Source organism: Sus scrofa, chromosome 5 (assembly GCF_000003025.6).
Source record: "Sus scrofa isolate TJ Tabasco breed Duroc chromosome 5, Sscrofa11.1, whole genome shotgun sequence".
Classification (NCBI taxonomy): Eukaryota; Metazoa; Chordata; class Mammalia; order Artiodactyla; family Suidae; genus Sus; species Sus scrofa.
This window is the reverse complement of record NC_010447.5, coordinates 23,820,040-24,396,755: the sequence shown is the minus strand read 5'-3', so window position 1 is coordinate 24,396,755 and position 576,716 is coordinate 23,820,040. Positions and strand designations below refer to the sequence as shown.

Genomic DNA, 576,716 nt, shown 5'->3' with positions numbered 1-576,716 from the left:
ATCTAGTACGATTTGGTTTCACACATCCATCATCCTAATGAAATGATTTTTCTAAAGATACCAATCATTTCCATATTGCCAAAACCAATAAATATACATTTGTTTTACCTTAATTAATCTCTCAGACCCTTAAACTATTGATACTCCCTCTTAAAAGTTCTCTTCTTTCTTGATATCAGGTATAACATTATTTTCTGGTTCTCGGTGAAAACCTGTGAACTTTTTCACTCATATATTTAACAAATTCTTTTGACAGCTATTGAAGATCATGTTCTCTCTCCTGGCCCCTCTGATATAACTACTCCTTACATGTTGAAGCCCTCCATAAATTTGCTTTTCTCGGTAAACACATTTACCTACATGGTTTCATCCAAACCCATGGCTAATAATTGAAAAACTTATTTCTCCAGCAAGACCTCACTCATATTATTCTTAACCATGCACAAAACATCTTAATGATGATATTCAAAAAACATCATATACTGATTTGGCATCAGTTTGAAAAGAAAAATAGTTAAAATACTCATTCTAGGTTATGTCAACCTGAAAAGTATGAGATGATGTCTCACTGAAATTTTCGTTTGCATTTTCTTGAAGGTTAATAATGTAGCTTGTCATATACTTGGCCATTTGTGTTTTTTCTTCGCAAAAATGTCTATCCAGGTCTTTTGTCCATTTTTAAAAATTGGGTTATTTGGGTTTTTTTGCAACTGAGTTGTATGAGTTCCTTATATATTTTGGATATTAATCCCTTATAAGGTATAGGTTTAAAAAAATTTTTTTCTTATTCTATAAATTGCCTTTTCCTTCTGTTGATTGTATCCTTTGCTGTGCAGAAACTTTTTATTTTGATGTAGCACAATTTGTTTATTTTTGCTTTGGTTTCCATAATTTGGGTGTCACATCCAAAATATCATTCTCAAAACCAATGTCAAGAAACTTTTTCCCTGCTTTCTTCTGGGAGAGTTATGGTCACAAGTCTTACATTTAATCTGAGTTATTTTTAATCTGAGTATTTAATCTGAGTTATTTTTAATCTGAGTATTTAATCTGAGTTATTTTTTCTTTATGTGATAATAAAAAGGTTCAATTTCATTCTTTTAAATGAGGATATTGTTTCCCCAATACCATTTGTTAAAGAGAATTTCCCTTTCCCATTGTGTATTTTTGACATCCTTGTTAAAGATTAGTTGACCACTTATGTATGGAATAGTTTCTGTGCTCTCTATTCTGTTCCATTGGTTTCTGTGTCTTGTTGTTGTTGTTGTTAGTTTTTGTTTTCATTTTTACTTTTTAGGGCCACACCCATGGCATATGGAGGTTCCCAGGCTAGAGGCTGAATCACAGCTATAGTGCTGGCCTAAATCACAGCCACAGCAATGTGGGAGCCAAGCCATGTCTGTGAACTATACCGCAGCTCATGGCAACACTGGACCCTTAACCCACTGCAAAAGGCCAGGGATCGAACCCGCATCCTCATGGATACTAGTTGGGTTCATTAACCACTGAGCCACAACAGGAACCCATCTGTGTCTGTTTTAATGCTAGTGTCATACCGTTTTGATTACTATAGCTTTATAATATAGTTTAAAATAAGATGGCATTTTAAAAGTGAATTTTCTGGATCAAATATATATTATTACAACAACTATATATATATAAACAACATATATATCAAGCAACATATACATTATTAAAACAATATATATATTAAAACATTTTAATAGATAGTTGTTAATACCAAGAGTTGTATTAATTTATATTCCCAATAAAATCACCTGGGCACTTCTGTTTCTCATCTGTCTTACAAACATTTTTTTTGAACTCTTACTAATCTGATAGGCGAAAAAAATGGTGCCTCATTTTGCTTTGCATTTCTTTAATATTAAAGAAGGTTGAGTAACATCCCTTTTTAAAATGTCAGTTAATATTTCTTACTCTGGAAACTATTCATAACACCTATTAATTTCCATTATGTTGAGATATATAGTTGTAAATTAAAATAAAATCATGCACTATTTAGATAAAAGGAACAGATATTGGACTCCAATCCTAAAATAATCTTAAAAGTCAGATTTTTAAACTTGCACAGAATAATTTTAGTATTATTGAAAGGAATCGCTCTTCTATTTAAAAAATGAAGTTAGGAAATTTATTAATACACTATTCAGTTGGGTAGAAAATACAAAAAAAAATGCTTTCCAATTTTAAGATATTCTATGGCATATAAAGAGTACTCTATGAAATTCAGGGCAAAGGTAACACTTAAGGTTGAAATTTGAAAAGGTTGTAATACATTCATTCCCATGGCATAGTCTCAGCAATAGATTTTGGTAAGAGTGCTGAATTGAATGGGCTCTGTGAAAGACTTAGCAAGAAATGGAGGAAATTGGCCCACTGTGGCCCACAAAAACAGAAGAATTATGAGTAAAGAGTCAGAAACAGAAAACAGAAGCTAGCTAGTGCATAGACATTAAACATAATATTTTATAAGTAATTAACACTTTTAAAATGTATTACTATATCTGGCTCATTAAAAATAAGCATCCATTTATTATTTTATATTAGCAATCTCAGTATAGCAGCAAAACATTAAACTTTAACATTTTCTTGATGTTTTTTCAATAATTTCTTATATGAAATTTTTCATTTTACATAATGATAAACTGAAACAAAGATAAACTGAAACAAAATGCAGACTTTGAATTCCTTTCAATTTATTGTGTATTGAGCTCATGCTCTATATAGTACTTTCTAGATATTATCCTATACATATTAGGAAAGCTCCAAGAGGAAATCAGATTATAATAGATTTTTTTGGAAATTGCCACCTTGATATTGTTTCTCGGACAATTAGATCTGTGCCTTTAAAGAAGCTGTAGAAGAAACAGAATTTAGATTTAGATTAAATATTAAATGTCAGAGATCTGAAATGCCCCTATGAGGAACCAGGCCACAAAACAGTATTTCCCATTATTTTTTTCTCCACTCTGATTCTTTCTAACAATTACTAAAGGCTTTATCATTATATGTAGCTGCTTAGGTCTTTTTCGTGATGATCAACTGGCCTTTTTATTTCTCTGCAACATAAGAAAAGTGATGATGAATTATGTCTTAAAACTACACAAATGAGGGAGTTCTTGTTGTGCACAGCGGAAACAAATCTGATTAATATCTATGAGCATGTGGTTTGATCCCTGGCCTCACTCAATAGGTTAAGGATCCATCATTGCTGTGAGCTGTGGTGTAGGTGGCAGATGTGGTTGGGATCCCGTGTTGCTGTGGCTGTGGTGTAGGCCTGCAGTTGTAGCTCCAATTCGACCCCTAGCTTGGGAACTTCCATATGCTGTGGGAATGGTCCTAAAAAGCAGGGGTGGGGGGAGACTACACAAATGAACATAGCTCAGTGCTGAAAAAAATTTGTGGTTCTCAAACATAGTTAAGTCTTAATGCTTTGGGGTAATTCATGTTTTCCTATTGCCCTTGAAACATAGGATGTGTAAAATATATATAAAACCTGCAAAGGTATTTATTTTGTTCACTCCCTTCATTATTAGAGAGAATTCCCTTTAGGTGTGACCTTCACAGGGATGTACTTCTGTGCATATTGCTGAGGTTAATAAATTACAGGACATTCATAATGATTTGGAAAATGTAGAGGAACTGTGTGTTCAGGCAATCAGGTTAAAGATAGCAAAATACTTTGCCAAAGATACTCCCATCCACCATGCTGGAAAGCACACACTGTTAAATATCAATACCTCTCACACTGTTCAGTATAATGATAAGTGAAAATAGGAAGAAATTTGTTTAATTTTCTTCATTCAGTATTATAGTTCTCCTTTAGGATAGAAGGACCACAAAATTTCATCAGTACATCATCAAACAGTGAGACATATGGGTAAAATATGAGCACTTCCGCCAGTCATCTGGAAGTTTCCAAATATCCAGATGTTTGGTATCACGTTAACGAAATATTTGAATTACTAACTGAATTTTTTTATTTGGTGGTTTTGGTATCATATAGATTTTTTTAAAAACATGTTTGTGTTGCACCTGGATGTTGGTGCGGTAGAAAAATAAAGTAGTCCATTATGAAGAAATTATTATTGTGATTGGCTTGAAGGAATATGTTAATAAGATTCATCAGATACCAAAGGTGGGTTAATAAAGTGAAAGTAGTTATGTCAACTGTGTACAATTAGCAAGCACAACTCTATTCATCAATCACTTCTTAATGACTTTGTTCAAATCACAATAAAATCAAAACTTTATTCAGTAGGGTTTTTTTTTTTTTTTTTTTTTGGTCTTTGCAGGATAATGCAAATTGGAAAAGAAAAATATTACTTGTTAGCTATCACAAACCAATGCCAGCTACCCTGGGGGCACACTGGGGATCTTGCTGTTGTTTCTTTTTTTTAATCAAGCTTTTAGTTCCCTCCTCTGCTGTGACAGTGTGCACAGGCATTCCAAGACTAGTTAGAGAACACAAGTCTTTGCTTATTAACAAAATCAGGCATAGCGCCTCATTATCAACTGACAAGTTCCATTTAAGCATGAAAACTAGCATTTACTGAGAATCTGCAGTGAACACTTAGAGAATAGAAATGAAAATAAACATGATGTATGGTTTTAAGGTCTAGCATTTTATGACCTAAAACTAATAGACAACTAAGGCAACTAGTTAAACTAAGAGATTTCCTTTAAGTTCTCATTATTTTCCTTTGGTTATTCTTTTTCGCTGAGGGGTCCTTAAGAAAGGCAAAGTAGAGTCAAAAAGAATGAGTCACGTGACACCAGATATAGACACATACATTTCATAAGATAGAAAATACTTGAAAACCCAAATATGAGGTGCTTTAGGCCATGGAGGCCTTAGGTAAGGCATAGTTGGTAAGAAACAAATAAAAGGAAAAAGAGTGATGTGTGTATGTGTCAGAGGGAGGGGGAGAGAGAGAGGGAGAGGGAGAACCATGAAAATTAAAATTATAATTAAAGTTTATTTAGGTCTAAATTGGACAGAAATTTGACATGTTGGAGAATTCCACATGACAAAGAACTAATGACTGCCTCTGGATATTAGCCAATAAGAAACAGAGTCCCTCAATCTGATAGCTGTCAGGGACCTGAATGCTGCTAACACCAGGTGAATTTGGAAGCAGATCCTTCCTCAGATGGGTCTTCAGATGAGACCTCTACCCTGGCTAACGCCTTGACTGCATCCTGTTAAAAACTAAACAGAGGATCCAGTTAAGTTCTGTCCAGACTTCTGACCCACAGAAACTAAGACTGTAAGTATGCGTTGTTTCAAGCCCCTAAGTGTGTATAAATTATTACACAGCACTGGATTGCTAATACAGATTCCAAACTCCTTAAATGCAGAAGCTATAAATATAAGGTGTTTTTCCAGTTTCTAATTATATTCAATGACTAGTTTAACTAATACCAACTTCGCACAAATACAAGTAAAGTTTTAAGTCCTTGCCAGGCACACAAATGGAATTTTATAGTGTCTTCCCCTCCTCCCCAGTCTTTAGAATCAGAACTTTAATTTGATTTAATTTTCACCACAGTGACAGTGAACCAAGTTATTTCTATAAGCCTCAGTTGACAATGTTGAGTAATAGCACTCTCCCTGAATTTGAGATAGTCATTAAAAATAATAAATACACTTTGATATAGCTTAGCTGATATTGATACTAAACCCTCTAAGTCAACCACTAGTATATTCTAGACTATCTTTAAATGCCTAGTTTCTAAAAGTATATTCCTGTGATATGATGTCCAATCATACTTGCTGCTTTCAAAATTAAAATAAGAATTTGGTAGATCTGATGAATAATAAATGCTGAGATGGAAATGTTTCTTCATTTTGAGACATGTTACGGAAGTTTTGTTACTTTTGGGTTTGCTTGGTTTTTTGTTGTTGTTGTTGTTGTTTTACTATTTTTTTACATATAACCACACACCAGTTGTGTATTCCTACTGACTGAGATGCATTTAAAAGATGATTTTAAAGACAATACTCAGTGAACAAGAAAATATTTCCCTCTGTAGCTCCTGGAACCAAAAACATCTTTCCTACTCTATCTCTTTTTTTTTAAAAAGATGTATATATTTCTTGTAATAGTAAGGTCTGGTTTTAAAGAAAAGAGCATTTATCTTGGCAGATGAAAGAAAGGGAAAAATCTCCAAGCAATTGCAGCTAAGCAAAGAGAAGTGTTTGGCGGTCCCAACATTTCAGCAGAGCAAAAATGAGCAGGAGGAAAAAAAAAGAGTGGATTAACCATCTACTCTTACATGGTGTTCGCATTTCAGAAAACATCATATGACTGCAGAGACATTCGGTCCTTAGGAGGCAGTTGCATATTACGGACACATATACCAAATACCTTAGTGGGTCAAATTCTGTGGACTGGCCTAACACAAAAATATCAACGTAGGATTGACTTGGAACTTGTGCTTAAGATCAGCAAGCATTCAAGCCCATGTTTTACATTTGAAGAACCTACCTCGTTTGTTTCAAAAAAAAAAAAAAAATTAATCCAAGAGCCGTGTAATGATTCTTGCTCTATATTTGTAAACACGGAGAGGACACTTGGGTGTTATTCTAATGCTAATACTGCAAGAGAATTGCAGCCAATGGAAAAGAAACATCCCCAGATCTGTGAAAGGACACCCAGTTACTGTCCTTTTTAAGGGAGTGAGGATGCCTGGCATAGTTATAATAATTAGTGCAATAGTTAACTCATTTCCCCTAAACTCAAATGTCATACTATCCAAAAGAAATAATTGTATAATTAGTGTCAAGGATTTTAAGGAAATTTTAAAGATTTTTTAACCATCAGTGTTGACTTTCAAATATATGAAAAAATATTGCAGAGGCTAAAACTCTAGTCTAATTATAAATAAATAGCAAATTTTGTCTGATAATGCAATGACATAATGTCACACCAACTTTTATTTTTAATTCATTTTCTTTCATCTTGAAATATTAAAAAAAAGGTTTGTACATTGTGCTTAATTTTGTTGACATCTAAAGAGATACTCTTATTTGGCAAAGAGCAATTTTTCAATTGTCAATCAAGAGTTTATAAATTGGGCTCCAAATATTTCTCTCTCTGGAATTTCACTGGTTATAAGGAAGAGAAACAAGATTACATATTCATATTGCAGTTTAAATACAAAAGTTTCAAAAATACTCTAAGGCATTCTCCCCTTCATTCAACTCTTTAAAAAGGAAAGAATTTAAGCAGTGGAACCATCATCAGTTTAATTAACATAGGAAATGTCTAAGGCAAAGTAAGCAATCTGGGACCTAATAAAAATGCCACAACCAAGTGAAATGAAAAACAACTCTCAACTTGCTTTGGCATAATCAGGTGTAGATTTTTTCTAAGTACATATTGTGTACAATGAAGCCTTGATTAGAACTGTCTATAATACTGAGCAGAACTCTTCAATATTGTCACAGTAGAAAAAGCAAACAAAAGAGCTTCAGGGAAAGTTTGGAATTAAATGAAACTCGAAAAGAATAAGCTAATCCATCTTCCATTTTAGAGAAGAGATGGTTCATTTGGGAAGAGTGCTCAGCTAAAAAAATGCAAAAAGATTAATCTTGGAGTTCCTGTCGTGGCTCAGGGTTAACAACCCATCTTATATCCATGAGGATGCAGGTTTGATCCCTTGCCTCTCTCAGTGGGTTAAGGATATGGTGTTGGCGTGAGCTGCGGTGTAGGTAGTAGATGCGGTTTGGATCCCCTGTTGCTGTGGCATTGGCCACAATAGGCTCCAATTCTACCCCTAGCCTGGGAACTTTATTTTCTCTAAAATCAACTTTATGTACTTAGCAGAAACACACACTAACTGATGATTCCTTTCAGACTGGCTCATCAAAACTTTCCTAAAATTAGTCTTGGATAAGCTATGAAAAAGTATTCATTAGATAATGAGCACTGTCCTACATTTTAGGAGGATACTATTATGTCTAGTTCTCAAATGAAAATAGAGGCACATATGAGTTGGGTAACCAGAACAAGGCCACACAGCTGTAAAATGGGAAAAGTGGGTCTCAAATCCAGGCAGGCTGGCTCTGAAGTCCATGCTCTTAACATTAAACTATGCTCTATGCACAGCTCCAGTCAATGGCTATGACTGTATCTCTCTCTTGTTTATTGCACTTCCTATGCTTACTTTAGGCAGAGCACTTATGTATTTATGGTGTAAATCAATATCAAATAAAACTTTAGGAATTTTTTTTCAAACAATGTTTTGAGTAACCCTGACTCAATTTGGGCTATTTTAAACAATGATAGGTCCACTCATGTGGACCAAACACAATTTGAGATATTAGGATAACAAGTCTGAGCAAGCCAAATGTATTTCCCTCCTCTAGGGATTTGCCTGGATGGCAAGACGTAAAGATAAATATCTAAATACAATATGATGCAGTGTTATAATAAAATTAAATTTCATTATCAGATGAATCAAAGAAATATATGCTGGAAACATGTCTATCTGCTTTCCTATATTTGAACACTCCAGATCAGATCATATGAAATAACTTGGGAAAGCTCTTGAATAAAAGGAAAATCCTAAAAGCTGAAACATTAACTAATCCAGAAATTAAATTTGAGTTCTCCTAGCATCTGATTCTTTTTGTTACACTTTCAAATTAATCATATTCCCATAGGCAGAAAAGCTACTATACATAAAATCAGCCAACAGGGATTTGCCCCAATTGAATATATTACTTTCCTGAGGTGGAGTTTGAGTGGAAGCACTTCAAATCACATCAGCATCAAAATTAGTCTTCTTGATTAATGCCATGTTTTATAATAAGCATTTGTAAAGCAGTCAGCTTTTGCCACTATAAAATGGTGCATCTGTTAATGTGTGTTTATATCTGCTCATCGATTAAGCTTAATTATCTTTCCCTGTGGTTTTCAGTCAAAGAAGATCTTCATGTAAATTCGAGGCTTCTTTTGAGATTAGTAGAAATTTTGCATAAAGAAGAAAAGAGAAGGGAGCAAAGGAAGTTAGCATTTCTTAAGCAACTATTATGTACCAGGTACTTTTTAATATATTATCCCTCTTAAATCTCAAAACAACTGCATAAATTTCTGGTATAATCCCATGTTTACAAATAAAACCCCCAAAATTTGGTGAGATTAAGAATTGTTTAAGATCAAGCAGTTCACATCTAGCCCTTTTATACCATCTATAGGCACCTAAAAAGTGTCTATATAAACACATTTTGGAATAAAAATCAATTTCCAGTTTGCTACTTCCAAAAGGTTTCTTTTTTTTTTTTTTAATTTCTCACTTTAGTATGACTCACAAAGCATTGTGTGATATATTTTTCTCGCTGGTACCTCCAGTCCAGAAAAGCAATGTTCCCACAATTTTCGCTTTTGATATTAGCATCGCCTTAACCATGTCTCTTTCGTTTGATGACATTCTGATAACCTCTCAGCTCTACCTCTACAATCCTCTATTCTTTAGGATTCCAGTTGCAACTGTCTGATAAAAATGGGAAAAATGAACAAATAGTTCAAGTCTGGAGAGATTTTGTTCTGGGATTCAGCTGAGAGCCAAAACTTACCTTATGCCTACCCCCCAAAATTATAAATAAATTGAAGCCATGATTCAAATTGTCCAGTAATCATTAGGGATATGTTTTCACAATCAAAACGTAATTTGAAAATAAGCAAAAGTGCACTTGGATTTCTCAAGTAATAGGAAAATGATGCTTAGATCACAACAATGCTTAATATGAACCCCTTTCCATCCATTTCCTATAGTAACACAAGGGCCTTTAGTCAAATTATCTGAAAAAAATCCCATTGCAACTTTAAAATACGCATGCCTTATTTTTATAGCATTCCCTTTCCTTTTTAAAATATGCATGAGGGATAAAAGGGGAAGAATTTTTCTCACAGGTTACCCTCAGAGGAGGAGGTGAAGGGAAAAAAAAAACTGCAAGCAAGGCAAGAACTCATTTACCAGGTAGGAGAAAGGAAAGGTTAGAAATATTCCAATGTCAGTAATTTGTAGGTTTCTGGACTCCATGTAGACAGACTTCCCCAAAAATCTGAACAATGAAAATATTCAAATAATGAAAAAAGTCTTCACAAAAAACTTTAACAGCTTGATTAATGAATAGCTCACATACTATACAGTTCACTCATTAGAGTGTACAACTGAATGTTTTTTAGTATATTCACAGATGTTCAAACATCAGCACAACCTAATTTTCAACATTTTTCTCATCCCATAAGAAAAGCAAATAGGCAGAGCACAGGGGATTTTCAGGGCAATGAAACTATTCTGCCTGGTACTATAATGGTGGGTACAAGTCATTATCCATTTGTCAAACCCACATATAGAACAGTAAGAGAGAACCCTAGTGTAAACCATGGACTTTGGGAGATGATGTGTCAATATTGGTTCATCTACTGTAACAAATCTACCAGACTAGTGGGGGATCTTGACAGTGGGGCAGGCTGTGCATGTGTATAGTAAATATTTATAATTTCCATTCAATTTTTCTGTGAAGCTGATACTGCTTTAAAAAAATAAATTCTACTAGAAAAGAAAAGGATACTCTATATTTATCAGCAGAAAATCCTCATGCCCTAGCCCCCCAGCCCTCCTTGGCTCTTAGCAACCACAAATCTACTTTCTGTCTCTATAGATTTTGTCTTTTTTGGCAATTTCATGTATGGTTATTTTAAGTAGATAATGATCACATCAAAGTAAGCAACAGAAAATTATTTGCTCAATCAATAGGATGTATTTTGAAGTTGCCCTTGGATAATGTCAGCTTCTTAGACTAAAATCTCTCAATCCTTCCTCCAAAAAGCAAACTAATCAACAAGGAGAGCAAATGAAACCACACGAAACTGCCTTCTTTGGCTTTACATGGACACTGAGAGTGCTACAGCCCTCATACTAAATAGAAAGAAAGAAATGAAGGCCACATTCTAGCAGACATAAAACTCTGATCTCACCACATAAGCCTGTGTGGAAATGAGGTAGTGCTCGAAGAGACCAGGTACAAGGAGGATAAGGGAGCTCAGACAAAGCAAGATTCAGAACATCAAGGCCAATCAAATACAGAAATTCTGAAACAGGACTGAGACCTGCTAGACCTGAGCACTGGCTACAGAAAGGTGTGCAGGATCTAAAGAGAAAAATCTAAAACATGATCTCTGCTGGAAAAGAATAACACAAATAGGACTGGTAGGTTATCTTTTGCAGATTTGGGATAAAGTAAAGAAGAAAGCTCGAGGCGATTTTGAGAATCTCGCAGAAATGAGAGAGCACATCAAAATCCAAAGATATGCCAATCCATTTTCCCCCAAAAATGTATTTCTGTATGTTTCCCAAACCCTTCACCCCCTTTATATATAAATTGTTATTTCAGACTCAGGTATAAATAGGAAATCCAGTTGGCTTACACAAAAATCTTCCCTAAAAAGGAAACAAAACTACTATCAAAGCATCCAGTTGGTGAAAAATCTTTTCCACCCACCTCCCCAAAAAAAACAACCATGAAGCAGAAGAAAATTACAGAACAGCATGCCAGCCTGGATTAAATATACTTGTACAAACATTTGCAGATATTTAATGAAGCATCTAAATCATAAATTTAAGAACTTAGAACAGAAATAGGCAAAAACACAGAAAGAAAAATTTAAAAAAAAACTATTTTTAACAAAACCCAGAAATTGAAGACGAAATAATTTTATAAAAACTAAACTACAAGTGCCCAATTGTATGACACACTAGATTCAACTACAATTTTTGTAATATAATAAGAAAAATTGAAGGAAGGCTTAAAAACAACCCAGTAAACAAAAATAAGATAAAGAACAAAGTAAAAATTATCAGGGAAAAAAGTCATGGAAATGAAAGACAAAGATGATCCAAATACTGCTTGAGTACCTAGATTAAAAACCAAATAAATAAATAAGTAAAAATATATATGTGTGTGTGTATATATATATATATATAGGCTGTGCCTGCAGAAGTTCCTGGGTCAGGCACTGAGCTCCTGCAGTAACAACACCAGACCTTAACCCCACAGTAGTGACCTGAGTCCCAGCAGTGGCCTGAGCCCCAGGAATAACAACACCAGCCCTTAACCCACTAGGCCAACAGGGAACTCCAACAAATATATTTAAAATAATAACATAAGACAAACTTTTCAGATTGTCTTAAAAGTAAAATTATATTTCTTTTTTATAAGTTTCTATGCTTTATTTTTCTTTGTTACCATACAGCTTTGTAAAGTATATCTAGAACAATGCTGAATAAAAGAGGTTGATGAAAACTATTACATTTAGACTGGATAAGCAACAAGATCTTACTATAGAGCACAGGGAGTTGTATCTAATCTCTTGGGATCGAACATGATGGAAGACAATACAAGAAAAAGAATGTCCACATATGTATAACTGAGTCACCTTGCTATACAGCAGAAATTGGCACAAAATTGTAAATCAACTATACCTTAATAAAACAAAACAAAACAAAACAAGTGATGAGACCAGACACCTTGCCTCATTCCCAATCTTAGTGAGAAAGCATTCAATATGATATTAGCTATTGGGTTTTTGTTGATGTCCGTAATTGGTTTGATAATTTATTTTATTCCTGGTTTATTGAGATTTTAATGATGAATACACTTGAATATAACTAAATATACTTTTTTCATCATCTATTAATATAATCATATACATTCCTCCTTTATTCTATTAATATGGTGAATATACTGATTGATTTTCCAATGTTAAACCAAACTTGCAACCCTGTAATAAGTGACATTTAGTCATAATGGATTATTTGGTAATTGGAAAAATATGCAAATATACAAATATATTTTTATATATTTAAGTATATATATTAAGTGTGTATCTATACACACAGACTATATATTTAATTTCCTAATATTTAGATAAAAATTTTGTACTGATGTTTTGAGAGTTTTTTGGTATCTATTTTTGTAGCTTTCTTATAATGTTGTACAATTAAAATTGTACCAGTATAATGCTAGCCTCATAAAATGTTTTGGCAAATAGTCTTTCCCTACTACTTTCTTGGGGATTTTGAGTAAAACTGGGACAATTTTGTTCTTAAGTATTTGGTATAATTTACCAGGAAATTCACCTTGACGTAGATCATCTCTGTGGAGAAGTTTTTTTTTTGTTTGTTTTTTGTTTTTTGTTTTTTATTTTCCCACTGTACAGCAAGGGGGTCAGGTTATCCTTACATGTATACATTGCAATTACAGTTTTTTCCCCTACCCTTTCAATTAAGAATTTAGTATCTTCAACAAGAATAGGCTTATTTAGCTTTTCACTTCCTTTTCTGCAAAATTTGATATTTTGTATTTTTTATTAACTTTAAGCTGTCAAATGTATGAGCATATATCCCTTGGGATCGTGTCCAATAAAATATTCCTGTGTTCGCCAATCTATAGTAACATGGCACTTGTTCACAGATACAGTAACATAGGTAGAAAAAGAGAAGGCTACATCTCTGTCACTTTTCCCTTTGGCCCACAAGTGAATGTAAAGGAGTAATGGTTAAATGTGTGTGTGTGTGTGTGTAATTTGATTCAGAATATAATTTTGTACTGAGAGCCTGCCAGTTGTCAATTCAGGTTCCCTTCAAATACTGATACTGATACTGATACAGATATTAGCATAAAGAATAGGGATTGGGCAAGGGAACAAGTTGACCTGTGATTCAGGCCCAATCAAATTCTCAGTTGAGTCCCTCAGGAATTTTGGAGCTGGAATGGCCATTAAAAGCTATCCTGCCTTGGGGGTTGAGGACCTAATCTTTACATCCCATGTTGAACATCCATCAAATGTGGGCTGCCTCCTGAAGGAGATGAGACCTCAGGTGAAGCAACTTTCTTCTCTAAGAGCAATCCCTTTAAAGAGCTGGCTGCAAAGGGCTGAATTCCAGCCTCTCTCTCAGCAGCTATGGAATTAACCCTTCATTCCTAAAAGGGAGTCTGGACAATGCATCCTGGTATCCGTAACACAGCCGCCTTCTTTAATTACTACCTTGACAGATAAATGCGATTCATTCTAAAATGTTTACATCTTACGTTCCACACCCATTTAAATATGTCTGCTTATCGACATGCTCACGTGTGAAAAAAAAAATTCACTGACAAACTCAGCTGAAATTGTAAAGATGCACAGCCAAAAGTTACTAATACCATGCAAACCAGGCAGTCTGTTCCCTAGATAAAAGTATAATTGTAGGAAATTGGCCTGCCATTAATTTTTAATATGCTGTCTAATTTAGGCAGTATATCAAGGATCCTTGTTGAGTCACAAAGTAATATCTCTCCCTGAAACTTGTTAGAGGTTGCTAAATATTATGCTGTTGAGGCTAGTAAAGTGATTTGGTATAAATCCCTAAAGAGCAGTTCTAATAAATGATGTATTATTTATTCCATTAGCATTATTTGCTCTACAACTCCCCAATGCTAATAATTCCAACATGTTCCTTTTCTTTTACAAACAACAGATCTCAAACAGCCAAGAAGACAATTTCTGCGACCCAAATCAGAATCAACAGGCATTATCAAAGAAAGATTGCTTGTCTCATTCTGATGAATTTCTCATCATTTCTTCTTCCATGAAGAAATAGAGAATAAAAGTTGAAAATGGTTTATTCCCAGCTCTAACTATAATTATTATGCTCCACCAAGTGTCATCAAGCATTTAAATAAATAATGTCACTTCAGCATAGAGAATAAAGTTCCACTCATTTGCTCCCATTCTCAAATGCATTAGGAATGTGTCTCTTCATAGGAAAGGAAATGGAGAGTTATTTTGTATTGCACCTTACATGTATGGCAGTGTCTTTCACAAGCATGGCCTCTCAGTGACTTTGTTTCCTATCCTAATTCCAGAGGCTGTGGAAAGAGAAAACAGATAATGTCGCCAGTCCCTGTGGGCTATATGAACACTTTGGCATTCTGGGGCTCCAATAAAGGACCTTACCAAAAGACTAGTTTAATTTTGGTTAATTTCATCACCACTTTCACTGCCTCACCTGAGTCTAGCATGTTTTGCTAGACTTGTAGGTAATTTTAGATACATTTAGTCCATGATACAGTAGCAGAGATAACAATCTGTTTAAAGAGAACTGCCTTTTCTGTGTGTGTCCATACACACACACACACATGCATGCACATATATATGTAGTATGCATCTGAATAATAGCACAAAGAAAACATTTACCAGCAGGAAAACAGGTGCTCTCTAATCAAAAGGTTGGGAGTTGCACGCACACTTTTGGATCTGTTAAGGGGCAGTAGAAAACAGGGTAGAATTATTCCCAGAAACATTTCCTTCTCTGGGCATAGTCCTCATTAGCACTATACTTTCCACCCCCTTCTTCACTCCTCCCTGGGGAGCCAGAAAGACTTACACGAGATTGCTAAATTTATAAAGAATAAATTGAGCATTTTCAGCTGAGCTCTGCCCTTCTTCCCCTTGGGAGCTGGGAACAACGGTCTACAGTTACTCTGACAGCCTGTGGCAGGAGGCCCACCAGTCCAGTTCTACCTGTCCATGTGGCTAGTTCTAACTCTGAGATGTAATTTTAGGAGGCTTATCTGCTCATATGTAGAAGTCAACTTGGACTTTACCCAAAATAAGCTCCATCGTATGTCTTTTTATTTCTAAATTTGTTCAGAACCTAGTTATGGAATAGGAGTGTATTGGTCCCTCTCCCTCAGAGATCCCCAACATTTCCTTTATGGGCCAGGACCTCTGAGAAATGAAACAGAAGAGTGAAATGGGAAGCCTAATGTGCATGCAGAGAGGCAAGGCATAGGATGTTAAGCTTGGGCTTTATTGTTTTGGCTAGGTGTTTTGAACTTGAATTTTTCTTTTCTTTTTTTGAATATTTTTAGAGATATATTCGGAACTAGATTTTTTTTTTAATTTTTTTTTCTTTTTTTTTTTTTTTTTTTTTGTCTTTTTGCCATTTCTTGGGCCGCTCCTGCCCAAGAGGTTCCCAGGCTAGGGGTCCAATTGGACTGTAGCCACCAGCCTAAGCCAGAGCCACAGCAGCGCAGGATCCGAGCCGCGTCTGCAACCTACACCACAGCTCACGGCAACACTGGATCGTTAACCCACTGAGCAAGGGCAGGGATCGAACCCGCAATCTCATGGTTCCTAGTCGGATTCGTCAAACACTGCGCCACGACGGGAACTCTGGAACTAGATTTGAATTTCTGGGACATGAGGAAAAGATGTCCAGCCTTGGGAAACACTGTATTTTGACCTTGGTGGATAAAAAAATGTTATGGCAGTTTTGTCTATGGGCAAGTAATTGGGTTTTTTTTAGAGACTGGAACTTAAGCAAAGAGTGCTTGGTGACCTTGGTCAAGGCCCGGCCTCAGTCAAATCACTGGCAGGCTGGAGGCCTAGCCACAAAGACCCACCAGAGGTCTTCAGAAGATTGGAGCAGACCCCAGTTCACTATAAAAAGCAGGCACAGCTTTTCCAAAGCCGTCATGGCTTAGGCAACGTTCTGCTGTTACAGGTCTTAGTGGCCTTGCTGGCCAGAGTGATACCTGCTTCTTTAGAGCGATATTGAGCTGAGTTCTAGCATTACAGAGAGCACTAATGAGTTTCTGGCTTTAAATTTTCCATGCCAGGTCTAGAAAGTCTTCCCAAATTAATCTTTTAAAGACATTTTTAATGATCTTCAGGGTCCAGAAAGGGAAACATGCTGAGGTTAGCCTTGGTTTATGAGGCTTGTCCACAAACTCATTTGGGTTCTAGACTGGTTGATGAGAACTACAATAATAAACAACCTCAAGGAAACAACTTTGGGAAGCCCAACCATGACGTCACATCAAAGGGCACGGCAGCAAAAACAGTGGCTCAGGAACTACTGCCTGCTCACAAAAGAAAGATGTTAGGGCACTAGAGAGAGTGCATACTGAGTTCTGGATGCAGTAGTAATCAAGAGGTTTTGAATATACTAAGTGGACAGAAAGGTACCTTAGCTAAGTCCTAATGTTTAGAATTGTCAACAATGCAAATTTCTTTGTGTCAACAATGCAAATTTCTTTGTGTACAGACAGCAAGGGCTTTTTGCCCCTCTCTGAGAGAGAGGAAACAATATGCAGAAGGGGTTCCTCCCTTCCCCAAGATTTCCAAACTGGTGGTGCCTCCATTAGCCTTTTTCTGGAAGATTAATTCCAGAGGAGTTTCGATTTCTAGGTAGTGAAGAGAAGACAGCTAGAATGGACAAACCAGCTCCCTACTACCCTTATCTCAGAGACCATGGAGTCTCTGCAATGGTCTTGGGTAACACTGGCTTCTGGTAACATAATTTTATGTAGGGTTTAACTCTAGGGACCAGAGATTAGCTTGTTTCTAAATGTGGAACCAATGCTGTAATAATCCTGTTTCTCACAAATCCTCTGGCTTCTTTAAAGTGAGGTGTATCAGAGATAGACTTGACATTACAAATTCTGAAGCCCTACATGAAGGAACTACACCTATTCCTCTGAGATGTTTCTCAGAAGGCAGATGCTGAAAGAAGACCAACCCTACTTAGGCATCCAGAATCCTTCTGTCAAGACTGAGCTGAATAATAAATTTGGGAGGATATTTTGGGTCTTCATTGTACCTTAGAAATTTTAAACTTCAAACACTTAATTCCACAGGGAAAAAAATTTTGATATCAGACTTTAATTCATTTGGACTTTAATATATTTTGACTTTAACTTGAAAGGAGATTTAATCTTTGAACTTGAGTTTTGCCCTGGGACGTTGAAAGTAGTGGGGGTCCTTATATTCAGATTTGGGGTATCTCTGTGATGTTGGCATCTCCTTACTAGGAGAAATTTAATGCTTTCTATCTTTTGGTTGACATTAAATCTCATTGAAGCACCTCTGACATACTGTGGGAAAGTGTGGCTGGACATAATTTGGAAATGGAAATAGAATACAGAATGAACTTTCAGCTTTGGATTGTGACCGGCTTTAAAGTTAATTTACTTAATGAAATGTACATATCCACTTCAGGGCATTTTAGAGGCAAATTTTACAGTAGTCCAAGGGTCCCAGGGGAATACCAAAGGGCAAGCAGTAAGAATTTGTAGAATAACTTCATGAAGGTAAGAGTAAAATTGTCCTGATAGCCAAGTGGGAAGCAGCGGGGAGTGGAATGGATGTGGAGTTTGGGATTAGTAGATGCAAACTATTAAATTTAGAATAGATGTGCAAGGGGGTCCTGTATAGCATAGGGAACTGCGTCTAGTCTCTTGGGGTAGAATATGATGGGAGATGATATGATAAAAAGAATGCATATGTGTGACTAGGTCACTTGGCTGTACAGCAGAAATTGGCACAACACTGTAAATCAAATATATCTAAAGAAATACCTTGTGCATTTCTTCTTCTGAGAGCTATGAATGATGTTATTATTTGAATGCAATGGGTTAAGAGAAAATTTAATCTGAGGAGTTTGCAGGTGAATGCTTGTTCCCACTCCTGATGTTTCTTTACCTGTGGATACAGAACTATGAGATTAATCCTAGAGTCTCTCTCTGACCTTTCACTTATCCACCCCTAGGGAAACTGAGAAATTGATCTGATTAGCAAACTAAAGAAGAGTAAACTTTCTGTGTTCACCCCTTCTCTGAGATTCTAACTCGGAGAGTGAGCTGCTTGCAGGGATGGCGTTTTCTCCTTGCTTGCTGGGGGGTGGAGAGAAAGGAGGAAGAGGAGCCAGGTGGAGTAGGGGCAGGGAGCCTGAGCTAGTCTTCTGCAGACAAATCTGCCGAGTCATGGGATTTGGTATCAGCAAGCACTTGAGCTCCAAATTAACCCCATCTTCTACTTCTCAATTTATTTCTAAATTTTCCAGAAGTGGGACCAGGAAAAGTGATGATACAATCAATGGATGCTCTTGGAGACTCCCAACAGAATTGAGAATGACATCTATAATTTGCTCGTAATGTGATATGGCCATGTCTCTGAAACCTAGACCGCTCATCAATAAAACTTAAAAATACAAAATGGGAGAGAGGACAAGATGGCGGAGGAGTAGGAAGACACGCTCGCCCTCTCCCACAAACACAACAAAAAAAGCACATCTACAGAATAAATGACTCGCACAGAACAGCAACCAATCGCTGGCAGAGGAACCTAAACTCCAATAACGGCAAGAAATTCGTGACATTATTGGGCAGAACAGGAGAAAAGAGGAGAGTGAGAGAAGGTGAATCCGAGCGGGACGGGCGCTCCTGAAAGGGAACCGCGGAGGAGAAAGGGATCCCGCACCCTGGAAAGTCACCTACCGGGCAAAAGATCAAACGAACCGGAGGAATCTCCAGATGCAGAGAAGAGTGTAGCAGTAAGTTGGAGTACGGAAAAGCCGATCAAGAACCCAACGGACCATCTGAACTACGGGCACAGTCACCAAAAATTGAGACGCCTGGGTGGGGGCTGGGCACAAGTCCTCGCCTCCGAAGGTTAGTCCCCGGGAAAGGGCCAGGGGACGCCTGGGTGGGGGCTGGGCACCGAGACCTCGCCGCCGAAGGTTAGTCCCCGAGAGGGGGCCGGGGGACGCCGGGTGGGGGCTGGGCACCGAGACCTCGCCGAAGGTTAATCCCTGAGAAAGGACCGGGGGACGCCTGGGGGGGGGGGGGGCTGGGCACCGAGACCTCGCCGAAGGTTAATCCCTGAGAAAGGGCCGGGGGACGCCGGGGTGGGGGCTGGGCACCGAGACCTCGCCGCCGAAGGTTAGTCCCCGAGAGGGGGCCGGGGGACGCCGGGGTGGGGGCTGAACACCGAGACCTCGCCTCCGAAGGTTAATTCCTCAGAAAGGGCCGGGGGACGCCTGGGAGGGGGGCTGGGCACCGAGACCTCGCCGCGGAAGGTTAGTCCCCGAGAAAGGGCCGGGGGGCGCCGCCTGGGTGGGGGCTGGGCACCGAGACCTCGGCTCCAGAGATTAGTCCCCGGGCTAGGGGGGCGGGGCAGAGCGGAAACTGTTTGGGAGGTCTAGAAACCAGTTGATGGGGCAGAGACTGCCTGGGAGACTAGAAAACAAAGCTGTCGCAGAGGAAGGGAGCAATACTCCAGGGGTGGGGAAGGGGAAAGCCACATCAGAGGGAACCTGGGAGAAGAGCCTGGTCTGCGCCCGTGCTGGGGAGGGGAGAGAAGAAGGGGTGGGTCCCCATAGAATACCCCCCACGCCACAGCAAGCTTACAGGCCCGCTAGCTAGCTGAAAACTCTGCTTCCCAGTGCATCCCCTCCCCCCACCCCCACCACGCCCTACGCTCTCACGGACCTGGGGCTGCCTGCCATCCAGGAGGGCTGGCCTCAACAATTGCCTGAAGCCTACCAGGGGCTGTCCCTGCACAGGCCTGCTTGCCCTTTGGAGGGGCTACACTTCCGCAGAGCAGCACCAAACAGCACCAGCCCCCGAGAAAAGGCCTGCAGCCTAGAAAAGCTAGAACAAGCTTAGCCAGGCTGTGAATAGATCGGCCTAATTCTCGGACGGTTTTTCTGAGTCGGGTTGCCCTGGGGAGGAGCCTCTTGGGTTTCCAACGGCCCTGCTACCCGCCCAAGCCCCCAGGGGATGCTCTAGTGGACCAGCTGCATAGGACTGCCAGCTCCAGGCAGGACCCCCTGCAGCCCAGAAAAGCTGCAACAAGCTCGGCCAGACTGTGAAAAGATCTGCCTACATTCTCAGGCTGTCCTTCTGAGTTGGGCTGCCCTAGGGAAGAGCCTCTCAGGTTCTCAGTGCCCCAGATAGCTGCTCCAGCCCCCAGGGGGTGATGCACCCCTAAAGAGCAGCTGCCCAACACCGCCAACCCCCTGCAAGAACCCCACAGCCTAAAAACACCAGAGCAAGCTCTGCATGACCAAGTGAAATCTGCTACCATCGCGGTGTGGACCTCCCAGTCCTGTCTGCCCTCAGGAAGCCCTCCTTTGCTTCAAAGAAACACTGTTAGCCCCATAAACACTCCAGAAAAGCCACACTGCCTCAAAAAAGATTGACCAACAACGTCAGCCCTCAGGAAATATTCCACGGCAGTGACAAGGCAAACACTGCCCGATCACGGCGAGTACAACTCCCTCAGGAGAAAGAAAACAACAAGCAAGATGAAGAAGCTGAGAAACCACCCCCAGTCAAACCAACAGGAGAACTCACCTAAAACAGTCAACAATGAAACAGATCTCGGCAGTCTGACAGACCTGGAGTTCAAAAGAGAAATAGTGAAAATACTGAAGGAATTAAGAGAAGATATGAACAGTAATGCAGATACCCTCAGAAAAGAACTAGAAAATATAAGGAGGAGCCAAGAAAAATTAGAACATTCATTTGCAGAGATGCAAACTGAACTAGGGGCAGTAAAAACCAGAATGAATAATGCAGAAGAACGAATCAGTGATATGGAAGATAGAATAATGGAAATCACTCAATCTGGTCAATAGACAGAAAACCGAATCAAAAAACTGGAAAGCAATAGAAGAGACCTATGGGATAATATAAAGCGGGCCAATCTACGCATAATAGGAATTCCAGAAGGAGTAGAAAAAGATAAGGGAATGGAAAATATATTTGAAGAGATTATCGCTGGAAACTTCCCAAATCTAAAGGATACTGGATTCAAGATACAAGAAGCACAGAGGGCCCCAAACAAACTGAACCCAAACAGACCCACACCAAGACACATCATAATAAAAATGGCAAAAGTTAGTGATAAAGAGAGGATCCTAAAGGCAGCAAGAGAAAAACAGAATGTTACCTACAAGGGAACCCCCATAAGAATATCAGCTGATTTCTCTACAGAAACACTACAGGCCAGGAGGGAATGGCAAGAGATATTTAAAGTGCTAAAAGGAAAAAATATGCAACCTAGAATACTTTATCCAGCAAGAATATCATTTAAAATAGAAGGGGAAATAAAAATTTTTCCCAACAAACAAAAACTTAAAGAATACAGCAACACAAAACCCAGGTTAAAGGAAATATTGAAAGGGCTTCTCTAAACCAAAAAGAAAGGAAGGAAAGGGAAGAAAAAAAGAAAAGAAAAAAAAAAAAAGAAGAAGAAGAAGAGGAAGAACTAGGACTGAGGAAACTGCAATCAGAGAGAAGTCACTCAAACAAGCCAGCATACAGATTTAATCATGAACATGCTTCAAACAAAATAAAATTAAAAAGAAAAAAATAAAAAAGAGTCATCAAAACCATAAAATGTGGGCAAGGGATGTCAGGAGGTAAATAACCCTTTTTGTTTATATGTATGTCTCTCTTACATATAAACAAATAGTAATATAGTAATGAAGTGTTTGAACTTACAGGACCATCAGGCTAAAACACACATTTATGGGAAGGGGTTAGCATACTTAAAAAACAGGGCAACCACAAGCCAAAACCAAATATTGCATTTGCAAAAAATGAAAAAAAAAAAACACTCAAGCAGACAATAACAGGAGACCATCCAATCAAAAAAAAAAAAAAAAAAATGGAGAACCATAGAATCAACTGGAACACGAGGTTCAAATGGCAATAAATAATCATCTATCAATTATCACCTTAAATGTCAATGGACTGAATGCCCCAATCAAAAGACACAGAGTGGCTGAGTGGATAAAAAGGCAAAAGCCTTCAATATGCTGCCTACAAGAAACTCACCTTAGGACAAAAGATACATATAGATTGAAAGTGAAACGGTGGGGAAAAATATTTCACGCCAATAGACATGACAGAAAAGCAGGAGTCACAACGCTCATATCAGACAAAATAGACTTTAAAATAAAAGGCATAAAGAAAGACAAAGAAGGACACTATTTAATGATTAAGGGATCCATCCAAGGAGAGGATGTTACTATCGTCAACATATATGCCCCAAATACAAGAGCACCCAGATACATACAACAAATATTAACAGACATAAAGGGAGATATTGATGAGAATACAATCATAGTAGGAGACCTAAATACCCCCCTCACATCAATGGACAGATCCTCTAGACAGAAAACCAATAAAGCAACAGAGATCCTAAAGGAAACAATAGAAAAGTTAGACTTAATTGATATCTTCAGGACACTACATCCAAAAAAAGCAGAATACACATTCTTCTCAAATGCTCATGGAACATTCTCAAGAATCGACCACATATTGGGACACAAAGCGAATCTCAATAAATTTAGGAGCATAGAAATTATCTCAAGTATCTTCTCTGACCACAATGCCATGAAATTGGAAATCAACCATGGGAAAAGCAAAGAGAAAAAACCTACTCCATGGAGACTAAACAACATGCTACTAAAAAACCAATGGGTCAATGAGGAAATCAAGAAGGAAATTAAAAACTACCTTGAAACAAATGATAATGAAGACACAACCTCTCAAAATCTATGGGATGCTGCGAAAGCAGTGCTCAGAGGGAAATTTATAGCAATCCAGGCCTTTCTCAAAAAAGAAGAAAGATCCCAAATGGACAACTTAACCCTCCACCTAAACGAATTAGAAAAAGAAGAACAAAAAAGTCCTAAAGTCAGCAGAAGGAAGGAAATTATAAAGATCAAAGAAGAAATCAATAAAATAGAGACTCAAAAAACAATAGAGAAAATTAATAAAACCAAGAGCTGGTTCTTTGAAAAGGTGAAGAAAATTGACAAACCCCTGGCCAGACTCACTAAAAAGAGGAGAGAAAGAACCCAAATAACCAAAATTATAAATGAAAAAGGAGAAATCACAACGGATACAGCAGAAATACAAAAAACCCTAAGAGAATACTATGAACAACTGTATGGCAACAAGTTTGACAATCTGGAAGAAATGGACAATTTTCTAGAATCTTACAGCCTGCCAAAACTGAATCAAGCAGAAACAGACCAACTGAACAGACCGATCACTAGAAATGAAATTGAAGAGGTCATAAAATCACTCCCTACAAATAAAAGTCCAGGACCAGATGGCTTCACAGGTGAATTTTACCAAACATATAAAGAGGAATTGGTGCCCATCCTCCTTAAACTCTTTCAAAAGGTTGAAGAAGAAGGAATACTCCCAAGACATTCTATGAGGCCACCATCACCCTCATTCCAAAACCAGGCAGAGATACCACCAAAAAAGAAAACTATCGCCCAATATCATTGATGAATATAGATGCAAAAATTCTCAACAAAATCTTAGCCAACCGAATCCAACAACATATCAAAAAAATTATACACCATGACCAGGTTGGGTTCATCCCAGGTTCACAAGGATGGTTCAACATACGCAAATCAATCAGCATCATACACCACATTAACAAAAAAAAGGTCAAAAATCATATGATCATCTCAATAGACGCAGAAAAAGCATTTGACAAAGTCCAACATCCATTCATGATCAAGACCCTCGCCAAAGTGGGTATAGAGGGAACATTCCTGAAGATAATCCAAGCCATTTATGATAAACCCACAGCAAATATAATACTCAATGGGGAAAAACTGAAAGCCTTCTCACTCAAATCTGGAACAAGACAGGGATGCCCACTCTCACCACTGCTCTTCAACATCGTTTTGGAAGTCTTAGCCACAGCAATTAGACAAACAAAAGAAATCAAAGGCATCCATATAGGAAGAGAAGAGATCAAACTGTCACTGTATGCAGATGACATGATTCTATACCTAGAAAACCCTAAGGACTCAACCCCAAAACTCCTTGAACTGATTAATAAATTCAGCAAAGTGGCAGGATATAAGATGAACATTCAGAAGTCAGTTGCATTTCTGTATACCAGCAATGAAACATTAGAAAAGGAATACAAAAAAATGATACCTTTTAAAATTGTACCTCACAAAATCAAATACCTCGGAATACACCTGACCAAAGAGGTAAAGGACCTATATGCCGAGAACTATAAAACCTTAATCAAAGAGATCAAAGAAGATGTAAAGAAATGGAAAGATATTCCATGTTCCTGGATTGGAAAAATCAATATTGTAAAAATGGCCATCCTACCCAAAGCAATCTACAGATTCAATGCAATCCCTATCAAATTACCCATGACATTGTTCACAGAACTAGAACAAACAATCCAAACATTTATATGGAACCACAAAAGACCCAGAATCGCCAAAGCAATCCTGAGAAACAAAAACCAAGCAGGAGGCATAACTCTCCCAGACTTCAAGAAATACTACAAAGCCACAGTCATCAAAACAGTGTGGTACTGGTATCAAAACAGACAGACAGACCAATGGAACAGAATCGAGAATCCGGAAATAAACCCTGACACCTATGGTCAATTAATCTTTGACAAGGGAGGCAAGAACATCAAATGGGAAAAGGAAAGTCTATTCAGCAAGCATTGCTGGGAAACCTGGACAGCTGCATGCAAAGCTATGAAACTAGAACACACCCTCACACCATGCACAAAAATAAACTCCAAATGGCTGAAAGCCTTAAATAGACGACAGGACACCATCAAACTCCTAGAAGAAAACATAGGCAAAACACTCTCTGACATCAACATCATGAATATTTTCTCAGGTCAGTCTCCCAAAGCAATAGAAATTAGAGCAAAAATAAACCCGTGGGACCTCATCAAACTGAAAAGCTTTTGCACAGCAAAGGAAACCAAAAAGAAAACAAAAAGACAACTTACAGAATGGGAGAAAATAGTTTCAAATGATGCAACCGACAAGGGCTTAATCTCTAGAATTTATAAGCAACTTATACAACTCAACAGCAAAAAAACCAATCAATCAATGGAAAAATGGGCAAAAGACCTGAATAGACATTTCTCCAAGGAAGATATACAGATGGCCAGCAAACACATGAAAAAATGCTCCACATCGCTGATTATAAGAGAAATGCAAATCAAAACTACCATGAGATACCACCTCACACCAGTCAGAATGGCCATCATTAATAAATCCACAAATAACAAGTGCTGGAGGGGCTGTGGAGAAAAGGGAACCCTCCTGCACTGCTGGTGGGAATGTAAACTGGTACAGCCACTATGGAGAACAGTTTGGAGATACCTTAGAAATCTATACATAGACCTTCCATATGACCCCGCAATCCCACTCTTGGGCATCTATCCGGACAAAGCTCTACTTAAAAGAGACACATGCACCCGCATGTTCATTGCAGCACTATTCACAATAGCCAGGACATGGAAACAATCCAAATGTCCATCGACAGAGGATTGGATTCGGAAGAGGTGGTATATATACACAATGGAATACTACTCAGCCATAAAAAAGGATGACATAATGCCATTTGCAGCAACATGGATGGAACTAGAGAATCTCATGCTGAGTGAAATGAGCCAGAAAGACAAAGACAAATACCATATGATATCACTTATAACTGGAATCTAATATCCAGCACAAATGAACATCTCCTCAGAAAAGAAAATCATGGACTTGGAGAAGAGACTTGTGGCTGCCTGATGGGAGGGGGAGGGAGTGGGAGGGATCGGGAGCTTGGGCTTATCAGACACAACCTAGAATAGATTTATAAGGAGATCCAGCTGAATAGCATTGAGAACTATGTCTAGATACTCATGTCGCAACAGAAGAAAGGGTGGGGGAAAAAACTGTAACTGCAATGTATACATCTAAGGATGACCTGACCCCCTTGCTGTACAGTGGGAAAATAATAATAATAAAAAAAAAATACAAAATGTATTTCACTGCATGGGTAGTAAGTCATAAATGAAATTTAAAGGATGACTAAATGTGACATAATTTTTGACATGGACAAATAGGATTACAAACCCATCACTGCAAAAAGAGAAAGATTCATCTCTTCTCAGCCAGAGTTGCAGGCCTCTACAGAAGATGAAAGTGGCTCCAAGCTGACTCTATGCACAGGCTGATGGACCAGAGTGAGGAGAAAGGGGCCAGCCAAGCATGTCCATCTCCTTCTTGCCAACTCAGCAGCCAAGGAAGAGACATGTTCCTCTCAGGAGGAGTGAGTGAGAGAGGGGCAGGGGGCACCAGGGGCTTGAAGTGCTACTGTAAAGGGAAACTCACACAAAACAGGAGTGGAGTGTAAATATCACCTTCAATGACATAGAGACACTGCATGTACATACTAAATAAATGGGTTTTTTAAGACTATTTTCATATGGAAGTTCTTGTTGTGGCACAGCAGAAATGAATCTGACTAGGAACCATGAAGTTGCGGGTTTGATCCCTGGTCTCACTCAGTGGGTCAAGGATCCGGTGTTGCCATGAGCTGTGGCATAGGTTGCAGACGCAGCTTGGATCTGGCGTTGCCGTGGCTGTGGTGTAGGCCAGCAGCAGTAGCTCCAATTAAACCCCTAGCCTGGGAACCCCATATGCCGAGGGTGTGGCCCTAAAATATACAAAAAGACAAAAAAAAAAAAACTATTTCCATATGAATGTTTGAAACACTAGTACTAGAAGATTCAGACTTATAATCACCATGTGAAAATCTCCTAGTTGTTGTAGCAATAGATTAGAACTTTTCAATAAACAGGAATAAAAGGAAATAAAATGTCAGCGTGAATTTCCTTTGAATTCTTGTATTTTTTCCTAGAAGGGACTGAGAGATTGATGCATTACCTCATGCCTAATCTAATTACTGGAGAGAATATTTAAAAATAATGAATGAGCTCTTAGCCTAATTGTTGACATAGTAAATGAGGTGTTTTTGTTTTTGTTTTTAGAATGAGAATCTTCTCTCCACCCCTGCCAGCAAATGCCATTTCTAGGCAACATAGGTGGTTCATCTGTTTATTGCAATTTGTATTTTTAAACAAATAGTTTATGGAAGGAGATAGACTACAGCAGAACTGAAGTAATAAACTGAAGTGGTGTTGAATTGGATTAGACTGGATTCCAGGGAGACTGTGCCATATGATGGCCCACATAACCAGATAAAGCAAAGGAGGCCACATGATTATCTATCAGCCTAAGGTCACTCTTTAGTGTTAGGCTGGAAGGCAAACACATTTGTTAGTGGAAGGCTGGGGAAAGAAATCCAGGTTTACTGACCTCAGCAAATCATCCATTCCTCCTATGTGGCCTCTGATAATTTGCTCAGTTTTTTTTGTTTTGTTTTTTGTTTGTTTTTTGTTTTTCCTTTTTATAGTCACACCTGTGGCATATGGACGTTCACAGGCTAGGGGTCAACTAAGAGCTTCAGCTGTTGGCCTATGCCACAGCCATGGCAAAGCCAGATCTGAGCTGCCTCTGTGACCTCTGCCACAGTTTGCAGCGATTCTGCATCCTTAACAGATGGAATAAGGCCAAGGATCAAACCCATACCCCACATCCTGGTGGATATTAGTTCGGTTCTTTTTTTTTTCTTTTCTTTCTTTCTTTTGTCTTTTTAGGGCTGCACCATGGCATATGGAGGTTCCCAGGCCAGGGGTCGAATCAGAGCTGTAGCTGCCAGCCTACAGCAATGCAGGATCCAAATTGCATCTGTGACCCATACCACAGCTCATGGCAACACCGGATCCTTAGGCCACTGAGCAAGGCCAGGGACTGAACCTGCAACCTCATGAATACTAGTCAGATTTGTTAACCACTGAGCCATGATGGGCACTCCACTAGTTGGGTTCTTAACCCACTGAGCCACAACAGGGACTCCTGCTCAGTTCTGATACAATGTTTGTTGCTAGTTTTATTTGTTTTTATGCCTCGACTTTTCACCTTAACTTAGTTTTATGGTAGAAACCAGTGGAGGAAGGAGAAATGAAAGATTTGAGCTTTCTTTTTTCCTTAAAAAAAATGTGGAGTTCCCGTCGTGGCACAGTGGTTAACGAATCCGACTAGGAACCATGAGATTGCGGGTTCGATCCCTGCCCTTGCTCAGTGGGTTAAAGATCCGGCGTTGCCGTGAGCTGTGGTGTAGGTTGCAGACGCAGCTCTGACCCCACATTGCTGTGTCTCTGGCATAGGCCAGCGGCTACAGCTCTGATTGGACCCCTAGCCTGGGAATCTCCATATGCCGTGGCAGCGGCCCAAGAAATGGCAAAAAGACACACACACACACACACACACACACACACACATTTCATTTTTCTCACCCCATGTAGGCAATTCATTTACAAATATGTACAGCCAGGTTCAACTGCTCTGATTCACCAATAAGGAGCACCAGAGTACGGAGAAAGTAGGCATTTTTGTCCAAGAGCTAAGAGCCCTCAAGGATTAACATTCAGTAGTTTTAACACTTTTTTTTTAATATACTTTACAATGGCAAAGTTCAAATATGTACAAAAGGAGAATAATACAAAGAACTCGCATATGCCCATTACTCAGTTGCTACCATCACTAATACAGGGCCAACTTTATTTATGCCTTGCCCTAGGTTAGCTATCATTTTAACATGTTATCTCTAAAAGATAAGGATTTTTCTTAAATTTTAAACACAATCACAATATCACAATATGTTAGAATGTTAGCAATAATTGCCTTAAACCATCAAATTATCTGATTGTCTCATACATTTTTAAATGATTATTTTAATTAAGATCAATAAGATCTATTGCATCTGCTTATCTCTATTCTAAACAACTGGTTTTCTTCCCTTTCTCTTTCCTTGAAATTCATTTATTTAAAACATCAGCTCATTCGTCCTGTAGCATTTCTTATAGTCTGAAATTTGCTGACTGTATCTCATGATTAACGCATGATTAATAAACTATTCTGTTCCCTGCATTCCTGTAAAGTTCTAGTTAGGTTTATATATGATCAAATTTAGATTGGTTTTTGTTTGTTTGTTTTTAGCAAGAATGCTTTCTAAGTGGCAGTGACGCATAAAATTGCACTATTTTTATGAAGTTAAGAGTCACTTTGAGGAGGAGCCAAGAAAAACTAGAACATTCATTTGCAGAGATGCAAACTGAACTAGGGGCAGTAAAAACCAGAATGAATAATGCAGAAGAACGAATCAGTGATATGGAAGATAGAATAATGGAAATCACTCAATCTGGTCAACAGACAGAAAACCAAATCAAAAAACTGGAAAGCAATATAAGAGACCTATGGGATAATATAAAGCGGGCCAATCTACGCATAATAGGAATTCCAGAAGGAGTAGAAAAAGATAAGGGGATGGAAAATATATTTGAAGAAATTATCGCTGGAAACTTCCCAAATCTAAAGGATACTGGATTCAAGATACAAGAAGCACAGAGGGCCCCAAACAAACTGAACCCAAACAGACCCACACCAAGACACATCATAATAAAAATGGCAAAAGTTAGTGATAAAGAGAGGATCCTAAAGGCAGCAAGAGAAAAACAGAATGTTACCTACAAGGGAACCCCCATAAGAATATCAGCTGATTTCTCTACAGAAACACTACAGGCCAGGAGGGAATGGCAAGAGATATTTAAAGTGCTAAAAGGAAAAAATATGCAACCTAGAATACTTTATCCAGCAAGAATATCATTTAAAATAGAAGGGGAAATAAAAATTTTTCCCAACAAACAAGAACTTAAAGAATACAGCAACACAAAACCCAGGTTAAAGGAAATATTGAAAGGGCTTCTCTAAACCAAAAAGAAAGGAAGGAAAGGGAAGAAAAAAGAAAAGAAAAAAAAAAAAAGAAGAAGAGGAAGAACTAGGACTGAGGAAACTGCAATCAGAGAGAAGTCACTCAAACAAGCCAGCATACAGATTTAATCATGAACATGCTTCAAACAAAATAAAATTAAAAAGAAAAAAATAAAAAAGAGTCATCAAAACCATAAAATGTGGGCAAGGGATGTCAGGAGGTAAATAACCCTTTTTGTTTATATGTATGTCTCTCTTACATATAAACAAATAGTAATATAGTAATGAAGTGTTTGAACTTACAGGACCATCAGGCTAAAACACACAATTATGGGAAGGGGTTAGCATACTTAAAAAACAGGGCAACCACAAGCCAAAACCAAATATTGCATTTGCAAAAAATGAAAAAAAAAAAACACTCAAGCAGATAATAACAGGAGACCATCCAACCAAAAAAAAAAAAAAAGAAATGGAGAACCATAGAATCAACTGGAACACGAGGTTCAAATGGCAATAAATAATCATCTATCAATTATCACCTTAAATGTCAATGGACTGAATGCCCCAATCAAAAGACACAGAGTGGCTGAGTGGATAAAAAGGCAAAAGCCTTCAATATGCTGCCTACAAGAAACTCACCTTAGGACAAAAGATACATATAGATTGAAAGTGAAACGGTGGGGAAAAATATTTCACGCCAATAGACATGACAGAAAAGCAGGAGTCACAACGCTCATATCAGACAAAATAGACTTTAAAACAAAGGACATAAAGAAAGACAAAGAAGGACACTACTTAATGATTAAGGGATCCATCCAAGGAGAGGATGTTACTATCGTCAACATATATGCCCCAAATATAGGAGCACCCAGATACATACAACAAATATTAACAGACATAAAGGGAGATATTGATGAGAATACAATCATAGTAGGAGACCTAAATACCCCCCTCACATCAATGGACAGATCCTCTAGACAGAAAACCAATAAAGCAACAGAGATCCTAAAGGAAACAATAGAAAAGTTAGACTTAATTGATATCTTCAGGACACTACATCCAAAAAAAGCAGAATACACATTCTTCTCAAATGCTCATGGAACATTCTCAAGAATCGACTACATATTGGGACACAAAGCGAATCTCAATAAATTTAGGAGCATAGAAATTATCTCAAGTATCTTCTCTGACCACAATGCCATGAAATTGGAAATCAACCACGGGAAAAGCAAAGAGAAAAAAACCTACTCCATGGAGACTAAACAACATGCTACTAAAAAACCAATGGGTCAATGAGGAAATCAAGAAGGAAATTAAAAACTACCTTGAAACAAATGATAATGAAGACACAACCTCTCAAAATCTATGGGATGCTGCGAAAGCAGTGCTCAGAGGGAAATTTATAGCAATCCAGGCCTTTCTCAAAAAAGAAGAAAGATCCCAAATGGACAACTTAACCCTCCACCTAAACGAATTAGAAAAAGAAGAACAAAAAAGTCCTAAAGTCAGCAGAAGGAAGGAAATTATAAAGATCAAAGAAGAAATCAATAAAATAGAGACTCAAAAAACAATAGAGAAAATTAATAAAACCAAGAGCTGGTTCTTTGAAAAGGTGAAGAAAATTGACAAACCCCTGGCCAGACTCACTAAAAAGAGGAGAGAAAGAACCCAAATAACCAAAATTATAAATGAAAAAGGAGAAATCACAACGGATACAGCAGAAATACAAAAAACCCTAAGAGAATACTATGAACAACTGTATGGCAACAAGTTTGACAATCTGGAAGAAATGGACAATTTTCTAGAATCTTACAGCCTGCCAAAACTGAATCAAGCAGAAACAGACCAACTGAACAGACCGATCACTAGAAATGAAATTGAAGAGGTCATAAAATCACTCCCTACAAATAAAAGTCCAGGACCAGATGGCTTCACAGGTGAATTTTACCAAACATATAAAGAGGAATTGGTGCCCATCCTCCTTAAACTCTTTCAAAAGGTTGAAGAAGAAGGAATACTCCCAAGACATTCTATGAGGCCACCATCACCCTCATTCCAAAACCAGGCAGAGATACCACCAAAAAAGAAAACTATCGCCCAATATCATTGATGAATATAGATGCAAAAATTCTCAACAAAATCTTAGCCAACCGAATCCAACAACATATCAAAAAAATTATACACCATGACCAGGTTGGGTTCATCCCAGGTTCACAAGGATGGTTCAACATACACAAATCAATCAGCATCATACACCACATTAACAAAAAAAAAAGTCAAAAATCATATGATCATCTCAATAGACGCAGAAAAAGCATTTGACAAAGTTCAACATCCATTCATGATCAAGACCCTCGCCAAAGTGGGTATAGAGGGAACATTCCTGAAGATAATCCAAGCCATTTATGATAAACCCACAGCAAATATAATACTCAATGGGGAAAAACTGAAAGCCTTCTCACTCAAATCTGGAACAAGACAGGGATGCCCACTCTCACCACTGCTCTTCAACATCGTTTTGGAAGTCTTAGCCACAGCAATTAGACAAACAAAAGAAATCAAAGGCATCCATATAGGAAGAGAAGAGATCAAACTGTCACTGTATGCAGATGACATGATTCTATACCTAGAAAACCCTAAGGACTCAACCCCAAAACTACTTGAACTGATTAATAAATTCAGCAAAGTAGCAGGATCTAAGATGAACATTCAGAAGTCAGTTGCATTTCTGTATACCAGCAATGAAACATTAGAAAAGGAATACAAAAATACGATACCTTTTAAAATTGTACCTCACAAAATCAAATACCTCGGAATACACCTGACCAAGGAGGTAAAGGACTTATATGCCGAGAACTATAAAACTTTAATCAAAGAAATCAAAGAAGATGTAAAGAAATGGAAAGATATTCCATGTTCCTGGATTGGAAAAATCAATATTGTAAAAATGGCCATCCTACCCAAAGCAATCTACAGATTCAATGCAATCCCTATCAAATTACCCATGACATTGTTCACAGAACTAGAACAAACAATCCAAACATTTATATGGAACCACAAAAGACCCAGAATCGCCAAAGCAATCCTGAGAAACAAAAACCAAGCAGGAGGCATAACTCTCCCAGACTTCAAGAAATACTACAAAGCCACAGTCATCAAAACAGTGTGGTACTGGTATCAAAACAGACAGACAGACCAATGGAACAGAATCGAGAATCCGGAAATAAACCCTGACACCTATGGTCAATTAATCTTTGACAAGGGAGGCAAGAACATCAAATGGGAAAAGGAAAGTCTATTCAGCAAGCATTGCTGGGAAACCTGGACAGCTGCATGCAAAGCTATGAAACTAGAACACACCCTCACACCATGCACAAAAATAAACTCCAAATGGCTGAAAGACTTAAATAGACGACAGGACACCATCAAACTCCTAGAAGAAAACATAGGCAAAACACTCTCTGACATCAACATCATGAATATTTTCTCAGGTCAGTCTCCCAAAGCAATAGAAATTAGAGCAAAAATAAACCCATGGGAACCTCATCAAACTGAAAAGCTTTTGCACAGCAAAGGAAACCAAAAAGAAAACAAAAAGACAACTTACAGAATGGGAGAAAATAGTTTCAAATGATGCAACCGACAAGGGCTTAATCTCTAGAATTTATAAGCAACTTATACAACTCAACAGCAAAAAAACCAATCAATCAATGGAAAAATGGGCAAAAGACCTGAATAGACATTTCTCCAAGGAAGATATACAGATGGCCAACAAACACATGAAAAAATGCTCAACATTGCTGATTATAAGAGAAATGCAAATCAAAACTACCATGAGATACCACCTCACACCAGTCCCAATGGCCATCATTAATAAATCCACAAATAACAAGTGCTGGAGGGGCTGTGGAGAAAAGGGAACCCTCCTGCACTGCTGGTGGGAATGTAAACTGGTACAGCCACTATGGAGAACAGTTTGGAGATACCTTAGAAATCTATACATAGACCTTCCATATGACCCCGCAATCCCACTCTTGGGCATCTATCCGGACAAAGCTCTACTTAAAAGAGACACATGCACCCGCATGTTCATTGCAGCACTATTCACAATAGCCAGGACATGGAAACAATCCAAATGTCCACCGATAGATGATTGGATTCAGAAGAGGTGGTATATATACACAATGGAATACTACTCAGCCATAAAAAAGGATGACATAATGCCATTTGCAGCAACATGGATGGAACTAGAGAATCTCATGCTGAGTGAAATGAGCCAGAAAGACAAAGACAAATACCATATGATATCACTTATAACTGGAATCTAATATCCAGCACAAATGAACATCTCCTCAGAAAAAAAATCATGGACTTGGAGAAGAGACTTGTGGCTGCCTGATGGGAGGGGGAGGGAGTGGGAGGGATCGGGAGCTTGGGCTTATCAGACACAACCTAGAATAGATTTACAAGGAGATCCTGCTGAATAGCATTGAGAACTATGTCTAGATACTCATGTCGCAACAGAAGAAAGGGTGGGGGAAAAAACTGTAACTGCAATGTATACATCTAAGGATAACCTGACCCCCTTGCTGTACAGTGGGAAAAGAAAAAAAAAAAAAAAAAAAGAGTCACTTTGATGGTCATTGCCTAGATCTATTTTTGATGATATTCTAATTCTATAATTTTTCTTCATTTATTCAGCTGAAATATTTATTAATAAAAACTTCTCAAGATTTATTTGTTTGCCCTGAGATGCAGGTTATACAGGGAAGGCAGAACAAATGCTAGAATCTTTCCTGTTATGTTATAGTTATCCACAGCTGCATAACAAAACCCTCCAAACTTACACCTTAAAACAATGACAAACATTTTATTACTATATTTCATAGTTCTGGGAGTTGGTTGCACTCAGCTAGTTGGTTCACATTTGAAATTTCTCCTGTGATTTCACACAGTAATGGGGGCTGGAGTCATCTTGAATGCCTAGCCTCACTCACATGTATGGTGGTTAATGATGGCTGAACACTGGGCCCTCACATGGGTCTGTCAGCTGGAACACCTACACATGTCCACCCCACATGGCCTGGGCTTTCTCTAGCATGGTAGTTGATTTCTAAGAGTGAGAGCTGTGTCATGTTTTATGACCTTGGCTTGGAAATCACAGGCAATAGTCTAAGGCCCACCAGATGGAGGAGGAGGAACATGGACTCCGCATCTCAAGAGAAGAGATGTCCATATTATGTTGGAAAACGATCCTATGGGATGAGAGATGTTGCTGTCATCTTGGAAAATAAATTTTTGTTATGTTATTACTTATCATTTTTTGCTGTAATTGTTATAGCATCTGCCAAAGTTGATCCAAGCAGTTTATTATTATTTTATTGTAATTATGAACCCACGAAAGTAAATATATGCAATGTATTCTAATTCATTGCAATTTTGTTTGTATTCACATAGAAATGCATTTATTTGGCAAGTGAGTCACTTTAAATGGATACCTTAATTCTTTTTATTAAATTTTTTTTTCTTTTTACAGCCATACCTGAGGCATATGGAAGTTTCCAGGTTAGGGATCAAATCAGAGCTGCAGCTGCCAGCCACAGCCACAGCCACAGCCACACGAGAACCAAACCACATCTGCGACCTATGCCCTAGCTTGTGGCAATGCTGGATCTTTAACCCACCAAGCAAGTCCAGGGATTGAACCCATATCCTCACAGATATTATGTTGGGTCCTTAACCTGCTGAGCCACAATGGGAACTCTTCCTTCACTCTTTTGCTATCACTCCACTAGGTTTTAAAAGTCTTTATTTTACGGTATATAATGACACTCCAGGCTTGTCTTGAACATTTCTCATCCCAGAACTGGAATCAGCCATTTCTTTCTTTGTTTAGGTAAAATACAATATGAGTTCCTTCTGGTATTTTGAATTCAAATTCAAAACTACAGAGTTTACCAACCTCTTTGATCTTATACCTCTATCTTCTTTCTCCCATGCCCCAAATTCTAATTCTCAATAATTCCAACATTATTTATGTTTTATTCCACAACTGCACCAATCTCAGAAAAAAATGTCAACAATATCATTACTGAAAATCATTTTTATACCTGAATTTCTTGTACTCAAAGTTTTATTTTGGGGGTATGTCTCATAATGGATATACAATCAAACGCTTGCATTTTAAAGTCACTTGAAATAACTCTTCTCTGTGTAATTATGTGACCACCTCAATATTGAGTTAGATTCATAGGCTTTCTCTTTTTAGGAACTGCAATTTTAAGTTTAATTTAATTAGGCGTGCAAAATATTTACACAGTGCCGAAATCAAATCTGCAAAAGATGGTGCATTCAGGGAATATAGTAATTTTTATTCCTGTCCCTTCTACTGCCTCTTCCTTCTCCTTTCACTGATACTTTGTTTTTTCGGTTTTCAATATTGGTTTCTGTTTTTCACATAAGGAAATATATATGTATTTTTAATCTCACCCTCCTCTTCCTTAAATAGATATACGTAATACATACATTTTTCCTCTTTTTCACATAATAACAAAGTCAGAGATCATTGTATAGCAACATATAAAAATATTTCTCCTTTTCTTTTACAACTGCCTACCTCTTTGCACGGTTTACTCAACTGGAATCCCACTGAGGATATGGGACTATTTCCAGTTTTTTGCTGTCACCAAATAGCCTGATGATTATTGTTTTGTTTTGTTTTGCGGGTGTTTTTAAGGATAGAGCTCAAGAAATGGAAGCTTACATTCCTATGTAATTTGGGAGCTAATATTCATATGTAATTTTTCTGGATGGTGCCAAATTCCTTTCCATAGATGGTGTAATATTTTCCTTTCCCACCAGTAATATGTGGGACTGCTCATTTCGTAAATGAACTTTACCAAATGTATTATGTTGTCAAACTTTTGCATTTTTGCCAACCTGATAGTTTTTTTTCTTTTTTTTTTTTTTTTAGTTGTGCAAAGAGACACATCATTTAAATATCAACTATGAAATTAAGTTACCACTTTAACTGAACGGAATTCATTATCTTGTTTAAAAAAAAATGACAAAATTTACTTCTTCATATGACTTTTTGGCATCAACTATTTTGTTGTATCTCTTTACACATTATATAGTTAAATACATGCCCAAGTTCTTCTGCAGTTCACAGAAAAGAAAAAGAACCTATTTCGAGACACGTTTGACTGGGATTTATCTTACTACACACACCTTGTCAGACAACTCCTGCTTTGAGATATTACTTAGTAAGACTAGGCTGACCCTGGGCGGGTGGCTAAATCAGCTGATTGTCACTCAGCCTCAGGGGGTGTGACCTCCTCCCAGCCTGGCTCACCTCTGAGTCAATGTGCTGCAGCCACAAGAAGGGCCCTAACAAACTCTGCCAGCCAGCTGCATAGCCTTATCCTGACAAGTTAATTTTCTCCCATTTTACTACTTAACCTTCCCATAACCCCCATCTGTGCTAGGTTTGATGATCGGGACTTGGGTGACCCCATGGTGATACGGTTTTTCTACCTAGTTTGTCTTCCATTTGTAATGAATGAAGAAGAGGGAAGAATAAGGAGAGGTTAAAAAAAAAAAAAAAAAAAAAACAAGTATTTTTTTCACTGTGTGTATTTTTAGTTATTTAGCCAGTTGGGCACCTTTTGCACAGTGATATTAGCGTGTCCTGGTTGGAACTATAGTTTTCCCTCTGTAATTAACCCTAAAATTGAAAAAGAAAATGCTTTTCATTCCTGTTGTCTACCCTCACTTTCTGTTCAGCATCGGTTATTCCCCCTTTCTCTGCTCCCAATTAAACTCAGGCAAGACTTTCCTTTCTATTTTGTATTTTATTCTATTTTTTTTTAAGCTATTGAATAGTGTATTAGCTGAATCAGAGAAAATGAGTCATGTCTTTGTCTGCTAAAAACGATAAAGAGCATTTGTTTAGTTATGAGCTATATTTAAGATTACTCTTTTAAAATAGAGGCTTCCTCTAAATAAACTTTCAGGAGCCATGGGTGTAATTATAATGAGAAATTGGAACTGAGGTCAGAAAACACATATGCGACATTTGAAAAATCTTATTGGATTATAGTCTCAGAATTGACTGCTAATTGGTCTGGGGTTGCAATCTGTTATATTACGTGGCATCAAACTTTTTATTTCAATTATACCATTTCTAAATGAGTCCAAATAGAGAATTAGAATGCACCCCAAATCTTGTTTTACTTAACTTTGTTGGTATAGAAAAGAGTTGGCTAAAGTCTTGCAAACTTGTCTTATGAAAATTTATAAATGACCAAAAACATCTAGCCTGTTCTAAAATTCCCCAGTCAATCAAACAAATTAAAAAAGTAACCTCCCATATGGCTCACTGCCAAGCATTGCTCAACTGGTCACATGCAAGACATGATATCTACCACGGCATTTTATTTAAAAAAATAAAAATAAAAACTTGACACTTTAACCCAGGTGCCTTTGAGAATGACATAAAAGAGAATTGGGTTTTACTGCTATTTTTTCCCAGATTCAAAAGTATATTTACTGCCTGGCTGAGGAGAATACGCTTTATTTAGCCAGATAGACGTGATGAAGAACAGTCCAGTCAGCTTTGATTGTATGCCCTACAGTTTCTTGCTCCACTAGAGTCAGGAAGAGTATTTTATCTGTTCAAATCCCTCTCTTCACGTGTTCAGCTGAGAGCCCTAATGTGGATTAAGTTGGTCATTTAGTTTGTAAGTTATCTATCTTCCCACATACCTGAAAATACTCATGAATGATAACTCATTTCAAAATAAACTATATATTTCTACTTCTTTTCCACCATCTCCTCCACCCAGGAAAACATACATGTATACACAGACAGACAAAATGTCATTGAAGCTAGAGGCAATGTCCTCGAAATAAATTGCAAGCTGAGAGTTTTATGGTGTAAAGAAGGTGAGGGAAGAAAAGGAAGAAAAGTCACTTTGGTGTCTGAGAAAATAGACAATGTTCACAAAGATAAAAATAGAAAACAACATCATTATAGAACTACAGATGTGATAAATTCATTTGAGTAATACAAAAATAAATAAAAAACAACAAAGAATGAAAACACTCAAGCTCTTGAACTGGGGTTATATCAGCTCATCATATTAAGAATTTGTCTAATGCACACATAAGCAAATGTTAAAATCTGTCCATCTACTCTATCAGTTATGACAAGTTACAGGACTAGAGTGACTTCATTTGCAAAATGACCTTCCCCAAACACTGACAATCTCAACTTGACATCATCACCATATGAGCAGCAAAACATGTGGAAAATGTTTCTCTCAAAATCTGTATTTCAAAAACCTTTACTTTTTTCCTATCTACTTTTCTGCACTGAAAGGTAACATTTAAAATGAATTTACTCTTTACTTTAAATTTCAAAATTAATTTTAAAGGGAAAAGCAAAATTGTATTCCAATACTCAAATAGAAATTAACTAAACACCTGTAGAAAAAAAAATACATTGGATGAAATTCATTCTGTGTGTGTTTTATCTAGTCAGTTTGCATTTAGAGGCAATCAAAAGACTATGGTATGTGCATATATACTTGGTTTGGTAATGAAGTGGTTGCCTCTCTTTTATGTGTTATGGGAATTGCAATATACCCCCCATACAATCCTCTCCAAACCCATTTTCATCTGCCAAGCCACACATACTTACAAAAATCAAGTACTTCTCTACTGGCTTACATTTAATTTTGTTATTGAGGTTCTTGAGGTAGTTTAGGAATAGATTTTCTTCTCTGTCACACACAAATGCTCTGATGTTATGAGTATACATTTATTAAAATAAGTAGAAGCCATTCTGATTTCCATACTCATAGATTTTCTGTGTTTTTTGTTTGGTTTTGGCTTTTTTTAAGCTCATAGTACAAAAGGGGAAAAAAAAAAAACATTATAGCAATAGTCTTCTTGTCAATAGATGCAGAAAATAATGCAGAAGGTGTAACCACTCAGGAGGAAGAAATGAGGTATTTGGAGCAGGACTCTGAAGTGCTCTCAGTTGATGGCATAAAAATAAAAGTGAATTGCTGAAAGCACTTTAATTCGAATTTGTGTATTCAAATATACAGATTCCTTGAATAAATATTCATAAGATTTAATTTAATATTATTTCAATTCTTTTTAAATAGTCTCTTAGAACACAAGTTAATGATGCTCCTAAGTAGAAATTCATTTCCTCTAATCATGAGTAAGAAGAAGTCATATTTTTGAGGATTCCAATGTCTTCTGCAAAGTGCTCATTTCCTCACAAGCCTCATCTCAATCAATTTTATTTGCATGCCTTTTTTCTTTCTCTTTCTCCCTCTTCTTCCTAAGATATATATTTGCTCTCCAGGAGAAAGATTACTCTCTGTACATGTCAGAGTAAATTTGGCAGATTTGCAGCTCAGAAAAGATTAAATCACTTAAACGCAAAGATTATTTAAAGCCCGGTAAGGTTCAGGGTATTGAAATGGAAAAAAAGCAGGGGATGGATAAAAGAAAAGCAACACCTAGCATAAGTATCTTAACCCCAAAGTCACTATTGTAACTTTTATTTGGACCAGATAATCTTGATATTTTGTATTCCAAATCCTTGATTTGTAGCCTAATCCTTGATTTTTGGCCTAGCCTATTTTTGTGGTGTTTTTCTTTTGCTTTATATAACATTGTAATATCATCCTGGCCCATTGTGCTAATTTGTTATATTAGGTTGTGTAAGGATTTCCTCACATACAAACTTGTGTTAAGTGATATCTATGCTTTTGATATGGGTAACTTTCCATTTAATTCTCTGCAAGCATTTTATCAACATGCTTATGATTTTTTAATGAAAAATTTCTTCACTTGGTCTTCTAGATTATCTAGCAGATGGTAACAGGCAGTTCTCTCACCACGGAATATAAATAATTTAATAGTTTATATGAACACTCTTTTTTATTTAAAAATTACTAATAAAACTGATCTTGAGCTATATACTAAAACTGACTCACTGTTACCTTTTCTATACCTATGTATGGAGTTAGAGAAGTTTTTACCATGGAAACGTCTGCTATTAAAATTGTTTGGACTATCTAAGTCTTCATAATCTCCTATTAATATGTGTGAAAGAGCAAAGTACTTTTTCACCTCACAATCTGTTATAAAATCCTGAGCACAGAATTCAATGGAGCATCTGCCATAGATGAGTATTTCTGTAAAGTAATGATCCTTTGGATCCTCTTCTGTTATAAAAAAGATCCTGTTGATTTGCAGAAGGAATTATTTTATATTCACTATGTCATAAAGCATGTTTGAAAAATAAGAGACTATTAATGTTCCTAAATTCTTCCAAAATTCAATGGAATAACCAACTTGTTCAGCATATTTTCTATTAGGCATGACACAAGCAGTTAAATAGAGAACTCTGCTCTACAATGGCAGTCCACAGCCTGAGAACGTTCTGGGCCAAGGTAGGCAAAACATTGTTTATAATGCTCAAGAAAGAATTTATTGTGTTTAAGTTGGACTCTCATTTGTACAATTTAATCAAATATTTTAAAGTAGGATTAATTTTTCTCAAGTCAGCAGTTGTATCACTATGCTGCCCCCTGAATGCTTGGTTTGCTGACTTTCCAATAGTGATCAAGCTAGACAGCCTTTATTCTTCTTTGTCCTTCAGTTTAATGTATCTCTAGCTCTTTCAAGAGTCTCTGTGTTAAAAGCAAATATTTGCAAACAGTAAATTTTCACTTTTAATGTATTTGTTAATAGGATCTATTTCTTTCTTTACTGTCCCAATCTCTAGGTATACTCCTTCCCCTGGTCAGAATTAACATTGTTTTTATTTATTCTATCTTCTCAGATAAATAATTAAACAAACAAACAAAAAAACTATTTAAAAATTCCAACAACCATAACAAACAAAAACACTCTCCTTCTAAATATATTTTCTATTCAGGAAAGTAGTGGCAAGCTTATTTTGGTGTAATTCCAAATTAAATTCTTAACCTATTTAAGTATACCCTAATGTAATGGTCTACTTATCAATCCATCACTTGGTACATCTGCTTTGAAATGGGCAGGTGGTCCCCTTCAGAAGTATCATTAGATAATGATGATGATTGCAATTAGATGATAATGATCTTGGTCATTTACAACATGCAGAGTTGTTTGTATAAATGATTTTTTGTAAGTATGGCATGGAGTTGGTAAGGAATTAAAAGATTTCTTTCTTAGGCTCCAATTCCTCTAAGTAGATGTGTTTAGTTAGTCCTATGGGTTTGAAAAAGTTACTTGCATAAAAGTTTCTTTCATTTTCCTATTTAATAAGACAAATTAGGTAATTATTTTTGGGGGAGGGTGTTATACCAAATCCAGTAAACATGTCTACCTCTTAACCATGGCTCTACCATGTGCCTTGTTTCCTGGTTGGCTGAGGAGCTCCAGTGATTGCTCAAGCTGTTCTGGTGTCATTAGCTTTGGAACTACCATCCCTTCATCTCCTAATAACACTACAGCCTCAGCCTCCTCTGGAATGAGATCTGATCATCTACACTAAATAGTCTCTGATTTCCCCAACAGCTGCCTTGAGATACACCTAAAATAATCTAGATGTGTGGAGGAATAAACATCTTTTGGGTCGGATTTTGACCGATGAGAGACAAAGGACAGAAAGGAAGAGGAGCCAGCAAGTAGATGTGATTCTATCCTTTCTTGAGACCTCACATGTGACCCAAGAATTGATTGTTTCCTTGAGACTCTGTGGCCAAGCTGGCATGTTCCACTGTGACTGTTTTCTCTTCTTTCTCTTTCCATTTCCCATTCCCCCTACTCTGCTTCCATGGGATTGCATCCCCAATAAAATTTTAGCATATTATAAGCTCTGTTTCTAAGGAACTTAGGCTGGGACAGAACTCTTTAAGTAACTGTCCACATGTGTTTCTATTTGCTTATCCTAGAAATTGTGATATTTACTATTTTCCTAAAATGACCAATCCCAACCTCTAGCACTTCCCATGAGAGAGAAAACCAATTAACTGACAGTTTAGTAATTGGCTGCTGCTTTCCAAAACAAACTCCTAGGAAAACAGTGCCAGACTAGAGGGTTGGTTTTAATTTCTCATATATTATGATTTATAGCATGGCTAGATTATCCAGGCCACCCTTGATTTTTAAAAATACAACATCAATTTTAAAATGAACTATAATGTTCTCATGTGAAATCTGAAAGATTCAGGGCATTCTGACTTAATAAGCATGCTTCTTTGCCTTGTGTAAAACAATTCATTACATGTACTTTACAAATGTACTGGTGTTTCTTTATTAAATATAATAAAATAGGTTTCCCATTTTCCAAAGGATATTCACATATAAGATCCACACGATTAACCTGACTTGGACAGGATACATATTAATGTTATTACTCTTATAATTTATCTAAGAACAAACTGAAGCTCAGGGTGGCTAATGTGCTTTCCAGAGTTGGCAAGTAGCAAGAATGGGATATAAAAGTTACCGTTTCTTGGCCCCTTTGCTCTTTATAGCCGATCATGCTGCTTTAGCTCACTAAATAGAGAAATAGAGTGGTTCTTTAAGAGTAATTTAGACACAGCAAGATTTCTGAATAAAAATAAAATATATACCTGCAAAGAAATGAGATTTTCTCACAAATCACATGGCAATAGATAACATTATTTTAGACTCTAGACTCACTCAAATGTATGCAAATTTAATGTATATGCATCCTAAATATATGAGAAAATTGAACTATTTAAACAAACTCTAATTTATTTAAAAAGAATTTAACTAAGAACTTTTCAATAATGTCTTCTTGGTTAAAATCAACCAGCAGACAATACTGCCTAAAGGTAAAAGATTTGCCTTAGAGAGAAGCCCTTGAGGTTTCCTTGTATTTCAGCTGAAGCCAGTCATTGGGCAGATTCAGAAACAAATGACTTCTAAGGTCCTAAGATCAATTGATTCTATTTGGATAAAAATGTATCTTCTTGGGTAAACATTTGTTGACATCTGAAAAATGACAAGAAATTGAAACAAATAGGTACTTCTCTGAACAGAGAAAAGTTAATGTTGGTAATTCTCAATGACAAAAAAATTATTTAACTGTTTAAATGATCAAAAAAGGAATTACACAGAGAAATCTATGTGTTTTCAGATTCACATAAAGCTCTTCAAGTGGTAAAATGTGAATCAATAGGGGAAAATTCAGGAAGCCATGGGAGCATGTGAGTGTCACTTTGGGTAAAACTAAGGTAATGCTTTTTTGGCAAACTGACCCAAAGGAGTAGAGGGACTGGTTTTGTACCATCAGTTATGTTTCATAGTGATAATTCATTATAAAGTATTCCCTAAAGATATGAGACAAATGTACTTCTGCAATAAAGCATAAAGACTAAACATTAGGTTTTATCAAGAAGGAAAACAAGAAACAAAGATGCAGGAAATGCTAAATCCTTAGAGGGAAAACTCCACAGACACCTGTCTTGACTACTTGAAATTCTGCTCCCCATTCTCAGCAAAGAGCATGATCTAGTTTATGTTCAGAAAAATCAACTTTAAGTTATTAGAGGAATATATGAACTTTCAATGCAAAGAATGAACACTGATATGTTGATATCTATTAAATCCTAAAGTGTATTACTTTGCAGAAGACTGTGATCGAGTCCCAGATCTCCCAGATCTCAGAAGTTAAAAATACCCATTAGAGAAGCAGGTTTATTATCAATGTATGGTGATACTACTTTAAATGATTGTAATCATCAAGAATGATGTAAGATAGGGGAATTCCCATTGTGGCTCAGTGGTAACAAACCTGAGTAGTACCTATGAGGATGCGGGTTCTATCCCTGATCTCGCTCAGTGGGTTAAAGATCCAGCTGCAGTGAACTGTGGTATAGGTCGCAGACACGGCTCAGATCCTATATTGCTGTGGCTGTGGTGTAGGCTGGCAGCTGCAGCTCTGATTCGACCCTTAGCCCAGGAACTTCCATGTGGCAGTCCTAAAAAAAAGGTACACACAAACAAGGATGATGTAAGCCAGTACTTTAAAAAGGTATGCTCTATGAAGCCTATCATCAGACTATAGGGATTGTCAGAACTTTTACCAGTAACTTCAGAGATCATCTAGTCTTCCTAATGGCAACAATATGTTAGGCACAAACAGTTTCCTCCAACAAATGGCCACATGGCTTTCTGATCTAGCAAAGCAGAGATATGCAGAATTATGTAGCAGGTTTGTACTCAACCACAGAGTACTGATGCCTCAGAGGCTGAGTTATTTTTGAAAATGTCCTAAATTCCTATAGTGAATAAATATATAATCGTAAAAATAAATGAAATATAAAACCTTGCATATTAACTATTCCCAGGAAGAATAACACATTGGGGAATAAATTTTAGGTTTCCTGATTTCACAACTCCTCAAATGCACCATAAACTTTAATAAGCACAAATGCCAATTTCTACATTGCTTCAAAAAGTAGATGGAAAAAATGATCAAACAATGGTCTAAGCTAAAAGATGGAAGCTACAAAATTTGACAAACACTGACAGAATAAGATCTTAAGGTTTTCATTTGAACACTCACAAAGAGCCTCATGCTGGATATGCTTAAGAAGCAATTATAAACTTTAAGTCACAGAATGCTACTGCCTAATGCCAAGGCTGGGAATAGGCTTCCTTCACCCACACAGCATCAGGCCACTCTGAAGAGCTGTTACCTGACTGAAATGCTATACTTTAAGAAGGACATTTATTAACTACAATATATCCCAAGAAGTATAATACCAATTGTGAGGAACCTCTGAGGGAGTGATACTATTTTAGAAAGCAGCACAACCATCTAGTAAATAATGTTTCCTCAACAGTGAGAGACCTGGGGCTGGATCCTTGCTCCACCTCTATCACCATGGAAACCTGAGGAGGGTAACTTACTTTCTCTGTAGCCATTTCTTCCGCCATAAGATTAGGAGGTCAACAGTACGTGTTAAACCTGAAGGATTATTGAAGGGTTACATGAAGTAAACCACCTCTATGATACAGAGCACTGTCTAGTATACAGGGAGCTCTTAGAAAAAGTTATTCCTACCATGCAAAGAAGAGACAAGTTTTTTTGAAGAGAAATTAGACAAAATAGTTACCTAATTTTTGTCAGACCAAAATGTAGGACAGTTAGTTAATATTATGGGTGACTAAGGAAAGAACTAAGATTACATGTTGGCTTTCTGAGACATAGATTCACTACAATGAAAGGAATAACAACATTCTAAAAACTAGATTTAGCCAGAGATGGAAAGATAGGACAGGGTTAATAGATGCAAACTATTTCATTTGGAGTGGATAAGCAATGCGATCCTGCTATATAGCACAGGGAACTACTATATCTAGTCACTTATGATGGATAATATTAGAAAAATAATGTATATATATGTGTGATTGGGTCACTTTGCTGTACAGTAGAAATTGACAGAATACTGTAAGCCGACTATAATGGGGAAAAAACATTTAAAAGTATTATGCAACTAAACAAAAAGAAAGATAGGATATGTTTGTTGAACCAAGGTTGTAATCAGGAGATGTCCAAGCTTAGGTGGGATGACCCTTGGTCAAAGAGTAAGTTATACAAGCTACTCTTGTTTAAGGAGCTGAGCTACCATATGACTAATGCATATTTGTCTCTCCAAATAAAATTACACATTATTTCCAAAAAAAGAAACACATCTCATTATTTTTATATATTCCAATACAAAGAAATGTTTAAGAAAATAAATACTTATTAAAGATATATTGAAGACTGAATGTGAAGGACACGTGTACAATACGATTTTAAGGTAAACAACAGTCTGATAAAAGAGGTCATCACTGTATTTCATGTAGTTCACTTTCCTTTTCACAGCCGCACCTGCAGCATGTGGGAAGTTCCCAGGCTGGGAGTCAAATCAGAGAAGCAGCTAAGGCTTACACCACAGCCATGGCAACATCAGATCCAAGCCGCATCTATGAACTGTGTGGCAGATTGCAGCAACATTGGATACTTAACCCACTGAGTGGGGCCAGGGATTGAACCTGTGTCCTCCCAGACACTGTCCAGTTCTTAACCCACTGAGCCACAATGAGAACTTCCTCATGTGTTCTAATACAAGTATTTTTGAGAGTTAACCTTTCTGAAACGGAGATGCTTCTCAATGGTATCATAGTTTAGAGTCTTTAACTGCAGTACATAAAATAATGGTGTATTTTACAATGTTGGTAGCCTAGACTGTGAAATGGTAATTTGTACATCTATTATATACCAGGTGCTAAGTGCTTTACATGCCTGTCTCATTCAATTATCACAGTAACCTTTAAGTGGGTATTGTTATCATCATTTTACAAGTCTGGTTTAAAGAGTTAACAGAAAGTGTTTATGATCATGTAGCCAGAGTTCAACTGAGATTCATCTGATTGCAAGGTTTTTGCTATTAGCCAGTTCACCAACATGATCTTCTAAGAAAGGTCTGGATAAAGATTTTTCTATATGGAAAAAAAATTTTTTTTAAGTACCAAAGATGCTTCTGTTTATTTTCTAATGCTTGGCTTCTCACGTTCCTATGCATCCCTCTGCTGGGTCAGATCCTGCAGTTTCAGAGCAGACCTGCACTGGGAGCAGCTGTGTCATTTAGTGTTGATTCCCAGAGCTAATCCAACATTAAAATACAATTTAATGTGGAGGTGAATCTAAGAAGCCAGAGCACTGTTGAGGAAGACTGTCTTCTTTTTAAAAATGAGATATGATATCTGCACAATCCCTTGTTGGCAATGTTTTAGCATAGTCTAAATTCCTGATGGTATTCTCTATGGAAAAAAATTACTCCCCAATTTATATTCTTTTGTATTTTAACAAAATAATTTTGTCACAGTCTTAAAACTGCCAAGTTCAAGAGAGGACTTTTACAATAGAATGTTTAAATTAACTAGAAATGTCTTTTAAAAATGTTTATATTCACATGACAATGTTTTCAGCTATGATTAAACCTCAATATTTTGAGAAATATTTGAAATAATAACAGAGGCAACAGGATTGATTATAAAGTTCCTCTCTAAACTGCCTTAATATTTGCACTTGTAAGGACTATGATATAATCTTATTTTTACAGCTATTTCGATATCAAACTGAAGCAACAACGAATAAACTAAACTAGATTTAGGACCCAAATGAAGAGCTCAAGGAAAAATATCACAATAAGAGGTTACTAATAAAAATCTATTTGATGAAGCTATAAAATATCTATTGCTGTTTTAGCATGCACAATCATTATATTCCTGCTTGTTCCCAAATTACTAGTTCAAGATATATTGGCGGGCTGAAAATTACTGTACTTTAATGGCAATTCAATAAGAAGTGAACAAAAATACAACATAGTCAATTTTAGTGGTCTCTTAGCCTCACTTTAGTTAATCAAGATGAAATGTGTACTATCAAAATGCTGAACAATCTTGCAATAAGGACTTGACCTGTATTTCTCTATTCCGTGAATTCTTCCAAACCTAATTTTTAAGTTTTAAATTTAGCTCCATATCAAGTCTTAATTTAGGAGCTTTTTCTTTCATGCATTCCCCACTACCCTCTGGTTTTGTCTGTTCTTAATTAAAGATGATTATTAAAACTAAAAAAATTTGTACTTCTAAAAGAAATTTCCCATCTTTTAGAACTACAAGTTAAATGTATATACACATATTTTAAATATATATTATATTAATAAAACATATTACGTTATAAAAATGCACACATATACATATGTACATAGGCTCTTTGAAAATATTAAAGTACTAGAAGAAAGCTTAAAACCATTTTTTAAAAGCCACACCCAAACTGAGAACACTCTTCAGGTCTCACCAAATAACACTTGTGTGTACATTTCTCCAGTACTTTTTTCCATTTCTGCATTAGATATATAGTATCACTTTCTAAATATGAGCATATATGCATTATATTATACACTGAACACATCAGTCTGAAACTTGATTCTTCACCAAAAAGTATGCCTTACATATTTTTTCCATAGCAGTCGAAAGTTTCACCTCTTTTTTTTAAACAGCTCCAAATTATCCATGGTTATGAACATGCCATAATTTATTTAATGGTTTTGATCGGTTGTTTAGGTTGTTTCAATTTTTCTCTTCATTTTGCATTTCAGATAATCCTGTGAACATTCCTGTTCATACCATTTTGTACATGTGTAGGAATTTGTCCAGAATATATAGTAAGAAATACAATTATTGGGAGTTCCCACCTGGCTCATCTGACTAGCATCCATGAGGACGCAGGTTTAATTCCTGGCCTTGCTCAGTGGGTTAAGGATCTGGCATTGCCTTGAGCTGTGGTGTAGGTCACAGATATGGCTCAGAACTGGCGTTGCTGTGGCTGTAGTGTAGACCGGCAGTTGCAGCTCCAATTCAACCCCTACCTGGGAATCTCCATATGCCGAGGGTGTGGTCCTAAAAGACAAAAAAAAAAAAAAAAAAGAAAGAAAGAAAGAAATACAATTATTAGAAATGAAGAGTTTTTTTCATCGATAGTCAATTGCCATCAAAATTAATATACCTTTATACAATCACTAGCAATATAGAAAGTACTTGTTCCCAGTAATTGTTTACAGTAAGCATTTAAATTGTTGCCAGTCAGGTGAGTGAAAATGTCATTTTTTTAATTTTTATTTTCCTAATTGCAAGTAAGTAGAATTGATATTTTCATCTGGCTATCATCTTATTCTTCTCATCTGGTTTTTGATTGTTTATATGCTTTATTTTTTATGTTAAATACTTGCTAAACTTATATGTTGCATGCTGTAATGTTTTCTACCAGCTTGCCTCTTATTCTGACTTTACAGTGTCTTTTTTCTTTAGAAATGTTGTTTTGCTATGACCAAATTTATCAAATTTTTGTGTTTTCTTGTAATTTTTAAAAAAAATTATCTTGCTCTAAGTTCACAGAGACATTTTCTTATATTCACATGCTTTTCATTTTTGTTGTTTTTGCTTTTATAGGTTGGCCTTTGGTCTGTCTGGGACACATTTTTGTGAATCTTTAGAGACAGAAATCAAAGAATTATTTTTTGGTGATAGAAAATTATACTAACTCCATTTTATTAAATAGTTTATATTTTATTAACTGATCTGAAAAGATATTTTTGGTATATTAAATTTCTATACATCCAGGGAGTTTCCTGGTGGTGTAGTGATTAGGATTTGGCATTTTCTTTGCTGTGGCCCCAGGTTCATTCTCTGGTTTGGGAAATGAGATCCCACAGCAAGCCACTGCATACTGCAGCCAGAATAAAATTCTATATGTCCATTTCTAGATACCGCTTTTGGTCCTATTATATATTTCAACTTATTATTTACTACGTTTTTCAATTACATCTTGATTATCTGATAGGACATCTGTTATCGTTCTTCAAGACTGTTTTCACTATTCTCTATTTTCTTTTCCCATGAATTTTAGAATTGGCCTTCATGTTCATTAAAAATCCTGTTAGAAATTTCATTACTATTATATTCAGACTTTAAGGATTATTTTGAAATTAAAATTTTACAAGATTGAGATTTTACATCCATAAACATGATGTATTTATTCATTCAGATGTTCTTTTAGGTCTAGCTTTAAAGTTTTATATTTCAGCATACAGCCTGTGCAAACATTATACTAGGTTAATGCTTATGACTTTAAAATTTATATTCTACTTTTGAATGGAAATATTTTCTTTCATGTTTTAATCAATTGCTATTTGTAAAAATGATTTTTGTACTTGTGATTTTTGTAAGATTGTTTTATTACTCTATTTTAGTACTTCTTATAATTTGTCAGTAACATTGCATTTTTCTATGTAGAGAACAATATCGTCCACATAGAAAGATGCTTTATATTTTTCATTTTTTGTTGTTCGTATTGTACAGTCTAAGGCCTTGAGTCAAATATGCTGGAGGGGGTGAGGAGAAAAGGAACCTTCCTGCACTGTTGGTGGGAATGTAAGCTGGTACAACCACTGTGGAGAACAGTATGGAGATACCTTAGAAATCTTTACATAGAACTACCATATGACCCAGCAATCCCATTCTTGCGAATATATCTGGACAAAACTTTCCTTAAAAAGACACATGCACCTGCATATTCATTGCAGCACTATTCACAATGGCCAAGCCATGGAAAGAACTCAAATGTCCATCAACAGATAAATGGATTAGGAAGATGTGGTATAGGTGCATAATGGAATACTACTAAGCCATAAAAAGAACAAAATAATGCCATTTGCAGCAACATGGATGGAACTAGAGACTCTCATACTGAGTGAAGTTTAAGTCAGAAAGAGAAAGACAAATACCATATGATATCACTTATATCGGATATCTAATATACAGCACAAATGAACTTTCTGCAGAAAAGAAAATCATGGACTTGGAGATTAGACTTGTGGTTTCCCAGGGGGAGGGCAAGGGAGTGGGATGGATTGAGATCTTGGTGTTAACGGATGAAAACTATTGCTCTTGGAATGGATAAGCAATGAGATCCTGCTGTATAGCACTGGGAACTATGTCTAGTCACTTATGATGGAACATGATAATGGGAGAAAAAAGAATGTATTCATGTATGTGTAACTGGGTCCCCATGCTGTACAGTGGGAAAAAAAATGTGTTAGGGAAATAACAATAAAAAAATTATATGGTACAGTGTTTTCCCTGTTTCCGACTTTATGAAATCCTTCTAGTTTCAAGATGTAGTGCTTGAGTGCATCAATGCAAATGCTAACTGCTAAGTTTAAATTCCAACTTCATCAATACTAACTGTGTGACCTTGGGAAGGTTTTAATCTCCCTGAGCCTGAGGAAAAATAATAACAACAACTTCATAGGACTGTTGTGAGGATTAAGTGAGTGAACATATGGACAGTGCTTAGGACAGCATTGCCTGGCACACCAGAAGTGCTATGTAAATGGTAGCTATTATTATTCCTATTTTGCTATTGATGTTTAATATATCAGTTTATGCCCTTATGTCTAGATATAAATCTTTGGGATTTGGAACATCTATTACCAAATATTAACATAAAGAAGTACACAGCTTTGGCATTAGACTTCAAATAGTATCTTGAATAGAGTGCACTGAAGTTATTTGAGGTGGGATCTTAAAAAAGAGGGGGGGAGTAATTCAATTTGTTTATTGACTATCAAATATTTTCTAGAAACTACACTAGACCAATGCAAGTACTCTTCCTAACAACTCTATGATAAAGAGCTGCAATCTTACTTTCAAAGTGAAGGCAACCAAGGTTACACATGAAGCTGACACAATATTCAAATTTTGGTTGCAGTTCTAGAGATTGAGTAAACCTAGGATTTACAGGTTCTACTAATCTCACAGATGGCCCAAGAGGTCTTTAGCTATTTTTTTCTCCTTTCCTGTGCAGAAAGAACAGGGCTGAAAAGACAAAGGTGTCCATCCTGTAAAAACAAGCTCCCTGTGAGCAGAATCTGAGTCAATCTTAAAAATGCAGTGCCCAGAACCATGCCAACATAAAGGCATAAAAAATACGTTTATATTGGTAGATAGGGAAACATACAGATTTATGTCACTCAAATTGAAAATTCTCACATACTGAGCTAATAGCTGCATAGTTTCCTTCATGCGAGTACATCACTGTGTACGTTTCATGTTGATAACAGTTTTATATATTAAATTCTTCAGCTCTGAGTGGACAGGAAAAGCTGTCAAAAACACAAGCACCAGACAAGGAATTTTTCCAAGCTTAGAACTCGAGACTTACAGTTATGTACAGATCTGTCTTAAATTGTAGGCAAATAAATTAAATTTTAAAATTTTAAAAAGTCCACTTTTTTGGGCAGAAAAACTGTAGTTTCCTTCTTTTTGGAAACAAATGGTTTATTAAAGGTTTTTTGTAAAAAAGAAAAGATTAAAAATAAAATATTTAGATGATGTTACATTAAATTCTGGTCATGAAGGTGTTATTTATTTAATAATAAAATTTCAATACATTTGTTGGGCACAACAAACCATTGAGATTAGCATTTTTAGTTATTCCAACTTGACACACTAAGGAATTGAAGCACGAAATTGTTAGAGAATTTCCCCAACATCACTGAAAGGGTAAATGGCAGATACAATTCAAACCCTGAGGAGCTAACTCCAGAATCCTCATTCTTAACCACTATGTTGTGCTACTTCATGTGAGAGCTGAAAACGTCTTAACTATGGTTCCTTCCTAAATATATATTTAATACACAGAGGGATGTATCTCAAATCACTCCTAGTAATGCTACATTTGCTTCTATATTAATGGCTAAAATTTCGGAGAGAAAAAAATATACCACACATTTCCTGTATATCTACAGCAGGCTTAGGAGAAGATAAGATTAGTACATTAAATTGTACCTTGAAGGGCTTCCAACTGACCTCAATTCTCATCTCCAACAATGCTTATTTGTTTTTTTAAAAAGGTAGTTGTTTATATGTCTATATTTTTAGTATTTTCAAAGTATAGTCCAGCTCCTGTGTTATTTGCCCCACATAACGGAGTTCCTTCAAGATGTGCATGTGCCACTTTTTTCTTTTGCATGGTGGAAATTGAGTTCCCCACTTAAAGTGAACAATCACTTGGCAACATAAGTTATTTTAATGGACATCTCTTTACACTGATCCTTTGCCATCTGTTTCACCTTCTAATTACAAATGCAGGAAGAACACAATTCACAATTGTGTCTATAAAGAAAAATATAAGGGACTTAAATGCAGGTTTATATCACGGCATCTGTTCGGTGATTTTAAATCCAGGAGGAACAAAAGGGCAGGGAGCTTTTCTTTCCCTTCTCATTCCAATTAGCATAGACAAGTAAGAACTCATAGCACAAAGTTACCAAGATTGGTTCATTCCACAAAAATTGAGAAACTATCATATTAATCTTCATCTGTTTTATTTTACATTCCTTTTCTTTCTGATTCCAATAATGGTATAGAAATTACCGTTTTTTAAGATGATAGGCAGAAAATTCACATGATTTTAACTAGCAGAACAGCTCAATGACAACTGTGACTCATAAGCAGAAACTTTGTCATTAAGATGTAATTAATTTAGTCAAGAGAAAAGGCAAAAGTGTTTCCTTACCTATTCATACCGTCCTGCTTGATAAAGCTCACAAACCAATCTATGAGTGGATGGGAATCTTAAACCTAGGCCATTTGGCAATTGAGTACTAATGCTTCCTCAGCCTGGTGCCTAAGGCTAGATTCATGCCCAACCAATGAAGAGAAACTAAGTAAAACAAGATTGCATATGCATAATGGCCATTCACTTCATTTTGTAGGTTCAATTTATCACAGCAGTATCTTGTGCCTATGGTGGCTTAAATGTCTTTTCTTCTTAATTATGACAGTTGCAGCCTCTTGATACATCAATGAGTCCCTGAAATGCAAAATCTGGTCATACCCCAAACCAGCCAAGCTATTATCAATGTGAAATAATTTTGAAATATACTGACCTGTGTAGAAACAAATTACCCAAGCAAATGGACACTAATCACTAAGGCATTAGGATACATTAACTCTTTGCGACCACTAGAGCAATATTAGAGAACATATAACTTCGTGGCAATTCCACCAAGAAATAGCTTAAATGCACATTGTAAATCATAGAGCACAGCAATTGCACTGTTTTTCTTGCTATTACACTGAAATTAAAACCCATAAAACTACCAAAGATTAGCAAAATAAGCAAAATTGAATAAGAACTTGTGCCCATAAACGCAAATTTTAATTTGCCATCCAATTCACATCATGTCTAAAAATAAAGAGAAAATTAAAATTTAGGTTTTTTAAATCTAAATTTTCATATTTTTCCTCTTTTTCTCATGCAAAGAAATGCACTTTACTTCCAAATCCCTCATATTTAAAAGGGTCACTCTACAAGTATAAGCCAATAATGTAAGGATTATTACCCCACGTTCCCTATTATCTAGAGTACTAATGCTGTGAAATGGAGATGGGAACAGTACATCCACTCACCCTGTTAAAGTTAATAACCCAGTGATTTACAAGACATGACACATTTGAAGTCCACTGAATTCATTGTCTCATTAAACAATGCAGACACAGTTGAAAATATTATCCTCTGGTGCTTTGAACTTGTATCTTTCTGCCCCACTAGATTTGCATTGATGGCGCTTCAAAAAAGTCATAGGCAGGTAGCTAATCAATGTCCTTAAAAGAAGATATCAACCTTTAGTTTTGATAATATTAGTGAGATGGGATGAGAAATCAGTTGAGCACATTTCATTTATTGAAGGAAATTTTACACGTGATAATTTTTCTTTTCTTTTTCACTTTAGCTAAATTGGCATGCCTAACTTATTCCCTATTAAGTGCAACCTACTCATCCACTCTTAATTCACCATCCCAGTCCCCCAGTCTATCCTCTCCAGACACCAAGATCCCTGCCCAAACAAAGTCCACCAAGTGGCCTGGAAAAAATAGTTATGACTAAAGACTACAAGGCAGAACTTCCTTCCCTCATATTGTGGAAAAGAGCAATGTAATAAATGATGATGAAGCAGCAGAAATGTTTTCAAAACTCAGTTGAAGAGTCAGCTTTTATAAAGTTAGTCCTTCTGTCTCTCAACTTATTCATTATTTTTTGTAAGTATATATGAGGTCATGCTGCTACTCTGTTTAAAATTCAATAGCTTCTTACTGAAACCAACAGAACACACAAACTCTTGGACCAGCTTCTCTAATGTCATCGCCCCTCTACTCTTGATCCCTTTCACTCATCTCCAGTCACACTGGTCTTTGTGCCTGTACCTTAAACTTGTCAAGTTTCTTCTATCTAGAGATCCTATGCTTATTGTTCTATCTGTTTCATACACTCTTCAAGAGCTTTGCATTTTATCACAATGTTAACATTCATCTGCAAATTCAAAGAGCCTTCACTTATCAATCTACCTATGTAGCAGCCCTCTAGTCACTAGAATATTATCTTATCTTTGTCATTACAGAGCAATACCTAAAGTGTTCTTTTTTGTTCTTTAATTTTTATTTATTTATTTATTTATTGCTATGACACATGTGTATTCTCTCTTTTCTCTGACTACAGCATAACTCCTTAGGATAGGGGCTATGTTCTCACGTAATGCCAAGGACTACAACAGTGTCTGATACACAGTAGGTGTCCAGCACAGTACCGATTAGTACATGTGGCCATAGAGCACCTGAATTGTAGCTAATGTAACTGAGGAACTGAATTATGAAATTTATATAATGTAACAAATTTATTAGCCACATTCGGCTAATAGCCACTGCCTTCAATAGTATAGTTCTAGATAATTAGTTCTAATGCTCCAAAACAAAATAGCTCCTACCTTAGATAGTGCTGGCAATGCACAAAGATTTCTTCCCCTTTAAATATCTTTTTCTTTCCCCAGGACTACATACCAACCCCTGCCCTTTTGTAGGAAATCATCATAAATGTTACAATCTAATAAGGATACACTCTAAAATTTTTAATTATTGATAGACATTTTAAAACACAGACTTACAGCAATATGGAGGAATAAATAGACATTGACTGACATTACTAACTATAAGACACAAAATTAAAAAAAAATAAAATTTCAACACTTTATGAGCTCAAAATAAAATACCACAGGTGCTATGAATTCAAAATAAAGTAAATGTCACATGAACAAAGAAAAAAAAAGGAATAATGATAAATGAGCAACCCTTAAGAGTTCAGAGCTTGATATAAGGTCTTAAGAGCAAGGGCTAGGATTTTAAATCCAGTATTTGGCAGAGAAGCTTCATAAATTCCAGAGTCTGAAAAGCCTTTATAGTCTGTATAACAGGGATAGGAAATATTTATGCTTGAAGAAAGTTTGCCATTGGTCTGGAGTCTTGAGTCCAAGTTTTAAAAAAACGTAAAAGTAACAACAACAAGTCCCACCAGAAATCAAATTTCGGGCTCTCAGCTCAGATTGGTGAAGACTGCAAGTTTATTCAACCAGGGGTTATGGGTACCACAAGCCCATAAATTAACATATGAAATCAGATTTAAGATCATTCAATATCTAAGTTCCTGTAGAAAGATCTTTAATGGAGACTTAGAAAGCATACTCTACTGAGATGGTCCTTGTTCTAAATAACAGAGTCTCCTTTAGCTGGGTTAATGAGAAAAGGAATTATTTCAAAGTATTAAGATACATTAAAGAATTTCTAAAAGGGCCAGGAAACCAAGCTTGGTTGCTACAAAGCCAAGGAAAAGGAATCTTCCTTGGAGAAATGTACACCCACATCACAGGAATGTCTCAAGGGAAAGCTTACTACAACCAATGTTCACTGCTCAGTTCCTTGTTGCTAGAGATCATACACTAGACCCAGTATCACAACAGCCACAGCTATGATTTCTCCACTTTTCTTTCTAGTATCACTTGGCTTCTCCAAGGAAACCTCACATCTAAGAAATATGAAAAAAATGCAGATTTTACCTTTGCAGACTATATACTAAAAAAAAGAAGTATAAAAGGAGCTATCAATGGATACTGAATGAGCCAATTTGAAAAATATACCACAAGTCTGATCTTCGTAAATGTAACTTCCAGATTATGGATATATAGCATATTATTATACTATATGTTGTGGTAATAACTGAACAATGTGCTGAAAATTCTCCACTAAACTATGAATTCCATTATAGCAGATCATTTTGTGTGTTGATAATTGGTTCTTAACACCTGGCATAAAATACACACAGTATTTGTTAAATGAGTAAACCCTAAATAAAAGATTATGAAACTCTAGAACTCAAGAACTTACAAGCTCTTATTTTAACACAAATAGTAAAAACGGGGATTTATGATAACATAAATTTCATGGTAGATTAAGGCATGAATCTGACTTCTGGGGAAAGCGTGCTATACTTATAAAACCTAGAGTTTATATTCGATGAGAAGGTGGTATTCCAAGGTGTCTGGGTATAAAGACCCAAGAGGCATAAATATTAGAGCATCTGAAAGCAAAGAGGACTAATGGGTATTTTTATAAAGATAATTAGTTTTCTATGGAGTAAATAATAGAGACTTAAAAAGAATACAATACAACAAGTTAAACCTAAAATGATGACCTCATACTGATGAAAATCATTGACCAGGAGAGCTGCTTTCTCTTCCTCAACATTGATCACATTTAGTTACTAGGATCCAGGTTTTAGGGGTTTTCAGTCTTTATATAATCTGAGTTTTCCATGTAATAGGATTACATTGTCAAGAAAATTAATCTTTTTTACATAGAAAACACAAGAAGATATATATTATTTGGTAAAAGGCAATAAGTTTTAAAATGTACAAACCAGACTCCCAGTTCACCGTTCCACATGTAAGGCTCTTGTAAGCTGCCACTCTACCTTAACAGCAAGTAAAAAGCTGAATATACTGAAAAATCAACAACTCTTCTAGGATCCTTAAAAGAGGTGAGGCTACAGGGAAAATTGCTGCCCCCAAGTTTAGAAATTCCCCCAATAAATACAGAAAATAACTCACCAGAGCAGATATTCATGAGCTAAATCAAACACAGGAAACACAGGGTAGGAAAATCAGAACAGTGATGGATGAATTGATGAAGGCTCAATATGGACAACACTGAAAGCTAGAAATTCTAGGGCAACTCACTCACAGGGGAGAACTTACGATTTGGGAAGATTTACCTCCAGGAGTTCAACCAGATTTCCACGTATGTATACTGGAGAAAACCTCCTCATGCTTCTGGCAAGGGAAAGGGTAAAGGAACCATTTTGAAACATGCCAGAGCACTCTGCCCTTTATAAGGAGGCCTGACTTCAGGGAAAACTAATTAACCAGAGCCTAATCTGCTAGGGTTTTATCAGAGCCTAACTCACCTGTGGAAAAGGAAATACCCAACACCAGCCACTCTCTTCCACCTAAAAAGGGATAAGAAAAATTAAAAACACTTGTAAAGTTCATAGTCCTAAGGCATAAACTCACTAAGAGACTCTGACCTGATCACAAGACTATAGAACTCTTCCCTCCCCCACCCCACCTCAGAGTCAAATTACTAAAAGCCTATTTATAGCATTTATTTTACCTGGTACGTCATGACTGGCTATATTAAAAAACTGCAAGATATACCAAAGAGCAAAACACACCATTTGAAGAGACAGAGAAAGCATCAAAATCAGATATGGTACATATATTAGAATTATCGGATTGGGAATTTAAAATAATTATGATTAATATGCTAAGGGCTCTAATGGATAAAAGAGACAACATGCAAGAACAGATGAGCAACACAAGCTGAAAGATGGAGATCCTAAGAAAGAACCAAAAAGAAATGCTAGAGATTAAAAAACAGAAACAAACCAAAAAAACCCCTCTGTAACAGAAATGAAGAATGCATTAGTTAGGCTTACTAGGAGATTAGATGCAGCTGAGGAAAGAATCTCTGAACTTGAAGATACCTCAAAAGAAACCTCCAAAACTGTAGAGCAAAGAGAACAAAGACTAAAAAGCACAGAAATGAGTAATCACAGAACTGACTGTGGGACAATGCATGTATATCTGACATACAATTAATGAATATATCAGAAGAAGAAAGAAAGAAAAAGAAAAAATATTTGAAACAATAAAGCCTGGTAATTTCCCCAAAATTAATGTCAGAAACCAAGCCACAGATCCAGAAAGCTCTGAAAACAACAAATAATAAATGCAAAAAAAAAAAAGAAAAGAAAAAAGAAATCCCACAAACAAATAAAAAAACTCTTACACCTAGGTGTTTCATTTTCAAATTACATAAAATCAAAGATAAAGAAAATTCTTGAAAGAAGTCATAGGGGGAGAAATATCTTAACCTGTACAGGAACAAAGATAAAAGTTACAATCCAAATTCTCTTCAGAAACCATGCCAGAAAGGAGAGAATGGAATCAAACATTTAAAGTGCTAAGAAAAAGAAATCTATCTAAAAGTTCTGTATGCTGTGACATTCTTCTTCAAAGGTGAAGGAGAAATAAATATTTTCTCAGAAAATTAAGAGAATGTGCTTCCAGTAGACCTGCCTTACAAAAAATTCAAAGCTCTTTAGAGGGAAGGAAAATAAATAGGTCACAAACAATCTACGCAAATAAAGCAAGAGCATCAGAGAAGGCAAAATAAAAACACTTATTTTCCTTCATTGATCTGACAGATAACAGGTTTTTTCCAAAATAGTTAATAGTAACAATAGATTTGATAATGTATGCTTATGTATATATCATATAAACATATCTATGCTTATGTGTGCTTATATATTAGTGAAACAAATAACAGCAATGATACAAAGGATGGGAAGGAGGAATTAGGAATATTTTGTTATTATAGGGTACTTACACTATTCATGAAGTGGTATTGTGTTAGTTAAAAGTAGACTTGTATTAGTTGTACATGTGTATTGTAAATTCTAGAATAACCACTGAAATATCAAAGAATAAAGTATAACTGTTAAGCTAAAAAAAGAGAAAATGAAATCATTTTAAATGCTTAATTAAAACCACAAAAGGCAGAAAAAGAGTGGAAGACAAAAATAGGAAAAAACAAGGACCACAAATGGAAAACAGTAACAAGTGTAGTAGATGTCAATCCAAATATAACAATAATCTCTTTAAATGTCAATTGTCTACATCTGCCAATTAAAAGACAGGGATTGCCAGAGTGGATCAAAAGACATGTTCCAACTGTATGTTGTCCACGAGAAACTCACTTAAATATAAAGACACATAAAGATTAAAAGTAAATGGCTGGGAGTTCCCGTCGTGGCGCAGTGGTTAACAAATCCGACTAGGAACCATGAGGTTGCGGGTTCGGTCCCTGCCCTTGCTCAGTGGGTTAAGGATCCGGTGTTGCTGTCAGCTGTGGTGTAGGTTGCAGACACGGCTCGGATTCCGCGTTGCTGTGGCTCTGGCGTAGGCCGGTGGCTACAGCTCCGATTCGACCCCTAGCCTGGGAACCTCCATATGCCGCGGGAGTGGCCTTAGAAATGGCAAAAAGACAAAAAAAAAAAAAAAAAAAGTAAATGGCTGGACAAAATATACCACGCTAACACAAATCAGAATAAAGCAGGAGTAGCTACTTAATCTCAGACAGAGCAAGCTTCAAAGCAAGGAAAGTTGTCAGGGGTATACAGGAGCATCCCCCAAGCTTACCTCGGTTTTCTCCTATAACCCTGTATTCTGTTCCACTGATCTGTGTTGTCTATTATTTTGGTAATAACAATGTATCTCAATTACTGTAGCTTTATACAAAGTCTTAAAGTTCATTATTGTCAATTCTCCAACTTTGTCCTGCTCCTTCAATATTGGGTTGGATATTCTTGGTCTTTTACCTCATCATAGAAAAAAAACTTTAGAATCAATTTGTCAATTTAGCCAAAATAACCTCCTGGGATTTTGTTTGGAATTGCATTCAACCTGTAGATCAAGTTTGGAAGAACTGACCTCTTGAAAATATTGAGTCTTCCTATGCATGAACATGGAATCTCTCCATTCATTTAATTCTACTCTAATTCTGTCTATCAGAGATTTGTAGTTTTCCTCATATAGATCTTGTATATATTTTGTTAAATTTATACCTAAATATAAACACTTCCACTTTGGAAGACAGTTTGGCAGTTCTTATAAAAAATGAAACATACTCTTACCATATAATCCAGCAATCAGGCTCCTTGATATTTACTCCCACGAGTTGAAAATTATATCTACACAAAAAAATGCACACAGATGTTCATGGCATTTGTTCATAATTGCCAAAAATTGGAAGCAACCAAGATATCTTTCAGGTAAATGAATAAACTTGCACATCCAGACAATGGGATTTTGTACAGTGCTAAAATGAAAGGAGCTATGGAGTGATGAAAAGACATGAAACAAACTTAAATATTACTAAGTGTGAAAGAAGCTAATCTGAAAAGGCTACATGCTCTATCTTCCCAATTACATTTTGGAAAAAGGCAAAATATGGAGACAATAAAAAGATTAGTGGTTGCCACAAGGGAGGGAGAATGGCATGAAGAGGCAGAGCACAGAGTAATTTAAGGGCAGTAAAAAACACTCTGTGTATTATAATTATGGATACATGGGATGATACATTTGTCCAAAACCATGGAATGGAGTGAACCATAATGTAAACTGTGGACTTCAGTTTATTGTAATTGGTAAATGTTGGTTCATCACTTGTAACAAATGCACCACTCCAGCGAATGATGCTGATAATGGGGGAGGCTATGCATGTGTAGAGGCAGATTATATGAGAAATCTCTCTGCCCTCCTCTTAATTTTGCAATGAACCTTAAAACTGCTCTAAGAAAAAAAAAATTCTTTTAGAAAATAAAATATAAGACAACAGAGAGACTCTTTATTTCTTAATATTTAGATGGAAATTCTAAAATAATTTCTATTCAGTGTCGACAGAATAAAATCAGTTAAGCAAATGTATGTAATTATTGCTAGTGTAATAAGACGGTCTTTGGGATTTTTTTCTTACACAATTGTTTCAAAGTAATATGTTACTTCAAAGATAGTACATTTTTATGTCAATATGCTCTTCCTACACCCACATCCAGTAGGTGGCATTCTTTCTTTTTCACTAAGGACAAAACAGACAATGTAAGGATGGATGCATGAATGAGAGCAAACTCCACCACTCTAAAGTGCACTGTACCTTTTCAGCTAGATGGTAAAAGGCATACCTGAGTCTGCACACCCAGCAGATACTTTAAACTTAAAGCTGAAGCAACTCTGTTGTTGACAATAATATATGTCACTGGGACACCTGGGAAAATGGAATAATTGGGTTGTCTGATCTGACAAAAAATTATTGCAAGGCTCTGCTGTGTTTCAATGCCTTAGGCCATAGGACAAATTTGTAGCTGGTCTGGGAGTAAGTTCAAGAGCCAAGATGTTGCCAAAATATAAAATTTTCATCAAATCCCTATTGAAGCTGTAAAGAAAATATGATGATTTAAACTTTTCATCTCTTTATTTTTCATTTTTAATGTCATGGAGATTTGATAATAATAAGCAAAATGATTTAAAAAAGATAAATAACGAAGTAAAAAATAGCAAAGAGTAAGTGTCACATATTTTCTTCTTGAAGTGCTTAAAGCACATTTATGGATATCATCTCATACTGAGAGATGCTATTTAATTTTTCAAAGCCTTAGCAAGTAACTTTAACAACATTTGAAATATATGCATTTCATTCCATTCTTTCAATTTGAAAGCAGTCAACATTCTACTCATCATCTTTTCCTTTCTCAGTGTTTTCTTCTTTTATCCCTATTTCAAACTTGGTGGGGTTGTAGTTTATCCTTTGGAAAGAGAGATGCATATTTATCGCCATCTTTGTAAGAGTAATTTTTCTTTTTTCTCTTCCTTAACACCTCAGATTTCATATTTGTTTCATTGTGTCGATCTCATTCCTAAAACATTCTTTCTGGAATAAGATAAGGTAAAAATCGATAAATCAACCATTGTGGATAGATGGCCTACCAGACTTTAATTCCCAACACATTGATCACACAAATCCTTCTCTCCGTGTACTTAGATTTTTATTATCGTTCACTAGACCATGACCGTGAGTGCCCCCAGGCAAGAGACATGTTTTATTCATCTTTGTTCTTTCTTCAAGGCCCAGCACAAGACTTACACATGGTAGGAATTCATGCAACATTTATTTAATGGCTGAGCAAAATAATGAATTAATTAAATCAAATTTCACTTTCCTTTAAGTTTATGCCACATAGACCTTCTAACACTTATTTCCACAACATATAGAAATTTATTTCCTTATTTCAGTACTGACATTACTAGTATTTCTAGTTTTATTAACTCCCAAATTTCCTTGGCAACAATAAAAGCTATGTTCTTAAGTTTTTATAGTCCACCCCTACAACTCTTTTTAAAAATCCAACAATTAAACGTATGCTTCCTATTTTTTGTTTGTTTGTTTTTTAGGGCCACACCTGTGGCATATGGAAATTCCCAGGCTAGGGGTTGAAACAGAGCTGCAGCTGCTGGCCTACACCACAGCCACAGCAACACCAGATCTAAGATGCATCTGCAACCTACACTGCAGCTTCTAGCAACTCTGGATCCTTAACCCACTGAGCGAAGTCAGGGATCAAATTCGCATTCTAATACTAGTTGGGATACTAGTTGGGTTCGTTACTGCTAAGCCACAATGGGAACTCCCTTCATTTTCTAGTATTCACAATTTTCTTCAAAAATGTTCTGGTATTAGGAGGTCCCTTTGTGGTTCAGTGGGTTTAGAACCTGATATAGTATCTGTGAGGATGTGGGTTTAATCCCTGGCCTCACTCAGTGGGTTAAGGATCTGATGTTGCTGTAAGCTGCAGCAAAGGTGGCAAATGTGGCTTAAAAAGAAAAAGAATTATTCTGGTATTGTTGTAAAGTGTAGCCTATTGAAAATCTCACTTACAGTATGAAAATCTGTACTTACAGTATGAAAATCTGTACTTACAGTATGGTTTGTATTTTATGATTTTAATTATAATTGTTGGCAAGAGCCTTCAATCTTTTTGTAGTCAGTGTGACCCAGGCTGCAACAAGACAGCAGAAACAATCCCAACTATCATGACATAACTACATAACTACATACTATGATTTTATTTTATTTTATTTTTTTCTTTTTTATGGCTACACCCATCCATGGTAGTTCCCGAGCTAGGGGTCGAATCAGAGTTGCAACCCACATTGCAGCCCATGCCACAGCCCTCACCACAGCCATGGCAACACTAGAAGTGAGCTGCATCTGTGACCTACGACCACAGCTTACAGTAACACTGGATCCTTAACCCACCCATGTTAAGGATCCAGTGCGAATGCCCATAAATTCAATTTTAAAACTCAACTTTGAATTATTTCAAGCACAAAGGGATATTCATAGAAAACCATAATAAAAAAATGTGACTTTTAGGTAGTTAAGGCAAGTCTCAATACTGTCATAGACAATTCTTTTTGGGATTTTCCTCCATAATCAATCAATCATAACCTTCACAGCTAGTTTACAGTAGCTGTTAGTAATAGCCTCTTTGGTCACTTTTCCAGGCATAATGACATCCCTCAACAATCTCATGAATATCATAACAACAGCTATATTTCTCAGCAATCATATTTATTATTTAGAGCATAATTAAAGGAACAGTTGGGAGATTTTATTACTTACATTTTATTTTAAATAAATATTTGGAGTTCCTGCTGAACAATCATTTAAATAATAGAAAAGATCTGAAAATCTGCCAGTCAAACTTATGAATTATTCCTGTTGTTTCTTCTAACCCATTGCTTTTAATTGTATAGAATTCCCATTCCCAGCATAAGGATGTAGAAGACATTAAGAAATATTAATTCAAAAACTTTTGCCTGATTTTATAGGAAACATTGGTTAGAAATGTGTAGTTTTTACCCACGTGTGCCTAAATGATCTGGTAAGAAAATGTTTTCATGTTTAGGAAAACAAAGTTAATAAGAGTGTTGGTTAAGAGACAAAGTTTAAATAATTTAAATCTATCTCTATTCTTTCTATAACCCCAAAAATGTAAAAGTAAACATTTTTTAAGGGAGTCTAAATCTGGAAGGACAAGGAAAATAAGATAATACATACCAGTAGAAGATAGACATCTGCAATCTTTTGTCAACAAGAAAGCAGATGGCTTAGTGGAGTGGAAACAGCTTAGGAAACTTAAACCATGACAGGCAGACCTCATTTTATTGGGCTTCCCTTTAGTGTCACTTTGTAGATATTGTTGTTGGTTTTTTTGCAGATTGAATGTTTGGAGCAACCCTGCACTGAGAATGTCTATCAACACCATTTTTCCAAATAGCACTTGCTCACTTTGTGCCTTTGCTCAACCTTTTTCATTATTATATTGTGATCTGTGATCAGTGCTATTCGACATCATCATTTGCAATTGCTTGGGGGCTCCATGAATGGTACCCATATAAGACAGCAAACCTAATTAATAAATGTTATGTCTATGCCAGCTGTTCTACCAATTGGCCATCCCCCATTTCTCTCTCTCTCTTCTTGAGCCTCCTTGTTCCCTAATACACAACAGTATTGAAAGTAGACCACTTAATAACACTGAAACGGCCTCTAAATATTCAAGTGAAAAGAAGAGTCACATGTCTCTTACTTTAAATTAAAAACTGGAAATGATAAAGCTTGGTGATGTCCAAAGGCAAGATAGGCTGGAAGCCAGGCCTCTTGTACCCACACTTAGCTAAAATGTCAGTGCAAAGGAAAAGTTCTTGGAGGAAATTTCAAGCACTACTCCAAGTGAACACATTAATGATAAGAAAGTGAAAGTCTTACTGCCAGTATGGAGCAGTTGTAGTTGTTTGGGTAGAAGTTCTAACCAGCCACGAAATTCCCTTAAGCCAAAGCCTTATCCAGAGCAAGGCCCTAACTCTCCAATTCTACAAAGGCTGAGGCGGGGGGGGTGGGGGGGGGAACATTACTGAAGAAAAGTTTGAAACTAGGAGAGGCGGGTTCATAAGATTTAAGGCAAGAATCCTTTAACTCTCTGGAAGCATTTGAGATAGAGGTCAAGCGTGTCATGCAGGTGGTGTCAGGAATCAGAACGGTATGCTTCAGAGCATAAACACTGAAGATTAGGAGGCCATGGTATAATGCCTTTCAAAATCTGAAGGAGAATTATTTCAAACCTCAGAGTGTTATACATCACACAATTCAATCACTAATGACAGTAAAAAAAAAAAAAAAAAAAAAAATTCAAACGTGCAACAAAACAAGGGATCAAACCAGGAAAGAAGAAAGCATGACAAGAGAGTGGAACATTCAATACAGGAGAAACACCAAAGGAATATATTAAAAACAAAGGGTATGATGCTGAAGAACAGTGTCAAGATGCCCTGTGGTGGAGCAGGCTGCAGAGCTATTGGTCAAGACTGACCTAAGACGAAAGCAACCTGGCATTGTGCACAGTGCATAGTGATGATCAGCCAGGATGCAGATGATCATTCAGGGCTGCCAGCAAGAAGCAATTCCTGTGATGCAGACAGCTCAGATGGGATCAAATGGATTCTCACAGTGAATTATAGTGATCCCTTTGTTAAAACACTCAGTATAATGCTCTCAGTCGTTTAGATGTTTGAGGGTGGCATATATTTCAAATCATTGAAGATTGTTATGCAATCCACATTACAAATCTTGTGACAAGATAAGGGTATAGAAATAGAAAAAATGAACTTAACATTAAACTGAAAATATTAATCTAAATTAGGTTAATTCCGGTACATTCCAGGTATATAATTGCTCAGAATGTACTGAATTTAAGTTGAACTTTCAGCGTAAAAAGTCCATAAGCCACATGTAAGACCTATTGAATCTTAACAAAAATACAGATAATCATATCACTTTCTAATATCCTAAAGGTTGGTTATATTTAAAATACAATAAAGAAAAATATTCTTCTGGGTTTTTTACAAGTTTAAACAACTTTATTACATACTATGTTATTGATTCTGTTTTCTGGTTTTAATATGTGAAAACAATCTAGAGTAAAATAGAATAATTTCTAAAACGCATTATAATTGAAATAATTGAATAAGAATAGTAATATAATTTTTAGGAAACTATTCACTGTCAATTTAGCTAATCTTGGGTTTTTCCTGCCTTTTCTACCATCCTTTAAATACTTTTTGGTCATGAATATCTATTTAAAACTAGTGTAATAAAAACAATCTCTTTTATACCACTTAATTTTAACTTTATCTTCACTTTTTAATTTTATTTTAAATAATTCATTGCTAGCAGTTTGGGGGGAAATATCAGGTGTGAGAGATTCATATAACCTATTAGTCAAAATGAAGCTTTTGATTATCTTTGAATCCAGCAGTCCTTTCTTTCTCTGTATTCTTTTCCTTTTTTTTTTCCCCCACACTCATAACCCTCAAATTGGGAATTCATTATAATAGGTATTGATGTTTACATAGCACCTTCCATCCTTATAAGAGTAGGAGGATATTTTTTCTCTTTATAGAGATGGACTGAATTCATCTTTTTGAATTATCAAGCAAAGCCTATTTCAAAACCACAGGGTCTTTGCAGACTTCTTACAACAACCCTTATTATTCATGGAATCACAAGCCTTAAAAAAAATAGGAGAACTCACACTGACCCTGTTATTACCTCTAGATAGAAACAGTGGCATTGCCCAATGAGGTATCCCTGCAAAAAAAGAGAAGTCATCATGAAACAGAAACACACACCACAGTTTGCCTAACAGATTAGCATAGACTAAAATGGGTTTTGATACCCTTGTTTAGACTGATTTTGCAGAAGGGAGAAAGAGTCTAATTCACTGTGGGTGGGACTATAAATTGGATTTAGGAGAATTTGGCACATATATACACTGCACATATATATGTACAAGGTTTATATATTACTGCTATTTATAAAAGCAAAAAAATGGAAAAGAAATGTCTATTTAGACAGTTTTAAGAAAATTGCAGTACATTCAAACAATTAAATACTATGTTATAATTAAAATTGAAAGGTAGGTCTACGTTCACTCTTGTGAAAGGACATTTACAATACACTGATAAATAAAGAGATCAGAAAATAAAGCATTTTATTCTGAAAGTACATACACCAAAATCTTAGCATGATATACTGGGTAGTGATATTTCATGTAATTTTAATCTAATTTTTAAAAATTTGCCTAAAATTATCATTTTTCAGCTAAATAAACTAAGAAAAAATGTATGCTACAAAAATGAAAAAAAAAGCTTTGAAATTCCTCATGAAGTCCTAATAATTGTGTGACTTTTCATGAATCCATGATAATTTTATGCAAAATAATATGCTTTCTAAAAATTGCTCAAGATTTTACAAAGGTTCTTATAAATGATGCTGATGTATTTGTCACTGATGGTAAAAATCCCACTGATCTGATCCCATCCTTTGTTACTGAAAAGCTTACAAGTGTCGTGATTAAACACAAGAGCATGGAGAGAATTCCCTGTATTCTTTTGTTCATCCCAGTTCTTCTTAAAGACAATAACCCTCTAGATTCCATCATTTAGAATGTACCGAATTTACTGCTTTCTTTTACCAACTGACTTCTTTTTATTTATGGGTATGGACATGAACATGTTTACAATAACTTTAAATTGAGCTCTTTAAAATCTGAATCCTATTTAAATAGCAACAGCATCAGGCTATTTAAATGATTTCGAAGCTTTCGTTCTATAAATACCAAAAATAAAAATGGATTCTAGTTATTCTTGGATATTTGAAGAACTGCCAGGAATTAAAGGAAGCCAGCTTTCTCTGTACTGTTTTGAAACCAGTGAGTTTTAGTCTTTTGTTTGTTTGTTTATAGATTTAAATTGAAAATATAATGAGACCTCTCGACCCTGTTCCCAGAAAAGTGTTCTTATGCACATATACAAATTATTTTTATAGACAATTTCAAATGTTCACAGAGTCCCCTGAAGCACATGCTTTTAATGGATAAATTAGAATTGGTGGGTGAAACTCGGAGAAGTTTAATTCATTTCTATATTAGAAAGGGTTTCTCACAAAAGTAGAATTTTCCAACAATGTGCACTGCTTCATTAAGTACGCAGTGAGGATGATTAAGTATATTTTAGAAGCAGATTGAGTGAAATGGTATAGAAGGAATTCCAACCTCCAAATTGAAGTTTGGTAAGATGACCTCAGAGAGCAGTTTAACTCTAATATTTTATGATGGGATTTGAATAAAGATAGTATATTGAATTCAATAGACAGGGTTTAAGACCATGATGGGACTTAAAATCGGTATTGCTGAACTTCTCTCTGCCACCCTCTATTTTCTTATCACAAAGGCAGTACCAGTGTGTGGTATTCTCTCTTAGTCCTTCTTCGGACTTCTGTTCCGAAACAGTGGGCTGACCTCAGGCATGTATCTTCCATCTCTACAACCTCTTAAATTGATAGTGTAGAAAATAAAGATAGAAACTCCACAACAATGAAGAAAATGCAAACAACAGGCGGAAAACTCATACATCTTAGAAGACAACAAATGGGAAAAGGATAGGAAGTGGTAGGAAACTATAAACTGGGATGAGTGGGAGGAACTCTGCAGGAGACCAAGTCAAGATGGGATCTGACCTGCTCCAGGAGACACTTGAATGACTCCGACTTGGGGACTGTTAGGTTAGCAGGGAATAGAAGTCTCCCACCACCACAAAGAACACCCGGCTACCAGGCCCTTAGCAATGGTTGAAAATGACAAGGTTCTTTTCTCTAAAAAAGCTGCATCATTTATCTCTGGGTCGCCAGCATAAGTCTAAATGAAAACCTATAGAGCAAAACTCTCTTTATTCTGACATGTAGAGGCTTTACAGTTTAATGGCTACTGGTGTCCACTCCTGTAATATGAAGTCAGCTGAACTTCACACACACACACACAGAGCTTCCTATTTCTTCCTTTTAAATGTGAGTGTAAAACCAATCATCAACACAGATTGGAGGATAACTGCTACATGATAGAGGAAAACTAATAGAAACAAAATGTGTACATCATGATGATGAGACTTTGTTTAAAATCAATTATTTTTTTTTTCAGAGATGCTAAATAAGTTACAATATCCTTAGAGTCAGAATGGTATGTTATGGAAAAAACTTCCATGTATAAGAAATAGCTTTTAGAAGTTAAAAAAAAATTGTTGGAAGAATAATTAATTGAAAGATGGAAGTATATTTTTAAAAATCTAGACTATATAGAAAGAACATATGAAATGAGAAAAATGCAAAAGGTCTAGTTGGAATCTACATCTGACAATATAAAATTTTATAAAAATTCCCTAAAAAAATGAAAAGGCAAAATTTTTTAAGTGCAAGGCAAGTTTAACAATTATTTTTAAATTAGAAAAACCGTGTGCATAGCTAAAGTTCCCCAGTGTTCAGGAATATGCTGGGCAATAATAAGCACCTTAACAGGGGTTTTATGAAGTACACAATTAAGTTGTGATCAACGCTATGCTCAAGTTTTTAGAAGGCACCAAATGAAATATATGAAGAATACTAAGTCTAAGACGGCTGTGAATTCAGTACTAGAGGAAGTAAAGGGGAGTAGAAAGAGGAAGTAGTACATGCAAGGTTCTGGCACGGACAAATGAAAATTTTGTTACCCTGTGGTGATCATTAAAACATGTAATAAGCACTAGTTCATCAGAACAGATGCAGCAATCAAGTAGGATAGGTACCAGCTCGACACAACCAGTATGACCATACCTGGCTGAATGTCATACCCGCTGGCACAGACAGCAAGGGGCAAGTTCCTTGGCTTAATTGGAAATTTCAGGTATTTGAAGTCCAAGCCACAGTTTTTAAAATGAGTGAATACAACTTAAAAATGAAAATAATGAATACTAGAAAAACAAAAACACAGATGAAGTAGCTTTACTTTTTAAGGCATATAGTCTTTTAAAGTAAGATCAATTCTTTTTTTTTCTTTAAGAAAGTACATAAATATTTATATGATGATATCTTTCACTGGGTAAAAGTGAAAGGGTAGCCACCCTTTCTTTTCTAGAATCTATCCTTTATCTCTGTGTGTATATACATATATGTGTGTGTGCACATATATAAAGCTTTTATATGCATCTATTACATATGTATGTATGTATATGTACCATACATACATATATTATATATATTATATATGTAGTGTGTGTATATATAGTCTTCAATTTTAATATCAAGAAAAGGCTATGTATGCTTTTATTACTGGGCAAAGAAATTACTGACTTTATTTTTTTAATTTTTTTGGGGGGGTTGTTTATGGGTCTTTTTAATTCTATTCTTTTTCTTTAAGTTTTATTGAAGTACAGTTGACTTATAATATTGCATTAGTTTCAGGTATACAGCAAAGTGAATCAGTCATACATATAAATAATATCCATTCTTTTTTCCCATATAGTTATTGCAAACTATTGAGTAGATTTTCCCGTGCTATACAGTAGGTTCTTGTTCATCATATGTTTTATACAGTATTGTGTATTTGTTATTCCCAGCTTCTGTTTCTTCCCTCCCCTCAACAGTCTCACCTATGGTAACCATAAGATTGGTTTTGAAATCTGTGTTTGTTTCTATTTTATCAATAAGTTCCTTTGCATCATTGTTATTAGATTCCACATATAAGTGATCCCATATGATATTTTTCTTTCTCTGCTTTACTTCACTCAGTATGATAATCTCTAGGTTGATCCATGTTGCTGCAAACAGCATTATTTCATTCTTTTTTAAATGGCTGAATAATATTCCATCATATATATAACTATATATATATCACATCTTCTGTATCTATTCCTCTGTCAATGGACATTTAGGTTGCTTCCATGTCTGGCTATTGTAAACAGTGTGGCAGTGAATACTGGGGTACATGTATCAAATTATATTTTTCTCTGGCTATCTGCCCAGGAGTGGGACTGCTGGCTCACATAGCAGTTCTGTATTTAGTTTTCTGGGGAACCTCCATACTGTTCTCCATAGTGGCTGCACCAATTTACACTCCCACAAACAGAGTAGGAGGGTTCTCTTTTCTCCACACTCTCTCCAGCATGTATTATTTGTAGATTTTTGATGATGATCATTCTGACTAGTGTAATGTTTTTGCGTAGATGCCTAGTCAATAGAGGTTTTGATGGCAGGGTCTCAGTGTTTCTTGAACACTAGAGGGAGCAAGAGAAGAGGTAAGGGTTAGAAGAGGTGCTAGAAACACAGATTTATTAAAGGTCCACCATGGTTCAGGTGCTGTACTCTACCCTGGAGATTCAGAGGTGAATTACTGGGCTGATAAACAAGGGGGGAAAAAATCACCTCATAAGATCCATGAGAGTGGTAAATTGAGGGTGATAGAACAAATTAAAAAAAATTAATCTATTCTTAAAAATGACTCAATCCTGCCAGAATCTTCAAATCTGATTACTGTAGGCCACAAAAGAAAAAGAATCTTATTTGTTTCTTATTCACTTGAGAGCTAGAAAAAAATGGGTTATGCTCAATTAACTTCAAATGAATTAATTAAATAAGCAATTATGAGTTTTATGCTTAACTAAATTGAAAATGTAGTAAATTCATAATAGGCATCTTAGTTTTCATATTTTAAGTCACAAATTTTTTGTCTTCAAAAATGAGGGTTTTTTTTTTTTTTTAAATTAAAAACCTCTGCTGATTATCTCTGCTTCAGTTGGCAGAATCTCAGCCATAGTGAACAAAATTCATTGTAGCTCAGGAAATTTCATTTTCAAAAAATGACCTAGTAGAAGTTTCCAATTAAAGAAGTGATAAGTTGAGTTATACAGCAAAAGTAATCTTAAATTTCACACTCCTTACAAAACACATTCATTTAATTTAACTCGATCCTATTGATTTATCCATAAAGGAAATCTGAGGCACAATCAGGGTGAGCCTCTTACATCTTCAATTATAGTTATTATTAAATCAGATTTTTGATTGACTTTTGTTCCTTAAAAGTGAAATAATTATCTGATCCTTCTTAGCAATGTTTTCCAGTGTCCTCATTACTATCTTCTGCACAAACCACTAGAGGGCAAGGCAGTCTAACATATTAGAGCAGATCTAATTTTATCCAACAGAGGGCAGTCATACATATACCAGCCAAAGAAATCCGTATATTACATTATGTTTTCGCTATTATCATCAGCCATTTCCTTTGAGGCTGACAAGAGGAAGGAGAAGAGAGAAAGAAGGGAAGTAAGAAAGAACACAGTCCTCTCCATAAAACAATTCCTTGGCTAACCTCTCTGAAATTGTTAAACAAGTGAGTTTAATAAACAATTTGCTTTTTTTCTGGATTTAAATAGTTTAACTTCGAAGCAAAAAAAACACCAGTTAGGAGATAAATTTTAACAAAGGGCAAGGAGAACACATGTGAAAACCATTTTCAATCAAAGGCACCAAGTGTTAACAGCGTTATTTTTAGGTACCACCCCGGGATCAAGTTATCTTTAAAGGCTAAGTAGTGAATCGGCAGCATAAATAATTCTTCACTAAACAAAAATCAGAGAAAGGCTGTAAGTGAAGTGACAGAATTAGCCCTTTCTCATAAAACATCTTGAAGAGGAAGTCTGGATTAGTGGGAAAAGTCAAGAACCAGGAAGCCTGGGTTTTATCCCTGACTCCTATCCATCAGCTGTATGACAACTAGTAGGTTAGCCAATCTACATAGACTTCAGCTGCCTCATATGCAAAGTAATGAGGTTATAATATAAATGATTTCCAAATCTGGCTGGTCCTCAGAACCTTTGCTTTTCCAGTCTATAGACCTACTAAACTAGGAACCAAATGTCCAGAAATGAAGCTCAACAACATACATACATGTACATGTATGTGTATATATACATACATATTATATATACATGTACATATTTGCGTATATACACATATATTATATACACATAATATAATATACATTTTATATATATGCACACACACATAAACGTATCCAATGTGTGTGCAATTCTAGGTAAGTCTGATTATCTGTCATCGTTGTAAACACTGGGCTAAGTGATAGCTAAGTTTCCCTTTTCACTTTAAAATTCTACGACTTGGAATTCCTGTCGTGGCTCAGTGGTTAACGAACCTAACTACAAACCAAGAGGTTGCAGATTTGATCCCTAGCCTCGCTCAGTGGGTTAAGGATCGGGTGTTGCTGTGGCTCTGGCGTAGGCCAGTAGCTACAGCTCTGATTAAACCTCTAGCCTGGGAACCTCCATATGCTGCAGGTGCAGCCCTAGAAAAGACAAAAAAAAAAAATTCTATGACTTCATGCCTTTTGGTACATCACTAAGTTGGTATTTTAAGATATATTTTTCTGGCCCAACACTCAAAAAAAGAACAATAGAAACTTCATCACAATGAAAAAAATTGAACTCAGAAAAATTAATTTGGAAACAAAGTTTGCAAAAGTCCCACCAATACCTTGGTATTTTTTCAATTTTCCTCAGAACTTTCACTTTTTCACTGAATATTTGTCCTTAACTCTTTCGGTATACGTGGCTGCACTTGATTATGTACATACTGATGTTGACTTTGTTGTTGTTATTGTTACATCTTGAATCCGTAAAGCCTAATTGCCACCAGAATGTCCTAAGTGTATATGTTCTGATCTGGGGAATGAGGAGGAATTTCTGTCTTTTATGATGTCATCAGCACAAGTAAAATTCTACGTTAGGATAAGGTCAGAGGAACCAGACTGAACCAAGAGCAATATGGGAAGAAAGAGAAACTGATTCTAGAAATGACTGACAAGTGACTATGTGCATAAAACTTATCTTTTACAATCTCATTTCAGGTAGGAGGATTCACAAGTTTAACTTTACCTGAGATACACCAGAAAAAACGACCTTGTAAGTCACCTAACTACCTAATTAAGTCTAGTGACAGAAGATATAAAAATGACTTCCCGTTTGGTAAATATATTGTTTTTCTGGTACACAACTTGATTACAAGGTCATGTCAATCTTTGTGTTATGTTAGTGCTCTGGGAAGCAGTATAGACTCTTGTGAGATTGTAACAAAGTAATTGACACAGGAGATGAGATGCCTTAGTACATCATTTGTACTAAGTTATTAGTCACTCATTGTGACTAATAACCACAGAATCAGAGGTGATAATGAAGGACAAAGGCAATGGTATTCTCTGCTAACTCCTACTTTGGTCACCACATTATTCTTTTTTTTTTTTTTTTTTTTTTTTTTGCTTTATAGGGCCACACCCATGGCATATGGAAGTTCCCAGCCTAGGGAACTTAACCCACCGAGCGAGGCCAGGGATCAAATCTGCAACCTCATGGTTCCTAGTCAGATTCGTTTCTGCTGCACCATGACGGAAACTCCACCACATTATTCTTTAATCAGATTCAACACAATTTTCCCTCAAGGATATATGAGGATATATTATTTTAGTGATATCATGTGGCAAAGCACTTCCTGTTTCTATGGAAGAACACAGCAGAGTAATTCAGAAAGCAGGTGCTATATAAATGGTTTCCCTTGCTCATCACATTTATCTAATGGTCAGTCTCTATCCCTCTCTCTCTTTCTGACAGTGTTCAAAAATGCTCTTCTTTTTATTTTGGACTAGCACTTAAAATACATAACAGCTGTATCAAGATAACACTTCAAAAGTGATTCTCATATAATGGCAGCAAACACATAATTCTGCAATTCCAAAAGAGCAAAACTGAAACCAATTGCGATTCAGTTATTCTCATCTTTTATTTTAAAATGACGAAAAGAGTCATTTTATTTTATTTATTTTTGGCCATGTCCATGACGTGTGAAAGTTCCCTGGCCAGGGACTGAAACCATGCCACTGCAGTGACAACGTCGGTTCCTTAACCCACCGTGGCAACAAGAGACCTCCAAAAGTAGTCATTTTATAGGAAAACCTCTAAGCAGATCTTTGGTCAGGTGTTCAGGTTTATTTTAAATATATGCACATTTTTTAGAGGAGCAGGCTACAATGTTTCATTCCATGCACTCTCCTGAAAGCATTCTTAAAAAGCCAACCAACCCTACAAAATGAAGCACTCAGTCAGCCCAGAAGATAAGCAAAAAAAAGGGGGGGGGGCATGAGTAGCACTCCCACATAACATTTGATTTATGCCATATTCTACCATAGCTGGAAATACAACTAATTTTTTTAGAATTAATTTTATAATGAGAGTTTAAGAACGTGGACATCTTGCCACAATCAAGTAAACTTGTAAGCCATGCTCATTTTACACTAACTTGACTCCCTTGCATTATCTAGCTAGTAAACTAGTCACCAGTAATTATTTATTTATTTATTTATTTATTTATTTTGGTTTTTGCTTTTAGGGTCACTCCCCCTGCAAAAGAGGTTCCCAGGCTAGTGATCCCGAATCGGAGCTATAGCTTCTGCCTATGCCATAGCCACAGCAACACAGGATCCAAGCCGTGTCTTTGACCTACACCACAGCAATGCCAGAACCTTAACCCGCTGAGCGAGGCCAGGGATAGAACCTGTATCCCCATGGATACTAGTCAGGTTCATAACTGCTGATCCATAATGGGAACTCCAAGTCATATTAATTTTGCCATTAGGAAAATCAAGCCTCTAAAAAAGAACATCAGTGTTCAGAAGATCATGTCATTGTCTGAAACATATACTGCATATCAGAACTGCTCACATAATTTCTTTTCAATACAATATATATCCTCAATATAAGGCATCTGATTAAATCCAGCACCACCCTGAGCCAATGACAGTATTCTGTCTTCTTTGATTTCAGGCTTATAATCTGTTCCTGACAGATACCCTTAGGCTGCCACACTCATCTTTAACAGGTGTATATGGATTTCTTTTTCTTTCTTTCTTTCCATCTTTCTTTCTCTTTCTTCCTTTTTCTTTCTTTCTTTCTTTCTTTCTTTCTTTCTTTCTTTCTTTCTTTCTTTCTTTCTTTCTTTCCCTTCTTTTTTGCATTTTGCCTTTTTAGGGCCACACCTGTGGCACATGGAAGTTCCCAGGCTAGGGGTTAAATCAGAGCTGCAGCTGCTGTCCTACACCACAGCCATAGCAATTCGGTATCCAAGCTGCATCTGCGACCTACACCACACCTCATGGCCCCACCAGATCCTTAACCCACTGAGCAGGGCCAGGGATCGAACATGCGTCCTCATGGATACTAGTGAGGTTCAAAACGGGAACTCTGATGTATGGATTTCTTGATGTCTCCTCTGCTCTTCAATTTCTGTTTAATCCAGGAATATAATTGCTATGGAATCTGGCTTTCCAAGTGGGACAAACTGCTGCCTCTTTAGTTTTTCAGATAGAGTTATATACCTAATCTTCATCACATGAATAAAGCAAAACAACTTAACTGCTTCAAGAATCTCCATCACACATCTGGATTCCTCACTCTCTTACCAGCTTCTCTAACTGGCCCTGAATATTTTATGTGAGTATGACACTAAGAAAAGGAAACTAATCAAATATTAAAATTTTAGACAATATACATTCTAAAGATAATCTTGGAGTTCCTGTCATGGCTCAGCGGTTAGCAAACCTGACTAGCATCCATGAGGACGCAGGTTCGATCCTTGGCCCCACTCATTGGGTTAAGGATCCGGTGTTGCCGTGAGCTATGCTGTAGGTCGCAGACACAGCTCGGATCCTGAGTTGCCATGGCTGTGGTGTAGGCAGGCAGCTGTTAGCTCCAACTGACCCGTAGCCTGGGAACCTCCATATGCTGTGGGTGCGGACCTAAAAGGCAAAAAGGCAAAAAAATAAAATAAAATAAAGTCTTAAAAACAGATACTCTGAAAGTCCATTCTCAGTGTCATAGTGGACATTTATATTTTGGGTTTTCTTGTTTGATTTAATGAATAAGAACCAGAAGCATCTGCTGCACAAAACTGCTGATTTTCCATAGAAATTCTTTTCATCATTAATTTTTAGGATTGTGGGATATACCACACCATCCATAATGTTCCTCTGGGGATTCAGTCATTTGTGACTCAGCCAGATGGCCACACTTTGGGTTAGCACTTCATGGAATCCAATTCTGAGCCATGAATCAAAAAAAAAAAAAAAGACATGCTTACTCTCAGGCTCCTGGAATTTATATTCTCTCTTACTTTTCTTCTTTCTTCCCACCTTTTCTGTTCTCTTTGTGAAATGCTTTTGACAGGAAAAATCCAGAAGTCCTTCTAGGTTAGAGAAATACAAACAATTTTGAATCTGTTGGATAGACTTTCCTAGTTCTTAGCAAAATCCAGGAGGTGAACCAAAGAGATAAGAACAAGGCATTACTAGATTTGGGGGAATGCACTTCTCTGACAGTGTAGACAGAAGGGATGGAAAGGCATCTAACACACCTGTGTACACTTGCTTTGATGTCTCGAAAAATCATCAACTTGCCAGTGTGTCATGCATACATACAAAACTGTTACCTCATCTTATTTTTTTAAAAACAGATATAAAGTGGTGAATTGAATAAAAGCACAGTGTAGGTATCCCAATACCATATCTTTTCTACTTCCTCTTCGGGTTTATATAGTAGAATAACCTTATATTTTTCAAAGATTGGAAAGGGTCTCCAGATTGTTAGAATCATCTATCTCATTAATTATTATGATTATTTTTTTTTGTCTTTTTGCCATTTTCTTGGGCCGCTCTCATGTCATATGGAGGTTCCCAGGCTAGGGGTCTAATCGGAGCTGTAGCCACCATCCTAGGCCAGAGCCACAACAACACAGGATCCGAGCCATGTCTGCAACCTACACCACAGCTCACGGGAATGCCGGATCCTTAACTCACTGAGCAAGGCCAGGGATCGAACTCACAACCCCATGGTTCCTAGTCAGATTCATTAACCACTGCGCCACGACGGGAGCTCCTATCTCATTAATTCTTAAACTATTACTGAGTAGACTAAACTTGTGACTTCTTGGATATTAGAACATAGTGGTGAGCCCTGGAATCAGACTACCAAGACTAAATCTAGCTCTTCTATGTGCTAACTATGCAACTTTGGGCAAGTTACTTCTTTACTCCAAGATGCGCTTTGCTTATCTGTAAAATAGAAACTAAGTAGCTGCATCATAAGATTTTTATGAACTAAACCACTCAAATACAAATGTCATGCCTTGTATCACTTTTTGTTCCTCTAATCCTTGCAATCAAAAGCAAAAGCAAATCCCTTAGCATCTTAGTCAACCAAAATCAAATTGGATAATCAGGTGTGAGCCGACTTTAAGTCATAAAATGTTACGGCTATGGAGCCAAAACATCATCAAATAGAGGTAGGGTATTGGTGGAAAAAAAGCAGAAGAATTGGTGCCAAGGGAGTATTTTTAGCTCTAGTTTCTCCAATTACCAGTTATGTGACCTTGAGTAAGTCACTTAATCTGAGGCTCAACTTTCTCCTAAGTAGAAAGGAATAACACACACACACTGTGGCACTTGTCATGGGAATTAAAAAGAGATCATTTGTAAAATTAAAGCTCTGAATGTTGAGTGAGGAAAATTTTCTTTAGGACACAGTAAGAAACAGGAACAAAAAAACCCAAAACACTACATGCTCTGCTGGAACCCCCTTCTTCTGTGTTGACTTCCCTGCTTCTACAGTTTTCTCCCCCTTGCCTCTTTTGTTATCTTTAGACATACCTTCCTCATCCTCATCTGTCTCATAATTAATTGTTTATGGATCGATGGCCTAGAGCAATGAAACATGCCATTTGTTTCCATATGCCCAGCACCTACCACAGAGATGAACACAGTGAATGGGGCTCAGCAAATAAGTTTTTAATAACTGATTGAATGCTTAAGTGAAAGAATGTATTCTCCTGATGTTAAAGATAGGATATAGCTGTATATCATTTCTTAGCATGGGTGGCCAAGAAAAAAATATCCATATCACTATTTACCTAATAATATTGTCATCCACATATATATTTCAAGTTGCATGAACCTCGTCATTGTCATAATTAGAAATGCCATGCTAACATTCCAGAGTCAAGCAGACGACTCTTTTTGTTGGGCCGATAAAGACTCCAGCCTGTCGGTGGGGCTGAAGCTGCACAGCCATCTGGAAAGAGTACTTGGAATTCTGCACTAGGGCCAGAGAAGGGGCGCTAGCTTAATGAATGCAACGCTCATACAACCGTGTTGGAACAAAGCTGGCTGTGAATCAAACCCTGTGCTTGTCTGCCTGTCCTCCTGGAAGAGTTTATGTGTTTCATTGGCTACAGGAGACAGGCAAGAGTTTTAAGAGACAAGCAGAAAAGAAGATAGAATGTCATTTAAAACACATTTCCAGACTCCATCTCAAGTGAAAACCCAGAAACTTTGAGTGGACCCATGCCAATAATGTTTCAGCATTTCTATACACAATCAGACCACTCTCATCTCATCTTGGCTTGATTCACGTGTGAACCATAGAAGCCCGTACTGTCTAGGAGACTGTAAGCAGAGAACCAGTCCCCACACTCAAGCAGAACAGATCTGGGTAGAGAGTCCTGGTTAACTCAATTTATAAACTGAAGCATTTAGCAATTCTTGATTAAAGGTTTAAATCCTTAGAGCTCTTGGCCAAAGAAATATAGGGTTTCACTGTTTTCAGTAACCAGGCTTTGGAAATCTTGGGAAAGATTCCTACTTCACAGCTAGGCAAAATTCAATATTTAATCAGCTCACACACACACCCCCGCAAAAGGCTTATGAGGAAAAAACTAAGTATCGATATGTGTACAAAATGCATTTATATAAATCTCTTCAAAATACTATCCCTGTGAACTAAGAAGAGAGAGGTTTTGTAGAGAAAGTGGCTAGGAAATCCAAGCCAATTTTTACAACATAAGAATTTAAACCAGTCAGATTGAATGTCAGAAAATGCGTTGTTTTTTCTTTAATACATGGTTAAACTATGGCTCTCCAAATTTGACAATACTGCATCGATGAAAGTAACTGATTCTTCAAGATTGCTTTTATTACCCAAGAATATTTAGTGATCTATCTCACTCATCCCTTCCATTCCAAATTTAATGTAACCAATGTAATTCCATTGTATGGATTGTCAGAGTCACAGAGTGATGGTTAAATCAAAGACCTATGAAAATTCTGTAAAAAATCTGGAAATAGGCCAAAAATAAACATGCCAATATACTCAACTGGAAAATTTTACTCACCTCAAGGCTTTGCAAGATCAGGACTGGGTCCTAAGCATCTTTTAATTCCCAGAACTTGTACATATACACTCGGTAAAACCTCAAAAGATTTTGGTCAAGAGCATGAAGAAACTGATTAAAAATTTTACTAAAATAAAAAATTTCACAGCTCAATATTTCTTTATTATAAAGGTAAAATCAATACTGGATTGATAAGTTGATTACTCTATTTTTTTAATTTTGACTATTAATCTCCCCCATACACAAGGTAGAAATGCATATTTGCAGTAAGCCTATCTTAAGTGAACACAAAAGAGATTAAAGGATAGAAAAAATGAGCAAAAGCTACTTGGGGTGAAGGTGAGTAGATGAAGTGAAAGTAGAACAGAACAGGGAAAGAGTTTCAAGCACTGCAAGGGAGGAAAAAAACAAGAAGCAGAACTTAGTTTTATCACAAAGTCAACCTTATTCATTTATAAAGAATTTCCTAAGGGATTTTTTAAAAAAAAATAGCAATCAATGAAAAGATCTTTAAAGAAGAAAAAAGAAATGAATCACTTTAATTCAATCCAATAAAAGCTTTTCTTTATTTTCTGAGTAATAGATTCTCTCTTCAGGCCCTCCAAGGCCGGGTCTCTGCAGTCAGCATAAAATGAAGTTGAGCAATTATTTGTTGAATTTTAATTTAAACAGTTGTAGATCAGAATAATTTAGGTCAATTATGATCAAGGATTCATGTCAGTGTGATAGCCTCCAGCATTTGAGTTAATGATCCCCTTTCTCACTGTGGTAGTGAAAAGAACATTCATAAGAGGTCAGAAGAGCTGGATGCTTTTTTCAAATTCATCATTGAACCGGCAACTGTTAACCTCTCTTGGCCATAGTGTTATCATCAGATCACTATAGGTAACATTTGCACAATCAAGTTATCTCAATGAGCAATGACATACTATATGTAAATAACTCTGTAAGTATAAAGCACTTTGTAAATATAATTAATTCATTGTGAAAACTTCTTCCCTTGTCATCCCATCATGCTTTGTATAGATTGAATGGACTTTTCTTTAGTAGATATTATAAGAAATATGATGAAAAGCAAAGTAGTTTGATTTTAAAATATAAAAGCAAATGTACTGCAGAAAAAAAAATGCTCCAACGTACATGAGCTAATACATAACAAAGTGCTCTATTCTATTCTATTTTATTTTATGGCTGCACCTGCAGCATATGGAAGTTCCGGAGCCAGGGACTGAATTGCAGCCACAGCTGCGACCTATACTGCAGCTGCAGCAACACCAGGGGCCAAACCTGCACCTCTGCAGCCACCCAAGCTACTGCAGTCGGATTCTTAACCCCCTGTGCCACAGCAGATACTCCCATAGTGCTTTGTAGAAAAATCACTTCTTTGGTAGTATTCACATTCTCTTTAAGTGTATGACACATGTATGATTTAACATTTTATAATAACATACAATTTCCCATTGATCCATAATAAGCAGCCTTATATTTTCAATGGAACTAAAATTAAGTTTGTTTCCATTTTACTAAATGCTAAAATCTTATAAAACCAAACTTTCAGCTCAGTATATTTAAAAGCAGCTCTTTCAAAAGTTGAAAATGTCATTAGGCATTTTGTTTGCAATGAGTACTTAGAAATGCATAATGCTCACTTTTGTTATCATTAGGGATAATACTAGTTTTCACTCTAAGCCATGCAAATATTGGCAGTAACATCAGGTCTTGTTTAGAAATTTGGATTCATCTGAAACCTAACCTAAATAGAGTGGGTGAATCCACATGAACCAAACCTCCAAACTGTGAATTTTTCCCCCAAATTTACATTACTTTGAATCCTTCCCACATGCATGTGACTTAAACAACAAAGACATTATCAGAGATGCCAAGAAACTACAGCAAAATTTTTCTCTAGTTCCTTTAGGGAAAGACAGCTATTTTATTGTTATCCTAATTGCTGCTGCTGCTTTTTGTGTTTGTTTTTAGTGAGAGATCTATTTAAATTTTCTTTAGATTTAACCACTAAACGTAGTAACAAAATAGGAATCCATGAAAAATAAACCTGACCTTATCTAGAGATAGTGAAATTTTCTTTTTATAACTGAGATATGGGAATATTTTTGGACAATAAAAGTCATTTCATAATTAAGATGAAAAATTATTTTAGACTCAGATGAAAAAGTTATGAAACATTATTTCTACTTGGATTATTATTATTATTATTATTATTATTATTTTGCTTTTTAGGGCTGTACTTGTGGCATATGGAAGTTCTCAAGTTAGGGGTTGAATTGAAGCTGCAGCTCCCGGCCTACACGACAGCCTCAGCAACGCCAGTTCTGAGCAGTGTCTGTGACTTACACCACAGCTCGCAGCAACCCTGGATCCCTGACCCACTGAGCAAGGCCAGCGATCCAACTTGCATCCTTATGGATACCAGTCGGGTTTGTTTCTGCTGAGCCACAAAGGGAACTCCTCTACTTGGCTTTTTAAATGTTACAAATCTTTTGTTTTTCTTTTCCTATATTGGTATAGCCACACAAATTGATAACTTGTGTCGCTGCTTTAATAAAACCTATCTTCAGAGCTGGGCTGGGTCTTAAAAATACATTCCAATATTAAAGATTGACAATTTCTTATTAGAGATTCAATATAGGCGCCTTGTTTATTAAAAAAAAAAACCTCACACACATATATTAAAAATATACATATTATTCTATCTTTAACAACCCAGGATTATAGAATACTATTTTGGAAAAACAGGAAAGAAAAATAAAGGTAATCTTTTGGATAGAATGGGACTTTCTCTTTCACTGAGAAACTGAAGAAAGAGTCAGAGATCCTATAGATCAGCAATTTAATTTTACTCATGAGGAATTTTTCTAGTCATCAGCACTGAGAACCCATGACTGCTGGATCATAAGTTTAGTGCTCTTTAGATTCTATTATGGTTGCTCTTGAGTGCACAGAAACTTAAACTGAATATAAAGACTGTCCAAAAAATGCCTCAGGTGTACTTAGGAAATGACTTTTAAAATAATTTTTAACAGTTTTATAATAAAAGAAAATTTGTATGTATATCATCCTAAGGAAAAGACATACAACTATTAAATATTTAATTATTTCTGTTCTCTGAATGGACAATGCATATCCTGGTATCTGTGAATATCTCTGGTATACCCATCCTCACTTCTGTACCTCTTTATAACAAAATAATTGGTTAAAAAACAAATCTTTCTTGTTTTCCATATTTTTTGAAATCATATTTCTGAGTCTCCGGAAAAAAAAAATATATATATATAGAAGAAAGGTTTATGCAGACCTATAATTCTAAGTAATGCCTAGAATCATGGACTAACAACAACCCTGAGTGGCAGCAACTAGAGACAAAGAAAAGTAGAGACTAGAGGTCAAAGTAGGAGCAGGGAGAGGAAAGAATGAAAAGGCAAGAGACCCCACAGACCCACCCAAAAGAGGGGTAGGTTTCTCAATTGCCCATCTCTTAACCCTCACCTTCCTGGTCCTTCCTTTCCCACATCACAGTGGCATAGACATTCTAACAGGCAAAAACCTGAGTGACTCACAGCATCCTCTGCACGGTAGTCTATCCAATACATACACTGTAATATTCTCACACCCCTTCCTATTGTTTGCCATTTGTTTTCCACAAGTCTCTGAGTAGTTCTATAGGATTAATTGAGGTAAACTGGCTAAATTAGCGAATATAAAAATTTCAAGAATATGGGAGTTCCTGCTGTGGTGCAGTGGCTCCGGTTGCTGTGGAGGCACAGGTTCCATCCCGGCCAGGCACAGTGGGTTAAGGATCCTTTGTTGCTGCAGCTGTGCCTCAGGTCATCGCTGTGGCTTAGATTCAGTCCCTGGCCCAGGAACTTCCATATGGCGCCAAGTGCAGCCATAAAAAAATTTTCAAGAACAGTAATCCAAATGGCTTTACAGGAAAATTGTGCTAATACTACTAGTAGTAGCACATAAGCAACACCTTGCTTTGAACTCTTGCCAGCACAGACTCTCAAAATAAAACACAAGTATACTTTCTAATTTAAGAAACAACACTTTTCTTTTCCAAAACTAAAATAGCATTACTCTTTGCTCTGACTATAAAAATTGATACATACTTCTAGTAACAAAAATTAAATAATCACAATATTATTAAGAGAGTCAAAAGCCCCCAACCCTCTCAACCCAGAGACATTTATTATTGACATTTTGGAGAATCTCCTTCAAAACTTTACTTGTCTATCTATGTCAATATATGTACACAAAAATTCTATAAATGTGATCATGCTTTAATGCTATTTTGTAACAAAAATGTTCACTCTATAATGAATCATGTATATCTTTCCATGACAATAAAGAAATATTATATATATAGAGAGATAAAATCTATTTTTTGTATCCTTACACTTATTAGCAGGGTCTCTATTAAGGAAACTCTAAGTTAGGTTATTACCAATCTTTCTCCATTATAAACAAGGCTGTGATGAATACCTTTGTGCTTATATTTTTACATACTTGTGCAATGATCCCTTTAAGAAAATACATTTTAGAGGGCTCCCTGGAGTCTAATGGCTTTTTAAAGTTATTCTCCAAACCATAACAAATGAGTGCTTCCTTCAGACCCTCCAGTTTGCAAAAATGGCTGAGGAGATTGGGAGTAATAGGAACAAATTTTTTTTTTAAATATTGAATATCAAATGTGTCAACATTTAGAAAATCTGCATATATCCATATACCAATGTTCTCCAAATGACCAATGCACAATGTTATATAATCAAAATAGATGATCCATTTAAAGTGCTAGATAGAACAATTAATTTAAAAGGAACAGTTTGAAAAGTTCCTTAGTATGGTTTCAGATTCCACATTGCAAAACTAACCTTTAAGTAACTACTACTTGGAGTTCTCTTCGTGACACCACGGAAAACGAACCTAACTAACTAGGATCCATGAGGATGCGGGTTTGATCCCTGGACTTGTTCAGTGGGTTAAGAATCCAGCATTGCCGTGAGCTGTGGTGTGGGTCTCAGACAAGGCTCAGATCTCACACACTGTGGCTGTGATGTAGGCCAGCAGTTGTAACTCCGATTTGACCCCTGGCTTGGGAACTTCAATATGCCTCGGGTGCAGCCCTAAAAAGCCAAAAACAAACAAACAAAAAGAAACTACCACTTGTCAACTGTTGGTGTGATATCAGAGAATAGCCACAATTACATGAATGGACTATTAAAAGACTCCTCCTTTTCCTAACTACATATCTCTGCGGGGCTCTATTTTTTATATATTTTTATATATAATATATGTTATGCCACACTGTAGCCAACTGAAAGCGGAAGCAGGTGTGAGAATACAGCTGTCTTCCATTGAGCCAGACATTAAAGAAATTTGCGGCAAAAATTGTAAAACAACACTGCTCTTCCCCTAAACATTTTATTTTGGAAAATACAATTATTTGTCCTAAGAATAAACTGGTTCTATAACAGGCAATGGATTTGCTATTGTTATTTAAAGTAAACAATTATATATTTTAATTTCTTAGTTTTAACCTACAATACAGTAAATATCAATAGATAAAACTCATATAAACAAACATTTGGTGGTCAATTTTTAGGATTATAATGGGATTCTGACACTATAATTTTTCTTCAAACACCTGACCTAATCAATAGAAAGTCACTCAGGTGTACATCCCCTGAGAAGCGAAGAATCAAATCCTTAAAGATGCGTAGACAACACTCAGTATTCCACGCGAAGGATATCCAGTAACTCCTCCCATTTCCGAATCTTGGACACTTTTTCCTGACAATATTTTGTCGTATAAAAGATCACATTTTATTATTAAAATTCAGTATTTATGGGAAAGATTTAAAATATATGTTAGAGCTCACCCCTTAAAAAAAAAAAACAAACAGGATCCTATCTGCTTTAAATTATGAATTTATTTTATAGGACTACATAGCATGATGAGTATCTTGACATAATTTTTTTTAACACACTAATCTATAGAGCCACGAAGGAACAGCAACATTTTTTCCCCCTGAAGTCCCAAGTACAAAAGCAGTCAGTTATCAATTGTGATATTCTTAGAGCAGGGCATGAGGAAGAATTTCAAGGACGGCCAACGAAAGCATAAAAGGTAGCCATGATAGACTTTTTCAAGGAAGTAATCAGGAAAGAGAAAAAAAAAACCTCAATCCCCCATCCTCCTTGACAAATGCAGGACATCTGGTCACTTTAATGAAGCATATGGATACTGAACATTAGCTGAGTGTTCCTTCTGTTGTTCTTACAGAAACTCTAGAACTCAAGAGACCACAACTTCTTATTTTAAAATGAACAGCTGAAAAAGGAATCTATTTGTACTATAAATTCCTTAGTACACTAAAGGTACAAATCTGACTTTGAGGGCAAAACTGCCGTATTTACATGCCTGGAGTTTATATTTCATGACAAGCTTGTAGCCCAAATAATTAGAGTATGGATCCCCAGAGGCATAAATATTAGGGCATCTGAAAACAAAGGGAACTAATGCATAGTTTTTCTAACCAGTCAGTCTATGGAGTAAATAATAAGAGACAAAGAATGCAGTAGAGCTAGTTAAGGAGCCAGCCATTTAAATCTTAAACCTGAGGTTGAGCAATCAATCTTTGGTAGAATTTATAGTCAAATGAAGGCTGCGTACAATGAAAGGGAAAGAAATTACTTACTTGACACATCGTTTGGGTAAAACTTTGGGGGTTACTGAATAATTAATGTGTTCCCCCTTTCTATGAGTAACAAACCACTTGAAAAGCCACGTCTGGAGAATCAATATCGACCCGGGGGAATGTTTAGGATTCCTTCAGTTCCTCTTCACTGGTGAGCCTAAATGTGCCTCTGGGGAAATAGTTCAAGACAGAGGAAAATAACTAAAAATGTCATTTTATTCAAGAAAGCCATCTCTGTCTTGTCTGCTTTACTAAATGCCTCTTCCTTCAGAGCCATCTCCTCTGTTGGTTTTTTTTACACTTTATCTTGAATTATAAATGGTGGCCTAATTTCACATTGTCTCAGTGGAAGTGGCCAGCTAGCACAGATGAATAAAGCTGTCTGAGGACAATCCAAACAAAGGCCAAGTGCAGGTTTGCCAGAGGGATGAAAAAAAAAAAAAAATTCATTTCAGTGGGTGTTTTCTCAGGTGCTACAAGTTAAATAGAAAGTTCTCATTTCCTCTTTCTCTCTGTTTCTGTCTCTGTCTCTTCTCTCTGTCACTGTCTCTCTGTCTGTCTCTCTCTTTCACGCTCCTCTTTCATCTTGCTCAGTCTTCCTCCTAGCTTAGGTTGAATGATAAAGAAGATGAGAAGGAGCCTAGTGTTTTCCCAGGGCCATTTCTTTTCTGCTGCTCTAATACCACCAGCACCAAGAGAGAATTAGAAGCCAAGGAGCCCAGAGTCCCTGCCTGACTTGTGTGAGCTGTTTTAAAATGTGAGAGTAGGGAGAAAAATCCCATTCCTACTAAGCAGCTCAGTCTTAGAATGGACACACACACACACTTGGGGGGCACAAAATTTTAATCTACTCAAATTTAAATGCTAAATTAGGAATTTTATCCTTATGAGTAAAAATTATAGTTCCAGAGAAAGACATTCTTTTTTAATATGTATTCTGCATAGACTGATATTTTCAGTGTGGCCTCCACAGACAGACATTCCTTTGATCATTGACAACTGTTCTGTGTATAATATCAATTGTTCTTTCTCTCCCCAAACTTATTCCTATCTTCTACTCTTTATTAAGAAATGATTTAGATTGTCTAATTAATAACAAATCGATCTTTAAAACACGGGCATGGCAGGACTTTCTAAAATAATATGAAATATCATTTTGGTTTATGGTAAAATATCATTGCTAACAATCAAAATTAAAAGTGTACTGCTTTTTCTGTGCCTGTTTTTTAAACTTTCTTAATTTCAGTAAATCTAAATTCACGTTATATCTTCCATATCAAATTATGTTAAGCTAAGCCAGCTACCCTCTGTGCCTACCCATTTCTTGACTAAATGCAAGACATATAAGTGATGCCATTTAAAAAAATAACAGAAAAAATACATAAATATTTAAAAGAAAATATATATATGTACTTCTCTTCCATATTCCTGAAACCCTAGAAATGTAGAAAATACTCCAATGGGGGCAAAAACAACAAAGAAAATAATTTGAAATAATGGCATATGTGAAAAACAAGACAAAGACCCAAAATAGAGTCACTTATGATGAGCCTCATGTCACCAAACTGGGACTTAATTGCAGCCCCAGCTCTCTCAGACAAGGAGTCAGGAGCTTCTTGACATATAGTCAAGAAGTTCCTGATCAGTTACTAGCTAAGTAATCCCCCTGACAGACTCTAGCTATCCTGCCAAAAGAACAATAACCTTGCAATAGCCGACCTGGTTTGTTTTTTGCCTGGAATAACTTCCTTGTTTCTGCTTCCTTCTGCTTATTAAATGTCTTGACTTGCATAGCTCAGTTGAATTATTAAATTACTCGGTTGAATTATTTAATTTAGTAAATTAAATATACTCAGTTGAATTTTGTTTTTGAACATATTTTAACTTCTTAGGTCTAATTGTGTCTAATGTGCCCCTTACCCAGATTAACATCATACTCTGTCCATTTTGATATCATTTTGTATTGTAGGATTTTTTTAATTATGTAAATAATTTTTACATGACATAAAACATGTACATAAAACCTTTATTCTCTAGATGTTAGTAAAAACTATTCCTAGTTTTATTAAAGTAGGGGAAATCTTAAATTTCTATATCTCAGAAATCCAGCTAGAAGAGCAAGTGATAATTAAAATTAGACACAGAAATTTTTCTTTGGACTTCACAAGAGACCCAAGTTAAACTAATTCTTAAAGGGATTGTTCTTAAAGGGATTGTGTGGACCACCTTGTGTTGTTAGCAAAAGGCTTTTAGTAGCAGAGTTTACCACTGAATAGCCCCACCTCTATAAGCATGGATCCAAGATTCACACAGGTACTACTGTAGCAGCTACAATTTCAAGCTTCACGGTTAATCCCAGGCCAAGTCTTAGTCTCAAATCACCTCCTTAGACTTGACTCGCCATAGTTTGAAAAGAGGCTTGTTCCTTCATTTAACCTACCGTGAAGGGAGATTGTGAGAAGTAAATTTGTCAATTCTAAGGCCTTTAAAGATAAGTAGCATAGGGGTAGAGATTATAGTAATAATTGCTTCCAGGTGCTTGCTCCTTGCATATTAACAATATATGTCAAAGTTTTTCTTCAAAACAAAATAAGAAGCACTTGGAAAACTAAAATCTGATGGTTTGGAAGTCAGTAGACCTGAAACTTTGCTACTAAATAAATATATTATGTGCTTTACCAGGCATTTTTAAGCTTTATTTTTTTAACTATAAAAATTAATTATGGAGTTCCCATTGTGGTGCAGTGGAAACGAATCTGACCAGGAACCATGAGGTTGCGAGTTCAATCCCTAGCCTTGCTCAGTGGGTTGAGGATCTGGCGTTGCCATGAGCTGTGGTGTACATCACAGATGTAGCTTGGATCTGGCGTTGCTGTGGCTCTGGCGTAGTCTGGCAGCTACAGCTCTGATTAGACCCCTAGCCTGGGAAACTCCAAATGCCACAGGTGCGGCCCTAAAAAAAAAAAAGACAAAAAAATTAATTATAATATTTCTCATCCTACATTTATGGATAATTTCTTAGGATTAAGTTATGTAAGTTATATAAAAACTGTAAGCAAACAAAGCAAATACCATTATATAAAATATGAGAACTATCTGAACTGACAATTCAGATCAAGCTCTTATGCATGATTTTTGTAAAGTCGGTGAAATTTTTGCACCATTAAATCCATGCACCAGTCCCTGGTTCCATCTATAAAACTATCTCTATTTTATCAAGACAGAGTGTTATTAATGATCTGATCACTTAAAGATTCTTGAGTTTTGAGATGGACTATAATAGTGCCTCTTTAAGGAAAACATATATTCTTTCATAAAATGTTTTCATCTAGGAAAATAAAGAGTGAAATGCATACCTCTTTTATAGTTAGTGTTGTAAAAATTAGTACTTAGGCTGGCTTATTCTAGTACAAAAGCATATTAACACCCTTAGTGTTGACAAGAAGAAATGGGAAAGGGCTCTTTGTTGAGAGAAAATCTTTAAAATATTCTAGTGCTAGAAAACCATCCTTAAGTGCATGAGGTAATTTAAACTTTCTACTCAGCCAAATGTGAGGAGGGAGTTTTATAAAGACTGAGAGTATTGTGGAATTGGTTGAGTGCAGATTAGGTGACCTGGCAGTTATCTGTAAGGCTGGAGCAAGAACGCCTCTTGGTGAGTTTGTGAAAACTCCTCTGACAAATTTTTCTTTGAATAACTACATCCTTGAGTCTGGACCCTAAGAATTGACACTCAAAATCAGAGCTACTCATGTGGAATAAATACCTCTTAAATAAATACTATTAAATAAATGATTAATTTTCAATTAACTTGTCAATGCTCCTTGTTAATTGTTAAAACAAAAAAGGTAAGTGTTTTAGCCAGCCAACTTGTGTTTATTCAGGAATAGCAGAGTCCCAATTCAGGACATGCAAACTATTGAGAATCATAGGCAAGTCCAGAGGACAAAGGAGAGGAATGTTCTTTTATAGAGGAAAGAAGGAAGTTGGGAGGGGCTATTTTGAACAAAAGTTCATTGGAGGAGATGGAGTATTTGGGGTTCTGATGGCTTCTCATTGGCTGAGTTGTTGCTGGGCAAGGAGGAAATCCTTCCTTCAGCTTATAAAGTAAGCTGTGATTAGTGGTCTGCGCATGAGAAGTTCCCCTTCAGGGATTCCTGATTATTCTGAGTGAGATTTTTCTTTATTTTCACATACTCTATCTATTTTACTGCTTTATATTTTCAAATGATAGTCCTTACCAGATTTCACACATGGATAGTCTAAAAACTTTAAGATACAATCATCTTCAGGATACAGTGCAGCCAGAATTTAAGTTGTCAGTGCAGCCAGAATTTAAGTTGTCAATAATCCCCTGATTAAAAAAAAAAGGCACAGAATCTCCCTTAGGGAACCCAAGGCAGAGTATGTATTAAAGGAGCTTGGATAAAAAGTCACTCATTGTGTTGGAAGTCTCTTCTTCCCCTTTAAATGTCTCATAACCCTAGATAATTCAGTCCCACCAGGTCCATAACTAGGTTCCAGAGTTAATCACCTGGAACATGGGGTTAGGCTGGACTGACTATTTTCTCTTTGCTCAACACTGACTATGCATCTTAATGTTGGGAGTGAATATATGGAGGCTAACGCTAAGATAATGAATAATATCAACTCTTCTAGATTAATTTTACGTGCCACCATTTCATACTTTCAGCTTCTAGGCAGTAATACTTGGGATGAAAATTTTTTAATGCGGATTAATATATCTGTCTTCAGAATGATGGAAATGGGGACCAACCACCTTATGCCTCAGAAGTTCAAGGTAGGATCTGATATGGCTCAAAATTACCAATCGCCAATACTGACTTTTCAGTTCCCAAGGAAAATTAAATTTTACTGTGAGAAAAGACTAACTGAAGCAGGTAGTATGTGTTTTAACAGAGAATACAAAAATATTTAAACAAAAAGTGGCTGAGGTTATAATTGAAGGACAATGAACTCCACATAATCAGAGTTTAATTGGATAAGCTTTGGCACATGAATTCATCCATGAAACTATTGCCACATTGATATAACAATCTCTCCATCCACCTTCAAGTTTTCTTTTGCCCTTTTTAGACCCTTCCTCCTGCCCAAACCTGCTACCCCTCACCAGGAAACTGCTAATTTCTGTAACCAGAGCTTAATTTGTAATTTATATAACTTTATATAAATGTAATGAGTATACTCTGCTTTATTTCCTGCATCTTTCTCTCAGAATACTTACTTTGAGATTCACCCACATTATTAATATATTCATAATTTATTCATTTTTATGGCTGAACAATGTTGCATTGTATGAATACGCTGCAATTTGCTTATTCATCACCAGGTTAGACATTTGGCTTGTTTCCAGTTTGTGGCCATTAAAATAAAGCTACCATGAACATTCATGTGCCAAGTCTTCTTGTTCACATATGTTTCACTTTGTTTTGGCAAATACCTAAGAGTGAAATGGCTGAGTTGCATTGCAGATGGATGTTTAACATTATTTTAAAAAGTGTCAATTTTTTCCAAAGTGATTTATCATTTTGCATTTTCAAGAGAAGGGTATATAGGTTGCAATTCCCCCAAAACACTTGGTATGGCCAACTATTTTTAAAAATTTTAGCCAAACTAATTTAGCAATAGCTAAAGTCTCTCTTCAATACTTTCAGTCATGTAGCTATTGCTTCCATGAGCTCCTTGCAGTCTCCATAGTGCCTTTGCAGTTGGGCAGCAGTTTATAGGAAGATTTGGGGATTCCCCATCTGCTGATTCATCCTTTTCAGAATTTCCTCTTCAATCCTCATTCACTCTAGAAGCCTCAAACCCTCTCCTCTGATACCACAAGATAATAAGACTGTGGTTTTCTGCTTGAGTTCTACCCATCCCATATAACAGACTGACCCTTAAGCAAATCTCAACATGGCTCACCTGTATTTGAAGGGAGTTCCTGCCAGATTCTGCCTGCTTTTTACTGCTCTCTAGTACCTCGCAATAAATAAACAAGCATAAAAGAAAACAATTTAATTGGATCATGATGCTCTTTTACCCCTTTAGTTAGCATCATTCTTTTCTCTTCCAAATTTGTTAAAATAAGTTTCAACTACAGTGGTCTTACTTTTCTAGCCATCCATCACATTCTTTATCTACTAGAGAATGGCTTAAATTTGCACCACTTTATTAAAAATGTTCATATAAAAGTCACTAATAAATAATTCCTCACCAGGCTGAAAGGCCTGTACCATCCAAGTTACACGTGAAATTGTTGGCCTTGCTTGTCTTTTACTACATGGTCAACTTCAAATTCCTAATCTCAATCTTTATTTTAAACCTTTTATTTTTACTATTACTAAAACTAAATGTTTGTGATTTTATTTTTTTCTAAAAGATCGTTCTTTTATTGATTTAAAGTTTTGTATTGAGCTACTAGTACTTAAAACTATGTCAAGTAAGCAATAGGCATTAATCTGCATTTTAAAAGATTTTTGTAAAATTTTTATAAGTGCTGAAAAAAAATCAGAGGTTGTAAAGGAGTGAAGGTAACATTTTCTGTGTACTTCTCCAAATTTTAGCTCAACTACCCCTCGAAAATATTTTTTTCTGCTCAATTTTCTGATATTATTTAAAGAGATGCTATTAGAGGAAAAACAAGAAAAGTACTAGCTAAGAGAACATAACTGAGGAACTGCCCTGCATCTGGCTTCATTTCTGGAAAAGAAATCCTTGTGCCAATTAGATCCTGGAACTTACAGTGTTTTATAAGGCAAAGTGGTCAAGCTGGCTCAAATGAAAGCTGTAGCCGAATGTATAGGAAAATGTGTCACATAGGCTTTTCAAGTACGTATCAGAGGACATAACATGAAGTCGAGCTACAGGTGAGTAAGGAATTTTTTCAGGAGACAGATATTTCTCAGGAAATAGATATGTTGCTTTGGGGGGCAACTGTTGAAGAAATAGTGCAGGAATCTATAATATGAACAATTGTCCATTGTCTCTCAATACCTAGAAGCAGCCAGATGTGTCTCCATATCTTAAAGTGATCATGTATTTTCCTGCTTTTTGAGTTATCAGTACACTAAAACTGATAAAGAATACCACCTCAGTTATAATCTCTTAGACTAAGAAACACTGAAATCACATTTTCTTGCTCTTGCAATTTTCAGGGACTTCTCCATTTACCAAAAAGAAGCTGAAGACTGAGGACACTTAGGAAGTTCAGCTCCAAATAAAAATCACTGAAAGGTTAGCAACTCAACATAGTATTCAGTGACAACCCATTATGAGCAAGGCACTGTGCCTGAGGCAGAAAGAGACAGGCATACAAAAAAATTAAGTCTAACACAATGGAATAAGTGCTACAAATAGAGGCAAATATCGATTATGATTAATAAAGAGAATAAAAGGATTAACTCTTCCTGAATGTACTGCCGAGAAAGGGGCATTTGAGAAGGGTCGGAAGAGTGAGTAGGAATTTGCTCATACAAAGGGGTAAGGGAAGGCTCCCCCTATATGCACTGAACATTGCAGTAACTAGGAGATGAGAAGATGCAGGAAAGTAGTCTGAGATGACACTGTGGAAAGGTCAAAGCCACATCCATCAAATAGAATTATCTATGGCAGACTAAGAAAGGACATAGTCACACCAGATTTTTTTTTTTTTTTTTTTTTTTTTGTCTTTCTAGGGCCGCACATGAAGCATATGGAAGTTCCCAGCCTGGAGTCAAATCAGAGCTGTAGCTGCTGGCCTACACCACAGCTGAAGCAACAACAGATCCAAGCCACATCTGTGACCTACACCACAGCTCACAGCAATGCCAAGTCCTTAACCCACTGAGCGAGGCCAGGGATCAAACCTGCATCCTCATGGATACTGAGTTCATTACCCCTGAGCCATGACAGGAACTCCTGACATTGGAATTTTAAATTCAATAGTCAGGCCATCTTTTGAGAATGACTTTCAAGGGACAATGCTAGAGGTAGGGAGACTTGTTAGGGATTACTGCATCCTGGGTAAAATGTCAGAGTTCACACAGGGACACAAAGAAGGTCCTCAGAAAAAGCTCATGGAAGGAAGAAGGGAGGGAAGGAGAAAGAGCGGTTGGGACGAAGGGAGGGAGAGAGAAAGTCAAGTCTTAGGCTCTCATTCCTCAGATGAGGAAACTAAAGTCCTGAGAGATAAAAGTGCCCCATTCACCCTACATAAATGAAAGACAGAGCTTCCATACCAAAGCGTCTTAGATAGGGGATGAGAGGCTGACTTAGAGCATTAATAAGAAACAAAAAATCAAAGCATCTGCAGAAATTTTACTGTCTTTGCTGACTTATTTAAAATAGTAATTTTAACCTCGGGAAAAGGCATGTGTTACTGATTGGAATGTAATGTTACTGGCAATGTCTTTGTACAAATTTTCCAAGACTTCATGGAGTTGGCTTAGATTTTTCTTTCCCTAGACTAAAAGCTCATGTTCACTGAAATTCTGTTGCAGTACAATATGAAGTTCCTCTTTTCATATGCCTACGTTTCCATGTATGCCTTGATTATCATCAAACTTTTCAGGATTACAGTTGAATCTTTCAGGGCTATAGTTAAATTTTTATCTCTACACCACCTCCAAAACTTCTCCAAAGTTAGGATTATACAGATAGCCTGTAAGATAACATACGTTTTAGCAAAGCTGTATTTATTCACATTTTCCAGTACACTCTTATGTCTAAAAAGAATCAAATGGGGATACATTTCCTTATTCGTTACTCATTTAAATTTCTTTACACATTAAAATAAAAATCATTATAAAAAAGAATTAATAAAAAAATACCAGCCTTATTTGAGTTAAATAGCTTGAGTTCAATGAGGCTAACTTTAAAAACAAATGTGTCATAATATTTTATAACCATGTCAGAAATAATTTAGAACTGAATCAAAAAAAAGGTTAGTTTACTCATCACAACCCATGTCAATTAATGAAACTGATGCAATGTTAGTATCATCATAATTGCCAGGTTTCTATTTCTGTCAGTGCCAATATCATTATTCCAGTCTTTTGGACTAAAAGCTTTGACAGCATCTTTTATTCTTCCCTGTTTTTCCCCATGATAAGTAATTTACCAGCAAATCTATTTGCAACCTCTTATATAAAATTGCCTAGGAGTTCCCATCATGGCTCAGTGGTTAATGAATCTAACTAGGAACCATGAGGTTTCGGGTTCGATCCCTGGCCTCGCTCAGTGGATTAAGGATCCGGTGTTGCCCTGAGCTGTGGTGTAGGTCACAGACGTGGCTGGGATCCTGCATTGCTGTGGCTCTTGGTGTAGGCTGGCAGCTACAGCTCTGATTTGACCCCTAGCCCAGAAACTTCCATATGCCGCAAGTGCAGCCCCAGAAAAGACAAAAATAAATAAATAAATAAATAAATAAGTAAAAATAAAATTGCCTTGATCCTCTAAATAGTAATTACTCTCTCTCATTTATATGCTCTTAATTATTTTACCTCTGGTATAGCACTTAAAGTATAACTTGTATTACTGCCGTAAAAATGTCTTCTCTATTGAAAGAAAGGACAGTATTTTATTCAGTTTTTTTTTTTTTTTTTTTTTTGTCTTTTGTCTTTTTTGTTGTTGTTTTGTTGTTGTTGTTGTTGCTATTTCTTGGGCCGCTCCCGCGGCATATGGAGGTTCCCAGGCTAGGGGTTGAATCGGAGCTGTAGCCACCGGCCTACGCCAGAGCCACAGCAACTCAGGATCCGAGCCGCGTCTGCAACCTACACCACAGTTCACGGCAACGCCAGATCGTTAACCCACTGAGCAAGGGCAGGGACCGAACCCGCAACCTCATTGTTCCTAGTCGGATTCGTTAACCACTGCGCCACGACGGGAACTCCTTATTCAGTTTTTTAACCTTCTCAAAGTCTAATTCTCCACTTAAGTAAACATAACTGTCAAGCCCAGTGTTTGGCACATAACAGGCATATAGCAGGCAGTAAAAAACATGCTTTTCAAATTCTGAAGATTTTTTAACTATCATCATAAGACAAATCTTCATAAATCAATATTTTTGGTGTGATTTTGTACAAGCTCTCTATGCCTATTCTATTAAACATAAACTTCTCTGTCATTCTTTTAATTCACAATTTTTCTCCACTGCAAATTCATAACATATTTATTACCAACTCCTAAACAAATCCTCTACTCCGGGTATCCCAGAATCCCAGCTGACGTCCATCGTCACTGTTCCACAATCCTTATTCTAGTAGTTTTGCTCAAATAAGGATGCCCTGTTCCGCTCCTTTCCAAATTCCTCCCACAACTTTAGATCCAGCTTTGGTCTCAACTCCTCTATGGCTCCGTAAGTGATCACTCTGACCTCCAATGATTACCTCCTTCTCTAGACTTAATTCCTTTATTGATAAGCTACAGTCATGTTATATTTTATTAAATGAGACTCTAGGAAGTTCCCTTAGTGGCTCAGTGGCTAACAAACCCGACTAGAATCCATGAGGATGCAGGTTCAATCCCTGGCCTTGCTCAGTGGGTTAAGGATCCAGCATTGCCCTGAGCTGTGTTGGTTGCAGATGTGGCTCAGATCCTGTGTTGCTGTTGCTGTTGCTGTGCCGTGGCAGCGGGTAGACTGGCAGCTGGGAACTTCCACATGCCATAGGTCGGCCCCAAAAAGCAAAAATAATAATGAATGAGACTCTAGATACATAACATCTGGTAACAGGAGGTACTCAATTAATGAGGTGCCTGAAAATACAAGAATTACTAACTGTGAAGTTAAGTTCTTTATGAGACTGAATTGCTAAAAAGACAGTATTATCAATGAATTACTCTCTAATAATGGTTATCAACCATTCTGCCTTTTTTTACAAGACAAATTGCTACTGCCCAAAGAAGGAATAGAAAACACTTATTGAGACAACACCAACCTAGCTACCATTGGAGAACTTCCACACATTCTTTATCTTGCGATAATACTTTGCTGTTTATCAGACAGCTCTAATTTGTTAGAAGTCTTTAATCCAACTAAGGAGCCAAAGGTGTGAGCTGTGTAACAAACCACTTTAAAACTCAGTGACATGCAACAGCGTTTACCCTCACAAGTCTTCAGGTCAACTGAGGCTTTTCGGCTGGGCTGCTCTGTTCCAGATTGAAGATGTGGCTCATGAATTTCATTCTGGAGTCTAGGTTAAAATGACTTGTTCTTATGGTTCAGCCCAGAGGCTAGACAAATCTGGCAGACACATTGAAGGCATCTGATTGTGTCCACTATCATGTCCTCTAATATTCTAACAGCCAAAATATGTCAGCCAGCCAAACCCAGCATCAACGGGGAATAAATATTTTCTGAACAGTAAATCAAACAATCACAGAAAGCTAAAATGTCAGTGGATTCCTAGGCAATGGAGGTGGGTAGTTACAGTGCTTATTCATTAAAAGCAGAATTACAAGGTAACAGGGAATGAAGAAAGATAATTTCCAAGAGAATGAGGGAGATAAAAACTAGAGAAAACATATCTGACTTCAAGGACAGTAGGCAATAGAGACACTGCGGAGAGTTTAGTTTCTTAAAATGGAAAGATCCAGCTTTGAATCATGATTCTGCCGTGTATTCTACCACACTTGGGCATGCAAATCACCTCTTTTTTTCTTTTTATAGCTGCACCTGCATCACATGGAAGTTTCTGGGCTAGGGGTTGAACTGGAACTGCAGCTACCAGCCTATGCCACAGCAACACCAGATACAAGTCATATCTGTGACCTACACCATAGCTCATGTCAATGCTGGATCCTTAATCCACTGAGGGAGACCAGGGATCAAACAAGGGATCACAGATACTATGTCGGGTTCCTTTTTTTTTTTTTTGTCTTTTTAGGGCCACACCTGAGGCACATGGAAGTTCTCATGCTATGGGATTGAATGAAGATGTAGAGCTGCTGGCCTACACCACAACCGCAGCAAGGGATCCGAGCCATGTCTGTGACCTACACCACAGCTCATGGCACCGCTGGATCCTAACCCACTGAGCAAGGCCAGGGATGGAACCTACATCCTCATAGATACTAGTCAGGTTCTTTAACCACTGAGCCACAATGGGAACTCCCAAATTACCTCTTATACTTCAGTTTCTTTATATGTTAAGTAAAAATTAGTAACACCTCCTTTATTGGATCACTGTGATATGGAATGTATCATTTGTATATAGATCACTAAACCCATCTTCTGCATATATATCTAATCAATATATGTAGCTATTTTTATTTTATTCAACATATTTTCCTATTGCTATGTAACATCACTCCCTTCTGGCAACAACACTCTCCTAACTTATTTCAAATAGAAGGCCTAATAATTATTTTATCCAGACTCCTAGCCATATTAATGGGTCCAAAGGACACTAACCCAATAGAACCAGCTGCAGCAGTATGGATTCTAGTTTATTTCATGGTTAATCTTCTTACACCTCCCAGGAGATTGTGACTGCCCTCTTGAAATGAGGAAGGAGTGAGGACATCTTGTTATGAAAAAAAGTGTGAGCCCCACCTTGTAGGCTGGGTATCAGGTACAAGAGGAGGGAAGGAGTAGATCTGAATGGATCAAGGTGTGAATTGTATTGAAAATGTCTTACATCACATCTCCCTGCAAACTTATGCTTCCTGGATCTTCAGCTACTTGTTCTACTTCAGCTTCTGCTGTGGTTGAACAACAGTTTTGACCAAAGGCTTGAAAAGTGCTTGATGTTTGGGCTTGTTCTCTTGTATCCCCACTATTGCCATGGTAAAAATACAAGCTGACGCAAGCGGACGGGTCCCAGGAGGAGAGTGAGGGATGCTCAGAGGAGAGCCAGACAACCCTAACTGAGACTAACCTTGTTCTGATGGTTCTAGATAACCTGAGATGTATAAGTCCCCGAGCTGCTCAGCTGAACAGGGCCCAGATCAGCACTTGACCAACGCAGGCCTGTAACCATAAGGGATTGTTGTCCTAAGCCTCTGAGCTTTAAGCTGTTTGTTATGCAGCACTTGTGTGTAATGGTAATTAACAGATACATTCACTCATCAATTTCCATCCCTCCTTCTGATATTATAGAGCCAATGAAGATATGGAGGACTGAGAATCTCATTAGCTGTCCCAGTGTTTGAATTTAAGAAAAAAACATCACACAGAGTCCCTACCTGTTCATTACAGGGGTGATCTAGAACAGAGGGCAGCAAACCATGGCCCTTGAAGCTAATCCAGTCTATGACCTGTTCTCATCTGGTCCACAAGCTAAGAATGGCTTCACATTTTAAGGGGTTGCAAAAAAAAAAAAAAAAAAAAAACAAACAAACAACAACAACAAAAAAAACAAAGCCAAATATGTGACAGCGGTCTGCAAATCCTAAAGTATTTGTCTTTTACACCTTCACAGAAAAAGTTTGTCAACCCTGATATAGAACACAAATCTCTGAAAGAACAGAATATAGCAAACTTCATAGGAACTAAGCTACCTGTTAAGTCCCTAGGCCTTCCAGGCCGTGATCAAGTTCATACAGTTCATAGGTCATGACCCTACAAAAACTAGTCTCTCATCTTCCTATTGGAGGATTTAGGAATGGGATAGGTCAGAGTAACTTAATCAGGGAACATTTTATTCTTATAATAATAATATTTAAATTTTAATAATGCTTTTTTTTTTTGTCTTTTGTCTTTTTAGGGTCGCACTCACAGCATAACAGAATGTATCTGTTAATTACCATTACACACAAGTGCTGCATAACAAACAGCTTAAAGCTCAGAGGCTTAGGACAACAATCCCTTATGGTTACAGGCCTGCATTGGTCAACAGCATATGGAGGTTCCCAGGCTAGGGGTCTAATTGCAACTGCAGCCGCCGCCTACGCCATTGCCACAGCAACGCCAGATCGAAGCCACGTCTGCGGCCTACACCACAGCCCACGGCAACGCCAGATCCTTAACCCACTGAGCGAGGCCAGGGATCGAACCTGCAACTTCATGGTTCCTAGTTAGATTCATTTCCACTGCGCCACAACAGGCACTCCGATGCTTTTTTTGAGATTCTGAGAAAATACCAGTTCATTTTATAAAAATGTGAAAACTCACAGAGGTGTAAAGAAATAAAAGATCATGTTTAATTCTAGTAAATAGAGGCAACCACAGTTAACTACTTAGTGTCTGCTCAAATTTTGCTTTGTGCATAATGTTGCTTAACTGAGATAATTATAATATTAAATTATGAGACTTGGATGTCACATTAAATGTTAAAACTTAAACAGCATCCAATTATTTTCACAAACATTTATAAACATAACTTTAATAGATTCATTAAAATATTAAATTCATACAATGTTAAATTCAATATAAATATAAAGAATTTTATAAAATTGTTTGAATACTAAGGCTCTTAAAATATCTTTACATGTTTAAACATTAGCTTGTTTCCAGGGTTTAAAAAAAAGTTTAAAAAATTTTTTAATAATAAATAATAATAAAGTTTGAATATTTGGGGGAAAAAAGTCTTTCCTGTATTTCAAATGACAGTCAGAACAGATTCTAAGAACTGCTACAGGATTCAAAATATGTGTATTTTAACTATTACAAAAACAGTCTAGCTTTGCTGCCAAAATGGTTTCATGATTTTATACTATACCCAGTATACAGTTCCTGTCAAATGCTGTGATTCTTGCTAATTTAATAGTCAACATTTTCCTATGAGTTCATTAATCACATGTATTTTCCCTTTCATAAATAATTTTGATCATTTGTCATTTGGAAGTTTTGATGTTTTTCTTATGAATCTATATGTACTCATTACTTATTAAAGATAAAAATTATAGTTATATTTATATGCAGGTTTTTTCCCAAAGTATTGTTTTTGTTCATGTATTTTGTTTAAACAAAAACATGTTTATTCTAAAGCTATTGAAACAATAGATCTATTCCTTTATCACTTTATTATCTTTATTGTTTTATTATTATTAATATAATATAAGCATATCGTAAGAAGCAGAACACAGCAATAGAGAGAAGAAAATAAAAAACTACAGTGCTTGTAGAATAGCACTAAATAAAAACAAAAGACGATATCTCAATCATTGTATCATAAGCATGTTTTGTCTACAAACTGCATTCTAAACCCATTTTTAACCATTTCATAAAATTAAATAATATCTTTAATGTACTTAAGCATTTCTTATTTGGGTCATTAAGATTTTTATTAGTATGAACAACATTTTAGTAAATATTTTGTACATAAATCTTACACCATATTTTCATTGGGTCCTTGGGATAAATTTCTGAAAGCAAAACTAGTGAGTCAAAGGTTATAAACACTTTAGGTCTTGCAACTTGCTTTCCTGGATGTTAATTTACATACCCTCCTATAGTGTATAAGAATGCATGCTTGCAGAGCCTGCATACTGTTTTAAACTAAAAATCTGTGTTAATTGGATATGTAAAAACATTTGTGTAAATGTACACTTCTTTGGTTACAACGATGCTGGGCATTAAATACTGTTTTTCAGCTCCAAATCCACTCTTTGATACCTGGCTTGGAGACGCTGATTGGGGTTAGGACTCTGAAAAAACGATTTCCCTTTGGCCAGCTCCTTCCTTGTTAGGTCCTGTGATGGGGGTAGGGGGCATTAGAATGAAACTGCCAAGCAGGAGACAATGACAAAGACTCTCATTCTTGGTGGTCCGTTCCTGTCTTCTCAGCATCAGCTCTTCTCCCTGGCAGCAGCAGTGGATTCGCAGCAGTTGATTCAATCTTCTTTGCATTCACTCCCAGAATGATGCATTCCACTCAGTGGTAACCAGCATCAACCCAGCAGTGTCTTCTTCTCAGAGGTCTGGATCTTGGTTCTTTAGGATCCTCCTGGAACCTTCCTAATTCTGAAAACCCTACCTCTTCTGTTTGTTTCTCCTGCTCTGGGGGTAGTTAATACTCCCTAAAGTTATTACCTCCATCATCTCAGAAAGGTCTGTTGGACAGCACTACCTTAGTCCTTGAATTTGAAAGTCAACCTAATGCAATGTTTTCCCACACTTGGAAACTCCCAATGTCAAACTTCCAACTCAGGCCACCCCTGGACCAATTAAATCACAGTCTCTAGGGGTGGATACAAGTATCCTCTTCCTTCTCCTCCTCCTCGTTTTTTTCTCCTTCTTCTTCTTATTTTTATTTGAAGCTTCTCCAGGTGATTACAATGCGCAAACAAGTTTGAGAACTGGGGTCAGTTTAAACAAAACAATAGGATAATTAACATATATATATATATTGTTTTTAAACAAAACAATAAGATGATCAACATTGTGTGTATATATATATATATATAATAAGATTGCTATTAGGGAATAATCACCTCACTCCCCTTAAGTTCCTGCTGATGATAACAATACAAACTATTTTTATCTTTTTAATGCTGGGCTATCTACATTTCTGTCTTTGTGTCAAGGCCTCGAAAGAAAATGCATTCTTTGAATTCATTTGGTACATTAAGGAAAACTCTTCATCCTTCATGGAAAAAAAAAAGTGCTAACAGGTATTTTGGTTTCCTGGTGGGCAGGTTGGTTTGTTTAGAATGGCTTATAAGTGGCATTTAAAGGCGCTGAAACAGCTGCAGTGCTCAAAAAAGTGTGAAATTCTTTTCTGCTTTTGTAAACAGTAGAGAAAATATCACCGGCATCTGAAGCTTTCCACTGACTGCCTAGCAATCAGCTAAAGAGGAGGCAGAGTGAACCCCTGCAAAGTGGTCTGTGAACAGCCAGGGAGATGCAATAAACATGGCAAAATGCTCACTTCAAGAGGGTAAAATCAAATGTAAATTTTCTTTGAATTACCTGGCAAAGGCTAATTTCTGCCAACAAAAAGGGCTGAATGTTTGGGAAACAAGAAATCAGAATATAAAGTACCTTGATTTGATTTTTGTGCTTCACATTACTTCAAATGAAAGAAGAATAGAGGCAGAAGGAAGGAAGGGAGATAAAAAGCAAAAGGGCAAACTGTAGCCTTCTTCCATGTAAATGAGTTATTCTTCTTAATGAGTACTGTTCCTGCAAGTAATTAGCTGAATATGGAATCTGAATGAATAATGCTAAATAAAATAAGAACTGACCTCAGTCCACAGCTGTTTATTGAAGTGAACCCAGTATGAACCTCTCTATGGCTACAGCCTCACAAGCAAATTCAAACGAATCACTGGTTCAGCTCAGCTAATTCAAACCAAAAATGCAATGCTTGTCTCAATTATCAGAATGTTTCAGGAAAGAATTATTTTTCTTGTGTTTTCCACTTCATTTGCACGTATAGCTTAAGATAATGTATTCACAGACACATCTCCTTTCTTCATATATTCCCCATAATTTTCATACAGAGTAAATATTGGGGTGAAAAAATTACCCCTCTCTATCTACACTTTATTATTCGTCATATCTTTGCATTGAAAGGAAAATGCTGCCTATGGTGTGTTTTGGGGTTTTCTTATAACATACATACAACTCCCTTCATTCATTCAAAAATCATTTGGCAAATTCTTCCTATGTGCTAGGCATCTGGATTGCTTTTAAGTGTAACAAATGAATAAGGTATGGATGTGGTGAGGCAATTTATCGATATAATTAACTTACGATTGTTCTCCCTATTCTTTTTTCCTTTCCCACTTTGTAGGGAGTAGCCAGATCCATAGTATTTCCTTGCCTTGGGGTTTTTATTGGTCGCGGGTAAAGCAGTAGCTGCTTCTTTCCCAAATTGAAGCAGGACCAATTCCACGGGTTGTAATCCCTAGAGGGGTACAGATATGCACTGCGTGTATCGGAGAGGCTCAATTAGGAGATGGAAACCGCATAGTAATTTGAACAAGGACATTTAATATAAAGAATTATTAACTGTAACAATGGAATAACTATCAAAGAGAACAGAGAACTCTACGGCAGGAGTCGGCAAACTTTTCCTGTTAAGCAGCCAGAGAGCAAATAGTTTAGGCTTTGCAAACCATTACAATCTCTGTTCCAACCAGGATTCAGTTCTGCCATTGCAGCCTCAAAGCAGCCAGAGACAAAACAGAAAACAGTGAGTGTGACTGTGTTTTGATAAATCTTTATTTACAAAAACCAGCAGCAAGTCGATGTTGTGGATCCCTATTCTAAAGAACCACCCTAGGGCTGGGGAAGAGAACCCAAGAAAGAAACAGCCCTGAAAGGGGCCTGGTTTCTTAAGGCTGGAATTCAGACTTCTTGCAGAAGGCAAACTTGGGGTCCATGAGATGGTGAAGTTTATTGCCTTGCTCTAGCCAGAGCCAATTTGTAGTCTCTGGGGAAGCAGAAGCAGCCTCTTGGGTGGGGGGGACCGGATCCCACTTAATGGCAGGACAGTGGGAGGCCTGGAGCACACAGGGTCTGTGTCAGGAGGATCACATCAGTGAGAGGTGGTCACTAGGCTGAGGTTATGAGTTTGTGGGGAGACTGTACTTGTGGGGGCACAGATGGGACGGCAGCAATGCACAAAAAAGCAAGAAGGAAAAACACTAACACAGGGGAACCAGAAAGACCAATTCCTTCCTCCTGTAATGTCCCTCCAGCGCCCTCTGCTGACAAGTTTAGCATCATGCTTGATACAAAGCAGGTAATGAAAGGGTAGACTGAGCTGAGATAATAAATTGGTAACTGTCACAGTGCATAAAAATTTTTAATAGTACCAGAAAAATCCTACCATGGAACAGGGATGCATCTTAGGCTATAATTTCAGGTAGGCTTCCTACAATTGAACAGATTTTGGTCAATTCCCTCCTCCCCTACCCCTACTGGGCTGGCAAAACACTTGAACCTCATTGTTATCTAACCTCAAGAATATATCCAGTCTCTCTGAATTTGTGTCAAGCATCCAGAGGCCAAAATATTGGGGAAGGAGAAATAATCTGACCCTACAGTTGTCTGTTGTATAGGTTTCCAGGGAAAACGTCCAGGGTAGTATCTATCTGCTGAGACATTCAGTTCTAGGGGTACCTGCTTGACACTATCTTTGCCAAACCTTTTCCACTGAAGCCAGAATTGGTTCCACATTTTGTTATAAATTTGAAGTTGTGGGTCTATGCTTTAAATAAATGTAAACATAGTTTATAGAATGGGATTCTGTTGCATAAACATATCTATTTTCATTTGTAAAAATAAACACATGTTTCAGTAGACTTTGGACTCAGGGAAAACGGCAAAGCTAAATTTCATTCTGAAATCATTAGGGTGCTGGATCACGTGCTTCCAGTCCTGAAGTCTGACCCCTGCATGCCTTGCCTTTCCTTCTTCCACAGCCACTCCCCGCCCCCAATACATACAACTAAGAGGAGTACTGCCCTAACAGCTGCAGCAACATGCATGGCTTTTTGCCATATATTCACAGTGCCAGATCAGGTAGACTGAGCTCCCTCTAGGAATAAACCCATCTTGAGCATCAGACCAGAATCCCTAGAGGCATCTTTGCACATGGGACAGCAGTAGAAAGCAAGTCACTTGTACATGGGACAGCAGTAGCAAGCACTGCAGGAGGACATGCTTTTAATGTGCTAGGCACTGTCCTAAGGGCTTTACATATACTGACTGATTTAATCATCATAGCATCCCTTTGAGGAAGATGCCATTATTACCCCTATTTAACAGATGGACTGAGGCACAGAGCGGTTAGGTGACTTGCCCAAGATAAATGGCAGAGATGCAAGAACTGAAGCATCTAAGCTTTAACAATCTCCATAGATGATACTGTTTTTCAGCTTTATCAGGGTGTAACTGGCAAATTGTATATATTTAAAGTGTACAAGGCTTCACAGAGGATTCTGAAATGTAAATAGGATTGGAAGCCAATTATAAAGAAATATCTTTGGGCTGTATATTGAATTTTATTACATAAACTTATATACAGCTCTAAAACTATTATAGACATAATGGATTTTTTTTTTTTTTTTAGTTTTACAAAATCATACAGATGGAAAAAAATGCCCAGTTGAGATTTCACAAAAATCTTACTTTTAGTAACCATTTTTGCTTCTAGGCTAAAAATAGCAATGTCTATGATGGGTTTCTTCTCACATTTGGTATCCCCTTAAGTCCCCATGCTATTCCATGAGTTGCCTGAAGCAGAATATCTGGGAGGGGTTAGGACTGAAGTTGCTGTGGGCATTCTTGCAGCCAGTGCCAATCAACAGAAGTATTCTAGGCACCATAACAGGTGTCCTAGGTTACTGGACCAAATATACATGTATATATGCAAAAGATTATAAATTATCCCCTGAGAGAAAAATTCCTAATTTCTTCAATTTCCTACTGTCTAACTTCAAAAATGAACAATAATTTTGTCATTGTTAATCAGTAGTTAATCTCTTAAAATATTAATTCAGCACCATGTTTCTTCAGTTGCTATTAAATAATAATAGTTTTCTTTCTACTTCTAAACCAAATCACTGAAATAATATATAACTAGCAGAGCTTCAAATATTTCATAATGGCTAGTTAAAGATGTTATGAGTTAAAGGAATACTATACATGCCTCAGAAAGAAAATTTGCGATAATTTGGATTTTTCTCTAACAGAGGTATCCAGAGAAAAATAATTACAGACTGATTTTTAAATGTGCATATTTTATCCCCAATTACTCATCAAACAGCATTTGCACCCAATCTCAAATCAAGTCACAAGCAACTCTAACCCGGTCACATCTTTGTGTCTACTACTTAAGATACACAGCCTAGAAGGGGACAAATATAAAATGGCAAGAGAAACTGTAATCAAACAGCATAATTAACAAAAGTCAATATACACAAATCAATAAACTATCCATAAAAAGGTAAATGATCAAAAAATCCTACTTTTATGAGATCTGTAATAAATGAAATAATTGTGAATTATTTATTATTATTTATGGCCACACCTGTGACAGATGGAAGTTCCTAGGCTAGGAATTGAATCCGAGCCATAGCTTTGACCTGCTGCACAACACTGGATCCTTTAACCCACTGAGCTGGGCATGGAACCCACCACTGCACAATCCGAGCTATTGAAGTTGGATTCTTAACCCATTGTGCCACAGGGAGAACTCCAAATGTGAACTGTTAACAAAAAGATGTGTGAGAGGAGTGATGCCAGAAACAAGTTGGAAGAGGAGGCCCCACGCTCACATTTCTACTCAGCAACAGTAATTTGCCAGCTATCCACAGACAAAAGCCCTTTTGTGGAATTATGGAATCCAGGTAGGAGGCTGTGAAAATCTGGTGGAGCCCAAGGCCAAGGAGGGCCATTTTGAGAAGGTAGGTCTGTGCCCAGGTGGTAAGCTCACCAACTGAGGTCCTGGCTGCAAACCCCCTCTGAACTCAGCAACAGCTGTATTCACCTGAACCATCCACCAAGGCACGCGGAGTTCTCACACCCACCTGTGCCTACTGACCTCAGTCCCAGCTGTTGGATTCTGACGTGGTCTATGATCCGGTTCCAGCCTCTATTAGCTGCCATCCTAACTGTCCAGGAACCCAGAGGGAGACACGCCCATCCGTGCCCCTGAGGCATGTTCACAGACTGCTGTGACTTTGGATCTTGGAGTAACTCCATAACCTGACTGCCCCCACAAAGCCACGGTCCAGAAGCAGTCCTTCCAGACAGGGACCCACAGGGAGGTAGGCCCATCAGAGCCCCTGAAGCAGCCCACCAGCACGGTGGATCCTGAAGTGGCCTGGAAACCCAGGAGCAATCCAATCTGTCAAGGAACCTGGTGAGAAACCCACAGGTCTGTGCCTCTGAAGGCAGCCCTGCTGACCTCCATCGGCTGGGGATTCTGAAGCAGCCCCATGACTCAATGCTAGCCCTTCTCAGCTGCAGTCTGGGGCCAATCTTGCCCAATCAAGGACCTGCCCAGTGAACTGCCAGGAACCCTTCCAGGGACACACAGGGAGGCACACTCCTCTGTGCAGCACCCTGGATGTACACAGATACCTCAAACATAATTCTTCCAAAACTTGAGCTTCCTATAAAACTTAATCATGCTAACACTTTAATCTTCCACCCAGTTTCGCACTGCGAAGCCCAAACAGGTTAAAATGATAAAGTCTAGTGAAACAGAGTGGATAGGCTTTAGTTAGCTAATCTTCATGTCCTTTAGTCAAGCTGGTTGCCATAAACCTGCAAACTTGTTAGGGATGGATAGATGAATGAAAGCTGCCTGCAATCCATGACGTGGAGGACTGATTCACTTAAAAGTATTAATATGTCTCCCTAAAGCACATAATTTAATCACAAAGAAGGTATGGAATTGTGAAGTTTAGATATTTATATTAATCACTAAGTGGAAATTCTTAGATTAAATGCCTTATTTCTTTCTTAGGCCCTATTTGCATTCACTATTTTCTTCCTAAGTATTAAGGCATAGGAGGGAAGTCCCACAAAATCATTCCTAGGGTGATTTCCAAAGTGAAAACTATAATAAGTTATTTGGGGAAATTCATTGTCAAATATATTTGGCATTTATGTAACATCTGAATTATTTGTCAAGAGATTTTATTTCTCACCAGTGCTAAGTGGAATGGCTTTGATTTTCCCCTCCAAAGAAAAATGCTTGTTACTTTGCAGTGTCTGTCACAGTAACAAAATATCTCAGAAATTACCTCCTCAAACCAGATTTACGTGTGAATCCTCAAAGGGTTCAACATAGGATTTTCTTTTGTTTACGAAACACTTGCAATATTATAATGTTACATTACCACAAAAATAGTCCAAGTTGTGATTCTGAAATGGAACCACATATGTAAGAAATCAGACACCAGGAGGTTGTACCCATGAATCCGTGGTTGACTGCATGACTCCCATGGTGGATATAAATGATGCTTAAAAGAAAGAACCACGTTTTACCTCCTTTGCTCTGTTGGAGCTCACACTGAATGATGTTTGGAAAAGTGAATATTGGTTAAATTTTCCACTTGGAAATACACTTAAATTTTCTGATTTCAGCCACCATAAATTAAGAAATTTTAAAGCTGAGTTGATTATGACAATATGAGGTAGGATGAATTAAGGGAAAATTACCAGGTTAAAAGGGAAGAGCCTTCAACCTGATTCCAGTTTCTCTACTAATTAACTGTGATCCTGTGTAAAGTTTTCAGCTTAATTTTTTAAATGATGGAGAAAAAGGAACTGGATTACATAGTTTTTAAAGATTTCTTCATAAGTTTTATGCCTAAGAAGATATCTGTGTTGCTTCTGAGCAGTTTTTCCCTGGAGCTTTTATATTCTTCTTTGTCTTTGGTTAATATTTACTCTAATATTTTTAAATGTAAAAATAAAATATTTTTAAATTTTTAAATGTAAAAATAAAATATTTTTAAGTTTTTAAATGTAAAAATAAAATATTTTTAAGTTTTTAAATGTAAAAATAAAATATTTTTAAGTTTTTAAATGTAAAAATAAAATATAAAATAGTGTACAAAGGCAATACCCAGTAAAATTATTCAACTGAAAATGAAAATTGTTAAGTTCACAATGTTTGTATAATCACAATTCACACTTTGTGAAAATGGCATTAATACTAAGTCATAAAAATATTTGACATGTTTCATTCATTCATTCATCATATATTTACTAAGTAATTGATTATTATGAACTATTATAAGTGACACATATGGTGATAACATAGACATGGTTCTTGCCACTGTAGAGTTTATAATGACAATTAATGGAAACTATTTCAGTACTGAAGTATGAAGTGTGACAAAAGCTGCAAAGAGTAAGAGAGCTTGGAGAGAGATTTACAGGGCCAGGCTGGGGTGTTAGTTCGGATCACCTGGAGTTCAGACATAATAAATTACCTCATGGAACCACCTTGCAATTGAGACCACCCTGTAAGAGGCAGGTTTTTGCTGGTGGTCCAGGTAGACGTCAGGGCTATGGCCATAAACAGGTTACAGACTGCAAAGGAGAGGGAGGCGGCTGAATGTTGCCTCGTCAATATTCCCCATCTACACCTTCCTCTAATCACACTAATGGTTTCTCTGCTCCAGACACCCTCCCACCACCGCTTGCCAAATCATAACTCTTGGTCATCCTGAGGCCTCAATTACTCAGCCGTTCTGCTTCTCCTCAGGAGCACTGCCGATCCCCGACCCACAGTACTGTATTCTAGACAAGGGACACTTAGCTCTTTCTGCTGGGATTCCCCGATCATATCAAAAGGCAAATATCTCTGACTGTTCAATTTCTGAAGAGAATAGAAGATGGTCTCAGAAGATTGATGATTAAGAGCTAGTTCTCTCAGTTTCAACAAGTCTTTCCATTTCTTTCAATAGTCAAGATGGTGATGATATCTGAGAGGTTATTAAGAAAGAAGATAGACGAAACACATTTTGAAATGGTATAGTGCTGTATAACTATCCTGTTTTTATTCCTTCTCAAGTAGTCTCCATAACTTCCTTCCTTTTTTTCCTTCTTTCTTTTCCTCTTCTCTCCCATCTCCCTTCCTTCCCTTCTTCTGTTCCATCCTCTCTCCCTTTCTCTCCTTTTCCTCTCCATCTCTCTATATCCCTTCCTTCTTTCATTATTTCCTCCTTCATGACTTTTTTCTTGAGTTTCTAGTATGCATTAGGTACTTTGCTGGTAAGTGCAGTACAAAGACAAATAAAAATGGTGAAAAGCATGGACTCTAGAACCTGAGTCCAAAACATACTGATCCATGCTAAGTGTTTAACATAATTCCCGGCACACTGTCAGTGCTTCAAAACATTCAGAATTTATCAGAGTGGGATAAAAGTAGAAGTAGTTAGCTTTACTCAGGAATATTATGGATGTTTTGCAGAAAAGAAAGCTTTGGGATGGGTTTGGGGAGGTTAAAGAGGAGGAACAACAACCTGAAAGTAGTGAGATTTTGTTCTTAGATTAATAAACTGAATAAGTGGGAAGAAGTCTTCATTCTTTATTTATAGATTTACTGAGAACAACTATGTGGGGGCCAGGCTGAGCACTGAAGATATAAAAATGAATATGATTAAATGAGGGAAGGATCAATATGTTTTACAAATGGTAATGATATAGTATAATGCTGGTAGGGGTGTGGGGGGTGTGAGTGTGTGTGTAGTATATTTATACGCTTATCTTTTAGGTCTCCATACTATCTAGATGCGTGGGATGTGCTCCAATATAACCCAGACTTTGAGGTTACTGCGTGGGTATAAATGTGTACAGAAGAAACATGACTGCACAGGAGTTGAGAAGCTGGATAATTGGTACATGGGAGTCCTCCAAACTAATTTTCTATGATTTTACATGTTTTACGCTTTCTTCAAAGAATAACCTTTTTTCCTCCTTGGGAGATTTTTTTTATCTATTTTTTTCTTCCCATTCTATTAAGATGTAATTGACATACTGCATTGTGTAAATTGAAAGCGTACAACATAATGATTTGACTGATACACATAACCAAGTGACAATTACACTAAATTTAGTGAACATCTATCATCTCATATAGTTAAAAAATTAAAGAAATAGAAAACAATTTTTTTCTGGTGATGAGAACTCAGGATTTATCCTCTTAACAACTTTCATATATAACAGAAGTATTAATTATATTTGTCATTTTGTACATTATATCCCTAGTACTTATTTATCTTATAACTAGAAGTTGGTACTTCTGATTGTCTTCAATAATAACTTTTATAAAATGAACATGGGACAGTCAGTCTTCCCTTTACCATCAAGTATGTGACATAGACACTGCACACCTGCTTATCTTGCAATGTGATGTTTGCCTAAGTCCATTTCTAAATAAATAGGGGATAAGAACTCCAAATTAATAAAGGATATTGAGGTTCTGGATGATTCTATATATGAATGCTTTTCTTATTCATCACATTAGTAGTTCCCTTGATAGAGACCTTGGTATATTTCCTTTTTTAGTGTGAAAGAAATGGAAGAAGCAGGTGGAGATCTTGTAATAAAATACTAGGCAGTTTCCTCATTCTGGTAATTATACAGCACTTCCATTGAAGCTTCTGGAATTCTAAAGTTCTTTCAAGAGATACATAATCTATCACTTTTCTGTAGAGAGATTCAAAATTGGAGACACAAAAGTGAATTAGTCATTATGTTGCCACTACATAATGAACTAGCTGATGTGCTGTAACCTCGGCATTGCTTTCTCACAGGCTTTATGATTTTACCTGCCTCCTGAATGTCTGCATTTAATACCTCTCTCCAGATGTCTTAATCTGCATTTAATTCCTGCTTAAATCTGCTTTTCTCCTTTGCTCAGATGCCTAAGTTCTTTAGGCTCATTCATGTAGTTTCTCTATTCCTATCGTTGCTTGCCAAGTCACATTTAATATCATTAAAAATTTCACTGCTTTGTTACTATCTTTCTTTTCCAGATCATTAAAGAGAGGCAAATGTGTGGGAGGGAACTATAAATAGTATTCCATTAATTAACCAACCAAAAAAAAATGAAACTTTTTGATGTTAAAAGGCATAAATATCTCTCTAGTTGATGATATAAACATTTATCTGCGTTTATTCATGTATTTACTTTTTATATCCCATCTCTTTCCAAAAGAGATATGCGTTAGGATATATTTATCATATAGTTTATTAAAATACATAAAAAGGCAGAATCGAGGCAATTAAAAGAAGCAGCAAATATTTAACAGGGGCCGATTCAATTGCTTTGATGGTTAAGCGTAAAATTTGACTATCCTAGAATTGCACATTAATGTTCAACAACCTTCTTTTCTTGTCACTAGTTAACAAGAGCATTAGTTTTTATATATAAAAAGATTGACATTTTTTTACCTCTATAGTTTATGACAATGGCATCCTAACTTGAATTAGACACTGATGCCAATTTAATTGTTGGATACTGTAATATTAACCTAAAAATATCTATTTTCATTTTGTAAATTTAAATTCAATTGAGGAAGAATATATATTGAGTAGCTTCTAGGTTCTAGACTGAGAAATGATAAAGAGGGAAATTGTATGATGATATTTGATTGACATATCATTCTGCATATAAAATGCAATCAATATGATGAGTTTATAATAAAAGATTAAAGGAGATATTCATTCTTCCCAGTGCATGTAAGTATGAAGAAGGCAAGTAAGGAGCCATTTTGGATGTTTCTGCCCCAGCAGATAAAGCCCCAGACAGAGGGACCAGTGGAGTCATCCAACCATCTCTCACTGAGTCTAGTCATCAAGGAGCAGAAACCATCCATCCCCTATCCTCTGTGCAAATTCTTCACTCACCAAAACTATAATAGAATGGTTGCTGTTTTATCCACTCAGTTGTTTTATCTGGAGGAAGGGAGGGAGAATGCTTACATAACAATAGATAACCCAGACACTGATCAAGTTCAGGTCACCGTTCTTTCTGCCTGGAGTTTTCTAAGATCTTCCTAACCACTCTCCCTTCCTTTTGTCTTTGTCAGTTTGCAGCCTCCTGCCTTTAGGACAGAGGGATCTTTCCAAACATCTTTCTGGTTATGTAACCTTCTTGGTTAACACCCTTCAGGGGGTCCCCACCACTTTCAGAATGAACTCAAAATCTCTTTACATGACTCTGAATCTTTTCACAGGTTGTTCACAGCATTACCTTGCTCACTTCCGTATCTTCATGTGTTTCTTCCCTCGACTGTCAGTCAATTCTGCCTAATATGCCGCAGACTCTCAACCTGTGAATATTCTCTTGTTTCTGCCTGGAATATTCCTCTCCACGCACCTCAAATTCCCCACCTTCCCTTTAATCTGGCTAACTTCTACCTATTCTTCAGATTTCAACTTAAATATATTTTCCTCCAGATATTGCTTCCCTAGAAGTAATACCTGTAAAACCTACATTGTGAATGTCCCCCAAATCCTCATGTACCTTGAATGCTCCTGAAATACCATCACCAATGAATTTAATCTTTGACTTGTGTCTCTATTCAATGGGTGAGACTAAATTCTGTTAGTGGCTAACACTCATAAAAGCAAGCATGCTTCAAACATTATGTCAACCTCTACCATACTCTTGGTAAAAATCTTCAAGCAAGTCTATGGAACCTGGTTTCCAAAGATGTTGTGGTTTATATACATGATGGAATATTACTCAGCCATAAAAAAGAATGAAATAATGCTATATGGAAATAATGCAACATGGATGAATCTAGAGACTACCATACTAAAGTAAGTAAGGCAGACAAAGACAAATATATGATGTCACTTATATGTGGAATCTAAAAAAGTGATAAAATGAACTTGTTTGTAAAAACAGAAATAGACTCACAGACATAGAAAACAAACTTATGGTTACCAAAGGGGAAAGAGGGGGATAAATTAGGAGTTTGAGATTAATATATAAATACCTCTATATTTAAAATAGATAACCAACAAGGACCTACTATATGGCACAGGGAACTATACTCAATATATTGTAATAGCCTACAATGGATGAAAATGTAAAAAAATGTGTGTGTGTGTGTGTGTGTGTGTGTGTGTGTGTAATGAAATCACTTTTCTGTGCACCTAAAACTAACAACATTGTAAATGAAATTATATTTCAATCAATTTTTTTAAGATTTTAAAAAGTTTACCTCCTATTTTTGGAGGCTACTATGCAAGAATATTTAAATTTGTGTGTCAATCCTATATGGTGTTTTATGCATGAAAAACTAGGGATAAGACAGCTGATTCAGAAGCGTCATGGAGTAAAGATACCCAGAATCTGTGCTGAATAAGCAACTTTGGATCCCTGAGATAGCCTTTCCATTCAAAGCTATCACTGTGCCTCTTCATGTGAAGATGGTAGCTCATAATTTCTCCTCAAACCTACAACTGCACATCACTGAGGGAGAAGAAATGGAGGTAGTGAGAACCCATGATGGGAGAGGGTGATGCAGCCAAAAGTGTGGCAAGTCACATGACTTGTAGCAGTTCTATGTAATAGACTTGGATGAAGGCACCGTGCCAAGTCTGGCCTAAGGTAGAGCAACTTAGGAAAAGACACTAGGCAGAATCAGGGAGAATCTCTGAAAATCAGCATCAGGTCACGGTTTGTTGGGCTTGGATTTGACAGTCTCCATCTGCAACCCGCTCCACTAAAACACCCAACTACTTTGATCTTGAGAAGCTAATTCTATACTTTTCTGATTTTTAGACTAAGACCTCAGTGAGGAAAGCTACAAAGTTTTCAAAGTTAGTCTTTATTTTTCTGAATCTTATGGCTCAGCTTATTTACATTTAGGTCTTTCTCTGGGTCTCTCTAAGTTTCCTTTTTGCTCATAAATAATTTATGGTCTTGTTCTCTTCTCCTCACCACTGACGTTCCCTCCTGGACTGTGTCCCCAGTTTTCTTTAACCTTTTTTCCCCAGATAGCATTTTCAGCTTGACAACTTTACACAAAGTCCTGGGGCTCCCTAGGGAGTCTTAGGCTCCATGCAGGAAGGGACTATTTCAGGGATCTGGACTCATGGCTCCTTGTCATTGTGCATTTCAAAACAAGATTACTTGCTGTGACACAGCATGAGGTAAAAGCAGAAAACACATCATAAATAAAGAATACAATGATTGGGAAACTTGCTATGCCAATATAAATGAGGAGTAGCCAATAAGAACAAATGTCTCCAGATTGCATTCAACCGTTTTGGAATTTCTGAAAAATGAATTTATTTTTCTTGTTACTGTATTTTTTTTTTTTTTTGCAGTTGATGGATCCTCAGCAGGCAGAGAAACTGTACACATAAATATCTCTCTGCAATCATGTAGAAATCTGAATCATAAAATAACGCCATGCATTTTTTCCCACTGTGTCACAGCAATCAACAGTAGCTACATTTTCTTTGAACTTGCAAAGATATCAACTGATGTCCTGATAAGTAGGACCAGGAGAGTTTTACGTGATAGTAGAAATAAAAATAAACTTTCCAGTTTCTTTCACAATGATAATAATTATATTTAATATATTTTCATGGACTCCTAGTTTTATATGACATGCACATTCAGTAACAATAAATAATGTTCATTCGCCATAAGGAAATATTGTATCAAAATACTTTAAAGATTCCAGAGACATATTAAACACAATTTCTACTTCAATAGCCTTAGTTTTTGAAAAACCAAACTGTAAAAGAAATTCTCGGGAAAGAAAAAAAGAAAACTATAAGATTAACACTAAAGGATAATCAAAGACTCCGTATCTGATGGGCACGTCTGAAATTACATGCAGAAGAAAATCATTTGAGATTCATACCTCTAAAATTAAACAAAGTACATAACTATCATTTCTGCCATTCTACAAATATTTGTTGACTGTTTACCATGTACATGGTATAGAGTAAATATTAAGCAAGAGTTAGACAAGAGCTGAGTTAGAGATTAACAGGTGGGGCAGAGTGGGGAGTCTTTTTGGGTGGAGCCATGGGGAAAGTCTGCCGCTGAAGGCATTTACACCCAGCCCTAACAGACAAAGAGGCCCAATGCGGGAGGTGGGTGAGAGGAAGAGAAAGACCAGGGCAGTCTGGAGAGGTGCATCGCAGAGACTACTACAGTTTCCTCAGCCCCAAGCTGCGTTTGGTCCCTACGGTGCACCTCAATGCCTGAAATAAACTGTCCCTTCCTTTTGCATACCTTGTGTTCATCCTTTTATTCCATGTTCAGGGTCCCTTCCCCCAGGAAGACCTCTCCACATCTCTCAGTGTGCATTTCAGCGCCACTCCTTTCTCCCTGAGAGCCTCTGTAATTTCTCAGGGCCTTCAAGGTGGTCTCCTCTACACTGGGGATGGATTCGGAGTGGATTAGCACCCAGGGCCCAGCGGAGCTCAATGACTGTGGCAGGCATCCTAGTCGCTCCCCCATATCCTGCTTTAATTCATTCACCAGCTCTGTGCTACATCACCTCTCCTTTTTTCTTACAAATTGAATCCTGTTTTGTTCTGAACAGCAATTCCTGCCTTACACTTTTTACTTTACTTTTTTCCTTTTTACGGCCACACCTGCAGCATATGGAAGTTCCCAGGCTAGGGGTGAATTCAGAGCTGCCACTGCCGGGGCTACACCACAGCCACAGCAACGCCAGATCCTACACTGCAGCTTGTGGCAAGGCCAGATCCTTAATCCATTAAGCGAGGCCAGGGATCGTACCCGCATCCTCTTAGATGGTATGTTGGGTTCTTGACCCACTGAGCCACAATGAGAACTCCTACACTTTTTATTTTAAAATTAAAAAAAAAATTGAATTATTTTTCCAGTCCCTCCTGTAGCAAGATGACAGCATTCTGACAATAACATATTAATACAAGCTTGCTAGGAATTGAGAGAAATTTTGCTTTCCTGATACTGGTGACATCCTTTCTTCTTCACTACTTCCTTCTTTTATCCTAGAATAATCCATGAGGCTGGATTATATGAGGGAAAGCCATACACTCAAGATGAAGGAGGAGAAATCCAGGCGTCTGAGCCCTTGATTATTTCCTGGATCAGCCACACAAGCCTGATCTTTTTTACATAAGAAAAGTAAACCCCAACATTTATACTTGGGCTTCTGTTATATGCAGCTGAATGCAACCCTTCCTGATAAACTGTCTAAAGGCACAGAGACATGGGCAGGCTGCTAGAGTCACAGCCTGGCTCTGCAATTTAGCCAAATGACCTATGACAAGGTATTTGCTCCTCCAAGCCTCAGTTTCTTCATCTTGTAAAACAAGAGCAATAACAACAACTACTTCAAAATGTTGGTATAAGAACTCAATGAGGTGATGTAAGCCAAGTTTTGAGCACACTGTCTGCAAATAATAAAGTTAACTAGTATTATTATATATGCTTGTTAAAAGAGTAAACAAATAAGAAAATTCCCCCTCTGCTCAGATTGTCTAACAAAGTTATCACATTTGGGGAAAAAAGCTGAAGAAACCTATAATTACACAGGCTCCCAAATCAACAGATGTTTAAATGAGTACTAGTACTTTTCGTGTTCTAATCAACTTTTTTCATGATTTTTTCCCCATTTAATTGACTTTTTATTTTAGGATAGTTTTCAGTTTTTAACAGGAAAAAATATGCAAAAGTAGTAGAGAGATATCCCATCTCTTGCACCTCCAGCTTTCCCTCCTATTAATTCCTTACATTAGTGTGTATTTTTGTCCCAATGAATGAACCACTATTAATATGTTATTATTAACTAAAGTCCATACATTATTCAGATTTCCTTAGTTTTTAACTAATGTCCTTTTTCTGTCCCAGGATCCCATCTAGGATAAGAAATTATTTTCATCATTATGTCTCCTTAGGCTTCTCTTGGTTGTGGAAGTTTCAGGCTTTCCTTATTTTTGATGACTAATGGTTTTGAGGATTAATAGGCATTTTGTAAAATGTCCCTCTATTGGGATTTTTCTGATGTGTTTCTCATGATTAGACTGGGGTAATGTGTTTTTTCAGAAGAAATACACAGAGGTGACATGCCATTTTCCTCGCATCACATCAGGGGCACATACCAGCAACGTGACTTATCACTGTGGCTGCTGACCTTGGTCACTTGTCCGAGGTTGGTCTCTGTCAGCTTCCTCCACTGTAAAGCTACTCTTTCCCCTCCCTTTCTACCCTGTGCTCTTTGGAAGGAATATACTAAATGCAGCCATGCTTGAGGAATGGGGTTACATTGGATTGCTCCCCAAAGGGTGCAACTTGGGGAGCAATTGAATTTATTATGTTCATGAAAAATGTTGCATGATGCTTATAATCCTAAAGTTCCATTCCCTTCTTTCAATACCATGAGAGAAAAGTGAATACCCACGAAAGGAAAAAGTGGGTCATCAATAAGTGTTATTGACTAACTGAATGACTGAGGATCCACAATGCAGTAACTGGAAGTTACTGGTTGGTTCAACAAAGAATTCAGAACAAATAATGATCAGAGATTCTTTTTTTTTTTTTTAACTTCTCCCCAAAATGACGTCATAAAAGTTGGAAACAGTCACTGTATTTGAATCTTGGCATCATATCACCAAATGATTTCTAGGGCAGCAAAGCCTGAAAGTTAGGACTGTGGTTCACCCGTGGAAAGACACATTCAAATCCAAGATCCCTCTCTTTGATTCAGTTTCTCACCTCTAATAAAACAACAGCACCTACCTCCTGGAAGAGGTGTGAGACTCAATATCCAAACCCTTGGAAAGCTTTTAGAATGCTTCCCAGCACCCAGTAATTACTATAACGCATTCAGTTTTCACTGTTTTTGCACATCTTACAATTTTTTGGACACTTGATGTCAAAAGTTAAAATTCATAATGTCTAGGAGGAAGGGATAATATTTTAACCTTGGGCATATTTTGAAAAGCAGTTAATTATAAGTGAAAATACATTTTGAAGAATGACAAATATCTTAAAAGCAAGTATGCTATTGTTTTTCCTCTGGGAGCAGCTTTTTTTCCCCCATGTCATACAGAAGTCCCCAGGCTAGGGGTCGCCACAGCCACAGCAACACAGGATGTGAGCTACGTCTTTGACCTCCACCACAGCTCACAGCAATGCTGGATCCTTAACCCACTGAGCAAGGCCAGGGGTCAAACCTGCATCCTCATGGATCATAGTTGGGTTCATTACCGAAGAACCCCGATGGGAACTCCCTGGGGGCAGCTTATTTTGACTCTGAATATAGCTGGCTTAATTTGCATCTGAACCCTTTCTTTTCTGATTCGCTTTCTTCTTGAGCTATTTCATGCCTTCCTTTGTGCAGAACTTTCCTAACGGATCACCAGTGATTAAGAAACTCTAAATATGACAGAAAAGCAATAGACTCACTGTTACACCCTATTCATTTCAAAATGTCACTTTTTCCCACTTTGTTCAACTGCGGGAGAGCTACCCCCAGATCGTAGGTACAGTTTGAGTAGAGACCACCTAACTTTGGCCGTTAGGAACACTATGAAACTAGGACAAGCTAAAGGTTTCCTACTTCTAAAGATGATATTCTCAGGGAGTTAGATAGGGGTTTAAATATTTATCAAGCTCTCCCACTTAGAATTTCAAATTTGGGTTCAGCCTCATCATGAGTCATGAAAAGTTGTAACTTTCTGGGCTAAAATTCAGTTACTGAGACATCTGAAGAGATTCTACCACTAGATGCTTAAAAAAAAAAATAGGTCATTGTTTCTGATTGAGCACTAGTTGGAAGACCCGGAGGGAAAATCTGACAGGAATGAATGTCTTCTCCAAGGATCCTGTAGCCAGCTTGAGATACAGCTGACTCATCAGTGGTATGAGAACACAGGCATCCCAGCATTAAAGGCCTCTGCCTGCAGGCCTGCTCGCCCAAAGCCTTTTATGGGTACGGACTGGGCCAAAGGAGAGCATTCACTGCTTCAAGTCTAGGTTATAATCATTTCAGTGCATTCAATAAAGAGGGAAACGAAAGAAAATATGGTATCAATAGGTCATCGCTCAACATTTGCAGTCTTTGCCATTTGACTCTGCTACCTGCCAAGTGACACTAAGATTTACGAATATTATAGAGGCCCCAAAATGTCTGAGAAGGAAACTACAAAGCATGCCTGACCTCCTGTGCTCTGACTTCCACACAAGGCTCGCTTCTCCATACCCAGAGGAGACCTTTAAGACATAGCCTCGCTGAATGAAGCTATGATTTTTGGAGATTCTAAGCCTAACTTCATTTGAAATCCATCTATAAAAGATTCTATTAGCTCCTTTTTTAGCTTAAAAGTGGCTCAACCTTGTAATTATTGTCATCAACACAACTAAAGGCATATAAAAAGGTAAAATGTAAGGAGAAATTACTATTGGTACATACAAAGTTTCAGCATTTATTATTCTTAGAACAGGGAGGAATTTTTTTAGGTTATGCCTCACAGAAAAAGCTTTTCTCTTCCCAGCACAGCACCTGCATTTGTAAACTCTGTCTGCCACTGAAACACAATTTACACTCACACACAAGCACACCACAGTCAAACACATACTCATGTACACAAACACACACACACAGACACACACACCTGAAGTTCACAAGACATATTCCATTTGTGCAATAAGAACTTGAGCAAGTTTTCAGAATATATTAGAAACACATTAACCTGTTTTAAACATATAATTCATGAAGACTACCTAGAAAATTGGAACTTTGAACAAATGCAGTGAGAGGTCCTGAGAATCTTCTACAGTATTTATTCAAATCTTTTGCCCAGGTGAACAACCACTGCACGCAGACCCTGTGGAAACATGAATGATAGGGAATAGAGAAAAGCAGACTAAGAAACACCAGCCATATTAATGGCCAAAAAAGAGAAAACAGACCAAAGCAGGGCTATTTCTTCCTTTGATCAGTCCTAGCTAAGAGTCTCACCAATTCCTTTTTGAGAAGTTATTAGGAATTCATACACGATGTACCCTGAATATATTTTATAAATTATTTCATGGACTGACCTTCCCTCCTTCCTTCCCTCCTTTTTTTCTTTCTGCTTTTTCGGACTATATCTGCAGCATATGGAAGTTCCCAGGCCAGGGGTTGCATCAGAGCTGTAGCTGCTGGCCACAGCCACAGCCTCAGCCATAGCAACATGGGATCTGAGCTGCGTCTGTGACCCACACACCACAGCTCACACCAATGCCGAATCCTTAACCCACTTAACGAGGCCAGAGATCAAACCCGCATCCTCATGGATACTAGTCGGGTTCTTAACTTGCTGAGCCACAATGGGAACTCTGGCTTTCTAAGATAAAGAATAAATAGAGTCCTATTGAATATAGATACAGAGGTCAGGTAACTCCAATCGATCATTTCCATCAAGACACTAGTGGTTGAAAAAGATCTGTTGCTATTGGGGAGTATAATATGTTAAAATTACTTACGTAACAGAGTAAATAAGATGTCACTAACCCATCTTACTGGTCACAAAGATAACTGGGCCTAACTGAGAAATGCAACGAAAATGGCAGCAACCTTTTTTCGTGCTATGTTTTTATTTCTTCTAGATGAAAGCAGGCCAAGTGAGGAAATGGAATAGGTTCTGCATGATCAGTGTTGCTGGGAGAGCTGGCTTTACAGCCCTTCCTGTGTGTAGGAGAATGGTGATAAAGAAAAGACAGACACAGTCTTCCATAGTGGACTCCCATAAACCCAGTTGAGTTGCCCCACCCCGGGCAGAGCAGGATTGCAGCCCTGTAGAATATACCATGACTTTTTAAAAAAATTTTTTTTATTGAGGTGCATGGAGCTATCACCAACTGCAAATTTGAGAGGATCTGTGGTTTTAACTCCAGCCGTAACAAAAATGTGAAACGCTATATGCTACAGAATGAATTCAGTGAAAGCAGAAGAGAGCTAGAGTCAAGACACCTTTTCTTAAAAGGACTTAAGATCCCTATCAACAGACTTTTGGTGGCTTAAATTTGATTTGGAGGTCTACACACTGCACCCTCTCTGCCTATCTGGTCCCGGGGCTTCCTCCTCCTCTGAAAGGTGAAGGTAAAGTTTCTGCCTCAGGCAATCTGAAACCCTACTGATTTCATTTGACTCTTTTTGGATATTATTCATTGCGGTGAGAACTGCAGGCAAGGAGAACAAGAGTAAAATGTCCTGAGACGGGCGGATTCAATGATGTGGTTCCCACAATGAACATTCCAGAGATCTCACGGCAAGTCCTATTATTGAGATACTTCTTGCCCAATACAAAGTTTGGAAAATCAATGTATACACCAAAACTCTTGGCTGGGAAACTCAACCCAAGTTTCCTCACTCTCTCTGACCCTCAGTTGAGCAGTATAATCAAATGGATCAGAACAGACAGCTGTGAGTCCCTTTTCATTCTGAAAATAATGAGCCCAGGAGTCTGAGTTTCTTCAACAGACGAGACATCGCCTCCGGTGACGGACATCCCCTTCCAGCTGCTTTCAACAATTTGAAATTGATTAGACCTGCCACTTTTGAGGAATAATAGAGCTCCTCTTAACACTATGCAAGGTGCGCAACTTGCAAACGCACTGTATTTCATTTCAGTGTTTCACACTGCTCTTCATCTAGCCGTCCAGGAAGTGTAAACGCGACACTGCTTCACACTCCTGAGAGCTCATAATGTTCACTTGTTTGCACGATACTCACCAAGCAGTCTAATTAATTATCTGCGGGCGGCAGATTACATGCGGTCACATTAGTCGGTTCAGTATGCCGTGCCTGTATTGACATACACTCTGAAAATGTGATGCTGTGGAGGTGGAGGTTAAGGTAGCTGTCTTGCTCTCTAATGTTGGAATGTTTCATATTTACATTTTATTTCACTGCTAAAATTTCGAAATTTCTATAAGCAAAAGTAAACATAGAACATGATACCCGAAGAACAGTTTAAATCAGAATCATGTCCTAATTATCACACATTTCTAGAAGGCAAATAGTGTTATTAGGTTAGAATTTTTCAAAGGCAGTATCAGGATCCATGTTTGTCAGTCAGGCTTCCAAAATCATCAGTGGTTCTTCCATGGCTACCTGCCAAGGGATAGTCTTTGTTCATTATGAATTCTTTAGACAAGGTTTCCTAAGGGCTGCCTATGATCTGAGAATATTTATTATGAGGTTTCAGTTCTCGAAGTGTCATTGTAATGCCCAGTTTCTCTTACTACCTTATATTTATTTCTAATTCCATCTCAAAGACTAACTGCTTAAATCTTTCTACACTCACCCCAAATAGATTCTTTAGTATTCGATTTCATGGAAAGGGAACCCATTAAACCCTTAGGGGCACAAATACACAAAGAAACAAGCAAAAGGCCATCAACCCTCCCCCATCCACAGATCCCTGCTAATAATTTTAGAATATGGGCATACATGCTTCAGACAACAAGAGCCCCTTGGAAGAAAAGGCTTCGTAGAATGCCTCCCTGATTCTGATAATCAGACGAAAAGAGAGAGACCACAGCTACATTAGCATAAAGGACTCTGGTCAGAATTACGAAAAACCTTTACAAAAAAAAAAAAAAATCTTCCAATTGCACATGCATTTCTGACTTTTCAGAAAGGTTAGAGCTATATGAGATCTGGAATCAAAACCTGATGTGACCTACATAAAAGAAACGCTGATTCCCTAATTAAACCAAGCTGTGGCTGCAGGCTCTGCAAAGAGCTGCCAAAAAATCATCCGATCAATCTTTCGACTATCCTCCAGGAATGTGGCGAGGAGGGTGGAGAGGAGAAAGATGGCTGTGAGGATGCGGAGGCTGGGGTGTTCTTATACCCGCTCCACGCTGAGGGTTCTGCGTTCCCAGCACACAAGCCAGAGGATGGAAAAGAGCACGTGGAGGTGGGGGTTGGGAAGCAAGGGGACCAGGCAGGGGTTGAGGAGAAAAACAGAGTAAATGTTTTAACAGCTGCCCTTTTTTTTTTCTTCACCTATTTTGCCCAAGGATCTGATTTCCTTCCGAAGGGGGCGGGCTTTCTAGGGGCCCAGGGCTCTGCTCAGCAGGGGCTGTTTACTCTGAGAAACAGAGGTTCTTTCCCTCTTTATATATAAGTGCTTGCTTTTGAGGAGAGGGAAGGGGTGGTGAGAAGAAAATGGAATATTCTACCGAGTTCCTATGGAAGCAAAACCATTCAGAGAAAATGCAGTTCATCTGAATTTTAAGTAGACGCTGGCAACAAATGAAGAAGGAGAAGAAGAAGAAGAAACAATCCCACATTCTTCCTGTTGAATTTTTGACAGGAAAATTGTTCTTCAGGAAAGATGGAATGTCATTCCCATGTAACTTCCCCTTTCATTTCAGTTCCTCAGTGATGCAGGAGGCATGTTAATCGAGAAGGATTAGAAAAATAATTCAGCAGCTAAAATTGGAGGCAAATAACTTGCAGAGAAGCAATAAAACAAATGGCAAGGGTGCTTCCTGTGAGCCAAACGTTCGGGGTTGCCAATATCAGATAAAGGGCAAATTCTATGTGAAAAGAGCAGCTATTTATTTTCTTTGCGGAAACTTCTTTAATCTAGCATTTTGGTCTCAGATAGAGTATTTCACCACACATGATAGATGTCGTCTCTCTCTGACTTACAGCACAGCGAGCGTTCCATTTAAACACAGATGAGCCTCCATAGCACATATGTTGGTTTATTCCGTGAGACACATAAATTCTCCTTTTGAGGAAGTGGAGCCACCAAATGTAAATCTCAACTGCAGCCAAGTCTCAATTATTCCAGCAAATGTTGAAAGGCCAGATGAAAGTTACGCCAAACTGCACAGACTTGGCAGACTTTATTTCAGCCTATATGCACGACTTGCATCTCTGCACCATTTCAGCTGAACCCTGCCAGTCCCAGGCCAGGCTGCTGCATCTCTTACCATTTCAAGTTCACACTTTTCTCCATTTACCATTCACCCCCTGCCCCTTGAATGTCTACACTTCTGTCCTATCTCAGCATTTCCATTCTAGGCTCACTTTGGGGAAGAAGGTGTCTCTTCATCATTACTCCCCCACCACCAGCTCTAAAACATCACCACCCTTAAGTTCTGCACCACACACACGCTTGACTTTTTTTTCTCTCTCCAGAATTGTCCTGCATTTGGTTTCCTGCATCCTATCTCCTCCAATAGATTGTGGAAAAGAACAATATCTTACATTTTGTTCTGAAAAGTTGAAAAATCCTTCAGCATGGTGCTAAATTTTCCAGTTGCCCAAAGACTGCCCCTGTTTCAACATGGAATGTTCCATGTCCTAGGAAACCTCTGAGTCCCCTGGCCAGCTGGGCTGGCTGGGCATCCTATCAGATGATAAAGAAAATTTCTCCTTAAGGATGTAGGTTTGACCCCTGGCCATGCTCAGTGGGTTAAGGACCCTGTGTTGTCACAAGCTTCTGCACAGTTTGCAGATGCAGCTCAGATCTGGTGACATAGGCTCTCAGCTGCAGCTCCAATTCAACCCCTAGCCTGGGAACTTCCATGTGTCACAGGTATGGCCATAAAAAGAAAAAAATTTTTTCTTCCTCAGTATCGTAAAGATATTCTCCTTTACATTCTGTAAAGTTTTAAAATTTGGCCTCTCAGTCTCTATTTGGAATTGTTTTTCAAAGATGCTCTGAGATAGGAATCCATACTTATGTTAATACAATTGTTACTGCATCATGAATTAAATATGTTCTCATTTCTCACTAAAAAAAGAAAACACAGTAAAGACAGAAAAAAAAATGTGACTAATTGTAGAAACATTGAATAATTATGGTTTTGTTAGATGAAAAAACCAAAGGTGGTCATCAAATGAATTAAAATATGAGAGAGAAACCTACCAAATAAATATACCATATGTACAGATCTATTACACACGAAACATATAAAAAAGAGGAAGAAAAAGACATAATTAATACAAGCTATAGAGGCAGATGGAATATCCATTTGTGTGAAGCTCATAATTCAGTCCTCTCCTGTGTTTATTCTATTTCTCTACCAGCCAACAGGAACAGTGGAAGGAAGAGAATATTGTCCTGCAGGCTTCCGTAGGCCAGAATAAACATGACTGAAGTTTCAGCAACTAGCCTAAAATCAGCCATACTCTTGAGTCCTGAGCACTTAAGCCTGAATCTCATGGCTTTGCCTTTTGTCTTTTCTTCTCCTGCCTTAATCTCTGTTTCTAAGTGTTGTGTTGCTGGGAGCTTGCTGGGTATACTTTAGTCCCCAGGGCCTGTTCAAGACTTATAACAGCTCCTAAGACTGAGAATTTTTATTCATGGTATTACCCCAAGGAAGTTACTTAAGCTTGGCAAACTTGATTAATTTTTTTTTTTTTTGTCTTTTTTTTGTTGTTGTTGTTGCTATTTCTTGGGCTGCTCCCGCGGCATATGGAGGTTCCCAGGCTAGGGGTTGAATCGGAGCTGTAGCCACCAGCCTACGCCAGAGCCACAGCAACGCGGGATCCGAGCCGCGTCTGCAACCTACACCACAGCTCACGGCAACGCCGGATCGTTAACCCACTGAGCAAGGGCAGGGACCGAACCCGCAACCTCATGGTTCCTAGTCGGATTCGTTAACCACTGCGCCACGACGGGAACTCCTTGATTAATTTTTTTCTAGTTACGTGCTCAATAATAATAGTATAATCATCTTATATACGTCAGTGTTTTATAGTTTCAGCAATAAGATGAACTTTTAAAATAATTAATATATTCATTAGATGTTTTGAGCTTTTCCTTTTCAAGAAATCTCGCGAGGCTCTCGGAGAAGAGTCGGGGAGATGGGCAGGTGCAGACAGAGATGAGACCCTGCCCCTGTCCTTGAGGGGCACATAATCAGCTGGAGGAGGTGGATGCAAACACCAACTTGGGTTGGAACCCAAGACAATATGGAAACGTCATTGAGAAGGTATGACAAGGTCCGTGAATAGGAGGCTAGAGGATGATCTGACTAGCAATCTTGGGGAAAAATAAGAACAGAGCCGGTTAGACACTAAGAAAAAGGGATTTATGGCAAAGAGAAGCACATGAATATACAGATGAGTAAAGCCACAGAAGCAAGAGAATGGAAGACATATGCATACAGTGACAATTAAGAAGGAAAAGAAACCAGCAGAGTAAAAGACCAGAGGAGCGGTGCTGTGAGAGATGGAACTGGCAAGGTGGCTCAGGTCTAGAATCAAAGCATCAGAGAAGGTATCTAATTTTAGTGGAGCTTTTCCTGGAAGCCGGACATGGTACTAGGTAATGTGCAAAGGGTATTTCATGTAATGCTTCTTAAACCCAAAGGTAGTTATTTTTAGCCTCACTTTACAGATGATAAAAGAGGCTTAGAGAAGAAAAACATTATGCCCACATTTATACAGCTAAAAGCCAAAAAGCCACAAGGCCGGGACCCAAACCCCAGATCTGTCTGCCTCCAAATGCAAGCAAACTGAGCTCTTTCCATTTGTCCCATGTGATTTGGGCTTTATTAGAGAGGCAGAGAGTTATTAAAGGTTTGTGATGGGAAATGAAGGGACCAAGAGGGTCATCAGGATTCACTGTATGGGATACACTGGCAGGCACGGAGACTAAAGGTAAAAGTAACATTAGAGTCAGGCGACTTCCCAGTATGACTCAGCAGGTTAAGAACCTGACTGTAAACATGAGGATGGGGGTCCTACCCCTGGCCTCATTCACTGGGTTAAGGATCCAGCATTGCTGCAAGCTACGGTATGGGCCACAGATGTGGCTCCGATCTGGCATTGCTGTGGCTGAGGTGAAGGCCAGCAGCTGCAGCTCTGATTCGACCCCTACCCTGGGAACTTCATATACTGCATGTGTGGCCTTAAAAAAAAAAAAAAAAAAAAGAAGTAGCAGCAAGCTAGAACTGAAGAAAGCAGAACATCTGAGTGCTAGCTCAGAAGCAGATCCTACACAGCTAAGTGATTGAATTTATTGGACACAAATCAGAAATGATTCCAAAAAATAGAGCTTATGAAGACACTGGTATCATCTGTCAGAGATGTAGTGCATCTGACTTACTAGAATATGGAAGCTGGGTATCAACCCTTCTTCTTGACACATCTGTAGATATTTTAAGTACACGAATCATTGTTAGGAAAATCATTTTGCTTCTGTTCAACAGTAGAGCATTGCTTTTCAATTTAACAGCCACATGAACATTTTAAGTCAAGTCTCATCCACACTGAACTTTGTGTCATTGTATTTATACCAGTTTTGATGATGAGTTTAATCCAGTCTGCAATTTATAGCTAATGAAATTCCTGGTTTTCATAAAGGAGGGTAGAATCTGTGGCAATGGATTTAAGAGGCAGTTATTATGCAAAGACCAAAAACATGGTATGGCTTATTATCTATTTTGAAGGGAGTACTGAGAAAATTTGATTTTTGATCTTGCCAAAGCGAGACGAAGAGCAATTCACAGTAGAATAATACAAATGCTTTAAAATTTTCAGCATATTGGAAGGATACAATTAAAAGAATCGTAGAACCAATCTTAAAATGAGTAAATCTAATGCTGGAGTAAGTGTCTTAATATTGAGAACCCTTTATCCTTTAGTATAAATCTGTCAGGATAGTTTTAACTATGGCAGCAGTGTGTGGGGTTCAAAATTGGATACAATAGTGGAATAATCATAATACAATATTCCATGTGACAAAGAGCAGATGGCTGCAGTGATCCCAAGTGGTTGCCTGCTCTTCTCTATGACTAAGCAATGTTTACATATAGACATGATGGTCTTTTCCAAGCCTAATAATGACGATAATAGTGATAATAACCCTAATTTATCAAACACCAATTATAACGTAGGCACTGTACTCGCTACAACACATACATTTTCTCACTTTATCTTTAAAACGATCCTCTGATGAAGGCGCACTGTCTCCATTTTGCAAGATAAGTACATGAATTTAGAAAGCCTCAGAAACCTCCCTTATGTCACACAGCATGAAAAGTGGCATACCTGGAATTCCAGCTCAGACGTGGCCAACTAAAGCTGACCATCCTTGTTCTCCTCCAGACATTCTCATTCCTAGCTGCACGTTAGAATCATCTGGGGAGCATTTACAAAAGTTTCCATGCCCAAGCCTCCCTCTTAGGGATTCTGATTATTCTGGTTTAGGATGGGACCATGTATAAGTTTTTTTTTTTTTTTTTTAATTTCCTGGGTAATTCGAATGGGCAGTCCATGTAACAGTAACAGCATTGTACTGTATACTCCCACCCAAAGCATCATGAATCTCAGGAATAAAATTTGAAGAAAAAAATATAACCTTATATTCACTCCTTTCATCTTCCCTTTCCCTACCCCCAACACACATTCACACACTTCATTTTTAGACCACTGTTCTCAACATTAAAGTTTTAACTCTAAGGTTTAGATTGAATAGACTGAAAGTTCACAGTTAACATTCAAGCTAAGTCTTGGTCTCCAAAGAGCAGACCAGGGTATGAAGCATAATGCTTTACTGATGAGACTTCTTCGGTACAGAATCCTAGGCAAACTTTCTTCTGTATAGGAAAACTGATTAGCAGCTACATATAAAAAATCTTACTCCATAAAATGTGCCTTATATATGTCTGAACTACCTCTCAGGTTGGCCTATAAGATAGGCAGACTCATGACCCAAAGGCTGAGGTTTGGAGGAAAATGACCTAAGAGGACACGGTAATAGGGTGGGGTGTTAGATGGCTGTGGCAAGCAGCTGGAACAAGAGCAGCACCCTAGGTTCTAGGAAGACCTGGCCATACCTTTTATTGCCAGTGTTGTGGTGAACTTTCCTCTTGTTCTAACTGGAGAACAACCATTATGGATAAGTCAGTTTTGGTGTTTGTTTGATAATTTATTCTCCCCTAATGCTGGAGGCACTCATCATCTTTACCTGTTTTTTCTTCAGCCCTCTACTCTTTTCTTAGTCCCCATTAAACCGAAACCACAAACACACCCTGTTCGAACCTGTGCATCTCTGGCATACAAGACACACCCAAGCAGTTGAAATTGAGAGACAGAGCTATGAAAGATTTCTCAATGTTTCACAATGAGTCTGGTTCTTTCTTCTACATAGTTGCCTCCCTGTCCATCAGATGTAGGAAGTGGAAACTCCAAAGTGGTGACTTCTCTCACAGACTTCTGACAGGCAGACAGGTGGCCAAGAGTGAGGCATCCCAGGAACTCCATGAAAGTATAAAAGCATGACTCTGTCTCATGACAAATACAGCTGGAATTTTAGGGACCATGACCTACTCCACCCCTTCCCACTGGGACTTCCTTTACTCAGAGGAATGTTGGATATTTTATTCAGGTGGGCTCAGACTTTATGCAGAAATGTTCAGGGGAAAAGCATGGACCGGAGATTAGGGACATGAAGTTTAGAGACCTAGGCCTATACTTGAACCTAGGTTTTGTCGTTTATCTGCCATATGGCTTTAAGAAATTTATCTAAATTCTCAAAGCCTCATTTTCCTCATCAGTAAAATGGAAATGGAAGCATAACATGCTTTAATAGTTTAATGCCTTGATGGGTTGATATGAAGATTCAAAAAGATATGCCTTATAAAACCTTTCGCATAGTCCCTGTTCATTTGTGTGAAATACATTTACTGAAAACCTAACTCAGCCAGGCATGACTGTAGATGCTTTGGACTCAGCAGTGGGTAAAAGAGACAAAACTCCCTTCCCCTGTGATACACTCTAATAAAGAGACACAGCAATAAACCAAACAAAGAGATAAAAGGTATAGAATATTAAGCAAAAAATAAAAATATCCTATGTCTGATACATAGAAAGCTTTCAGTAAATGTTATTGATAGAAAATGTATAATAGCTCATTATACCAACACGCGTTAGGTAAAGACGTGAAGTATCTTTCATGGAACCACACACACTATAGAAGCTTGAGTAACAGATACATTAGTCTAGGCATAAAGAAATGTTGCAATAAGCAATGAGGTCCTACTGGGCAAACAGAGAACTATATCTAATCTCTTGGGATAGAACATGATGGAAGATAGTATGAGAAGAAGAATGTATATATATGTATGACTGGGTCACAGTACCACACAGCAGAAATTGACACAACACTGTAAGTCAACTACACTTTAACAAAAAAAGAAAAAAGAAAAAAAAAGAAAAGTTGCATCTTCTGAACTTTTAAAGAAATGATGGAGCCCCAAATCCAAGGATCGTAATGTTGAATCAGCTTTCCAATTGACGTCACAAAAAGGAACCACATGTGCAATCATACTGAAGCTATTCCCCAAAACTTCTATAACTCTTTGGAGTGAGGCCATCGGGAAGCAATCCCAAGCTTTAAGAGACGCCATCAGTATTTCTGCTACAGACAGATGTGAGCAGCCAACACCGTGTGTGTGTGTGTGTGTGTGTGTGTGTGTGTGTGTGTGTGTGTGTGGTAAATGGAGTTCCTTATCCACTCTTATAAAGACCTCCCACATTTCTAAGGACTTTAAAGCTTTATCTCGTCATCGAATGTTACCTTGTTCCATCACCTCCACAAATGGATGAACACTGTATCAAATGCAGACCTAATCTTTTGCATGACTCTGAAAAGTCCTTTCTGTAAGCTAATAATAAACAATCATATTTTCCACTTAAAAATCAAATGTCATTGTTTCCATAAGCACCACTGTGTGAATGCAGCTGATTCCCTATAGAGTCAGAACAATGTTTATGAAATGAAATGACCCCGAAAAAGTCATGGTTCAAGGCATCATGGAAACATAAGCTAGTCATATACAAACAAGCTGGGAACATTTCTTTCTCAGAAAGCCTCTACAGGAAACACTAAATCTGCTGCTAGATTTCAGCAGCTACATCTGGCAGGCTGTAGCATGCACTGCTTTGCTGTCGCTGGCAGAATCACACACTTTCTGACTGGCAGAGCCCTAAGGAGGATGCTAGTGGCCAAGCAGGTTTGAGCTATTAAACTATGAGTTCATGTTAAACACAGAATTTACATGAAATGATCTGAATCTCAATAAATGGAAAGGATTTATTGTTTAGGAAGGAACTGTATGTCTTAATGGTATTTTTTCCAATATTAGCTCCCAAAATGTGTATAACTTGATTCTTTTCCCATATACTATATACCTACTCCCTCTCTCTTATTTCTGCAACATTACACTATCTCAGGTCAATTCTTTACTTCCTCTTTTGTTAGGCAGGAAATATCTCTGCAATTTTTATCATTAAAACTAATTCAATCTGGGAGGCATAGCATAGCATGGTGATTAGAGATGAACATGTAAAGCCAGAAAGACTTACACACTACTTACTTGGTGTGAGACTTTGGTCAATTACTTAAATTCTCTAAATCTCAATTTCCTCATTTATAAAATGGGGGTGAGGATTTATTTATTTATTTATTTATTTATTTGTCTCATATCTCTGTTGAGAAGATTCTGAGACAATGCACAAAGTATTTAGCATACTTCCTGGCACATGGGACTGATTTAAAGAGAGCTTGTTTTCTTTCTGGAGGATTCAACTGTTGATGAGTACAGAGGGGGTTTCTCCATATGGTTTTAAGTATATGAATACATTTGGGCATAAGAAGTAGTAGGTACATAATCACACATATTTGTCAAACTGAAAGCGGTTGTTTAATATCTTTGTGTGTTGCTCACACACTATATTTGAGTATCTCTTAATCTTTGTGGATATGAGATTATGTTCTGGATGTGGGTGAATGACTAGAATTGGATCTAAGATGGAATGGATATAATCCCAAATGAGAGAGGCATTCTATTCTTTCCTTCCAAGAGCCCTTTTGAATTTTCTGTCCTTATGTCATTGTACAGAGATAATAGTTGGTAATTCCTTTTACATCCTACTTATCCTTCAACAATTTCATCCTTTGTTTTGCTTGTTAATTTCATGAATGGATTCATCTTTGTGCCCAGCAAACCACTCTTTCATTTGTGTCCATCCACTAGGTAAAGCTGGCTTTCCAAACAAGATCCAGGAGAAGTCAGCTGGTTCAGGAACAATCTCTAAGCCAATAGAAGACTGGTTTTAATTATTTTATTTATTTTTTTATTTTTATTTTTTGTCTTTTTGCCATTTTGCCATTTCTTGGGCTGCTCCCATGACATATGGAGTTTCCCAGGCTAGGGGTCAAATCAGAGCTGTAGCCACTGGCCTACACAGAATCACAGAAATGTGGGATCCGAGCCACGTCTGCGATCTACACCACAGCTCACAGCAATGCCAGATCCTTAACCCACTGAGCAAGGCCAGGGATCAAACCCACAACCTCACGGTTCCTGGTCGAATTCGTTAACCACTGCACCATGATGGGAATTCCTGGTTTTAATTATTTTAGATCATTATCCAAATAGTCTATTACCAGAAGCCTATAAAAGTCATTTGAAATATATGCTCTGGATCCCAGGTATACTTATTTTTATCCTGTATTGCATGCTGAACAATTAAATTTATTTAAAAAAATATTTATTCAGTATCCACTTTGTTCAAAAACATATTCCTTTAGGACTACAAGGATGTAATGAAATTTATGGTTCCAGAATGCTAAGGCTAGAAGGGCTATCATCCCTTTAAATCCTGAATAAGAATCATTTTCTAGTGGGTGACAGAAAACCAAATCAAACTAATGTAAGGGGGAAAAAGTATTTTGTTGAATGTTGAATCACAAGCTGAAAAGTAAAGAGGCAGGCTGACTTCAGATAACAGCTGAATCCAGCTACCAAAACAATCTCTGCGATGCTCATTCTTGCCATTTATACTCTCTTTCTTTCTCCAAACCCCAGTTTCATGGCTCTTCCTTCTTTGTGTTACATAAAATCTTAAGCAGATTCTCTCTACCTGGTGGGAGAGATGGTCCCTGGTAGCTTTATGTTTTCACGATTATTTCAGCTTATATATTTTGGAAATTAAAAAGGGCTCACCTCCCGCTGGTTCTATGCAGTTTACAAACACACACACACACACACACACGCAGACACACACACACACAACTGTTCTAACCCTGCTTAGACTATGTGTTCAACCTCTGGGGCAATCGTCCTGTCTGGGGATATGGAAAACTCTAGAGGCCATGCAGTGGGAAAGCTGGTGGCCATGTGACTGACAGTCTTTTGGGAATAAGTTGGGGAAGGGGCATTTCCCAAAAGAAAAGGATGAAAGGAAGGCAAATAGGGTGTCTGCTGCCCAGTTCTTTTGTCTTAGAGAAAAGAATCCTGAATTACGGCCAAAGAGAGTATGTGAGTAAACAGCTAAGAGTTAACAGCTGCTGACAATCTCGGATGAAAATTCAGGTTTTATGACTGTCTGTCAGATTGGGCTCTTCCTAACAATCCACTAGGGCTGCACAACAAAGTGGTTAATGCAGAAGCCAGACACCCTGGTGTAATCTCACCTCTGTATCCTTGAAAAGGTACCTAACCCTTCTGTGTCTCACTTTCCTCATCTGTAAAACAGGGGGAATATGCCTGTTCCACTGTGTTGTTGTTGATTCATGTAAAGGGAAAAAAATGGCTAAGAAATGTGGAGAATTTAAAGCAGTGCTGGACAGTAAGTATTATACAAGTCTTGGACCTTCTTTTTATTATTAAACATTTACTAAAAGCAAAGTACTTTGCATATATGTTATATAATCTTCAGAAAAACTTAATGCAATAGACACGATCATCCTCACTTAAAGGAAAAACGCTGGGTTGTTGAGAAATGAAACAACTTGCTCAAGATTATATACCTAGGCAGGAGCTGGAGTTTGAACTTCTGTCTGTCTGACAACAAAGCCTGTGTTTTTACAGGATACTAAGTGATAAATGTCATAAGGTGGGTTCCAAGAGAGTGTGATGTGAGTCTAAAAGAGAGAGCAATCACATCCAACTGATGTGGTTAAGAAATGATGCAAAGAAAAAAGCAACTGACCCAGATCCTGGTCAATTGTATCTCAATAACTGGATTCAACAAATAGTTATTTGAGAACCACCCTACCCAAATCCAGAACTGACCATAATAGATAACAGCTTGTTAATGTCAAATTTGAACTGAAAAATAGTAATCAGGCAATTTAAACGAAAGACTGGATGGACCAATAAGAGCAAAGGAAAGAGATATGGTGTAAGAGAAGTCATCTGGGATCAAGGTCTACTTTGACTTATAGGATGTTGTATGTACAGGAGTAGAGTGAGAAGGAAGTTGGGAAATGAACAGGTCCCGCAATACTGGGGAGGCATCTCAGATGAGAGGCTGAAGAGAGACTCCAATGCAGTAAACCCAGAGGATGGTGACCAATTACTGAGAAGGATGGAAGAAGGAGGACAATAATGGCAACACACACACACACACACACACACACACACACACACACCCTGGGAAAATCTCCCCACACCTTGCAAACTGAAATGACATGAGTTGATTAGCATATTAAATGATAAGCCTTGTTTAATAAGAAGAAAACATGTTACTATTTTGGTAATTTTGCAAGTTTTTCCCAAAACAATTCATTTTTTTTTCTCCTCTTGTCTTTTTGCCTTTTCTGGGGCTGCTCCCACAGCATATGGAGATTCTCAGACTAGGCGTCTAGTTGGAGCTGTAGCCACCGGCCTACGCCAGAGCCACAGCAATGTGGGATCCAAGCCGTGTCTGCAACCAACACTACAGCTCACGGCAATGCCGGCTCCCCAACCCACTGGGCAAGGCCAGGGATCGAACCTGCAATGTCATGGTTCCTAGTCGGATTCGTTAACCACTGTGCCACGCTGGGAACTCCCCAAAACAATTCATTTTTAATGTCATTTCTATTTCTAGGAAAATATCTTTCCTTATTTTTTTCATATTTTGCATTTGTATTTGCTCTTCTTGTGGAAAAGGGACTGGATTATCACTACAATATCTACTTATAATGACCAAAGTTTTACCATATGCAGAAGTACAGAAGAAGCTGACAACTTTCAATAGATTCTCCCACAGAGTAAGGTTGCTAGATCTCGTGACATTGTACACAAGAGAAAATGGATGTTGTCTTGGTTCTTCATAAGCATGACATGGAAATAAATGAGATTTTTTAGCTAAAGGATATTTCTTAACCCACAGGTTGAATTTCAGAACATTATTATAAGCAAATGAAGACACACTATAGCCATACAAGGAGAATGGAAAAAAACCCTGAAACTCACAGAGATTACAGGATTCATTTCACATCACAAAACAAGTGCCAGAGTCTAAACAAAGATCCAGATTCTCTGACCCCCACCCCCATCCTCAGGCTGCCATCCATTTTTATCTGCATTCACTTGTTACATCAAGTACTTACAGGTTCCCACATATGTAACATTTTGAAAGAAAGACAGAAATAACTGCGATTCAAAGTTGCCTGTCTTTGAACTGTTTCTTATCAGCACATTGGGAATAATCAAGAAAGTCTTGTTATGTTTAAAGAAATCAGATGAATAAACAGTGGGTTTAGCAACTTGTTTGACTGACATTCTGGCTCCTACTCCTTATCTTATCCTGAGTTAGTAACAGTTCTAGGACCCACTGAGTCCTTGGACTCCATGTTGAATGATGCTGATGGAAATGCTTATGGATTTGACCTGGAATTCTGAGTACAATAAAGATTTTGCAGTATTCAGATCACAAGGAGAAAAATTCAAATAATCACCATACACTGTGATTCCAGAAGGCTCAGTGGCAAGGGTTGACAATCACCTAATCAATGAGCTGATTTTTCCTGTTGCGTTAAGGAAACACGTATTCTAGGAATGAGCTTAATCTTCCTTTACCTGGCAATTTGCTTTTCCTCACACACATGGAGACTCTGCTCTCCACCAGCTGCCTCTCCTCCTTTGCCCCTGCCACACACTTTTCACATGGGTTTTGTGTGGATAGCCAGGGGCACGCCATCAGGAGAAAGAGGGAATGGATTCTGCCTCAGCCAGGTGTCACTTCCAATTTTAAGGGTAGCTTCAAAAAGGAAGTAGAAGAGAAGGTTTTATGCCGACTGATCAAGATTTTGCTTGGGGATTGCCTTCTCTCTAGTCTTGGGGGAAAATTCCTGAATAATAAATAAAGTACCAAGGTCATTCACCTTTATACAATGTCATTTGTGTGGCATAGATAAAGCATAGGAAATAAAGATATATCAGAAAAGGAATGAGCTAAATGAGCTGATTATAAACTGAATTTATCCTTTGTCTGTCTATGCCAGAACATTCTATCAATTCATTTCAAAAACAAAAAAATAATTATTTCTACACTTTAGACATCTGGTTGAATTTTTCCCCTGGAGGGAGTCTATGAAAACACAATTTCAAGTATTTTCTTAAATCATACATACCCCTGCTAAAAACCTTCAGGAATTCTATGAAATTTTGTTTGGATCCATTTAATCTATGGCATATTTTTAAGGGAATGTTTCAGGAATTCCTACAAAGCACATTTGATACAATGTAAAATCAAATATGTCTTGCTTCAAATGACACAGAAATGTATATTCAACTATTGCTTCGTGCTATTCCGTACATTTTTAAGACAAATTCTGTAGATTAAATTTTACCTCATTTGGAACATGCAACTTTACCAGATAATAAAAATGGTCACAAAACTTGGGGCCTTCCATCACAGAAGAAACAAGAGCCTTATACTTCCTTAAGTATAAGGAAAAGAGGAAGAGAAAAGGCTACCTCTATTTGTAATGAATTAATGTAGATGGCTGAATTTGAATTACTATCAAAACTGCTAATATATCAGTAACCAAAAATTACTCTTAAAGAAAAATCTCATTATTTAAATATTTGTTTCACATATCAATTTTTTTTAAAAACTATGAATCATTAGATTGGAAATGAGTGGAAAATATACAAAACTTATCTTTGTTCTGATAACAGAATTAATTTGTAAGGTCTACTTATAACTTCTTTCAATCAAGAATGACGATTTAGGGTTGGTAACAAAATAATGTTATTTCTTTTGCCAAGACTTCACATTTCAAAACAAATAAGTTCCAGTATTATTCATAACAGAGGAAGAAAACTGGAGGAATAGTTGAGAAAGTTAGAGTAATACACTTGATGGCATTTTATACAGATATAAGATCATATTTATGCATAGTAAGAAAAAATGTGGAAAAACTTCATAAATAATGTTAGTTGGAAAAAAATTTGAATATTTATTACATTAAAACATCACAAGTGCTAAATGCTTATGTAAGGGTGACGAAATTTTGATTATTCCCTATTTTCCTTTTTGACATGTGCTTTATAAATTATAATGCATGACATAAATCAAAAGATGATATATTTTATCTTAAATGGATTAATAAAATTGGCTTGAACATATTTTAACTCGATTTATATTTTCTCAGTAAAATGGAGTAGCAATTTTAGAATAAATGTGTTTGGCTTAAAGATATCTTCTAATGAAGATGCCTGACATTCAAATTTAGTGGCCATTTTATTGCCTACACAAGCATATGAAATTTGTTTGCTTTTTTTGTCTTTTTAGGCTGCACCCATGGCATATGGAGGTTCCCAGGCTAGGGGTCAAATCAGAGCTATAGCTGCTGGCCTACACCACAGCCACAGCCATGCAGGATCCAAGCCACGTCTGCAACCTACACCACATCTCACAGCTCTCAGCAATGCTGGATCCTTAACCCACTGAGCGAGGCCAGGGAGCAAACCTGTGTCCTCATGGATACTTTTTTCAGATTTGTTTCTGTTGAGCTATTTGTTTTTGATGAGAACTCCAGAAGTTTTTCTTTATTAGAAAAGATGATCTCATTGCAGAATAATTTTTAAAAAATCCCACTGGAAGTAGAGTATTCTCTATTCAGCTTTCACTCTACTCAGACAAACAAGATGAGTAACAACAACCCCATGCAAACTGCCCCATACTTAATAGACATAGTTTAAATTTACTTACGGAGGACCACAAAAGTCATTGATTTTTCTATCACTCTAAGTAAACCTAAATATACTTTCCTAAGCATCCTTGTTAAACTGCAAAAGAGCAAGCAGAGCTACCAAATATTCATTTCAGAAAACAAAGCCCATGAAAAGTGTAATTATTTTGTTCTTTCTTTAAATCTCCTTGCCAAGAATCCGAACTGGATTAAGTATTCAACACCAAGAGATTAAAGATGTATATCCCTGTAGCTACCACTGCACACATCTCTACATAATCACTGGGATTAACTTTCCAAGGAAGTAGATCAAAGCTTTATTTCCTTGTGGGTATCCGATAATAAAAGCCAAAGCTCAATCAAACTCTCATCACTTTTGCATCTATCCTTAAGCTACTGGTTCAAGAATAATCAGAATATGTAAAAGATAAGGTCAGTGAGAAGGAAAAGAAAGAAAAAAAAAACACTCTGTTTCACATTGAACAGTGATGACACTAGACAAATGACAAAAACAAAATCATTTGAAAGTTTTCAGAGCCTCCTCCTCATTATCATATGGTATCTTTCAATGGTCATTTACCTTTTTTAAAAAAAAAGTGTTAGAGTTGATTTATACTGCTGTGTCAATTTCTGCTATACAACAAAGTGACCCAGTCATATATACATATATACATACATTCTTTTTCTCATATTGTCTTCCATCATGGTCTATCCCAAGAGATTGGATATAGTTCCCTGTGCTGTACAGTAGGGTCTCATTGCTTATCCATTCTCAGTGTAAGAGGGGAGTCTGGGGTCATTTACCTTTTATTATTCACTCATTACTTAGCATTATAAACTACAAATAAATCAGCCCAGCTATTGTATATCAATTCTTGGCAATGAATGATGATGAATCTTTGCAATTAGCCTCTTCACTTTTGCCAAAATTTTGTTGCAAGCTAGATTATGTGTTTTTAGTTCCAGCCTAAGTTAGGAAAATTGGCTCCTGAGCTGAACTTCAATGAAGCATCTATGATTCAATAGACTCACTGTACGTATTATTAAAAAACTTGGATCTTTAATATATGTTAAATTTAACTAATTTAACTATTATATTAGACATGAAATATATATACCAAGCTCCTTTGGAATGGAGGTTTGCTTTGACTAAGTCTGTATTTGTACTCCTGGATTCCACGTCTGCACTGGCGCTTGAGAAAGATCCACAGGGAATTCAAAGGGGAAGAATCTGGCCTTTTGTCATTAATATTCCTATATGTCCACCGGAAAAATTGGAGCTCTCTGCTGTTAAGCACATCATAAACATTAATCCATGTCTGATGAATCTGCCTTCTGTTACATATTAAAAAATAGCTTTATTTTTCCCGTTATTTCAATTCCTCCTTTACTTGAAACACCTTCATCAGCAACATTTGTGAGCAATAACAAAAATATACCAATATTGAAGAGACAGACATATTCCAGGAGGGAACTTCTAAAAGGCAATTGTTTCCTCTGGGCATGTTACAGACTGAATTTTCAAAAGATTTATCTTTTGCATAGACTAAACATTCTAACTTGTAAAAAAAAAAAAAAAAAAAAAAGAAAGAAAGAAAAAAGAGGTTTGTACTTTGCAAAATCCCCTTCAAAGCTTGGAAACCTTAGGACCAATATTTATGAAATTATGAGATCTTGTGAAAGAACACAAAAATCCTCCATACCTTGGCTATACGTTCACTTAATCTAATTAAAAGATGGTGAAAAACTATCACCATAAGCCCACTTTGGATGAAAAAATAGTATTTTTATAGTAAATGCTATTTTAATGGTCCTGCATAAGCATGTAATTACATTTTCAATAACGCCTGTGATGTCCATAAAAGTTATTCGCTCAATCATATCCTTTCTGTAATACAGTGGTTTTATAATATACGTTTATTTTATATTTCCAATATACTTACTTGCTTACTTACTTGCTAGTGTTTAACTTTTTCTCATATTAATCAGCCCTTTGTTTTAATCAATTTAAAATGCATAAGAATTAATGTTACTAGAAAAAAGTAATATGTTTATCTTTCTCTGGAGTTTTATTAACTCTTTCATGCTCATGAGGAACATACAAAAACCTGTTTCTCTCATAAATATGTAAGATAAGAATGTGACCTAATCATACATCTCATAAATATGTAAGATAAGAATGTGACCTAATCATACATCTCAGAAAATAATCTTACGCTGATATAAACTATAACTGCCAGTTGGGACAATGCTAAGAAAAAATTTAATTATTTGCAAGATCATTAAACTCTTACACTAAGAAGAACCAAATAATCGGTTTGTGGCTCATGATTTCTCAAATTATAATAACTGAATTACTTTATCAGATTTCTACATGGTGATTCACACTCTACAAAGTCATGGAGAATAATGTGGCCTCTGGGCAGCATCTTGTTCACTCAGAAGCTTAACCGCATCATCATGAAATCATGAAGCTGATCTCTGAGGAAAGCAAATCATTCAATTTCTAGAAAAGAATGGAAGCATTTGACTGCTCTCTAGGATTTGATCTGTGTCATTTCTTTGCCTATTGGCTTGTTGTAGCAAGTTGCTAGAAAACAGGAACTTGAAAAAAACACAATTATATAGTACTATGTCAATGGACTAATGGAACAGGAAACAGAAATGACAGTGAAAATTTTCACTTCCGGGGCAGGGGGTACATCCTGTGCAATAAAAAGATGCAAAAGTCTCCAGACACATCATTCCTTTAGGCTGCAATTCACACCCTGCCCTTCCTGCCTTCTCCTGCCATTAATCCACTACCTCCTTCAAATCTAGATTATACGGAGAAAAGAGTAAAGCCAGAAAACATCTCTCCAGAAAGAAAAGAGTCATTCCATCTCTATGATAGTGTCTTTGTAACAGTGAAGAGTTGAACCATTTTAATTATATGAAGGACAGATTTCATCTTCTGGACAAACCCTGCTAGCAATGACACCAAAAGCATCAACACTGACAATTACCCATCACTGTGTTCACTCTGCCCCAGGCACTGAGCTGTGCTCATCCCCTCCATGATCTCATTTCATCTCTCAGCTATTAACAGCGCAAATCCTAGCATTTGTCTTCACCACCAAATACCCAGAGACTGTGCAGTGTCAGATAACTTTCCAACATTGTAGCTGGTGCCTCATGGAGGCCATGGAACCCAGTGCTGTCAAACACTTTTGTCACTGTAGTCACTAAGTTTTCTGGCTGCCCTCATGGTATGTGGCAGTTCCCGGGCCAGGGATTGAACCCACATCATAGACGCAGCAGTGACAATGCCAGATCTTTAACCCACTGAGCCACCAGGGTACTCCTATAGTCACTCTTAAATCCCTTAAACACATGGGACACAAAAATAATCACTTGGAGATTTTGCCATGAGCATCTGCTAATTATTACTTCAGATTTTAAAAACTACACACATACACACAAAAACATGCACTCAGCATTGTGTACTAATTTTTTTTCTGATTACTCTCCATTGTACCTTTTGGATAGGTTCTCTCAGAACTATAGTAATTAATACCCTGCGGTGTTTAAAAGTACATTTTATTTGTACCATGTTTATGTTATTCAAAGAAACGCTTCCAAGTCACTCTTTTCACATTGCCTTTTCCCATTTTCCAAATCAGCTCACCTTTGTGTACACTCTTATAACCGTGTCATTAGCTATAATAATGATTGATCTATCCTTCTTGCAGCCTTTAGCCATCTGTGCAAGCAAAACTTTCAACCCAGACATTTTAAGCATTAAACTTAGACAGGAGCTCTGTTCAATAGATCTTTCATAAATCCCCAGCCCCCAGCCCCAGAGAGTAAGAAAAGTCAGGTCAAGAGCAGGAAGTAATGGAGACAAGGCAGTTTCTGAGCTGAAACTCAGACTCCAAGCTGGTTTATTGTTGTCATGACTACAAGTTCCACATGCCTAAAGTCACTGGTTTCTGAAAAGAATGATGCAGTGTCTAGCCTTACAGCTGGACATATAAACCAAATTAGTCTGCCATGCCTCTACCTGCTTTGTGGTTATTAGTGAAAAGAGCAATAGATCACACAATCAGTCATGCAGCAGTTAAGCTCCACACACACTGTTTTCTCAGATCTGCAACTCAAATTTTTTATCAGCTCTTCAGAATAACAGTTTGAAATCTGGGTGGGGGGAATGGGGGGAAATCAAAGTAATTGTGATAGATATTTAAAATTCTTCAATGAAAGAGAAGAAAGCAATTTATAGAGCTTCTCTGTGCTAACACTACCTCAAGTTAATCATGTAAGGAGTAAGGGGGTATCGTAAATTCTTTGTAAAAGAGCTCAAAACTTCATTGATTTGCAAAAGTTTTTTTTTGTTTGTTTGTTTGTTTTAATGAAAAGGGTGTTTGTGGAAAGAGAAGTCAGGTTTGCCTGCTCCAGCTGTGAAATGAGAGCCTTGAGAGCTCAATTCTCTTCCTTGCTCTCCAAGTGATTAATTGGATGACCTAGGGGAAGTAATTTAACCCAGCCATGTAAAAAGAAAATATGCACTTAGCCACCAGAACTGAGTGTCTTATTTGACTCCACACCTGCACCGTGGACATCACTGCTTCCTTAAAAAACCATTAAGACCCCCCACCTTTTGCCACATTCCCTTCCCCTCAGTCCAGCCTCACCTGTCTCTCCCATCTGCTTTAAACTCTCCAAGGCTTATCACACCCATAAATATTTGAGATTCCCCTATCTCTTTCCTCCACCTGGTTCTGTTCTCTCTTGGGTCTACTGAAGGAAAGTTGAAAACTAGGAGACGGGTCCGGCCTGTCTGTCTTTGGCTTCCACGCTCCTTGTCCCATCCATGGGAGGCTCTTGTTTCAGCTATTGGCATTGCCATGCTGCCCACACAGCTGTTTGGGGTTTCATTCTATAGTATCCACTTTGGGCTTGCCTTCCCTAAGCTGGTCTAAAATTTCCCTTTTGCTCTCTCCTTCCTTCTGTCAACAGTCAGTTTTGATCCTTTCGCTTTGGCTTTGTAGGGCCAGGTCTCCCAAAAGGAACTGGGTGAAGGGTGTTCCTTCGCCTTTGTTTGCACATCTCCTGCACTTTGGGTGGAAACTATCATTCCAATGAGGCAGCAAGACAAGAAGCAGAGTAGTTTCTTAGGAAGGGCCATGTGAAATGGGGAAGGGGGTGAGCAGGGGCTGCCCACAGCACAATATAATTCCATATTGATAATAAATTTAATATGTTCATTAGTTACCCTATCCAGATAGTATGCTCACATTTTAAAAGAAGGCAGTTTATCCTAAAGGAATGAGTTTAATAATGGAAATTGCAGGCAGCCAGTAAAAGAGACATTTTTGAGCCTGGGAGGTCTCTTAGGGAGTTGGATTGGGTCAGGTCTGGAAGTATTTGAATCCAGGTGTGGCAGAGTTATTTGCAACTGAGAAGCATTCGGGATAAAAGACAATTAAAAGCACTGTACTATGGCATGGATCCAACTAAAATATGAGTCAAACCATATCTCACGGCATAATCCGTAAGTCTTTAATACGTTAGGTACATGTTCTTTGGCTGGTAAGCACAGCAAAGAACTCAAGATCCTTTGAAGATCCCTGTATATTGTTTAGCACATCAATATTCAAGATATTTTGCTAGAATTATTTTCATATTTTAAAAGCTCTTCATTAAAACGCCACAAAGACCCATCTGATGTAGATTTGTGTTTTCTTCCCCAAGTACTAAAAAAAAGTTTAATTTAAACAATCTGATGATGCCTCCAGGCGACAGCAGCACGCATTTGGTTTTTAATGGTTATGCAGGGTTTTAATGGGTTATAGAGCCTGTGAGAATATATTTGTTTCAGCAGCACAGCTTCTACACACAAAGACAAAGATTTTGAAAAGTAAGCACAAAGGTATTGCCATCCAGATTTAGAGTAATAGCTGTACGATCGTACATATAAATATGAATATGAATATGTGAAAATATATCTAAATATGGAAAAATGCAGTTTCATTTTATTATTTTATTTAAAAGTAATTGTTCACTAACTGGTCCCTTTTTAAAGCTCATGGTGTGTTCAGAGTACAGTGGTACATAAAGGAGAGTTATAATAAATAATGTTTCTTAGCATAATATTTACTCTTATTTATAATAAATAATGTTTCTTAGCATAATATTTATAGTATTAATTATAATTTTATATTATATTATAATATATAATATTTATTTATTCTTAGCATTAATATTCCTTAATTCCTCCCTCATAGACTTAAACATGCTTTTGGAAGACAGATGGGTCAAAGACAGAAGTGGGAAACTGATAACAGTAAGGAAGAAAACTTGTGACCTTACAGGTGGAAAGGTTTTGTCTCTACTTGCATTTGGAAAAAACACACAAAAACTCAATAATTTGGAAATGCCCTGAACAAATACAATTAGTAAGCCTCTATCTACTTCCTCTAGGGCTAGACCATTGTGCTATTATCACTAAGCAGTTCATTCTGTTTACTAGTTTCCCCTTTCTATGTTCCAGTCTTTATAACATTCATTCCTTGGTCTAGTCTTACCTACAAGTATAGACCATCCATCTGAAGAGGCCTCACACAGGAAGGAATGGATGTGGCTCAAGAAACAAAAAGTGCAGTTGGAAAGGTCAGCAAAGAGTAAGACTGTCTGTGAATGGAAGGGTGGATCTAGACGGCCCAAAAATTAAACTACCTTCTCTTCCCAAGCCAGTCAAGTTCACAATATGCTAAGAGAGATAGGACAATGGATAGGATTCTTCTTCCCATATATTTCTAAAATGATTTTTTTGGTCATATTAAATTTCTGCTGATAAGTGAGACTAAAAATCATTTCATCACCCTTATCCACATCAACACACCATCCACCTCAGCGTCCTCAGAGGTAGTATAACAGGCTTCCCGTATGCCATGGCTGTGCCAATACGGAGAAGCTGCAATTCTGTGGGTTTCTTCCACCAGCTAGGTCATTAGGATCATGGTTCTTCAAGACCTCTCCCTATGCATCAAAGTGAGAGTAAATGGAGGATGGTAGCCGCTACCATCGTCCACATACTTCCATTCCCTCTTTTCCCCCATGATCTCACTTCCCAGTTGCTATGGTTTCGGCTATGATGTGTAGCATCTGACATCTGACAATACATTCTTAGTACCCAATAAGTACTATGCAGAATGTAGACAAGTCACTATCAGCATTTGAATAATCCACATACCTCAGCAAAATGTTTTTCTCTTCTCCATTCCGGCCTATCAACTCTTCTTTCCAACATGTTCTATACGTAAGAGAGCAGAAAGAAACAAATGTATTATGCCAGAGTTAGCTTCTACCCAACTGTCCTCTTCATGGAGAAATTGTGACCTAGTGACCATTGCTGCTGCTGTAGTTGGTTTTTCTCTGCTCCCTCCCTGTAGGTATCAGTATCAAAGAGGACAGAGCCAAAAACTATCTCAGGGCATCCAATTGTCCTTCACCTCCATGCCCCATATTCTTCCAATCAAGCTACTGCACTCCAAATCTGTCTATGGTTAAAAACTGAAAGTCATTTCTCAACAGCAGAGGAATCTTACTCTCCCAGTGCCAAGCTAGACAAAGCCAGTCATTTGTTTCTCCTGTCAAACTCTATCAACCCTGAGACTTGTGATATAAAACTAAACTGCAGGGTACACAGTTTAGACCTTAATTTGGGAGCCTAAGGTGGCAGGAAGGATTAATTGTAGCTAGGTAGAGTGGAAAGAACACCAGAATCAGAGAACCCCAGTTTCCTTTCCAAGTCTGTCCATAACCCTACATTCAAGCCAGTTCACCTCACGATCTCTGTGTCTTCATCCAAAATTGAAACGTGTCTCTAAAAACCTCCCAAATATTTTAAATCAGATACATTGCTTCAAAAATGAAGATAAATAAAATTCCCTACTTATCTCAGTAGACTTATGGGAGGATCTGATAAATTAGCTGTGTGATAACTAATAAAGTTGTGGAGTTTCTCATGACCTCAGATCACATATTTGGGAAAAAGAGAAGCATGAAATTGCACTAGATGTTGGCTAAGTTTGCTTCTGAGCCTACAGTTACATGATTTGATTAAAGTGATAAACATGTAAGCTCTTTGAAATGTATGCCAGTATTACTACAAATATGCATGGCATGTTTTTATTCTGAATTAACTGTATCTCTGAGAAATCATATATATGAATATAAAAAAGTTTTCAGCTTTTAAAGTTAAAATTTTATTGCAATATAGTTGATTTACGATGCCGTGTTAGTTTCACGTATACAGCAAAGTGATTCAGTTATCCATTCTTTTTCAGATTCTTTTCCCGTATAGATTATCGCAGAATACTGGGGAGAGTTCCCTGTGCTCTACAGCACACAAGTAACAGACTCCTCCACCTCATTGTGTTGCCTGTTTTATGGATCTCTAAGAAACACAATGGTCTCTTTTTCTTCTTCTCGCGGCCATGCAAAGTTGGGGTCCATAAGATCTACTTTCTAGAAACAAGTCTGACTGAAATACATCCCACTCTCTCATCTCTGCCAGCCCAGGACTATCTGAGGTCAGTCTCCAATTCTCAGTGAAGCTGGCTAGATTTGTAGACTGAGTTGATTCTGCAGATGCACAGGTGGTTGGGTATAAGACTTAAAGCTGTAGAAGGAGAGAGCGTATTCCATAATCAATCTATTGATTGGGGGTGGCTGACTTTATGCACTGATGTTAGTTGTCCTAACAGATGTTGCTATTTGTTCCCTTTCCATTCAAACCCAGGAATACCAGAGGTATGAATAACTGGCTCAGGAAACTTCTAGCCCCAGAAAATTTAGAACTGGAAGAGAAGGAACTACTTTCTACTCAGATTATAGAGCTGAAGGAATGTAAGTCCTTATCACCTATGGAGAAAAGTTTCTTATCACTTATGGAGAAAACCTATCTGCTTCAGTAAAAAAAATCCGGAGAGGCAGAGAGTCTCAAAAGCAATGGGCTCCATGGTTTCCATTGTTCCTAAGGCCAGCTCCACGCCTATACTTAATGCATTTGGGTTATAAGAACCAACAGACGTCTCATTTCCTCACACTAACTTGAATTCGGCTTTTTGACACCAGCACCTGGAAAAAAAATCCTGCTTGATACAATCATCGACTGCTTAAGACTACTGACCACTTCCTCTGTGCTTTTTCAGCAGCCCTATCCCATGGCCCAGTGCACTGGAGATCTAATAAGAATATCATTTAGAGCCAAACTATGTTGCGAAGGATATGCACTCACCTTTGCCAAACACTAGCTTACTGACATTTCCTTACTGGTAATAAAAATAGAATAAGTAGATGTACAAACTTTGAAAAAGGAAATGGAAACACACAAGGAGACCTACACATCTAGCCCACAGCTCTGGCCCACATCACGAGCACACAACAATTTTTGGCGCCATTATTCCCCCTATCACATTTGCTTCCTGGAAAAAAACCACCAAACTTTGTATTCATGTAAAGCCAAACACCATCTTTGTATTAAAGCATCTATTTTACTGAGTGTTCACTCACAAGAAATCTTAATATGAAGAAGGAAACAACACTATGGATTTTAGTTACCATAGAGAATTATTTTATAATCCATTCAGAATAGTCTTACCTTCTTTATGCTATAGGCCCCTGTGTAAAAATCACAAAACGATTATATTTGGTGAGAGAAATGAGAAATTTTATGGGTTGTTAGCACACTGAATTTTTACCACAAGGAAAACCTGCATAAAGTTACACAACACAGGCCTTTCTGTAATTATGATGCATTGAGACAATATGTAGTATGTGGTGTTCCCACCTGATACTAGGGAGACAGAAAGTTATACATGGGGAGAAGGAGAAAGGTATACTCCAGGGAAATAGGGATATTATTTTTAAATGGATATTTAGATGTGGGAGAGGTAGTGAAGAAAGTGAATATCTGTAGCTCTATTTCTGTATTTTTCTATTAGCCGAAGAGTGTGCTATATATGAAGTATATAAAGAAGGTCACAGCCCCAAGGGTTTGATGCTTTGATGAAAACTGCCTAGAACGTGGAAGCATCCTGGAAAAAACACTGCTGTGGATTGCAGGTCTTTTCTCTACCTCAGGATGAGGAAGGAAAAAAAAAGTATGCATCTATAACACAGAATGACATTCCGATGGATATATTTCCCTCCAGGATCTTTTAAGCACCTGTTGCCCTGCATTATATGTTTTTCTGTTTTGGGTGCATGAAATGATTAAATCACTTAAGAGAAATGAGCTGGAAATTTGCAATATTTTATAACATAATCTATGCTATATAAATGCTAACATATTATTCAAGGAACAAAGATATTATTTTATAAAAGGGCAAGAGCACCTAGGCTGTTGGAGACAGCACTGACAAGTTCTAAGCCTGTCATTTAAACCCTGCTTTCTGATCTCTGCTTTGTCTCTGTGCCATGATTGCATGTGTGTATTTTCAGAAGCAGCAGAAGTCAGGAATGACCTGTCCATGGTGGGATTTCATGTTCACCATCTACAAATGGGTCCTATTCCATGGCACAGCCCTCAAATTGTGTCATGAAAAAGTTTGCTTATATTTCAGTCACTTGATCTTAAAATCAATAAAGATAAAATAATCTGGATTTTATTTTTCACATTCTTAGAAATTCCTACTTCTGGTCACATATGATCTTAGTAATATAAAGAAGATCGAGCTAAGAGTTATTTAAAGCCCTTTAAAAGACATAATTCTCAGAAACATTCTAAGACCAACAGGGCTTACTAAAGTAAAAAGAAAAAAACAAAAAACTAAAAATATTAATATATCCTAATTTGACTTCCAAATAAAAACAACAGAGTATTAAACATCTCGTAACATTTCACCAGATATTTATTAGAATTACGACCTCAGAAAAATAAAAAATTGATATAATATGTTGAGGGTTGAGGGTGTATCAGTGGCCACAATATAAGCTTTTTTCTTTTTTAAAAAAATTTTCTCATCACCCGCGGAAGAGAGAAAATTGCACTGAATTTGTATGCTAATCCAACCTAATTCCCTTTCTTTACTGGTAAACTGTATTAATTGGTTTCCTGAACCCTAAATATTAGGACTACTAAGTGGAAAATAATTTGCTGTAAGCCTTCTAAACACTATGACTGTCTCCTGTGCTTTTCCCTGCAAGACCGAGCAGTAGAGACTGCCTATACTCCCAACGCAGCCCCTTGAACTTGTTCTGTCCTCGCCAAAATGGCAGGGGCAAGTGGTGGTGATGGCTAATGAAAACTGAAAAGCACAGATTAGAATCTACCATATTAACTGGTCTTACTGCAAATAATCCACTTTGCCACTCTTGAGAAAGCACAATATTTAAGCTCGCCCCTGTGGATGAACTCACATTGACTGCTTTAAAAAGGAAGAGTGGGAGTTTCATGGCCAGCAGTAGTGCCCACTGGAGCCTCTCCTTTGGTCATATTTCCCATAGACGTAACATCTTAGGCATTCAGGAGAGAGAATAAAGTATGAGTGACAGGGAGTAGCTCTGACAGATTTTCCTGCGTCCTCCAAATATTGTAAATGTAACAAAATTGTCTGAAAGCTGAAGCAGCAATCACTAGCACCAACCAAAAACATTCCGTGCTTTTCAAAATATATCTGTTAATGATGGATAATGCTCACTTTAAAATTTTAATGAAGGTAATATGTATTATACAAATATGTATTACATATTTACTACATGAGCATAAATAAATTTATGCAAAATAGGATAAAGAACAATTGATTCCATCTGATCAGTGCCTATCCTACATTAGGCACTGCACTAGCCACTTTATAGAAGCTACCTTATTAATCTTTATGAATTCCAGGAGCAACCCTTTTTTTTTTTTTTTGTCTTTTGATTTTTTAGGGCCGCACCTGTGGCATATGGAGGGTCCCAGGCTAGGGGTCTAATCAGGACTATTGCTATCAGCCTATGCCACAGCCACAGCAAGGCCAGATCCGAGCTGTGTCTGTGACCCACACCACAGCTCACAGCAACGCTGGATCCCTAACCCACTGAGTGAGGGCAGGGATCAAACCTGCAACCTCATGGTTCCTAGTCAGATTTGTTTCAGCTGCATGACGGGAACTTGCATTATTTTGCCCGTTTTTATAAATGATGAAATTGAGACCCCAAGATGTTAAATGTTTCCCAACAGCAAGCATACAGTATGCTTTGGAACATATTCAAGCTTAGGGTTCTTGGATTTCAAACCCTGTGACCTTAAAGTTCGATATTACTTATATTTAATAGGTTAAGAAAATAATAATAATAATATACTATTTTAATGTCAGATATTTTAAAGGACCTATGGAAGATACTGATGGTTCCACCCTTCTCTCCCTGTCTTGTGGTTCCCATATCTGTACTTATCTAACTCCTCAAAGTATGTTTACTGCCCTGAAGATGCAAAGAACTGCTCAAAAACTTTAATCATGCCAGTTATGTTCACCAGCCATCACAAAGATTTCTTCAAAGAGCACTTCCTCTCCCACATCCAAAGAAGAAATGTAGTTAAAGCACAGGCTGCATGTGACAGGGCAGTTTTTAAAAGTTTTACACGGTGCAAGATTTGCCAACTATTTATGAGTGTATTTTCTTTTTCCTCATAATTTTTTCCCTGTAAACACTGCAGCCTAAGAACAGTTTAAAGAAGGAAACTTTTGAGAACCACGCCTACCTCTTTCATTTATCCTCACAATATAGTGAGAGCATGGAAATAACTGCTAACCCACTTGACCACGTTCAATGGCAGAGTCAAGAATATGCTGGATCTCTGGATTATATCATCCTAGTCTGGAGATAAGCGAATGTTTATAGAGTGGCTCCAGAACATAATAGTTCCTGGTCTACATAGAATAGTCTGTTCCCAGAATACATAGTAATGACTAAATACAGTGCATCTGGGTTTTTTCCCCCTGGTATTGGAATAAACCACTGTCTCTTTTGGTTGGGCTCAGCTGTATTAATCTGTTTTTTATTTAAGAACCATGCTTTATTAGATAGAAATTATAGATAGATAGATAGATGCTAATTCTATAAGAAGCACGGAGAAACCAGACTGATAGTCACAGATTCATATTTCAAGTCCAAAGTTCACACTGACTAGGATACATGCTCGGGGACTGGTAAACAGATCACCTGCCAACACTGTTGAAATGATCATTTTCCTCTTTGTTTTTGAAAGGTTGAATCTTATTAAGTCAAATGAATCTACAATGGGATTCCATTCTGCTGATAAAATCACTACTGGAGGCCATGGAGAGAAAACATGTGTCGGGTTATTCTTACTGCTTACGGAAGACAGAAGTCAGAGTCCAGAGACTACCCATCATTACCAGAACCACCCTACATTTGCTGCCTGGGACTCCTGTGGCACAGTCCCACAACTAGGTTGTATTCTCCCAGAATACAGAAATGTATTCTCTCACAGTCCCGGAGGCCAGAAGTCTAAAGTCAAGGTGCCAGCAGGACCAGGTTCCTCTTGAAGGCTCTAGCAAAGTATCCCTTCTTGCCTTTTCCAGTTTTGGTAGCCCCAGATACTCCTTGGCTTTTGGCAACATAATTCCAATCTCTGTCTCTATTTGCATGTGGCCTTCTCCCCAATGTATATATGTTCTGGCCTCTGCTCTTCTTAAAAGGGTACCATTACTAGATTTAGGGTCTATCATCTCAAAATCCTTAACTAGTTACTTTTGCACATACCTTATTTCCAAATAATATCCCATCCTGACACTGGGGTGGACCTGAATATTGGGGGAGGGGGTGTCATTAGTAAACCACAACATACACACTCTCACACAGGGGCAAAAAATGCGGGTCCCTACCCCGGTTCTCACTTTTCAGAGGAGCTCACATATAAATTTATTTATTTTTATTTATTTATTTTTTTAATTTTTATTTATTTTTTTTGCTTTTTAGGGCCACACTCGTGGTATATGGAGGTTCCCAGGCTAAGGGTCGCATCAGAGCTGCAGCTGTATACCTATACCACAGCTCATGGCAATGCCAGATTCTTAACCCACTGAGCTGAGTGAGGCCAGGGATCAAACTGGCATTCTCATGGATACTAGTCAAGTTCACTACCACTGAGCCACAACTGGAACTCCACCATATTTTAAAATATGGCCGCATGTATCCCAGACACAGCAAAAATACATTTATTTGAAAATACACGAGCATCTCTGTACCTTGAGGTCTGATAGTCTGCAGCACCACAGCCCGACCTGTAAGCCTAAACATCTCCTCTGTGACTAGCAGAGACCAGGCCCCAAGGACATGCTCTCACTTATCCCATATGTCCTTAGAACAAAAAGCATCTATATGTGAATGCCATGAATACCTGGATTGATAGCAGAGCTTCTGGGGACAGGAGGAGGGCAAGTGGTGGAAAGCCTTAAGAAAGAGAGAAGACTAATTCATTTGCCAAGTACTTTCCCTCAAATTGCATGAATGAAACAGATTGTTGCAAAAGTATTATTTCCCAGTAATGCTGAGTGTCCATGTACTTGTTTCGCTTCCTGCTCCAATTGGTGGATCCAGTTTGAGATCCAAAAAGGTATGTGAATCAGTACAGTATTCACCACAGTTTTACTTAGCATAAACATTCTATAGTATTAAACTATTACTATTACTCAAATTTGTATACTTATTTATAACTATTATTGATCTACCTATCTATGTGAAAATCTGACATGTATTAAAGTATAATACTGGAGTTCCCGTCATGGCGCAGTGGTTAACGAATCCGACTAGGAACCATGAGGTTGCGGGTTCGGTCCTGCCTTGTCAGTGGTTAATGATCGGCGTTGCGTGAGCTGTGGTGTAGGTGCAGACGCGGCTCGGATCCTGCGTTGCTGTGGCTTGGCGTAGGCTGGGCACAGCTCGATTAGATAGCTGGAACTATATGGCAGGAGCGCCAAGAAATAGCAAAAAAAAAAAAAAAGTATAATACTCTTTACTTTGTCAATGAAGTGAATATTAAACATGAGAACTGTGAATAGTTTTTTTACAATTTAACTAATTAAAAACTTAAATATTAGCTTTACTTAAATAACTTAGATTCAGATTTCTTTTGAAATTTTACTTGAAGCCTAAACTTTAATTGTATTAGACACTATTGCATATTTTAGAAAATACATGAAAATGATTATAATATTTTACATCTTATTTAATTTATATTTCTGAAGATAATTTATTCAAATAGTACACACTGAAAATAATTATACTTTGTTTAATTTATATTCTGATGAAGATATATTCAAATTATGTGTACTATAAAATTAATTATAATAGCACATAAATCAGAAAAAAATCTTGATTATACTTAAGTAATGAGTGGTTGTGTTGAAATGAAGAAAAGAATAAATTTGATACAATAATTATACAATAGTTTACAAATTATGTATGTCCCTATTTTATTATCCCAAAGTTTGCCAGCTCATCAACAGAACATCCATATCTACACAATAATAATTAAATTTATTTGTCTGATATTTAGGCTACTTTATTAAAACCATAGCTAAAACACATTTTTAAATTATTATCATTATAAAACTATGTCAATGCAAAAGGATAAAACAGTTGTATTTAGTAGTTTGTTAGCTTGATTCATAATTGCTAAATATTTAAATTACTAGGGAACAATATTTTATTATGCAACCATCTATTCCATTCATGCTATATGAGAGAATGATTCGGTCAATTAATTAGTGTTTTCTTAAGCCCACTACGTGGGCCTCAGTTTGTTCTCTGTTCTCTGGCCCTGCAAACATCAGCAGTGGGCAGGACCTGAGCTTACTTTCAAAAGACAGGGAATAAGTGATTGGCAGATGGAGATCTAATTTTCAGTTATTGTTATGGTTTTCATTTGCTAGGTCTGGAAAAAAAATAGCACAGATTGGGGGGCTTAAATGACAGAAATTTATTGTCTCATGGTTCTGGAGGCTGGAAGTCCAAGATCAAGATGTTAGCAAGGTTTGGGGCTGGTTTCTTCAGAGAGCTTTGAGGAAAGGACCTGCCCTGGGCCTCTTTCCTCAGCTTGTAGATGGCCATCTTTCCCTGAATCTGTACATCACCTTCCCCAGATGTGTCTGTGTCCAAATCCCTTGTTCTGATTGGATCAGGGCCAGTTATATCATTCAGGACCCACTCTGATGGCTTCGCCTTAATGAATTATCTCCGTAAAGACCTCATCTCCAAATACAGTCACATTCTGAGGACCTGGGGGTTAGACTTCAACATATGAATTTGGGGGGGAGATACAATTCTGCCTATAACCCCTATACATAGACAGGAAGACATGAAGACACGAAGATGCTGGCCCCTTTGTTTTCTTCCTATTGGACTGAACTGTTGTCCATAAATACTTCTATCTTTTCTGCAGAACAATTAACATATGTCAAGAGGTTTTTAGCCCCAAAGGGTAAAAAGGGTTCTGTAATTATAGACGTTTTTCTGGAATTAATTTTGACTCTCATTTCCTTAAAGCTATCCGCAAAATTTTATATGATAATAGCTCAGCTAATAGATATAATGCGGCATTCTCCCCTGAATCTATTTTTTGCTGTGCTTGACAGGAGTTCTCAACTTTATTAAGTTTTAGTAATGTTTCACTTTTTTGAGTCCTATGTAATTACTCTTCAAGGTAATAAACATGAGTCATTCTTTTACGATCGCTAATCTATTTTTACGTATCTGCATAATATGTAGTTGATGAACTTTAATGAAATCTGAAGTGAGGTCCCCTTGAGGCCATTTTCAGGCTGATCTTACTGCAAACCAGTGAGTGGAAATTCAGTTCGCTCAGCATCCTGTATGTTTTTCTTTAAAATAGATGGGCTAATGAGAAGCATGTCTGTGCTGGCCTGGTATAATGGTCTGGCCTCCAACACTGGTTGTTAAAACAAACTACACACCATCCAAGACCTAACTGCCAATGATTCGATGGTGTAAACGTAACTTAATTGAATAGACCTCAGCTTGGAAAAGGTAAATAGGAAACAAGGCAGCAAGAACAGGCATGTCTGCAAATATGCCATCTACCTCTGTTTCTGGAAGAAATCCAGGAGATTACAGACTGAATTACATCAGATAATTCTGCCTGTTTTCTCTTCTGAAGAGATGTTCTATCCCAAGTAATCAGTAAATGATGGAACTACTTAAAGTTCTACCTAGGACTTAAATACTGGCAGAGCTGGAAGCACAGAAATTTGGTCTGCAGAATGAAATCCCAAACACTTCCTTTTGTAAGAGCATCCTCTAGGGTTTTTCTCTTTTATATGTCTACCAAATAGTATGTTGCTCTTCAAATCATAATTTTTCCATATTGTATTGAATTTTATCATGTACATCTCTAACTCTTCTAGCTACTGAAAATGACTATAGGCCAGCACACTTTCTCTAATCTTTTATTTTAAAACTAACAATCCTAACGTGTTCACAATTTAAAAATGGAATAGGAACGGCGTAAAAATGAATTTTATTTTATTTCATTTTATTATTATTTTTTTTTGGTCTTTTTAGGGATACACCCACAGCATATTAGACCCAGGCTAGGGGTCTAATCAGAGCTATAGCTGCTGGCCTATGCCACAGCCACAGCAATGTCAAATCCAAGCCGAGTCTGCAACCTACGCCACAGCTCATGGCAATGCGGGAACCTTAACCCATTGAGCGAGGCCAGGAATCAAACCTGCAACCTCATGGTTCCTAGTCGGATTCATTTCCGCCGTGCCACGACGGGAACTCCTAAAAATGAATTTTAAAATCTAAATTTAGACAATGAAAAGACTCTTCAAGGAGTCAACTTGCAGAACGCCCCATTTTCAGGTAACTGGGTGTCTCTATCCATGACATAAACCCTTCACAAATCCAGAAACCTACCAGAGAAGGGTTTTAAGTCTTAAATTTTTTTCTAATGCATAAGCCAGTTGCTAATGCTACCCCGTCTCTCAATGGTGGCATTCATTTCAGCCACAAGTGTGTCAATGCATATTTTTCTTACAGGTGGAAAACAGAGTTGGTAGTTGGGTATCAATTTGCTGTCATTTGATCTCACCACACACAGAAACCTCAACACCCACCCAGTCCAAGTCCTCTGAATCATAGTCAGTTTTCAGAAATGTAATACTGATGGATACTTGAATCCCCAATGTGCTTTGAAATTAAGATATTAAGAGTGCTCCTCTTACTTTATTACTTTCATTACAATTACTGAATATTACCATTGATCTCAGGCTAATTAACACATATATTCAGATATTCAGAATCAGGTTAAAATGTGTGGTATGTATGTGTGAGAATTTTCTATATGCTTGTGATTCTGTTAAATACTTCCATGCCTCCTTAAGAGCAAAGACTATTATTTCCAAAGTCCCCAAGAAAGGTCAGGCACATAATGGCTGGTGACATATCTATCTGAGTGTGACAATCCTTTAAAAAAAATGATGTTCTTAATGACACCTCATCAAGGGTATTTATTTTCTTACTATGAAGGCTTTACATTCCAGTTTCCTAGTTTTATAAGAGAACCTTCTTTATTTACAGCCACCTGAAATTTCTCTTGCCTTAACATAAAACACTCTTTTCTCACTTACATATTCCTGAACAAAGAAAACAAGTTCAACCTCACTAGTGATGAGGGGACACTGTTGATATCATGTGTTCCCTTTAATATGAGAGAAGAACACTTCAAGTCTGTGCTGTTCGTCACAAAAACCCACAACCCCAATCTGACCATGAAAAAATAAATGTGAGGGATGCTTTTCAAAATGCCTGACCAGTATCCTTCAAAACTGTCAAGGTCATGAAAACAAGGAAAGGTGGAGAAACTGTCACAGTCCAGAGGAGACTGAGAAGGGACAGTGACAACTAAATGCAATGTCCTGTCCTGGATTAGATCCAGGAATGCAAAAGGAATGTTAACGGAAAAGCTGGTGAAATCCTAGTAAAGTCTATAGGTTAGTTAACAGTAATAAACTAATGCTAATTTCTTAGTTTTGGCAAGTGTGCCACAGTTCTATATGGTGGTAGCTTTAGGAGAATCTGAGCAAAGGGTATGGAAATTCAGTATTGTCTCTGCAACTTTTCTGTACGTCTGAAATTATTCCAAAATAAATGCTTTATTTAAAAAACAAAGCATTCACACGTGGCATCATTCTCCTTATTAACAAACTTCAAACGTAAATAAAATGCACACAAGAAATTAAAATCTCACTTCTTCTTCCAGTTCATTTGTAATATCATAATACAGTGTTTAGCAAAGTTGTGAGGTTTAATCATCTCAAAAAGGAACAATATAAAGCTCTTTGAATTCCTGAGATGAAAGAAAATTATATAAGTATGTAAATGAAGTCTTTGGCCATTCAGAAATGTTCCTGGATATGTGAGGCCTGATTAAGAGATGAAGATTTGTAAGCTTTTCTTTTTCTATTCACATCTATCCTGCCTATAACTGTGACAATACAGTGCTAAAATGACTGACTGAAAATGGAAAACTCCTACCAATTTGATTATGTGACATCATGTATCATGCAGTACCAGCCAAAAATAAAGCAATGTTTCTTGCTGATTTTACTCATGATTTTGCTTTTTGTTCTTTAAAATCGTGAGATTTAGACTGCATGCAGACACAGAAAGGTATTTCCCTGTCCACGTGAACATGGACAGGTAGCACTCTTAACACACTGAGATGAGAACCATCATATGGTTGGTGATCTATCAGCCACACCCCTCTGCAGAAACAATGCACTTCAGCTGGTGGGCTAAGTTGTCTTCATGAAGGGCCCATGTTTTCTGACCAGTTCTGCCGCCCCCAATACTTAGAGGCATTGGTGAGTGGTATTTAACAGGGGCTCTGCTTACTCTCTACGGAAGTTAGACACGCACTCAGACACATGCCTACCAGCTTTGGTCCCAGCGTGTGACCTTTCACATCGTCAAGTTGGCGTTTTTGGTTTTCAATGATGACCAAGCTTAGAGCAGATGGGCATATCCGGTTAAACACAACCTGTAACTGTACCCATGCTCAAACCACTACATTTGATTTTGTCAGTGCAAACTGAGAGTCAATCTGGTGAACAAAAGTTTTAGTTCTGTTATTGACTAATCTGTCCAGCTTTTATTGTTGGTTTCATCAGAAGGCTGAGTACAAACAATACAAAACTGAATTTAATTAAGAATTCTTCTATTGGTCTCAAACTATTTCTTTACAACTTAGTTCATATAACAGGAAATGGGCTTTAGATTTATACAGATCTTCCTGATAACTTTATTAACTAGCTGTGTTAATTTGGCAAGCTACTTAACCTCTCTGATTGCAGTTTCTTTTTCTATAAAATGATCATTTAAAAACCAACCTTACATAGCTATTGTGATGATGGAATAGATTCAAATACGCAAGAGTACTTAGTATGATGCCTGAGTCAATAAATTCCCTTTCAACCTCAAAATGATGTTAGAAAGAGTTGATTACATTCCAAGTTGCTCACAAAAAAAAAAAATGGATAGCCACTCTATATAACTGAAATGTGTCTGTCTCAGTGGAAAAAATAAGCTAGAAGAAAATACACTGTTGCCACATTCCTAATTCATGCAACATACGACATTTTTAATGAGAAATTAAATCTGTGCAATAGAAATATTTTGATTGCACTTGAAAAAAAAAGTTTGGTAACGAAAGTGATTTTTGTTTGTTAATCTAACAAATGTCTTTTTTCCAGGCATTTTGCTGGGCATTGGAAAAAGAGAAAAGAAAAACCCCAAACAATGACAACAACAACAAAAATAGGAACAAATGAAGATGAAGAAACTTCTTGTTGCTTTAAAGTTTGAGGCTGAGGTAATACCCCCAAAGAGGTGATGAGTGAAAGTGATAGAGACAAAGATTTCCCCAGATTATGGAGAAGGAGGAAGGTCAGAGTAGGAAATCAGGAACTAACCTACACAGGCAATGTGTTTATATATGAGAATGACCTACAGGATGAAATATTGACTGAACTGTGATTGGTGAAAACAAGAGTGAAAGGATTTGTTCATCTTCCTGTGGTGGAATGAGACAGGAAGGGAAAGAATGAGTGAGGTGGAGATACCATTTCCCCTGTAAAGTGGCTGAACATGTGTGGGGGCTGAGTGCAACCAGCTGTTTTCATGTTGAAACATGTATCTATGAAACTGACATCAGCCACTGAGAAATGAATTCAAAGGCAGTTGATCCCAGAGCCATACAGACAACCTGGTTTGGAAAATTTATAAGTCAATGTCACTTGCCTGGGCAATAAGAATGTTAGCCGTTGGGCTGCACCAAAAACCAAGAGCTTTAAGAAGGATAGTTTAGACACAACCTGAAAAAAAAGGGATTTCTTCTTTAACAGGACAAATGCTTAAACCTGTGTGAGTAATCCTGGAATTTTCAATAAGCCCTTTTGATATAAGGAATGACTCACTCTAGCCTAATAAGTGAAAGAATGAAGTTATAGAAATGCAATCACCATTCTCCAACTCGAATGGTTTATTCACAACTTAAAGTTTAACATTAAACAAATACACCTCAAGTCACAATGCAATGATGATTGATGTTTTTCATCAACATCCAATTATCATTCCATCAAGCCCTGTTGCCGGGCCAAGGAAAACACAGAGTACGCATCTAGAAAGGGTTATTCTCTGTGCCTTTTCAAAATAACTCACAGGATATAACTACACTTACTGCATTTCTGACTTGTTAGATCATGTCACGGGGAAACCTCGACAAGTCAGTTTAGGTGTTATCACCTGTGCTTTCCAAAGAATATTAATTGCTTTTGCTATTTGAAGTTAAAGGGAAAACACCTTTCATTTCTTTGAGTTATTCCATTAGAACAATCTGCATCTGTGCACTCTTTGTCTTTTGTTAGCTGTGAAGGCAGCCACTTAGGTATTGAACGTGGTGATGCTAGGCTGTGGTGTGAGGTCTTGTAGGAAGTATTGGCAAACTGAAGAGATTTCAGAAAAACAAAAACAAAATAAAAACATCCCTTTGACAGGGCTTCAAAGGAGGCCATCACATTCAGGAATAGCTCTTCAAAAAAAAAGGAAAAAAGAAGAGCACAATCACTTTCCATTTTGTTCTGGGCTCAGTCAGTGGTTCAAAAGAAGAGTGATGGATGCTGTCGTAAAAATGCCCCGTGTTCACAGGGAGGCCTTTTGTCCCAACTCCCTTTGCAAGTAGCTCCCTCAAAGAAGCTGGAAGCTTTCTCACCACTTCTCAAAGGACTATCCTCTGGGGAAGCAGCAACAGCTGCAAGCCCCCTCAGAGTTCCTTGCTGATGAGAACAAAGAACACACCTTCCCAGCCTGAAAGCACAGGGAGGGATAAGTATTGAAATGTAATTAATTGCTCAGATTGGAATTTGGCCAGAACCCCAGGGCGAACAAGCTACACTTACAGAGGAGGGGGAAAAAAGGCTTTAATGAACTTAGAAAGAAGAGATCTAAAAGTCATATCAAAACAGACAGCACAACATACCCTGCGTGACTTATTTCATCAAGGGATGACTTGGATGGGAGGCTGGAGGAAGGAAGGACCCTGGGTCTCTCGGAATCTGACTCTCCACAGTGTGAATAAAATTACTCAGATGACTGTGTCCCACTTCTAAGAACTTGTCTCAAAACTGGAATGATAATTAGGGAGCGGATCTGGCTTGACTTTATTATTAATTTAATCTTAACCTCACTAAAGATGGATAAACTCCTATTAAGGACACGTGTTCCTATGTAAGGGGCCTATTCCAAAGTATATTCCCACTCAGGAGTCTGAACTGAGCCCTGGCCAGGTTCTTCTCATCTTCCTCAGAGTCTCTCTGCACACACAGTACAGGAAAGGTGAGGGGATTCAAGTTTAATTCAATTCAGCCAACACTGTGTGGGGGAGGGGCAACAGGGCCCTAAGAGCTGCAGAGCATCACAGCAGGCATCACAGATAAAAGATGTTAATGGACAGCTCTGGGCTTTGGGAAGTGGAGGGAAAAGACACAGCCTTTGACTTGAAACCCAGATTGTGAGAGGGGAGAGGGGAACCAACACTGAGGGCAATGACTACTCAAGAAATGGACTCAGAAAGCACAGGTGTTGCACCAGACCGAGCACACACAAGTCCAAGAATGGTTTACGTGAGGGAAGACATAGCATCTGTCGAGTGAAAGAGTGATCTCCCAGTGGGTGGGCATCACCTGTGGTGAGGATCTGGGGCAGGAGATAGTTGGGCTGCAAAAACTCTGAAGGTCATCATTCAGTCTTTCAACAAACACACTGTTAAAGATGCTGCACTTGATGCTGGGGGTACAAGTGATCAACATGAGAGACAGAGCCGTCTGGGAACTTAGTTCACAGACAGTAAGTCAGAAAGAGATCTGGACTCATGGGCCAGAATCTTGTTCTCCTTGGCAGGAGAACCAGAAGCCAACTTTGAGATCAGAGGTCCCCATTCCAGACAGTGACAGGTTACAAATAAGTAACTAGGAAACATTAAAATCAGAGGCTATAGATAAATATTTTTCAAAGTAGGTTTCACAGCTATCAAATACCCTTGCACAAGTGAAGAGCAAAGAGGTGAAGGGAGGTCTTTCTTCTGACTAATGAGCCTATACACTTTCATCAGGCCTCCCTGTAAACAAACCTATTTTGTCCTAGTTGAAGAATAAACTGTCTCATGTATGGGTTAGAATACAGAAATAATATGCTCTAGGCTTACCACTCACAAACACTTTATTTTTATAAATATTTACTAAGCACCTGCTTATGTACTAGGTACTGAGTTAGGTCTTTAGATGCTAAGCTGAAGATAATATAAGTCCTGCCTTCAAGGATCTTGTAGCTAATTGGAGAAGACAGACAAGTAGACCAGCTATCATGAGACAATATAATAGATGCCCTAACTGCCTTTTTCCCCTCCACCTGCGTCCTACCAAGATTCTGGTCCAGAGGACCCAAGATAGAATTTGGGAGCTAGAGGCCAGAGCTCAGCCCAGGCCAGGAAATTATAATAGAGATGAAATGAAGCAGAAAGGTCCACTTCAGAGTCAAAATGCCTCGAGTTATCCAAAGGCAAAATGCGACACTAAGATGAGGCAGTAACCCTGAAATACTGGGTGAATCTGGAATGAAGAGGGGGCTAAAGGAGAGAATTCTGTGGGATATGACGCAAAGAAAGCTGTTCCAAAAGTGAAAATGTGGCTTACTGATCTGGTTTGAGAGGAAGAGGGAGGCCAAGAAAGGTTCAAAAAGTCAAAGCAAGGTGATATAAAAGACAAATGCATAAAGCTCTGAAAGCAGAGAGGGGGAAGATGGAGCCTCACCTGTGGTGCAGCAGAGATGGGGAGAGTGGGTTTGTGGAGGTATTAACAGAAGGAAGGATGGTGATTTGCTTCTCTAAGAATGAGCAGAAGCCTAACCAGATGGGGGAAGAAAAGCACATTCCAGGAAGAGCCCCCCCCCCCAACAAAACATGGCTGCTTCCAAGGCCTTGCCACAGTTGGCTTGATGGCTGGACTTCGAGGGAGCAGCTGCAGGAGATGAGGTTATCCTGGAAGGCAGACCTCAGATTAATGTTATTTTCATCTTAACTCCTTAATGGAGTAGATATAGGGAGACAATGTTCCTGTTTGCATTCTTTGGACAGCTGACCTATAAACCACAAACTTATAGATTAAGGGATATTATAGAAACCACCCAATAAAGATTATTTTTATTGGCTCTTTTGAAAATTTGTTTCTATTTAGCCCACATAAGTCAACTAGACTTATCTGTGGCTTGCTCACAGTTCAATTTCTTCTTCCTTTCTGAGGAACATACTCAATCTGCTTTGTTCAGTTAAAAACGAACATGTCTCCTGATGAAATTAAAGCCCTTATAGGATCCCAGTACTTAATCACTGTGAAATATACATTTAACTGCTGAGGGCTTAAGTTGCATAGCTTTTATTTTTCAGGACTTCAACCTCTCACATATATTTATTTTCTCAGATTTCCTGATTTTAAAATACATGAGATAGATTCTGTCATTAGCCACAAATTAGAGATTTGCCACAAGATACTTCAGACCTTTGTTGGCTAATATTCTGTTGTTGGCCATTTATGGGATTAGTCTTAAAACTCAACAATCCAACATAAGTGGCCCTTGGTTGCTTGTGCCATTTTTACACAATTATTACCACTTGTGGTAGTGGTGATATGTAAAATACTGTTCTTAATTATAAAATTCCTATCCTTGGATCAACCTGTCCCCAGATAACATTAGTTTTGTCTTTATGCATGTTCCTTCAAACACTACCAAATGCGCAATCACATAAAATTACGGATTAAACTTTTGGAACAAGTAGCTGGGATCATTTGGTGTTAATAGCAGCCAAGGCAGAGATTTGTGTTCTGCAGACCAGGAAACTGTGAGCACTTTCATCAGAACTATTTATTGTTCAGCTTAGTCTGTAGTCTTTATTCTGGGCGAATTAATAATAATCCTTTAGAATCACAGAGGACCTTTCTTATGAGAATACAAAGCATTCTCTCATACCTTCTCTAATTCATTTTGCAACATCCCCGTAAAGCAGGAAGGGTCAGGTATTCAGACAGGAAACCAAAGCAGACGCTAAATGACTTTCCCCGGGACATATGGTTAGCCACAGACAGAGCCGTAACAAGAATGTGAGTCCCTTGACATCAAGGTCAGTGTGGATGCCATCAGAGTGGTGGTTCTCAAAGGATGATCTGTGAAGGCTCTCAGCTTACGCACTGGCTGGGGGCTATGAAGTCAAAACTGGCTGCCATGTCTAAAACATTTCCACACACTGTTACTATTAATTCCGTGCAATGAACTTCCAGGATGTGACAATAGCTGTAATGTGGTTGCTGGTGTGAGGGTTTCTGCCTTTCAAAAAGCAAAATAATCTGTTCCCTGAATCCTTCTTCTTGAGCTACTATTCTACGATTCAATTTCACTCCTTTCCTCATTCCTCCTCCCTTCCTTCCTTCCATTTTTCCGCATTAAGAATAGGACTGAGACATACAGGCTGCAAATCCTGGCACATCTTCAAACTAATAATTTAAATATTTGTTTAACACATATTTAGTGTGGCATGGGAGACATTGATTTCCTCCTAGTAAAAATATTCTAGAAAAACAAATACACTTAATAATTCACACCGAATGACTGACATGGGTTTCGTTCTTGTTCTCTGGTTATATTTTTGCAATAATTTTCCAAATCAAATGACTTCTTAGGATGCATATTAAAGGATTTGAAATGTAAGCAACAAAATAAATCACCTGCTCCCAGTATATAGCACCACACCCATGCATTATTAGGTTTCAGAATTTAGCTGACTGTAACTGCTGAATTCAAAGACCAATCAACTTTCATACACATGCTATAAAAATGCTAAACACACCCACACATGTATACACATAAACCACAGACTGGTCAGTGTATATGAGGGAAAGTTCTAATTTTTCACTGGAGGGCAGAGTCCACTTAGGTGAGAAGATAAAGGGACCAGCTTTCACTGTGCTCATTCTATAAAGAGCCCTGAGTAGATCCTTGAAATCCCTGGCACCTTTCTTCTGATTGTTTCCCCAGATGTGTGCAGCTGCAGCTCTAATCTCTCTCAGAGGTCCAGACTCACTTTCTAATTGCCTGATTGCAAAAATCCTCATGGAGACCACTTTACGTTATAGGTCCAAATCAACTCCATGTTTTTCCTCCAAAACCCTGCAATTTATGTCTTGAGATTCAAAAATTATTTCTTTTGTGGAAACTTCCTTCTGCATTTCAATAGTCACGAACTTTCATTTGTCAACTCATTCATTCAATAGCTCATTGAAGAGTCCCTAAGCACCATTCTAGGCACTAGGGAACCTGAGTCTCTTAGGAAATTGCCTAATGAGCAATGATAGTTATAATCTCAAAGTCATCACCATTGCAGCACTACACCCTAGCTCTATTATCTCTTCCCTGAACAACTGCAATAATCCTTTAAAGGTCCCTTTTCTTCTCCCTCCATCTATCTATCCTACACCGCCCCCTTCATCTATTCTGTCGTCCTATAGCCAGATTACTTTTCTTAAAATCCTTTTCTCAAAAACAGTCTGAATTTCCACAGCTGATGAAACCCCTTGGCAATCTGAGCAGGATGTTATAGAGAGCAGAGCCCACACCTGTGCCTATGGACCAGGGTTCAAGACGGAGCCCCACTGCCCACTGCGGATGCAAGAGTGACAGCGCTGTTTACTACCACTGTGCCTCAGTTGCCTTGCTTGCAGAGGAGAAGATCAGATTAAAAATATATTCATGTCTAAGACCCTTTCCACTTCTGAAACATATGCTTCAGTCGATGAAAATATGCTCCTCTTAACATACAACTCGATTTTCCCATGCAGGTCCTGCTCCTCTGCTCCAGTGTCCTGACTCTAAATTACCCGTGCTCACTCTTCTTTTTCTCTCCCATTAAAGACCATGCACATTTTGTTCGAATGTCACCTTTCAATCCGTTGCCTAGAAGTGACTCTTCACTGGACTCTCCTATGACGCCTTACATACCACTTTCTTACATTAAGCACCCTGTACTTACAGTGACTTTAAAATGCACACACTACAAGGCAGATGGAAAGAAATATAATTTAATCAAAAGCCTCCATGTCTCTGAATTGCAGTGAAAAAAATACCTAATCTGGGTCACAGAGTCAATTTTTGTTTAAAGTTTATTCTCTTGCAGTTTAACTAGGTCTGTGTGGGGGCACATGCTGTCTCTGTTATTTGACACCTTGACATATTTTCTTTTCTCAATGGATAGCTTGTGAGCAATCAGAGATTCTTAGAAAATATCATGGCAGCAGGGGTGGCAGGTTCCTGCCACCTGTACAGTCCTTGGCTCCTCCCAGGTCTCACTGAGCCATGTTACCTCATTTGACCACTGGATGAAGTCCTCTTACCTCCTGCATTTTCAGGTCTCCCCCAGCTTGGATGCACCTGCTTCTGATGCCTGCAGTTCCCAACAGGGCTCCAGACCCAACACTGCCCATGCGACCTTGTCCTGCCCGAAAAGTAGACCTCCTTGGTTCCCCTTCCTGGGCCTGGGCATTTCTGCATCTCCCCATGATGCAGGAGACCAGAGGTGGGAGGGGATCCATCTCAAGCCCTCTATATACAGAACACACACACACACACACACACACACACACACACCATCACTTCTGCTCTGCCAGAGTTGCTCTATGTTACTGTGGATTAAGAACTGCAGAGTGGCAAAAGCTCATAGACATTAAAATTATGCTGATTACTCCACACATTCTGCTTTATGTTTAACTTATTTGAGACTATACTTTATTGTCCCTATTAGAAGAAACTTGTGTTCAAATTGTGGTTTACTCTTCTCTTTACCCGACTGTACAAACTAGTCTTAGAAATTTACAAACTGTCTGCCTTATTTTCTTTCAATTAATTAGGGGTTGACTTTCTCTCTCTCTCTCTTTTTTTCTTACAGAAGAGAGAAGGAAAGTAGGTATCCAGAATAAGCAGGATTTAGAAAATGAAGTTAAATTCTTTCTATGCTTTATAGCTAGGAAGTATGAATATTTATCACATGAGACAAATTTGAAAATTAGGAGAAATCTCACTATATTGAATGAATTACAGTGTTTATAGATATGGATGATTTAAAAGCCAATCTGATCTTACATCATACTTAAAAAGTATCATATCCAGACCTGAGAAAATTTATCAATTATTATGTGAATATTAGTTACAGAAAAATGTGCTACATGGCTGTACACAAAAAGGCTCTTCCTGTCTCCTATAAGAAGCACTATGGTGATGACAGTCCATGGAGGGTACGCCACCTCAGGCGTAGAAACTAGGAACCAGGTCCCTTTTATTCTCCAGAGTTAGCCTCCATGTTATCTCCTTACGGCTGCATGAGACATGCTACACTTTCAGGCATCTCGTCCTCAGCCTAGGCAAAAATAAAGAGTTTTCCCCCTAGAGGATATTTGTCTTTCTAATTAGGAAAAAAATGTTCTTCCTAGAGATTGTAACCAAGCGGAAATCTATGGGGCCTTCCTGGGAGACCCCTTCCCCATATGCTCACCTGCCTTTTGTCTGTATAAAAAAATGTAGCCTCCTAGGCCTTCACTGAGTTACAAAGAAGGAAATTAATCAGAGAAGTGAGAAAATGAAGAAACAAAGGAAAACAGTCAAGCAAGACAAAATAATAATAACTTAGCCATTAAACAAGGTCAAGGAATTTTAGTTCCTCCTCCAGGGCTATAGATAATATTCTGAAACACATTCTTGAGCTGTTTTGTGGATATTGAGACCCCTAATCCCTGCCAGGTGGATACTGAGACCCCCAATCCCCACCAGGTGGATACTGAGACCCCCAATCCCCACCATGTTGACCACGAGCAAGTAGACCCCAGACCAGAGGGTACCAGAAGGTTGATGAGGTTGGCCATTACCTCACCACCAGCCAATCAGAAAAATATCCAGGAGCTAATCACACATCCAACAAACCCCCTCCCTCTTGTCCTTAAAAACCTTTCTCTGAAAGCCAACAAGGAGTTCAAGCCTTTTGAGCACTAACTGCCTGGACTCCTTGCTTGTTGCCCTGTGATAAACTCTGCACTTTCCTTCATCACAACCTGATGTCAGTAGATTGGCTTTACTGCACGAGGATGAGCAGAGCCAAGTTTGGTGTGGCAACACGACTACTACCTACAGATCCTTAGCTAAGCATATTCTACAGTCCTTTCCTTCTCCCCACAACTGGAATAGAGTCGGGGACAGTGGGTGCTTTCATTTCCTTGCCTCTATAGTCAAGACACCCAAGGAAAAGAGAAGACTGGAAAGCCAGAGGCTGACTGGTTTTTGCAGTGGTCAGAACATATCTGAAATTAGGCACTCAATTCTGAGTAGCATCTTTACCAAGAAACAGATGACAGAACAGCTCTTGCTAAAGAGAAATATTTAGCCTGAAGAAGAGGAAATTATATAAAATAACAAGGCCTGTTTTGAAATATTTGAAGGGCTATTATGAGTGGAAGAAGACTTGTTTGGTGTTGTTCAAAATGGCAGATCCAGAATCAATGGGTAGGTCTTACTGGGGAACACTTCCTACTTTACCTTAGTCAGAGCACATTTGTTTTCACGAAAATTAACCTAATCAAAGTGGATTAAGATAAAAGTACAGTTGACCCTTGAACAACACAGATTTGAACTATGTAGGTCCACTAAAATGCGTTTTTTAATTGTTGACCTATAGCTGAGTTACTACATTAGTTTCAGGTGTACAGCAAAGTGATTCAGTATTTTTACAGATTTGCAGGGTTGTCTGTTTTTTGTTTTTTGTTTTTTTTTTTTTTTCAATAGGAAATAGTGCTATGAGATCTGAGGTTGGTTGAATCCAAAGATGCAGAACCATAGATATGGAGAAACAGTATATACGAAAGGCGATTATAAATTACAAGCAGATTTTCATCTGCTCGGAGGGTTTTGATGCCCTTGATTCCTACAGTATTCTGAGATGATGATAACACAGAGGGGTATCATAGAGCATGGGGTACAGCAGGTCTCAGAGGACCTCAAAGCCTTCAGGCAGCATCTCTTTCTCCCCTTCCCTCTTCTCTCCTCAGCCTTCCTCTCTGTTGGCCTGTGTCTTGGTCTGTTTCTCTCTGCCTCTGGTTCACACGTGCATACACCCTTTCACATCTGCTCCACTTTGCCCAGTTACAGTACTGAGCTCTCTCTGCACTGCACACCAGTTCACTGCTAAACTCAATTTTTGCACATGGCCCACTCAGGTTTTCCAAAAGAATGAATACCTGTAGCTTAAAAGTTGGCTTCCGGTCTCAACTTCAAATTTCTAAGAGGAAAAGATCTCACTGAACCAGCCAAAGTCATATGTCTATCCCTGGTTCCATCAGATGTAATCAAGGAAAAGAAGGCTGCATGGGACACAGGGCTAGCTATCCTTACTTAAACTGTGACAAGGCAAATTCTCTGAGAAGACTTGTAGATAGAAAAGAAATCACAGATGTATCGAGTAAACATTCTGTGTCTGCCCTCTGCCATTCATCTTACGCTCTACTGTCGAATCCATCTTTCTGAAAGACAGTTTCGTTTATATCACCTATCCCCCTATTCACAAACTTTCAGTGACTAGACTGTCTGTAAAATATTGCCTGACACTCAGGGTCCTTCACTGTGCGGTCTCAATGCACTGTTTGAATCTGATTTTTTTTTTTTTTTACTACTCTACTCACTTGCTCTGATCAAATACATAGTGCCCTTCCACACTTTCCCCTATACTTTGAGTGACCACACATCTGGCTTGTCCAGGACAGTCCCGGTGGGGGTCTGTTGTTTAGGTACAATTGTTAAAAGTGCCCCTTTTAACTCTCCAATACCTCCTGATTTAGATGACAAAGGAATGGTTCCTCTCCCTAGAGGCCCACCCCCTCATCAACTTTAAGTTGTCAGAGCTTCAGTATGACTCAACACCCAGGAAAAATGCCAGCTTATTTTCACATAAAGCCTTCTCCAACCTAATAAGGTCAAAATAATACCTCCTTCCTCTAAACTCCTACTGTGTTTTATTTGCTTTGCCTCTTTATTATCCTTGACACTTCCTATATTTTACCATAATTGAAACTTCTGATTGTCCTTGCATTCACTTGGAGGACCCAGATGAATAATTATATGATTATCTTGCTTTGGTTACAATGTAAAACCAAGAAGCCTGTTCAGCTGACCTAGGTGGTTTATCATAATGCAGAGATGCACCTGGAAAGCACTAAGAAAATAAAACTGTATGCATGAGTGAAATCAACTAAGAGACAAATTTTAACATTAACTCATTGGCTGCTTTAGGAAATTGAACCAAAATCCTCCCCTCACCTTTTTTTTTCTTTTTTTTTTTTTTTCTTTTTATGGCCACAGCTGCAGCATATGGAAGTTCCTGGGGTAGGGATCGAATTGGAGCTGCAGCTTCAGGCCTGTACCACAGCTATAGCAATGTGGGATCCAAGGCACATCTGTGACCTATGCCCACAGCTTGCAGCAATGCCAGATCCTTAACCCACTGAGAAGGGCCATGGATTGAGCCTGCATCCTTATGGACACTGTATTGGGTTCTTAACCTGATAAGCCACAACGGGAACTCCCCAAATCCCTTTTTTTTTTTTTTTTTTTTTTTTGGTGCATATTACCTTCACTGCCAAGTTCCAATTAGCTAGAGAGAATGGCTGACTATCAGCTAACAAGAGAGGTGGCTGGGCTGGGAACAGTGGCAATTCCAGGTATAGTTCTTGCACTCAACAACCTCAGACTTTCCTACCTTTATTTGCAACCCTGTTCCTGGTGCCTGATAGTAAAGTCATAGAGTTGGGCTCTCAGGGCAAACAGGCCTGAGTCAAACCTCAGCTTTGTCACCTCTATTCTAACTCTATGTTCGGTCACTCATTCTCTGGGATCCTTGGTTTCGCCACCCATAAAATACAGTTTGACATTGCAGACCCCACAGAGTGGTTTTGATGACTAAAAGAGGTAATCTGTGTAATCATACCTTGCACGGTATGATTCTATAATTATATTTTTATCACTATATGTTTCAAAATCTATAAAACATGTGTCCTTGGACACCCATGGAATTATTGCCAGGGTATCAAAAAGTTACCAAGCACTGGTGACAGTTGGAGTAAATAATAGGTCTCACATGCATAAGCGCCATTATTTTCTGAAATACTGGAATTAATAAAAGAGGAAGTAATCTAAAACTATTTTGAATGCAGTTTATTCTTATTATATGTTCTTTATCAGACTAATAGTGTTAACTGGCTCAGATGACTGGTCATGAAATTTTGAGGTGCTAAAGTGACTCCATATTTGAAAAGGGTAGTAGTTCCTGCATTAACCAGAAAGGCTTTCCAGTTCCTGATGGACCTTTTCGAAGGAGAACTTTCCATTTTGCCAGGTCTCTATGACTAGCTATTCTCTACTGATATACTTGCCTGGCTCCAGTGGCTTCTGCAGGGTAGAGGCACTGAGGTTGGGCCAGCACCCGTATGTGGCCAAGCATTCTGGAATCTGACAGTGGATGTGAAGTTGGGAATTACTTGTCCATGAATTATGAGACAGAAACTGAAAATGCAGTTACAAAGAGCCTCTAGGAAGTACCAATCAAATTCCCACATGTTTATATAAATACGTTATCAATTAAAAGTTGTTGGGCAGGAAGAGAAAGTTCAGGTACAAACTTGGTCAATGTAGCTTAGGGAACCCAGGAGAGACAACATTCAAAGCAGAGGCCCTGATGAGCAGGCATCTGCCTCAACTCTTTTTTTTTTTTTTTTTTTTTTTTTTTTTTTTTTGCCATTTCTTGGGCCACTCCTGCAGCATATGGAGGTTATCAGGCTAGGGGTCAAATCGGAGCTGTAGCCACTGGCCTACGCCAGAGCCACAGCAACACAGGATCTGAGCCGCATCTGCAACCCACACCACAGCTCACGGCAACGCCAGATCCTTAACCCACTGAGCAAGGCCAGGGATCGAACCCACAACCTCATGGTTCCTAGTTGGATTCATTAACCACTGAGCCACGATGGGAACACCTGCCTCAACTCTTTAGGGGAGGTCAGAGCATCTAAATCCTAAATGGGCAAGTGAATACAGATCTGCTAGGATGGTGTCTTTTTTTCATGTAAATGTGTTATGTCCTCAACTTTAGTGTCAGTACTTTATGTACAATAGTAAAGTCTGACTCAAGTTTATATACAGTATAATATCTGGAAGAGTATCTCGCACATATTAGGTGCTCAAGACACATCTCCTAATTATTAGCGTGGTTCAGCTTAGAAACAGCCTGCCTACTCTGATGGTAAACATTACATCCCTGGGGGTATTTAAGCAATGTCTTATTAACAATTGTGTGCTGCAAATTAGAAAGGTTTAGTAAAACATCTGTGAGTGAAGCCATAGAAGAACTAGACTTGAAAACATCCAAAAATGCTTCTAAATCCAAGTATCAATGATTCCACATCTGTTTATAGAGGTTACTATTTTATTTTATTTCTATGGAAATAAAAATTTTGACTCCATGATTTAATGAACAGCAATTTTGAAAATAAAATTCAAGTAATATTTTGCTCGATGGAAAGTTTTTTTTTTTGTTTTTTGTTTTTGTCTTTTCTAGGGCCACACCCACAGCATATGGAGGTTCCCAAGCTAAGGGTCTAATCAGAGCTGTAGCTGCCAGCCTAAGCCACAGCCACAGCAATGTCAGATCCGTGCCACAACTGTGACCTACACCACAGCTCACAGGCAACACCGGATCCTTAGCCCACTGAGCGAGGCCAGGGATCGAACCTGCCACCTCATGATTCATAGTCGGATTCGTTAACCACTGAGCCCCGATGGGAACTCCTTATGGAAAGCATTTTTTAACATTCTCTTATGGAGTCAAGAAAGTGCATAATTGCAAATATTCATTAGGATGTAATTAAATAGTCCTCTTTCCCTACTCACTAGTATGTGCCAGGGTGCCATCATTATACAAGTAATTATGAAAGGAAAATGTATTCCTTCAAAACCATTGATTTTATTCCTCTTAGTACAACTGCATTGGCAAATATATGAAAATTATTATAGATGGAGAGAAGCTCTACTTTTGGGGAAAGACATTAATATAGGGCATGGAGAAATGAAAGAAAATCACATAATAGTTGGAAATATTACATAATAATACTCCATACACGAAAAATGCCTGTTCTCAATTCTATAGAAAAAATAGAAGACAATAAAATCTGTTCACCATCCATGGAGGTCTAAGTGTTTGAAGATGTTTTATGTACTCTGTCTTTTTATTGTACCTCTGATTTTGGTTAGTTTATGGCTCTGCTTCAAGTTTCTTTTATGGAGATTAATGCAATTTATACAGTATATTTTATTTTATGATATACTTAACAATAAGTGGATAGCAATTAAGGCTGTGTGAGATCGAGGAAAAATGCCCAGGAACTAAATACCTTTTAAAAAATGTGTTCTTTGAGTTTAATAGCATCTGAACTATTTAAATAGCTTAAATTAAATTAAAGTTAATAGAGTTTAATTAAAGTTACAGTCAAAAGAGAAATACTCTCTCATAAAAAAGAAAGTTGTTCTGGGGTCATGGATTTTTTTTCTTGATTCTCAGTGAAGAAACAGCTTTTGGTAATTAGAAGTCTTCATGATTAGTGTACAAAGGTTCATGGATTAACTACATTGTTTGGGAACCAGAGTATTCAATTTCTACAGGTAAAATTTCCTACAGAAAACTCCAATGTGGGTGTGCAGAAATTGTTAACACATCAGGCCAACCAAAATTCTGCTGCATTCCACATTCAAACATGGCAGCAAAAATGATTGGCATAAAATGTAAAAGGAGAATATGCACTCCAGCCAATCGTGTGTAGAGGGAACTTCAGAGATGCTTTTTCCTAAATCAGACAGGTGAGGACTTGTTTAGGGTTTTTTGTTGGTTTCTCATTCAAATTGTGCAATGATGGACTTAGTTTTTGCATTGGACGGTGGCCTGCTTCCCAAAGGCAGGATCAGGAGAAGAGTTGATGAGATGGTAGGAGGCTAGTAGAGCTTCCTGAACCAGTTGAGCCTGGCTGATGTCGCCATCCTGGCCTCTGACAGGGCCAATCTTAATACCATCACATACACTGTCAGGCTCTTTGCACTTACTCATATAGGTTTGTTTTTTCCAGATATATGGATTGGTATATGGCATATGGGTCAAACATCCATTTCCATTCCTATGAGAAATCGAATTCTAATGCTCTTAAAATAATAAATTCTAAATATCTAAAGCAACAACATGGATTCAAATTTTTTATGCAATTTAGTTTATATTCATGCTTACAGATTTTTTTAAATGAAAATAAACCCCAAAGTAGTCAGTCAGTCTCACAGACACACACACACACACACAATAATTTGGGGAGGAAGAAGAGAAATCCTGCAAAATAGGAGAATGAGGACTATTCAACTACACACTGAACTCCTTTTTTTTTCCCCCTCTTGGCTTGGATGAAATGAAGCTGGGGTGATATTAATTTACATTGTCATTTCTATGGAAAGAGTAAAGGAATGACATAAAATCTAATCTGCTCTGCATGAAGGCCAAACTATTTAACTCTACTTTTGATTTTGGTTTATTTATAAATGTATCTCAAATTTTCTTTTGCAATCATCAGTACAGCAAATGTTGCAGAGCGCTGGACACAGTGCAGTTACTGAATAATGAATGAAATAATTAATTAGTAAAAGAAGGTAAGTTTCAGATGTCTTCACTCACTTGCTTAACTAAGAACACAGCCCAAGCCAAAAGACTCTTTGGGATTGTCTTGTGAGTATTCTCTCATTTCTCAAAAGAAAAGGTACTGACTTCTTTTTAAGCAACGGAAACACCTATCATCCTTCAATTTTAAAAACAGATCTTACAAGAATCCCTTCAATTACTTTTAAAAGAAAAAACGCGTTTCAAATGTGATTTTCTGGTAACTTGGGTTCTTGATGTTATTATTCTTTGGTTTGCTCACCTTTTCTAAAAAATGAATGGTGAGTAAAGTTATCTTATTATCCAAGTCACTCTGAGTGGTGTGTTGGAGTGCACAAAACATGAAGACATACAATTCTGGTTATATTTCTGACTAGCTGTGTGAATTGTGACGAGTCATTTAGCCTCTTTGGACCTTTGTTTCCTCATCTATGAAAGTTTCACTCAAGAACTGCTGTAAGGACACATAAGACCTGAGTGCATCATAAAACATAATGAAAATGTAAGACATTTCTGCAATATGTATGTAAATCACATTTTTCAAGTTAGACCAGTTAGAGATAAAAGCATATCTAGAAGGGTAGAGAAAGGAAAGAGTGCTGGACTTGGTATCAGGTCTCAAGAAAGAGTTTTATCTTTGTAGACCAGAGCCCTTAACCATTCTGAACCTCAGTTTCCTCATCTACAAAATAGAGAAAACAATACCTCGCAGGGTTGTTGAGATCTAATAGACAGAGAAAACTGAGAGACAGGAACCAGTCTTTTCTGTGAGGATACTAAATAGTTAAGCCTCCTTCATTCGATGATGATGAAGGGAAGAGCTTCAGGACCAAAGAAGCTTCCATCTCCCACCGTGAAGAATTCAGAGACTCCACTGAAGGCAAAGTTCAGGCACATAACAGCTGCCTCGTTCTGCTTTTAAACTCTGGGGGTTTTCCCACTCACTTTGAAAGCCTCCATCTTGTTTTTCCAACACCACTTCCAATCTCTTCATGAAAGACCCATGACCAAGAGATCAGATCCCTTGGCCAGAAGGGATCTTAGAGATTTTTTGATAGTGATTAAATATTTGCTTTTTGGTGCCAGCCTTCCTGGTTTCCAGTTCCAGTTCTGCAACTTACTGGGTGTGAATTCTTGAGCAAGTTACTTGGCTCCCCTGAACCTCGATTTTCACAGTATAAAAGAGGAATTATAGTATCTGCACCAGTGGATTTTGTGAGGATTAAGCCAGAGGATCAAATGCCTATAACATGGTAAATTTTAAATAAACATTGGCTATTATTTGGGTTAATTTCTTCACTTGATGGATACAGAGAAAATAATAACAATAAATATAAGTAATGCCTGGTAGAGCTCCTTGCCTTTTGAATGTATTTTTCCATGTGTTTCCTTATCTAATCCTTTTGGTGCCCCATGGAATGGGTTATTATTAGTACCATTTTGTACAGCAGGAAACTGAAGTACAGGCAGATGACGTAACCCATTCAAGATCTGTTCCAGAACTCTGAAGTTAAGTCTCTTGACTCCCAGACAATACATTTTCAGCTGGATCAGATTAACCCTAGGCAGAAGTATAAATAATAGCTAACATTCACTCTGGGTTTGGCGTTGGCTGGGTATTTACATGTGTTATCTTATTTAAGCCTCACAACAACTTTAAAGATAATGTTAGAGTCCCCATTTCAAAAAAGTTAAAGTAACATGCACAGGGTAATTGGGTTATTAAGTAGTGGAGCCAAGTTTAAATCCAGCCAGTTTCCTGTTTTATTATCCAACTAAACTAGCTACAGATAGAAAGGTACGCTGGAGCTAGGTGTTTAGAAAAGAATGTATCTTTATCCAGCATTGTGAGAAGTGAGGGAGGACAGGGATTAACAGTAATATGCTAAAACCTTCATATAGGAGCTATTATGCAAGACACTTTACATATGTTATCTTCATAGCTCACTTGAAAGGGATGTGTCATTACCCCTGTGGAGACTGAGGCTCAGAAAAATTACTCTCCACTTAAAAATTACAAGGCTAATGGCAGAGCTAAGATTTAAATCCAGATATGAGAGTGAAGCTCTTGACCTTTCTCAGACAATGCACTGTAGGCTTTGAAAACACAGAACCTATACATCACCTCCACTGGTTCTCACCCTTGCCTACGAGCAAACTGAGGCAGTAGGAGCTCATGTTTTTCCTCATGGTTAGAATTTGAGTTAGAAGTCAAGTTTTCCACTTTCCCACCCAGTGTTCTTTCTATCTCACCATGTGGTATCAACGTGACCTCTGTCCTCAGGAGTTCATACTCTAGGTGGAGAAAGACAATCAAAAGGCAACACAAGTTAACATGCAGGAGGCTGCATCCGGTGCAGAAGGGGGCATGTTTTTCTAGGAGTCACAGAGACACCGAATCAGTGAGGACAGAAGAGGAAAAGGTGAAGAAACTCTGCACTTTAAGACACACGAGAATCACCTGGAAGAACCCCCTTTAAAACGCAGACTCCCAGGCTGGTAACAGAAAGTCTGAAAACAAGTTTACACTGCCTAAAAAATCACTCTGATTCTGAATCCTATGTACGCTATCATTCCCTGCTCTGAGAAATAGGAAACTTGTGCGTATGTCGGAAAGAGCAGTAAAAAGATAAGACTAGGTGTAGAAGATAAGAAGAGGTTGAAGAGCATTTTGGAAACCAGCAAAACAATTCACATTTGATAGACTAAAGAGAGAAGCTTTGGAGAAAGGGTATCAAGATGAGAGAGGGCTCTGTGAACAATGGCTTGAACCAGTGAGAACTTGGGGTGAGGTATAAAAGGCAGAGAGATGAATGAGATGAGGGGGTATTTTTAGAAGCCTTTCAAACAGGAAATCCATAGAATGGGCAATTGGTCAGCTGGAAGGCATAAGGGAAATGGACTGCACAAGCACCTGGGCAGTGGAGAAGTAGCTGGGTCTGGCTATAGATGTGCACACCTATGCTCGGCTAAAAGCTCCTAAATACCACTTTCGTTCTTCACTGCAACGCGCTTAAAAATTCTTCATGAAACATATAGTCATAAAAGACATAAAGTGCTCCTTTCAGCAACTCCTATGTGAAAAAGGAGGCCAGCCCTCACATTCCTCAGAGCGTCCTGAAAAGAACCTTTTCAAAAGGACACAAATTAGAAAATGTTTTGCTGATACTTGATCTCACCCCAATCGGGAGGCCCTGGGTTTGGCTCAGAAAAGGTTGATTATTTAACTCTTCTTCAGTAGTTTTCCTCATACCTCTTCATTTTTGCCCACAGACAGAACAGTGAGAAACTAATACTGGATATTCAGAAAACTAGCTTCAGAAAATCTTAAAATGCTTGACCAGCACCTTTTAAAAAGGTCTTTCGCTGTTAGAGGAAAGATGAGGCACTGAAATTGGAGAGCAAAGAGTTCTAGTCTGGAATGGGTAATCTTGCCCCAAAAAGAGAAAAAAAAAATCAATAAGATAAGAGCACAACTCAAATAATTTCAGATAAACCAGATAAATCACAAATAACTATGAGAACTTTTCCAATGCTTTTTTTTTTTCCTATCACTAAGGGATCCAGGTCTTTAAGGTTTTTTTTTTTTCCATTAACACTTGAAAGCAGTAGTGGGACACCACAGTCTCTGTCATGTTTAAGATGCAATCTGAAATGAACCCTTGAGAGTCAAAGACCAACCAAGTGATAGTATGTGTATGTTTTCTTAACAAAATCACACATTATCACTGAGTGCTGCAGAGGCACTGAAGGGGTTGGGTTAAAAAAAAAGGAGGGAACATTATAAGTATACTACACAGTCTTCTTCACTAGCTAAACATTAGCAAAAGTCAATGGGTCAGCCTTGTTACTCTAAGAACTTTGGAATTTTAAAATTTTGCTTTAGATGTAATTGTTGATATAGTCTAAGTTTTTCATTTTGAAGACTTCAGGTCTTCAAATTTGAAAAAGAAAAGAAAAAGCATCTGCTCTTATTTAGACAGTTTATTTCAGTAAAACAACAAGGTCTTTTTGATTGTTTTTTGTTTTCCACCCCCACAAAACATACTGAGAGTCCACCTACTCATCAAAGCCTTGTGTTATTAGATGTTATTAGATGAACGGTCAATTTGGGCTCACATTAATAGAATTTGGAACATTTCTATGATAAAACTAATTTGATCATTCAAAATTATTGAATATTTTATTTAAATTGTGGTTATTCTCATTAACTCTTTCTTTTTTCTTTTTTTTTTCTTTTTTTTCTTTTTCAGCCACCCCACGGCATATGGAGTTCCCGGGCCAGGGATCAGATTCAAGCAGCAGTTGTGACCTATGCTGCAGCTGTAGCAATGCTGGATCTTTTAACCCACTGTGCTGGGCTGAGGATCAAACCTGTTATTCTGGCACTGCAGAGGCACAGCTGCATCACAGTGGGAACTCCTACTCATTTATTTTTTATAAAACTTACCACCGATTATAAAACAGGTACTGCTAAGTGTCAGGAAAAGGATAGTTGAAATATGTGGGAAGATGGGCTTATAAAAAGGAAAAGCTCACACTCTAGTGAGTTAATTATGCAAATATCTAGAATTGATGTGAGAAACACAGTAACGTATAAATACCACTGCTGTTGGTACAAAGAAATATGAAGCGGAAGGTTTCATTTGAACCCAGTCTAAAAGAAAAAATAGCCACCAGTCAGGTAAAAGGGTGTGGTGTTCAGGCCAAGGCATTCTTGGCAGGTAGCAAGCTATGGAAATGCTAAGAGATATGGAAAGAGATGATGAATTGGGAGAAGCATGAGTATGTCTATGTGACAAAACAATGTGAAATTTAGGATGTCAGGGTCTTAGGCAAGATCTCAGGAAGATGATGACAGAAAAATACAATCTGGGAGTTCCCGTCGTGGCACAGTGGTTAACGAATCCGACTAGGAACCATGAGGTTGCGGGTTCGATCCCTGTCCTTGCTCAGTGGGTTAACGATCCGGCATTGCAGTGAGCTGTGGTGTAGGTTGCAGACTCGGCTCGGATCCTGAGTTGCTGTGGCTCTGGCATAGGCTGGCAGCTACAGCTCCGATTGGACCCCTAGCCTGGGAACCTCCATATGCCGCAGGAGCGGCCCAAGAAATAGCAAAAAGACAAAAAAAAAAAAGAAAGAAAAAAAGAAAAATACAATCTGGCTAGATTGTAAAGGAGGTTATATGACATATTCCTATAATAAAGTGGGAGCTATTGGTAGTTTTTACGAAAGGGATGCTCCATATAACATTTGGACCTTAGAAGGAGAATTTCCATCTTAGTCAGAAGAATGCACTGGGATGTGGAGATAACTCAGTTTAGACAGAAAACTGGCACAGATGTGGATGAGGGTATGGGATGCATGGTATACTGAACACCACTGAGAAGGGGGAGAGAAAGCTAAAATGAGGACAAAGATATGGCTTCCCACATGGGTTGCTGGTGGACAGATTTTATGCACCAGTTTAGCTACAGGATAAAGCCTGCCCTATTATATTATCTCAAGTAACACCTGCAGTGTCAAGTAAGACTTAAGTTTCTAGAGAATATATTCCACTCCTAACGTCCCTCCTACTTATCCAGGACCCCAGGAGGTGAATGTCATATCCATTTACTGTCTGCATCCTAGAAGAATACATGTGTGCCATAGCCAGTGATGCTGTTTAGCAGATGACAAGGTAGGTAACAAAATACAGCTGGAGATTCACAGACTCCTAGGCTGCATATACTACATTCCACCTTGGTCCAGGTGAGTGATTATTCCTAAGAGGAATTCAGGTCAGCTCTACCGTTAAGAAAGGCCACGGAAGTCAGGATTTGGGGAGGCAGAGAACTCACGGCCAGGGAAGATGTGATAGAACACTGGAAGTCAAGTGCTGCAAGATGTTTAATTCCTGAGAAGTTACAGGGTTACCCAAGGGATCCTCTTCTATGCCAACCACTTCCTATTGGTCATTACACAGAAGATGCCACACTTGGTGAGCATATAAAACTGAGCACATAAATGACTACTATCACAGAGTTAGAAAAAGAGTTGAAGAGAGGATCAGTGTATCCTAGTGCTCAGAGGAGGATAAAGAACACCCAATTAATGAATCAGAAGCTAATTTATAGAAGAGCATGAAGCTGCGAACGATAGCTTAAAACTCAATGAACAGAGAGAGTGGGGGGAGGGGAGCATCCCAGTCAGAGAGAATCACATATCCAAAGGCCCAGAGAAGAAAAATGTTTGGTGTTTTAAGGAAGAGCAAGTATCAAGGAGGATTGGAAAAGAGACATAGGAGAAGAGAAAATCTTCGCAAGGCCAGAGCTGAGAAATGTACATGATCAGAACAAACTAGAACTGGTAACCTCTGTTCCTGAGTTCCCTGTGCCCAAGCTTCTCAATCTATATGACAGAAGAATACCCTCCTCTCTCCCTTTCACCATAAGCAATTACGGATTTTCACTCGAATAGAACTCTAAGTGTGTTACTATGAACCCGAATAATAACAGCTAATGTTTACTGTGCTAGACATTGTGATAACAGATTACCTAACTTCAATCATACAACAACTCTATGAGGCAAGCAGTATTATTCTTATTCTTATTTTATAGATGAGCAAACTAAGGCTTAGTGAAGTCAGTTTCCCAAGGTCACAAAGACAATAAGCAGGGAAGCCGGAATTCAAACACTAAATGCAAAACTCACGAAAAGGATTTGTTCATATACTCTAGATAGATGATCTCTATAAGGGCTTCCACATAACTTATTCAAATAACCAATTTTACCATTAAAAAAAAAACCTGAAAGAACTGAAAATAAACATCTTATTCTACCAGCAGCTCAGAGGAACGTTTCCCATATATTCAATCAATCACAGCTTTCTGACAGTCTTCACAATCAGAATCAGTCTAGCATAATACTGAAAAATTCCTGACAAAGCCCAAGGTCCCATATGCCCTTGGAAGATCAGATAATCCCTTTACTAAATGCCATCATCAAAAAACATTACTTTTTTCCCTCAAAAACAAAATACTAACATTGGGAGAAAATCTACCTTAAATGAAAGCAAGACATTGATCATAAGAGGAATTTTCTTGAAAATGTCACAACTTTGCAACGGTTTTACATTTCTTCCATACCTATAAGAAGAAAAAAAAATATGCAGGTATACATGTGTGCTCTCTGACCTTGTCTCTCCAAGAAAAAGTGATACTTCAAAACAGAAGGAGAATTTCTAATGGTAATTATGATCCTTTCTTTAGTTTTATGAAAACATCCCACCTTAATGAATTCCTACATCCCAGAAAGAAAATGAGTTAGCTAAACAAAAAGAATAAAAGGTGGGAGGTGGGGCACTAAATAACATACCTTTTCCAACTTCTGTAGAATTCACCCTCATGGAGTATTTGAATTGAGCATTGCATGCATGAGCTTATAAGGGAAATTCTCATTATTAGAGAAGCAGAAGACAGAGATAAGACGCGGTATCAATTGCCTCCCTCTTACTCTACATTCTTCATCTTTAATCCCAAGGAAGAATGCAAGAAACCTCTTATTCTTTTCTGAAACGATAGAATCTCTACAGTGCCCCTGAAAGCAGTGATCCTGATAAATAAAATGCCATTAAGCCTGAAAGCAGTAGTTTTATGGACAACATTTAAATTGTTTCCATGTGCCTTCTGCTCGCGCAGGATCAATCATCGTGATTGGTGTATTATAATTTCCCCAACTAAATTGGTCTCTCTCTTTTGCTTTCTCCCCAAGGAACTCAATTTGCCAGCAAGGAGCTTTCTCTGCCTCCCTCTATTTTTTTCTTTTCATATTAACTATAATACAAAGGACTAAAGTAAAACCCAAACTCAGAGAGATTCTCATTTTTAACCATTGGCAGACATTGTTCCACTGAAAATCTCCGTTAGGGTGTTTTATCCTACATCTCTGTTTTTGTGCTAATTTCTAAGTCAAGTTTTGGGACAAAAAAAGCTCTTGGCATTAACAAGGAAATGATTTAGAGTGAAATAAAATTTAAATTTACAACTTATTGTTCTATTTTGATACGTTTTTACATTTCATATATATTAGATTTTAAACATAATTAAAAGAGAAATGAACTTTAGAACCAGGTGCATTTTTTGATATTCTCGATATAGGAAATGGAAATGGGGGAAGATGTTATTTAAATGCTAGTTGTTAAGCACATCTTTTTCAGAGGAAAATGGAGAATTATACCAACTAGCTCTTGATCCTAGATACTCTTACACCATTAGATTTTTGCTTTTGCTTTATAATTTCCTTTAATATTTATACATGTCTTGAAGGCAATGGCCACATCTCTTTGTATTAAAAAAAAATGATTATGCTGTCAATGCCTCAGAATCTCTATAAATGAAGATAACTCTGAAGGAGCAATTTGAAAACAGTATGATCCTCTTTCAAAAGTATCTCTATTTCCACGGTTTCATAGAATATCATATTGGCCATATTATTCAAATCAAGGTGAAACATAAATGTACATAAGAGAGGTCATGTGCTGGCATTTCTCAAATTTTTCTGCAGAGGCATCGCTGATGAGGAGACCACAGAGTGAACACATACATACATATGTACCCTGGGGTGGGAGGGCAGTAACCAAAGCAACCTATTTACAACTTGAAAGGTCTTTGAAATCTTGTGGTGTAGCTTTAAAATGCGTACAAATTGTGTCTGCTGCTGCCCAATGTATCTGTTTGATTTCATGTGAAAATTATATCTAGATTTAAACCGACAAATGCAATCAATGTGGCTTGGCACCTTTGGTTCTCCTTGAACAGCTCATAAGGCTTGCTTACCTTTACCAGGAATGGCCATTAGCCTGATGCTGTGAAGGCAGGATCAGCAGTGAGGGTTGAAGTGCCTCAACTCTGGAGATGCATTGCCGCTCCCCCACAATTGTGCGTCTGGAAGGAAAATGGTGCCACAAGAAAGAGATGAGTAGCTAGAAGGAACGCTTAAAGGGAAACTAAGTGAAACTTACTTCCCAGTTTGCCTAGGGCCAACAAATGATGCTTAATAGCAAATGTAATGGCTTAAATTGATTTAGAGAAAAGAAATGCTGGAGTTCTCATCGTGGCTCAGTGGTTACAAACCTGACTAATATCCATGAGGACATGAGTTTGATCCCTGGCCTTGCTCAGTGGGTTAAGGATCCGACGTTGCCATGAGCTGTGGTGTAGGTTGTAGACACGGCTCGGATCTTGCATTGCTATAGCTGTGGTGTAGGCCAGCAGCTACAGCTCTGATTTGTGCCCTACCCTGGAAACCTCCATATGCCGCGAGTGCAGACCTAAAAAGACCAAAAATAAATAAATAAATAAATGAGAGGATTAGAAAAAAATGCTATCTAAAGTAAATGGAAAAAGGCAAGCAACTAAAATTGTTCTTCTGGCAATGAAGGAGAGATGATTTCTCAGGCATTACACAATTCAAAAGCATAAAACCTAGAGAATTTTAGTTTCTTGCTATACAGTTAATTAAAGTTACATAGAAAACCTCATTTTAATAAGATATTTTCAATTATATCACATTTAGCAGAATATAGACAATAATTGTTTTGATGACATAGTTTAAATTATTAACAAAAGAAAAATTATGACATGCTCGTAACATAAAGGAAGTGATACGCCATCATTCTTTAGGATCTAAATATTATTTGAGTGAAGTACTATTTTTAAGTAAAATTCAACAAAAACATTAGATTTTTTATTAAATCCATATTATAATGCTATCTTCAGGAGAATAAAAATTTGAAGTTAAATATGATCCTAAAGCCTCTCTTTTGGTTGAGAATATACACTATCATATATCTCTGAGATTCATACATTTATATCATTAAGTTACAGCTTATCAAAAACACTGAATGATAATCAGTGCTTTCTGAGAATCTATATTCTGGAGGCTGTATGATTATGCTAATAATTTGAAATACAGATTTTTAACCACACAAAGAACAGTTAAAAATCTGAACACATATTCAGTCAGAGCAATCAAACTTTTCTGCTTTCTCAGCCTCAACCTAATGGACATGAGCAGCTGATAGCTTTTTTTAATTTTTTTTTTTTTTGTATATGTTTTCTCATTTCTGCAGAAGACGAATTCCCAAGTACTCTCAACTGTCACAATTTTTCACCAATCTTGTTTCTTCCATTCAACAGATTGTTTTGTGTGTTTTTTTGCTTTTTTTTTTTTTTTTTTTTTGCTTTTAGGGCTTGTTGGGGTTTTTTGCTGGAATATTTTATGGCAATCCCAGACATTGTGTTATTTTTATCCAAAAATATTTCAATGTGTATATCTAATAGATTTTCCGTAATTTCCATTGCCATTATAATATATCCTTTAATGTCATACTTGATTATGTTTACTAGTACATTCATCAATTGTATTTTACTGAATAGAGTGTATATAATTTATCATTCCAATACTATTATCCAAGTATAAATATTTAGTCTAGCTATACATGTATAAGCCAAGTCCTAAATTTTAATTGAATTTGGCTGGTAAATTTAGTTATAAACTGCACTAAAGGGCATTTTTGTTTTGCTTTTTTTTTCAGTATTAAACAGTCAAATCAGTAAAACCATCTGTGGTTTTATCATCTTAAAAATAAGCATCTGAGTCTGTATACACTAGACCAAATCAACCACATCATAGTCAAGCTATGTAGATGCCAGCTTATGTAATTCTTAGAATAGTTGATTATTATTCAAGCAATTAGATTATGACAAGTTCACTCCAGAGCCATAAAACAGAGAGGCAGTAAGGGTGTGGAAAGAGAACTCTGGAATCTGCATAAGCCTAGGTTCCAGTCTCCACTCTGATATTTATTTAATGCCTATGTTAACTTCAGCTTGGTTAATACTCTTATATCTCAATAACCTCATCTGTATTATGGGGATAAAAATGCCATTATAACCATCACAAAACTTATATGAATTCAATCTACATAAAGCATCTGCCATATGATAAAGTTCCTCCCTTAATAGCTTTCTTTTTTTTATTTTATACTGATTTTTATTTTTTCCATTATAGCTGGCTTACGGTGTTCTGTCAACTTTCCACTGTACAGCAAGGGATCCAGTCACACATACATTCTTTCTTCTCACATTATCATGCTCTGTTATAAGTGACTAGATATAGTTCCCAGTGCTATACATCAGGATCTTATTGCTTATCCATTCCAAAGGCAGTAATCTGCATCTATTAACCCCAAATTCCCAGTCCATCCCACTCCCTCCCCCTCCCTCTTGGCAACCACAAGTCTGTTCTCCATGTCCATGATTTTCTTTTCTGTGGAAAGGTTCATTTGTGCCATATATTAGATTCCAGACATAAGTGATACCATATGGTATTTGCCTTTCTGACTTACTTCACTCAATATGACAGACTCTAGTTCCATCCATGTTGCTGCAAATGGCATTATTTTGTTCTTTTTATGGCTGAGTAGTATTCCATTGTGTATATATACCACATCTTCCTAATCCAATTATCTGTCAATGGACATTTGGGTTGTTTCCATGTCTTGGCTATTGTGAATAGAGCTGTAGTGAACATGCGGGTGCATATGCCTTTTTCAAGCAAAGTTTTGTCTGGATATATGCCCAAGAGGGGGATTGCTGGGTCATATGGTAGTTCTATGGAGAGTTTTCTAAGGTACTTCCATACTGTTTTCCACAGTGGTTGTACCAATTTACATTCCTACCAACAGTGCAGGAGGGCTCCCTTTCTCCACACCCTCTCCAGCATTTGTTATTTGTGTACTTATTAATGATGGCCATTGTGACTGGTGTGATGTGTCCTTCCTTAATAGCTTTCAACCAATAACCAAAAATGAGATGGAAACAATCTAAAAATTACCCTCAGTTCATATGTCTTCTAAACATCTTGTATAATATTTCCAACACTAACTGTCCCCTCTAACCAGCAATTAATTGGTATTTCCATGAGATGTGTACTTTGGGGATGAAGAACCTTATGAAGTGGTTATCTTTTTTTCTTTCTTTCTTTCTTTCTTTCTTTTGCTTTTTTTAGGGCCACACTCGCATATGGAGGGTCCCAGGCCAGGGGTTGAATCAGAGCTTCAGTTGTCAGTCTACACCACAGCCTTAGCAACTTGGGATCTGCGCTGCATCTGTGACCTACATCACAGCTCATGGCAATGCCAGATCCCCAACCCACTGAGCGAGGTCAGGGATCTAACTCGCATCCTCATAGATATCAGTTGGATTCATTTCTGCTGAGCCACGACAGGAACTCCTGAAGAGGCTATTATTAATTTTTAAATTCACAGATGAAGAAATCAAGACTCAAGGACACACTAAGGGTCAGATAGAAACTTAGACTGTTGCTCAAAACTAAAGGCATTCCAGTAACTCATTTTTCTTCTACTTATTTGAGAATAATTTGAAAAGCATTTTATACCCCCTTAAAAGTAAGAGAAGATATTAACATGTATTTGGATATGGTACCATCTTACTATACAGAATTGGAATATTAGAACTAAATCCCAAGGCAGCTATGCTATGATGACCTTGTGAAAATAGCATACACACACAAGCAAAAGCCCACCTGTTCTAATAATTCCACTGTGTTTTGCAGCTCCCTGAAACTCTCTTTGTTGATGAAGATGGTTTTTAATGTAGCAAGGTTGAGGGCTATTGATCTATAAAAGTCTCTATGATTCAGCTGCTGTGAAACTGTCTACAGTGTCTGGGTCCCCAGAGTGTGATTTTCCAGTGACACCAAGTGTATTCTTGGAAATTTATATGTTGTTATCTGTTTGACAATAAACTGCTGTGCAAAGCCTTTATGTGATACACACACAGGACTCTTTATAATAATAAGCTGTATATCTTAATGGTCAATTTGTCTTTTTTCCTTTTCTTTTTTTTCGGGGGGGTTGCTTTTGCAAACTGGTCTTAATCTGCTACAGAGGTCACTTATAAATCCAGTGCTTAGGTTCTGTGTAAAGCAAGGAAGTTGTTTTAGCTTTAGATTTCACCCTAAAGGACTCATTGCATTGGGCTGTTTAACCCGAGACACTGACAAGATTCAGTAATTAATGATTTCTTTCTAAATGAGAAAACGTATTCAAGGGCACAGGTGTCAAAGCCAGACCACTTGGTTTCAATCCTAGCTCTGCCATTTACTGACTCTGTTGTCTTGGGCAAGACGCATAAATCTCTGTACTTTTAGTTCCTCAGATGTGAAATAAGAAAATATGTAAAACTGTCCCTACTCCAGAGGATTGTTGTGAGGATAAAATGAGTCAAGAACATTGAAAGTGCTCAAAGAGCACCTGATACATGATTGTAAGCATGAACATGTATAAAAGATCTGTCACTTCGTAACAGCTAAACCCCTACCGCATGCCAAGCATAGTACTAAGTGCTTTCAAATATTTTAATCAATTTTCATAGTAATATTAAAGCACACGTTATCCCCCTGTTATGCTAATAACTAAACTAAGAATCAAAGAGGTTACTAAACTCACAGAGCCAGCAAGGGACTGAGCTGAGAAATGACTTGACCAGCAAGGAGAATGGCAGCTACACCATGGCAGCCCAATGGCCAGCCCTCCAGGAGTCTAGTGACAGGTACACAATGTACTCCCATTACTCCAAAGGTTTGAGATCTTTTTAAAAAGGCATTTTCTATACCAGTTAATATCAATATTATAGTTTATTTTCAAATGCAGCTATGATAACTGCTATTTATTTGACAATGAAAATATTTTAACATGTGTGTGGTTTTGCTAGCAGAGGCCAGCGGAAGTAAGTAGGTGGTTGGGCCACAGAGCTTTCCAGGAAGGAAAAAAAAAAAAAAAGCCATGAATCAATGAGTTTAAAGCCAATCTTTTTCCTGATAATCTTAGAAAATGCTGTTCCTTCTACCCACGTGTGCCACTCCCTTCCACATCCTTGCACATGGCCCTCTCTTTTTCATTTTTAAGCTCTAAGCTTAAATTCTCTCAGAAGAATCTCACCTGACTAACCCATATATTCTCCCTATTACTCCTTATATCACCACCCTGTTCATGTTGCTTCAAGCCCTTTTAATTATTTCCACTTTAATAATATGTTTACTTGCTTGTTGAATACTTCCCTGTTTATAAGGTCATGAGGGAATGGAGTAAATATTCAATAAATAAATGCTAAATGACAACCACTGACCCACAATATTTCTTTTTCATCTCACGAATCAGTTTTCTGGCCTTAAAAAAATGACTTCTCACGTCCAAATGTAATCCTTCATTCATGGCACTCTGTTTTCTAGATATACCACTACAGCTTTAAAAAAATAATAATAATAACACTGTTAAATACATAGCATTATAACTCACTTAAAAAATAAACCCATCAAATAACCCCCTGTTTTATATCCTATTATAAACAAGGAGATTAACTCTTTTCCTCCATTAATGTAAAATATGTATCACAAAGGAAACATTACAATGTATACATTGCAAAATAAGGATAATAATAGAACTGAATACATCCTAGTTTGGGGTGATTAGATTATGTGTGTTAAGCACTTAGAATGAGTGCCAGCACATGGAAAGCACTTATGTATTTATTGTTTTTTTTAATAATGATGAACCAGATAGATTTTTATGACTTTAGCATTGCTATTGTTTGTCTTTTTTTTTTTTTTTTTTTTTTTTTTTTTTTGTCTTTTTAGGGCTGCACCCACAGCACATGGAGGCTCCCAGGCTGGGGTCGAATCAGAGCTGTGGCTGCCAGCCTACACCACAGCCATAGAAATGCTGGATCCAAGTCATGTCTGCGATCCACACCACAGCCCATAGCAACGCTAGATCCTCAACCCTCTAAGTGAGGCCAGGGATCCAACCTGTGTCCTCATGGATACCAGTCGAGTTCGTTAACTGCTGAGCCACAATGGGAACTCCAGCATCTTTCAATGACAAAAAATCACCAATGTGGAGTTTCTGTTGTGGCTCAGCAGGTTAAGAATCTGACTAGTATCCAGGAGGATGGGGGTTCAATCCCTGGCCTCACTCAGCGGGTTAAAAGGTCTGGCATTGCCGTGAGCTGCAGTGTAGTTTACAGCCATGGCTTGGATCTGGAGTTGCTGTGTCTGTGGCATAGGCCAGCAGCTGCAGCTTGGATTAGACCCCTAGCCTTGAAATATGCCTGGGAATTGCCTGGGAATATGCCATGGATGAGGCCCTAAAAAGCCAAAAAAAAAAAAAAAATCACCAATGCTACTCAACACTGCGTTTGTTGTAAGGTAAGAAGCTCATAAATATCCATTGTTTTCCACAAGAGAGAAGCCTCAACTTAAGAAAATGTATAATACCAAACGTTAAAAATATAATTATTTTAATCAGAGAAAGATTATTCATCCTATTAACATTATACATAATTTTCATTTTGTTTTGATTTTTTTTTTTTAATCAGATCTTTCCCAACTGGGTATAACTCCTTTGGCAGAATGACGACAGCTAGACAGAAAGGTCAGCAATGAGTACTGGGGGAGGTGGGGAGATAGTGTTGAGAAAGAGCAGGCACACAACAGTTTATAAAGCGTTATAAGTCCTTTCAAGTGGATAAAGAGCATCACACAAATTGTAAATGAACAGAAAATGTATTTCAATGTACCAAACTCTGATTTACATCAGCTTTTCAAGGACCTATCAATTGGATCAAGCAGAGACAGAACCAATATGTTGTGGAGGATGAAGGGCTGTTGTGCTTATTTGAGCCACAGGAAATCAAAAAAAAATAAATAAAAAACTATCGGTTTTTCTTAGATCTCCCAATCTACGCTCAGACAACACAAAGAGAGTCTTTAAAAAACAGTGGTTTGGGTAGGCAGTAGTAAATAGTCATTCTCTTACTGCATCATCTGCACATTAATTGCAGAGTCTATGTACTCTTCAGGTATGGTGCAGAACAGGGGCTGGAAAACATTTTTAGAAAGAGCCAGATGGAAAATATTTTAGGTTTTGAAGGTCATAAGGCCTCTGCCACAACTATTCAATCTTGCCACGGCAACGCAAAAGCAGCCATAGGGAATACATAAATGAAGGAGTGTCAGATGTGATACAACAAACCTTGGGCTATTTACACAAGTAGTGGGCCTGAATTCACCTGCAGGCCTGACTTCTGGGCTAGAGCACTGTCAAAACTAATGCCTCTTGAGTAACTGCCATATGTCCACTCCACTAAAATCTCTTTCACTTCCAATCCTTTTTGTTACTTTACACTCTGAGGTCATTTTCCCTACCTGTTATTGTAAAGATTAAATGAGATAATCCCTGGAGTTACCATTGTGGCTCAGCAGGTTAAGAACCTGACACAGTGTGAGGACGTGGGCTTGATCCCTGGCCTTGCTCAGTGGGTTAAGGACCCTGTATTGCTACAAAGTGCAGTGTAGGTCACAAATGAGACTGGGATCTGGTGTTGCTGGGGACGTGGCACAGGCCTGCAGCTGCAGCTCCAATTCAACCCTGAGCCCAGGAACTTCCATATGCCACAGGTGTGGCTGTACAAAGAATATATAAATGAATAAACACATAAATAAATAAGTCAATAAATAAATAGGAAAACCCCTGTTAAGTGCTTGACCCCAAGTATCCAAAACAATTTAGCTCAATACATAAACAGAGACCTAAAAGCTCAATTGAATTCTAGTTCTCCTACTTATTATGTGTGCACCCTTGGAGAAGGTATTTCCTGCATCTCAATCTCTCACCCTACAAAATGAGTTAATAATTACTTATTTCATAGATTACTGAGAGAAAATGAAAGGAGTAGCTGGATATTAATTGTTCAGGACAGTGTCCAGCACATACTGTGTTATATGAATATGAACTATCATTATTATTATTACAGTTTCACAACTCTAGTCATGCTAAATACTGTCATCTCTATTGAAGTGAAAATCAGGAAGAGCAGTGTTAGAATATGATATAAACAATTAATGCTAGGAGAGCCAGGAAAGGTAGACACCAGGATGGTTAGAGTTAGGCTGCTGGAGGTAAAGATGGACACTCAATCAGGGTTAAACTGTACAGAATGTTAATTAAAACCAATATTTGGGACTAACTGCAAAGAAGGAAGAGGACTTGCCTAGAGAAATTGCTCCTCTGGATCTGAATCTGATGAATGATGAATAATCAGTCAGTAAAGCAGATAGGACTTTTTAAAACCACATACAAAAGATGTCAGAAAATAAAAATTAAAAAAGAGAGGGCCCCAGGGTCTCATGAGTACAGCACTGATGGTTTTGCGTGGATTTATGTACCTGAAACCTGAGGGGCTTTCCCCAGACCTTCTATTACCCTCTAGTTTACCTGGAATGGGGGGCGGGGGGCAGGAAGAAGGGTTCAAAGCCAAAAACTAAAACAAGCTTTTCCCAGAATGTAAGGATTGAGACAAGAAACGAAAGCCAAAAATGAAATAATTTTCTCACACGAGATTGAGGGAAAAGAAGAAAGTCTAGTATAAAAACTAAAGCCACTACAGTAAGTAAACAAGGGAGTGGACAAGACGGAATAGAGTTATTTACATAAAGAGACAAACATTAAAGTGAAGTTACAAGGGATATCCATTGGTAATGGGCCATATGAACAGAGGTCCATATTTTACTCCAACAGCACAAGATAAAGGACATATCTTTAAACACAACTTCAAATTACAGACAGGTGCCAAGGATCAGCAGAAGGCCAAAATGCACTAGAGTTCTCGATGACCAATAAATATCACTGGAGTAGTTGGCCCTGAGATCCAGGGACATTTGGGAATTCAGTATAGCTCTTGTTTATCCAGAGCAGTGCCATTCAAAAGAGATACACTGCAATTCACATGTATAATTTAAGATTTTCTAGTACTCATACTTTTAAAAGTTAAAAAAAAGAAATCTTGAGACTGTATTTTATTTAAGCCACCATATCCAACATATTAATTCATCATGTAATCAATGTAAAAAATTAATATGCTATTTTATATTCTTTTCTTCATACCATGTCTTCACAATCTATGGAATATTTTATACTTACAGCACATCTTGATCCAGATGCTAAATTTTCGCTGGTAATATCTGATCTGTATTTAGGTTTTAAAAGTGTACAATGGAAAAGTAAACTTACAAACTCAAGTTGTTCCAAGTGTATATAAAAGTTTTCCAATGACTGAACTGAACATTAATTTTTAAATCTAAATTGATATTAATTAGGATTAAATGACATTAAATTCCTATTAATCAGTCACACTAGTGACATCTCAAGTGCTTCACAGCTACATGTGGTGGCTAATGGCTACCATATTGGACAGCCCAGAAAAGTAGAACCAGGAAGGGTTGGTCCTGGACAGGCTACCTAAAGAAAGAATATCAATTGTCTTGAGTGAAAGAAAGTGCTTGAGAGACTGAATATTCTTAGGGTTTAGAGCATTGCTCTTAAACCACTGAGACATATTATATCTTATCTGTGTTTATATCACAGTATTTAGTATTTTTTGTTAATAATGTGCTTTAAGTCATAATTATCACAACTGAAGACAAAGAACTCTCTTTTATAATTAATTTATAACATTTACAATGTCTACACAAACAGCATAATCAAAAAAAATTAATTCATTGATTTAACTAGTTATACTGCAGTTTTCTTTTTCTTTTTAGGGCCATGGCATATGCAAGTTCTGAGGCTCGGGGTCAAATCAAAGCTGCATCTGTGACCTACACCCCAGCTCATTGGTAACGCTGGATATTTAACCCACTGAGCAAGCCAGAGATCAAACACATATCCTCATTCTCATGAATACTAAGTCAGGTTTGTTACTGATGAGCAACAACAGGAACTCTCTATATTGCAATTCTTCATAAACAAATTAAATACTGAAGAGCCGCAGGTTATTCTGATCTTTGAACCAGAGAACAGTCTTATAGGAAAGAAGGAAACATTGGCTGAAATGAAGAGGGAAGAGTTTCTAGATATGAGAACAGGACACAGAGGATCACAACAAACTAATTCCAGGGGTAGTAGGTAAGGGGAGTGTGAAGTAGATGCTTTGGGGGAAGAATGGAGGGGAAAAGACAGGACATGACTCAAACATAGTCTACAGTATTGAGAACCAGTCTTGAATCACAAAATTAAAGTGGGACTTCATATGAAGAAGGAGCCATCGCATGCACACAAAAAATGAAAGAAACGGAATAATCAAGAAGACAATTAATTCTTGCTGTAATATATCAAATCCTGGAGAGTCTTGGCACTGTCGTTCGTATGTGTGGAAATGGATAAAAAGGGAGTAAAACAGAAGATGCCGCAGTTACTGCTATTAAAATTTGCCTTGAAGTGAGAGTTCTCATTACAAACTGTTCATGAAATTTCCAAATGGCTAAATTCTAGCCAGTGTTACTTTAAACACTGTGTAAAATCTGGCTCCAAAGTTGTAAGTGAGGTACCCTATCCAACTGATCATATGGCTGAAAATGCCTGGAGTTATTTCTGAAAAATCAGACCACTTACTTAAATACCTATTTTTCATGTATCAACAGATTTTTCCAGTGGAGGAAATGGGGGCAGTGCAGTTCTGGGACCTTCCGACCCCTCCAAAAACAAGCACTGTTTGACAGCCTGCAAATGATTTAATAGTGAGACAGACAGAGTTTGTAAGGCCAATAATTTCCGTCTCTGCAACTTTTTGAAATATAAACACATGTGATGAATTGCGTGTGGATAGATTAACTGTCTGAGCAACTCTACTGAGCAAGGATTCAAGAAATGACAAGGCAAAGATGTGCCTTGGATTGAATTATTGACTTTTTTTTAAATTGAAACTTATTTATTTTGCTGAGGGTAGGCAGTGCTCTGTCCTGCAAAACTGCAATGAACCCAATGATGTCTGGCACAAGGAGATTGGTTTTCTACCTTTGTAAGAGAGGTGAGCTGCACTTAAGTTTGAACAGAGTATTCACTGGAGCAGTCTTTATTACTGAGGTTATTATGACTGAGGCAGGCAAGAACTAAAGCTGTGTAATAACTAAGTTAAGTTAAGCTTCAGGATATTCCTATCAATATTTGGATTCCATTCCACACCAGCTCCTACTCACAAAGTTTTCAGTGTCCCAGGTCACACTTACTCATAAATGTCCCCTCTTATAAGCTACACACTAAACCCTATTGACATCACAATTTACCATGTCTGTCCACCAATCTCTGTACTCTCAGATAAGCTAATCCTTGCTAATAGGCTTGCTGGTTTGTTACTTTTTACTAATCGTAGACAAGATAATGTCTTAACCAGGTTAACATGTACCAAGACCCTTAAGAGATCACTAGCTGGGAATTACAGATGTCAGCCTCAAGCCAGTTGTAAAGACAAACTGAGGAGACTGAGTTCATTGATACCCAACAAATAATACCTACTGGGCAGACACCTTCTCCAGTTACACCTTGGAGTCACTCTGCCCAAATTCTGATGCATATTTTCTATACAGTTCATTTACACAATAAATACATACTGACCGCCTAGCGTATAGTGGACACTATGCCCTAGCATACCAAGGTCAGTAAGACATGGCTGGTATTCTCAAGTCATAGTCAAGCACGGTAAACAAGCATGTTAAATAATTAAACATAATCCAATGAGCAAAGTCCAGTGAGGACCCAGAGAAGGGAAGAAGCAACACTTTCTGGAAGATCAGTGAAAGATTTTACGTGGGAGGTGAAAATGGGGTTGAGTCTTAAAGAACGAGTGAATGAATAAGAGTTACAAAGCAAAATGAAGAAAGAGAGCTTATATAGGCAGCCAAGGGAGGAGGAAAAGAAGATGCAGGAGATAGAACAGGAAGGGAAAAGGAGAGAGAAAGAGAGAACCTGACTGAGATTCCTAGGAGATTTTCTCTGACCAAATAAAACTGGGGCAAGGAAATGGAGAAGATGGCGATTAAAGTTCTACCTGCCCCCTGAGGGAATATTCTTTTCACAGTAAGAAGGATAACTAAGGGAGGAAATAGAATTTTCTGAAAGAATTTGAAATGAATTTACGTCTGACCCCAATGGGTCTAGTTATAAAGTAACCTTACTTCCTTCTTGGTCTCAAAATATTCAATTACTAGAATTGCCTTAAGAAAAATTTGCATGTCTTTTTTTTTTTAATACATAGATGGAAAATAGTTTGTAACTTTAACAATGACTGTTGATAAGTCAAAATTTCCTTTGGCCAAATATTGTTAGATATACTTCAAAGAAAACATTAAAGCCATTTTTATATACTCCCTTACAATAAAATAGAACTAACACTATGGATCAGATATTATCTAAGCATTACATGTATATTAAGGTATTAATTTATTTAACCTTCACAAGCACACATGAATTAGGTATTACTAAAATTTCCATTTTACAGATGAGAATTCTAAGGCACACTTAAGTAAAGTGACTTGTTCGAGATCACACAATGGGTAAGTGGCATCGCTAGGATTCAAACCCATGTGGTCTGTTTCTAGAGTCCACGTTCTTAATTACCACACCCTACTATTTCTTATAACAATAGAAATGGAACTACCAAATGCATAAACTGACAAAACAGAGAATCTGAACAAAAACTTTTAAAGAGTTATAATGCCCAGTAGTCATGTCAATAGCCAGATGCCTATTTTATGCTCATCTGACAGTTTAGTGAGATAGCTTCCTTTATAAAGACTGTGATGAGAATGAACAACGAAGCTATACTTAAGTGAATGTGATTAAACTCTGAAAATGAATCATCTCTAACTCAGAAAGCATTTATTTGTGTTACCATTTTGTCATAGTAGATAAATAAAAACTTAAACCAATCCAGCCACTAAATAATGATCCTCCCTAGGGTGACACAGGCATAGCCTCTCCCCATTTCAGTAAATGCTGACAGCAGAACCTGCACTAATAGGAGCCAGATGGTTTAGAAGAATGAGACTTCTCTGCTCTGAAACAGAAAACACTTCCATGAAACTTGAGGCATGTGCTTCCACCCCAACTTTATCTTTTCCAAATTCCTGTGTATGCACGTGTGCATGTAATATGCTATACATGCATGCCTGCAATGCAATAACTCTTAAAAGAATAAAAACTGATCAGAACCTCTCTTCTATCTATTACATGCAAATTGCTCTGCCTTTAATCACACGAGATGTCCTGACTGCCCACTTTCAAGGACAAGAGTGAAAAAGCCAATTGTTAACATGTGCATAACTGAAGAATATTTTTACTTCTGAAAGAAATAGGTCAACATGAGCCAAACTTCATTTTTTGTTGTTGTTGTAGGGAAGCTAACTTCTTTGTTAGCTAATTTCTTTGTTAGCAAGTTGCTCACAGAATATAGAGAAGAACTATTTAAAGCCAGTAGAATAATCTATTCCCTCAATGGAAAGACCCCAATTATTTTCCAAAGCTAATATTCTGCTGGAATGCAATGAAAGCTAAGGTAGAAATCAAAAGAACTGAAGGTTAATCTCAGCTCTGTCTGCCCTCAAATCACTCTACCTTTTTTGTTACCTTAGTCTTCTCTTTTGATCATTGAAGATAATCATGCCTCATAGGATTATAATGGAAATAACAATAAATAAGTACATATTGAATATTTGTAGTTTGGCTATTGATAGCCAAGAGAAAACACTTTAAAATAGTAAGAATGCTGTAGAAATTATATTCTTTCTTCAGGCTCATAGATTCAGCAGAAAAGGCTTGTTATATTTTTTATTTAAGAGTTAAGCTACTGTTGTAGCAAAATGGATTTTACAAAAGGGTTCAGGGAAAAAAAAGTTGTCTTACTAAAACACATTACTCAAAATGTGTTAAATGTAGATAATATAGAGCAAGAATAGATAAAATTGTGTTTGATGGTAAATAACTAAAAATCTGCAGAGGGGAGAGAGTTCGGATGGTGGAATAAGCAAAAGGCATATTATCCCACCAAAACACATTTGGTTTACACATTGGAAAGCCATAGACAAAAAGCAAGCAGCTGTAGGAACTCATCATGTTGATTTAATTAGCTTTGAAGATGTGTTCTATGATCTCCATGTTGTACAATTGTGGAAGTTTACTCAGATGAATGGCTGAAAACATAGTTACACAGACTGCTTTAATTCAACAAAATTGAAACTTGTAGAAAAAAATGAAAAAGAGCAAAACACCCTTTCTGTGAATATCAGCCATCTTTTTTCTTTCTTTGTAATAGGTTTAAAGGAAAGGATCTTATAGATAGCAACAACAATAACTGGTGAGTGAGACTGATTTTCACTGATATGGCTGGCTCAGGAAGGCATGGTTGTCACAAGGATTATTTAGCTGAATCTATCCCATTAAATATGGTCTTATCACATATTCAATTTAGATCATCCATTTTTCCAATGTATCAAAAAGAGCTGTCGGTATTTTGTTCCTTAACTATAAACTCAGGAAATCCTTGCTATTAAAAACATGATCCGCACAGCCAGATTTTAAAAATTTTTGGCCAGCACTGGCTTAACTATTCCCAAACTTGTCCTTTTATTTTTAGTTTGAGACTGGCTTTGGAATTAAAATACTGTAACTTAACACCCTTTTGCTTTGGCTGTTGCATCTGCAAGTCCAATAGAAAACAGTGTATGATTATGTGTATATTTAGAAAACTAGCCTCTCTGTATTAATGGTCTAAATTTTTTCCAAATTCAACCCAACATTACACACTGTTTTAAAGAACATTTGCATAGTATTTAATGTAACTGCTAATGCTTACACATCTTCCTTCAAGCTTACTCCTTTTCCAGATGTTTTTGGTCCCATCTATTAATCAAAAATAAATTGCAAATACATAGAGTCAGGGAATGCCAAGAGCAAATGTATTGACAGATTCAAAATTGGAAAAATGTCACAACTGGACACCAACCACAGGGCTTCTGAAGAGGATATACACCTCAGTGAGTTCCTCCTTATGAGCTCAAATTTCAGGAAGAATCATGTGAGCAAAGATTGCACTAGAAAACACAGATGCCAGTGCAGAATGCATGCCGAGACATCCTCTTTGAGGTTTCAGGTACCCGATATCTCATACTGGGATATGCTGTGGGAGTCATGAACGGATTCACCCTGATATATATTTGAAGTTACTCTTCATTTAAAGATAAAAATATTATAAAAAATGGTTTAAAATATTTTAGGAACTGTGCAGAGGCTGATGTCAAAATGAAGTTACACTTGGCAAACATTCCTCAAAGTGCTTTCCATTGTCAGAACATGCTCCCTACATAGACAAGGCCCTATAGCTTCTGGAGGATTTACACATTCATCCCACAGCACATTTTCAACTTAAGTGTGCTCATAAATGAAAAACTATGGAAGGTGTATTTTACACACTGAGTTTCCTTCATCAAAATAGGGATCAGAAAAAAGGATAGACTCTGGACCAAGATGGCAACATAGTGGGCTCTGAATTTTCCTCCTCCTCCCACAGACACACCAAATAGACAACTACACACAGAGTAGTTTCCTTTGAGGAAAGTCCAAAACCCAGTTGAGTGCCTCTACACATCCAACAACTGAGAATATATCTGCCTCAAAGTGAGAAGGATGACTAAGACATAGTAGGGTCATAAGCCCTGCCCACAGCACAGCACTATCCAATCAGGAGGGAACCCTTCACTCCTAGTATGGTCATAAGCCCCACCCCCAGCACAGCACCATCCAATCAGGAGGGAACCTTCACTCCCTGCTTCTCCCTGTGGAGTAAAGGTTTGGACCACACATCCAGCACCTCAACTTTGTCATTATAAGGTGGATAAGTTATCTAATGTATAACATGATGACTAAAATTGATTATCCTGTGTTGTAAAATTGAAACTGGCTAATAGAGACCTTAAGTGTTCTCACTACCAACAAAAAAAGGTAAATATAAGAGGTGACAGATGTGTTAACTCAATGGTGGGAGTCCTTTAAAGATGTATGCATATGTACAAATCATCACATTGTACACTTTATACTATAATGTTATTTGCCAATTATACAGAAATAAAAAGGATAAAATATATTAATTCATCACAGCTCTCTGAATTCATATTTATACAATTTTCTATATACACTTTACCATATATTTTATGCTATATATCCAACTTAAGCCAGAGGTATAAACATTCTTACTATCCAATGTTCCTACTCCATTCTTTTTTTTTTTTTTGAAGTATAATTGATTTTCAATATTATATTAGTTTTAGGTGTATAGCATAGTGATTCAATATTTTTATAGACTATACTCCACTTAAAGTTATTCTAAAACAGGGCTATATTTCCCTGTCATACAATATATCCTTGTTGCTTATTTATTTTATATATCCAACCACCTCATTCTTTAAGGAAGCTGTGAAAAAAATTATTCATTCAGCATGTACTCAGGGTTCTTAAGCTAAGCTCTTCACTAAAGATTTGGGAGAACAAAACCAGGTAAACTGGACCCTCCCCCATGGGGCCCTATCCTTTGAGTTCAGGAGAACAAAAGAATTGCTGTTGTTAAGAATATATTAAAGCACAGTTTTAACTATTTCCTTTCAAGGAGGTATTTCCTGATTGCCCCTACAGTATTCTCTTAGGAAGAAGAAACTAAAAGGAGCTTTCCACATTTAATATATCATTACTCATGTCATTTGAAACTTTCTCACATGTTTTTATAATAAAAAATAAAAGTTTAAACTTGACATGAGAAAGTGTGTTAGAAAAATTGTAAGGTAAGCAAATGACTGTGAAACTCTAGTGTCTCCCTGTGTTTTCAAGACTCGATATGCAAACAAAAGAAAGAGAAACCCATCTCACCTAGCTAAGGAAGCCTGTAAGCAAAGGGCATCACCTCTTTCTTTCAGGAGAGTAGAATTTCAAAGCTATATAATTTGGTTGGGAGGCATGGGAAGGGGAGTCAACTGATACCATTAAAGTTAATTGGAGATTTGGGAAGGTGACGATGAGAAAACTCCATTCCCACTACTTTTCCCTATATTTCTTCTTTTCTTTCTTTTCTATCAAGTTTCATTTTTGTGTTCTAAGATATTATAAGCAACTTGTGTAATAAGTAAGATGATGTGAGCTAATGAGCTTACTTTTATGTTGGTTTTATACATACACATATACACACCTGTGTGTATACATATGTTTAAATCATTGCTGATATTTCAATGTAATACTTGGAATTACAATGAGCGGTTATGTTATTTACACTCGAAATGAGATTATTCTTATGAAAATTTCCTGTTTTGACAAATGTGTGTCTGAAACTTTGTAACATCATTTGAATTCATCCTAGAAAGCAATGAGTTTAGTTTTCTTAAGAGTAAAATAGAACATTATCAATAAGAGATGTGTTTGGAGTTGTAAATGGTATCAGTGACACTAATAAGTTTAGGGAGGGAGTCTTGCTCCCAGTGATGAGGGCAGCAGCAGCTGCACTGTGTTTGAAACCAGAGCTCAGGGTATTGAAGGACACAAGCGTCATGCTTGATTTGCTTAAAAAACATCTCTCTTGTTTAGCTGCTCAATTAGAAAATGAACTTAACACATTCAACCCAAATCTGAATCATCTGAAATTCCTTCCATCCATACCTCATCTCCTATCTAGGAGAAAAAGAAAAAATTTCAATCAAAATAAATATATACTAAGAATTCATGTAAACTACTAGGTAAAATCAATATTAATCAGAGAGTAGGCTATGATATCTATATCCAACAAAATAAAACTTCGGAAAGTGGTTTAAATTTACAGGACTCCTCCACAGTGCCTGCCCATAAGTCTTATACCTAGAATACACAACCAAATCATTTTTGACAAATTGGAGTTGCAACCAAATAGTGGCGGATCTTTTTATTAATTGGGCTAATCCCCAGACTGGGGATTAGAGAATTAAAGAATTTGTGTGAATTACTTAAATTTTTTTTTTTTTGGCTTTTCGCCATTTCTTGGGCTGCTCCCGTGGCATATGGAGGTTCCCAGGCTAGGGGTCTAATCGGAGCTGCAGCTGCCAGCCCACGTCAGAGCCACAGCAACGCAGGATCCGAGCCCCATCTGAGCAAGGGCAGGGATCGAACCTGCAACTCATGGTTCCTAGTCAGATTCGCTAACCACTGCGCCACGACGGGAACTCCAACTTAAATATTTTTGAAGGAGTTTACCCTCTGGACTCAATGAACTTATCAACATATTAAAACTGGTCAGTCTTACAGCAGTCTGTAAGGTTTATGATAACATCTCAGAATCCTTTCTAAGAGCATAGATTATATATCAGTGCCTGGCATGTTGTAGGCATTTATTACATGTTGAACATGCCAAATATTCAGTGAATGAATACTCTTTAAGAGCAAGGACTCTATCTTTCAGGCTCCAGAACTTCACTGATGCTAATTAGATTAGAATCATGTCCTTATTTATATAGGATCTAAAAAGTCATTAAAGATTTTCCAGGCGCTCAGAAAAGGTCACATAAAAACTTCATTTCATAACCCTCTCTTACAACTCTTTTTTTCTTCTTTTTCAGCTACACCCACAGCATATGGAAGTTCCCAGGCCAGGGACCCAAAACCTCACCTCTCCAGCAACCTGAGCTGCTATAGTCAGATCCTTAACCCACTGCACCACAGAGAGAACTCTTTCTTATTACTTTTAAAATAACAAAATCGATACAGAGTTCCAAAAATAAAGTTACGCACTTCATGCAGACATTCCATATTCATTTACAACTTCGTTTGTTTACCAACTATTACCAAGCTTCTATTAAACATTACACACTATACTATGTCTTGTGTATGCGGAACTAAAGAGAATGCTCTTATCAGCAAAAAGTTCAGCATTGACTGAGGAGACACACATCTAAACTAGTAATTATGATACTTATGGGGAACAGACTGTAAAAAACACATGTAGTAGATTCAAAGCAGGAGTGACTAGTCCAGATAGGGAAATCAGAGACTTTATTAAGTAAGGGTGGAAGTGAGAGGAGGAGACACCTGAGCTGAGGCTTTAAAAACAATATAATTCTGTTCACAGGGGGAAAAAAGTGTATCATGGGAAAAGTCTGCCATATTATAAAAATTATCTGCATCTAAAATCCCATGTCGTCAGAGTTCCCATTGTGGCTCAGCAGTAACGAACTCAAGTGGGATGCAGGTTCAATCCCTGGCCTTGTTCAGTGGGTTAAGGATCTGGTGTTGCCATGAGCTGTGGTGAAGGTCACAGACACGGCTCAGATCCTGTGTTGCTGTGGCTGTGGTGTAGGACAGTAGCTGCAGTTCCAATTTGACCCCTAGGCCTGGGTACTACCACATTCCACAGGTGCAGCCCTAAAAACAAAACAAAAAAGCCATGTTATCTTAAAAAGGAGTGGGGAAAGGTAAAGGATGGTAGAAATGTATCAAATACAGGCCTCAAACAGGGACACTCAAATATAGTGTTTTACTCAATATTGAAAATGAGCTAAATAGAGATTAAACATAACTGGATAATTTAAAGGAAACCACTTTGAAAAATTATACTTTCCAAAACAAGTGGAGGACATGTAAGCAAAGAAAGAAAAAAAAGGAAGAAAAGGAGTTGCTGCTGGAGCACAGTGGGTTAAGGATTTGGTGTTGCTACAGCTGGGGCATAGGTCTCAGATGTGGCTCGGATTAGCTCTCTGGCCCAGAAACTTCCATATGCTGCATGTGTGGCCAAAAATGGGGGGAATGGGGGGAGACAAAGGTTTTAAAGGAAAAGCAGGGAGGGAAGTATTGAAAAATAGAAAAGGGAAACATGATGTGAATATTAATTAAAATTTTGCAGGCATTAAAATGAATAATCAGTCTGTTAAAAGACTTATAAATTGAATCATAAGAAAAAATCCTACTAGCTCTTTACAAGAATCACACTTTTTAAAAAGTATCCAAAAAATCTAGACAGAATGAGCAAAGTAGGCAGATGAAGAATAAATTTAAGTGTTCCCCAAATTAACAACAGAAAAAACAGATAAAAATCAAGTAGTTTAGAAGAGTGAAAATTTAACATGATAAAGGGTAAATTTACAATATACATGGAGAAGTGACATACACTATTAAGCGCTAGATTATGTTTCATCAAATATTTTTCAATACAGGGAGAAATGGACAAAATCACAATAATTGAAGAAACTTAGTATTGACAGTTGTTTTTGAACACATCAAAATTCAGAAGCACTAAATTTATCTTTCAATATGTGAGAGTGAAATCAACATCTGTCTTAGAAACTCAAGTATTAAAGTAGGAAAATTGTTTTTTAGAGAAGAAAGGAATTATTAAATTTAGAGAGAGCTAATTAAAATTTCAAAAGGCAAGCCTCAAATACTCAAAAACAAATATGAACATAAAGGATAATACAACTGACAAGGTTGATTTCACACATGCATGCACGTATATCCATAAATCTACACATCAGACTGTACTACATTGCTCATGAATAATTGTAAGGACTAATGCTGTGCTGGAACTTAAAATCATAACAGAAATGGATCGAAAGCACTAATCAAAAATCTAATAAACTATTTTCTGAGTTGAAGAAAGAACTCCATATGTAGATTGAAAGGTCACACATGTTCCAGATTAAACTACCAATAAAAGTACCCATACTTTCATACATATCAGCAAAGTTTCAGAACGCAGAGACATAGAAAATATTACAAAAATCATCCAAACTGAGAAAACAGGTGTCCTACATGGAAATAAATATGGTGTCTCTCATCCTTTTCTGCAGCTGTGAATTCCTAAAACAATGGGAAAATGGCAAGACTGATTCCAAATTCTATATGCAGTGAAATGGATATAAAGACAGCAGTAACTGTCAGAGAAATGCAAATGACCTGGAAAAGTTCCAAATATGATACCTTCTTAAAAGTACTATATTTAGCTCTTCTCCCTATGTTTTTGATGGGGTTGTTTGGTTTTTTGGTATTGAGCTGCAGAAGGTGTTTATACATTTTGGAGATTAATCCCTTGTCAGTCACCTCATTTGCAAATATTTTCTCCCATTCTGAGTTATCTTTTTGTTTTGTTGAGTGTTTTCTTGGCTGTGCAGAAACTTTTAAGTCCGATTTGTTTATTTTTGTTTTTATTGTCAATTCTCCAAAAAAGACATACAGATGGCCAAAAACACACATGAAAAGGTGTTCAACATCACTCATTATTAGAGAAATGCAAATCAAAACCACTATGAGATACCACCTTACACTGGCCAGAATGGCCATCATCAAAAACTCTACAAACAATAAATTCTGGAGAGGGTGTAGAGAAAAGGGAACCCTATTACACTGCTGGTGGGAATGTAAATTGGTGCAACCACTGCGGAAAACAGTATGGAGATTCCTCAGAAAAAGAGAATTACCATTTGATCCAGCAATCTCAGTCCTAGGCATCTATGCAGAGAAAACCATGACTTGAAAAGTTACATGTACTCCTATGTTCATTGCAGCACTATATACAATAGCTGAGACAAGGAAACAACCTAAATGCCCATCAACAGAGGAGTGGATAAAGAAGATGTGGTACATACACATAATGGAATATTACTCAGCCATTAAAAGGAAAGAAATAACAGCATTTCCAGCAACATGGCTGGACCTAGAAATTATCATGGTAGGTGAAGTCCGTCAGACAGTGAGACACCAAGATCAAATGCTATCACTTACATAGGGAATCTAAAAAAAAGGGCACAATGAATTTCTTTGCAGAACAGATACTCATAGACTTTGCAAAACTTATGGCTTCCAAATGAGGCAGGTTGAGGGGTGGGGAATGCACTAGGGTTTGGGATGGAAATGCTATAAAATTTGGTTGTGATTATCGTTGTACAACTATAAATGTAATAAAATTCATCAAGTAATTTAAAAAAGTACTATGGCAAGCACTACGTTAAATAGTTTTTGTGTGTTATTTCATCTCCATACCATTCCTATAAGACAGGTCTTTGATGCCACTTTAAAAAGGAGAAATTAAAGCCTAGATTGAGTAGCTTCCCCAAGATCATACATCTAATACAAGATGAAATCAAGATTTCAACCCAAGTCTGTTTGGTGACAAAGTCCTTGCTCTTATTTGCTAGTTTTGATAATTCCCTTAAATAGTTATTAAGATATCTTTCCATTAAATATTAGACCAAAAACTACATAAATTTCATGAATATTCAAGAGCTCCCTAATCACCCCCACAGTCTTCTAACTGCATGTATTTCATAGTACTCACCACCATCTCCTTCCTTTTATTTTGCTTCTTTTGAGTCCCAGGTGGATAGAATGAACATGGCATATATCACCACTAGTTCAGGTACATTATTCTGATTTGTATTATTTTTTCCATCAAACACTATCCCCAATCCCCTTCCTTTTTCTCTTACATGAGCATCATTCTCTTTTTTGTTTTTGCTTCCAGTCTACCTTCCAAACAATTACATTCATAGTCTACAAATTCCTGATTTATTGTTCCTCTTTGTCCCTCATGAAGCTTTTGTTTTCTTTTATCTTAAGCATATGGTTCCTATTGGCCTGGAAAATCTTTTTATATCTCAACCAACTCTTTCAATTTAGTTAATTAATTTGCCTAACATAATAATTGAAAAGGCACTCTGACACCAAATACTGAACACTAGCTCTCTAATGCTTCTCCCCCGCCCCCATTTTGGTCATCCTTGAGACATGCTGAGGACCAGGGATCAAATCCACCCCACAGCTGTAACCTGAGCCACAACTGGGATAATACCAGATCCTTAACCCACTGAGCCATGAGGGAACTCCTTTAAAGCTTCTTTTTTTTTTCATTTTTTAAATTTTTATTTAAGTACAGTTAATTTACAATGTTGTAATAATTTCTGCTGTGCAACAGAGTGATCCAGTTATACATGTACACACATCCAATCTCTTTCAATTCTTCTCCCACATAGATTATAACAGAATATTGGGTAGAGTTCTCTGTGCTATATATGCAGCAGGTCCCCATTGGCCAATCATTCCATATACTTCAGTGTGCATATGTCAATCCCAAACCCCCAGACTATCCCCCCACTCACTCACCCATTTGGTAACCATAATATTTTCAAGTCTACAAGTCTACTTCTGTTCTACAAATAAGTTCATTTGTATTCTTTTTTTTTTAGATTCCACATATAAGTGATATCATACAATGTTTAATATTTCATTGCTTAACATCACATGGTATCCATGTGATGGTCATCCATGATGCTGCAAATGGCATTATTTCATCTATTTTTATGGCTGAGTAATATTCCATTATATATTCACATCTTCTTTATCCACTCCTTGGGTGATGGACATTTATGTTGCTTCCACGTCTTGGCTACTGGAGAGTGTTGCAATGAACACTGCAATGAACATTGGGGTACATGTATCTTTTCAAATTTATGGTTTCCTCTGGTTAGATGCCCAGGAATGAGATGGCTGTATCAGATGGTGGTTCTAGTTTTAGTTTTTTCAAGGAATCTCCATACTGTTTTCCACAGTGGGTGCATCAATTTACATTCCCACCAACAGTGTAAGCGGTTTCTCTTTTCTCTGTACCCACTCCAGCATTTATTGTTTGTAGACATTTTGATGATGTCTATGCTGGCTGGTGTAATGTGGTATCTAATAGTAGTTTTGATTTGCATTTCTCTAATAATTAGCAATGTTGAGTATCTTTTCATGTGTTTTTTGCTCACCTATATGTCTTCTTTGGAGAAATGTCTGTTTAGATCTTCTGCCCATTTTTTGATTGGGCTGTCTTGTTTTTCTAGTATTGAGCTGCAGTAAGAGTTTATATATTTTGGAGATTAATCTCTTGTCAGTTGCTTCATTTGCAAATATTTCCTCCCATTCTGTGGCTTGTCTTTTTGTTTTGTTTACGGTTTCCTCTGCGAGGCAAAAACTTTTATGTTTAATTAAATCCCATTTTTTTATTTTTGTTTTTATTGTCATTACTCTAAGAGGTAGATCTGAGAAGATTTTCCTGCTGTTTATGTCAGTGTGTCTATGTTTTCCTCTAAGAGTTTTATAGTATCTGATATAAGACTCTAGTATCTATGCTATAGTATCTAGTCTTAAATTAGGTCTTTAATCCATTTTGAGTTTATTTTGGGGTATGGTGTTAGAGAATGTTCTAATTTCATTCTTTTACATGTAGCTGTCCAGTTCTCCCAGCACCACATATTGAAGAAACTTTGTTTTCTCTGTTGTATGCTCTTGCCTCCTTTGTCATAGATTAGTTGACCATAGGTTCATGGGTTTATTTCTGGTTTCTATGCTGTTCCATTTAGTTATATTTCTGTTTTTGTGTCAGTACCATACTGTTTTGATAACTGTAGCTTTATAGTATAATTGAAGTCAGGGAGCCTGATTCCTCCAGCTCTGTTTTTCTTTCTTAAGATTGCTTTGGCTATTTGTGGTCTTTTGTGTTTCCTGCAAATTAAAAAATTTTTTGTTCTAGTTCTGTGAAAAATGCCATTGGTAATTTCAGAGGGACTACACTAACTCTTTAGATTGCCTTGTGTAGTATAGCCATTTTGACAATACTGATTCTTCCAATCTAAGAGAATGGTATGTCTTTCCATCTGTTTGCATTGGATTTCCTTTCTTTCATCAGTTTCTTATAGTTTTCACAGTACAAGTCTTTTCTCTCTTTTGGTAGGTTTATTCCTAGGTATTTTATGCTTCTTAATAGAAGAGGAAAGGAGGCCAGAATACAAAGACAAGTGAACTTATCAGTTGCTATTTTTCATCCTATTGCCTAGATTGACAGTATCAGTAATGATGAAGAAATCTGGACAGGAGTTCCACTGTGACTCAGTGGATTAAGAACCCAACATAGTCTCTTGAGGATGTGGGTTCAACCCCTGGCCTCATTCAGTGGGCTGATCTGGCATTGCCACGTGCTGTGGTGTAAGTCACAGATTCATCTTGGACCTGGCATTACTGTGGCTGTGGTGTAGGCCTGAAGTTGCAGTTCCAATTAAACACCTAGCCCAGGAACTTCCGTATGCCACAGTGTGGCCATTAAAAGGAAAAAAAGAAAAAAAAACCTGGACAGAGATCTACATAAAGTCAAACCAGAAAAACTTTCTTTACAGTGTTTAGTAATGCTGCCTTATAATAATTGAAAAATCATTAGGAAGAATAGTAGGTAAAGAACAGAAAATGGAAATATGCTATAATATATTAATATATTTCCTATAATTTTCTAATTTCCTCATCTCCATTTATGAAAAGTCTACCTCATTGCTTTTCTCAAAATGCTCTCAGCTTCCCAAGACCTTTTTTTCCTTCTACTTCTTTTTTTTTTTTTTGTCTTTTTTGTAGGGCCGCGCCCATGGCATATGGAAATTTCCAGGCTAGGGGTCAAATCGGAGCAGTAGCTGCCAGCCTACACCATAGCCACAGCAATATGGGATCTGAGCCACGTCTGTGACCTACACCACAGTTCAGAGCAGTGCTGGATCCTTAACCCACTTAGAAAGGCTAGAGATCAAACCTGCGTCCTCATGGATACTAGCCAGATTCATTACTGCTGAGCCATGACAGGAACTCCCACAAGACCTTTTTAATAATAGAAACTATTTTCTTTCTATCTCATTGTCCTTCATTAAAGCATTTATTAAAGTGTCCTATTATTAGAGTTAGTTATATTTGAACTGTCTCCCGACTGAACTGTAGATCATCTTTGCCATTTCTAACACAGGAGACCTGCACACAAGTGCCCAATAAACACTTGCATAATTGAACACATTAGTGCAAAAATATATCTATATATTTTATGATTTTGAAACATTGATTATGTGACTGCCATCAAAGTAGAAAAAGGAATGATTGAGATAATATATGCCAATCTATTCTGAGATCAAAGTTAAGTGTTAACATATAAAATAGTATCAATATGCTATGATTCTTTATTATTCCCTTTATCTCTTCTCTTTTTTTGTCTTTTCTGGGGCCGCACCCACGGCATGTGGAGGTTCCCAGGCTAGGGGTCTAATTGGAGCTGCAGCCGCTGGCCTACACCAGAGCCACAGCAACGTGGGATCCGAGCCGTGTCTTTGACCTACACCACAGCTCATGGCAACACCGGATCCTTAACCTAGTGAGCGAGACCAGGGATCAAACCACAACCCCATGGTTCCTAGTCGGATTCATTAACCACTGAGCCATGGCAGGAACTCCTATTCCCATTATCTTAATCAAGAAAACAAAACTGCATCTAACTTCTGTAAAATTACCTTGCTTTGAAAGTACCTATTTCTTTTTAGGAAACTAATGCCTTTATTCTTTTTGGTACTTGTTTTACAACTCTGTCTATTTTATTATTGCTATAAACTAAATGCCTGTGTGCCCCTAAAATTCATATGCTGAAATCTAATCCTTAGTGTTATGGTACTTGGAGGTGGGACCTTGGGGAGGTGACTAGATCATGAGGGCAGGGTCCTTATGAATGGGATTAGTGTCCTTACAAAAGAGATCCCCAAAACTCCCTCACCCCCTCAGCCATGTAAGAATGCAGCCAGAAGATGGCCATCTCTGAACCAGGAAACAGGTCCTCAACAGACACCAAACCTGCCAGCACCTTGATCTTGGACTTTGCAGCCTCCAGATTGGGACATAAATGTTTGGTGTTAAGCCACCCAGTATTTTGTTATACCAAGACAAGGATACAAAATGTTTGCATCACCCATTCTAAATATTTAATATCTGGAATTTTAAAATCTTACTTTACATTTCCATGAACTTTATAAGGTTTTGCCATCATGGTTTCTTTCTATTTATAAGCATTTTCAGCACATATACAAAGGTAACACTTTGAAACCTTTATGATAATTGACTGAATATTTTACTGTAAAGAAACAATTTCAGAGTTCCCATCTTGGCCCAGTGGTTAATGAACCCGACTAGTATCCATGAGGACATGGGTTCGATCCCTGGCCTTGCTCAGTGGGTCAAAGATCCGGTGTTGCCATGAGCTGTGTGTGGTGTAGGTTGCAGATGCGGCTTGGATCCCATGTTGCTGTGTTTGTGGCATAATCCAGCAGCTACAGCTCCGATTTGACCCCTAGCCAGGGAACCTCCATATGCCATAGATGCAGCACTAAAAAGACCAAAAAAAAAAAAAAAAAAAAAAAAAAAAAAAAAAAAAAAAAAGCAGCAGCAATTTCATTAAGAGTTTGAACAGATTTATTTGCTGTAAAGTAATATTTCCACATCTTTGGTACATTTTAAGGAAAGACTGTCATATTCAAATTATTAACTCCATCCTTAGCTACAGATTGCAGATAAAATGCTTATATTGATTCTTCTCAGAGGAATGAAGACCTGCTTCCCCCAAATTCTGTTAATTACCAGGTGATCCAGATGTTTAAACATGTGTGTCTTGAGACATTGCCCAGAGTTCAAGGTAGCCTGGTCTGTGTAGCACTGTAGGAGTGTATGCTCTTCATCAACACATGCCACTCCCTGTATACAGTCCTGCTTAGAACTTGTCCCTGAGGATACATGGGAACGATACACATTTTTTTTTTGAAATAAAATATGAAGAAGAAAAAAAACAGCAGTAGAAGTAGTTTTAAATTTAGATTCCAAGTCATTCTGGACTTCAATAGAACAAACCAAGACCTTCACCTCTACCCAGTGAAAAAGTCCTCAGTGAAAAATAATGGATTAATCCAACTAGGAGACCAGAAGCTGGGTCTCTCTACTGAAGACTGTTAGTAACAGTCAGGAGAGCACTTTGGGGAACTTGAGCTTAGAAACCATAAAAGCCAGGCAATCCTCAGGTGTAAGTGCTATTCAAAATTTTGACTTCTTTGAATTACTCTTAGGCATTTTATGCCTGTTTGGTCCTTTAAAAAAAAAAGGCTATTGACTAAAACTGAATCATAATTCTCACACTGCATTCTTCCTTTCACCCTCCTTCAAGATTCACTATGAAAACTTTCTTTTAAAACTTCAAGCTTGGGACTTCCCCTTGTGGCTCAGTGGTAACAAACCCATAGTACCCATGAGGATGTGGGTTTGATTCATGGCCCCACTCAGTGGCCTAAGGATATGGTGTTGCCATGAGCTGTGGTGTAGGCTGAAGACACGGCTTGGATCTGGCATGGCTGTGGAGTAGGCCACAGCCGTAAGCTCCGATTCAACCCCTAGCCTGGGAACTTCCATATGCCAAAGATGCGGCCCTAAACAAAACAAAACAAACAAACAAAAAACTTCAAGCCTGAAAAAGTTTGTCTCTCCTGAGGTACAGTCATGCTTCCTCTGATCTGATAATGAAAAGTAACTCACTGACCAAGACTCCTTTTTCCCTCTGAGCCAAATGTGAGACTGAATAATAGTTAACAATTTAGAAACTAATCACCTGCATGTATCTTTTCTACCCTGCACCTGACTTTCTACTTCTGCCTATGTTTCCCTTCCTCCTGATCTATGTCTACTTTATCATTATTATAAATATATGTTCCCATTGTAAGATGATTCAAATCCTTTGTGGATCAAGGTGGTGAATATGTAAGGAACTAAATGAATACTTATGATCTGTCTCTTTAATACCTTGATCCGTCTATTAATTTCTTTATCCTCTGTCCCAAGGCATCCTCTCCTCAGTAAATGGCTCCACTGCCTACCCAGATCTCATGCCAAAAACCTAAGAATTATCTATAATTCTTCTCTTTTCATTATCCCTCACATACAATTCACCAGTAAATTCTATTGGCTCTTCTTCTTAATTACATCATGTTTGATTTTTTTGGATCCCCCACCCCCTCTATCTCCATCACTTCTGCCTTGAAAGACCACCTCTCTTCTGGAGTACAAAAAGAAATTACTAACAATTTTCTATTATTCTCCTCTTATTCTACTACAATTGCACTTATGAAGACTTTATATTTTTAGAGCAGTTGTAGGTTCACAGAAAAATTGAGAGGAAGGTAGAGAGATGTCCCACATACCTCCGACTTCCATATATGCCTAGCTTCCCCCCTTATCAACCATCCCCACCAGATGGTACATCTGTTATAACTGATGAACCTGCATCACCACATCATCATCACTCAAAGGCCAGAGTTTACATTAGGGTTCCCTTTTGTTGTTGTAGATTCAATGGGTTTGAACATATGTTTAATGACACATATCCACAATTTAGTTTCATACAAGAGTACTTTCACTGCCCCCCCCCAAATTCTCTGTGCTTCCCCCATCCATCCCTCCCATCATTCTTAACTCCTGGCAACCACTGATCTTTTTACTTCTCCACAGTTTGCTTATTTGTCATATAGTTGAAATCATACAATATGTAGTCCTTTCAGATTGACTTCTTTCACTTAATGATGCATATTTAAGGTACCTCTGCATCTTTTCATGGTTTGATAGCTCATTTATTTTTAGCAATGAATAATAAACCACTACCTGGATATACCACAGTTTATTTATCCATTCTACCTACTGAAGGACATCTTGGTTCCTCCCAAGTTTTGGCAATTATGAATGAATCTACTATAAACATTTGTGTGCAGGTTTTTGTATAGACATATGTTTCCAACTCCTTTGGGTAAAAATACCAAGGCGTGTGACTCTTACATAGTATAGTAAGAGTATAGTTAGTTTTGTAAGAAACTGCCAAACTGTCTTCCAAAGTGGCTGTGTCATTTTGCATTCCCACCAGCCATGAATGAGAGTTCCTATTGCTCCATATACAGTTACTTTTCAACAGAATAATCTTTTAAAATATAAAGCAGATATTTATCTCTGGTGTTTTCCATCCTTCTGAGGGGTTCTCTTTCACCTTAAATAAATCCAAATCCTCTTTTTCTCATCAATAAGGTACCATATAATCTGGCCACTGCCTATGTTTGTCCTTCTGATCAAAATTGCCCCCACTCAAAATGACCAGCGGGCCATCCTTCTTCTTTCTCAGACAAGCCAAGCTTATTCTCATTTTTGCACTTGCCGTTGCCTCTGGCCAGATCACTAAGCTCTGCATTGTCTCATGGCTGCATCCATCTTTCAGGTGTCACCAACTTACCTCAAGTGCTATCCTCTCAGAGAAACTTTCCCTCACCACACACTCCCCAACTAGCATCGTTATCAAACTAACACTGCCATCTCCCATCACTTGCTACCTCTTTCCTCAATTTTATTTTCTTCATTGTACTTGCATCCATCTATGTCTTATTATATTTGTTTGTTACTTATTTATCTTCTGCCTCCCTATATAAGTTCCCTGACACTAAGGGCATTGCCTTTCATGAATATTGTTTCATCTCCACATCTAAAAACATATATATTAGGTGCTCAATAAATATTCATTGAACTAATGAATACTTAATGTATCTTAAATATAAAGCTCAACCACTTGAATCAGGTCAATGAGAAATAACAGAGAACAGTAAGACACACTGCCTTCTAAGAGCTAAGATCTATCTGGAGGGAAAAGCTCAATACTTACAACCCAAATTAAAATACAAGGACAACATAGGGAGGGCAAACACTTTGCCAGTGTAAATGAGCAGGGCAAGTTCAATGTACAGTTGAGAAAAGCAGCCTGTATAAAATTTATGATGCACCAGAATTTACTTCTTGAAAGCTAGGAAAACACAAAGATTATCTTTAAGCTACCTATCCTGTGCCAGAGGTAGACAGACTACACGTGTCAAATCCTGCCTCTGCCTTTTACTTTCTGATTTTATTTCTCTGGTTCTTATTTTCTGTATTTATAAAATGAGTGACAACTAACTCATTCACTCAATGTGTTGAGAGCATTAATTGGGCATTAACTGAGAAACAGTTTAGTCTTTCACTTAAAAAGACAGAGTTCTATTCTAATAGGATGAATGTATTTATTATGTGAGACAATGCATGGAAATGCTTGACACAGTACCCAGTACCAAATAACGACTCAAAAATTTAGCTATTATAATTTCTATTACACTTTAGGTAACAATGTAGGTTTTGGAGCAGGGAAAAAAATGTTGAAAGCAGTGTTTTAGAAAGAATAGTCTGTTAACAAGAAAGAGAATATTAGAAAGGATTGAGATAAGAGGCAGAGAAACTAGTTATGTCATTGTAATTTGTATGGTCTCCTATCATTCTGCCTAAAGTAAGGATAACTCTAAAACTACATCCTCAATTTTACTGGGATTCTGATAATCATCCTTAGGGTAATCCAGCTGCTTCCCTTTGGCCAACAGTAGATTCTGGCAATGATTTGCTTCTTGGTAGCACACTTAGAACTAAGGGTGAATAATAAATACAGCAAAGACCATGCCATATCAGGCCATGCTCGCAATTTTTAATTACTTCCTAATCACAGGTGTCTAATATATGGGATACTGTGTGTGCATTCTTCCCAAATTAAGCTTCGACGTCTGAGAGTTCAAAAGTCAGCAGAGAAGAATACACAAATATAATCTTGGCAAGTGGTGGACAATTTAACATGAACATTCCAAGGAGGAGCAATTGGCCATCAGAGAAGAAGGGGATAATGAGATAGCAAAATTAGTAGGGGTTTATCAGTCATAAATGGAGGAATAAAAAATAGTATTCTATACTATATATAATAATGGTAATCACTAACATCCACTGAACGCTTACTATGTGTCAGTTACCATTCTAAATGTTTTATAAGGATTAACTGGTAATCCTAATAATAAACCATGAACTGACTACTAGTGTTATTCCTGGTTTGTAAATGAAGAAACTAAAACCCAGAGCTACTAAATAACTTGCCCATGGATACAAAGCTGTGAAGCTATAAAGGAGTCCTGTGAGTCTGAGGAATCTAATTCTAGAGCCCATGCTCACCATCATGTGCTCCTTCTCTGCAGTGTATATTTCATTGCACAAACTTGATTTCTAATCAGTGTTCTTTAGCAAACAAAACAAAACAGAAGTTAAAAGGGAGAAATAATTCTTCCTCAGAGTTCCCATTGTGGCTCAGTGTTAACAAACCCAACTCGTATCCATGAGGATGCAAGTTCAATCCCCGGCCTTGCTCAATGGGTTAAGGATCTGGTGTTGCCATGGGCTGTGGTGTAGGTTGCAAACACAGCTCAGATTCTGCATTGCTGTGGCTGTGGTGTAGACCGCCAGCTATAGCTTCCATTCGACCCCTAGCCTGGGAACTTCCATTTACTGTGTGTGTGGCCCTGAAAAGACAAAAATAAAAAAGGAGTTCCTGTTATGGCACAATGGGGATTGGCAGCATCTTGGGGTGCTGGGACGCAGGTTCAATCCCCAGCCCAGCACGTGGGTCAAGGATCCTGTGTTGCCAAAGGTGTGTCTTAGGTTGCAACTGTGGCTCGGATCTGATCCCTGGCCAAAGAACTCCATATGCCTCTGCACAGCTAACAAAGAAAAAAAAAATCTGCTCTCAATTCCTATTTATCTGGCCACCTCCACTGTGGACGGCTCCTCAAACCCTGATTTCCCACATGTTGCAAGAGCAGAAGGTATAATCTCCTTACCTCTCCCTTGCTCATGAGACAGAAACATAAAAGGCTTTTGTGCCACAATCAATTAGATTTGGAACAAGATATCCATCCCTGGGAATCACCTGCTACTTCATCAATCAGTGTCACCCAAAGTATTGTTGACCTGGAAGAGCAAGGTCAGGCAAGTAAATACTGGAAGAATTTGGGAGATGCCCAGTTTTATCAGTTGTTTTTTTCAAACTGGTAGAAAGCAAAAGTTAGAAATTCATAGTCATTCACAGTACATGGATCACCTATCTGTATTGTATTCTCAGAAATGAAAGGGAATTGAAGGCAAACTATGGATACTTTGTTTCATTGAGGAAGTAAACCCTCTCACAATCAAGGGATAAAACCAATCTTTCAGACTAGCAGAATACAATTTCTGTTATAAAAAAAATAGTGCTTCTTTATTTTTCTTCCAAGAGGATACAAAAAAAAAAGATAATATTTTTTACAGCTAAAGACAAGCACAAAAACTTCCGTAATATTGCATAAAACTCTCAGAATATAATCAGGATTTCCTACTAACTAAATTAATTATTATATTTGTCCTAATACAGTTCTTCGCTGATTTTAGATGAAAATAATCAAGTAAATGTAAACTCTAAAAATCAACTGAACCTTGCCTGTTTTCAACAATTCCATTTCCATGCAAGACGTATCATTTTGTAATACTTTTTGTAGGCCACTTTATATGTCCACACATGTTTTAAGAATGCAGTACAGCATAGTGGTTATAACAGATTCTTGACGTCAACTGCCAGCATCTGAATCCTAGCTCCTCCACTGGCTAGTTGTATGACTTTGAGTTAGCCACTTAGCCATCCTGTGCTTCAGTTTTCTCATCTGAAACTGGTAAAAATATCAGCATATACCACATATAGAGTTGTTGTGAAGATTAAATGAGTAAACACACGTAAAGTTAGTGGAACAGCAGCTGCATACAGTAATTCTCAGGATCTGCTATCACTTGTTAATTTTGTTTTCCCACATTATATCATTTGATCTTCAAAATAACCAAGATCCTTAAGTAGGACAGATACAAGGTGTCCTAGTTTTTTTATGTACTACTTCCTGGTAGACTGTATTTTCTGTCTGTGTTAAAATCTTGATTACACACATGCTCTGTCTCCTGATAATGAATTTCACAATGCTGTGCACATGATAAGCATTCATTAAGTATGCTATGATAGCAAAATGGATGAAAAAGATACTAAAAAGTTCATGCATCAGTTTGTTGGACCTTCATAGAAACTTGCAAATATGCACATAAAAAATAACAATAATCATAACAACAATCATAAATAAATGTTTTTGGTCTATATCCGTAGCATGTGAAAGTTCCCAGGCCAGGGATCAAACCCACACCATAGCAGCAACCCAAGTCACTGCAGTGGCAACACCAGATCCTTAACCCACTGTGCACAAGAGAAGTCCCAGAAATATAATTTCTTACAGGCAAAACAAACAAAAAAAAAATGCACAGATAAGAAATTCCGAGAGAAAGTTTAGGTTCTGCTCTACCATTATTTAACAACTGATGACATGTAGTCTTCACAGCTCTAAATGGTTTGCTTATAATGAATGTTCATTTCCGAAGAATTAAAATAACTTGCTCACAACTGCCAGTATTTATTTATATAAAGTACATATGCATCATTTGTTTGCATTATTTGAGAATCAAGTCAAACCACAAACACTGCTGGCATCACTAGACAGCCCTAGTCTCCTTCCTGGGGCCCACTGATCACCTGGGGGGCTTGGCTTTGGATCTACTCTCTTCTGGTATTGGACCTAGCACCCACTTCATCACCCTGCTTTCAGAGCTAAAACCTCTAAGGGGTTCCCCTCCATTGTTTGTTCTCACAAGGAAAATAATAGCTTTTGTCACAGACAAACAGAGGAGTATTAGTAAGAACATAACCTAAACGTTGAGGGCAATGATAACCATATCAGAGAAGCCCAGAGAAAGACACAGGGTCAATTTGTAGGAAACAATGAGGGATTGGGCCTCTCTGGACTTGGACTATGTGAAAGACTGAGATAGGGAATAGGAATTAACTTGCTTTTATCTGACTGGGGACTAAATGTAAAGGAGACAGACGTGGACTTAAGATATGGAAGACCTTACTGAAAATCAGGAGATGGAATAGGACGTTGCATGGTCCTGAGGGTCCCATCCTGGAGCAATACCAACAGGGGCTAGACAACAACATGACAGAAATGCTCTAGAATAAATTCCAAAATGAGCTGGATGGGGTAGCTGTACCAAACAACCTCTGCAGTCACAAAAGTGGGAGCATATGACTCTACAAAGCCAGGGAATGTAAGTGGGAAAAACATGAATAACCTGGAGTTCCTGTTGTGGTTCAGCAGGTTAAGAACCCAACTAGTACCCATGAAGATGCAAGTTTACTCCCTGGCCTCAAGCAGTGGGTTAAAGGATCTAGCATTCTATGAGCTGTGGCGTATGTCACAGACACAGCTCAGATCATGCATTTCTGTGGTTGTGGTACAGGCTGGCAGCTGCAGCTCTGATTCAACCGCTAGTCTGGGAACTTCCATGTGCTGAGGGTGTTGCCCCCGCCCCCCGGAAAAAAACCCACAAAAATGGTTCCTATGGGACAAAAAGAAACTTTCCAGCAGCAAGATGTATTTTTCACATATTTAAAACTTAAAAAGTAATGGCCTATTAAATACACATATCGGTGGTAAGTGTACTAAACATGTTATATCCTGTGGTGGGTTAGATTGTGTCCCCTAAAAAGCTCTCTTGAAGTCCTAAGTACATGCGACCATGACTTTAACTGGAAATAGGGCCTTCATAGATAATGTTCAAGTTGAAGTGTGGTCATACAGGTTAGTGGGCTCAGAATCCAAAGACCAGTGTCCTCATAAGAGTGGCAGGATTTGAACACACAGATACAAATGGAAGAAGGCCATGTGAAGACCGAGACTGATGTCATGTAACAAAAGGAATGCCAAAGACTGGTGCTAACCACGAGGACCCAGAAGAGGCAAGGAAGGACTCTTCTCTAGAGTCTTCAGAGCAAGCACATCCCTGCCAACACCTTGATTTCAGAACTGTGAGACAATAAATTTCTGTGGTTTTAAGCCACCTAGCCTGTGGTACTTTTTCTGGCAGCCCAAAAAAACTAATACACACACTGTAATTTGTTCTTCACAGCAATATTACAAAAAGCATTAGGACTTCTAACAATGAATGAAAACACTAATACTGAGAAGGCTAGAAAACTTGGTCAAGGAATTCCCATTGTGGCTCAGTGGGTTAAGGACCCAGCGTCATCTCTGTGAGGATGTGGGTTCCATCCCTGGCCTTGCCCACGGGGTGAAGGATCTGGCATTGCCACAAGCTGCAGCATACATCACAAATGTGGCTCATATCTGGTGTTGCCATGGTTGTGGTGTAGGTCAAAGCTGCAGCTCTGATTTGACCCCTGGCCCAGGAACTTCCACATGCCATAGCTGCAGCCATAGGGAAAAAAAAGAAAAAAGAAAGAAACGAAAACCTGGTCAGGTCACACACTATAAAATTGCACAAACAGAACTCTATCCAGGTCTGAATTCCTCTCAATCCAGTTCACTGCTCCATAAAACCTTCTACAGCAGGCACTCACCCAGAGAATACCATACACTTTGGTATTGGGGGCATGAGTGTCATCTGACTTATGTTAGAGAGCTTCTGTTTCCACTTAGTTATTCTCATCTATCCTGGAGGAGCCCAGTTCTGGGCCCTCATCTGTAGTGAACCTGACTTAGGTGGGAGACACAGGGTCCAAGAACGAAAGCAAATGCAACCCACTGGGGCTTCTCTTCATACCAGTGACGTGCCTATACTCCCATCCTGAGCAGCACCCCCCACCCCGACATTTATTCAGATATAAGATATTTGCCTGAATTTTGATTTATTGGAAAGACAATATGATCAAAAGTATCAAAAACTTTTGACAGGGATATTAAAAAGTAGTAGCTTGTCCAAATAGACATTCTTAGTTGTTAGCTTAAAGATTCAAGAAACCATGGCAGGGCAATTTGAAGCCATCACTGGTTTCTATTTTAGTCAAAGAGTTGATCTCAAAGTGTCATAAGTCTTTGTTACATCATTAAACAGATTTTTTAAAAACCACGCATAGGGAAGACCACAAAGGCAAAGAGAATTACGGATGAGCGTCTGAGGCATTCTGGTGGAGGCTGATACGTGGTGATCATCTGGAGGTACATCTGCTCCTTCACCAAGAGAAGGAGCTTTTGGCCGGAGATGTTTGTTGGCTGTTGGTGGGCAACTGCCAGGCAAGCCTCCAAGTGGTAACCTGCCTTGTTTGACTGAACCTTTTAAAATATTTACATACACATGCTAAAAAAAAAAAAAAAACACCCAACAGAACAATGCACTCAGGTACTTTTAAAAGTCACAAAAATACTGTGCCATTGCACTCAGGGAGTTGCTAAATTTTACTTTTCAGAACACCGTGCTTCATAGGAGTCATGCGGGAAGAATCTGTGTATATAGAAATGCGAAAGTCAGATTTCTCTGTAATGGGCAACTAATACGGTCTCAAATCTCTAGAATAGTTGTGAATGTAGATCTATATGAGAAAGGTCATTTGGCCCCCGCAAGAACCATCTCAATTCCCAGAATGAAGAGGGTGGTTTGCTCCAAAGAAGTACTTAAGCTACAGATGATTTACCCTGGCATTCGATTCATCCAATATATATTGGGTAGACACTTGGTGCCTTGAAGCAACTAGGGTTGTAAAGGTGATCAAACAGCAAGGCAGATGGGGTGGTGAGTGAGAACACCATTAGCTTTGGAGTCAAGTTCCAAATCCCAACTCTGATGTTCACAAGCTGTGCTGTCCTGGCAACTTAGCCTCTCTGAGTGTCAGCATCTTCATTCATGCATTCAATCATCATGTCAACCTCACAGGCTATTCTGAGTATGATCAAATGAGACCATGCAGGTAAAACACCTGCCAGGACTTGCAAGCAGCATTATGTCTCAATAAATGTGTGTTTTTTCCCTTCCCTCTCCAATTCTCCACCCCTCCTTGATAGTAACCTCAGTCTTACATAGATCCCACTCTACTGCCAAGGCCTCCCAAGCAAGCCTCATGCCATCTCTCCTGGACCCCCAGACAGGAGGCTACATGAAATGTTCAACACCTCTGGCCAGAACACCAAGAGTGCAGACCCATGAGACAAGGCTAGTTATACAATGGCTGAGATCTATAGGTCACACTTGGGATTTTATTTTATTTTTTTCATAGTAGCATAGTATTTTATTTTTTCATAGGAGACACTGAAGGACTTAAATGGACTTTCAGTTTAAAGGATCACTTCACCACTAGAGACTGAACTCTGGAGATAGGAGGGGATGCAAGGAGACTCTTGCAGAGTTCAGTCAAGAGACAGTGGGGTCCTAGACTGGGATGGGGCAGGTGTCAGTGGAAAGAAAAATAAATGGTTGAATTTAAGGAAAATTGCAGGTAAAATGTTGGACTGGAGGCTGATTAGATATGCAGTAGAGAGAGAGAAAGGGAAAAAAATCAATGGCACATCCATAATTGACAAGAGCTTATAGTATCTGGCATGTAATGAACATTTAATAAATGTTAGTTATTATTTTTATTATACTTACTATACAATATGTTAAAATGTACTCAAAGCACACATAAATATGATTTTTCTTAGTACAAAATTATGAAAGGATTTTTATAGTTTCGCTTCTGAAATTCTTTGGCTAGACATCTCAGTGAATTTATGATATGTTATATTTTAACAATAAGCATCTTGCATATTCAGGAATTCTTGCAAAAAGGGAATCTGAGCTACAAATTGTTTCCAAAAGCCATGAAAATATTATGAATGCTAATTTTAACAATTAATGAAGTTGACAATATTATATTCTACAGACATTTAATTAAACATTTATCAATGTGAGTTTTGCAGTTTTTCTTTTTCAGACTTTGGAGCACTTCTCTTGTTTTCAGGACTCAGATATTTTCAAAGGGCCTTAAAAAGGCTTTCAGGGCTTAAGTCACATGCCTGTTATGCCTAATCAACAGAATGGTCCTGAAACAATGGACATATGAGAAAGAATAAAGGGAAGCCAGGATCATAATACATGGAATTCTGCTAATGGGGACAATTTAGAGAAAATGATGCATGATCTAATTCTTCTCAACCCTTATTAATTTGTTCCCAGGCTATCTCCTCCTTAACCTGGGAAGTTTACCAAATGTCACTGTAGTGTGATAAACACCATTTACCCTTTCATCTTATTTATGTGTAAATAAGAGCTTATCAAATTATGCATTTTGTCAGACTGTTTAGGATCAAGGCCACTCCCTGCACATTAATGATTATCCTTATGAAAGTATTAGGTTTTCAAAAGGGCAGCAAACACTACCTCCAGAGGATAGCATTTTTGACCGTAAAAGGACATGAAATATCATATAATTCAAAAAGGAGAAATGACTTGCCCCAAATCATGAAGCAGCTACTGAGAGCAACAAGTGAGTCACTTCTGGAAACACTCTGACTAGGTCTTACCAGAGTTCTTACTTGAGCTCTTATTAGTTCCTTAAGAGAGGAATGGACACTAGGAATGGACTAGGGACTTACAACCTAGAATCTCCATTTCAATTCACAAGGTATTCAGAGTGTTCATACTCTGGTACCATATGTAAAAGGTAAAACCTTTAGAACTCACTCTGAGGACAAATTAGGGAGATTAAAATGATTGAAGCAATCTTTCAAGAAATTGGTTATTTACAACGAATTCTCCTCGAGGAACTTGAATGCATTTAAGAATCTGCCTGAAATGTAAACCTGTAGGGGAAAAAAAAAGTCAACCTTTTCCCTCTCTTCCAGTGGAAATCATTACAGCTAATGGGATTATCTCAAGTGATTCACTTAATGGTTCACAAGAAATAACCAAGTGAACCCTGATTTATATAAAGAGTAACTTTTATTCCAGACAGTTCCTGCCTGCTACTGCCAGTGGGAAATGGCATGAGAAAAGTGAATGCTATACTGATTTTCCATAGGGTGACCCTGGTCATACTAAAATGTTGGAAAGTGAAATAACTGCAGTAGTATTATGATCAAGGAATTCTAACTAAAGAATAATGATTCCTTTTCATTGCTGCTATCACTCAAGTGCAAAATATGATCATCGAATTTTCATGGCATCCCAATAATTAAATACTACTGCACCACTTTAACAGATGAAGAAAATGAGTTTCAGAGAACTTAAACAACGTAGCCAAAGTTACACCACACCTAGGCTCCAAACTCACGTCTGCAAGATAGCATGGCCTTGCTCTTAAGAAGTATATAATTCTCCATCTGAATTATAGGGTATTAGCCAGTTGTTAGGCATTTCTGAAACCATCCCTGTAATTGGTTACAAGAGCCTAAAGATCAAGCTAGGGTTCTGACAAGGGGGAGATCTGGAAGTCATTCCTGTGGATGGTAATCAAAGGAGAGGATACATTGCTTAATTCTCTTGAGGTTTAAATTTGAGACCATTTCATTCCAAAAATATTTAGAGAGTATCTACTCAGGCCAGGCACTGTTCTAGAAGTTTGGGATACATCTGTCAACAAAAGACACAAGAAGATCTCTGCCCTTCTAGGAGTTTACATTCTTATACGGGGGGGAGGGAACACATAAAATCATAATAAATAAATAAATCTTATAGTATGTTAAAAGAGGTGCTAAGGTGACTACAGAAGGAAGAAGGGAAGTGGGGAGAGCAGTGGCCCTTACTAGGACTCCTATGAAAATTCCTAACAATTCACTCAGTGGACACATCAGCAAATGAAAACTGAGTTTTTCCTATCTGCTTTAGTACTAATACATCTGAGGTCATCCAGCGAGTCTGGGTAAAAATAATCATTTTGGAAATGACTGACAGCTTCTCCGGAAGGACATCCCAAAGAAGCTCAACTCAACAGACCATTGCCCCTACGTTTCCTGGGGCTGCTGCCAGAAGACCTAGAAATCCCACAACCCAGGCAAATACAATCACAACCGCAACTCTGGCGATAACCAGCCCAATGCCCTAACTGAAACAAACAAACAAAACCCATGACATCTGTGCCAGGATTGTCTCATCACCATCTATCCACCCACATTTTCTCCTCGCTCTGAATAAAATCATGCAGTAAGAACCACTGCTCAGGAACAGGCCCAGAATTCCCAGGCTCCCTCCTGGTTCCTCACTCCAGGTTTGTCCCACTTTGTCCATAGCAATGCAAAACAGGCAGGGGAGCCTTTCTTGCATATAAAGTAAAAAGAACAACAGTGAAGTGTGATTTCAAGGGCAGGGCATGGCTTCCTGCCCACACGCATGAAACAATGCATTTAGCCAGCAACAATATCTACAAGTAGTAAAATATTCAACTGTAAAATGAAAAATGTTATTAAAGCAACATTTCCTATCATGTACAATCCTACAAATTGTATCTTTAATTATTTTAACTGACTGTGTATGCCCAGTCTCAAAAAAATATCCATACTACTTTACAAGAATTTAAATAGCTGTATCTCAAAATTCATTCTTTTGAATGTGATTCTTCATGGTAGAATGAAAAACTACTGTTGTTTTATTGTTTTTTAATCATAATAATCAACATATTGATGTAAAGTTTAACATCTTTTTTTTTGTTTGTTTGTTTTTTTTGTTTTTTAGGGCTGCACCGGCAACATATGGAAGTTCCCAGACTAGGGGTTGAATCGGAGCTACAGCTACCAACCTATGCCACAGCCACAGCTATGTCGGATCCTTAACCCACTGAGCAAGCTCAGGGATTGAACACACGTCCTCACAGATACTAGTTGGATTTGTTTCCTCTGCACACAAAGGGAACTCCCCTGTCTTAGCCGTTTTTAGGTACAGCTCTATAGTGTTGACTGTATGCACAGGATCTATAGGACTTTTCCATCTGGCTACAATGAAACACTATACCATAGAACAACTCCTCTTCTTACCTTCCCCACAATGCCTACCAACCACCATTCTACTTTCTGTTTTTGAGGGACTATTTTAGGTCCCTCATATCGTGCATTCCTTTTTTTTTTTTTTTTTTTTTTGGTGACCATCTTTTTTTCACTTAGCATAACATCCCCAAGGTTCATTCACAGTATAGAATATAATAAGATTTTTTCTATTTAAAGACTAAATAATATTCTATTTTTTTTAATGAGCAACCTTTTTCTATAATATATATAGGCTAAAATATTTAAATTTTTCACAGAAAAATATAATTCTAAGAGACTTCTATTTTTTTTCAGTGGTTTCCCACATCACTTCCTAAACCAAAAGTCTTACTCTGTGTTATTTTAAGTTTAAAAATAGAAGGTTTTCAAATGATATTTTGACATGTCACTCTTTGGCTGCCCCAAGTGTGAAAAAAGTAGGCAAGCAGCATGTCAGCAGGGTAACTGAGCAATTTTTTTTTTTATTTACCAAGTTTCAATTAGGATGACACACTAATTTATTAGTATTTGAATGCATTTTATTTCCAGGAGAAATATATGAGACAAAACATTATAAATGTTAACTCATGTAGACAAAAACCAAGACACAAAGTTGTTTCCTTTCACATTTAGGATTTACTGGAATCCAATTTTTTCAATGCCTAAATTGTTTTCTCCTTTCAGGCCAACTAGAAATGTTGATTTTGTATAAATGTAAGATATCACTATGTTAATTTTGATTAAATATGGACACCTATCAAAATCATTATTATTTCAAATACTTTTTAAAAGACTAGGTACACCTTATTAATAAATGCATAAATAATTCATATAAGCAGATATAATAATCCTGGAAGAATTCAATATGTGGTCATGTGGTACTGGCTAGCGATTCCATCATTTTGGTGTCAAGTTGTTGTATTTTTGACTCATCTATTTTCTGACACTTTCAATTATCCACATTTGTGGAACACTGATCCCTCATAAACTGTCAGCCTGCTCCCTCATAAACTTTTGTCAGGGCAATTAAAAAAGTAAAAATGAGGCAGAAAGAAGAACTTCCATTGCTTGATTCTTGACTTCTCTTCCATACTCCAGCTCTTCCCAGATTATGTACGTCAACCCTCCATGCCTTGTCAGACTTGCTCCCTTCAGAATATTCTCCTCTGCCCTGCTCTTACCAAACCCAAGCTCACCACACAAAACTCAATTCAAGAAGTACCTTTTCAGGGAGTCTTTCTCAACTCCCCCAGGCAAAATTAGCTTCTATTTTAGTACTACCACTTTCTATTATAATTATTTATTTGAAAATGTATCACCCCATTACACTACACAATTCTCAAGGATAGGGTCTATGCCTTAAACATTTTTGTGGTTCCAGCTTTTATTATAGTTCTTGGCACATGTATAATAGGTGCTCAGTGCATTTGTTAAAGAGTCTTACACACACACACATTCTGCTAATTGTCAAGAGACTGCACTGTCTCCACTTGATTCTTTCACCATCTGCAAAAGGGATTAACAAATCTTTACAATGAGATTTTTAGAAAGCTATAGCAATAGTTAAAAAAATACATTAATTAAGGTACATTAATTGATTTGGGGGAAAGTATTTTAGGAGAAAATTTGGATCTTTAAAGATATACATAGATTATGCCAACAATTATCACCCACTTGATAAGTAACTCTTGGGCACCAGGCACTCACAGGAGGGTTCTCTCTTATACATATATATTACCGAACATTCCCTAAACTCTTTAAACTGCAGCCAATTAAGATTACTTATCTTTAAAATGTGATAATGATAGTAATGATAAGGCTGATGGCATTCATTCCATTCAAGTAGAATAAATGACCCAAATAATTAAAGACAAGAGTAGGTGATGCTAATACAAGGAAGGGCACTATGTAACAAAACTGCTTCCAAGTCCAAAGGAGTTCCAAGTTTTTACCAGGGTTATTGGTTAATGTGGTTAAAAGAAGTAGTTTAAACAAGGAGTGCCAACCACCAAGAGCTCCTCAAGTTCACAAAGCATTCACTATTTGCGGATGCCCCAGTTTCTTTTCTCTTTTGATCTGATAGGAGTTAACCTCCTACACCATGTAGACTTTCCCACTTCAAATATCCTAATGAACTGGTCAGAAAAAATAAAAATAAAAACATAAACACAACTGACCTCCCCATGAAATATTAACACATCACCAAAACCACCCACTGGGCGTGGGGGGTGGGGGAAGCCCGTAAACTTGGAGCTGGCAAAGGGCTGAGAGAGGGAGGATGTTCCTCATACTCTTCTCTGTCCTGAAATCTGCAGAGAGCACGTTTTCTTACTACCTAATGCAAAACAGAAAAGCTAAGACTTAGCCCAGCTTCATTTCTTTAACTTGCAGGCAAGGAGGTTGACTTCTAGCAATGAATTACATTCCATCTTCATTGTCCCTTTTCTTCTTTCCCTTCCCCCACAGCTCCTTTCCTCCTTATTTCCTTTCTCTATGTTTGAAAGAAATCTAACCATCCTTAACCTTGCTTGTTTCAACCAGACCTTTTCTAAATTTTTCTCTGATGGGTCTAAGTAAGAGAAAGTGCATTACCAGCTGTGTTTCGCCCACGATGGAGCCGAACCACCTCCCTGTCTCAGTTCTGGGATGCCAGTAGTGAAGTCTCACCAGTGACTGCCAACACTCCTGAAATACCAATACAGTAAACTAGCAGGCATCAAAGGGATTCCTAAATCACACTGAGGACAGTTTTATTACCCATAAAGTAGAAAACCCACACAGAAGAGAAGCTGTCCTGGCTTTACTGTTTATTGGCCAGGTGGAACTGATTAAGAATGTGAGAATCTGTGGTACCAATAATCATGGGCTTCTTGTGTTCAACATAAGAAAGGGTTTCACATAACCCAGCAATAGCAGGGCATTCGCGCTCAAGAAATACAAACTTGGAGCTATTTATATTCAGGACTGGGCTAGACAGGCTGGCTCAGAGAAAATAATCTTAAGGGAAGAGTGTCAAAGACAGAGAAATGACTCTCTGAAACCACAAGGAAAGCACAGCAGATTACAATTTGTTTGCCAATGACTGTAAAGATGACCCCAAGTGAAATCAGCAAAGGCTCTTTTAAAATGAATGGGTGGCTCATAACAAGGCCTGGCTTTATTTAAGATCCTCTTTACAAAGGGGGTCAAAAATTGCATTCCCTGCAGGAGATGCTTTCTTGTCTGCAGGCTGCTTTACCAGATGCTGCAGATGCTGAGGTGGGGAAAGATGCCACTGCAGAAGTTAGACCAGGGCGACACCAGCATTTTATCTCTAATCCTCTCACAGGGAAAAACAGCACTGTTTTATGAAAATCCTAAAGTAGAAGAACCAGAAAGACAAAATAAATACAATAGGTGGTCAGTATTCGTGGTATGAAGATTCTTTACATTGCAAAAGTAAAAAACGATATGCACTTATATGCACTTATGTTTCCAAAGGCAGCTGCTCCATAATCTAAAAGCACTGTGTGAATATTATGCCAAAAATATCTACATACTATGTTTACCATACAAAAACAAGTTATGACTACTGAAGACCAAAAATGAAAGTTTCCAGAGAACCTGGCATTTTTTCATGGAATGGTAAGTCAATTAAGATTTGACGACAAGACAGGTTTACAGATTCAGGTAGAAATTTGCTTTTAATGAAATCATTTGGTCTACAGCAGATAAAACTCACCAAGGATTCAATCTTCAAAGCTCTCAACAGGGACCTAGTGTATAGAATGGGGAACTCTACTCAATAGCCTGCAAAGGTCTATATGGAAAAAGGATCTAAAAAAGAATGGATGTGTGTATATGTGTGACTGAATCACTTTGTTGCACAGCAAAAATTATCACAACATTGTAAATAGACCATACTTCAATAAAACTTTAAAAAATGGAAAAGAAAGCTCTCATAATTTCCACCGTTATTCCATAAAACTTTATAACTTACTTCTCAAATTATAAATGATTATCAAAGGGAATAATCTTTACCCTAAATATGTGGAATGTAATTCAGCTAAAAATAAAAATAGCTCTTTTACTAAAGAAATGAACACTAAAACTTAAGAGAAGGGAAATATGAGCACGTATGTGTAGAGAAAAGTGCACATGATCATAAATCACGTATCAGTCATAGCTAAAATAAATGTGGAAACACAGCAAGTAAAATTAGAGCTTGGAATATGATTACTATGGTATATATTGTGCCAAAGGAGAAATGAAACAGCCAAACGTAACTGTATCAGTATGCATGAGAAACCATTCTCTCCCAGTACATCTGTGATTACTTAGAGTGTAATTCTTTGTGATTGTATCAAAGATCATCAAAAGCTCTATTGCAAGGCAAGAATCTTTCAAACATTTGGTACACTCTCAATGATGAGTCTTAAGTCTGGATTAACATTGAGAGCTGAATTTCGGAATATCTAAATTCTGTTCCATTTTAAGACTAGAAGCCACTCATTTCACTCAATGATCACTTTCAAGTTGAAGGATTAGGATATTCTTGGGATGAAGAAACCTTCTGCTCCCTTTAGGTTATTTTTTCACTATCCACATGTAAAGGATTAGGCATGAAGTCATGCAATAGCTGTCTGGTCATGCATGTGCTTTGGTCCCAAGGAAATGCATTTCTCACCTGCAAGCAGCATTTAATCTACAGTTGACAAATGGTGTCTAATAGGGTTCAATGACAATGTAATGAAGAGCTTATAAAGTAGAACAAATTTGAAAATGGGAGCAGGGTAGGAAGAACTAGTGAGAATATTTTACTTATTAACTTCCAGATTTCTAACCTAAAGCTGGTTTTAAATAACACTCAAGAGTTTCTGAGCTCTACCATCATTTGTCCATATCTTATAAATCTGGAAGCTTCATTTAGAAAGTTGATTTCAGAAAATTTCTACAACTGTGCAAATGTATTGCACACCTGCTCATAGAATTGGGGGTCATGAGCCAAAACAGCTAAACAGAAGGCAAAGTCTCTTAATGGAAAAGAGTTATGTTTGCTGAGTGAAGGTCTAAATGGATCACAAGTCAAAACATGGACACGACAGGAGAGGCACCCTGCCCACAGGAAAGAGAACACTCAGGGAACACTCCATCACCTGTCTCCTCACACCCAGTAAGGAAGGACTCTTCCATCCACCTGCCTAGCAGTTAACCAGTGTCTCTCCCTGGACCCAGGCTGAGCAAGGACTAACAGTCCCTACTTCCTACAAGCCCACATATGGACTGACACGTGCACACACAGTCCTGGGATGTATTTTCCAGCACCCTGATGTATTTTCACTTGCTTGACAGGATGTGAGCTTCTAGAACACTCCTCCCAAAGAGCTGGGAAAAGTTTTACCTGCATCCTCTGTGACCTCACCCCAAGCCCAATTCATTCTCCCCAAGATGATCTTACAAAGTATAAATCTGATCACATTCTTCTGCTATTTGCAAGTTTTCAAAGCAAAAAAAAATTTTTTCTCAGCAAAGCCTTCTATCCTTGCCTTGTTGGAGTGACTTAGGTGTGCTGGGTATAACTCTAAAATATTGGCCCAAATTTATTATTATTTTGTTAATATTAGTATTCATATTATTACCATTCTTATTTTCTACCTTCCTCTGCTCTCTAAAGTCACTGCTTATTCAGTGTTATTTCCCTAGTACAGTGTTTTGTTTTGTTTTGTTTCTCTTTCTATAGCTGCACATGCGACATACAGAAATTCCCAGACCAGGGGTGGAATCGGAGCTCCAGCTGCAGGCTACAGCCACAGCCACAGCCACAGCAACACCAGATCTGAGCTGTATCTGTGACCTACACCACAGCTGGCAGCAACACCACATCCTTAACCTACTGAGTTACTCCCTGAGTTTAGCCAGGGAGCAAGACAGAGAGACAACGTAGGGTCTTTAACGCACTGAGCCATAACGGGAACTTCCCAAAAACTGTTCTTGAATGAATGAATAAGATGTATTGTGCTTGGCTATTATAGCTCATTTCTGTCATTTATAGAAGGTATATCTGGGGAGAGAATATTTGCCCTGGAAAATTAAAGAACAATACTTTAAAGACTTTTCTTTCATGTTTACATCTAATGCAGATAATATGCTATATTGCAGTAAGCATATACATATATCATACTTAGATTCAGGACTGCCGGACTTCAGCCATCCATACACACTGCGTACCACAGCCCTCCCTTTTTGGCAGTGTGTCCCATGAACTCAGCACAGTAACGTAACCTTGATGTGTATTACTCAGGCCAATGAAGCTGCAGGGATGGCCACAAACGATTCCAGTGGTGGATTTCAATCAGATGAGGTCTTATACTGTAAAAATAAAGAGCATTACGAAGACAGCATAAAACCACCTTGCTGAAACAGTTGAAAGATTAAAAACACTGAACTGGGGGGCAGATGTAAATTATTATCGGCATTTATCAGCTCTGCATTGCAGCTTTCCTCTTCTTCATTACATTTCAAACAAATTTATTTCTCTTTGGCTTCTCCCTTTACCCTCCCAACCCCATTTTGTAGAACAATCGATTTCCATATGGTGCACGTAGCCAGGAAAGGAAGATCATCGGCATCGGCTCGCCTCAGCTTTTGTTTCTCCTGATTGTTAAACTACCCAGTAACTGATTCCCTACCTTTAACTCCTCTCCCTGGTCTCCAAAATGGAATCGCTTACAGATGAAGCAAGGCTGAAAAATTGCAAACATTTGGTGCAAGGTGTGGAGGCTCCCTCCAGAGTAGCTCTGTGCATTGTTTTTCTTCTAATTTGATTTCTGTTTGACTTCCAAGCCCTGATCTGGGCTAAAAGTTACAAAAGGAAGCTGGGGAACTTAAGGTAAAAAGTTGACATTTGCTTTATAAGAGAAAATTTGCTATTAACATTAAAGATTTTATTTTGAAATTAATTCACAAGCACCTTCATGTATAGACTTAGATTTCAGGTGTCAAAAAACCTAGAATATATGTTACACACACACACACGTGAGAATTCTCCATGCGTGTGTGTAAGCATGAGTGTATGAATAGAATGTTCTCTAATTATCATAAGGTCCTCACAATACACATGTTATTATTAAATGACGAGGTTAAGACATTTTCCTAAGTCACACAAGAAACTAGTAAGTGGCAGAATTAGGCTTTGAAGTTCAGTAGTCAATAGTTGGATATGAGCAGATAGCTGCTCCTATTCTTTCTTTGAGTTTATAACTACTGCGAGGTTAAAAATTTGGAATGAAAGTTTTCTCTTTCAATTGCCATCCATTCATAAGTACATCATTAAAAAGCCAAGTAAACTGAGATAAATTACAGAGAAAGAAATACAATAAAACAGAACAAGAGACTGTCCTATTAAAAATAAGAGAGTGACTGATATATATGAAAATCAGGCAGAAAAAGATCTTTTCATTTCCAAAGTTTTTAAACCTCAGCAAGTCATTATAAACTCAAAGAAAGAATAAGAAGCAGCTAGTCTCACCTCATATCAGTTATACTGGACATAAACTGGCTCCTCAGAACTGTGTTATCTGTGATTGGCCCACTCTTAGTAACTTAAAATTTATTTCAGATTTCACCATAAAGCTAAGCATCTCTGACAACACATGTAACTGGAACCTGGTTATAATGGTGAATATTGATACTATTTAGTATCAGATACTAAATTTGCAATAATACGATGTTCTCATCTCCCTCAGGGGTAACGAAGACTCTAAATTAAAAAGGTGTCCTAACAATAAATAAAAAGTCATAACATGTCCTATCCCAAAATCAGTTTCTGTGAACCCAGAAAAGTTAGTAGTGAGCATTTATCTGGGAAACTCAAGGTGTAAATTCAACTATTGCAAAATGGAGCCTAACCAGAAACATCAAGGACCAGATCAAACATCTCACCTCTATTAATAGGTCAGACCACCAAGCCACAGGTTACATAGATTCTCAACAGAGAATTGCCATGTGGCCACTTTCCAGCCACATCAATGCTCCTCAAATAAGAACTCAACATAACTCTTCCAAGTAATTATAACCACCTGATTAACTTAGGCATAGAAAAAAAGCAAGGACACTGAAAGAGTGGAAAGAATCATCCAAGAGTAGAACCTTGACGATTCAAGTCCCCTAAGACTAAAGTCTGGATATGGGGAACCCACAGAGATTCATTCATGAGACAGAAATATATGGCCTCGATGGCTCAGAAAACTAGGATCACAGTGCATGTTCCCAAAGCACTCATTTGCCACAAAGAACCACAAAGTGAAGGAGGGAAAAATAGATTCTCCACCTTCACCTTCCAAAAATTCTCTTGTGAAAGCAAAGATCCTCTCAGAGACATAACAATGAACTTAACAGAAAAGTATGTTGGCCTTAAGCATTGTGCATTATCTATGTTCAGACTTCCCCAAAACACTTAGTTTCATGTAGCACTAGTTTCCTTAAATGAAAATCCTCTTGAGAGGACATGGAACACGCACCCACCAAAAGTCCCATGGAAAGACCCTCTTAGTGGAGAAAGTATGTTTGTTTCCTGGCATCTCCTGCCAACAAGGGCTATGGGGCAGACACACCTTGAAATATTTCCTCATCACTCTCTGGGAACCTACCAAGTTTACTTGTCAATACATGTGTCTACTGATACCAAGAGACTAAAGTATGCTTTGCCTAAAGGGACAATTTTGTGAAAGTAAAAGTGTAAAGACAAACCTTCGCAGATGCATATGGCCTACTTGCAGAGCCCGTATTTCAGAAAAATGAGAATCATGGAAAGAAAGTGAGAACAGAGCAAAACATCACACCACTCAGGCTCATGACCAGGAAGTAATTCACAGACCCTGAGCGTATGATTAAAACCCACTGTGTCAAAACTTGAGAGCTTCCGGGTAATCTAAACTGGTCCCATCACGAAGAGAAGAGAGACCAAAGAAAAGAACCACTCCAGATTGTAGAGCAGTTTGAATAACCAAGATATTATGAGAGCTTGGTGCTGCAAGATAAACGATCTCTAACCCATCGAATCTTAAAGTTTATTTGGAGGCTGACTGGGTTAGTCATGTATCAGTCCAGAATGGTCTCAACAACAATCCCACTATCTGAAGGCCGCTTCCTGAAATCACCTCCTAGTGCAGGAAGGGTGGGAAGAACATGCTTTCCCAAGGACAGGGAGGACGTGAGGAGCCTCCAATCACCCAGATCCAGAGCCCAGATCATCTCTCAGATCAACTGGAGTCATGTCCCATTGATGACCGCATCCATCAACAACTCCTTGATCAATAAAGGCCAACAGTTCAGCTTCTCCACAGAGGTCCCCAGAGAAACAGCCAGTTCCACATAGCTCTCCTTATTTCAGCGGATGCTTCCACCAAGGATGTCTTCTGCTCAAACTGGAGAGGCTGAGTTGAAATACTAGCACTAGCATGGACCTCTATAGCCACAGAGGTCTTAAATCTGTGTGTCTTCTTATTACTGAGCACAGTGCTGAAACAGAGTAAGTGTTCAACACATGTTTACATAACAACTAAGTCTAAGATTGAAGACAATTTAGAGATGTGCATTCGCAGTCCTCACACAATTCGGGAATCCAGTATCCCTCTGAATTTCATCATCATCTATTAATACTGCAAGGAATAGGGTCATCACTACTGCCAGATAATTCACTGTCTTATTAGCAGTGAGAATGCACAACTGGGAAATTTTACCAAAAAGTTATAAAATGTCTCCTCCAATCTTCATCATTTGCTCCCAGTACTGACTATATAAAGTAACACAGAACATGGGACTTCCTGTTGTGGTGCAGCGAAATGAATCCACTAGGAACCATGAGGTTGCAGGTTTGATCCCTGACCTCACTCAGTGAGTTAAGGATCTGGTATTGCCATGAGCTGTGGTGTAGGTCACAGACATGGCTTTGGATCTGGTGTTGCTGTGGCTATGGTGTCGGCTGGCGACTGTAGCACCGATTAGACCCCTAGCCTGGGAACCTCCATATGCCATGGGAGCAGCCCTAAAAAAAAGCAAATAAATAAATAAATACATAAAGTAACACAGAACACATCCATTTTTACATGTCAATCCTTACATGTTTCAAGACAGCTGTCAGCCTACCCCAAATTTCTCTTTTCTTGGCTAGACATACCCTCTACCTTCAGATACTCCTTTATGACACAGGTTCTATATGTTGAGAATGGAATTTCTCAGGGCTTAAGATTTTCAGAGAGGTCTGAAAAGTAGGACACTTCGATTATGAAGTAGTAGGTGAAGAAGTTGCTAAGTCTGGCTTGCCCCCAAACATCTCCTCATGTCTGAAATCCTGACTACTACATATTCTTTCTTTGGTGTAACTATGCCCCAGATACCTGTTAAAATAAAACTACTCATGGAATCAGAACACACATTCCATCGTTATTCAGTAGTCCCTTTGCCTGGATTCCTTCATCACAGAGCAGAGCAAGGTATCTCCTTGAAAGGGAAAAAAACAGAGCTCTTTTTGAATAGGAAACTGTTTGATATTTGATAAAAGAACATGAGGAGCCATACAAGCTGCTGTCTCTATTGTTACACATTTAGTTTGGTTCCAACCTTGTGTTTTAATCAATCATGTAGTAACGCACATTCTTTCACATAGACATGTATACCTCTGGTTATTTCCACTGATGAAGCTGTAATCCCCCTTGACCGCATACCTTCCCAATTCAAGGCACATCCCCTCAAATAGGAACTGTTACCAGTCTGGTGTAAATCCTTCTAAGTGTTTTTTTCTATACATTTGCATACAGATATGAAATCACAGAGAATACATATGCATATTCAACAAATAGTATTTATGGTTTATTCTTATTTATACGTATTCTTTTCACTCGCTATATCATAGATGTAGTTGCATGTCTACAGTTCTCTATAATTCCTTTATGTTTAGACACTCCCTTGATAAAACCAAAGGAGTTTCTCAGTCTTTTGAACAATGGTTCAGTAAAGATCTTTGCAAAGGCATCTCTCTCTTTTTTTTTTTTTTTCCCGCTTTTAGGGCCCCACCTCCCACCTGTAGCATAGGGAAGTTCCCAGGCTAGGGGTCAAATCGGAGCTGCAGCTGCCAGCCTATATACCACAGCCACAGCAATGCGGGATCTGACCTGCCTCTATGGCCTGCAACACAGCTCACAGCAGTGCTAGATCCTTAACCCACTGAGTGAGGCCAGCGATCAAACCCACATCCTCATGGATACTAGTCGGGTTCTTACTGCTGAGCCACACTGGGAACTCTGCAAAGGCTTCTTTGTGCTCATTTCTCTGATGTCTACTGAGAAGCATACTGGTGGTTCAAAGGTTATATGCATTTTAAATAGTAGCAAATGAGGCCGCACTGCTCTCTCAGCTGTACTATGGGTGAGTGCCTATTTCCCCACACACTTGTCCAAATATGCTATTAGCAAATATTTAAAGCTCACCCTTCAGGTAAATGTAGCACCTTTTTTGAGTTTTTATTTTCTTGATTATTAATGAAGGAAAACATTTTTCTTTACATTTATTATCTATCTGTACTTCCTTTTCTAATACATTGACTGTTTATACACCTGCCCATTTTTCTATTGGCTGGTCTTTTATTGAAAACCAGGTGTCTTTAAAATGTGAAACATAGATACCAATCTTTTGTTATATGTGGTAATTTTCCAGCCTTTCATTTGTTTTTTTACATTTGTTTATGGTCTATTTTTTAAAGTTGATTTTCACTTTGCTAAAGAAAGCTTTCCCTACATCAAAGCATTAAAGATATTACTCTGTTTCTTGCAAGTTTTTAATACACTTGACTGTATTCTTTAACTATGACAAGTAGAAACACAAGTTTTTTTTAATAAGGAATTGTCACGTAACTTTTTTCCCATTAATTTTAAATGTCACATTTTATCATATCAAATTTTGATTTACACAGTCTATTTCTGTGATTCTATTGTATCCCACTGATTCATTTGTCTAGCCCCACACTGTTTTAATTACTATTAACTCTTTTTTTATACGTTTTGGTATAGATGAAGCAAGCGCCTCTTCTGTTTTCTTCTTTACAAAATGCCTATTCTTAGATATTTTCTCTTTCATATCAGATTCAGCTTGTCAAGTTGCATGAAAAATAATATTGAAATTTTAATATAAATAGTGTTTAGGGACTAATCTTGGGAGAATTCACAATTTCTTCAAGATTCAGTCCTCTTATCCATGATCATTACATCTCTATTTAGATCTATTTCCCTAAACCTTTGTAACATTTAATTTATTTTTAGTTTATTCATTTAATTTCCATTTTAATACATGAGAATACTAGTAATACCTAGTAGGTTATTTCCTACTACTACCCCATCACTACTCCTTTTCAAAAATTTTCTACCTCCTCTTGCCTATTTATTTTACTAATATTTAGCATACTTTTGTCTAGTTCTAAAATAAAAACCATACTTTATCTTCTTCATTATGAAAAGGCACATATATTTCAAGGAGGTGAAAAAAAGGGACATTGACAGGGGTATCTTCCAGCAAAAAGGAAAAGCTAGTGCAGAGACAGAACAATAGGAAGCCCACAGGGTATGTTCTGATGATTAAACTGTGATGTTAGAAGCATAGGTTTAGGGGTGGCAGGTGATGACTAGAGGTCAATCTAGAAATGTAAGCGTGGGTGAGCTCATGGAGGGTTTGCATGTTATCAGAGCACAGGATTTGACTCTACCATATTGACCTAACTGTGTGACACACAAATTTAAACCTAGACTTCCATCACTAGCATCAGACCACCATATAGTTTAGACATGTGTGATCTCAAACACAGAGAATCCCAGCATAGCTGTGGGCTGCATGCTCACTGCTCGGTTAGGGTTAGTCATGTTCTCGGGTGAAGGGAGGTGTAAAATCAGCCAGGGAGCATCATCAGAGAATGAAGAGTGAATGGAGCCTGGGGATAGGCTTTTCTCTTCTTCGTGGAAATTAGAGAAATAAATGCCCTATATTAGGGGAAGAAAAACAACAACAACAACAAAAACGTTAAACAAGGCAGCAAAAGCAAATGAGTTTTTTAAAAGGAGGGGGTGAAGAATAGGATGACTAGGGAAGAAAGCAGAGGTTTCTGAGAACCAAGGGTCAGGCAGAAATGCTAAATGTTTCCAGGTAGCCTCCTGCTTTTCCTCCTTCCTCCACCTCTCTTTTGGGTAATTGCTTCCTCCTGCATCTATGCTTTCTCTTCTCCCACCTCCACTTGCTATTTGCCCCGATGCTGTTCAAGCAAAGAATCTCTCTTTACTTCATCCTGTAGAGAAAACATGACTGATCCATTGCTAGGGGGCTGTATTCTCTGCTAGAAGGTAAGATGTGTTCAACTATTCATTAGATGATGAGGTCCTACTGTGAACAGTTCAGTTCTCTGCTACTCTGGGGCACACGGGAGCTCCTCTCAGATCAAATGTCCACTTTCAAGGACCCCAAAAGATGATTTCTGTCAGGGAGGCTTTTGGCATTTCTGGAATCACAATAAGCCACTCATCACAATAGGCCTGGCAGAAATTTCTGAGCAGAAATGTTCTCAAGGGGTGGGGGGAAAGAAAGCTGAAATCTAAGACCCTGACTTGCCTAATGCAGGACATCTGGTTACCTTATCCTTATGTTGTCAGTACATCAGAAAAATGTAAAATTGCAACATACGGATGGCCAAGTTAACTCTGCCATATGAGGCTTAAGCCTAGAGTTTCCTGTATTTGTATTTCAATTGTAATTCATTTTCTGGATTTATTCTCCTCATTCTTCCTGAAAAGCTGTTGGAGAGGAGGTTATGGGAGAGGAGAGGGGGGCACAGAAAGGAGAGAGAGAGGAGGAGAGGGAAGGAAATGGGAGAAAAAGAGAAAGTGTTCCAAAGACTTGTGAAGCTGACGCTTAAATGATCCTTCCCTCCCACACACGAAAACCAAAAGTCCTTAGCCTGAGAAAGAGGTATCTTAGTCAGACGTTTCAGGAATATCAGCATTCAAAAGAGGTGTGAGGCTTATGTGTTTCGATTATAGCAAACATCATAAAACACTTAAATGAATACTCTCATAAATAAGACTATTAAGTCACCATCCACAAGTTTATCTTCAGAGATTTTTCCTGTCAGATGCCAGAATAGTAGTTTCCGTGGCTCTTTAGTTACACATATAGAAATAATAATTAATGAAGACGCAAGAGCAAGAAACAGGATTTGACTATGCTAAAACATAACCCAAAATGCACACAGGTCACACTGCACAGTCCATAAGAGCGAAGTCCTAGCTCTCAAATTTCTTCTGTTCAAAGATAAAAGAAACTGAACTGGTTAAGACCTATGAAGCTGTCTTCATTCAGGCACTGAAAACAGGACACTTACTCTTGCCATGTGGTTTCTTCTGCGTGGTCTTGCCAAACAATCCAAGAGCATTCTAATTTCACGCAAGGAGATTCCTTCCATACATCACTTTGGATCACAATTACACAATTCTTAGGGATCCAGTTTTGAAAACAGTAATTAAAAGCCTTCTCAAAAAGGAACTACATCTCCATCTTAGTCTACTTTTGTATAGAAGGTTATTCTTCAAGTTCCAAAGCAGACGGGCAAACCCAGCAATTTCACAGATATATTCATCTGCTTTAGAACTTGAAGAATAACTGGGAAACAGGTGTTTTCCTGTGCATTTATGATTTTGTGGTCCTGAGTTTGCCACCTGGTCTTCATCTTTTTTCATTCACATCCAGGGTATAATCAGTGGTGTGCTAGCACTGACCCATCTCAGCTCCTGAGCACTGACTATGAAGCTCTCTCCCCAGTTCCACATACAGTAACCTTGTTAGTTTGCAATTGGCTGTGGTGGGAATATTTACACCATGGACATAGGCAAACACTACAAATATCACAGCTTTTCTCCAGAGAGACAGCTTTTAAACATTTTACCAGGTATAAAGTACAGCATCTGCACTCTCAGTATGCTGAAAAGCTCAAAGACATTGCTAAAAAGTGTTTGATTTTGCTGTTTTCTATGCAGATTATAAATATTTGGACTTCGAAGGTAATTACAAAAGTAGTCTGCATGTTTATTTGAATATGGTTTATTATAAACCATGAAAACCATTTTAGAAAATAATGAATAAAGAGCTCAATACCCCATTATTTTGAAAAACAAGGAACTTTCAAGCTGTGATTGATCCCAGGTTCTAATTTAATGTGAAGTGACATGTGTATTCATGACACATCTGGCTCATCACAAAGCTCCATTTGCCTCTCAGCATAAGTCATTAAAGGTGTCATGAAAGACCTTCAAAAGTTATGTCACTTTGGATCTGAAAGGGTTAGCTAGAGTTAGCAAAAATTCCAGCAGGAAGGGGCTAGAACATTTGCAGTATAGTCTGGAGTTTAAGTAACTTGCTCCTTCCTCTCTGGTCAGCAGGATGACAGAATGACCAGACCACACTGATGTGAACCACCTTTGTGCAGATCTAAATGACACTCCCTTTCTGATCAGGGCAAAGCTGTCAAAAGGGCCTCCCAGAAGGAATTGTGTACTTGCAAAACCACAAACCCTGGACTGAGTCTATTTCTATTAGAGAATTCTTTCCCAGACATTATGTCATTCTATTTTTCTTTTAATGTTGTTTATGAACAGGTCTACAACTAGAGTACAGGAAATGTGTTGATTATACTTATCACAATGAAACTGTTTTTCCAAACACTTTACAATTTTCATGCCAGTGAAATAACTTGTAACATCTTGGGCAGATAGATACTTTATTCATTAAACTGTATGTGTATTCATTTATGAAGTAATTTTCTATTTCAAATATTCAGTTCATAGCCGAAGTATTCTCTCCCTTGGGATTGAAGCAGCAGTTTTATCCAGTTAAGAAATATAAAAAAAATAATGTATCAATTTTTCAAACAAATGATTAAATACTGTGAGACATTTACATAATTATTTTTGAGCTATAAAAATATATAGCCAAGCATTCCCTGAATATTCAAAGGAATATCAGCACAATATATTTACAAACATCATGTTAGCAATACAGAATCAATGGCTTTATAGACAGGAATGATGAAGTCCCCACCAAAAAATCAAAGAACTTCAGAAATTAGAAACTGTAATCTTAGAGATGGTGTCCAATTCTCTAGTAGAACAGAGGAAGAGGCAAATGGTGAGATTAAATGTTGCTCTGTGTGTGTGTGTGTGTGTGTGTGTGGCAGGGAGGGTGTGTATGTGTGTGTCTGTGGTAGGGGGGTCTTACATCTAGGAGGTGGCTACAGCCTTGACACTAAATCAAAACTGTGATTTCCAAGAGCATTTTCCATGACCCTATAGTCTTTCCAAGATATGCAAAATTATAATATAGAGTTTGCAATGTTACAGTTGACCCTCCATTTCTCTAGTTTTATGATGTCCTAATTTTTAAAATGTTATATCATAATGAAGCACCTTTATAAGGCATGTGTTGAAATATAGAATTAATTCTTGTAGGTTAATCATGTCACATCTCATTTGGTCAAGGGTAGGCATCATATTTCTGGAGATAGGTTCTAAGTCTAACACAATTCAATCTATTTCAGTAATAATTATGATTTACAGAGATATTAAGGTAAAAAAGTTACTTAACATATCCAAACTACAGAGTCAGAGTCAGGGCATTGCCTTCCTTCAAATTAGATTGTTTTCTAATTAACTACACATAAATTTAATTTTTAATAACAGAGGAAAACCACAAGAGCAACTCAGTGGCTTCAATTATTCAGAGAAAACATGTACAGATGCTTCTTTGGGGCTATAAAATTGGGAAAAGTCCCCAGGACAAAGGAGATATCACGTTCTGCTTTCAGCCTCCACATAGGAAAACTCTAGTACTACCTATAATGCAGGTCATTCTTCGGAGAGTTGATTCCATTCTCATTTTCGTCTTGTATGTGTGACTTTTTGCTCACTCATTTGTTTTGAACTTTTAGAGTTAAAAGGGGTCTTAAAGACCTTGCCTAATGAAGGGATTCCTTCAGTATCACAATCATCTAGCTTTTGCTTAAAGGCCCCATTGGAAGGGCATACATGGATTCCGCTATCAAAAATCTTATAGGGGTGCTATTGCACTGCAACAAGAAAGACTGTATCACTTCTGTGGTTTACTTTCCCCAAATTCATAACATTGGTCTAATCATAAAAAATCAGATAAGCCCAAAATGAAGGACATTCTAAAAAATACTTGACCACTAGTTTTTAAACGTGTCAATGTCATGAAAAACATGGAAAGCCTGAGAAAATGTCACAGATTAAAGGAGACATGATGAGTAAATGCGATGCTGTATTATGGACTCAATACTGGAACAAAAAACTATGTATTAATGGAAAAACTGGGGAAAACCAAAATGTTAATTTCTTAGTTTTCATAAACATATCATGGTTCTATAAAATGTTTGTTAGATGAATATTAGAGGAAGCTGAGCAAAGGGTATATAGTAAGTCTCTATCCTAGCTTTGAAAATCTTCTCTAAGTATAAAATTATTTTGGAACAGAGTTAAGTTAAAAAATATCCTACAAAGATATCATTTCCATTTTATAGTGAAGAAACAGATTGATTAAGATGTGAGAGTTAAAAGAGTAAAAAAAAAATTTTTTTGTCTTTTTAGGGCCTCACCATGGAGGTTCGTTCCCAGGCTAGGGGTGGAATCAGAGCTGTAGCTGCTGGCCTACACCACAGCCACAGCAACACAGGATCTGACCCACATCTGTGACCTATACCACAGCTCACAGCAATGCTGGATCCTTAGCCCAAAGAGCAAGGCCAGGGATTGAAACTTTGACCTCATGGATGCTAGTCAGGTTCATTTCCACTGAGCCATGATGGGAACTCCAAGAGAAAATTTTTAACTTGAGCCTGTTTCTTACCTTTTTGGTGCCTCAATCAACATTTTGATGAGAGTTTCCCTAAAAAGGGCTCAGACTCTTGTTTTGAACACAGTTTCTGCCACTCACAAACCCAAATTTCTTCAACTATAAAAGGCCATGGCAACCAGCACAGCTTTTGTGCTCAAACTGTTAATCCTACTGACTACCCACTGAAAGCACAGAAACAAACTTAGCTAATGTACAAGCCACCACTTTAACAGGAGTCCTTCAAACCTGGCTGCACATCAAAATCAGTTGGAGCACTTTTGAAAAATATAAATTCCCAGGCCTCATTACATTTTTATAAATCTCCCCAAGTGATTTAAATGTGCAGTCAAATTTGGGAGCCTGCTCTTAGTATTTAGCGGCTCACTGAGGGGGAGTTCTTTATACAGTGTTCCTTGAAAGTCAAGAATTTAAACCTAAGCCTCTGAATAAAGAACCAATAGATCCTTCATAATAGGTAACATTATACATAGTTCTACCTTCCCTGAGGGAGCATTGGAAAAGGGGCATTTGTATGTTATTTAAGGCAAGGTATAAGTGCAAGAACTTAATCTCCTAGCCAGTCCTAAATGCTATTACATATTTATGTGTTCTCACTGTAATCATGTTGTATTTAATCCTCTTGCTTTCATTTGTCAGTTTACTAGAGCCAGGAACATGCCCTTTCATTTAGCTAGAGTTTGCTCATTCAATTACTCAGCTGTCATTTTTCAGAAAATAGTCATGACAAATTTGGGCAAGGTGGGAAAAACCTGCCCTGGGACACAGGACAGTAAGAAAACACTGAGTAAAGACAAGGGCTAAAGAGGGGACACTCAATAATGATTTACATTTTCACCAGGGGGTCAAGCCTATGGGTTAATGAATATCTGATTAAAATATCTCCAAGTATACATATACATAAGTGTGCACATGTGTGGATGTGTGTATGTGTGTGTGTGTGTAGGATACACATATATATACACAAGTGTATATATGTATATGCAAATGTACACATGTATATAAAACACAGATAAAGCCAAGTACATGGCTTTGGGGGTCCAGGGGAGGATAGATAACAAGATTTAAAAGAATATAAGAGAAGCTACTATGGGCAAGAAGAAAGCAGCATGATGAGTAAATAAGAGGGAGATTTGGGGATTGCATTGACAAACCCAGGGTGAATGACAGACATGAAACCCTGAACATGAAAATAGCAAAGAGTAGGCGAGTAACCAAAGGAAGCTACCACATTTCAGCTACTGAGTCACACAACCACTAGACCCCTCTAGATCTACTCTCTTCCCTGGCTCTTGCTTCCACTTTGAGAATAAAAACATTTGCAGGGGATTCATCCTGCCCTTATTTCATAATGTATCTTGAAATTCCCATATTCATGCTGAATGCTATTTTAGAACAGAATCTGCTTTTCTTTTATATTTGTGTTATCAAGAATTGTGATTAAAAACAACATTAAGCTCCTGTACATGCTTTGCAATCTTTAGCCTAGTTTCTCCTCTTGCTGTGTCTCCCTAAAAAGCTGTTCTGAAATCAATGGTCAATCCACATGTGGATTAGCTCCAGGGGTTGCATACAAAGATAAGGCCATGGCTTATTAATGAGCGAAGGTCAGGCTTCAGTTAGAGCATGGTTTCCTCATTACTTAGCCCCCTGCCTTCTCTCATCACATCATAAAAGCTTTTAAAATGTAGGCACTCCCATTAATTAACTTTTAAAGAAGATTTGGAGTTTATCTGTAGTTTTTTTTTTTCAAAACTGACTTGTATTCATTATAATTTAGAAAAGTGTGACCTTAGGATGTCATCATTGCAATGATTCTACTTCTAAATGTTTATCCCAAGAAAAGGAGCAGAAATGCTAAGATTCATGGAGAAATAACTTCTTCAGAGCATTATTTATAATATCAAAAATCTGTAAACAATCTAAATGCCTCACTTAAAGGGAATAATTACATATAATAAGATACAGTCACATCATGATCTATTAGGTGACTAAATTATGTTTATGAAGAACTATTAACATAGGAAATCTTTATGATAATAAGTTTGTAGTAATAGAAAATGTTACATTATTTCTAAAGAATGATTTAAATTAAATATAAAGGAGCATGTCCCTGAAACAGCAGAAGGTAATAGTTAAATGTTCAGACTCTGGGGTTAAACTGATTAAATTTGTATCCAAACACTCTACCTCTTACTCTCTGTGCTCCTAGGCAAGTTACTCAACCTCTCTGTATTTCAGTCCCTGTAATCTGCAGATAGATGGTCTATCCCATAATACCTTTATGAGGATCAAGTGAGGAAAATCATATAAAACACATGGAAATATATAAAGCAGTAATCTATGTGCTTTATATAAATTTACTATTTAATAAACTCAATAAATAAAATGAGTTTATTGGTTCATGATCCTCAATAAATACTATCTGTTGTTATAATGACTGCTACTTTTATTATCATCTTATTATTATTAACTTTTTTTCAATCAAGGAGAAAAGAAGACCGGACATTTTTTACAGTGGTTACCTCTACACTGTCGGTTTAATATGGGACCGTTAGTTTCTATTTATATTTTTCTGCTTTTTACAAATTTAAGAAGAGATCCATGCAAGGCTTTTAAAATCAAATAAAAATAAAATTCCCTGAGGTAGATGTGAAAAAAGTGACAATTTTCAAACCTTGAGATGCCAAAGTGTCTGCACTGCAGTGATTCCCACTGCAAATAAGGAACACATGTCACATACTGAACTTCTAACACACTAGTGTTATTTCCAAGTTACTGACTTCAGCTTCTTAGAATAAGAAGGGTTTCCCCAACTGCTGAGCTATAATTTAATCCTGTCCCTTCCCACATAATTGTTAAAGTTAGACCAACCCATTCCTAATTGATGCACTTTATTTATGTCTTGTCTTTGAAGGAATACCCTTAAATATAACATAGTCAGCAACAGGGACTGGCTTGTTTGGTTTAGTTGTGCTCCATCTCTACCATCAAAAAATATCATTCCAAGGGAAGACAAAAATCCATGGAATAGAAAACTCCAACTATGAAACAAAATGGCATCAACCCAAACTAAATAAGTAAGATTACTGCCACAGAAAAGAGCTGAAAAACTCTCATGGGATTTTGATACCAACAGTAACACATCTTAATTTGTTTTACATGCTGCCACCCTGAAGAGTGTAAATAAGATTTGATAAGACCTAAAAGCTTTCCAAGGCTCTGATTTATTTGTCCCTTCAGTCCAACCACCTAACACTCTCTGAAGAGCTCAGATTTCCACTCTGGGAATCCCACGTCATGTTTAATTCAATTGACACATGCAGAACGTCCTCTTCTCAGAAAAGCTTAAAGGCTCAATTTCAAAAGAATCTTTTCATATGTTTTATATTTAAATCTATAAAACTAGAACCCAACCAAATTCTGGGGCAAATGACATACCAGCTCTAAGATAAGTCTGTTTCTATTTTTATTTTTTACTACTCATGTACAACTCAGGACATGGTACATTGTACCATGCTCATGTTAAAGCTGAATAAATCCTTCAGTTATCTTGACAAAGGGGTGAGTTACAAAATAAAGCAATTATAGCTGGTTTATAAGATCACTGTTGAGGCAAAGGAAACAATATTTTATTTATTTGGCAGCCAGCTCCTGTCACTGTATATAGAACTCGGATTAGATCATCTACAGGAATAAGAGGATAAGCCTACTGTTTGAGGGCAAATGCAATTAAGTATGGATTTTTTTAAACTTTGATAGACATTATATTTATTATTGTCTTTTAATTTTTTATTATAGTTGATTTACAGTGTTCTGCCAATTTCTGCTGTACAGAAAACTGACCCAGTTATATATATATATATACACACACACATTCTTTTTCTCATAATATCTTCCATCATGTTCCATCACATATGATTGGATATATTTCTCTGCTATATAGCAGGACCTCATTGCTTATCCACTATGAATGAAGCAGTTTGCATTTACTAACCCCAACTTCCAGTCCATGCCACTCCCTCCTCCTCCCCCTGGCAACCACAAGTCTATTCTATCTCTCTGTGAGCCTGTTTCTCTTCTGTAGATAGATCATTTGTGCCATATTTTAGATTCCACATATAAGTGAGGTCATATGGATATCATATCATTTGTCTTTCTCTTTCTGACTTACTTCACTTAGTATGAGAATCTCTAAATCCATCCATGTTGCTGCATACAGCACTGTTTTTTGTTGTTTTTCTATGGCTGGATATTCTTTTAAAGAGAGAGAAGTGATCAAACTCCTGGAAGAAAACATAGGCAAAACATTCTCTGACATCAACCTTACAAATGTTTTCTCAGGTCAGTCTCCCAAAGCAACAGAAATCAAAACAAAAATAAACCAATGGGACCTAATCAAACTGAAAACTTTTGCAAAGCAAAGGAAACCAAAAAGAAAACAAAAAGACAACTTACAGAATGGGAGAAAATAGTTTCAAATGATGCAACGGACAAGGGCTTAATCTCTAGAATATACAAGCAACTTACACAACTTAACAGCAAAAAAGCCAACCATCCAATGGAAAAATGGGCAAAAGACCTGAATAGATATTTCTCCAAGGAAGATATACAGATGGCCAACAAGCACATGAAAAAATTCTCAACATCCCTGATTATTAGAGAAATGCAAATCAAAACTACCATGAGATACCACCTCACACCAGTCAGAATGGCCATCATTAAAAAGTCCACAAATAACAAATGCTGGACGGGATGTGGAGAAAAGGGAACCCTCCTGCACTATTGGTGGGAATGTAAGCTGGTACAACCACTATGGAGAATGGTATGGAGGTACCTTAGAAAACTATACATAGAACCACTATATGATCCAGCAATCCCACTCTTGGACATATATCCAGACAAAACTTTCCTTAAAAAAAAACACATGTATCTGCATCTTCATTGCAGCGCTATTCACAATAGCCAAGCCATGGAAACCACACAGATGTCCATTGACAGATGACTGGATTAGGAAGATGTGGTATATATACACAATGGAATACTACTCAGCCATAAAAAAGAATGAAATAATGCCATTTGCAGCAACATGGATGGAACTAGAGACTCTCATACTGAGTGAAGTAAGTAAGAATGAGAAAGACAAATACCTTGTGATATCACTTATATCTGGAATCTAATATATAGCACAAATGAACCTTTCCACAGAAAAGAAAATCATGGACTTGCAGAATAGACTTGTGGTTGTCAAGGGGAAGGGGGACAGAGTGGGGTGGATTGGGAGCTTGGGGTTAATAGATGCAAATTATTGCCTTTGGAATGGATTAGCAATGAGATCCTGCTGTGTAGCACCAGGAATTATGTCTAGTCAGTTATGATGGAGCATGATAATGAGAGAAAAAAGAATGTATACATGTATGTGTCATTGGGTCACCATGCTGTACAGTAGAAAAAAAAATTGTATTGTGAAATAATAAAAAAAAATAGAGAAGTGAAAGCAGGAAGAAGCATGAACGTGTTACACGACAGAAAATGACAACTATGCCACAGTATGGAGCACTAGAATTCAAGGCAGGAAACCTCCTCTGTAGCTCCTGTTGTGTCTTCACAAACTACTGAAAAGGTTCCTTCATTTCTCCAGATCTTAGTTTTTTCCTTCGTTCTGGAAATGAAGGTTTGAAGCAATATACATAAAATATGTAATATATTCTTGATTTTTCTCATTTGCTGCATCATGAATTTAAAAAAAAAAAGAAGCTAAACGAATTCTTACCAAATTTGGAGGACATTTTGGGGTTACGTGACTTAATGTCTAAGCTCCATGTAACATTCACTCTGGAGGCCTAGTGGCATCTCAAAAATAAAAGTCTCTACTGCCAAAGAATTAAGAGGAAATAGACTGTGATTTCAAAGTCAAAAGGGCAGATGATGCATATGTCAGGAGTTGATTAGTAATGGAACTGCTCCTTACTTGGGTAACTCCAATGGCTAGCTCAAGGGTGAAGAGTGGCTGGGACCTATTAATCTGAAGATTGCTAATTATTTTTCTGGAACAATGCCAGTCTAGTTGTAATGTAGATTTAGGTTGGCAGGGAGAGGGAGAAAGGAGAGAACTATTGCTTTCATATGTGTTTGCAAAGCACTTCGGGGTGGGCTCCTCAGAACAGTAACCCTATTCTCTCCATGGTGACAACTCCTACCTGAACCCCTGAGACCTTCTCTAGGACCTGCTTTGTCCAGCATCTCCATATTGAAGTATTTTCAACCATTTTTTCTTTTCTTTTACCTTCATGCCATGCATCTTCTCCCCAATACAAAAGACTCAGTACCTTATATGTACCAGCAGTCTTAAGAGGGTGGTCACTCCCTCCCCCACATTCACTAATCAACCCACTACAATGAGATTTTTGATCCTATACCTTGACCAAAGTACCTAAGACCTCCCACAGCCAAATCATTGGCCCCTTCTCACTCCTTGTCCCAATTTTCTCTGCAGCCCTTGATGCTATCTGACCGATTCTTTCCCGGAGACTGCCATGGTTTTCACCACCATCTCCACATTGGTATTTACTGCTGGCCTTGAGCTCCAATCAGATCTACATACTAACTGAAGTACCACAGATATTTGAGACTCAAAATCTAGATTCATGAATTTTCACTACATCTGCTAAGTATACTTCTTCCATTAATCAGCTGGTGACACCACCACTCATTCCATGACTTGATACAAGAGCTATCTGGGAATTACCTTCCTCTCCTTTCTTTGTCACCTCCCTAACTCAATTTCACCTAAAACTTTTTACTGTCAGCATCTAACTCCATTCCCAGTGTCCTCAATAATTCACAAGAGACATGTAGCCCTAGTCTCTGAAACAGACTCCATGCCTCCAGTTTCAACCACTCCCTTCCACTCACTTGAGTTTTTCAAGATTCTGTTCTTGGCTCTGTTTTCTCTCTGGGATCTTTTCCTGGACAATGTCATACACCCTCAGAGTTGTAGTCACTGTGCATTACACATGTAGCTCGCCTATGATAATCACTACTCCTAACTTCTCTTCCAAACACCAGTTTAAAATTACCAGTTGTCTGGTGGGTAGTTGACATATAACAAACCTAACAAGAAAAACTTAAGAAATTTTCTTACCCCCCAAATCTCCTCTTCCTTCGCCTGCATTCAGTATTCAGGTTAATTGCAACACTCTATAATGTCTAAACTGAACTCAATTATCTTCCTTTCAAATCTGCTTCTCCCCATACTCTGAAGAATGCATTTCACACTCCAAAAAATTAGGAATCATTATTTTCAGCTCTTCCTGCTTGACCATCAGCCACAATCACAGGTCAAGAAACCCCATAGACTAAAAGCCTTAAATGTCTCTTTCAAATGAACTCTGACTTCTCTGTTTTGATTTTCTATTTATTAATTCTTTTCTATTATGACAATAATTTACATTATTTAAAACTATTGCTTTTGGAATGGATTAGCAATGACATCCTGCTGTGTAGCACTGGGAACGATATCTAGTCACTTATGATGGAGCATGATAATGGGAGAAAAGAGAATGTATACATGTATGCGTAACTGGGTCACCATGCTGCACAGTGGGAAAAAATTGTATTGGGGAAATAACAATTAAAAAAAATTTAAAAAAACAAAAAAACTCATAATTAGAGAGGAAAAAATCCTACCAACTTGACACAACCATTTGCTAGCATTTAGTGTATTTCTGGGGTTTTTTTTTAAGAGTGCCTTTTAAACAGCCATAATCATAATGCATTTGCAACTTATATTCTGCTCATGCCAATTAGTATTTTCATCACTTTTCTCTGTAATGGTATATAGACTTTATGTTATTATCTTCAGTGGCTGCAATAATTAACCTGCGGCATTTTCCCACATTTACTTCACAGCTTTCCCAAAATGAACTCTTTGGGGACATCTTTATTCTGATACCCTTGCTGAACCCTCATAGACAGTTGGCAGTCTGACAGAGAGTCATACAGAAATGTCTAGCAAACAGATGGAAATTTCAAAGGATGCTCTCTTCAGCTTATCTACATTATAATAGGCAATATTTCTTTTTCACATTTGTTTCAATGATCTATTGCTTTTTTAATTTAATTATAGTTGATTTACAATCTTAGTTTCAGGGGTACAGCGATTCACATTCTTTTCCAGTATGGTTTATTACAGGATATTGGATATAGTTCCCTGTGTTGTACAGTAAATCCTTGTTGCTTATATATTTCATGTATAGTACTCTGTATTTGCTAATTCCATAGTCCTAATTTATCCCTCCCTCCCTTTCCTCTTTGGTAACCATAAGTTTGTTTTTTTCTCTGTCAGTCTGTTTCTGCTTTGCATATATAGAGTCATTTGTACTATGTTTTAGATTCCACATGTAAGTGATATCATATGATATTTGCCTTTCTCTGAGTTACTTCACTTAATTTGACATTCTCTAAGTCCATCCATGTTGCTGCAAATGGCAAGATTTCATTCTTTTTTATGGCTGAGTAATATTCCAGTGGGGGTGTGTGTGTATGTGTGTGTGTGCACCATATCTTCTTTATCCATTCTTCTGTCAGTGGACATTCAGGCTGCTTCCATGTCTTGGCTATTGTAAATAGTGCTGCTATGAACTTTGGGGTACATATATCTTTTTCATTTAGAGTTTTTGTCCTTACCAGATATTTGCCCCAGGGTGAAACTGCTGGATCATATGGTAGTTTGTTTCCTAAGGAACCTCCATGCTGTTTCCATAGTGGTTGTATCAATTTACATTTTCACCAACAGTGTAGGAGGGTTACTTTTTCTCTAAATCCTCTTGAACATTTATTATTTGCAGGCTTTTTGATGATAGATAACAGGCAATATTTCTTATTAGATCTTTCATATTTACCACTGGTCTCCTAGAGGGTAAAGGTACTATTACTAGATCCTAAAATGAAACTGATCAAGAATGTCAGTGCCAGATGAACACCTAATCCTGGTATCACAGTAGAATCTCCTACAATGGGAATCCTTTAGTCTTCCCTTAATCCAGAACCACAGAGAGGGGTTTAAAATACAGGCTCCAGAATCAGAGACCTAAGTTCAAAACCTAGTGCATTTATGAACATCACTTGTGACTTGAGTCCAATTTCTTTAACCTCCCTTGGCCTCAGTTTCCTCCTCATACTATGGCGATAATGATAATAATTACCACATGGTGCTGTCAGGAGGATCACAAATCAAGAGATGACATAAGATGGGCAAAGCTCTTATTCAAGTGTCTAGTGTACCACAAGTGCTGAAAATTATTGGCCATTATAATCATTTCTGTCCTATGGAGTAAAGTTTGCACTCTGCACTTTGTGTTCTTATTGCTGTGGAGTCAATAAGCTTGAGCCTAGCCCTCATTTTTCACTTTATTTACTAACACACTCTTGGGTTTTTCTGCCAGTCATATTCCCCCATCCTTCATCACTGAGAAATAGCCAACAGCCTGAGTGAACAGAGATTCCAATTCAGTCCATGGCTCATCATATCTTGTGTCACCCACCAGACAGAGCTGTGGGCATTTTAACCACTGGATTCACTTTTATGATAATGCATATCCTACCATACTGACATTGAGACTGGCTCCTCTCTACCCAATCTCGAAAAGCAAAACATTTGTTCAGATCATTTATTTTTTTCAAAGAAGTTAAAAGAAGTTACTTTGGACTTTAGCAAACTGAAAATTGTATTTAATTGTCATGATTGAATGTATCCATGTCTGAATTTATGTAAACAGAGCTTTTGTTACCACTTATTTCTCCTAGTTTTAAAGAAAGCTGTGAAATAATATTATTAAATTTTTCTAGTGAATGAGTTCCTGTCAAGAACATCTCTGATATTCCCTGTGTACTTAGTTGATCTTTTCCCTTTTCACTATTTACTTAAAATTTTCCTTTTCACTATTTACTTAAATTTGATCTTTTCACTACTTACTTAAATTTACTTAAATTGATATATGACAACCTATATAAGAGGAGTAAGTGAATGAAAACAAATTATAGTTAGAAGTCACCTACCTCTCCCCCAAATCCATCTCCCCAAACCGTGAAGACAAGCTACATCTTTAGGAAAATCTAATTTTTCCTCTTAGGTAAAATATACCAAAACCACATGCAAATAAGGCATAATATACATGTTAGTATAATGATTAATAACATTAAAATTTTACAAATGTGACAATTAACAGATCATCTGCTTGATCAGTTTGAGAAAATTGCTAGAAAGACTTTTCAGGTTTTCATAAAGAAACCAAGTTTCAAGTTCTTTCTCTTCATTTTCTTTTAAAATATTTCTGAGGTTAATTTCTTAGAGTGGCTGAATGTAGCCCCAAGCATTAAACAATATAATTCAAAAATCAAGTAAGATTGAAATAGTATCTCCATAAAATATGATTAATAATTTAAAAGCAATATTTCACATTTCACCTTAAAGGTTGTATGTTTTTCTCCCAAGGCAATGCATATTTTTAAAATCCTAAAGTAATCCCCACTCATGTAGTTAAGATATGACTTTATTGTTTTTACTATTAAACGGGGAAAAAGTTTTGAGCCATCAAAGGTTGAATGTATTTGATAAAAAAATAAAGCAAGAAATTCAACTATTATCAGTGCAATTTGAGTTGTATAGGCAGTTGATGCAAATTATTCACTCTAAACAGTGACCATCTTCCTCCCTATTCAAGGATTCTCACTTTCCTTCCTTTTAACCACTCTATTTTTTATGATAACTGAATTTCCCACAGGAAAGAGAAGCTCAGAAGTCAGAGTTTCAATGCATGCAAGCCCAGAGTTTATCCATTTATCTCCTGCAGATGGTTAGGAATGAGATGTGTATGTTGAACTTTTTTCCTCTAAGGATATACTCCAAATCATGGAAGCATGAGATACATGTTTTGTGAAATCACAGCGACCCTTACTCAGTGAAATTTGCCCTTTCCAAAGGCACTGAAAAAGAAGTAAATGTATCAAAGTATGAGCTAAAATAAATCTGGTTGTATCATTCAGTGTTTCTTGAAGTGCTGGAGGAAAAGAGCAGCACTTCCAAAGCAGCAAATCCAGGCAGCTGATGTTTCCACTAGTAAAAACATTACTATAAATAGGTCAGAACAATGTTCAAGGGAAAAAAAAAGTTATTTCTTTAAAATACACAGTTGCTTTTAATTATGTTTTTCATCATAATATTTTTATTGTCTGTCACTGACCAAGATTTTATTGTGTGCTATGCAATGCAATAGGAATATAAAAACACTATGTTAAGTCCCACAAAAACTATCTGAAATAGATATCGTTACACTAATTTTACTGATTGGAAACTGAGCCTTAAAATCATTAACAATATTGCTAAAGATCACTCAGGGTTTGAACCCCTGGTCTTCACCACCATGGTATGCTGACCACATCTCTTCTTACATTTTCATGTTCAAAGTCTCTACCATTTGTGCCTAGTGTTTGGCCATTATTCATTAAAAAATACTACTATGACCTATTATTCCATCATTTTAGGTCCAAACAAATACTGTTCAACTTTCCTTAGGAATGTTTACAATAAATTTTTGATTTTTTTTTTCTGTTTTGTGTTTGTTCCAGTAAACATTTCACTTAGGCTCTTCTGGGGGCAAAATTACTTGGTTGGATCATTCAAAAGTTCTTCAATAGTTTTTTTTTCCTCATTTTCTTATGCATTTCCAACAAATGCTCAAAAAATATAAAAGATATTAACAATGACACAATAATAAAAAAAGGCTTAGCCACCTACACCTAAGATCTTTATATCTGTATTTCAAAAAGTTTCTTGAATTTGCTTCTTTTTCTCAAATTACATGACCAAGTTTCCTTACGCATGGAGTATTCTACAATCTCTTAATTAGTCTGCCTAACACTTCTTTAGACCCCTCTGTTTAATCCTGAATACCTCTACTGGAGTAATCTTACCAAAGTATTAGTTAACTGGATTCAACTCAACAACAGAAAAACAAACAATCTGATTAAAAAAGGGCCAGAGGAGCTGAATAGACATTTTTCCAAAGAAGACATACAGATGGCCAATAAGCACATGAAAAGATATTCAACATCACTAATAATTAAGGAAATGCAAATCAAAACCACAGTGAGATAATCTACACCTGTTAGAATGGCTATTTATCAAAAAGGCAAGAAATAATAAGTGCTAAGCAGGATGTGGAGAAAAGGGAACCCTCATCCACTGTTGGTGGGAATATAAATTAGTGCAGCTACTGTGGAAAACAGTACAGAAATTCCTCCTTTATTTTCATTTTTATTTTAATTACTGTAGGAGCTAGATCCAAAAAGATATTGCTACAATTTATGTTACAGAGTGTTCTGCCTATGCTCTCCTGGCTTTACATTTAGGTCTTTAATTCATTTTGAGTTTAATTTTGTGTTTGGTATTAGAGAATGTTCTAATTTCAATCTTTTAAATGTAATTACCCAGTTTTCCCAGAATCATTTATTGAAGAGGTCTTTTCTCCATTGTATATTCTTACCTTCTTTGTCACAGATTAGTTGAACTAAAGTGTGTGGGTTTATCTCTGGACTTTCTATCCTGTTCCACTGATACATATTTCTGTTTTTGTACCAGTACCATACTATTTTGATGACTGTAGCTTTGTAGTATAGTCTGAAGTAAGGGAGCCTGATTCTTCCAGCTCCATTTTTCTTTCTCAGGATTTCTTTGGCTATTTGAGGTCTTTGGTGTTTCTATAAATATTTTAGAATTTTTTTGTTTCAGGAAAAAATAGAAAATATGAACATATCAATCACAGGTACTGAAATTGAAGCTGTTATTTAAAAACTTACAACAAACAAAAGTCCAGGACCAGATGGCTTCAAGGTGAATTCTATCAAACATTTAGTGAACTGCTAATACCTATCCTTCTGAAACTTCCCAAAAACTACAGAGGAAGGAACACTCCCAAGCTCATTCTATGAGGCTACATTACCCTGATACCAAAACCAGACAAAGACACTACACAAATAAAGAAAATTATAGGCCAATATCACTGATGAACATAGGTGCAAAAGTCCTGAACAAAATATTAGCAAACCAAATCCAACACTACATACACCGTAACCAAATGGGATTTATTTATTCCATAGATGTAAGGATTCTTCAATATCTGCAAGTCAGTCGTTGTGATATATCACATAAACAAAATGAAGAGTGAAAACCACAACCACATGATCATCTCAATAGACACAGAAAGAACTTTTGACAAAATCCAACACCCATTTATGATAAAAGCTCTGCAGAAAGTGGGCATAGGGGGAATCTACCACAACAAAATAAAGGCCACATATGACAAACCCACAGCTAACATCATTCTCAAGAGTTGGAAAACTGAAAGCATTTCCTATAAGATCAGGAATAAGACAAGGATGTCCATTCTTGCCACTTGTATTCAACATAGTTTTGGAAGTCCTAGCCATGGAAATCAGAGAAGAATAAGAAATGAAAGGAACACAAATTGAAAGAAGTAACACTGTCACTATTTGCAGATAACATGATACTATAAATAGAAAATCCTAAAGATACTACAGGAAAACTACTAGAGCTCATCAATGAATTCAGTAAAGTTTCATCTACAAAATTAATACCCAGAAATTTCTGGCATTCCTATACAATAACAGCAAAAGATCAGAAAAAGAAATTACAGAAACAATCCCATTTACCATTACATCAAAAGAATAAATACCTAAGAATAAAGCTACCTAAGCAGGCAAAAGACCTGTACTCTGAAAACTATAAGACACTGATGAAAGAAATAGAACAAATAGTTGGAAAGATAAACCATGATTTTGGATTGGAAAAATCAATATTGTCAAGATGACTATGTTACCCAAGGCAATCTACAGATTCAATCCAATCCCTATCAAATTGCCAATGGCATATTTCACAGAACTAGAATTAAAACGCCATATATATATTTTAGAATTAGTTTATTCAAGTCCATGAAAACCAAGTTGAAATTACTTTGAATTTTTAGATAAAATTTGAGAGAATTCACTTTTTCATAACACAACACCTGAGAATATAGTATATATGTCTCTATTTGGTCTTATTTAATATCTTACAACAAAACACTATAATTTTTTCCATAAAAGGCATGCATATTTTGATAGTTTTTTTTTTTTTTGGTTGGTGGTGGTAGTGGTAGTAATTAGTTATTGTTGTTGATTTGGGAGATATTAGAAAAAATTTTTTGTTTTATTTTTATTACATTTCATGATTTTTATAAGTATGTGGATATACACTGAGTTTTGTGCTTTTATTTTGGTATCGAATAAACTTGCGAAACATTTAATATTGGTTGAGGAAATGATAGTAGACATCTTTGGCTTGCTCTGGGTTAAAAAAAAATAATGCTGCTGACATTTCACACTGAGTATGATGTTGACTGTACACTCCTGTGTATGACCTTTTCCAGGTTAAGAAAGTTCAGTTTTATTATGGGCTTGCTCAGACATTGATTCATTTTATCATGAATGAATGCTGAATTCTGTTAAACATTTTTTTACCATTTTTATTGATATAATTAAATATTTTTCCTTTCATTTTTAATACAGTAAGTTATTCTAATTAATTTTTACCATTAAAGCAATCTTGTTTTAATGGATAAATAATATAGTTCATTAATTTTGAGCCTACTTCTGATGAAAGTATGTAAGGAGATAAAACTCATTCCAAAATTTACTTTCATTTCTACCAAAAGTTTTGTTATATAATATTTTTGTAACCATTTATTACTAAATACTTATAATTTTAATTATGATTTTTTGAATCTGAGTTGTTTTAAAATGTGTTTTTAAGTGTTTTACATGTTTTAAGAGTTTGAAACTTAGACTCAAACTTGCTATCAATTTCTAAATTCACTGAATTGTGTTTTAAGAATATAAGCTATATCTGGAGTCCCTGTCATGGCACAGTGGTTAACGAATCTGACTAGGAACTATGAGGTTGAGGGTTCGATCCCTGGCCTTGCTCAGTGGGTTAAGGATCCGGCATTGCCGTGAGCTGTGGTGTAGGTTGCAGACTCGGTTCGGATCCCGCGTTGCTGTGGCGCTGGTGTAGGCCGGCAGCTTTGGCTCTGATTTGACCCCTAGCCTGGGAACTTCCATATGTGGCGAGAGCTGCCCAAGAAATGGCAAAAAAAAAAAAAAAAAAAAAAAAAAAAGAAGAATATAAGCTATATGATATCAATGTTTTGATGTGATGAATCTTTATGCTTTAGAATGTAGTAAGTTTTCATAATGTTCCTTGTGTGCTTGAAAAAAAAAATTTTTTTTCTATTGTGGAATACAATGTTCTTTGGTAATGCTGAACGGATCAAACTTGTTAATTTAATCATACTGTTCAAATCTTCCATACCCTTGCTGATGTTTTTGTTTGCTTGACCTATCACTTACTGAGAGATGTACCTACCATTACTGAGAGATGTACCTACCATAAGATCATCTAGCACAATTTGAGACTATCTTATTAGGCGCCTATAAAATAGAACTCTTATATGTTAGAGATGACCTAAACTCATCTCTAGGAATGCCTCGACTTAAAGTTTAATTCTTATGATAATATAACAACTAGACCAACTTTGCCTTGCTTACCACTGAGTGGTAAGAAAACGTTTTCTGTCCTTTGACTTTAAAGCTTTATTCAAAAGTTTTAAGTGCATATTCCATGAGAAGAATATAGCTGGATTTTTTTTTTTCTGTTTTAAAATTCAATGTGACGTCTTTTTCTTTGTTTTTGTTTTGTTTTGTTTGTCTTTTTTGCCATTTCTAGAGCCACTTCTGCAGCATATGGAGGTTCCTAGGCTAGAGGTCGAATCAGAGCTGTAGCCGCCAGCCTACACCACAGCCACAGCAATGTGGGATCCGAGCCACATCTGCAACCTACACCACAGCTCACGGCAACGCCGGATCCTTAACCCACTGCGCAAGGCCAGGGATTGAACCCGCAACCTATAGTTCCTAGTCGGATTCGTTAACCACTGAGCCACGACGGGAACTCCATGACGTCCTGTTTTTTAATTAGAGTTTCGTTTGTTTATGTTGATTGTGATTACTAATATATTTGGATTATGTCTACATTCTTATATGCTTTCCACTTTTCCTGTTTCTTTTTTTAATCACGGAAATGGGCACCATTATTATTATCATTGAAAATCTAAAAATATAAAATGAAATGTAGTTTGTTTTCACATAGGCCAGATGTACTCATTGCAGAAAACAGGAAAACACAGAAAAGGAACACGAACTTTTAAAATGCAATCATACGTTCCATATTCATTACCTGCACATATACCTGTCCATACTTTTATTTTTCATAGGTCCAAGCAGATTGGTTATAATGAGATTTGTACACATATATAGCATTAAGGTTTTTGAGGAGAAAATTATACTGTTAAATAATATTTAAAGAAATTTTCTTAAGAGTCTAGGATAGATTGGAGGAAAGAGATTAGCATCATAAAATGCAAAACAAAGAGGCTGTTGTAGTTTTCTGAGCATAAGATAAAAGCATGATTAAAGTGCATTTGAGCACTCAGCACTACTTATCCTCGATCAATATGTCACTAAAATAAAAACCAAAAAAAGTCACACTAAGTTTGAAAGCAAATTTTCATACCTCCAGCACTATTAATGAAAGGCATTGTTTTAAGTCATAATTCAAGCATAGCTTAAAGCCACTGAAACTTAGCTCTTTAACAATATCATAAATCAGTTGTGTGAAACAGAAATCAGCCCACCTTTGCAACATCATGACAAGTGATTGGAAGGTGAATTAATCAAAGGTCTGTTCATCTACATGTCGTCAAATTAAATTGGGGCGATAGTTTCCCTGAATGAACCAGTTATTTAAATGCTGCATAAATATAGCCATCGTTTTAAAATTAAGAACTGGCAACATTTCTTTTGAAGGTTGCCAAGTTTGGGGCTATTAAAGGTTGTCCCATCCCAAGAACTTTCCACTTGAAGCTGTCAAAGATCTTTTTTCTTAATTAAGCCAAAATAGCTGGATGTCTGAGCTACTTCCTGATTGCAAATTAAGTGTTTTGGAAACCATTCTACATCTTCCAGGCCTAGAGACCAATCCATGGTGCTCTTCAGATTTATGTGCACTCTAGTAGGCAAAGCAGAAGGAGGGACGCCGCCAGGAAAAAGGGCACCGTGCAGGGAGGCAGGTGTTCCTGGTGGGACTTACCACAGGAGGAACTATGTCCCCGGGGGAGTTTGTGCTGCCATGAATAGTTCCTGTAAACTGTCAGGCCAGCCTTGTTTCCACACTGTGAAGAGCTTTTAGGAAGGTATGCAATACCCATACCTGGCAGAGCTGACATCTTAGTCCCGAACATCCACAGTGCCCTGTCCTGTGCTGATGGCCTCATTCTTCCAGTTAAGGGTTCTGTGTTGTTCCCCAAAAGTGATCACATGCTGCTCTTTGGACTTGATGCTCAGCATCATTTTCATTTTCCCACTTTCCCCATTTTCCCAACTTTTCCTTTTATTCATGTCAAGGCACACTCTTTGGAGCAGTAAAATGCACTAGGTGCTGGGCACATGGCTAGATTCAGGAGATACTGTGATCAATCGTTTGGAAATAATCTGTGCATTCTCCAAACTAATGAATACATGAGCTCAGAAGACAGATGGTGAAAACATTATCCACATTTGCTATTGAGCCTTCAGCCATCCCGGATAACCATCGTTCCCCGGACAATCCAACCCAGGAGGCTTTAGTTTTGCAAGGACTCAGATAAATAGCTCTTCTGAAAATATGGTCAAGTAGGATCCAGACAGACAGATGTCTTGGGCAGAGGCTGCAATCTGCTCAGAGTCACATCACATCAGATTTGTGTGTAGAGGTGAAGGACAACAAATATAACACCTGACTTCACTTTCCCTCCGCTAAATACAGCCACTTATTTTTAGTTGCTCTAGGTGGTGTTTTCCTTTTCTCATTTTGAGAAACTCTCTTTTTTCAATGAAAAGTCAATGGTGAATCACTGAGACCCCACAAGAGAGAACTGTGCTCCATAGAGGACACCTGTGGAGAGGGCCACCATGGCAGTTCCCGCAGAGTGGGTCTTCTGGGCACAGAGCCATCCCCCCCAGGCCAGCTCTGACCTCGGTTACAGTAATGCTAAAGATCTGCTTTAATCCAACCAAAATAAGAGTATGCAGTCCTAAAGCTTTTAAAGAGAAAAAAAAAAAATCTAGTTCTACCTTTGACCCAGGCTATTTTTCTTCAAACATTTAAAGTTCAAAGGCACCATGTGCGTATACTTTCATTTAAAACTAGAAAGTCATTCTTACTGTATTTGATCACCCTCATTTTAATTTGCACACTTGCTTAATAATAAAGCACATACTGGACTTTAGCCTAATATATCATGTACATAATAACATCAGGACCTTTTTTTAAACTTATTAACTAGGAAATAACATAAAATACTGACCTTGTGGTTAAGTGACTTTTGCATCCATTTTAAATCATTACTATGTTGCTAAAGAGTTGCAAGAGTAAGGTTTTAACATGACTCCTGGGAGAATTCTACCAGTCTTTATGGAACACATTGCTCACAGCTGTGGTGAAACAGCCATCGCTAAAAATCACAGCACTTTTTATTCCATGGCAATGACATCATTGGTATAATTTAACCTTAATTCACATGTGGAAAGCAGTTGTCTACCACTCTGAGATTATCCTCAAACTAATTCTAAGGACAGGGGAGAACTGTAACCTAACTTTATGATTTTATTTGCATTCACGATTAATGTCATTTTCCACATATTTTGGATCAGATTCTCAAAGGCCATACTGCTCCCCCTATGATGGTGGCTGATCATTTCAAGATACTTCTTAAGGTAATAGGAAACCACCTTTCCATAAGACCGCTATACTGCACAAGATTTCTCAGCACTTCAACTACCCATATTCACAAGGTTTTTTGCCCCATTAAGACTTCCCATTTAGAAATGTGACAGTGAGGCGGTTAGTACATACAACCCACACCAGTATCCTTGATAATCTTGATGAGGAATCTGAAATTGTACTGGCAACAACACCAATAACACGTGGATTTTTATCGGGTATTTGGGTTCTCATCGGTATAGAATAAGAAAGAAAAAAAATGGAAAAAAAACCTATTATCAAGTCTCTGTTGTCTTATCTGATACTGACTTGTTTCATGACAACTTGAATGTTACCTTGTCTCCTTCTGTTGGGCAACGTTAATTTTCAGATTATTTTACAGGATGAAATAAGCCCCAAGTTGCTTTTCAGTTAATAAGAACTAGCCCTCTCCTTGACTTATTTAATCCAAACAGAAGAAATTAATGTGTTCCGATGGGAAAATATAATCAAGGAGGAAGAGGGAAGGGCCAGGTAAGAGCCCTCACCTGCAAGGAGCTCATTCTGCTCAAGGGAATTATGTGCACCTAGAAACACAAAGCTTCTAACAGTCAGTCCTTTAGGCCTTCTGCCAGGTATACAAACCCTGGATGTGTAACCGCTTTGGGGATGCAGATCTTCCATGTAGACCTTCCATGAAGTTCCATTGATTACTAAGCCCTGGCAGACCTTGTTTTGGCATGAACTTTCAGGGGTAAGTAAACAAGATGAAATTCCCAACCAGCCAGAGGGCTTATACACACACACACACACACACACACACACATACATATATACATATGCATATAACATATATGATTTAATTTCAGGTAGTGCTAATACAAAGAAGAAAATAGGTCTTCTAGGACTAGGAATTACCTGGGGGCAAGCAGGAAAGGGAAGCTATTTTGAAGCTGTGGTAAGAAAAGTTTCTCTGGGAGGTGAAATTCAAGCAAAACCTTAATGTGCTAGAGAGGGATCAGGGAAACATGGTCCAGTCCAACGAACAGCAACTGAAACCATCCTCAGATAACAATAAACTTGGTATGTTCCAGAGATAAAGGGAGAGGGAGCAAGTGTGGTATTGCCAGAGGCAGAGGGGTTCAAGATCGGTAGAGTTGTGGGAGTGAAGGTGGGGAAGAAAGCAGATCCTGTGGGGCCTCATGGGCCCTGGGGAAAACTTCAAATTTTATTCCAAGTGTGAGAAAACCCATGGGATGATTTTGAGCAGGAGAGGAGAGGAGAGGAATCCCGTTTAGGTTTACAAAGAAGATTTGGGCTGCCTTGTGGAGAACTGATGACAGAGATGCGAGAGTGGCATCAGAGATTGGGTAAGAGGCTCTACCCTGAATCCACGGGAAGGACAGTGAGGGCTGGAATAGGGGAGAGGAGGGAGGGGGGTGCTGAGACTCAGAGAATCAGCACACAGTCTGAAAATAGAGCTGAGGCAGGAGGTAGGCTGGAGGCTGTCAGAGAAAGAGAAGAGTTGAGGAGGGTCAGAGGCTGGGTGAAAGGCAGTGCTACCAGCTGTGACAGGTATTCAGGGACCACCGTCAGCCCTGTCCGGGGCCTCAAAGACTCAAGGAGCTCTCACATCATGGGGAGGAAGCCAACACACACACACAGTCACATATCCGCTGACAAGTGTTGTAAGAGAAATATCCTCAGGAATTTCCTGATGTCTGGATTTTCCATAGCTTTTATTTAAGCACTTCTTTTTGGCCTCGAGCGTAGACAACTAAATACTGCGGCCTGGCCTGTTGGATCTCTGGTATTTCAGTCCTGGCTAACTTACAAATCTGTACCACAGCATATTCTTTAGTGTTCTTATCATCTAAGTATCTATTGCTTAGCATCATGGAATGTGTTCTCCTTGTCCCTGTAAACATGTGAGAAACTATCCCTCTCTTCTCCAAATTCCCATACTGGTCCCAGGCAATCATGATCACACAAGACAGAATCAGTGTCTTTTTCTGTGCTCCTTCAGATTCGTCTGTATTCGACAGAGCAGGATAGGAAGAGAGGAGTTCTATGCCCTCCTGGTAAGAGTTTCATCATCCATGGAAAGAAACCATAAGCAAGGCTACATGGTAATGGGAAAATTACTCCCCCACAAATCCAGAGAAGCAAACTGCAGATTCTCAAATTCAAGAGGGTGTGTTAAAATGCAGAGGACCAGAACCCATCTCTAGAATTTCTGATTCACTAAATCAGGAAACAGGTCAAAGAGTCTTTATGTCAATAATCCTCCCCTATACGTCATGCTAGAGTTATACCGACTACCTTTGGAGAAATACTATCAGCTATTAATTGCCTCATTTGACCCAGTGCCTTCTAAATGGTAGATGGAGGAATTATAGCTAATATAAAGTTTTAGAATTAAGGATAATAAAAGGTGAGAGAAATCTTGATTCTCTAACCTAAACCTCCTTTTATTCTTTTAAATATCAGAATTTTCAGAAGCTGATTGCTCTTAATTTCAGATCTAGTCACATATAAAACACATCTTAGTTCCTAAATATGGATGATCTTAGGATATTTCAGTTATTCTTTTTTTTTCAGTTATTTTTAATGAAGCCAAGCATGCTACATTTGAGTGATTTTTACAAAAACTGATTTAAGAAAAAAATTTTTTTTTTTTTTTGCCTAGGGCAAAACTTTTAGGAAGAGACTTTGTGACTGCAATCAGTAATGTTCAAATTATGCATAATTTTGTTTCCAACTTTCTCATCTTGCATCACAAGAAGTCAAATATAATTAACAACCAGATGGAGAATTTGACCCTCACTTTGAGAGATTTAGCATGTACCTTCATTAACACTACAGGGAAAAATTCAAAATGACAAGGGAAAAAATCTATAGGACATTTTATTGTTCCCCTCCCAAGCATCTGGATTTTGATGAATAATCACAAACTTCAGGAAAAAACTCATCAACTTCTAATGCTATAGAATCCTTTTAGGACAGACCTATCAGCATTTAATGTAATTAATTATTCATGTTTCCACTGACTTCCTTATGTGTATTTTCATTAAGCGAAATAAAGGTTTAGTCCAAAGTCCTGTTTTTAATACATGCCTGGGCTTTAAATTTTTTTTAACCAGTACATTAAATAATTTACTTTTCTGGGACAAACTATTCAAATAAACTTTATTTTTAATAACATTTAAGAAATATCTGAAAAAAATCAATACACTTTTATATGAATTATTTTTGTGTAAAGTCTCATAAAATCATAGATGAGAGCTCTAAATTCATTTTAAAATGAATTCACAACTTTTAACATAGGTTAGCGTGTGCCTCTAGCGCTTCCTCTTATAATATCAGAAAATATAGATTTTTATTTCTGATGTCTATGATGTTATTTATAATAAAATTTATTTGTCACGGTATTGATGGCTTAGTAAATATAAACTGAGATAATGAAAGTTACTACCTTATAACTTGAGTTGGGTCTTTGAATGTGAATAAGACTCTAACTCATGCATGACTGAAAGGACTTGGCCAAGAGCCCTAAAGAAGGGAAGACTCTGAGTTGTTTCTGGAACAATGGATTTGAAGGGCAGCTTTTTCTAAAAGCTGTTTGGGAGTCTCTTTATGTTACAGATACAGAAGACAGACTTGTGGCTGCCAAAAGGGAGAGGGACGGGGAGTTTGGGGTTGGTAGTTGCAAACTATTACATTTAGATAGATATGCAGTGAGGTCCTACTGTACTGCACAGGGAACTATGTCCAATCTCTTGGGATAGACCATAATGGAAGATAGTATGAGAAAAAGAATGTGTATATATGTACGACTGGCTCACTTTACTGGACAGCAGAAATTGGTACAACATTATAAATCAACTATACTTGAATAAAATAAAAATAAAAATAGAAACAAAAAAATTAAAAATAAGACAAAAAATAAAAGACACCATGGGTATAGTTTAAATGTAGATTGTAAAATAAAAACCTGTTTGGGGTGGGGGAGAGTTGTTTGGGAAACTAGAACTCAGAGCTAGCCAATTTGGGACATTAAAAAAAAAATTTCTCCTTATACCATGTAAGAGTCAGAAAAGCCAAAAAGACAACTTACAGAATGGGAGAAAATAGTTTCAAATGATGCAACTGACAAGGGCTTAATCTCTAGAATATACAAGCAACTTATACAACTCAACAGCAAAAAAGCCAATCAATCAATGGAAAAATGGGCAAAAGACCTGAATAGACATTTCTCCAAGGAAGATATACAGATGGCCAACAAACACATGAAAAAATGCTCAACATCGCTGATTATAAGAGAAATGCAAATCAAAACTACCATGAGATACCACCTCACACCAGTCAGAATGGCCATCATTAATAAATCCACAAATAACAAGTGCTGGAGGGGCTGTGGAGAAAAGGGAACCCTCCTGCACTGTTGGTGGGAATGTAAACTGGTACAGCCACTATGGAGAACAGTTTGGAGATACCTTAGAAATCTATACATAGAACTTCCATATGACCCTGCAATCCCACTCTTGGGCATCTATCCGGACAAAGCTCTACTTAAAAGAGACACATGCACCCACATGTTCATTGCAGCCCTATTCACAATAGCCAGGACATGGAAACAATCCAAATGTCCATCGACAGAGGATTGGATTCGGAAGAGGTGGTATATATACACAATGGAATACTACTCAGCCATAAAAAAGGATGACATCATGCCATTTGCAGCAACATGGATGGAACTAGAGAATCTCATACTGAGTGAAATGAGCCAGAAAGACAAAGACAAATACCATATGATATCACTTCTAACTGGAATCTAATATCCAGCACAAATGAACATCTCCTCAGAAAAGAAAATCATGGACTTGGAGAAGAGACTTGTGGCTGCCTGATGGGAGGGGGAGGGAGTGGGAGGGATCGGGAGCTTGGGCTTATCAGACACAACCTAGAATAGATTTATAAGGAGATCCTGCTGAATAGCATTGAGAACTATGTCTAGATACTCATGTCACAACAGAAGAAAGGGTGGGGGAAAAACTGTAACTGCAATGTATACATCTAAGGATGACCTGACCCCCTTGCTGTACAGTGGGAAAAAAAAAAAAAAAAAAAAAAGAGTCAGAAAAGCATAAAATTAGCATTAGCTAATAAACCAAAACTAAAAGAAAATTTTGCTACCACATGTAAAGTATCTCAACAATTGAAATATAATCTCTAGTATCAACATTTCATTTCTCTGGCCTTCTTGGATCACTTGTATCCCATTCATGGTTCCTTGAATTAGGTACAGCCCCAGACAAAATTGCAAAAAAAAAAAAAAAAAAAAAGAGAAAGCTAAGCCTGTTTCCCCTTCTACATCTTCTTCCTTTTCTGATTACCAACTAGGTTCTCAAGGAAGCCTTGTGTAGTTTCATAGAACATTGACCTTAAAATGCTACCTTATGCAACGCTCTTGGAGGTGGAGTGTACTTTAGGGAGACAGCCATGCCTGAGCACATGCAGTTAACCTCTAATGATGAGATTCCAAGCACCACTCTGATATCTAAGAAGGGGCATCGACCTTTATAAACCGGAACCTAAAGTGACTGGTTCATATATCTGCATAAGGCAAATATTTTCTCCCAAAATTGATTAGTGCAGAAAGGAGGGAAGAAGGAGGGAAGAAAAGTAGAGAGAGTGCCTGCAATCAATTACCTTTAAGAATTTCCACAAAAGTTCCACAACTTTCCTTACTCATCCCAACCCACAGACTGGAACCCCCTTCTCTGGAGCATTAAGGAAGACCTTGGGGAATGCTTGTTTCTTATGACACTAGTGGAGTCAGACTGACTGGCTTTGAATCCCAGCTCTAGCAGAGACATATTCCTTAGCATCTCCAGACCTCGATTTCCTTATCTGGTAACACATGGAGGATACCTTATGAGATGCTATGGGATGGTTCTAAGAAATAACTGAGTTAAGGCATATTGAGTATTTAGAGAATAGTAAGAATAGTGAGAGTCTGACAACTGACAAATATCTTCATTTGTGGAACTGTAAGAGTCTCTTACTTTCGGAGTTCCCGTCGTGGTGCAGCAGCTAACGAATCCGACTAGGAACCATGAGGTTGCGGTTCGGTCCCTGGCCTTGCTCAGTGGGTTAATGATCTGGCGTTGCCGTGAGCTGTGGTGTAGGTTGCAGACGCAGCTCGGATCCCGAGTTGCTGTGGCTCTGGCGTAGGCCGGTGGCTATGGCTCCGATTAGACCCCTAGCCTGGGAACCTCCATATGCCGCAGGGGCGGCCCAAGAAATAGCAAAAAGACAAAAAAAAAAAAAAAAAAAAAAAAAAAAAAAAAAGTCTCTTACTTTCGCCCCACCATACTCATCCATACCAGGCAAATAAACAGAAAGAAGACAGTTCTGATTCCTGTGAGGGTGTCAGAGGAAGAGTAGTACTTGGGAGAAAGAATTAAGAAGAACCACAATTATTCAATTTGCAAAAAGGAAAGCTAAGGAATATTTCTGGTAAGAGTTTCTCTGTTGCCCAGAAGAAGCAGAAAAGCTCAAACAGCAGCAAGGGAGCAGGAGGAATTCATGTATGTGGGTTCTAAGGATGAATGCTCAGACCGAAAAAGTTGTTCAAGTCTGAAATCACTACAGTGGGAGTGGAGGCTGCCTGCTGCAGACATGGTTGTGCCCTGGGGCAAGCAGATAAGCAAGGTGCCCTTGAAAGCTTCTTCAGGCTCTATATCAGTATTTCCCTGGAAATCTTTTTGTGTGTATGTATAAACACAACAGAAGCGTGTAAAGCTCTGGACTAAAAACTTAAGATTTTTAGCAGGAAAGTATTTGTACTGCCTTCATTGTAAGAGGAGCACAAAGTCACACTAAAAAAAGACTCCATATAACCAAAATCCTTCTTCATTCTCTATTTGAAAATACTTAGGCAGAATGATTTTTGTGAGTTCTGTAGCTTGATAGGGTTTCTTGGTTTGAGAAAAAGAAACAGAATTAAGCAGAGAACTTAATTTTGAAACTATTCATGACAAAGTCACCTTAATAATTTGATAATCAGGCCTGGGTAAATAGCCAATGTGTAAGAGAATGAAACTATAAAAAAAAAAAACCAATAAATAACTCAGTTATGAGTGCTCTCTTGGTTTGGAAATGCAAATTAATTCTTAGAGTAGTGTATAGGCCAACTGTTCCTCCAAGAAGTGGGAGAAAAATATTCTGCAGAAAAGTTCCCAAGAGGGATATATGTCTTTTTAGTAAATATACCTAATCATTCTTTTTGACCTCATGGCATAAATCATAACAAATTGAGTTATACAGTAACTTTTTGAAATGCCTTAATGAAATTCCTATTTGAAAGCTCAGGAACTGTATGCTGTCATAAAACAGAGTTTGAAGGTCTTACATGAAGTTATAAAATGGTTTCTGTTTGTTTTGCATCTTAACATTATTTTCCTCATGTTACTTAGGACGAATAGTTGAAGGTTCATTTAACTCCATCATTCCATTGGTCAATAACCCCAGCAGAAGAATGTTTCTGTAGTTAACTCACTCTATCTCCCTGAATAATGAAAAGAAAACAGCAATTTTGGGGTTAGGTAATAAGAATTAGAATCCACCTGGGACTTCATAGTGTTTTACAGGTGAGGAGAATGAAGCATCAACTTGTTCCGTCAGCCAAAGTCACACTGTTTCTGACCTCAGTGTCAGACTTCTGACCACCCTGCATCCTCTAAACAACTTCGCAAGCATTTGGATTTCTGCATTTCTGATGGGGTGGCCTATTTTTTATGTGTTGAAATTCCCAGGGGAGTTAAGATGGCTGTTGGCAATCTTGACTGCTGTGGGGAGTTACTGCTGCTGGCTAGAGAAAAACATGGGCCAGTGTTGGAAGAAGAAGAGGAAATAATAGCCTGAGGTCCTTAAAGAAGTGGAGAAACTGAAGACCACACACAGAAAGGATCTACAGATGGGAAAGGACACTCACCATTGAGGAAAATCTGGTGGGGTCACAGCCACTCTGAGCCTTCACCCATTCCCCACCCTGACCCCAGGGCTCACAGCTCCCAGCAGCTCTAGGCTCCACCAAGGTGATTTCCAGTTTTGTCCACCATACAAATTTTCCTCAGAGCACGCATTATTCCATTGGTGACTTCAGCAATGAGAGAAATAAAAGCTAGCATATGCGTTTAAGTTATAGCAAGCAAACATACAGATAACTGTTTTCAATTCAAGTGATAACGGCACAGTTGGCCAACGTGAGAGAAACGGATGGTAGGCTATCTTCATTTTTCTAAATATTATCTAAAGAGTTAAGTCATGTTCATTGCAGGGGTTTTGTAAAGTAAGATTCTACTCTCGCGCTCTGTAAGCTAAGCATTGCATTTCTTGTGAGAAAAGGGGGTTATCTATTTCTTCTAAAATGCCTTAATGAATGGGAAAAGATATGGTTAGGTTACAGAGTACAGCAACATTTGCTTTTGGCATCATTATCTGGGGATTTTTGTGCTTTTCTTCCTCCTTTGCCTTATCTCTTTTCCCTTTTCACAGTTCACACTTACACAAACTGTGTCATTCATTGTAATGATAAAGCAAGTACTGAGTGTTTAGCTTTCATTCTTGTCCTTGGATGTTAAAACTGACAGCTTAGCACCTCTATTACTTTTTATCAGTGAGTCATTGCCCTTGCCAGCACTCAAGATAAGACAGTCTCACACTTGCTGGAGGAAGAAAAAAAAAAAAAAAAAACAGGAAAACTGAAAAGAGCACAGGGGCTGGGTTTACTAACCACAGAATGGACGGTAGGCGGCTGTTTTGAAAATGGATGGGCCTTGCCATTCTCCAGGACAAAGTTATAAATGAGAAACCGTCCACTGTGATTTAGGTCATTTCCAATGGAGAGAGTCCATTTTCAGCTACCTGGGTTAACCAGTAAAAACCTCTAAGGAATAGAGAAATTCAACACTTGATCACATTTTAGTCCAAATGTTAAAAGACCCATATTCAAAATGAATCTGATCACCTCACACTAAATCCTTATTTGTGAAAGATTAGCCACAAGAACTGAGAATTACTCCCATACTGTGTGTGTGTGTACCTAGAAAAACTACACCATGAGAGGATCGGAGAATTCAGTGACACATTAAAGCTGTTTTTTGGGTATGGGTCACTGTTATTCACTGATAAATTTGGGTAATTAAACAAAATTGTACGTTCCTTTTCCCACTCTAATAAGACCATCTTTCCTGGCACTGTGCCTTCATTCCTATTGTTTAGGTACTAAAAGAAGCTGCACGGGGCTATGAGAGACCTGGCATTATGGGGGGCAGGGAAGACAGCCCATGGAAGCTCTGCCCTGTAGTTTAGAAGGGTTTGGGAAGTTGGCAAAAATACAACATTGATTTAAAGTTCCCATGCAGGACTAGTTCCTATTTCTATTGACTGCATGGCTCAGGATATACTGAGATGGAGAACAGCCATATTTTAACGTGTGATATATCCTTTCCACATCATTGTAGTTCACTTTCTCAAAAATCATGTGAAGTTCTGAGTAAGCACAACAAGCCACACCCATAAAACATCCTCTGCTAATCAATTCTCACTTGTGACAATGTTAAAGTGGAGCAAAAACTTAAAGATGCTTGCAAAGCAATCTGTGTGAAGAAATCGCCTAGATTTCTAGTTTCTACCCAGTTCTTACAATTGTCTCACCCAAATCTAATCTGATAGTATTGTCTTAGTGATTACCCGTAAAGAATCTTTCCCAAGCTTCAACTTCATTATCATAGAAATGAAGTTACTTTCTGGTTGCACTCCTATTTATTTGGCTGATGCAATATTTAATTTCATCATATAATTATAGATATAAGCACGTCTGGAAGGAACTACAGTGAGTAGGAGCAAACATGCAAAGGTATACTAGGGAAGGGCTGGGACCCACTAGACTTCAGCTAGTTTTAAGCATTAGTCCATAAATCTTAGAGAGGGAACACAGAGTGACAGCTAATCTAGTAAACTGATAGATGGAAATCAGATAAGAGCATGTTTACTGCATTCCCATTTTATAGATGAAGAAACTGAGGTGCTGAAAACTTAAGTAACTTAGTCAATACCACATAGCTGGTAAAACCCTTAGAGGATATACAGGATGCATGGTTATGGTGAAAGAATTCTAAGCATTAATTAGGAAATGGTAGAGGGAAAACGGCTAACTACAAATTGCAGTGAATCCTGGATGGCTGGGAATACATTAGAGGGATAGCTAAGTCAGGACTCAGGGAAACCCTCTAAAAAAAAAAAGACGGTGCTAAAGACAAAATGCCAGCCAACCAGACAAAAGGGGCAGAGAGTGATCTGGACAGAAGGAGGGCCCAAGGCAAAGAGCACAGTATGGGAAGAGAACTGCAAGTAGGTCCTAGAGTAGAGGAGCAAATAAAATGAGTGAAAGAGGTAAGTGGAGGCCAAGCACACAAAAACGCTGCAGAAGCCACTCTAGAGAATTTCAACTACTTTGAGGACAATGGGAGGCCGAGAAAAGAAACAGTTGAGTCACAGGATCAGATGTGAGCTTTGAGGAAAATTCCTTGACGGCAGCATGGAAAAAGCACTGGAATCCCAGATACGAAAGAGGCTGTGGCAATAATCCAGCAAGAACTGATGATGGTCTGAGTTTGCATAATGTCTCTGACAATTGAGAGGAGATATATTTACTTGCCAGCTTCATTAGGACTTGCTAATTGATTGATTGCAGAGGTAATGGTGTGAATGAGGAAATGTTAAGAGTCATCAAGATCCTCCTGCAGTAGTCCTCTGAATGGAGCCCAGTATCATTCCTTGAGATAGTGAACTCAGGAACAAGAGGAGTAAGGCTCAAGGGTAGTGAAATTTAATTCTAGATATGTTGCATTTGCGCTTCCAATTTCAGACTACCTACCAGTGGTTGAATATACTACTAGAGGTTTCTCCTAAACTGTGTGGTAAAAATCAGCATACAGGTGTAAATGGAATTCACAAAAGAAGATGAAATAATATAAAGAGAGACTAGATGGAGAAAGAAAATGAGCCAACCCACCCCTAAAAGGTAGCCAATATCTGATGGCAGCCAATCTCTGTCACATGGGTGACATATCAATGAGCAAGCCACCCTATTTATGGCACCATACTTATATAATGGCATGTGTATGATGGTATGTTTCTTCTTTTTAAAAACTTCAGCGCCCCAAGCCTGATTTTCCTCATTGCGATAGATGACAGAGATTGAGCTGGAAAACCCATGCCATAACTGAAGTGTGCCTTGACCACTCCCAAGCAGGCAAAATAATCACTCAAAACTGAAGTGGCCTCATTACAAATATTTTCTAATTGTACATCATCATCAAAAAAAAAAAAAGTGGTGGGGTGGATGTTAACAATCGTTGGAAAGAGGATGGGATACCATGTCTAAAGTGGTGCGCTTCAATTACAAAGTTGAGTCTTTTCTTACCCTCATGAATCAGAGGGTTTATATGAGTAATTTGCTACAGTGGAAATCAAGGGCATGAGTTGAAGGCTCAACTCACTAAGCCATCTCCACTCCTCAATAATAAGCAGTTTAAGCAGCCCCAAGGGATACTTTGGCAGACAGCACTGGAGAAACAATGTGTGGAAGTCAAAGTTTAAAATAAGCTTTTAGGTTTTGCAACAAATAAGTTACCTTCTCTGGGTTTATTTCCTCACCCAGAGGAGGAGGGCCATCCCAGATGATCTCTGAGGTCTCCATCACTTCCTGTAGCCCCAGTCACCTGCAGGAGTAAGTCAAAGCACAGACTTCACTACAAGTCCTATAGGCCTGAACCCACCTCCACCCCACGGAGAGAGAAGGCAAATACTACTTCTAGTCTGGTAGCATTCTCAATCAGGATTTGTCATCACTCAAAGCACAGGAGGACCATGGTGCATATATTAATTTTTACTCCAAGGTCCTTGTTTTCATTTGGCTTTGAAATATTACTGTGGCTACTTTTATTATTTTTACCTACTGCATGCAATCTATGATTGCCATCGCGGTTTATTAGTAGGTCATTTCCCATAATTTCCCCCCAGCTCTATCCAGAACACTACTGCTAGCTATTTGTAACTTAATATACCATTTCCAATACCATGAGTTTTACATTTTATTTTTACTTTTGGAACTGACATACGGGGGAAAAAAGACCCACCGATATTAAAAAAAAAAAAATCTGTATTTTCATTTAAACCATTGTTTCCCCTGTGAGTGGTAGGATAATTTATACTTATTTTAAAATTTGGAATGAAAGGTTTCCTAAAAACTGAACTTTACTCCCCATAAGGGTCCCCAAACACTTGCAACTCCAAAAGCTGGCCTAGTATTTGCTCACTTGTTTGCTCATTCCCTCCTTTTTTCTCTTCAACTCCATTTGATATATGTTTCCCAGGACGTAGTTGAGACTTCTGGCCCGAGAGGCTGGAAAATATAACTCCGAATTTCCTACAATCTCAGCTCCACTTTCTCCCGCGCTCGGGCCTGGGGCTGGAGCCTTGTTATTGTCACGTGGCCTCGGGATGACGGGCCCTGCCAGCCAATGGGCGTGCGCGGACCTCGGCACGCCCGCCCCTCGGCTCCACTGAGCCTGGACTTGGCGCTCAGCCGGGAGGAGTAGGCGAAAAAGTTTCTTTTGCGGGCGAGAAGGGGCCTCTGTGCGCGGACGCTGCTCTTCCTGCAACTCTGCTGCAACTGGCCGTTCTTTTCGGTTTCCCTCTCGCTGCCCAGGGTATGAAAGGGCTTTGCAGCCGGGACTGAAAAAAAGGAGATTTTACCTGGGAGCGTGAGAGGAACGCGTGCACACGCGGCCCAGAGCTCGGGCGTCCACTCTCCCGCTGGAAGTTGGTGCAGGGCTCCGAGTGCGCGCCGGCTGCGGAGCCCCGGGCGGAGCGAGAGGCCGCAGGACCTCGATGGGCGCGCCGAGGCTCTGCGCGCCTGCGGCGGCGCTAGGGTTGCTGCTGTGCACCGTGCTGGGGCGCGCAGACCCGACCGAGGGCGGCAGCCATCCGGCGCTAGGGCCGCCTTCGGGGGTCGCCCCGGAGCGCCAGTGCCCCGCTCCATGTCGCTGCCTCGGGGACCTCCTGGACTGTAGTCACCAGCAGCTGGCGCGCCTGCCGGAGCCGCTCCCGTCCTGGGTCGCTCGGCTGTAAGTATTATTTCTGCGAGCGGAGAAGGACCCTCCCTAGATTCAGGACTGCAGGCGAGGGGCCAGGATGCTCGGCGCGCAACGACTTTTTCCAGGGCAGCTCCTCTAGGGCCCAGGCCTCGATCAGCGTTCCTCAGGGACGGAAAAGCAGCCTACCCGGCCTCAGTCTTCCTCCATCCCCCCAGGGCTCGGCGGTTAGTGCAGGTGGGCCCTGGGCGCGCCCCTCCCGGCCGCAGGTGGGCGAGGGGACCGAGCCACTGACAACTCCAGAGGGCAGAATCGACATCTTGCGCCTGGAGCTCGCCCGGGGGGCTGAGATGCGCGCCCCGCCAGGCCGGGGCCGGAGAGGTGGCAACGTTGGACTGACCGGAGTTCGCTCTTCTTACTTTGAGAGTTTGATCTGGTGGCTCAAGTATAGTTTCTAAAAGGTTCAACCACCTTTCCCGTACCCAACTAGTAATCGAACGCTCTCCTTTAGTTTGCGAAGCCCCTCAGCAGAGTTTGATCACTGTCCTTGCTATGGTAGATGCCTTCTGTTGTTCTTTACCATGGGCTTATTTGGCGTTTGTAAATTCCATAGAGCCCCTTCTTCGACCAAACTGTAGCACATCCCCGTTCCGGTAAGAAGTTGGCAAGACTGATTGAGTAGATATGGAATGGAAGGAACTATGTTTTTTAAGAACTGAGAGCGTGATTTCTGTAGCTTATCGGCACGTCCAGAGGGTTTAGGAGAGAGAGCTAGGTGCTGTTATGCAAGTTTTTGGATGCTAGCTGTGAAGTCTGAAAACCTGAAATCACTGCCAACTTCGTGGAAGAACAAGGAAGAAAATGTAGTTTAGTTGGAAAGGTTGATTCTTTCTAGATGTCATCTCCTTATTCTCTCCCAGCCCTCGTTTTGTTAAAATTGGAAGACTGGTGCAAAATGTAAACAATCAAAACTCGTGTTCTTTCTTGCTTGCTTTCCTTTTTTCTTTCTTTTTTTTTTTTTCTTTTTCTTTTCTTTTTTTTTTGGGAAGTAGTTATCTTGGTTTAAAAGAAACAAAAGTGCAGTCCATCCTTAATCTGTAGATTTGGGCCTTGCAGAATTGCAGTGAAAATTCTAAATTCTTAAAACAACTCTAGTCGACTCTCCTAACATCAAAATACTAGTGGTAGGAAGTTTGGTCAGATAGTTTAAGAAATTATGTTTTTAAATCACTGTGCTAAACGAAGTCTTTATTTGTGAATTATAGACCATCAAAAGCATATTCTTTGTGTTTACAGACCTTGGTTTCATTAAAAAAATAGAATTAGAGAGTTTTAGATTAATATGTAATCTTTTATCATGGGATGTCTTCCTTAGTAGTTTTTATTACAATTGAAGAAGGAGATAAGGGCTTTAACCTAAAGCAGGAAGACTTTCAATTAGTTGTGACTAATTCTGTTCAATTGCCTCTTGTGGGGGTCATGCTGCCTTATTCATGAGATGTGAATGGCTCTATTGACAACATATGGAACTGAACATTTGAATGACTGGAGGTGAACACTTACAAATAACAGAGGGATGAGAAAAAGAAAATTAATATAATGCTTCCTGGGGTGTGTTTAGAAATGCTTGGATCGTTCACCAAATCTAATTTATATTCAAGTTTCTCAATGTTAAGTGGCATATCAGAACATGTCAATGTGCCAGATTTTCTTTATGTGTGAATATCTTTTTTTAAAAAATTGGGCATCTTAAAAAAACAACTGCATGGCTTTTGATTAGAAGTTGAGTTAAACCAAAAGGGGTTTGATACCTATTTAAACGTTGTCTTAAAAGTAGCTGACCTAATTAGGATTTTGTTTTGCAGATAATTTGGTGGCACACTAAAAACAAATTACAGTTTATTTGGTTAGCACAATCTTTAATTACATTTCCGCCAGCAGTAAATTGTCTCGATTCAAGTCCACATTCCTTAAATGTATGTGAAAATAAGTTCCACTTGTACAAATAAGCACCAGGTCTGTTGTCAGGAGCCCCGCTGTGATCATTCATTGGACAGCTTGGTCATTCTTGTACTTGTGTGACTTTTAACCAACTTTGTAGTTATCACCAAACCATGTGGTCCAATTTTTTTAGTGTAAATGTTTCTTTTGTTTGTGCCTAAAGCTCTAGAGGTCTCCTCTCTGTACCTTTGAAAGGAGCAGGAAAATACTTGGAATTGAGCTTAAAATTCTCTGTTACTTGGTGTTTGGAAGAGGAGGCTTCTTAAGCTTTATGTCATTAGAAAAGCTTTTAAGTAGACTGTTCCCAGAGTTCAGAAATAAGTAGAAAAAGGCATATTGTTCTTCCCCATAGCTTCACTTCCGAGAGTACTCTTCAGAAAAAATTTGGTGTCTGTCTTTTGTTTCATGTGTGGAATTGGCAAGTTAAAAAATTAATCTATTTAACATACTTGCATGTATGTATTTGTCCCACTGTATTCAGTTGTAATTTACTGCCATAGGAATCCCATTTGTAAAAAGGTGAATAGTTTGAGGGATAAAATAATAATATTGTAGTTAGTTCTCCTTTCAAAAAGAAACTTCTAATACTTCAATAAAAGTGGCTCTTAAAACAGTAACTATTTGAAGCGTTCCTTACAACCGCCTTTAAAGGCAGATTTGAGTTTACATCTAGAGTTTGTGCTTACAAGGAGTTCTGAACCCAGAGAGAAGGGCTAGTTAGACTGTTTACTTAGCCAAAAGAGGGAAAAGTTGCCCAATTGTCAATAAGAACTTCAAGTATTATTAAAATCTCACTGGAATTTCAGAATTATTTGTCCTAGCGTGTAGAAAAGTTTAAGTTAGCTGGACTCAGGCAAAAATGTCTGAAAGGTACTTTCTGCCGGTGTGGCTTTAGTGTCTGCCTGTTATAAATCCTCTGGTCCGGACCAGAATTGGGGCTGGGGTTGGGGCTAATAGTCCTTATGGTTTTCACAGCTGTTTTTCTATATTTTCCAGACTAAAACTTGAACATAGCAGGCTGATTTATGAGTCACTTTGGATCAGTGTCTTAAAACAGCTACAGCCTGGCTTTTTGTTTTTCAGCTTTCCAGATTTCTGCTGAATTAGCAGCTCTGCAGGACCCAGTGGGATTGATTAAGAAGCTGTGCTGGATTTGCATTTTAAAATTTGACTTGGAAGTCAGATTTCCAAACGCTAAGAGGAAGAAAATGATAGCTGGAACCAAATGTTGTAAATTAGTTATTTTCACATATATTTATTCACTTGCTAATATGCAGGAAGAGAGACTTCTCTGGACTGTGTAGAGTTTGGTTTTCAAGTGTTTGGCCAGCTGAGTTTGGGGTAAATAGTTAATACCTCCCTGCCTCACCACCTTTCCCATGTATTAACCTCATTACAAAACGTTTTTTTAAAAAAAGGTTTCCTGGGCAAGATGTTCATTAATGGAACTCTAAAAATGAAGACTGCCTTATAGAAAGTAATGGGGTTTAAGAAAACATCGACGTTGTACAACTTGAATTTGTTTTTAATGGTCTAGCCATAAAAACAATATAAAGAAGATTTAGGAAAATGTGACATCCTTTAATCATTTCTGAGCCATAAACTGAACTAAGTCTAAATTTAGGTGCATTAAAAGTTTCATTGACTTGAAGTATTTAGCAGTAAAAGTCACTTTAGGGGTGATTTTTTTTCTCCCACATATACTGTGGTTTTAATAGTACACAAAACTTAGGGGTGGGAGTGTGTTGCAATAACTGAAATGTTTAGGTTTGCCAGCTCCTGCTTTTGGATGAGAAGTGAGTGGTCCCCTGCATGGACCCTGTTCTCTGAAGGCAGTTTCTCCTTTTAAAGGTCTTTTGTTGGAGATCTCATCCTATTACAGGTCAAAAAAAGAGTTAAAGCACTCAGTCTCCCTCACCCCCACCCCCACCCCATAAGCATGCCCTGAGGAATAATCCTTACAATGAAGTGAAGAGTGGAATTTTCGTTTTTTCTAATTAAAAGGAAAGTCACCTGTACAAGATGTAAGTGCCAGATCAGGTCCCCTTTCCTCTGAAAACTTGCAACAATAGGGAATGCAGTCTTAGGCTGGTGCACTGTTCTTTGGATAAGTGGGTCCAAAGGAGGCTTTCTGTTGATTCAGGCTACCTCCCAGGTGAAGAACTCTTTTCCTTGGTTGATTTTGAAAGCCTGTGGGAAATCTGTGACTGTCTGTGGTGCTAAAAGCACACAGGTTTTGTTTGAATCCTAACGTGAGTTGTTGGGCTCACGGTTTCCTTGATGAACTCCAGATGGAAGCGGGCTGGGCTGTGAGGGAAAGTGTCTGGCTCCAGCGTGGGGAGCATGCACAGCAGTGGTTGTAATTGCAGGATTTTTATAGTTTAAAGACTGTGCCAGATTTTTTTTTTCATGTTATAACTCTACCAGAACAAATCTACTCATGTCTGTTACTGTCTGGTAGGTCTTTAAGCAAACATGTTTCAAATAAAAACCTTTGCAATTTTTTTTTTTTTTCCTTTTAGGTGAAATAGAAAAATCCAGGTTTATTCTCAAAACAAAAATTCAACGACTGAAAGGGTCTCTGATTTCTAATTATTACCTAATGGACATGCACTGAGTAACACTGTGCTTCCCTGGATGTGATTGCCCTGCCTTTTTCTTTGGTGTGCGGGGGTGCATATTATGTATGTAACAAATGGTTCCTGCTTTTCTCCAATCAAGTTTGGTTATCTCTAACTTTGGTTATTTAGAACTATTCAATTTTAAATACCGAAGGAATTAATCTGGTAGGGATGGGTAAGCCTCTTTCAGTAGGAGAGCTTTAAGCCATTCTGTTTGTCAGCCTAGTTTTCAATAGCTCTTCAGCCATTTCATTCTCATTAGACCATTTAGAAGGCACGTATCCAGTGTATTGACCGATATAACCCACATTTGCTAGATTTTGTTTCACATTTTGAATCTTAAATGCTGAGATGATGACCTAGCCTAGAATAGTGCATACGTAAGAGTTTTATTTTGCTTTCTTTTAAATAACTGAAGTTTTATGGAAATAGTTACTAGGTTAGATTGAATCTCGGAGTTAGAAGCAGATTTATTTTAATGATTGAAAAGAAATCTGATCATAGGTTTCTGTACAGTGCATTTAACTTTGTTAGGTGGTTGATGTGGTTTAAATTATACATTATATGGAGGCATTGCGATTTGGGGAGTTCAGGAAAGCTGAGAGTTTGGGTTATTTCCTACCTGCTCAACACACACCCCTCTACCCCTTCACCACCAATGCTTTAAAGAATTTGCTGCCTTCACCCAGAGAAACAAATGTGTGTGAAATGCAATTTCTACTTGGTTTGACTGGAATAAGGTCTCCGATGCTTAGTTGTATGCTAATAAAAAGGTTTCTTTAGAGGTTTTAGTTTCAGCAACCTGCCTAATTAGCCACTTTTCATAAGCTATGACTTCATCCTATCAAGTTGGAAGTGAGGAGATGGCAGGGGATGGGGAGGGTGAAGCAAAACAACCAGTCCACAAAAGATCTGTTCACCCTGGGCCAAAACACATCTCCTAAAACATTTGCGGGCTTGGAGCATTTGAACCTGCCAGCCTCCTAAACTAATTTTGTCCTCAGAGTTTGTATTTTGGAGTTTGCCCTCTAGTTTATGGACAGGACAGATCAGTTATTTCTTATGTTGTCGCTAGTGTTGAGAGAAATCGTTCATAAATCCACTCTGTCTAGCACATCATTAAGCCCTATTAGTGATTTTTGGAAACTACTTATAATTGTATCTTTGTTTCTTCATAGGGACTTAAGTCACAACAGATTGTCTTTCATCAAGGCAAGCTCCATGAGCCACCTTCACAGCCTTCGAGAAGTGTGAGTTATTTTCCATTTGACGTTTGAATCAAATATACTACCCATCGCACTATGTAATTGTAAAGAATATTTGAGTTACGGTAAATTACTTCAAACTTTTAACTTGTGAGGGATCTTTAAATAATTTCATAAAGTTTTCACCTCTGTGAGTTACAGATTGCATAATCAGCTTTTTTTTTTTTTTTTTTTTTGGCATTTATAGGAAACTGAACAACAATGAATTGGAGACCATTCCAAATCTAGGACCAGTCTCAGCAAATATTATACTTCTCTCCTTGTAAGTGAATGTTAGAAGGATTTCAGATGTATGTTTGCAGGGACCATGGGGAATGGTTCCCTACGAGCTGGAATATAGCTCTTTCAAGCAAAATATGCTTTCCTTAAACTGCTTAACTCATTTTCCAGCCTGCCCCCGTCCTCCTAAATTGTAAGTATCACTGTAACAAGGATGCTTTACACTTTGCTGCCATTGCAGATCTGGTCTCCAAGATTCAGAGATGCCACCTTTATCCCACAGAGACATGTATTAGATATGGTAGACTAGGACTTAAATTCTGGTGTCACTCCGTGGTTGTCTTGGGATCTGTAGATTGGGTATTATATGACTCCTAGGGGAGAATGATCAGAGTTGTTTTTCAGGGAGAAATGGAGTTGATAGCTAGGCATTGGGGTGTCCTCTTTTAAGTGTGGTGTCTGTGGCGGAAATCAAGTTTCAGAAACATCAAATCAAAATAACAGCTTGATAGAGTTAAAATTCAGTATGTGATTGAACTTAAAAATACCATTCCACATTATTTGGCAAATATGAGTTTTCAAATAGGATTAGAATTTTGTCAATTTTTCTGTATGATTAGGGCAGACAAGTTTTTAAATTCATGCCTTGGAGATGTTTTAGAATAATTTTGACTTTCGACCCCTTCAAGGTAGCTTTTAGAATGAGCATGGTTTGGTTTCTAAAGTTAAGTAATTTACCACCTTAATCTTGAATAAGTTAAAAATATATTTGAGCCACTGAAGTTAAATTGTTTTTGTCCTTCAAACAACTTAAGGGAAAAAAACCCACCATTGTTAGTTGCATCTGGGAAAGGTGTTGGGAGGGTTGAAATTATACAGTAAATTTCAGGAAAGCTGTTCAATTAATTAAAGTGATCACTACCCAATTGCTTACATCTGGTGATTTATAGAGGTTTGTTTTTACTGAGGGCCCAGGTCAGCTCAGTCACGGGTGCAGCCGCTGTGTCTGCTTTCCTCTGTTTGAATAAGAGCTAAGTGACATTTGATACTGATGTGGTTTTTCCAAAGATCAGAAACAGAAAGGAATAAAAGAAAAAACAGTTGGTATTTGACAAATAAACGCTGAATTAAAAAGGCATTTTTATGCTCTCATTAGTACCTGTTTTGTCTGTCCCAGTTGCTTAAAATTGGGGGGTCTAAATGGAGTACTGGTTTGGGGATCTTAAACATCTTTAGCTATTCAGATTTGACCAGTGGCCCCTATTTAAACCCCAGGGAATGCAGCTTCCTTGCCCTGCCGTCCTTGCCCTGGGTACTGGCAGATTCGGTCAGTATGTTCAGGGGGCCTTGAGGGTCACTGCAGCTTCATGGCTGAGAGGGTCTGCAGTGGAGTGTTGGGATCTGGGTGTGCTGAGGAAAATAATCTTTTCTTTGGCACAGAGAGTTGAAAATTAGAAAGTTCTATCAGAAGTAAATAACCTAATTATTTCACACTTTAAAGCTGGAGTTTGTAATGAGAAAACTGAAACAAAATCTAGAAAATGAGAAACCTTCAGTATTTGAGCTCATCTCCATATTTTTGTTTGTCTCACTTTAGTGCGTACCGAATAATCTCTTCTGAACTTGAATACTCTCTCATTCTTTCCCCTTAACTTGCTGGAGTACATCTAAGCAGAGATTGCTGTGTCCATCTTATACCAAGATAGATCTTACTTATTACCTTGATTACGTAGACTGTGCAAAGAGTAATTTATGTGATGGGCCTGCTAATTCAATATGCATTGTAAAAATTGTATACCTAAGAAATATCTTGAAAATTTTACTTCTCTGGCTGTTTTCTTTTACAAGTGTTTTGTTTTTCTTCTGTAGGTTTCCTTGGAGTTTGTAATACACAGTCGTTATTTCTAAAGCCTGCTTCATTTCTGTCTTGTGTAGGGTAGACTGTTTTCTTTTATATAGGGGCACTTGAAAATAATCAGAGCTGAAAGTCAGTAATTAAATACACTTCTGAAATTTCCCCCCTAAAATTGTTCAACTCCATAATGTGTTTCAGATTAGAATTTGGCTAAAGCACCGCCATTAAATCCCACATCTTTCTGAGTCGTTCCCAAGACTATTTGACTTCTATCAAGATTTTTTTTTTTAAACATTTTGTGGAGGAAAACATGTTTCTGAGTATTTGCACAAGCAAAATACTTTGAAGATGTGTTAAAGAAAAGGAGAAGAAATCATTTATAGTCTTGAGTGTGAACTTTAATATTTAATGGTGCCCATACCATCATTGCTCACTATTGTGCGGTGAGGGCCCCTCCCAGCCAGAGGGGTTGGATGCAGATGCAGGAGCCAGCAACTGAGAGGAGGAAGGGGGGTCAAAAACTATTACTCCATGGCCAGACATCATTGGGGTCAACTGTCACTCCATGGCCAGACACGATTTGGGGTCAACTGTCATTCCATGGCCAGACATGATTTCACTCAGACCAATTCTGATCCTGTCAGGGAAGCCTGGTAAAATGCCAGGGGTAATGGTTGGATGAGCATTGAGCTTTCCCATTAACAAAGCTCATCTCTAACCATGTTGAGGAACTTTCAGTGTGTAAAAGACCTGAGTAGACTTGCTTTCCTTTGACTCCCACACAGCATGAGCTCAGAAATCAGCTGGCTTGCCAGGGGCAAAATGTGGTTTGTATTTTCTGTTTATTTTTCTGAATGTTCTAGCCATACATGGCAGGGTGGCATATTTTAAGGGAAGAAGTGGGATAACTGTTGGAATGAACATGTATTGCACTCAAACTGCTGACCTGGCACAGGCGAGTTGATTTTACCAGACGTGGTAGTTCTGGCTTCCTGTCGTGTGGCAACTGCCCAAGCCCTGGACATTTTTGAAACCTGTGACCTGAGTTAGGGCAGATTGGAATCCATAAGTTATGTAACATTACTTGAACAAAAGAGGCCTTATTGGTTATTAGATAGAGCTAGTTGGGTCTTAGCTTGACACCAGTAGTTTATAAGTATTGCACAACATGCAAATACTTGGCCTGGTATCTTAAACTTGGAAAGGTTTACATCAAGCAACGTCAAGGGGGTACCTAGATTACTGGTTAAGAATGTTGATTTCCTGATCCCATCCCTAGAGTTCCTGAATTAATGCTTTCAGGTGGGGCCCAAGTAGATTCATTTTAGCACACTTACCTTGCTGAGATTCTGATCAGATATTACAAAAATATTTCTGGATTACTGAAAGAGTCTGGTTTATCATGTCCAAATAAGCCTTTTCTCATTATTATCTCAAAAATAGAGCATTTTCCCCAAGGCCATCCTTTTATTTGAAGCCTGTCATTTTCTTTTCAGAGATGACTGTGTCATCCTTCTAGAGAAGTTATTATAAATATTGATCACTTTTGCTTGTGGGACCCCCATCAAGTGTGCTCTACGGATGATGGGCTACCACTGGAGAGATTTAAAGCAGAGTGGGGTGATCAGTTCTGCTATTGAAAATGTCACTCTGGCTTCAGTGTGGAGAATGGCCTGGCAGTGGCAGGAAAGGGGCCTTGAGGGGCCAGATAATTCGGAAACCACCACAGTGGGCGGGAGCGATGGTGGCCCTCTTCCCCTAGGGTTAAGTTTCGACAAGTCAACAGAACAGTGATTAAAAGCAAAGTTCAAGTTGGAATGACTTGCAATGAATCGCTGGCTCTTCTCTTTGCTATAGTTTGTGACCTTGGGCAAGGGACTGTCTGTCTGTGCTTCCTACTCTATGATAAAGGAGAATAATACTAGTGCCCACCTCATCGGGTTGCTGTGGGATTCAGAGAGGGATATGGTGACACCCACCTGGCATGTGCTCAGGGGTCAGTGAGAAGAAGCCACAGTCATTCATTCAGCAGAAGCTGATTGAAGAAACAAACAGCCCTGGGTTCTGATTAGGGTGCTGGGGACACAGCAATGAACAAAGTAGACAAACTCCCTCTTATCATGAAGCTTCCATCCTCATGGGAGGTGAGAGAAAACTAAGTAAACAAATGTTAGAAGAAAAGATAACTTCTGTTACTTGATAAATACTGGAAGGAAAGGACAGGAGGGGTCCTGTCCAGACAGAGAGCTGGGTTGGGTGTCCTTAACGGTGGTGAGGGAAGGGTTCTTTCTAAAGGTCTACCAAGTCCTGCTGTGTGCTGGCTACTGTTATAAGGCCAAGATTCAGCAGTGAACAGAACAGAAATCCTTGCTCTCACGGGGCTGACCTTCTCATGACAGGAGAAAGACAAAAAGTACCATGAGGGATGAGGTCAGAGGGGCAAGGTGCTAGGGAGAAAAAGAGAGCAGAGAGGGGGTATAGGAATGTGTGTGGTGGAAGAGGAGGGGGTTGTGGCTGTAAATGGCGGTGGAGGGAAGGTGACACTTGAATCAGGGCCTGGAGGTGAGGGCGGGAGTCATGAGGAGTGTCCCACATGCTGGGGTTGGGGGGGGTCATCTCCTTAAAGCCTCCCCTGCCCTGTCCAGCCCCTCTTGCCTTGTATATCTGTTATATGATCATGAAATGATTTTGGTATTTCCCTCCCCTACAATGAAGCTTGTGGGGCTGCTTGTTTTGCCTAGCACTTAGTGCAGGTTATATGGCTTACTTAGTTTATGAATTGAATTAAGGAAGGTTTAGGAACCAGCTACATGCACTTAACATTATGCAGATAGATCTCCTTCTAGAGACTTAGTCTATAGGAGAGGCTCAAGGTTTACAGTGAGAAAAACATACGTATGTTTTCCTAGTGTTCAGCTATGCATGCTTGGTAACAAGTAAAGTTTTCAAAATGAGGGCGTTCTCGTCGTGACTCAGTGGTTAACGAATCCGACTAGGAACCATGAGGTTGTGGGTTCAATCCCTGGCCTTGCTCAGTGGGTTAAGGATCCGGATTTTCCGTGAGCTGTGGTGTAGGTCGCAGGCGTGGCTCAGATCTGGTGTTGCTGTGGCTCTGGTATAGACCGGCGGCTACAGCTCTGATTAGACCCCTAGCATGGGAACCTCCATATGCTGCAGGGGCGGCCCTAGAAAAGACAAAAAGAAAAAAATTTTCGAAATGATAACATCAGCAATAATAGTAATGAAAGAAAAGGAAAACACAGGAAAATTATCTTGGGTAGCAAAAGGATTCAGCTCACCACTCTAGCTGGTGAGCACATGCCCTGGAGTGTGTGGGAAGTGAAAGCCCCCTTGCTTGCCTGCTTTTCAAAGTTTGTGTCACTCAGTGGGGGTGACTTTGGTCTTCAGAGATAGAAACGCTTCATGGCCCTTGTGCCACATGTGCATGTGAGCCACACTGCCTCAGGTCCTGAACTGAAGATTCAGAATACAGAACAACAACAAAATACAAAATTGATCTGTCCTAACACTGAAGGAAACACTGGCCCTACAGAAATCATTGGGAGAGACAGAACAAGTGTGCGTGCATGTCTGCATAAAAACCTTTGCAGGTGTTTTAAGGGTTCTTCTAGGGTGCATTGATGGCGATTCCCCCACCCACGGGCTTTTGAACACAATGCTGCACGAGACTCTGTGCCATCCTGTCCCATGTCCTCCCATTTGGGAGGTGCTGCAGGGATGCAGGCAGGTGTGAGTGCCATGCCTTCCCTCAGAAGTCCGATCGGTGGTCTTAGCAATTCCTGTGCCATGAGCTGCTAGTCATTGTAGAACTTGGAGAAGGCAGTGACTTTTCTTTCTTCAGTTTTGACACTCCCATAAGTACTGTACATGTGGTTCTCCAGTGGCATTTGTCACACATCTCACCCAGGGTGGGGCTTGTGTCTTTCCATCCACTCAGCAGTCCCGTCCAGTCCCTGGCACGTAGGAGGTACTCATTAAATATCTGAGCAGACGAGAGATCTCGGGCCCCTGTGCTGGAGGTGGGGCACACAGGTTTTGTCTGGTCTCCGCTAGTGACCTGTCTGACCTCAGGCAGAGCTAATGAACTCCGCCTTGTTTATCTGTAGAAATAGTGTGAGACATCTGCCTGGCTATCTCAAGTGGTTCCGGTGGAGGATCAAATGGCATCATGTACACGAAAGGGCTCGGGCAGTGTGAGCAGCCCCAGCTGCTGCTGTTACAGTTACAGGGGGCTTGGCCGAGGAGCCGAGACTGGGGGCAGTGGGCCAAAGTAGATTCTTGAACAGGAGGGTCCCTGAAGGAAGGCAGGATTTGGAAACATTATCCCGGCAGCAGTGGATGAGAGGGAGAGAGAGAATTTGGTGTTTGGGGTGAGTTCTCAGGAAAACTGCTGCTGTCTTCGAATAGTTCAAAACAATTGATGAGCACGCAATTATAAGTAATAAGTGAACACCATTTCTAGTCTGAGGGTTTCCATCTCTGTAAGTGGGTTTTGAGCTGTGGAAAGTGCACCCAGAACACCACCTCCTATGAGCTGAGTGCTGGCGGAAAAAGACAGCACTCAGCTGTCTTCTACCTTTAAGAAGAAATAATGGGCAGACCAATGATAACCAGATACTCCAAGGAGGGTCGTGCCCTGGGTGACAGACACAGAGGAGGGCTGACTTCTCAGTGAGGAGTGTGAGGGTGAGTGAGGGCTACTCCAGCACGGAGACTGGGTACATTGATAGGGATCAGCTTAGGTGTTTCACAGTTGGCGAGGGTAATTGACTTTTTTTTTAAATGCAGGGGAATGAAATGAGTACATTTCACTTAAGCACAGGATCTGCTGCTCTCTTTTCATTAAACAGTGTTCATGTTCAAAATCAAGTGCCATAAAGAAATAAATATTGTGATGATAATTAACCATCATGAGTTGCCAAATACCTGGTACCCATCCGCCTGTGGAACTGTTCTGTGCTCTGAGCCCTGCTGCAGGTTAAGGCCACACCTGTTTTTCCCACAAAAGGAAATTGGCCTTTTGTGGGGTAGGAGTCAAATGAGCATTGGCTACGGAATCATGAAACTACTAATTAGGAATCGGATCTGCAGGGCTCTGTTATCTGTACACTGTACAGAGTGCCATCCCAAGTGGGAATTCCATCCGTTAAGCAAGCATTGCCCATTACTGTCCCCAAGTGAGACTAATGAAAAAAATCAGTTTGGAAGATATAAGAAGCTATTGCCTGGTTGCATGACACAGAGTTTATTTAAATAATTCATCAAATTCCACTTATAACTTTCAAAACATATTGATACTTTAATAGCTCACAGCTCGGAAATAAAGTTGTGTGTAGAGAAGGCAAGCATTTTTTAATGTTTCAAGTGCTGATGTAGCTAAGTAATTTTATAACTGTGAGGTAAAGCTCAAAGGTAAAAACAAAGTTGTTTTTTTAAAACAACAAAACAAAACAAAAACCAAAGCCTTTGTATATAAATCATTATTTAAAAAGTCACTAGTTTGTTATATGCCTTAAGGAAGTTGGGGAGAAGCTTCAGCCAAAATTAGAACTTGGGTTCTGGGGAATCAGTGAGCTTGATTCCGATTAAGTGGACACAGACCATCACCTGTCTTTATCCACATGTGGGTATAGATAATTCCATGGAGTTTGACTGCCTTAACTGAAAAATTAAATTATATGCTCTACATTTGAAGATAAATGGGATAGCATCTTCATATGCAAAGGACATTTCACCAGAGAACCACGACCTTCACCAGCAAGCCAGACATTACAGTATTTAACAGCAATAAGCTCATGAAGCCCAAGTCTTACATACGAAACACATAAACATCCTACCATGATAAGTTGTAATCTTTCATTGCATTTAAAAATGTTTATATATGATCTGCACATGAGAGCTACTCTACACAGAGCCATATGTATAAGATTCTCTGAGTTTATCTTCATATTTAATCATAAACATCATAAACCAGTCCCCCAAATGCACATTTACTAGGTTTTTGAATTCTCAGTTTACAGTGGCTGTATTCAAAACAAAAAATTCGTGATCATGTCATGGCTCTTTAAACCCTTCAGGGATTTCCCATTGCTCTTGGATCAGGAGCAAAACTCCTTCTCAGGACAGACAATGCTCTGCATGACCTGAATCCTCTTTTCCTGTTGCTCCTGCTCACTTCCAGGAACATGCCAGCTTGTCCTGCCTCAGGTCCCTTTGCCTAGAATACTCACCCTCCCCCAACTTTCATTGATGTTTCCCCAACACGTTTTCATATCTCACTTATTTACAAGGTCTGTGTTCTTATCGTATATGCAATCCCATTTTTCAGTTGTATATTTGTGATTCTTTTTTTTTATAATATTCATTTTTTTCCATTATAGCTGGTTTACAGTGTTTTGTCAATTTTTATTGTACAGCAAGGTGACCCAGTCAAACATACATGTACACATTCTATTTTCTCACATTATCATGCTCCATCATAAATGACTAGATATAGTTTCCAGTGCTCTGTAGCAGGATCTTGCTTATCCATTCCAAAGGCAATAATTTGTAGCTATTAACCCCAAATTCCCCAATCTGTCCCACTCCCTCCCCCTCCCCCTTTAAGCATTACACCCCCACCAGAATGGAACTTTATAAAACCTGAGACCTTGTCTGTTTTCATCTCTGTTGTAACTCTGGTGTGTAGCTCATTGCCTAGCACATGGCAGACACTCAGTCCATGTTCGTTGGGATGAATGACCAAGTCAGTATCCCAGTCCAAATTACTATATAGTTAATTGCAGAAGAACTAGTCAGTTAACCTTTCTGTTCCCACCTCTCTGTACACACTGAAAATTGTTTTCACTAATAAAACTTTGTTCCAAAGTGATAACACTCTTAGATTTGGCTTGGTGACGGAAGGGGCAGCCCATAAAACTGACCCCCAGTCCCTTGAACTTAACCTTCCAGTGTAGCTTGCCGCAAGAACACCTGTATTGCCAGGGTTTATCCTGAAGCTGCCCCATTTTCTCATCCTTTCCTTCAGCTTCACATTAGCTATTCTGATGGCTGCTTTGAAGTATCAAATGCAACTTCTGCCAGAGGCTTCTCTGTGCTGAGTGAGGCCTGTGCTGCCAGGACAAGACAAAACAATAAAGTTACAGCCAGTTGCTTTTCATGATTGAGGTGGCAAGATTCAACATGTGTCTCTGTCCCGGCCTGCTTGCTTTTTCTCCTTGTCTTCCTTATTTTACAGTCTGTGCTGCCTTCCATAGACCGGAGGTACAGGGTTCCAGTGGGTGCTGAGAGAGACCAAAACAGTGAAAAGAGGCTCTAACCAGTACCTTCCCTTCTCTCTCTGGCTGGAAATTCCTTAGGTACTACGTTCAGAACATAAAGAAAAAAGTCAGTTTATAAATATTAGCACCTCCTTGCTAGCCACCTGTCTGGCTGTCTCCCCCGCTCTCGGGGAAGCTTTAGCAGGTAGATAGAGCAGTCTCTAGAGCGAGGTTGAAGGCAGAATGAAATATTAAGGTAATATTCATGCTGCAAATACCATATAGCACAGGATACCTGTGGCATACATTCTTAGACTGTCAGTTTTACTATGCACATGCACTTTTAAATGTTTTTATAAGAAAACAAACATATGGAGTTAGACTTAAAAAGAGCATCATTTTTTTAGAAAATGTAAGATGCTTTTGTTCTCTATCACCTATGGCCATGTAATCCTGCACAAGGTGTTGGCCTAGGAACAAAGGACGGTGCTTTTTAAAAATGAGTGGGTGTTGGAGGTCCCTGGTAGTTCCACGGATTAAGGATCTGATGTGTTATCACTGCTGTGGCTGGGGTTCGATCCCTGCCCTGGAAATTTCCACATGCTGCAGGTGCAGCCGGTAAAAAACAAAAAAAAAAACCAGAATGGATATTTACAGAATCAGGACACTAGTCAATTAATTTTATAAATCCCTTTTTGTCTTATTCTCCTCCTCCTCCTGTCTTTCACTTCCTCACCCCCCCCCCCCCATGTAAGTATCAAGGAAAAGGGAGAGGATTAGAAACCGTTTGCTGTATTCTATAACTGGAACAACCTTTGGGTAGTTGTGAGTGTCTGCACACAACCCTAGTAACGTTGAAGTGGAAGAGACATTTTTCCCAGTGGAGAGATCTCTGGAAGAGAGGTTATCCAAGCTCCCCTCAAGCCCTTTCAGGGACAGAAGCTCACTCCAGGTATGGAGCCATCCACCTGGAACAGGTCTAATTGCCAGGCCTCTTTTTGTTAAGCCAGGCCCTGACTTCCTGCAGCTTCTGCCTTTTGTCCAAACTCTGTACGCTGGGAAAGACGTTCGTCTGTTTTCTGAATCATGATACCTACAAACTTTCACCTGTAACATTTCCTTAAAGCCTCTCCCCTCCTGGCTCAGGCTCCAATTGCCATTTTCTGTATGACTTGGAGTCTAGACCCAGGGCTGTCCAAGAGCACTTTGGTGATAGAAATCTGTGCGGTCCACCATGGCAGCCACTAGACACATGGGGATGGAACACTTGAAATGTGGCTGGTGTGACTAAGGGTTTGAATTTTAAGTTTTATCAAGCTTCAATCTAAATAGCCACCCTTGGCCAGTAGCGATTGTACTGGACAGTGCAGGTCTAGACTCTTAATGTTTTTGCCCCCAACACGTCTCATCTAGCATCATACTGAAAAATACAATGTCCAGAGCAAGATAGTGAGATGTAATCTAATGCAGAATGTCCCAGGACCATTTCTCTTGACCAGAGTACAGGACATTGATGAAGCATAAGTTGTATTGGCTTCTTAAGGGCCATGTGGCATTATTAGCATATATTGAGTTGTGGTCAGCTGAGATCCCCCAGTCTATTGTCATTCTTATAAGAATTGCTTCCAAATAGGCCTTTTAAGATTGTTGATTAAAAATTCAAAACATGGCCTTCCCCCAGTTTAACTTCTCTAGAAGCTTCTACACCATCATTTTGGTATATTGAGAGGTCTGGAGTGACAATTCCTCTAATGGATGAGTAGCACTTTTCTGTAGTATTTGGACTTGATTATTCACATCTCCGCACATATTCCTACCCACGCTGACACCACAGGGCCACAGGCAGATCCAGTAGCAGCCACTTGGCAGCTCCCCTGAAGGGCCAGGCTGGTTTGTAAACACAGACCAGGGTACAAACTTACTTGTCTGTGTGATCATCGCCACCACGCATTCTGTGTCTTAGGCACAGGGACCACTCAAACACTCGGTGAAGTCAAGACATTCTGTATCTGTGACATCCCTAGCCCCTTGGACCATGTCAGAAAAATAAAATGACATTAATTTACCCTAATATTTGTAGAGAATGAATCCTCTGGATGAGAACTGTTAATTTGAGGTTCAGAAAAATGATGCCATGTTGTCTGGTTCATAGCATCATCTTAAGGTAAAATTCTTTACCTAGGCTACTGTTTGTTAACATATCTAAGCCAAATGATGTTTTCAATAAGAAAACCCATAGTAATTTGTATGAGGGAAGGATTTATGTTGGTTTTTAGAGAAAAAAAGAGTTTTATTCACTGATTAGATTTCATTGGAGCTTTACTGCAAAGCATGGTGGACCAAACACATTTGCTTCATGCTGTTTCATCCTAGAACGCCCTTAAAAGGAAAAGAAAGGGCTGAAGTGCACACAGACAGGAGCAAAGAGAAAACAGCAGAGGAGACATCCAAATGAAAGATGCCATAAGAGTTTTCCAAGCAGGGGCAGAAATTGTAACTGACCTAGAGTGGAGTAGACCACAAGAGAAGCAAATGCTTTTTTGCTGCAGAACCAGCACTGCTTCAAGAATTCAAAGCCAGAGTTCCCATTGTGGTGCACCGAAAATGAACCTGACTAGGAAACATGAGGTTGCGGGTTCGATCCCTGGCCTCGCTCAGTGGGTTAAGGATCTGGCATTGCCGTGAGCTGTGGCATAGGTCGCAGATGCAGCTCAGATCCTGCATGGCTGTGGCTGTGGTGTAGGCCAGCACCTGTAGCTCTGATTCAACCCCTAGCCTGGGAACCTCCATATGCCACAAATGTGGCCCTAAAAAGGAAAAAAACAAACAAAAAAATCAAATCCAGTAAAGGTGGGGGTGCAGAGTAGGACTGAAGATGGGGAATTGGCAAAAACTCTTCTGTAAGAAGCAGTCACACCTCCATGTCCCCTCTCCACAACTCAAAGCCCAGTGAACACCCCTCCTCTGACAGATAAAGAAAACTGGAAGCTTCCCCTCTAGAGAGTTGAAACAGAAAGTCTCTGGAATTTGGGATACACGCCCAGCCGGGTGAGAGGTGGGGGTCAGGGGACAGGCAGTACCTTTCGCAATCAGGGAGATTAAGTCAGATCTGAATACCTAGGGTGATGGTCCCCACCTCTTCGCTTTTCCAGGCACTAGCAGTCATGCTTGTCCCCCCAGCCTGGAGGTTGGAGGATTTGAGTGACAAGATAGATCATGTTGATCCCATCATGAAACAGCCCCGCCCACACACCTGTGGTGATTCTCACAGTCAGCAGGTCCTGGCCTCACAGCCCTCAGCAGGCCTTCTAGGGCTGCTTTTTTACTAAGTACCCGGGGTAGCCCGTGATCATTGATTCTTGAGAGTCTGAAATACGTAGGAAAGGAGAACCAGAGACAATGGATGAGAAGGGAACCTCAAAACAGCCTAAAATCTCTGTTGAGAAGAGACAGGATGTAACATCCTCAGAATAGGAAGAGAAAGTAAATGTAAGGATGATAATAACAACAACAACAGTAATAAAAGGAATAGTCAGGAAATAAGGAAAAACCTCTTAAAAGTTACAAATATAATAACAACAAAGAAGGTAATAGAAATATTGGAAGAAGATTGAAAAATCCTCAAAAAGAAGAACCAAAAGATAAGAAGATAGAAAACAGGAGAGAAAAACATGAGAAATAAGAGGATCAGCCAGGAAATCTAATTGGTATTCCACAAAGATCTATAGAAATATAAAAGATGGAATTATCAACGAGACGGAAATTTCCCAAAAGCAAGGACTGTATATTTCTAGGTTGAAAGAACTTACTGCAAATGAAATCAAATGAAAAAGGGACATTGCCATATCATTTCAGAATATTTTGGGTTAAAGAGAAGCTCTGAGATGAGGAAAAATAAAATGCCAAGCAGGTTACCTGGGAGGATCAACAGTGGCTCTCCAGGTGTGAGCCTCTCAGCATCAGCATTACCTGAGCGCTTGGCAGAAATGCAGGTTCTCAGGCTCCGCCCAGACCTACTGAAATAGAAATGCTGAGTGTGAAGCTTGTCAGTCTGTGCTCTGAAAGGCCCCTGCCCTCCAGTTCTGATGCCTCCTAAATTTGAGAAACACTGGTTGAGAAGCTGAATGGCCACCAGCTCCTCACATGCATCCACAAAGATAGTTTATTTATTTTTAATTTTTTTATTTTCTAAATTTAGTTTATTTCCCCAATACACTATATCGTTTTCTACTGTACAGCATGGTGACCCAGTTACATATACATGTACGTACACATTCTATTTTCGCACATTATAATGCTCCATCATAAGTGACTAGACGTAGTTCCCATTGCTACACAGCAGGATTTCATTGCTAATCCATTCCAAAGGCAATACTTTGCTTCTATTACCCCCAAGCTCCCAGTCCACCCACTCCCTCCCCCTCCCCGCTTGGCAACCACAAGTTTATTCTCCAAGTCCACGATTGTCTTTTCTGTGGAAAGGTTCATTTGTGCCATATATTAGATTCCAGATATAAGTGATACCATATGGTGTTTGTCTTTCTCTTTCTGACTTACTTCACTCTGTATGAGAGCCTCTAGTTCCATCCATGTTTCTGCAAATGGTGTTATTTTGTTCTTTTTATGGCCGAGTAGTATTCCATTGTGCATCTATACCACATCTTCCTAATCCAATTATCTGTTGATGGACATTTGGGCTGTTTCCATGTCTTGGCTATTGTGAATAGTGCTGCAACGAACATGCGGGTGCATGTGTCTTTTTTAAGGAAAGTTGTGTCTGGATATATGCCTAAGAGTGGGATTGCAGGGTCATATTGTAGTTTTATGTATAGTTTTCTAAGGTACCTCCAGACGGTTCTCCATAGTGGTTGTACCAGCTTACATTTCCACCAACAGTGCAGGAAGGTTCCCTTTTCTCCACAACCCCTCTAGCACTTGTTATGTGTGGACTTAATTAATGATGGCCTTTCTGACTGGTGTGAGGGGGTATCTCATGGTAGTTTTGATTTGCATTTCTCTAACAATCAGGATGTTGAGCATTTTTTCATGTGCTTGTTGGCCATCTGTATCTCTTCCTTGGAGAACTGTCTGTTCAGGTCTTTTGCCCATTTTTCAATTGGGTTTTGGCTTTTTTGCTGTTGTATAAGTCATTTGTATATTTAATTTTTTTTTTTTTGTCTTTTGTCTTTATAGGGCCGCACCCGCAGCGTATGGAGGTTCCCAGGCTAGGGGGTCAAATCGGAGCTGTTGCTGCTGGCCTATGCCACAGCCACAGCAACCAGATCCAAGCCACGTCTTTGACCTACACCACAGCTCACGGCAACACCGGATCCTTAACCCACTGAGTGAGGCCAGGAATCAAACCCACAACCTTATGGTTCCTAGTCGGATTTGTTTCCACTGTGCCACGATGGGAACTCCTGTGTGTTTTAAAGATTAAGCTCTTGTCAGTTTCATCATTTGAAACTATTTTCTCCCATTCTGTAAGTTGTCTTTTTGGTTTCTGTTTGGTTTCCTTTGCTGTACAAAAGCTTGTCAGTTTGATTAGGTCCCATTGGTTTAGTTTTGCCTTTATTTCTGTTGCTTTGGGAGACTGACCTGAGAAAACATTTGTAAGGTTGATGTCAGAGAATGTTTTGCCTTTGTTCTTTTCCAGGAGTTTGATGGTGTCTTGTCTTATATTTAAGTCTTTAAGCCATTTTGAGTAAGATAGTTTTCAAAATCCTAAAGAACGTGATTTCTAGTCTCAACTCTGTACACATTTAAACTGTCAATCCCATAAAGACATTTCCAAGTATGAGAAAGAAAAAAACACCCTTCTACACAGGGTTTCGTAGAAAGCAAATGGAGTATATGCCCAGGAAAATGAGGGAGTAAGCCAAGGAAGACTGGGCAGCCAGGCAGTGGGACTCCAACAGAGGAAAGAGGTGACATCCCCCAAAAGTGAGGCCAAGTTTTGTTAAGAGGCTACAGTTTTATATGATGATGGTGTGAAGCAAATCGGTCATTTGCAGTGTTTGTCATCCAAATCCACAGCTCCTTTTGTTCCATTTCCTCCCATTGGCAGGTGAGAAAACCAAGGTTCACAAAGTAGAGTAGATCAAGACATTGAATTGGAAACAGAATCAAAATCTCCTTGTGGGGGAACTGTGGTGTGAACTGCTGCTTCAAAGAGAGCCTACTTTGGGCAGGTTGATTGATGTGTGGCATTCTGGTTTTATGTGTCATTTTCTGGCCGGCAGCTGTAATGTTCATACCGCTTTACATTTAGGTAAATCCTTACAGGCCAATCTAAAGCTTGATCTAGAGTTTCAAGATCTATCAAGATGATTGGTCACCTCAGGGGCTTGAACCATTTATTGAATCACGAGTTCTGGGGAACCAAAGATGAGTCAGATTCTTTTTGCTCACAAGTACATCACAAGCGAGTGAAGAGACTCACAGCTTAATCACAGCAGTGGTCTGACCTGTAAAAATGGCAGTGGAAGGCCCTACCTCAAAAGAGAGTTAACAAAATTTTTTAATGTTGTTTAATTAATTTTTAATGTATATAATTATTTCAGATTAAAATATTTGTTTAGTAAATGTGTTCTTAGGATCCTGTTGTTTTCTAGAACTTGCCCTTAAATTTCTGTTTATGTAAAAGGACTACATAGAATTTATATTTGGGGATTTTAAAAAGTTGTTTTGGAGTTCCCTTGTGGCTCAGTGGGTTAAGGACCTGGTGTTGTCACTGAAGCGGCTCTGGGCACTGCTGTAGTGCAGGTTTGATCCCTGGCAAAAAAGTTTTTTTGTATATGGTATGAATTTGCTTTTTACCCATATTTCTTTTTTCATGATTACATGTGTTGTAATCGGCACATAACTAGGAACCTGATTATTGGAAGATCTCTGTGTTAAAACATTGTGGGCATCTTTATCATGTTCTTCACACTTCAAAAGTTAATTATATTGTTGACCTGGCTTTTAGCTGAAAAAACTATTCTTTGCTCCTTACAGTGGCTCATTTGTTGCGTGGTATCACTAATTCTTCATCAAGAATCTTTCTCCTTAGAGAATTTTTCTCAATTGGCTTCAATCTTGGGTGCCACAGGACCAGTGGACCAGTCTAGACATGTATTCTTTTAATGAAACTTCTTAATTATCTTTTTAGCAAAAAGATGAGCGGAGACAGTTTATTTTTATCTGCATGGGAGCGGTTCTTTACTTGCCAAGTCTCTCAGTTAAAAGCAGCCTAATATTATGGGGTGTTAGTTATTGCAGCCAAGGTAGTTCCAAGTAAGCTTTTCTTGGGGGTGGAGGGGTTATTGTTAGAAACATACATAAGTGATCTTTAATGGGTTTGCAGAATGTGGCGTTTTCTTTAACAACGTGTAATGCCTTTATATAATGTTGTTAAACCGGTTGCTTGCAAGTTATGTATAGAAATCAGCATTTCCTTGGGGTCAGGTCAACTCTCCCAGTCAGTACAGTTAATATGCTTGCTCTATGATTGTATGGAATGGCCACAGATTCAGCAGTTTGTTGGCTGCTGTAACTGAATTGGACTTAAGGGATGTGGTCAGAGTAATGCATTCTAAGAAAGGAGGGCATTGCAACATGCTAAAAAAAAAAAAATGGTTTCAAATTAAATTTCACTGCACACATCCTCTCTGAAAGAAATATGCCCCATGTGCCTACCTTCTTTAACTAGCCAAGCTTGCACGTCTTTACACATCAAGCTGCAAAGCCTTAAGCTGCCTTATGTTGTGCAATAGCTAAAAGACAGTTGAAACTATTGACAGATATTTCTTATTCACCAAGAAGCTAAAGTTTAATTGGTTCAGAAACTCCAGTGAGCAAAAACCTGATATTCTGGTTCTTCACAAAGAATATTCCTCTCTGAGACTCTTCTCTCAGACTCTGGGGATAAACTAATACCATTTATATCCACTTAAGAGTGCAGGAAGTCCTCTTAAGGGTTTCATGCTTTCTGGAGATCACAGTGAGTCAGAAAGAACCAAACATCACCATACTGAGTGGTCATATTAGTAGCCTCATAGGTTATATTTTACTGTTATTAGTTTAGTCTGGGTTTACATTCATTGCAGGTGTTCAGGGTACCAGAGCAAAGGAACACATTTCTTACGTATGAGAATACCACATGGCCATGTTCCCAGTGATTACAGACAGGAAAATGCCAGAACTGGGCTATTTTGGCGCAGTCTCATCAAGAGGGGCCCCTAGTCTGCTTTAGATGGGGGACTCATGTTTTAGAAAGTCTCTCATATAAGCAACATAAAACACAGCAGTAATTGGTAGAGTAGATGGGGGAGCTCCAGTGATGCTGAACTGGGTCCTAGTATCCAGAGCTAGAAACCTGAGTCCATCAGGCAGGGGAGGAGGAAAGCATGGCCTGTGCCCTGGAAACCACAGGAAGGGTAGCGCTTCACCGCCAAAGCAGGTATCAAGGCTGGCTGACGCCATTATTCTAACATATCAGCTCTCTCCCTGCACCTCCTCTTGTCTGCCCTCTGCTGCCAGAGCAGCCTTTCCAGAATGCACGTCTGATGCTGTGACCCCACCATTTGAAGTCCTCTGTCCTCCTCCCTCTCCTTGATCTTGAGATAAAGGCCAAGTGCATAACACGGTTTCATTTACAAGGTCCCACTTGACCTACTCTCATCTCCTCCCAGCACCTCACTCCTGACCTTCCTCTTTGTCCAGTCTCCACTTGTGAACTCTGCTCCCGTTAAGTCTTTCTTCCATTTCTTCAAGGGGAAGAAGCCTTGCCTTGCTCTCACTGGCTTCTGCTCCCTTCCCACCATTTCTTTAGGAGGTTGTCCTTTCTTCTTCCACTTATCCCTCTGGTGGCTGCTCCCATTTGCCTGCCTGCTCCCCTCACTAGCATTTCAGCGCTGCACGGTCTGGGACCATATCCATCTTGCTCAGTGTCTGCCCTTCAGGACCCTCAGAGCAAGTATCACTGTGCAAAAATGGTGGGTCAGGTTTGCCTCTGCTTAAAGGTATTTGGCAAAGTAGGCTGAAAGGTGAAATTAGCGACAGAGTGAAACCATTGTGGTAGGGCCTGAGAAGCCAAGGCTGAAATACCTGGGCCTCCTGTTTTTCCTGTAGCCTCTGGGAAGCCTGAGGGAACCATCTGCATTCCAACTGACCAAGCCCCCCAGGTCTGTATGTGTCCACAAGGGACTGATTATACTTGACCTCAGCAATGGTTTGACCATGGAACGCCTTGTACTATCAACAAACACAGATGACCAAAATATTCATGGTCCTTAAGCTGAAAGGCTGAAAGGCCTTCTAGTGCCCGCTGTACAAATTTTTGAACAATAGGAAGATGCCATTTCCGCACCAACTTAAGAAATGGAAAGAGATACATAGTTTGTTTGTTGTTGTTAAAGCATTGTGCATTTCCTGTCAACAATATTAATTAATTACAGTGCTTTTACTGTGTTCATCAATTTTGGCATTTAACCATATTTGGAGAAAAATTAAAGCTGGAGTTGAATAGAATCTTTGTCTCCTAGAAGTGGCTATTTGTGACCCACTCTGTTAGAAATATATGTATTTTGAGGGTTTTAGGTGATTAAAAAGATTTTTTAACCTAGTTTTTTTAACATAGTTGTCTTTTTTTAGCCCTTCTTGTTTGATATAAAGCAATTTTTTTGTTTTTTTGTTTTTTTGGGTTTTTTTTTTTTTTTTGGACACTGGTACATATCAGGTGTTTTCTTTGCCAGTTAGTCTGAGAGCGCATATGAAACTGGTATTTGGGCTTAATTCAGTTCCATTAGAACAGAGGTAAAATTCTATGATACAGGGACTATTATTCTGGCAGTTGTAAGGGATTTTTGTGCTGGGAAGCAGTGCTGACAAAGACGCACTGTACAAGTTATGCTTCGTTTATAACTGAGCACTTTCACACTGCAATTTAGGAGGTGTGCAGTTCAGGAAATTGCTGGCCTTGGCTGGAGCACACTTTAACTGCAAGGAAAATTTTATTCGTCACTCGACTAATTGGCAGTTTTAATGCCTTGTTCATAATTACCTTATAAACAAACGAATACATAAACCAAAGATTGTAGGGCCTGTTATCTAACTTGTAGCCTTATTTGAGCCACGTGATAGACACCTGTGGGTCTCCCTCTCCCTCCCACCAAAACCCAATTTGCTCCATTTATTGCAAAAACCTATGACTGAGAGTTTCTTTTGGTTGTTGTTAAATATAAGTGTAGCTGTACCAGCCAGCTCCAGACAACCTGGAGGCCAAAACCCGATGCAGAGTTTTACTGGGAGGTGGTGGTGAGGGGCTGGGAAGGATGGAGATGAGAGGGGGGCACTTGGGGGTTACTCTGCTGTTGGTGGGAGGACATCCTGGTAATGCAAACATTTGGGTTGTGTATTTAGGAGAACCTTTTTGTCCCCTAATGTGTGGTTTTGTTAACCCACACACCCTGACTGTAAGGCCCCGTGGCTTGTCTCTTGGACTGACTCCATCTCCGGGATGTAGAAATCGACTAATTGTTTCGCTTGCATTACCCTGTACCTCACAGCTAGATCAAGGGGTTTACACACTGACGGATCCAGATGTGGGAAATGGTCAAAATCAGAGGTCATGGCTGACTTGACTCTAAACAAAGTCTATAAGACTTTATGGGAATCTGAGGGGCTTGATATTTGTGACTTGTACACAGGGCTGCTAAGCTTCCCTTTTTTTTAACCTTGCTATCATCACAGAGTTCAGCTCAAGATATACATTGCCTTTGCCCATTACCTTGTATAGGATTACTTTAAAAAATGGGGTTAGGAGTTCCTGCTGTGGTGCAGTGGGTTAAGAATCTGACTGTAGCACCTCAGATTGCTGCAGTTACAGGTTTGACCTCCGGCCTGCTGCACTGGGTTAAGGATCCAGCATTGCTGTAGCTGTGGCATAAGTTGAAACTGTGACTCATATTTGATCCTTGGCCTGGGAACCTCTGTATGCTGCAGCTATAGCCATTAAAAATAATAATAAAATAAAATAAAAAAGCTTAATTAAAAATGGGGTTAGATTTTCAGATGACTTGGGTCAAAAAAAATAATAATAGTGATTCCCCCACTGTCCTTGAAACTAACATGTAGCTGATTTTTAACAATATTTGAGAAGTTTTATTAGTTCATTGTTGTTTAAATAGATTTCAAATGTACAACCGGTTTTCTCCCCTTAATGTTCTTTCTTGGGGGGAAAGCAGTGGCTGACATTTGCATGTATTCGGGAAGCCAGTCTTCTACTCTGATGGGTTCCAAACAGAGGCACACTCCTGGGGGCCCCTTAGCCTCCTAGATGCAAGCACAGACCTGGGGTGGAGGGGCACTGTTTTCAGGGCATCCTTAGTGTTGGCATGATGCCCACTGAGCCAGTGTGAATTCCCACTTAGTTTGGAGCCAGAATTTCGGCATTTTTGCAAGGGTCAAAAGTTGCAGGGCTTTCTGGAGGTGCATCTTCACATAAAAACTTGACTGCCAAAATATGTTTGAAACTATATTCCATGAAATAGCCTTCAGAGAGTGCTTTGGGACTTCACAGAATAAGGCCTTATTCTGTGAAGTGGCCTAGGAGTGTTTGGACTTGTTAGTTTGCAAGCCCTAGTTTCCTAAATACCAGTAAGCTGTTATCATAATTAAATGGCATAATATATGAAAAATGCTTGGCATAGGGCCTGGCATCCAGTATGTCCTCAGCGTTATTAGATTCCATATCCATTCCAAGATGGGGGTAGAGACATAGCCCCACTTTAGAGGAGCTCATACTATGGCAGCAAAGACCAAGGGTGTAAAAAGTGCCATGTTACGCACAGCAGAGGATTTTGTGAAAACACATGAGATGCTTCTAGCTCAGGAGCCTTTGTGGTGGTGACAGGCCTTCGAATTACAATAATGCAGAAGAACTTTAATAAACTCAGAGCTCTATACGAATACAGTTATTGGTTAAAAAAAAAAAAAAAGCTACACCTATGAAATCATTTTGTAAGTTTTCCCCTTAAGTGACAGTTTATGAAAACTACGTATAGAAATGGCAGCATGTGACTTAAAAGACACACAGATTTCTACTTAGAGCCATTGGATTGTTTCATTGTTCCTTTGGCTGTAAAGAGAAGACCTTTATTTGCAGGCAGACTCTGCCATCATTCTCCCTTGCAGTGCTATTTTCCCCTGTCTGATGGTCCAAAAAGTCCAAGCTAGGAGTTCCCACTGTGGCACAGCAGATTAAGGTGCCAGGACTGTCTCTGCAGTGGCTTGGGGTCACTGATGTGACTCAGATTTGATTCCTCGCTGGGGAGTTTCCATATGCCATGGGTGCAGCCAAAAAAATAAGAAAAAAAAAAGTGCCAGTTATCTCATCTAATATGACAATTAAGATGGTTTGCACATCAGTTTGGTTCCTGCTTTTTAGCAAGATTGTCACTTAATGCTGAATCTCCCCCTTGGAAACTGTTGTATTGATGACCTCTTAAGAGCTTTGACTTGGCCTCATTTAGTTTGCTTTGTTTGTTTGTTTGTTTTTCTTAGTGCTCCCCAGTAGAACTTTCCATGAGAGTGGGGATATTCTGTATGTGTACTGACTGTTTGCCAGATACCAGGCACATGTTGCTGTTTGGGACCTGAAATGTGGCTACTGTGACTAAGGAACTAAACTTGAACATTTAATTGTAATTTAAATGTAAAGAGCTGCAAGTTCCAGCTGTGGCTCAGCGGGTTATGATAATAGTATCCATGAGGACGCGGGCTTGATCCCTGGCCTCGCTCAGCAGGTTAAGGAGTCGGCATGGCTGTGGCTGTGGTGTAGGCCAGCAGCTGTAGCTGTAAATCAACCCCTAGCCTGGGAACTTCCATATGCTGTGGGTGTGGCCCTAAAAAGCAAAAAAAAAAAAAAAAAAAAAAAAAAAAATTAAAAAAAAATATATGAAGAGCCACATTTGGCTGCCATCTTAGACATCCTGGCCCGATGTTTAAGAGAATTAACATCAATTTTTAAAAGATCTAATTACTCCCAGAGATGATTTAGACCTGCCTGTTTTTACGTAAAACCTTTATAATATTCGAAGCCCTGGAGCATATCCACTGGTTTTGAAGACTATGGCAATGCATCGAAACTTGCTGTTTCTTAAAGAAAAAGAGATTTATCTAGGATGACTTTTTTTTTTTTTTTTTTTTTTTTTTTTTGTCTTCTTAGGGCCACGCCCATGGCACATGGAAGTTCCCAAGCTAGGAGTCCAATCTGAGCTGTAGCCTCAAGCCTACGCCAGAGCCACAGCAATGCTGGATCTGAGCCGCGTTTGCAACCTACACCACAGCTCACAGCAACGCCGGATCGTTAACCCACTGAGCAAGGACAGGGATCGAACCCTCAACCTCATGGTTCCTGGTCAGATTCGTCAACCACTGCGCCACGATGGGAACTCCTAGGATGACTTTTTAAAAGCCCAATCAGATGAATATTTTAAGTTCAATGGCATCTGCAGTGTGTGTACTTTCCAAGAGAAGAATTAGAAATGAATTAGTGGAGTTCCTGTTGTGGCTCAGCAGTAATGAACCTGACTGGCATCCATGAGGACACAGGTTTGATCCCGGGCCCCACTCACTGGGTTAAGGATCTGGTGTTGCCTTGAGCCGCGGTGTAGGTCACAGATGCAGCTCAGATCTGGCATTGCTGTGGCTGTGGTGTAGGCCAGCAGCTGTAGTTCCAATTCGACCCTTAGCCTGGGAACTTGCGTATGCCTTGGGTGTGGGCCTATAAAAAAGAAAAGAAATATCCAGCACAAATGACCATCTCCTCAGAAAAGAAAATCATGGACTTGGAGAAAAGACTTGTGGCTGCCTGATGGGAGGGGGAGGGAGTGGGAGGGATAGGGAGCTTGGGCTTATCAGACACAATTTAGAATAGATTTACAAGGAGATCCTGCTGAGTAGCATTGAGAACTTTGTCTAGATACTCATGTTGCAACAGAACAAAGGATGGGGAAAAAAAATGTAATTGTAATGTATACATGTAAGGATAACTTGATCCCCTTGCTGTACAGTGGGGAAAAAAAAAAAGTGAATTAGGGCTCAGGGAGAAAGAATAGGGAACTTAGCACATCAGTGCCTGGAACACCAACTTGGGGCTGGCCGTTTCATATCCCATTTCACAAGATGACAAGGAAGAAAGACTGTTAACAAAAAAACAGGAAAAAAAAATCAGTTTAGATAACCACAGCTATATTAAACACACCCCAATGTATAGAGGAATGGTTTTCCTAATTCTAATATTATGATTTACCTTTCAATGCAGCATTAAAGTGACTGAAGAGGTGCTGTTTAGCTTTTAAAAGTGCTGTTGAGAGCAATCACTTTTCCATATTTTCTGGAGAACAAGTTAGAAATAGAAAATATTTTTCCCCTTTCAGATTGTTATTCTGTTGACCCTGTTACCTGTGCTGTTCTTTTAATCCAGAGCTGGAAACAAGATTGTTGAGATATTACCTGAACATCTGAGACAGTTTCAGTCCCTCGAAACTTTGGACCTGAGTGGCAATAATATTTCAGAGCTGAAAACAGCACTTCCTCCCCTACAACTCAAATATCTGTAAGTCAAGGTGTTTGTTTTTTTTAACAAAAGATTTTCACCTTGTGATGAAAATACTGTACTATATTTTTAAAAGTCAAGTTTAAGATATAATGAACTCTGCTCTTTTTTTTTTTTTATTGCTGATGAATCAAAAATGTGACTTTCTTACGGGCTAGTGATTTGCTTTAAGTATAATCACAGTCTCACAGCCTTCATTTTATTTTTACATGTTTGGATTACCAAAAAAAAACATGATATCTTTGACTGTTATAGAAAAACCAAGTGCTTCTTTAAAAAAAAAAAAATCAAAATTCAGCCACTGGTGTGTTTCACTAATAAGCGAATTTCTTAAGAATTGGATAAGCCTCTCTAAGGAATGTTGATAATCTTTAGATATTCTAGTCCTCTTTCCCCAGTAGTATGTGTGAATCATAATTGATATTGGTCTACAAGGACCTGAAGAGTTAATTATTTTAAGTGTCCGTTGTTACAAATGATGGTTCAGTTCTCTGGAGATTCTTTATGGACAGAGAGTGCATGCACTTGAACTTCTCAAAGAACCAGAAAGGGCTGCTCATCCTCAGACTTTCAACAGGTATATCAACAGCAACCGCGTCACATCCATGGAACCTGGGTATTTTGACAATTTGGCCAACACCCTCCTGGTGCTGAAGCTGAACAGGAACCGAATCACAGCTCTCCCTCCCAAGATGTTTAAACTGCCCCAACTGCAACACCTGTAAGTAAAATGTCGTCTTAGATACTAAACCCTCGGCATCTTCCCGCTGAAATCCACAGTGTTGGCAAAGGGGCTTTCGAAGCAAAGATGTGGCCTTGAGAGCTGGAGCCGTAGAATCTCCGAAACAGAAAGAGCTTTAAATGTCACCTGGCGCCAGCTCTTGCCTGACAAGGCAGGTTGGATTGTTACCGAAAGAGTGAACAATGTAATCACTGAACAACCTCCGTCCAAAGGCATCCCTGTGGCCCTGAAGATAGCATGGTGGCTCTCCACACTGTGGTTTATGAGAATCGTACCAGCAACTTCAGGGGCTCTGAGAGCTTAAGGAGCTGTAAGGAATGGTCTTGTTAATAACGGCGGAACCCTCTGTGAACAGGCTCCCAACAATACAGTGGTTTTCAGCCTTGGCTGCACATTACAGACACCTGGGGAGCTTTTAAAACTCCTAAAGCCCTCGACCAATTATATTAGAACCTCTGGGGGTAAGATCCAGGCTTCAGCAATTTTTAAAACTCCCCAGCTGGTTCCAGGGTGCAACCAAGGTGGAGAATGACTGCCTTAAAGAGAAAGCATTAAACACAGAAAAAATGGTCAGAGGAATTGGCTTTGGTAAAAGCAGACAGAACAGGATAAACTTGCCAGCCCTGCTCCTGAAGAGACTTCACATTTCAATGTCGTCCTCAATACTCCTGTTCTGGATAATTTGAAAACTAGTATTAATTTATTTACTTCCGTCCTGAATGGACAACAGTTTAGAAATTAAAGTGTAGTCTGGTGACAGTATGTTACCGTCCCAAAGATAGATGTTTCAGAAGGAAATTTACTCATTGCTAATAAATGAAAATTCTTCTCAGTAAAAATGTTTAGAAATTTAAACCATTCTCTGTAATTTAACCCAGGCTGGTTTAACGCTATTGTAGTAATGTCATATTTTCTTACTGCCTCTAGAATTTGTCATACAAGCTAACCATTTAACTGTAATATCCAACACAGTGAACTGAACCGAAACAAGATTAAAAACGTAGATGGGCTCACGTTCCAAGGACTCGGTGCTCTGAAGTCTCTGAAAATGCAAAGAAACGGAGTGACGAAACTTATGGATGGAGCTTTCTGGGGGCTGAGCAACATGGAAATTTTGTAAGTAAGGGTGGGTGATCGCAGCTCCCGCTCAGGTGGTCGGATGATGGGGTACTCAGTGAGCATCAGCAGCCTTTATTTGAAATCTTATGTAAAAATCTTCTCATTTATGATCTTATTTTTTTAGTCTCTAGTTTTGTTTCAGGTGATGTGACCAAGAATGTATAAGCACAGTGTTTTCTGCAGGTGTCTTTGTCTAGCAAAAGCTAAACGTGGCGTAACGATGGGAATATGTAATAGGTTGTAATCATATGTCCCCTTTGAAGAGTCTAGATAATGAACTTTGGATCCTGCTTTTGATTCTTATTGTCCCCGTAGGCAGCTGGACCATAACAACCTAACAGAGATTACCAAAGGCTGGCTTTATGGCTTGCTGATGCTGCAGGAACTTCATCTCAGCCAGAATGCCATCAACAGGATCAGCCCTGATGCCTGGGAGTTCTGCCAGAAACTCAGTGAGCTGTGAGTTGCCTTTCATTCTCCTCAGGTTTGAGAGCAGGAATCATGCCAGAGCATGAGCTTCTTACCACTGATCTGTGAAATTTTCATAACAAAGTTTCCAAGGTGACAGCTTTTTTCACATGCAACCTAGTCATAGTTTTGTTGTCATAAGTTGAAGCCAGCTCTGCTGTTTCAGTTCTGTGGCCCATGGGCTAAAAGCACTGGTGGTGATTTTCAAATAAAGAGATTTTTTTCTTTAATTGCTGGGATTAGCAATAATGTTTACCTGGGTATTATTAAGAAGGCAGAGTTTTAAAATGAGGATTATTGCAGTAATATATTACCTTTAAAAAAATAAAAGCACAAGTCGTTGGGTTGAATTGGAAAATAAAAGCTATTGTTCAGTTTTTGTTCTTTTTTTCTTTACAGGGACCTAACTTTCAATCACTTATCAAGGTTGGATGATTCAAGCTTCCTGGGCCTGAGCTTGCTAAATACACTGCACATTGGGAATAACAAAGTCAGCTACATTGCTGATTGTGCCTTCCGGGGGCTTTCCAGTTTAAAGACTTTGTAAGTTACACATTTTACTCTCCGTACAGGAACCTATTTGGTTCCTAAATGTGCCCACTTTTCTCCAAGCAGATTTCCTCTGTTGTGAAAGAAATGTGTACAGCCTCAGAAGTAGTGTCTTAATCTTTCCCAGACCAGTTTGATTAAAATAGGTCCATTTCACCCATGTGTGCTTCTTAAAGGGATTAAAAAGGACAGTGATCAGATTGTTTTGATGATTGCAGTTAGCCTTCTCAGGGTCTCCAGGAAGCTGGTAACTGCTCGAAAGGGAAACAATTTTAAATCCACTAATTTTTCTTCGTTAAAAAATTGAGATTAAAAATCACCCACAGCCAAAAAAAAAAAAAAAAAAACCAGCACATACAACAGGCAGCCAGGGAAGATGCCTGTTCATCCGACCAGTTATAGCCAGGCTTGATCTCTATCCCAAGAGAAGGAAGAGAGGGTTGGATTAATTGACCTTTGAAAAATCTCCCAGATGTTAACTTTAATATTGTGCAGTGGGCTTTTGATTTTTGCACTGTCAGAAACTTTTGCTCTGTTCACTATTTGAAGCATTACATAATTGAAAGACATGCTGTGTGCTTTGGCGAACTGCTCCTTGTGTGGTTGGAGCAGTGGTTTTAAAGTTTAATGTATTTTTCAGACTAGTCAAGGCTTTCAGAATTTAGTCATCTTGATAGAGGAGTTAATAGGGCCAGAGTCAACTGTCCTGATTTCGAGCAAGAGTGTGAAATGTTGAGGGAGGAAGGCAGGATATAAGAGGTATGCTGGAGAGAGAGAGAGTTTTCTATTGTTTTGAAAGGGCCAGAGATGATATGGGAAGTTTTGAGGGATCTGTTACAAATTACATGCCACCTGGGTGGTGATCTTAGATTTTTAAGCGTGTCTCTAATGAGAATGCCTGTATCTCTTGTTAAATGCCTAGTACTAGTTTCGGTAACTCTCCTTTTTTTGTTAGGGATCTGAAGAACAATGAAATTTCCTGGACCATTGAGGACATGAATGGTGCCTTCTCTGGGCTTGACAAACTGAGACGGCTGTGAGTAGGATGTGCTTCATAATTTGCCACACTCTTTGACCTAAAGGTTTTGTCTTAATTGAAGTCAGCTCCACTCCCAAGTTGTCATCTTTAAAGAATTTTAAAATAGGTTCTTAATCTGGTTGCTACCCTTTGTCATTTTCCCAAATGACTGCTGTTATAGAGGATGTGTATTAATTAGATTTTCTTCCTTGGGTATAGCGGTTTTACTAAACACTTGGGTTAGAGCAACTGATTTTAGTATCTAGAGAAGAATTTTAAGTTGTTCTGAGGGCCTAGACTCTTGGGATTATTGTTGTGTAAAAGTCAGTAGACTTAGGAAGTCCAGCATTTTGAAACTTCCAGTCTTGCACTTCCCTCCCAGGAATGTTTAAATGAAGTGATCCAGTGTCCAGTGATAATAGTGCAGTGGGTTCCAGGCAGTACAGGATCAAAACATGTTTCTGTTTAGCCCCAGAACGGCCTTGCAGAGAACCAGAGTCTCTGTTTTAAGTGAGTGATTTTCAAATGGAGTTCCGTTTTGTCTTAAACTTCTGTGGGTGATAAAGGATCCATGAGGGGGTGGGAGGGTAAGGAGAAAGTTGTCACTATTACCTGCTTTATTTATTAGCAGTCTGAGACATTTTACTTGGAATAAAGTTTCCAGCTCTTTGATCAATCACTGCTTTGATTTAATCCTCAGAGTAACTTCTTGAATACCTGTTTTTGTTGGGTTCTCCGTTGAGTGGTTGGCAATTATACTGAACCATGTTAACTGAAATAGATCAGATGCACTTTTTAAAGGATATATTCTTTAACTGAAGAGAGTAGAATTACTCACAAATTTAAAAACAATTCTTTTTATGAGAATTGAACTCCAAAACAGTTTTTACTAACTGTTCCATTATAATTTTTTTTTTTAAAGAATACTCCAGGGAAACCGGATTCGATCCATTACCAAAAAAGCCTTCACTGGTTTGGATGCATTAGAACATCTGTGAGTAGCAGGAACTTAGTTACCTTAAACATCATCTGAGATGGTTATCTATTTATGGGTCATGAAAAAATAATACAAACTGGAATGTAATTTTGTCCTCACTACCATAGACAGATACACACATCTGTCTATCTTCTGTCTACCTACCTACTTATTTGTTGATATCTTTATGGAGGTATATACAGGTACATACTTCTTTTGTATTTAAGGACATTGCTATACATAATTATTGGGTTTTCTTTTTTTTTTTTTTTTAAGTGCCACAGGTGTGGCATGTGGACGTTCCCAGGCTAGGAGTTGAATCAGAGCTACAGCAGCCAGTCCATGCCACAGCCACAACAATGCCAGATCTGAGCCACATCTGTGACCTACACCACAGCTCGTGGCAATGCTGGATCCTTTAACCCACTGAGCGAGGCCAAGATTTGAACCCACATCCTCATGGATACTAGTTGGGTTCATTTCTGCTGAGCTACACTGGGAACTCTTAATTTTTTATTATAGTTGATTTATATTGTTCTGGCAATTTCTGCTGTACAGCGCTTTTAGTTATTTTTATCAAGCAGTGGTATGTGTAATTTAAAAAAAAGAAAAAACATGGAGTTCCCATCGTGGCGCAGTGGTTAACGAATCCGACTAGGAACCATGAGGTTGCGGGTTCGATCCCTGCCCTTGCTCAGTGGGTTAACAATCCGGCGTTGCCGTGAGCTGTGGTGTAGGTTGCAGACGCGGCTCGGATCCCGCGTTGCTGTGGCTCTGGCGTAGGCCGGTGGCTACAGCTCCGATTCAACCCCTAGCCTGGGAACCTCCATATGCCGTGGGAGCGGCCCAAGAAATAGCAACAACAACAACAACAACAACAAAAAAAAAAAAAGAAAAAAAAAAAAAGAAAAAACAAACACAAAAACTCCCATTTATCATGCACCTACATTCCTTGAGAGTGACCAGAGAGTTTTAACACTACTTGAAGAACTTTTGCCTATTGCTGCTGCTGTTTAATTATAAAACATACAACCTGCTTTTCCTCCTTTACTCTTTTTCTCATTCTCTTTTGTTACTAGCCTAGGAATTAGGAGCTGGCAGAAGCAGAACTCAGCCCAGGGCGGCCTCTGCTTTCACAGCAGCCCTTGCCTTCACAACCTCTGCCCCAGTAACTCCTGGCACACATTTTTGAAATGAGTTAGGGACTAGAATATTTTCAGACATGAAGGGCACAAGCTAGCCAGCCTCGGTAGGAGTCAAACCCTGCCAGGAGCATAGAGCCAATCAGCTCCTGGTAACGATGGGTGCGTGTATATATGGACAATAGGAGTCTAAAGTAGTATAAAGTGTATCCACCCTGACTCTTAAGGAATACTTGTAACCAAAAGTTTTATGTCTGTTAACCTGGACAAAGGAAGTTACAATGTAAATGCACATGTGGTTTGTACCATCATCAGTGCTGTGCATTTGGCTATTATGTATTGCCCACCCACCATGCAGACGGTGTAGCAGTGCAGCTTGTAGCAGGCTGACTCTGCAAAGCATAATATGGAAGGGCAGGCCAGTATTGCTGGGCTTGCTGAAACAAATTATTTTCAAAGGGAAACTAGCCAAAAGGGTTTGCCATCTGACCCATTCCATTTCTGGGAAAGTGGAATTAGTGGATCAGTGCAGTATTAACCTCTGCTTTAGTTTCCTAAACCTTCTTGACTCTCCCAGCCTCTTTCTCTGCCCATGTTGCGGACCTTGATTCTGTCTTGTGTTGCCACTTTGTCTCATTCAGAATCCCTTTTGTCCACTCTGACTCCTGTAAAGGAAAACAGAGCAGTAATCACTGTGGAGAGGACGGTTAATTCAGACTGCTTGTAAGAACTGGTTAAAAATAAATTCAGCCCAGAATATTCTTTGATTGTATAAATGTCCTGCCTGAAGTGGTTGTTGGTTGGTTGGTTTTAGCAAGTACCTCTTATCTGAACACCTTACTGTCTCCCCATTAGTGCATTATGTGTGGCAGGATAGGCTAGTGACTAAGAGCAGAGGTTTTGAAGTTGAAAATAATTGAGTTCAAATCTCACCTGCCCCTTTCATGCCAAGCCAAGGTGGTTATACCATCTTCGTTTGGGTTGCTGTGAGGAATAAATGTAAATCACTTAGAATCGTACATGTCATAGAAGGTGTTCTATACATGATGGTTTTTTAAAAGCATAATTACAAGGAATTTTATTTGTGTATTAGATACAGACTATTGCCTTTGGCATGGATTAGCAATGAGATCCTGCTGTAGCGCTGGGAGCTATGTCTAGTCAGTTATGATGGAGCATGATAATGTGCGAAAATAGAATGTGTACATGAATGTGTAACTGGGTCACCATGCTGTACAGTAGGAAAAAAATGTATTGGGGAAATAACTATTAAAAATAAATAAATATGTAAATGAAAGTTACTAATGGTTACTAATTTGAATTATGAGGAATAAAATAAAACAATATGGCAGAACAGTTTAGGCCCTTCTGAGTCAAAAGATCCGTATGTGGTGATGTAAAGCCTTGCTGTCCATAGCAGAACCTACCTCTAAGGCACATATTCTTGTCCTTGAGTCCAGGCTTCCTGATTGCTTCTGGCATTTCAGCACATGGAGTTATTTTTGTGGTGAATGGGGTAGGCAGCGTGGGCCCAACCCTTGGTTGAAGGCACACGGTGGCCCTAATTCCCTCTAATGTATTTGATTTGATTGCTTTCAGAGACCTGAGTGACAATGCAATCATGTCATTACAAGGCAATGCTTTTGCACAAATGAAGAAACTTCAACAGCTGTAAGCTTTTCTCTTCCTTCCAAGAGTTGTGCATAAACATATGGGGGAACCCATCATGGGGTGGGTGGGTGATCCTGGACTGTGTGTCTATAGAAAGTGTCTGGCACATCCTACCCATTCCTTAATTTTTATTACCAGAAAGGAGGAAAAGTGAGTTACTTGTTCATTGTGTTGAAAAGAGGAATGTCTTTCTGTTGCAAATTTGTGATTTAAATGTGTGGGACCTAATTCAGTGCAGTGCCTCCTCATAGTAACCGGTTTCCAGCACTAAGCTATTTGGGGTACGTCAGCCCTTCTATCTCCACAGGCCAGTAAGAGCAACACCAACAAAAAACGGTGCTAGTTCCACATCTTTCATTTTAAGATGGACTGTAGCATATTTATTCCATGGGATGTGTGTATTTGGTTTCCACACCCATTGCTTTGTTAATATTTACTTGAGTTTAGTTTACTTGTAGAAATCTGCATTTCATACAAAACAAATTGAATGTAATTACTCTCCTCAGGCACTTAAATACATCAAGCCTTTTGTGCGATTGCCAACTAAAATGGCTCCCACAGTGGGTGGCGGAAAACAACTTTCAGAGCTTCATAAATGCCAGTTGTGCCCATCCTCAGTTGCTGAAGGGAAGAAGTATTTTCGCTGTTAGCCCAGATGGCTTTGTGTGTGGTGAGTGGAATGATGGCCTTGGCCTCTAATTCATTTTTTTCTCCATTTGTTCAATTAATGGATTTGAATAAATGTATGTTCTCTTAACCAAGCTCTTATTTCTGCTGAGGTAGATGAGATGAGATGTAGTTTGCTGATGAGCACAATTTTACCAATGAAAAAAAGTTTTTCTACAGTTTCTTCCTCTTTGTGTTGGCATCAGGGTGGTTTGGTGGAAGGAGAATGACACTGAATCTTGGGAAAACGTGAAGGATAGTCCTAGCCCTCTGCTTCACTTACATTCCTGAAATCTCACTCCTTGCATCTTTGAAATGGGGATTCTGGGGATTGCTGAGGGGCCCTCCTGAGCTCAGTAAAGAGACTGACTTAAATCTTTGCAGATGCTATCTGTGTGGAATAGAAAGAGGCAATTATTAGCTAGTGATGTATAGGCTGCTAAAAGCTTTACTTTTGGTGGGTAAAATATTGCAAGTAACCAAGTAACACAAAGTTTGAGTTTATCATAAATAAATTTAAGTTCCTTTGTTTTAAGCTTCTAAGCACCTCAGCGTTTGAAATCTGCTTCCCCATCTTCAGAAGGCTGTTTAGCAAATCTGTATCAAAAATCCAAGTTTGGAATTCCTGAAGTGGCTCAGTGGTTAACGAACCTGACTAGCATCCATGAGGACGCGGGTTCGATCCCTGGCCTCACTCAGTGGGTTAAGGATCTGGCGTTGCTGTGAGCTGTGGTGTAGGTCACAGACACGGCTCAGATCCCAAGTTGCTGTGGCTCTGGCGTAGGCTGGTGGCTACAGCTCCGATTAGACCCCGAGCGTGGGAACCTCCATGTACTGCCAATGTGGCCCAAAAAGACAAAAAAAAAAAAAAATCACCCAAATTTTTGTCTGTCTGGTGCAATCTTACTACACAACACACTGCTGTTTACTACTCGCTGCCTTGGAGACTTTTGTAAAAATAAATGTGCAGTGTGTGTACAGAACGTGAAATCAAAATTTGCTTGAGCATGTGTGTTAAGATACTACAGAACCTAATTTTACATTGGCCTTTAAAAATTTATTCAAAACTCCTTTGCCTTCAATTGTTTAGTTAAGTACAAGAAAAACATATTTTTTTAAGTTACAGCATTAAATGGTGCCAACAGTTTCTGGAAATAAAACATCTGATGTAGCTTTTGGATCTAAATAAGCATTTGGCATTCATCTGTCAGGGCCTGAGCTGTTCCTTTTCCATGGTTTTTACTTTTCAGTTCTCTAGTCTTGACGTATGAACTCTCTATTATTTTGAGACATATATATATATGCCTCAAAATAGGATATATATAGTATCCATGGATTTTTCACTCCTCCATTGTGAATCTGAACATTGATGTACCAGATGAGAATTTCAGAATAATCATATAGAAAAAGAAACTGTCCTGATTACCACGTGCAGGCATGGAATTGGAAATTTACCCCATTCACACATGTGTGCGTGCACACATACACACACACGCACACTCACACACACCACACAGTAATTTTTTCAGAGCACCCAAATGATGCATCTTGGTTGATTTAAGATGCTTCCTTCTGGGTTTAGACCATCTTTGAGAAACTCAAGTTCAAAAAGGTAACTTTTCTAAAAAGTAACAGAACTAAAAATAACTGTTTGGAATGAAAGAGTTGCCTAGCTCTAATTATAATGTAGCTCTGACAGTGGAGCACAGCAGCCTGATGGATTGTCCACTCTGAACCTCAGGCTGGAGCCAAGGGCTCACACTGAGCTTGAGAGATGCTTTTTCTTTCGCTATAGGATTGTTTTTGTTTTGGTTTTTTTTTTCCTGCTTGACCTACAAATTACTGCTCTTTAATAAGAGTTGTGGTTATGGTAAATGGGGTATTAATTGCCGGCTTTAGGGATATTGATTATCATTATTAATGTTTGATTTCTTAATTTTTCTACTTCTTATTTCTGGAGGACATGGGAGAAAATGCAGTTCCTGATAGTAGCATTTAAAGATGATCCATGAACCTGGAGGTGTCTTTACTGATTTCTTCTTGTATTTATGTTTTTTTTTTTTAAAAAAAAAGGACGAGGGGTCCAGAGTAAACTGTATTTCAAAATATCAGTCTCCTCTCCTTTACTTTTTATTTGATATGTTTTAGTGTATTACTCAAGAACTATGAAAGAAAAAAATGTGCTGTACACCATAATTGTATAATGATGAATACATAGGTCTTAGTCTCTATTTGAAATGCATGAAATACTTTATAAACTCTGTCCCAGGCTGTCATTTCAACACCGGGCCTGCTAGTCCATCTGTGAAACATACACAAAGGGTAAAACCTAAGCCACTGTTTGTTTTGAGTTTCTTGGTGTTCAAATCAGAGTCGCATTTGGACTCTCGAGCTTTAAAGCTGTTTTGTTTCCTCCTCTCCATTTTGAACAGATGATTTTCCTAAACCCCAGATCACGGTTCAGCCAGAAACACAGTCGGCAATAAAAGGTTCCAATTTGAGTTTTATCTGCTCAGCTGCCAGCAGCAGCGATTCCCCAATGACTTTTGCTTGGAAAAAAGACAATGAACTACTGCATGATGCTGAAATGGAAAATTATGCACACCTCCGGGCCCAGGGGGGCGAGGTGATGGAGTACACCACCATTCTTCGGCTCCGCAATGTGGAATTTGCCAGTGAAGGGAAATACCAGTGTGTCATCTCCAATCACTTTGGCTCCTCCTACTCCGTCAAAGCCAAGCTCACAGTAAATAGTACGTGATCTGACTCTCCCTTTTGCATTTACAGACACCTTTCAGAACAGAAAGTACCTGGTTTCCTCTCTTCCCCTTACTCCTAACCCTGTCCTCTGCTCTCACAGTTCCTCACCCTTCCTTTCCCTTCTGCTCCCTCGGCCACATCGAGACCCTCAGTTATTTGTATCGAAGCAAGCAGTTACTGTCTGGAAGACCCCATACGCAGCAGGGTGGGTAACTTGGATGGACCAGACGCTTTTTTGGCTCTTGGAGAGTTCACCGTGTACTCGTCTGATGTCGGAGGCCATGAAGTGTAGACTTAAAGGAGGCTACCCTTTTTTTTATTTAATTGACGTGTAGTTGAATTACAGTGTTATGTTAGCCTCAGGTGTACAGCACAGTGATTCAGTTAGATGTCTGTTTCTTCAGATTATTTTCCATTATAGGTTATTATTACATGATACTGAATGTAGTTCCCTGTGTTATACAGTAAATCTTTGTTGCTTATCTGTTCTACACATAGTAATTTGTATCTCTTAATCCCATACTCCTCCTTTACCTCTTCCTTCCCCTTTTCCCTTTAGTAACCATAAGTTTGTTTTCTGTGTCTGTGTTTGTTTAGTATATACAGAGTCATTGATACTATTTTTTTACATCCCACATATTAGTGATATAATGTTTGTCTTTCTCTGACTTTCTTCACTTAGTATGATATTCTCTAGGTATGCCCATGTTGCTGCAAATGGCAATATTTCATTGTTTTTTTATGGCTAAGCAATCCTCCATTTTATATGTGTACCACATCTTCTTTATCCATCTGTCAGTGGACATTTAGGTTGTTTCACATCTTGGCTGGGGGTATGTATCTTTTCAAGTTAGAGTTTTCATCTTTTCTGGATATATGCCCCAGGAGTGGAATTGCTGGGTCATACAGTAGCTCTCTTTTTAGTTTTAAAAGTTAATTCCATACTATTTTCCATAGTGGCTGCACCAGTTTACATTCTCACCAACAAAAAGCACACCACCTTTTAACTCAGAGATGTAGGTTTGAATCTTGCCCCACTCCTGCTTACAGCTGCGGGACTCTCAGCAAGTTATTTAACTGCTCTGTGCCCCCATTTCCACATCTTTCAATTAGGAATAATATATCTACCTTACATTGGTATGATAATTGTTAAATAATCTGTGTAAAGGACTTAGCAGAATGCCTGAAATAGAGTAAGTGCTTAGTAAATACAGTAAGTGTTAATTCTGCTCATGAAAGTATCTCATCCCCTGCTTTGTGTTGGCAGATAGACAGTTTTACAGATTATCATTTAATTGTTGTATCTTCCATGGTAAGATATGATTCATTAATGCATTCATTCAGCAAATGATTGCAGAGGCCTGACACATAGAACAAAAAATTGTAGAACAAAACACATATGTAAGGTCATAGAATGTTAGAGCCAGGAGGGACTTAAAAAAAAAAAAAAAAGATGGAGTGGCCAGGGTACAGAGAGATTAATGATTTGCCTAAGGTGGCACAGATAGTTATCAAGGAATCTAAAAAGTGACTGGAAGATAGCAGAAAGACAACCAGTCTGAAGATCAGGTTACCTATTTTATCCTGACTCCATCATTTCTGTACCGGTATAACCTTGATGGAGCACCTAAATCGCTCTGTCTCAGTTTGCAGTTGGAAATAACCTCGGCCTTACTATGTCAGGGACATTTATAAGTATCAAAAGAAAGGAGGGGGTTCCTGCTGTAGCTCAGCAGGAGTAGTGGTATCCATGAGGAGACTAAGTATCCATGAGGAGATGGGTTCGATCCTTGGCCTCGCTCAGTGGGTTAAGGATCTGGCATTGCCTCAAGCTGTGGTGGTGTAGGTCGCAGACACAGCTCGTATCCCATGTTGCTGTGGCTGTGGTGTAGGCTGGCAGCTGCAGCTCCGAGTTAACCCCTAGCTGGGAGCTTCCATGTGCCACAGGTGTAGCCCTAAAAAAGGGGGGAGGGATGAAAATGAACCTCTGAAACTCCAGAATGCTCATGCCCACATTGTGTTTCTGATTCAGTGCTTCCTTCCTTCACCAAGACCCCCATGGACCTCACCATCCGCGCTGGGGCCATGGCGCGCTTGGAGTGCGCTGCCCTGGGACACCCAGCCCCGCAGATAGCCTGGCAAAAGGATGGGGGCACAGACTTCCCGGCTGCGAGGGAGAGACGCATGCATGTTATGCCTGAGGATGACGTGTTCTTCATTGTGGATGTGAAGATAGAGGACATCGGAGTCTATAGCTGCACAGCTCAAAACAGCGCAGGAAGCATTTCTGCAAATGCAACCCTGACCGTTCTTGGTAAGTGGATCTTTTCAGATTCTGTGATACATGGTCGTCTTAAAGATAGCAGCTCACCCCCAGCCTAAGAAGTGTCAGAAGTTGTGGGGGGCAGAGATGATCCATAGGACACTGCCCTTTCCTGGAGGGGACGGTGGCTTCTTGGAAGCTTTCAAGTCAGGAATGTCTTACATTTTCAGGACTGTGGCCTTTGAGATGAAGCTGCATCCTCCCTCTGAAGGCAGCGGGAGAATAAATGCTTTGATGCTTCCCCTTTTTGCAGGAATCACCTTCCTCTACTCTCCATCATGCATATATACATACAATCTAAAGAATACAAGAAATATATGAACTGATTGAGAGGGACCTAAAACTCTTCTCAGCAGCCCACACCCCTCTGGAAAGCAGTTTGTCTTTTATCATTTACCTACACAGATGCTTTTTTAAAAATGTGAGCATGTTAATCTTATGTGTATCTTTGAAAAAGTAAATCAGAGAAACCTATGGACACCAAAAAATAAATTATTTTCAGAATTTTAATGTAGGCTAGGACATCATAGCTCTTGAAAGTTTCTCTGTAAAAATTTAAACATTCTGGGTTTTTTCATCCGTTGACACACCCTATGCTTGAAATTATTTTTATACATTTTCTGTTTCTAAAAAAATGTCTAAAATGTTTTGCTTTGTCCCACTTCCACCATTCCCCAACCTTGCCAAGAATGAGGGCGACCAAGAGAAAGGAATTAGTAAATATTAGCCCGAAGTGGTATTATAAGTAAATGACAGGCAAGTGATGAAATGAAATTCCAGATGTTGTACACATTTAGGGTTTTAAAGAGGCATGCACAGGAAGTTTGGGAGATTACACTTTCAGCTCCACTTTGAAAATATTTCAGCACAAGGACTTATGCTACGCAAACCCTAATTTCACATCCAGCTTAAAAATCTAACTTGTCATTTCAGAGACGCCATCATTTTTGCGGCCCCTGTTAGATCGGACGGTAACCAAGGGGGAAACGGCCGTCCTGCAGTGCATCGCAGGAGGGAGCCCTCCTCCCAGGTTGAACTGGACCAAGGATGACAGCCCTTTGGTGGTCACTGAAAGGCACTTTTTTGCAGCAGGCAACCAGCTGCTCATCATTGTGGACTCTGACGTCAGCGATGCTGGGAAGTACACGTGTGAAATGTCTAATACTCTGGGCACTGAGAGAGGCCACGTGCGCCTCAGCGTGATCCCCACCCCCACCTGTGACTCCCCGCAGATGACCGCCTCGTCCCTGGATGATGACGGGTGGGCCACCGTGGGTATCGTGATCATAGCGGTGGTTTGCTGTGTGGTGGGCACGTCGCTTGTGTGGGTGGTCATCATATACCACACACGGCGGAGGAATGAGGATTGCAGCATCACCAACACAGGTGTGTAAACAGACGCTTGGCACGGGGTACGGGAGCCTGTGTGTGCTCGTGGTCCCACCGGGATTTCCTCTTGGGGTGTGTGTCTCTCATCAGAGGCCGTGTCACAGAGGTGACTCATGCTGCAGAACTACAGCTCGTTAAAAATAACACCCCGGCCCAAAATAGAGTTGATGGTTAAAGATGAGTGAGTGCTTTTTGTTAAAACCTCATCAGAATATCCTGCTGGCTGTGCAAGATGGTCCAAATCACAGCATAAACCAGTTTGACTCCTTCGCAAGGTGGCAACAGAGGACCAGGGCCAGCCCTTCAGGAGTGAGGTGTACACTCTGCTGTCATTTTTCATTTTGTCATGCATGAGCACTTGTGCATGATTGTGTGCAGACATCTAAGGTAGAGCCTGGTTAGTGGTGGGAAAGGGGCTTAGACTTATATATACAAACTCCTATATTGATAAATATTGTTGGGAATATGGCAGGAATCAAGCTTAATTCATGAACTTAGATACTATCTCATGAAAATGACAAAGCCTTTATTTTTTTATTTTTTTAACTATAGTTGATTTATAATGTTCTGTCCATTTCTGCTGTACAGCAGAGTGACCCAGTTATACATATATATACATTCTTTTTAAATCATGGACATGGAGAACAGACTTGTGGTTGCCAAGAGGGAGGGGGAGGGAGTGGGAAGGACTGGGAGTTTGGGATTAATAGATACAAACTGTTGCCTTTGGAATGGATAAGAAATGGGATCCTGCTGTATAGCACTGGGAACTATGTCTGGTCACTTGTGATGGAGCATGATAATGTGAGAAAAAAGAATGTATACATGTATGTGTGACTGGTCACCTTGCGGGGCAGTAGAAAATTGACAGAATGCTGTAAATCAGCTTCAATGGAAAAAATAAAAATTATTATACATTCTTTTTCTCACATTATCCTCCATTATGTTCCATCACAAGTGATCAGATAGAGTTCCTTGGGCAGTACAGCAGGACCTCATTGCTTGTCACTCCAAATGCAGTAGTTTGCATCTATTAACCCCAACTCCCAGGCCCTCCCACTCCTTCCCCCTCGGCAACCACAAGTCTGTTCTCCAAGTCTGTGAGTTTGTGGCTTTTCTGTAGAGAGGGTCATTTGTGCCATATATTAGATATACTTTGTCAACATTTATTGTTTTTGAAATTTGAGGAGCAGGGCATCCCACAGGCCACCAAGTAGACACTCAGCTCAGGCGCCTCGGCAGCAGAGGTCTAATTTGCCTTAATATCAGTACTACACAATCAGGATGGTCTTAGTAGATTGATTTGATTTGAACAGAAAACAGAACAGGAGCTACTCTTTGCAGGGAAGCCTGTGTAGCATAGATGATCATAATGGTTAATCGAATGCTGTTGTTTGATTATAGATGAGACCAACTTGCCGGCTGATATCCCTAGTTATCTGTCATCTCAGGGAACATTAGCTGACAGACAGGATGGGTATGTCTCCTCAGAAAGTGGAAGCCACCACCAATTCGTCACTTCTTCAGGAGGCGGATTTTTCTTACCACAGCACGACAGTAACGGTATGTGTTGAAAATGAACATGGGCTTACTACAGTTGTTGTAAAGTAACCTGATGGAAAGTTCAAATATAATATTAATTTTCACAAGAAATTGATACACTCATATATTTAGGACCTGGCCCAAGATCACTAGCAACGCTGAAATTAAATACTTTTATGCCCTCCTCTTAAATACTAGAAAAATCTTTGTTTCTAGCAATAAAAGACGACCAGTAGGTTAAGTGAAATTTAGTTCCTCCATGCAACGTAATATTTCTCTCACGTTGTAAATGTTCTTTGGCCCTGGATGTTCTTACTGAAGTGACATCAACTGGTTTCATGCATGGTCTTAAAAATCCAGTGATTTAAAATCATTCTATTAAAGACATCTCATTCTGACTCTTGCTTTAAGAACTGTATAGTTTAGGGAGTTCCCGTCGTGGCGCAGTGGTTAACAAATCCGACTAGGAACCATGAGGTTGCGGGTTCAGTCCCTGCCCTTGCTCAGTGGGTTAACGGTCCAGCGTTGCCGTGAGCTGTGGTGTAGGTTGCAGACGCAGCTCAGATCCCGCGTTGCTGTGTCTCTGGCGTAGGCCGGTGGCTACAGCTCCGATTCGACCCCTAGCCTGGGAACCTCCATATGCCGCAGGAGCGGCCCAAGAAATAGCAACAACAACAACAAAAAGACAAAAGACAAAAAAAAAAAAAAAAAACTGTATAGTTTAAAGAATAATAACGGAGGCAGCATAATGCAAGAGCATCTGCTTCGTTCCAGACCCACTTCTGACACTTATTCCCTGTGTATCCTTGAGCAGTTGCAATCCTTCCCTATTAGATTTTTGTGAACATTAAATAAAATAGTAATGGAAAACCACATGGTGCTTGGCACATATTAAGGCCTCAGTAAGTAGAAGCTATGGACGTTATTTTCAAACACTTTACCATCTTTTCCCACAAGCATTGATTGAATATCTGCTCTGTGGTAGACTCCACAGTTGGGAGGGAAGAGTATTTGTTTTCAGTTTCACAGTTTAGTCAGTAGTGAGACCAAAAAATTGAACAAACAATCACAAAGTGCTTGGCAGGGCAGTGGGAGGGCATGTAGAGATAGAAGATGGGAACATAAAGCTGTTGTTCTGGTTGCACTCATTTGATTGCAAAGAGCAGAGGCCCAGGCTTGTTCCCGTGGAGCAGGGTTTATGGAAAAGACATTTACACAAGTCTAAAAGAAGAGAATTGGAGCACAAGGGTGGCAGGTAACCTGGGCCCTGGGGCTGGAGACTGATCGGCTTTCAGAGCATCCCTAGAGGCTGCTGCATTACTGAGTCATGTTTGCTTCTCGCCAAGATCAGAACCCACCCTCTGACCGCCCAGCTCCTGCTGCCCAGGCACACAGCCCATCGTGGCATCTCTAACCATCATGCTGTCTCTTGGTTTTTTACCTGCTTTGTCCGCTACTAACAACATAGCATTTTTTGGTTGTTTAACTCAGATACAATAGGATTTTTTTTTCCCCAGCTCATCTTTGAGCCAGGCATTAAGAGGAAATGGGTTAAGTGCCAGTCCTTCATCCTGGTCATCAGTGACTTTCTGGAAGATGCAGGCAGTACTGGTGGCAGCATGGGGTCCAGACCATGGCAGTTTTGGCCTTGGTATCTGTACACAGATCAGTTTCTCTTGACAACCAGGTGGGGCCAGCAACTAGGTTAACACATCCAATACAACGGTTAATCAAATCCTCTTTTAGTAAGATACAGCAAATTTACCCAATTACTAATCCATAGCCTCAATAAATTTTGTAAAAAAAAAACTTTACCATAAATTTCTGCCATAATTTTCTTTTGTGTGATGTTCTTTCTCAATTTTTCATCTATAAATGTGAAAAATGTCAAAAGTACAGAAATGCTGAATGGTACTTGAACAAAAATTGCTTCAGTGACCAAAATGTGTGTTTTACAGGGACATGCCACATTGACAACAGCAGTGAAGCCGACGTGGAAGCTGTCACAGACCCATTCCTTTGTCCCTTTTTGGGACCCTCAGGCCCTGTGTATTTGAAGGGGAGTGTGTACGGCTCAGATCCTTTTGAAGCCTGTCATTCAGGTATGTGGTTTTCTTTTCTAAGTTCCATTTCCTGGAGAGACTTCTTGAAGCACTAACTCCTATCTCCCAATATTATCCCCAAATTTAAAAGGTTGTGGTCCTGACCCAAGAACAGCTTTAATGGACCACTATGAGCCCAGTTTGGTCAAGAAAAAGGAGTGTTGCCCCTGTCCTCATCCTGCAGAAGAGTCCTGCGAGCAGCGTGTCAGTGATACAGGATGGCCTGCCCATCAGAGGAAGGTACTCAGCTCTTCTCACTCGCAACACGAAGGCCCCGGAATGAACGGCTCATGTCTGAACAAGTCTCCTGCAGATTTCAGTCCAAGTCCAGAAGCAGCATCAGTTACTTTGAGTAATTCTTTCATGGGTAAGTTTATTAAATGATTAGATACTTCGACTCAGGACCCACATTCCAAGTTGCATGGGGCAGAGCCATGAGAGCTTTGAACGCCAGACTGGGCTCAAAAAGTTTGGGGATTTTTTTTTTTCTTTAAACGACGCTGTCTTGACATCCTATTAGTTACTGTACTTGTTTCTAAAAGCAAAGGCATACATGGGGATTTTACTTGATTATGTTTTTAATCCGGCGCTAAACCTTAGGAACTTTCTGGGCAACTCTGTGTGTGGCATCATCTAGAAGACAAGAGTTTTGGAAGTGACTTAGGAACCTGGTTTGTCAGCCATGTGGAAAAAGTGGTTTGGGGCTACAACAGCCTTTGGGGTGGAGCTGAGTGCGAGCATGACTGTGGTTTGGGATGTCTGGTGGCTTATAACTAAACCCGCAGTCAAAGGGAAGACGGCGTCCTACCTGGCCATGGCTGCTGTCAGCCGAGCTGGACGGCCTCGTGCGCAGGAGGCTCTCAGAACCTCAAAGCCTACAGTGGTGAAGGTAGACACTGGCTGGCACCAGGGTTCGTTTGTGGATTTTTCGGTCCAATGCATGGGGACGATGGGATGGAAGAACTGAGATCATCTTTTTGCTGCATGGAAATACAGAAAAATGAACCACAACCCGTCTGGGTTTTTTTTTTTTTTTTAATAGAATTTTTAACTATTTTACCCAGCTTTTAAGAAATTTCATGTTTTATCATGGTATAATTATTTATATTCCTTTTTGCGAAAAAAATGAAAGTAGTATCTCTTACATGACTGAGTCCATGGAATACTAAGTTGCTACAAAGGAAGGACAGGCAAGACCTAAGGATTATTAGGAAAGACACTTCCTGTACTCCAGCACAGTTTACTTGTACATTACCTTCCCAGTGGCCTTTGTGGAAAATCCTGGGCTCTCCATAAAGCTAGGATGTGGGAGAACTTCTGTTAGGAAACTTCTTTTTTTTTTGCCTTTTCTAGGGCCGCACCTGCAGCATATGGAGGTTCCCAGGCTAGGGGTCTAATTGGAGCTGTAGCCACTGGCTACACCAGAGCCACAGCAACGCGGGATCTGAGCCATGTCTGCAACCTACACCACAGCTCACGGCAACACCAGATCCTTACTTAACCCACTGAGCAAGGCCAGGGATCGAACCCGAAACCTCATGGTTCCTAGTCAGATTCTTTATCCACTGAGCCACAACAGGAACTCCAGGGAACTTCATTGCTCATGATTAATGTTACTGTAGGTCCTGAGACGTAAAGATTGGATGCTTGTATTCAGTGGATACATGTGTAGGAGGGTGCAGTTACCCTCAACTCCATTCTGTGAAGTCTCTCTTGCCATAGCACAGATATACACACAAACCCTGCAGTTTGTATGGACCTAGAAAGTCCAGGGGGTGTTCAGATTCACAGGGTGAAATATTCCTTCGTTTGAATGCATTTGTTGACTGCTACAAAGGACCCATGTGCTCAAGGGTTTCTTTCTTTCAGGGACGTTTGGAAAGCCTCTGAGGAGACCTCACCTGGATGCCTTTTCAAGCTCTGGACAGGCATCGGATTGTCAGCCCAGAGCCTTTCACTTGAAAGCACGTTCTTCTCCGAACTTGGACTGTGAGTCAGAGGAAGATGGGAAAGAAAGGACAGATTTTCAGCAAGAAAATCACACATATACCTATAAACAGAGCTTAGAAAACCACAGGACTTCAAATTTTCAGTCTTATGACTTGGACACATAAATGGGATGGGACCAAGGAAGAATTCTAACATACTACCTCAAGTGGACTTTTATTTAAAAGAGAGAGAATCCTATGTTTTTAAATGGAGCTATGAATTTTAAAAGGATAAAACGTCTTATTTATACAGATGGACCAAAATTACAAAAACTTATAAAAATTTTATACTGGGAGTAACTTTCATATAAGAATGCCTTTTTAAACTATTTTACTATTTTATACTTGGCTTTATGCAAAAAAAATATCTTATGTAAATTAATGGTATAAATCCATGACTATTTTATGTATTTTTATAATGCCAGATGTCTTTTTATTGAAAATGAGTACTAAAGCATTTTAAACAATAACTGTCTTGTACATTTTTTGAATAGAGGTCACCGCATTTTATTTTGCACATTACATTTAATAAAGTGTGTCATTTTGATCCCAAGCCCCATCTATACGCTAACGATTTTTATTGTTTTCAACACATTTTAGGCTCAATTATTTTATATTAGCATGTCTCACATTGGTGAAAACTATATTCAGCACATTAAAATATGAGCAAAATATGATTCTGCGTACCTCCCAGGGTTGTTGTAATATAGATTCAAATCAGATTAGTGTTTGTGAAAGCACACTGTAAATGAGAGGGAGCTACAACAATTTGAGGTGCATTCATTTATTTCTAATTCTACCAAGAAAAAGATGTTGTAGTCCGGTGTAATATAGTACAGCCACCATTGTTTAAATCACTGCTTAGGCCATGTTTCCTTAATTATAATAATGTTTTATGTGGCCCAATGCTTTGTGCTTTTCCAAAGTTTCACATCCACCATCCTTTTAATTGTAACAAGAGTGGTTTAGTGCACATTTCTGTAGTTAAATGTCTATAGCAGATGTGGGGTTTCATCCACTGTTCCAGGTTAAAATGGGACGCTGGTGGAATTCTTTGCTGTTCTTAGTGATTTCCTGCTGGATGTGCAATTTTTACAGAATAGGTACTATTAAGCTCTTCTGTAGCATTCTTTAAGAATTAAAATATTTTCCTAATTTGGTCATCACAGCCCTACTTGTTAAAAACTGAGTATCAAATCTCTTAAATGTGTACAATTTAAAATACTTGTTTTAGGGAGTTCCCATCTTGGCTCAGTGGAAGTGTCTGACTGGTATCCGTGAGGATCCCTGGCCTCGCTCAGTGGGTTAAGAATCCAGTGTTGTCGTGAGCTGTGGTGTAGGCTGCAGATGCGGCTCAGATCTGGTGTTGCTGTGGCTGTGGTGTAGGCCGGTGGCTACAGCTCTGATTCGACCCCTAGCCTGGGAACTTCGATGTGCCGCGGGTGCGGTGCTAAACAACAACAACAAAATACATGTTTTAAGCAGCATTTAGGTGAAAATGTCTTTTACATGACTGTCATATATACACAAAAGAAGAATATAATCATTTCTAGAATTAAGTGACATAGTTTGAAGTCATAATTTGTTGAATGAAACAAATATTAAGTCAAATGATTTAGACAACAAATTTTTTTCTTAGTAAACCCTTAAAGTTGGCATGGAAGAAGTTAATATGGTACGTTAAACTTTAAAATCTACTAACCTGTTGAAGGTGTGAATTTATGTCATTGCCAGTTCTTTGAACTAAATTAAAAGCACGCATTAGAAAAGCAGATTCTTCTCAGAGGATATGTCGAGGGTAAAGTTTCCCTGCTTAGTGAGTTTGGAGCTTTGTGTTCATGAGCCAGAAGCCTGGAGCCCAGATTGCAGTAAGATTTTCCTCCTTTAATTTAGACACCAGAGTCTGGGACAGGAAGTTGATCCTTCCTGGGACCACCAGTGACTAAGTGCAGAGAAGTGATTTCGTATGCTTTGGCTTTATCATATTGCCAGATTTTCAAAATCTTGTTAATTTGTCTTCATTATTGCCAGATGCGATGCAAGCATCGATAAGGGGTATACTCAGTGATTAGGAACTTCTTTTGAAGGATTTAATTTTTCCAGACTTAAGCACAAAGGTTTAAATCATTAACACCTGAAATTCAAAAATTAGATTCACTCTACATTAATGACTTTTTTCCTTTTACTCTGTGCACTGAAATTTATGGATCACATATAATCTTAGCTTTCTGGAGAAACAGCAGGAGCGTAGATTCTTTTTGACATTTGCAGGAAAAGAACATAGATAATTTTGATTCCCCATATTGAAGTAACAAAGTGAATCTAGTAGGTATTAAGAGATCCAAAAAAATCATAGACTTAAGGGAAAAATGTAGATAAATATAAAATTATGTGGCTTATATTTTTTCTTTTCAGAAAAAAAAATATGGCACTTCCCAGCCCAGTAATTGAATCCAAGCCACAGCTGTGATCCATGCCCTAGCTACAGCAATGCTGGATCCTTAACCCACTGTGCCAGGCTAGGGATTGAACCTGCACTGACACAGAGACAATGCCAGATCCTTAACCTCTTGCGTCACAGAAGGAACTCCCCACATGGCTTATTATGGGAGGAAATGCTTAAAATGTTCAGTTTAATTTTTCTGTGCTTTCTGATACATGACCAGTTCTTTCACACCCTATCCAAATAGTTGTTCACACAACTTTTGCATATTTTTTTCTCAATTCCACTGTTGACACTATATGATAGGATAGTTTCTGTATGGAATCTTACCTGTTTTTTTACAATGTTGGGGAAGAAATATTCCTTAATTGTGGCAGGCAACATTTTATAAAAATGAAATTTCAAAGGAACATCACCATTTATTTTCAGGGTTCCTACAAAAAAAAAGAAACTAAGTTATTTCTCAGAATAAAGCAATGGTAGGTACCATTTTAAAAACTTGGTAGAAAAAAGAAGTGATTTAAAATTTGTACACACTTGAAGGGCTTTAGTCCTTTTGGTTTAATATGAATAGGAAGTAATTTATAACCAGTATTACAGAGATGGGCTCCCTAGTAATTTTCAAAGAGAAGGAGAACCAAATGTCATTCTGAAATGCCCGTTCTGTCCCTCCTGCTCTTGGAATCTGCAGTGATTGGACTTGTGTAATGGGATAATTTAGAAATCACAATTTTTTTAAGACAGCATACTATTAACACACTGAATAACACAACATCCTGCCAAAAAAAGCTATTAAACTGTTCAAAGAGGGGTACGGTTTCTTCATGAATTGAATAACTTCACTATTGCAGAAATATCCCATTACCAGAACTTATCTTTTCTGTGGGGCATTTCTTAATGTATAGTTAGTACTAAAACAGTCTTGAAAGGTTGCATATTTGACCTAAAATGGCACAGAGGTACGTTAGTAGGTATTTTAACAGGATAATTTGACCACATTATTTGTCATATTATCCCAATATTTGGAGCCATTTGGTTTTGGTTTTTGCTTTGTTTTCAGAAATCTGATACTGGTAGAATGTCTTTTAATAAAGATGTTTGATTCTACCTGCAGTATATTATCTAGGTAAAACACACACGAAAATCTATTGCAGATTGAATTGTACATAATTTATTGAATACATTCTTACTATCACAAAAATCACAAGTTCTTTTCCCATTTCTGCTCCATTTAGTATCAAGGATCTGAATTCTCTATCCTGAATTCCATATCCTCCCATATAATGGTTGACAACATATGCACACAAAAATTATAACTAATATTAACATGTAGCTTTTTATTGAAATTCCTTTTTTTATCTATTATTTTTATTTATTTATTTTAGGACTACACCTGCAACATATGGAGGATACCAGGCTAGGGGTTGAATTGGAGCTGCAGCCGCTGGCCTACGCCACAGCCACACCAGATCTGAGCTGTTTCTGCGCCCTGACCTACACCACAGCTCACAGCAACGCCGGATTTTTAACCCACTGAGCAAGGCCAGGGATTGAACCTGCGTCCTCACGGATGCTTGTCAGATTCATTCTGCTGAGCCACAATGGGAACTCTGAATTAGATTTTTTTTAATTAAGGAATTTTTGAGAATACATTTTAAAGAATAAGGCAAAGCAAATCACAACTGTTAAAATTCATTCTTGGACTTTATACTTAATTTTTTTCATATGTCTTTATTGGGTTTCATGGTTACTTTTGGCTTTTAACAGGTCTACCATTTTTTAAAAATCATGTTTGAATATAAGACCTAGTACCTTCATGAGAATGTTGTCATTGTTTTGGTGATTATTTTGATATCTCTGCATATGGCTTTATTTTGACCTATCTACAGCTTAGAGTTGAAATGTGGTAACAAGACACTGTCAGCCATCAAGCTTTTTAATGTCAAACTTTTTAAAACTTACCCAATTTTAATGTAGTTAGCTGTATATTTTGCATAGGTGATGTGAAATGAGTAAAATCATCCTTGTCCTAATTACCAGTGGGACAGGAACCAGGTTCATAAATAAATGCTTACAATACAATGTGTTAAGTGCTATAACTTAGTAGGGCAACCATAATTGGCACTAATTTTGTCTAATTCTAACTAAAAATACCTAGACATGTTACATGCACTTCACAGTGCATCTCCTAGAACAAGCTGATTACCTGGTTTTTCCACCTACATCCTAAAACAATTCTAGGTCTGGGACTCCCTTTCTTGTTTAATCATCAGTCATCACCATTCCTGTCTTTTGCACCTGAATTTTCTCAAGGCAGTTTATATCTTCCCTCTTATCCCATTGCCACAGCCAAGTTCAGACCCCTGTCTGTCTCTTGCAGTGATGTCTTGTCCCTTGTCTCTCTCTTACCCAATTCACTGTTTCACTGTTACTAGAATTATGTTTCTAAAATAGATGTGAATGGGTCACTTTCCTGTTTAAAAACCTCCAGTGGCTACACTTTCAGTCCTAGTTACAGTGTATAAGATCTTTTACACATTCATCCCAGCCCACCTATCAAATCATGCCTCCTCCCCCACCCCCCAACTCCCAAATTTGGTGCAGTGCAGTACCTGTGACCACCCCCTATGCCCCTGTGGCACTCTCATATGTACAGCTCAGAGTTCAATTTTATAACACTGTCAGTTATCCTTGTGCATATTTTCTTTCTTTTTTTTTTTTTAGGGCCACACCCACTGCATATGGAGGGTCCCAGACTAGGGGTCCAACTGGAGCTATAGCTGCTGGCCTATACCACAGCGACAGCAACTCAGGATCTGAGCCACATCTACGACCTACACCACAGTTCACAGCAATGCTGGATCCTTAATCCACTGAGAGAGGCCAGGGATCAAACCCACAATCTCATGGTTCCTGGTGGGATACGTTTCTGGTGCCATGATGGTAACCCCAACTCTGATTGCAAAGCCATGGCCCAGAGTTATTCTTCCTTGATCTACCCTATAGAAGAGCCTGCCTGGGTCTCTGGATGACTATATGGAATTTTTCTCCCCATCAATCTGGAATAGATTATCTTTGGTTCAGCATTTTTAAAATGACTTCAATGCTAGGTGCTGCCTTAGATGCTTGAGCTGCAATACCATTAAAACAAGTATTTTTCCCCTAAGAAGCTCCTAGACAGGTGATGAAACTACTACCCTAACATGCTTTTTTCTTTTATCCGGCAGCATCCATCTTATTTTTCAAAACTGAGCCCTTCCCTTTACCCCTTGCATAGCAACTTCTTCCCATAGGACATTCTATGAATCATGGTGAGAAAAACCACAAGTAAGCTGTTAGTTACAAAGCCAACTGTGATGTTATTGTTTGAGAAATACTAAGAATAATTAACCCATATGTCAATAGGACATTTTCTGGGAAGAAATGAAGTCAGTCGAAAGATAAATAGATTAAAACAAAACAAAACAAAAAAAACAGTCACCAGATGATTTGGTCTAGCACTCAGTAGGAAAATCAACTCATATTCAGCCTAGTAAAGGTAAACAGATGGTCAGGTGTGTCAACAGATTTTTTTTTTTTTCCTATAGGAACTGGGCACAAGGCTGCCCAGCTGCTATCCATTGCTCAACCACCTTTCAGTTAGGTATGTCTGTAACCACAGGACCTTTTTTTTTTCCAGGGAATGTGAACAGAGGTATTATGAGCCATTTTCAGCCCTGGTCCACCAAGCCTTCACACATGCCCCTCCATGCCTGTTTTCCTGCAGCTGTCTGATTGCAAAGCCATGGTCCAGAGCTATTCTTCCTTGATCTACCCTATAGAAGAGCCTGCCTGGGTCTCTGGATGACTATATGGAATTGGTCTCCCCATTAATCTTGAATAGGTTACTGATATAGTTGGAATTTCAGATTACTAATATAGTTGGAATTATTTCTGTCATTTTATTTTGTTCTGTTTCCCATCCTTTTTCTTTGCTTTCTTCATTTTTTCCTTTCCTTTTATCACATTGCTGAAATTTTCTTTGTTTACTTTTCTTTCCCCTATTGTTTTTCATAATTCTTTGGGAAGTTATCACTAAAATTTTAATCTCTCACTCTCTCCTTCCCTTATTTTTTCCTAACAAAAGGTGAAGCTTTTCTGTTTTTCTCTCAGACAAAATTAAAATTTAAACACATTTTTCCAACACACTGAGTTCCCACCACTTCCTACCAGCCCCACCATCTCCAAAGATATTTCTAGAATTTTTTTGCATAATTAATAGATTGCCAAACATATTTTACCCTCCCTTTAAACATTTTTGTTTTTATATTTAATTTCATTAATTTGGGTTCATTTCTTCTTATTTATGAACTATATTATTTGAGAGTTCTTTTCACCTGTTGAAAGCTACACTGTCATGGCTTTTATCAAGTATAACTGTCTCTCCTTTGCTGCTAATTCATCTTTTCTCTCTGGTAGCATCTAATACTTTTTATTTTATCTTTCATGCTTTTCAATTTCACTGGGATGGGTCTAGATGTGGGTTGTTTTTATTTAACAAATCTGACACTAAGGATGCACTTTTAATCTAAAAATTCATGTCCTCAATTTTGAAAAATTGGAAAGATGATCGGATTAGGAAGATGTGGTATACATACACAATGGAACACTACTCAGCCATAAAAAAGAATGAAATAATGTCTTTTGCAGCAACGTGGATGGAACTAGAGACTCTCATATTGAGTGAAGTAAGTCAGAAAGAGAAAGACAAATACCATATGATATCACTTATATCTGGAATCTAATATATGGTACAAATGAACCTTTCCACAGAAAAGAAAATCAAGGAACTGCAGAATAGACTTGTGGTTGCCAAGTGGGGGGGAAGGGATAGGGGTGGATTGGGAGCTTGGGGTTAATAGATGCAAACTATTGCCTTTGGAATGGATTGGCAATGAGATTCTGCTGTGTAGCACCAGGAACTATGTCTAGTCACTTATGATGGAGCATGATAATGTGAGAAAAAAGAATGTATACATGTATGTGTAACTGGGTCACCATGCTGTACAGTAGAGAAAAAATTGTATTGGGGAAACATACACTAAATAAATGTAGTTTTTAAAAAATGAGAGAGAATGGAAAGAATTTAGATATAGATGTATAAATGTTTATTTCAAAGTGTTCTACAGTAACAGAAAAGAGAAATAGGGTGATGCTTGCAAGAGAATATCCAAAGAGAATTTTGTTTGATTTTGTTTTATAAGATGGTAGATGAAAGTCTGGCATATTTTTATGCTAATGAGAAAGATCTAAGTTGAGAATTTAAAATTGCCAATGCATGAGAGAGAGAGAGAGAATGAGAGAATTCTGGGACCAGAGTTTAGTATACCAGTGGGCAGCCATGACCATGAGCATGGATGCCAGTTCCACCCTGGTATCAGGAGGGAAGATGGACCATGTGGATGCTGATACTGGAGGAGAGGCACATGCGGTGGTGGGAGATAGTGGGAGTTCTCTTCTGATATTTTCCTTTTTTATTTTTAAATGATTTTTATTTTTTCCATTGTAGCTGGTTTACAGTGTTCTGTCAATTTTCTACCATACAGCAAAGTGACCCAGTCACACATACATATATATATTCTTTTTCTCACATTATCCTCCATCATTCTCCACCATAAGTGACTAGATATAGTTCCCAGTGCTATACAGCAGGCTCTCATTGTTTATCCATTCCAAAGACAACAGTTCGAATCTTCTGATATTTTCTAATTTCCCAGGGAAAAAGGAGTTGGCTGAGATTGAAATACAGCAGGAGATATTAGAGATTTGCCCCCAGCAGAGTGTGAGACTGATGCAACTCAGGTAATGCAAGTGCACCAACACAATGCTTTCTAAGAACCTGAAGAGGTGGCTCATAAACTCTGAATGAGTATTGGCTACATTTTAAAGTTTCATGAATGAGAGAGTAAGCTATCTCTTTAATCATGTAATTGCCATGTGATTAAATTACTACTTTGTGACCAGATTACTATATGTTGGTGAACATAGTCAAAGTATGTATCTACCTTTCCATACTCAAAAGTCTCAACAACTTTCTGAGGGGAAAGTTGTAAAGAAATGTATGACTGAAACCTACCTAATATTTCAGTATTCATAATTGAGTTTATTTTCAAGGAGGCCATATTTTTGGAAATGTCTGGGAGTATTCCCTAGTGAGTGAGAGAGAAGTGTGTAAAGGGAGTGAGAATAAGAGATAAACTTTCTATATAAACAAATGAGATCAAACCATCTGTGCTTTGTATTTACTTGTGGAATAGCATTGAGAATGTTTACAAATAAAACAAGTGTTTATAATTTGATGAGACATATTCGTTTAGTGGGTAAAGTCCCAGATTTAGGAGTTAGACATCCCTATTCCAACCCCAATTACATAAGATATGAATTATTTAATATTTCCAGGCCTCAGCTTCCCTAGATGCAATCTGGTGATACACCTACTTTCTAGAGTTTCAGTGATTATAAGTAATACAAAATATGGTTCTAAGCACCTGGGTTATATAAAGATAGCTACTATTATTATTTATTTTACTCTTCCTCTTACTATTATTGAACAGCAAAAGCATATAGGAACCCTGGTTTCATTTCTGCCAGTGAAAATCTTGGACAAATTCTTTGTTATGGAAAAAACAGGACCTACTCCTATACTAATCTCACTCTGAAATTATAGATGAGAAGCCATATTTGTGAGGACAAGGATTTGAGTTCTCCATCTGACCTGAAACTAACCTTTGAGTGTTTCTGGGGATTGTTTTCCATTTCCTCACTTTTAAAATATGGTTCATAAAATGAGTACAGTATATGTCACAGTAACGTTGTGAAGATCAAGGACATGACATATCTGAAAACACTCAGACTATGGTGCCCTCTGTAAAGGCTGGATGTTAAGGTCCAGGATCTCACAATTGAAAATGGATTCCATGTCCTTATTGTGTTTGAGCTGATATTTTTTTTGAATGATCTTGAGGCAACTCCTTCAGTTGCTCTTGGGATCAGCAGCAGCCTCCGCTAAGACCCAGAGGTGGCTATGAAAAGCTATCTTCAACTGTAATGGACTGAAGGTTGTTATAGGGCCACCTTCTCTTCTGTTTCTCAGAATAGTAATGTGACTTGCTCTCTAGAAAGTTTCAGTCCCATTTCACCATGGAGGGGAAAAAATTATAATGATCTTTATTCTTTTCCCCCTAAGCCTTATAGAACTCATACACAGATGGGGAGAATGGAGTGGGCTCCAGATAATTCAACAAAGGTTCATTGAGTAGTTTGTGAATTAAAATGTGCTGTTATATTCTGTTGGGGAAGGAAAGGTAGGTTTTTAAAGAGACAATGATGAATAAGATGAAGGGACAGTTTCCTGCCCGTCCCCACAGCGACTTCAGTGTGATCCCTGGCAATGGCAGAGACAGTGTCTGGAAGCCAAAGGGAGAAGTGACTGATTCTGACTGGCAACCATCTGATAAGACTTCCCAGGGGTTATCACATTGGAAGTGGGTCTTGAAGAATAAAGAGCTTTTACTTTCCCTAAAGTAAGTTAATTAAAAGAACTTTGAAAAACAATGTAGAAGTTCACAAAGAATAAAGAATAAAAGTGGACTGTAACACCATCCCCAGAGAACTAATTGTTACCATTTAAGTGGAAATCCTTCAGCTGTCTTCTGTGTGTATACATACATATTTCCAAATTGCCCACTTTAACATTCTGGGGCAAAATTCTTTTTCTATGTATCTTTTTACTATGTGTATCAATCTGATTTTGAAGACCTATCTTACTGGTTACATGATGTCTCTCTTATTTGGCCTCTGGAATCCCACCCTCATCCTCCACCTCCACACTCCTAAGAGATTATTTCTAATGACCATTACTTTGTAAACAGAAGTCACATTGTAGCCACATCATGCTGTGATGCTGGCACACAGTAACACAGGTCCATGGTAACTATCATGGGTGTAATGACCAAAGCATCCTAGGTGCCATGTGACTCAAGTACTTGGAGACAGAGGCCCATACTAACCAAGGACTGCTGAACCCCATCCACATAGATACTTGCATGAGAAAGCAAGCATACTGTGACCAAGACAGATGACAACCAACACACAGTATGCCATTACAATGGTACACCATGTTAGAGGAGCTATGTATCAATATGCTGAGACCAAGGCATCTGCAGACCAAGGAGCACTGTGGCCCAAGCATGGCATAACCAAGGTGTATCTGAACAAGATGTGCCAAGTCTAAGGAGTCTGTTAACTGAAGCAAGTTGTCATCAAAGTGCAAAAGTACATAGTACCCAAAGAGCACTGTGACCCAGGGTAACCCAGGCACATGGGGATCAAGGAGCACTGTAACCCAAGTCTGTTGTGACCCCAGGAGTTCTGTGACCCAGGCACACCATATCGCCTGACTGTGGCCAGGACCTCTGTTGACCAGCAAGTAGTTCTCTGGGAGTAGCCGAAGGAGGCAGCCCCTTTCCTAGAGTTACTCCCAGCTGTGGCTGCCCCATCGCCAGAGGCCCAGATAAACCTAAGCCTAAGCCACTCACTTTTTTCATCATATAGCTCTGTAGTCTCCACACTCACACCATGCCTACCTCCTATCATCCCCACCCCTGCCATACACCTCTTAGAAGAGCTTTGATGGAAGTGTGTAAACCACTGCAAACTCACATACCAAGAGAATGGGACCGGATAGTATGTGTCAGGGACTGTGGTGTCTATCAAGGATGCCAAGAGCTAAAATCACATTGACCTTGTACAACCACTATGGAAAATAGTATAGAGATACCTCAGAAAACTAAATATAGAAAACTACCATATGATCCAGCAATCCCACTCCTGGGCATATATCCAGACAAAACTTTCACTGAAAAAGATATATGCACCCCTATGTTCTTTGCAGCACTATTCCCAATAGCCAAGACATGGAAACAACCTAAATATCCATGGACAGATGAATGGTACATATACACAATAGAATATTACTCAGCCATAAAAAAGAACAAAATAATGCCATTTGCAGCAACATGGGTGAACCTAGAGACTCTCATACTAAGTGAAGTATGTCAGAAAGAGAAAGACAAATACCATATGATATCACTTATACCTGGAATCTAATATATGGCACAAATGAACCTTTCCACAGAATAGAAACAAACTCATGGACGTGGAGAACAGACTTGTGGTTGCCAAGAAGGAGAGAAAGGGAGTGGGGAGGATTTGGAGTTTGGGATTAGTAGGTGCAAACTATTGCATTTGGAATGGATAAGCAATGAGATCCTGCTGTATGGCACTGCAGGATCTAATCACTTGTGATGGAACATGATGGAGGATAATGTGAGAAAAAGAATGTATATGGATGTATAACTGGGTCACTTTGCTGTACAGCAGAAATGGACAGAACATTGTAAATCAACTATAATTAAAAAGTTAAAAATAAAATAAAATCACGATGACCAAGACACTCTGGGAGCTCCACTGTTGGGGAGCTCTTGTATAAACCATTTGTGCCCCCAAACCAAATGTTGCAGTGAATGGAATATCATGGGCATTCTCACCGTGATCCCCTTTGGCTGATTTCTCCAGCTTCCCTCAACCAAGTCCAAACCTAACATCTGACCAGGTGTTTCTAAATGAGTAGCAGAAATTTATGTTTCTAATCAAAGATGAGTGGAATCTAAGTATAAAAAAGAGCTATTAAAACTAACTACTATTTTTTTTTTAATGAAGACTGTCAGAGGAAAATGTTTTGAAGGAGTTTCTTGGTTTATCTTCCCCCTCTCAGGGAAAAGTGAAATCCACCTTTTAGGACCAGGTGTTCTTTTCAGTTAAGTCACAGCATGGCAGGGAGAGGCTAAGCTCAATCCACTGTTCACAAAGTAATAAAAGTTTATACTGGCTTTGTTAAGGTCAGCAATTTTAAAAATGTTGCATAAAATTACAACAAACAACAAAAAACCATGGTGTCTATGTTCAATTCTGTTTGCAAACCTCTCATGTCTGCAGGAATCTGGGGAACTGGGTAGTCTGAACTGGACCCAGACTCCCCGCCACCCTCACTCCACCTCATTCCTACAGATGCTAATATAAATCAATTAGGGGCTGACATAGCAATTGGCTGCCTGACAAATGTTCCATAATAATGCAGCTCAAGAGAATGTGGAATTTCTGAGGTGCTGGTTATAACGCTTTCAATATAGCTGTAAATTCCATGCCGTGTCAGCACAGGTGGAAAGCTGAGTCGTAAATAAAATGTTTCCCCAATTCCTAAAGAGCTCCCTAGATGATTAACCAAAGCAAGCTGTGATTTAATTCAACCACTTAAACTTTCAGGGAGTCAAAACCAGACCTTCATCAAATTCAGACCGAAAAAGAGGGGGGCAGGGAGGAGAATGCGTGTGTAGAGAATAGAGGGGAGGAAGAAAGGAAAAGAACACGGCTGGCCAAGCACTAAAATGAGTGAGGCTTCCCCAGCTGAAGCAATTGGTGTACTCATTATTTGGAAACCAGTAAAAGAAAAGACCATGGCTAGACATATGCTCAGTTGCATGGGAGTAATTAAAGGAGGCACACCCCTTCTCCCCCACTGTGGACCACAGCGTGTCATACATACAGTGACTTACATTTTCCGCGGGGTTTTAATGGCTAATGATAGACACACGTGTGATTCATGTGGTTCTACCAGACCCCTCTTCCACCTTGAGAAGTCTCAGGGATTTAAGCCAAATACTTTATTTGAGTGGAGGATGGAGGGAGAACCAGAGTTCTCAGTTTTCTCTGGGAAACTTCCCAAGAGTACTCCTTTTAGTATTCTCCATAACTTTTAGCATAACTGAGCACATAGTAGACGTGCCAACACTATGGTGAGGAATAAATAAAATCAAAGGGGTGTCGTCAGAAATGTATTATTTCAGGACACCCAAGATAAGTAGGACAGTATTAGCAAGTTTAGTTGAAGACCTAAAATTTGAATATACCCTGAGTGTGACTTTTTTTTAAAACTGGAGTCTCATTACTCTGTCAAATTTGCTCTTAATTCTTTATAGCTTTAGATGTCATTATGTCCAAGTATATTTCGATTATTTACGGGAAGAATAAAAGCCTTTTAGAGATATAAGCATCAAAACACATTACCATCTGAATTGATGTTAATGCATAGTCTTATTTTCAGAGAGATGCCTAAGTAAAGCAAAAGAACTCTTATTGCCAAGATAGTAATTGGTTTTATTTTTATGCTCCTCCATTTCACATTTTATCGAGCTTCTCTGCCAAAGTTATGAATATCTATGTACGTGCATAGATGTGTATTTGTGTAATTCTGAGTATGCTCTTAGGATATTTCTACTAAAGATACTAAGTATTATAGTTTATCATTAAATGCCTCTCTGATGTAATAGCTACAAAAATATTACAAAGGAGCTGAAGTTAATATAGTTTGTCTGTGAAATGATTAATAGTTTTCATATTTCTGTTTCACAGTTATGCTTACTTTTCCATGCATGGGACTAATTGTGACTTTCGTTGGGGATATTGGTAATTCCAAGTGTGAATTTCCCAAGTATTTAGAAGTTCTGTTACCTCTTTTTTTTTTTTTTTTTTTTTTTTTTTTAATCTTTGTCTTTTCTAGGGCTGCACCCACGGCATAAGGGTTTCCAGGCTAGGGGTCTGATTGGAACTGTAGTCACCGGCCTACACCAGAGACATGACAAAGCAGGATCTGAGCCACGTCTGTGACCTACACCACAGCTCACAGCAACGCCGGATCCTTAACCCACTGAGAGAGGCCAGGGATCGAACCTACAACCTCATGGTTCCTAGTCAGATTCATTAGCCACTGCACCATGACGACAACTCTGAAATTCCACTACCTCTTGACTTGCTCTTCAAGAATCCTTATTCACCAAATATTATCATCAATGTTATCAGACAAGACCAAATCCCTACCTAATCAAAATAGTCAAGAATAATGATCAATTTGTTAGTATATTTTAATCTTTCTTATTATAGATATTATCTGTATAGTCTCATGAAATATAAGATATGAGGAGTAAAACTTCCACTTACATATTTCTCCAAACTCAACTCCTATTCTCTTCTCATCATGCACACAGCAATATTTACATTCAACTGTGCTATGCTTTTCCCATCCGCAGGTCTTAGTACACACTATCCCCTTTTTTAGAAGATAAGTTTCCTGGTCCATGCTGTTAACTCCAATTCATTCTTAAGGTCTCAGCATCACAATCCCCTTCCCCAAAAAGCTTTTACAGATTCCCTGGACAAGTCAAATCTTCCCAGGCTTCCTGCCCTATTTATGCTTCTCATTCTCCTAGATGATCATTTTAACCTCCTCTCTCCACAAGCCTCCTAAACCTCCTCACCTCCTGGTCTCACTCAAGTAACTTCACCAGGAAAATAGAAGCACACAGAACATAATTTTCACAAATGCCACCACTACCCATCTATCTGCATCAATGTCCAAATAACTTGCTACCTCTCTTCTTTTGGATGGACTGTCAATTCTTCAACCAAAGACTTGATCCTTCTGTACTTTTTCCAGTTTATGCATCACCAAGATTAGTGCATTGTTCAGGAGCAACCTAACAGGAGTTTATACAATCAACCAAAGAGCTAGTTTTACGCTGCTGCCACCACTGCTGTTACAAGGACAAGGAGCCCATTCTGGACATTGCTCCCATTCTCTAGAGTCACTATGAGCACAACCCAACATTTCTGCTTCCTTGTGATTTCTCCCTTCCAATGACATGTTACTGCATGAAGCTTTATTATTCTAAGGAACTACATGAAGATAAGTTCTTATTGTGCTCTAAATACCCTGTTGCCCTCAAGGTCACAGATCCAGTAATTTCCCCACCCTGGCATCATTACTTTTTCTATTTTTCTATTCTTTTTCTTTCTTTCTGGATTTTAAAAATCAGGGTAGACTAGTGTTATCTTTCTCATATTAAAAATAAAAACCTGGATGCCATCTGGATGCCATTTCTTTCTCCATCTGCTCCACTTTCTTCTTTTTCGTTTTCCTTTTTCTTTTTCTCACACCACAACACCCTTGGAACATTGTATCTAATTCCTCACCTCCTATCCTTTCGTGAGCCCATTCCCTTCAGGTTTATGCCAGCCTCCCCCCATCTTTTCTAAAATGCCTTTTGTTATGGGCATCTGTGACTTCCATGTTTCCAAAGCTAGTGGTCATTTCTCAGCCCTACCTCTGCCTGACCTACCAACAGCATTTGGCCATTGATCAGTCCTGCCTCCTTAAGACATTGCCTCCTTTTGGCTTCCAGGATGTCTTTCCAGTCTTCCTTCTAGCCCAGAGATTGTTACTTCTCACTCTCCATTGATGGTTCTGCCTCATCCTCCCAATTTTTTCAGGGGTCCCTGGATATCACATCCCTATCCACACCCAGTCTCCAGGAATATTGTCTTATCCATGACTTTAAAGCCATCCAAATACTGATGACGCTCATGCCTATATCCCTAGCTTCAGTCTCTTTCCTGAACTTCTTCCATTCCTCTGCCTCTTTGACATGTCTGTGAAGACATCTATTAGACATCTTAAATTTCACAAGTGAAGCCCTGGACTCTTTATCTTCCCCTCTTAAAAGCTGCTCCCCCTGGAGTCTTCCTCAATTTATTTAATTGCAATTCCATTATTCCTTTGCTCATGTTCAAAACAATAGTCACTTTTAGCTTCTCTTTTCCTACGATACTGTATTTTCAATCCATGAGCAAATTCTGTTGACTCTACTTTCAAAATATATTCAGAACCTAGCAACTTCTCACCTTTATCCCTTGACACCAACTTATTCCAAGCAACCTCCATCCTCACCTGAATTGTTACTCTATACTCATAATTGGTATGCTTGTTTTTGTATTTGTTATTCTTCAATCTATTCCCAGGAAAACTACTATGAGGATCCTACTATAGCATATTGGTCGTGACCCTCCTACGCTGAAAATGCTGCAGTGACTTCAGAATAAAAGACAAAAACCTCTATATTTTTCTGCAAAGCCACACCAGATCTGGATTACTCTTACCATGTTAGAATGGAACCATATAAGTATCTAAAACCAACTTTCCCTAAATGCCTGTTTCAGTGTTTCTCCATGCCCCACTCCTTCTTTGTATTTTTAAAGATAACAACAATATGCTTTTATTATTTTTCTTTTTATAAAAGTGATTATTGTAAATCTTTAGAGATAATAGTTAAGAAAAAACTCAAATGATCTGTCATTTTTTTGTTTAGTGATAAATCCCTGTGTTTATCAACTTTGCGTATTCTCTACATGCTATCTGATCACAATTTTACATCTTATTTTCTATGTAAAACATCATATATTTGAATATATAGCATTAAATATTGTGTATATCTATCACATATATAAAAAATATAGGTAATAATTTTAAAGAATAAAACTAGACTTAGTGTGATGATCATTTCACAATATATATAAATATCTAATTATGTTGTACACCTAAAACTAACATGTTGTACGTCAATTATACTTCAATAAAAAATATGTATATCATAATTTATTTGCTCATTTTTATATTGTTGGACATTTAAGTTATTTAATTTTTCCTTAATGAAGATAACACATTGGTAAATGTTACTCATTTGCTCCAAACAAATATCTAGAAGAGGAAATATTAGATGAAAGAATTTTAAAGCTGGATATATTTCATTCTTTTGAAAGACTCCATCTATTTATACTCAAATAGCAGTGGAGACCAATTCTCTGGTCCTTATCAGATATATTATGTTCATATATTTTTAACAATCTGAGACTCGCATTGTTATTTTAATTTACAATTTTACCTAAAAATTCTTGAGTGCCTGCTGCATGCCAACCACTTTTTAGAACATTCAAAATGAATTACCTCATTTGATCTTCATGGTAACCCTATGAAGTAGATACTACAAGGTAAGTTCCTATGAATGTCATCATATTACAGGCAAGAAAAATGAGGCCCAGAGAAGTTAAGTCCTTTTTCATAGGTTAAAATGTTAAACTAAATAATTTACCTGAGGTTAAAAAAATTCTAGCTGTAGCCAAGCCTGGATTTCAACATGCACAGTCTGACTTTGAGCCTAATTTCTTAATCCCTATGACAGTGAGTCAGAATTTTTTCATATGCTTCTGGTTCTTTTTCCTTCTCTTTTAAATTTACTATTCACAACATTTTCCCATTATTTCTAGGGTGTTCCCCTTTTATTGATATGTAAGAAATATTTATATATTAACACTAAAATACTTTGTGATACAGTTTGCAAATGTTTATCAGGTGAGTCATTTGTCTTAATTCAGAATGTAATTTAGCTTAAAGAAGTTTTATATTTTATGGAATCGAATACATCACTTGCTTCCTTCCTGTCTTTTGTTTTGCTGTAACATTTAGTAAGTCCTCTTTGTACCAAAGGTATAGAAATGCCACTTATACTTTCTTCTGGTTCCTACAGTTCACCTTTTACATTTAAATTATTTTTCTATCTGGAATTTATTTTGATATGAGGAAGCAACCTAATTTTTCAGATGATTATCAGTGTTCCAAAGACCCTTTATGAAACCATCTATGCCTTTTCTACTACCACAAAGTGCTTCCTTTACTGTATACTAAACTCATCTGTCTACTCAGATCCATTTCTGGATTTTACCCTCCCTTAACTTGGAAAGGCATTTTTCAAAGTGCCCTATTATGGGCTTTTTAGCAAAGTGACTTGGAAAGAACATGGAATTTGAACTTCCTAGATAGTCTAGCAAAAAAATTTCTTTGGCATACTTTTTTTTTATATATAAAATAAGGAGGAAGCATAATATTTGCTTAACCTATAGCTAAAGCTATTGTGCAGCAACAGATAATTTTCAGTTGCCATAGTATGTGAGAGCCATTGAGTCATCATTTCAAAATGTTAATGGTAAAAAAACAAATTCCTTACTAAAATTAACTTTGAATAAAGGAGAAATTATTTCGTCAATTCACATTTAGTTTGCAGTACTACTTCTCAACCAGATCAATAGTTTCATTCTTTAAGAAAGGACGACCCTCTGAAACACAAGGGCAAGTCTCTTCCCATGTCTACTGGATAGCCAGTTCTTTTATTTCCTCTCTTTCATAAGAGTTTTCTTTGAAAAGTCAGGCATGTACTTTTTATCTGAAGATGAAAGCGGATGTGGACATTTCCCCCAAACAGATATATACTGATGCCAGAAGATTATGACCAGCCCTGAGAGGTGCCTGTGCAGACTCTTCCTCCTTGTGAGATGAAGACCCCATAGTCTTATCCACAGGTGTGACTCAGAGGCCCACAGGCTTGCTCACTTATTTGCAACCCACTGTTTACAGTGAGCAGAGCTAAGGATTCCTCATGCGCCTAGTCAGAAGGCAGTCACCTGATAAGAACAATGTCACATATCCTGGTACTGGTCCTCACCCTCAATATCTCCTCAAATTTTGATCGTAGAGCCCCCAAATGCTCCACTTCCTAGGTTCTGACAGCTACTTTCTGTGCAAAGAATATTTGGAAGAGCCCTCAAGCCCCAAAGCCATTGCAGGCACCATGACTAAAAAGTTTAGGATATGTGTGCTGATGCCCTCAGATAGATGCAAATTTTCCTTATCTGAACCCCATCTCACCTGAAACCTCTCTTACATAGATAAGTACATGCTGCCCTAGATGAGAATTGTTTGTGTTCTGGGTCTGTTTTCCCAGGGCAAGCTCTTGAACTTAGTTTTGTTACCTAACCCAGAGCCTTTCCTGGAGTAGTTAACCAATATATGTGAGTCGATTGAAATAAAATCAGTGTTTGGGGGAAGTTATTAAAAAACACAGGAAAACAAATTCCCCAGGCACAAAAAGGAAAATAAGAAGATTTCGTCTCTCTATGGTTTGGGCATACAGAATCCATTAAAGAAAAATATATTTATTACCACTTCCAGTTTGCCTCAGTCATGCCCCAAATTATCTTTCTTGTGCTTGTCTGCAGCAACTTCTACATCCTCTTCATCACAGCCCTCCTGAACAGAATTTGTTGGAGCCTGTCACTGATTATACACCTTTCCTCTTTCTTCTCCATATATCAAATATTGCCCATTTTTAAAGATCCACCTCAAAATTGATTTCTTCTAAGACATATATTCTTCCTTATATGGCTGATTTCTTCTAAGACATATATTCTTCCACATACATAGCTCTTCATTCCTCATTTGAACCTAATTTACTGAATGGTATGGTCAGCTACCTTTTACATGTTTATGTCCCATCTGTATAGCCGGACCAGTAATTCTTTGAGGGAGCATACTATGTCCAGACCTTTTAAGATCATATTTTAAAACCATCCCAGAGCTTCAGTTGATACTAAACAAATATTTACTTAATTAAATTGCCTCCCTAGAACACATAGTATGTCTAAGTCTTGACAGGGAACTTAAAACTCTCTCAGGAACCTGCCCTTCACTTTACCATTCATTTCTCCTTTCTCTTCTTCCTGTTGTAGGCCATTGTACCCAGGGGCTGCTCAACAAATGTTAATGGCCATGATCTTTTCAATCAGCAATTTGTAAAGTGGGTGATTATTGTCTATAAGTGACAAGGGAGACACTATTTTCTATTCACACTAATAAAAGACTTGACTTATGAAGACAATATCTACAAACAGTGAATGGCAAAACTAAACTCCTTTCTTTTCCAAAGCTAATAGGGTCCAGATTCAGGAGGAAGAGTGACACCTATTGTTCAGAAGATGCTCACTGGTGTTTTCCATCTTAACCTCCCGCATTGATTCTTGCCTGTGTCAACAATATAAGTTAGAAGCAATAGCATGTCTATGCAAAGTGGTACTTGATAATCCTTTGTAGCACTGGACATCTGATACCAGAAGTGTTTGGTTTGTCATGTTTATTGGTGGTTCACACTTTTAGCAGCAGACATATTTTACTCTGTGCCCATTTAAACAGCAAGCCATTAAAGATAGGAGAAGAGCTTTGTGAAAACACAACAGAGGCGTGTTTCTGTAAATTACTAAAGAAAACTGTGAATGATTCTATTAAGGATGCCTGGTGAAATATGACCTCTTTGGATAAAATTATAGCTCTGTAATTTTAAAGACAAAAATAAAGGCTTTAATTTTTATGGGACATGTGAACTATATAAAAAAAGAACTTCTCCTAAAAGGTCATTGTCAACAGCCAAGAGGACACTGACTTTTATGTGGTCAATTTGTATTTTTTTTAAAGATGGAGAGTGGCCCTTTGGGGATAGTCTGTCATCCCGCCTCAACTTCAACACTTGTAGTGGCAGATACAACAATATAACATGGCAATACCTGCATTAGCTTTGTCATATGGCTGTTGAATGGATCCGGTGGTAACATGTATGTGAAATAGTAAATGTAGTTTGAAATATGTGCATACTCCTACAAGGCATAATGAATACAATGAAAGTCATGTCGGTCCAGAATTCTAAAGGAATTAGTTAATCTGTATAACACAACTTTTAAAATGTTACTATCCCTTTAAATATTACACAATATTGCAAACTGTGCTGGATATTGGTATTTCTAAAGCCTATAATTATATTTTGAGAGTTGTTCACAAAAGTTCGCCGTGAAGATAATTTAAATTTCTATAAATGGCTCACAGTGTTCTAAGTATGTTTTATAAATTACAAAGCTTTATCATTCACACTTAACGCAAAATATTTGCTATGTTCTATAATGTTGTGTGAGTAATGGCACAAAGTCCGTACCCTCCAGACAGTCTCGAAATGAGTTGGTTTTAAAGAGGTGCAGGAAAAAAAAAAAAGGAAAGAAAGAAAGGTGCAGGATAAGCAACTTAGAAAATAGAAAAAGGAGCTTCTTGGCCCAAAGTTGCGAAAAGATATAATGGAAAGATTCTTAAAGGTACTGAGAACATAGAATGTTTGTGTGCCAATGAGATGAAAATAGAAGGAGCAAGGTGAAGGGACAAGGAAAGGAATTCTAGGCAAGAAAACAGCATGAGTCAAGACACAGAGAATAAGGAATATTTTACAATTGTCAGGTCAAGTGTAAATAGTATTGTTTAGATCTTCTATACTCTTACCTTCTTTGTTTTTGGGTCTACTTGTTCTGCTAATAATTGAAAGACAGGTTGAAGTCTCAAATATATTTTGGATTATTTCTCTTTGGAGTTCTACTGGTTTGCTGCATTTACTTTTGAGTTCAGTTATTAGGAGCACACATATTTAGGGTTCTTCTCTCCTCTTGATCAATTAGTCCCTTTATCATTAAGAAATTACCTGCTTTCTGATAATTTAACTTGTCTGAAATTTATTGTCTGATATCAATAATCCCATTTCAGCTTTTATTTTAGTATCAACAGTATATTTTTTCTCATCCTTTTACTTTTAACAAATTTGTCTTTATAAGTTTGAGTTTCTTGTAGTTGGGTCTTTCTTTCTGATTAAATCCTACCTCTGCCTTTTAGGTATTTAAACTATTAACAATTAATGTGAATATTGATATGGTTGGGTTTAAATCTGCCATCCTTTTGTTTTCTAGTTGTCACATCTGTTTCCTTTTTATTCTTTTTTATGATTTCATTTTATCTTTGCCGTTGGTTTATTAGCTATAACCCTGTGTTGGATTACTGCAGTGGTTGCTTTGGAGTTTGTATGTTTTTGACTTATCACACTCTTCCCTGCAAAGAGTAGTACATCACCTCACATGTAGTATGCAACAGTAAATTTCCATCTCTTCCCTCCCAGTCATCAAGTTATTATTTTACTACTACATGTTATAATCCCACAGCACATTGTTACTATTTTTGTTTTAAATAGTTGACTGTCTTTCATAAAGATGCAAATAGCAAGAAAAAAGTCTTTATGTAGTTACCATTTATGCTGTTTATTCCTTTGTGTAGGTTTGGTTTTACATCTGCTATCATTTTTCTTTTGCTTGAAGGATTTCCTGTAACATTTCTGGCTGTGTAGGTCTCTTGGTGATGATCTCTTTCAGCCTGGGGTTAGTTTTTCCCCACTACTTACCCAATAACCTTCTAGTACTCTAACCCATGCCGTCAATTATGAAGTGAGAGACAAACACTATTTCTGAAACAGTGTTGGGCGCTGTTCCCTCCAATTCTTTTAGGTGGTTCTTTTTCCAGCCTTAGGTGATTTCTTCACACACATGTATCAATGTGTTCTCAACCAAATACTCCAAGAGGGACATGTGAAGATTTCCAGTCTTCTTTCTCCTCTCGGGTATTCTGTCCTATGAACTCTAGTCGACTCTGAGGAGTCTTAGGTCTACCTCCTCAACTCTGGGAGGCCAAAAGGCCCTGCGTGGGTTTCCCATCACCGTGCTGCTTCCTGGAAAGCTCCAGGCACTAAGCTGAGGCAAGGGTAGGACTCACTTTGTTAGTTGTCATCTCTCAGCAATCGTTGCCCTTTGTTGCCTGAAGTTCAATATCATGAAAACTATTTCATACACTTTTATGGCCTTCAGGAGTTTTTGTTGAAAAGGTGAATCTGGTCCCTGTTACTCTATTTTGTCTGGAAATAAAAAGAAACTGAATTTTAAATTATATTTAATTTTAATTAAATTTAAATGATCATATGTGGCTATACTGAACAGCACAGAAGTTACTGATTATAGAGGCATTCTGCTTGTGAAATTTCTCTGAACTATGCATTTAGGATACATAAGCCTTTGTGTAACAATTCAACAACAACAAACTATCTGAAAAACTAAGATATTTCCTTGCTTATTAGAAGTATCCTTTTTTTCTGGACCACTAGTCAAGAAAACTGATGAAAGTTTGAGACTTTTTTCAATCATAATAGTTTGGCAAGAAGGAGGTAACAACTAATACCCTCATTTTTTCCCCCCCAGGAAAGATAAAAGGATGAGTGGTGAATAAAGCATCCCTACTTAAATGGCATAAACTACATTCACATTATAAGATTAAGGATGGTGTCATCTGTAAATCCCAGCGAAGTTAAACTGAGTGATAAAAGATCTATGGGGTATAATAATTTTACTTAATATCTTACACCTGATTTATTCCTCTTTCAAATTTGACTCAATTTAATTCCAGTCTTTTAAAATGTTTTTTTAAAAAATGTATACCCTAGCCAGTTCATTTGACTCATTCTCTGTATATGACAGATATCTGCATGGATATTTATTGATAGCCCGAGGAGAAGAAAGTGCACCATTTAAGATTTTTTTTCATTCAAGTTTATATTTACCTGTGCTTTATGATTCTTAGTACAAATTGAATACTTATTTTAAATGAAGTAACAAGTCATAAAATACTAAATTCTTTTTTAAAAAATAATTTTACTAGAGTGTAGAGTACTTACAAAGTTGTGTTAGTTTCAGGTATACAAAAAAGTAAATCAGTTATATACACACACACATATATATATATCTCCATATATTCGATACATAGTATTGAGTAGATTTCCCTGTGCTGTGCAGTAGGTCTTTGTTACCTATCTATTTTACATATAGTAGTGTGTATATGTCAGTCTCAACCCTCTGATTTATCCTTCTAGCCCACATTTCCCCTTTGGTAACCATGAGTTTGGTTTCAAAATCTTTGAGTCTGTTTTTGTTCTGTAAGTTCTTTTGTATCATTTTTGTTAGATTCCACATATTCGTGATCTCATATGATATTTGTCTTTCACTGTCTGATTTACTTCACTTAGTATGATAATCTCTAAGTCCATCCATGTTGCTGTGATGGCATTATTTCATTACTTTTTTGGCTGAGTGATATTCCATTGTATATAGGTACATTTTCTTTATCCATTCATCTGCTGATGGACATTTAGGTTGATTCTATGTCTTGGCAATTGTAAATAGTGCTGCAATGAACACTGCGGTGCATGTATCTTTTCAAACTATGGTTTTCTCCAGATAGATGCCCAGGAGTGGGATTGCTGAAACATAAGGTAGTTCTATATTTAGTTTTTTACGTAATCTCCATATTGTTTTCCATAGTGGTTGCACCAGCTAATATTCCCACCAACAGTGTAGGAGGGCACTCTTTTCTCCACACCCTCTCCAGCATTTGTTGTTTGTAGATTTTTTGATTATGTCCATTCTGACTGGTGTGAAGTGATATCTCATGGTAGTTTTGATTTACATTTCTCTAATAATTAGCGATGTTGAGCATCTTTTCATGTTGGTTGTGTTTTTTTTTTTTTTTGCCATTTATATGTCTTCTTTGGAGAAGAGTCTAGATCTTCTGGCCCCCCCCCTTTTTTTTATCCTGAGCTGCATGAGTTATTGACATATTCTGGAGATTAATCCCTTGTCAGTCACATCACTTGCAAATATTTTCCTCCATTATGTGGGTTGTTTTTCATTTGTTTGTTTTGCTTATGGTTTCCTTCCTGTGTAAAAGCTTTTAAGTTTAATTAGGTCCAATTTATTTGTTTTTACTTTCATTACTCTAGGAGGTGATCAAGAAAGAATTTGCTGTTTATGCCAAAAAGTGTTCTATGTTTTCCTCTAAGAGTTTTATAATATCTGGTCTTATGTTTTGGCCTTTAATCATTTTGAGTTTGTTTTTGTGCATGGTTTTAGAGAGTGTTATATTTCATTTTTATACATGTAGCTGTCCTGTTTTCCCAGCACCATTTATTGAAGAGGCTCTCTTTTCTCCATTGTATATTCTTGATTCCTTTGTTGTAGATTAATTGACCATAGGTGTGTTGGTTTATTTCTAGGCTTTATATGCTGTTCCACTGATCTATATTTCTGTTTTTGTGACAGTACTGTACTGTTTTGATGATTTTAACTTTGGAGTAAAGTCTGAAGTCAGGGAGCCTGATTTCTCCAGCTCTGTTTTTCTTTCTCAATATTTCTTTGGCTATTTGGGATATTTTGTGTTTCCATACAAAGGTAAAAACATTTGTTGTACTTCTTTGAAAAATGTCATTGGTAGTTTGATAGGGATTGTGCTGAATCTATAGATTGCCTTGTGTAGTATAGTCAATAAAATATGAAATTCTAAAAGCTGAAAAATACCACAAATATAACACAATTCAGGAAAAAATGATAGAACATGTTTATTAGTGAACTAACTACCTACCTCTATAATGTTCTAAAGTTTTAGCAATCTATCTCTTTAAGGAAAGAAAAATGTCTATCTGGATTCTTTAAGATGCCTCTAAGTTTCTTGAGAATTTAAAAGAAGATGGCATTTAAATGCAAACATCGAATGTATCACATTTTCTAGTTTCTATAAATTTTTAGCACAGTTACAAATTTCAGTTCTTGTTGTGTGTGTGTATATATATATTTTTTTCTCCAGTTAATGGTATAAAATCATGATAGTTTCTAGAAGCATAAAGTGCTTAGTTCATTTTTTCTTACTAATAAATACTTAGTGAGTGAAGTGTTTTATGCACTATTCCAAAGTAGTACTTTTTTTCTATAATCTGTCTATAGAGAGATGAGAAAGATAATTCGGTCTGTTAGAAATTTGCGTTTTTTGGGTTTTTTTTGTCTTTTTTTGCCATTTCTTGGGCCACTCCCGTGGCATATGGATGTTCCCAGGCTAGGGGTCTAATCAGAGCTGTAGCCACCGGCCTACGCCAGAGCCACAGCAACGCGGGATCCGAGCCGCGTCTGCAACCTACACCACAGCTCATGGCAACGCTGGATCCTTAACCCACTGATCAAGGGCAGGGATCAAACCCGCAACCTCATGGTTCCTAGTTGGATTCGTTAACCACTGCGCCAAGACGGGAACTCTGAGTTTTTTTATTATTAATAATTTATAAGTTTTTTACTTCCAACTTGCTACAGTGTTACATAAAATTTTTTAGTGTTTTGTCAAATTTGCGATAAACTCTATCTAGCTTCCTTCATCTGTGAGCTATAAGAATCTCATCATGTCAGGCTTCTTGTGCAATGACTAATTTTATTTTTTCCAAATTACAGAGATATAATTGACATACAACATTGTGTAAGTTTAAGGTATACACCCTGATGACTTGAGATATAGCTATATATATCTATATATAGCTATATATCAAGTCAATGGGAGTTCCTGTTGTGTCGCAGCAGAAACGAATCTGACTAGGAATCATAAGGTTGTGTGTTCCATCCCTGGCCTCGCTCAGTGGGTTAAGGGTCCGGCATTGCCATGAGCTGTGGTGTAGATCACAGATGTGGCTCGGATCTAGCATTGCTGTGGTTGTGGAGTAGGCCAGCAGTTACAGCTCAGATTCGACCCCTAGCCTGGGAACCTCCATATGCCACAGATGTGGCCCTAAAAGGACAAAAGGCAAAATAAAATAAATAATTATCGCAGTAAGTTTAGTTAACACATTCATCACCTCACATAGTTACCATTTGTGTGCGGGTTAAGAATTTTAAGATCTACACTCTTAGCAACTTTCACGTATACATCATTCAGTATTGTTAACTATAGTTATCATGATGTGCATTCCATTTCCTGAACTTAAACATCTGGTAACTGATAGTTTATACCCTTTAATGACCTTTATCAATTTCCTCCATCCCCTCAGCCTCACCAGCCTCCAATCTACTCTCTGATTCTAGCTCAGATTATTTTTCAGATTCCACATATAAGTGAGATCTTTTGGTATTTGTCTTTTTATGTCTGACTTATTTTACTTAATATAATGGCCTCAGGGTCCATCCACATTGTTGCAAATGGCTGGATTTCCTTATTTTTAATGGCTGAATAATATTCCATTGTTTAGGTGTACCACATCTTCTTAATCCATTCATCTGTCAATGGACATTTAGGTTGCTTCCACATCTTGACTATTGTGAATAGTGCTGCAATGAACATGGGGGGTGCAGACACTGCTTTGAGATAGCAATTTCAATTCCTTTGGATATATACCCAGAAGTGGAATTTTTGGATCATGTGGCAAGTCTCTTTTTAGTTTTTTGAGGACCTTCCATATTGTTTTCTTTAGTGGCTACACCAACTTACATTCTCACCAATAGTATACAAGTGTCCTCTTTTCTCCACATTCTCACCAATACTTATCTTTTGCCTTTTTTTTTGTTTTTTGATGATAGCCATATCATATAACACAACGAGGTGATATCTCATTGACATTTTAATTTGATTTCCTTGATGATTAGTGATGTTGAGCACATTTTAATGTACCTATTGACCATTTGTTTGTCTTTTTTGAAAAAATGTCTATTCAGGTCTTTGCCCATTTTTAAATCAGATGACTTGTTTCTTATTTTGTTTTGTTTTGTTTTTGCTATTGAGTTGTATGAGTTTCTATCAGTTTTTGGAGAAGTCGAGTTCCAAGGAGGTGAAAGAACTTTGTCTAGTTTGATTTTCTGAATAAATAGGTATTATTATTTCACTGTTATTTTTAATTAGAAAAACAAGGGGACTGAGTGGAAACTCTATTAACTGGTAACTAAATTTTCTCCTCCAACACTAACTCATGCAGACATATTATGATATGTTCATGGTAAAAGTATTGCTTTTTATAACAAATTATTACTAATTTTTACCAGTGATTCATTTCTTCTTGTTGACCTTGTAAGGTGAGTATCACTTATGAGCTGTGTGGCCTTGGGCACCTTACTTACTCTAAAAAACCTTAGCTTCTTTTTCTGCAATATAATATGATAATAACAATTGTATGACATTATCAAATTTAAATGAATTTATGTATTTAATTTTAAGTAGAGATTAAGAATGTAATATTGCAACTGTTCTTTTACTGCCCAAATCAGACCAAGGAATAGGTAAAATTAGTGCTTAAGGGGAATGATGCTTTAAAAAAAGGAATATTTGTATGTAAGAATATAAAATATTTCTTTAACTTGCATTTGCTTTGTGCTTCAAAAATCCCCTGGGTATCAGGATCTATTTTTCGCCTTGAAGCAAAAGGAGACTTTATAAAAGATTGAACAGACAAAATACAGTAATATAAATAAAGAGATCCACATTCTTCTGTGTAGTTTGGGAGTTTCACCTTTATTTTATGATTTTTGCACCTAGTAGCATGAACAATTTGCTCCTAACAAAATTAAAAGAGCCTTCAGGACTATCACAATTACATACTAGAGAGAATTTGCCAGGAAGAATATTATGAAATGGGGTAGAACTGAAAAAATACTTGTTTCAGCTACAAATGGGAAAATAGATTCAATTAGTTCTCAGAGGAGAACTAATTTATGAGAACTGATTTGTGTAGATCAGGTAAGGAATCAAAGGAGTTTAAGTTACTGGATTTACTGAATTCAATTTAGGGTACAACTTTGGATAGCACATAAAACACTTCACTAAATACTTATTGGTAAGAAAAAAACCAAAATGATCACTTTATGCTTTTAGAAACTATCATGATTTTACACCATTGTCTGGAGAAATAAATATTTAAAACATATTTATATGTAATATGAACTGAGATCTGTAACTGTATTAAAAATTTATAGCAACTAGATAACCTGATACACTTGTTTGCATTTAAATGCCATCTTTTCTTTTCTTTTCTTTTTTTTTAATCTTCAAGTAAAGAAAACAAAGTAGAGACATCTTGAAGAATCCAGATAGACATATTTCCTTACTTCTAAAGCAAGAGTTTCCCTCTGTGGCACTAGCGTTCTAGAAGTTTCCCTCAGACAAAATGATCCAAATATGAGCTGGGACAGACACAATGCTGCAGTTCTGAGGGGCTTGGCTCACAGAAATTGTCTCCTTTCCTTACAAGGGATGGCTCTAACCAGGGCAGCACAGTCCTCAAAACAGTGTGGGAGAGAACATGGAAACATAAGCTTAGTTTTCCTTCCTCTCCTCCTACTGGCCTTGGTGTTGGAAGCTGAATGGTGTTAGAGTCAGGAGACTTTCAGCTGCACCTTAGAGCTGCATGTAATAGCAACTCAAAATGATTTAAACAAGGAACATTTATTATCTCACAAAACAAGAAGTCCTGAGGGAGACCAGCTCCTAAATTGGTTAATTTAATGATTCAAATACATCATCCAGGAACCAGGCCCTTTCCACATTTCCAAACACCTAACAGCAGAAAAAAAGCGTGAAAACCTTTCCCCAATGTCCCACAGCCATCTTCCCTTCACATCTCACTGGCGATTATTGCTCATATGCCTTTTCCTAAACCAGTTATTGCCAAGAGGAAAGGATTATTCTCTTTACCTCAAACCAAGGTAGAATCTTCTTCTGGAATGAGCTAGGTGGTAAATATTTTAAGCTCTGTGGGCCATACAATCTCTGTTGTACTATTCACCTTTGCTGTTACAGTGCAATAGTCATGTGATACATAAAAAAAAATGCGCATGGTTGTGTTTCAATAAAACTGCATTTATAAAAACTGTTAGCAGTACCGATCTGGCCTATGGGCCATAGTTTGCTGACCCCTGCTTTAGAGCAACTGGGATTTACTTCTGACAGTGTCTGAAACACCCAAGAAATCTGGATACAAACAATTCTCTTTTGTTTTTTTGCTCCGGAATCACACCTAATAATTTAGAGATCTTCATTCGTTTTGAGTTTCTTTCTCAACCTTCTTTATCTCTTGCCTTTTTCCACTAGAAGGAGGCCCTGAAGAATTCTAAATTGCCCATTTTTCTTTTCCATGAGTTTTACAAGAAAGTTTACTTGAGAATTCTTTTAAGGAAAGGCTTTCTGCTCAAAATAATCTATAATTCCACCAACTGGATCCATGTGGACGAACAAACACCATTTTCCAAATTAAGAGTAATATAATTTACTCATTTAAATATATTTAATATATATCAATTTAATTTTGTTGTATTTTTCTTCTTACTCTGATAAGAGGTATGTGGTGTCAGAAATAAAGTAGTGGGAAATAGTAGATTTCTGGTTCAAGATTATGAGATAAGCATATGTTTACCTCCTCCCTTTCTCATGCCATCTTGATGCTATATTAAAATGAAAACAATGGCATAAAATGTCATAAATCCTTAACAATGAAGAGACTCTTCATCAGATAAAGAAATGAAAACCCTTCTGGAAAGTAGATTTAAAAAGTATTTACTGATGAAGCACAGAAGAGGAAGCTAGGATTACCTCAACATGTGAAGAAAAAGGGCTGTAGGCAAGGAGGGTGCCTATGTGGCCATCATAACCTTGGAGAGGCATTGGAGGCAGGCATCATGGGGCAGTAGGTACAATTAAGACTAGAAGCAATAGGAGGGGTTGAGAACAAAGGGGCAAAATAAAGATGTACACAGAAACCTGATGCTTTCTGATTCCCCTTAATCACCTTTGTGTTCATCAAGACTAAGCACTCATCCCCAGGCAAAATGTTAGAGGATTCAACCTAAAAAGAGCTAAAAAGAGAAGACTTTTCTTGGACTGTTTACCATAAAACAGAGATTTGTGCCTAAGCTCTGCCCCTGTAGCAAAGTTCTATCACACCTCATTCATTCATTCATTCACTCAATTCAACAAAAATTTGTTGAGGGTTCCATGGGCAGTGGGGAAAAAAAAAATTCTCTGTTCTCATGTAATTTAAAATATTAAAAGGATTATTGGATATATGAGAAAAATTGTAACATGAAAGAGAAAAACCAATTTTTAAAAAATAATCTAAAATAAAATGCAATCTGACTGGGACTCTGCTCAGGGTATCCCAAGATTTAGAAACAAGGTGTTAGCCAGACTGAATTCCTGTCTGGAAGTTCTTGAGTAAAATCTGCTTCCAATCTTATTCTTGTTTGCAGGATTCAGTTCCTTGTGGTTTTAGGACTGAGATCCTGGCAGGACAGTTCCCAGAATCTAGAGGTCACGTGCATTCTTTACACGGTGATTTCCTCCACCTTCAAGCCAAAAATGGTGCATTGAATCACCATATCTCTGCTTCCAACCTCTTTCTTTTCTGTGACCAGCAAAAAAAAAAAAAGCCCCACAAAACAAAAGCAACCAAAAAACTCCCCCAAACCAAATAAAAACAACAAAACCAAACCAGAAAACAACCAAACCAAAACAAACCAAAAACCCTCTCCTTTTTTAAAGGCCTCACGTAATTAATTCAAGCCTCCACTAATCGCTCTAAGTTCAACTGTGCCATAAACATAAGCTAGTTAATGAGAGTAAAAACCCATACCATTCATGTAGATCAACATGCTGGAAAATCTTGAGAGACATTTTAGAATTCTTCTCACCACAGACCTATACTACAACTATTACACAAAATTTCAAAACCCCAAAGTAAAAGTTTCTAGGGTAGAAAAAGTATGTCATATACCATGGAATAAAAAACTGACCAGAATCAGATTTATCAGCAGTATCAGCTTTTAGAAGATAATAAAACAATGTTTCCAAATTTCTTTTTTTTTATTTTTTAATGATTTTAATTTTTTTCCATTATAGTTGGTTTACAGTGTTCAGTCAAGTTTCTACTATACAGTAAGGTGACCCAGTCACACAGACATGTATACATTCTTTTTTTCTCACATTATCATACTCCATCATAAGTGACTAGACAGAGTTCCCAGTGCTATACAGCAGGATCTCCTTGCTTATCCATTGCAAAGGCAATAGTTTGCATCTATTAACCCCAATTTCCCAGTCCATCTCACTCCCTCTTCCTCTCCCTTTAGCAACACAGGTCTGTCCTCCAAGTCCATGATTTTCTTTTCTGTGGAAAGGTTTATTTGTGCTGTATATTAGATTCCAGATATAAGTGATATCAGATGGTATTTGTCTTTCTCTTTCTGACTTACTTCTGAGAGTCCTAGTTCCATCTATGTTGCTGCAAATGGCATTCTTTTGTTCTTTTTTATGGCTGAGTAGTATTCCATTGTTTCTATATACCACATCTTCTTAATATAATCATCTGTCAATGGACATTTGGGTTGTGTCCATGTCTTGGTTATTGTGAATAGTGCTGCAGTGAACATGTGGGTGCATGTGTCTTTTTCAGGGAAAGTTTTGTCTGGATATATGCCCAAGAGTGGGATTGCTGGGTCATGCGGTAGTTCCATGTATAGTTTTCTAAGGTACCTCTATACTGTTTTCCATAGTGGTTGTACCAGTTTACATTGCCACCAACAGTGCTAGAGGATTCCATTTTCTCCACATCCTCGAGTCCAGCATTTGTTATTTGTGGACCTACTAATGATGGCTATTCTGCTTGGTGTGAGGTGGTATATCATACTAGTTTTGACTTGAATTTCTCTAATGATCAGTGATGTTGAGCATTTTTTCATCTGCTTGTTGGCCATCTGTATATCTTCCTTGGAGAAATGTCTATTCAGGTCTTTTGCCCATTTTTCCATTGGGTTGTTGACTTTTTTGCTGTTGAGTTGTATAAGTTGCTTGTATATCCTAGAGATTAAGCCCTTGCATCATTTGAAATTATTTTCTCCCATTCTCTAAGCTGTCTTTTTTTTTTTTTTTTTTTTTTTTTTATGGTTTCCTTTGCTTTGCAAAAGCTTGTCAGTTTGATTAGGTCCTATTGGTTTATCTTTGTTTTGATTTCTGTTGCCTTGGGAGATTGATCTGAGAAAACATTTGTAAGGTTGATGTCAGAGAATGTTTTGCCTATTTTCTCTTCCAGGAGTTTGATGGTGTCTTGTCTTACGTTTAAGTGTTTAAGCCATTTTGAGTTTATTTTTGTGCATGGTGTGAGGGTGTGCTCCAATTTCATTGATTTGCATGCAGCTGTCCAGGTTTCCCAGCAATGCTTACTGAAAAGAATGTCTTTTTCCCAGTTTATATACTGCCTCCTTTGTTGAAGATTAATTGACTATAGGTGTCTGGGTTTATTTCTGGGTTCTCTATTCTGTTCCATTGGTCTGTCTGTTTTGGTACCAGTACCACACTGTCTTGATTAGTGTGGCTTTGTAGTATTGCCTGAAGTCTGGGAGAGTTATGCCTCCCACTTGGTTTTTGTTCCTCAGGATTGCTTTGGCAATTCCAGGTCTTTTGTGGTTCCATATAAATTTTTTAATTGTTTGTTCTAGTTCCGTGAAAAATGTCTTGGGAAATTTGATAGGGATTGCACTGAATCTGTAGATTGCTTTGGGCAGTATGGCCATTTTTACAATATTAATTTTTCCAACCCAGGAGATTGGAATATCTTTCCATTTCTTTACATGTTCTTTAATTTCCTTGATTAATGTTTTATAGTTCTCAGCATATGTCTTTTACCTCCTTGGTCAGGTCTATTCCCAGGTATTTGATTTTTTTGGGTGAGATTTTAAAAGGTACTGTATTTTTATATTCCTTTACCAATATTTCATTGTTAGTATACAGAAATGAGATTGATTTCTGAATGTTAATCTTATATCCTGCTACTTTGCTGAATTTGATGATCAGTTTGAGTAGTTTTTGGGTTGAGTCCTTAGGGTTTTGTTTTCAAATTTCTAACGGAATTTTTTTTTCAATATCAAAGTATATTTCTAGTCAAATTATCACTGAAGTCTATAGGCAGCATGGAGATATTTTTAGGTATGCAAGGAGTTACAAAATTTTTATTTCCCATGTACCCTTTATTAAGAGTTAAAGGAGTTAGAAAATCAAGAAAGTGGATAACACCAGATTCAAGTAAATCTCACACCAGAGAGCAGTAAAGAGAACATCCAAGATGGAAGTTACCTGGAAGGTCTAGATAATTGCAACCTAGACTGGAGCAAGAAAAAAGGGAAAAGGCTTCAATAGAAGCCTCCATTTCTTCCACCCTAAAATGACCAAAATTTCAGTACCTACTAGTTCAAAGGGGCATTACAAAGGCTAAATAAGTCAACATTTGTAAAGTGCTTAGAATAGCACCTTAGAGTTATAAACACTTCCTAAGTGTTTGTGAAATAGTTCTAAAAAACAACTTTAGCTTAGGAAAAACTACAAAGAGAAATGGTTCATGAGAGATGGGTCCAAGTTTTTGCTTTGTTTTTATATTTTTTCTATTCTGGTCCACTAAAAAAAAATGATATGGAACAACAATATAAAATACTTCAGGTACATTAAATAAGAGAATGTCTAAGTTGCACCTACTGCTTTTGGTAAAGAGGCAGTTGGTAATTTTAGCTATGGCAATTTTAGAAAAGTGATAGGGATTTTAAAAAAGAATGTAATGAATTTAAGAATAATAGAAAGTGATAAGTAGGTTTAAGTAATTCTTCCAAAAAGTTTGACTTTGAAATGGAGAAACAAAACAGGATGGCAGCAAGAGAAGAGAGTATAATTTAAGAACATATCTTTAAAAATCTGAAGAGAGAAAAGACTCAGTGCCTCTCTCCCAGTCATATTTGTCAGCTCTCTCAAGTCAACCCAAATAAAAATGGGCATCATATTTTGATATAAACAATGAATTTTTAAAAAATTTATGTAAATTGTGAATTAAAATATCTTCAGAAAAATTGTGATTTATGGATCTCTAATGCACAGGTAACATAAAGACAAAACAAGCCCAACTTGGAGAAAGGGTGTGCAGTGAATCCTGGAATTCTGAGTTGTTTCCTATGGGAATACAGGTAAGCAGGAGCCAGGGAGGACAAGGCAACTCTGATGGCCCTCTCTGTTTCCTGTCCTTTCAGGCTCTATTTCACCCCAGCATGAGAGGAGCAGCAGCCACACGGAGATATGTTGACTATTTCTCTCAAGAACAAGGGGGCTCAGAGCCTTCTTTTACACCAAGTCACGTCCAAACATTGACGTCTTCTGGAAATGTTCCTTGGAGGAGGGTCCTAGAGTGACACACTGCAAGTCAGCTCAGTTTGTGTGTTTCTGTTCATTTTGAAGCTGGTTCAGTGTCCGTCTTTTTTTTTTTCCTTTGCGGTTTGGGAACCTTCGAGTGTATATTCATTGAACCAGCACTTCGGCACAGTGCCATTTAAAATGTGGCCCATGGACTGATGTTGGCCCAGGCACCATTTGTTACCAGTCTGTGATGATAACTAAAAGTAAGCATTTATTTTTATAGCAATTTGACAGAGTATTTTAATACCTTTTGAACCTAATCCTGATACATTTATCCTGTGCATTGCATCTTTTCTTTTAAATTTTCCCAGTAACTCTTTTCTTTAAACCTATGCATCATCACAAAATGACTAATTGGAATTTTAAAAATTCTTTCATCATGCATGATTTGAGAAGCACCACTTTAAAGTACCTGCTACAGAGAGACCTGGCCTTGAGAGGACTTGGGCCCTAGCTCCTTACCCACCAGCCAGGCACCTGGGGGAAGTCATTGAACTTCTCCAAGCTGTCACGTCTTCATCCTTCACATAAGGGCAATCATTCATACCTTAGAGAGCTGTTGTGTGGGTGAAATGAAATCAAGGGCTGGAGATTGATTGGACCAGACCGCCATCATTGTTCTACGTGAGATCAAAGAAAGAATCTCTTGCCGTTTCTATGGGAAGTAGTATTTTGTAAAAATGTATTTGGTCTTCATCCATTTTAGGGTTCTTTGGCAAAGTCTCTCACTCCAATGTTGTTTGTATTGGGCTGCTGCAATAAACACGTTTCTTTTCAGAGTGATTAGAAAGCAAGTAACACTTGCTTGGGTTTTATCTCCCACATTGTCTTGCTGCTTGTTGGCAGTGCTTTGCATCACTAGTTCAAAGGATAATGAATGAAATATGGTTGGCAGACCTTGTAATGTTGAATTATAATGTCATTAATCTTTCACATTCCTTCTGTAGATTCAGCTGATCTTATGCAAAGTGAATGGACCTAGATCTCCTTCAGGGACTCATCAAACCACCTGAGGGAATGCAATTCCTTTAAGACCCCTTTTCTGTTCTATTTTTATATAATCATGCATTTTAGCAGGGGATTGAGATGGGATCCATACAAGAGAGGTGTACAGAATTTGTATCCAATTAGCAAGGGCTACTTTATAACTCTGCAGGTGTAGATGCATTTTTTAAGCTGTCAGCTATAAGTTCGCATGAATTTATTCTCAACTCTTTTTAGACTTTAGGTTCAAGATGGAAATTGCCCCTTTCAAGAAGTTTTTCCTAGATAGGTGTAAATTATATAATATTGTAGCAATAGAATAGCCCCAGAGGGATAATTTTGCAAACCTGTTTCAATCTTTACACCAACTAAATTGGTATGATCGACCTAACAAATGTCACACAAAACAGATTTCTAGGCCATGTCCTCACCTCTTGCCTAGAGAAAGCCATCAGTTTTATTTGGCCCTACTCAGATTTAAGATCATATATCTTTTTCCAGATCTTTATGACTTCTAATAATAACAACAAAGAGTACTGAAACAAAACTATTTTCATGGCTGCCCTTCAGTCAATATGTAACACTTTCTGTTTTGTCTTCACCAGAAAGAAATTGAACTTTAAATCTCTGCTCTCCTTAAATATGTCAAATATGTGGGCTATGATATCATCTCTTAAGTGGAAACTTCTTGAGATGGCATTGTTAGGAAGGCTTAGAAAAAGTATTTTGCAAGCCCATAACATCATTCTAGAACAGGTTTTATTGCCTTAGAAGAGACTAGCATTCTCCAGAGATTAAGAAATTACTATAATTGCTATGTGAAAGAGCTGGCAGAGAGATAGTTTTTGCTGATAAGTGTTAAGGTGCTTTCGAAAAAAGAAAAGAGTAGCTTTAAATACATAACCTCCTTTCTTCACTCCTAATTGCCCAAATCCTATTCCTCTACACCCTTGCACCTCATTCCTCCCTCTTACAGCTTCAGTTTGCCTCAGCTCTTGGTGACACTCACATGACAAGCAATTGAGTCACTTGGAGAGATATCTGCTACACTCATAAAGAAACAAGCATCAGAGATACAGCTCAATGTATTGTTTGCGGAGGTCACAAGGGTTTGTGTGTTAATTCCTAGGGACAAAACAAACAAACAAACAAACAAACAAAAAAAAACCAACCCCAAATCCTCATGAACTGTGGCTAAAATGTGTGCCACGTCATATACTCCCTACTCACTTTTAGTAATGATTGCTTTTATCACAGACTAACTGGCAGCATTTTACCTTTTTAAATAACTGCTCATTTTCCCTACCCTTCCTCTATTTCCTTTAGCGCTCTCTAAAGGGTACTATTCTTCTCATGTGGCAGATGGACATAACTTTACAAGAAAGTGATTAAGTCCTTACCATCTATGTATACAGACTATTCTTGCTATGAAAACACCTCAGGTAGGGACACAAGAGCAGTATGGCTTTTGAGGTAAACTGTATCTTCTAAATTGAAATGGAAAAATACTTTCAGATGAAATGATTTGCATTAGACTTATGGGTGAGGGGTAGAATATAGAAGCAGAAGGTGGGTCAGAGGACAAAGACTTTGTTATGACCCTTTAGAGGGGGTGGCTGGTGGTGGCAGAGTGGGGCAGAGCAATCAGAGGTGTGATGTGGGAGGAAAGCACAAGCAGTGGATCTTGCAGACTCGGGAGTACCACAGATGGAGCCCTCATTTCTCTCTCCACCAGATACGGCTGATTCTGTTTGAGAACTTATCAATGATGACTTGACACACACACATATATATACACATATATATACACACACACATATATATATACACACACATATATATACACACACATATATATACACACACATATATATACACACATATATATATACACACACACATATATATATACACATTTTTTTTTTTTTTTGCCTTTTTGCCTTTTTCTAGGGCCGCTTCCGTGGCATATGGAGGTTCCCAGGCTAGGGGTTGAATTGGAGCTGCAGCCGCCAGCCTACACCACAGCTACAGCAATGGGGGATCTGAGCCGCGTCTGTGACCTACACCGCAGCTCACAGCAAGGCTGGATCCTTAACCCACTGAGCAAGGCCAGGGATTGAACCCACAACCTCATGGTTCCTAGTCGGATTCGTTAACCACTGCGCCATGACAGGAACTCCTACTTGCCATATTGATCAGGCTTGTCCTATGCCCATCAACTCATCTTTCTCCAGGTCAAAACTGATCCTTTCTTTGAAAGGAAGCGGATGATACATCCTCATTGCCATGAAGGATATTATTAAATGTATTCACCAAACAAAAATATTCTCCTTTGTAAGGACTCATTTCAATATTTCCCTGAGTCCATTTTGAGTTGTTAAAGATGCATTTACTCCTTCATTGTATTTATGAGTGACTACTATGTGTCGCTGACTGAATTAGGTGCTGGGGAAAGGTGCATGCCTGATCAGAAAGCTTACAGTCTTTCGTGAGAAAAACTTAGACATTAAATGAGAACTTGATTTCAATTTAAAATGTGAATTACAGGAGTTCCCGTCCTGGCGCAGTGGTTAACGAATCCAACTAGGAACCATGAGGTTGTGGGTTTGATCCCTGGCCTTGCTCAGTGGGTTGAGGATCTGGCATTGCCGTGACCTGTGGTGTAGGTTGCAGATGCGGCTCGGATCCCACGTTGCTGTGGCTCTGGAGTAGGCTGGTGGCTATGGCTCTGATTCGATCCCTAGCCTGGGAACCTCTATATGCCGCCGGAGCAGTCCTAGAAAAAGAAAAAAAAATGTGAATTACAATCACAGCAATAAATTAGTTCACCTCATAGTAAGTCTCTTGTGTGGGGCAGAGTGTTTTCATTTGAAACATTTCTCTTTCATAATACTCTTTTCTTCTGTCCAAAATAAAAGTTGAAGGGTTCAATTCTGCAGCTGATGGAACTCAAGTGGAAAAGATTAGGTGATTCTCCAAAATCTTTTACATGCTCATTGTTCTCTGTCCTTAAGGAATACATGTCCTGTTATTATTACTTGGCACAGCAATTTGTTGATTAAATAATTAATCCATACTTCTTATTTTTAGTATGGATTATAATTCAGATTTACCACTATGTGGATATGATGTTTTAATATTTTTTAACCAAAAATTTCAAAAGTATAAAATTATAAGAAATTCTGAATAGTATGAAAAGTATAGAAAACTAGAAAAGAGTTAATTAAGGTAATAGGTAATTGAGGAATTAAGGTGGTCAGAATAGGTTTTCTCATTGGAGTAGTGGAACTTGGAAAATAGCTAAGACATGAATTACTCTAAAATCACTTAAGGGACTCTTTAAAAACTCCTCCTAATCATACCACATACAAAATGTCTTATTCTTTAGATTATTCTGCCCTCATAGTGACACTGCATGGCCCTCCTTCCTGCTGTACAGGGAAGTCTGTCTTGTCTAATGTCTTCCAACTAATAAGAAACAATGCTGAGATGCAGACTCAGGTTTTCTGGTTTCACCTCTGCTGAGTCTACTATACTCCACGACAACACCCTGCCCTTCACCTGCTCCCTCTGAATGTGCTTGACCATTCCAATGGTTCTCCATGATCAATGATGAGATAAAAGGAATCAAATTCTTAGTATCAAGACCCTACTTATAGAGAGAACTTCAGAAGTTTTGCAAAAGTAATTCAATGCCAAACGCAGAAAAATTAGAAAATCTAAAGAGACTGTAAAAAATATACATGATTTCATTAGTCACATATAACCAATTTTAATGTACATATATAACTTTCCAGACTTTTTCTGTATCTTATTTTTTTCTACAAAATGAGATTATGTAATACTTCTATTGCACAAAGTGCAGTTTAAAAATTTCACAGCATATTTTGTACATTACCCTCTATTGATATTTCTCTACTATGTGATTTGGAGGATGAAATATTTCTTTTGTAATAATGTACGTGAATTTATTAATTTAACCAATCTTCAATTGTTAGGTACCATTTTTTTCTGCCAATATGCATATGGTGGCAGTGGCATATTGATATAGTTCTCTGGAAAAAAAAAAAAAAAAGAAGCCCTGATTTGTAATGTTTGCCAAATTCCATGGTGTTTAGTATTTCCACGATGGCCCATTTCAAGTTTCCAACTGTCTCACAACTGGCTTACAAATTTCCTGAAAATTTAGCAGTGGTTGTAAACTTGTAAGTACTGACTCTGGCATCCCTCTGCATGGCCAAAACTGCATCCTTTGAAGCCAAAACTTTCTCCTATCTCTTTTGGTTTTGATTTATACATAAAAATAATTTAATGATAATGGAGTGGTGCATGCAAATTTATTTCATTGTTTATGAAGATTATGACTTGTAATAATTATTGGTATTCCCATACTTTTTCTTAACCAAATATTGGTAGTTTTTCTCTGTCTCTCTGTCTCTTTCTCATTTGTGTTTAAAGTTCAAAGGAAACTAGGACAATCACTGAAAGGCACATAGTATTCTGAGGTTACTTACATTTGCAAATTTGAAACACTCTCAGGACCAGATGCAGTAGTGTAATAGATAGATGCAGATTGTAATATCGGCTCTACCAATTAAGCGTGTTAAATTTGGACTATTTAGGAAATTCCCATTGTGGCTTAGCAGAAATAAACCTGACTGGTATCCATGTGGTTGTGGGTTTGATCCCTGGCCCTGCTGAGTGGGTTAAGGACCCGGTGTTGCTCTGAGCCATGGCGTAGGCCCGCAGCTGCAGCTCCAATTCAACTCCTAGCTTGGGAACTTCCATATGCTGCAAGTGTGGCCCTAAAAAGCAAAATAAATAAATAAATAAAAGAAACAAACCAACACATTTGGGCTATTTAATAGTATCTCTGACGCTGTTTTCCTCACCTCCAATGCAGAAACCTTGATGTTTATTTCACAGGATTACTGTGAGAGTGGGTCAAGAAGATTTAAAGACTCTTGGGGGTCAAGAAGATTTAAAGACTCTTGGGGGTGGGATGCAACATAATGACCTTGGGATAAGTGAAAGGCACAACAGTCACAACTCCATAAGATAGCACAGGGGCGGGGGGGTGGGGCTGTTAGAGACAAAGTTACAAAGAGCAGGCTGGGCTTCAGAGGGCAGCTTTTGTAAGGAAAGCCAAGTGGAAGTGGGTAGATGTCACAGACTTTCTGTGGATTGGCCAATTTGATTAATTTTCAGGCTCTAGCGGATATCATCTGTCCCTTGCTGTTTGGTATCCGGCCTCAGGGGAGGTTAGGGCTGATGTATAGTGGCTCGAAGTATGAGAACTTGAAGGAAATGCATGGGATGTGACTTAACCAGCTGCTTAAGGGAACTAATCAGCCTCTAGCCAGGGCTTCAAAACTGGGTCCTGACAGCAGGGAAATATGTCTAGGTGAATAAATAGAGCTTAATGTACATGAGGCTCAAAGCCTATTTTTCTTTCTCCTTCACCCTCCTTTAAAGGCTCTCATAGGAGAGGGAAATGAACATTATCCACAGAAGCTGCAACAGATTCGTTTTTTTAAAAATTGCAGTATGGTTGATTTACAATGTTGTGTTAATTTCCGCTATACAGCAAAGTGATTCAATTATACATATATACATATATCTGTATGTTCTTTATAATATTATTTTTATATCATTTTCCCTTATGGTTTATCTCAGGATATTGAATAGAGTTCCCTGTGTTATACAGTAGGACCTTGTGGTTTATCCATTCTGTATGTAATAGCTTGCATCTGCTAACTCCAAACTCCCAGTCCATCCCACTCCCGCTTGCCTCCCGCTTGGCAACCACAAGACTTGTAAGAGAGTACTTTTTAACCTTTGTGTGGTTTCATCTGTAAATTGAATGTTGGGATAACAATGATTCTTAACATTTTAGAGTCCAAGTCTCATTGAGAATCCTTAGAAAGCTATTAACAACCTCCTCTGAAATGTGTAAGACTTATATACAGAAAATTTTGCTGCAGTTTTGTTGCTTTATTTTGCTTCTTTAGAATCTGCACTTTACAGAAGCATTTATTTTGGTATTAGACAGCTTACTCTCCTTCCATTTCTTTTCCAGTGGAGCAGCTTGGTTAAAACAGATTATAGGCCTTCAGTAAAAGCATGTTAGTTACTACAGGGCACTGAAACAGAAAGCTACCCGATTAGCCTGGCTAAAATTATCCACCAAATAATCCAGGTCAGTAATGAGCCTCTCCTTGTCAAACTGCGTACAATGGACTTTCTTTAATCCTCAATAAAAGTGAAACTTCTTCCTCAGTTTCAATCAAGGATCTTGAGACTTGTTTTCTGGAAAGCCACAGATTTTTGAACACAGTGAAAAAGAAATTTACATTTTGTTTCCATTTCTTTTAAACCTCTTGAAGAAATTCTACTTTTTATAAAGTAATGACATTATAGCAATAGACATGGCTTATTTCAAAATAACTGGCAAAAGTCTTTGATGTCATTACATTCTGATGTATTTATAATAATTAATTTAGCAAATATTTATTAAGTACCAACTGTGTCTCAGGACCTCTCTTAGGTCTCAGAGATATATCAAGGAATAGGAAAGATAATCACTGCAATGAGCCATAATGATGTGTAGCACTTCTAACTTGAGTCAACAAAAAAACCCAGATGTGATGCAAACCTTTCAAATGCTCTACCTAACCATAAGGCCCCAACATTTTTCTTCCCAAGACTAGCTATTTTTCTTGTTTTAAAGTTCCAAAGACATAAATTTCCTTCAAGTTTCCAGAACAGACACAAAATAGAAAAATATTTTTGATGGCCTCCTAATTTACATATGCAACAAACATACTGAGGACCTACTCTAGGCCACTGATTGTGGATGCAGCAGTAAACAATTGAGACCTGGTCCCAGGCCCTCTAGTAAGCTGTGAGAGAAGAAAACTAGGAACTATCTACATTTGGAGACATCAGTGATTTCATCTAGTTTATGCCAAAGAGAAATGGCACATCTGCCAGTTTCTCTAAGACTTTCTTCAAAATAGTAAGTGAAATATCCACATTTCTGGAGTGGATGATATAGGCAGGCACAAACCACAAACGAAGGCAAAAACCACTTCTCCTGTTTCCAAAGCATAGACTCCTTGAAGTCTCTCCAATTTGTGTTACATCTCTACTTGGCAGTACAATAAAAAAACAAAAAACCTCAGAGAACTTCAGCTTTTGCATTGGATGTTAGAGTGAGCATTTACAGGACCTTCAGACCTTTTCTCAAAATTCTTCTTTCCTCTAAACATTAGACAGGCGCTAACATGGTTCTGTAACATGATCCAATTCAGTGGCCACAACCACTCAGTAAGAGATGAACACCTAAACCAGACTGAACCAATACATCTTCCTTCTGGGGATCTGGAATCTATAATTAAGAATGTTAAGAAAAGCATACATTAAAGAAAGGGACTTTTCAGAACTACCTAATAAGAGGAAGGATACATTTTTTTCCCCTACTGTTTCTCAGATAAAAATTATTCTAGACATAATACAGTAACACAACAAGCATATGCCATTTTACTGTCCACATTAGTGCCTCAAGCTGCTGTGCCATTGTCTTAATATAAATACTTTAATAATTCAATCTTATTAATTTGCCAACAATTTGTCCAAAAGACACTTTTCAGCATGATACACACAAAATGAAAGAAAACTCATTTAGAGCAACCCTGAATCCCATCTTTGGACCTCCTTGGAGGCCCATGTTCCAGGATCTTAGAGGATGTATTTTTCTTTCATTACTCAAGCATTCAGTTTTGATATCTATTCCTTCCCAACCCGGAAATGACTTGGCTCTCCTCGCAGACACAGTGGACTCCCACTGATCTGGAATATTAGTGAGAACTGAGGTCGGCGGGAGAGAGGAAAGGCTGCCCCTTGTGAATTATAATCTTGCTTTCCAAGGGCCAGATACACATGAACCATGGGGTACAGTTTGTATTGGGACCTCCACCGCCCCCAAAGCTGTGGCTTGATTTCTTCACTTGTCCCACCTATTAGTTCACTGTGTTCCAAAGTTTCGTTTTTAAATACATGGTGGCTAAGACTAGTTAAGGGTGTGGGGAAAGAGCAGCTCCATTTTTCCAAGTCTGATTCCCATACCTCTAAGTGCACTGATGGCAGTGCCTGTCATTTTTCAGATTTTTGTGTTTACTTTCAAACATAATAAATGACCATGGAATATTAAAGCTAGCAGGGCCCTTACTGATCATCAAATCCCCCTCTTCATTTTGTGGACCACATGACTAAGTTTCAGAGAGGTGAATGAATTTGTCCAAGGACATGCAGTTACTTAGCAATGGAAGTAAGGCCTTATATCCAGGACTCCTGCCTCTAAAATCATTGCTTTTTATGATGCCAGGTTTATCTTTTTCCCTGAAGACAGTGAAGGGGAAAAGACTGCCATGTTTCTTTTTAATCTCAGAAACAGCTAAGTAATATTTTTCTAGGTAGCAAGCTGTTACCCATTGCTTTTTTCCTGAAATTTTAAAGTAATTCTCATGAATTATTCCAAGCACATGGAAATCAGGCATCAAAGGAGAAAAGCAGCAATAATAGAATACAAAGCTGCAAGCAGGAGCCTCTCCTTTAAATGGAGGATATTTAATTTTCAATTACTTGCTTGCAAGAAGACAGCCAAAATGCCTCAGAACTAGTTAATATCCAATATGAAATCTTCCCTGCTGCTTCTGCTAGCCAACATTTCATTTCTTCTTGTAACCACCTCTGAGTTTATTTCTTTAAAAATTCAAAGAGATAATCCTTGTCTTGATACTCAATTCTGGGTATTGCTGCATCGAGCAAAAATGTGTATCCTGTTCCTGGAACACTCTCCTATTGCTTGTATTCTTTTTCTTTGGACTGAGTTGAGGTATTGGGAATTTCAATCACTGTAAAATTTGAGGAAAACACTGTTCTCATATTTTAAAAAAAGGTGGAAACATGAAGCAGCTCCCTTAGGATGGATTAGAAAGCCCCAAATGAGTAGAATATTATAGTTATCTGATGGTTTTAGGAACACAACATTTCTCCATCTTCTAAAAATTAGACTTGTATACTTATGTGCTCCAAATGATTCTGATATTAATAAACAACACTGTCTTGATAAATCCCTGGTACTAATCTGCTAGGTATTTCAATGCTGTCAGAAGATGCAAAATGAAACATGAAGTTAAATAGCAATAGAAATAGAGCTGATGGGTTTATCCAGTGTGATTGTCTTTATCCATCAACCTTAAAGTTCAGAATCAAGTCCAAGACCTGTCTACAAACGTTCCTTTCTGGCATCATCAGAAAATGAGGACTAGGCTGAAGGGATCAGAAGCCCTGTCAGCATGCCACTCTTAAGAATGTACTGTCATTTTCCAGTTCAATAAAATATTGTTATTTCACACAGGGATAATAAATTATTATACTTCTTGCTAATAGGAATTTGTGCTACCAAATTATTTTTGCATTTGTACAATCTCACCTCATCTCAGAACTGAGGAAATGCAAACCTTCTCTGTATCAATTAATCTTTACATCAACCCCTGCAAATAACCTGCAGGAGAAAGCAGTCACCTCTGGGAACATCGGGCAGATAAAAAGAGATGTGGCTAAGGCAAAGGCAGAATTCTCAAAAACAGACCTATTTCTGACCTAAATGTTGCCAAAGAAGCAGATTCCTAGATGTATCTTGGGGCCTGAGGCTGCCAGGAATGTTTTCTGGGTGGTCACAGAGCTCATTAATCACTTCACTGTATTCACTAGCCTGGTGGCAGATTGATGAGTAGAAGCCTTGAGGAGTGGGTAAACCTGGCAAATCTCATCAATTTATTGGCTTGCCCATATCCTTCCAAAACCCAAACTTTTTTGCATGTCATATGAGGCATTTCCTGATTTAACCCTGAACCCCTCTTTATCATCTCTGACTATTCCCTTTGTCCCATCCTAAGCTTTCCATTTTGCTTCTGTGCTTTTGTAAATTCTGCTTACTTGGTTGTAATTCCCTTCTTCCCTTTGCTAAGCTGGTGAACCATACAGTTTTCAAAACTCAGCTCAAGCTCCTCTTACCGCAGATGGTGGATTACTTCCTTGGTTCCATCCTCATCCCACAGTTTTGTAACTTTTTTTTTTTTTTTTTTTTTTTTTACCATTCTGTAACCACTGTTTACTACTGTAACAACTGTTTACCACTGTAACTATTGTTTACCATTATAACCATTGCTTCTATTTGTAATTGTTGTTTACTACTGTGTAACTATTCTGTAAGGGCAGGAACCAACCCATTCATGGTCTTAGCACAGAGCACAATACCTGGCACATGACTAGTGCTTAATGAACATTTGGTCAATAAATGAGCAAATGGGTCCAGCCAATCTATGTCTAGATTGTGGCCAATGATGCTAAAGTTAATCATACTTTTAGTTGTACAATCAAATTATAAACCAAATGTGGTGTTCTCAGTCCCAAGAGCCTAAAATTTGGATTTGGAAATTAGGTCAAGAGGCAATGAAAATCTAGACAGATCCAAAAGCCAGGCTAAGTATGGAGTTGGAACAAAGGTTCCACTTGAGTGATTGACTTTTCCACAGCAAAAATGAAAAACAGACAAGAACACCAATCTGAAGTTAGGACTGAAAATGACAGAGTAGTCCAAGAAGAATGGGAAAAAAGACAGTTGTGGACACTAAATGGTCACAAACATGTTCCAGCTCCAGGTGTCCGACTATACAGAGCAGAGTTACAGAAAACTTACTCTGGGTTCAGCAACAGAAAATTAAGTCACCAAGGGCACAATAGGAATCCAGTCTGTAAATATCTCAGAAAGAAGGAAGAAAATCTAGAAGAACTAAGAAACAGATCAACAAGCATGCCTCATGCCAAGCCATTTACTTGTCTATTTCTACCTGTATTTTTTCCTGCCAAGGACAAACCCTAGACATAGAATTTAAAGGACTATCCATACCTGCAGAGCAGTGAGAGTGGTGTTTAATAGTTAAAACTGTGGAGTCTGACTGCTTGGGCTAAAAGCTTCAATCCATCGCTTTCCAGCTGTGAGGCATTAGTCAATTACTTAACCTCTGTGAGCTGTAAAATGGGGCTGAAAATAGCACCTACTTCAGAGAGCTACTGGGAAGACTGAGTTAATCCACTGGAAGAACGTACCTCAGAGACTGGACGATTCAGAATGGGTAGCCAGACAGTTAATTCAGTTAATTATACTTTTAGAAACATTCAGGGTAAAAAACACACATTTAATTTTTCATGTTGAACTAAACGAGGTTCTCTTTCTATTTATCTGCTTTTATCAGATAATTATCACAGTCCTCCCTTTAAAACAAAAACGTATACCAACTAAAAAAGGTAACACTTTTGTTACTGAAAGTGGGGTCTGGCTGCTTGCAGCTCTACAGCCAATAAAGAGGCAAGGTTGATGAAAGCAAAGTTTGCTTTATTTCAGAGGCCAGGAACTGGGGTGTGGAGGAGGGAATGGGAGGGTGGATTCCTGTCAAAAGGTCAACTCCCCCCACTGACAATCAGTGGGCAAGACCTTTTAAAGGGGGAATTTCAGGAGTGTATAGGCAGAGGGAGGGGGCTATGTGTAGAAACAGCACGGTCAGCTCCTACGGTCATTTTGAAACTGGTCCTGTGGTGGTCTAACCAATGTTACCTTCCTGATTGTTTTCAGTACAGTTAATTTTCAGTTCCAGGCTCAGTTTTTTCCCATTTCTTTGAGGCCAGCTCTTGGGAATTATGGCAATTTATGTCATGGCTACAATCTAGGCATCATGTAGTTAACTTCTTCTACCTGGTGTGGGTTTCAGTTCTCTGTGCAAGACTCACAGGATAGGGCACAGAATATTATCTGTAGCTCTTGAGGAAGAATGAAAGGTCCTAGACTTTGCTAAACTACAATTATTTGGTTTCCTTTGACTGTTTTGCATTTGCAAAAAGAACCAGTTTGGGAATTTCAAAAGAGTTTCATCCTAACCAATTTTCTCATAGCCTTAAGAGTACTGTTGATCACACTTTACAAAAGGCAACAAGAATAACAATCACGCAAATGGAATACACATTCATACACCAGAAGACAGAACTGGTACACATCCTCCAAGAGGATGACCAATACAGAATCCCAAATACTTTCCAAATACAAATGGTCCTCAACAGCAGACACACATCAGAATCAATTGTCAAATGTCCAAATAGCATTTTGTGCTCAAAAGAAAAGTTTGCCCGGCTGCACACCGGTGAACTTACTTAGTCTTGGAGCTCGTCAGCTCGTCCAGATACATCTTTGCTTCTACCAAGGGAATGTGCAAATTGGCAGCCAGTGCAGATAAGGGAGAAAAGGGGGGGATCCTCAAAATGGTTTCAGCAGCTGCCAGGAACTGGCTGCTTCCCACCACCAAATCCCCCTGTCATGACCAGCTAGCCAGGAGGAGCTGGCTCATTGCACCCATCCCAGTGCATTGTTATGGCGGGGAAGCGCTGCTCTGAAAAACCCGAAAAGCCAAATACTGCGAGAACGCAACCGCCTCACGTTGGGCATTAAAAACTGTTACCGAAAGTGGGCTCAGCTGCTCAATGCTCTAAAACCAATAAAAAGGCAAGGTTGATGGAAAGGCAAGTTTGATTTCAGAAACCAGCAAAGGGGTGTGGAAAAGGGTGGGACAGGAATTCCTGGCTTTTAGAATTCCTCACACTGACAACCAGTGGGCAAGACCTTTTAAAGGTTTCAGGGCTGTATAGGAGGTGGGAGAGGACTACATGTAGAAACATCTCAGTCAGCTCTGACAGTCACCTTGAAGTTGGTCATGTGGTGGTCTGACCAGCAGCATCATCTTGATTGTTTTAAGAACAGTTGATCTTCAGTTCCAGGGTCAGTTTGTTCCCATTTCCTGGAGACCAGTTCTCAGAATTGTGGCAGCTACAATATCTAGTCAATCATCATGCAGTTAACTTTTTCCACCAGGTGGGGGTTTCAGTATCAACAAGACAGCTCACAGGATATTACTTACAGCCCTTGAGGAGGAACGAAAGGTCCTTGACTTTGCTTATTAACTAAATTATTATCATTTGGTCTTATTTGACTCTTTTTTTTTTTTTTCTTTGCCTCTGCATTTTCTCACTTCTCTGATTAAATTTATTCTTTGACTAAAGTTTTTCTACAGACTAAAGGCAGATGGAGGACATGCGTGGAGGAGAACCATGGGGTCTTGCTCCTTTTCACTTTGAGCAGAAATAAGAACATAAAAATATATAACCTATCTAAAACTTTACAAAAGAGGTAGAGTTTTATTTGCTAGTTGATGTATTAGTTCTAATAAGGGTTTGGTTACAGTTTTTTTTTTTTTAAGGCAGTTACTTAAACAATAGAGCAATACAAAATATCATTTAATTTTGTGCAAAGGCAGTTAAGGAGTGGCCCCATTGTTGTGCAGCCTTCTGGACTTCCAGTTTTATGTTCCACCATCCCAAACTAAAATTCAGGCACTTGATTACTGCAGGGGAAGTAGAGATAATGGGCAGGGATGGGGTGGGGGGGCAACTATCCACTTTTGCCAGAGCTGGTTTTCATGTTCATGTGCCCAAAGAGCTGGGATGTTATTCTCATATCTCTACTATGATAAAAGCGTATATATGAATGAAGAATGTTTGCCTGTTAATGATTCATGAACTCAAAACTGAACTTTCACTTGTTTGTCTATATCCTTGAACTTTGTGTCAAGATAATTGTTACCTCTGACCCAAATGAATTTCTCTCTTTGTGGAACTATTTCTCGGGCTAAAAGTCCAATTTCTATATCAGAAACAATATTCGTGAGGTGTTTACTTGTACAATCAAGTCACAGAAACCTGGAAGTACTTAAAACTGCCTTTTTCTGGATCAGTGGCCTTTTGTCCTGCTTTAAGTACCTTCTCCCTACCTGGCAAACTCTTACTTATTCTTTAAAACCCATCTTAAATCTTTCATCTTAGTGAAGTCTCCTCCAACTCAACCTGGGCACATTCGGCCTTGCCCTTGCTTATACTCTCACAGCACATTGGCGTTGTCTCTGGTGTCATATGTGGCACGTTGTATTGAGACTACTTGCATTCCTGCCCTCTCAAGCTGACTGTGAAATTAGGAAGGTGCAAAGGCTTTCAGGAAGATTTCTTTAATGAATGAATAAATTGATACATATGGTGTTATTTCCCTGAAAGTTCCTTCGATTAACAGAAATAAGACATGAATAATAATAACCACATTGGGAAAGGTGGTTCCAATGGCAGTGGCAGCTACTACTATTTTTCAAATGTAATAAGAGTGTCTGAGGCAGGAACTTGATATATAACATGTAAAATACCTTTAAAAACCTTTAAAATTAAGTAGTATTATCCACACTTTACAGCTGAGACAACTGAGGCTCAGATTGCCTAGCCTGCAGGTGGTGGAGCTGTCTATCCCAAATTCCACTACAAATTGTATTTCTTAATTAGCACTGCATTCTCTTGGATTAGGCAGGGATCACTACCCTCTTTGGACATCTTTTTTTTAAATGCAAACACTCTGAGAAGCACTATCACTCAAGTTCCTGACACAAGGGTAGGCTTCCTTCATTAGATCCCTTTTGTTATGATAAAAGGAGATGGAAATGCACAAAAATACTGAAGGAGGAGACAAAGTTAGAATTAAGAGTAGAGAACCTTGGCCATGTTCACTGTCATGGTCTAGCCTTACACTGGCCTTCTCCAAAGGATTAGGCTATGTCAGTGAAACATTGTTTCCTACTTTCCCAGCTTCCTTGAAGATTTTATATAATTTGCACAATAGGCATCTTTCTTGGGCTTGATCTTTTGCTTTTTGTAAGAAAATGTATTTAATGTAATCACTGGCATTATTACTTACAGTTCTCTACATAAAAGAGAACCTCTATGACAATCTTAGACCAAATTCACAAGGTAAAACAAGGCAGAGTAACTAATCAGAAATTATGGAAGATAAAAAGCCAAAATATTAATAGATATTAGTGATGTTTAGGGGTAAGATTCTCTTAAGTGTGTGTGAGAGAAAATGGTAATGAATAAAATCTGATTTTCTCATTAATTTGAAGGATGTATGCAACTATAGATCTACCAGCAGCATGGTGACTGATGGATTAGTTTCAGAGCAGAAGAATCTTTGGTGCCATTTAAAAAAAAGATCGGAGTTCCCGTCGTGGTGCAGCAGAAACAAATCTGACTAGGAACCATGAGGTTTTGGGTTCGATCCCTGGCCTCTCTTGGTGGGTTAAAGATCCTGTGTTGCCGTGAGCTGTGGTGTAGGTCACAGACGCGGCTCAGATCTCGTGTTGCTGTGGCTCTGGTGTAGGCTGGCAGCTGTAGCTCCAATTAGACCCCTATCCTGGGAACCTCCATATGCCACTGGTGTGGCCCTAAAAGGACAAAAAGACAAAATAAAATACAATAAAGATCTACTATGATCAGTTTCCCACCATGTGTCATGTTTATAGGGGTCCATGAGCTCATGAAACAATGAATGGTAAAGAGCAATAACTGCTAAAATTTTACGTTGAATTACTTCATTGTGTTAGGAAAGTTTTTTTTCATATTGCTTTAATGACTTGTCCTAAAATAATACTCTTTCTCCAGCAACACTTGATTAATAAAGTCAAAGCAATTATTTCTATACCTTTTCCACCCACACACTGCCAATGAAAACAATTAGATAAATGAGTTAACAGGATATTCTTTTAAAATAATTGGTCTATTTTCAACATTAAATTTAAATGAGGAAATACGACTCATTCTCATAGTCATTTTACTTTTTAAAATGATGCTATCTATAAGTTAATGCAAAATTTCAATATTACCACAAAGATTTCTCAGTGATTTATGATTGAATGTTTTGAAAACATTTTTATTAGATACAATTATATATCATGCTCCACTCAATTAAATTATTCTTCCTTATTCACGTTAGAATTCTGGTATTCAGTTGTTTGGGTTTCTTATTATTGTGAAGAAATTTTTTAACTCTTATATCTAGTTCAACCACGTGGTTATTACTACTGTTGTCTCTTTTGAAAGATATGTTTTTCTATTTCAATGCTCTGGCATGTCTGCATTTGTTCTTAGGGTTGTCTGCTTCCTATAAAGGACTATAGCTTTGCAGTTAAGTGGGGTTTTTTGCCACTTTATATTTATTTATTTATGTATTTATATTATAGTTGATTTATAATGTTCTGCCAACTTCTGCTCTACAGCAAAGTGACCAGTTATATATGTATAACTTCTTTTTCTGTTATCCTCCATCCTGATCCATCACAAGTGATTGGATATAGTTCTCTGGGCAATACAGCAGGATCCCATTGCCCATCCACTCCACATGTAATGTTCATCTACTAGCCCCAGATTCCCAATCCATCCTCCCCCCCCCACCAAGCAAATACAAGTCTGTCCTCCATGTTCATGATCTGTTTCTGTTTTGTAGTGGGACATTTGTGCCATATTTTAGACTCCACGTATGTGACATCATATGGTGTCTGTCTTTCTGACTTACTTTATTCAGTATAAGTGTCTCTAGTTCCATCCATGTTGCTGGAAATGACATTAGTTTGCCCATTTTATGGCTGAGTAGTATTCCATTGTATATATTTACCACATCTTCTTAACCCATTCATCTGTCAATGGGCATCTAGGTTATTTCAATGTCTTGGCTATTTGAATAGTGCTGCGATGAACATAGGTGTGCATGTATCTTTTTGAATGAAAGTTCTGTCTGGATATATGCCCAGGAGTGGGATTGCTGGGTTATATGGTGGTTCTATATTTAGTTTTCTGAGGTATTTCCATACTATTTTCCATAGTTATTGTACAAATTTACATTCCCACCAATAGTGAAGGAGGGTTCCCTTTTCTCCACATGCTCTCCAGCATTTGTTGTTTGCTGACTTGTTAATGATAGCCACTCTTACTGATGTGAGGTGATACCTCATTGTTGCTTTGATTTACTTTTCTCTAATAATCTGTGATGCTGAGCATTTTTTCATGTTCCTGCTGGCCATCTGTATGTCTTCTTTGGAGAAATGTCTATTTAGGTCTTCTGCCCATTTTTTTCAATTAGGCATAGTAAGTTTTAAAATTGGAAGGTGTGGGCCCTCCAAATTTATTGTTCTCTTTCAACATTATTTTCATTATTCAAGATATTTTGCATATTTATATGAACTTCAGGGTCAGCTTGTCAAGTGTATGGAAAAACACCATCTAGGATTTTGATAAGAATTGAATTAAAACACAGGATATCTTTGAATCTATTTATATCTAATTTCTTTCGAAGTTTTGTAGCTTATTAATGTAAAAGTCTTACACTTATTTAGATAAACTTATTCCTAAGGATGTTATTATAAATTGAATTGTTTCCTTAATTTCATTTTTGGATTGTTCATGGAAAGTGTATAGAAATATAATTGGATTTTTATATTGATCTTTTATCCTGTAACCTTGTCAAATTCACTTATTACCTCTAATAGTTGTGGGGCTAGGGAGGTTCTTATGATTTTTCATATGTAAGATTATGTCATCTGTAAATAGAGAAACTTTTACTTCCTTCTTTCAAATACAGAAGATGTTCATCTCCTTTTCTTGTCTAATTCCTCTGGCTAGAACTTCTAGTAAAATGTTGAATAGAATGGACTTCCTTGCCTTGTTCTTAATCTCAGGGAAAGCATTCAATCTTTCACCATTAGGTTTGATGTAAGCTGTGGAGTTTTTACACAAGCCCTTTGACAGGCTGAGGAAATTCCTTTCTATCTTAGTGTGTTGAATGTGTTGACAAATATTTTTAAAGTATATGTTAGATAATCATGTGGGTTTTGACATTCATTATATAAATCTGTGTATTATATTGATTGGCTCTTGAACCAAACTTCATCTCTGGGAAAAAAAAAATCCCACTTGATCATTTTGTATAATGCTTTTCATGCACTGTGGATTACTGTGCTAGTATTTTGTGGAGGCTTTTTGCATTTATATTCATAAACAATATTAGTCTTTAATTTGTTCCTCTTGTAATGTCTTTAATTTTTGTATCAGTGTAGTGTAACCTAATGGAATAATTTGAAAAGTGCTCCCTCTTCTTCTATTTTTTTTAATTGTTTGTGAAGTATTGTTATTCTCCTTAAATGTTGGTAGAATTTAAATGTTTTGGAATTCATCAGCGAAGCCATTCAGGATTGGGATTTTCTTTGTGGGCATTTTTTTTTTTTTTGATTACTGATTGAATCTCCTTACTTGGTGTAGGTCTACTTAGATTTTCTATTTTTTCTTGAGTCAATTTCAGTTGTGCCTTTCTGGGATTTGTCATTTTGTCTTGGTTATCTAAATTGTTGACAATTGTTTATAGTTTTCCCTTTATAATCTTCTTTTACATTTGTCATGTTGGTAGTAATGTTCTCTCTTTCATCTCTGATTTTAGTAACTTAAGTATTTTTTTTTTCTTGGCCAGTTTAGCCAAAAATTTGCCAATTTTGGTATCCTTTCTGATAGGAGCTCAGGAAAGCTGAATGGCACTAAACTATACCAGGTGTTGGAGTAGCCAGTCAAGAAAATAAGCCAAAGTAATAGTCAAGCCTTTAATCACTTGCTGAGATAGAATAAGAAAGAGACTAAACCAAAGAAAATGCTGATTCTCCTCTGTTCCATTTTCCCCATGGAACAACATTGGTCAAGGATTAAGTTTAATTAGCAGAGATGTGGGAATCATCTCACTGTAGAGGAAGTCCTGAACAAAAGGCTTCTGAAATTTTACATACCCAGGAGCCAGGTGAAAGAGAAAGATAAAGGCAAGGAGCAGGCAAGTACTGACATAATGTGAAGAAAGTTGTCATCCTTTCCCTGGATGGCCTCTAATGCAGGCTCTAGATGAAGAGGTCTTTGAATAAAGGTATCTGGGCTAGTAATGCTGAAAGTATAATTTGTATGATTCAAATCCTTTTAAATTTATTGATATTTGTTTTACAGGCTAACATATCAATCCTGTAACATAACAATACAAGAATGTTCCTTGTATACTTGAGAAGAATGTATATTCTACTGTTGTTCTGTGGAGTGTTTTAAAAATGTCTATTAGGTCCAGTTGATTAAATAATGTTCAAGTCTCCTCCTTTCTTGATGATATTTTGTCTAGTTGTTCTATTCATGATTGAAAGACGGTTATTGAGATCTCTATTATTGTTGAATTGTATATTTATCCTCTCCATTTTGTCACTTTAGTTCTGTATTTTGGGACTCTGATTATGGTGTGTATTTATATATAATTAGTATATGAATATGCTAAATAATGTAGTAGCAAGTATAATAATATATTAATTAAATTATTGCTTTATACAGTTGTCCTTTAATTCAGATAGGAAAAAGTGTTTTAAATAAACAAAAAAATTATATTGTCTTATATATTTACCTATGTAAATATTTTTACTGGTTCTCTTAAAAATTCATATGGATTTGAGTTTCTGTCTAGAGTCATTTTATTTTAGCCTAAAGAAAACCCTTTAGTATTTCTTATAGGACAGGTCTTCTAATGATAAATTCTTTCAATGTTTGATTACATGGGAATGTCTTAATTCATTTTTCTTTGTTGAAGAATAGTATGTTGGATATAGAATTCTTGGTTGGCAGGGTTTTTTTTCCATGTATTTTGAAAATGTCATTCCACTGCTTCTGATGAGAATTAGCTGTTAATATTATTGAAGAATTGCCTATGTGCTTGTCACTTCTCTCTTGTGGCTTCATGGTCCTCTCTTTGCCTTTGGCTTTTGACAGTTTGATTATGATGTGTCTAGATGTGCATATATTTGAGTTTTTCCTACTTGGATTTCATTATGCTTCTTGGATGTATAGACTAACATTTAGCATCAAATTTGGCAGCTTGGCCATGAATTTTTTTGAATATTATTTCTGCTCTTTTCTTTCCAGGATTCTTATTATACATATTTCATGTATTTGATGGTATTTCACAGGACTCTGAGGTTCTATTCATTTTTCTTCATGCCTTTTTCTTTCTGTTCCTTAGATTAAATAATCGCAACTAACCTACTTTTAAGTCCATGGATTCTTCTGTCAGCTGAATTTTTCAGTTAAGTTATTGTCCTTTACAACTCAAAACTTCCCTTTGGCTCTCTTTCATCATTCCTATCTCAATATCAACATTCTCTATTTGATGAGACTTTTAAAGTATAATTCTTTGAACATATTTTAAGTAGCTAGCTGATTTTAGGCTATGCATAATATCTTTATCTAGTAAGTCCAATATCTGGATTTCTCCACATATAATTTCTGCTGATTCTTTTCTCTTTCCTCTGTATAGGCCATACTTTCTTATTACCTTGCATGTCCTATAATTATTTTTGAAAACTGGACATTTTAGTGATATAATATGGCAACATTGGAAATCAAATTTCTCCTCCTCCCCAGTGTTTGTTGTTGTTGCTATTTTAAAATATGGCTTTTAAATATATATATATATATTTTTTTTTTTCTGAACTAATTTTGTAAAGCCTATATTCTTTATTGTCCATAGCCACTGAAATTTTTGCTCAATCAGCTTAGTGGTCAGGTAATGACTAGACTGAGAATTTTTTTAATGCCTAGAACCAGTAAGTCTCCCAGCCTTGGCTAAAGGGCACAGTGTGTGTTTGGGGACATGCTTTAAATGCTTAGTTTACAGCTTTGTCTTAGTATTAACTTCCTGATCATGCAGAGCCTCAAAGTCAGCCAGAGATGAGATGGCAAGGCCCTCTCAGGTCTTTCCTGGTTGTGTACAGATCCCAGCTCATGCACATTGCTTTCTAGATTCTCAGGAAAATGTTAGAAATTCTCAAAACTTCCTCTATATATTTCATTCCTTAGGTATTTCATTTAAGTGTTTTGTTCTATTTGTTTGCCCCAACCATTACCACTGCTTAAAGTAGTCATCATGTTAAACAGCTGCCACTGATTGTTTTTGACAAATGCCCCAGAGAAAAGGCTGTTCACACTGAGAGCTCTGAGTCAGGTCAAATAAAGACAAGCCTCATGAAAGGAGTTTTCTAGGGAAATGCCAGAGAGGCCAGATAATAAATAACAGTTACCTGGAAAAAGGCCTTGTAGGAGTTCCAACCCTTTCTTTTGCCTCTGGTGTTTTCTAGGCTGCTGGCTTTCACAAAGACTGCAGGGCCATTGTTTTTTAAGACTCTCACAGATCTGGGGAACGTGAATGGGACAGGGACAAGGTAAATGCCACAAAGCTTGCTGTTCTTACTGAGATTTAGTCATTTTTCTTAAATAAATGACCCCCCAAATTGTTGCAAGCCTTTAATTTCCAGAGTTCTAAAAAGGTGATTTTAATTTTTTTAATTTTTTAATTCATTTTATTTTATTATTATTTTTTGCCAGTGTGCTTTTTCCATTCATGGAAGAGAGGGTTTTGGTGGTCTTTAGTCAGCATTCTCATTGCCATTCAGCATCAGTTCTTAAGATTGCTTTCTTCTTCTTCTCTTCCAGACATTTTGTTCTTTGATTTTTTTCTGAAGCAAGTTACAGCCAGTGGACATATTAGCATATAAAATATTTTTATAGCAAATTTGTATTTGTCTTTGCTTCTTTGTTCCTAGGAAATGTTTGTTGAAATTTGAAACTTTTTTTAAAAACAAAACTTTTAACATGTCAATGGAATTCAATGAGTTCAGTAAGTTTTAGATACAACAACTTGGTACACAGAGGCTTCAGGATGATAAATTTGCTTGAAAACTATTAGGCCAAAAGCAAATGATGATCTGACCACTGTAATCATTATTATTCTTATGATTATTATTACTGATTATAACACCACATATTGAAATTTTACTATGTGAATTACCCATTTGGGGAGAATTACAAAGCAAATAAGACTATATTTATGATGTAATACAACAACTTCATTACATTAGTAATCATTATAGTCATCAGTCACCAGTATTTAAACATATGAGATTTATTACTATAGATAAGTCAATATATCTGGTGGCTTTTTTTTGCTTAAAATCATAAAAAATATATAGATAAGTCAATATATCTGGTGTCTTTTTTTGCTTAAAATCATAAAAAATCTAATGATAAAGATTTTCTGCATTACAGATTTCATTTTCTAATATAGTATACATAATTTTTATAATGTATAAAAGAAATGTAACCTTTCCATTGATGTTTACTATTTTATTTATTTCCATGCTTTCCTAAATTTCTTCATGAATATAGAGAGCACAAATTCTTTTGACTAGTATGTTCATAACTTTATATTGTGGGCTTAGAAAAAGGTCTTCAAACAAAATATAAGAAGGAAAGCATTTGCTGATTCCCTTAATATGCAAACTATCAGATGCCAATTAGTTTGGTGATTCTTTCCACTGCAGTTGCATGTGTGTGGGCAGGAATGAAGTCCAAGTTTTCATTCCTTTTTCTGTTTCTTGTCATGTTGGTTTTAGTCTACTGCTATTGGATCCAGCTGAACCTCTTCTCTCAGTGGGTGGGCCTGGAGATATTTTCTCCTCATATCCTTTCTAATCCTATTCCCTTATCGATGGGTAAGCATCTTTATTTTCACCCAATTATATATCTATTTACTTTCTGACTTTTATTGTGAGATGATTGTTTGGCACACAAAAATTTTTCATAAATACTTTTATATCTAGAGAAAACTTTTACATTTTGATGAGAGATCTATTGTATAGACTTACTTTAATTATCTTGAAAACATTTTGTGCAGTTTTAGGTTTGAATACTACTTATGTGTTCTCTTCCAAGCCATAAATGGACAATCCTCAAAGGAATAAGGTAAAATCTTAAATTTGAGTGCTGGTCCAACTTACTTAGATACTTTAGGTCCTTGAAACTGAATTGAACAAAATATTAAAAATATTTTTTTGTTGTTATTTATTCCAGAAATTACCTTTGTTGTAAGTTAGAAAGTTCTGAGGGAAATAGCACAGACCTATGGTCCTAGAGTCACCATGATAAAGCTGTTTAGAGAAGTAGAAAATTACAAAAGAGTTTCCAATCTTAATTTAGCCTATAAAAATTCCTCATGTTTCAGAAAGAGGAATTAGGGAAGCAATCCCATTTACCATTGCATCAAAAAGAATAAAATACTTAGGAATAAACCTACCTACAGAGACAAAAGACCTGTACTCTGCAAACTAAAAGACACTGATGAAAGAAATCAAAGATGACACAAACTGACGGAAAGACCTACCATGCTCTTGGATTGGAAGAGTCAATATTATCAAAATGACTATACTACCCAAGGCAATCTACAACTTCAATGCAATCCCTATCAAATTACCATTTTTCACAGAACTCAAACAAAATCTTTTAAAGTTTGTTTGGAAGCACAAAAGACCCAGAATAGCCAAAGACATTCTGAAAAAGAAAAATGGAGCTGCAGGCATCAGGCTCCATGACTTCAGACTATTCTACAAAGCAGCAGTCATCAAAACCATATGGTACTAGCACAAAGACAGAAACATAGGTCAGTGGAGCAGGATAGGAAGTCCAGAATTAAACCCACACACCTATAGTCAACTAATCTATGACAGGGGAGGTAAGAATATACAATGGAAAAAAGACAGCCTATTCAACAAGTGGTGCTGGGAAAACTGGACAGCCACATGTAAAAGAAGGAAATTAGAACACTTCCTAAGACCATACACAAAAATAAACTCAAAATGGATGAAAGACCTATATATAAGACCAGACACTATAAAACTCTTAGAGGAAAACATAGGCCAAACACGTTCTGACATAAATGACAGCTATATATCTTCTCAGATCCACCTCTTAGAGTAATGACAGTAAAAGCAAATATAAACAAATGGGACTTAAGTAGACATAAAAGTTTCTGCACAGCAAAGGAAACCCTAAACAAAACGAAAAGACAACCCACATAATGGGGGAAAATATTTGCAAATGATTCAACTGACAAGGGATTAATCTCCAAAGTTTATAAACACCTCCTACCCCTCAATACCAAAAAAACAAACAACCCCTTCAAAAGATGGGTGGAAGATCTAAACAGACAATTCTCCAAAGAAGACATACAGATGGCCAAAAAACACATGAAAAGATGTTCAACATCACTCATTGTTAGAGAAATGCAAATCAAAACCACCTTATACTGGCCAGAATGGCCATCATCAAAAAGTCTACAGACAATAAGTGCTGAAGAGAACATGGAGAAAAAGGAACCCTATTACACTGTTGGTTGGATTGTAAATTCGTGCAACCACTGTGGGAAACAGTATGGAGATTCCTCAGAAAACTAAAAATAGAACTACCATTTGATCCAACAATCCTACTCTTGGGCATCTGTCCAGAGAAACCATGACTCGCAAAGACACATGTACTCTGGTGTTCATTGCAGCACTATATGCAATAGCTAAGACATGGAAACAACCTAAATGTCCATCGACAGAGGGGTGGCTAAAGAAGATGTGGTACATATATACAATGGAATATTACTCAGCCATTAAAAGTAAAGAAATAATAGCAATTGTAGCAACATGGATGGACCTAGAAATTGTCATGCTAAGTGAAGTCAGTCAGACAAGGAGACACCAACCTGAAATACTATCACTTACATGTGGAATCTAAAAAAAAGGACACAATGAACTTCTTTGCAGAACAGATACTGACTCACAGACTTTGAAAAACGTATGGTTTCCAAGAAGAACCCGTCATGTTTCCCTTTTATAGCCACACTCATTTCCCTCTCACTCCACCTTTTCCTTAACCTTCATGTCATTTCAAGAGTTTTAGATAAATGGAATAATATAGTATGTACCTTTTGGTATTGGCTTTTTTCTCAATGTATTTTTCCAGAAATTTCACAACATATTTTTCTTCCAGGTTGTTACACATTATCAGTAGGTGGTTCCTAGTAATTGCTAAGTAGTATTCCATGATATGGACATACCAAGTTTGTTTTCCCCTTCACCCACATCTGTGTGGTTTCTAGTTTTTGACTCTTAAGAATATAGGTGGTGTAGGAGTTCCTGTCATGGTGCAGCAGAAACAAATCCGTTTAGGAACCATGAGGTTGAAGGTTTGATCCCTGGCCTCGCTCAGTGGGTTAAGGATCTGCTGTTGCTATGAGCTGTGTGGTGTAGGTCGCAGATGTGGCTCGGATCCTGTGTTGCTGTGACGTAGATGGCAGCTGCAGCTCCGATTAGATCCCTAGCCTGGGAACCTCCATATGTCATGGGTGTGGCCCTAAAAAGCGGAAAAAAAAAAGAAAGAAAATATAGGAGGTGCTATAAACATTCATGTACAAGTGTTCATGACAAAAGTCTTCATTAAATACCCAAGAATGCGGTTGCTAGATCATATGGTAATTGCATGTTTACTTTTTAAAGAAACTACAGGAAAGTTTTCTAGTGTGACTCTAGCATTTTACATTCCCACCAGCACTATATGAGTGACCCAGTTTCTCTCCTCCTCACCAGCATTTGGTGTGATCAATATTTTTTATTACATTCATTCTGCTAGATGTGTAGTGATATCTCATTTTGGCTTTAATTGGCATTTTCTAATGGCTGATCTTTTCATTGGCTTATTTGCCATTAGTCTGTCCTCTTCAGTGAAATGTCTGTTCACATTTTTTGCCCATTTTTCTAATTTAGTTTTTTATTTTTTTACTGTTTAGCTTTGAGAGTTCTTTATATATTTTATTAGTGCTTTGTTGGATATGTGGTCTGCAAATATTTTCTCTTAAATGAAACTTTCATAGAGCAAATGTTTTAAATTTTGACAAAATCCAGTTTTCCTTTTATGGATCATACTTTTGGTATCAAGCATATAAACTTCTTGTTTTTCCTAGGTTCCAAAGATTCTCTTTTATTTCTGAAAGTTTTACTTTTAAATCTATGATCTATTTTTGAGTTAATTTTTTTATAAAGTGTAAATCATTGGTCACTTTGGTTTTTTTTCATTTTTACATTTGTATTTAAGCATAGTTTATTTATAATATTGTATTAATTTCTGCTGTACAGCAAAGTGTTTCAGTTACACACATATATATATCCATTATTTTGCAGATTCTTTTCCCATATAGGTTATAACAGAATATGAGTAGAGTTCCCTGTGCTATACAACAGGTCCCCATTGAATATCCATTCTGTATACAATACTGTGCATATGCCAATTCCAAACTCCCAATCCATCCCTCTGCCTCACCTTTACCCTTTCGTAACTATAAGTTTATTTTTGAAGTCTGTGAGTTTGTTTCTCTTTTGACATAAATCACAGAAATGTCTTTTTGGATCCACCTTAGAGAATAATGAAACCAAAAACAAATATAAACAAATGGGACCTAATTAAACTTAAAAGTTTTGTACAGAAAAGGGAACTATAAAAAAACAAAAAGGGAACCCACAAAATGGAAGAAATTATTTGATAATGAAGTAACTGACAATGGATTAATCTCTGAAGTATACAAACAACACATGCAACTAAATATCAAAAAAAGCAAACAACCTAAATTGAAAAAAATAAGCAGATCTAAATAAATACTTCTCCAAAGAAGACATACAGACAGACAAAAAAGAAATATGTTCAACATCATTAATTATTAGAGAACTGCCAATTAAAACTACAATGAGGTATTACCACATACTGGTCAGGATGGCCATCATCAAAAAGTCTACAATCAATAAGGGCTGGTTAGGGCACAGAGAAAAGGGAATTCTCCTACATTTTTGGTGGGAATGTAAATTAGCACAGCCACTGTGAAAAACAGTATGGAGGTTCTTCAGGAAACTAAATATAGAACTACCATATGATCCAGCAATCCCACTCCTGGGCATCTATCCAGACAAAACTTTCATTCAAAAAGATACATGCACACCTATGTTCATTGCAGCACTGTTTACAATAGCTAAGACATGGAAGCAACCTAAATTACCATTGACAGATGAATGGTAAAGAAGATATGGTACATGTATATGCAATGTAATAGTACTCAGCCATAAAAGGAATGAAATAATGCCATTTTCCAGCAACATGGATGGAACTAGAGATTATCACATTAAGAGAAATAATTCAAAAAGTGAAAGATTAATATCATAGGCGATCACTAATATGTGGAAAGTAAGAAAAAAGAACTTATTTACAACTAATAGCTTTCAAGATATGTGTGCATTTTGAAGTAACCAATGTACCAGGCTTTCAGAGTAAGGTAAAAAAATAGAGACAATTGGCTAGATAATTCAGGAAAGATATACATGTAGTGGATTACTTAAGAAGTGCGGTATAATGGCTTCAGAAGAAATTCGAATAGACACATAATAATGTTAATTTTATTATTTATTTTGTTAATAACAAAGGCATCCTCTCGTGAATATTTTCCTAGAAAATATTCTAATGCTATTTTATTAATACTTGAAAATATCTCTTGAAAAAAATATCTTTGATTGTCAACATCTCTCTCTCTCTCTTTGTTTTTCTGTCTTTTCCGGCCGCACTGGCAGCATATGGAGGTTCCCAGGGTAGGGGTCGAATTGGGGCTGTAGCCGCCAGCCTACACCAGAACCACAACAACACGGGATCTGAGCCGCGTCTGCGACCTACACCACAGCTCAGGGCAATGCCAGATCCGTAACCCACCGACCTACACCACAGCTCAGGGCAATGCCAGATCCGTAACCAACCTCGTCCTCATGGATGCTAGTCAAGGTTTGTTAACCACTGAGCCACGATGGAAACTTTTAAAAAAGAGACAGCTTTGATAAGGTTTGAAATACTTGATATGAGAAAAGGGTATTTTTAATTCCAGAGTCTTTGCCTTGTTCCCAGATTCAAATGGTTTTCAGGAAACAGTGGTACATAAAAGTGGGTAAGGGTAGGAGGAAAAATTAGATAAAGCTTGCTAAAGGGGTGTGGCTTTAATAAACAGCAGGTGTTTGCAATTTACATTCTGCAAATGCACAGTAATTATTACACAAAAACATACTCTCCCCCTCCTCAGAGACGATTGTACTTGTGTTCGAGATGTAATTATCCTCCTGAAGCAATAAGGAGGGGGGTCCTCTTGGTTTCCTCTAACCCGTTTCTACAGCCAGTGTTAAATCTTCACAGTCAAGCGTGCAGAATAATAGCCCACACAGGAATAGGCTACATTAAAGGACCGACTCTTATGGGGGGGGAGTGTTTATCTTGTGAGCAATTGACAATAGGGATGATATTTATATGCCTGTAAGAATGCCTTAAGTTATATATATTCTTATTTTTAATAAGTGCTTCTTTTATGTATATTTAACTAAAAACAACAGAAGGAATGAGAACTATGTTAGTTTTCTATACAGTTCAACATGAATACATTTTTTTTTCTCAGCCTGTAACTCAGAAACTAAACTGCCCAGGATCAAGTCCTGGCTCCAAGAGTTACTAGCTTTCCCGGCAAATTATCTAGCTTCCCCCTGCCTTAATTTTATTCTTTATAAAATGAAGACAATGGTCTACTCATTGTAGAAGGTGACTGTGAAGCTTATATGAGCTGGCGCTTGGAAAGCACTTGGTTCGTTGGGTGACACATAACGTTGAGCATTGATAATATGTTAGTCACAATAAACTACTATTTCTCCACCAGGTAGTTTTGGAATTAACCTATGCTTGATGGAACTGAGCTAGAGGTAACTAAAGGAATTAATTCTATGACATCTTTTCTAACAACCTGCCTGCATAACCCATGGGCTCTATGCTCTTCTGTGTTCACACTAGTCTTTGACAACCAGTTATTTCCTCATTGTAGGATGTTTCATACCAACTGTTTGAAATTTCTGCAACTGCTCAAAGTTTACCCTTGAGAATCTTCATGTATATTTCTAAGGAGCATTGGATTTCTTCAATAGGCTAAATAAAATATTGATGCCGAATCTTATTACATAAAAAAGAGCTTCCTCCTCTGCCAGCATTTCTTCCCCAGACAGCCTTAATTCTCACTCCCACCTGCTTCAGATTTTGCTTACATTAATCTTCTCAGGGAAGCCTTTCCAGACCTGCTTCTTCCAAATTATAATAGCTGCCATTCTCCCCCAACCATCAAATTATAATAGCTGCCCTTTGTCTCTAACTCCTCAATCCCTGTATTTCCTTTTCTCATCAGTTTTTCTCCATGACACTTGTCATGTCCTGGCAGTCTCTGTTTTCTTTATTTTTATTTGTTTGTCTTTACTACCTCCTACAAGAATGTAAAATGTGAGTGAGAGGAGATAGTTTGTCTGTTTCACTCACTTCCCTATTGCAAGGGCCTAGAATAACACTTGGCTCCTAGCAGACTCAAATATTTGATGTGTGAATGAATGAATGAGTGAATGAATGAACAGAGTTTTTTCTCTTTCCTTCTCTCTATTCCAAGGTTACTTTATAAGTTAGGTTTTCTTGCTTCTTGTGCCTCTATTCTGCTGCAATATTCAGAGCATGGTGTTATAATCCAATATCAGACAGTTAAAGTCATCTCCAAAATTGTTTTGGACAAAAGAAGCTCCCCCTCATTTTGAGGTCATGGGTACTTACATCCCAACAATGTAACACCATTAGGAATTCCCTCTGGCTGTATCCGTGTAGAATTTTAACCATGCCATCACCCTATTGTGTCATTCACCCACACCCTGAATAAAGCCTCAGTAGAAATAGCAGCTGTGTTAAACACAGGCATGACCTCAGCTTCATGCTGTGTCTTGGAAAAATAACATTCCGTACATGTGCTGTGAAAGACCTACTAAGGAAGGGAAGGTTCTCAAGGTGTATGTCAATTTTTGTTTAACTGTCAAGCTACTGTATTTCATTAAAAGAAATCTTTCCTTTTTAATGAATTTTCCGAGATTCTTCCCCAGTAGGCAAATAACATCACCCAACTAAATAAATCAGCCGTGGAGTCCTCAAAACCTCTCTAGATGGTCAGGATACTTGTGTTACCTGGGAGACGTACTCTAGGTAGACTAAACAGACCTCAACATCACCTACCTGTTAGAGATCAAATTCGTGCCTAAGGAGTTAGATGATGATGATGATTTGAGCAGTGTTGTCTGAATCTACATGACATGGAACTTCAGACCATTACAACAAAACTCCACACTCTGTATGTTTCCGAACAACAGATTTTCTCTCCTTCTCCACCTCCTCCTCATGCTCCTTCTTTTCTCCTTCCTCTTTTTCTGAATATTTCCAAGAAGATATGGACATTTCCTTCCTTTTTTTTTCTACAGAATCTTTAAAATGTAGAGCTAAAATGGCCTCGGAGACTATCTGTTCAGTAATGTGAATGCAGATCCATCAATGTTCATTTATTTATTCGATACGTATTTATTGACTGTTCAATATGTTCTACACATAAGTGCTGAGTGACAGAGTTAGTTTATAAAGTCAGTAGTCAACGATTGCAAGCTTTCTGGTTCAATGCCACCCCAGAAGCTCTACTCTCACTCAAAATGGACTTCTGTCTTAAACAAGAGATGAGGCTTATTTTAAAGGTAAATAAAAATATCTTGCTGAAATGAAATGTGATAATTTATTTGTGGACACAATGTTTCATACCATTAGAGCACGTAGAAAATTCCAGAGAGTTGTTAAAGTTTTGAAGATATAAAAATGGGTAGGAGGGGGGAGTTCCCATTGTGACTCAGCAGTAATGAACCTGACTAGTACCCATAAGGATGCGGGTTCCATCCCTGGCCTTGCTCAGTGGGTTAAGGATCTGGCATTGCCATGAGCTGCAGTGTAGGTTGCAGATGCAGCTCGGATCTGGCATTGCTATGGCTGTGCCATAGGCCAGCGGCTGCAGCTTCAATTCAACCCCTTCCCTGGGAACTTCTATATTCTATATGCTGCAGGTGCAGCCCTAAAAAAAAAAAAAAAAAAAAAAAAAAGGAAAGAAAGAAAGAAAGAAAAGAAAAAGAAAGGTGGGTAGGAGGAAACGAACAAGTTTATGAAGATGGCTTCCAGATTTGATATGAATCCTCCCTGGCTTCAGCACTTCTACTATAAATAATGAAATGTATAAAGTTTTCCGAGACAACCCTATGTGGCTAGCCCCATGGTTTTGAGAAAGCTGGAAATACTGTGGAGTTCTGGGGCAGATATAAATATAAACACAGACTTCTGGCATTGATGTTTGAGTAAATGAATTCTAAAAAGCAATAGACAGTGCAAGAATGGGTACATCTGAAGGCTGTGATTAGGAATCAAGTCAAACTAACTCACAGATTTGAAAACAAACTTACAGTTAACAAAGGGAAAAGGTGGGGGGAGGGATAAATTAGGAATTTAGGAATAACATATACACATATATAAAATAAACAACAGAGACCTACTATATATCACAGGGAACCATACTTAATATTTTGTATAACTGAATATAATTGAACCTCTTTGCTGCATTCCTGAAATAAATACATTGTAAATCAACTATATAATAAAATTTTTTTGAAAAAGGATTTTTCCCACAATAATAATTAATACCAACTCATAGCCATAGGAATGTAATTATATAATGTTTTGGTTATTTTCAAAACATATCAAAATCCAAAACTGGTGGGTTTTGACATATTGGGGGCTATTTAGACAATGATCTTGAAAGTTGCCTTAAATGTTTGCTGTTCTTTGAATACACCACGCTGTCTTTCGTGCCAATGTTTTTTGCATCTCTTTAGTCTTATCTATAATCTTCACTCCCTCTTCAATTTACTGTCCTGAGTTTTACTTGTTTATTAGGACTTAGGATAGAGGCTGCTCTTCTTAAATGCTTCTCCAGCAATCAGTTTTTAACCTTCATCATCACAGCAGGTGTCATAACCATCTAAAATTGCTTACAAGCAATCACAATACTTGTCTATTTCTTCTCTAGACTAAGAACTCCCTAAATATAGCAACTGTGTTTACTTATCATCAAAATCCCCCATGCTGCACTGATTTAATGGCACATTATTGGAGCCTAACACAATTTTTTTAATATTGATTACTATGGAATAAAGATAAAAGAAGTTAAACATCAACATGAATTTACTGTTTATATTCCTCCTTCAAATTTGGCATCCTAATCTTTGTTTTATTCTTTAATAGATTGTAATAGTAAGGACTCTAGTGTTCCATGATTAATGATAATATTTGCTTTTGGTTTAAAATAGATTTATTTTCTATATTAAGAAAGGACCTTCTCATTTCCTATGTAAAAGAGTGTTTTGTAAAAAACAAAAACAGGACATTATAGTCATAGATTATTTATACCTTTCTAAGGTAAAAGTGTTTAAAAGGCAGTCATTTGGTGTGTTTTAATTTTGTTCACATGCATCATTGATTCATATTCTATTAATTTTACTTATGATTAAGCCTGGGTTCAGAGCACTGGACAAACTGCTTTGCTGTGCTACACTCTTCTTTACTGACCATGGAAGGACATATTTAACTGGATGTCCTGTTAGGAAATAAAATAGAAAACTAGGATTGTTCTCCAGCTATTTGATGTGCCATGGCTCACTTTTCTCCTGGTTGTCTCTGTATTTCAGAAATGCTTGGTTTCCATTGTAATGACCACACTTGGAAAAGGAACACACTATTATACTCTTCCTTATAATTCCATATTTTTTTGGCTGCACCCAGAACATGCGGAAGTTCCTGGGCCAGAGATCAAACCGGAGCCATAAGCAGTGACAATGCTGGATCCTTCACCCACTGAGCCACCAGGGAACCCATCCACATTTTTTTCTTAACCAAAAATGCTTCACTCTTTTGTTGGACACCATGTGTCATATACATGCAACAAACATCCCTGAGTTTTATATCATCTCTAACCCTCCTCCCAAATATAGGAGCCTTATGACTGATGCTTTTTTCATTTCTGTATTAGTTAAATGTCTTATAAGAATAAATTAATAATCAGAAAAATAAAATACCAAATTAGAGCAAAAAAAAGATTATGCTGCCTCGGTGAATAGAGTAAGAGAAGCTGTCAATTACCCCACTGGTTTGTTAACCTGGGATGATGGTCAGGCAAAGACAGTAGGAAAGGAAGTGAAGCCCCCCAAAAAAGCAATCACAAGACACAAGTTGCAGCTCTACAAAATGATCGACTGATGGCTTTTTGCATAATCTGATTCCAGTTTTCTGCTGTTCCTAAACTTTGAGTGGTTCTGAAGTTAGTATCAACTAATAATAATACTAATTATACTACTACTAATAATAACTTTTCTCAATCTATATAGCTTATAAATGACCACATCAATTATCACTACACTTAGGTTGTGAAGTCTTATAGTGGCAATTACAAGCAGGGCTGTGTGTGGACTGTGCAGAGTAGGGCATGGTGGAGTTATGTTTTGTCCAACTAATCTGAATATCAGTCAGGGATAGAAATTTATAAGAAGGCAGACTGCAGCAACAGCTTTTGCTGATAATGTTCATATTTTATCTATTATGTTAAATATAACTATGTGTATTTTTTTCTAATTACGGATTTAATAATGACCACTTCACAGAAGGTTGCTGAGGAAGTACCCCAAGATACTGTGTCCACCCCCAAAAGTAGCTGAAAATGCATTTATTTTGTATAGTTTTTACAAACCAAATTTGTGAGCATGAAACAGGAGCACTTGTTCACTTATAGCAATGCAAGTCCCCGCATCCTTGAGTCCAGTTGGGAGGGCTTTTATAACATCTATACCAAGGCCTATGCTATGGAGGAAACCTCAGATGTGCAAGGAACCCCCTATTTTGCCTCCGAGGATGTGAGATGTGTATCTTTGTGATCAATTATTCTCTTGAACTAATCTAAATATGTTAAATAAGGGGTAGAAACTAGCAAATTATAGAGCAAAATCAATTTCCTATGGTATCAGGAGAATGTTGGACAAATCCCTTCATTTTTGCAAAGAACTTGAAGAACAAGTTAAGTGGCATTCACAGGGTTAGAGGCCCATACAATGTCAGAGTTGTACTCCAACACACGTATCCTGATTCTTAATAGAGGACTCTTTCTATGACACATCATGGCCTCTGGAAGAGACACTAACCACTAAAAGACTCTCACCTACAGAATTCCAAGTCCACAGCCCATTCTTTCAAATACTAAAATAAAGAGTGTGGGGAAAGTTGAGGATTTGTTTCTTTCTCCATCATAGGATCTTTTTAATGACTGTTGCTGTCACTTTTAGAAATAAGTTAAGCTTGGCTATGGTTCTGCTTCATGTACTTAAGCTTACCTTTGCCAGCAATGTCACCTCCATAAGCCATCTCTTGGCTTTTTTCTTGAAGACTTGTCTTCAGGCAAGGAAAATGATTTGTGGTCTCTGGAGTCAACTGCAGAAGAAGAGATTTCCATTACAATAGCCCTTTGACAAGTACAATGTGTTAATTTCACAAAGCACTGTGCTGACATAAATGACCTGGTCTCAAGAGTCCTTTTAAATGGTAGTCTCTTAGTACTATACTGCTCAGGGCACAAGGCTAGGAACAGAAGGACAACTCTGTGCTAAGAAAACTGAATGTACTCTTCTGGTGAAAATCACCCACAACATGTTTTCTTATTTTTCTAAGAAGAAAAAGGTAAGTGATGCATTTTCAGAGAGAGTGATTACTATCTTAGAAATATTGCAGAAAATGTAAAATGTGATTGCTCTTCCATTATTATAATAATACCTCAATACAATAAGATAATTGCTTAAAACTCTTATGACTCTAAAATGATACTGATGCTCTAATTAATCATATAGAAATTCCCTAGATGCCTCACATAAATGCTACAAGTAGAAAACATTAATATTTATGTATATCAATATGTCATATGAAAATCACCACAATAGCTCTACACAACTTTCACAAGTTTAAATATAAGTAGCTAAGTTACAAAGCCATTTGATCAAAGTTTTCCAATGTGGCAAGCCAAGACAGCACAGAGAAACTGGCGAAATCTTGATAAGTAATAACAATAATTAAAGAGATGAGAAATGAGGGAATAAGTTAAAGGAAATTGTATTATTTAGGACAGGGAAGACAAGTCTGGAGGCTAATTTAATAACTACATTCATATAGCATTCATATAGCCCTCCCTGACAGGTACAATAACAGAGCACAAGGAACGCACAAAATTATTTCCAGGCTTTGGAGCACATTCAAACATTTTTCTCATTTAGCTCAGTTTAAAGCCTTGCACCAGAGAGTGAAAGCAGGCATGGTGTATTCTGCTTTGGCGGTATGACACAAACTTTATGCAGCTCTTTCAAATTAAATCTCTCCACTGTTTCTAATCTAAATTTTAGTGACTCTTTTACTTTATGGAATATTTTACCAATGCATTTAATGTGGGCAATGTTCTTTCAACCAGTGTGTAATAAAATGTCTATGGAAGCAGCTTGCCTTTCAAGCTCCTTTCTTGCATTATGAGTATGTCTTCGACTTGTTTCCAATTTACTACTGAATGTCAGAAGATAAAGGACCTTGGTTTCCTAGTAACAGGTGAGTTTTTCTTTTCATCTGTCAGTCCTTAGAGCTTTACTCTGGAATGCAGCCCATAGCGTGAAGCAAAGCTGATGCTGGCCTGTGTGAAGAACATCTTGGAGGGAGATAAAGAAAGCATCTCTTAAGAGTGTGTGTGCACATGCACAAGTGTGATATGGGGAAAGGGCACTTAGCATCAATTCTTTGTTTTTATTAAAGACATATATTTTATGAGGCAGGTAAAGTTTCGGAGTGGCTATACAAAGCTGCCAGACAGCCTTGTGTTTACCTCTAATTGCTGCATAGATGCCTCCTAAAATAGCAAACCAGAGCTTTGACACATTTCTTTATTGTTTCATTGCCAAGTTCATGAAAGAATTAGTTTAAAATTGTCAATTGTCTTTGGTTTATTTGCAATTGTCACCATCTTGCCTGCAGATTCAACTCTGTCTAAAGGTTTAAAAAAATCATTTTCTATACTTTTAACTTCTTGAACTTGGGAAACTCTTATGAAACTTCTATATGGGAGAAACTTCACACATATTTCCAATGAAATATAATGTGTAATTTCTTTGCTCTATGAAAATTGCTTTGCAATGTATTTTTCCATTTGTTTTTCTTTATGTGGTTTACCTTGTTCAATGTTACTATTTCAGAAATATGTGATCTCTGATTATTTTTCATATTAAGAGGGCATATCAAAAGATTTCCAGTGTCTGACAACAATTTATTTTGCGATTGCTAGAGCAAAAGGAATCCATATAGACTGTTTACAATGACAGCATAATCATAGCAATCTAAAAGCCTGGAGTAGTTTCAAGGTACAAGCTACACTTCTACATACTTGATGCCACGAAGGTTTACATTGTGCTTTTCCATAATATATACTTTAGCTTGGCAGGAAGTTTGTTTCATCTCTGGAAATGAGACAGCTATATGTCATTTAAATGGATGACCTGTGCACTTTGTTTGAAGTGAGGTTTTCCATAACATGAAAGAAAGGAGAAAGCTAGAACTGATAGTTCAACATTTCATCAATTAGGACTGGAATATTTTTTTCTTTTTCAAAAAGAATGAGGGATAGAAGCTTGTTCTTTAAAGTTGAAACAGAAAATAACTGGATACTAAATAAACAAAATTCTACATGTCCAACATCTCATCCCTAATTCCAAAAAGGAAATGTAGATAAAATGCCAGTATTCATGGAAATGATTTATTACAGGACCGAGAAATTAAACTTTGGGGAAACTTAAATAGCAAGGCAATGCTGATAGATTCCCATGCATTTCTGTACATCCTAAGAAAGCTTTACCAAATAAACAAATAAACCACCTCTGTTTTCTTTTCTTTCTTTCTTTTTTTTTTTTTTTTTTTTGTCTTTTTTCCATTTGCTTCAATGGCATATGGAGATTCCCAGGCTAGGGGTACAATCAGAGCTGTAGCTGCTGGCCTACACCAGAGCCACAGCAATGCAGGATCCGAGCCTTGTCTGGGACCTACACCACAGCTCAGGGCAACGCCGGATCCTTAACCCACTGAGCAAGGCCAGGGATCGAACCCGCAACCTCATGGTTCTTAGTCGGATTCATTAACCACTGAGCCACGACAGGAACTCCAACCACCTCTGTTTTCAAACAAAAGAACAGGTATAAAAAACAAGACGGAAAGAGAGAGACAAATACCGTATGATATCACTTACATCTGAAATCTAATATAGGGCACAAATGAACCTTTCCAAAGAAAAGAAAATCATGGACTTGGAGAATAGACTTGTGGTTGCCAAGGGGGTGGGGAGTGGGATGGATTGGGTGCTTGGGGTTAATAGATGCAGACTATTGCCTTTGGAATGGATTAGCAGTGAGATCCTGCTGTGTAGAACTGGGAACTATGTCTAGTCAATTATGATGGAGCATTATAATGTGAGAAAAAAGAATGTATACATGTATGTGTAATTGGATCACCATGCTGTATGGTAGAAAAAAAAAATGTATTGGGGAAATAAAAAAAAAAAAAACCACCAACAAGATGGAAAACAAATATTTTGTAATTTTGGACTTTTCAAATAACTTTTTCCTTTTGAAACACTTTAATCCTTTCTTCAGATGAGTGGCTTAGCTTATTGGAGGAAAGACATTCAGTTTTATAACAAAACTCACATCCAAAAGCTATCATAAGACTTAAAAGGGAGCTCCTGCAAGGTTGCTTTGCCTTTAATGGTTCTGCTGGTTCCTCTATTGCTGCCATGAAAGTCTCCAAAACTCTCACTGCAAGGACATAAACGAACTCAGGCATGCATTTATTGGGTTGTCTAACTGTATCTGGCTTTATTTGATCATGTTATTCAATCTATCCCTGTCTTCCTCCTGAGGAGTGGAAGTAAAATATCTAAAGTCTAAACTTTAAAGATGAAGAAATAATACTTGAACAATCTGAGAAAAAAGTTAAATTACCTTTTGTGTACCACTGTGTTTGTGTAAAACTGTAACAATAAAAACTTTTCATCAAATTTTTATGTTTTAGTCTTGATCTGGCTGTTCTACCTTTTAGTCTAAATGGAAGTTATTTCTGGATTTTTGATTAGATATAGATGTAACACTTTTGGCAAGAGTGTAAAAAACTTTGTGCTTCAATTTGCATTATATCAGAGGCCTGAAATATCTGGCGGTTCTACTTTTAGTGATGCTGAGATTAATCAGTGACTTCAGGTGGTGACAATCTGGTCGATCACTGTAATGCTCTATATTAATCTTTGATCTAATGACTACATTCATGAATGATAGTTGACAAAGGAATTACTTCTTTAAGGGACTGAAAAATGGCAATTTTCTAATTCTTTGATGCTTTAAAATTTTTATCAGTTGGAATTCTTCAATAAAGAAGAGCTTTCTCTCATCAGCTAGGATTACTCGGTTTCCCTGAAATACTGTTTATACTAAAGGCAAGATAAACACTCAGTTCTTTCCTTTAATTACCAATTCACCAAATAAGAAATTGATACTCTAGTTACTTCCAATGGTCTCCACTGGATTTTACTTTTGATATTTCTCCATCTGCATAATTTTGAACACAGAGTTCTGAGCACAAACCCTCACATGTGGGGATCTGGCACTGGGAGAAAGAGCCCCTGGAACATCTGCCATTGAAGGCCAGTGGGGCTTGTGCACAGGAGCTCCACAGGACTGGGGGAAACGGAGACCCCATTCTTAAAAGGTGCACACAGACTTTCACGTGCACTGGGTCCCAGGGCAGAGCAAAGTCTCCACAGGAATCTGGGTCAAACCTGACTGCAGTTCTTAGAGGATATCCTGGGAAAACAGGGGTGAGTGTGGCTTGTTGTGAGGGAAGGACATTGAAGGCAAAGCTCTCGGGAATATTCAGCAGCTGCCTTTCTCTGGAGGTGGCCAGTTGGGAAAATCTGGCCCCACCCATCAGTCAGCTCTAAGAAGCCCCAGGCAAAACAACTATCCAGGTGGGATCACAGCCCCCCTCAGTAAACAGGCTACCTAAAGACCCCTCAGGCACACAGCTGCCTCTAATCCCATCCAGAGACTAAGCCCCACCCACCAGAGGGATTAGAATCAGCTCCACCTACCAGTGGGCAGGCATCAGCCCCTCCCACCAGGAAGCCTACAGCAAGCCCCCAGAATGACTTCAGCCACAAGGGGGACAGACACCAGAAGTAAGAGAGGCTACAACTCTATAAAGGTCACCACACCAAAAGCATATAAAAAGGAGAAGACAGAGAACTGTAACTCAGATGAGGGAGAAAGGAAAAACCCCAGCCAATCAGCTAAGTGATGAGGAGATTCTCAGCCTCCAGGAAAAAAACTTTAGATTGTTGATGCTGAAGATGATGCAAGACATTGGAAATAAACTGGAGGCAAAGATGGATAGCTTACAGGAAACACTGAGCAAAGAGATACAAGATATAAAACTTAAACAAGAAGAGATGCAAAATACCATAACTGAAATAAAAAATTCACTAGAAGCAGCTAACAGCAGAATACAGGAGGCAGAAGAACCAATAAGTGAGGTGGAGGACAGATTAGAAGAAATTATGGATGCAGAACAGAAAAGAGAAAGTAGATTGAAAACAAATGAAGAGAGTCTCAGAGAACTCTGGGACAATGTTAAACGCGCCAACATCCATATTATAGGCGTGCTAGAAGGAGAAGAGAGAGAGAAGGGGACAGAAAAAATATTCCAAGAGATAATAGCTGAAAACTTCCCTAACATAGGAAAGGAACCACTCACTCAAATCCAGGAAGCACTATGAGCACCATATAAAATAAACCCAAGGAGGAACACCCTGAGACACATATTAATCAAACTGACCAAAATTAAAGACAAAGAGAAAATATTGAGAGTACCTAGGGAAAAGACACAAATAGCTAACAAGGGAACCCCAATAAGGTTATGGGCAGATTTTTCAGCAGAAACTCTGCAGGCCAGAAGGGAGTGGCATGATATACTTAATATGATGAAAGGAAAAAACCTCCAACCAAGATTACTCTACCCAGCAAGGCTCTCATTCAGATTTGAAGGAGAAATCAGAACCTTCACAGATAAGCAAAAGTTGAGAGAATTCAGCAACACTAAACCAGCCATACAACAAATACTAAAGGAACTTCTCCAGGCAGAAAAGAAAAGGCTGCGATAGGAAACAAAAATTCCACAAATGACAAAGTTCACCAGTAAAGGTATATATACAGTAAAGATACAAAATCATCCATGCACAATTATACCACCAATATCAGAAATCATGAGAAGTGGGTACAAATGTAGGACACTGGAGATGAACTTGCAATTAAGAGAACAACAACTTAAAACAATCTCATATTCATATAGACTCATATCAAAACTTCAGAATAACTGCAAACCAAAAATCTACAATTGATACACAAACAAAGACTCTCTGGAGAAGAAATATATCTCATAGTAAATAAGTGCATAATCCACCATGAAGGGGGTCATTTGACATCATTCTTGGAATGCTGAAGTCTTCTCAGATCTGATTCTGATTTCCTCTCCATCAAAGAATTATGATAATTATAGTTAAATAATGCAACTGTACAATTAAAAAAAATAGTACTACAAATTTATTGGTATGTGATGGTGTGACTGGAGAGTATGCCACCAAAACACATAGCAAAGAAGTATTACAGATATTTGAATAGCGACCTAAAGTGAGGAGAGTTATCTACCTGAAGGTGTAGGGAAAAAGTATCCCAAGAAAAGAAAGTGGCAAATATATAGACCTTAGGATGGGCAAAGAATGTGTGTTCAGGGACCACAACAAGGACAGTGAGGTTGGAACAGTATTACAAGAAGAGTGGGAGTTCAAGAGAGAGGAACAGTAGACAGGAGCCAATCACGGATAGCATTTTGGAAAGGGCTTTAAATTGTATTCTCAGTATAATGGAAGTCATTGTTAGATTTGACATTTGCAAAATTACACTGGCTACTATGTGAAAATTAGATACTGCTGGTATGAGTAAGAATAGAAAGATAATTGTCAGGAGGAACCCAAGCAACAGATGATGGTGCCTTGGATCATGACCATGAGAAGGGGTCAAGTTCAGGACAATATTTTGAAAATAAAACCAAAGGACTTTTATGTGGATTCAATGTGAGATACTATAGAAACAACAGATTTATGCATGATGCTTAGTATTTGAGCCTGAGAATCTGTGTGAATTGTGGTAGCATTTAGTAAGGTCGCAAAGTCTGAGGAGGGCTGAGTTCATGGTCGGGGGAGGGAGGATGGAGGAGAGATTGATCAGTAGTCCAATTTTCTGCATGTGTTAAGTCTGATATGCTGATTAGACATCGGAGGTGTTGAGCTGACAGGTTAGATATGCGTCTGGAGCTCAAAGGAGAGGCAGGGGTGGAGATAGAGATGTGGTTCAGCAGCACCTAGATAACAGTGAAAACTATGAGATTATGTAAAATAACCTAGGATGGGAGAGGCAGTAGGGAGCACTGAGTCCTGGGGAAAAGCAACAAGGACTTAGGAAGAGGCAGAAGAATAGGCAAAAGAGGCTGGGAGGAAGTGACTGATGAGGAAGGAAGAAAAGCAGGAGTATGTGGAACCCTAAAGACAAAGAACAGTGTGTTAAGGATGAAGGAAAAGTCAGTGAATAACAAATGCTGCCAAGAGGTCAAAACTGGCAGAAAAATTGATAACTGATCACTTGGCAACACTGAGAACCGTATTAAAGGTTGTCCTACACAGATATTTTCAGGTAAAAAAGAAAGAGGGAAAGTTAAAATTTGCTATATTTCACCTTATCTGGAATAAGAGAAAAGGGAGGTAGAATAGAATGAGTTTCCATGGAAGATGTTTTAATTTTGCCTTGTTAAAAATATATTTTTTTTGTTGCAGCCATGAGCTGAGGCAAAGTGCTTATTCTTTTCAATCAAGATTGCCCTCGTTATCAGATATGTTGGCAGGACTCTGCTTTTTGAATAATTGCAGCAGCCTCAGACACATTTAAGCTGGAGGTAGGTATCCTTAGCCCCCTGAGCAAAGGACAGGGATGGAACCCGCATCCTCATGGGTATTAGTTGGGTTTGTTACTGCTGAGCCACAATGGGAATTCTAGCCTTGGGCTTTGACCCTGGTCCCAGGCATGCCTGGAGTGGGGGTCCAGGGGAGTGGTCCTGGCAGGCTGGCCAGAGTACCAGTCAGTTTTCATTCTGCTGCCTCTGTGCTGGGACTAAGAGCAGGCAAGTCTGTGTGAGTGCTCTTCAAGAGCAGAGTTACCCCCTGGTAAGCCCCACTAGTTTTCAAATCAGCTAAGAGGGCTTGTGTTCCTGGTGCCACACCCCAGGGCTGGGGTGCCTAATATGGCACTCAAATCCCTCATTCCTTAGGGAGGACCCTCAGGCCTGCGGTACACCCTTTTTTTCTGGGTCACCCAGTAGGGGTGTGAGTTCTGAATAGATCACTTCTCCTCCGCTCCTTCCAGACGATGAGGTCCTTTCTTTATCACCCTGGTTTCAGAAGAGCCATTCTGCTAGTCTTTAGGTGGTTCTCAGCAAAAGCTGCTCTAAACGTAGTTGTAGTTTTGTTGTGTTCATGGGGGGAGGTGAACTCAGGGTCTTCCTATTCCACTATCTTGCTCGCTCTCCTTTAATTCCTGATATAGATAAGAGATGTGACATAATAGCAAAGAGATGCAATTATCAAAATTTCCACTAGACTCTCTTTAAATAGGTATCTTACTACCTGTTTATGACACTCTTAAGCTCTCTCCTCATTGATAGCTGGCATCAATGATGACAAGAACAAAAAATTTTTAAATGTTGCTACTAAGATCCATATATGCCTAAAAATGTTGTTATGCCATAGTGAAGAAAAGTGTTTCACAGATATTAATGATATGCAGTGTGAGTTGCCTTTGATTCTATAGGGTTTTATTTTTTCACAATAGATCACAATTCAGTGCACAGCAAATTCCCATTAGGCAATAACTTAAGCATGACTTTCATTTGCAATCTATTCATTTGATTTTTGGTGGTAGTTTAAAATATTAGACACATGGAAAACTGAATTCATATGAATTTTTAAGGCAAAATGAAGATGTCAAAGGCCTTTTCTTTCTGGCCTTGTCTGCTTTGAGCTATTATTTAGAACTGGACAAGATCAGATTTATAAGTTAGGGTGACACAAATCCCAGAATCACTGATGTTGGACAATTTGCATATGATGTGTTTCTGAATACTCCCTGCACATCGTTGCATTTTCTTCTCTGGAAAGCTCTGTTTGATACTTAGAAAATGTGAGAGAGTATTGATAAATGTAATTACATCTGTTATTTCTATATGTATAAGCCTTGATTCCAACATCTTATCTCTTGTAGGAAACATTAGCACCACAAAGTACAGATGCCTGAAAGCTCCATGTTGTCTTTATTTATAATGTCAGCTCCTTGAGGGACATGACTAATATTTTGATGTTTCCTGAGATGACTAAAATGCATGTAGTGATGCCAAATCATATTTGAGGAGGAAATGCATGACTTGATGCCTAACTCAGTACAAAGATGAGATCGCAAGAAGTCATGTGTTAGCTATTATTGCTCACAGCTGTTTTCTCATTGGTGCTACCGATCATGTCATTGAAAAAAATTAATGATGTGTCCAAGGGAAGGGAAGCGTCATGTTGTCCTCTGGGCCTCACAAACAAACCTCGTATTTTGGAATTTGGATCTACATCAGTCAATCTGTCACACTATCTTAAAGGTATGGGAAGCATGTGATTTGCTCAGAACCAAAACTTGGCATTGAAACAGATTAAGCTCTGCTGTTTCCAACTGTGTGATCTTCAACCTCTCTGAGTCTGTTTCCTCAAATGCAAAACAAGGATAATAATAGAATATACTTCACTAGGTACTGTTAAAAATTAAATTGGTTAATATATGAAAGTGCTAAACACTGTGCCTGACAAAGACCAAGTACGTAACAGATAATAATTATTACCCAGTAGCACAGTGAGATACTATAGTGAATATAAGGAACCAGTCTTAGGCTCTGCCCCCAACAATTTTCCACCAATTTGAATAAGCAAGGTGTACGCATAAGTAAATAAGGTCCAAACACACAACAAGGAAGTGCTATTGCAACAGCATAGGGAATGGCTAATTTCTAATTTCAGAGAAAAGAAAGATCAAAGAAAATACAAGTCAGAGACAACTCACAGAAAATGCAGAATATGAACTTGGCTATAAACAACGAGCAAAATTTCAGTACACCAAAGAAGTGGTCAAGGGAAAGGCACTGAGAACTATGTGAGCAAGAACATGGAAGTGTGAGCATGGCAATGTGGAAGGCCGTGAGGTGGAGTGATTGGAATAAGGGATCCTTTTGGAAGCCAATGGAGATCAGCTACAAGGTGATTCTAAATAGAGAAGAAGATAAAAAACAAGAAGAAATTTTGATCTTTTCCCATGAAATTAAATTCTCATTGCATATTGAGATAGCACAATAGAAGAAAAAAAGATGTTTAAGGAAAATTAATACATATTTCATGTATTAATACTACTGCACTAGGAACAGTGGGAGAAGCTGAGCTATGAAGCCATCTTAACTGAGGACTCAGCCAATCCTAGAGAGTTTTGAAATCAGGACGACCCTCTACAGTTGTCCCCAGATGGGTAATGGGACCGGGCCTTTATGCCCCACATTGATCCATCCTTGGAGATGGGTCACTATAAGAATGGTGTGTGACCGGATGAAGAAGCTAGCTCTCTAAACCCAGGCAGTCCCTAAAAGGAGCTGACAGGGAGGGCCATCTTCTGCCAGCAATTCCAGAACCCAGGGGAATAAGACCTTCATTCCCATGAGAGGATCTGGACAACACAGACCAGCGCCCACCACCACCGCTGTTACTTTCAAAAGAGACAAATACAGACTAGTGAGATGGTGACTGATGGTCTAGTCTAATTATTTCAGTCCCATTCTTTCTGCCCTCAATTTAGGACTCTTCTCTGTACGGGATTGCAATGGGAAAAAAATTAAAACAATAGTTGAGCGACTGAAATTGAGAAAAATAAACAATATCTCTACCAAAGTTTCTTGAAAACACCGAATGCAGTTTCAATTCACAGAGCACAAAATCTCTTAAAATCCTCTTTCCCCATTTCTTTCCTTCTTAGTATCTCACATGAACATCATCTGCCCCCGATTCTTTCCCCTGACCCCCATATGAACATCAGCAACCTCCAATTCCCTCCTCCAAGTCCCATCACCAATTCAGACCCAGCCCTCCTGCTGTGATTCCTTCTTTGTAAATCTATTCTAGGCTCATTCCACAGGAACTCTCTTTGCCACCAGCAAGTTAGCGAACATCAGCCTGGTTAGCTGGGCTCCTCTCTGATCTCTACCCCACAACTTCTCTGTTTTTTACAGCCAAAGTCAAGAGCATATATAACAGACACAACCTTATGCTGAAGGTTAGTTAATTATTTCCTCTTACCCCTCTTATTCTCCCAACACTCTACTTATCATTGTAATGATTTGTTGGTTTTCTCTATAATCTCTTTGTAGCATCACTCTCAATAGATACTAAATGAACATATCAGACACCTCTCTCCCCACTATTTACCCCAGCCATTTCAGTGGCAGCCAGTTTTGTACAGGTATAACCCAACAGCCACCAACTTCTGCTGTATCATGTGTCATTTGTCATCAGCCCCTGGTCTTCTCTAACACTGGGACACCTGTGGACACCTGTCTTCTATTTGTTCATGAACAATATGTGGAATAAGATAATTAATACTCCAAGGGGCATCCCCTGCCCAATGACAGATGGAAGCTGGTGAATAAATGCTCTGTTTCTCCAAATGTGAGGCAGATCCCACACGACTCACCAGAAAGACCCTGTGGGATTGATTTATAGCTGCCAGCAAGGTTGAACCATTTGAGGACACACCCTTGGACTGGCTTTGCCTCTGCACCTGGTCTCTCTCTTCTGTTTCCTGGAATTAATTCTGCCTCCCACCTTCCTACCCCCAACTATTGCACATAAATTCTTCTCTCTTATTCTGCTTTCTGGAGGAAATACAGAGAAAGAGACAAAGCCAAGGAATGTATGAATGAATGGATGAATGGATGAATGAATGACTGGATAAACATAGAAGAGAATTCTGTGGTAGGAGAGTTTCCTTAGATGTTCAAAGAAATTGTAAAATTCTCTGATTAATTCAGGGATGCAGAAAGAGATTCATTGTTCTATTGTCCTACCAAACACTTTAAACACTTTACATGTGATGCAAATACAGAGCTCTATCCAGACGTCACCGTGTGTGTGTGTGTGTGTGTGTGTGTGTGTGTGTGTATGTGTGTGTGTGTTAGCTGGAATGCACTGGGTCTCCAAATAGTTCCTACATATTGTGTCAAATTCTGCTGAGGATATGTGTGTGTTCATGGTGCATGTGTATTTGTGTTTGTGTAGGCAAGAAGGAAAAGGGTTAGACGTGCCTTAAAGAGCTTTTGCAAACACTGATGAGTTAGAAGCACAAATTAAATTCACTGTCCATTCCTTTAGATAGAGAAATAGTAAAGCAGAACACCTGGGGCAATATAAATTAACTCTTGGAATTTTGATAAACTACCACCTGCTTTTGAACATTTACATAAGAAACAAACTTTCATTTGATTAAAAACACATTTATCAAAAATTTTGCAGTCTCCTTTCAAAGTGCTCTTTTCAAATCATTCATTTAGAGAGACTTAATTTTCTTATGCTTTTGAAATTGGTGGTGAGTGAACATGAACATGCCATTTTCAGTTAGAATTAAGCATCTTATTGCAATGAGATATGATGCTAATTTCCAGGTGTACCCACCCTCCCTTCCTCTCCATACAAACAATTTCATCTCCCACATTTACCAACACGACTATCTGTATCTGGGTTTGCATTTTAGTTCACTGAATCAACAGATTAAAATTATTTCTAAACCATGCCATAAAAATCAGTTATTAGGACAATACTCTATTGAAATATCTATTCAGTCTGAGACATAAAAATGGAACTATGAATTCCTATGAGTGCTGATTTGGAGGGGAGATGCTATACCTGCCTTCTGGTTAATCCTCAAATATTTGACAATTGTTATGTGCAAATCATTGTTTTAGATCCATAGCAATTACAAAGACCTATAGTAATCTTCCCCCATGGTGAATTCATCTTACACAAAGTTTAATGCACTTCGATTTAATGAGTCACCCCTGCTGTTTTTCACTGGGGCTGCATGTGGGTGTGTGTGTGTAGGGGGTTGCTTATGCCCTTGCTGTACATTAGCTGGAAAATGGAGAAAGTTATCTCCCTCTGCCTCTCCCTCTTTTTCTCTTTTTTAACTTTCTTTTTCCTCTCTCTCCCTCTATCCTTTTGCTTTTGAAGAATAAAGTCTTGAGGGACAGACATAAGAGTTTCAGCAAAGATTTGTGTCATGTGAGAACTCTCCTAATTGAGAAACTTTTAGCTCCATATATTCTAAGAGATTAGGGAGAACAGAAGCCTTGCGTCAGCAAAGAGCTGGAGCAGCTACATCCATCAGAGCAGGAATGGTAAATAGGGAGAAAGCTCTGGGTGGGGGCAGTTGCAGGCACAAATAGCAGGGGAGATTTGCTCAAGAAAGAACACAGCACAGGTGAAAGAGACCAGCAAGGAAGCAGAAACCAGAGCTATTCCCACATACATCCTTGTGCTTAATGCACCTATTGCCAGAACGTATGAGTGCATCATCAATGCATCTGATACAAATGTAATCCCAACTTAAATCAAAGGAAATGTGGAATAGCTATGCAATTCCTTGAATTTTTTTTTCTTATGCTTTTTAGGGCCACATCTATGGCATAGGGAGGTCCCCAGCCTAGGGGTCCAATCGGCGCTACAGCTGCCAGCCTACACCACAGGCACAGCAATACCAGATTCAAGCCGTGTCTGCAACCTACACCACAGCTCACGGCAATGCCAGATCCTTAACCCACTGAGTGAGGCCAGGGATCAAACCCACAACCTCATGATTCCTAGTTGGATTTGTTTATGCTGTGCCATGACCAGAACTCCCAATTCCTTGAATTTTTAACAATAGATAGAAGTCAGGGGAAGAAATGAAATAAGTCATCTTTGACATGCCTTATGGAAACTTTGGAATGCGATCATAACCTATTTTTCAACCTTTATTCTAATACATTTTAAAAGCCTTAAAAAATACTTGATTGAAGGAGTCAATGGCATTGAGTAACTGACATCAGACACTAGGTTTTATCTCTTGGACAGGAGGTGAATCAATATCAAAGAGTCATAGGAGTTGGAATCAACCTGACAAGTATCGAGAAATTTGCAAATTTGAAGTAAAGCAGATTATAGAAGCCAGAATGTTTTTTGGTTTAAACTTCACAATTAAGAACATCTCAGTAAAAACTGATCTCTCTTCAAGAGAAAAATTAAACTTGAGTTTATGCAACAAATTCTTATTGAGCACTTTCCACATACCAGGCATATAGTTGTTAGCTACTGGACAGTTCACTACAATCTTAGAAAGATGGGCAGGGAGGCTTTAACAAAAATCATTTATTTCATGTCTTTCTTTTTCTTCTTCTTTTTTGCCTTTTAAGGCTGCACCATGGCATGTGGATCTTTCCAGGCTAGGGGTCGAATCACAGCTGCAGCTGCTGGCCTATGCCACAACAGGGGATCTGAGCTGCATCTGTGACCTACACTACAGCTCATGGCAATGCTGGATCCTTAACCCACTGAGCAAGGCCAGGGATTGAACCTGTATCCACATGGATGCTAGTCAGATTTGTTAACTGCTGAGCCAATGACTGAAACTCCCACTGTTTTTCTTTAACCAAAAGAGTATGAAAAATAATTTCAAGAAAACCTGAACCATTGTACAGAAACACACAAATGGGCCTAGAAAATTAGCCTACTAGGGTACACGTATGAAAGAGATCAACTGCTGCTCCTTGTGACATTTAGAGTTTTCTTTCTCCCCTCTTCATCTTTTTGGCCACCAGGGTAATAAGGCAGCAACAGCATCTCAGAGTCAAAGGCGACTGGAAATTAGCTTCATAATATCCATCATTGATCATTTAAGATGCTTAAAATGCACTTTTATGCATTGTTTAACATGCAGCCTTTCAGTGAAATAAAAGAAAATTTAACAGAATTAAAATGTTTTCCTGTAAACTCTTACAAAATCTTAATTTCTCCTCCTTAGGGTTTTGGGGACCCTTTGTCCTAGCTCTCAGGTACGATTACTACAAAATGCCTTACAGCTGTACTATCCATTATAGAAGACACTAGCACATGTGGCTACTTAAACTCAAATTAATTTAAAAAAATAAATTACATGTCAAGTGTGCAATAGCCAAACATGGCCAGTGGCTACCATATTGGACAGCACAGGTCTAGTACATCTCCATCATCTAAGAAAGTTCTCTTGGACAACTTAGCCTTAGAATTACCTTCGAGGATGTTGTCCAGAGTTACTTGACATGGCTTAAGAGTCAACAGCACAAGTTGTATTTTGTTATATTGTATAACAGCCTGAGTGCCAGATGACTGGTGATAGTAATTAGTACTTTAGGAATCAGAAGAGACAGAGTTTACTGTGAGTGAGGTAGTCAGGGAAAGTTTCATGGAAAAGGTGGGCTTTGAGTTGAGTCCCAATAAACTGTTTGGATTTGGGCAAGGAGCAAGTGGCAAAAACATTCTAGATGACAAACAAAACCTGAAGTAATATATGAATGCCAAATAATTTAAGGTATAGTTAGGACAGAGAACTGAAAGTTCATGTTTAGAAAAGTAATTTGAAATAATATTGTATCTGATCTTAGAGGATAAGGGGGGACATGATGAAGCACAATTTTAGAAGGATGTTGAAAAGTCTTGAACATTCGCTGAGTTTTATTTTCTATGAAAGATATATCAGCAGGACCACTATAGCCCAAATAGTGTTTTAATTGTGAGTCAGAAAAGCGCTTCTTGGACTTAAGTATTTTTAAAGTTGGTATATTTTAATGTATCTATAACAAGTAAAAACAAATATAAAATGACTTTGGTAAATTATACAAGTTGAAGTAGTAAACATGAAATTATAGAAAATTAAAACTTTAATCACAATAATTAAGAACTCAGAGATACAATGAAATATAATTTATTATAAAATAATTATACTCCTTGCTTTCATAGGAAACAAAACCCTTTATGACTGCTTCAATGCTCACTTGTGCTATTTCTGTACAGAAATGGCTACTAGATTAACAGCCTATTTTGTAGCATTATTCTTAAATATATATATATATATATATATATATATATATATTTAATGGGATTTATATAAATAATGGGATTTGAGGTTCAACAATGGGCCTACACCAAGGTCTACTGCAACCAACCAATTCTGAAATCACATGCCAAGGTTTTATTTAAACGAATGAATCGCTTTTCCTACTGAAAATCTGTGGCTTTTGCTTTTATGGATTCTGCCGAGTTTTTGTGTTTTCTTCTATATGAGTGCATCCTCAATGCTTTAAACTACTTGCCTCAGGGTGATTCTTTGACGGTGAATCCAAAGACCGCTTCTTATAGACCTGATCCCTCTGTGTTTGGTCAGATTTTTGCTGTTTTGTCAGGCAGAAACTTCAGCAGAACTCTCACTCTATCTCAGAGTTATTTTTTCCTTTATAAGTGTTTTTGTAATTCTTCAAATTAAATATTATAGAAGTATTTAAAAGACCATAAAATTGTTTCTGATTTTTTTCAAAATTATATTACTGTATACAAATTTTTAAAAAAATTGATTTTGAAATTTAGTTTTGAATTCTGAACTGATAATAGGGTTTGAGGTCAATATAAGTCTCCCTTTTCCTATGTTGGAGAAATTGTCATCAGTGTAAAGATGTTCACAATTTGTTTGGTGTCAGTGATACTGATCTTGTAAATACTACTACTCCTAACTTAAAAAAAAATTCTGAATCTCTTTGATGCTTTCATGGACATAACATTTATTAAGTTTTGGTTTATGCATCATTTCACTTAAAGCTTTGAGCCAAAATAGTATTTAACAAATAAATTTCAAAAGATAGGCTTGTGTTATAATTTACATCTTTATTAATATCAGCAACAGTTTTTATAAAAGCACACATTGCATCTAATTGCATTTTAATAGCCTAATGGCAATGACTTGAATTTCTCATTGTGGATTCCACAATGGTTTCAAATTTGCATTTGTTAAATGTGTTTTTAAAATATTTCAATATTCATTGAAGCCAAAGAGTATTAATTGTATAGCCCTTGTATAATGTTTAAAAAGGGGGAAAAAAACCCTTTATGTAATAGTAAAAGAGCCTTTTCCTTCATTGTTTGTTGAAGAATGAAACATTTAAAATGTCTTAGATTTCTTTTCAAGAATATTTTGTCACAAATCACTATGTTTTACATGTTTCCAAATTGAGATGCTTTAGAACCCCAGGCTTCTAAAATGTTTTTGGCTTAAATTTATTCTGTTTTATCCAGTCTGTTACATTTATTTATTTGTTTAGTTGGATTTTTTTTAGCCTATATATATAAAATCTGCTAGAATCTGGTTTTGTATTTCACTCCATAAATAATGTGTTTATTTATTATTTATTGTCAATGTTTGCATGCCTCACAGAAGTTTTGCTGTAATGCTTTCAAATTTGGTTAATGAAAATTCCCATTATCATATGCACATAACATTTCTTGGATAATTTTCAGGATGGCGGGCATCACCTTGCCAAAAACTGTATCATGGATTATGCATTCAAAAACAGCACCTTGGGAGTTCCTGCGGTGGTGCAGTGGGAATGAATCTGACTAGGAACCATGAGGTTGCAGGTTCAATCCCAGACCTTGCTCAGTGGGTTAAGGATCTGGTGTTACCATGAGCCGTGGTGTAGGTTACAGACGTGGCTCGGATCTGGCGCTGCTGTGGCTGTGGTGTAGGCTGGCAGCTGTAGCTCCGATTAGATCCCTAACCTGGGAACCTCCATATGCCATGGGAGCAGCCCCAGAAATGGCAAAAAGACAAAAAAAAAAAAAAAAAAAAAACTACTGATGACTATTTCACTTTGCTCATATTTAAGAAAATGCTATAAGTGCTGCCAAAAATTGTACCATAGTTTCAATCAAACAGAGTGCAATAGGTTTTTCACCATTTTGAAGAATTTGAGTGTCATGAATTTCTGAAAATGTCATGTTAGTGCTATCTCTTGGAAAACTAAAATATCTTATTTAGGTTATGTATCTGGATCAGCAGACAGTATGTTTAGTATAATAAATCCTCTGTGATTTTTCTATTACTGTTTGTTTTATCCTTGAAATTCTGTAGTAATAGCTTTCATAGCATACAGTAAATTTACCCATGCTTCATCTGCACCCTAACTCTAGCCACATTCTGCTCACATTAGGAACTCTGAATTACTTTTCACTTTTTCTACTTTTCCATCTATTTTCTCCAACAATGCATTTCTTTTTTTTTTTTTTTCCTTTTTATCTTTTGTCTTTTTAGGGCCACACCCGTGGCATATGGAGGTTACCAGGCTAAGGGTCTAATTGGAGCTACAGCTGCCGGCTTAGGCCAGAGCCACAGCAACGCCAGATCCGAGCCACGTCCGCAACCTACACCACAGCTCACGGCAATGCCAGATCCTTAACCCACTGAGCAAGGCCAGGGATTGAACCTGCAACCTCATGGTTCCTGGTCGGATTCCCTTCCTCTGCACCACGACAGGAATTATCAAACTTGTTCCTCTTTCATAAGTTAATACGGCATTTGTTATACATATGCATGTAATTATATAATTTATATCTTAAAGTGACACACTTTATTCCCATTAATCATAAAATTATCTATATATATATACACATATTTTTAGAATAAGACTCTACCATCATCAGAAAACTCTCAGTATAAATATGCAAATAGCAACAGACAACACAGGAGAGTTACATTTGGGGGACAAGAACTGATCTAAACCTAAAAGAAGCAAACTATGGCATTTGGAGTGGATGAGCAATGAGATTCTGCTGTATAGCACAGGGAACTAGTGATGGAACATGATATAAGATAATGTGAGAAAAAGAATGCGTGTGTGTGTGTGTGTGTGTGTTGTGACTGGGTCACTTTGCTGCACAGTAGAGAAGTGACATAACATTGTAAATCAACTATAATAGAAAAATAAAAATCATTTAAAAAATAAGAACTGATCTAAACTTATGTGTAGGTTGCTTGTTTTATAAGTAAATTCTATCTCAGGTTATTAATGTTTATAACACTGCAAACTGTAAAATAGTCTATTACATTTAGTGATGATGATAATGCATTTAGAATCTATATATGTGTGTGTGTGTATATAAATATATAAATATAATAGCTAAGTCTTCTTGTAATCAGCTTTCCCCATTGGAAAAGTAAAATTAATTATAATCTCTTCTTTGAAAGCCCAGAGGTGATACCCTATCTCCACCTGGTTTATATAAAGATTGGTAAATTATCTCAAAGCAACATGTTGATGTATGGAAGTAGGTTTAAAATCAACTCTTCAATATTCAATGATTTTACAATAAATCAACTGACTTTCGATGCGGTAAAATATTTTCTGTTAAACAACAGGTCAATTGGCTAAGCAACACGATTTTGTTGTTCTCTGTAAAATGTTCTAGTGAGTAAAATTATATTTTTATGGTTGCACTGACAAAAGAACACTTGTGCTATAGCTTTGATTTACTAACCTAGTTCTTATCCTTATAAAATGCCACTCTCAGCTGTATTTATCTTCCTTAGTCATCCTGTCCTTTCTAAATACCATTGCTGTAGTTTTCCATAATACTATTATTTTTCTTTAATCTTGAAAAAATTCAGACAACTTCACAAATAAGTTATTTGTTATATATGTTTGGAGAGAAACTCAATATTTAAGCAAAGTTAATTACACGGTACCTTTAGGCTTTGGAGAGCATTACATTCTTTTCCACAGTTGACCGACCAGCAGATCTCTTCAATCTCAATTGTTTCCCTGAGATTTGAGAAATCATATGTGAGCAATTTGTATATTTTTAATTTCACATGTTAGAGCATCCTTTTTCCATCTGTAGAAAAGAAAATTGTTTGAAAAAACATTAATGTCAGAAGCTGATATAAGAATATTTACTTCAGAATTTTATTCCTGTTATAGGATATATTAATGCCCACTATACAAATATGAAAACAGCAATGCCACTAACTTCTATTAAAATGGGGAAACTGAATGACTCAAAGTAGACTGTTTCCTGGGTCAAGATATGTTTGATATTTTTCTAGAGTCCAAACGCCACCTATTGGTGGGAGGTTTCTCTATAAAGTGTTTCTCTGAAAATAAGCACAAACAACAAACAAAATCACCTGGTAAGTTAGCATTGAGGAGATATATTCACCAAATACAGGGATCATACAGTTGTCTGAATTACAGAGCTGGAAAGTGGCTTACGGTTGATTTTGATAAAATGAATATGATAGGAGAAAACTGACATTTGAAATTTTCTCTGCTGGTACTGTTTCTATTTTCAAACTTTTGGAATTTGGTCCCTTAACATATTCATAGAAATCACCACATTTCTTGGAATTATCTAAAGATTTTAGACTTAGAACTGTCTTTTGTTTGCACTGTAGCTATAGACTAGGCTAGAGAAGTTTCTGAAGGAGAAGTATTTTACAAAAGCAAGCTTAGAAAAAATAGCAGCACATTTGGAGTGAGTCTTGGAGCTTATTTCCAACAATGGAACGAATGCAAGGGGTCGCAAATCTCAGGGAAGGATGAAAGTAAATATCAAATGAGGCTCCAATTAGATAATATATTCACAGCAGGATTTCAATAAACGATAGCCATAAGCATTTTTAATACAAGTCTGACAACTCCTTGATTTTGTATTATGTTTATGGCTTTTCACACATCCGCCACACACACAATCATCTGATAAGTGACAGACACTTACAATGGCTTATAGGCATTAAATTATGACTTGATTACCCATGTCAAATACAGGAGAGACATCTTTTAAAACTGAACTTGGAAAATCCTTTTTTTCACATCACAGGGGATAATTCCTTTTTAAAAATCCACTTCACATCCCACAATGAAAATATGGCAGTCTGGGAAGGTTTGATACTAAGAAAGTAAGTTTACTTATTCCAAAGCGATAAGAAAATATATATCTTTTTCAGTCACCAACTTGAGTAACAGAAATATTTTAGATAGCAGATTATAAAAATCTAAACGTATTTTGATCTCCCAAATGGTTATGTTCTCAGGGGAATTCTCAGTGGAAGCCCAGAGCAAAGGCTAGCCAGAGACTTCTTGATTTTTTTTCAAGGGAAAAAACAAAAACAAACAAATAAAACCATGCGAATTAGATACTTTTGCCTCATGCCACTAAGAGGACGCAGGCACAAGTTCGAGGGTGGACAGTTGTTATTCATTTTCCCTAATCTCTGTCTCAGAAGGTGCCTGCAAGGCAGTGCCCTTCTCTCCACGACTCATGCCGTTCATGACAGATTTCTTCAGCTGAACCTGGATCCACTTTCCCATACACTCTCAACCAGGAATTGTGTGATAATTAGAGGCTATGTTACATTTTAGGTACCGTAATTTTGCCCACACATCCCACTAGTAATTTGTTCACCGCAAGTGTGTCCGGCCCACACATTTCATCTCTAAACTCTTCGCTCTGGCATTCTCTAAAATTATGATTCTGATGTAAACCTAGATATAATGGTGAGCCTTTCAGTGAAGGTCATCTACCCTAAAATCATCAAAAAAAAAAAATTTTTAGGGAAAAAATGCCACTTGTATTGTGCAAAAAGGATACCACTGATGAGGGTGAACTTCAAATGGAATTGGTTAATCTCTACAATGCTTCCTCTAAACACTAAACACTATGTTCTAATTACACAATGGAAATATAGTAACTTAAAGGAAGTTTAAGCATCTTTTAAAATGAACATTTCTTCACATTTCTCTGAGGAAATAAAATATAGATAGAATAAAATAAATGCGAGAATCTAAATATTATTTCAAGTGTTAAAATGTTATAGCTATTTAATATTTCACTTGGCTAAAATATTTAAGCTAATCATTACTATCTGAATATATGCATTGGTTTTTGTTCTTCGTGGGAAGAATATCAAACTTAAAATAAAACTAATTGCAACTTTACATTAACCTTTAGGATAACTAATTATTAATTAAATTGGCAAATGAGCCTCTGCCAGAAAATCTAATTCCAACTCCATGAAAACCGAAGGCCTTTAAAACCATCTTCATCAAATGAAAAGATTGGGGGAAAATGTTAGCTAGATCTTATTATTTCTAAATTAATTTGTTCTTCTTTCAGCTTGCCTCCATAACCACATTGCAATATATCACATACTCATTAGTTATCCCTTATGTGTCCTTCTTTGGTGTTTGTTAGTTCATTTATTTGTTTCACTCATTCATTCTCTGTACATGTTAGCTTTCTTTAGTTGCAATCTGCAGAAATGAACTACTACTAATAAAGCAAAACTGAAAGATTGAATTATTGCACAGACATGCATTAGCTCACAAAATCAAAGGAGAGATGATTAATTAGTTTTTTTTTAAAGTCAAAACCAGGGGCTCTCTAATTTTGTAGACATAGAAAATTTGCAAAAATAGTACAAAGAAATACACGTAGCCTCTATCCAGATTCCCCAAATGTTAGCATTCTACATTTGCCTTCTCTTTCTCTCCCTTTTCTTTTTTTCTCTCTCTCTCTTCATGTTCAATTGAGTCCTGGTCCAGTAACAAGAAAGGCTTTTCTCTGTGGCCTCTTTTGTAAGAAAGGGAAAAACAAAACCCTTCCCTTTAGATCCGTCTCCAGATACTATTCAGGGGCAGACTGGGCCAGGACTGGAATTTAATGGCATTGAGAACACGTGGGATCTGTCTCTGAGTTCCTCTTGGTTTGAAATCATTTCATACAAATAGATGATAGATAGATAGATAGATATAGATAGATAGATAGACAGAGAGATAATTTTTTTAAAATCTGTTTGAGAGTAAGCTGCAGAAATAGCATTCCTTTAACCCTACGATAAAGGGTCTAACTCCATTTTCTAATGCTTGCTGACAGCTTTAAACCTCACTCCTCCTCTTCCCAGCTGAGCAATCTGATGGGAAAGTACAATACTCTTTCCTTCAGTGCCATGGGGAGCTTCAGACCATGTAAGCCCCTGCCTGAGTGTGGGAACCCTCAGTCTGGGCCGATCCCCAACCCCAATGAAACCCTGAACCAGTCTTCCATCCTTGCTCTCTTTGACCTGATTGGGAGGCTTGTCTTGTTTATCCAAGACACATCAACTGCATAAGCAATAAATCTTCTTATACTCTCATACCTCCTTAGGTGTGTACGATATAAATCTCAATGTTGGAAACAAATTCTGGGAAAGGGACCATCCTACCCCTACAGAGTGATCACAACAAACTCTAAATATAATCTCTTATAGAATCACAGTATAATCATCAAAATCAGGACACTAACATTGATGCACCTTGATTATTTAACCTACAAACCTTTTTCAGATCTCTTCATTTGCCTCAATAATGTTCCTTTAAGCCAAAGAAGACCTTGGATGGTATTATTAGTCAGATGGCATGTATATTTATCTCCTTTATCTGAAGCAGTTCCAAAGTCTTTCCTTGTCTTTCATGACATTGATGTTTTGAAGAGTATTGTTCTATCATTTTTTTTTCTATCGTCAAATCTCAATCTATATTTTATGTCTCTTCATAATTAAATTCTGGCTATGTTGTACTTGAAGTTCCTTTGTTTCTGATTGTGGACTGTATGTGCTTTTTGCCCTATCAAGGGTTTCTGGTATTCCTATTATCCTTAATATCTCCTAGGTAGGAACAAATTCCTAAACAAAACCAGGCTTAAGTCTTGAGTATCCAAAGGCTGAGACAAAAACCACTGGACAGTGTTTTCTACTGGCCCTCTTGCTACTGATTTTAGGGTGACAGAAGGTATCAGTTACTAAGAGGTAGTGGATTAAGCATTGTCATTTGCGCTTTTGAAAACTAATGCCATTTGCAGCAACATGGATGGCTCTAGAGAATCTCATACTAAGTGAAATAAGCCAGAAAGAAAAAGACAAATACCATATGATATCACTTATTTATGGAATCTAAAATATGGAACAGATGATCCTATCTAAAAATAACAAGCAAACAAACAAACAAATAAGCAAAAAACAGAAACAGATCATGGCCAAGAAGAGCAGACTTGGGGTTCCTGAGGGGGAGTGGGATGGATGGGCATTTTTGGGGGTTTAGGGGATGCAAACTGTTATATTTGGAATGAATGGGCAATGGGATCCTTCCATACAGCACAGAGAAATGTGTGTGATTGGGTCACTTTGTTGTACAACAGAACCTGATGAAACATTGTAAATCAACTATACTTTAATAATAATAAAATTTAAAAAATTAAAAGTTAAAAACAGAAAACCTTGTAGAAGTTCTCTCTTGAGTCAGGCTTGGCTGAGATCTGACACAAGAGATGCCATATTAAAAGCTCTTGAATAAACCTCTTCTGCCTCTTTTTGTTAAATCACCCTAGAAATTCCAAGAGCTACCAAAAATTAAAGGAAGGGTATGGTTTCTAGTAATTGTAGCACTATTACCAGTAGTCTGACTGATCAATGATTTTCACATTTTAATGTAGACATTTTTGGGTTATTTATGAGAAACATACATTCCCTTCATAATCAAAAAATAAGGAGGATGATGATTTTTCCATTAAAAAGCCCCACATCTAGTAGGTAACAAACTAGTGGTTACCAGCAGGGAAAGGGAACAGGGGAGGGGCAATACAGGGGCAGAAGAGTAAGAGGTACAAACAAGTAGGTATAAAATAAGCTATAAGGCTATATTATACAATACAGAGAATGTATCCAATATTTTATAATAACTATAAATGGAGTATACTCTTTAACAATTGTGAATCGCTATATTGTACACCTATAAGTTATATCAGAGTTTGTAGCAACCATACATCAATTTTTAAAAAAACCTACCCCGGACCAAAATTGTTTACTCTAATCATTATTCCCTCCCTCCCTGTGAAGCTAAGTTCTTGAAAGAGCAACACCCACTTGATGTACCCACCTCCTCCTCATGGCCCATTCAGTTCTGCAGTAACCTTCTCAGGCTCACTTCTCCATCCTCGCTGGTACTTGATCAGTTTTGAGCACTTCTTCCTTTGGCAACTGACTGAATATCATCTTTGTTTGCATCTCTTGCTCTACCCATGCCATAAATATTGCCCACATATGTCCCTATTCTCACTGTTCAATGAATTCATACACTTTCGTGGGTTCAACTCCCACTTAATCATCCAAGATATAAAGGAAGAGTCATATTAGATCCTTCCCTTGTTCCACACTTCCAGGTCCTGTTGGGTCCAGATCCTATATACTTCTTCTTCTACATCCCCTCTACTACCTAGCTATAAGGACAAATTTGGCAATCGTTCATAAAAATCCTATTCACTATACATTTCAGACATTTCAGTTCTATCCAGTTTTGTTTGTTTGTTTCTTCCATCAGCTTTCATATATCTCCACACTTGAAAAATTCCCACATATTCAGGATAACATTCATCATATATTTATATAATATTTAGTAAAATCTTCTGGAACTCTCTGCAAACATCAGAGAAAATGACTGAAAGATATGAACATCCCCTTATTTGATCCAATGATTTAGAATGAGTTTCCAGTTTTTAACAAAAATAATTGAGGCATTAAATTGCTGCTTTTCAAATTTCCTCCAGGAGATCCCTGGTGGCCTAGTGGTTAGGACTTGGCACCTCACCACCACAGCCCAGGTTCAATCCTTGGTCTGGGAACTAAGATCTCACATCAAGCTGCTGCATGCTATGGCCAAAAAAAAAAAAAAAAAAAAAGTTAAAAAAAACTTCTGACAGTGAGAGAGCATCATCTTTTGTCATTTCTCCTGGCATTATTCATCAAACTTGACTTATTTTTCTATATAAATATCCATTTTCTTGCATACTGAGGCATAGATAACTTTTTAATATCTGGGTGCTGATCTTCAAGTAACCACTCTAAATCTTGTTGTTTATCTGTACATTGTTCACATCTGATTCCAGATGTTTGCAAATATGATTGTGTTTGATTAACTTCATCTAAAACTTCAAACAAGAAAAAAGATAACTCAGAAGAGAAAAATCCCACTCATCAGAGAGCAAAAATATAAGCTTATCTTCTTGGATCCATATTTCCTATTAGATCACACAGTACTTCAAAGGTTGGGATTAACTTTTCAAAATGTGTCTGTACTACCTGCATGGTTTTATAATGAACACCCCAGCCTGTCTGGGAAAGTCTTTCCATCCTTATACTTTCTGCAGCATTTTCCAGTAATGAGGTGAGACTAAACAGAATAAATAATTTTTCCTCAAAGCTCCAAAAAATGACACACTTGAAGAACTAGTTCGACTGGAATGATTTCTGCAAACTTCTGAGAATGATTATTCATGAGGTCAAATAAGAACTTGAGATTAATTGTTTAATATTTCTCTGAACACCTGTGAGAAGACTAGTCATCTCACAGCATTATTAGATCCTTCAACATTGTGTATAGTTTAAAAAACTTCTATAGAAATGCAAATTTATTTATTTATTTATTTATCTATCTATCTAAAGTAACTATGCTAAAAAGAACCCAAGAATCAGATAGGACAGGACTAAAAAACAACAATGAATCATCTTCCATAAGCACTGACAATAAGGAAGAGAAAGAAAATATCGGGTAAGAATCAAAATCACATGTATATATATGTACATAAGTATATATACATATATAGAGAGAGAAAGAGGCGAGAGAGATAGAGTGAGAGACAGAGAGAGATACAGAGAGTGACATGTAGAAAGAGACAGAGAGACAGATTTGTAAATACCAAGACAAAGATTTGATACAGAAGGGATAATTAATGATATTTTAATTTATTCTGATATTGCTGCTTGGCTAGTACTGGTTTCAGATGATTTGAGAGTTAATTTGTTTAGGAGAGGAACTGAACCTCTTCAGATTAACGATGAACTTTTCCAGTTCAATGAAAAAGGGAAAAAAATAGCAGAGATGGTGGTTGACATAACAATGTCATGGTTTTATAAATCTTTATCAAACGGCAAAGAACTTGAGAACTTGATTTATTCAAAAATCACAAATGTATTTGCTTTCTTTTTTCACGGTAGGCTGTTTGCAGATACAGAGATATAAGTTGCAACATCCAACTTTATAACTAGCTTTAAAACATAGAAGAAATTCAAACCTCAAATCCCTGAACTTGAGACATACAGACACTTCTGCCAATTAGAGAAGGAAGACATCAGCAATGATACTAAAATTTAGGGGAAAAAAATTGTTGCTAGAACCCATCATATGGAAACATAAAGGGAGGGAAAAATGGGGAGACAACTTACATCATCTTTTTGACATATAGTGTTTTTAGCTACACAACACCAGCCCTTCTGTGGTCATAAAGAGAACATTATCTACAAACAAAGGAAATGTTTGGAGTTGTTAGAACTGCTCTCAAGTTACAACCCAGTTTTGAAGGAACATTTTATTAAACTTAATCATGTTATTCCCTCTGAAGGGAAAGTAATTTCATGTTTGTTTTGGAAGATCATCTTCTGTAAAATCATATCAAATGAAAAATCATAGTGGACACTTTTTTTCAGGTCACTTTAATCATTTAATCCCATCACAATTACAATTTTTTTTAATAAGGTAGGAGTCATGTTTCTACTTGTAATTATGTTTTTGGTGAAGTAAGGAACCTTAGAGTTCAAATAAGTCACTTTTCTAATTATATAGATGAGGCAATAACTATAATAAAATTCACTGAGTGGATTTTTTAAAAGCTAAACCAAAGCGAAGGATGAACTGTCAATCCCACTTCCAAGATTCAGTGATTTTAGTACCCTTTACTAGGAGCTTTAAGAATAAAGACAATCAAGAGACTGGGACAGGGCAGAGAGGTCAGACCCTCTCAAGGGTCTCCATCAGTCCCTCTTTTACGTGTTGGACACAAGATCAACAAGCAAGGTCTCCAGGATTTTGGGGGGATTCGTCACATTTCACAGAACATTTAACTTATGAAATATTTCCATGTTATACCTCAGAATGTGGTACATAGCTTAGGGGAAATTCTTCAGGGAGTGATGCCTCCGAGATTACGAGTTTATTTATTATAAGCTATCCTTTAGCCAGAGACATCCCACAGATCAACAGACCTCTTCCTCCTATAAAATACCATTGTCTTTGCTTATACCTGGAGATCCTCTTGACGAGGAGTACAGGCCAGTCTTCTTTTCTTGCCCCTAGAGGCCTGCCTCCTTCCTATTAAGGGCATGAGTGATCTCAGACCAGATCTGCAATTCCTTCCATCTATAATTCTTTCTGTAATTCCTTCCTCCAAATACTTGAGTATGGAAATTTCTAGATTTACTGTAAGTTGGAATAAATTTTTAATAAATTTATTAAGCCTCTGCCAAACTTATTATCTTCCATTCATCACTATCCATTGTTCTGAAGTCCTGTCCATTCAGCAGCAATCTTTCCAGAAATGGGAAAGAAGCTCAAGAGAATTTATTTTAATTTTGTCATCTTTAACATGAACATTTTCCTTCACACTTTGCACATCTGCTCAATGTGTGAACTCAATACTAAATCTAGAAATTTCAATACTATCTTTTTTTTCAATACTGTACTTGTTTCTTTGAGCAGTTTTCAAATGTCCCCAGAGTTTAAAATTTTGTACTAAGCATCTTCATCATAAATTTATATTACATTTGATAAAATATTCTGGAGTTTCTCTTCTGGAAAAATCAAATAAAATGGTTGAAAGGTAGCAAACATTGAAATTATCTTATCCATTGCTTTAGAATAAGTGTCACTCAATGTACCCTGCTCCAAATTTCTTTTAAAAATCCAGAATAAGTATGTACCAGCTGCTGCTTTCACAACTATCTTGCAAACAACTACAAGCTTTCTCTAAGTTTCTGAAAGAAAAAAAAAAAATTTCGCTTAAAGTTACTTGTATCCTTCTAAAACTTGGCACTTTGACTTTTTTAATTACATAAATAGTTGTGTAAATAATCCAGTAACAAATTAGTGAATTTTAATAAAATCAAACACTTGCAAAAAGTACAATTTAAACAACTACTAAGTTACACCATCTATGTAACATTCTATTTTATGGATTTGTTCTTTAGCATTAAAACAAATTTAGGGAGTTCCCTTCCTGGCTCAGCAGTTAACAAACCCGATGAAGATCCATGAGGATGTGGGTTCGATCCCTGGCCTCACTCAGTGAGTTAAGGATCCGGCACTGCCATGAGCTGTGGTGTAGGTAACTGACACGGCTCAGATCTGGTGTTGCTGTGGCTGTGGTATAGGCCAGCAGCTGCAGCTCCGATTTGACCCCTAGCCTGGGAACCTACATATGCTGTGGGCGCAGCCCTAAAAAGAAAAAAAAAATTTAAAAATACATTCTTTTTAAAGATATATTTTATATTGTATGAAATAAAACTGCCCAAATACAGTTGAGAAGTCTCTATAACAATAGATACTATTTTTGTTGCATGTCTGCTCTCATGACAATTAAATGTAGCTAGGCTATTGTCTAATACCTCTAAACAGCTGAGATAGCCTACTTAGGTTTTGCCAGTAATACCCTTGCCATCAAAATTGCTAGATTTATGTGATGGACAAACAAACACAACATGTGCTTTCCAATACATTTCATATATATATATATATATACACACACACACACACACACATTTCATATATATATATACACACATTTCATATTTTATATATATATATATATATATATATATACACATTTCTTTTTTTCCATTATAGCTGGTTTCCAGTGTTCTGTAAATTTTCTACTATACAGCATGGTGACCCAGTTATACATCCATATACACATTCTATTTTCTCACATTATCATGCTCCATCATAAGTGACCAGACAGAGTTTCCAGTGCTACACAGCAGGATCTCATTGCTAATCCATTCCAAAGGTAATAGTCTGCATCTATTAACTCCAAGCTCCAAATCCACCCCACTCCTTCCCCCTCCCACAAGTCTATTTTCCAAGTCCATGAGTTTCTTTTCTGTGGGAAGGTTCATTTGTGCCATATTTTAGATTCCAGATATAAGTGAAATCATATGGTATTTGTCTTTCTCTTTCTGACTTACTTCACTCAGTATGAGAGTATCTAGTTGCATCCATGTTGTTGCAAATACATTATTTCATTCTTTTTTATGGCTGAGTAGTATTCCATTGTGTATATATACCACATCTTCCGAATCCAGTCATCTGTTGATGGACATTTGGGTTGTTTCCATGTCTTGGCTATTGTGAATAGTGCTTCAATGAACATGTGGGTCCATGTGTCGTTTTCAAGGAAAGTTTTGTCTGGATATATGCACAAGAGTGGGATTGCTGGGTCATATGGTAGTTCTATGTATAGTTTTCTAAGGTACCTCCATACTGTTCTCCATAGTAGTCGTACCAGCTTACATTCCCACCAACAGCGCAGGAAGTTTCCCTTTTCTCCATACCCCCACCAGCATTTGTAATGATGGCCATTCTGACTGGTGTGAGGTGGTATCTCATGGTAGTTTTGATTTGCATTTCTCTAATAATCAGGGATGTTGAGCATTTTTTCATGTGCTTGTTGGCCATCCATATGTCTTCCTTGGAGAAATGTCTATTCAGGTCTTTTGCCCATTTTTCCATTGGGTTGTGGGCTTTTTTGCTGTTGAGTTGTATAAGTTGCTTATATATTCTAGAGATTAAACCCTTGTCACTTGCATCATTTGAAACTATTTTCTCCCATTCTGTAAGTTGTCTTTTTGTTTTCTTTTTGGTTTCCTTTGCCGTGCAAAAGCCTGTCAGTTTGATTAGGTCCCATTGGTTTATTTTTGCTTTTATTTCTGATGCTTTGGGAGACTGACCTGAGAAAACATTTATTTGTAAGTTTGATGTCAGAGAATGTTTTACCTATGTTCTCTTCTAGGAGTTTGATGGTGTATTATCTTACATTTAAGTCTTTAAGCCATTTTGAGTTTATTTTCATTCATGGTAGGAGGCTGTGTTCCGAATTCATTGATTTGCATGCAGCTGTCCAGGTTTCCCAGCAATACTTGCTGAAAAGACTGTATTTTTTTTTTTTTTTTTGAAAAGACTGTCTTTCTCCCATTTTATGTTCTTGCTTCCTTTGTCAAAGATTAATTGACCATAAGTGTCTGGGTTTATTTCTGGGTTCTATATTCTGTCCCACTGGTCTGTATGTCTGTTTTGGTACCAATACCACACTGTCTTGATGACTGTGGCTTTGTAATATTGCCTGAAGTCTGGGAGAGTTATGCCTCTTGCTTGGTTTTTGTTCCTCAGGATTGCTTTGGCAATTCCAGGTCTTTTGTGGTTCCATATAAATTTTTGGATTGTTTGCTCTAGTTCCATGAAAAATGTCATGGGTAATTTGATAGGGATTGCATTGAGTCTGTAGACTGCTTTGGGTAATATGGCCATTTTTACAATATTAATTTTTCCAACCCAGGAGCATAGAATATCTTTCCATTTCATTACATCTTCTTTAATTTCCTTGATTAATGTTTTATAGTTCTTGGCATATAAGTCCTTTACCTCCTTGGTCAGGTGTAGTCCCAGGTATTTGATTTTTTGGGGTGCAATTTTAAAAGGTATTGTATTTTTGTATTCCTTTACTAATATTTCTTTGTTAGTCTACATAAATGCAATTGATTTCTGAATGTTAATCTTATACTTTGATGAATTTGTTGATCAGTTCAAGTAGTTTTTGGGTTGAGTCCTTAGGATTTTCTATATAGAGGATCATGTCATCTGCATACAGTGACAGTTTTACCTCTTCTCTTCCTATTTGGATGCCTTTTATTTCTTTTGTTTGTCTGATTGCTGCAGCTAGGACTTCCAATACTATGTTGAATAACAGTGATGAGAGTGGGCATCCTTGTCTTGTTTCAGATTTTAATGCATTTCTAATGGGCTATGAATGTGCCCAGTCTAACTAACCAAAGACTATTTAGTCTATTCCCCATCGACTGATTTTTCAACTTAGTTTGTAAGACAGTCTTCTGAAGGTTTCCTATACCCTAGCAAGTATTTTCCAAAAAGCTTGCCAAAAAATAAAGTACCTCTGCCTCATCTACTACCACTTATACATATCAATATCACTTGCTCACATCAAGAGTACTCTACTTTGGCTGTCTTTTCATAATCCACAACAAATTATTTTTTTATTCATTTTATCTCTCATTCAACAGACATTTATTAAGTACTCTCTAAATGCCAGTAAGATACAAAGATAAAAGATGTGATTCTTGGAGTTCTCGTTGTTAAGAATCCAACTAGTATTCATGAGGATGTGGGTTCGCTCCCTGGCCTCACTCAGTGGGTTAAAGGATCCAATGCTGCCTTTAGGTGTAGGTTTCAGACATGATTCATATCTGGCATTTGGTGTTGCTGTAGCTGTGGTGCAGGTCAGTAGCTGCAGCTCTGATTCAACTCCTAGCCTGGGAACTTCCATATGCCATGGCTGTGGCCCCCCCAAAAAATAAAAAAATATAAATAATGTGATCTTCCTTTAAAAAGATAATATTTGGAAAGTTAAACAATAAATTTTGGTAGATGCCAATAAAGACGCTCATAAAGAGACTAGGTGTCTATTCAAGAATTTACTCTACAAGCTTGGGGTTTGAAGGTCATTAGGTATGACTCGAAAGTTGTTAACCAAAAAGGAATAAAATAATATTAAACATCCCTCTGACCTAAAAATTAATTCTGGAAAGTCCAGTTAATAATCTCATATTGCATTTAATTATAGGAATGGAAACCTAGAAAAGGGATTTATAAACAATTACAGTTGGGCAGGAATTCCCATTGTGGCGCAGTGGTTAACGAATCCAACTGGGAACCATGAGGTTGCGGGTTCTGTCCCTGGCCTTGCTTAGTGGGTTAAGGACCTGGCATTGCGGTGAGCTGTGGTGTAGGTTGCAGACGCGGCTTGGATCCTGCGTTGCTGTGGCTCTGGTGTAGGCTGGTGGCTACAGCTCTGATTCGACCCCTAGCCTGGGAACCTCCATATGCCGCGTGTGTGGCCCTAGAAAAGGTAAAAAGACAAAAAAAAAAAAAAAAAAAAAAAAACAAGAACAAAAAAAAACCCCAACAACAACAAAAAAACAATTACAGTTGGGGGCAGAAGTAGCCATCAAACTTTTGCGCCAACAAGTATCAGATTATTCACTTCACTAGAGAGTGGGACCATAGCTTATTCACCTTTGTATACCAGACCATAATATTAAGTACTGGCTCAAAAATTCTTTTTGAACCACACTTAAGGTAATATTTCAGAAAATTAAAACTTGAAGCAAAAATTCTGAATTATCTATTTATCTCTCCTATCTCTCTTCCCAAAAAGATGATCAATAATGTAATAGAACTGTTTTTTTTATTTGTTTCCCAAACGCATTAGGTTTATATTCATCTTTTGTTTCTTATAGACTCAGTGAAAGGCAGTAAATGGCAGAATAATAAATATGCATTGGCAACTAAGAGAAGTAAATATCCAGAAAAGCCACAATCTCCAAAATTGACTAATGAGTAATTCAAAATTGACACACTTGATTCAAAAACTGTGTGTTGAGGGCCCTAGTCTTTATTCGGCACTACAAACACAAGAGTAAGACTTTCTAAGTTATAGGATTACAATTATTTTTTGTCTTTTTAGGGCCACGCCCGTGGCATATAGAGTTTCCCAGGCTAGGGGTCAAATCAGAGCTGTAGCCACCAGCCTACACCACAGTAGAGGATTACAAATTTTAAAGGAATAGGTTTTTTTCCTTGTTTTAAAGGAATATAGTCACGATGGAAATTTCACCAGTTTTTCTTTCCTAGACTTCCTACTCTTCTCCTGTTTCTTGCGAGTATTCTTTTAGTCTCTGTAGGCCTCATGCTGCAAAACGGAATTGAAAACAAAAACCCACTGTAGGGCCAGAGAGATCCAATAGGAGACTCAGACCTCCCTTGTACCAAGCAGCTCCCACTGCTGCTGTGTCCTTAGTGAGGATATGAAAGAAGCAGAACATGATGTAGACACTTCTTTTTTAAAGTTACATTTTTAATCGATGACTATGTTCCATGGCCTCTTCTTTTTAAAAAAAATTTTAAATTATTGTTGATTTACAACATTGTGCCAATTTCTGCTGTACAGCAAAGTGACCCAGTAACACATAAATACACATTCTTTTTCTCGTACCATCTTCCATCATTTTCAATCCCAAGAGACTGGTTATAGTTCCTTGTGTTATACAATAGGACCTCATTGTCCCTCCATTCTAAATGTAATAGTTCAAATCTACCAACCCCAAACTCCCTGTCCATCCCACTACCTCCCCCTGCCCCCTTGGCAACGGCAAGTCTGTTCTCTACATCTGTGAGTCTATTTCTGTTTTGTAGATAGGTTCATTTGTGCCATATTTTATTTTATTTTTAATTAATTTTATTACATTTATAGGTGTACAATAATCATCAACAATTTTACAGCATTTCTATCCCAAACCTTCAGTGCATCCCCCCACCCACCAACCTGTCTCAGGTGGAAACCGTAAGTTTTTCAAAGTCTGTAAGTATCTGTTCTGCAAAAAAGTTGTGCATTTTTTAAAATTTATTTTTCATTTTTTTGTCCATTTAGGGCTGCACCTGCTGCATATGAAGATTCCCAGGCTAATGGTCTCATCAGAGCTGTAGCTACTGGCCTAAGCCACAGCCACAACACCACCAGATCGGAGCCACCTCCGTGAACTACACCACAGCTCTCAGCAACACCTGATCCCTAACCCACTGAGGAAGGCCAGGGATTGAACCCTCAACCTCATGGTTCCTAGTCAGATTCGTTTCCACTGGGCCATGAGGGGAACTGCTACTGTGTCCTTTTTTCAGATTCCACATTTAAGTGATAGCATTTGATCTTGGTGTCTCACTGTCTGACTGACTTCACTTACCATGATAATTTCTAGGTCCATCCATGTTGCTACAATTGCTATTATTTCTTTACTTTTAATGGCTGAGTAATATTCCATTGTATATATGTACCACATCTTCTTTAGCCACCCCTCTGTCGATGGACATTTAGGTTGTTGTCTTGGCTATTGCATATAGTGCTGCAATGAACACCAGAGTACATGTGTCTTTGCGAGTCATGGTTTCTCTGGACAGATGCTGAAGAGTAGGATTGTTGGATCAAATGGTAGTTCTATTTTTAGTTTTCTGAGGAATCTCCATACTGTTTCCCACAGTGGTTGCACCAATTTACATTCCCACCAACAGTGTAATAGGGTTCCTTTTTCTCCATGCTCTCTCCAGCACTTATTGTTTGTAGACTTTTTGATGATGGCCATTCTGGCCAGTATAAGGTGGTTTTGATTTGCATTTCTCTAACAATGAGTGATGATGAACATCTTTTCATGTGTTTTTTGGCCACCTGCATGTCTTCTTTTGAGAATTGTCTGTTTATATCTTCTGCCCATTTTTTAATGGGGTTGTTTGGTGTGTTTTTTTTTTTTTTTTTTTTTTTTGGTTTTGAGAGGCAGGAGGTGTTTATAAATTTTGGAGATTAATCCCTTATCAGTTGAGTCATTTGCAAAGATTTTTTCCATTCTATGGGTTGTCTTTTTGTTTTGTTTAGGGTTTCCTTTGCTGTGCAGAAACTTTTATGTTTAATTAAGTCCTATTTGTTTATTTTTTATTTTATTGTCATTACTCTAAGAGGTGGATCTGAGAAGATATAGCTGTCATTTATGTCGGAGAGTGTTTGGCCTATGTTTTCCTCTAAGAGTTTTATAGTATCTGGGCTTATATCTAGGTCTTTAATCCATTTTGAGTTTATTTTTGTGTATGGTCTTAGGAAGTATTCTAATTTCCTTCTTTTACATGTGGCTGTCCAGTTTCCCCAGCACCACTTGTTGAACAGGCTGTCTTTTCTCCATTGTATATTCTTAGCTCCCTTGTCATAGATTAGTTGACTATAGATGTGTGGGTTTAATTCTGGACTTCCTATCCTGTTCCACTGACCTATGTTTCTGTCTTTGTGCCAGTACCATATGGTTTTGATGACTGCTGCTTTGTAGAATAGTCTGAAGTCATGGAGCCTGATGCCTGCAGCTCCATTTTTCTTTTTCAGAATGTCTTTGGCTATTCTGGGTCTTTTGTGCTTCCAAACAAACTTTAAAAGATTTTGTTCGAGTTCTATGAAAAATGTCCTTGGTAATTTGATAGGGATTGCATTGAAGTTGTATATTGCCTTGCATAGTATAGTCATTTTGATAATATTGACTCTTCCAATCCAAGAGCATGGTAGGTCTTTCCATCAGTTTGTTTCATCTTTGATTTCTTTCATCAGTGTCTTTTAGTTTGCAGAGTACAGGTCTTTTGTCTCTTTAGGTAGGTTTATTCCTAAGTATTTTATTCTTTTTGATGCAATGGTAAATGGGATTGCTTACCTAATTTCTCTTTCTGATTTTTCATTGTTAGTATATAGAAATGCCATCTATTTCTGTGTATTAATTTTATATCCTGTGACTTTGCCAAATTCATTGATGAGATCTAACAGTTTTCTGGTAGTCTTTAGGATTCTCTAGGTACAGTATCATGTCATCTACAAATGTGAGAGTTTTACTTCTTCCTATCCAATTTGGATTCCTTTTATTTCTTTTACTTCTCTGATTGCTGTGGCTAGGACTTCCAGAACTATCTGGAAGAGTAGTGGTGATAGCAGACATCCTTGTCTTGTTCCTGATCTCAGTGGGAATTCTTTCAGCTTTTCACCATTGAGAATGATGTTGGCTCTGGGTTTGTCATATATGGCCTTTGTTATGTTCCCTCTATGCCCACTTTCTGAAAGGTTTTTATCAGAAATGGGTGTTGGATTTTGTCAAAGGCTTTTTCTGCATCTGTTGAGAAAATCGTATGTTTTTTTATTCTTCAGTTTATTAATGTGGTGTATCACACTGATCAATTTGCAGATATTGAAGAATCCTTGCATCCCTGGGACAAATCCCACTTGATCATGATGTACAATCCTTTTAATGTATTGTTGGATGCAGTTTGCTAGTATTTTGTTGAGGATTTTTGCATCTATGTTCATCAGTGAAATTGGCCTGTAGTTTTCTTTTTGTATGATATCTTTGTCTGGTTTTGGTACCAGGGTGATGGTGGCATCATAGAATGAGTTTGGGAGTATCCCTTCCTCTGCAATTTTTTGAAATAGTTTCAGAAGGATAAGTGTTAGCTCTTCTCTAAATGTTTGATAGAATTCGCCTGTGAAGCCATCTGGTCCTGGACTTTTGTTTGTTGGAAGTTTTTTAATCACAGTTTCAATTTCAGTACTTGTGATTGGTGTGTTCATCTTTTCTATTTCATCTTGGTTTAGTCTTGGAAGATTGTAACTTTCTAAAAATTTGTCCATTTCTTCTAGGTTTTCTGTTTTATTGGCGTATAGTTGCATATAGTAGTCACTTAGGATCTTCGTATTTCTGTGATATCCGTTGTTACTTCTCCTTTTTCATTTCTGATTTTATTGATTTTAGTCCTCTCTCTTTTTTTTTTTTATTTGTCTTTTTGCTATTTCTTGGGCCGCTCCCGTGGCATATGGAGGTTCCCAGGCTAGGGGTCGAATCGGAGCTGTAGCCACTGGCCTACGTCAGAGCCACAGCAACTCGGGATCCGAGCCACGTCTGCAACCTACACCTACAGCTCATGGCAACACCGGATCCTTAACCCACTGAGCAAGGGCAGGGATTGAACCCGCAACCTCATGGTTCCTAGTTGGATTCGTTAACCACTGCGCCACGACGGGAATTCCCTCTCTCTTTTTTTCTTGATAAGTCCGGCTAAGGGTTTATCAATTTTGTTGATCTTTTCAAAGAACCAGATTTCATTTCATTGATCTTTTCCATGGTTTTCTTCATTTCTACTTCATTGATTTCTGCTCAGATCTTTATGATTTCTTTCCTTCTACTAATTTTAGGTCTTATCTGTTCTTCTCTCTTGAGCTGCTTTAGATGTAAAGTTAGGTTGTTTATTTGAGCTTTTTCTTGTTTCCTGAGATAGATTTGTATTGCTATAAACTTTCCTCTTAGACCTGATTTTGCATCCCATAGGTTTTAGAGTGTTGCAACTTTGTCATTTGCTTCCAAGTATTTTTTAATTTATTCTTTGATTTCTTCAGTGATCCATTGGTTTTTCTAGTAGCACATAGTTTAGTCTCCACGTGTTTGTGTTTTTTTGCAGTTTTTTTCTTGTTGTTGATTTCCAGTCATATAGTGTTGTGGTCGGAAAAGATGTTTGATATGATTTCAATTTCCTTAAAATTACTGAGGATGGATATTAGCCCAGGATGTGATGAATCTTAGAGAATGTTTCATGTGCACTTGAGAAGAATGGGTATTCTGTTGCTTTTGGATGGAACGTTCTATAAACATCTAGTAAGTCCATCTGGTCTAATGTTTCATTTAGGGCCTGTGTTTCCTTATTGATTTTCTGTCTGGATGATCTGTCCATTGCTGTAAATGGGGTGTTAAAATTCTCCACTATTATTGTGTTATTGTTGATTTCTCCTTTTAAGTTTGTTAGCAGTTTCCTTACATATTGTGGTGAACCTATGCTGGGTGCATAGATATTAAAAATTGTTAAATCTTCTTGGATTGATCCTTTGATCATTATGTAGTATTCTTCCTTGTCTCTTAAAATATTCTTCATTTTAAAGTCTATTTTGTCTGATACGAGTATTGCTACTCCAGCTTTCTTTTGATTCCCGTTTGCATGGAATATTTTCTTCCATCCTCTCACTCTCAATTTGTATGTGTCCTTAGAAGTGAAGTGGGTCTCTTAAAGACAGGATATATATGGGTCTTGTTTTTGTATGCATTCAGCACGTCTATGTCTTTTGGTTGGGGTGTTTAGTCCATTTACATTTAAGGTAGTTATTGATATGTATGTTCTTATTGCCATTTTATTAATTGCTCTGGATTTGTTTTTGTTGCTCTTTTTTCTTCCCTTCTTCTCTTGTTCTTGCCTCTTGTGGTTTGGTGACTATCTTTAGTAGTGTATTTGAGTTGATTTTTCTTATTTGTGTGTGTATCAGTTGTAGATTTTTGGTTTGCAGTTGCCCTGAAATTTTTATATAGGAGTCTATATACATACATGAGATTGTTTTAAGTTGTTGGTCTCTTAATTGCAAATGCATCTCCAGTGTCCTGCATTTGTACCCTCCTCTTCTCATGATTTCTGATTCTGGTAGCATAATTTTGCATGGATTATTTCCTATCTTTACTCTATATATGCCTTTACTGGTGAGCCTTGTCATTTGTGGTATTTCTGTTACTGGTTGCAGCCTTTTCTTTTCTGCCTAGAGAAGTTCCTTTAGTATTTGTTGTAAGGCTGGTTTAGTGTTGCTGAATTCTCTCAACTTTTGCTTATCTGTGAAGGTTCTGATTTCTCCTTCAAATCTTAATGAGAGCCTTGCTGGGTAGAGTAATCTTGGTTGGAGGTTTTTTCCTTTCATCGTATTAAGTATATCATGCCACTCCCTTCTGGCCTGCAGAGTTTCTGCTGAAAAATCTGCCCATAACCTTATTGGGGTTCCCTTGTTAGCTATTTGTTTCTTTTCCCTAGGTACTCTCAATATTTTCTCTTTGTCTTTAATTTTGGTCAGTTCGATTAATATGTGTCTTGGTGTATTCCTTCTTGGGTTTATTTTATGTGGTACTCGTTGCACTTCCTGGATTTGAGTGAGTGGTTCCCTTCTCATGTTAGGGAAGTTTTTGGCTATTATCTCCTTGAGTATTTTTTCTATCCCTTTCTCTCTCTCTTCTCCTTCTGGCACCCCTATAATATGGATGTTGGTGCGTTTAATGTTGTCACAGAGTTCTCTGAGACTCTCTTCATTTGTTTTCAATCTTTTTTCTCTTTTCTCTTCCACATCAGTGATTTCCACTAGTCTGTCCTCCACTCTCTTATTCTTTATTCTGCCTCCTGTATTCTGCTGTTAGCTGCTTCTAATGAATTTTTTATTTCAGTTGTTGTATTTTGCATCTCTTCTTGCTTAAATTTTATATCTTGTATTTCTTTGCTCAGTATTTCCTGTAAATTATCCATCTTTGCCTCCAGTTTATTTCCAATGTCTTGCATCATCTTCAGCATCAACAATATAAAGTCTTTTCCTGGAGGCTGAGAATCTCCCGATCACTTAGCTGTTCTGCGGTTTTTTCTTTCTCCATTATCTGAGTTATAGTTCTCTGTGTTTTCATTTTTATAGATTTTTGGTGTGGTGACCTTTTTGCAGACAATACAGTTTTAGCCTTTCTTACTTCTTACGTCTGCTGCCCTTGTGGCTGACGTTGTTATGGGGGGGCTTGCTGTAGGCTTCCTAATGGGAGGGACTGATGCCTGGCCACTGGTAGGTGGGGCTGATTCCTATCCCTCTGGTGGGTGAGATTAGAGGCAGCCGTGTGCCTGGAGGGTCTCTAGGCAGTCTGTTTACTGATGGGTGGGGCTGCGATTCCTCCTGGATTATTGTTTGGCTTGGGGCTTCTCAGCACTGATTGGTGGGGCCAGATTTTCCCAAAACGCCCACCTCCAGAGAAATGCATGCTGATGAATATTCCCAAGAGCTTTGCCTCCAATGCCCTTCCCCCAGAACGAGCCACATTCACCCCTTTTCCTAGGAGATATACCAGGAACTGCAGTCAAGTCTGACCCAGATTCCCATAGAGGCTTTGCTTTGCCCCGGGACCCAGTGTACATGAAAGTCTGAGTGCACCTTTCAATAATGGGGTCTCCATTTCCCCCAGTCCCATGGAGCTCCTGCTCACAAGCCCTACTGGCCTTCAATGCCAGATGCTCTGAGGGCTCTTTCTCCCAGTGCCAGATCCCCAGGCATGGGGATTTGATGTGGGGTCTAGAACTCTCATTCCTGTAGGTGAGTCTCTGTGATACAGTTACTTTCCAACTGTGAGGCTTCTTACCTGGGAGGTATGGGGTTGTTTATATCCCATAATCACCACTCCTACCTCTTGATGTGGCCTCCTCTTTGCTTTCTGTAGTAGGATATCTTTTTGAAAAGTTTCCAGTCCATTTGGTTGAAGGTTGCTCAGCATTTGCTTGTAATTTTGTTGTTTTTATGAGAGAAGTTGAGATCCAATCCTTCTATTCTGCCATCTTAATCCTGTCTCTGTGCCATATTTCAGATTTCACATATAAGTGATATGGTGTAGATATTTAACAACAAACCTGGGCTCCAATCAGGTTCGTTTGGAGAACTTCCCTAGCCTATAAGAAGGGAGCTGAGGAATCAGAAAGGTTGAAGAGTAAGGCTTTCTGAATATTTGGGGTAAGCATGGTGTTTAAGCATTACCAGTATATTCCCGTGGTCACCATAGCATGAAATATTTCCCAAGAAAGGCTGCTATGCCAGTGTGCTTCTGCTTTTTACTTTTAATATTATAATGATTTTTATTTTCTCCCATTATAGCTGGTTTACAGTGTTCTCCAGATTTTTTACCATACAGTATGGTGACCCAGTTACACATACATATATACATTCTTTTTTCTCACATTATCATGCTCCATCATAAGAGACCAGACATAGGTCCCAGTGCCACACAGCAGGATCTCCTTGCTTATCCATTCCAAAGGCAATAATCTGCATCTACAAATCCCAAATTCTCAGTCCATCCAACTCCCTCCTCCTCCCTCTTGGCAAACACAAGTCTGTTCTCCTCGTCCACAATTTTCTTTTCTGTGGAAAGGTTCATTTGTGCCATATATTAGATTCCAGATATAAGTGATATCGTATGGTGTTTGTCTTTCTCTTTCTAACTTCACTCAGTATGAGAGTCTCTAGTTCCATCCATCTTGCTGCAAATGGCATCATGTTGTTCTTTTTATGGCTGAGTAGTATTCCATTGTGTATCTATACCACATCTTCCTAGTCCAGTCATCTGTCAATGGACATCTACGTTGTTTCCATGGCTTGTGGCTATTGTGAATAGTGCTGCAATGAACATGCAGGTGCATGTGTCTTTTTTCAAGGAAAGTTTTGTCCAGATATATGCCCTAGAGTGGGATTGCTGGGTCATATGGTAGTTCTATGAATAGTTTTCTAATTTACCTCCATGCTGTTTTCCATAGTGGTTGTACCAATTTACATTCCCACCAACAGTGCAGGAGGGTTCCCTTTTCTCCATACCCCCATCAGCATTTGTTATTTGTGGACTTATTAACGATGGCCATTCTGACTGGTGTGAGATGGTATCTCGTGGTAGTTTTGATTTGCATTTCTCTAATAATCAGGGATGTTGAGCATTTTTTCATGTGCTTGTGGCCATCTGTATATCTTCCTTGGAGAAATATCTATTCAGGCCTTTGCCCATTTTTCCATTGGGTTGTTGGCTTTTTTGCTGTTGAGTTGTATAAATTGGTATATATTGTAAAGATTAAGCCCTTGTAATTTGCATCATTTGAAACTATTTTCTCCCATTCTCTAAGTTGTCTTTTTTGTTTTTTTTTTTAAGGTGTCCTTTGCTGTGCAAAAGCTTGTCAGGCTGATAGGGCCCATTGGTTTATTTTTGCTTTTATTTCTCTTGCCTTGGGAGACTGACCTGAGAAAACATTTGTAAGGTTGATGTCAGAGAATGTTTTGCCTATGTTCTCTTTAGGAGTTTGATGGTGTATTGTCTTACATTTAAGTCTTTCAGCCATTTTGAGTTTATTTTCATGCCTGGTGTGAGGGTGTGTTCCAGTTTCATTGATTTGCATGCAGCTGTCCAGGTTTCCCAGCAACACTTGCTGAAAAGACTGTCTTTTGAGGCTGTAGGCTGTAGGTCCCTTGCCATACAAAGCTAAGGTGGGCTAGGTGACTTGGGGAGGTGAGAAAAGTGTCTGTGTCTGCTTTGGCAATAATGACCATAATGCTGCCATAAAGCCGTCATCACAGAGTTTTGGGAGACTCATTCTAATACCCAACTCTTGCAACTTTGGGATGGAAATTATATCATGCATATAAAATGCTAGCAAATAACAATACCTATAATAAGCTCATAACAAATAAGAAAGATGAGCTGTTATAATTTCTATTTCTGTCATCATCATCATCATTGTCACCTTCCAAACACAAAGGACATTGTTCTAAATGACATCCCCAGTTATTCTCAGATGAATCTACAAATTGAAATGAATCCTTTTCTAATTTTCCAGGTAAGATTATGCAAAAAAGGGAGAAACAGCAGCATTTACCAATGACTTGAACATTGTAAGTAATATGCATCCCCCTTCTCTTCCAAACTATAATAGCACAGAGCAGTGATCATAATAAGCAATATCTTATGGTCACAGCAACCATTGGCTCTGAGTGGATTCATCCCAAGATACACTGCTGTTTTATTTTGCTTTTTAAGCCTGTAGCACAGGTGTATTTCAAGCAATCAGCTAACTTATCCTCAAAAGGAAAAAAAATCAAATAGTGGATAGACAGTGAGAGGATCAGGACGTTGAGACATAGTCACTGCAAGGAGAAAAGCTTAGACATAGACATATATAAATAATTACGTTATTATTCTTAGTCTGCCTCTTTTTACTCCCTCTCTCTACCTTCCACCCATGTTGAAACAAGGATTCTTTTACCATGCAAATTTGAATGTTGCAGAATAAATAAGCTCAAGTGCCTTATTTCACTTTCTTTGACACATGTTATGGCTCTGTAAATAGGTCCTGTGAGATGAACCTGTTGGATGTATTGAGATCCAAAGTAAACGTATTTTCTTAAAAGGTTATGAAAGTGTCTTTAAATAAAATGAAGGACTCAGAGAATGAACTGATTCAGTTATAATATTAGAATTTTCACCACAGACTCAATATTATATTTAAAACCTCCATATTATTTCATCACACTTTCATATTAGTAACTTATTTTTGATTCTCAATGTCTTGTGATGCGATATTCATAAGGCAGTATTTCCATACTACAGAAGATACACAAAAACGTTATGCATCTCATAAAAAAGTCAGAGTTAGTAGGCCTAAAACGTTTTACTTTATTCGCTGTCCAATTATTTACTGGACACCCAATAATTACCAAGGACTATGCAAGGCACTGGGGGATATACAGGTGAGGGAGGGGCCCATTTTCTTGATTTGAATGGCTATTTTGGTAGGTTTATTAGAACTCAAAATTCTACATGCCATTTGTCCATCCATCATTTCAAGCAAGTTACTGCAAAAAAGGCCTGAGCGTTTCAATATATATTCAGACAGCTGTGCACACTAAAGAGGACAGATGTGGTTTCAACAGTTCTCTGTTTGTCTGAATTCTTATTTAACACCTGTGTTAGAGAAGCCTGGCCTACCTTTATGAGCATGAGATCACCGTAGCATTTTCCACCTATAATTTTGAATAAAGGGCCAGACAACCCCGGGTGGGAATTGACCTCAAGATTTAGTCTTTTTGTGTGTGTGTGGCCACCTGCATTTGAACTCATTCATCTCCATCCAATTTAATAAGCTGAGGGAAGGGGAGAACCCATTAATGAAACTGAAAGTTTTTCTCTTCAAAAGGAACTTGTTAAGAAAACAAAAGGTCTTAAAACACATGTGCGTGCATGCACACGCACACACACGTGAAAGCAAGATTTGGCACAATATAAAAAATAATAAAGCTGGAAGCGTTTTTCTTGTGATTCTAGTGCTCATTAAACATTTAAAATAAATCCAATGAAAATAGTTCAGGTGTGATTTTGTAGCCAAATCATGAGGTTGTTTCTTAAAACATAAAATATTTCAATATATATTTTATCCCACTTTTAGTGTCTGGAAAGTAGGAAAAAAAATCATCCAAAAACAGAAACTCTACCCAATATTCTGGAATAATCTATGTGGGAAAAGAATCTGAATGAAATGGATGCGTGTATATGTACAACTGAATCACTTTGTTGTACAGAAGAAATTATCACAAACTTGTAAATCAACTATACTTCAAAAAAACTTTAAAGATTGAAAAAAGGTAGATTCTGCTTTTCTAAAAAAAAAAAGGTATTTACTTTTTAACTTATATAAAAAAAAATTCACACTTTTGGGTGTATATTTCAATGAGTTTTGACCCATCAAGCCAAAAGAACCCTCATGCTACCGATTATATACTGTTCCTTTTCCCACTTTGAACTCCTAGAAATCACCATTCTACCTTCTACAAAGAGTGAAATATATATGCTATTGTTCCGTATGTAGCCTTTAGGATCTGGCTTCTTTCACAAAGCATAATTCATTTGAGATTCATGTTAAGTCAGTAACATATTCCTTTGTATTGCTGAATAGTATTTCCAAATGATTTAGTAACTTGGCCTCATAATTTTAGTTAATGATGTAGAGTCAAGTAATGTACTTCTCTATTTTCCCCTTCCTCTTTAATTCTTTCTTTCCTTCCCAGTTCCCATCAGTATATGCCACCCACATCTCTATGTCTCTGTGGCTGTGTAGGATTTGGGAAGGCAAAGTGAAGGAGCTTGTGAGTTTCTGAAGTCAGAAAGACTTGGGTTGAATCCTACGAACTTTGGCAAGTAAATTAACTTTGTTAAGGCTTGGTTTTCTGATCTATAAAACGGGCATAATATTACCTACCTCATAGGATTTCTCATGATGATGAAATTGAATACCAAATACCAAATGTCTAGCATAGGGCCTGAAATATAATCAACTCCTCCATATTTTATAAAACCTGCATTGTTTCCAGTCCCTGATATTGAAATTCACTTAACTTGGTGGAAATCCTCTGAATCCACAATTAGAGATACACCCACAAGGCAATACACATATATTAAGTTATGTTTGGGATAAAAATCCCATTGACAAATTTACATGGAGGCATAAATTATTGATTTAGGCCTCTTTCAAGGAAAAAAAAAAAAGGATGTCTGAAGAAGTAAAAGAGTGGATAGAGGGAGGGGATATATAAAAAGAGGAGACCTGGGTCCACTGAAAATAAGGTTTATCTATTTTAACTTTTTTGTCTGACAATAGTTATATGTCAGAGACTAACTTATAAGACTACTCTTGTGGGATGTTGATCTTTGAGTAGCATATTATGTTCACCAACCATATTATAATGAATCTGTCCTATGTAATAAAGGTTTTCCATTACTCTCAATAATAAAATAAACACAAACTTTCTTCTGAATTCTAGCTACAGCAAGTTGTGTTATAGTAACTTTTACTATGGTGCGTGAAATCTCTCCTTTTCTGAATCTTTGGAGACAATTAACCAAATTCCTGGCCCAGCTATCAAACGACCAGAAGGGAAATTTCGGTTCTCATTTGGTGGCAATTCAAACATTTGTTGTCAGTCAATCAAGATGAGTCTCATCCATGCATTTTTCTTGGAGAGATGTGACTCTGGTAATGAATATATGCATATCTGTGAACTGGGTAATAATAGCCTCTCTACTGACAACTTGTATCTGCAGAATCACCAGCCCTGCCCCAGTCCCCTCATAAATGCTATCCAAAGAGTCATCATTTCCACATGTACTAAGCACCAAATTTAATGACTTCTTGAATAATATCTAAAGAGAATATTGTTATCAATTTTAAAATATGCTTTTCAAGATCAGAGCAGTGGGAATCTTAGTGGAATGTTTCTGAGGTGCGTTCCCTCCTCTGAATTTCCTTAATCACTCACCTCTATCATTTTGCTGTTCTGCATGTAGCGCATGCATTTCTCATTGAATTAGAAGTGCTCTTGGGAAAAAATAAGCAATTGCCGGTAGGAGCTTCATCTATGTTATGAGTTTCTGGAAGGCAGAAAAGTACATCTTATTTATCACAATGTTCCTTTCATCGCTGAAGGAGAGTTATTCAACACTCACAATGTTTCAGGCATTATATGAAGTATAGCAGAGCCAATGACAAGATGACTTCATAGCCTGCCAGGAGAACACAGTGAGAACAGGGTTTGTCTGAAACCACTGGTGCATCTGGCCAGAGTTGCAAATGTCTAGGCTCCACCCAACATGTTCTTTATCAGAATTTGTGCTGAGTGTCCTGGGAATTATACCACATAAACTTCTGTGGATTAGGGATTGTGTCTTGTTCTTCAATTTGTACCCAGTGCTAAAGGCAAATTCTGAAACAGAGTAGATACTTAATACCTATTTGTGAACTTCAAGCATTCCACAAATATCTGAGCACCTTCCATGAGCCAGACATTGCTCTAGACAAAAACTGCCATTTTCATGCAGTTTATACATGGGAAAAGGGAGGGAAAGGAATAAACAATGAACACAATACGAGAAAGCAATCAGCTGTATTCACTAAAGTGCAAGATATGCACCTTGAGAAGGTGACACTTGAGCAAGGACTCAAAAGAGGTGAGAAAGCGAGCCTCATAAGTATTTGACAGAGAGAATCCAGTGAAGAGAGAAGAGCTAGTGCAAAGGGAGTGAGTCAGAAGTGCAGCTGGCACATGAGAGTAACAGCAAGTACCCTTGTGGGCTGGGACCAGAGTGAGCAGAGGAAGAGGTCAGAGAGGTAAGGGAGGGACAGACCCTGTGCAATCTAGCAGGCCATTGTAAGGACTTTAAGTTAAATGAGAAAATGAATTAATGAATAAAGGAGTTAATGAATGAAGTTGCTACCATGACATGTGGCAAGTACTAAGCAAAGAAATTCAGAGGGCGCTCAGAGGGGAGTCCACTGTTGCAGGAATTCAAATATTGTTTTACTATTAGATATTTTCTTTTTGCAATTAAAAGGTGCATTTAAAAAAACAAAAATTAGGACCCCCCCCCCAAAAAAAAGGTGCATTTTGTTATCATCAATCTTGCCACTGGCTAGTGAAAACTAAATATGGTTCTAATAAGAGCAGTTCTCTTTCTGTTTTCTTTTTCTTAATACGTGCACTATTTTTTTGGCCATGGCCATGGCATGTGAAAGTTCCTGGGCCAGGGATCAAACCCGCACCACAGCAGCAGCCCAATCCGCTGCAGTGACAATGCTGGATCCTTAACCTGCTGCAGCACAAGAGAACCCCCATGCATTATTTTTTTAGGGGAAAAAAATCCTCCTAGTCTCACCCTTCCTAAAAGAACTAACTAACTAACATGGCAAAAGTAGAATAAAAGCCCTGTGTTCTGCCATTCAATCAAGAGTTTCTTCTGTTTTCTCACAATGTCTCAAGGTATCCAAAATGTCTGGCAAGTCAGTTCTGTGATTTCAAGGGCCATAAACAACAGTGGCCACTTTAAACTAATACAGTGTGTATGTCAATTATAACTCAATAAAACTGGAAAAAAGAAACACAACAGTGGCCTCAAGTGGACTGCCCTTATTCTGACTCTCTCTGCCAAGTAAAAATAAAAATTAAAAAGGACTCTACATAGTGTTTAGTGCCTTAATGTTTTCTAAGGTTATAGTACAAATTCTCTCTGTAATATCAGATACTATTTGTCATGAGGTTTGGTCATACCCATGTTTCACACATTTTGGTAGGGTTATATATATATATAGCACTTTGCTATAGAAAAACTAAAGTTTTCTAACCAAACACCCAAACAAGACACTATTCAAACAAACAACCAGCAACAACAACACACACAAACATCCCTCTAGAGAAATAACTGCACAGTCAAGTTTTAGAAAGATATGGTAACAGACAAGGAGAAAGAAGAGAAAGTCTTATGTTTTCAGCTGAATATTTTATAGGAAATAATCAAATTAACTTCAGAATCTCTAATTTTTTTCAAACTGTATAGAGTGACAGATTATTACATTGTATGGTAATTTAATTAATTATTAAAGATATATTTTAATTGCTATGCATACATAATAGAATCACAGTTTTACATTTGATATTACTATAACTCCATATTTTAGTTAAATTTTAAAGTTTTTTTTCTTCTTTTTTTCTTCAGGCTTTTACGATGCTTCCTTTTAATGATTAGAGTATTTGGGAAACCCACTATTTTGTGTTTGTCTAACATTAAACAGGTCATGTCACACTATTCTCTTTTTTCTATGCTCCATATGAAAAGTCCTTCAATATTGAAATGATTCTTCATGGTGCTATTATGCAGTACTCACTCACATAATTTCTTAACTTACACTGCACCCAAGAAATTGTGCTAATTTGGTCATTTGTAAAGCCATCTATGTCAGCAGAATATATGTAAAATGATTATAAACTTGTAAAAATGAACCCTATAGTCCCACATGGCTACAAATTATTAATTTATTTGTATTATATTAATATGGTAAATATTTTATATGATGGAAAATGTGTTACAAATGCATTTGAAGTTTATGTTCTCCTTGGGAGCAATCCTGGAAAATACATCACTGAACCCTCACATGCATATTAAAAATACATTTTATTTCTGTGATTTTTGGATTTTTGTCATCTATCTTGAGAGCTTAGAGCAAATAAGAAGTAAAAAACTGAGATATAAAGAATTGACAAAATAAAGTTTATATGTTTATACTCTGAAGACAGCCACACGATTCTATATTCTCACAATCCCTTGGGCATGAAAAGCTCATCGGCTGTGCATTAGTAAATTTAAACACTGTAATTTTAGGTTTTAACCTTCGATTGTCAATAAAAACACAACATGTGGCTGGAAGAGGTTGTTTATGAAGAAGAATTCTCGACGATACTTAAAATAGTGTTATTTTTAAATATTGTGCCCTTTTAGCTGAAATTAGTTTATTTCATTTGAGACTGTAAAATTTACTGATCTGATGTAATAAAGATATGTATATGTATAATATATATATGTAATAAATAAATATATATATAGTGACAGAGTTGATATATTGATCAGTTTAAGCAAATGCTTTAATAAAAGAAAGTACTAGATAATATTTTCCTTCTCTGGATGAGATTCCCCATCTCTCCAACTTTCACTCTTCTTCCTTTTTCTTCTTGTCTCCCAAAGCCTGTGCTTGTGTTTCCTTTCATCATTCACATTCTTTTCTATTTCTCTTCTTTTTCTCTGCTTGCTTTTTCTTCTCTCCTTTGGGTGTCAGGGCTTTGCTTGCTTCCTTTAACCTCTTTTCTGGCTCTTTCCCTCTTTCTTTTGGTTACAGTAATACCCCTTTTGGCAAAATCTCTCCTTTAGAGACATCAGGGCTCTTGCATGAAATGCCTGGAAAATTAATTCCATGTACATTTTAGGAAATCTTGCTCACAGCTGCATTTTTCCATTAGAGATGGTTTCAAAGGCTACATTAAAAAAACCACAGCCAAATGAGGCAAAGTTTAAGTGAGAAAACATGTGTGGAGCATTAAGCCAAGTGACAGGAACAGAGCTACATTTTCAGAGAAGCAGAGAATTTCTATAAATGCCTTTCAAATAAAACAAGAACATTTTTTTGAACTTTAAAAATACAAATCAGATTGCCAACACAATAAAATTTACAAAAATAAAATTCACTTTTGGTTTGAAAGACAATTATAGGTCAACTTCTTCAGTGACTGGTAAACAGCAACCACATATGTAAAATCATGAAATGTACCTAGTAACAAGAGAGAGAGACAATCAACTAAAAACAATCCTTCCATTTACTATCATTCTTTATTAGTGATCATAAAGCTTTTCTTAAAATCATAGTCTGCTAAAAATCCTGCTATTTGCCAAATTTCCACAGATTTAACTCATTAATTTATGACTAACATATTTTCTTTTCCCATTTTGGACAATGGTCTTTTTCTACAGATTTTTTTCAAAATATGGCAAACAGAAGTGATATGAGTAATACAAAATTAGTAGTAGGCAATGATTAAAAGATAATCTAATATTTGTCAAAATTCCCAGTATAGAAATTGACCTGACATCTTTGTGAAACTTTTGTGTAGGTCATGTAAAGTACATGACCACTGCTATATGTGTTTGAGAAGACATAATAAAACAGTAACATATTTCTTTGCAACTTCTCAATTTTCAGAAGACCTTTCAAATATATTCTGATTTGGTGTGATCATTTAATATCTTTGAAGGGAATAAAAGCAACTGTCCTGTCTGTTCAAATAGCTCAGGAAGAGAAAAAAGGAATCTCATACAAACTTTGAAAGGAGTTAGGAGTTGCTATGATATTGAATGAATAGTCATCTTTATGCAGATGAATGTTTATTGTAATTCTGGGCTTCATGAATCAATTGAGAATGAAGTGATGCGAAGTAATAACTTGATTTCCAAGGATTTCTGCTAACTCTGGAAAAGGACTCTCATGAGGAAGTAATCAAGAAAGATATTAAAAATAAAGTTTACACAATTTTATTTTTCTGCTAGCCTAGGAAGGTCAAATATGAAACATGACCTTTGCTCATAGAAATCTCTACCCACTCCCTCCACCTCTAAAATAATCACTTTGAGTTGACATACTGACTTAAATGTACAAAGGAGCTGTCTTCTTTCCAATAACCTGTGAGCCTCTCCAATAACTAATGCTTAAGACCTTCTTTCCAATTCTATTCCAAAATGTCTAAGGGGATGTAGCCATTTGGAACAGGTTTAAGCAGCACACACATACACACACACAAATAGTGGAATCTGTTTAAACAGTGACTCTCAAATTCATTGTCTAAGCCAGGACACTCTTGAGAGTGAAGAGGGCTACCAGAGCTATGGAGAACAATGGCTAGGTGAGCCTTCTTACTGGAAAAAGGTTAGAGATGTTCATTAAAAAAAAATCTGTCTACTAAATACGAACAGCAATACACATAAAATCTCCAAAGAAAAAAATAGTAATAGCTGTTGATTCAACAGCTCTTTTCATTTTCTTAGTTTTCTTCAAACTTACAACTAAGTTTTTCTACATTATACAATAACATTGCAAATGTCTCTGAACACAATATTTATGCACAGCCAAACCTATTAGATAATCTATTGCATCTTTTTTTTTGTCCTGGAAGAAGCCATACTAGAACCCTCTTCTTTTGTTCTAATCTTTACTACTTGCTCTCTAGGTCTAACAGTTTTCATCCTGAGAATTCCCTTTGCCTTTCTCTTCTCTTGTATCCTATATACTGCACCTTCTTTGTTTCTTCTTTCTCCCTTATTTTGGTAGAGCACATTCTTAAGGAGATTTCTAAGAAAAGTACATAAGAGACAATTCTTTTGAGATGGTGTTTATCTGAAAATATCTTTATCCTATCTTGACATTAGGTTGATATTTTGGTTAGAGACAGAATTCTAGGTTGACAATAATTTTCACTCGTAATTGTGGCTGTGTCCATTGTTTTGTAACTTCCAATTTGTGAGAAGTCTGATGTTGTTTTTATTCTTGATCCTTTATATGTGATGTTTATTTCCTTTGAAAAAAAAAAAGATTTCAGACCTTTATGACTAGTGGTCTGTAGAGTTATAATACTTTGCTATGTAATTATTACAATAACTTCTCCCATTTCTCTGAATGTATTGATTTTAGTTTCTTTGGAAAAAAAATTTATGTTCTCTACATTTTAAAATCCCTTTTCTGAGTTCATTTTAATTTGTTTTATCTTTTTTAAATATCAGTCTTTACTCAACTATCAGGTGATCTTTGGCTGTCCATTCATTTTTAATGATGACACTGAAAAGCTAACTAAGAAATATGTCTCCATGAACATAGCTTCTTCACGGACAGGTTTCACTCTAGGCTGATGAGGTGATCAACTGAACTTGTATCTGAGAATGCTAGATTTAAGAATCTGTACTATTTTTCTGTGGGATACTTGAGTTTCTCAAAGGATACACATATTTCTCGCCAGGGCTTGGGAATGGAGGAGGGAACATAAGCCTGGTTGTCATCTTTCTGGTAAGGAATGTAGCTGGCGCTGATCACACTGTTCAAATGCTGACTTCCATGTTATTCCCATTGTCAATCCAGCATCTCAGCCTACAGAGAGTTTGATATATTCTTTTGGTTACATCTGGCTAGATTGTTGATAACGGTCTACCCATTGTCAAAGGCAGGCATAACACTAACTCACTGAAAATCATCCTACCTGGGTATTCAAAGTGCGGTTATACAATACCTAGGAAAGAAAAAACACTTTTCCCAGCTAACGTTGCAAACGTAAATCTATTAAGTGATGGCAAATATCACAAAGCTATAGAGTTTAAAGGTTTTATGGCACATGCTTTATTATGAAACTAATAAAACAATGAATTCAAATAATATTCACCTCTGTAAGGAGTAACCAACAATATTTGATGGATTTAAATATTCTAAGGTGTGTTTTCCTCTTGATGTCAATAATATTAAAATCAATATAATAGCAGAAAAGAAGTGAATGTGCACACACACACACACACACATCTTATAAATGGAAGGACATAAACAATTCTGTTAATTGAAATAAAGGTTTTTCCAGTTTCTTTCCTCTAGTGATTCAATAGGATGGAAAAGAAAGGTGCAGAAGTATAATAGCCTTTATGATCTCAACCAATGTGTAGCTCTATAACGAAACACCCTTGCAGCCTGGATGAAATCACTTTCATCTGGTAAGTTCATGAACTTGTTCAGTATCTTTCTGTTGATGAAAAACAAATACCTAGCTTCAGCCATAATCTGTAAACCAAGCTTCAAGTTTATATGTAATTTCTTACTGAACAAACCCAACTTAACCTTCTACAGTCACCTCGAATCCAATTATTAAAAATGAATCCGTCATTGTTTCCAGAAACTAAGATCCTCCTCTGGGTTCCTTCTGAGATCCCTGGTGTCACCATCTGCTCATTCTTCCAAGCCCGAAACCTGGGACAGATTATCTTTCAGACACACACACAACACCCACCCACCCCCTAACTATTCATAAGAGCTGAGCAAATCTATTTCAAAATTTCTCTCAGGTTCAGTCTCTCCCTTCCCAGATCTATTGCTGTCACTATCAGTAAAGACAAAGCAGTCTCTTTGCACAGACCTCCTTTTTAAACTCCCTGTCTATCTCTAGTACTGCCACCGGATTTGCCTCTGGCCATAAATCTGCATATGACACTCCCCTTATTAATGTCTCTGTGACCATCCACGCCCAGAGGATAAAAGCATACCCTCCACACCCTTGTGCCTTGGCCTCAGTCTGTTCTACACCTTGTAGCTTACATTATAGCTCCAGGAATATAACCTTCTCCTTGGGTGTGATACTTTCCTTGTGACACTGACTTTCTGTTATTCAGTGCTGGTCTGTTATATTTAACTAGAATACTGTTCTCCCACTCCCCAGGTCTGGCACACTCCTGATGAATTCTGAAACCTGGAACAAATGCTTTGCTTATCTCTTGCAGGTAGAGTCTGTCATTTCTTCAACCAGCTATTTGTTCATACCTATGTCATGTCACTCACTAATTTTGATAGTAACTTAAGTTATCCATAATATATTACATATAAGTGTTATATAAAATTTATCGATCTTGTATTTAGGGCTCTCAGACTGCATAAAATAGCAACCAAATATAGTTTAATGTGTACCTAAAGTAATCTACATAATTGTATCAGGTCATTGGTCATTCCAGTGCCTTTAAGCAACATCTACTAAGCCCATGTTAGCTGTTAAGCTATATTGCTCTGAAAAAAAGGAAGTTTTGCTGCGCAATTCAGTCAAATCTGCTGTGAAGGAATTTAAATACAAAGAGTCAGAAGTAATTTTCATGAATGACATGTCCATGAATTTTAAATCTTCGAGAACTGAATTGTTTTATTTCACAATAAAAACTTTTTTTACTCTAATGGGATAAATTTTCACTACTCTCTGATACTTAAAATTTTACATTTCTACTCTTTTCTTACCTTCCACTCTGCTTTTCTAAATACTAATATTCTTCACTTGTTTCCAAAAAAACAAAGCGTATGTTACATACTGATTCTCACATTTATGTTTAAAGTATATCCCACAAGGTGCTGAAAATTCAACTCAATTGGAAAACCATATGCCGATTTTCTGCTTTTTGCCAGGTACTGAAGTAATATTCTAACTACTTTGAAAAAAGAGAATGTGACCTAAGTAAAAGACTCTGGGATGCAGAGTCAGAAGATCTGGATTCAAACCCGGGCCTCATTATTAGAAGCTGTGAGTACCATGCTCTTTAAGGACTTTCTCTGTTTCTTGAAATGATATTTTCTTGATTATCTTCCCTGGCTCAGTTGGGGCAAATTTCGTTGGAAAAACAGAAATTTTTCATAAAATTAATGTAGAAGTTTGTGTATTTTTTATGGTTTTGTAGAGAAAATAGAAACCTCTATAGCTATTTTACACAGAAAGGGATTCAATACAGGAGTTAAATGCCTCTAAAATCATTAGACATGTTAGAGAAGTTCTAACGAGAAGACTGACCATGGAACCATTGAGTGAAAGAATTATAAGCCTCTGTTTCAAGGATCAGAAACACCCCCACTAATATCTCAGCTGCTTCCTGCCACCCATGAAGCCAGGGACTGGACAGGAGCTCAGAGTGTGTCGTCCACTCCCAAGACCACCACCCTGCTTCTCAACACTGCCAGCAGAAATAGAAGGGTGAAAGCAGCCCCGTCACTAACAGCTTCCAAATTTTGCAGAGGTGTAGCTGTAAGAGTCTAGAAATTTAGAATTTGTTTTTTTCTAGCCTCTGAAATGTATTCAAGAAGGCACGTTGAAAGAGGTAAGAAAAGAAGTTTGGTATCTATTAATCATAAACAGACTGGAGAGCATATTGGAAGGATGGTTTGTATGGCTATTCAGAATGTGTGGCACTTAAGGACAAGAAAGGAAGAAGATTTAGCTGGACATAGTCAGGTGAGGACTGAAGAGGAAAATCGGTGAGTGACCTTGGGAGACTCATGTTTCCCAAGAGCTATGCATTTTTATCCTCATTCCTGCTCCTCCCCCCTTCTCTCCCCCTACTTCCCTCTCTCCCCACCCCTGTTCACACAGATCTCTATAACATAAACTAGATAGCTGGAGAATGGGGACACAGGAGAATGAGAGAAAGGTAAGTTATCTTAAGAATGGAAGCGAGCAGGTGATGATCTTTTTTTGTTTTCACACCTCTCAGGGTCTGTCAGGATACCTAGGACAGAGGACATGTTCACTAGGTGATGCATAAACAGATGAATAAATAGACTTTGACTGTTTCCTCATATCTAAAGTGAAAAATGGAAATATCTGCTCAATCCTTTTACGGTTGTTGTGAGAATCAAATGAAATTTAAAAAAAGGCTTATATAAATGTTATCCTATTTTATGAGATATGCATCATTTTTACCACCAATTTTAAAATGTTAAAGAAAAAAGAATAAAAGTATTATTTAGAACAGCATTTTTCCACATGCTTTGCTATGGTTTATATACTATATTATCTGACACTGGGTCTCTGGTTCTCAGTAAATACTAATTAATTTGAATCTACATGTGCAGTCATGTGTGTAGTAAATAGTGTAGATGCATCCATCCATGAGATATTTTTATCATTGCTAATAACAATCCTTATTATTTTCTTTTGTGAAATCATCTGATAATTGACTGAATTTCCAGCTGAGAAATTCGAGAACCAATCCAACTGTCACTCTATGGAACAGTTACCCTACGACTAGTACATGCTGTTCATTCTCAATAGACTTCAATTTATTCCAGAAATATGATTCCAGTGCTTTCATGGGGCATTGAACTATAGATAAGACAATTGCAGCCATAAAGTTCTATACTTCTGTTGGCACTAAATAGCAATAGGTTTTAGTATAAAATTGAAATCACTGTAAGGCTAACTTAACCTACTCCACAGCTCTAAGGAAAGATTTCCTAGGAACCAAATAAGACAGGGAAAAGAAATCATATTTACTGGTGGACTACCTTGAACATTTTATATACATTGTTATATATGGACGTCTATTGAATAGCCAGACCTATTTCCAATAATTTGAACAGACTTGTCATTTCATCTTACAAATATTAAATGAGTATCTACTGTATTCCAGGAAACATCCTGGGGACATAACGATATGAAGGATCAACCTCTGCCCCAAGGAACTTATACTTCAGAGGATCTATGAACAAAAAACTAACTTCAGTGCACTGCAAATGTGATATTAGTGTGCTATGGGATATCACAGTAAGGACCCTTAATTCAGCCTCTGGGAGTCAGGAGAGACTTTATAGAGTAGCACCTAAGAGGACTGCAGGTGAGCACTCAGAGGCGTAGAGGGCACGATGTGTAGCAAACATATGTGGGACTTTTGTAAGGTCATATCTGACATACTAAGGTGTTTCAACTTAGGGAAAGGGGAAACCAAGGAACTTCAAGTAGAGGGTGATTGATGGAATTTGCATTATGGAAAGATCAATCTGGCTGTGTATGGAAATGGATTGAAGGCCTATGAGAGTGAAGGTTAGACAGGACATTTGGGAGAAAGTCTTTGTAACAAAGGAGAAGGGTGACGGTGGCTTGTACTAGGGTGGAGCTAGTGGGGAATGAAAGAAGAAATATTTTCAATGTTTAAAGAATCTTGTGATTTTACAGAGAGGTAAGGACAAGGGAGAGGTTATGGATGATACCTATATTTCTGGTTTGCATCAGGCAACTGGAAGGAAAAGAGTGTCATTCATTGAAACTGGGAAATTTGGAAGAGAAACCAAATTCTGGAAGAGATGACCTACATTTTGAGCATTTTGAGAGTGAAGTGCTGAAAGGCATCTGGGTGAAGATATTAGGCACCATTTGTATTCACTTCTATAAGTAGCTCTGGGGAGCTCTCTGGGAGAGAGACCACAGAACCAAGACAATAAGAGAAGCTACTTGGAGAAAGTAGGGAGAGTGCCTGTGAGGGACACCAATATTTGAGGGCACCAATGTCCAACAAACAAGGGAGCAAAGCTTTTAAAGGAAATAGACAAGAAGGGAAAGCCAGTAGGAAAACACTGGGTCATGAAGCCAACATAAAGAAGTGTTTCAAGAAAAAGTGGGTGACAAACAAGGTTGAATGCTACTAAAGAAACAAGTTCAGTAAGTCTGAAAGTGGTCTGTTGGGTTCACTGGGGCACTTGAATGGGCAGAAATAAGACAGCAATGAATTGTAAAATTCAGATGTGGGGGAAAAAAAAGGCAGTGAGTCTGATAGATAAAAGGAGGATAATGACAGAATGATAGTTGGGGGGGGGGCATTCAATTAACAAAAGCTCTTCCTACCTTTCTTGGGTCAAAATAAAAGAGACACAAGTAATTTTAAATGTTAAAAAGAGGAAAATAGAAAGAGCAGAAGATAAAAAATATTAAACAAGAAGATACTCACTTCAGAGAGGTAGAAGAAGAGTCAGAACTAGCTAAAGCCACCTTGGCTTCAGATCCATTGAATTATTAACTTGACGAACATTTATTGAGTGTTTACTCAAGTCTGGAGATACATCAGTGAGAGGAGATAGAGGTGGGGAAAAAAAGTAAAAAAATGGGAGTTCCCGTCATGGCTCAATGGTTAACAATTCCGTTAGGAACCATGAGGTCATGGGTTCGATCCCTGGCCTCACTCAGTGGGTTAAGGATCTGGTGTTGCCCTGAGCTGTGGTGTAGGTCGCAGACAAGGCTTGGATCCTGCATTGCTGTGGCTGTGGTGTAGGCCGGTGGCTACAGCTGCGATTAGACCCCTAGCCTAGGAATCTCCATATGCCGTGGGTGCGGCCCTAAAAAGAAAAAAAAAATGTAAAAAAATATTGTGGAGGAAAAGGTAAAAAACAGAGAAAATGAAGGTTAACATGGTAAGAATGGAATGTGTAATTAAATGAAAAAGCATTAATTATTTGAGAGGCATTGAATTTAATAGCAATTTCCAGCTTAATCTTCTTCATTGTGCTTTGTGTGTAAGCTTTCCCCAAAATCATTCTGGCATATGGAAGTTCCCAGTCTAGGGGTTGAATCGGAGCTGCAGCTGCCAGCCTATAAGGATTTCTTTCTTAAATGTCCAAAGAAATGTGGTCAAGAAAGCTCATTGCATATCACCAATATTATCAGATAGGAACAATTACAAAGCTGATGATGATGATAATAATAATAATAATAATAATAATAATAATGGGAACAAGCCGCATCCCATGCACCCCGTGTAGTTTAACACCTCTTCATACAATTGAATCAAAACCCTTTAAGAAATTATCAGTTGATGCTGTGGAGGCTCAGATGGAAATAAAATAGAGTGCCCTTGTACAAAGAAGGAACCCACACACAGCTTTCTGTGCTGCAGATGAAAGACTCTGAAGCAGAGAATAGTTCGTGCGGGCTCTTCCGCATGTGCTGCTCAGGTCTGGACCTCCAAGGAATTAGACTGACAATTGCATGAAAGGTTCTGATTCAACTGTTCCCTTCAAAAACACTTCAAAGGATGGTGATGAGAGATACCAAAGGGATAAAAGGTTTCTTTCAGGACTGTGTTAATTTATTTTAGACCAAAGAACAAATATCCCAGTTGACAAGGGAGGTGATGCCGTCCTCCTGATTGTAGTGACAAACTTTAGAAAAAGACCAGGTCAGGAGGAGGCTGGAAGAAATTCCTAATCAATTGTGTACCAACTTGCCTATGAAGTAAGTCTCAAGTCACGCTGACTGGATTGTGTGTGCTGACAGAGAGATCCAGAAAAAAGTCAATGCAAGTGAGGTCTGGGGAGGGAAGTCAGGTGGATGGGAGCAGGTACTGCTTTTGCTCTCCAGGCTGCTAATGACCTCTCTGTGGATGGAGGAGACAGACACAGACAGAGGCTAAGGAAGACCAAAGATATTTTTTTCACAGCCAACTATTTCAAGTCTAGTAGAAGTACTGGACTTGGAGTTTGAATTCTTGGATATGGATTCCACAATGCTGGGGGTTAGGCTAGCTGTGAGACTGACAGCAGTAACTTAATTTCTCTGTGTTACAATGGATACAGTTTCTCAAGAGTAAATTACAGAGCTGTTGAGTGCCTTAAGTAAGGTAATATAATCTAAGGCCTGTGGTAAACTCAAAAATGCTACACGTTAGAAATTTTTGCAGCTATATTTACAAGAATAAAACCTGTAATATTGTATTAGAACTTAAAAAAATCATATGAAAAAAGGCAATAGCAAACATGTCACCAAAATATCTGCATGGGGGACAGACAGGAACTCAATAAGCTGAATGAAAATCAAACTTAGCGAAAATATTTGTAGCAATTCAGAAGCTGAAGCTGTGGTACATTCTAAAAAATCAAGTAGTTGGAGTTCCTGCTATGGCTCAGCACGTTAAGAACATGACATAGTGCTTGTGAGGATTCAGGTTCGATACGTGGCCTCGCTTAGTGGGTTAAGGATCCAGCATTTGCATAAGCTGCGGCACAGGCCACAGATGTGGCTCAGATCCCGTGTTGCTGTGGCTGTGGTGTAGGCAGCAGCACGTCCAATTCGACCCTTAGCCTGGGAACTTCCATGTGTCCCAGGTGCAGCTGTAAAAAGAAGAAAAAAAAAAAATCAAGTAGAATAGATGGAACAGAAAAAAGAAAAAATGGGAAATCATGTTTTTTTCATGCTTTTACCATGACTCAGGTAAAAGGCATTTTAAGAAAGAATCCAATGCAAATTGCTAAGGATCGGATCGTGCTTAAATTGAGCTTTTTTCCCCTCAGGGAAGGAATAGATAAATTGCTCCCTTCCTACTTTTTCTATTGTATTTATATTTTATATAAATATAAGTTTAAATTTTTTTAATTGAAATACAGTTTATTTACAATATTGTGTTAGTTTCACATAGTGTATAGCATAGTGATTCAGGGTTTTTTTGGCATGTTATATTCTGCTATGGGTTATTAAAAGATATTGGGTATAATTCCCTATGCTATACATAAATCCTTGTGGCTTATCTATTTTATATATAATAGTGTGCATATGCTAATGTCATATTCCTTATTTGTCTCTGCCCCTCCCTTTTCCCTTTGGTAACCCAAATTTTCTTTTCTATGGTTATGAATCTGTTTCTGTTTAAAATATAGATCCATTTGTATTATTTTTTAGGCTCCACACATAAGGGGTATCATATACTATTTGTCTTTCCCCATCTGACTTATTTCACTAAGTTTAATATTCTCTAAGTCCATTCACATTGCTGCAAATGGTAATATTTCATATTTTATAGCTGTATTCTTTATCCAGTCATCTGTTGATGGGTATCTGAGTTGTGTCCACGTCTTGACTGCTGCTATGAACATTGCAGTGCCTATATCTTATCGAATTAGTTTTCATCTTTTCCAGGAGTGGGATTGGTAGATGAAATAGCAACTCTGTTTTCAGTTTTTTAAGAAACTTCCACACCATTTTCCACATTGGGTGCACCAATTTATAGTCTTACCAACAGTGTAAGAGGGTTACATCTTCTTCACATCCCCTCTAGAATCCATCATTTATATACTTTACTTTAAAAAAAAAATTTTATGGCCATACCTACAGCACATGGAAGTTCCCAGCCAGGGACTGAATCTGAGCCACTGCTGCCACCAACCCCACAGCCACAGCAACACCAGATCCCTTTAACCAACTGTGGCAGGACAGGGACTGAATCCACTCTTCCATAGTGACCCTAGCTGCTGTGGTTGGATTCTTAACCCACTGCACCAAGGCAGGAACTCCTTATTTGTATACTTTTTGATGATGGCCATTCTGGCCGGTGTATATGTGGTGCATTGATGCTCTACAGTATTTGGTTCAAGTACATCCTTTACCTCCCCGCTAATAAAACATTTATGTTACAGAAAGATGTTTAATTTCACTCATTAAAAGGCTATACAAATTAATACCACACCATCCGCCCCATTTTATATCCAATAAATCTGCAAAAATTCAAATTTACATGAACATATTGTATTGGCAATGATGTGAGAACATAGGCACCTCCATATATTGTTGGTGAGTGTGGGAACTGGCATAAGTTAAGTACATGACAATTTGTCAATATCTGTCAAAAGTACAAGTCCATTGACTAAACAATCCGTGGCTAGAAATTCATCTTAGATTTCATACATGAAATGAGATGATGAAATTGTGTTTGTTATAGAAAAAGACTTAAAAACTGCATTTTGTCTCTACGAGACTAGTAAAATGAATTATGGAATATCATACAATGAAAACTATGTACTTACATAAAATAATAAATAAGATCTTTATGTATTCATGTAGAAAGATCTCCAAGATATACTGTAAATGGAAAACATTAACATATAAAACAGTATGTGAAATAATTTACTATTTGTGAAAAAAGGGGGGTTATAAATATATATTCATCTTTGTATTTGAATATATACTAAAATATATGGCAGGACACACAAGAACTCAATAACACACCACCTACCTATTGGAGGGACTTTAATACTTTCTGATTTAAGAAGATGGAACTAGAGAATCTCATACTGAGTGAAATGAGCCAGAAAGACAAAGACAAATACCATATGATATCACTTATAACTGGAATCTAATATCCAGCACAAATGAACATCTCCTCAGAAAAGAAAATCATGGACTTGGAGAAGAGACTTGTGGTTGCCTGATGGGAGGGGGAGGGAGTGGGAGGGATCGGGAGCTTGGGCTTATCAGACACAACCTTGAATAGATTTACAAGGAGATCCTGCTGAATAGCATTGAGAACTATGTCTAGATACTCATGTTGCAACAGAAGAAAGGGTGGGGGAAAAAACTGTAACTGCAATGTATACATCTAAGGATAACCTGACCCCCTTGCTGTACAGTGGGAAAATAAAAAAAAATAAATAAAAAAAATAAATTGGGCTCATTTTAATCTAATTCTTAGTGCAAAAAAAAAAAAAAAGAATGTGCAAGTGTATTATTATTTCAAAATTTTAATTTAATTAATTTTTAAATAAATTATTTGCTTGGAAACCTGTTTTCCCAACAGAGTAAAGACTATGCCTTGTTCCTTTCCCATCTCATTACCTAGCTCAGGACACAGCACATAGCACGTGTTCAACAAATGCTTAATAAATAAACAATGAAAAATAAAATGCTATAATTGAAACATTCTTGAAGGAAAGGCAAATGTCCTGCCTTCCTTCCATATAGAATTCTTGATGCAGTGAAAGTTAGTGACATTTTGTGACAAGGACAAGGAAGACCAACAGAAAAGCAACTGAGCAGCATTGAGAACTATGTCTAGAAACTCATATTGCAACAAAACAAAGGGTGGGGGAAAACATGCATACATGTAAGGATAACTTGACCCCCTTGCTGTACAGTGGGAAAAAAATAAATTAATAAAAAAAAGAAATATGCAGATTTGAGAGAGAATAAGATATTTTAGAAATAAAAAATATAAAAATTGAAAAAAAAAAAAGAAAAGAAAAGCAACTGAGAAGATAAGAAAATAGACTTCTATGCAAAATCCTAATTTGAGATGTCATTCCTTTTCTAATTCTTTCCGGAGTTTGCCAACCAAAGTTGAAGTGGGTGAGGTGAGAAAGAAAACTTCAACTGTACTTTGAAGAGAAAGAGAAAGGGGGAAGAGAGAAACAAAAAGAAGGAGAAGCACAAAAAAGTTTCAAGTAGAAGCAATTGCTCCTAACTCTGGGACATCAAGGTGTTTTGGGGTTGTTTTGGTATTGGGTAAACTATTTTGTTTAGTGGATTCCTGTTTTTTAAATGTTTGTGGATGTAAACTGTTTACTTCAGGCTTCTTTTTTTATATTTGTTAGCTATTACTTTCTGAAAGCTTTTTCTTTCTCCCAGGTTCAAAATAGTCAGCTCACATACACTCAGTTTAAGCACAAGGGAGAAACACACAGGTTAGACCACAGGGCTTAGAGCAAGGGTTCTCAATCTTGGTCATGGGTTAGAATCCACAGGGAGTGTAAAAATAATAATGACGCCTGGTTCCACCCCCAGATATGCTGATTTAATTGGTTTATAGAATGGCTTGGGCATCAGAATATTTTAAATCTCCCCCAAGTGATTCTAATATGCAGCAAAGTGTAAGAGCTACTGATTAATAGCATTCTTCAGCCTTTGTATGGAAATAAGAGATCTCCAAAGTCAAAGGAATATGGAATTTATTATTCATTTGGAATAACTAACTTTTATAGTGAAGACTGGGAAATAAAGTGCCATATCCCTTATTTTTCTTTTTGGGGGTAGCCAAGTGTTTGCTGTCCTTACCTCCTTAATATAGGAGCTACATATTATAAGAAGCTCCCATGTGCTTCATATTAATGATCATAGGTGGTGGCAACACCAAGTGATAGCTTTGTGGGTCCGTAGATTACAACTGCTCCTGTCATTGCAAGTTTCCTCAATGTTGTTTAGGAAGGTCCATTGGATTTGTTCTCAGGTTAGTCACCTGTGTTTGCTCAACAACAGCAGTGTAGTTGTAATAGCAAAAAAAATTAGAAACAATTCAAATGACTAAATCAGAAGAACGGATAGGTAATTTGCATTATATTACACACACATACAACATAACACACCCAGGCACACACACATGAATGCACGAGTGGGAAAAAACTATTTAACTGGACCTATGTGTAGCAATATGGAGTAATCTTATAGTATCAAGTACAAAAAGCAATTCCTAGAAGACTACATATAGCCTCATGATCTTTTAGATCACCTACAACTAAATTAGACAACTTGCTTGTTGAGGGTTAATTACCAGTTTTCCTATGTTCCGCCTTGAGGAACTACGTCCAGGAGAAATAATAGTGAAAAGGTTAATTTTAAAAATATATATTTTGGAGTTCCCATTATGGTGCAGTGGAAATGAATCCAACTAGTATCCATGAGGATGTGGGTTCAATCCCTGGCCTCACTCAGTGGGTTAAGGATCTGGTGCTGCAGTGAGCTGTGGTATAGGCCTCAGACATGGCTTGGATCTGGTGTTGCCGTGGCTGTGGCAAAAAAGTCCATATCCTACAGAACTTACAGTCAAAGGTAACTTAAACAAGGTGATTTATGTGTCAATAGAGGAATAAAGATACAATTATATAAGAAAAGATATCCCATTGTTTGAGTTCCAGCCAAAAGCTTCCTCAAGCAGCTCATTTCTACACTGAAGAATGTGTAAAAATATGCCCAGGGAAGAGTATTCGAGGATGACAGAATAGTAGCTGCAAATACCCAGAGGAGAGGAAGCACAAGGCATTCAGTGGGCTCTAAGTTGATTGGGAGGACAGGATTACACTGAAAGAGACAGAGAGTTGAGGATGACAACAAAGAAGGCTGAAGAGAAAAAGCAAGTAAGAGATGGTGAAGGGACTTGTTCTCCCAGCAGATCAGAGCTGCACTGATGAGCAACAGAAATGGACCCTGGGTCATATAAAAAGAAAAGGTTTTCTGGAAAACTATCAAAGAAAGGTAATGCATTTCATTTCACCCATAACACATACTGGTGGGCTTTCCAAACTGAAATAAAAGATCAGATGTAGATAAAAAAAATAAGTAAGACTAAGAAAGAGAGGATAGAACACTTCTATTTCATTCTATAGGCAACCAGGGGTCATAAAATGGATTGACATGTTACAATCTGCATTATCCATCTAAAGATTCTTGCAGTAGTGGGAATAAATTGAAGTTACTTCGAGGAGATGAGAGCTATTGCAGTGACATGGTTGAGAGATGACAGTGGCTTAAATAAGGGCAGTGGTCATGGAGAAAGAAGAAAATGGGAAAGAACAGATGTGGGATCTAGGGTTGCAGAAGGGTAGCAGAGGATGAGTGAGCATCTGTGCCCTGCTGCTGGCCAGTATCTCTAAATACAAAATCATGGCTTCAGTGGCTTGGCTTTCATGAAGCAGGAGAAGAAAAATCCCAGGTGGGAGTGGATTTGGGGAGTGGGGAGTTAGCTACTGCTTCCTCCTGAATATTCCTGTGTGGTCCAGTCTCCACAAAACAGAACTGCACATTACCCCCACTTTCGACAATGCATAAGTTGTATATTTCATTTTCGAACATCTCCTTTTCAGTCGTAACACCTAACCTTGACTGTCCTCCATAATGAGATGTAAATTTATTAACACCTTTTAGTCACTTGCCTGCAACTATATATTTTGGCCAGCCTCCCAAGTCTTTAATTCCTTTATTGATGCATTTCATGATGGTTATTGCTTCTGTTTAAAAGCTTTTTGCAATCTCTGAGTTTTTGGAAGACTATCTGTTTCTCTCCCATCCATGCTCTCACTAAAATTGATTTTCTCAACTTCTCAGGTATTTCTGTTTGAGGCAAAGAATTTTAGACAGATACCACATCCTAAGCACCAGAGGTAAAGATGGGGGACAACTGAGATCTGCGAAATGTTATTTTAATTGCAATTTAAAGCCAAAAGGCAAAGACTTAGTAAAGAGCTGTTTTCGTTACAGTTGTTCCATGCATGAAATGAACCATTACACATTGGAAAAGAAGAAATCATTCCAGAGTGGCTTAGTTCTAACAAACAAAATGAGTTCCAACAAGCTGTTTTTAGTCCCACAGCCAAAAAATGCATTCTGTTGGTATTCAGGATTTTTTTTTTCTAATGTGGTATTCTATTTTGAAATGTGATTTCATATTATACTCTTTGTATAACATATTTGCATTGAATAATGAGAGAAATGACCAGCTGGTCTTAGCAGTTACAAAGCCCTTTATTAGAGGGAGCAGGTTGATGGCAGATGGCAATTTTAGGTTGAAGTCTCACTACAAATAGATTTGTAGCACCTTGTTGATGTGGGATATACAACCTTCCTCTGGTCTATCAGAATGATGCTGGTTTATTGAGATATTAATTTATACTTTTGTTTTCACTGTATTTTTTCTTCCCTCATTAAAATGGGAGAGGCTTTTTGGTTCACTGTAGTTGAGTTCCAAGACCAAAGGCGAACGTCAAAGACAGCACTTCTTATTCTCCTGTTTTTGAAAGCTGAACTAAGGAAATGAATGAGAGGGCGAACAGGGGAAAGAAGGTGTTTGGGGTTGGAGAGCTGGAAGAACAGTTCCATATCTTAGATAGAGAACGTCGTGTACTTGATGGAATAGCAGGATTGACCCTGACTCCTTTACCAACATGGATGTTCACCTCAAGGTACCATTCACTAGGCACTGAGACCACCACTTCTTACCCTAGGCTTGTGCAGGTGTAGCAGAGCCACCCAGATTTAAAGAGGCCATAAAGAAGGGCAGAGTCCTCTGCTTTTGTAAAGATCAAGAATGTAAGTACTATCTTTGTCACCATCACATGGAAGACAAAAAACTCCAATGTTTCATAAACGGTTTAGACCCTGATTCTCTTGTGTGGCCTTGGAAGTACAGGACCAGGACCACTCCAACCCAGTCCTATACCTTTAAGACAGGAACTGAATTTCTTACCATCTTAAGGATTGGAGATTTAGAATCTGGTTAAAAGTTATCTAGAACAATAGTGTAACATTTCTTGCACTGGAGTATTATAGAATAAAATTCAAACCTTCCACAAGTATGAGAAGACAGTTATTTAAGGTAAAGTCATATAAAAGAAAGGGTTTTAAAGCCATAATTCCAGATCACTCTGAATTTTAATTATTACAATGATTATGAGAAGTGTAGTTGATAAGCTCAATGGTTGGGATGGAGAACTGTCTCCCAAGCAGTAGATTCTTGTCCTCAACCAGCATTCCACCACTATTTTACAGTCAATGTTCCTAGGAACCCTTGCACTTCCTTTCTGAGACCTTCACATGGAGATGCGGATAAAGCCCAGCTCTTCACAGTCTAGTGTATTACTGTCCTTCACAAACCAAGATGGCATCTCACCGTTCTCTTCACCAGGCTCAAGGATCCTAATTCTATTAGCTTTGTCTCCCAATGTCTAGTTTCAAGCGTTTTTGTTCTTTTATATGCAATTCTTTAAAGCCCTTCTGTTTTCACATTCGATCAACCATTTGTGCTTGAGATCATTAAGGACAGTGTGGTATAATGACAAGAACCACGGAACAGTCCCAAAGCTAAAGCTCCGTGGGATTTTCAGAGGCAGCTGGATCTCATTCATATCCAGCTTCTGCCACTTCCCAGCTGTGGGAGCTTGGGCCAGTTCTTTAAACTCTGTATTGCTCAATGTCCACATTTATAGTCATCACTTAAAAAATTTTCTCTATCGTGTGTTTTAATATCTTGGGGACCTTACAGATTGCTTCTCCAAGGGCTAATTCGTCCCTAAAAAGGTTGTAAATGCCCTACCTAGGACCATGTATTTCATGTGCAAACCAGCCAATACAGGGTCTATACCCCCAACCACCTTTCCTTACCTACCTCTCACATAGCAGGCTAGTTCTTCCCCCACCCTAAAGCACCTCAGGGCCAGATATCAGACAGCTGGAGACAACCTGCATAGCCCAAAGTTCACTGAAATTACTCATAATAACCAATCATAAACTGTATACTCTCCCTTGCCTTACCTTTCCTCTGGAAATCCTAATAAAGGCCATGTCCGAGACTTTGTCCTGCTTCTGCTTCCTGACCCAACCTGGTGCTTTCCCATAGCCCTTGTGATTTGGGTTTCTCTTGGGAAATGTAACTAATACATTTTTCTTTTAGTGGTATTGACGCTGTGTCATCCCTCAGTCACCCCCGTAAATAAAAATCCCATGGGCACAAATGAGGCAATGTTGAAAAATCAGAAAGATGGTTAATAATAGGTCACTACAAGGATGAAAAAGAGCCAACAGGAGTTCCCATCATGGCTCAGTGGAAAGGATCCTGACTAGTATTCATGAGGAGGCAAGTTCAATCCCCAGCCTTGCTCAGTGGGATAAGGATCTAGTGTTGCCTTGAGCTGTGGTGTAGGTTGCAGAAGCGGCTCCGTTTCAACCCCTAGAAAAAAGCGAAAAACAAAAAAACAAAACAAAAAGCCACAATGTGCACAGGTATATGAAATCCTGGGAACATTACTTTGTGCACAGCAGGTGCTTAATTGATGCTGTCTATTATTTTTAATAAACTTTAACAAACAGTTGTTGAGTATCTCTACCCTACTTCTTCAGTTTCTTCATTTGTTAAAAGGGATACAATGACAATATGTCAACAGCAAAGGAATATTTTGATGATTAATCTTAACTTTTTTATAAACCAATAAAGGTACAATATTACTTTGGAAAATTCCAGTAATAACCATTGCATTCTAACTTGGAAAAAAAAGTGTTGCTGTGTGAAATCTTATTGAACTAATGATATTAGTAAATAGCTTCTTGAAATGACTGGATGATTAAGGCCAATTTGAAGACGTCATTTTTATCTTCTATAATGTTGTTCCACCCAGTTTCCTCATGGAACTCCCAGCTGCTGCTAATTCCTAACCTGCCCTCATTGGAAAGGAAAGGAGCAAACATGGGGCAGACATGCGCATGATGAGAATGAGTGTCTCATCCCCTCTTTGTTTTTGAGAACGTTCAGCCACATTTCTGAATAATTTCCAAATTAGAACCACATTTTCTGCCTGCTTTCTCATGTTTAGTATGAACCACAAACTCTAGCCTAGGGCATTGCACTCAAAGGCCCCTCTTGACTATGTTCTCTGTCTAACATGGGGCCCTGCAGCCTACCCTTGTCCCCCTACTCACCTTCTGACATCATCGCAAACCCTTTAGTTTAACGTGATGTAAGGTACATACATGGCAGGAAACTGAAAAAGGAGTGACAGATGGGGAAGGGCTTTTCTGTTAAAATAGTAACAGTGACCCCAAACTTTTCATGTTAAACATACAGGCTCAGTCCTTCGCCCTACAGCTGTGGTAGGAGGCCAGGGGGTCTGAAAACAAATGGGCACAGATGTTTGAGAACATTAGCCTGTATCACAACCATCCCAAGGGCTTGTTAAAATGCAGACTGAATGACTTCCGCTTTTGAGAAGGAAAGACATATTTCTCTACTCCTTCCACTAAACATTTTTTTTACATGTTTGACAAACATAAGAGGACTCTGAAGGTGGAGAGAAGAAGGCCGACTGACTAGGACCTTGAGACCCAAGGAGGGACACTGTGGTGAGTTCCCTCAGTTTTTATTTTGCCTCATGCATCCCAGACTTGGAGCAGAAGAAATGCCAATGGTCTCAGACAAGAAAAAATAAAATAGGGCTCAACCAAAGGGCAGCCTACCAAGGCAGAAACGTTTAGAAAATAACAGCTCCATTTCAGCAAAACACCACAGGGGAAACAAAACAAAACAAAACAAAACAAAAACTGGCCACACCTTCACACAGGCCAGCAAAGGCCTAGACTTTCATCCTAGTGAGGGTGGAATGAAACACTTCAAGCCCCCTTCTGGGTGGTATTAAAGAAATCAAGCAAGGAGCCAGAATTTCTTCCCCTCCAGCCAATAACGAGCTCCTCCCCTTGTCAGTAGAGACCACATGGAGATCTTGGACTTCCACTTCCCCTGCAGGAATGAGGCACCCTTGCCTCTGATACCAGAGAAGGCCAAGTGGAGAGTCCGGACTCTCAGCTATTATCCAGCAAAGACGACGCCATCCTCACCACACTGTCAGTGGATATCCCCCTGAGAAGCTCAAATGCCCACCCCACCCAGCACTATGGAGCACTCCTCCTTGAGTGTCAGTGGTGGCTGAGCAGGGAACCTGGACTTCTACTCCCAGCCAGCAGCAACAAGGTGACACATCACCCCTCGTTCCCCTTCCAGAGTAGTGTTATATGAAATCAGCTAAACCAAAAGGCTTAAATAAGATCCAGAGTCTCCTAACACACACACACACACAAATTCAAATTTCAACTGAAATTTACTCATCAGGCCAAGAATCAGGAATATCTCCAAGTGAATGAAAAAAAATATAATCAATAGATGCCAACATTCAGATGATGGACATGTTACAATTATTGGACAACGGTTTTAAAGCCAGCCATCATAAAAATGCTTCAATGAGCATTGAAGAATGGGCTTGAGACAACAACAAATGAAAAAATCAGAAGCCTCGGCAAAGAAATAGAAAGACTTAGCAAAATAACAGATGAAATAAAGAAGAACCAAAAGGAAATTTCACTTTTTTTCATTTTTTAAAGTTTTATTGATATATAGTTGATTTAAAATGTTGTGATAATTTCTGCTGTTACAACAAAGTAATTCAGTTATATATTTACATACATCCATTCTCTTTCAGATTCTTTCTCCACATAGATTATCACAGAATTTTGGGTAGACTTCTCTGCGCTATACAGAAAGTCCCTGATGGCCAATCATTCCATATACCTTAATGTGTATATGCCAATCCCCAAATCCCACTCCACCTCTCCTCCCACACCTGTCCCCTTTGGTAACCATAAATTTTTCAGTTTCTGAGTCTTTGAAAGTTCATTTGTACTCTTTTTTTTTTTTTAGATTCATATATAAGTGATATCATATGATGTTTGCTTTCACTGTCTGACTAACTTCACTTAGTGTTTTTTTTTTCTTTTTTCTTTTTCTTTTTTTTTTTTGTCTTTTTGTCTCTCTTTGTTGTTGTTGTTGTTGTTGTTGTTGCTATTTCTTGGGCCGCTCCCACGGCATATGGAGGTTCCCAGGCTAGGGGCTGAATCGGTGCTGTAGCCACCGGCCTACACCAGAGCCACAGCAACGCGGGATCCGAGCCGCGTCTGCAACCTACACCACAGCTCACAGCAACGCCGGATCGTTAACCCACTGAGTGAGGCCAGGGATCAAACCCGCAACCTCATGGTTCCTAGTCGGATTCGTTAACCACTGCGCCACGACGGGAACTCCTCACTTAGTGTTATAATCTCTAGGTCCATCCATGTTGCAGCAAGTGACATTATTCCATTCTTTTTTTTTGGCTAATATTCCATTGTATATACGTAGCATATCTTCTTCATCCATTCCTCTGTTAATGGACATTTAGGCCGCTGCCATGTCTTGGCTATTACAAATAGTGCTGCAGTGAGCACTGGGGTACATGTATCTTTTCAAATTATGGTTTTCTCCAGATAGATGCCCAGGAGTTGGATTGTTAGATCATATGGTAGTTCTATTTTTAGTTTTTAAAGGATCCTCCATACAGTTTTCCATGGTTGCACTAATTTCCATTCCCACCAACAGTGTAGGAGGGTTCGATTCCTCCACATCCTCTCCAGCTTTTATTGTTTGTAGACTTTTTGATGATGGCCATTCTGGCTGGTGTAAGGTGGTACCTTTTGATTTGCATTTCTCTAATAATTAGCTATGATGATCATCTTTGCATGTGGTTTTTGCCCATCTGTATGTTTTCTTTGGGGACATGTCTATTAATTCTTCTGCCCATTTTTTTGATTGTGTTGTTTTTTTTGATATTGAGCTGCAGGAGTTGTTTGTATATTTTGGAGATTAATCCCTTGTCAGTTGCTTCGTTTGCAAATATTTTCTCCCATTCTATGGGTTGTCTTTTAATTTTGTTTATGGTTTCCTTTGCCATGCAAAAACTTTTCAGTTTAATTAAGTCCCATTTGTTTATTTTTATTTCCATAACTCTAGGAGGTGGATCTGAGTAAATATTGCCACAGTTTATGTTGGGGAGTGTTTGGCCTGTTTTCCTCTAAGAGTTTTATAGTATCTGGTCTTGTGTTTAGGTCTTTAATATATTTCGAGTTTATTTTGGTGTATGGTGTTAGAGAATGTTCTAATTTCACTCTTTTGTATGTAGCTGTCCAGTTTCCCAGCACCACTTATTGAAGAGACTGTTTTTTCTCCATTGTATATTCTTGCCTCCTTTGTCATAGATTATTTGACCATGGGTTTATTTCTGGGCCTCCTATCCTGTTCCATTGATCTATATTTCTGTTTTTGTGCCAGTACCATATTGTTTTGATGACTGTAGCTTTGTAGTATAGTCTGAAGTCAGGGAGACTGATTCCTCCAGCTCCATTTTTCTTCCTTAGGATTGCTTTGGCTCTTCAGGGTCTTCTATGTTTCAATACAATAAATGGAAATTTTAGAAGTGGAAAATATAACAACCGAAATTTAAAAGTTAAATGCATAGAATTAAGAGTAGAATGGTGATGACAGTGGAAAGAATCAGTGAACCAGAAGATAGGGAGATGGAACTAACCCAATTTTTTTACAGAACGTGAGGTTCAGCTGCTCACCACTCTAGAGCAATAAAGAGGCAAGGCTGGTGGAAAGGACAGTTTGCTTTATTTTGGAGGCTAGCAACTGGGGGAGTGGCAGGGGGAGAGGGGACAGGGTAGACTCCTGTTCAAACACACCTCACTGACAACCAGTGGGCAAGACCTTTTAAAGGGGAGTTTCAGGGATTTACAGGCAGAGGAGGGGGCTACATTCAGAAACAGCACAGTCAGCTCTGAGAGTTCTCTTGAAATTGGTCATGTGGTCTGACCAGCATTGTTTTAAGTACTTAATCTTCAGTTCCAGGGTCAGTTTGTTCTCATTTCTTTGAGGCCAGTTCTTGGGACTGTGGCAGCTTACATCATGGCTAAAATTTGGGCATCATATATTTAACCTCTTCCACCTGCTGGGGTGTTCAGTATCTATAAAACAGCTCACAGAATATGGCTCAGAATATTATCTATAGCTCCTGAGAAGGAACTAAATGTCCTTGACTTTGATTAATGATTAAAGTAGTATTATTTGGTCTTGACTGTTTTCCTTTGCTTCTGCATTTTCTTACTTCTCTGATTAAACTTATTCTTTGGCTAAATTTTTTCCACAGACAAATTTTTTCCGCAGGCAGAGGACACGGTGGGGAAAAACCATAGGGTCCTACTCCATTTCAATCTGAACCACAGAAAAACCTTTACAAAACAACAACAACAACAACAAAAAATAAAACAAAACAAAACAAAAAAGAGGCTCAGCAACCACAGAACTATTTAAAAATATATAACTTTCATTTCATTGGAGACCCAAGGAGAGGAGAAACAAGAAGGAACTAAAAAACGAACAAACACAAAAAATTCTCAAATAAATAATAGCTGAACATTTCTCAAATTTGACAAGAACCCAAAGAATACAAACCCAAAGAAATTCATGCTGAGATATACCACAATTAAACCTCTGAAAAGACAAAAATATATCTTGATAACAACTAGAGGAAAAACAATACCTATGAGGGTTAAATGATCCAAATGGCTGCAAATTTCTCAGCAGAACCATGGAGGCCACAAGGAGGTAGCACAATATCTTTCAGGTGCTGACAGAAAAAAGAAAAGAAGGAAAGAAATTCAACTCAGAATCCTATGTCCAAAAAAAAAAAAAAAAATACTCTTTAAGAACTGAAAGGAAAATCAAGACATCTTCAGATGAAGGAAAACTAAGACAACTTGTTTTGAGTAGACATACAAAGAATGGCTGAATAAAATTCTCTAAAAAAGAAAGAAACTGATACAAGAAAAAACCTTGGAACATCAGGAAGGGAAAAAAAACATGGGAAATAAAATTATGGACAAACAGAACAGGCTTTTCTGGAATTTTCTAAATTATGTTTGATGACTGAAGCAAAAATTATAAGAATGTCTGTGTGATAGATGTGATTCTAAATGTATGTAGAAGGAAAACTTAAGGGAATTACATTATAAATAAGGAATATAAAAGGACACAAAGAGAGGTAAGTTTTCTATATTTCCCTTAAAATGCGAAAATGATGCCAATAAATTTTAATCAGTTATGTATATGTAACAGGAATGTAAAATGATACAGTCACTCTGGAAAATAGTTTGGAAATTCCTTTAAAATTTTAATATGCAACTAACATGCAAGCCAGTAATTGTCCCCCTCGGTATTTATATCAAAGAAATGAAGACTTATGTTCATACAAAAACCTGTCCACAAATGTTTATAATAGCTTTATTTGTAATAGTCAAAAAAGAAAACCCAGATGTCCTTAATGGGTGAATGGTTAAATAGACTGTGATCCATCTAAACCTGGGCTCTTATTCAGCAATAAAAAGAAATGAACTATCAATGCAACAACCTGGATGAATCTCCAGAGAATTATGCTGAATGCAAAAAAAATTCCAAAAGGTTACACACTGTGTGATACCATTTATATTACATTTTTGAAATGATAAATTATTGAAATGAAGGACAGATTAGTGGTTACCAGGAGTTAAGGAGCGGGTGAGGGCAGAAAGGAAGTGAATGTGGCAAGAAGAGGGCAACATGAGGGATCCTTGTGAGGACAGAAATGGTCTGCATCACTGCCGACGTTCTCCTTGTGACCCTGCACTACAGTGTTCAAGATGCTACCATTGGTGAGAACCGAATAAAAGGTATGAGGGATCCCTCTTCATTCTTTCTTATAAGGGCATGTGAAACTACAATTATCTCCAAAGAAAAATTTTTTTAAAAGAAGGCTTGCAGAGTTTCAGATTCAGTAAGTCTAGGATAATGCCTGATAATCTGCATTTCTGAAAGGTTCCCAGGTGGTGTCAACACTGCTAGTTGGGACTCTTTTTTTTTTTTTTAATTGTTTTTTAGGGCCAAGCCTGTAGCATATGGATGTGGGAGGTCAAATCGGAGCTGCACCTGCCAGTCTACACCAGAGCCACAGCAACATGGGATCTGTATCTGTGACCCACACCACAGCTCATGGCAACGCTGGCTCCTTAACCCACTGAGCAAGGCCAGGGATCAAACCTGCATCCTCATGGATACTTGTCAGGTTCGTTTCTGCTGAGCCACAATGGGAACTCCTGGGACCATACTTTGATAACCACTACCCTAGAGGACAAGGAAATTTGGTTTCCAGAGAAAAGCCCACAGAAGACATTCTACGCAGACACTCTTTCCTCTTCAAACCAAAATGTCAACATAAATAACAACTTCATAGTGCTAAGTCCAGAAACAAGAGGAAAAGAGGAACTGGAGAGAAGCCAGCCTTAAGGCTAGCCAGTTCTAGCCTCAAAACCAGTGTGGAAGTGTGCTGTCATATTGGTCAGCAATATCAGATGATGTCACCAGAAAAGTCAGTGACCCTGTGGTCATGGTGGTCCCCTAACACAGTGGTCCCTAATCCTGGCTTGGAACCAAAAACACTTGTGGTAGAAATATAGCTTTCTGGATCCCACTCCAGAGCCCATCGAATCATAATCTCTTCTTGGGAGGGCCCAGAATTCTATATTTCTTATCACACTTTCCAGATGAAGTATGCACGGTAAAGCTGGAGAAACACTGGGCTGGAGACTTATGATTAGACAAAGAATAACCCAGGAAAGAGTATAGGGCAAGCTGGCAGCTAGTGAGAGGAAGGCCTTCCTGCCTTCCAGATAGAAGGGCTTCTCCTTTAGCAGTTTTACACATTGCCTTTTGTGGAGCATTACTGTGTATGAGGCATAACACCAGAACATTGTAGACTGTCTCTAATTTTATTCCCACAAGAGCCCTGTAGTCCTGCAAAATAGCTATTATTAGCCTTATTTTACATATGAGGAACCCAAGGTCCAGAGACGTTAACTGCTCAATGTCATATACCTGATGAGTAATCGAGCAGGGTTTCTAATCTGGGTCTTTCATCTGGCTAAACTCAATTTCAAAGCTCTACCACTTGGATGCTCCACGATAGTATACAAGAATGGAGAGAGAGGACAAGATGGCGGAGGAGTAGGGGGACACGCTCGCCCTCTCCCACAAACACAACAAAAAAAGCACATCTACAGAAGAAATGACTCGCACAGAACAGCAACCAATCGCTGGCAGAGGAACCTAAACTCCAATAATGGCAAGAAGTTCGTGACATTATTGGGCAGAACGGGAGAAAAGAGGAGAGTGAGAGAAGGTGAATCCGAGCGGGACGGGCGCTCCCGAAAGGGAACTGCGGAGGAGAAAGAGATCCTGCACCCTGGAAAGTCTCCTACCAGGCGAAAGATCAAATGAACCGGAGGAATCCCCAGATGCAGAGAAGAGTGTAGCAGTAAGTCGGAGTACGGAAAAACGGATCAAGAACCCAACGGACCATCTGAACTACGGGCACAGTCACCAAAAATTGAGACGCCTGGGTGGGGGCTGGGCACCGAATCCTCGGCTCCAGAGGTTAGTCCCCGGGAAAGGGCCGGGGGACGCCTGGGTGGGGGCTGGGCACCGAGACCTCGCCTCCGAAGGTTAGTCCCCAAGAAAGGGCCGGGGGACGCCTGGGTGGGGGCTGGGCACCGAGACCTCGGCTCCAGAGATTAGTCCCCGGGCTAGGGGGGCGGGGAAGAGCGGAAACTGCTTGGGAGGTCTCTAAACCATTTGACGGGCAGAGACTGCCTGGGAGACTAGAAAACAAAGCTGTCGCAGAGGAAGGGAGCAATACTCTAGGGGCGGGGAAGTGGAAAGCCGCCTCAGAGGGAACCTGGGAGAAGAGCCTGGTCTGCGCCCGTGCTGGGGAGCGGAGAAAAGAAGGGGTGGGTTCCCATAGAATACCCCCCACGCCACAGCAAGCTTACAGGCCCGCTAGCTAGCAGAAAGCTGTGCTTCCCAGTGCATTCCCTCCCCCCACCCCCGCCACCCCCTACGCTATCGCGGAACCTGGGGCTGCCTGCCATCCAGGAGGGCTGGCCTCAACAATTGCCTGAAGCCTACCACCGCAGGGGCTCTCCCTGCACAGGCCTGCTTGCCCTTTGGAGGGGCTACACTTCCACAGAGCAGCACCAAACACCACCAGCCCCCTAGAAAAGGCCTGCAGCCCAGAAAAGCTAGAACAAGCCTAGCCAGGCCGTGAATAGATCGACCTAATTCTCCGACGGTTTTTCTGAGACGGGCTCCCCCGGGGAGGAGCCTCTTGGGTTTCCAAGGGCCTTGCTACCCGCCCAAGACCCCAGGGGGTGCTAAGACCTAGTGGACCAGCTGCATAGGACTGCCAGCTCCAGGCAGGACCCCCTGCAGCCCAGAAAAGCTGCAACAAGCCTGGCCGACTTGGGAAAAGATCTCAGACGGTCTTTCTGAGTCGGGCTGCCCTGGGGAGGAGCCTCTTGAGTCTCCAAGGGCCCTGCTACCCGCCCAAGACCCCAAGGGGTGCTGAGACCTAGTGGACCAGCTGCATAGGACTGCCAGCTCCAGGCAGGACCCCCTGCAGCCCAGAAAAGCTGCAACAAGCCTGGCCGACTTAGGAAAAGATCTCCGACGGTCTTTCTGAGTCGGGCTGCCCTGGGGAGGAGCCTCTTGAGTCTCCAAGGGCCCTGCTACCCGCCCAAGATCCCAAGGGGTGCTGAGACCTAGTGGACCAGCTGCATAGGACTGCCAGCTCCAGGCAGGACCCCCTGCAGCCCAGAAAAGCTGCAACAAGCCTGGCCGACTTGGGAAAAGATCTCAGACGGTCTTTCTGAGTCGGGCTGCCCTGGGGAGGAGCCTCTTGAGTCTCCAAGGGCCCTGCTACCCGCCCAAGACCCCAAGGGGTGCTGAGACCTAGTGGACCAGCTGCATAGGACTGCCAGCTCCAGGCAGGACCCCCTGCAGCCCAGAAAAGCTGCAACAAGCCTGGCCGACTTGGGAAAAGATCTCAGACGGTCTTTCTGAGTCGGGCTGCCCTGGGGAGGAGCCTCTTGAGTCTCCAAGGGCCCTGCTACCTGCCCAAGACCCCAGGGGGTGCTGAGAACCAAGTGAAATCTGCTACCATCGTGGGGTGGACCTCCCAGTCCTGTCTGCCCTCAGGAAGTCCTCCTTTGCTTCAAAGAAACACTGTTAGTTCCATCAACACTCCAGAAAAGCCACACTGCCTCAAAAAAGATTGACCAACAACGACAGCCCTCAGGAAATATTCCACGGCAGTGACAAGGCAAACACTACCCGATAACGGAGAGTACAACTCCCTCAGGAGAAAGAAGACAACAAGCAAGATGAAGAAGCTGAGAAACCACCCCCAGTCAAACCAACAGGAGAACTCACCTAAAACAGTCAACAATGAAACAGATCTCGGCAGTCTGACAGACCTAGAATTCAAAAGAGAAATACTGAAAATACTGAAGGAATTAAGAGAAGATATGAACAGTAATGCAGATACCCTCAGAAAGGAGCTAGAAAATATAAGGAGGAGCCAAGAAAAACTAGAACATTCATTTGCAGAGATGCAAACTGAACTAGGGGCAGTAAAAACCAGAATGAATAATTCAGAAGAACGAATCAGTGATGTGGAAGATAGAATAATGGAAATCACTCAATCTGGTCAACAGACAGAAAACCGAATCAAAAAACTGGAAAGCAATATAAGAGACCTATGGGATAATATAAAGCGGGCCAATCTACGCATAATAGGAATTCCAGAAGGAGTAGAAAAAGATAAGGGAATGGAAAATATATTTGAAGAAATTATCGCTGGAAACTTCCCAAATCTAAAGGATACTGGGTTCAAGATACAAGAAGCACAGAGGGCCCCAAACAAACTGAACCCAAACAGACCCACACCAAGACACATCATAATAAAAATGGCAAAAGTTAGTGATAAACAGAGGATCCTAAAGGCAGCAAGAGAAAAACAGAATGTTACCTACAAGGGAACCCCCATAAGAATATCAGCTGATTTCTCTACAGAAACACTACAGGCCAGGAGGGAATGGCAAGAGATATTTAAAGTGCTAAAAGGAAAAAATATGCAACCTAGAATACTTTATCCAGCAAGAATATCATTTAAAATAGAAGGGGAAATAAAAATTTTTCCCAACAAACAAAAACTTAAAGAATACAGCAACACAAAACCCAGGTTAAAGGAAATATTGAAAGGGCTTCTCTAAACCAAAAAGAAAGGAAGGAAAGGGAAGAAAAAAGAAAAGAAAAAAAAAAAAAAAAGAAGAAGAAGAAGAGGAAGAACTAGGACTGAGGAAACCGTAATCAGAGAGCAGTCACTCAAATAAGCCAGCATACAGATTTAATCATGAACATGCTTCAAACAAAATAAAATTAAAAAGAAAAAAATAAAAGAGTCATCAAAACCATAAAATGTGGGCAAGGGATGTTAGGAGGTAAATAATCCTTTTTGTTTGTATGTATGTCTCTCTTCTTAATTTTAATATAATAATGAAGTGTTTGAACTTACAGGACCATCAGGCTAAGACACACAATTATGGGAAGGGGTTAGCATACTTAAAAAACAGGGCAACCACAAGCCAAAACCAAATAATGCATTTGCAAAAAATGAAAAAAAAAATAATACACTCAAGCAGATAATAACAGGAGACCATCCAACCAAAAAAAAAAAAAAAAAAAAAAAAAAGAAGAAGAATGGAGAACCATAGAATCAACTGGAACACGAGGATCAAATGGCAATAAATAATCATCTATCAATTATCACCTTAAATGTCAATGGACTGAATGCCCCAATCAAAAGACACAGAGTGGCTGAGTGGATAAAAAGGCAAAAACCTTCAATATGCTGCCTACAAGAAACTCACCTTAGGACAAAAGATACATATAGATTGAAAGTGAAAGGCTGGGGAAAAGTATTTCATGCCAATAGACATGACAGAAAAGCAGGAGTTGCAACGCTCATATCAGACAAAATAGACTTTAAAACAAAAGACATAAAGAAAGACAAAGAAGGACACTATTTAATGATTAAGGGATCCATCCAAGGAGAGGATGTTACTATCATCAACATATATGCCCCAAACATAGGAGCACCCAGATACATACAACAAATATTAACAGACATAAAGGGAGATATTGATGAGAATACAATCATAGTAGGAGACCTAAATACCCCCCTCACATCAATGGACAGATCCTCCAGACAGAAAACCAATAAAGCAACAGAGATCCTAAAGGAAACAATAGAAAAGTTAGACTTAATTGATATCTTCAGGACACTACATCCAAAAAAAGCAGAATACACATTCTTCTCAAATGCTCATGGAACATTCTCAAGAATCGACCACATATTGGGACACAAAGCGAATCTCAATAAATTTAGGAGCATAGAAATTATCTCAAGTATCTTCTCTGACCACAATGCCATGAAATTAGAAATCAACCATGGGAAAAGCAAAGAGAAAAAACCTACTCCATGGAGACTAAACAACATGCTACTAAAAAACCAATGGGTCAATGAGGAAATCAAGAAGGAAATTAAAAACTACCTTGAAACAAATGATACTGAAGACACAACCTCTCAAAATCTATGGGATGCTGCGAAAACAGTGCTCAGAGGGAAATTTATAGCAATCCAGGCCTTTCTCAAAAAAGAAGAAAGATCCCAAATTGACAACTTAACCCTCCACCTAAATGAATTAGAAAAAGAAGAACAAAAAAGTCCTAAAGTCAGCAGAAGGAAGGAAATTATAAAGATCAAAGAAGAAATCAATAAAATAGAGACCCAAAAAACAATAGAGAAAATTAATAAAACCAAGAGCTGGTTCTTTGAAAAGGTGAACAAAATTGATAAACCCCTGGCCAGACTCACTAAAAAGAGGAGAGAAAGAACCCAAATCACCAAAATTATAAATGAAAAAGGAGAAATCACAATGGATACAGCAGAAATACAAAAAACCATAAGAGAATACTATGAACAACTATATGGCAATAAGTTTGACAATCTGGAAGAAATGGACAATTTTCTAGAATCTTACAGCCTGCCAAAACTTAATCAAGCAGAAACAGACCAACTGAACAGACCGATCACTAGAAATGAAATTGAAGAGGTCATAAAATCACTCCCTACAAATAAAAGTCCAGGACCAGATGGCTTCACAGGTGAATTCTATCAAACATATAAAGAGGAATTGGTGCCCATCCTCCTTAAACTCTTTCAAAAGGTTGAAGAAGAAGGAATACTCCCAAAGACATTCTATGAGGCCACCATCACCCTCATTCCAAAACCAGGCAGAGATACCACCAAAAAAGAAAACTATCGCCCAATATCATTGATGAATATAGATGCAAAAATTCTCAACAAAATCTTAGCCTACCGAATCCAACAACATATCAAAAAAATTATACACCATGACCAGGTTGGGTTCATCCCAGGTTCACAAGGATGGTTCAACATACGCAAATCAATCAACATCATACACCACATTAACAAAAAAAAAGTCAAAAATCATATGATCATCTCAATAGACGCAGAAAAAGCATTTGACAAAGTTCAACATCCATTCATGATCAAGACCCTCGCCAAAGTGGGTATAGAGGGAACATTCCTGAATATAATCAAAGCCATTTATGATAAACCCACAGCAAATATAATCCTCAATGGGGAAAAACTGAAAGCCTTCTCACTCAAATCTGGAACAAGACAGGGATGCCCACTCTCACCACTGCTCTTCAACATCGTTTTGGAAGTCCTAGCCACAGCAATTAGACAAACAAAAGAAATAAAAGGCATCCATATAGGAAGAGAAGAGATCAAACTGTCACTGTATGCAGATGACATGATTCTATACCTAGAAAACCCTAAGGACTCAACCCCAAAACTCCTTGAACTGATTAATAAATTCAGCAAAGTGGCAGGATATAAGATTAACATTCAGAAGTCAGTTGCATTTCTGTATACCAGCAATGAAACATTAGAAAAGGAATACAAAAATACGATACCTTTTAAAATTGTACCACACAAAATCAAATACCTCGGAATACACCTGACCAAAGAGGTAAAGGACCTATATGCCGAGAACTATAAAACCTTAATCAAAGAAACCAAAGAAGATGTAAAGAAATGGAAAGATATTCCATGTTCCTGGATTGGAAAAATCAATATTGTGAAAATGGCCATCCTACCCAAAGCAATCTACAGATTCAATGCAATCCCTATCAAATCACCCATGACATTGTTCACAGAACTAGAACAAACAATCCAAACATTTATATGGAACAACAAAAGACCCAGAATCGCCAAAGCAATCCTGAGAAACAAAAACCAAGCAGGAGGCATAACTCTCCCAGACTTCAAGAAATACTACAAAGCCACAGTCATCAAAACAGTGTGGTACTGGTATCAAAACAGACAGACAGACCAATGGAACAGAATCGAGAATCCGGAAATAAACCCTGACACCTATGGTCAATTAATCTTTGACAAGGGAGGCAAGAACATCAAATGGGAAAAGGAAAGTCTATTCAGCAAGCATTGCTGGGAAACCTGGACAGCTGCATGCAAAGCAATGAAACTAGAACACACCCTCACACCATGCACAAAAATAAACTCCAAATGGCTGAAAGACTTAAATATACGACAGGACACCATCAAACTCCTAGAAGAAAACATAGGCAAAACACTCTCTGACATCAACATCATGAATATTTTCTCAGGTCAGTCTCCCAAAGCAATAGAAATTAGAGCAAAAATAAACCCATGGGACCTCATCAAACTGAAAAGCTTTTGCACAGCAAAGGAAACCCAAAAGAAAACAAAAAGACAACTTACAGAACGGGAGAAAATAGTTTCAAATGATGCAACTGACAAGGGCTTAATCTCTAGAATATATAAGCAACTTATACAACTCAACAGCAAAAAAACCAATCAATCAATGGAAAAATGGGCAAAAGACCTGAATAGACATTTCTCCAAGGAAGATATACAGATGGCCAACAAACACATGAAAAAATGCTCCACATCGCTGATTATAAGAGAAATGCAAATCAAAACCACCATGAGATACCACCTCACACCAGTCAGAATGGCTATCATTAATAAATCCACAAATAACAAGTGCTGGAGGGGCTGTGGAGAAAAGGGAACCCTCCTGCACTGTTGGTGGGAATGTCAACTGGTACAGCCACTATGGAGAACAGTTTGGAGATACCTTAGAAATCTATACATAGACCTTCCATATGACCCTGCAATCCCACTCCTGGGCATCTATCCGGACAAAGCTCTACTTAAAAGAGACACATGCACCCGCATGTTCATTGCAGCACTATTCACAATAGCCAGGACATGGAAACAATCCAAATGTCCATCGACAGAGGATTGGATTCGGAAGATGTGGTATATATACACGATGGAATACTACTCAGCCATAAAAAAGGATGACATCATGCCATTTGCAGCAACATGGATGGAACTAGAGAATCTCATACTGAGTGAAATGAGCCAGAAAGACAAAGACAAATACCATATGATATCACTTATAACTGGAATCTAATATCCAGCACAAATGAACATCTCCTCAGAAAAGAAAATCATGGACTTGGAGAAGAGACTTGTGGTTGCCTGATGGGAGGGGGAGGGAGTGGGAGGGATCGGGAGCTTGGGCTTATCAGTCACAACCTAGAATAGATTTACAAGGAGATCCCGCTGAATAGCATTGAGAACTATGTCTAGATACTCATGTTGCAACAGAAGAAATGGTGGGGGAAAAAGTGTAATTGTAATGTATACATGTAAGGATAACCTGACCCCCTTGCTGTACAGTGGGAAAATAAAAAAATAAAATTAAAAAAAAAAAAAAAAAAAGAATGGAAATGGTGGGAGCAAAGGTGAATCAATAGTGGCAGCAAAATAGCAAAAGCAACAGCTAAAGTGGTATGGGGCACCAGAGTGTTCCAGGGAGGGGACATGGCCCAGAGAGTGAGGGCTGGCTGTGAGAGGGGGGTGAAATAAGCAAGGTGAGAGTGGGGCTGAGATGGGTAGAGAGAGGGTGTTGTGGGAGGATGTAATATTTACCACTAATATTATGAAATTGGTTTATTTTACGTTCAAATGGAAATTCATATTTACAAAATAAAATGATATTATATAAAATATTTTTAGAAAGCTATATATGCTTTAATAAAAGAAACAGTGTATTTTCTAGGGCATATAAATAACCAGAATAATGTACAACCACATTGCTTCAAAGAGGAAAATGTCTTCAGATTTGCTCATTTCCAGTTAAAACATTTGTTTTCCTAGAACATAGGTCCTATAAATAATCTAACACCCAATATAAAATCTGGCAGGAAATATAGTCTATTAAATTTCTACCATTGTGCTTTCTTTATCTGTCATATGTTTTAATGTGATTTTATTAACTGTGATAATTGCTCCTATACTGCTAATGATAATATGATACTGTTAAAAATCAACTTCCAAAGTAATTGCTTTTATGCATTCCACCTCCCTCAATTCTTACACTCAAACCGTGAGCATGGTTCTGGAGTTAAAGCAGGTCTGTGTTTTTCTGTAATTGAATCAATTTGATCACCTCTCCTGATGGTAAATCCAGGACCATGCTATCCTATTCTTCCAAATTTCCACAATTTTACCAAACCCCAGGAAGATAATATCCTTCCCTATAATTTGCAGATTAAACAGCTAATAACAGATGTGCAAGTCTATTATACTATCTGCTTATAATAATTGATAGCTAGTAATAGTAGAGTAGTAGTAATAGTAGTAGCAGTGGTCAAAACTGGTAATAAATAGTAGTAGCATTATCCAATAAAGGAATGAGACTTGATATCTGTTGTTTTGGTTGAAAGAAGTTATCTTACTTATTGGGGGAGGGGGCTCTCTTGTGTTGTTCAGAAGGGAAAATGTTAATATGTTGCCCATCCAGACATACATCTCAGGTTATCACTATTTATTGTACTTGCCCTTAGACCTATCAGAGACTGTCCTTGCTCTGAGTCCATGCTTATCAAACAAGCTCATGGGAATGGCTCATCTTCCTATGTGGATTTGCCATCCAGGGAGAGCATGCACTGACCACCACCTGGTAGGAGCAGGTCAGGTTTTTTATGGGTTTTTTTCTCATTATAATTCTAGTTTATTAAAAAGATGAAACATTTTGCCTTATATAAATGTTAACTTTAGTTTTTTTCTATTTCCTTTTTTATTCACTGGATTCTCCATTGAGCTGAGAAATTTTTTCTTCACAGTAAAGCAAACAATCAACAAAATGAAAAGGCAACCAACAGAACGGGAAAAAAACATTTGTAAACCTTATATCTAATAAGAGGTTAATATCCAAAATATATAAGGAACTCATATAACTCAATAGCAAAAAATAGAAAATAAAAAACCACCAACGACAAATAACGATTAAAAAATGAGCAAAGAGCTTAAACAGGCATTTCTCCAAAGAAAACATACCAGTGTCAAACAGGTATATGGAAAGATGCTCAACAATACTAATCATCAGCAAAATGCAAATCAGAACCTCAGTGAGATATAACCTCATACCTTTTAGGATGACCATTATCAAAAAAATATATAGCAAGTGTTGTCAAGGATGTGGAGAAAGTGAACCCTTATGCACTGTTGGTGGGACTGTAAATTGGTGCAGCCACCATGAAAAACAGTATGAAGGGTCCTCAAAAAAAATTAAATATAAAACTAGTGTATGATCCAGCAATCCCACTTCTGGGTATATAGCAGAAGAAAATAAAATCAGCATCTTGAAGAGATATCTGCACTCCTGTGTTTATTGCAGCAGTATTCAAAATAGCTAAGGTATGGAAACAACCTAAATTTCAATCAATGGATGAGTAAATAAGGAAGATGTTGTGTATGTGTGTATATATATATATATATGGAATATTACCTAACCCTAAAAAAGGACAGCCTGTTATCTGTGACAACACGGATGAATCTGGAGGACATTATACTAAGGGAAATAAGCCAGGCACAGAAAGAAAATATTACATCATACCACTTATAAGAGGAATCTAATATAGTCAGAAGCAGAGAGTAGAATGGTGGTTATTGGAGGTTTGGGGGAGGGGAAATGGGAAGTTGTTGTTCACTGGATATAAAGTCTCAGTTATGCAAGATTTTGTAGAGATTTGGAGTTTCGGGGGAGGGGAAATGGGAAGTTGTTGTTCACTGGATATAAAGTCTCAGTTATGCAAGATTTTGTAGAGCTTTGGAGTTTCCACTGTGGCGCAGCAGAAACGAATCCAACTAGGAACTATGAGGTTGCGGTTCCATCCCTGGCCTCACTCTGGAGTTAAAGATCCAGTGTTGCCTGAGCTGTGGTGTAAGTCACAGATACAGCTTGGATCCCAAGTTGCTGTGGCTGTGGTGTAGGCTGGCAAGTGTAGCTCTGATTAGACCCCTAGCTTGGGAATCTCCAAGCCCTTTTTAGGGCTATAGGTATGGCCCTAAAAAGCAGAAAAAAAAAATCCATCCTGACATTACTATCAATAATGACCTCTGACAGGTTACATTTCCTCTGGCTTCAGTTCCCATCTATAAATGAAGGGGTTGGTCCAAGACACTATGCCAAATAAATTATGTGTCAATAAGAATTGCATATGAGCAGGAATCTATATTTATGTTGCATTCCAGATCAACTCTACTCTGTGCCAGATATAAAAATATTTCCAAATTGTCTTTTGTCACCCAAAATGCAAAGTAGTCATAGGAATTTTTAAATAAACAGAAATGTGGTTGGTGTTGGTAATCACAGATAGATTATCATAGACATTGAAATTTTCAGAGGCATAGTTAACCAGCAGGCTCCATTGCAATACTGATCCAGTTCCCCAAACATTTTCTTCTCAAATAATGTAGAAATGTTAATTACACTTCTAGAGGGAGATTCTTTTTGGCTACAATATATTTTTCTTTTGTTAAAAAATTTTGTGATTTCTTTAGTCCTGATTAAAACTGGGCTTTGCTTTTTTAGCTCATGCATCTGGAAATGTAAGGAAGAGGAAAATAGAACTACTTTGTCTTTTTTTCCAGATTGTCACTCAGTTCTCAGTTATCTATGAAATCAGTCCATTGTTATTAATGTCTTAGAAATCTATAGAAATACTGGAAAAGTCTTTAATTTTTTTTTAGGGTATGTTTATATTAATGCTGAGGTAGCCCAAACATTTGTTCTATGTGGTAGACTGTAAAATTTGATTAATCTGTGATATCTATCCTGCCACTTCTTTACAATTGGATGAAGAAGTTATTACGGATTGGAAATTTGACTATTCAACCAAAATACGTTTTGGGAGACATGACATTCTGATAAAAATATGCAACTATTACTTGGATTACTATATAGTGTTATTATTTGGGAATCAGTCTTTGAGATAAATACAAAAAAAAAAAAACAGATAATGCTTCCAAAATGAACCTAATAAGAGATTTTAACTCCTGCCTCTTGCAAATATATGTTCTTGTTGACATTTTACTCCTAGTCCTGGGGAAGAGTATTTCTGAAATATTTTTTTAAATTAGACTGCAAAAGAAAAACCAGAATAATGAAGAAAAAGACATAAAGACAATGCTGGCATTCATGAACCAGTCATTAGAGCATATACTTTTTGGTCTTAATGAATTACTTATGTGGTGAGATTGTTTTAGGAATCGTGACAAAAACATAAATACTACTGCTATCATAAGTTTTAATTTATTGAGCATTTATATCCTGAACAGAATAGTATGTCACACATGCACTATTTCTCAATAAATCCATGGGATAGGTATTTTCATGACTGTTACAGATGAAGAAATTGAAATTCACTCTAAGCGTTGTAATGAATTGCTCAAGGTCACACACATCTACCTTGTAAAAGGTAGATCTGAGATTTGAACCTAAGTTGTATGACTTGGTAGACGGCCCTCTAAAGAAGCCAGATGTCACAAATTCCACTAATAAAGTATCTTATCCCACAGTGACCTTAATTTAAATATCATCCAAACTACCCATTTCTCATTAAGGGGGCTGAAAACATTAGATAATTCTGCTATATTTGCATTTCCAATCTACAGACTTAGCCCCTCCCACCCACACCCCAGTGTAACACTTAGAATTGCAAGTCTGAGATGCTATCAGTTTTAAGCAGGATCATACATAGCAGGAAAGAGAACTCAATTGAGCTAAAAGACACAGTAAACTTTAATATGATCAATTTCACTCAGAGAGGGGAGGGGAACTTTTTTGGAAAAGTCTATTAGAAATTCTTGGAGTAAGCTAGCTACTTTACCTTTAAAGCATAAAAAAGGGAAATGCTTCTGAAACCCTTCTAATAAAAATAAAAATTGTTTTTTAATAGGAAATTAGAAAATTTAGAAAATGTTAATTTAAAAAATCTTTCTGCTACTGACCACTGACTCTGAAAAAAATGGTAATAATTTAAGAAAAGGGAACAAAAAAAAAGAAAGAAAAGGAGGAGGAATTAAAAAAAAAGAAGAGGAAGAAGAGGGGGAGGAAGAAGAGATGGGCAGGAGTAGGAAGTAGGAAGAAAAGAGGAAAGAAGGAAAAATAAAAGAGACACTTAAAAAGCAAGAGCTGCTCATGTACCTTTATTTTTTTCCTTCCATTAATCTTTCATTTCTGTTGAATAGATATTCACTAAGGCATTTTATGGAGTATATCAATATTTTTGATATGGTCAAATTATAAACCAGGTGAGGTCAGAGTTCTATTTTTTTTTTTTTACTTTATTTACTGCTTCTCCCCAGCATCTAGAACAGTATTAGGCATATAGATGACATTCATTATGTTTGTTGATTGAATGAAATTTCAGGCTATGCTTTCAAATCCACTAAGGAGAGCTAGTCAATTAGATAGTTAATCTATTTCTTATATTGAATAACTTAGCAATACAGAGAATAACTGTATGCTGACAAAATGAATTTTTCTGAACAAATGCATTTCAGTGTAACATCTAATTATGCCAGCTTTGGAGATATTTCAGACCCCCAGCAAATTATCAAAATTGTTGTCAGTTGGGTCTACGTACCAACTAGTTTCTACCTCCTCCTAGAAACTATTACCTCTACAAACAGGGGAAATTTTCTTGATGCTGAAATTAAATAGAATTGGGAAGGGTGTTTGATAATTTTAAATGTGAAATACTTCGAGAAATGGGTTTAATGAGAGAGTAAATATGGGCTGTGTTAGCTTCTGTCTTTTCCTCCTTTATCCTGGAAAATATCAGATTGTCCTGTAGGCACTTATATGAATGTGTGTGTGTGTGTGTGTGTGTGTGTGTGTGTGTGAGAGAGAGAGAGAGAGAGAGAGAGAGAGAGAGAGAGAAATCATCATTAGCAATAAAATGAACAGTGGTCATTTTATTTTAACATATTAGATGCCAGGAACTGCTTGAGTATTTTCCATATATGAACTCATTTAATCTTCAGAGCAGCCCTGTGAGCTAAACAAAACCTGATTCCTTTTTAAGTTTCTTGTTTCCTTTTCTCAGTCTCTCACCATTGAAGTTACAAGGATCTATTTCTGAGGTTAGCTGACTCCTGTTTTTTGCCTGTTTCTGTAAATAGTGGGAAAAAGTACACTCATTAATTTAAGTACTGTCTATGGCTGCTTTTTCATTAAAAAAAAAAAAAGTAGTTGTGATGGAGACCAGATGGCCCACAGAGCCAAAAGTGTTTTCTACCTGGCAGTGGGCAAAAGTTTGCCAACCCTCATGACCTGTACAGACTGCAGAGGAATTCGATGGCTCTTGCTTCTTCCTTTCCAGCTGTCTGGAAGTTCTACTCCATTTTTGTTTCTCCAGTCCCCATTTTTCATGACGTTCTGTTCCGGAGAGCTATCCTGAGAGTCAGGGTGCAGATTCCAGACCCAGGCTGCTGAAGTTCAAATTCCACCTACTCTGTATGTAACCTTTGCAAACCTGCTGGACTTCTATGTGCTTAAGTTGTGTCCTTAAGTTTCTGCTCTCCTGTTGCTGTTTTGGCCACTCTCTGCCTTCATCTCTGTTGCACTAAAATAAGACTCTCAGGAACTAGCCATCCCTGTGTTTGCTGCCAGGATGGAACTCTCAATGAGGCTGACCCTGCCGTCCTTCCACACGAAGCCAGAAACTCTGGCCTCACATGAAGCTTTCCGTCTCCAGCCATTTATAGAGGAACCGTCTCCTAGGAGCTAAAGTAGCTCATGGGGACTGCAGCCAAGCTGGATAGGGAAGGAAATCTGACTTTCTTCTTCCCCAGCAGCTGCCAGGAGTTCCACAGTACCCACACTGCTAGCTTAATTGCCCACATACCCACCATGTCCACAATAAAATCACTGGATGAGGAAACTAAGACTTCTGTTCGTGTCCCATGGAAAACACCATATAATGGAATGAATTCTAAACTAGGAGTGGAATTGCCTGGATTTTAGTTCTGGCTCTACCCCAAACTGCTTCAGAACCTTAAGCTATCACTTTAACTTTTCTCTATTTTCCTCTTCTCACCTCTAAAACTGGGCACACTAGAAAGTCTCTAAAGCCCCTTATAGCTGTAGGATATTTATGATGCTATATAACCCTGAACTAACTATAAGGGGCACTTAAAAACTTGTTCAAATGGAGTCCATTCGAGCAGAATTTGGCCTGTGATCATCAACTGCCTGGGCTACTGAAGCAATGGCCTTTGTCTTAGAAAACGGGGTTAATGGGTCATTCCTTCTGAGGTTCCTTTATATCAAACAGGCTCAAAAACTGTCAAGAAGAAAAAAAAAAAAGCTGCATAGTCCTTTTAGATCTAGGTCAACTATTTCTTGAAAAGAAAAAGAAATGACTTACTTTTCTTAGCAATAATTTCTACAACTCAAACTATATTTTAACATAAGCCTCCAGGCTCCTGGCAGAGGAAATATATATGACAGTATATTGGAGGAGTTTAAATGTCAGATTTATTCAATGTTTTCAAAGCAACAGCTTCAATAAAAGGAAAAAAAAAAGACATCCAAGGACTAAATTTGAGGGCAAAGATTAAAGGCTGTTCATTTGTGTGAAGAAGGGTAGAGGGGAAGGACATGATGATTTGGGAATTGAAAATAATATAAAAGTACAGATGTTTTAATTTCAATAACATAAAATAAAAATTTCAAACTATTCTTGATATATTATGAAAGGCCTTTATTTTTAATCCTATTTTGAGGAAAGGATTAAAAGTATTGAATTTGGTTTGGGAGAGACATTCCTCAAATTTCATTCCTGAGTAAAGAATGAATATACTAAGCACAGGTATTTAGCCCTAAATACTGTAAAGAAATCTTTGAGGACATATTCATGGGCCCCTTAGATCACTGACATCTTGAAGATTATATTTCTCAGGTGCTATTTCAAGAGTTTTATCAATTCTGTTCAGACCCATTTAGAATGAAGAAGAGAGAAATCAAATTCAAAAACTAATCCTTTGTTTTTGCAATTTATGGAACCTAGTACAGGACTTCTAACAAACAGATTTATTATGCTTTTTCAAAAGAGGATATAGAGATTCCTTCATTTGGAATGTGTGTGTGGAAGGGGTTTTATCAAGAGGAGGTGACAAATAGCAGGAAAGGTTTGTTCATATCTTTATCTGGGTGAAAGAATTATGTTTAAGCAATGTGCCTACCACTCCAGTAGTGTCTGAAGGCCATGGCAGTGCCCACGATTGAAGGACAACCCACTCATCAGCCCAGGGGCCATGGCAGGTAAGTTTCATTGCTGAGTTTCTACTGACTCCAACCTGCTGGGCTTTGTAGAACACCTACGAAGCTAGACTTTCTGAAAATGCATTTTAAAAGGCTAAAAAAATTCAAGAGATCCTTTAAAAATTCATCAACAATGACAGGACAACTATTACAGTCTAACAGTGACTCATACAATCTATGAAAACATCCATGAGCTATCCCATCACTCATTTGGTAAACCATCAGACTTGCACTGAGGTCCTGCGTGAACAGAACTGTTTCTTGCCTTGACCTCACTATTAGCTACTTGAGAGGGTGAGTTTTCTTCTCTCGTCTTCCAAACAAGTCCTCTAGATTTGGCCCTGGCTGGCCTCCATGCTGAGCCTCCTACCTGCAACCTCACTGATACGTACCCTCCTCAACAGACGGATACACAAACCTCTCATTTCCACATTCATCCAACAACATTACTTTGGCAATGTGTACATTCACTTGTAGCCAGAGTAAATTTTACACTTTGATCAAAATTAATTGGTGTAAAGACTTGGCTGGGAGCCAAAGTGCCTGGGAATCTGATTAAAACAACAACAACAACAACAAAAACCCTTTAATTCAACAGGCCTAAAGGTTTAATGACTAAAGATGCTAGGGTGCCTGATTTTTACATGAAGATTTTTAACAAAGGCACACACAAATATATTTTGGCACATACTACCCTTTTCAGATCCACCAAGATGGAAATCACATTTAAACGTTAACATGTTTATCTGAACCATTTTGCTGTATAGCAGAAATTAGCACAACACTGTAAATCAACTCTACCTCAATTAAAAAATTAAAAAAAATGTTAAAATGTTTACTGTACAATATTTATGGTCTGTGCATATTTGGTTTAGCTATTCTGTACTGCAGCAATTTTTATGATTATTTTCTCTTTCAGAGATTTTATAGTAATAGTATATTCATCTCTTGAGATGCTGCACTGCATTGTGTTTTCTTTCAGCTTACAAGTAACCTGGATATCACAGCCAGTTAGATATATTTTCCCTTTGTGTGTATCAGGGTTTGGGAGACAGGGGATTGTTAACAATTGGATAGATTATACAGCATGGTATTATAGTGCTCATCCATTTGGTAGAAGTTTATACATTACCCAAATGTAGCCCCACTTAGACTGTGGGTGCTGTGATCCAATTGCAGAGTGATCACAAATTATTCCCAGAGAGCATGTACCTGCCAAACACATGGCAGAGCTTCCCAGTCTTGACCTTCTTTCATGTCATCCTTCTTGCAGATAAGAGTCTGGCATAGAAGGTCAGGACCTCCAGTTGGTACTTTAGGTACATTGAAACACCAGAGGCAATGAATGCACTTGACATTTACAAAATGTTTGCATGAAATTCACAACTGTAGCAAATAACAAGAGGTGAACTAATGAGTGACCAGTGTAAGAGATACAGTCTATCTCAGTGGAGACCTCCCTGGAGGGTCAAGGTTTACAAAACGAAATAAACCTATTTGGAAACCCAAGAAAGATTCATGGCTTAGGGGTGCCAAATGCATGCAAGACTCAGCAGGAGAAACGGAGCCAGGTATCTGAGGCAGAACTGGAGTGTGCTCGTGCCTGTCAGGGGAAGGGAGGTTTATCTCTGATAGGCACAGCCAGCTTAATATGAAACTTGCATCCACAGTTAGCACCAAACTCCAGACTTTCATTCTTACGTATTGAGTCAAGTACTTCTTTATTCGACTGGCTATTGAAAAAGCATGGTAGAATACTGTGAAGATCAGTATTTTCTGACAGTGCAAGGAATCAAGCCTTACTTCTCACCCTCAAAGAAAAAAGAGAAAATGTTCCTTTATTCTTTTTATTATCAAAGAGATACACTTTTGTCAAAAAATTTAAAATGCAGAAATGCAAATAGAAGAATATTAAAACCACCTGCCATCCTCATAGTCAATAGTTTGGTTAATATCCTTCTAGTCTCTTTTCAATATATGTGTACATGATTTATTTTAAATATATAATATAAAGTTAAAAAGTATAAAAATTTGCCACTGAATCTTATTTTTCTTCAGCAACACATAGTGATCATCTTTCCATGACATTATTCTTTCACTGCTTCATTTTTAATAGCACATGATATTCCAGTTACAACCCTCTTGAAATTAACTTCACACATTTATGTTATGTCCAACTGTTTTACTACTACAAAATATGCTGTAAGGAACATTAAAAAAAAAAGGCCTTTGAAACTGGGTCTACTTTTAACATTTCCAGGCATTATTTCTTCCCTTCCCTCCATTTTAATCAGGCACCCACCTACTCACCCAGCATCTAGTATTCCTCTTTATCTGGAACTTTACTGATGTCTCCATATAGAAATGACAGGAAATATTCAAAGAGCTGACACACAGGAGAGGATTTAGAATGATTCTGTGCTTTCTCTAGGACAAAACCTGGACCAGTGGTGAGAGGTTGCAGGGGAACAGATGGCCACTAAACACATAAACTTTGAAACAATGGATAGGCAGAGCTTTAGAATAATGAGTTCAGGTCCCTAGTGTTCAAGCAGAGGCTGGAAAGATATCTGTCCAGGATATTTTAGAAGAAATGCTTATTTTGAATGGAAAATATATCCAATTAGACTTTTAAAGGTTTTTTTGTTTTTCAAATGGAAAATTTTCTACCAATTTAGGTGAACTCTGTATAAAGAAGAGCAGCATTTTCTTAACATAAAGGTTATTTAATATGTTCAAACTTTTGACACTTACTATGAAGCTAATCAATGAGAAAATTTGAAAACTGGTGGTCCTCAATATGCCTAAAACCTATCTGACATATTTGGGGAGAGCTTTATTTTTAATAATTTAAAATTCATAAAGTATGGTTTGAAAAAATTGTTTGGAATCATACAACTAGACTCCTTGAACTATCTCTGCAACTTTGTAGTTTTGTGGAATGAAGATCGAAAACCAAGGCACTAGACTGTCTTTAAGAATCTTTCTAGTTCTGGAGTTCCCATCGTGGCTCAGTGGTTAACGAATCCGCCTAGGAACCATGAGGTTGTGGGTTCGATCCCTGGCCTCACTCAGTGGGTTAGGGATCCAGCATTGCCATGAGCTGTGGTGTAGTTTGCAGACACAGCTCAGATCCCGCGTTGCTGTGGCTATGCCTCAGGAGTGGCCCTAGAAAAGGCAAAAAGACCAAAAAAAAAAAAAAAAGTATTTCTAGTTCTAAGCATCTCAATTTTTTGAAAACTTTGGATTACATTTCTATGAGCCAATTCCTTGATTTAAATGTTGCTATATTTTATTCAATGATGTGCCTGTTGGCAGAGAGCATAATACCTGGAGAGTGTATGTGGAGGCTTGTCAGTCAGATTAAAGCAGGGTTTGAACTTGGGATCAAGAAAAAGCTGGAGTGAGTTTGCATTCATTCTCAAATAAAGAGTTCAGGCTAACAGGTGTGGGATGGGAGAATGAAGCAGCAGGGATCAAAAGTCCAAGATAGCAAGAGTTGAAATCTAGTTCATGGGTTTTGATGTCAGGGAAGGGTACCAGCAAAGAAGAGAGGAGCTTATTATATGGCAAATTTTGTACAAAATTGGAAGTCTTTCTCTCCTTCCTGCCAAAGGCATGTCACACTCTCAAAGAGTGGACAGAACTGAGCTCAAAATTATGGGTTAATAAAAGGTCCTTCTTTTCTTCTTCTTCTTTTTTTTTTTTTTTTTTTTTTGCTTTTTAGGGCCACACCTGTGGCATATGGAAGTTCCCAGGACTAGGGGTCGAATTGGACCTTCAGCTGCCATCCTACACCCCAGCAAAGTGGGATCCAATCTTCGGCCAATACCGCAGCTCACAGCAACACCAGATCCTTAACCCACTGAGTGGGGCCAGGGATCAGACCCGAGTCCTCATGGACTCTAGTCAGGTTCATTACTGCTGAGCCATGATGGGAACTCCAAAAGGTCCTATTTTTGATGGCTTAAAGAAGTGGAGACAGAGTAGAACATCTCTAACACTAATAGTTTGTGGATGGGCAGCATTATAAGCAAACTAATTATGCTTAGAAATAGCATTGGGTTGGTCTGGTAAAGATTTTAAGGAGATTTTGTAGACTTATAAGCACATGGTGCCCCCTGGAGTGAGAGAATCTGGTATGATGATACGAGGAGAAATTTGAAGATTTCTCTTCTGTTCCAAAGCAGGGAATGAATGAATCAAGACTGAGCCTTAGGGGTATTTACAGGGCAGTGCAGACTCACAACTTGGTGTTCTGTCTAACAAAAGCAAGAAAATTAAGAAGGCACATTTGGGAGTTCCCGTCGTGGCGCAGTGGTTAACGAATCTGACTAGGAACCATGAGGTTGCCGGTTTGGTCCCTGCCCTTGCTCAGTGGGTTAACGATCTGGTGTTGCCGTGAGCCGTGGTGTGGGTTGCAGATGCGGCTCATATCCTGCATTGCTGTGGCTCTGGCGTGGGCCGGTGGCTACAGCTCCAATTCCACCCCTAGCCTGGGAACCTCCATATGCCGCGGGAGCGGCCCAAGAAATAGCTAAAAAAAAAAAAAAAAAAAAAAAAGAAGGCACATTTGTTTTTCAGGATGCTGGTGGTCCTCAATCCACTGGCTTTGTGTTACTGAACCAAACTCTGGTCCATTCACTGGAGGTGCAGCAAAGTCAATCTACTGATACCAGGTTGTGGTGAAGGAAAGTACAATGTTTAGTGTAGGTATAGCTGCTGGTTAGCTCAGCTGGTTAGAGAGTGGTGCTAGTAATAATGTTTACTGTAGGGCCCATCAAGGAGAACAGGCACTTCATGCTCAACAGACCCAAATTCTCCAATGGTTTTCGGGGAAGGGTTTTTATTTTGTTGTGTTTTTCCCTCAACAATAGATATTTATTTCTTACAATTCTGGTGGATGGGAAGTTCAAGGTCAAGGCACTGGCTGATGTGGTTCTTGGTGAGTGCCCTCTTTCTGGCATGAAGCTGGCTGCCTTCTCACTGTGTCCTCACATGGCTGAGAGAGCTCCCTCTGGTCTCTCCTCCTCTTAAAAAGGCACTAATCCCATTGTGGGGGTCCCACCCTTATGATCTCATCTAAATTAATAATCTCCCAAACCCTTCCTCCAAATACCATCATATTGGGTGTTGGGACTTCAACATATGAGTTTAGGGGGGACACAAACATTCAGTCCACAACAATATACATCACCGTATATAGGTATTCCTTACCTTTCAAAGTTCACTTTCTATCACTTTGCTTTTATGAAAGATCTGCATTACTACTTGTTTTCACTAACTGGAAGAAATGTGAAGGGGATTTTCACTTTTATAAAAAAAGATGAAAAGTGAAAATATCATTCAGCATTTGCTTTGCAGCACAGCAGTTACAGAGGTAGCAGGACTCTGGGCAGTGAGAGTGGCCAGGCTGGGGAAGAATTCCTAAAGCAAGTTTGAGGGAGGGTGTCACAGGGAGCATGACCAACCCATGAACATCTTTCTAATTGGTTAGTGGGGAGGTAACAGGGTGGTGTTTTTAGGAGTCAATGTCATCAACTTTCTGGTTCCAATCAGTCTGGGGGCGCCATGCTGATGGTCAGCATGCAGTTCACTTTCTACACCTGGTGAGGGTTTTAGTATCTACAAGACAACTTAGAAATGTACCAGACTTAGCTTTAGCTTTGAAACTGGGGGTCCTTGTGACTGATTTATTGTTTAAGTTACGACTACTGTTCCCTGCCTGACTGTCCTATCTTTGTCTCTGCAATCTTTATTTCCCCAAATATTAACTGTTGGGCCCTGTTCTTTGTTCTACATGGAAGATCTAGGAGGTGACATTATATTTCCATAGACTCTTTTCTTAACAATAAGAGGGAACACAGAGGGGTCTGTTACCAAGAAGGTCCCTACATAGTCCTATTTGGTTTCGGCTTATTCATCTACACCTATATAAATAATATACTCAGAAATCATTTCAGATACAAAAGCTGCTAATAAATGCGTATATATGTAATGCTTTGTATAGTTCTGCAATTATTTTTATTTTGAAAGGAATATATTTGTTCATTAAGTAATCATTAATTAGCTATTTGTAGATCTTCCTTGTGCTAAACACTGCTAGGTACATAACTAAATGACTTTAGTACTTAAGGAAATTGAAATGTTGCTAAGAAACACACAATATATACTTTTAAGCAGCAGTCTTATGCTACATGTTTTGCAGATTCTTCCTGTATGTATCTTGTCTCATTTGTTCCCCAGTATTTCAGAAAATCCCAGCTGAAAGAGACCCAGAGATCACCTCTTCCACCGAGTGTACTGATGACCAAACATGACACAGTAACTTGCTTAGACAATTAAAATCAGAACCTGAATCTTCTGACCCAAGAGTGATGCACAGACCACACTCACCCTTCCTGTACAAACAGATATACTAGTACTTCTTTTGCTTTGTAATATATATTTAATTTTCAGTTTGTCTACTCCAATTGTAAGTTTGTCAAATAGCTTGGCTTGACCTACTTTTCACATATTTGAGGTTTGGCTTGATATAAATCATATTTATGAAGAACATTTTATTTTAATTTAGAAAACTGTATGTATATTTTAAGGAAGAATTAAAACATATGTTTCTGATTCATTTACAATTAATTCAACCTTTTATTTTGCCATAGTCATTTGATGCTTAGATACCTCATTGTGCCTTCAAAATAGTTTCTCCTATAAGTAGAAATCATAATTCATTAAGATTAAAAAAAATTACTCCTAAAAAATCATCATGTATACCTCAAAACTAGTTTTCATAATATTTTATTAGATTCCAAACAAAATAGACAGTGCTCATTTTTACTAAGGAAAACTTATTCTCAATTTAGAATCTTTTCCAACTCCTTATTGTGCTATTTAAAGGGATTTTATTTTACATTTTCTCAGAATCCTTCAGGATATGTACATCACATTTATAAAAATGGCTTTTGTTGTCAAAAAGGAACGATGAAGGAGGAAAAAAAATCACTGTTTTTTTTAAAAGGTAATAACACGACATTTAAATGAATACCTCTTTTCACCATTCAGACATGAGTGAACTTGGCATTAAACCCATTCTTAATTCAATCCATCTGTTCAGTGCCCACTGCTTTATTTTTAGTGCCACCATTTAAAACCACCTGAAATACTTCATAGTGAAAATTAACAAAGAACACAGCATTCCTGATATAATAAGCATATATATGTTCACCAATAAAGCATTTTTTTGATGTGGTATCTCATGTCTCTTAATATCAAAAACAATTTTCAAAAAAAAAAAAACACACTACAATTTTTATGACAGGGGAATTTAACCACTAACCATGAGGTCTATTCAGTGTGGCATTTGAGGGTAAATCATTAATTTAATGTAGTGTCAAGTACATATACTGGATGCTAACAATTACTAGCAACAAAATAGAAGACATACTTTATCAATGTACAAAAATGTAAGAGGCAATAGAGACAAAGAATCTCAGTATATTTACTGAAATCCTGTAATGGGCTTGTCTGCAGTACAAGCACTTGTTGAAATTCAGGCCTTGCCACTGTCTCTGACTCCTGACATCCTACAGCCACATAGCGACTGCACAGTGACATGGAAGGAGCAGTGGTCAACCTGGGACCACATGTTCCCTGCTGATCCTCCTCTTTCCAAAACAGCCCTGAGACTTTCTCAAAAAGACCTGACTGTACTGCTTTGGACCTACAGTTTCAGGTTCTGTATACTTCAGAACCAGAGTTTCCTGTTTCAGCAGGAATTCCTGGTATTTATTTTAAAGCCCTAAATCAGAAGTTTCCCATACTCTAAAACTTTATTTCACATGAGCTATACATCAAAGGTACATGACTAGGTAGCTTTCATTTTATGAGGTCCTACAGTTTCAGCTTCTGGGATAATATGTTCTGCACAGAATTTTTTCTTAGCCTTTTTGTTGAAAGAATCTGAAAGCATGGGTGTGAGTGGAGAAGGTAAAACTGTGCAGGTAAGTGCATAACCCAATGCTTTTCTAGAGTTAAGCATATTTTTAAACATAATTAGTGCTATTATAAGAGGCAGAGTAGTCTAGCAGAGAAATGACAAAGTTTTCGGAGCTGCAAAATGACCTCAGAAAGCATGTAGTTGAATGGCTTTGTGTACAAAATCAGCCTTGCGAGGCTGAAAAGTTTCCCTAAGTGACAGCCATCAGCAGAACTGGCCCTCGGGTTCTACATCCACATCTGTAGGTCAGCTCCACGACCTGATTCCTAGTCCAGCTTTCCACCAACCATGTGACTTTTCTGGGCGTCAGAAGTTCCCCCATCCCTGAAATGAAGGGACTTAGACTGGATGATCTTTGAGGTCCTTTCCCATACATTTGATGTGTTCTAGACAGGAAGTGGTATGTTTTTTAATTTAGAGGAGAAATTTATCTGGAAAAATGCCAAGATCCATTTTTTATCTTCTAATCCTTTTTGAATGATTGGTGTCACTATTAAGTGAAATATTGTGTGTGAAGACCTGGAAATGCCTGATACTCAGTAGATGGTAGCTCTTAATATTCTCATTTTTTTTCCAAGGAAGCAGGATTATTTTTACTCCTTTGCTGAAAAGTCTTCTATGCTATTTTTTTCAAGATTTGGGCTCACTTGGCCACCTGGTCGTGCTCCTGACATCTTTCCCTCTCCAAACTAAAAGTGAAGGAGAGGCTTGACAAAAGGAAGCAGGAGAACTATGAAGGAGTTGGGGTGGGGAGAGTCTGAGAAGTGTCTGAAATGGAAAAACAGAAAAACATCTCAAAATAAATAACAAAAGAGAAAGTACTTAAAGAGAAATAATTACAGAGGTCAAATGAATTTCTGATAATTTCCTGATAATTTCCAATAACCCGAAGGATAGAAAACATTAAATGTTCAATTAGCAGTGCCCAAGGACATCAAGGGAAGTGCCTGCTACAACTCTGAGGGTTCTCTACGCTTAATTAGACCTCACTCCAGGGTTTAAAGCAGCTAATATGCAGCTAATATTCCCATCTTGCCTATCACGTACGCAGAATGCACATTGCAAGTCAACACTTGGGACTGCTTTTTAATTCCTGCTTATTTTCCAGATGCTTGGAAGCTATAGCTGCATGTATGATATATACCAATTTATCCAGCTGGTTGTTCCAAGCTTTCCAAATAAGATGAGCCCCAAATGAGCTGCTCTCCCAAAGCCCACTATGAAATAAACACTACCACATCATGCAGGAGGCTATTCTCAGTCCACAGATGACATAAAAGTGGAGAGTGGGTGACTCCTAATTTCTAATACCCATGAGTCCTGCTGGGTTAGAGAAATGATCCTTGGGGCAAGATCGTATCAATGGACAAGTTACCAAGCCACAAGGGTACCATTTAGTACTCAGAAGTAAGAATCTGCTAAATTGTACTCTGAGATCCCGGGAAATGAAGGCACTGGCAAAAAAGTTTATTTCTACTCAGGGAACAGGTTACTCAGGCACAGGATCTGGCCCCAGGGTTAACACATTGTTTTAAGGATCCATGAAATTGTTTCTGTGTTCAGAGGGGAAAAGGAGAAACAAGGGAACAATTTGGACTGCTATATTTATTTTCTCTTATGGTAATGCAGAGCCCTTTCCCTTCCAGGACTCCAGGAATAGTTTTCAGCTTGAGACATCTTGGGCTAATGGACTGTATACCGGCCTTATGGGAGTTAATTTTGAGTTTACTGCTGACTGGCAGACCAATCTGTAGCTAGCTACCCCTTTGCATTTTCAATTTCCTTATCCGTGAAATGGGGATAACTATATTTGCTTCTCCACCTCACAGTGGCCTTTGTGATTAAGTAATTAATGTGGATCAAGTTCATTAAACCAGAAAGAACCATATAAATGCTAAGAAGAATTATTATAACAAACCCCAGTGGTTTGTCCAGTTAATTTCCTGCCAGGCCAGACAAAAGGAGAAATTGAATTGGATTTGCAGGATGGGTATGACTGTTTTGAGTTGGCTGTTCCATGATGACTTCAAATTGTTTATAGCAACTTTTAAGTGTGATTTTTTTCCCCTAGGGAAAAGGATTTAAATTAAATGGCATTCTTTCATCCTGTGACTATGGGAAAGATCTATTACTTTTTACTAATCCCAGATTTTATTGATACCATCCACCATTTTATAGTCAGTGAAAATGTATTCAGTACCCACATGCTGAATACATGCAGTGAGACAGAATGAAAACCTTCCCTTTGTTAAACTTCTCTGTTCAATTTGTCACTGGCATGTGTCACACCCTAAGACTGACACCAAGTTGAAGAAAAGACTTGCCCTGCTTTATGGGAAGTCACAACCCAGTTGGGGAGCTGGACCCAGACGTAAACAATGAGAATGTAAGGGCTGCATGAGTGTTATCATGTAGGCACAAGAGCTCTCCAAGTGTGAACTTCCTAATATAAAGACATAGTCATGGTATTCCCATCAAAACCACAGTTTAAGTGAACTTCATAATCTAGCTCCTGATTAGCATCCAGCAGCATCTTGACTTTCTCTCATCTTACACCCAGCAGTCAGGTGACCCTTAGCATTCAGTTCCAGTTCACCAAATCCACTGAGCTCTCCTACATCTCCTTAGAACATGCTGCTCCCTTGGCGGGAAAAGCATTTCCCTGAGTGTCCCCTCCATCCTTTCCCCCAGGTCCTCCCCCTTTGTCTACTATCTGCCACATTCTCAGTGTTTCAGATTTCAGTGGACAGTCACATCCTCCTGGAACCTTCCCTGATGTCCTCAGGTCATTGTTATGTGACTCTCTGTGAACTTGAATTTCTCCTATCTTAGCAATTTGTGCACAGTATTATAAATGCCTGTCCTCTTGTGTTTTGCACTAGACTATTGGCTCAAGGATGGCAGCAGCATCTATCCCTGACACAGCACCAGCATAGCAAGTGCACAATAAATATATGAGTGAATGAATGAATGAGTCTAGAGTCAAGGATTGTACTCTAGAGCTGTTAAGTACATTGTGTAACTACAAGAATATTAAACACTTTCTGCTTCATCTCTCCAAAGATTATATTCCATCTTGACTAAATTACGTCTAAAGCTAGGATCTTTATCAAAGATCACTTTCTTATAGTGCATCTCCTCCATAAGTATATACTGTTTACACAATAATGGGTTTCTAGTTTTTATGCAATGTTATTGTAACAAAAATACCAATCTCAAATGACATAAAAGTCTTAGTATACTTTTAATTATAACTTTAAATTGAGTTGCAGTGCAATCCATTTCATTCATAAAGGGGGGAAACAGATTTATTGGCATGTTTGATACAATATCCAAGTTGAATAAGATGTTTTCAAAAATTTTAATGTATGTTGTCAATTTTCATTTTCCGTGAAAATCCATTTTGACATTGATCCAAACCCATTCTATAAAAATGGTATTTTACTGCATATAATTATGTACTTCATGTTGCTCTACAGCTGTTCTCTGAGTGTTTCATCAATCAATCAGCAGCACTTATTGAGCGCCTGCTAGGAAAGTACTCAGCCCTGAGATGGGAGCCATGGTGGGAAGAGAGAAAAAATATAATAAGTCTGCTTCCTGGCCTCAGACAGTGTAGAATCTAGTTAAGGAGTTAACTGACATGAACAAACAGATTTTTAAAATCAAAATTATTATGGAACAGGTGCAAATCTCTATCCACAAACTCAGGAAAACATGAAATGTATACTTGCTGCTCCAAGTGTAGCCTGAAAACCAACAGCAGCAGAAACAATGAGAAGCTTGTTAAAAATGAAGATTCTCCTGTAAGCTGGCACAGCCACTATAGAAAATAGTATAGAGGGTCCTCAGAAAACTAAAGATAGAGTTACCATATGATCTAGCAATCCCACTCCTGGGCAGGTATGTAGACAAAACTATAATTCAAAAAGGTGCATGCATCCCTATGTTCATATGTTCATAGCAGCATTATTCACAATAGCCAAGACATGGAAACAACCTAAATGTCCATTGACAGATGAATGGATAAAGAAGATGTAGTACACACTGGAATACTACTCATCCATAAAAAAAAATGACTAATGCTATTCACAGCAACATGGATGCAACCAGAGATTGTCATACTAAAAGAAGTACGCCAGAAAGATAAATGCCATTTGATATCACTAATATGTGGAATCCACAATATGAGACAAATGAATCTATCTATGATACAGAAACAGACTCACAGACAAGGGGAACAGACTTATAGTTGCTAAGGGGAAGGGGTTTGGGATTGGGATGGGGTAGGGAGGTTGAGGTTAGCTTATGTAGACTATTATACATGGAGGGGATTAAACGACAACAAATAGCAATGAACGATAATAAACAACAGTAGGAGGGTCCTACTCTATAGCACAGAGAACTATATTCAGTGCCCTATGGTAAACCATATTGGAAAAAAATACTTTTAAAAAAGAGAGTGTGTATATATATAAACACACACATACACCCACACATATATGTATGTATGTATAACTAAATTACTTGGCTATACAGCAGAAATTAACACAATATTGCAAATAAACTATACTTCAATTAAAAATGCAGATTCTCAGGGCTGGTGCTGGAACTACTGAATCGGCATCTGCATTTTAACAAGGCCCCTGGGTCATCATTATTCATGGTAGAGTTTTTGAAGCACTGTTCTGGTAGAGTATTTTTCAAAGTAGCCCAGAGATGACCTGCATTAGATCACCAGGGGGCACTAGCTAAAAATACAGATTCAGGCAAGTATTACTATATATAATTGCAAGTATAAAATCATAAATTTCCAAGTAGCAAATCCAGGACTATGCAGCTATATAAAGCCCATCAGATGAGACCTACACTCTCTACCATTTGAAAACTCTTGCCACACCACCTAGAAATGAGGTAGGTTTCAGTAATTATGGAATTACAGTTAATTTTCAATAAATAATATATAAATCTGTGTAAATATTGAATAATGCTTTATAAATTTTGATGGAGAAGAAAAGAGTAGTCTGATATGTGTTGGACTGATCACAAAATACAGAATGCTCACATTTCCAAGATGTTTTAGAATTATACTCCAATGCAGTTCAACTAAATTTAACAAATATTTATTTAGCACCTGCTATGGGTAAATATTGCCTCACTGCTAAAATAACTAATTAATTTAATGTACATTTATTAATTTTCTATCCTGTATCATTGGCAGAACAGCAATAAAATAAGATATGGATTCATTCTTCAAGGAAAACTACTGAAGGAACATTGTGGAGTTTTCCTAGTTTTGCTTATTAGTATCTCACTTCAAAAAAGAAAAGAGCTGAAAGAAGCTTATTTGTGGGGATCTCCTAAAGAATATGGTTTATGGATATTTTACCTTAGTTGACGTAAATATTATGATGAATGTGTTTTTCTATTTCAAATGTAACAGAGTAGATGTAATTCTACACTCATCATTGTGACTAGAACACAAATAGTTTAGCTTTTATTATTACTACTCTTTGCTACATAATTATATCAAGCAGAGTAGGCTGTTATCCTGCATTAACAAACAATATAAAAATCTTTGTGGTTCAAAAATAATAAAGTTTATTTTTGTTCATGCTTTATTGACTCATATTTGACCAAAAGAGCCCTTCAGGTTAGTCACTCAAGGGGTAGGGCTGATGAAGGCTTCATCTGGACACAGACTTCCTTGATTGATGAATCCAGGAAAAGAATATAACGGACAAACACACTGGCTATTAAAGCTTCTCCTATAAGTAACGCATGTCACTGTCATTCACTTTTCATTGGCCAAAACATGCTGTTAGAACTCAACAGAATGGGGATATATAGTCCTTTTGGATAGAGGGGCACCAAATATTCAAACAGTCTATCATAGTAAGCAGAAAACACAGTCTATTAAATGATAATTAAGTTAGTGACACTTAAGCTCCAGGTTCTAGTCTAATAGTGAGGTCTGCAGATTAGTCAGAAGCAGGGTTGGGGAAGGAAAAAAATAACAGAGCAAATACTTACCCAACCAAACTTGGGTCCACTGACCCAACACCAGGCCAATCTAACGACACCAGGTTGTGGTGAAGGAAAGTACAGTGTTTACTGCAAGTTCAAGCAAGGAGAATAGGCAACGAATGCTCAAAAGACCCAAAGTCTCTGATGGCTTTCAGGGAAGGACTCTTTTTTTTTTTTTTTTTGTCTTTTTGCTATTTCTTGGGCCGCTCCTGTGGTATATGGAGGTTCCCAGGCTAGGGGTTGAATCGGAGCTGTAGCCACCGGCCTAAGCCAGAGCCACAGCAACGCGGGATCCGAGCCGCGTCTGCAACCTACACCGCAAGCAGCTCTCGTTAACCCACTGAGCAAGGGCAGGGACCGAACCCGCAACCTCATGGTTCCTAGTCGGATTCGTTAACCACTGCGCCACGAAGGGAATTCCCAGGGAAGGATTTTTAAAGACAGTGTGAGGGAGAGGGTCCTAAGGTACATTATCAGCTTGTGCTCAATTCTCTGGCTGATGATGTGGCAACAGGGTGATGATTCACGAATTTCAATCACTGGTTTCAGGAATTTCAATCATTGACTTTCTGGTTCCAGCCAGTGTCGATATGCTGATGGTCAGTATGTAGTTAAAAGTATTTGTAAAACAACTCAAGGATATGGCTCAGGATATTATCTACAGCCCTTGAGGAGGAACTAAAGGTCTTTGACTTTGTTTATGGCTAAACTATTATTGTTTTGTCTTGCTTGACTATTTTCCTTTGTTTCTAAAATTTCTCTCTTCTCTTATTAAATCTTCTCTTTGGAACTTGGGGAAGGGCCAGGAAATTAAAGATTTTTTGCAAACAAGAGGCAGGGGACATGCAGGATCTGTCCCCAGGAAGGCCTCACAGGGTCCTCTCAGTTTTAAGACAAGGAGTAGAATTGTTGTGATACACGTCTTATTTTTTCAGTAAATGCCCTGAAACTCAATGTATCCTTCTGAATTTCTTCTTAAAACAAATAACCAATGAACTAGATCCCACTGTATTCAAATCACTCTCTGGAGAAGTCACTGGCTCTTTTTCATGCCACTTTACTCACAAAGGTAAATAAATGCCCTAATCTTGAAAGCATCTACCTTAGCAACCAGAGGTGGGAGATATCCACCAGCTGGGAGGTTCTTTTTTTTTTTTTTCCTTTGCCTATCTTCTTCTCTTTATTTAAGTGTCTGGTATTAAGAATGCTTTATTGTGCTGGTTTATGTGGGTTAGGGAAGAGTGGGATAAGCCACTTCTCACAATAATCCATCACAAAATAAACTGAGGTTTTCTGCATATCATAAACAAAAATTACAATGCATTTGCTAAGAACTACTATTAGAGATGTAAAGATAATGCTGAAAAAAAAATGAGTAAAACACATTTCTTGCTTTCAGGTATCCCAGTCTCATGTTATAAGGATATCTAAAGGTAGAAAAATTATAATTTTTCAGTACAGGGTGTCTAAATACTGAAGAAGTAGAAACCAAGGCAGAAAACGCAAGATGAGACCAAATTGCCTAAAGACTCCAATGCCAGGCACAAAACAGATAGGTGTGGCCCACTAATGAAAGAAAGACAATCTGGGAGCAGTGGTGTGCACTCAACAGAGTGGGGGATTTGAGTTATAGGGACAAGGCAGAAGGATATTGCACTAGGCTGGACAGGAGGCGCTGGTCAAAGATCTGTCGACTGATGGGAGGTAAGAGAGCAGAAGAGGAGTCTAGGACCACTGACCACCAATCTTGCTCTCTTCTTGAAGGAAGTCCATACCTGTTCAGGAATTCTCTACCAATAGGCAATAAACATCAAGATCCAGGAAGTTCACCTTAACATGAAACCACTAAGTAAGTAACTGTAGAGTTTTCCCTCAGGGTTTTGTCTTAATGAGCAGGATAACTATGACCAGGTTATAAAGGTCAATCATTACTTCTGCAGTTGAAGTGACATTAGGTAGTAAGCCTCCAGGCCCCTTACCAGGAATTTTACCTCTCAGGAATTCTCCCTCGGATTTGTCAAAATATGTCCTTCCTTAAAAACACTTCTGTTGCTACTTATTTTCTTGCCAATGAAAAATCCATTACTGTTTCCATGGTAATAAGAGATTTTTTTCTTTTTTCTACTTCTGAAAGCCTTCACCTGAGAGAAGAGATGGTGAGACTTGGTTTGGTTGATGAGATCTTCTGAGACTCTGAGGGCCCAACAATAGGGTCAAGGTGCATAGTGCTTTTCAGGAATGTACACACTACTGCTTCCAACTTCCCCCAGACACCAATAAATATACTGGTGAAGCAACTATGTGAGGGTCCTGTGATGTCAAATAGAGACTTAGGATGGGGGGAGGGGGCTTCAAGAGCATTGCACGGAGGTAAAACCCCTAACAGATATGATTAGTTGCTGAGGCCATATGCTTCTGGCTGTGAAGGACACTGTCCATATTAACATCGTTTGTATTTTACATTTTTTTTGTTTGTTTGTTTGTTTGTTTTCTCTCTCTCTCCTAAGCATCCCATTCAGGGATAGTGTAAAGAGCTTAAGGTGGGGAGGGGGATTAATTTATGAGAATTTTATAGACTATTTTAGAGAAGATGAAAAGTGATGTCTTGTTCTCCTTTCAATGCTGATTTAAATAAGGTCCCTGTCATTTTATAGCCCTTCCAGAGGCCCCTAACAAGTCTTTGGTACATAAGTCCCATGAGAAGAAAGGGTGAGAGGGAGAGAGACTATTAAAAACTATTTTAGAACCCTAAGGCAAAGACAGTAATTGCCAATTTTTTTTTTCATCTTCAATTCTGGAATCTGTGTATCTTTCATGAGAAAACTTAACCCCACAATTTATGATGCATTTATGACTCATTTACACTTACTTTATCAAAGCCACATGTTTCAGATAACTCTCAGATAATAGACAGATGAGACCTCTTTATAAAGCCACTTTAAAAGGTGAAAAAAATCAGACTTTATCCAAACGTACTAGAATTTGTTCTTGAGTTTGATTTAACTTGGAGTATCTCAGAGCTTGTAGGATTTCAAACATGAAACAACCTGCTCTCCAGTCTAATTATCAAGCTAAGCTTTAACTGACGAGGTATATTTTTTATCAGACACTTATGTCATCAAAGGTTTTAACCAACTCTATTTTGGGCAAGACCTGGATACCTTCCAATTTAAAATGTGCCATCTGATCACTCCAGAGCCACAGGGCCAGCAATTATCCAAGTCATCTATACTGACACAATAAAAACAGATTAGCCATCTAAAACAAATGGATTTACAATTAGGTCATTAAGAAGATGGCCACCCTTCTAAGCCCTTTTCTCCATCTCTGTCAGAAAGAAGGCCAAAAAGGTCTGCTCATTTCCTACTGTTTCCCCCCTAACCCCTGAGGTATTTGGTGAGTGAAAAACCTATAAACTTTTCCCAGTGCTTTTTATCTCCTGCCATTCTCCTCCATCTTGCCGTAGGTCATTTAAATAAATGTTTGCTGCTTGAATCCATTTGTCCTGGTGGCAGTGATTAATGCACCTGTTTGGTTTAATTTTATATGCATTTTATATCACCCATTGTGCATTTTCAGACTTATTAAATAAGTACTCCATCTTTTTACACATAGTCAGTAAACATTTTATTTCTATAATTTGAGTGTGTGTATATCTGATTTTAAAAACCAATTTTCTTTTCCTTTCAAAATAAAAATACCTACAGCCTTAACCACCTACGGTTATGTTTGGTTTCTAATGCACATGCTACAATGCAAAATGAAGACAAAGCTTTGAGTTTAATAATTGGCTTTACTCATTTAAAGCAAAACAGCTTCAAATTTAACTCTTTATTGACAATGCATTAGGTAGATTTCCTAATAACTCACCCAGGAGCAAATATTTATATTTTTCTTAACAAATGACTTTGGGTTAAGGGGACTTTATGAAAATACAGGCAGGATTTTTAACAAATTTTTACAAATTTAGTTTATAAAACTTTCAGTTATTGTGGAAAGCCCTATTTGATTTTAGGCAAAGATTATTCTATCCTTTTACTTGCAAAAATTGCTGAGTGCCAAAACAATGAATTCATATCCTGAGCCACTAAAGAAAAATTCTTAATAGGATTCTTTATCTTTGATTTATGTCAAATAAATAGATCAGCAAAAAAGATGTACCATCCCAATGCTACCTGCTACTTCAACCCCATCACCAGGAATTTAAGGACTGCCACTAGACCTAGGAGACTAAATCTCTAATTTCAAGACTTTTTTTATTCTGTCTTCAATACATTAAAGGTAATGTTTACCTAAGTGTCCATTTACATAAATGGATAAAGAGGATGTGGTACATATACACAATGGAATACTACTCAGACATAAAAAAGAATGAAATAGTGCCATTCACACAAAATGGATGCGACTAGCGATTCTCATACTAAATGAAGTCAGAAAGAGAACAATAAATACCATATATCACTTATATGTGGAAGAGAACAATAAATACCATATATCACTTATATGTGGAATCTAAAATATAACACAAATGAACCTATGCTTGAAACAGAAACAGATTCTCAGATAAGGAAAATAGACTTATAGTTGCCAAGGGGAATGGGATTAGGAGAGGGATGGGGTAGGAGGTTGAGGTTAGCAGATGTAAGCTATTATACATGGAGGGGATAAACAACAAGATTCTATTGTAAAGCACAGAGAACTATATTCAATGTCCTATGATAAAGCGTAATGGAAAAGAATTTTTTGAAGTGTATGTGTGTATATAGCTGAATCATATTGCTATACAGCAGAAGTTGGCACAACACTATAGATCAACCACACTTAAATTAAAAAAACAAAAAAGGAATGTTTGCTCCTAAATACCTGCCCCCCCAAAGAGCACGTAAGTGCCATAGAGTGTTACTCAGAAATGATAATAATTATGACCAAGCACACATGCAATACACAACACACACACACACACACACACACACACACACACACATACACACACACACACACACACACACCCAAAAGGCTAAAGTTAAACAAAGGCACTTGATTGAAAGATTATGCTCATCTAGACCAATAGTTTCAACCACAATCTTTAAAACCCCAAATTTACTCAAAGATTCTGCAACATTCTGCAACCATTTGATAAAAATTTTAAGATATGTTTTAAAACTATACCTAGAAAGCAATAATCCCACTCAAATTTGCTATATTAATACATTTTGCCAGTAAGAGACCATCAGCCTGTTAACTAGGACAGCCAGGTTAATTTTTTTTTCTTTTTTTCTTTTTTTTGTCTTTTTGCCATTTCTTTGGGCCGCTTCCGTGGCATATGGAGGCTCCCAGGCTAGGGGTTGAATCGGAGCTGTAGCCACAGGCCTACGCCAGAGCCACAGCAACACGGGATCCAAGCCGCATCTGCAACCTACACCACAGCTCACGGCAACGCCGGATCGTTAACCCACTGAGCAAGGGCAGGGACCGAACCCGCAACCTCATGGTTCCCAGTCGGATTCGTTAACCACTGCGCCATGGCGGGAACTCCTAGGTTAATATATTTTTGTGCCAATCTCAGAATAATTTTCTTCTGCCACATCTGTATAGACATTATTTCTTGCAAACATAAATTTGAGATGGTAGCTCTGTGAGGTTTTGTTTGTTTGTTGGACTTTAAAATTCAGACCCGGGAGTTCCCGTCGTGGCGCAGTGGTTAACGAATCCGACTAGGAACCATGAGGTTGCGGGTTCGGTCCCTGCACTTGCTCAGTGGGTTAATGATCCGGCGTTGCTGTGAGCTGTGGTGTAGGTTGCAGACGCGGCTCGGATCTTTCATTGCTGTGGCTCTGGCGTAGGCCGGAGACTACAGCTCCGATTGGACCCCTAGCCTGGGAACCTCCATATGCCGCGGGAGCGGCCCAAGAAATAGCAAAAAGAAAAAAAAAAAAAAAAAAAAGAAGTTGTTTAAAAAAAAAAAAAATTCAGACCCGAACATATCTATAAAAGACAGTTTCTCATTAGCAGAGACTCTGGTCGTGACATAATATTTAGTTAGACAACAAACACATTTATTAAAGTTCACATTTATTCAGTACTTACTATGTACCAGACAACATTTTAAGTTCTTTGCACAATCTATCTGGTTTAATTCTCAGTTAATCCTACAAATTAGATAACATTATGAGCAAAATTTTAAACAGATGAACACAAGAGAGAGAAGTAATGTGCCCAAAGTCATGCAAGTGGTGGGCAGAAATGCTGAGCTCTAAACCTGGGTGATCAGGTTTCAATGCCCACGTGGTTGACCTTTACAGCCAACTGCTTCTCAGACTTTTTTTTTTAATGAGACTTCTAAGATATATGAATGTTACCTTTCCCTTCCTTCCTTTCTTCCTTCTTTTCTTCTTTTTTTCTGTCTGTCTGTCTGTCTTTTTTTAGGGCTATACCCTAGGCACATGGAAGTTCCCAGGCTAGGAGCTGAATCAGAGCTGCAGCTGCCAGCCTATGCCACAGCCACAGCAATGCCAGATCTGACCCGTGCCTGTGACCTATACCACAGCTCATGGCAATGCCAGATCCTTTAACCCACTGAGCAAGGCCAGGGATCAAACCCTCATCCTCATGGAACTCCCATATGAATATATCTTTCCACAATCTGTTTAATCATGGAAAACTCTGATATTTATAGTCTATGAGAAAAAGAAAAAGGTTTTCATTTTTTAATGTAACTGTTAAGCCATTCATGATTGCAATTATTCACCCACTCAATAAATATCTACTAAAGATATATGCTAGTTACTGGTAATAAAAAACAGAAAACAGTTCCTGCTCTCAAGTTTACAGTCTCATTTGTGAGACAATCAATTCCAGATAATAAAAATACTCTAAGGGATAGGATATTCTGTGGGAACGCATAAGAAAGATACCTCACAGACTGAAAAGAGAAAGACTTCCTAGCAGGAGGGATGGTCTGAGCTGATCTTTAAAGATAGTTAGTATTCACTGAATCAAATGAAGGTGGAAAAGCCATTCCAGAGAGGGCCATTAGCGGGGAATATCAAGTAAGTAGTACAGTATGGCTAGAGTTCAGGGTTTAATGGAAGCAATGGGGCGGACGTTGAAAAATGAACTTGGAAAATCAAGTAGGATGAAATCAAAGGTGATTGCATGTGCTATGAAAATAGCTTGGGTGTTGGTATGAAAGGAATGAGGAGTCCTTGCAGATCTTAAGCAAAACAGTGATCTCATAAGCTTAGGTAAATGAATTAAAAGGGGAGCAGAGAATGGATGAGGAAGGCAATAGGTAGAATCCAGATGGGAAATGATAAAGTAAAGGAAATGGTAGTTCCAGTGGTGATGAGCAGAGGCCTGATTAGATGAAAGTCTCTTGCGATGAACTCAAGAGAAGCTTTTATTCTCTGGTTATGCAAGACCATGGTGTGAATCTGGGCTGCTGGCAACTTTGTCCTCTAAACTAAGAAGAGGCCAGTCATGGTAGAGGATAGTAACACCAACATTCAAAAATAAACAGAAGTGAGAATTCTTGTCCAGATGCTAGAGTGAATTTTTCACTTTTTTTTTTTTTCTCTTTTCACTTGTAATCAGGTGTTCTTGAATAATATAAGTAGGAAGAGCCCAGCACTTCCTTTTAAACCAAGGATCATGATAAAAATCTGACACTGTGGAAACCTCAACTTGTTACCTCCTTAACACTTCACTCTGCCATTTCTTTGGTAAATCTCTGTTGCCAATATATGCAAACAGTTAAAGGGAGTTCCATCAGAGATAATGTCTTTTCCTTGTTCCTTTTCCCACAGTTTCCACAGTCAATGACATACTCATTCATCTATTCAGCAATTGTTTATTGAGTGTCAACTCTTTTAGGCACAGAGGATTAAAAAAAAATGGAAAAGGGAAGTCCTAGTTCTTATGGAGCTTACATTTTAATATAAATGTATAACAACGTAGCCAGACAGTGTAAAGAAACTAGGGACTCTCCCATATGGAAAATAGTTTATTTTCAGCTTTATATTCTCATGTTACTCCAGTAAGCTTGACTTTGCTTAAAATATGGCTTTATATTTTCTTAGACATCCCACTTCTACCCTTGTTTGGTCAGCTGTTCCAAATCTTTATGACATTGCATATTTCCTTGCTGATTTAATTTTGTCTCATCATATTTATAATACTGTACATTCTGGTTTCGCCTTTTACCAGCTATGTGTACTTGGAATAATTTATCTCCTAAGCCTCAATTTCCTCATTTGGAAAATAAAGGGTGTTCCATGTGTATTAAAACAATTCATGGAGTTCCCATTGTGGCTCATGGGAAATAAATCCAGCTAGTACCCATGAGGATGCAGGTTTGATCCCTGGCCTTGCTCAGTGGGTTAAGGATCCACCGTTGCCATGAGCTGTGACGTAGGTTGCAGACATGGCTTGGATCTGGCATTGCTGTGGCTGTGGTATAGGCTGGTGGCTACAGCTCCTATTTGATCCCTAGCCTGGGAACCTCCATATGCTGGGGGTGCAGCCCTTAAAAGAGAAAAGACAGAAAAAAAAAATAATTCATGTCAGGAGCTCACTATAGTGATGAATGCATGGTGATACCTCTCAGCTATTTTGTTGATGATGATAATGATGAGAAGGAGGAAAAGGTAGTGAGTGTGTGTTTGTGGCATTCAGAAATTACTGAATCTCTTGGATTAGATCAGGGGTCCACAGACATTCCCGTACAGAGCCAGATAGTAAATATATGACTTTGCAGGTCACATAAATTCTGTGTTAACTATTCCACTCTGCCATTGTAGTGTTGGAAGCCACCAAGGCAATATAGAAACAAATGAACATGACTGTGTTCCAATAAAACTTTATTTACAAGAACAGCTAGTGGGTCAGGTTTGGCCTATAAGTGGTAGTTTGTCAATCCCTGGACTAGATCACAAGACTTCTAAGTCTAGGAGAGTTTTATGTAAACGAATATAGGCAACCTAAAGGATCAAATACCTTTTGGGCAAAAGCTTTTTTTACTTTTTAAAAAGACACTATTTAACTTCTTTTTAAAAAGAAGCTATTAAGGGACAGTTAATTCAAATAAAGAAGAAAGAGTAAACTATGAGTGAAACCAAATAGAAAATGTAGCATAAACCCTTATATGCTTTAAATATGACTTGAAATAATACTGCAAATCCCCAAAGTGCTAAAGAGGTAAAGATCATGAACAGGTGTTACAAAAAAACAAAAAGAGTGTGTTGCCATAAGATTATGCCTCTGCTGAAGGCCAAAAAGTCATTTAGAAGAAATTTTAGAATGAATGTAAGGTCAAGACTCATATGCTATGAGATTTAAGAAGAAAGTATTATGTAATAGTATAAATTAATGTAAGCTAGTTTCTATTAGTTTTTTTTAATAATGTGCACTTAATAAATAATTTCTCTTTTTCTCTTAAAACTATTCCTTAACCCATGATGCCATTTTACTGCAGATGGCATCTAAGAATTGAAGAAATACAGTATTCCTTTCATGAGGAAGTTTGTTTCAACAGAAATTTTGTAAAAGTAGAGTTAAAGCTTAGGAATGTATTCATGTTTACCTAGTACTCTTTAAAGGAGAGAAACAGATTCTGGCAGAGATGAGTATTTCAGTGCCTGATACAGCAAACACAGTAACAGATAAATGCTTTTCTAGGCGCGAATAAAATATTCTATAATAACAGAAAAGCAAAAATAAATAGCCTATCTTTCTTTTATCATATTTGGTGTTCATCAAACTACCTACTGATTATTCATATAATTTTCTAGATACTAAGATAACAGAAACAGATCACATTCACATAATCTTTATTAATAATAACTATTACTTATTGACTGACTCTAGCCCCATAAAAAGTACCTTATATGAATTAAGTCATGACACTTTGATGAAATGGGACTATTATCTTCATTTTATAGATGGGGAAACCAAGGCTTATAGAATTCTGCAAGGTTGTACAGCTAGTAAGCAGTGAATCTTAATTTAAATCCAAGATTCATTGACCCTAATACCGACACTATTAACCACTGAATATTCTTGCCACAGGAAAGAAATAACCACCCACTGGAAACTATTAAATGGTCTTTCTGGGTGATAAACTCAGTTTTTTTGAGCTTGGCTGATGTGAATCAGTCGCTAAACCTAGACAGGCAGGAACACATCTTTGAACTCCAGGTGTCCCAATGCTTTAAGCATCAAAAGACTGACCCATCCAAACTTTCTACTAAGCTCTATATCTACCAGTTTCACTACACCATCAGAGGGTTAATTTTGATAATGTTCCTAAAAAGTAAATAAATACAAAGTATAAGTGAGTACAAATTCTAGAACCAAATTTCCTGGGCTCATATTCCAATATTTCCACTCACCAGCTGTGTGGCCTTCAACAAGTTATTTAAGACTGAGTTTACTCATCTATAAAATGGGGAATCTATTTGGGCCTGCCTCATAAAGTTACAGAGAGGATTAAATGAGATAATCTATGTAAGGCATTTGGTACAGAACTTAGAACACAGCAAAAGTTAGTACCTTAAAAAAAAAAAAAAAGCCATGACTCAGAGAGTTGATTGACAGTGTTCAAAAATAATCATTTTAACATCCCTCTCTACCATGCTGAGGCCAAAAAAATGATTGACTGCTTTGCTTTGAATAACAAACCCACATCTATGGTAGAGTACATACAATGGTAAAGTTCCAATTTTTCAAATGTCCCTCATTTTCCACTTGACATGTCTAGTAAATTTTAGATGATATAGTAAAATGCAAGATGCCCTTTCTGAATGGCATTTCGAACATGAAACCTCAAATTAGGGATCTGATAAGCCAACCCAGTTTCTGCCCACTTAATGGGGCAGTCAGTTCCATCCTAAGGTTCACTGCAAAATTTTCAGCAGCAAAATTATTTAAATATTTTTGAAGCTGTCCTTCTGGACTACTTGCTTTCGTCATAGAAAACATAAGATAAATTACCCATCTGAAGCCAGGCGAATGGTGTTCTGAGAATTTAAGCACTACATTTAAAGACTGACCAGAGAGGGAGACTGCCTTTCACACCACACCAACTCCATTTGCTCAGATCAGCTTATTCCAAAACCAACCACACAGCAGCTATAAGATACACACAGATGAATGTTCAGGAAAATGTTAATAAAATGACTGTTAGTTAAATTTGACAGCTTTGAGATTTGGGAGTCAATCTTCCAGATAAATAAGAAATTAACTGGACAATTGCTCTAATCTGAACCCTTATGTCTGACTCTGTCTGTTTCTCGCATTTTTCTAAGTATGTGCTTGGAAATAACAATTAGAATATGTGGGAACTCCTGCAAATGATGTGTCTTCCTCTCCTCTCCAGAACCTATAGCGTAATTCAGAGTTTTAGAAATGAAGAACTATAAATTTATTTTGCAAATGAAAAAACTCAAGGACATGATGGAAGAAAACCACGTGGCATTTGAAGGTGTCACATTTTTTAAGATTCCAAACTTATAGCTTAAAATTAATTTCAGTTCCTAAGTGGACCACCATGAAAATATTATTATAGATAAAAATTGCAAAGTCAAATAATTACTTTGTCAAAAACTAAAATTAAAAAAAAAAACTGTTTAGGACTTATTTTTCACTCTTGAAAATATTCATTAGTATGCAAGTTTATTAATATTAAAAAGATGCTTTAGGTACATTTGTTATCTACCTAAATTGTTCATTCACTTCTACTGTGTTTTAAAGCTTCCTTCCTTCTTTCCTTTCTTTTTTTCATTTTTGACCACTCTGTGACACATGGAGCTCCCAGGCCAGGGATCAGATCCAAGCTGTCACGACCTAAGCCTCAGCAGTGGCAATGCCAGATCCATAACCCACTGTGCTGGGCAGAGGATCAAACCTGTGTCCCAGCGCTCCCAAGACTCCACCAATCCAGTTGCACCACAATGGGAGCTCTTAAGGCTTTTGTTTTCTGTTTGATTTTTTTTTTTTTCAAATTATGAACATTCCCTGGAGTATCAGCTACAAGCAGTTCAGTACACTCAATGAATGGAAAGCGTATTAATGAAGTATTTGTAGCTTATGGCACTTTCGATTCTTCTGAAAGCATCTTTATGAATAACAGTATCGATCACTAGACTAGCAAAATCTCACTCATCTTCCCAGGCCCAATTTAAATCTAATCTCCTCCATAGAACTGGCTTTAATCACCTCAGCCTAAAAGACATCTAATCTCTTAGAATACATATTTTCTACCCGGGCACTTGTTTTTTATCTTTTATTTTCAATGACCATTAATGATTTAATTATCTACTTATTTGTACAGTCATTCACCCACACATTCATCCATTCACTCTTTAATGAGCATTTCCTAAGTACACTGTATGTGTTAGTCATTGAGCTAAAATCTAGGGATGCTAAATTACATAATAGTAATTGCTTTACAATAAGGGTATTATATATAATGTAATAAGTAAAGGATATTGGGATTAATGTTCAGCAACCTCAAAAAAAATGAATTGGGTTCATGAGGAAATCACTAATAAAACCCTATTGTGAGACTGTTCTCCAAGGAAGATATACAGATGGCCAACAAGCACATGAAAAAATGCTGAATATCGCTGATTATAAGAGAAATGCAAATCAAAACTACCATAAGATACCATCTCACACCAGTCAGAAAGGCCATCATAAATATGTCCACAACTAACAAGTGCTAGAGGGGTTGTGGAGAAAAGAGAACCCTCCTTCACTTGTTGGTGGGAATGTAAGCTAGTACAGCCACTATGGAGAACAGTCTGGAGATACCTTAGAAATCTATACATAGAACTTCCCTATGACCCCGCAATCCCACTCTTGGGCATATATCTGGACAAAACTCTACTTAAAAGAGACACATGCACCCACATGTTCATTGCAGCACTATTCACAATAACCAAGACATGGTAACAACCCAAATGTCCATCGACAGATGATTGGATTAGGAAGACATGGTATATATACACAATGGAATACTACTCAGCCATAAAAAAGGATGACATAATGCCATTTATAGCAACATGAATGGAACTAGAGACTCTCATACTGAGTGAAATGTCAGAAAGACAAAGACAAATACCATATGATATCACTTATAACTGGAATCTAATATATAGCACAAATGAACATTTCCACAGAAAAGAAAATCATGGACTTGGAGAATAGACTTGTGGTTGCCTGATGGGAGGGGGAGGGAGTGGGAGGGATTGGGAGCTTGGGGTTATTGGATACAACTTGGAATGGATTACAATGACATCCTGCTGAGTAGCATTGAGAACTATGTCTAGATACTTATATTGTAACAGAACAAAGGGTAGGGGAAAAAAAATGTATACATGTAAGTGTATCTTGGCCCCCATGCTGTACAGCAGAAAAATAAATAAATTAATTAATTTTAAAAAACCCTATTGTGAATGTATAAAAGCCAAGTGAAAAATATAATATGGAGAACTGGATTTCTGCTAATTTAATGTGGGGGATGGGATGAGATGGGCATTAAGCCCTGTCCTTGCTAGACTCAAATTAGTATCTGTCATGACAATTCTTTTAGGTGTTACCTGCTATGGCCACAGCGTTTTTCAACTGAAAACTTGAATGTATCATCTGGCAAAATAATTTTGAATATTGAAGAATGAATTAATTTTTCTTTTTTTAGGGCTGCATTTGCAGCATACAGAAGTTCCCAGGCTAGGGGCTGAATCAGAGCTGTAGCTGCCAGCCTATGCCACAGCCACAACACAGGATCTGAGCCACATCTGCAACCTGTGCCACAATTTGTGGCAATGGCAGATCTTAACCCTCTGAGTGAGGTTAGGGATCAAACCTGAATTCTTATGGATACTAGTTGGGTTCTGAACCCACTGAGCCACAACAAGAAATCTGAATATTAAACAATGAATTTAAATGAAACTTTTTTTAAAAGATTGTTAAAGTCACAGTTCATTAGATATTTGCCAATTTAACTTTTTTTCACAGAAGATATTGTATTCTAAGAGAAGCAGCCCCAAGACAAAAATCCATGCTCAAGTGACTTATTAAGGAAGTGCCCAGGAATGCCATGGAAGGGAATATGGGAAGAAAATGAAGGGAAGAGGGCAAGAAGATGCCATCGCAGACTACCTCAAACAGGGCTTCTGAAGAACTACAGAGCATGAGCTATGCCTTAAAACTGTCCTGACAAAAACAGGGAAGCTGGCCTTTCGTACCCCAGTACCTACTAAATTAGGCCACCCAGAGGTGCATGGACTTTTCCAGGCACTTTTGTCTCAGAGTATGCAGACGAAGCATCCTGTGGTGGACTGAGGGCAGGATACAAAAAAAGACACAGATGCTGGCCATGGGAGAAGAAGAAGTATTTTAAAGAAAGCGTGAGAGAGAAGCGAAAAGTGAAAGGAAGGGAGGAAAAGAAATGGAGGAAGGGAATAAGGGACAGAGGAAAAAAGGAAGGGGAGAAAAGAAAAAAAAGGTAGAGGTAGAAGGGGAAAAGAAAATAACAGTAGGAGTTGCACAGTGGCACAGACAGTTAAGAAACTGACTGCAGCAGCTCAGGTCTCTGAAGAGATGCAGGTTTGACCCCCGAGCCTGATGCAGTAGGTTAAAGGATCTGGCATTGCCACAGCAGCAGTGGTGCAGGTTGCGGCTATGGCTCAAATTCAGTCCCTGGCACGGGAACTTCCTTATGCCGCAGGTGCAGCCATAAAATAAAATTAAAAAAAAAAAAAGTAACAGTAAAAAGAGAAAGGATGCAGGAAGTCTAAAAGGAGCACTGAAACAGCCTCACTTGAAATGTGAAAAATCTAAGGAAATGCCAAATGTATAATCTGATACCTATTTTAATTTTCCTTACCTGCCTTGCCTGCCACTTGGGGAAACTTCATTATTAACCTGTTCACCCCAGCATACAGGGAGGCCAAGGTACTTAGATGGGGCAAGGATGAGTATAAATCACCACACTCTACCCGCTATTTTCCCTTTGGATACCTCTGTGACACCTTAGCATCTGTAAGGACCATATTCTAAAGAAATTCTGTCCAAGTCGATTAGCACCATCCTGTCATGTGTTGTGGTTGATACTTGCTTGTCATTTTCTTTTACATGCTTTCTGAGCTCAAAATTTTGTAACTCACCTTGGGTCGCCCCCCGTCATTAGTGTGAGGTGAGAGAGTATTCTTCTGTATGAAATAAGCAGGTATGTATTAGTTTGATTTCTCATCAGGGGAGAGAACTGTAAGGTAATTTGCATGCTCCAATGCTCCAAGATAACTTAAAAGTTACCTCTGCTTTCCTTGACATTGATGAAACAAGACTATACCCATAGGCAATGGCTCAAGGTCACACTTTGGATTTTCCTTCATCTTTGATTTCCCTTCATTCTATCCCTGCGAATTTATACTGGTAAAATGAGCTCACTTTGTACTGAATGACCCATCTTAATGAATACTGATGTTGTGTAACTTCTCATACTCAGAGCTCTGTCAGACATTTACCTGACAGTCTCTAGTGGATAGAGCACGTTAGAATATAATGGTTCCGTGAATTCCTTTCTGCCCATAGAGCAAAATATTTCCACTGGCTTCACTGAGATTTAAAAAGGAAGAAGTCATTCTACATTCTGATAAAATTTTGTTCCCAAATCTTTTCTTTCTGCTACGGACTCAAAACAACATATCTTTATATCACTATTTTTAATACATGTGAAGATGCTACGTCCACAGGTAAAGTGCTCAATAATCAATTTAAAGCATCTATTGTCATAAACACCAAAGAAAGCAGCCAAATAAAACTTGAAATAGTTGTGTGTGAAACTCTTAAATTAAGAAAAAAATTATTTTTAAAATTACATGCACACTGAAAAAATCAAATGAAATCATACCATCAATGTTTCCTGTGCATTTAATAAAACCCTATAATATGTGCATAAAATATATGGATAGACACATTTATAGGTTTTTCTATTTCTAAACAAATATTGGATCACATTATGTATACTTCGCAAATTGTCTTATCACTGAACAATATATCCTCAAAAACTTTCCATGCTAGTCCATTAGGTCCACTTTATTCCTTTTAAAATCTCAGTAGTGTAACCGGTGCTTACAAGGGAAAATCAGAGCTGTAGCTGCCAGCCTACATCCCAGCCATAGCAAGGCCAGATCCGAGCTGTGTCTGTGTCAACACCACAGCTCACTGCATCACCAGATCCTTTAACCCACTGAGCGAGGCCAGGGATCAAACCCACATCCTCATTGATGATAGTCAGATTCAATACCAATGAGCCACAACAGGAACTCCTAGTACCTATTCTTATACCACTCCTGAACTATTTTATTTTTATTTTTTTGCCCTTTAGGGCCACACTTGTGGCATATGGAAGTTTCCAGGCTAGGGGTCAAATTGGAGCTATAGCTGCTGGCCTACAGCACAGCCACAGCAATGCGGGATCCGAGCCGTGTCTGCGACCTATATCAACAGCTCAGGGCAGCACTGGATCCCAGGCCTATTGAGTGAGTCCCGGGATCAAACCTGCATCCTCATGTATACTAGTCGGATTCGTTTCTGCTGCACCACAGTAGGAACTTCACTCCTGAACCTTGCAAAACAGAGTAACTTGATGGCATTTTTTGATATTTTAAAGGTATCCCCCTTTAAGAATATTTCTAAAAATATATTTGTTTTTACATTTCTAATAATTACACATCATATTTCTATTTGGTGTTTTTATCTTAGTGAATTAGACAGCACTTCAGTAATAATGTTAAAGAATAGTGCTGCCAGGGAAAATTTGTGCCTTTTTCTTAACTCTAACTAGACAGCCCCTAATGGTTCACCGTTAAGTATGATGTTGGCTGTTTGTAAAGATGGTTGTTTTTGTCTGCCCAGCAGTTCTTCCATATCCTCCCAGCCTTTTGGTAATAGGCCCTGGCTCTGACTGTATTTTTGAGAATGCGATCCCCTTTGAGTCAGCCATAGTATCCATCCCTCTGGACACAGTGATTGGTTTAAAGATGAGCCCCTGACTCAAGCCCAGCCAATAAAAAACCAGTACTTACAGGGGAAAATCTCTCTAACCTTTCAAGTAACACCAGAGACCTATGAATCTGATGTTGCTGACAGCCATGTTTCATGTTATCGTGTTTCATGCCATATGGCAAACTGTTAAATAAGAGAAAGTGAAGCTCACCACAGAGGGAAAAAGGGGTTGAGAGAGAGAGGGGGAGAGGGAGGGAGAGAATGCGTGCTGTAATCATTTGTTCCTTGAGCCGTCATATCAGAAAAGAGACCATATCTGCTCTTGCTCTTTTCAGACAGCAGGTCTTCTAGAATTTCACTTCAGAGGATCACGTTTACCTGAGTAATGAAAACTCCAGAGATTTCTCTACTTTTTTTCTGGATCTTTCCCCTCAACTTTATCTCTCAAATCTTGGTTCCCCTTTCCTGGAATTCTTTCTACAGTGATATTCTTTTTATCAGTCTGGAATATTTGCCTTTCCACACTTCTTTCTTGTCATAATCTTGCCTGGTTCTCCTTAATCTTATCAAGATCTGCTTATTTCTGGTGCCTTAGAAATATCTTCATAAATCACATCATCTTCTACACACTATATAATCTGAAGATCTATTAGATGTTAGAACTCTCAGTTGGTGACAGAATCACAAAATTTTCATTTTGAAATCCCTCTTAAGTTTCATCAACTCCAATTTATCATTGCGACCCCAAAGCAGCACAGAGATGCCTAACTCTCTGGCCTGCTCATCTAACACGGGCTTGAGCCTAAAGCTCTACCTACCAAGAATCTCCAGCCTAGTAAACAGGTAGAGTTACCAATGCTGTTACATCTACTGCACTAGGAAACCTTGGGCAAATCGTTACATTTGACTCAATAAAATGAGCTCATAAAATGACATTAAATTTTTGAACAGAGGATGCAATGAGATTGTAAATAAGATCACATATGTAAAGCAGGTAGTACAATCCCCCTAGTTAGCACACACTGATAGTCATTATTCCCATTATCCATCGAGTGACTTACTCAATCCTGGATGAACAAGAGCATCACTTGTGTAGCCTCTAAAAAAGTACAGCATTCCCTCCTCATACCTCCCTAGAATTGAGCCTGGGTTAGAAAGCCCCATTGGTGATTCTGCTGCACATCTGCATTATGTGAAAATGTCATGAGTCATCCAGTTTCATCTTTCCAAAGTTCCACCTTCTAGAAAGAATTTCCTTTCATTTAGTCAAATGCAACTTGTACTCCTATTTTTATTTTTGACCCTGAGGAGTAGACAGAGCAATCAAATAACATTTTCTGCTTGGAAGTCCTTCGGATACATGAAAGCAGCTATTACATCTCTTACTATGTCTCTTCTCCTCCTGGCTAAATAGTCTCATTTTTTTCAACCACTCTTGTATAACATGATTTTAAGCCTCTTCCCCTTTCTAGCATGCTGAGCTTCAGCGCCCAAGACAAAATGCAGTGCTCCTGATTTCTTCTGATCAGCCACAAACAGAGGGGTCCTATTACTGCCCTAAATTGGCATTAGGATTTTTTTCTATCATTGCCCAAAGTTTGGGATAAAGGTGCTATTAACCCCTACTGACTCATCTTTATGGTGCTCTTTGTCACTAAACCTTCCCTATTATCACTTAAAAAGAATTCCCTTCTCTCTTGGCACCATCTCACAAGTTGCTGTGCTTATTAATCGTGAGTGAGTAAGATCTGATAGGTATCTCACTTGCATATCCTTTTGTTAGTCAGTCTGTCCTGCCTTTTAGATTTCACTTGAATCCCAAATCTATTATCCAGTGCAATTGCTACAATTCTACAGAATTGTGACCTCAACATTTTCACACAACATTAGTAAAAAATACTGGCTATGACAGGAATGAAAAGAGAGACTGATGGCATACTACTATAAAATACCTCTTCTTTTTTTTTGCTACATGTATTCCTAGACTGAGAGGCAGAATTTGAATGAGAGTATCTTGCTCCAATTGCAGCTTCTCCACTTGTTAATTACATGATTTCCTGTGCCTCAGTGATCTCATCTATAAAATGGGAATAAAATAATAATAATAGCACTTGGAGTTCCCGTCGTGGCGCAGTGGAAACAAATCCGACTAGGAATCATGAGGTTGCGGATTCGATCCCTGGCCTAGCTCAATGGGTTAGGGATTTGGCATTTTCATGAGCTGTGGTGTAGGTTGCAGACATGGCTCGGATCTAGCATGGCTGTGTCTTTGGCTGTGGTGTAGTCTGGCAGCTGTAGCTCCAGTTCGACTCCTAGCCTGGGAACCTCCATATGCCGCCGGTGTGGCCCTAAAAAGACAAAAAAAATAATAATAATAATAATAATTAATAATAATAATAGCACTTGACTCCTAAGGTTTCTATGAGGATTCATTGGGTACTTCATGTAGAGCAAAAGGTAGCTGGTGAAAGGTAGAGACAGGAAGTGTTGGTCAGAGGCATGCATTTAAATTCAAGTTATGCTACCATTCATCACTATCTACTACCTCTGAACCACAATTTCCCCTCTGTGGAATAAATATGATAATCACACCAACTTATGTAATTATGACTGTTACATGAGGTGATAAAGCACTTAGCACAGTAGCTAGTATAGAGAGATCACTAAATTATGTGTAGCATTGTTGCTATTACTGTTGTTATTTATAATAGCATTCAGTTCTTCTGATTCCCTGTGCATTATTCTCTCCATTATTTTATATTACTCAGGTCCCTCTTTTCAAAACCAAACTACTGAGCTGTCATTGCCTAAATAAATCTTTGTTCTTTTAAAGGGAATAAAATGAAAAAAAAGTTTTAAATTTCTATGTAATCTGCCCCAATTTTTATAACTTTCCCTACAATAGACTTTTAAACATATTGCTTAGAATACCATTTCAAAGAGTTAATAAATCTTCAAAGCCTTTTATTTTTCTAGTTATGTTTTAAGTTCCTTTCACTACATGTAGAAAATCATGCTATGACTTTAGAACAGCGCTGCTGTTAATTCTGCAGTCGCAAATTCCCCTTAAAATATGGCTAAGCCTTCTTGCATTGCTCTTATTGCAAGATTATCCAAGTTAGAAAAAGAAATCAGTGCATTTAAGAACTCTTAGCACCATCACCACCTCTTATTGATACTTGAATACATAACTTATCACACAAAATCTCCACTCAGATGCCAGATATCAGTTGGTTCTGATATAGGGAAATAATAATTGACACACTAGACAAGACACACTAGCTGCTGGGAAGCTCTTCCCTGGGGCTTGCATGGAAGGTCAAGGTGAGAAGAATGGTGGGCCTGTCCTCCTGACAGCCACACATCACACCTCTGCTTACTCGACCTGGTGCCTGCTTATGCTGCTAAACTCCCAACTATAGATCCTCTTACGTTCTGATTCTTCTTTCAAGAATTTTTTCCTTGACTCCTGAGTCAAGCTTGGTCCCCATTCTTCTGCTACGGGGCTCTGTAGTCTCTCATGATCTCAGAATACCTTTTCTTTCCAGCTTTTCTTGCAGATTGACTCATGAAGTCTGCTGTCTTGTCCACCATCTCTCTCCACATCCCTCTTCCCATGCCCTGCTCCCGGAAGAACTGACCCCAGATACATGTAATCTGGAATTCTACGAACTACTTGATTGGGATATTACCTTGAGAACTTGGTATAAATATAGATAATAGACTTCCCAATTCATTTGGTCTTGGTTTAGAGATCTTTATGATTCAGAAGCTTCCTGATGTATATCTAGGTTTGGGAGCTATGTTTTATATAACACTACCACATCAGTTTTCCTAAATCATGATTCAGATCATGCCAAGTTCCTACTCAAAATACTTTCTTTTTTTTTTTTTTTTTCTTTTTATTGATGCACCTGTGGCATATGGAAGTTCTAGGCTAGGCATTGAATAGGAGCTGCAGCTGCTGGCCTACACCATAGCTTGCAGCAATGCCAGATTCTGATTCCACTGAGTGAGGCCAGGGATCAAACCCACATCCTCATGGACACTATGTTGGGTTCTTAACCCACTGAGCTACAACAAAAACTCCTCAAGATGCTTCGATCTTTCTTCAACGTCCATAATTTAAATGCAAAACCCCCGATCTGGTATGTAAGATCACCATAATTTGGCTCCAACAATTATCTACTTTTCTTTCCATTGCTCCCATGTACATATCATTTTCTCTAGCCAAACTCTGCCTAATACATTCCATAGGCTTTCCAGCCTCCATGATTTAACAAATGCATTGTTGTCCACCTGGAATACCTCCTCCTACTTCCAACAGCTACTGAAAACCCTCCCTGTCTTATGCGGGTCAGATCAAACTCTACCTCTAAGCCTTGCCCAACCTTCCTCCACCACCTTCACCCCCACATGAAATCCTCATTCATTCAATCAACGAGTATTTCCTGAGAGGCAACCATGGGCCTGGTAGTGAGAAAAGCACTGGTGATACAGGGCCTTGTGAAATAGAGCCTTCACAGAGCTTACAGCCTAGCAGATTTATGCCCCTGAACCCTTACACCACTTGGTTTATGCCTTTCCTCTGACACTGACCTTGTCTAAGTTATTTGTGTGCATGTCCTATGTCCTCCCTTAAACTGTAAATCTATCTATTGTGCCCTGCAGCATCTGCCGTGGGGTTGTACACATGGCTGGTGCTCATCAAAGTGTTCTTGGACTGAATTGAAATCCTCCACAGGGATGAGTAAAAGTAGATGCTCAACATTGATTGACGTTAGACACTTTAACTGCAGAAGATTGTTGCCCTCAATAGAAAATATGCTTTATGGATACTAAAGCAGCAAAAATAGGCTGAATATTCCTTGATTTCTAAAGGTAAAGGTGTTTTCCTCAAAATGCCCTTAATATAAGCATCTGAAGCTAGAATACTTTGAATTATCCTTCAGAGGAAAGTACTGAAATAATTACAAGCCCATGTATGATTTATCAGCCACACTGGTGACCTGAGATAAGAGAATATGCACACGGTGCTCATGTCAGCTTAATTCTCAGGAATAAAACTCAAGAGTTTCCTTTCTTGAAAACCTCAAGATATGCAGGCCCAAGGAGAAATAATAGTAATAAAAAAGCCTCAGAGGTATGTGACTAGCCTCTAAATGCTGCAATAAGTGTGCTTTGTTGAACATTAGTGTCAGCATGTCATAACATCAGCTCATTTGATGTGGCATAACTCCTGTAAGTCTTCTTACAATGTCAAAATACAGGCTAAAGCTCTCTCTCTTTTTTTTTTTTTTTCCTGTGGAAGAAATAGGAAATAGTAATAAATTTCTCTGTTGTATGCAGGCTGCTGGATGGGTCTGTTTCCTGGCTCCCAGGCTGGTTGTCAAGTGGTTCTACTGCTGAGGAATATGAAATGTTGTTCCATGGATATCCAGTGATCGGGCTGATCGGTCTCCCTTGTTTACTAAAAGGCAAAGTTCCCAGTGACAAGCAGGGAATCAAGGGCAAGGAAAACCTGGGGAAACGCCTCTGTTCAGAAAAAGGCACCAGTTACACTGTGTTTCTGTGCCTAACATTGTGTAAGGCAAGTAGTGGACATTCAGTAATACCTGCTGACCAGTGAAGGCTGAATGAATCCTAGCTTCTCACTGCTGGAATGCACAGAGGCTGAGTCAGATGCTGAAAGAACACTTAATAAACCTAGGGGGCTTATCCATGGGGGTATCAAGTGATAGAGCTTCAGACAAAGTCCAGAGACTGATAGTTCAGCATATATTGCCAACTTCCCTTCTCCAATCTGTCTAGAAATATCCTATTATACTAGCAATGATAAGCTTCTCAAGTGTGAAGTATACAACTCATATATCATGGGTATCCTCTGTAGCTCCTACAAAATGTTGGAGTGTGCTTGACACGTGTTTTTTAACTAAGAATGGGAAGCAAACAGGCAAGGGGAACCTTTGGTATCAACACACATGCCTAACCCATAAGCCCCAAGAGAAATATGGCTTGGGTCCCCAGTGGAGCCTTGAGACACAGCTGTTACTGCTCTTTCTGTTCCTTTCTGTTTGTCCCAGCATCTCCTGTACTTTGTCACTGCTGGTAGGAACTGTGTCTGATGAAAAATGGAAACTGAACACACACTAGTATCTTTTCCCTCTCGTCTCACACTACGCTGACATTTTCTTCCACCTGCTGGACCCCCTTCCTATGTGGTAAGTCTACATTTTTGGCTGGCTCCTCGGAAGTTCCGTGAAAGCACAGGAGGCCACCTTTTGCCACTTTATTAACCGTTTTTACTCTTTAGGAGATCTATCAAGGATGGTGTTTATTTTCCATTTTATCCCCCAACAATTACATGTCCCTGTCAAAGAGAAGTCTAAATCAGAAGAGATTCAAATGATTCCTTCAGAGTTGGAGCATTCAAATGCCTTCAAAGTCACATAACTTTTTTGAAAAGAGATGTATCTTTAAGCATAGTCCCAGGTACATTCTACTGGAACTGTCAGCAAGAATATAAACACTTCCATCAAGCCTAAAGGACACTCTACTTGGAGCTCATGTCCCAAGCCAAATCCTCAAAGTGAGCTGTTTCTTCAGCCCACACTCCTGTTTCAACTCTCACACTAACCAGGAGATATAGAAACATCATGCATCAGGAGAGTGAAGTAACTCAGCAGATTTTTTAGGACTGACAAGGATTTGTAAAAAATCCTTGGATGAAAGGAATGAGCAAACCTTGTTTTCAGACCTGATATTAACTATGTGACCTAGGGCAAGTCATTTCACCTGTCAATTCTTTCTTTTTTTTTTTTTTGTTTTTTGTTTTTTGTCTTTTTTTAGGGTCACACCCATGGCATGTGGAAGTTCCCAGGCTAGGGGTTGAATTGGAGCTGCAGCTGCCAGCCTACACCACAGCCACAGCAACACAGTATCTGAGCTATGTCTGCGACCTACGCCACAGCTCCGGGCAATGTTGGATCCTTAACCCACTGAGCAATGCCAGGGATTGAACCCGCATCCTCATGGATACTAATCGGATTCGTTTCCACTGAGCCAAGATGGGCACTCCTATAACCCTCTTTCTTCAGAGTAACCATGTGTCCTACAAACTTTCATAGACCTTTGAAAGATGTGGTGAGTTAATGTACAAAAAAAAAAATTACTGTGAAATGTTACTCATATGTAAGGCAACTCTGATATCTACAGAGATCTACAGAGATGAGGCAACAGTCCTATAACTATTGAACTCTTTCTCTTTCTTCCTTGATTCATTTAACCTATCAACAGATAGTTATTGAATGCCTAGGTGCCAGGTATTCTTGGTGTTGGGGATATAGAAGTAACAAAGCAAAACCTTTGCCCTCATGAAGCTTACATGCTAGTGAAGACAAACAAACAATAAAAGTGCTATGAAATAAAATGAAGCAGTGTTGTGGGTGCAACCTGATTTGTGTGGGAGAGTATGATGTTACATAATGGTGGGCTGAAAAGGCTTCTCTGATATAGTGACATCTGGCAGACCTCTGAAGGAAACAAGGGACAGAGCCATGACAATATGTAGAGAAGCAGTGTTCCACGCAGAAAGGACAGTGAGTGCAGAAGCCCTGAGAAGGAAGCGTGCACTCAGGAATAGGAAGGAAGCTGGTAGAGCCAACTGGTAGAGTGAGCAAAGATTGGGGTGGTTGGAGAAAGAGTCTGGTGGCAAGGGGTCAGGAAGCATAGTTAAGGTACAACCTGCTATGATCATAGGTTTGAGGAAAGGTATGGAAGAGTTTTGGAGAGAAGAGAATAAGATCTGTCTTCTTTTTAAGGGCAGCTCTCAGACTGGAGGGTATATCATGGAGGCAGAGAGACAAGTTAGAAGCATTTTCCAGTAATGCAGCAAGAAATTAAGAGGATTTGGATTAGGGAGGCGATGGTGAAAACAGTGATTCCAGATATATTTTTAAGATAGAGCCAACAGGATTGCTGATGTATCGGATTGAGATATAGAGAATAAAATGAGTAAGAAATTATTCCAATTTAAAATGTTTCCACCATCACACCCCCCCCCAACAGAGGGTAGGGAGTTAGAAGGGGAAGAAGCAAATAGATTGAACTTAATATTACTTTTTCCTAAAAAATTACTTGTTGAACTCCTAATATATATGATGATTTCTGACCTCAAATGAACTCGTGATTATTTGGGTGAGCAAGACCCCAGTGAAGAGTGGGAACAGTTAAACAATGTTTAACAGAGAATTAGCTACAAATCCTACAAGTTTTAAATCATGTGATGATTTTTAAACAAAAAAATAAAATAAAGCACTGCATCATCCAATGAAATTATCTCTGGCTGTTCATTGAGGCCAATATTGAAATCTCAGTGCTGCTATAAATTGTGCAATTTGGAGCCAATTAACCATAGTAGCCACAACATAATACAAATGTTTATTTGATCTAATCCAATTTAGTTTGACAGACCTGGGCTCAAACAATGGTTCCATCATTCATTAACAGTGTGACCTTGGGCAAGTTCCTTATATGCTCCAAACCTAATTCCCTCTTCTATATACACTGACAATAGAGGCTAGCTCACCTGTACTGGGGGAGGAGGGGAGCTGTCATTGAAGATGATGATGTACATGTGATATTATATTTGATACATATCTCTCAGGACCAGTTGTTGCTGCCACTGGCTGCAAGGTCTCCAATGTGCTCTGCAAGCCAGCCTCACTCAGGTGAGTGCTTCCTATTCAGTATATTCACCAAGAAAGCTAGTCTGTGCCACAAATGGCAAAAGTGGCTTTTATACCCTTCACATTCTCTCGATGCCTGGCACTGTGCTAAGTGCTAAACAGAGTAGAAGGTGTATTTTATATTTGGCACTTAGCAACGTAGGATGAAAAGATTTGCTAACTGGCATGCAGCAGGGCAATACAGGGGTGTTTACTGATTGGCCAGCCACAATGCAGAGGGATTGCTACCTAAACAAGTGATGAAAAACAATGTAACCCCACAACTTTGCCCTTCCTCACTTTATTAGTTTGGAAGGGCTGCCACAACAGAGCACCGCAAACTGAGTGGCTTAAATAAAAGAAATATATTGTCTTAGTTCTAGAGATTAGATGCTCAAGACCAAAATGCCAGCAGGGTTGATGCCTTCTGAGGGTGGTGAAGAGGAACCTGTTCCTGGCCGCTCTCCTCATTTCTGGTGGTGTTCTGGCCATCTTTGGCCTTCTTTGCCTTGTAAGCATCACCCTGATCTCTTCCCTCATCTTCACATGATGTTCTCCCTGTGTGTACCTGTGTCCATATTTCCCATTTTTATTTTTTGCTTTTTAGGGCTGCACCTGTGGCATATGGAAGTTCCCAGGCCAGGGGTCAAATCGCCTACACCACAGCAATGCCATACCAAGCCGAGTCTGCAACCTATGCCACAGCTCACTGCAATGCCAGATCCCCAACCTGCTAAGCAAGGCCAGGGATCGAACCCACAACCTCATGGATACTAGTCAGGTTTGTTATCGCTGAGCCACAATGGGAATTCCCATTTTTGTAAGGACACCAGTCATACTGGCGTAAGGGTCCCCTCCAGTATGACCTCATCTTAACTGATTACAAAGGAAAATGACCCTATTTCCAAATAAGGTCACACAGTGAGGTACTGGGGTCTTAGGACTTTGACATATGAATTTTGGGGACACAATTAAATCCATAACACAGTCCTGCTGCATGCCCTATTTTGCATCCTCCTCATCTAGGACCTTGATTTCCTCCTGCTTCCTCTTCTTTATTTTATACAGTTCAGTTTCCTAACTAGCAGCTAATAGGCCCACATCCACGAGCCACTTAAGCAGCACTCTGTATGCTCTGTATTCTTATCACTGCTGACACGCCATCTTACAATTCAGGACTTGTGCTCTGAAGGAAGGAAGTTTGCTATCTTGGGAGCCTTCCAGATTATAAAGAACAAACGGAACAAATTGTTTGAAGGACCCTTTGATGACTCACTCATCATTCCTACACTCCTATTGTCTTTGCCTATGTCTCCTTACTCGCTGACCTTTCTTCTTGGCAAACTGCTTCATACAAAACGCTTCCCTTCTCCTTTAACTCAGCTCACCCAGCAGAGAATCCTGCATGTGGGTCGTGCATAGAAATGATCAGCATAGGCACCATGGAGCAAGGTTAATGAAGAGCAGTTTTAATTCTATGGCCATCTCCAAACCCCTCCTCTCCATTTATATTTTCAACATATGGTTGGCTTTTTCATGTTGCTTTAATGTTTTCTCTTGTACTTAATTATTTAAAGATTTAATAACAAACTGCTGAGAATCAATCACACACAAGGGACACATTTCTTTGAATTCTTGCTCTTTTTTTCCTGCTTTTGCATAAGAGTGAATTTAAGTCACTGGAAACTAAGAGCACAAAGCTAAAAGGAGAAAAGAAGAGAACAACTTAAATGCATTCAGAAAAGGGTTATCTGTAGGTGAAATCAAACTCTCACCAACACCTGATATGTACCTCTTATCAGCAGTAGGCAGTGGTGATAACCAAGGAAAACCAAAACAAATATCTTTAATTCCACTTTCTTGCTAATAATATAAAGGCCATGGCTTACATGTCAAAAATTTTCTTTTTAAAATAAATACCTCTTGGGCTTGGTTCTGAGTGTTGGGGGCAAGGAGCTGGAAGGATAATTATTGCTGTAAGGCTCCAGTCCTAGTAACAGAGAGAGGACTTTTTTTTTTTTTTAATATCATGTTTATAATTTTAAATGGTTTGCTGCCTAATACTTTAGGATTTCCTTTCCTCATTTCTAACTATCATCTGGATGCCCTAATTTAGTTAGGGAGACACTCATTCATTAACGTATTTTCCTTGCATGCTTTGGCTAGAAAGTGTACCAGGTAATAAGGATCTAGCAAGAGGCAATGCCAAGAGCATCCTGGCTTCACAGCCACTCACATCCACCTTGGGGAACAGAATTCACAAAAGGACAGTTACCATGCCCATGCTCTGATGTAGGAAGCACAAGCTACTATGGAAGCCCAGGGGAAGGGCATTAACCCAGATGTGGAAGAAATGGCAAATCCTTCCTGGATGAGACAACTCTCACAAGACCTGAGAAATCAATAGGAGTATGACCAATGAAGGTCAGTAAGGAGGATAAATAATGGAGAATCCACTATTATTTAGTTATTTCCTATATGTGTATTTTTAAAATAAGAATTAGAAATTAAGCAGGCATTTTGCAAATGATGCTGGATACTGTTTCTAGAGGCAAAATTTCATTGATTTTTATAGAAAACGGTCTTACCAAATTTTCCCCAAATGGCCAAGTCTGACGCTGTCTTTGCTGGCTCCAGCTAGCACTGCTATGAGGAGCAACCCAAGTCTGCATCTGCTAACCACAGGATTCCCTGGACCGGAACTTCTTAAACTTGAAATTCTGACTTTGGGGATGGCAGGATTTGTCAGCCCCTTACATCTCACCTTTACACTTATCTAAATTCATGACATTGATTTGCAATAAAGTATACATGTCAAGGAATATTATATGCATTATGGGTTTTTTTCTAGACTCTATAAAGTTCATTTCAGTTAACTTTCTTATTTCAGGGAACATACACTTACGAAATATATAATTTAAAAATGTTAAAGGCAGTGAGCAAATAAAACTTCACAATTTAATATTCAATGATGTTCCTCCAGGACTTAATGAAAAAGTTAAATCATGACTTATGATCCTGAGCTCTGAAAGTCAACATCAACGTGATTGTCATCATCTTCAAATAGACCATGTTAAGAGGAATTGAGATGGTTTGTGATTTACTGAAAGGCAGTGTACAGAATGCACTGCTAACTACAGCACAGAATGACAGAGTATTCTAAAAATTCCACCAAAAGAATGCCTTGCCTGATGAACTCCCCATCCTTAAGAGACTGAGGCAGCAACAAGAGTATTGGAGAAAGGATCTTTGTGTTAAGTAGGGTGTTAAATTATAACTTATTACTGTTTTAATGTTACAAATAGTATATTTGAGTTTCATTTTCATTACAGGATCATCGTAAGGATCATCTGAGATATGTATTAACAGTATAGACCAGAGCCTGGCAATTAAAATATGTTTAATGATTGGTGATTGTGCTAGTAATACAAGTATCAGCAATAGTAATGAGTTGTTTAAAAAAGAGAGGGAAAAAAATACAGAAAAGTAAGTGAAAATGTAAAATATCCTGTAATGTCTCTACCTAAGGAAAAACAGTTCACATTTTGGACATTTTCTTTGATATGGACGGATGGAAAGATGGATAGGAAAGAAAGTGGGGGGATAGGAAAGAAAGTGGGAGAGAAAGAAAGAAGAGAGGAAGTAAGGCTGAAAGAGAGGAACTAAGGTTGAAAGAAAGGAACAAAGGAGAGAGGAAGGAAAGTTGGGAGGAAGAAAGGGGAAAAGGAAAGGGAGGAGGAGGGAAGGAGGGAGGGAGGGAGAAAGGAAGGAAGTCATGAACTTTGAGGGTTTTCTTTTTGCCTTCCTACTTGAATGATAAGCTGGTGGACACTGGGCTCTCAGTTTAAAATCATTTTCCTCTAGAACTTTGTAGACACTGTCTTGTTATTTTTTACCATCCTGTGTGACAACTGAATATTCTATTAGTCTGATTCTTTCTTTTTGTAAGCAACATTTTCCCTCCCTTAACTCACAGGATTTTCTCTTTATTTTACTCAGATCTTTCATAAGCATGTTCCTATATATGCTTCTTTTTCTATTTGTTTTAATTTCCCTCCTCTGTCAAGTCTTTATTCACACCAGAACAATTTACTTCTATTTATCTTCCTTGCTCATTTCTCCTTTATTTTATTTACTTCTCTTACTATCAGAGAGTTATTGAATATCTAGGTATATCTTCCATATCTCAGCAAAAGGGGCAACCATTTTCTCCCTAAGCAGTGAAGAAGGTGCTAATCACAGAAAATTTCACTGTGATAACTGTGGGAATATGAGCAAAGAGAGAGCGTGCCTCCTGAGCCTAGGAACTCCATGTCTACTGCTTTATTCCGCTACTACCCCTGGAATCAATACTCAGGCTGGATTTTTCCCATAAATCAATTGCCCCATTTGTTTAAAGAATAGTTCCCGTACCCTAAACTGTAACAAATGCTGATTCAGCCACTTAACAGTAGAGACTGGAGCAGTTGGTCCCACAGGCTTTTTAATAATTAGCACACTAAGCATCCTCTGGCATATTTCTACTTGCAAGTCTTGAATCTCTGATCTAGGGGATTTTCCTGAATTCAGATGGGAAAATTCACTCTTGAACGGTGCTCACTTTCATCTTTATGGGCCACAGGCAGCCTTCCATCAATCCAAGTCCATCTGCTATGTATCTTCCAGAAATTCCTTGGCATTCTTGGCCTGCTGATGGTGCCCTTCCAAAGGCTTCCAAAAGTAAATTTGTTTGTTTGTTTGTTACTGCCCAAGGGTAAGCCGTGGCTCTGCTCTTTTTTCGGTTTATAGTTTCATTTTAGGTCTATCCATCCTTAGTTTCATATATTTTTTTTCCTATCATTTCAGTAGGATCACAGGAGAAAAAGCAAATGATTTTCTTAGTCAGACATCTTGAACTGGAGTTGCTGAATTAAGTTTTAATTGTTCATTTCTATTCCTGTCTATCCCCATTAGATTATAAGCCCTTTGATGTCAAGATCTCCATATTACTTCATTTTTATATACCTGCCCCTGACACATAGAAGATGCAAAATAGAGGTTACTTAATGCATAATTGATTAAATTAGGTAGAATGGCTATAAACAGATATTTTATTACATTGAGTGTACATAAGTAATAGAAAGCAGTCACCTCTTCATAGAAAACAAACTTATGGTTACCAAAGGGGAAAGGGGTGGGAGAGGGATAAATTAAGAGTATGAGATTATCAGATACAAACTATTATATATAAAATAGATAAACGAGGTCCTACTGTATAGCACAGGGAACTATATTCAATATTTTGAAATAAACTGTAATAGGAAAAAATATGAAAAAGAATATATAAAAATGTATGTATAACTGAATCACTTTGTGCTATGCCAGTAACACAACATTGTAAATCAACTATAATCCATTAAAAAGTATAACATTAAAAAAAGAGAGAAAATAGCCATCTCTTAAACTTGCTGCAAAGAGATAAGAGAGTCTTACCCCAGCCATCCCACTTCCACTGTGCTACAAAGAGGAAGCTTTGTAAAGAAGGCAGTGTTTTATGGGAACTCAAATGAGGATGCCTAGAGTGGTTGGGGTGGAGATAGGGTGAGGAGTAGAGGGAGAAGTTATTCTCAATTGTGTGCCTCATCCTGTTTTTCCAAGAGATTCCATCTCTGTCTCATGCCTTTCACATTACTGTTTATCTCTCCTCTTTTCAGAATTCATGCTTAGTTTCATTTCTCTGGCCATAGTCTGGTTTCCTACCCCAGCTTCCCTGATTTACCTCTAAGGTCAATCCTCAGAGTCTAGTCCTTGCTGCTGCCCTCCCAACCTGTGCCACAGCCACACTGGTCCCAGCCCTATAAGTAATAACTGGACACAAGTTTGTGCATATTTTTGCCAAACTTTTCTTAGTTTCATTTTTAACCCTAAAAAAAAAAAATAGTACTATAACTCCCTTTCTCCCTCAGGCCAAGGTTAATGGTACATTTAATGCATCATCATTTATTTTCAGAGACTTCAAGAGGTATAAATTGTACCTAATATGCTAGAGCCATGTTGGCTTTGAGGAAAAAAGATAAATACAAAGTCAGTGCATTGAAGCTTCCCAAGCAGCTAGCCACTTGTCCCCTCCTCCCCCAGGTTAAAAGAAGTGATGAATAAAGGTCTTTGTGCATTAAGAAGTTAAAATAATCCTGCCATGAACATGCGGGTGCATGTGTCTCTTTTAAGTAGAGTTTTGTCCGGATATATGCTCAAGAGTGGGATTGTGGGGTCATGTGAAAGTTCTATGTATAGATTTCTAAGATATTTCCAAACTGTTCTCCATAGTGGCTGTACAAGTTGACATTCCCACCAACAGTGCAGGAGGGTTCCCTTTTCTCCACAGCCCCTCCAGCACTTGTTATTTGTGGATTTATTAATGATGGCCATTCTGACTGGTGTGAGGTGGTATCTCATGGTAGTTTTGATTTGCATTTCTCTTATAATCATTGAGCATTTTTTCATGTGTTTGCTGGCCATCTGTATATCTTCTTTGGAGAAATGTCTATTCAGGTCTTTTGCCCATTTTTCCATTGATTGATTGGCTTTTTTGCTGTTGGGTTGTATAAGTTGCTTATATATTCTAGAGATTAAGCCCTTGTCGGTTGCATCATTTGAAACTATTTTCTCCCATTCTGTAAGTTGTCTTTTTGTTTTCTTTTGGGTTTCCTTTGCTGTGCAAAAGCTTTTCAGTTTGATGAGGTCCCATGGGTTTATTTTTGCTCTAATTTCTATTGCTTTGGGAGACTGACCTGAGAAAATACTCATGATGTTGATGTCAGAGAGTGTTTTGCGTATGTTTTCTTCTAGGAGTTTGATGGTGTCCTGTCATATATTTAAGTCTTTCAGCCATTTTGAGTTTATTTTTGTGCATGGTGTGAGTGTGTGTTCTAATTTCATTGCTTTGCATGCAGCTGTCCAGGTTTCCCAGCAATGCTTGCTGAATAGACTTTCCTTTTCCCATTTTATGTTCTTGCCTCCCTTGTCAAAGATTAATTGACCATAGGTGTCAGGGTTTATTTCCGGGTTCTCTATTCTGTTCCATTGGTCTGTCTGTCTGTTTTGATACCAGTACCACACTGTTTTGATGACTGTGGATTTGTAGTATTTCTTGAAGTCTGGGAGAGTGATGCCTCCTGCTTGGTTTTTGTTTCTCAGGATTGCTTGGGCGATTCTGGGTCTTTTGTGGTTCCATATAAATGTTTGGATTGTTTGTTCTAGTTCTGTGAACATATGTCATGGGTAATTTGATAGGGATTGCATTGAATCTGTAGATTGCTTTGGGTAGTATGGCCATTTTTACAATATTGATTTTCCCAACTCAGGAGCATGGAATATCTTTCCATTTCTTTACATCTTCTTTGATTTCTTTGATTAAAGTTTTATAGTTCTCGGCATATAGGTCCTTTACCTCCTTGGTCAGGTGTATTCCGAGGTATTTGATTTTGTGAGGTACAATTTTAAAAGGTATCATATTTTTGTATTCCTTTACTAATATTTCATTCATTGTTGGTATACAGAAATGCAACTGACTTCTGAATGTTAATCTTATATCCTGCTACTTTGCTGAATTTACTAATCAGTTCAAGTAGTTTTGGGGTTGAGTCCTTAGGGTTTTCTATGTATAGTAACATGTCATCTGCATACAGTGACAGTTTTATCTCTTCTCTTTCTATATGGATGCCTTTTATTTCTTTTGTTTGTCTCATTGCTATGGCTAGGACTTCCAAAACTATGTTGAAGAGCAGTGGTGAGAGTGGGCATCCCTGTCTTGTTCCAGATTTGAGTGAAAAGGCTTTCAGTTTTTCCCCATTGAGGATTATATTTGCTGTGGGTTTATCATAAATGGCTTTGATTATATTCAGGAATGTTCCCTCTATACCCACTTTGGTGAGGGTCTTGATCATGAATGGATGTTGGACTTTGTCAAATGCTTTTTCTGCGTCTATTAAGATGATCATATGATTTTTGACTTTTTTTTTGTTAATGTGGTGTATGATGTTGATTGATTTGCATATGTCCATCAACAGATGATTGGATTCAGAAGATGTGGTATATATACACAATGGAATACTACTCAGCCATAAAAAAGAATGACATCATGCCATTTGCAGCAATATGGATGGAACTAGAGACTCTCATACTGAGTGAAATGAGCCAGAAAGACAAAGACAAATACCATATGATATCACTTATAACTGGAATCTAATATCCAGCACAAATGAACATCTCCTCAGAAAAGAAAATCATGGACTTGGAAAAAAGACTTGTGGCTGCCTGATGGGAGGGGGAGGGAGTGGGAGGGAGGGGGAGGGAGTGGGAGGGATCGGGAGCTTGGGCTTATCAGACACAACTTAGAATAGATTTACAAGGAGATCCTGCTGAATAGCATGGAGAACTTTGTCTAGATACTCATGTTGCAACAGAACAAAGGGTGGGGAAAAAATGTAATTGTAATGTATACATGTAAGGATAACTTGATCCCCTTGCTGTACAGTGGGAAAATAAAAAATAAACAAATAAATAAATAAATAGAAGTTAAAATAATCAAACATGACTTTTTGAATTGCATGTAACAAGTAAAGAGAGGAACAAACATGATTGTAGCACCATCAGGGAAAAGAGCTTATGATTGAATAAATTTACACGTTTATTGTTAGTCATTCTAGCAGCTAATGTGGCCAACCTTTTCCTTATCTGAAGAAGAAGTGTTGCCTCAGGTCATTTTGAGGCATTGAGTTCAATGAGTTGGGAAGTACATGTTCTGAATTTCCACTTGTGACAAGAAGTTTTGCATCAAAGTATTAACATTTGCAATTTGGGACCGAATCTTGATTTACGTTTGAGATTTGTGAAAATGCACCAGTTTATGGGGATAGTGGGATGTGTAATATTAACAGTATCTAAAATAAATGAAAGAAAATAATCATTGAAGATAAATTCACTCAAAGACCTGTTTTATCTTTTACTTTTTCTGGCTTTTTGGTGGTGGATACATTTGGTTATTTTTCAGACCTTAGGAAAAGGAGCTCTGGAGAAGCTGACTGTGGCAGAAACTGACCAGCCCTTCACAAAATTAATCTCCTCTTCTTCCAGGACCACAGGAAGCTACATTTCCCAGCCATTCTTGCACAGAGACACAGCCTTGTTCCAGAATGTGCACATCACCACTTCTACTGCAGGTCCACAAAATGCTCCCACATGTGATCCTTCCCTTTTTTTCCCCATCTTCTGGCTGAATGTGGACAACTCTGAGGTCCTAGAGGAGGATGGGGCTAGAAGATGGAGGAAATCTGGATCTCAAAAGGTTACGTGCAAATAAAGAACTGCCACATAAATAGGTTAGATGTAAAGAAGGAACACCCACCCCCTGAACGGCTACACAGATACATTAGATGTGCTCCTGTTTAGCCACAGAGATTTGGGGATTAGTTTGCTACAGCAGCTAGCATTGGCCTTACTGATTTAATACACTGACATTTAAGTTACTGGCTAGCCTTTCAAAAATAGAATTGGTAACTATGACAAAGAAGTTTTTAAATAATCTTCATGTCCATGGAGGTAGGAATAGAACTAAATAGATAGTGAAAGGTAAACCATATACCTAGAATGGAAAGTGTCTTTAACTCACCTTGGCTAAGTTTAACTCTCCTAAGTCTTCCCATTGTATAGGATGGAGAGAAAGAATAGTACCCCCTCAGAGGCCTCCACTCCTCACATTAATCACAATCAACATTCCTACTATGTGATTCAGTCTGTAGAACTAATCACTCACCATTTTAAAACATCTTGGGCTTTTGTTTGTTTGGTGTCATCCTCCCTCTTGAATGTCAGTTTTATGAGAAAAGAGACTGTTCTGGTCCTGTAACTTCTTGATAACCAGCACCTTGAACACTTGCTCTGTATTAGACACTCAATGGTCATTTTTGTTGAACTGATGAATGACCCTTGATGTTCATGACTAAAAAGATTTGGATTTATTATTGTATTCTTCCTCCAGTCAACAAATAAGTAGTATGACTTAAAGCTAGTCTAAGCCTGCAGTCCAACTGAGGAGGTTGTAGGTCAAGCGAGGAAAGATAGGACATGACAGGGTTCAGCAAGACAAATGGTGGGTGATAAATGGTAAATTTAATGAAAGTGGTAGAATTCAAGTGTTTCCAGGACTTCAGAGGGGAAGAATGAGTGGCTAAGAAAAATTCCACAGGAATTTGAGTTAAATCTTGAGTTAAATCTTCAAGGGCAGATCGAAACTGACAGTCTAAAGATGTGTTCACCAAAAGAGATGTGATGACCTTGAGGAGCGGGTGGGGAAGGGGTGAGGGTCACAGGACATCTACAGGGGTGGAGAGAGGAATTATTAGAACTCTCGTACAAATCCACTCTTCATATTTTTTTTTTAAAAAAAGGCTTTACTAATATTTAGCAGATGAACTAATAATATACAAGCATACATTTCATAAAGTAAACATGCACATATTATGGGGCATGTTCATAATTAGAAAGTTTAAAGATTGCTTATACAGAGAGGACATTTTAATGAGAGAGGTGAACCAGGCATGGGTGCAGGAATGAACAAAAGGGCATATTTGAACCATAGCTTGAATAGCACAGAGAGGCATGCAGGAATGAAGTAAAGGGTTTCGTTAAAGTTAGAATAAATGGTTGTAGCCAAATTATGAAGAGCATCAGCTATCAGTAGAAGCATTTGTATTTGGTTGTGAACTCTTCCTCAACAAGATATCCCTGTGTCCATTGTTTCCAGCTCTTTGATAGCCTCAGGGTGACTGCAACACCTCCCAACTCATCTCCTTGCTTCCATACTGGCCCCACCTCTGTTTGCTCCCCCACAAGGTGGCCATTGTGATATTTTAAAAATTTAAATGGGATCATTCCACTCCTTTACTCAAAAGTTTTGAATGATACACCAATGCACTTAGAATACAATCAAATTTCTACCTTTTCTATATGATTTGTCACCTGCTTATTTTTCCAGGCTCAACTTGTATCACCCTGCCCTTGCTCCCTGTATTCAAGCCTCGTCAATCCATTGTTTGTTTCTCCTCATGCATGCAAACCCTTTCCTTTCATAGCATCATCACACTAGCTGTGCCTCTACTCAGAGTGTTTTTCTCACAGATGCATGACCTGCCTCTTATCTTCATCTAAGCCTCTTCTGTGCTAGGTACTTGCATATATACATATCATTAATTTTATCCTCCCCATAACCCAGTGAGGAAGGTACAGTAAGAAAGGGTCAATTATATTAGAAATGGATGTAGGTATAAATGTATGTGTAAGTATGTGCATTGATTAGTGTGCAAAGTACTTTAATATGAGTCCATTTGATCCTCACCCCAACTCTGTCAGGTAGAAATTGTTTTATAAGGGAAAGAAATGAGAGTAGAAAGATTGTGACTTCATAAAAATTACACGCAGATTTTAAGTGCTGGATAGAGGATTCAACAAATGTCATTTGGCTTCAAAATCTAGTGGTCATTTTGCTCTATTCCACATAAAGGCAGAGATCCAAGAATGTGAGGAGAGACATTAAGAGCATCTCTTAGAGTCAGCAAAGGAAAAATGTATAAATTAGGATGTCAGGAGTAGCCTCTGTTAGCATAATGAATAACCAACATATTCATTAAAATTAAAACATTAAATCCCTACCATGTGCACTGAACTAGGCTGGATTAGGAAGATGTGGTATATATACACAATGGAATACTACTCAGCCATAAAAAAGAACAAAATAATACCATTTACAGCAACATGGATGGAACTAGAGACTCTCATACTGAGTGAAGTAATTAAAAAACAGAAAGAAAAATACCATATGATACCGCTTATATCTAGAATCTAACATAAGGCACAAATGAAACTTTCCACAGAAAAGAAAATCAAGGAATTGCAGAATAGACTTGTGGTTGCCAAGGGGGAGGGGGAGGGAGTGAGTGGGTTGGTTGGGGAGCTTGGGGTTAATAGATGCAAACTATTGCCTTTCGAATGGATTAGCAATGAGATCCTGCTATGTTGCACTGGGGACTATGTCTAGTTACTTATGATGGAGCATGATAATGTGAGAAAATAGAATGTGTACATGTATGTGTAACTGGGTCACCATGTTGTACAGTAGAAAAAAAATTGTATTGGGGAGATAACTATTAAAAAAAAAAAAAAAGAGTGGTTCCCATTCCCTAAAATGGGATTTTCAAAGAATAATGGCAACAGAGGTCAAATTAAATGAGGACAAGATAAAGGTCTCTGGAGAAAGAAAAATCACACTCCCAGTTCTCTGAGATTTTTGTCTCTGAAAGGTGGAGACAATAGTTTAGTAACAGGAAGGAGGAGAAGGTCAAATGGAGGTTGTATTCAAGATCCAAGACAACAAGTAATTAGGTAAACCGCAGCTTTTTAACTTGACAGTGTCTCATGGGCTTTTCAGCCTGTATTCAGAAATTTGCATTTTCACTTCAAGGCTCTAGTTAGGCGGTTTCAGTGATGTCATCAGATTGGCTTTTCCTGAGGGCCTCTTCTGAGAGCACCTGTCAATACTGAAAGCTCAGTATCCGGGGAGGGGTGACGTTGACACAGAAAATGCCCTTCTGATGGCTGATGCTCTTGCTGCCTCAAGCTGCCAGAGTGACACAGTGACCCAGAGCCTCCTAGGATTTGGCTGATCCTTGGGAGTAAGATGAGGGTTTAGAAAGCCTCATAAATAACCCTGGTGGGGGTTTGGGGGCATTACATAGATACATGTGTCTGGTTTAGTGTACTCATTGGTACTCTAGAGACCAACGGGTAGGAAATCAACTTTCAAAAGTCTGATAATTTACTCTATGTATTCTATGAGTAGAAAGACTCTTGAATTTGACTCAAAATACCTCCCTATTAGATCTGATTTCAGTTTACAATGGATCCCTCATTAGTGCTGTCTTAATTGCTGATATCATCCTGTACTGCTCCAATTGTTCAGTTTCTGCCTTTGAGGGGCAGTCCTCAAAAGGCTCTGCATATGAGAATATGAAGCACAGTCTCAAGAAATGTAAATTCAGGAATTTTTAATAGATTTTCTAGGAGAAGAAATGAAAAGAAGGGATCAGAAGCTAAAAGCTAGATAACACTGAAGGGTCAGGCCAAGACAAAACAAAAGTCATCCTATGAGATATGTGGTCATTGACTGGACTCAATGGAACAAAAGTGGAACACAAGTAGGTTAATTCAGCAGACTTAGAAATTGTATTTACTACATTAATTAAGGGAAATTTTAAATATTCTCTATAGACTACATGCAAATACAGAATTCTTGGGGAAGCTCAAGTATTTAAATATCATTTTTCTTAATCTGGGTCTTGCTCTGAAAACCTTGGTGATGGGGGTTGTTTCTGGATTCTGGTCCAAAGCCTTCCTGATATCCAGTTTGTCTGACATTCCTATTAATGCTGATTTCAGATCTTTCCCATACCATGCTGGGGGATTGTGTGGTCCACAGTTTTTATGCTCAGATAGCTGTCCATATTAGAGGAGGAAAGGTAGTAAGAACCCTTGAAATATATTTCAATGGAGCTTTTTCTAACTCTTTTTTTCCAAGTACTACTACCTCTCCAAACCAGCCTCCCACAAATACCCAGTTGCTACCCTGATCTTGTTCCTTTTCCCTCATCTTTTTTTTTCTCTTATATTTCTCCCCAGAGCTCTCCAAGAGAAGAAAAATACAACCCAGTAGCTATGGGGATAACAACCAAGCACTCTTCCAACTGACAATAAATTGAAATTTCTCCTGTTCTGTATGGTCAGCATGAACCAATCATACCTTGGAAAATACACCTATACCCCTGCATTAAGAATTTGCCTTTTCTTGCTACAGTATAGGTAAGCAAGTTATTCACTTTATTCCAAGGGAAACAGAGGTAATGTACCGAGAAGTGGCAGGATATGATTCAGTGGTTCTCAATCCTGGATGCACACCTGTCTTTTAAAACACACTAATGCTCAGGCCCCACTTCAGACCAAGTAATTCATAATACATGAATGTGGAGTCACTCTCATTTTGTCAAAACTCCCAGGCTATGCTCTTAGGCAGCAGATTAAGGACCACTAATATCATACTCAGAGCAGTGTAAATCTGAGGATTGATGTTAGTCTCTGTTCCAGACTCGTGCAATGACCTTGAACATGCTACATAGCCCATTGGGTTTGAGTCTCTTTCTCTATAAAATGTCTTTGGTCTCCTTCTTCTCTCTCTTTTCCCCCACTTTCACTTGGACTAAATGTTCAAAATACCATCCAGTTTTAAAGGTTTATAATTTTAATGCCTGCAAATGGATCAAGTGGGATTATTTTGACTTCTCAGATCATAGAAAGATCTCATGACAAAAGACACGGAATCCATTAAGGATGATAGAGAGAATGTGTAGGGGAAAGATGGGAACCAGCTGATGGGCAGGCAGAGATTTAACATGAATAACAGTGCTGGAAAGAAGAGCCAAGCTTCCCAAATGTCAAACCTCCATGGGTTAGGAGGAACATAATAAGGAAGGAATTTCCCAGATTGTTGACAAAGCAGTATAGCCACGAAAGGGTTCTAATGGGACAATACCAGAATACTGATGGTTCCATTTTAAAATTTTTAATTCTACATTTTGCAGGAAATCAAACAAAATAAACTTAAGAACCTAGTCTTATTTTATGTGAATACTGTATCTAACACACATCTATGTACCTATTCAAATAAACATATTCACATCTGTTACACATCACAGAGTGTATTCATGTGTTCAGAGTAGCTTTTCATTAAACAAATTCTCAGCAAGCACCTATACTATGTTTTATATACTGAGGATACAGCATATAAAACCCAGCAAATTTCCATTCCCAGCTTTCAGTCTAGTGGAGAAGACATACTATAAATAGGATAAGTAGTGCCTTCTTAGTGCAGTGGGCAGCACGAAGTTCTCATAAATAGGATTAGTAGGTATATGCTAATAAAACTAGGTAAAAAAATATTGCAGGAAAAAGATATCAGATTACAGCCAGGTAGGGTGCTGCTATGGTATAGGTTCTACCCCTGGCCTGGGAACTTCTGTATGCCACAGGGGTGGCCAAACAAACAAAGATATCAGAAGCATTGGGAAGGTGGTAATAGTTTTAGGTAGAGAACTAGAGAGAAAGACAATGCCATATATTTTATTTGGATTTAGATCAAATTAACTTAGCTTTCCATTTATGAAATGAAGACTGTTAGCCTTCCTCTCCAGAGGAAAGGAGAGTCCCTGATTAAGGTGCCTGGCAGGTACTAAAGGACTCAGTTAGTAGACAAAGAAAAAGGACACTGGATAAGTAATGGTGAATCAGGAACAGGTCAACAGCAGAGCTAGAACCTAAACTCGAGATCTTCAGACTTCACTTCATGGTGGGTGCCTGCTCCTTTCCATCTCTGCTCTGCAGGTGTTCAAAGACTGGTTCTGAGTATTTAAAGTTATGACACTCACACCATATCTGTGGAAAAAATGTGAGGTTGAAAAAGGCAGAGAGGTATAGTTGGTCCACACTATAAGCTAGAAAGGTAGTAAGGACTCAAGTAATATTTGTAGAATAGTCATTGTATTTACTACTCTAACTTCTAGTAGTAACACATAAAATTCAATAAATATGAGCTATAGAAATGCTGACCCTCTGTAGTGTTTGGTTTTACACTGTGGGCCGAATGAGACACAAACATACGTTTAACCAAATTGATGTTTTATCAATTCATTTTACTTTAGATCACAGGACAGCAAGTCCATTTCCAGGTTTGAAATAAGAATACAAAAAGGTACCATTTTGAGTAAGCATTTACCCTTTACAACCCTTGTCTATCACCATGGCATTTCGATGCCCAAACTATTTTTCCTCTGTAAATAAAAAAGAGAGCTTTATATTTTAATTACAATGCATGCTGTTTCCACTTCCAAATTCCTTAACCACTCTTCAACTTCTAGCCCCCAGAGTGGACACTACCCTTTTGAAGATCGCTGATGCCACTTTAGGACTTCAATTCTGTCCTATCCTCTTTGGCTTTTCAGCAGCCAGGAACCCCTGGTGAACATTATAAATCCTCCTTGAAACTGTCCCTTCCCTTGGCTTTCAGATGGTTGGGCCTTTGGTTCTTTGTCCTCTCCTACTCCTCTCTCCCTGACTTCCTGTGCAAATGCCTTCCTTGTTCTGCTCCCTACATGGTGTCATCCCTCAGAATGTGGCTCACATTCCACTTCTCTCTCTCCTATAGTTAACCTGTCATTGCTGTTTTACTCTTGACCTCAATTATCACCTTTAAGAGGGATGCCTCCAATTCTGTCTCCAAGTCAGACTTCTGGGATGGCTTCTAGGTCTGCATTTATGTAGCCAGGACAGTTTCATGGGCATGTTTCTCTGTTCTCATATGTCTAGCACATCCAAAGCGGGATGCTTTATACTCAGTCTATTCTCTTCTTCTTTCTGTGTTCTCTACCTCTCTCATGTCATAGTTGTCTTACTCACCCAGGCTTAAAATTCCACCCCTTAACTACTCATTCCTGTCCTTGACTCCCCATATGCAAGGAGTCATCAAATCCAGTACACTCTGGTTCCACGTTTCTCACGTCCATTCCTTTTAACTCCCTCTGCTGTGGTCATGTTAACTCTCACTTACACAGCTGCATCATTCTCAGTCTCCCCACAGCCTTCAATTCTAATCATGTCCCTCTCCTTCTGTTGCTCCCATAATAAAGCTCAAAAACATGTTGCCTTTAAAACTCTTAACAATCTAGCCCCAAATACCCTTTCCCACTTAATTCCCTATCTTTCCTCTCTTAACATGCTATGTTTGAGCTGTACCAAATCCCACATCATTACTCAGACTTGCTGCCCTAGTGCTCTTGCCACAATGGTACTTTCAACCTGGGATGCACTGTCCCCTACTCTGCCTACCAAGTCCTTCCCCTCTTCCTTCCAAGTCCTCCTTTGGAATGTTTCTCTTGGTTCTGCCAATGTAAGATCACATTTTTCATTTCTGTGCTCCATCAGCACTTCATTTATTCTTTTCTCATTGCTCCATCTTTTAGTATAGTTGTAAATGTACATATTGTAGAGACATTTAATCATGTGACCACATAGCTCCGTCCCCGTTATGGTTCATTGTGTTGACCCAGCAGATCCTCCAAGAGTGTCCTATTACTTCAATTATTGCCCAAATGGCCATGAGGTTCAGCTAGCCTCCAACACCATCCTTCAACAAGCCTGGCCCTCTTTAGCAACCTAGCACCCTCTCATGGTGGGCATCTTCAAATGCCTAGCACCATTCACCCTAATAACGCTCTCCTTTGAGAAGAGCCAGAAGTTTCATTCATTTGTCATTTATATCACCATTTTCCTTTCATTTAAGATTGCAAATCAGTTCTTTTTAATCACCACTTTCCTCAGCAACTTCAAAGACCCACCATCATCCTCTTCTTTAGGCTCAGATCCTTAGAGCAGAGTCATGCTACAAATCAAGGGGCACCTCTCTTAGGAACCTCTTCATTTTGCAGTTAGAAATGCATGCAGCAGCTCTGCTTGCCTGCTTCACTTCAGGGCTGCAAATTCAAACAAATTCCCTTGCCAAAGACCATTATGTGTTTACTTAGCAGCAAGGAGAGCACTTTCTAAATAATTAATTTCAAGTTCAGGATCTTTCTGACCTGTGCTCAGTTCCTGGAATTTATCCTGAAGGATCCCATGTGCTAACTATTTCATAACTGTTACTATAGCTATAGATCTTCCTCTGGATGCTTTTGATTTTTCTTTCTGTTTTGTTTTTTTTTTTCCAAAGGGGGGAAAATGAATTTTCAGCCACTATATAATTTTAAAGATTTACTTTGATTAGTCAAAAATGGAGAAAATGAAAAAGTTTTCCCTGGTATACTAATCCCCCAAATGCTCACACTTGAAATTGTCCCTGGCCTACTGTTTCTCACAATCCTGCTCACACGGTCTCAAGTCCTTTGCCTGAGCATGCTTTCCATCTTTGTTTTTGTTTGGAGGCTTAGTATATTAGACTACAAGTGGTGCAAATTTTAAACAAAGCAGGCTTCAGTTCAGAGAAGACTGACAGGTCATATCAAAGGATACCTGTGCAAATAATAGGAAAATTGTTTTCCCACCACCTCCTAAATTCATTTTGGCCAAATAAAACTTATAGGCCTAAACCAGATAATAACTCAAAATTAGCTTTATGATAAATAAATACTCTAAGTCTCCCTAGAATTATGGCTTTTTTTTCAGCATTGTATTGTGGCAACAATATATGCTGTTAGGACCTGCAAGAACTACTGTGCCAAAACAAAGACTCATAATGGTATAAAAGACAGAGGATATCAAGTAATGCTCAGTTGCCCAGAAACGAGCTTTATACAACTGTAGAACTGTGACCCATCATCCAAGCCAGTCTTTTTAGGAAATTGAGGCTCAGATAGGTAAAGGAGCTGGCCCAACCAAGGTCTCACAATTATTTTATTAGCACTAAAATTAGATGAAAGTTTCATGACTCCTTTAAGTCATGGCACTAAACCAGACCTCATCTAACATTGTACAAGTGAGGTAGCCTGTTGAGATTTGCCCAGTTTAGAGAAGCCAGATTCTAAGAAAACAAAACAAAACAAAATCCCATCAATTGTTGAATAAAATCTCTTATTTGAAAAGAGGATGGGATAAGGATGATATAAAAGCAAATCAAAGTAATCTCAAGTTTAAGGGCATTAAGAACCATGTATTAAAATAAACAAGAGATAAATTTGCTACAAAATGGTCTCTCTTTATTCTCTATCTTCACATTTCTTCTCTTTTCCTTTTGTGTCCAGCCTCTTTCTTTCCTCTCCTCTTCACTCTCCTACTAAAGAATCCAACCAAAATGAGCCAATAGCTATTAAATCCACCCAGTTAGGGAGAAATCTCTGCCATTTGCCTTTAATTAATCAAATGGTAAATGTGAAGAGCTGCTCGGAGCTAGCTTCTGGGGAATCTCTGTGATGAGTGTGCTATCAGGGTTCAAGAGCTATCAGTGCAGCTAGCAGCCTTCTTCTCTTCCTTAGAAATAGATTCGACCTGATTGCTTAAGTGGTTTGAATGGATGCTTAAAGTGACTTCGTTTAAGCAGTAGCCATCCATCACGGCTGAGCTGTCAGAGCCCAGTGTGTGAGAACCAAAGGATCAGATCTTGACAAAACTTTATCTCCATGGAGACCTAGACGCTCATGGCACCACCCGTTTACCCTCCTCACCATGCAGTCTGTGCACAGCTCAGCCTGGCCTTTTCTCACTACCAAGCTCCATCCAATCAACTTCCTATGCATTTTTCTGAGGTAAAAAGACCCCAATTAAATGGTACCAGACCTAATATTTTGTGTTTCATTTTTCTATATACCCTACAACTTTCGGAATTCTTCCCACACTGAGACTTGTTCAAAAATGGCGCCCCAAGGTATTTCCTTGGCTGGACCAAATTTTCATTTAGGGTCTTTTCCTGTATATTTCTGGGGTTTTCTTTTTAACATTTCAGTGGATAAGTTCCAAGGCCTATGTCTTATTCATTTTGTAACTTTTACCCTAGTGCAGTGCCTGGTAAATAGCAAGTAATTGACTTGTTTGTGAATGACGGAAAAAATAAGGACTCAGATTTCTGCTCTCCCTGTGAAGCAGTGTCTTTCAGTTTCTTTACCTCTATATTCCACCTCCACTCAGTACACTCCCTTCATCTCTGAACTTTTTCTGCAGACTTTCTCACACAGTGTTACAAGCATCTTTCAGATGCAGATTCTATCTGCTTTTATGATGGGGCCAGACAAAGAGTGTTTTTCTGGCTGGGTCTTTCCCCCCCCCCCCCAAGGCAACTAGGGACATTTCCAGTGAGTATATCATTAGAGTGATTTTTCAGTGGTTAACCAAGTTGTCATAGGCATTTAGCACTGCCAAATAGTAAAAGCTCTTTGACACTACTCAGTACCCAGTTCTCCCTTACTTATTTATATACAATATTTAAATAATTTGTCATGCATTTGGAGTTCCTGTCATGGTCCAGCGGAAAAGAATCTGACTAGGAACCATGAGGTTGCAGGTTTGATCCCTAGCCTGGTGCAGTGGGTTAAGGATCCAGTATTGCTGTGAGCTGTGGTGTAGGCCACAAATGCGGATCAGATCTGGCACTGCTGTGCCTGTGGCGTAGGCCAGCAGCTATAGTTCCAATTGAACCCCTAGCCTGGAAATCTCCATATGCTGCTAATGTGGCCCTAAAAAGTAAATAAATAAATAAATAAATACTGTGTCATACATTTAAAATAGCCCCTGAGAAGTGTGGCAAGAAACAAGTCAATAGGGGGATTAATGGAGCTTTGTTTGTAGAATGCAGAATTTTGTAATAATTCCGGAAGCAGATTTTTGGAGGATGACATATTTTCAAATTCATTATTGCTTTTAGAACAACATAATTTTATATATGAGCAATAGCTTGAGACTGCTAGAAATGGAATTAGCAAGAGGGGTGGCTTTATTTTTTGGTCTTTGCAGGTAGCAGACAATTCTCCTCTTTATACTTGGAAGCTCTCGTGTCATCGTGGAATGTGATCAGTGGATTCAACAGTTGGGGGTTTTTGAGAGAGAGTAAAGGGAGAAGGATTAATTCTAAGAACTTCTAGCAATAGTTAATCAAAAGGTAGGATTTTTAAAAAATATCTTTAATTCTGCTTGTACCAGACTTATAATACAGGGCAACTGATCACTTGATTTTATTGGGCTGAGGAGTCTGGAAATACCTCACCATATTGATTAAGGACCTAGCATTTCCATGCAACCTACCTGCTTGCATTCAGGCACCTTACAAGAATAGGTGTTACTATCTCAAGATCACCTGATAAATTTATTGTTTTAATTAAGTTATGTATTGATTCAAATTTTTTACTAAATTTGGTATGGAGAGAAATTGAGATAGAGGGTAGTGTCTCTCATAAAATTTCTCCCCCAAAAGAGGGGAGGTTTTATACCTATTATAATAAGTGCCCCACACATTCCGAATGGATTTGTAGGCTATGGGTCTCTATGACAGAGTCTGTGAAATGTGACTAGGATGGAAAGGTATTTCACTGCTTCCTTTGACAGAGAACCTAGGGAAAGAGGTGGAAAGGATGCATCCCAAATACCAGCAAGAATGAAAGCTCCTGAGTAGATAAGTTAGAAGGTTGTGAGCCACTTCAAGATGAGCATTAACTCCTTAAATTCAGAAATTAAATATTCATTGACCATCACTCACTTTTAAGGGATCATGGGACTGCCTATCCCGGAAGTCTATAATCTCAGGATGTTAGCTCTAGATAGGACTCCAGGGATGAAATAATTAAACCAAACCTCTCACCTGTCATATGAGTGCATGAAACCAAGAGTTCAGTGACTTACCATGCTAAGTTGGAGTAGAGAGATACCTACAATCTAGACCCTGTGACTCATGTCCAGGCCTGCAGATGTGACTGTGAAATCTCCAGTACCTGGTTAGTAATGCTGAAATTTATGCTATGAGTACCATCAGACTTATTTTGAGAATTTTAGTAAAAAATGCAAGATGGAAGCTAGAGTACACTTTTCAAAGGAAAATTTAGCTCTACCTTATTTCATTAAAAAAGGGGGAGAGAATGGATACAAACAATGCTCATACACAACATTTTAAATTTCAAGGCTCCTTACAGTAAGACTCTTTCTGTATAGTTCGTGGGGTCAAGCCAGCTGTTTAAAAACTAGCTCTTCAAGCTTAGGGAAGAAAAATACCTCTAAAAGTGATACGTTGCATATATGTGCACAAGGCAAAGAAAGAATTCACCTTCCCTCTTTGGGTATTTGTTGCAGTGGGGAGGTTCTGTCCTTTCTGCAGCTTACTTGAACAGCTTGGGAAGATGGTGTATTAGTTTTCTACTGCTGCATAGCAAATTATCAAAATCAACAGCTTAAAACAATACCCATATATTAGCTCACAATTATGTAGATTAGAAGCCTTGTTAAGCATAAGGTGATCTCCATCCAGGAGACCACAAGGCTGAAATGAAGGTTTTGGCAGGGCTGGGTTCTCAAATGGAGATTCCAAGGACAAATATGCTTCCAGGCTCATTCTCATTGTTGGCAGAATTCATCCCCTTGCAGCTGCAGGACTGAGGTCCCTGTTACCTTGTTGGCTATCAGACAGGGGCTACTTCTTCTGAATACCTACAGGCCACCCATACTCCTTGCCATGTGGTCTCCTCCTTTGTCAAAGCAGCAATGATGCTTCAAATACTTCTCACATTCTTGGGTCTGACTTCCTCTTCTCTGACCAGCTGAAGGAAACTCTCTTTTAAAGGGTTCAGTATGATTAAATCAGACCCACCCAGATAATCTACCTATTTTAAAATCAATTGTTTAATGACCTTAACTACATTTGCAAAATCCTTCACAGCAGTCCTTAGATTAGTATTTAATTGAGTAGCTGGGAGAAGCTGCAGGCATATCAAGTGCCAAGAATCCTTTTTTTTTTCTTTTTAGGGTCACACCTTTGGCATATGGAAATTCCCAGGCTAGGGGTCAAATTGAAACTGCAGTTGAGGCCTACACCACAGCTACAGCAACATCAGATCCAAGCCACATCTGCAACCTATAGTGAAGCTTGCAGCAATGCCTAATCCTTTAACCCACTGAACGAGGCCAGGGTCAAATCCACATCCTCATGGATACTAGTCAGATTCTTAACCCACTGAGCCACAATGAGAACTCCAGGTGCCAAGAATCTTGGTGGGCCATCAGAATTCTTCCTACCACAGATGACATGGTGTACCCATCCAAAGTTAAGAACAATGCATCTTTTCTTCCTTAATAAATGCTGCCACCTGACACTAAAGATTCAAAGACCCAGATAGACTATTTTTATTCAGCATGACACAGTGCCTAAGTCAGAACTCTATAGCCTAAGGACTCGGATGTGATATTGGTATGACCATGCATACATATTTCTGAGAAGGGGTTATAAAGACATCATCAGATTATTAAAGGTTTGGGACCTTCCACTCAATCATGATCCCCTTACTCCCACCAGAATATAGGTAATCATTGTTTTAGTTTTGTTGTAAGCTGCTTGTCACTCTCCCCATACAAGGCACATGAGCAATTAGTAGAAAACCCCCCAAATTTCTTTTCTTTCTCCAAATATTAAAACAGTTCTTAGTCTGACTTAGTTTGCTTACTGTGGAATCCCTACCACTTGGCCCTGGTGTCCCCATTGTTCTCATTCCCCTGTTCCCTGCACACCTCAAGGCCTCCACTCTGATTTGTGTCTACAGACTCTTTGGAAATCTCAAGGCTAGAAAACAACCGATCTTTCTGCAACTCCAAAGGACTCAACCTTTTTGGCTATCTCATAAAGAGAAAGAGTTGCCATCAGTAGGTATGACACAAGCAACAGGAGGCTGTGTACACAATGGCTAAGGGAGCAGACTGCTGATAAGCCTGGCTGGATTGGGAATCTGCCTCCAACATTACTCACTGGGTGAACTGGGGCAAGTTCCATTACTTCCCTGGGCTTTGATCATCTTATCTTCAAAATAGGATTCATATTAATGCCATATTTACAAGGTTAGTGGGAGGTAATTGTACATGGAAAGTACTGAGAAGTCACTCAGTAAATTCAAGACTATGGGGTTCCCATTGTGGCTCAGCAGAAATGAATCTGACTAGTATCCATGAGGACACAGGTTCGATCCCCGGCCTCACTCAGTGGGTTAAGGATCCAGCATTGCCATGAGCTATGATGTAGGTCACAGATAGGGCTTAGATCATATGTTGCTGTAGCTGTGGCATAGGCTGGCAACTACAGCTCTGGTTCAACCCCTAACCTGGGAACCTCTATATGCCATGGGTGCGGCCATAAAAAAATAAAAAAATAAATTCAAGACTAGCTATTTTATCATAAAATCAATGCTATTGCTCTAATTTCTCACCTCTTATCACCATCTCTCTTGTCTGCAGCAAGACATACATCCATTGTCTCTTGAGGGTTATTTCCCCACTTCTCCAAGGCGCCCTCTTCAACTGAGTACAATGCACCACCCTCTACTTCAAAGCACAGTGAGGAGAAAAGGGTATCAAAACAAGTTCAGAAGAACTGACATAAGCCCACAAAATCTCCCACAAAGGCCTCCTTCTGCAGTTCTTTGTTCAAATGGAGTCTCCAACACAGACCACAGATGCCTGAGAAATAAACTTGGTGACTTAGTCTCAACAAGGATCAAAGTCCAATAAAAGAAATAGACTTAAAACCTTGGAAAGAACTAACATAGACAGAAGTAGTCATTACTCATCACTGGATAAATTTAGATTATAGCCAGAAATAAATAATTGTAGGAAATACTGATGCTTGCTGATGTGAAGGACGAGAAAGAAATACAATATTGAATACCAAACACCTGTGGTAGCATCTACTACTATGGACTGTACATTGCAGATGCCTTCTGTCATTCAGTGTAAAACAAAGACTAGCCTACCAGGAAGAACACCATGAGAAAGAAGAGTGAGCAACCGTGACCTGGAGCTATGATTCCAAAGGATATTAAAGGAATTACGATAGTAGAGTCCTCAGTCTTTCTGGAATGACATAAAGAAATGGCTTTAAAGGTGGGATATAAACTATGACATAGAGACTTAATGAAGTAATATAAATAAAGGGCCATTTTATTATAAGACTATACTATATTGTCTTCATTGTTTAAAATCTTTAAAATGTCAATACTCAATAATAACTCAATAAAATAAATGCAAATTTGCTCTTCTCACAAAGCGATTATGAGGATAACTATGACGTAATGCTTAAGGAATGACGATGATACAGGAATTATGATGTTCAACCATACTAGTTTAGGAAATAAACAATGTCACTCTATAGTAACAACCCCAGAGTGCATTTCTATTCAAAGTAGCAGGTAAGCCTGAGCTTTCCTAGGGATTCGTAATCACCTGCAGAATCCAACAATATCAAGAGGTACTTACTCATGTGCAAAGATTTGGTTTCTGTGACAAATCAGATGTACTTTCTTGAGATCAGAGATAGGGCTCACCAAGAGGTCATTTATTTTTCCTAATTGTCTTTTGCCCACACACAGTCACCCTCATGGCAGAAGCTCAGCTCATCTTTCTCTCCCCTATGCTCCTCACTAAAAAGCATCAAACTTGAGGATAATTTCCTTTGAGTCCTAATCCTTTTTCCTAAAGATAAATATTGCTCTATATTTGGGGCCACATTCTAGTTTTTCTCTTTTCTCTTTAATGAAAGGAAAGGTAACTAAATCAACTTTGCCAAGATACATGGCACAGTGTGTGGAACTCAAAGTCAAGGGACCAACTGGAAATGCAAACTCTTCTGTAAGGATGAGTGTTTCAACATGGTTCAGCTAGTTTGGACCCTTAGTCATTTTTTTCAGGGGCCACCTCTACAATCTGAAGTGAATCTAGGGAAGTGAATTTGGGGACTATGACAAAGAAGAAGAAAATAAAAGCCCCCATCTATCTTGCCATAGTTAAAGCATCAATTGCTAATGCTGTTTCTCATCTCTGCTTGGCTGCTGCCTTCTGGGCCCCCATTAAAAGCCTCTTGTATGATCATTACTACTCTTGCTTCTTCAAAATGTCATGGAGCCTATTTAGCCAATAGATCACCTCATGCAAGGCTACGACTTCTCTTTTAAATATTGCACTAATCACTTAAATGTCGAATGATGTGAGCTATTAAATTGGTAACAAAATGGTTTTTCCTCTTGGCTCTTTTTATTCCTCCTCTTATTATTACAAAAAAGGCAAACCAATACTTCACAATGGACACCTATATCCTCAGGATCTAAATAATATTCCTTTGTTTCCACCTATCATTCAATGTGTATACTATGCTGTCAAGGCATTATAAAGGCATGCAACCCATGCCCTTCAAGGACATGGTCCACTCTTTGTGCACATCAGCTAAGATTCTAAAGATGGTACACAGATGAAGAAGTCCAGGACCAAGACCTAGGTGCATCCAAGACCTAGATCTTGTCTAGCACTGTCCCACATCAGCTGTGCAACTGGAGGTTAGTTGATTTATTTTATTTTATTTTTGCTTTTTAGGGCCACTCCTGAAACATATGGAGGTTCCCAGGATAGGGGGCCAGTCAGAGCTGTAGCAGCCAGCCTACACCACAGCCACAGTGATGCAGGATCAGAGCCATGTCAGCAACCTACACCATAGCTCACGGCAATGCTGGATCCTTAACCCACTGAGCAAAGCCAGGGATAGAACCTGCAACCTCATGGTTACTTGTCAGATTCGTTTCCGGTGTGCCACAACAGGAACTCCCTAAATTCTTTTCTAATATTTATAAATACCATCTCTAAGCTCTGAGATTCTATGTTTATTACTGAACCAGGTTTGTGACACTTGGAAGACAAGAAGATTTTGTAAAAACAACGAAAGCAAGCTTGATAAGTGAAGGCAGTTTGCAATTCATTATTTATTAAGCAAGTTATAATTTAATAGATCTAACTGATGATTACCCTCAGTTTCATGATCAACAGACTCTTTACTGGACAAAATACTTATTTATTTATTTATTTATTTTCTTTTTAGGGCCACACCAGCGGCATATGGAGGTTCACAGCTAGGGGTCAAATCAGAGCTGTTGCCACTGGTCTTTCACCATGGCCACAGCAATGCCAGATCCGAGCTGTATCTGACCTACACTGCAGCTTGTGGCAATGCCTGATCCTTAACCCACTGAACGAGGCCAGAGATTGAACGGCATCCTCATGGATACTAGTTTGGTTCTTAACCTGCTGAGCCACAATGGGAACTCTTGGACAAAATATTTTAGAAAGAGAATAGAGTACCTATGGCCAGAAGCTTACATTGTAAACGCTGGTCAACAAAGAGTATACTGAATCACATAGTGCATGAGGACAGTGGTTGGTATTGGGATGTAGGGTACTTCCTTTCCGAAATTAGGTTAGTGATGCAATAAACACCCAGTTCTTTGGAGCAGAACTCCTTATCTCATATCCTGGTTCTATCATTTATCTTTACATGAATCACCTAAATTATCTGACTTCAGTTCCCTCACTTGTAAGATGAGTATACATGTATATGCATATGTATATATATATATATATATATACACACACACACATATATGTGTATATGTGTGTGTGTGCTTCATCTCTGATACTGTGAATGGGGTGTTGTGTCAATTTTGAAAAACATCTGCCATGTCACTATGTCTGACTGGCCGTGACATAGTACAATTACATGAGTCTGAGCCTGTGTTAACATGACTGAGCATCTCTGTATCACTGGAATGTCTGTGACACACTTTATGTCCTTATTGCCTTGAGTAGGTGAGCATTACACACTCATAATTGTGTGGCTCAGTGCTCTCAGGCTTGTATGTGATTTCCACCCTAACTACCTTACAGGGCTGCTCTTAGGATGAAATAAAATGAGTACAAATAATCTGCCACATTTCTATAGCATTTTATAACTTATAAAGGGTTTGCCCATATGACATCTGTTTTTGGCATCCTAACAGCTGAATGAAGTGTTTTATTACTTTTATTACTATCATATAGATAAGGAGATCTAAAACTTAAATAACTGATTTAAAGTAACTTAGCTAATCAAGGGGACAGCTATATTAAACCTAGATCTTTATCATGGCCAATATTTCCGGTATGTGTTTTTCACATTATATACCCACCTCCTTGTGAAAAAGTTTCAAGGCCTATTGTAAAGTGCATTACAGATGTAAGACATTAATTCTTAATACTACAGAAAATTTTGTAAGGAAGACTATGCAGTTGTAATTTCCTAGGTGATTTACTGATCAGGTTTTCCTCAGTAATTGTGCTATTTCCTACTTCTTTACAATTGAAGATGTAGCTGAAGCTAATAACAAAGTCAGGGAAAAGCCATGGTTTTGGATGCCAACTGGTATAGGAATTTGTCTGAAGACTTGGACTGTGTGTCTTGTGGCTGAAATGGCTGCAATGTCTGCTTAATGCTTCCAATGTATGGTCTGCATCTGCTCCTGATTTGCTCTATGATCAATACTTTCTCCAGCAGGTATTGCAAAAGCCTCACCGTTCCTGTACTAAGATACCGCGACTGAGTCATCAGCAGAATGGGGCATGAGCTGTGAACTACTTCTACAGGGTCAAGGGTGAATTTTCACTGAGTCCATTTCCTCTTTCTGATCACCCTGGTGATCACTTGCTCAGGGTAGGAGCTGTTCCCATAATCGCGCACTCTAAGTTTCCTTATCTGTCAAAGGGTGTAACAACAGCTACCTTGCAGGATGAGTGTATTTGTAAAATAACATGTTCAGAGTGGTTTACACAATAATTAATAGTTATTTTAATAGAGACATTATTGAAAGGAAATCACTCCCAAGATCTTCATCTTTTAGCACAGAACTCCCATCCACTGAGCCAAGAAGCCAGCTATGGTCACTTCTACTTTATATTCTGACAACCACTTCTTAAACACTTAAAGGAAGGAGAAGGTTAGTTAATTAAATAAATGCTTTTTTATTAATAAATATTTATAAATCAAAGGGACCTGTCTTTGAAATTTCTTAAGCTTTGTGCATTTGATTACTGCTTTCTTTGGAAGAATGAATAAATTAATTTCTCTTATCACTTGGCAAAGGAAACCTTTGTTTATGCACAAAGGAGCCAGCTTTAGGTCTGTACTGAAGAGTGATTAAATTCTAGAGGCTTCTAGAGGTTGAGAGGCAAGAAGATAACATGTTGTTGTTATTAACATCTATTTATTTAACACATAATGTGTAGCAGTTTCTAAAATAATTTTTATATACACCATTCATTCACTAATTTAATGAGCACCTACTATGTGTTGGGGGTTATAGTCAAATAAATCATTGAAAAGCCAGAGTCTGATCTCTGCATAATAACATGCTCAGATTAAAAACAAACAAACAAACAAACAAAAACACATGAATCATGATTTTCTGGACCTCATATCCCTCATCTGTATACTGAGATAATAAAACCTGTTTTTATCTCCAGTACTGCTACAAAGATAAAAAGAAACAATAGACAAAAACCTTATAAATAATTAAGAATTTCAAAAATGTAAATGTTAATAATAGCTTTCAATTGCTTTATTCATTTATTTGTGTTACTAGATACTGAAATACCTGAATCAGCTAAGATTGTATTAGTCTGCCTTCCAGAGAAACACCAAACTAAAGCGTTTTAAATGGAAAAAACTTAATTTTGGCAAATAAAAAAATATATAGGGGTAAGCAGTCTAAGGCTCAACATTGCCATTAAGGACCCTGGTTAATTCTATATCTTCCTGCTACTCGAACTTTAGAGTTTGGTTTTCTTCATGATCACACAATAGCTGTTTCACCTCCAGGGTTGCATCCACATTCCAGTCAAACACATTAATATAGTTTTGTCAAATACTGCAGGAAAAGAAACTCTTTCCAGCTGTATTTAGAATTCAAGATACAAATTATATATTTCCCCACAGGAAAAAACGTCATTTTATTTATAAACAGAAAAGAATGAGATCCCCTATTCATATTGATAATTCATATTATAATGCAGACCCAACGGTTAAAAAGGAAAATTAAAATTAAAAGAAAGTGAAATGGGAGTGTGCCTGGAATCAAATGCACTCAGAGAAATAAGAGAGAACTAGAAGATACCATTACTTATACTATCAGAACAGGAGCAGGGAAAGAATAAAACTACATAAAAGCAAGTAGATTAAACTAGAGTAAAAAAGCAATTTCTCAGGAGTCCCATTGTGGTGCATCAAAAATGAATCTGACTAGTATCCGTGAGGACACGGTTTTGATCCCTGGCCTTGCTCAGTGGGTTGGGGATCTGGCATTGCCGAAACTGTGGTATAGGTTGCAGACACGGCTCAGATCCTATGTTGCTGTCTGTGGCATAGGCTGGCAGTTGTAGCTCTGATTTGACCCCTAGCCTGGGAACTTCCATATGCTGTGAGTGTGGCCCTAAGGAAAAAAAAAAAAAAAACAATTTCTCAAGAAGAATATGTGAGTCAGCATTCTCCAGAGAAATAGAACCAACAGGAACCCAGGAAAGAATTGATGTTATAGCTCAAGTTCAAAGCTGAAAGAAGTCATTTTCTTTTAGGGATGTCAGGTTTTTTTCTTAAGGTCTTCAACTGATTGGATGAGGCCCACCTGCACTATGGAAGAAAATCTGCTTTACTTTCTGTCTACTGATTTAAATGTTAATCTCATTAAAACACACACACACACACACACACACACACACACACACACACACACCTTCACAGCGACATACAGATACCAGTGGCCATACATCTAGGTACCATAGCCTAGCCAAGCTGACAGATAAAATTAACTATCCCTGGGACTATCAAGATCTTAAAAAACAGGCCAGGTGATATGAAGTATATATTTTGGTGATTTTTCCAGACCGTCAGGATCTAGGAAATTATTGGGGGGTACTCTCCTAAAATTCAGAAATGCCATACTAAAAAAAATAATAAAATAAAATAAAATAAGTAATCCCTTGAATTTCAAGACAGCTATATCTAGTGGTTTACAGAAAACTGGGAAGAATTGAGAGAGTTAGAACAGCATGATCTTAAGATACACAAAGATTATTATAGTACATAGTTAAATAATAGTCCCAATGAAGCAGTCCTCCTTTTGTCCATTCCCATTTGTCAGGTCAGTTTGCTATTCAGAGATGGAGCCCATTTCCTCACTCCTTAAATCTGGGATTGTCTAGTGACTCTTTGACCAATGGAATGCCTCGGAACTGATGTCATACATTTATTTTTTGATAAACATTTGAAATATTCCCAGCTTATTGCTGTCAAGAAAATGCCATTTATGAACATTTATATATATTTACATAAACAGTTACACAAATAAAAGAATTTATCTAGCATATACACCTAGGAGAAGAATGACTATTGTAAATATAAGCATTTTCAATTTAACTATCAAAACAGTTATCAAACCACTTTCCAAAGTACAAACTGTGTAGAGATTAAACAGATAAACTGTAAAAGAAAATATTAGTAACTAACTTAAATCAAGAACTTCTTCATCAAGGACAACATAATGAAAGGTGAAGAGAAGTAACAAACTGGAAAAAGGCATCTGCCTACATTTAATTAAAGTATGGGTATGCCTAACACATAAAGAATTATGAATCAATAGGAAAAAAGATAAACAACTTAAGAGGAAAAAAATATAAACATCACATAAGAAAAAATACAATGGCCCATAAACATATAAAATGAATTTTCAGTTCATTAGTAAATAGGGAAATGCATTTCTTCGTGAACCCAAGACACTTCTTTGCCATTTCAAAGGAGGTGGATGATATTAGTAAAACAAAATTTATGTCCCATCACTACTTACCTACTAAATTTATCTCTTAAACATTCAAAAAAGAAAAAATCTGAAACTGAAATGGTGACAGTGAAATACATGATGTCCATGCATATACAGGGAAAAACAACTAATGTTGTGGTTAAGAATGAAAATTAATACATTTCTAGAGACGATTAGGTAATATACACCAAAAGCTTTTAAAATGTGTATACTCTTAGTCAGGAATTTCACTTTGGGGAATTTATTAGCTAACTGCAGAGATATTTGCATAGAAGTGTTGATTATTGAACAGTTTGACCATGCACCCTTCTAAAGGATCTGTCTCAACCTATATTTCTTCCTGAGTGGCAAGGCCAACTGTCACACCAGGTGAGCCTGACCACATCCTGTCAGAGGTAAACAGACTGACTGGTCAGGCATAAAGAGATGGGCAGGGACAAGAGGAAACCACAACACAGAGCTATAGTTTACAGAGACTGGAACCAAAAGGATGGAGTAAGGGTTGCCACGATGCATTATTATAGACAGGGAAGGCCCTCACATAACAGAGACGAGAATTATGAGGAGGTAGAGGAATACCATTAGTAAAAAGAAGAGAATAAAATAGATGCACGGAGAGAATCAACTTTCCTAGAGCTGCTTTAGAGGGCAGCAGCTTTCTAGGGCCAGTTCCAGCCCACATGTACCATGATAACAAAGCACCTTTTCATTGGGGAGCCTCAAGCAAGACTGTTTCTTGAAATCAAGAAGGTTCTCACTAAAATAACCCTACATGAAATCATGTATAAGGATATAAAATTGTGATGCTGAATCACATTGATGAAATGACAAGCTCACAATGATAGGTTGTTGTCTCCTCTGTGTGACACGTGGTCTGCACTTTTTGGGCAGTTTATGTCTGGGAAAGAAAATTAGTAGGAAACTTTGACGGTGGGATCAAGCTATGTTTTCTAATATAATCCTACCGCCAATATGTAGTATTTTGAGCCACTCAACATAAGCTGATAAAATTAAAAGCAGAACATTAAAGAACAGTGTATCTAAATATCTGCATTATTCCTCAACATTTACATACACAGTATGTGATAAACAAATAGATCAGAGAGAATGCATATCAAAATATTGACTATTTCCATCTCTGGATGGTAATATTACAGATTTTTTGACTCTCTGGGTTATCTACAGGGAAATGAATAATTTTAGAAACAAATACTTAAGTAATGTGAGCTTGTGGACATTTGTGCCACTGGATAGCACCCCCATGTGCTTCTTCCTTAGGAAAGGCCAGTTCCATGAGAACAATTTGAAGATGCAAATACATGGTCAAATATTTCACAATTACTCTCATAAATGAGCACTGCACAAGGTCATAAACATGGGTAAGGATCAGCCCTACAGTTGGACATTGGGAAAATGTTCTTAGTTTTAACTGAGCCCCTGGCTAAGCCATTTCAGGACCACCATGGCTGGACCTCCTGATATATTCACAAGTGCCCTGCTTTACTCATGAGATTTAGGAGTAAATGTCATAGACTGTTATTGGCAAAGTGAGTTATTTGATGTATTATTCAAAATCAAAAAGTTGTTTAATGAAAAAAAATAGCAGCTGAGTTTATTTTTGTGACAATGGTTTGAATTAAAATTCTCTAATAAACTTATCATTAAGGTTTTATAAAATGACTGTTCCAATGTTAGTTTATTATTACAGACTATTAAGTAACGGCTTTAAAACACATTCTATTTGTACTATGAAGCAAATAGGATTTTAATTATCAAGAAATTGTTACTTTTCTGCTATGTTAATCATTAAATGGAGTCAGAAAATAACAGAATGGAATCAGATGAAAATATTAAATCTTTAGCAGGAAGCTGCATAAAACTATGTGATCACTTAAGGTTTACCTATGAGTTAACTCATTGTAAAAAGATAATAAATGATTTAATTACTCCCCAGCTATTAGAAATTTGATTAAATGCCATTTAGTTTCTGTAACCACAAACTTCTTGCCATTACTCCATTCTCAATCTTATCTCTACTGTATATTGATGCTACTAGAAGGTAAAATACAGCCATCTAGAGAAGGGAAATAACATAAATACTTGGATCTATGACATACTACACTCTAAATTTCATTCACCATATTTCATTAACCCACCTCATTAGTGATATGAAGTAGCCGATCCCCTGAATAGCCAGGCACACTTAGCCCATCACCCTAGCATTCCTCTGACACCTGGGAGCCCTCTCTGAACTTATCTTTCAATGTCGCCATTTTTCTTGCTACTTCTTCACAAAATGATGAGTTCTTTAAGTTCAGGGACAATATCTAGTTTACCAAGATATAATGGGGCAAATATTATTTAAAGCCAAATCTGACAGTATACCAACTTCCACCCATTAGGGAAAACCCCATAGTGCTAATAGAAAAAGGGACTTTTGATGTGCTCTATTCTCTTTCTCAGAGACCTTTGTGAAGAGAGGAAAAAAGAACATTAAAATTGCAAGACCGCTTCCAAACCTGTTGTGCCTCGTCATGGAGGGAACTAGAGTACACATCCCACTGTTTAGCAGAATGCCTTAGGTATATCTCCAGATATTTTAAAGGTATACCCAAAGCAGAGGCACAGGAAATAAATTGCTCTAAACAATGTAGTAAGGACAATTGAGTTTTCCTCGGTTGCTAAAGGGTAAAGGCATGGGGTGTCCCACTAAATTGAAAACCAGAGACTCGGGAGAATGGCTCTCAAACTATTTGGGGTGAAGGAGGGGGTCTTGGGTTTTCGTTTTTGTTTTTGTTTGTTTGTTTGTTTGAAGTACTTCTGGTTGTTGGAAGTGGATTTTTGGGGGAGGGGGTAGTTTTCAAAAACCACTGATGAATTGATATGAATGCTTACTCTCAATTTCAGGATTTACCTCAGGGTGGACTAGTAAGAGTTCACATCTTTGAGTAGCATTGGTCTAGAGGGTGGAGAGGTGAAAGGACTCTCAAGAAAAATAATGCCTGGTTTCAGTTTAAGTTATTTACTGCTGATTGATCAACTGATTGATTGATTGATATTTTTTACATCAACAAATGACATAAACAACAAATGCTTTGCAAGAATGGATTTTGTTTTCGAGAGAGGATTAAGATGGTGGAATAGAAGGACTGGAGCTCAACTTCTCTCCTAAAAACAACAAAATTCACAACTAAAAGCTGAACAATCTCCACCCAAATGGACGAGAAACCTTAAAAAAGATATCCTACTCCAGAAGAAAAAGAGGAGGACACATCAAGAGGTAGGAGGGGTGATTTTATGATATAAACAACCCCATGCCTCCTGGGTGGGAAGCTCCACAGAGTGGAAACTAACTGGGTCACAAAGACTCACCTACAGGAGTGAGAGTTCTGAGCCCCACATCAAACCCTCACATGTGGGGATCTGGCACTGGGAGAAAGAGCCCCTGGAACATCTGCCATTGAAGGCCAGTGGGGCTTGTGCACAGGAGCTTCACAGGACTGGGGGAAACGGAGACCCCATTCTTAAAAGGTGCACACAGACTTTCACGTGCACTGAGTCCCAGGGCAGAGCAAGGTCTCCACAGGAATCTGGATCAAACCTGACTGCAGTTCTTAGAGGACATCCTGGGAAAATAGGGGTGAGTGTGGCTTGTTGTGAGGAAGGGACATTGAAGGCAAAACTCTTGGGATTATTCAGCAGCTGCCTTTCTTGGGAGGTGGCCATTTTGGGAAAATCTGGCCCCACCCATCAGTCATCTCTAAGAAGCCCCAGGCAAAAAAACAATCCAGGTGGGATCACAGCCCCACCCCTCAGTAAACAGACTACTTAAAGACCCTTCAGGCACACAGCTGCCTCTAATCCCATGCAGAGACTAAGCCCCACCCAACAGAGGGATTAGAATCAGCTCCACCTACCAGTGGGCAGGCATCAGCCCCTCCCACCAGGAAGCCTACAGCAAGCCCCCAGAATGACTTCAGCCACAAGGGGGACAGACACCAGAAGTAAGAGAGGCTACAACTCTATTATTTGTAAAAAGGTCACCACACCAAAAACCTATAAAAATGAAAAGACAGAGAACTATTAACTCAGATGAGGGAGAAAGGAAAAACCCCAGAAAATCAGCTACGAGATAAGGAGATTCTGAGCCTCCAGGAAAAAAACTTTAGATTGTTGATGCTGAAGATGATGCAAGACATTGGAAATAAACTGGAGGCAAAAATGGATACCTTACAGGAAGCACTGACCAAAGAGATATGAGATATAAAACTTAAACAAGAAGAGATGCAAAATACAATAACTGAAATAAAAAATTCACTAGAAGCAGCTAACAGCAGAATACAGGAGGCAGAAGAACCAATAAGCGAGGTGGAGGACAGATTAGAAGAAATTATGGATGCAGAACAGAAAAGAGAAAGTAGATTGAAAACAAATGAAGAGAGTCTCAGAGAACCCTGGGACAATGTTAAACGCACCAACATCCATATGATAGGGGTGCTAGAAGGAGAAGAGAGAGAGAAGGGGATAGAAAAAATATTCCAAGAGATAATAGCTGAAAACTTCCCTAACATAGGAAAGGAATCACTCACTCAAATCCAGGAAGCACTACGAGCACCATATAAAATAAACCCAAGGAGGAATACACCAAGACACATATTAATCGAACTGACCAAAATTAAAGACAAAGAGAAAATATTGAGAGTACCTAGGGAAAAGAAACAAATAGCTAAGAAGGGAACCCCAATAAGGTTATGGGCAGATTTTTCAGCAGCAACTCTGCAGGCCAGAAGGGAGTGGCATGATATACTTAATGTGATGAAAGGAAAAAACCTCCAACCAAGATTACTCTACCCAGCAAGGCTCTCATTCAGATTTGAAGGAGAAATCAGAACCTTCACAGATAAGCAAAAGTTGAGAGAATTCAGCAACACTAAGCCAGCCATACAACAAATACTAAAGGAACTTCTCTAGGCAGAAAAGAAAAGGCTGCGATAGGAAACAAAAATTCCACAAATGACAAAGCTCACCAGTAAAGGTATATATACAGTAAAGATACAAAATCATCCATGCACAATTATACCACCAAAATCAGAAATCATGAGAAGTGGGTACAAATGTAGGACACTGGAGATGAACTTGCAATTAAGAGAACAACTTAAAACAATTTCATATTCATATAGACTCTTATATCAAAACTTCAGAATAACTGCAAACCAAAAATCTACAATTGATACACAAACAAAGAATCTCTGGAGAAGAAATATATCTCATAGTAAATAAGTGCATAATCCACCATGAAGGGGGTCATTTGACATCATTCTTGGAATGCTGAAGTCTTCTCAGATCTGATTCTGATTTCATCTCCATAAAATAATTTATGATTATTATAATTAAATAATGCAACTATACAATTAAATAATACAGTTCTACAATTATTATTAATAACCATTTCTCTCCATGGTACAATGTAGGGTCTATAATGTCTTGTTTATCACATCACCTAGAATGGTGTAATACCTATATTGAAGAATCAATAGGATGTAACAAATTGTGAGGTCATATTTATACAGTTACACTGTTTTTTAACCAATTTATGCATTTTATATTTTACTTATTTTCAGAGGGTGTATTATTTTTGTTATTCTTACCAGTTGTTATTCTTTTTATTATGCTATATAAAATATTTAATGGTATATAAGGCTTTCTTCTTTATAAATTTTAGTTGCATAATATACACAATTTTAATATAATGCTAATTTTTAAAGAAAAGTTGAAATGTAATAGATAATACTAAATAGTAAAGATGAAAGCCATACAAAATGGGATAAAGCATAGGATAAATTTCCTATTTGTTTCAGCATATTTTCCATTCCACTTCTCCAGAGGGAGACACTTAATCTGTTTCTTAAGATCCGTGATATAATAATCTGTCTGAATGCAATTGTGTTTAAATATATGTATTTTATTCTGTAAAAAAATTATATTCCGTGATAATCTATGTGGGAAAAGAATGTGAAAGGGAATGGATGTATGTACATGTATAACTGAATCTCTTTGTTGTACAGCAGAAATTATCACAACCTTGTAAATCAACTATACTTCAATAAATTTTTTTTAAAAATAAAAAAAAAAGAATGGATTTTGTTTTGGTTGTAGTTGAGGATTGAGGGATTTTGGGAAATGAGGAAGAGAGGCAATTTTATATCTTGGTCATCATAGAGCAGACCAAAAAAAAGGGAATAGATGGTATTACATAAAAGTTCAATGAGATCAAAAACTAAGCCAGGGTCATTGCCAACTACCCAAAAAGCCCACCAAAGTCTTATAGATTATGCAAAGCCACGTTTATTGATCATTGCAATAAAGGAGGTCATGACCTTGACAGTCTTAGCTGCATCTTGAAAGACAGAGTGAGAAGGAAAGATAAGATCTTAAGGAGAGGCCTTCAATGTGAAAGCAGAATTGGGTAGAGCTTGTGATGTAATAGTTTAGAATTGGCAGAAAGAGTAAGAACAAGGTTTTAAAGGAAGTAACAAGTCCTTTCATAAACCAAGTTAAACAATCTATTGTTCCTGAGAAGGAGGCTTGCTTGCCTTGATGAAGACTAAATGGGTAGTCTACTACTGACAAATGAAGTTCAGGAAGATTATGAGACCAATATCTTCCTTAATAAGAATTTCCAGAAAAATGAAGTCAGGTCAATGAAGAGTACTGAGTAGTAATGCCATGCTAAGGTAGACCATAAGCTACAGGGTTTGATTCAGAGTTACCAGTAAATGCAAACCCTGTAGACGGTATTAGATTTCACAGAGGTTTTAGAATAGGAAATTGGTCTCATGTGACATCTGGATTATATTTGTTATCTCTATCATCCAGCAATGACAGGAATGTAGTAGGGACTTGACAAATACTTATGAAAAAAGAATGAATCAGTAAATAAATGAGTGAATGAATGAGCACACCACCTGATTACTGTTTAATTCAAAGTCTGAAAGCTCTGGTTTTTTAATGTCCACTGTCGGGACTTCTTATTTCAACATTATCTATTTTGTTAAGAAGAAAAAGCAAAAGCAACCATGCTAAGCTTCAAACATGAGCCCACAAGCATGTCTGATGAATGACCCTAGCCCCCTGGAATCTTACAGAACTCATCTTGAACTGGCTGGAAGTCTGGTCTCCCAGCATCAGCCCTGTGAAACTTGAAAGTGACCATTTATAAAGAAGTGGTTTCTTTGCTGTAGGAGCCAATGAGAGCTGTGAACTCAGAATCCCGCCTGATATATTTGATGTGATTCCTCCTTTGGTACTCTTTTAATTTCTGCCCGAAGAGACTCACTGACCTTGTAGCTGATTGACGGGACTTTCATTTTTCAGGCAAGCAATAAATTCAGCTTTGTTTTGGATCTCAATTTGGTGGTAAACTTCCTTTAGTATTTAACAATTAATAATAGAATCCTAATCCCAAGATATAATGAAGAGATAGACTATTAATAAAATCCCAACCCCACTGTCAATGAGATTCCAAGAATGTAAGTGTTGCTTCCTCCAAAACTATAGTGCAAAACTTTATACAATTAAAACTTTATAATGGTATAATTTTAAAATGCAATCACTACAGCCTGACATATACCTTGTGCCTAACTGGTCATGTATTTCAAACAAATATTAAAAGAGTCCCTGGACAGTGATGTGTTCAGACCTGTCCCCAGAAAATATAGGACACTGGTCTTAAATCCAAAAGCACCTCTAACCACACATATTCAACTGTGAACTTTGCTTTCCATTATTGTTTGAAATTAATAGCATTTTTAAATTTTTATTTTTTTAAAATTGTTATTTCCCCAATATAATTTTTTTTCTACTATACAGCACAGTAATCCAGTTACACATACATGTACACATTCTATTTTCTCACATTATCATGCTCCATCATAAGTGACTAGTCATAGTTTCTGGTGCTACACAGCAGAATCTCATTGCTAATCCATTCCCAAAGGCAACAGTTTGCATCTATTAACCCCAAGCTCCCAATCCACCCCACTCCCTCCCCCTGCCCCTCCCCCTTGGCAACCACAGGTCTCTTCTCCAAATCCATGATTTTCTTTTCTGTGGAAAGATTCATTTGTGCCTTATATTAGATTTTAGATATAAGTAAATGGAGTTCCGGTTGTGGTGCAGCAGTTAATGAATCTGACTAGGAACCATGAGGTTGCAGGTTTGATCCCTGGCTTCACTCAGTGGGTTAAGGATCCGGCGTTCCGTGAGCTGCGGTGTAGGTCGCAGACGCGGCTCAGATCCCGCATTGCTGTGGCTGTGGTGTAGGCCGGCAGCTACAGCTCTGATTAGATCCCTAGCCTGGGAACCTCCATGTGTCGTGGGTGTGGCCCTAAAAGGAAAAAGACAAAAAAAAAAAAAAGTTAGTAGCTTTTTTTAAAGTAAACTTCTTTAAGAAGTTCAGGGCATCATTGATTTATATACACTCATTTATATATTATGAATTTGGTCAAATAAGGGTATATGATTACTAGATACCATGGGACAATGTGAATCTGAGTCAGCTACCTCCAAAGTCTGCTTAGGGCAGAAGAAAGCTCCATAAGCCAATAAGCCCTGGGAGAGTAACAACCAAAGGGAGATGGGAATATCCCAGTCTGTACATTCAAGGAACACTCTGCAAAACCAAAGTACAAAGGGAGGTCTGGGTCTCCCTCTCTTTGGACTTGGGACTTGCATGTAATATTTTCAGTATGTCTTGGTCATTGAAATGCTATGATCTCTGAGCAGAATAGAAGGGATACCTCGGCTATCTATTTTTACAATATTTTAGTTTTGTTTGTCTCACCAGCTTAGCTTGGGTTTCCAGCCTGATAGTCTGCATTTAAAATGTTCTGTTGAAGTATTCAGTTCATTTATTTTTAATTAAAATGTTATTAAGATTATAAAACTGGTATGAAGATTAAAAGCAGACAGTACAAATTACATATGGGATGTGGTAACATTAAATATTCACCCACCCAACTAATTTGGATAACTTCAGAGTGAAGAGTAAAAAAATCCCGATGGCTTCCAACTTTGTTCTTTTCCGTTTGCCACCAGATGTCCCTGGGTCTCCTCTAACTCTGTGATTCACAAGTAAATGCTTCTTTCTGTCCTCCTAGACTGCTTCTAATGGAGCCTTACAAATAAATGATATTTCACCAGTCCATCAGTATGGAAAAATGGGGGAAAGGGAGTGAAGATTCAGTTCCTGGTACCATCTTGAATGAGAAAAACCAGCTTCATGATCAATAAAACCCATGGAACAAACATTACATAGGCACCTTGAAATGGCAAAAGAGCTTTATTGCACATGAAGATGTCTCTAACAATTGGTTCCAGGACTCACAGGAAAGGTGACTGTATGAAGACAGGCAATAGCACTACAGTTAACCTGCTTGGGCGTGACTCCTACCCTTCTGGGTAGACAGTAGAAATGCTGAGAATAGGCCTACCAAGAACCCAAAGCTTAATAGGAAAAGAAACTATAGCTACCACTCACTTTAAAATTCATGATCTAGCTAACCTTTCAATAAGGTAAGTGGTAGAAAGCAATAGCTATTAGTAAAACAGAAATGAACTACACAAAGCCATTCTAGAGGTGTAGGTGGTAGTGTGAGAAATGGAACTAACCTCTAAGCCCTACGGTCTTCCCACTACATCAAGCAGAGAATTCTAGATGATATATATGTATATACATATGTACGTATATACGTGTGTGTGTGTGTATGTGAAAGAGAGAAACTGGTCAGGAGGCTTCTATATAAGATACACAAACCCTTTACCTTCTTATTCTTATTTCTGGAATGTGCAATTGTATTAGTTGACATTTCAGCTCTGCATTTTTGAAATATAGCACTTTACCTACCTTGGGATGCTGGACAGCTAATCTGACCATCAACAGATTGTATCAGACTACTTTTAGAAGCTTCTTAAAATCAAACTTAATGTTTTGCATTAATATTTCTATTAGAATAAATCCAAAAGAAAGATACATACTTTTTCCCCTAAATGTTACTCAAGTAAAAAGCAGGCAGGCTGAAAATGTAAACTGTTACATATTTCACAAACAAAATTGATATAAGTGCAAGAATCTACAGTGAATTAGGGAACAATGAAGGCACCTGGAACATTTTCATTAAAGCAAATCCTTTTCAAAGAATAAGAAAAAAACCTTAACAGTAAATGGACTCCTAGTTTTCTTATCTAGAGAGGAAATCCTAAACTGTAGCAATGGTTTGCCTCAGATCAGAATCGGTATTTTTAAAATTAATTTTAAAGAACAGAGCTAGATATACTGTTGTAAGTCCTGGGTCCAAGATCCAAGTGCAGCCTGTGGGACCAGTGTCCACTGAGGTCTGGTAGGGTCCCTACTGGAGTAGCCAGCAATGTCATTGGAGTATAGGCTGATTGTACAACCTCCAAATCTAATTCCCTGGCCCTGAGGGTCTGTGAGTTCCCCAGGGTTCTTTCATTCATTCCCTTTCCACTTAAACTGCTTAGACTGACCTTTATTTTTTGAACACCCTCACACAGAGACACACACACAAAGTTCATCTTCCACATATTGGCCAGAGTGAGATTTTTATGCAGCATCAATTCATTACACTCTTTTGATCAAAACCCTCCCATGGACTTCCCATTGCCACCATACACAGTCCAGACTACGCACCAGGACTATGGGCTCACACCTTGTCCATGGAGACCTCAGCTACACCCCCATAAGATCTGCCATACCCATCTCCCTCCCCTCTCCCTGTCAATGGCTCCACTCCAGCCACACTGGCCTCTTTCTGTCCCTAGGACATACCAGCTCCCTCCTATCTCAGGACCTTTGTACTTGTTATTCCTTCTGCTACCAGAACCTCCCATTGCTGCTGTCCTCACACCACTGAGAACACTCCAGGCACTCTCAATTACATTCTGTCATTTTATCTTCTACTTAGTTCTCATATGTCCAAGAAAGTATTTTATCCATTTATTTTCTTAACTGTGTATTGTCTATTCCCTCATAGGTGAATGTAAACAGCTCAAGGGTAGGAATTGAATTCTATCTTATTCCAGCATTTAAAAGGGCCCAAAATAATCACAGAGATTCTCGATCAATATTCACTACATGACAAACTCTCAAACTACCTCTGAATATTTTATGTAGTTTTAATTTTAAAACAGATATTATTTATTTCCCACTATGTGGGCCCATAGTCCTGGTGCAGAGCCTGGACTGTAGTATGGTGGCAATGGGAAGTCCATGGGAGCGTTTTGATCATTTGAGATAACTGAGAAGATACAACATATTACAAAGGAGAGAAAAAAAATCTTTATTTCCACACCCTGGGACAAGTCTAATAACAATTTGATCTATTTGTTTTATTCATTTTTTTCTATAGAACATAGAGCCATTTCATGTAATTGAGATTCTATTCCATACTGTATTAGATTTCTAGGGCTGTTGTTACAAATTAACACAAACTGGAGGACTTAAAATAACAGGAATAGACAACTTACAGAGTGGGAGAGAATATCTGCAAACCACATATCTGATAAGGGGTTAATATCCAAAATATATAATGAACTCCTACCACTCTGAAAAAAAAAATCCAATTTTAAAAATGAGCAGAGGATCTGAACAGACATTTCTCCAAAGACATAAAGTGGCCAATGAAAAAACACTCACCATCACTAAACGTCTGGGAAATGCAAATCAAAACCACACCGAGGTACTACTTCACAGCTATTAAAATGGCTACTACCAAACAGACAAGAGATAAAAATGTTGGTGTGAAGATACAGAAAATTTGGACCCTTTTCACATTGTCAGTGTGAACGTAAAATGGTGAGTCTACTAGGGAAAACAGTATGGAGGGTCCTCAAAAAATTAAAAATAGAACCAAAATAGGATCCAGCAATTCCATATCTGGGTATATGTTGTAAAGAACTGAAATCTGGATCTTGAAGAGATATTTGCACTTCTATGTTCATTGCAAAATTATTCACAGTAGCCAAAAGGTAGAAATAACTTAAATGTCCATCAGTGGATGAATAGATAAAGAAAATTTGGTGTGTATATAAAAAGGAATATTACCCAGCCATAAAAATGGTCAGCCTTTTCTATGCTATAAGATGAATCTTGAGGACATTATGTTAAGTGAAATAGCTTCTTATTTCACTTAACACACACTGACATGATTCCACTAATATGAGGTATCTAAAGCACTTAAATCCATAGAAACACAAAGTGGAATGGTAGCTGCCAGGGACTGGAAGAAGGGGAAAATGGGAAGTTGCTATAGGTATAGGTATCGTTTTGGTCATGCAAAACAATTCTAGAGACTTGACATAAACATTAGACACTTATAAATTTGTTAAGAGGGTGGATCTCATGTGTTTTTTTTACCACAACTTTTGTTCAAAATGTTTTTTTTTTAAAAAAAAAAAGATTTAGTCATTCACAATTCAAGAGGCCACAGTCTAAAATCAAGGTGTCAGCAAGTCATTGTTCTCTGTGAAAGCTCTATGAAGAAAGAATCCATCCTTGCCTCCTTCTAACTTCTGGCAGTTTCTGGCAATCTTAGGCATTACTTGGCTTATGGATGCATCCAACACTCCAGTCTCCATCTGGGCCATCACATGGCCTTCCCTGTGTGTTGACATGGGTTTCTATAAAGATGCTAGTCATTGGACTCAGGGCCTACCCTAACCTAGTATGACCTCATCTTAATTAATTCCATCTACCATGACCCTATTTCTAAATAAGGGCACATTTCCAGAGATCTCAGTCCCTGTTAGGACTCACCTCAACTTTTACTCCAAGACCCAAGTTCAAAGCTATACTTCAGCTTTGAAATGACCCCAGCCACTCAGTCCTCCTGTCCCTGCTCCTCTGAGTGAGGCAGTTCTATTCTGGCTCCAAGGGCAGTCAGTTCTTTGCCATCAGATTATCCTGCACTAAACTTGCAGATTTATTCTTCATCACTACTAGAGATTTCTCTCATCTTAGCCCAGAGAATTTGACCTCAAGCCCTTAAACCATTTCTTTTCATTAGTATTATTTATTTGAGGCACATTCACCACAGAGATTATAAAACTGGTTCCACCCTATGAAGATGTTCAACTTTTTCACATGTTTCTCAATGACAGCACTTGGATTTAGTCTCTTATAGGGTCTCCTATGTGAATTTTTTCTGACTAGCTTATCAAAGATCCACTTACATTATCTTTTGAATGCTAATGAGCTCTTGAATATGACCTTGAATTTCTGAGATTCCACCTCATTAGATAAACAGAAAGACCAAGAATATGCTGGGCTAAGGAATGCTCTGGCACCAACCTCGGCTGTTCCAATCAGCCTTCTCCCA

At 38.0% G+C, this 576,716-nt stretch overlaps 1 protein-coding gene and 3 long non-coding RNA genes across 4 annotated transcripts; 1 reads left to right on the top strand and 3 right to left on the bottom strand.

The window, feature by feature from the left end:
* Nucleotides 52,192-64,627, bottom strand: LOC102165680. The gene is made up of 3 exons (XR_002343993.1): nt 62,294-64,627; nt 59,504-59,545; nt 52,192-59,369 (listed from the first exon to the last, which is right to left on the bottom strand). It is a non-coding gene; the product is annotated as an uncharacterized LOC102165680 (long non-coding RNA).
* LOC106510313 lies at nt 143,053-278,526 on the bottom strand. The gene is made up of 4 exons (XR_002343991.1): nt 278,510-278,526; nt 277,825-277,912; nt 187,603-187,710; nt 143,053-149,686 (listed from the first exon to the last, which is right to left on the bottom strand). It is a non-coding gene; the product is annotated as an uncharacterized LOC106510313 (long non-coding RNA).
* LRIG3 (leucine rich repeats and immunoglobulin like domains 3) lies at nt 278,785-330,145 on the top strand. The gene is made up of 19 exons (XM_001927828.6): nt 278,785-279,319; nt 285,087-285,158; nt 285,361-285,435; nt 308,998-309,129; nt 309,707-309,850; nt 310,844-310,987; nt 311,306-311,449; nt 311,858-312,001; nt 312,963-313,043; nt 313,948-314,019; nt 316,743-316,814; nt 317,321-317,484; nt 319,913-320,233; nt 322,273-322,554; nt 323,497-323,949; nt 325,357-325,515; nt 327,453-327,596; nt 327,688-327,963; nt 329,466-330,145. Exons 1-19 carry the CDS (start codon nt 279,084-279,086, stop codon nt 329,708-329,710), a joined length of 3,360 nt encoding a protein of 1,119 aa, XP_001927863.3. The 5' UTR covers nt 278,785-279,083; the 3' UTR covers nt 329,711-330,145.
* Nucleotides 327,970-378,267, bottom strand: LOC106510314. The gene is made up of 3 exons (XR_002343992.1): nt 378,019-378,267; nt 332,358-332,461; nt 327,970-328,576 (listed from the first exon to the last, which is right to left on the bottom strand). It is a non-coding gene; the product is annotated as an uncharacterized LOC106510314 (long non-coding RNA).

Coding starts and splice junctions, on each gene's coding strand:
- LRIG3 (XM_001927828.6), top strand. CDS start 279,084: ATGGGCGCGCCGAGGCTCTGCGCGCCTGCGGCGGCGCTAGGGTTGCTG. Junction 313,044..313,947: donor CTTGACAAACTGAGACGGCT/GTGAGTAGGATG, acceptor TTTTTTTTAAAG/AATACTCCAGGGAAACCGGA. Junction 327,964..329,465: donor TTTGAGTAATTCTTTCATGG/GTAAGTTTATTA, acceptor TCTTTCTTTCAG/GGACGTTTGGAAAGCCTCTG.